Source organism: Monodelphis domestica, chromosome 3 (genome assembly GCF_027887165.1).
Source record: "Monodelphis domestica isolate mMonDom1 chromosome 3, mMonDom1.pri, whole genome shotgun sequence".
Lineage (NCBI taxonomy): Eukaryota > Metazoa > Chordata > Mammalia > Didelphimorphia > Didelphidae > Monodelphis > Monodelphis domestica.
Genome location: NC_077229.1, coordinates 81,601,359 through 82,178,074, shown reverse-complemented (window position 1 = coordinate 82,178,074; position 576,716 = coordinate 81,601,359). Strand labels below are relative to the sequence as shown.

Genomic DNA, 576,716 nt, shown 5'->3' with positions numbered 1-576,716 from the left:
AACAGGCAGATAGATAAAATAGATTATATAATTAATATTTGAGATCAGAAAGTTGTCAAGGGTTTTAAAAGCCAAACTATTTTTTCTTTGATCCTGGAGGTGGTAAGGAGCCATTGGAGTTTACTGAATAGAAGGGCTGAGATGGTCAGACCCGAGCTTTAGAAGGGATCTTCACTTTAATCCCCCTGTAGAGAGTGGATTGGAGTCAACCTTGAAAAGATTTTGGAAATTGTCAAGAGTTGAACTTCAGTGGGGAGGCAATGAAGTTAACTGATAATTTCTGACCAGTTAAGGAAATGACTAGATCATATGCTTAAAGATGAACTGGATAAGGGAATAGGTTAGGAAATAGAGGACTGGGTGCCATTGTCTAGGGCCAAGTCTAGGGCTGGAGTGAGGACAGCAAAATGCAGAATCCCTCCCCTCAGTTTAAGTGCCTACTGTAATAAAAAGTAATCTGACCTACAAAAGTTGATGAATTTGGAGTTAGGATGATCTTCAATTCTTGTCTCATACTTTAAAAGCTGTGTGACCCTGGACAAGTCCCTTAACCTGAGTAAAACAGATGATACAGTACCTACTTCCATAGGGTTACATGAATGGTCTACTTTTGAGAGCTGGACACTCTCCCTAAAGGGTTTAAGTGGACTTTCAGATGGAGTAATGGGGTCATTTAGGGGGCGGAGGTCTTATACACTTCTATCCTTTTCACTCTGGACCGGTATATGCCCAGGGTCCCCAGTTGCGAGCGGCGGTTTCCCGTCCCCGCGAGCCCCCCCTTCTCGAGCCCCAAGGAGGGGGCGGAGAGCTAAGCGAAAGCCGGGAAAGCCCTGGCGGGTGAGGGACACAGGAGGGGGATCCGGGCACGTCACGCTGACGCGACGCCCGACTCGCCAAGGCAGGCTTCTCTTGTTGACACTGTTGCCCCGGGAGACGGGGAGGGGCTGAGGCACACAGAGGAGGCGGGATCCCGGCCTGAGCTCTGGGCTCTGGTCCGCAGCCACTGCAGCCGCGGCCGCCGCCGGCTTATATACTGCGGCTAAATTTAGGCTGAGCCCAGAGCTCGTCCCCATCCGGGACGCGTTTCCGCCGCCGCTGCCATTGGCCCGGCCCGCCGCGCGCCGCGTTATAAGGCTCGGGCGGGCCCCGGGGCCGCCACTCACAGCCTGTCAACCCCTAGCCCAGCCCGTCATTCTGTCCGACTGCCCGTCAGTCACTCAAGTCAGTTAGTAGGGCTCGGCGCGCGCGCCTGTCAGTCAGCCAGTCAGCCAGTCAGTCAGAGACATTCACGGTCAGCCAACGCAGTCAGTCGGTCCTCCCAGCCGGCAACAGGGGTAGCTGGGCAGCGCCCGCACACTATCAGTCCGTCCCCTCGGACGCCCAGCGGCCATGGCACTGAGCGAGCCCATCCTACCGTCCTTCGCCACGTTCGCCAGCCCGTGCCGGGAGCGCGGCTTCCAGGAGGTGAGTGAGCGCCCCGCGCCCCCTCCGCTCGGTGTCCCGCGCCCCCTCCCCACCCTGTGTCCCCCGGACCCTCGCCTCACGGGTCCTTTTCGTTTCTCCCTCTCGCAGCGCTGGCCCCGCACGGAGCCCGAGCCCGGCGGCGCCGACGAGGACCTCAATAGCGTACTCGACTTCATTCTCTCAATGGGCCTGGACGGGCTGGGCCCCGAAGGGTCTGCCCCCGAGTCCTCGGTCACCTTCTACCCGCCACCTCCTCCCGGCTGCTACCCAGAGCCCCCTTCGGCCGCGGCCCAGCCGGCCCCGCAGCCACCACAGCAGCCGCCCCCCTACGGGCTGGCTGCAGCCCCGGAGCCCCCGCCAGCCCCGGCCCCCAGCGCGCTGCAGGGTCGCTTCCTGCTCGCCCCGTCCGCCTTCGGGGCCTTCGCCGACGGCATCAAGGCTGAGCCCGAGTTGGACGGTGGAGCCTTCGCAGCCGCCCTGGGTCGGCCTCCGCGCTGCGTGAAGCGGGAGGGCGGTGGCGCCTGCATGCTGGGCCCCGGGCCCGGCCCCGATACACCCCCGCTGAGCCCCGACGGCCGTAGCCCACTCCAGGACCCCCATCCGAGGTTGGCCGCGCCGCGGCCCTTTGGGCCCCCCGGTTCCTTCGGCCCCACTGCCTTCCCTGGGCCGCCCCCGCTGCACTACCCTGGGGGCCCCTTCGGGCTCTTTGACGAGGGCCTGGGGCTGGCGGCCCCGGGCACCGCGGGGCCCGCCTCCCGAGGCCTGCTCACGCCCCCCTCGTCGCCCCTGGAGCTGCTGGAGGCTAAGCCCAAGCGCGGCCGGCGCTCATGGCCCCGCAAGCGGACGGCCACGCACACGTGCAGCTACTCCGGCTGCGGAAAGACATACACCAAGAGCTCGCACCTCAAGGCGCACCTGCGCACTCACACAGGTGAGGGCGGACCCGGGCTGGGGCCGCGCGCTCTGAGATACGCTCCTAGAGGCGGGAGCCTGAGGGGGTCGGGTCTTTGGGGACCACTATCCCCCCGCGCCCTCTAGAGGAGCTGTGGGAATTGGGCACAGAATGGATAAAGCCCCCCTCTGCAGAAGTGGAAATCAGGTGTAAAGGGTTGCTGGTGTAGGGCAGCTCCTTGGGAGTGAATGGGTCCAGAGCCCCCAATCTGAGGCAGAAGCGACAGGACAGGATAGGTCTGTCCCAGGGAGGTGACACGGTCAATTGAAACACTGATGAAAGGCTCTGAAGAGGCTGTGGCCCACAGGAGGGAAGTGTCTCTTCCCATAACTAACTCTAATGACAATTTATGTTGGGGGGGACATGGGGAAAAGCCTGGACGGGGAAGTTATGTATGTTAAGAGTGTGTGACTGAGGGTGCTGACACATTAAGCCTAGCGTAAGAGGGGAGCCTTGAGTTCAGGTATCTCATGGTACCTTTGGGTGGTCTAAATGCCTCTGTCTGATCTCTTGGCAGGTGAGAAACCCTATCACTGTAACTGGGATGGCTGCGGCTGGAAATTTGCCCGATCAGACGAACTAACCCGGCACTACAGAAAACACACGGGGCACCGGCCCTTCCAGTGCCACCTCTGTGACCGAGCCTTTTCCCGGTCTGACCACCTGGCTCTGCACATGAAGAGACATATTTAACTAGGCTCTCCCCTGGGCAGGCCTGTAGCTGGCACTACATGCTGAGCCTCGAGCCAGGGACCTTTCGGAACTCCTCCCAGAATGTGACTGGTATTTATTGGGCTTTTGTAAAAGGCAGGACTGTATTTGTATACGGGGCATTTCCTCCTCATTGGACCCCAGACCACAGACTTAAAAAGTTTGTGCATTGGAACCCTTGACGCTGACCCCAGTGGGACTGAGTGACTGGAGCCAACAGCTTTGTTTGTTGCCAATCTCACCCAAAAGGCATGGTTCGAGAAGATTCCCCACTTCTTGACGAATTTTGTATTCAAAATTGTGCAATAGTATTCTTACGTTCTCTGCCATGCCGTGGTCTACACTAGTACGAGGCTTGATGCCTTGTAAGAAACATAGCCTTAACCTTACTGCCTAAAATGTTGGATAATGTAAATATATTTGACAAATATAGTATTAATGTAAATATAAGGACAAATGGGTGTTTTTGCCTGTTTCTGTTTTATATGAAAATGATTTCTCAATTTTTAAGAAATAAATGTTTTGCATCTTTTAAGGAATGTTTGCATACATCCCCAGAGTTGATTTTTTTGAATGGTGGCAGTTATTTTAGATCCACCTTTGGTTCCCCTGGCCAGTCAGTGCCAGCCTCTCACTGAAGGTGGAATGAAGGGGGTGGAGGGATGGGATTCATAAATGATGAAACTAGAGGTGGGAAGAAACAGGCAAGATTTACTACCTTTTTAGAACTGGTGTTTTAGTTACTCAGCCTGGGTTGGGCTTGTGCAGAGCTATTTTCATAGTCTCAATGTTTTCCAGCTGTGGTGACTGTGTGCCAGCAAGCATGTGGGTTTTTCCTATAAATTTAAACACTGCATTTCTGTAACTAGGGAGGCTTATTTTAAGGCTGTCTCATACATCAATTACCTTCTTTTCCCAGGGGCTTAGGAGAAAGTGGTGACCCAGCTGACAGAAACCATTGGTCTTAAAAAAGGACTACTCCTACTGCCTCGTATTATTTTGGGAGCTTCTGGGCTATCCTTGAAACTTTTCAATTAAGAAGCTCTTTCCTTCAAGTATTTTCTGTTCCAATGTGCTGTTTTTTCTTTGCCATATAAATTTTTATGAGTCCTAAGTTCATGTTTTACTGTAGGAAGGCTCTATAAAACGCTCTTAAAGAATTACTTATCTTGAAATCGATGAGTACCTAACCCTTCTAGTGCCTCATAGCTGGGTGTGTACTCTTCATGCATTAACTCCTTAATATTCACAACTCAGAAAAAGGCAAAGATCATCCCCCATTTTGCTAATGAAGACTTGATAAAGGGAAGTGACTTGCTCAAAATCACACAAGTAAGAGTCCTGAAAATGGAATAAATCTGAACCCAGGGTTCAAGTCCAAGGCTTTTTCCATATTGTTACTGCTCCCACTGAAAAAAAATCAAGCCAAGGTTTTTAAAATTGATTAGGTTGGAAAAAGTCCTGTCCAAGATTGCATAGGCAGTAAAAGAGCAGATCCCTGAATCCAGCTCAGGTCCTTTGACTCATTTTTGATGCAATTTTCTACCACTGCACTTTTTTTTTAATTTAATTTCATATTTTTAAAACCTTACCTTCAATATTGGATATTGTTTCCAAGACAGGAGAGACTAGGCAATGGGGGTTAAGTGACTTGCCCAGGGTCACACAGCTAGGATGTATTTGAGGTCAGATTTTTGCCTAGGAGCTCCCATCTCTAGCCCTAGCTTTCAATCCACTGAACCACCCTGCTGCCCCAATTTGGGGGTTCTCTTGGCAAAGATACTGGAGCAGTTTGCTGTTTCCTCCAGCTCATTTTACAGATGAGGAAACAGGTAACCAGGGTGAAATGACTTGCCTAGGGTCACTGTCTGAGGTCAGATTTGAACCTAAGACCTGTCTCTAGGTTTGGCTTTCAATCCACTGAGCCACCCAGCTCTGCTCCCTACCACTGCACTTTTTAGAAGTAGGTACACTTTCTATATTGCATTTTAAGAATGTTAGAAAATAGTATTCTGAAAACTCCATTCAGAGGACCCAAAAACTGAAGTAACTTAAACACCACTAAGTCACCCCACTCCTGAAACTTTGAGTTGCCTCTGTTCAATATATTTGCCTTGGGACAACGATTACTGATATGGAAGAACGACTTTCACATTTTGCTTTTCAGGCTTGCATGTTTCAAAGTGCTAATTCAACACATCTTCATTGAAGAAAAAAAAACCTGGAAACTTGAGTTCCTAGCAATTGCACAATTTGTTTCCAGAAAGTGAAAATCGCACAGCATATTTTAAAATAATCATACATCATGTTGCAATAGTCCTAAGGATTTCCTCCCTTCCCTTCTCCCCTAGATAAAACCTGTGAAGGCAGAAGAGTATGTTAAGTAATCTTCAGAAAGCAGAAATTGAAAATTAACATTTGATTCAAATTTCTAGATCAACACTCCACCAACTTCCTCTTTGTACTTGGGGGTTTTTGTTTTAAAAATCTCTACTCTTGTTACATCTTTTGCAAAAATGTTTTCAGAATGTGACCCTGAGATGTGAAATCTCTTGTCTTGCACTGGCCCTAGAACATGATGAAATTGCTTTCCTCCTTTCATAAATCCTGGCTCATTTGCTGTTGATGCCCCTGTAGTGTCATCATGTCAGCCTAGTACCAAGAAAGAGGGTGTACCAGAGAGCCATTGACTTGGGAGTCAGAAAACCGATGTTCTAAATCCAGTTCTGAGAGAGAAAAGGGGAGGGGGAAGGGGGAAGGAGAGAAAAGAAAGAAAATCCTAGATTATTTTCAACTGTGGCTCTCAGTTTCCCCATCTGTAAAACAAGTTTGGACCAAGTAATTTCCGAAGTCCCAGCTCTGATACGTTTGAAATTGCCTTCTAACCCTAAATTTCTGTGTTTTTACCACAACACACATTTATTCACAGACTGCTTTGTGACAGATACTGTGCTGGGTACTAAAGGATATAGAAAGTCTCAATGAAATATTCCCTGCCTTCAGGAGTTCATAGTCTAGCACAGGGATAAGACACTAACACCAACGGTTAGGATACACAATACATGCATGTGACATGTAAGCTTCCTTGAAGACTAGAATCAACAAGGTATGGTGGAAAGAATACAGATTCTAGATGAGGACCTACCAATGTGATCTTGGGCAAACCACAAGCCTCAGTTTCCTCACCTGTTAAATTGAGTGCAGAAATAAGCTAGATAGACTAAGACCTTTTGTTTTCTTTGTCCCTCCTGAGCCTTGAACATAGAAGGGTCTTAATAAATGCTTATCAAATTATATTTAATTGCATTATGAAGTTACAAAACTCCATCAGACCTGGGTGGGAATGGCATTACTTACCAGGGGGAATCATGGAAGGTACTGGAGTTGTACCTTAAAGGATGAACAGTAATAAAATAACTCATTAATTAGAGTGTTTTACAAACGTTTTTTCATTTGATCCTCACAACATTGGGAGGTAGGTGTTATTATCCCCATTTTACAGATGAATAAACTGAGCCTGAGAAGGGCTGGCCCAGGATCACACAGGTAGTAGTGGTTGCTCAATCATTTCAGTCATGTCTAACTTTGTGACCCCATTTGAGGTTTTCTTAGCAAAGATATTGGAGTGGTTTGCCATTTCCTTCAACACATGTAGTAGACAGAGTAGAAATTCAATAGGCTAAAAGGGGAGGGACAGAGGACATTCCTGGCATAGGGATCAGCCAGAGCAAAGGCAGAGGTGTGAGATTATAGATCATGAACTGGGGCAGAGAGTTTTTCTGTTTGGCTAGGCTAGGGTACGGCATATGTGGTGAGGAATCATTTGAGATAAGCCTAGAAAGGTGGGGAGGTGTCAGCTCGTGGAGGGCCTTTAAACCAGTCAATGGAGTCCACTTCTTGGTCGATAACAGTGTCACAGGTGGCTCTAAATGCCCAGATCTCAGTCATTTCTTTCCAGAACTGAACTGGAATAATCGATAATCTTGGGATTCTTTTCATGACAATAGACAGGATGGTCTGGAGGGTGGAGAGAGGAGGGAGGCAGAAAGACCTGCAAGGAAGCTACCAAAATAGTCTAGACCAGGGCTGGAGCAGTAGCATCAGCGGTGGGAGTCAAGAGGAGGGGTCAAGATAGGAGAGATGATGTCAAGTGGACAGCACTTAGGTAAGTGATTGGATAGGAGGCCTGAGAGAGGGAAGCGGCAAAGATGACTGCAGCCCTAGCCTTGCACAGTTTCAATGTGAGCGCACTTGGTTTTGTTTCCCCACAAGAGTGGGTTCAGGCCACAATCAACGGAAGAAGACTCAACCCTTTTGCCCAAGGCCATTTTCCTAGCTGATTTCAAAGCACCTGCCAAGTTTTCTGGCCAACATGTTGTCTTGCTACATCTGAGTTTGATTAAATTCACATCTAAAATGGGGATGAAACTCATGGTGAGTTTCTGTTTTCTTAAGTGTCTCCAATTGAATAGAGGAGAGAGTGTTACATAACATCACTCATATATTTTTCATCAAGAAACAAAAGTACATAATCTGGAAGGATCAGTCGGAACAGAGACGCTGCAGAATCTTTACATGCAATTATCCTCTGCTGACTCAGCTCCCTGAAACCGAACACCTGTTGACGGAAGATTGTTTTTTCCTCCTCTCTTCTTTGGTCCTCTCCAAAATGCTGATGAAAGAGAAGCCATTCTCCAAGCTAGGTGAGCCCCAGCCATTATTAAAACTGACTTCATTGGGCCCATCGGGGTGTTAATAAGCTTAAGCATTTTTTTCCAGCTATAAAATCCCATTCATCTCATAATAATACCAGTTGACATTTATATAATGATTTCTGTATATTATCCACTTTGAGCTTCACCACAACCCTGTGAAGCCAGTAATTCGGGTACCTTTATCCCCATTTTATAGATGGAAGGACCTTGAGAGCTTGCCCAAAGCTGGATAAGTGGCAGAGTCAAGACTTGAGCCAAGAGCTTCTCAGCTGCAAACCCAGAGTTCTTTCCACTCCAAAAGCCTCCCCCAGGGGGGAGGATAGCAATAGCTAGCATGTGTAGAGGAGGGCTGGTCATTAGAGCAAGGCTAGGAGGTGGGTACCATTTTAGCCCCATTTTACAGATGGGATAACTGAGGTTGAGGTGACCAAGGCAGGATTCCAATTCAGTTCTTCAGGACTCTATGACAGAGCCCAGGTCTCTCTCCATTCCACTGCCTGAGCTTTGCTGTAGTCAACCCCAGACTGTGAATCAATAAATATTTCTTTACTCAGTTCTAGAAACTGGGGATACTGAGATAAGCATGAAAAACAACCCCTTCGCCAGCTAGAGCCAAGAGAGTGACTGTGATGAGAATACCCAGTACACCCTGTTTTGAAAGAGGTTGCAAAATCAGTGAGGTTAAAGATTAGAGGCACCTGAAATGATGGAGGGAGTGGAGGAGGGCACAGAAATGCAATTACCCAAATAGAGATCTGGATCGTCCTCGCACTCTTGCTCGAAACTGGCCACAAGCCAACATGTAGTATTGAGTGCTGCTCGAGCCACTGCCAGTGACTCCTCAGAGCGCTAGCCTGGGGAGGAGTCTTGAGTCAGCATTTCTGGGTTTCCTTTCCTGAAGGTGCTGCTCTCTTAGACAGGCTGGGTCCAATAATATTTGGTTTGATGTGGGCGGCATCATGTCATGAAGTTGACTTCAGGTGAGCCCTTTTACAACAACAACAACAACAACAACAACAACAAATAACAACAGCTAGCATTTATATGACACTTGAAGGTTTGCAAAGCACTTTACAAATATCTCATTTGATCTAAGGATCAACAACTCTGGGAGGGAAATGCTACGATTAACTCCATTTTACAGATGAGAAAGTTGAGGCTGAGGGAGGTTTAGTGACTTGCCCAGGCTCACACAACTAATAAGTCTCTGAGACTGGATTGGAGCTCAGGCCTTCCTGACTCCAGCACTCCATCCACTGCCATGATCTTATACTTCTCTTGACTTTCCTTTTAAATCTGAAAACAAATATTGTTCCTTTATTTGGTCTAAGTTGCTTCATGCTCTGTCAAAAATTATTTGAACAATAACATCTTAACACTGAGAGAGACCTTAGAAATAATTTGAGTCCTAGTTGTTTCACCAACAAGTCATTCTGTCTCTCATCTCAGGGCATTCTCTGTCCTTGGTGGCCTGGAATGCTCTCCCTCCTCTACTCTGTCTTACTAACTTCTAACTACTGTCTAGTCTAACTGATAACTAACTGTCTTACTAACTTCTCTGGCTTCCAATTAAAATCCTTTCTTCTACAGGAAGCCTTCCCCAACCTCTCTTAATTTCAGTGCCTTCGGTATGTTAATTATTTCCTATTTATCTTATGGGTAGCTTGCTTTATATACATTTGTTTGCATAAAGTATATATTTGTCTCCTCCATTAGACTGTAAGCTCCTTGTGGGCAGGGACTATCTTTTTGCCTTTTGTATCCCAGGTACTGAGCACTTTGTAGCAGTGAGTACTTAATACATGTTTATTGATTCATTTTACAGATCAGGAAACTGAGGACAGGAAAGTAATTTATTGCCCAAAGACAAACAGAGCTAATACTAGAAATCTAGAGCTTAAGTTTCTTAAATCCCAGAGCAGGGCTCCCTTTCACTGAGCCATGGATGTCTGCCTTTCCATTAATGGCAAGCTGGTAACTCCAGAGTGCAGGATTTAAGTGTCTACATAAAACATACAACCCAATCCACTTCTGCCTGTGGTGGTTATATAATTTAGGAGTCAGGAGACATGGATTCAAGCCCTAGGGCTGACTGACTAGCCTCATAGGGCTCTTCATTTCTATGTGTCTCAACTTCCCATCTATAAAATGGAGATAGTGATATACACACTGCTCAATTTAAATATGTGTTATAAAGGATCGAATGTGAAAATGTATGCCATGGATCTTGTAGACAAAAACAAATAAACCAAGTTTAAGGATTCTTAACTTTTTTGTTTGTGTCATAGACCCCTTTGTCAGTTATTCTGATGAAGCCTAGGCTTTTCTCAGAATCATACATAAAATAAATTACAAAGAAAACCAATTATATTGAAATGCAGTAAGCTAATTAAAAAAAAAATTCACAGATCTCAGGTTAAGAATCTCCTGTTTGAGAAGTATTTGAGTTTGAGAAGCCATGAAGTATTATCAATAGAAAGTTATTCAATGCAAGTAGAAACAAAGTCACATTGCTTTTACCCACTCACTTTTTTACAATTTAATTGTTGAGTCTCCATTTATGTCTAGCTTTTATTTGTAGTCCCTAAACCAATTTCTATTTTCATTACATCATGGTCTATAAAAGCACTGCTTCTGGCTCTTGTTTGCAATATCTCTCAATTTTATAAACATTCCATGTGATGCTGAGAAATATATGTATTCTTTTTTTGTCCTATTTAGAAGATGCCATGATATTTTAAGTAATTTGTGCAGCAATTTGTTCAGTTCCATATTTTCACTTAAAATTAATCTCTCTCTTAGACTTTTCCAGAACCAAGAAAGAGATATTGAAGACTTCAGTCAATATTGTATTATTGTCCATGTCTTCTTGAACCTCAGATGTTTCTTAATCAATTTGGATACTAAAGCATTTGGAGTATATAAGTTTATTGCTGATATTGATTTGTTGTCTATGCTTCCTCTCATCATAATATAGTGTCCTTTCCTTTTTAATGTTAATTTTTTTGCTTTGTCAGATAGCTGACTGTAACTTCTGCCTTTTTTAAATTCCCTTGATGGATAGTAAATTTTTTCCATTCCCACAGTTTTATTTTGTGCATGTCTGTTTTTCAAATGTATTTCTCATAAGCAACAGATTGTGGGGTTTTGTTTTCTCTGAGTCTCTTATTAATTTTTTTTTAAACCCTTACTTTTCATCTTGGAATCAACACTATGCATTGGTTCCAAGGCAGAAGAGTGGTAAGGGCTAGGCAATGGGGGCTAAAATGACTTGCCCAGTGTCACACAGCTGGGAAGTTGTCTGAGGTCAGATTTGAACCCAGGACCTCCCATCTCTAGGCCTAGCTCTCAATCCACTGAGCTACCCAGTGCTCCCTCTTATTCATTTTATTGGATTGTTTAATCCATTCACACTTACAGTTAAAGAAGTTAGGTTTATAGTGTCCCCTACCTGTCTCTAAATTGAGTTTTCTTTTCCAAGTTATGATTTTTCCTCTCTTCTGCTATAAACACAGTATTATGTTCCTTCAGTTAAGTTAATCTTTTTTTTTAAGGTGACCCAATTCTGACTCTCATCCCACACCCCTAATCCTTTCTTTTTGTTATGCCTGTCCCTTTGGGGTTTTGCCTATTAATTCCTTTATCTCTTCTGCTCTTATCTCATTATATAATTCTCCCCCACACCCTTTTTTCCTCTCAGTCAATCAGATTTTCTCTTCCCTTCAAAGAGTCCTGTTGATTAGGTTTTTATTTAATTTCATTTTTTGCACGCCTTTCCAAAAAGTGTTTCTCATTCTCTTCATTATCCATGCTCTCTGTCTGCTCTAGACCCTCATTCTCAGATTCATGGCCCCTATAATTATCTAGTCTCTCTTTATTCTCTTTGTTCATCATGCAATCAAAGCTTCTGAGGCATCCATTCTAGGCTCTCCCCTCTAGGCACTTTCTGCCATTGGTAGAGCTTGCCCCATGTATTCTCCTTTACCACCATGCCTCACTCCCAGAACAAAGCCAATTATTGCAGGTGTCAGAGAGGACTTTGCCTCAAGGTAGGATCCCTCCTCCATGTCCCTGATTACACAGCCTTCTCCAATTGCTCTGTACCCTCCCCTGGTTTCCTCCCCCCTCAGTCCCCCCCACTATTTACCTAAAAATCTCCTTCCTGGGTCCACACTCCGGCTCCCTAGGGCCAGTTGCTCCTAGGGGTGTTACATTGCTTTTAGATAAATTCATAATAACAGGTCTATGCATAATGTAAATACTAAAAAAAGATCTACAAGTGAATCTCCAAGTTAATTTTTTTTTTAAATAATGAGAGGTTGAAAGGGGGAATGCATTTCTTTTCATCTTGTAGATAACTTTTGGAGTTACTCTGTTTTCATCCACAGGAGCCCACAATTGGTGATTTTATCTGTGTGAATCACTTCCTCCATCAATGCCCACTGGAGCTCTTTGTGCCTTGGTAGGTCTTTCATGAGCTACTATGGCCAACTCAGGTCACTTGGTAGCCAGATAGACAGAAGCCTACCAATGAGCATCCCTGGATGTCCGCTTTAGCTGGGCTAAGCCTCAGGCTCTGTCACCAGGCCTTCACTAAGAGCATTTCTGTCTCCAGAAATTGGGTTCCACCAGGAGAGACTTCCAAAAGTCTGGGGATCTCTCTATGCCAAGAGGAGGCACCAGAGGAGGACTTCCATGGAAGATTTCTTCCATGTGGGCGGGTTTTGTTTTTTTAATGGTTTAGTGTGTTGTTTCACTGTTTCCTTTCCTGTGTTTTTATTTGAATGTCCAGTAAACCTAGTTTTCCAGGAAAATATTTGGAAACTGAGAACCTGGATTTGAAAATGCAGAAGAGATAGGAAGTGAACCCTGCAAAGACAACTGGGATATTTCCACAACCTGTTGTGGCTGCCCACAGCCTGTGATGTGCTTGGTCATAGGAACGGTGTGTTCCCAGCTGGGACAGTTGTTAGCCTTTGGAAAGGAGATTGATGCTTTTCTCTTCTGGTGTCCATCTTCCTCCATGTCCCTATGGCCTTTCAGGCTGATTTGTGCCTGGACAGATCTCCTCTTTGCAGAAGTTAAAGGCCTTTTCCCTATCATGACCTTTTCTCAAAAAAGGATTGAAACTCACTTAAAGTTTAAATGGCCAATAGCAGCTTTACTTTTTATCTATTTTATTATTTATTTATTTAATTAATTAAAAAAAAAACTTACCTTCCATCATAGAATCAATACTGAGTATTGCTATCAAGGCAGAAGAGGGGAAAGGGCTAGACCATGGGGGTCAAGTGACCTACCCAGGGTCACACAGCTAGGAAGTGTCTGAGTTCAAATTTGAACCCAAGACCTCCCATCTTTAGACCTGGTTCTCAATCCACTGAGCCACCCAGCTGCCCCCCTATCTACCTATTTTAAAAGATAATACTGGGAATGGGGTCTTGGAAGAATCATATTTAGTGACTATATTATATGTCCTATAAACTGAGAGAATTTCCATGTGGGAAGGGAGAATGGATAACTAAAATGTTCCCTCTCCCAGGAGGAGTTATAGCTTCAGATTACAGAACCTCCGATGGAAGGTGCATGAAAAGTCATCAAGTCAGCTCACTCACTCCAGAGGCTCCTCTCTATCCCATCCGGACAAGTGGTCATCTTGTCACTGTTTGAATAGCTCCAGGAACAGTTAACTCACTACCATTTAATATCTCCTGTTCTTTTACTTTTCTTTTTTTAACCCTTACTTTTGTAACAACTCTAAGGTAGAAGGGCAAGGCCTAGGCTAAAGATGGGTTAAGTGACAGGCCCAGGGTCATGTGTCTATGGTCAGATTTGAACCCAGGTTCTCCCAACTCTAGGCATGGTGCTCTGTGTTACCTAGGTGCCTGATGTATCCCATTTTACCATTGGACAGCTCTGACTGCTAGCTAGTTTTTCTTCTTCTAAATTGCTATTGGTCTCCCTTAACTTCTTACCCACTGAGTCCCTTGTCCCATTTGGGGCCAACCAGAACATGTCTAATTCAGTTTAATTCAAACACTTATTAAACACCTCTGTGCAAACACACAGTGCTCAAAGCATGGGAAAGTGGAACCTGCTTCAACATGAAAGCTTTCTTTTTTTTTTTTAAACCCTCACCTTCCATCTTAGAATCAATACTGTGTATTGGTTCTGAGGCTAGGTAATGGGGGTCAAGTGACTTGCCCAGGGTCACACAGCTGGGAAGTGTCTGAGGTCACATTTGAACCCAGGACCTCCCATCTCTAGTCCTGGCTCTCACTCCACTGAGTGCCCCCAAGCTTTCTAATATTTAAAAATAGTTATCATATTACTAGCCACCCCCTCCTTACCCCACTGCCCTAAGCCTTTTCTTCTAGGCTAACCATCCCCAATTCACTCAACTGTTCCTTTGCACAGCATGGTATCAAGCATTCCCTCTAGCCTGAATACTCACCCTAGGACAAACCGGAGCTTGTGATTTTCCTTTCCAAAAATGTGGTGCCCAGTATTGAAAATGGCACTAATCTAGGAGGATTGTGATAGGATGCAGAAGAATCCAGGAAAACCATTCCCAGCACCCCCTCAGACTAGACACTTTACATAGCAATAGCTCGCATTTCTATAGGTTTGCAAAGCACTTTATCTCTGTGTGTATACATAATGAGCTTATATATACACTTATGTAGGTGCAGTTGAGGTTTTATAGACTTGCACATATACAACATGCATATGAATATATAATAAAAATAGAAAACCTTATTTGATCCTTACAACAGCTCTGTAAGGAAGTGCTAATATTATGCCAATTTTAAAGATGAGGAAACTCAGGCAAGAAGTTAAATGATTTGCCCAGGATCACCCAGTCAGTATATGAGGCAGGGTTCAAACTCATCTTCCTGCCCCTCGCACTCTCTCCACTGTCCCACTTACATTTCATCCCCACAGCCCACTATCTTATTAGATTTGGGCTCCCACCGCACCCTGCTGACTCATATTAGGCTCAAAATCCACTAAAGCCCAAGACTTTTTCACAAGAACTGCTATCTAGCCACAACTTTCCTGTTCTGTGCTTGTATGAGGGTTTGTTTTTTTCATCAAAGTGCAAGACCTTACATTTATTCCATTTAGGTGCCACTTATTTAGAACTTTAAGGTTTGCAGACTGTCATGCATATATTCTCTCATTTGATTCTCACAACCCATCGGAGGTGGATGCTGTTATTATCCCCATCTTTCAAATGAAAAAACTGAGGAAGAGAGGTCAAGAGACTTGCCTAAGGTCACACAGGTAGGAAGTGTTTTGGGTCAAATTTGAACTTGAGTCTTCCTGACTCCAAGTCTAATGCTCTATCCAGTGTGCCACCCAGTAGCCTTTATCCTATTTTATCCTCATTTATCCCAAGTAAATCTTCTTATGCTCCAGTTCACTAGTAAAATTTTTCATTTCCCTTTAAAATCATACAGTGGAAATAGCAAAATCCTATTTAATTGGGATAAATGTAAAATCTTGCACTTTGGTTCAAAAAATCAGCTCTCTAAGCAATGGATGGGGAAAGTCATGGTCAGGAGATTGTAGGGAAAGAGATGGTATGGGCAGATGTTGTGTGCACTCATGTTGAAGGTTTGGACCAGCGAATTTAGCCTCCCCTCTGGATGGCACTCCAGTGGTCACTCCCTTGTGTCCTCAGGTCCTCTCAGTGGTCAGATAGAAAATAAGTGGGAGTGGGGGTGGGGAAACAAGTCAGGAACCATTCAAAGAATGTCAAAGGTGAATGGAATTTTTGAGATCTTTTAGTCCAGTTCCCTTCAACAGATAGGGAAATTGAGATGGGGAGAGATTAAAAAGTTTGCCCAAGGTCACTCAGAAAGTTAACAAAACAAAACAAAAAAAAACAAACTAGGCAAGAACTATAACCCAAGAGCCCCAACTCCTCATCCCCCCTCTTTCCTTTACCCTACCTGTCCCAGAGTTGACAAGCAATTCCACTGGCTTATACATTATTATCACACAAATCCTATTCCCATATTGTTCATTTTTGTAATAGAGTAATCTTTTAAAGCCAAAACCCCAAATCCTCTACCCATATAAACAAGTGATAAATCATGTGTTTTCTTCTGTGTTTCTACTCCCACAGTTCTTTCTCTAGCTGTGGATAGCCTTCTGTCTCAGAAGTCCCTCAGAATTGACCTGGATCACTGCATTGCTTTTAGTAGCAAAGTCAATTACATTTGTTCATTCCACAATATTGCTGTTACTGTGTACCATGTTCTCCTGGTTCTGCTCATTTCACTCTGCATCAGTTCATGGAGGTCTTCCCAGTTCACATAGAAATCAAGCCGTTCATCATTCCTTATAGCACAAGAGTATTCCATCACCATCAGATACCACTTGCTTTAATTTTTAAATGAAACTAAGTCTCTTGGGAAATAGGACTATTTGAGTTCTCCTCCCCAACCTCATAATTGTGTTTTTGCTACCATGACTAATTCTTGTTTTGACACTAATCCACCCACAAACATTTATGAGATGTTTATTCTATGACAGATGCTATGCCTTGGGTCATAGACAAAAGCAGAGACTGTCCCTACTCTCAAGAAGCTTACATTCTTCTGGGGAAACATCACCTCTAAGTAAAAATAGAAAAAAAAATACCATGGCAGTTTAGGAGAGAGGACACTAGTGGTAAGGGTTGATGGGGTCAGGAATGTCTTCACATAGAAAGTAGTGTCTGGGCTGAGCCTTGAAAGGGTTCCAAAGTGAGGAGGGAGAATAGTAGAGGAATGAGGGACAGCCAAAGATGGGAAATGGGGTGCTATATGTGGGGAACAGAGAAGATAGGAAAAAGAGAAATGTACGAGGAGGCTGGAAAGCAAGCTTGGAGGAATCAGACTAAAGTGTTTTGAAAAGGAGCTTATATTTTATTCTACAGGTAACATGAGGCCACTGAAGTTGATGGAGATTGGGAATAGCATGGTCATATTTGTCCTTAATAGTAAATTAACTCTGTGATCTTGAGTGTACTCAAAAAATGTAACTCAAGGAACTCTTATCCTTCTCTGGACCTTGATTTTCTAAAAAGGGACTGAACGAGATGACTGTCTCGATCTCATCCCAGTGGCATTCTAAGTCCCAAAGTCCTTTCCAGTTCTAATGTTCCTATGGTTCTCAAATTATGTGAACCTAATTGAATTAGTGTCTCTTCTCTTCTTTTTTTTAAACCCTTACCTTCCATCTTGGAATCAATACTGTGTATTGATTCCAAGGCAGAAGAGAGGAAAGGGCTAGGTCATGGGGGTCAAGTGACTTGCCCAGGGTCACACAGCTGGGAAGTCTCTGAGGCCAGATTTGAACCCAGGACCTCCCATCTCTAGGCCTGGCTCTCAATTCACTGAGCTACCCAGCTGCCCCCCAGTGTCTCTTCTCCTGAAGAGGTCAGAGTTCTTCACTCAAAATTTAATTACATACATGGATGTAATGGAATATATTGCTCTAAGAAAGGATGATTAATGATGAAGTCAGAAAAGCACACAAAGACTTACATGAACTGATACAGAGTAAAGTAAGCAGAGCCAAGAATATAAGCTACACAACAACTACAGCAATGTGGAAATGGAACTAGCAACCACCATAAAGCAATTGACCTTGGGAAGCTCACTGAACTGCTGTCCACTTCAATTTTCCTCGTATGTAAAAATAAAAGTAATAACACCACCTACCACTAGGATTTTTTTTAAACCTTTATCTTCCATCCTGTACTCAATACTGTGTATTGGCTCCAAGGCAGAAGAGCAGTAAGAGCTAGGCAATGAGGGTCAAGTGACTTCCCCAGGGTCACACAGCTAGGAAGTGTCTGATGTCAAATTTGAACCCAGGACCTCCTGTTTCTAGGCCTGGCTCTCAATCCACTGAACCACTAAACAGCCCCACTTTGGTAGGTGTTACCAAAGAGACAATATTTACAAAAAGCTTTGGCAGATCTTAAAGTGCTACATGAAAGTAAGCCATTTTTATTATTGTTATCGTTACAAAATTACAAACACAGCCCCAAAGAAGATACATGAAAAGATACTTCCCTCTCATTTGTAGGAGTTAGGGGAGTCCCACAAACAGGACACACTGCATATACTTTAAGGGTTTGTGGGGTTTTTTGCATTGATTTTTCCTTTTTTTTCTCTTTAAAAAATATTCTTTGTTACATGGGATGGCTGTCTGGGAAGGCAGACTGGGAGGGGAACAGGAACAAATTTAGATGATGTTAAAACAAAAACTAAAAAAAAAAAAGTAAGGGGCAGCTAGAGAACCAAGCCTGGAGATAGAAGGTCCTGGGTTCAGATCTGAACTCAGACACTTCCCAGATGTGTGATGTTGGGCAAGTCACTTAACCCCCACTGCCTAGCCCATACCACTCTTCTGCCTCGAAACCAATGCATAGTACTGATTCTGAGACAGAAGGTAAGAGTTTAAAAACAACAAAAAAGAGGGCTCTATATCTGCTATACTATGCAGTCTTTCTTCATCAATAATAATAACTGAGTTTTGTATTTAGCATTATAAGGTTTGCGAAATGCTTCTACATATATGATCTCATTGTGAACCAACCTGTTATATAAGCCCTTCAGGTATTATTATCCCCATTTAAGAAATGATGAAATTAAGGAGGAGATAAAATGACTTGTCTAAGGTCACATAGCTAGTACATGCCAGGGCAGGATTTGCAAGTTAAACCTGGTTCCAAGTTCACAATTTATTCAGTCCCATCTGCAGATGGCTCCGTCAGAGCTTCTTACCACCTCTAATTCTTTACTGGAATCAGTTGCATTTGGTTTCTTTCTCTTCATAGATTCTGTAAGGTTCAACCTCTGCCTCTCTTCCATCTGGATTATTACAAATTCCTCATGATAGTGTTCTGAATGAGAGAGAATTTCCCACCTCGGTGGTGTCTGTTACACAATCCAAGCTGGGGGTGCAGGATTTGGCTAAGAGAACAAATAAAACTATGCTTCAGGTACTGTAAACCTTTCCAAGAAACCAGTTTATCACTGGCAGAGAAGATCCAATAATTTAAATTAAAAGGTCAGAACTGAAATTGCAGGGAATAGCACTTGTGTCTGCATTTCTGAAGCAAGATATGGTGGAAAGTGGGGCAGGATGGGCGATCTCCTGCAATGTCAACAGTGGGACACTGGGGAAATTGCTACACAACACCATCTTAACCTGCTCTCCATGACATTTCCACCCCCTTTCGGACTCCTGACAGAGCAAATTCACTATTATCATCGTACTAGTTAGCATTGATCTAACCTTTCAGGTTTGCAAAACTCAATGGAAGTTTTATATCGCTTGATCCTCAAAACAATTCTAGGAGGTTGGTGCTTTTATTATTATCATTTCCATTTTTATGGGTAAAGAAACTGAGGCTGAGAGAGATTGGTGACTTGTCCAGGGTCACACAGCTAATATCTTCTTCCCAACTTCGGGTCCCAGCATTCTAACAACTGCACCAACTAGTCACACTTGAAATCTCATTTTGCATCTGAAGACCAGAAAAAAATAAGGGGCAGCCAGGTAGCTCAGTAATTAGAGAGCCAGGCTGGAGACAGGAGGTCCTGAGTTCAAATTTGGCCTCAGATACTTCCTAGGTGTATGACCCTGGGCAAGTCACTTAAACTCAGTAGCCTAGCCCTTACCATTCTTCTGCCATAAAACCAAATACTTACAGAAGATAAAGGTTTTTAAAAAATAAATTAAAAAAAAAATAAACAGAAAAACTAAGTTCTATAATGGCTCTAGTTATAGAAAGAAATGAACACATAGTATGTCTGGAAAATAACAGAACTAGAGAGTCTGGACAGCCTTAGAGCTTGGACAGAGACTTTTAGAACATAAAAGAGAATATCAGACCTATAGCAAAGAAAAATGTACAGAACACAGAGTTCAGCATGTCAGCGCTGGGAGGGCCTTTGGAATAGAGAACACAGAAAGTCAGAGCTGGAAAGGTCCTTAGAACCTGGAATGTCAGAGTCTGAGAGACTCCTTAGAATCTAGAATTCAGAACCAGGAAGGACCTTAGAACATAGGCTGTCAGAGTTGGGAGGGAAGAGACTCTTAGAACTCAGAATGTCAGAGCCTGAGAGATCCCTTAGAGCCTAGAATTCAGAGTCAGGTAGGACCTTAGAACATAGCCTGTCAGAGTTGGGAGGGAAGAGACTCTTAGAACTCAGAATGTCAGAGCCTGAGAGATCCCTTAGAACCTAGAATTCAGAACCAGAAAGGACCTTAGAATATAGGATGTCAGAGTTGGGAGGGAAGGGGCTCTTAGAATCCAGAATGTCAGAGCCTGAGAGATTCCTTAGAACCTAGAATTCAGAACCAGGAAGGACCTTAGAATATAGGATGTCAGAGTTGGGAGGGAAGGGGCTCTTAGAATCCAGAATGTCAGAGCCTGAGAGATTCCTTAGAACCTAGAATTCAGAACCAGAAAGGACCTTAGAATATAGAATGTCAGAGTTGGGAGGGAAGGGGCTCTTAGAATCCAGAATGTCAGAGCCTGAGAGATTCCTTAGAACTTAGAATTCAGAACCAGGAAGGACAGAGTTGGGAGGGAAGGGGCTCTTAGAATCCAGAATGTCAGAGCCTGAGAGATTCCTTAGAACTTAGAATTCAGAACCAGGAAGGACCTTAGAATATAGGATGTCAGAGTTGGGAGGGAAGGGGCTCTTAGAATCCAGAATGTCAGAGCCTGAGAGATTCCTTAGAACTTAGAATTCAGAACCAGGAAGGACCTTAGAATATAGGATGTCAGAGTTGGGAGGGAAGGGGCTCTTAGAATCCAGAATGTCAGAGCCTGAGAGATTCCTTAGAACCTAGAAATCAGAACCAGAAAGGACCTTAGAACATAGGATGTCAGAATTGGGAGGGAAGAGGCTCTTAGAACCAAGAATGTTAAGAGCTGGCAAATTCCTTAGAATATAGGATGTCAACACTGGAAGAAGGCTTAGAATATAGTCAGAACTGGGGAGGTACAACAAAGGATATAGGAGCCAAACGAATCCTTAAAATATAGAATGTCAAATCTTGGAGGGGCATTAGAACAGCTTGTTTAAAAGATAGACATTTTTCTTTTATAAAGTAAATAAGCAAAGGAATCTCTAGCCTACTTCAGAGCTTTAAAGCCTCAGAGATGGTTAAAAACATGCTTCAGAGATCATGGAAAAAGAGGTAATCTTTTCTTAGTCCAAAAGCGAGATGGATGCAACTCCATCAAATTCAGCAAATTCGTTATTTGTTTTTAATATTACCTTTTTAAATTTTTAGTTCCTAATTCTCTCTTTCCCTCCCACCCCGTCCCATCCCCATCCACTGAGAAGGCAAGAAATGTGATATCAATTATATATGTGAAATCATGTCAAACATGTCCGTATTAGCCAACACCCATTAGGTTTAAAATTGTGAGAAAAGAATTCATTTCAGGGTAACATGAAGACTTGGTTTCTCAACGCTTATAGACACCATTTCTATTTTCAGATATGTCACCCTCAGAGCTGGTTCGGAGCTTGCTTGCGGTCTTGGGTACAGCTCACACCCATCACACCCAATGAGTATCGCGGGGCATTTAGCAATAGAAGGCTGACTTGGTCAAGAATAGGGGTATTTCATTGTTTTTAAACCAAAAGATCTTGGTGTACTTTATTTTATTTTAAAACTCTTAACCTTCCACCTTAGAATTGATGGGTTCCAAGGCAGAAGAGTGGTAAGGGCTAGGCCATGGGAGTTAAGTGACTTGACCAGGGTCACACAGCTAGAAAGTGTCTGAGGCCAGATTTGAACTCAGGATCTCATCTCCAGGTCTGGCTGTCTATCCACTCAGTCACCCAGCAGCCCCCTCCCCTTCATGCACTTTAAAAACTGATTTAAAAATTCTTTGGAAAAGCTGTCAGAAAATGTTTGGTATAGAAGGGAAAGCATTTGATTTATAGCAGAACTACCAAAGAAATGAGACTTCTAGGCCTGTCGCATCCCTTTATTAACTTTTATTATTATTATTATTAACTATATAAATAAAATAATTAACTATATAAATAAAATAAAATAATAATAATATATTATTATTAACTATTGTCACCTTTAGGCTCAACACAACCTTTTTGAGTATCAATTTTCTTATCTCTAAAATGAAAATGACAGTCTAATGGCCTACCCCCTCCTACCTAATGACCACTGGAAATTATAAAAATTAATATTAAACATAAGAAGAAATTGAATTTGATGGGGTTGCATCCAACTCTCATTTGGCCCAAGCTTATATCTTTTCCTGTGATCTTTGAAGCCTGTTCTTACCATGTCTGAGGCTTTAAAGCTCAGAAGCAGACTAGTGAGTCCTGCACGTGTAAAAGGCTTCTTGAGGGGGCAGCTGGGTAGCTCAGTGGATTGAGAACCAGGCCTAGAGACAGGAGGTCCTGGGTTCAAATCCGGCCTCAGACACTTCCTAGCTGTGTGACCCTGGGCAAGTCACTTGACCCCCATTGCCTAGCCCTCACCACTCTTCTGCCTTGGAGCCAATAAGGGTTTAAAAAAAAAAAAGGCTTCTTGAGCAGAGCTCAACACCATGTACTTGTAATCTTTATCATTATTATTACTGGTATGCTCTTAAAAATGCAATTCCTTTTTTTTAGCTTTTACAAAGTACTTTCCCTACAACCCACCCCTTTTTTCGTGGGCATTGTTAACATCTTCCCATTTTACAGAGGAGGACACTGAAGGAGAAAGGAACCGGTCGACAAGCAATTATTAGTATTATTTTTAAAATCTTCACCTTCTGTCTTAGAATCAATACTGTGTAGGAATACCATGTATTGGGTCCAAGGCAGAAGAGCAGTAAGGACTAGGCAATGGGAGTTAAGTGACTTGCCCAGGGTCACACAGCTAGGAAGTATCTGAGGCCAGATGACAAGCAATTATTATATGCTTATAATGTGCCAGATACTGCTTTGTGCTGGAGAAATAAAGAATAAAATAACAACAAAATAAAATAAACCCATCGCTGGTTTCAGGGACCTCATTCGTAGTCTAATAATGGACATCCTCACAGTCACAAATCTTGGTAAGAAGCAGAGCTGAGTCTCTGACCAAGGACTTTGGGCTATAAGGCTACTGCTTTTGCTATCACACTGTTTTGTCTTCCTTTAAAATGGAAAATTTTATTTGTTACAAGAGGTTTCTTTTTCTTTTCCCCCCCTTTTCCACTGTGGGGAGAGGGAAAGGTAGAATGGGGGGAATGAACATTTGATAATGAAATATATAAAATTTAAAATAAGTCATTTATATGTTAATTATGTTTCAGTTACATATAGAAGCTATTTTTGATTATTTTTTCTGATATTTTAGGGTTCAGATTTTCTTCCTCCATCCCTTCCCCCTTCCCTAATGCAATAAATAGTCTGATACAGGTTATACTAATGCTTTCCTACTATATATATATATTGCCATATCGATCATACCATGACAGAAGGCACATATCACACATGCAACAAAAAACTTTGCTGATAATAGATCATCATATAATATTTCTAATCTCTTAGTTCTACTCACTTCCTTTTGCATCAGTTCATGTAAGTCTCTTCAGGTTTTGTTGTGTTTTGTTTTTAACCCCTCACCTTCCATCTTGGAATCAATACTGTGTATTGGCTCCAAGGCAGAAGAGTGGTAAGGGCTAGGCAATGGGGGTCAAGTGACTTGCCCAGGGTCACACAGCTGGGAAGTGTCTGAGGCCAGATTTGAACCCAGGACCTCCCGTCTCTAGGCCTGACTGTCAATCCACTGAGCCACCCAGCTGTCCCTTTTCAAGTTTTTCTGAAGCCATACTGTTCATCATTTCAATTTGTTCATCCATTCCCAAAGTGATGGATATGTTAAAATTTTTAAATAATAAAATTAGGGGCATCGAGGTAGCTCAGTGGATTGAGAGTCAGGCTTAGAGATGGTGAGGCTGTGGGTTCAAATATGACCTCAGATACTTCTGAACTGTGTGACTGTGGGCAAGTCACTTAACCCCCATTCCCTAGCCTTTACCACTCTTCCACCTTGGAATTGTTACACAGTTTTGATTCTAAGATGGAAGGTAAGGGTTTTTAAAATAAAATGATGAAATTCTCCCATTTGCTTTATAGAACAAAGCAAAATGAGGCAACTTAGAAATTTAGATATGGGGTGTATGGCTACATGGCCCAGTGGATGGAGTGCCAGGATTGGAGACAGGAGCTTCTGGATTCAAATCTGTTTCATTTTTTATTTTTTAAAAAATTCCCCCCTCCATGGTTAACATGATTCATGTGGTCTCCTTCTCCTTTTCCCTTCCCCCTCCTTGAGTTGACAAGCAATTCCACTGGGTTATACAGGTATTATCTCTCAAAACTCTGTGTTCAAATCTGGTCTCAGACACTTCCTAGCAGTGTGACACTGGAGAAATCACTTAACTCTAATTGGCTAGGCCTTATCCATTCTAAGATAGGGAAGGGAAGGGAAGGGAAGGGAAGGGGAGGGAAGGGAAGGGAAGGGAAGGGAAGGGAAGGGAAGGGAAGGGAAGGGAAGGGAAGGGAAGGGAAGGGAAGGGAAGGGAAGGGAAGGGAAGGGAAGGGAAGGGAAGGGAAGGGAAGGGAAGGGGAGGGAAGGGAAGGGAAGGGAAGGGAAGGGAAGGGAAGTGGAGGGAAGGGAAGGGAAGGGGAGGGAGAGGGGAGGGAAGGGAAGGGAAGGGAAGGGAGAGGGGAGGGAAGGGAAGGGAAGGGAAGGGAAGGGAAAAGAAGGGAAAAGAAGGGAGGGAGGAAAGAAAGAAAGAAAGAAAGAAAGAAAGAAAGAAAGAAAGAAAGAAAGAAAGAAAGAAAGAAAGAAAGAAAGAAAGAAAGAAAGAAAGAAAGAAAGAAAGAAAGAAAGAAAGAAAGAAAGAAAGAAAGAAAGAAAGAAAGAAAGAGAGAAAGAAAGAAAGAAAGAGAGAGAGAGAGAAAGAAAGAGAGAGAGAAAGAAAGAAAGAGAGAAAGAAAGAGAGAAAGAGAGAGAGAGAAAGAAAGAGAGAGAGAAAGAAAGAGAGAGAGAAAGAAAGAGAGAGAGAAAGAAAGAGAGAGAGAAAGAAAGAAAGAAAGAAAGAAAGAAAGAAAGAAAGAAAGAAAGAAAGAAAGAAAGAAAGAAAGAAAGAAAGAAAGAAAGAAAGAAAGAAAGAAAGAAAGAAAGAAAGAAAGAAAGAAAGAAAGAAAGAAAGAAAGAAAGAAAGAAAGAAAGAAAGAAAGAAAGAAAGAAAGAACAGAAGACCAAATCAGCTGTTACAGTCCAAAAAACAGTGCAAAAGGGTTTGGGGGCAATGGCTCCAAGTCAAAGACTTGCACGCCTAACCCAGTTATTGGTACTGGTAAAGGAATTACCAATAACACCGGACAGAAGAGACACTTCATTAGACTGAGTTCACAAACCATGCAGCGAGCTAAGCTAAGCAGAGCTGGTAAGCATCTGTCACCTCTGACCTGCTGATTTCCTAAGTGGCAGGTCCTGTTGAGGCTGAAGGCAAAGAGAACACAATTCACAGGGGGATGCTTTTACGTGGTTTTACTTCCTGTTAATAGGACATGACTTTGTCGGGACAAGTCAGCACTTGGGTTTTATTTAGAACAAAGCCACCGGGGCATTCTTTTGACAGCTCTTCATACAGGAATCCCCAGCTGTTTTGCGGGGTCTTTAGATGGGTGGCATCCTCAAAGAGAAAAAAAAAATCACTGAAAAGGCTTATTGCAAAGTGCCACTGACCAGGCTGACACTGATTTTCCGTGTAGCCTTTCCTTTTCCCGTGGGCTCGGTCTGGGCAGAGGATCTGCTGGTGAAACTTACAAAGCCCCTTCTGGCAGGTCGGTCCTCAAAGGCGTGTTCCTTGAAGTCGCTCCCTCGCTGCCTCTGTGTGGTCTTCCAGGCATTTTCTTACTCTTCAGAGAGTTCCTGTAACACTTCGCTTATCGTGGTATCATCAGGAAACATCTGTAATATTCAGATTAAGAATCGACTCTGACCTCATCTACTTAGCTTTCAGGGACAGTCACTGCCTGCGAGCTAGCAGATTCAAGGAGTTTACCTTCGAGGTATTTTACAACAAAGCAGGCTGCCCAATTTTAAAGTTAGAGAACTGGAGAATCCATCCCAGGATTCTGTAATGCTGAGAATCCTCAAGCTGGAAGGGGCTTTGGGAGCCATCTAGTTAATGCTACTTGAATGGAGACTCTCCCAGCCTTTGTTGCCTACTGAGGCAGCATCACTGGGCAGCTTTAATGTTTCACTGTTTCCTGACATTGAGCTGAAATCTCACCTCCATTAGTACTGTTTCTCCCCTTTGGGAACCAGCAGAAGAAGTCCTCTGGCTTTAAAAGCCTTCCACATCCTGATCCCTTCCAACTTTTTCAGTCTTACACTGGACTCTCCTCCCCATAGCTTGTGATCCAGCAAAGCCACCCTTTGGTATTCCTCTCACACAATGTTCATCTCTCTTTTCACTAGCTGTCAGTCAACAAACTTTATTTATTTATGTGTTTCTGTATCTATATTTATATATGTGTTTATTATTTATTAACTTGGTATGGGCCAGGCACTGTGCTAAGTTCTGGGGATATAAGGAAAGTGGAAAAAATGAGCCTTTGTTTTCAAGGTTACAGTCTAATGAGAAAGACAACATGGAAAAACTACGTACAGGTAGCTCAGGGACTCAGTGAATAGAGAACCAGGTCTGGAGAGACGGGAGGTCCTAGGCTCACATCTGGTCTCAGACACTTCTTAACTGTGTGACCCTGGGCAAGTCACTTACTCCCAACTGCCTAGCCTTTTCTGCTCTTCTACTTCAGAACTGATACTTAGAGAAATGTTCATTGCTCCTGGTTAGGTGCAGCCAAAAGAACTAAAATGATAATATTCCCTAAAATAAATTATTTCTTCAATGCCATACCAATCAAATTAATTAAGAATTACTATACAGAGCTAGAAAAAATAAAACAAAATGTATCTGGAGGAACAAAAGCTCAAGAATAGCAAGGAAATCAATTAAAAAATAAAAAAAAGAAGGAAAGGGCCCAGGAGTACCAGATCTCAAACTATATTACAGAGCAATAGTCATTAAAACAACTTGGTAATGGATAAAAAATAGATAAACGATCAGTGGAATAGGCAGGTATATAATATGCAGAGTGTAGTTCTCTGGTGTTCAATAAACCCAAAGATCGAAGTTACCAGAGCAAGAATTCACTGTTTGACAAAGGCGGCTGGAAAGTTGTCTGGCAGGAACTAGCCATAGACCAACATCTCACATCATATACCAAGATAAGCTCACAATGGGTGCGTGATCTGGACATAAAGAGTGATATCATAAGTAAACGAGTGGAGCAGGGAGGAAATTATCTGTCAAATACATAGATGGGGGAAGAGTTCACGACCAAATAAGAGTTTGAGGAGTTACAGGAGGTAAAATACATAATTTCAATTACGTAAAATCAAAATATTTTTTCTACGACAAAATCAATGCATTAGAATTAGGAGAATTATAATAAAAGTAGGAAACCAAGGGGGAAATCCTTATAGCAATCTTCTCTGAAAAAGGTCTCATTTCTCAATATTACAAAGAACAGGGTCAAATTTAGAATAAAAACCATTCCCCAATTAATGAATGTTCTAATGATTCATTAATAATTTTATTATTACATTTATAGAATGATATATTTACATATAAATATGTACATTATAATACTTAATAATTAATTGTATTAAAATGTAATTTTCTTTTTCTTTTAATAACAAAATTCCTCATTAGTTTTCTGAAATTATATGATCCATATTGTCTCCTTCCCTTCCCTCCCCTCTCCCAGAGCTGGTTTATACATGTATTATCATGCAAAATGCATTTCCATATTATTAATTTTTTAAGAGAATAATTTATAAAAACAAACCCCCCAAATATATACCTAAATAAACAAGTGACAAAATCATATGTTTTCATTTGCATTCCTATTCCGACAGTTCTTTTTTTTCTTTAAAGTAATTTATTTTCCCAATTATATGTAATAACAATTTTCAACACATTTTTCAAAATTGTAAAACCAAAATTGTTTACTTCCATCCTTTTATTCCCCTCTCTCAGAGATAGAAAGCAATATGATCTGGGCATTACATGTATTATCATGCAAAACATACTTCCATATTGGTCATTATTTTAAGAGAATACTTATTAAACCCCAAATAAAAACAAACTATGATGAAAAATAGTATGCTTTGATTTGCATTCCAGCTCCAACAGTTCTTTCTCTGGTGGTAGATAGTCCAGAATTTTCCAGGATCATTTCATTGTTGAGAATAGCTTAGTCTTTCACAGTTAATTATTGTATAGTATTGCTGTTACTGTATACAATATTCTGTGGATTCTGCTTGTTTTGCCCTGTATCAGTTCATGTAGGTTTTTCCAGCTCTTTCTGAAATCATCCTGCTCATCATTTCTTATAGTTCAATAGTATTACATCCCCACCATATACCACAATTTGTTCAACCATTCCTCAATTAATGGGCATTCCCTCAATTTCCAATATTTTTATACAAGTATGTCCTCTCTCTCTTTTTTAAATCTCTTTGGGATATAGACATCACTAACAGTTCTTTCTCTGGAGGTGGATAGCATTCGTTTTTATAGTCCCTCAGAATTGTCCTGGATCATTGCATTGCTTTTAGTAGCAAAGTCTCTCACATTTGATCATCCCACAATGTTTCAGTTACAGTGTATAATGCTTTCCTGGTTCTGCTTATTTCACTCTGTATCAGTTCATGTAAATCCAGCTCTTTCTGAAATCATCCTGTTTATTATTCTTTATAGCACAATAGTATTCCACCGCCATCAGATACCACAATTTGTTCAGCCATTCCCCAATCCAGGGACACCCCTTTAGTTTCCAGTTCTTTGCCACCACAAAAAGAGCAGCTATGAGTATTTTTGTACAAACAGTTCCTTTCCCACTTTTTAATCTCTTTGGGATTGAAAAGTAATTTTTAGATGAAGAAATCAAAGCTATCAATAGACATATGAAAAAATGCTCCACGTCACTAATAATTAGAATAATCCAAATTAAAAAAACTCTGAGGTAACATTTCATACCCATTAGATTGCCTAAGATGACAAAAAAGAAAAATAAGAAACGCAGTAAGAGTTGTGGGAAAACAGGCATTTTAATGCACTGTTGGTGGAGTTGTGACCTCATCTAACCATTCTGGAAAGCAATTTAGAACTATGCCCCCAAATCTATTAACCTCTGCATATCATTTGACTCCGCAACACTCCTCCTAGGTCTATACCCCTCAGAGATTAAAGAAAGAGAAAAATGACACATAAGTATAAAATTATGGCAGTTCCTTTTGTGGCTGAAAAGAAATGGAAACTGAGGGGATGCCTAGCAATTGCAGAATGACTGGACAAGGTGTGGAATCTACTTGGATATCCTTAGAATCCTATTAGGTCATAAGGAATTATGAAGGGATGGTTTCAGAAAAACCTGGGGAAAATTTCTATAAACTGATACAAACACAGTAACAGCAAAATTGTAATGCTAATTGGCTTTTGAAAGGTTTAGTAACTGTTCAACACAACAACCCACCAGCAGTTCTAAAGGATTCATGATGAAACATGCAGAGAACTGATGGATTCAGAGGGCAAAATGGAAAATATTAGCTTCTCTTTCTTTTTTGTTTTGAGGGCATGGCTAATATGCATGACTATACGTGTTTTGTAATGAGGTTGTTTTTTCTTGCCTTCTCAGTGGGTAGAAGAAGGAGAGAATTTAGAATTAGAAAGAAAAAGAAAAAAGTCTTTATACATAAAAAAAAAAGACAAGGAGCTACAAAGAACAAGAGTAAAAGGATATGGGGCAGCAATATCAGAGGACCTGGGTTCAAATTTAAACAATTTCCAGCTATGGGACCTTGGGCTGGTCATTTAACCCCCATTGCCTAGCCCTTACTACTCTTCTGCCCTAGAACCAGTATTTAATATTGACTCTAAGAGAGAAGGTAAGAGGGTTTTTTAGGAAGGGTAAAGGGACATCAATAGGATAATATGAAAAAAATAGAATATGGCAGTAAGTATACTTTGGTGAATGTTTTATTAAAGAATGTAAAATAATGTACCCAAGACATATTTATTCACATTTTCTCCATCATTTTAAAAAGTCTAAACAATAAAGAACCTTTTTTTGGATCCTTGTCACTTTAAATGAAAGTTAAAATTATTTTCTCTAGCTCTAACGTTTCGCTAGTTTGAGGGGCATAGCTTTAATACTGTAAATCCACTTTGGTAGTGTTGTCATTTTTATTATATTGGGAAGGAAGGGAATAAGCATTTTAATAATGCCTATTATGTGCCAGGCATTGTGCTATGTGCTACAAATATTACCTCATTTGAGTCCCACACTGACCCTGTGAGGCAGGCACTATTATTAGCCCCCAGAAGAACAGTTTTCCTAAAACAACTATGTGCATATAAGATATATACAGTATAAAGGGGAAGTGATCTCAGAGAAGGTGCTGGAGGACAGGAAGGGGGTAGGGGTAGCTTGGAAAGATCTATTGTAAAAGGTGGAGTTTGAGGAGCCAGAGAAGTCGGGGAAGAAAGACAAGAAAGGAGATCATCCGGCGAAAAAACAGAGAGATGGAGCATCTATCTTGTGTGAACAGCAAGTAGGCTAGATTTGCTGGATTGTGGAGGGGGTAGAAAAGAATAAAGTATTAGAAAAGTGGCAAGGTAGGAAAGGCTGTCCGGCCTTCCTGCCTGGAATGTCCCACTCTTAACCTCTGTTTCTTGGCCTCCCTGCTGACTTCCTTCAAGACTCAGCTCAAATCTTACCTTCTGCAGGAGACCTTTTGTGACTTCCCACTCTCCTCCATATTTCCCTGTTAAATTACCACCAACTTATCCTCTCTCTGTCTGCCTGCCTGCCTATCTGTCTCTCTCTCTCTCTCTCTCTCTCTCTCCCTCCCTCCCTCTCTGTCTCTTTATCCCTCTCTCTGTCTCTCTCTCTCTCCCTCCCTCCCTCTCCCCTCTTTCCCTCTCTCCCTTCTTCCCCCTCTCTCTCCCTCTGTCAGTCTCTCTCTCCCTCCCTCCCTCCCTCCCTCCCTCTCTCTTTCTCTCCTGTCTCTGTCTCTCTCCCTCCCTCCTCTTCCCCTCTTTCTCTCTCTCTCTCTCTCTCTCTCTCTCTCTCTCTCTCTCTCTCTCTCTCTCTCTCTCCTCCCCCTCCTTCCCCTCTTTCTCTCTCTCTCCCTCTCTGTCTCTTTCTCCCTCCCCCTCCTTCCCCTCTTTCTCTCTCTCTCCCTCTCTGTCTCTTTCTCTCTCCCTCTCCCTCCCCTCTTTCTCTCTCTGTCTCTCCCTCCCTCCCTCCCTCCCTCCCTCTTTCTCTCCTCCCTCTCTCTGTCTCTGTCTCTCCTTCTCCCCCTTTCTCTCTCTCTCTCTCCCTCCCTCTCCCCTCTTTCTCTGTCTGTCTCTCTCCCTCCCCCTCAATCTTGTACATACCTATATGTATATGTATGTACATACACACATATACCTTGTATGACACAGTTAGACATTGTCTCCCCATTAGAGTATGAGCTCCTTAAAGGACTGTTTTATTTTTCTTTGTATCTTTCTTTGTAAAAGCACTCAGCACCGTGTCTGTCCCATTTTGTTGTTGCTGAGTCATTTCAGTTGTGTCTGAACTCCTGAACCTGGAGGTTTTCTTGGCCAAGAGCCTAAAGTGGTTTGCCATTTTCTTCTCCAGCTCTTTTGACAGATGAGGAAACTGAGGCAAACTGCCCAGGGTCACACAGTTAGTCAGTGTCTGAAGCTGGATTGGAACTCAGCTTTTTCTGACTTCAGCCTGGGTGCTCTATCCACCGTGCCATCTATCTGCCCTCTCTGGCACATAATAAGTCCTTAATGCTTATTGATAATTCTAGAGAACATTTGTAGAGTGCTTTACAGTTTGCAAAACACTTTACAACGATTATCTCATTTGATTCTCAAGACAACCCTGAGAAGTAGGTGCTATTATTTAGCCCCATTTTACAGATGTGGGAACTGAGGCTGAGGGAGAATAAGTGAGTTGCCAGGGTCACACAGCAAGTGTCTAAAGCTGGATTTGATCCCCAACTCCAAGTCCAATGCTCTATCAACTGTGCAACCTAGCTGCTCCTCCACACAACGATCCTTTGAATATTAAAAATCATTCTGACTCCATTTCTGATCTCCTGAAATCTAAGAAATCCTCTTTCTCCATTATTGCCTACTACCTGCATTCCCCTGTGGGGACTTTGAGGCATCCATCCATGTCTTCTCATCCTACAAAACTCTTTCCAGCATCGGCTGATCTAATAGATATTACTGTCCCCTACACTTGGCTCTAGGGCTGGCCTTTTTTCTGATCATATACCTCCTTGATAACATCTTTTCCTCTCACTTCCCTGAAACTAATTCTCATTGGGAGAATTTTTCAGTCTGCCATCTCCCATCGTGTCCTCTCTGTTACCCTTTGGATGATCTTTAATTTTCACTGCTTGGATGATCCACATTCCTCTTTCATCCCAAAGGTGCCATTTTGCAGTTTTCTAAAGTTATAACAGCACATGTAGAACACTTTTCTAAATCTTCTAAAGGTATACGGTCCTACCCTTTGCAAGCCCACAATGAATGGTCCCTGTGCTGCAGAGACTGGCTGGGAGGCAAACTTTTCCAGCTCTCAGATGTCACAAGACGGAGGCGTTGACCTCGTCCTGTTGTCCTGTGCCTGGCTGGGTCCACATCTGGAGGGCTGCGGCCACTTCTGGGCACCACGTCTTTCAGAACAACGCGGCCAGACGTGACATTGTGACAGACCTGACAGATACAAAGCAGATTGCTACAGATGCAGAGACGGATACAGAGACGACTTGAACAAGACTCTGGCAAGACTGTAGGAGCTACTAGAAAGGAGAGCGGAGCATCTTGTGAGACAGAGAATTCCCCATCGCTGGTGATGTTTGACTCTAACGCTTATTTACTATGGAACCTCTTCAAGCCAGCTACCATCCCTGAGCTTCTTTCTTCATCTATAAAGTGGGGATGTGATACCTGCAGTACCCAACTGCCAGGGTGGCTGGAAGGACTAAATGCAATGATGAATGGAATGTTCTTTACAAATGTTAGAGCATTACACAGGGGCAGTTAGGTGCTCGGTGGATAGAGACAGGAGGTCCTGGGTTCGAATATGACCTGGATGCTTCCTAATTGTGTGAGCCTGGGCAAATCCCTTCACCCCCATTGCCTAGCCCTTACCACTCTTCTGTCTTGGAACCAATACACAGTATTGATTCTAAGATGGAAGGTAAGATTTTTTTTTTAAGCACTATATGAATATCTGTTGCTATTATTCTTTTATTATCACCTTGTGTCCCTTTATTGACGTCCAAAGGAAAAGGTTAAGCTTCCTTGAGGGCAGGGACAGCAGCCCAGAGCTTTACACAGAACTGAATTTAATTTAATTGAGGCAGAGTGAATGACACATGTCGAGGATGCTTTCAAGAGCACGCAACTGAGGTGGAACTAAAATGAGCTCTAATGTGACTATTCTCAGATTCATAGAATTTTACAGTTAAAAGGTTCTGAGAACCTTCCTCTCCCCCCCCCCCCAAAAAAAAATCCCTTTGCTTTTGGGATAGAAGATAATGATAATGATGAAAATAATAGCTAACATTCATACAGCACTTTTTATTTTAAAACCTTCATCTTCTGTCTTAGAATCAAACAAGCATTTGTTCTAAGGCAGAAGAATGATAAGGGCTAGGCAAGTGGGGTTAAGTGACTCGTCCAGGGTCACCCAGTTAGGAAGTATCTAAGGCCTGATTGGAATCCAGGACCTCCCAATTTCAGGCCTAGCTCTCTGTCCACTTTGCTAACTGCCCCTTATATAGCACTTTTAAAGTTTGCAAAGTGCTTTCCAAGTATCTCATTTGATGTTCACAACAATCATGGAAAGGAGGTATTGTTATTATTCCTATTTTAATAATAATCATAATAGCTAACATTTATGTAGTAATTACTCTGTGCCAGGCATTAAGCTAAGCACTTTACAATTATTATCTCATTTGAGACTCCCAACAACCCCAGGAGATGAGTGCTATTATTACCTCCATTTTATAGAAAAGGAAACTGAGGCAGGCAGCAGGTAGGTGATTGCACCCAAGGTTCCATAGCCAGTATTGTCTAAGGCTGGATTTGAACTCAGATGTTCCTGACTGCCAGGCTCAGAGCTCTATCTACTGAGCCACCACTTGCCCTTATTTTATATTTACACATTAAATGTCGACAAAGTAATTTTCTCACAACCCTGTGAGGTACCAACGAGGAAACTGAGAGGCACAGAGGGGCTGGGTGATAAGGGTTTAAGGATCCCATTGCTAGTAAATGTATGAGTTATGACTCAGACTCACATTTCCTGACCCCAATACGCTTTCCATCTGCCCATAATGAGTCCCTTTGTTGCATTGTGACTATAAAATCAAGTCAGTAAACATTTATTAAGTGCCTTCTATGTGCCAGACACTGTGCTGAGCAAGGGGAGGGACGTGCTCTGGGAACAGCTGTTCACCCCAAAGGATGCCAGGCATCCTGATTTGGACGTGCAGCTTGCTTATCACAGCCTCATAGTTTTCTCCTTCTCTTCTACAGTAATTTCTGATTTTTTTTCCCCTTCTGGGTCTCCCACCACACACTCCTTTCACATTTCCCAATTTCAAAATCTTTCCCTTTCTTTAAGGATCTTTCATAAAGCCTGCCTTCCGTGATCCCCTGGGGAAAGACATAACCAGATCTCTAGATGTGAGATAGTATTCTGCCAGCAGTGTGAGAGGTGGTTTGAAGAAGGGGTGAGCGTGGTTTGACCACATCTGGGATGTTCTGCTTTAGTTCTGGGTATCATTTTTTACAAAAGATATGGAGAAGTTGGACAGTGTCCACAAGAGAGGCAGGATACCTGGTAAGGACTAAAGAAACTGCAAATGCTTCGTCTGAAGAGAAGATTTGGGGTTCAGGGAGAAGGAGGGCATTCAGGAAGCCAGATTGAACAAACATTTCTCAGGTGCTCACAATGAATGTGCCAAGTACTCTGCCAAACACTAGATGGAGGGGAGGGGACGATGGCTGCCTCTTCCAGCATTCGAAGGTCTATACATGAAGGAGGAATTAAAGGTGTTCTGTTTGGCTTTTGAGGACAGAACTAGGGTTACAAAGAGGCAAATTTAGGTTTATCATAAGGGAAAAAATTCCTACCAATTAGGATCTTCTCAAAGTAGAAGGTGCTGCCCTGGGAGGTGATAGGTTTCCCTTCATTGAGCATCTTTCAGCAAAGACTGGACTCTAGTGTAGTAGAGGGAATTTTTACAGTTTTATGTTGGGCTATTTGGCCACTTAAATGGCCTTCCAAATCTGAGATTTGAAGGCTATTTCCCCAGATCCTTCCCACAATCCTATGAGCTAGACAGGGGCAAGTGTGCTTCTCCCTACTTTATGGATTAGAATCCAGAAGGGAAAGAGCCAAACAGCTGAAAAATGGCAGAGACAAGGCTGGACCTCAACTTGCCTCTAACTGCAGAATGGAGTCAAAATACAGCTTTTCTAGATTCCAAAAGACAAGAGGCCCAGGAAAGAAAAATGGGTGCTGAGTATCAGCACATACAAGCACTTATGAATATATACACACACACATATACATACATCTATATATATATATATATAAATGTGCATATTTTTTAAACCTTTACCTTCTGTCTTAAAGTGAATACTCTGTATTGGTTCCAAGGCAGAAGAAGGAAGGGTAAGGGCTAGGCAATGGGGATGAAGTGACTTACTCAGGGTCACATAACTGGGAAGTGTATGGAGGTTAGATCTGAACCCAGGACCTCTCATCCCAAGCCTGGCTCTCAACCTACTGAGCCACCCAGTTGCAAGGCTAGAATTAAACTCATATTTATAAACTATACTTAGGAGACTCCAGAATCCCTTGCCTCAAGGGTAAAGTTCTTCACATTCTAGATCTGTTTAGGATTGAATGCGAAATATCAAGATATACAAATGTTTCATTTCCTCAAGAAAAAAAAAAAGGCCTTTGATGAGATGGCAAAACATCTTTTGCACTTGCTGCAGTGTTGACCCAGTGAGGGTTTTTTCTTTTCACAAGTTTACCACTATACCAAGATGGCCATGGAGAGGTCTCCTGGGAGGAGCTCGAAGCTAAGGAGTCTCTGAAAGGAGCCCCGTCCTCTCCTACCCTAGGAAGGGCTGCTTGCTGAGGTGACCACAAATCATAGAAAGAGCACATTCCTAGAACCTAGAATTCTTAGGGTGGGGAGAGTCCCTCAAAGATCAGCTTATCAGCCCTCTCCAGGAAGAGCCAACTTTCTACTTCATCTTCTTGATAAGTGATTAACCAACCAACCTCCAGCACATAAAAGCATTCTAAGAGCCTCAATTTCCTTATCTCTAAGATGGGAATAAAAGTATTTTGTTATGGAGCAATGTGCTACAGATCTAGAGACAACGGACCTGGGTTCAAATTTCAGCTCTTCTATTTACAACCAAGATGATTTTGAGCAAGTGATTTAAGTCCTTTACAGTCAACATGCATGGTCAAGTGGATAGAGGACTAAATGTGGAATAAGGTAGACATGAGTTCATATTCCACTCTTCCACTTGCTCCCCCCTTTTTAAGAATAAAGCCCTTACCTTCTGCCTTATAATCAATACTACATATTGGTTACAAGGCAGAAGAGTCCACTCACCCTTGATGAGCTCTGTGATTCATGGAGAGTCCATAAACCTCTCTCATACTCGGTTTCTTCATCTGGAGATAAAGATATTTATTGCACCAACCCTAAGATCATGTACCAACAGGGATCTGAAAATCTTAAGGTGTTATATGTATTTGTAATTATTGGGGCCTCAGTCTCCTCATCTAGAAGTGGACTAGTTATCTCTGATATTCCTTCCTATTATGAATCAAGGATCATTAAGGTCATTCTCAGAATTTTTTTTTGCCCTGGGCTTGGCATTCTTTGTCCTAAGGAATCTCAGCACATAGAATATTTAAATTGACAGCAAAGATTAGTCCTAGGCAGACAGATTACTAGGACCTTGGGATTGATTCTTCTGCCTCTTCTTACCTTCTAGATCTTTCTCCCTTTATTTGCCCAGTGGAGGAAGGAGTTTTGTGTCTCCTGGACAAAGCAGCTAATGGGAGTTTCCCACTGCCAAAGTAGGGAAGTCAGGCAGCAAACTACAGCTAGGGGTAGGGGCTGGAGAATGTGGAAATATCATAGTAGACCCTTGGTGGTCTACTGTATGACTTTTTAGATAGTGGCACTTTGTAAACCCACAAAAATATGATAGGGAAAAAGGTTATAGGAGGCAGCAAGTACCATGGGCAGCAACCACCATTATGAATGGGTGCTTAGATGGCAGGCTTCATCTCTGAGCAAATGTGCCTGGATCTATCTATCCAGCTCCAGTGTCTCTCCTGAACTTAAGCCCCACTTATCACCAATGGCTATTGGATGTTTCAAAATGGATGTCCGCAAGCCTTCTTAAATCCATCTTGTCTAAAATTTAAGCCATCATCTTTCTCCCCAAATTCTTCCCTCTTTCAAACTTCCCTATTTCTGTTGAAGGTTCCGCCATCTTTTTAGTGTCTCCTAATCTCAGAATTATCCTAGACTTCTCACTATCTCCATACATATCCAATCAACTGCCAAATCTTGATATTTCTACCTTCATATCTCTCTTATCTGACCTACCCTCCTTCACTCATCTTCATTCAAGCCCTTCTCACTTTTCCCCTAGATTATTGGAATAGCTTCCCAATGAATCTACTTGCTTCCAGTTTCCTTCTTACTCCAGTCCAACACACACTATGCTGCCAAAGTGATTTTCTAAGGCTTTAATCTGATTATATGATTCCCCTAGTCAACTAACATCATGGGATAAAACCCAAACTCCTTTGTTTAGCTTTTAAAGCCCCATTCAACCTGGCCCCAACCTCTATTTCCAGCCTCACAGGACATTGCTCCTACACTCTTTAATGCAGCCAGACCTCTCTGCTCCTCACACACATTGCATTTCTGTGCCTTTGACCTCGCTGTCTTTCTCCTCCCCTCTGTCTCAGGGTCTCTCTTTTTCTTTCAACCTTCCTTCTTTTTCTTTTCTTCTTTCCTTCTTCCCTTCCCTCCTTCCCTTCTCTCTTTCTTTTTTCTTTCTTTTTCTTTCTTCCCCCCTCCCCTCCTTCCTTTTTTTTTTATGTATTAGTATTAATTCTAAGACAGAACAGTGGTAAGGACCAGGCCACTGGGGTTAAGTGACTTGCCCATGGTCACACAGGTAGGAAGTGTCTGAGGTCATATTTGAACCCAAGATCTCCTGACTGCAGTCCTGGCTTTCTATCCACTTTCTTCTCACCTCTTTCTTAGATTCTCTCTTTTTCTTTCAACCTTCCTTCCTCTTCTTTTCTTCTTTCTTTCTTTTCTTCCTTCCTTCCTCCCCCCTTTCTTTCTTTATGTATTAGTATCAGTCCTAAGAAAGAAGAGTGGCAAAGGCTAGGCAATTGAGGTTAAGTGACTTGCCCAAGATCACACAGGTAGGAAGTGTATGAGGTCATATTTGAACCAAAGGCCTCCTGACTCCAGGCCTGGCTTTCTATCTACTGAGCCACCTACCTGCCCTCCTCTCTCTTTTAAGACAGCTCCAACATTATCTTCTGTACCAAGCCATTCTGGATCTAGTGAGGAGCTTCTCTGCTTTCTCTACTCTCAACTACTTTGCAGTTGAATTCATTCTGTTTTTGAATTTATTAACTTTACCTCTGTGCTATATGTATGTTTCCCCAATTAGAATGGTTGCTCTTTGCAAACTGGATTATTTTGTTCTTTGTTCTTGTATTCCCAGTTGCTTGAATTCCCAGCAATTCCCATTGCTGTCCTCAGCAATGACAATGATCAGATCTCTCAAAACCCCTTCTACTAGGGGGCAACTGGGTAGCTCAGTGGATGGAGAACCAGGTCTGGAGTCGGGAGATCCTGGGTTTAAATCTGACCTCAGACACTTTCTAGCCATGTGACCTTGGGCAAGTCACTTAACCCCCATTGCCTAGCCCTTTCCACTCTTCTGCCTTAGAACCAATTCACAGTATTGATTCTAAGACAGAAGGTAAGGGTTAAAAAAAATTATCAATTAAATCAAGTCATACAGGTCGGTCGTAATCTGCTTCTGCAGATAAAAAGTCCCCTATGCTGGTGAAATCTCAGGGCCTTCCTCTATTCGCATTCTTCCTCACTGGAAATGGGGGCTGGATTTGTGATTCCACTGGTAGAGAGAAATCCTGAAGAAGGACATTCCCTCTATTACTAATTCAGGTCAACACCTTCCCAGAAATCGTCTTAAGAAAGTCAACTGGGACAACTCTGATAGGGTAAGTCAATAGCCCCACATGACAAACAACTGGTATGTAGAAAAGGCAGGATTTGAACTCAGCTCTTATAGACTGAAACCAACCCATTCTTCATTATGGACACCAATTTGCCTTCTTCTTCCTTCTCCTTTCTTCCCCTTTCTTTTCCCCTTCCCCTTCTCCTCCTCCTTCTCATCCTTCCCTTCTCCTTCTCCTTTTTCTCCTTCCTTTTCCCCTTCCCCTTTTTCTTCTCCTTCTCTTCCTTCCCCTTTCCCTTCTTCCTCTTACCTTCTCCTTCCCCTTCTCTTTATCTTCCTTCCCCTTTCTCCTCCTCCTCCTCCTCCTCCTCCTCCTCCTCCTCCTCCTCCTCCTCCTCCTCCTCCTCCTCCTCCTCCTCCTCCTCCTTCTTCTTCTTCTTCTTCTTCTTCTTCTTCTTCTTCTTCTTCTTCTTCTTCTTCTTCTTCTTCTTCTTCTTCTTCTTCTTCTTCTTCTTCTTCTTCTTCTCCTCCTCCTCCTCCTCCTCCTCCTCCTTCTCCTTCTTCTTCTTCCCCTCCCTTCCATCTTAGAATCAATACTGTGTATCAGTTCTAAGGCAGAAGAGCAGTAAGGGCTAGGCAATGGAAGCTAAATGACTTACCCAGGGTCACGCAGCTAGGAAGTGTCTAGGGCCAGATTTGAATCAAAGACCGCCCCCATCTCTAGGCCTGGCTCTCCATCCACTGAGCCACCCAGCTGCCCCCTTCCCTTTCTTCTATATTGAGATGAAAGATGTCTCTCTGACATCAAACCAGAGCAAGATTCCTGATGATCAGCAACCACTGCTGGAAGCCCTGCAGAATGGCAGTTTATTTGAATGAGAGGAAACATAAAGACTACAGAATCTCACCAATCCAAAAAAGTAACTTTTTCATTTATTATATTAAACAATAACATTTCTTTTGTTATATTAAACAATAAATACATTGAATGGGGATAAATTTCAAACACCTCTTTCCCATTTTGAGCTGATAATATTTAAAGAATAAATCGAGCTACGATAATATACATATTTGAATACATTAGTGAATTTCAGGACAACGGATTTCCTACTTTTCACCATCTGTGAACAGTCACTTATAAGACAAGAAATTAACGGTGCCTCCCATATAGTAGACACTTGTGGAAGTATTTGTGGAATGAATGATTGTAGCACTGTTGTGAAATTTTCGGCAGAAGCGATTGTATTTCAAAATAACTTTTATTATACTTCTATTTACCCTTAAACAGGATGAGAATGAAATCAGGGGAAATGGACAGGAAGGATGAGCCAGAGCCTCATTTTAATGGTCTTTTGAACTCTTTCATGTTTATTTTACTAGCTTCCATGCATCCCATGGAGGGCAGAGCAGGTGAGTCACAAAGCAGAGATTCTGAAATGAATTCACCTGCTTACTCTTTTCCCAAATGAACCAGATTGGAAGAACTGAGGAGAATATTTCTCATTTCAGTAAAAGGAGATGCATTGAGTAGGTTATCTTGCTCCGAAAGAAAACAGAATAGAATAATAAAGGTTCTAGAACTGGAAGGAATCTTAGAGAAGATCTAAAATTCCATGTTCTCTAGAGGCTCTACCTCATAAACAATGGCCATGTAGAAATTCAGGGGAAATAATTAGCTATGTTATTGTGTGTTGAACAACAAAATGGGCTGCCAACACAAAAGAGAAGTCTTCCCCTTGGCCTTTCTAAACCTCAGATAACCACAAAACCAGGAGGCTTTGACAATTCTTTTTTTTTTTTTTTAAAGCACTCACAGCTATAAGCTAAGTGAAGGGCTAAGCACCAGCCAGGAGGGAGGGAAGGAGAGAGAAGGTGTCCAAAGGAGCATCTCTCTGCTCTGCTCCTGGGGCTGGCTGGCTTCCCCGTTCCTTCAGATATAGCTCCCAAACATGGATGAGGCATTTCTCAAAATAATAAAATTAATTGGGGGTAGGGGTGGGGGAAGTATAAGCAAGCACTGATTTTTGGCATGAGGAAGAACCCTAAAAATAGGCAAAAGAAGTTGCTTCTAGTATAGGAAAACTGTAATTGCAGTAGCAACATCACCTACAGTTGCTTTTATTGACTCTCTTCAGCTGCCTATTTGTGTTCACCACTGGTTAAAGGTTATCAAGACAAGAAGGTACAACCAGGGGGAAAGGTGTGCTCCCTCGAGGGGCCTTTCTCCCTATCTCTCCCCCTCTACCCTCATTTTCCTCATCCTTCAAGGCCCAGCTCCAACTCAAGCATCTCTACAATGTTCTCTCTCCCTCTTCCTCCACTGAACCAACCTGGAAATAATTCCTCCTTAATCTGACTTCTGGGTACCCTGTTTTCTGCTTATGCACTCAGCAGCCTCTGATATGCCTTATTATTTACAAGTCAGTATCTTATCCTCTGTATTTGACTCTTCAACCCTGTTGAAGCCAAGGATGGTGTCCTAGGTGAATTTTCAGGACCCAGTACACACACATTCTCTCTCTCTCTCCCCCTTTCATTCTCTCTCTCTCTCTCCCTTTCATTCTCTCTCTCCCCCTTTCATTCTCTCTCTCTCTCTCTCTCCCCTTTCATTCTCTCTCTCCCCTTTCATTCCATCTCTCTCCCCCTTTCATTCTCTCTCTCTCCCCTTTCATTCTCTCTCTCCCCTTTCATTCCATCTCTCTCCCCCTTTCATTCTCTCTCTCTCCCCTTTCATTCTCTCTCTCTCTCCCCCTTTCATTCTCTCTCTCTCCCCCATTCTCTCTCTCTCCCCCTTTCATTCTCTATCTCTCTCTCCCTTTCATTCTTTCTCTCTCTTCCTTTCATTCTCTTCCCCATTCTCTCTCTCTCCCCCTTTCATTCTCTCTCCCCTTTCATTCTCTCTCCCCCATTCTCTCTCTCTCCCCCTTTCATTCTCTCTCTCTCTCCCCCTTTTTTTCTCCCTCCCTCTCTTTCTCCTCTCTTCTCCCTCCTCTCTCTCTCTCTCACTCAAAAAAGTGTTGAATTGAATTTGTCTTTTTATCACCCTGAGCAGTGGGTTTTGCATATAGTAAGTGTTAAACAAATGACTTTAATAAATAAAAAAACATTAGGTTATATACAACAGAAAGGGGACAGGCAACTAGAGTCTGGCCTGGCATGTAATTTCATTAGCATAGGAAATTCTTGGGTGAGTAATCTGGCTCTACCAAGGCAGATCAGTCCCTTCTCTGTGATTTAGTCTTAAAAGAGTGGCAAAGGGCATTGAGAGGTTCAGTGACTTGTCTAGGGTCACACAACAAATCTACATCCAAAGTGGGGGTTTGAACTTGAACCTGGCTCCTAAGTCAGCTTTCTATCCACACTATTCTGAGCTGTCATACCAAGAGTGGAAACCCCCCTAAAAATAAAAATCTCCTTCCTGTTAGCTAAACTGATCACGCCAATTTGATTCAATAATTATATTAGTGGTATAATCTAGGGGCTGACCTGGAAATGCAAAGTTCCAGAAAATGAAAAGGAGAAGAGAAATTATCCTTTTCTGTTGCATTTCTAGAGGGTTTTTTACAAAGTGTTTTCCTCACAGCAGCTGGGAGGAGTGAGGTAGTTCAATTATTGCTGGCCCCATTTTACAGATGAGGAAACTGAGTTCACAGAGGCATGACTTGCTTATCTTCACATAGCAAGCCGAATCCAGGATTCAAACTCTAGTCTTTCTAAATGTTATTTTTTAAAACTCGAAATCCATCCACTGCTTTTCTCGCTCTATACCCCACTCTTCTCAAATATCTTTTCTACGGAAAAAAGAGAATTCTCTGCCAGCGTGGGCCATTATTCTAGGGATATTTAATAGTACTGGTGGCTAGAACAAGTTATGAAAAATATTACAAGAGAAACAAATAAGAATAATTCTATAGAGGCAGAAAAGATTCGGTGAGCTTGTATTTGTCCCATTAAGAAAATTCAGTTTCAATCATGACAGCCTTTTCTGTGACTTCAAAAGCCCAAAGTTCACACCTAGAGCAATCAGTGGCTCTGGAATGATTTCCCCCCAGAAGAACAGTGAGGGCAGATGGCCCATGAAGGGATAGACCCTCATTTGCCATCCTGATTGGGCTGAAAAACTGGGTCTCTCCCTAAGGCGAAAATGGAATGAAACCAATTTTTTTTTTTAAACCCTTACCTTCCATCTTGGAGTCAATACTGTGTATTGGCTCCAAGGCAGAAAAGTGGTAAGGGCTAGGCAATGGGGGTCAAGTGACTTGCCCAGGGTCACACAGCTAGGAAGCGGCTGAGGCCAGATTTGAACCTAGGACCTCCCATCTCTAGGCCTGGCTCTCAATCCACTGAGCTACCCAGCTGCCCCCCAATTTTTTTTTTAAAAGAAAGAAATCATGAAAATTAGAGGAAAGTCGATGTGCTGAAGAGGAAAGCTGTGGGACCCTGGGCAGGAGTGGACAGCTCTGTCTTTCCTCTATTTGATTGGGGTATGACTTCACGAAGGTATTGGCAAAGATGATACGGACCCATGTCAAGGCATCCAGAACGTCAAACTTCGAGGCTGCCAAAGGCTTCAAAATAAGGGCAGGAGCTGCCAAGATGGATTCAATCCCAATGAACCCAGTTTTACTAGTGAGGTGCCAAGAATCTAGCCGGCGAGGGAAGAGAGACTCAGGTTCCCAGACAGGATCTACACTAAGCCTCTGGAGGGCAAGACCCTTAGAGGAGTCCCTTTCCTTCTCTGTGCCTCAGTTTACTTATTTGTAAAATGAGGAGGCTATAAAGGGTCTAAGGTTCCTTTCCAGCTCTAAATGTCATCCTCTATGAAAGTATTATCCTCTCCTATTATATTATTGCTTCTAATGAGTCATGGATGCTTTGTGAAATGATCTGACCAGCCTTCCACGTGAAAGGCTGGAATGTCTCAGACACAACTACAGAATGACGAGTGGCATGATTAACTCATAAGCCACATTTACCAGTTGGTGACCTATGTGTAAGATTACAAAAAAACTTATTTATATCCACAATCTGAGGTAGCGCCTAGAATTAGTGCTGAGCCCATTTTCCAGGTAGGAAAACTGAAGGACCAAGAAGCTGGATGATTTGCGCAGGGTCACGGCTTGCTAATCAGGACCAGGGAAGATTCAGACATTGGGCTTCCCAGACCCTAGATCGCCAGGTCTCCCCGTTATTCTGTATCGCCTTGCTATTTATGCAGCAAAATGTGGGGTGAACTTTGCCCCCCACCCCCAAATTTGGCTTCTATCAAACCTGAGAGTCGCCTATAAAATGGGATTATTTGTCAGGGCCTGCCTTTAGGTCTCTGTATTTCCTCTTTTCAAAGATGTTACATTTTAGGTACGTCCCCCTCCATAGGGTGTTTGGTACCTGCTTTCCATATTTATATGTGCTGGCTTGAGTTCTGCCATGTTTTTAATCTCTTCTCTACTATGACCAGTTTGTTTTTATGATCAAGAAGGGGTTAAATATACCCTCTCCCTGCTCTTGCACAAACCCTTTGAAAATTTACATGCATCTAATAAAGATACCAAGGTTAGTGTTTTTATTTTTTAAAAAGTTCTAATAAAATTCAACTGATCATTATCACCACTATATTCCCAGAGTTTTGTTTTGTATTTGCATATATCTATTCAGATTCATAAATATGGGTTATATCTATGAATGTAGATTGAACCATGTTGGTTATACCTATGGATGCATCTAGAATGTGCACAACTACCCCCCCAAAAAGATGATCTGGGGTAAGGCTAGATGTAGAGGGCTGAGCCATCCAGGCTCCCGAATACTCACTCAGAGTATGTGTAGTACCTTTAGAACTTTGCAACCTGGAGCAGCTGGGTGGCTCGGTGGATGGAGAGTCAGGCCTAAAGACGGGAGGTTCTGGGTTCAAATCTGACCTCAGACACTTCCTAGCTATGTGACCCTGGGCAAGTCACTTCACCCCCATTGCCTAGCCCTTACCACTCTTCTGTCTTGGAACCAAGAAACAGTAATGATTCTAAGTTGGAAGGGAAGGGTTTAAAAAAAGAAAAGATCTTGGCAACAGAGCCCCTTGGGGGGGGGGATGTTTGCATGCTATGTGCAGCTGTCTGTCTGTGTGTCTGAGTGTTGGTGGAGGAAAGGAGGAGGAGGTGGAACAGAAGAGACCAAAGAGTAATCTTGGCTGTTCTGGCTCCCCTATTCCTGAGAAATAAAGAAAGATCAAACCAGGGAATGACACTTCCCTTTTACACAAAAATCTAGTCCTTTTTTCCTCTCTTATAGTATGGCAACTTCCTGTAGTCCTGGTTTATAATGGGTAAGTACAATATTATGGCATTTTTTTCCCTATAGATTTTTGGGACAGAAATTTACTTTAATTGGACGCTAATACAAGGGCCTGTTATGAATTTATTCTTGTTTTATTCAGAAATTTTATACATATACTTTTGATATTTTGATTCTGATTTTGAAATTTTTATTTCTCTCAAAGTTTAATTTTTTCTTCTATTTATTTTTTTTTATGTTTTTTGTTTTTCTTTTGATAATTGACTCATACACCCCCATAATTCAACCATGTATCCTGGGTTGATCCAGGTGTTGGTGAACACCTCTTTAGGGGGGATTGTATTGTATTCTCATTAAAAAATCCAAGATTTAAAATTTTGTTTGAGAAAAATTTCAGGAAAAGAATTCTGCTAACTCCTTGAATCTAGAGAATGAACTGTTTGGAGAAAGATGTCTGCAGAAACCTACACAGCATCAAGAAGATCCAGAATGAACTTTGGGTTGCAATTGATTGAACTGAAGAGGGTTGAACATTTATTTTGAATGTAAACTTTTATGCCAAAGGGGATGGCCCCCTAATTGACTTTTTGTCCATGCACCTAGCAAAATATTGATTTTTCTCTCTCTCTCTTCTATTTTCCTCTTATCTCTAACTATTGTAGTTTCCTCTTAGAAGGTGCAATATTGTATACACCTGTAGTTAGAAAATTTTCAGGGGTACAAGATGATAATGTCAAATGATCAATTGGGGAGACTAGTCTCCCAAATGATCACAGGGGGTGTTGTGAAGATTAAATTAACTCTCCCTTGCCCATTTTTAGATTTAATCACCAAAAGCATATACACTCCACTTACCCTTGAATGGGGGAGGCCTCTGACCACATGTGCAATAGTGGGTGACAAATCAGAATCAACTGACCGCCCCCTGGGAAGTCCTAAGCAAGGCTTTAGCTGTAATTGGTACATGTAAAATGGAAGAAAATCACAGATGATGAAAAAAGGAATGGTCTTTAAAAATGCCAAGAACTTCCTGCAAAGAGGCCTTTTTGGTCTTTTGTCTTCCACTTGACTTTGGAGGAGCTCTGACTGAGGATCTCAGACTGTTTCTACTTTCCTTAAAACTACCACGTTGGGTGAATGAAAAAGGCTGACTCCTTTCCTGGATCTTCTGAAGGAACTGGCCTCAAGAGAGACCTACCCTATTAAGAGAGGCTTCCTGCATCCCCAGGTCCTTGGCTCAAGGCTGAGGCCCCTCCAGCTAAGGGTTAATAAGCCCTCCCTGGGTTGAGCCAGGGGTTGGAGCAAATTAGATAGTGTGTAGGTTAGATATCTTACCCTATCCTCTCTCTGATTTTCTTACTTTTACTCTTTCTATATTTTATAAATAGTTAAAATAAATCTCCTTGGAATTTGACTAAATTCCTGGTGACCCTACTACTAAATAATCCAGTCCAACCTTTTATATTAACCCCTTACATTTTCCACCCCTTACATTGGAGAGCTGGGCCTAAAGATGGGAGGTCCTAGGTTCAAAAATGGCCTCAGACACTTCCTAGCTGTGTGACCCTGGGCAAGTCATTTCACCCCCATGGCCTAGTTCTTACTGCCCTTCTCCCTTGGAACCAATACACAGTATTGATTCTAAGGTGGAAGGGAAGGGTTAAAAAAAAAAAAGAACTTGGTAACAGCGCCCCTTTAGGGAGGGGGGGGCACATGTTTGCATGCTATGTGTGGCTATCTGTCTGCATGTCTGAGTGTTGGTGGAGGACAGGAGAAGGAGGTGGGACAAAGGAGAGACCAAAGAATAATTGAGCCATCCCCTCTTCTTGAAACCATCACCCGTGGTGTCAGCTCTAACCTCCCGCTGATTCGCCATCAGCCAGGCCCCACGGATTCACGCCTAGCTTCCTCTTGGTGAATTGATGGGGCAGCCTGGCGAGGGAGATGAGCGAAGAGCCCGAGGTGCGAGGCCCGGCTCGGAATCCATTTGTAGTTTATCTAATGTCATTATCTCATTGGACCTTTTTATGAACAAGCAGCACTGCTGTTCGTGTCCGACCCTCCCCAGACAAACCGCTCGGCTTCTCTGGGAACTGAGCTTTTTTAGCTTCTGCAGAGCAGCTCCTGGCCTACCTCCAGGGAGTCCCCCACGTCCATGAAACCACCGCTTCTGCCCCTTCCTGGCCCGCTTCTGTCCTTTCCTGGCCCGCTTCTGTCCTTTCCTGGCCCATTTTTGCCCCTTCCTGGCCTGCTTCTGCCCCTTCCTGGCCCGCTTCTGCCCCTTTCGGCCCGCTTCTGCCCCTTTCGGCCCGCTTCTGCCCCTTCCTGGCCCGCTTCTGCCCCTTCCTGGCCCGCTTTTGCCCCTTTCGGCCCATTTCTGTCCCTTTCGGCCTGCTTCTGTCCCTTCCTGGCCCGCTTCTGCCCCTTCCTGGCCTGCTTCTGCCCCTTTCGGCCCATTTCTGCCCCTTTCGGCCCACTTCTGTCCCTTCCTGGCCCGCTTCTGCCCCTTCCTGGCCCGCTTCTGCCCCTTCCTGGACCATTTCTGCCCCTTTCGGCCCGCTTCTGCCCCTTCCTGGCCTGCTTCTGCCCCTTTCGGCCCACTTCTGTCCCTTCCTGGCCCGCTGCTTTCTTTATTGCACATACATGCAACGGGAAGGTTGCCTGTTGCTCTCCTTGAGTTTCACTGCCACCTTATGAAGCAGGCGCTATGATCCTAAGAGAGATGAAGGCGGAAACTTGGCCACAAGTGACTTGCTGGTGTCCATCATGTTTGCACTTAAGTCCTCCCAAGTCGCCCCCTGCCAGCACTACATCTACCTCAGCTTAGTTGAGAATTTGGATTCGGCATGGAGCCTTGATGAGGGCCGGGGGGTGAGGGGGGGCTACAATTATTTCTTCCTGCAGAGAGTTGGGCGACACCCCGGAAAGCTCCCTGCCAGTGACGTTGGGGTTCTGGGCCCTGTCGCTGGTCTGGAAGTCAGCCAGCCAGGAGTCTGTTTCCTCCATCCACTACCGCCTGCTGGATGACTTTAATCAACAACCACTTATTGACACACACATACACACACACACACACACACACACACACACACACACACACACACACACACGTGCACACACACACGCACGCACACGCACACACACGCACGCACACACGCACACAAGGGCATTCACACAGACCAGATACTTGCAGCAGAGATGGAAGGTAATCAATCGCAGAGGGAAAGGCAGTAGCAGCCGGGGGACTGCTTGAAAGGCAACATTTGACCGAGTCTTTGGACATGAAGAGCCTGAGAGAGAGGGGCGGCCATCCCGGGCACAGGTTACGGTCAGGGTAGAAACCCAGACACGGGAGCGCTGGTGTCCTGTCAGAGAGCAGTAAAGAAGCCGGGGGGGGGGGGGGGGGGGGGAGGGGGGAGTGCACGGAGGGGAGCAAAGGATCAGAAGCCTGGAAGGAGAGGCTGTGCCTGGACGGGTTGGTGAAGGATCAAGGAATCGGAGGAGTCCGCTGCGCAGGCCTGCGTGCTGTAGAAAAATCTCTTTGGTGGCCGAATGGAAGAGGGACTGGAAGCAGAGCGATGGCTGAGGTTGGGGTGAGAAGCAGCGACGGTCTCCGCTGGCGCGGTGGCTGTGGAGTGGAGAGGAGGGGGCGCTGTCTGCGTACAGCCACACGTGGGCAACCCTATCTACTCAGTGTATGTAGAAGTGAATAGGAGATTGGGTACCTGGGAAGAGGTCCCTAGTATGGACCTAGTACAGTTGTAGAGAAGTTCAAGAGAAGGGGCAATTTTGGGGAGAAACAGAATGCGTTCTGGGGGAGACGTGTTCATGTGGAGGTGCCGAGGGGACGTCGAATTCAAGATGTCCAGTAGGTGGTGGCTGAAGTGGGATGGGAGCTTGGGAGAGAGATTTGAGAATCCTTGGATAGACACGATCATTGAACCTTGAGATCATCAAGAAGAGAACAAAAAGAGAAAAGAGGCCAAGATGGAACCTTGGGAGCCCTCCAAAGAGAAGCAGGAAAGAAGACTGAGGAGGGGTTAAACAGACAGGAGGAAAATTGGGAGAGAGACAGACAGACAGAGACAGACAGACAGACAGACAGACAGACAGACAGAGAGGACGTGATGAGTAGGATCAAAGGCTAGAGAGGGGCCAAGAAAGATGAGGATTAAGAAAAGGCCCCTGAGAGTGTCAATCAAGAGAGCACTGGTTCCTAGTTGTGTGACCTTGGGCAAGCCACTTAACCCCAACTACCTAGCCCTTACTGCTCTTCTGCCTTAGAATCAATACTGACAGAAGGGAAGGGTTTAAAAAAAAAGGACATTGTTAACTTTGGAGAGAGCAATTTCAATTAAATGATCAGATTTCCAAGGGTACAAGGCTGCCATGGAGGTACAAGTTTTATGTGTAGAGAAATTAAGTGTGGAAAGCATGGAATGTCAAAACTTACTCAAACCAAGGGCATGATTTAAAAAATCCATTAAATCAATAAACAGGCCTAACAGAAACCATATTCCTTAATTTCTTTTGGAAAAATGTGATAATCATCAAATTTCCATATTTACACAAATGTTTCCCTTTATGATATTTCCAACAGCGTATGATACAGCTTGTGAAACTTTGAGCCATTTTTTATGGCAAAAATCCTGAAAGAGGTCACGGGGCTCAAAGGGATATGATCTGATAAGGTGACAGAAATATTTACTCTATTATTTGAGAGTCAGGGTCTTTGTTTCCCCAACATTTCCTGTACTGTTTTAAAAATAGTTTTCCATAGCTGTTCCAAGACTAGAATGTCCTTTTAAAAATTGGCTTTGGAGGTGCTATTTAACCATTCAAAAGGGGAGCTGGACATCATTGGTCAGAGGCTGAATAATGTGGAAAAAACAGCCCTTAAGCTTATGGTCAGAGGGCTGGGTTTGAGTTCGGTTCAGACTTACTGGCTGTGTGACCTTAGGCAAGTCACTTCATTTATCGATGTTCTAGTTTCCACAGCTATACAATGGGGCCAATAATAATATTATTCCCAATCACCCCTTCACAGGAAAGAACTTTATAAGCCATGAAGTTCTCTGGAAATGGGTGCTCTATTTTTGGGATGAGTAAGGAAGAGGGCTTTTTAAAGTCACACTTTTTTCCTATGCCAGAGGCATTCCAGGAGAAGCTGCCTTGCCTGGCCTGGCCCTGATAGCCAAATGATTTATCACCAGGGAGGCTTTTGCAGACTACATGAAATCCATTGATCCTTGCAGTCACAAAGATTACTGGGGGCTAATGATATAACTTCTCTTAGATTCCCAAAGGAATATCAATCAAAGATTACAGGAAAGAACCTTGGAAGTTTATCTGGCCCCAAACCCCTAATTTTTGCAGATAAAGAAACTGAGGCCCAGAGGGTTTAAGTGATTTACTCAAGACTGCACAGGTTGTAGGACACCTTCAAGGCCACCTGGTTCAACTTGAACCCAACCTGCGTCATCCCTGACAAATGATCATTCCAGACTTCATTTGAAAATCTTTCAGGGTGTAACTCTAATCATTAGGAAACTTTTCCTCCTTTCAAGCTATCTGCAACTTTGCTCCTAGTTCTACCTTCTGCATCCAGGCAGATCTACCCAAGACTAGGAAAGGTGCTAGTCTCACTGTGCCACTCAAATCATCTCGGAGTGCTCCAGAAGAAGGTGTCCGGGATAATGAGGAAGAAAGGGCCTTGAGATCCTGCTGTATGAGGGTCGGGGTAGGAACTAGGGCTGTTGAGCCTGGAGAAGAGGGAACAAGGGCAGAGAGGTTTCTGAAGGAAGGGGATGATCCGTCGTCTAAAGATATTTGGGGAAGAGGGACTAGGCTTTGTCATGCTTGGCCCCAGAGGGCAGAGATTTAGGAATAATCTTCCTAAGAAGTAGAGCCTCTTGAAAATGGGATGGGCAGCCTCAAGACCTACTGGGCTCTCTCTTATTAGAGGTCTTCATTTTAATCAAAGGCTAGATGACCACTTGTCTAATACGGTTTGGAGGGGAATTTTTGTTGAGGTCTGGGATGGCCTCCCAAGTACCTCCCAATTGCAAGGAACTGAAATTTATGAAATCTAATCCTTCTTCCACTTCAAAGCCCTGATTCAAACACCCGAAAACTCCGTTAGAATGTAAGCTTATTGCAAATTGGGATTGCTTCATTCTTGGTGCTCTTATTCCTAGGGCAAAGCTCATGGTATGTACTTAATAAGTACTGGTTAGTTGCCTGATGAAAGATAAGAAATCATGGAGGCGGCAGCCAGGGTAGAACACCAGGCCTGAAGTCAGGAGGACCTGGGTTCATATGTGGCCTTAGATAATGCCTAGCTGTGTGACCCTGGACAAGTCACTTAACTCCATTTGCCTAGCCTTTGCCCTTCTGCTTTGGGAGTTGTTACTAAGACAGAAAGTAAGGGTTAAAAAAAAAAGTCATGGAGAGAGAAAGCCCTATTTACATTGCAAAACCAAATGAAATCTGTGTAAAGAGAACTTTAGGGCCAGCTGTAAGGGAGCTCAAGCATCCAGTCCAGATCCTAAAAGAAGGCTCTCCTAAAGGAGTTCAACAACAAATGACTGTCTCCTCAGATTTCTTTAGCTAGGCAATATGAAAACAATGTTAACTGTCACATAATATTTTATATTGCATCCCCAAAAACACAAGGACATTTTCTTTTCTTTTTTTTTTAAAAACCCTTATCTTCTGTCTTGGAATCAATACTGTGTATTAGCACACAGCTGGGAAGTGTCTGAGGTCAGATTTGAACCCAGGACCTCCCATCTCTAGGCCTGGCTCTCCATCCACTGAGCCACCCAGCTGCCCCCTCTAACTGAATTCTTGACTGTGACGGAAGACTCATAGACTCTCCTGAAGTTTAGAAACTACCTTTCCTCTAGAACGCCCTTTACTGTAACTTTGCGTGTCATCAGGCCCAATGCCCTTCAGTGGGCACAGGCTACACTCCATGGTGGTTTGTTATTGCTCACACACGTCAAACACTAGAAATGTGATCATATTTTACTCTTCGGATCTGACAGAAATAATGTACCCTCAGCTCAAGAAGGCGGACTAGGTGTTAGCCGGTCCATCCTCCTGAAGCCTGTGGTAAATCTCCATTCATGGTACACGGCCCGTTGTGTGTGTCACTGTCTGGACACGAGTCAGGGGAACAAAATTGCTCGTCCTGAAAACAGCAGTTCTTACATAAAAAATGACAGCTATTTGAATTCTTTCCTACCTGCGACAATGCATTCAATATAACGCAGCTGAAATATGGAGTATCGCTTGAAAGGGTACATCATCACTACACTCACTGCAAAAGGAAAGACAAAAACCATGACACAGTGAGATACCTACATCCAAACATACACGAGGAGCTAACAAGCTCTCAGGCAACCTAATGGAAAATTAATTTTCCTAAATTTGATCATCTAATTTTTTTAAAAAACCACCTTCTGTCTTTGGAATGGATACTAAGAATCAGTTCCAAGGCAGGAAAGTGATAAGGGCTAGGCAATGGGGGTTAAGTGACTTGCCCAGGGTCACCCAGCTGGGAAGTGTCTGAGGCCAGAACTGAATTCAGGACTTCCCATCTCTAGGCCTGGCTCTCCATCCACTGAGCCATTCAGCTGCCCAATCATTTAATATTAAACATAATCTTCAAAGGGTAGGAAAGGATGATTGAAGTTGTAAGAGTCCTTCAGTTTCCCAGGTAACAACAGGTTCTGAAATGGAACTATCCATGGTCTAGTATTATTGTTTGTAGTGGTGGAGGCTACAACACTCACTTCCTATCTGCCACTCCCATACACATATGTTCACCCCATTACATTACTCCAGGTAAAAGGTCAATAATCTGAAGTGGTCTCAGACTAGCGAGGTACAGGCACATTTTTGAAATGGCTTTGTAGCAGAAGTGTGGAAACATTGGTTATCATTAGTTGACAAGCTACCTTAGCCTATCTAGTAACAGGAAAACAGAGAGAGACAGTACTCTGAAATACATATGAGGTCACAGATAGTCTACTCTACTAGAATTTTTTTTAAAAAGAGGGAATTCGATGGCCTCCTAAATGATTACTGGGGAGAATTTTGTTGTATCTGGAGAGTTTGATAACAAGTACAATCCAGGAAGGTTACTTCTTTTGGAGTATCCTGCCCTCCCTACGTAACATGGTGTTACAGATGTAGGCTCAATCAATTAGCTGAAAGAAATTTCTCTTTTCATGAAGCAACAATACAGTAAAATTTCTAACTATTCTATGGGGAAAAAAATCCTTGAAGCACATTTGAAACTGGCATCATTCGGGGATCCAAGGTATATCTAAAATGTCATGATCCAGAAAGACAGGTTCTAAAGAAAAGTTTTGCTTATCCACTGTGTCAGGATCAAACTAAAATACCAATAGAGATATTAATTTTTATGCAATGCTTAAATAATAAAAACAATTCTCATGTTTTTGTATTCAAAATATTTTATATTAATCATTCAAACTTAATTTTTTATACAACTAATGCATACATAATCAGTTTTTCTATATCATAAGTCACATCTCACTGATATAAAAGGAATACAGGCATACCCCACATCACATTATCTCAGTCAATGTTTTGCAATAATGTCATTGCTAGATGATAGTCGAACACCACCATCATGTCATGAAACCCTGCTATGATATCATTCAGATAAATGCCCACTCATGACATTGTTCCTGATTAATTATCCATCCTAACGTTTTGTTTAAATATTGTATTTTAGTGGAACCGTTTAACGATGCTAGGGGAGGAGAGGGGTGGGATGCCTGTCTGAGAAAGGCTCTGCTCTCAAAATGATGTTTTGCTCTGGAATATTTTATATTTGATTGTAGCCTATGAATACAGAGGCGTGAAGGAAAAGAGAACAATCTCCTTTCAGATTAACCTCGTCCTTCTAGAAACCGTTTAGGGTTACGCAGAACCTCCTGGACTACGATGGCATTGTTCATAGCACAGCCTCGGCAACGGCAATGGATTTCACATGATCACGGCCAGATTCACAAGTGCGGCAGTGGCAGCAGCATACATTACACGTCCCCATCCCAGAGAAGCGGGGCTTTCGGGAGGTACCTTGCAGTCGTGCGTTACATTTCTTACACACAGGAACCTTAATGGAGAAGGGATGGTACAGTGTTTGCAGTGTATTGGATGCTCAACAAAGCCACACTGAGTCCAGATTTCTAGGGCCAGCCAGTCTACAGAGACTCTGATTTACAAGTGGCTGAGATTAGGTGACCACAGAAAACAGGGGTTCGTGTACTCTGGCTAAAAAGCCCCCGCCTGTTTTAGTTCTGTTGGATTGTTTTACAGTTTCTGCCTTGGTTGTGTGGTTACTGAAGGCCGCCTCTAAGACTCTGTCATGTCAGCCTTACTGAGTGCAATCGCCAACTCAAGGTCTTCCTGCTCTTGTCTCCGCAACCGAGCTAGCCTCTCCTGCTCTGCTCTCTCACTCTCGCGCTTGGCCCACGCCAGCTGCTGCTCCTCATTTCCAAACTAAAAAATAAAAATGGAACGTTGGTTAATAAAACAGTGGAGACAATTCTTGATGCTTCCACAAAGTATATATGCAAGATGGTAAGTCAAAATGCTAGCAGGGAGAGGGGAAAAAAGCATTTGCAGTGCGGAGAAAACCTAGCATACATTAGCAAATGCTAGCAGGAAGCATGGGTGACACAGTGTATAATCATTTTCATTAAGGAGTACTCCTGGTCAGGCTGGAGAAGAACATCACTGACTGAGGTTACAAAGTGGGGACTGGAAACAGAAACCCACAGCCCTTTCATTTCCCTTCTCCATGATGTGGCATTAAACCCCCCCCCCCCCCATCAAGCCAGCAACTTTTCAAGCTGACATTCTTTGGGGCCTCAATTTCTTGCCAACAAATAGTTTCATCAAAGGAACCCCCCCAGATACGACCGTCACTGCCAATACTTTCCCATTGGGTTGCCCCGCCTCCAAATGAGAAGCTCCATTTGCTGCGGAGCACTGAACAGATAAGAATGTGTGAACATGGATATATTATTGCAAGGTGGCCTCCTAATTACACCTAGGAATGATGATCATATTAATTATTGATTTGGAGTCTGTTTTCAGAGAAGTCTGTGGGCCACTTTGATGTTACACTATGATATCAAAGGCAAGAACACAGATAAGTTTAAAAAAAAAAAGTTCTCTTGCCAAACAGAAGCAAAATCCAAGTAACACTATAGACATAAAAATGCTCATGTGAGCTTCCAGATGAAAGCATCTAGGAATGCTTTCAGATACAGCAAAGATGCTCCCACTTTAAAGTTCCTCCTAATACACTGTTAAGTTTCAAAGATTTAAGCGAATCATTACAGTCAATAAGCTGGGGTACAGTCTCACTGAGTTGTAATTGGCATTTTAAAAGGCTTGAGTGCTTAAAAAAATAGAAAAAGACAGAAGTTTTATTTGAACTTGAAACCTGGCCTCTCTTGTGTTAGCTGGGTAGCTAACAAATGATATTGACTGATTGATTAGTCCCTTTCCAAAGTAAAAATGGTATAAGGGTAGGTGACTATAAATGACCCAATGTAACTTGCTGTGTAAAATAAACGCCCCACGGAACACTGTACATATTATCAGATTTGGTGAATGTACTGTTTAGTCCTGTGGAAGTGGTATTTTTTTCTGTTCTTTTTTAAACCTTTGTTACACAGGCTGGGTCACTGGGTAAGAAAGCAGGCATAAATTCAGAAATTAAAGTGATATAAAAGCAAAAGATATTAATATATTTTAAGATGAAGCAAAATGTCCACCACCAAGCCCTTCCCCCAATATAATCATCATCATCATAATCATAGAACATCGGAACTAAAAAGGGCCTTTAGAGATCACCTAGTTCAATCTCTTTACAGACAGATACAAGAAATCCTCAAAGGGAAGGTGAATTGCCCAAATATACACAGCAATTTAGTGGCAGAGTGGGGACTGAAGCTTATACTTCCATTTGCCCTGACAACTCCTAATATCCTCATCATTTAATTGCAAGTTATAGTAATAGCTCTAACGATTCATTTCATAAAACAGTATTTAGTGAAGTAAATGAGATTTACCTTCAATTCCTTGAGTAGTTTCATCACTGTAAAGATGAGCTTAGAGGATAAATTTACTCCTCATTTCGCAGAGGTAAAGTCTAATCCCAGAGGATAGAGGAAAAGAAGTAGGAATGGGAATTTTCAAATGCCATCTCTCTGAGACCAGATCAATAGAAGGTGTCCCAAAAGCCTTGGTGGAGTTAGTTTTAAACTTTAACAGCTTTTGGGGCACTATACAAATCTTTCCAAAATTTATAGTTCTGCTTGGCCTCAATGCTCCATTACACTCAGTCCCCCAAATCCCTCATTTTGTGGGGTACACAGAGTTGGGATTAAAAAGGCTCACCATCTCTTAGGAACTTCCTACATAAGGAACCAACAATAAGATTCTTCTAGTTTTCCACATCTTTCTGTTTCCCCTTATCAACTACCACAGTGCTTTCTTTGCATAGTAAGTAGTCAATATGCATATAATTTAATCTAATTATTCTTTTTAGGTTTTGCTAATTCCTCCTAACTTAGAAAATATTGTATGATAGACAAGAAAAGAGAAGTACCTACAGAAGTCACTGAATTATTCCAATGCCAGTCATCTTCGCTAAGAGGTGGATTTAATTTAAATCCACTGAAATTCAGATTCGGAAGGGACATAGAAAGAATTCAATAAAAGCTTACTGATTTCATTTGACCTAGCTTAAGCCTCCAGTTTTACAGTAAAGAAAAGGGAGAGGGAGAGAGGGGGAGAGGGAGAAAGGAGGAGAGGGGAAGAGGGGGAGAGGGAGAGAAGGATAGAGGGAGAGAGGGAGAGAGAAGAGGGAGAGGGAGAGGGAGGGAGGGGGAGAGAGAGAGAGAGAGAGAGAGAGAGAGAGAGAGAGAGAGAGAGAGAGAGAGAGAGAGAGAGAGAGAGAGAGAGAGAGAGAGAGAGAGAGAGAGAGAGAGAGAGAGAAGTCACGTTCAGGGCAAGGCTAGGACTAAGATCCTTGGTTTTCTAATTGGTATCCTAATTTCCAGTCCATTGTCCTTGACATTAGGCCATACTATATTCCTGGTTTTGCTTTCAGAAATGATCATATGGCACAGCATTTTTAGGTTATTAATTTTTTAAAGAACCTTTATCTTCTTAGAACCAATACTAAGTATTGGTGATAAGGCAGAAGAATGGTAAGGAACAGGCAATTAGGGTTTAAGTGACTTGCCTGGGGTTACACAGCTAGGAAGTATCTGAGGTCACATTTGAATCTGAGACCTTCCATCTCCAGGCCTGGCTCCCCATCTGAGCCACCTACCTGCCCATAGGAGAATTCATTTTTAATTCAAATACATCTATCACCACCATTGCAACTGCACATTGTTTTAGTGACTACTCATTCAAAGACAACGGTGATTTACTCCTCAAAAAATGAAAACTTCTATTTTGTGATTTGCCCCCACTTAAGAGAGACCTAATATATTCAGGAAGACTGATGAAAGGTTTCTCACTGATATGATTGTAGATTTCAATTACCAGCTTTAAGCCTAACAGATTTCATAAAGCAGGTGCCACTGCTTTAGAACAAGTAACCACTATCCCTGTGAACCACATGCTGCATGGTGTCCCATGGATTTGTGATTATCTTGAGACATTTAGTCTAAAAACTGAGTCAGAGCCAAGAAAATGGGTATCTAGCTCCTTGCATGCTGAATTTAAGCAGCTAAGGAGTTACTAAAATATGTCATATGACTACCAATTCTGTTAGTCACCAAAAAAAAGGGGGGGGGGTAAAATAAAAGTTCATTTGCTACCAACATTTTTAAAAATTATGTAACCAGGACCATTAAAGCTAGAAAGGAACTGAGAGATTCTCTTGCGTAACTCTCATTTTACAGATAAGGAAACTGAGCCCCAGAGAAGAGAAGTGATTTGGTTAGCTTGTGGCAGCAAGGACTAAACTCTGGTCTCCCAGCTCTCAGTCCTGGGTTATTTATTTCCATAATATCTTGTGGTCTCTTTCATATTTAGAATCACCACTGCATTAAGGAATTAAGCCCATACTAACTTCATTATGAGATAGTGTGTGAAAAAAGTTACTTTACCCCAAAGAAGTCAAGCATTCAGAGAAAGAAATCTTATTCAACTGTCAATAATGAAATATACAATGTAGCCAATCTGACATTTCCTCTCCTACAAAAGTAGACTTCTGAGAAAGGGCCATTGTTACAAAACCACAGATTTTCCTTTCTAACATGTATTTTTTATGTCTTCTTAAAAAAAGAAATACCAAAGATGGATGATATTTGCTTGCTAAAAATCAAAGTAAATAATACCAACTTTCCTAGAATAATATTCTACCGGTAATGATCAGATCACTTATACATTCAGAGAATTTCAAAGTAGTTGAACTAAGGCAAAAGGCTTAGTTGGGGGTGAGCCAAACAGGGCATTGTGAATGGAAAAACAAAAGTCCAGACTCGCTGAACTTAAGCCTTACCATGTTCCTTTCAGGCAAAAAGTGAAATTCTTAACATTTTATCCCATGAACATCAATTCCAAAAGAAGCCACATTTTCAATGTGCTGGATGGCTAGTTATCTTGGCCATCATTTCTTGTGCTTGAAATAATAAAAGAATTTTTTTTCAAAGTTTAAAAGACACTCAATAAAAGCATTAGAAGGTAATGGAAAAAATAAAAATAAAAGAAGCCATGAAGTGCTAAAGATTCAAGTTATTATAGCTATTTGACTTCGATCATTTTAGAAATGGTCACAACTTTGAAGAGGAAGGCAAGTCATTGTATACGGGATATGATCCACTCAGCATATTAGATGGTCCAACCTGGAATACTACTGAAAAGAAAGGAAGCCTCGGGTCCTCTTGAATTGCAAGTCTCTTCAAGGTAGGAAGAAATTTGCTAGTATTTAGAGAAAAAGACTACATTTGAAAAGCAAACATTTTGGAATCTTTTAATATTATGGTATAACTGAATGGGAAAAATATGAATCAATACCAAAGCACACTAGTAGATCAAATCATCTTTCCCAAAGTCCACAGGTTGGGTTTGTTAGCTGATTATTTTTTCTGTAAAAAAAAAAATGAGGGTTTAAAGATTGAAAGGCAACTGTTAGCAGTAAACAGTGTGGTATATAAATCCCGCTGGACAGGCTCAGGTTCCTTTCCTTAAAATAAAGGTTGTTGGTTATCAAGATTGCTTATTGTCTATGTTAACAACTATTCTGTTTAGGCCAAAGAAGGCCACCAGTCAAAATGGAGAAACAGGGTACCAATGGACACTGGGATCCTTGGGTGATTCTTTTCTAGACTTTCCAAAGATGGAAGTACATGATCAAATACAGAATGTACGACTAGGTCTTTTATGGAGACCAGTCATTTTCTTCAAATTGACATCCAACTCAACTTACCCTCTCCACTATCCAAGAATGTTCTTAGATAATGATGTTGCTGCTTCTTTTTTTTAAAGAATCTTTAAGAAATTAAGTGCTATTCAAGAAACTATAGATAAAGCAAGTTTTGTTTCTGACTTTTATTAACAATGTCACCATTTGCATACATTGACAAAAGTTAGCACCAACCAGACAAGATTTAACTAACTCAGGTTATAAAATATTTACAGAATGCCAAATGCTCTGATAATTTCAGTAGCTTAAGTACCTCAGATACACTAAAATAAAGATAAACACAGTGTACTTCACCTAAACATATCTGGTTTTTTAAAATGAACTTTGTGTTTATTGTGCACTAATATGCCAACAAAACATGTCTAAAATTGATAGTCCATGAGCCAAACATCTCTACGTCACAAATTTCACAACTAATGACCAAACAGGTTGCTTTACAATTCACGAGTACAGGTTGCTGAAGTCTGCCTCTGATACCTCATCATGGTATGGAGATGACCCTGGGTTCTGGACCATAAACTCCAGCTGGTTCCAGGAAGCTAGGAAGACTAAGAGTGCAGGGCTGATACTTCATTTGTCCTCTGAAGACTAGCCAACTTATGTTGGAAGAGGCATTGCCCTAGAACTACCTAAAAAAAAAAAGTTACCTTTTTTGGCCCTAAGAAGTAGCTAAACACTTTCCTAAGGATGGTTCCTAAGGTCTGCCATCTGTGTTGGGGGAGGGAGCACCTGCAAGGATGAAATGATGAATCCTTGAAATACGAAAGTATAAGGTGATTTTTTTTTTAATGACAGAGCAATATATCATCAAATCTATTTTAATATGTGGAAGAAAAAAACTGAAGCTGTAGAAAGAAGGAATTTTGTTGTCCAAGAATAGGTAGTAAAAAGTCATTAATATTTCTTCTGTCTACACTTAAAACAAGGTCAGACTTTTAAAACTTGGGCATTTATTTCTGAAAAGGCACTTATTTTTGCTCAAAGACCCTTTGAGATTTCTTGATGAAGTAGAATATGGATGTTCTGATGATAATTTCTTAAGCAGGTCTTAGAATGTTTCTCTTAAATGGTTTTTGTTTTTGATGTAAAAAAGCAACTGGGACATTATATGAACATCAATCATTTTTCACTAATCTGCCTTCACAGTTCAGGTCTTCATAATTCGTACTGGTAGCACAAAACACATGGTGAAAGGACAGTCAGAATTTTTCTACAAACAAATGAAACTCTCTCTTTGCTATAGGAATTTCCAAGGGACAGAAAAAAAAAATTCAATTGTGCTTAGCACAGTGCCTGGCACACAGTAGGTGCTTAATAAATGTTTATTGATTGAATTGAAAATGGGAAAACTCCTGAAGGGTTTTACATCTTGGCTCTCAAAACTCAAATACAAAGTGGCCTTTCATGCAACAAAACAATACAAAGAGGCTACAACAAAGAACGTGAAAAGGTAGGTTTTCCATCCTACTGGATAGTAAACATGTCCCTTTAAAGTAATGTCAAATTCACAGTGATTTTTTTATTAGCAATTTTTTTTTACAGAAATAGAAATACAGGATAATGATGAGAACAGCATGAAGTACTAAGAGACACAAGCCAGTGGACAGCAGGTTTGCAGTTAAAAAAATAAAAAACCCAAAAGATTGCAGCAAGCGAGGAGCAGAAAGTGGTTGGCTCAGAGACAATGAACGTAACTTACAGAGCTGAAGTCTGCAAAACCCAAGGAAGAGTCTTTAGGAGTTTGAGTTGAAGAGGAGGGAGCAAATGGATCGTTTCCACTAAATGGGTCCCCAAAACCCTTTTTATTTTGAAACGGGTCACTGTTGTCAGCCCCAAATGGCTGGAATGGATCAGGGGGTTTGGAAAAATCTGCAGACCCAAGCTGGCTTACAGGTGTACTTTTACCTGGAAAGTTTAGGAGAAAAAAGGAGAAAAAAATATATAGGTTACTTACCATGGAAAAAGCAAACCCCTGAGTTGGAGAGCCCTGGATTTCCTTTCCCCCCTGAAGTCATTTCCATCTTTTTTGGATGATTGTAGAGAAATTCATCTCATAATCATCAAAGGAGTTCAGTATCACTGTCTTCCCTCAGGAATTTTAAAAATAAAGACTTTCATCTGCATTTTCTTAAGTGTTTGTGAATAATAAAAGCAAAGTAAATGTAAGGTGACTTCTGCTAATGCTTTTGACAAGAAAAGCAAAAATTAGAGGTAGCTGTTAAAATAAGTTTTAGAACTAGAAATGTTTAAAATTTGTTGCAAGATTAGAGTGAAGAAGAGACTATTGCCAATTTGAATAGCAAAAATCCTGACAAAGTAGAAAAAGACGCTAATTACAAATCTGTGTTTTTATTGGCAGTCAATTGAAAACAAAGTTTAGTTTCTATATTATGTAGATAGACGGGTAATTACAAATGTTAGTTTTATAATATATCTGTGGTAATGCTTCAAGAAAACACAACATGCTCCACTTGATTTCAAATGTTCTTGTTTTCCTTCTGCCAGTCTCGCTTCTTGGTGACTTAATAACTGGAACAATAGGAGCTGTCCTGGAAGATGGAGTAACCAACCTAGGGGCTTTTAGTAAGCAGGTAACAACAGGTGTTCTTTTTTAGTTATCACTTCATTATTTTGAAGAATGTAAGCTCCCCAAAGGCAAACTTCTCCCCCCCCCCACCTTGTATTCCCAGTGCCAAATACAACACTATGCACTCAGTTCAGTCATTTCAAAGTCATGTCTGACTGTGTCCCCATTTGGGATTTTCTTGGCAATGATACTGGATTTGCCATTTCCTTCCCCAGCTCAATTTTGAGATGAGGCAACTGAGGCAAACAGAGTTAAGTGACTTGCTCAAGATCCTATGGAAGTGTCTGAGTCCAGATGTGAACTCAGGGAGGTGAGTCTTCTGGATTCTAGGCTGGCAATCTATCCATTGTGCCATCTAGTTGTGTACTATGCACATAGTAGATGCTTAATAAATGCTTGTTCATTTGGAGTGGAGGGCAAACCTAAAACATTTCTCTTCTTGGTGTCTAAGTTAACAACGGATGAGAAGAAGCATGTGAGAAGAAACAGGAGTCAAAAAAGACGACATTGGCTTTCCCAAGCACTTAGTTCCTTTTCTGGGGCTTAGTTTCTTTCTATGTAAAAGAAAAAGGTTGTACTAGAAAGTCTCTGAGGTTAGGGGTCCCTTCCAGCTCCGATATGCTACATTCAAAAGTTCATTCCATGTTTGATATTCTTTATTCTAGGATCTCTTCCAATTCTCCTTTATACATATGCTCTAAGGGTCCTTTCCAGCATTAACATTTTTAGGACTTATAACAACAGTTCATAGGACTTAAGAGCTGGGACCTCAGAGATCATCTAGTCCAGCGGTTCTCAACCTCTCAATTTGTAGCAATGAGAATCCATAATGCATATCAGGTATTTACATTCCAAATCATAACTGTAGCAAAATTACAGTTTTGAAGTAGCCACCAAAATAATGTTTTGGTTTGGGGTCACTGCAACACGAGGAACTGTATTGCGGGGTCACGGCATTAGAAAGATTGAGAACCACTGATCTAGTCCAATTCAGTTTTATAAATGAAGAAAACTAAGCCAAAAGGTTGGATGGTTTGCCTAATGTCACACAGGGAATAAAAAAATAGAACCTGGAGTAAAACTGATAATTTGGGACACCAAAAACAATGTTATTTCCTTCTATACCACGATGCCTGACAATGTGGTTGGTCAGCTTCCTTGTCTCTATCTCAGGACTACAGTTTTCAGTTAGAATGTGGACTCAAGGGTCATAAAAGAATGGTTTTGGCATCAGAGGTTCTGGGCTTGATTCCTGGCCCAGTCACATGAGATCTATGTGATCTTGGGCAAGACATTTCTTTGAACCTCAGTTTGCCCAACTTTAAGATGAAAGATTTAAAGAAACCTACCTTCTAACAGAACTAAATCTGGGACTTTATGTCCAAGGTTCAGATCTCATTTCTGGCACTTACCTACTATGTGGGTCAAGGGCAAGCCAAAACCTCAGTTTCCTTATCTGTAAAATAGGGACAAAAATACCTATATATGTAGCAGAAGCAGCTCAGTGTAGTGGATAGAGTTCCAGCTGTAGAGTCAAGAAAACCTTGGTTTAAAGAACTGTCTCTGACATTTATTAGCAGTGTAATTATCGGCAAGTCACTTAACTCTCTAGGGTTATGTTACAAGCAACCTGTTGGTGCACCTTTGAGGAAGCAGTTGATGAAATCACAGGTACAGACCAACATTTCCTCTCCTCCACCTACTTCACAGGATTGTGAGGATCAAATGAAATAATATATGCAGAGCATTTGTCAAATCTTAAAGTTGTAAATAAATGTCACTAACAATAGTTAGCTGGTCCAGCACAACAACAACAACAAAAAGCTTATTAGTAATGGAAGGAAGGGAGTATTAGGCCAGAGTTATGGATGGATGGATGAATTAAGCACAAACTGCTCTCCATCACTGGCAGATGTATAGATGGTGTTCTAGTGAAAGTGGGTCAGGATTATCATCTTTATACAAAAGGGCAATATAAAATCCTGTGTGCTGCAGTTAATATCCAAGAATAGTCAACAAATTACTAGATTGTGTCTCACTTAAAACTTCTGCTACATCTAATGATTTAATGAATAGAACCAACAGCTCAAAGTTGAAGTTACCCCAATAGCCACATAATCCAATTCAAATGTCTTTTACTAAGACAAGAACTCTCTTTTGCAGAATTTAATGTGCAATAACAAAATTGTTGTGAGGCACTAGAAAAGGCAAAGGGTACACGTGATCACTCTCTTGTTCCCAAGGCTAACTGGTGTTCTGAAAGGCAGAGGTTGGAAGTGAAAGTGTCAAAAGAAGCATAACCTACTAATTTTCTGACCACAAAGAGATATTATTAGCCAGCTGTTTTTCTCTGGTTTATCCTAAAGTTTAGTTTATCCTAAAATTTAGTTATGTTATGTGTGACCCCTTCCCTCCAAAGGGTTTATTATACTTGCTTAATTTCCCCACCAATCTGGTTTAATAGGTCACCTCCCTTCAGATCTCCATCCATTAGAATTCCTCTTTAAGGGTCACCTCAGGAGAAGCCACACTTCCATGAAGGCTTCCCAAATACTTCAGTTAAAAGTGATCCCTCACTCCCCAAATCTTTTGTCCCTCTATCTTAACTTCTTCCATGAAATTATACATTTCTACGTTCTATTACAGTTTTGTGTACATGTTTTATTCCCTCCTAGACTATAAGCCCTTGGAGGGCAAGGACTATAATTTTTCATCTTTGTAACTCCAGAAGGTTTGACTCTGGTTTTACAAATGAGAATGGCTTCTCCAAGAGAAGTGCTGCTTTTCCCAATATGGCATATCACACAACTGCTACTTGATTGTGCTTTGTCTTGTTCAAAACAAGGAAAAAATGAACACAGTTATTAAAATAAGTGAAAAACCCGTGAGAAACACAGTTAAGTGGTCATCTGTTCCATAAAATTGGGAGGATCCTCTCCCAATAACTGTCTTCTCTGGTACCCATTTTTTTTTTTAGAGGGGGGAGATTTCAGATTCCTTTATGATTTTCTTTGTTTTTTTCTTTTTATGCATTAAAAGACTTCTTGTTTCAAAATAGGTGAATGATAGGAAGATTCATGGGCCTGACAAAAATCTAAGAAAGTGCAGTTTTTCTGCATTCTTTAAGTCATATTTATGGTAGTGCGATCAAGAATTGAGTATAGCTATGACACACAATAGGGAACAAATTCTCTTTATGAAATCGTTACTAGGGTCTCATAGACATAAATGTTCCTTAATTTTTCTAACTTTGATTCTTCTGATCCTCCCGTCTTTTTCCTCTCCAGACTCTATATTTCCAGTTTCACAATGCTTCTCCACTTTTCCTGAAAATATTCTTTTTCTTATCTCATGCATTCCATCTTTCCTTTTTTCCTCCTCCTCCTCATCTCCAGTTTTACTCCTTCTCTGAGCAGAACAGACAGATCTTAGCATGGTCTGGGACTTCCCTGAAGGAACTGGCCTTGAGGATTTGCCTCCCTCTCTACTGCACATTTCCCCCAAATATCTACTCAGCTTTATAAAGGAAAGAGCCAATATGCAGCTAAGTCCAAGGATTCCAAAGCTTTGCTCAGGGCAGAGGACAGCTATAAATTTTAGCTTCTACCTGCCTATTCATCTTTGTACTTTTCATCACTATTGAAAGGACTTTAGAAGAATAGAGAGTCTCCTGAAGAAGGTAGCACAAAGAGATTTTACAATGAAGCTAGGGAACGACAAGGTTGTGGGGTCAACCTGTGAATAGAAAGTGGTGGCATGTATCTAACTTTAAAAGCATTCAGGTAGAAGCTGGGACATTCTTAGACCCAATGAAATTCTAATTTTATCAGAATGCCCCTGAACTAATCAATGATTTGACATGCATATTTTAGATAAATATAACATAAGTTTGCCAAGTCAGAGAAGGAACTTTGACAACAGTTCTGTTTTAGTGCACTGATGCTACTACCTGTGTTGACTCCAATATTTACAAGGGGGTTAAATAGCTTAATCATTCTGGTAGAAAGAGTACCAGAGGGCAGCTGGGTATCTCAATGGATTGAGAGCCAGGCCTAGAGATGGGAGATCTTAGGTTCAAATTTGGCTTTAGACACTTCCTAGCTGGGTGACCCTGGCAAGTCACTAAACCCCAATTGCCTAACCCTCACCATTCTTTTGCCTTGGAACCAATCCTTGTTTTGATTCTAAGACAGAAGGTAAGGGTTTGTTTGCTTTTTTTAAAGAAAGAAAGAGCACCAGATGGAGAATTAGAGAACCTAGGTTTGAACCCAGGTCTGTAGAACCCAAGTTGTTGAATTCCTAACACTTGCTAGCCATCTGAGCTTGCACACAAATCATTTCAACCTCTGAGCTTTGCTTTTATCATGTGTAAGTCAGAAATAATAGTTGCTATTATACTTAGTAAACTGTAACCTACATTATAAATGTGAACCACATTGTTATGAATTCACACATTTTTCTGAATGCAAATTTTCTAATAGCTTAGCTGTGTAACTGGCCACCCCTTCAGGTTTATCTGGCTGGTGACATATTTCAGGCTGCCAGCAACCAGAGGCATTCCTTTTTTCTGCTGGTCCAATGGACAACTTGGTTAGCTGTTGGCACACAGAACATGCTGATGGTGCCAGGGATGCAACACTAAGAGGCACAGCACACACTTTCCAATGCTGTAAAAAAGGGCCAAAGTAAAGTGTAGCTCATGCTACTTTTAAGTCAACTCTTCTCAAATTGGTTAGGTATCATGTAATACCAAATATTGCTTTTCTTAACTCATTATAAGTCCAGTTCTCCCTTTTAAAAAATGCCATGCCCATGATTCAAAACTGACTCAGCTGCCTTTCTTGAAATGAAACAAACTTGGTTTTTAGGCTAAAGTGAAGTACAAAGAGAATATTTTAAAAGAGGGAAGAAACATACTGGTATTAAAAGGCTATTTTAACTATGGAGAAGCAAAAATGAATCTAATCTGAACCAATGCGTACCTCAATTTCAGGGTTGAAAATATTAGTAAACTCTGGCTCTGACAAGAATTTGCATAAGCTGGACAATGCTACATTTAATTCCTAAAGGTTTTTATATGGAGACTGTATAGTTTTTGATATGGAAAAACCAAAGCTGTTGTCATCGTTCCACTCAATATCTACAAGATTGCTCACTACTTTCTTGAGACAGAAGGGGCACCTGACACTCTACTGCATTCTCAGTCATATTCCCAGGTTTAAGGATGGGCCAATTCATCTCCTCCAAAGATCAAGAGGGTCAACTGGGTCTGCAGCAGTTTCTGGGAGAATATCTGAGATCAGAGGGAAGATGGGAAAAAAGACCTCCTTGGTTTGGGAGGCATAAATCATCCATTATGGCTGCCCTTCCCCACTCTTGATACTTCCTGTTACCCATAATAAAATGTAAAAATTTAATTTCCAGGAAAAAAAAGAAAAAGCAAGGCCTCATGTCTCAGCTAAAAAAACTAAAAAACTCAGAAATGCTTGCTGAATTTTTATTGTTGAGAAGTAGAACTTCATGGAGGGCTTGGTTGTAGTTCAGTACTCCAAGCTGAGAGCCACAGGCAGAACCCTTAAATTCATGCTTTGAACACACAAACAGGTCTCTTTAAACACCTGGACAAGGAGGGAATAAATGAGGATAAAAAAGAGATGACATATATATAGTGCTGTACCATTTACCAAGTGTATGCTCCTGGCTCCTGGTTCTCACAATAGAAGCTTTGTGGGCCTTAGGGTATTATCATCAGGTGATGGTCTCCTCTTGTGAACACCCAGAACGTGGCTTCTCAGAAGTGAAAGGTCCTTCCCAAAGTAACATAACTAGGGTCAGAGTCAGTGTTAGGGTTTTTGAGTCTAGTATAATGGTCTCTATATATTGCTTCATGTGGATAGGCAAAGTCTCAATTAGGGGGCAGACAAGAGCTAAATTGGGGTCCTGAGCATAGTATCAACATCTCTACATGACTAAATGTACTTTCCAACAAATTGTCTTCAATTTTTAGCTGAGATTTCTGAGTATCTGTCACTACAAAGATAATGGATGCTGAAATGTACTCCGTTTACAAGCATTTCAAACTGAGGTTTCTAACAACCAGGCAGATTATCAGAGAGATGAAAAGAGCTGCTCACTTCAAAAACTGCCTTCTCTTAGTTTTGCTCTATTGCTGAAACCGCTGTTGTTTGGAAATCATGACTTTGTTAATGTGAAACCAGGGCACACCAACTGTTTGCCTCTTGTTTTCAAAGTAAAAACTGTTTTTCTCGTTTGTCTGTTTTTAATGTTTTGCATGAAGACTATGATGGACTCAACACGTGCAAAAAGTGTTAGAGATTTTTCTGGTTTAGCAATATAATGTGCTTATAATAAAACAGCAAATTTGTGCAGAAGGAAGTACATATCTACCTGCTTATTCAAGTCTTCTATTTTACTTTGCACACATGCTGATTTATTTTTAACGGCTTCATTTTAAAATATTTTCAATCTAGTTCCTATTTTTATGAAAACACTTCTGCTAACTTGTTAAATCATTTTCCCATTTCTTGAAATAAATCTTATATGTGATAAAATAATTTTGCTGTCTTTACTCCACTTAGCAAATTCACTAATGTAACCACTTGTTGTATCATTAGGGTACACTGATATACAACTCTAGATAAAATCACAGAATTTCCAAAAAAAGAAGGGACTTTAAAGAATATTCTAGTCCAAAAACCCAAGTGATACAGAAAATCTCTAAGGTATCTCTATATGTTTAATTAGCCTCTGTCTGAACACCTCCAGTGATGGGAAACTTAGTACCTTTCCAGGTGTTTCCTTCTATATTAAGCAGCTCTAATTATTAGTCAGTTTTTTTTTATATTGAGTCAAAATCTCTGTAACCTCAAATCAACAATCTCTGTTTTAGGCCAAGAGAATAAAATAAGTCCTGCTTTCCTATGATATTTCATGATAGCTATTATGTCCCCTATGTGATTTGAATCTTTTCTTCTCTAGGCTAAACAGGTCCCCTTCTACAAATGATTCTCATATCTAACTGATTTGTGTCCTTCTCGTGGTTATTCTCCACTGATTAGGTTCTAATTTGCCAATATCCCCCTTGAAATATGGTACCCAGCCAGAACTGACCAGATGAAATCTGATTTTAAAAAAAAAAAGGCTTCTAAATTATTGGAGAATTATGGACCATTTTTATGGTTCTGATGTTAAGTACCATCCATGATTATTTCTGAATGCCAATGCTAGAGTTTTCATTAACAGTATAAAAAGTTTAGAAGACTTTGAGAAGGCAAGTTAGCTCAAACCACAGCAGTTTCAGCAGTTACCCAAGTGGTGCACCGAAACCACACACAGGACTTACTTTAGCAAAAACAATATGAAGAAAATGGTTTACCGCAGGTTAAATGCTGTTAAAAGCTCAGGGACAGGCTCCACCCCAGGTAAAATCTTAATTTTTTACTTTTTGATTTTCAAAAGTAGTGATAGTTCTCTGGAACTCAAAAGGTTAATACTATTAAAAAAGAATAGGAGCATACTTTCCAAAAGAACACTTGGGAATCAATTCTAAAATATTGTTTTCCCAGAATGCTTTTCAGGAAACCTTAAACCTAGCAGGACACTGAATTTCTGACTAATCAGTGAGAAGATGGAAGTCTAAAACTTGAGACATAAATTTTGGCCACTGCTGAGGAGAAGAATAACTTTTGGTGAATCTAGTTTTACAAATGAGATTTGCAAATACAATTGAAGCAAAGATCAGCAACAGGCATTGAACATGTTTACATGCATTTATAATTAATTGCATCAATACTGAATAGATGCAGTATTTGTGTGCATGTAAATACACCAATATACATACATGCATAAATGTGTTATCTGTTCACATACAAATATTCCAACAAGAAATCCCATGACTAATACTGCATACTAAATTCACCTGGTAGCAATTTTTAAAAAATGAAAGATCAAAGCAACAGAATGAAAAACCAGTGGAATTTCTGGTTTGTGGCTGGCCCAGCTGCTTCCCCAGACTCATTTATCCTACACAACACAGAATGCCTAAGCTCTCATACAACTGTCAGGACTTCTGAAAGCAAGCCAACAAGAGCCATTTAGGTGGTACTGGGAGGGAGGTGTTAGTAACAGACAAAGAAGAACGAAGGAGGCAATTGGTCTTCTCTGACCTTTCAGAAGGAGGATAAGTTTACATTACCTAGGTACAGGCAGTGAGGTACAGTGCCAAGAGCAGAAAATTTGGAGTCAAAGATCTATGCTCAAATTCCAGATCTGCCACTCACTAGTTATGTGTCCTGGGATACTTTCCTCTCTTGGCCTCACTTTCCTCATTAGTAAAATGGTAATAATTGTACTTATGCTCCCTACTTCCACAGTATTAATATTAGGATCAAATAAGGGCATAGATTATAAATCACTAGGTAATTACAAATGATTAGATAAATATAACCCATAGCTACCATTCTTCCTTTAAAAAAAAATTCAGTGGAGGGAAAAAAAGGAGTGAATAAAAGTATGCTGAACAATCACCAACCATTCAACATTATAGTTTTCCAACAAATGATAACTCTTGGTAACATATTTTTAGATTCTGAAATGCTTATATGTGGGTTCATAAAATAAAAACTGATCTTTTACTTTTATTTTTTTAAAAACTCATACCTTCTGTCTTAGAATCAATACTGTATATTGGTTCTAAGGCAGAAGAGGGTAAAGGTTAGGCAATGGGGGTTAAGTGACTTGCCCGGGGTCACACAGTTAGAAGTGTTTGAGGCCACATTTGAACTTAGGATGTCCCATCTCTGAGCCTGGCTCTCTATCCACTGAGTCACCTAGCTGCTTCAGAATCAATTATTGTTAAAGTGAGAAAGCAACTGTGATTAGAAACATTATAAATCACCTGCAAGGGCCCAAGCGAGGCACTTTACTCTAGTATGTATGTTGAAGTATGGCCAAAAGAGATCAAAGCTATGCCAAAAACATGACTTGATCAGATAAAATTTGAGGTTCAAAGTGATCACTGAAAACATTTACTGAATTTTAAGAAAAATCAGCTCAATGCTTTTAAAAGGAACAGGATGAGGTTGGTTGGGAATCCCTGAGAAAAGCTGACCAGGCCTTTGGTACTGTCACTCCATTGCTATCTTGTTTGATGCTTGATACTAAGAAGCAAAATACCACTGGCACTTAATTAGTATTTATTTTTAAAAAAAAGGAATAGTATTTATTTAAAAAAAAGGAAAGAAATTTCAAGAGGTCCCTACAAAAGGATTACATACAAAATATAAAAAACATGCCAGAAGTTACACTGGTTCCATAGAAAGGAAAGGTGACAAAATAATGTCAGTAAACAATTTAATGAATTTCATCCACCAGTTTTCATAACAAAATTATAGTACCATGTACTCAGACTTAAAACTCAAATCACTTAAGTCACTTTCTATCCCCCCCCCAATCTCAAAGTTTATCAATACTTTGTAGATTTGATTCATCCCATTTCTGCAGACATCTCGTATTGCTTCCTTAGCATACTCCAATTTGAATCTAACTAAATGAATTCTATAGTAGAGTTACCATGTAGTCATAAAGTCAGTAGGGAACTAAGAATCTTACCATTTCCTATAGTGAAAGCTAATTGTACAGAAATGCAACCTGTATAAAATTCCAAAGTTTCATAAGTTTGTTTTTTAAAAAAGATAACATGCACTCAAAGTTTGAGAAATAGAACTAAAGGGGGGAAATTTCAGTTTGACTATTTTACTATTTTACTAGTTGTCCCTCTGGGGAGTTCTAACATTCCCACTAGAAGGCAGTTGACAGCACTAACCAATTTCAATTTCTTCTATGGACGAGCCTCACCTGAGCATTTATTCAAAGCTTACACTTCTCAAGTTGTAAAGTAGCTAACATTCTACTGCAGAAAAAAAAGGGGGGGGGCCCCCGAATCATCTGAAAATCACTATCAATGGCTATAAAATACTTTCCCCGGCCTTAGGTAGGATGTGATAAATAGAGCTAGGGATGGCAACTTAAGTTAAGTATGAGATATATTTTTAATGGTGTCTTTAACAAATATCAACAGGCAGGATGAAGAAAGAGATGGTGTAAATAAAGAAGGATCTCACTGACAACTGACAGCAGTTCAGTGACTTGTCTGAAGCTGATTTCAGGTCCTCTGACACCAGAGCAAGTGATCTTTTAACTATAACTAAATATAATAACTATATTTTAACTTTTAACTATCTTTTAACTATTAACATGCTGCCTGTCCAATAATTGATGTCTTGATAACAAACCTTTCCAGGGGGAAAAGGAAGCAGAGAAACATAGAAATTGAGAGCTAGGAACTGAGAAGCCTAATTCAACCCAACCAATTCTTGAACAAGAATTCCTTCTACCATCCAATAAGTAATCCTCTGGATCTTTCTGTACCGCTCCAGTGACAGTGAATTCCCCATCTTATAGAAGGCAGTATATTTCAGTGCTGGCAATTTATATTGTTAGAAAGTTATTCCTTATATTGAGCCCAAATCTGTCTTCTCATAACTCCTTGCACTACTCCTAATTCTTGGAGCCAAGCAGAATAAATCTAATCTCTCTTCCACAGAAGAGAGCAAGGAAAGTAATTGTTTCTAAGTATCCCCACAAGCAGTCTCCCTTGAATGCCAAATTGTGGGAGATATCTTTAGTTATCTATGCTCTCCCTCTGCAATCATCCCAACTTAAGATCCAGGAAAATCCTTTTTCTTGCTGGACCCCAGAGAACATAGGAGTAACAACTTACATTTATTGAGAAAGTCCTTTTTCCTCTCTGCAATCACCCCCACTTATGATCCAGGAAAATTCTTTTCTTGCTGGCCCCCAGAGAACACAAGAATAACAACTTACATTTATTGAGAAAGTCCCTTTTTTCTGTTAAACATGAGGATTTTATAAGATGCTTGCTAACTCAAAATTCCATGAACCTGCATAATGTCCTCACAAGAATCCTGTGAGATAGAAAGTAGAAATGGTATTGTTCCCACTTTAGAAATGAAGAAACTGAGTCTCTTGAGAAATTAACTGACTTGTCTACAGTCAGTCAATCAATCCATCAAACATTTAAGTGCCAGGCATTATGCTTAGAGATGGGGATACCCAGGATCATAGAACCATGGATATAGGGCTGGAAGTACTTCAGTGATCATCTAATCCACCCTTCGTTTTCCAGCTGAGGAAACTGAAGGTAAGGCAAGTTCAGTGACTTGGCTGATAACACAAAGGTAGTCAAATATTAGGTGGGGATTTGAACTCATGTCTTTTTTATGCTGGAACCAAAGATCTTTCCACTATACCATGCTTGCCTACCCAATGCAAAAGTACAACAGTCTCTGCTGCTGCAGAAGAACTCTATAACATTGAGGAACTCATACTCTCCTGGGGGAAAGCTGGGATAGCATGTTCATAGGTATGTAAATAGAAGATCAAAAAAAAATACATACTGTCACTAGGGTAGCACAAGCCAGTAATTGACAGAATGGGGACTCTAGCCCAAGAATCTACTAACCACAAGATCTGGCAGGCCTCCCTCAACTCCTATGCTCTTCCATCCTCTACACATCATGAGTATGAGCCCTCAGTACTTGGGCATTGGTTCTATTTTGCTAGTGATGACTGTGTTACAAAACTCCTACTCAATCAGTTCCTTCTGGTGGGTGTGCAAAGAAGGCAAATGCTTCTATTTTTAATTCAGATTATCTATGCAGAGAAGGATTATCTATCAAATTTTTTTCCTTGTAGCAGAAACCCAAGAAAGAATTCTACTGCTTTCACAAATCAAAACAAGGAATAACGTGGGACCCCAGACAGTTGTCAGTCATGTATAATTAACTGAAGACACTAAAATAATGAAAGAGCATTTTGTCCTAGTTCTAGAAAGCACTTTTCTGAAGACAGCTGAAAATTTCAGGTCTTGGATTCTAAGGATTAACTCAGCATAATATTTTCTAAATGAGTATCTATTTAGATTAAGATTGGTTAACCTTTTTTTGTTATGACCCCCTTTGGCTGTCTGGTGAAACCCATGGACCCCATCTCAGAATAATATTTTTAAATGCACAAAATAAAACACGTAGAACTGACAAGGAAGCCAATTATATCCAAACAGTGGTCAGAATGTTCTTAATAAGGCTAATTAAGGACCCCTGATGTAGATGCATCCTCTATAAACTTTCCTCAAACATGCACTTCTCTCATTGTAAAAATCAAGTATCTAATACTCATACTCTAATGACTCAACAAAAAATTTCCTAAATATTCTACACCAAGAGTCATGGGGAATAGTGGCTGACTATTTCAACAAGTCAGCCTCTGCAAAATTAAAAAAAAAATCATTGTGGGAACAGAATTAAAGTGCTTAACTTGAGGGTGGAAGGCGTTAACCACATAGCAAAACTAGAGAAGTCAATTTATATACACTTGTGCAATAAACAAGAGGGTCAGAAGAGGATTAAAAAAGAACATAATTAAATTTTTGCTGGCTATTCTGGTTTCAATTTTTATTTGACATTTTTAAGATGCATGGGACAAGATGATCCCAATTACCTAACCATTGACAATGGTTGTCGTTAATCAATTATAAGATTTGTAACAAGTTTCCAATTAATGACATTACTGTAACATATTTAGTCACAATGGCTTTGGAAATGTGTATAACTTAAAAATACAAAATTATATCCTAAAGAAAGTCTATGAATTTAGCATTAAGATGCCCTGAATTTAGGCTCTGCATAAACATAAGACAGGACATATTTCCTATTAGAAAAACTGTATTTTGTAGGTCACCACTTAATAAGGAAGCCAGGTAACTGGCATGGGCACTTTATGTACATAACATAAGCAAAACTGATATTTCTCAGAAGAATTCCTGTAAAATAATTTATTAAATATCATTTAGGGAATATATTAAGGTTAAAAGGTCATTAGAAGCAATATATTGATAATAAAATTGGAGTGGAAGGTTAAAGGTTATTTAATGGTTAGTGGTGGAGGCTCTTCCACTAATGTTACTGACTTGCTGTACTACCAAAACCACAGGAGAGAGAGATGTACCAGGCTGCCGTGTGAAGGAAGTGGGGAAGGGTGGGGCCATTATCCCAGTATCATAGCTCTAAAGGACTGAATTCTGCTTGTAACCCAATCACTGACACCCACACAGCCATTTCCTGCACTTAAAAAAAAAATCTGTTTCTCTCTTTGCAAATCAACAACTTTTACCTAGAAACTATTCAGCGGTGAACTCTGACTGATTTCAATCTGTAGTTCGTTGCAGAAAATATATCATTGTTTACCTGAGAGAATTATACGTGTACTAAGTTTAACTGCCAGGTTTCAGGAGGCTTGCTAGGTCTTCATTTTCAATGTGCCTCGCAGAAATGAATAAACCTGCCCAAAATGAATGCCTGCTTGCTTAAATTTACTGAGAACATTCCTGAAAAGAATACAAATCATAATGAACAAAATGTCCATCTGATCACCAGAAAAAAGTCAGTCACTGAAGCTATGAACTAAAATAGTTAATCAACTTGTAGGAAATTCTAGAAACTCTGATATTGAGACTGAGCTTCACTATTCAGAAATGTTTAAATTTAGCTTCTTCAGCTGCCAAAAAACAAACAAACAAACATATATACATATATATATAACTCCTACTATTTTTAACTCAGTAATTAAATCAAACAAGGGACTTTTTTTTTGCATGGAATCAGCTAAATAACTCCCAGAAAATTTGAAAAATACAATAATCTGCAATACAGTACAACTGGATCCTGGATTGGGCAGCAGGGTGCCAGAAACTAGTGTCCTGGCTACCACTAATTAGCTAGCTGACAATGGGCAAAGAACTTAATCTTCCTAGATCTCTGGTTCCTTATCTGTCAAATGAAAGGGTTCAACTAGATGATGTCTAATGCCCTTTCCCTCTTGAATACTATGATTCCATAAAGGAACATTGGACTTGAAATCAGCTCTGTCACTTGAAGGCTGTATGATCAAGTAAGGCCTCATTGCCCTAATCTATGAGTTGGGGATAATCTCATTCCCTGCCACACAGTTGCTGTGGAGATCAATTAAGGAATGCATTATAAATCACATAGCCCCCTATTTTTAGGTACCATCACTCAATATTTAGTACCAGGACTTAGTAAATAGTAAACATTTGTCAAATCAATGAAACCTCTTCTGCAAGGAAAAAGATTACCAGTCACTGAGTACCTTTACTGAATGTTTTCAACTTAAAATAAGAGAGGTGGTGTGGATTATGCCCTAAAGGGCAGGGCTGTGTCAGTATGGTCCCTAGCACAAAGCCAACCCCAGTGCAATCAATAATACCTACTCACATTCAGACAGCATTTATACCTTAAAAAGTGTTTTTTACATGTGATTATCGCATCTGATTTTCATAGAAGCCTAGTAGGTAGTACAAAAGTGTTATCATTTCCATTTTATAACAAAACTGATGCTCAGATAGGTCAAATGATTTACCCAAGGTCACACAGATAGCAAATGGTAGAACAAGAACATGAACTCAAGTCTTTGAATCCAAGGTTGCTACTATTTCCATTTTGCCCTCAAAAATCAAGCTTAAATCAGAGAAGAAGAGGTTTCAAAGCATTTCTACTGGATTTATTTTTCTGGAACTATTTTGCTGGATTCTTAAAAACTCAGTATCATTCTGCTACAAGACTGATCCCTTCCACCATGCTAGTAACAAAGAAATTTCCCTGAAATATCTTCCTCAGGACCCATCTAGTACTCTCCAAGTAGTATGTACTTCATACTTGCCTATTTTTTCCTTTTTTCTTTTCTTTCTTTCTTTTTTTTAAACCCTTTCCTTTTGTCTTGGAATCAATACTATGTGTTGGTTCCAAGGCAATAGTGGTAAGGGCTAGGCAATGGGGGTCAAGTGACTTGCCCAGGGTCACACAGCTGGGAAGTGTCTGAGGTCAAATTTGAACCTAGGACCTCCTGTCTCTAGGCCTGGCTCTCAATCCACTGGGCTACCCAGCTGCCCCCTATACATGTCTACTGAATGAAAGCAATTAAGAAATAGGGAACATGTGACACTTCTCCACCCTAGTTCCTGTGGTCACGAATATCAAGAGCAAGAGAATGAGCTCTCAATGGTCCCTGGAATTATATCATCCATTTTATTCAATGGTGCCAAAGAACAGTCACACATGACACTACTCAAACTGTGTGAGTTTTCAAAAATCAGGAATAGTATGCTTTTTCAACTTTTCCTTGATAGAAGTGAAACAAAAACAATGTTCCAACATTTTCCATCGATTGGTTATTGTTGTTATTTTTAAAAACCCTTACCTTCTGTCTTAGAATCAATACTGTATATTGGTTCTAAGATAGAAGAGTGGTAAGGCTGGGCAATGGGGGGCTAAGTGACTTGCCCAGGGTCACATAGCTGGGAAGTGTCTGAGGCCAAATTTGAACCCAGAACCTCTCATCTCTGGGCTTGGCTCTCAATTCACTGAGCCACCCAGCTTCCCCTCATCGATCAGTTTTTACATGGTATGTTTTCCTGCTTAAATGGTAAAGATGTTTTGAATATAGACATCAGGCAGCAAGACCAAGACTTCAATGGAAATTACCACTGTCTTAAAGTTTGCTCTTTGAGCAGGATTTTCCTCCAACACTCATATTTGGCTCTTTTAAAAGATTTCACATGGTGTAAGTAACCATTTACTCTCAATTACATAGAGAAGGAAGAAGTATACGCATGAAAAATTTTAACTATTATAAAGTATGAGCTTTCCTAAATTAAAAAATAACTTCTAACTGAATCTGATGCAAAAACCTACAAGATTTCCCAGATATGATGCATCAAATCTGAAACTTATTAAGTATATATAATTTGTCTATAATGACCACATTTCAGACTGCATATAATAAAACAGTGCCTATGCAAGACATCTGGATATTTTAGACCAGCTCTGATGAACCTTTGAGAGATCTTGTGCCCAAACTACACCTTCAAGCTGCCTGTGAGCCCCACTCATTACCCAAGAAAGTGGAAAGAGGAAGTGCTTGCATTGGGCTGTAGGGCACATGAAAATTGTCCTCTGGTGCTGTGGAGAGGGGGAACAGAGCAGCCCCTTCTGGCATGCTGGGGCACGTGTGCCATGTCTTCACCAACACAGCCTTAGACCAATTTTTTTTAAGCCCTCACCTCCCATCTTAGACTCAATATTATATATTGGTTCTATGGCAGAAGAACAGTAAGAGCTAGTCAATGGGGATTAAATAACTTGCCCAAGATCAGAGAGTTAGGAAGTATCTGAGGCCAAATTTGAACCCAGGTTCTCTAGACTCAAAGCCCGGTTCTCTAACCACTGAGTTACCTAGCTGTCCCCCTAGATCAAGTTTTAGAACTGTATACAAATGAGTTACTGTCCACTGAAACCTTTGAGCCTTCATCAGAACATATTGATTTGATTTAAAAACAAATTCCACTATACTAATAGGATGTCAAGTGTTAAAAATATTTGGATTTATAAAAACTCATATTGAAAGTGTCTTTCATGAGGTAACATCCAAGAAGTTGCCTACTTTTAGTCTGAGTTCTTGACTACCAAGCAAACATACAAGACAATATCTGTTGCAGAGAATCTATATCTACTTCTTATAAACAGGTCATTTTGGGTATTCTATTTTAAAGGGAAAACCAAAGATTTTCCTACAGATTTCCATATTGTATTAGTAATAAATAAAACAGCAATATGTTATGTTTATAAAGTCTGCTTTCCAAGTAGTTCACAGTACTCCAAAAGATCATAGGAAGAAATGGCCTTAGAGATAATGTAATCTAATTAAATCTCTCCCTCCTTCCCCATTTACAGATAAGGAAACTGAGGACTAGAGAGGGTCAGTAATTCTTTCATTTATCTTAATAAGAACCTTGTGAGGTAGGCAGGAATAAGGATACTCCTTATCTGGTGATATCATACAGAAAAAGTCAATGAGAAGAAAGATGAGAATTGAGGCTTTCTGAATCCCAGGATTAAGTTAATTTTAATTAATTTAAATTGCCTCTCTTCACAAAATGATTAAGATTATAAAATGAGGTCAATAAAAGAATATTTAGTTTAATAAGGAAAGTGCATACCACTTCTATGTCCTATCATAATCAATTTGATCCAAACATTTATTAACATTGCAGTATATATAATGCATTGTGCTAGGTGCTCAAGATACACAGAAGAAAATCTACATAGTTTCTGCCTTCAAAAAGTCAGCAATCTAGGAACAGGGGTAAAACAAACATACCCCAAACTAAAATACAGTTTATAGGAAAGATTCAAACAGGACCTCTAAGATCTATGAGATTCAAGAAAAGTGCAGTGACTTAAAACTGAGGAAATAGAACCTGGGGAGAAGAACAGGAAGGGTTTAATGGAACAGATGGCTCTGGGGCTTGTCTTGAAGGAAGGGAAGGAATTCAAGAGGCAAAAATGTGAGGGGAGGGGGCAGCTGGGTAGCTCAGTGGATTGAGAGCCAGGCCTAGAGACGGGAGGTCCTAGGTTCAAATCTGGCCTCAGCCACTTCCTAGCTGTGTGACCCTGGGCAAGTCACTTGATCCCCATTGCCTACCCTTACCACTCTTCTGCCTTGGAGCTAATACACAGTATTGACTCCAAGATGGAAGGTAAGGGTTTTAAAAAAAAAATGTGAGGGGAAGATGATTTCAGAATGAGGACAGTATGTATAAACACCTTAGAGACAGGAAAAGTCCAAACAAAGCTGAAGAGCACTCTTCAGTTAGGTTTGATAGGAACACAGTGAATAAGAAAAGGAGTCAGATGTGATAAGGCAGGCTGGAGTCAACTGGTGAAGCACACTGACTTTCCAGGGTAAGGAGCTTGTTGTGCAGTATGCAATTAGGAACCACTGAATGTTTTGAATCAGGAAGTGGTATGGCCCAGTGGATTGCAAGGGGAGAACAGAAGCAAGGAGTTTAGAGAGGAGGCTATTCCAATCATCCATGAGACTTAAAGAAGGCCAGAACTAAAGGAGTATATACAAAGAAGAGTGGAAAGGAAGAAAAAGGTTTGCAGGATGGATATTAAGAGGGTAGAATTAGCTTGGCAAGTGACCAAGTGAGGGGAAAGTCAGTGTTAACGCTGAGCATTCATGGCTGGGTAACTGGCTGGATTAGTGGTACAAAAGCAAAAGAAATATGGAATTTTTATGGTTATTTGTATTTAATCATATCCATAAGTGGTTTTGTACAACACAAAAATTAAGTGATAAGACAGTACACTCAGATCCATGGAGCAATGTTAGAAAGAAACAAATGGCCAAATGACATTACAGTGGGTAATTGACTTGGGGTTCTAATCAATTAACAAGTATTTATTAAGCACCTGAAGTGCATTTAATATGCACTGTAAACTCCTTGATGGCAGGACCCTGTTCTATTTCCTAAGGGCTTCAAAATCTTATAGGCTTGTAGGTTGGAAGGGGACTTATCCACTAGGGAGCATCAACACACACTACAGACTGACTCCAACTGGGGGGAAGGAGAATGGAAGAGTGACATCAGGAAACACAAACCCCTGGAATCAGAGAATTGAAAAGGGAGCCAGTTATGGAGTGAAGTACATGATGGGAACACAGCTGCTGATGCTGAAATCCAGGAGCTTAGTGAAAACTCTACAAAGACAGAGGAACTTCTGGGACCTAAAGTATGCTCAGCTCACTCTCTGAATTGCACCACCTCAGACGCCTGCCTTGAGGCCTTTTCCCATGATTAGTTAGTTCCTGACTAAGATCACCATTTCTTGAAAGGCATCAGCCAATGCTATTCACTTCACTCTCAGCAGCTGTCTTGTTCTGATGTTCTCCTTCCCCTCCACCTGATCTTGATGGCTTGTCATCTTCTATCAGAAGGGAAGCTCCTTAAGAGTAGGGACCATCTTGCTTTCTTATATTTGTATCCCTAGCCTCTAGCACAGGGTTTAGCATGCAGTAAGAAGTTAAATGCTTTTTCTTTCTTTCTCCACCTACCTACCCACCTATTTATCTTCATTTTTATAACCTCAGTATTTAACACAGCACCTTCCTTAGACTTAGATGTTTATTTGATAAGTATTAATATTAACTGAATTGAATATATATATGCAGTAACATCCCTCACCAATCCAACTTCTTGAACAGAGTTTGAAACCCAGAATTAAAGATAATAGCTGTCATAAAACCTCAACACTAAGCCAGAGCAGTACATTTTTGATGATTTCTTCTATCACGTGTAACTCTTACCAATCTTATAATACTGGTAAACTCTTTGAGTTGTCCTATGAACTAAATATGAGTTCTAACTATGAAACTTAACTAGCTAGATTAGCCTCATTATGCTTATCTAAAAAATGGGGACAGTAAAACTTGCATTACAATGTTGTTGCAAAGATAGTGTTTTATAAGCTGAAAACACTACAGAAATGTGAATTATTATTAAGTGAACTGAATTGTCTTCTCCCAGCAGATTAAAAGTTGCAAAGCAGAAAATAATATGGAGGACTGCTAGAAATGTGGACAATTACAAAACAAAAACAGCTCAAGGCTTTATGGTGTTATGAACATGATTCCTTACAAATATCATGAATCATCAATTTACAAATGAAATTATGTACATTATCTTCTCTTTAAGAAGGAAAACATACTAATATATTTCAGAGAGATTTCTATCCAAATCCATAAAAACAAGAGGAGAGCTACTTAGAGAAATGAGCATAGCCAGCTAGTATGGCCTGGACATTTTCCTTTTTTTCCCTTTTTTCTTTCTTTCTTTTTTTAAAAATAAAAACCCTTACCTTTCATCTTGGAATCAATACTGTGTATTGGTTCCAAGGCAGAAGAGTGGTAAGGTATAGGCAATGGGGGTTATGTGACTTGCCCAACATCACACAGCTGGGAAGTGTCTGAGGCCAGATTTGAACCTAGGACCTCCCAGTCTCTAGGCCTGGCTCTCAATTCACTGTGCTACCCACCTGCCCTAACATCTATACTCTTGGGGAATTTTGGTATCATCTTGCTTGGAAACAAGAAACTGATGGAAAGCTTCCTTCTAATTCTTAAGATCCCGTTACCTTGCTTTGCCACCCTGAGCAAGTCACTGAATCCCCATTGCTTAGTCCTTGACATTTTTCTCTCTTAGAATCGATACTAAGACATAAGGTAAGGGTTTAAAAAAAATCATATTACTTCACTTTAACAAAGATATAAATGGGCAACAAAAATAACTAAAATAGATTTCTAAGTTGCACCGACTAGTTCTCTAAGAATATTTTGTTTTAGAATACTAAGTAAAAACCTTTTAACTCATTATCCCACAGATTCCCAGAATATCAAAACAGTAATGAAGCTCATAGACTATTGAGTCCAATTTGTACCTAACCAAGACTTCTCTCTACAACATACCAAACCAACAAATGGTTATCAAGGCTTTGTTCAAAGATCACTCTGGAAGAGGGACCTAACAACATCTCAAGGCAGCCCATTATACTTTTAATAGCTTGAATCATTAGAAAGCTTTTCCTTGTGGTATATGATGGTGATGGAATACTATTATGCTATAAGGAATGATGAACAGGATGATTTCAGAAAGAGCTGGAAAAGATATGTGAAGTGATACAAAGTGAAATAAGCAGAACCAGGAGATCTTTTATACACAATAACTGAAATATTATTGAATAATCCAATGTGATAGACTTTGCTACTAACAGCAATGCAATGATCCAGGACAATTCTGAGGACTTATGAAAGAGAATACTATCCACCTCCAGAGAAAGAACTGTTGGAGTAGAAATGCAGATGAAAACATATGATTTACCACTTGTTTATTTGGCTATATGTTTTGGGGTTTTGGTTCTATTAAGATTATTCACTTACAAAAATGAATAATATGGAAATATGTTTTATGTGATAATACTTGTACAACCTAGATTGAATTGTTTATCAGCTCTTGGCGGAGGGGGGCGTGGGGGGGGGGAGGGAAGGAGACAACATGAATCAACATGAATCATATAACTTTGGAAATTAAAATAGAAAGGCTTTTCCTTATACCAAGCCTAATGTGGGTATCTTTGCTCTACTCTCAACATTTTCTAGTCATGGGCAGTTAGGTGGCACAGTAAATAGAGCAGGCCTCAGGTCAAGAGGATCAGGGTTTAAATCTGGCTTCAGATACTTCCTAACTGTGTGACTCTAGGCAAATCACCTAACCCCAGTTATCTGGTCTTAACCTCTCTTCTGCCTTAGAGACAGCAATCAGTAATGATTCCAAGGCAGAAAGTAAGGGTTTTATTTTTTTTTTTTAATCATTAGTCATACAGCCTTGGACCGGGCCCACATTGTATCTTTTTGCTTAAGTCTTAGTTTTCATAATTATACTTCTATCACTTACTCCACCAAGACCTGATAAGTGCTATATAAACACTGACTTTTATTATTCTATACTATAGTCCTTCAGATACTCCAAGATATCAATCATGTCCCTTCTACCACTTTCCTTTGAGGAAATTTTTAAATGGCAGAGTTTTGGACTATTCTACCTTCTAAAAAGTGGAGTCCAGAACTAAACTGAAGGTATCTGAATAGAGCATGGTCCAGCAGGTCACAATGACCCTTGGAATGCAACCCCAGATCACCTTGGTGGATCCAGTCATCAGATCACAATACTCACTCTCACGTGAACCTGAAATTCATTTGAACATCCAGTTCTAATCTGTATAAATTGCTGTCTGCTTTTCCCAGCTCATAACCCAAATTCAGAAAAATCAGCTTTTCAAGAATAATTTTTATTTATCCTTACTAAAATTTATATTCTTCATTTATCCATATTACCATTATTAAAATTTATGTTCTTAAACCTAGTCCAATGTTTTAGCCATTTTGAGAACTTTTTGGATCCCAATTCTGTCATACAATGCATTAGTTATACCTTATTGTCAATTGCCTTATGTCAACTATTAATTTGAGAAACATACTATATAAGACTCCATGCCAATCACTGATGAAAATGACAGCATCAAGTCCAGATTCCATGGACACTTCACTAGGGACTTCCTTTCAAAGTGACACTGAACCATTAAGAACTATTCTTTAGTCCCACCATTCAACCAGCTCTGAATCTGCCAAATACCATCTGATAGTTTATAATTCTCCATCTTGTCAAAAAAAGAATGACTGATTCTGTCAAATGCTTGTTAAAATCTAAGTAAACAACATCTACAGCATTTCCATGATCTATAAGACTAACCATAAGCAGTTCTTTGTGGTGCTACATTGACTCTTTATGATAACTGCTTCCCCTTCATAAAAAAGAAAAAAAATCTGGGTAACACATGATATTCTTCCATCTTGCAGCAAACTCTTGCTCTATCCACCATGATCAATCAAAGATCATGTCCAATGATATTCCTTGGGTATAGAGTTCATCTGAGCAAGGTGACCTGAATTTATGAAGGACAACTAGTTTTTTCTTTCCTTCTTTTCCCCCCTCCCAAACCCCTTCTCTTTCTTTCTTTCCCTTACCTTGTGCCTTATTAAATATTAACTCTAAAGTATAAGAGCATTAAGAGCTAGGACGGTGATGGCAAACCTGTGGCAAGGATGCCAAAGAGGGCATACAGAGAGCTCTTGGTGGGCACGCACACTGCCCTCCCCCTCCTATACATCCAGAGTTGGTTACTAGAAAGGCAGAGACTGGGATGGAGCTGCTCCCCTCCCCCTCTCCACAGTGCTTGATGGCATTTTTTCACATCCCCACCCCTCTACCCAGCAGCCCAATGGGAGCACATAGGTGGGTGGCTCACATGCAGCAGAGCTGGAGGGGAGCACAGAGCTTGGGCCAGTCCCCTCCCCCTCTATACTCTCTGAGGACACCCAGCAGCCCAATGGGAAAAAATTCATCCTTCATGAGGGGTGGGGGTGGGACAGGGGACAGGAGCACTTGGTAAGCCATCACTGGGCTAGGAAATTCAGTTTAAGTGACTTGCCCCAGGGTTACAACATAGGAAGTATTTAAAGTCACATTTGAACCCAGGACCTCCAGTCTCCAGATCTGGCTCTCTATCCACTGAACTACTTGGCTGCCCATAGCTAAATGTTTTCTTAACATCTCCCCACTCACCTTGGGTTTCAAACTCCTCATTATTCTTTTTTGTTCTGTCCTTCCCAGTCTAAAGGTCCTTCTTGGCAGAGGGGAAAAAAAAAAAGGCCTCAGTAGTGCATCTCTTCTCTATCTTCCCTCACCATGATCAGAGGGATCCCCTACTCCCAGTCTTTCTTCAGTTGTCTCCACTGAATTGGGAAAACCCATCCACCAGTCCCATTATTGCCTTTTGCTTCCCTGCTTAGCCTCTACTTTCCCCATGCTAATCTTCTAGAGAGGCCTGGACAGTGCTTATAAGACCCACGCACATTTCCACACCAATCTCATTATAGTGCTCTTTCTCTTCTTTCCTTCTCACTAGAATTGTTTTTTTTTTTTTAATATTTATGCCTAAACTTCTTGGACATATGGAATCTTTCCCAAGAGCTGACAACAAAAGACAACAAAAGACTAGTGCATGGAGACTGATGGGGAATAAAAGGAATTCCTAGATTATATGTTCTCTATAATATAGCTATTAAACCCCCCCCCCCCGTACCTCTGTCTTTAAAAGAACACATTGCCTGGGAACAAGAACAGAAAGACATGAAATCCTTCATCACTTTTTTTCTGTAGTCAATCAGCTCTTTCCTAAAAGGCCAGTTTCCTTGTCAACATACTTTATCACCTAAAGGAACATAAACTGCTGGACATTTCTACTCCTTTTCCCCTAAGTCCACCAACCTTAGCCAACATGATAACTGCTACTACCCACCGTGGCAAGCAGGGAGATATCTCACCATTCATTCCTATCACTCTAATGGCAGAGGGATGACATAAGGAAGAATTGTGGATGAAAGGAAGAAAAGAATCATGAACCAAATACATGGTATTGCTATATTTTTTAAATATTTTTTAAAACACTATAGCAGATGAAAATGACTTGCTGTTAGCCTCAGACAACTCCTAGATGTGTCACCCTGGGCAAGTCACTTAACCCTCATTGCCTAGTCCTTACCACTCTTCTGCCTTGGAACCAATATATAACCCAGAAGATAAGGTTTAAAAAAAAAACAAAGAAAAAAAATGATTTGCTGTTGTTGGAGAGCAGGGTGAGGGAGAAACCTGAGGGCTGGATTCTACTCTATGATCTTGAAAAAAGCAAATTCCGAGGCATATGCCATCATAAAGTAGATTATATTTTAAACAGCGTTGCCTGTTATATGGCAAGTAACAGAATAAAGTCTCTAAACAATCAACTAACTGACAACTTTAATAGAAATAAGTTTCTCCTTTTTAGTTCTGTCTATATCAGATGTCACATAGAATCCCAAAGATTCTGGGCTGAGAGAGGCCTTCAAGTCCATCTAGTAAAACCCTCTTCTTCAACATGAATCCCTTCTACAGGACCCCAACAAGTCATCATCTAGCCTTCTCTTGAAAACTGCCAGCAAATGTGAATCTTCAGTTATAAAGAACAATTAACATGCTACATTTGGAAGGTACCATGAAGAAACCCAACCCCATCCTAATGAAATAAAATGAAAATGACTTAATTGCAAATCCCAATAACTCAAGTTGGAATCTGCTCTTGGACTTCTGAGGTTGGAATCAAGAGTAGCTGTGTGGAGTAAGCTTAGTTTACTTTTCCCTTATTCCTGAAGGGTAGAGAAAACTGGATGAAAGAAAAAGGCACCATACTTACCACTGGGTGGCTTGGGTCGTGGAGGGACATTTTTCTTCGGTGGCAGAGCTGGAGTGTCCTGCTTACTTTTAAAAGGGTCCTCTGAGAATCCCACCCCTCCAAAAGAGGAGATGAAAGGGTCAGAAGAGGTGGGCTGCAGAAATGGAAACAAAAGGGAGATAAAGAAAAGCACTTCAAATAGAGTATGAAGATCAATCAAACACACAATTCTTTACTAGCCCTTTCTATGGAAAGCCCAGGCCAACAGCCTGGGTCTGCTTGCTGTTTCCATCCAAGGATCTTGAAGGAGAGTTATGTACTATATCCCTTATCATATCTGTACTGTGTCAAGCAGAGTGTCTGCTACAGACAAGCTATAATAAATGTTTGTTGAATGTCACTGTTCAATGATGAGATTGAGATCTAAGAGATTAAGAGGTCTGCCCAAGTCCTGAAACTGCACACTCCAGAGTCCTGGTGATATCTTAATCACCAACTCCAATGGTCATTATTTGGCTCTAATTTTCTAGATCACTCAGTCCCTTATAACCTACTCCCCCATTCACCTTGTTCCTTTGGCTTACATGCAGGATCCTGCCCAGCCTTCCTCTTAACCTGGCTAACTACTCCTTTTCATTTGGTGACAGCGCCAGGACAATGACTCCATCCCTTTTCTCTCACTTAAAAATAGGCATCAGAGGGGCTATGTGAATAGTTAGGTTCAATACAAGTTATTTATGAGAGGGAAAAACTGTCTTACCTTCTGCATTAGAACCAATACTGTGTTCTAACTTGGAACTAATATTTAGTATTGATTCTAAGATGAAAGGTAAGAGTTAAAAAAAAGAGAGAGAGAGAGAGAGTGAATATATAGTGATGTAAGGAAGGAGAGATCCATGTTGGCTAAGGAACACTTCCCAGAGGAAATGATACATGAGCTAGGCTTCAAAGGATGTGAGATTTCCCTGGGTAGATGGAAGCTGTATAAAAGCTTGGAAAAGCAAGCCAGACCTGGTCAAGTGGCAGGAGCTTTGAATGACAGTCCTCATAAGGGGTTTGTGTTTTATCTTTTGGACTGTAAAGAGCCACTGAAAACTTGTAAGCCGAGGTCTAACGGTCAAGCCTCTGCCATTAATAAAGCCTTCTTTAACAGCTATGTGAATAATAGTATTAAGGAGGAGTGACAGTAACAATGATCCACTGAAGAGGGATAAGGGTCTGGGCTAAGGTGGGGGGCAGTCAAAAGAGACAGAGCACAGGAATATTGCAGAACTAGTCAAAGAGAGTCAACCAAAGGTTTTGCAAACTTCTAGGACCTCTTGCCATCACAAGTTGCCTTATCTCCTTACTACAACTTTTTCTTTTTTCAAAGTTGCCATTTAATTATTCAATAGATATTCGTAGCTATTTCTGCTAAATATACCAAGGAATTCTACTGGGAATTACTAGTTAAAAAATAATTACTGCTCTAATGGAGTTTTTATCTATTAAGAGAATGTACTGTAGTTATTTATCTGTATTTTACAAGATAGAATGTGTTAATTGACAAAAGGGAGATGAAAAGGAAAGCTCACTTTTAATATGGAGGAAATGGATAATAAATTGTCTAAGACTTCATGGAGGACACAGCACGTGGAGACATTGTTATTTGAGCTGGACCTCAGAAGAGAAACAGAGTTTGATGCTCTCTCAATTTATTACCTGAATAAAAATGTTGTGTGATGCTAGGTAGGTGTAGAAAGAAGTTGTTTGGAATCGGACACACAGTATCCATAGTCCAGCAGGATATCCTAAGAATGGCCTTTCATAAAATACATATAGTTCAAATTACAATGATAACAAAGGCTCTGAAAACACTTCTACCAAAAGGAGAAGCATATGCCCTAGGTATATGGGAAACAGCTCATATCTCTAGAAGGAGGGAAATCTAGACGAGGGGGACATTTTCTTTTCATCTAGAATTTCACAATCTTCCCAGCTTGAAGTGCTTTCTTCCTCTATTAAATTTTCCCAAAACAATTTGTTTGGCTTTCCCCCCATTTTCCTACCATATTTTCATTCATATTACATTTACTTCTGTGCATGCCACCTTCTTCTAATGGGACCTGCTCTCAAAGAGCTTTGCTTTTATGGCCTGTCTCTTTTTGCCATATCTAGTACTGAGCACAGTGTCTTGCACAAAAGAGGCAACTCTTTCTTGAAGTTTAAGGGAATGAGCTGCTAGGCAAACTAAGTAGCACAATGGATAAAGTGCCAGGCCTAGAGTTGGGAAGACCTAAGTTCAAATACTGCCTCAGATACTTACTAGCTAGGTGATCATGGGCAAATCACTTAACCCTTTTTACTCCAGTTTTCTCATCTGTAAAATGAGCTATAGAAGTAAACGGGAAATTACTTTAGCATCTTTGCCAAGAAAACTCTAAATGGAGTTGAGAAGAATCAGGCACAAATGAAACAACAATAATGAAAATGACCTATTATTATCACTATTGGTATTTTAATTATTCTGTATATATTCCACTCCTCTAGCACCCTGTCCAAAGTAAGTGCTCAAGATGCACTTGATTCAAACTAAAACTTTAATTATTACCTACAATGACTTGTAATTACCCAATGTGGAGAACAGTCTATATTTAAATAAGACATTCTAACTGGTTATATCATAAATGGAAAGAGATAAAATTGAGCCATTTGATTAACACCTCAATCTCAAAGAACTCAAGCTATAAACTCGTGGATCTAACACAATATTAAATAGCATCATATCTAGGACCAAAAGGAACTGGGTTTTCTGAGTCCAAATATTCACTCTTCCAAATGTCCCAAGAAGTATCCTTTCAGACATAACTATGTCCAATTTGATCTAAGTCCAGAGTAAAGTTTCTAATTTTTAAAAGTTCAGGAAAAGCACTTGGGCTTCTTTAGATTGAACAAGAATGAAGTATAGTCTTTAAAAAATAAAGAGATAACTTTAATTCATTTAAAATTTCAAAAATGACCTTGAATCTGGGTAAATAGTCTTGGCCTTATCTTAAAATACTTAATTCCATGAATTAAGGATTGAAATGGCTTATGACTAAGCCAAGTAATTCAATTATCTGTTTTTTATCAATTTGACTTACTGTTAAAACAATTCAAATGAAGTTAATTAGCATTTACTATGTGTAAGTCATGTTTTCATAAAATATCTGTTTTAACAAAAGGTTCATGTGATAAGAAATACTGGGGAAATTGGAAAGTGGGTTTAGCAAAAATTGAGTTCAGACCAGTTACATACACCATAGGCCCCTGGAAGTTCCAAATGAATTCACGATTTAAATATAATAGATCAAAATATCAAAAGATTAAAGGAAAACTGTTAGAAAGCATCTTTCACAATTATCAGTGAGGAGGAATTTTTTTTTACTAATCTTTTATTTTCATGTTACTTTTATTTCTTTTTTTCTTTTCAGTCTTAAACATTATTTTATTTGGTCATTTCCGAACATTATTCATTGGTGACAAAGATCATTTTCTTTTCCTCCCCCCCCACCTCTCCCATAGCCCATAGCGCGATTCCACTGGGTATCACATGTGTTCTTGATTCGACCCATTTCCATGTTGTTAGTATTTGCATTAGGGTGTTCATTTAGAGTCTCTCCTCAGACATGTCCCCTCAATCCCTGTAGTCAAGCAGTTGCTTTTCCTCAGTGTTTTTACTCCCATAGTTTGTCCTCTGCTTGTGGATAGTGTTTTTTCTCCTAGATCCCTTCAGATTGTTTAGGGACATTGCATTGACACTAATGGAGAATTCCATTACGTTCGATTGTACCACAATGTATCAGTCTCTGTGAACAATGTTTTCCTGGTTCTGCTCCTTTCACTCTGCATCACTTCCTGGAGGTTGTTCCAGTCTCCATGGAATTCCTCCAGTTCATTATTCCTTTTAGCACAATAGTATTCCATCACCAACATATACCACAATTTGTTCAGCCATTCCCCAATTGAAGGGCATCCCCTCATTTTCCAATTTTTGGCTATCACAAAGAGCGCAACTATGAATATTCTTGTACAAGTCTTTTCCCTTATTATCTCTTTGGGGTACAAACCCAGCTGGATCAAAGGGCAGTCTTTTATTGCCCTTTGGGCATAGTTTCAAATTGCCCTCCACAATGGTTGGATCAATTCACATCTCCATCAGCAATGAATTAATGTCCCTACTTTGCCACATCCCCTCCAGCATTCATCTGCTAGGTGTGAGGTGATACCTCAGAGTTGTTTTGATTTGCATCTCTCTGATTCTAAGAGATTTAGAACACTTTTTCATGTGCTTATTAATAGTTCATGTTACTTTTATTTCTGAATACATTATTTTTCATATCCTTCTCACTGAACTATCCCATGTAAGAATAACAATAAAATGTGAAAAGGAAAAAAAATGCAATTCAGCAAAACTAACAAAAAGGGAGAGAAATCTGTTAGTAACCAAGGTTTGGAAGAGTTCAAAAAGTTAACACACAATATTAGTTACATAAAGCTGAAAAGCTTTTACAATTATAAAATCAATATAGGTAGGACAAGAAGAGTAACTCAATTAGGAAACATCTTTGCATAAGATAATTTTTCATAAGGGATCTGATCCAATACATATAATTGACACAAATTTAGAAGAGTAAGGGCCACACCTTAATGAATAAGTAGTTAAATGATATGAATTAAGTTTTAAAAAGAAGAAATGCAAATAAATCACTGAAAGAAATAAGTAGAAACTAAAATTACTTTGAAGTTTCAAGACACAAGCAGCATATTTACAAAAATGACAAAAAATAGAAATAGTATATAGAGACATACTAACATACTGTTAAGGGAGTTCTGAATTGATCCAATCATTCTGTAATTAAGAATTATATAAAAAATGTCTAGTACCTACATCCTTTATCAGAGAGTTCCCTGCTAGACATATACCTTAAAATGCTATGGCAAAAAGATCCCACATATTTCAAAATATCCATAGCAGTACTTTTTATGAAATTAATAAATCAGTCATCATGTTTTCATTAATAAGTTCATGTGGACACTTTATCACCCTCTACTCCTTGATAATATCTTCTCTTGTAGTAGATAGCTAGACCTGCTTCCCACAAAATCAACATCGAGGGAGAGAAGTTCTACCTTCCTTATCACCAAGGGAAGGGCCCTTGTCACATACACAGGAAAATCAAATTAGCCTATCTGAAGCACTGGGACAACATGGGGAAGAGAGTATAAGCAGCATGTCACAAGCAACTCAGACCACCATAACCACCACTACTACCACCATCTCCTTGACTACCACCTTACCACCCCCCCTCCCAGGTCCTGATGGAAAGAGCCCACAACCCTGAATCCATCAGCCTTGGGAGTGGTAGTGCTTCCTGCCTAGTGCTCTCAGGTAGAGTAAAGCAATCTGAGGAGATTCAGCCTGAGAATTGTATCTTCAAGTGCAATTCTCAGCTACAGTACCTGAAGACCTAGAAAACTGTCACCAAAGTCCCTTGTATTGTCAAGTAGTTCAATATCAGAAACTGGTATCATTTTGTTAGCAAAATGACATGAAAGAAGCATTAACATATGCTTTGCCACTGTACCCTAACAACCACAGGACTTTTTCAGCTGACCTGCAGCTGAAACCTTCCATACATAGTCTCCCCCATTAGAAAGTAAGGTGTTGGGAAAAGGGAATGGATTATTTTTCTATTTGTACCCTAATACTTACTTGGCATAGTGCTTTGCACAAAGAAAAGTACTTAATAAATGTTGTATTCTAACTCTACATTTTCTTGACACTGCTCTCTCTCCTGGCTCTTGTCTGAGCATTCTTTCTCTGTCTCCTTTGCTAGATTTTCATTCATATCACTTCCACTTAATCATGGGTATCCTTCAAATTCTATCCTAGGTCCTCTTCTCTTCTCTATACTATTTTAATTGGTGATCTTATCAGATATCATGATTATGATTTCAATGATCATCTCTATGCAGATGATAATCAGATTTACTTATCCAGCCCTAATGTCTCTTCTAATCTCCAGACTAATTTCTTCAATTGTCTATTAGACATCTCTACCTGGGTGTCCCATAGTTATCTTAAAATCAATAAATATATCCAAAATGGCATTCATTATCTTTCCCCTTAAATCATTCCCCCTTCCAAATTCTCCTATTACCACTATCATCTTTCCAGCCACTCAGGCTCACAAACTGTCATCCTCAACTCTTCACTTCCTCTTATCTCCCACATCCAATCTGCTGACAAATCTTGTTATTTCTACCTTCACTATATCTTCTGTATTTTCCCTCTTTTCTCTTTAGACATGAACATAGTCATCAATCTGCTCCTCTAGGCCCTGTTTACCTTGCACCTGGACTTTTGCCATAGCTTGCTAGTTTTCCCTGATTCAAATGTCACCCTGATCTTCTTAAAGCACAGATGAGACTGTCATCCCACCACTTAATAAACCCCAGTGCTCCCTTCAGGCTCAAACATAAATCTTCTACGTGGCTTTCAAACTCAGGTTGCTCCTACCTTGCCTTCTTTGTATTTCCAGTGCCTAGCACAGGAAATGGCTGGCACATAGTGGGTGCTTACTATATTTGTTGACTGATTAACTTTACTCCTCTCCAAGCATTTTGCAATCCAATGACACTGGTCTCCTTGCAAATACCATTTCATCTTCCAACTTCAAGTGTTTTTCCTAACTGTCCTTCATTCCTGAAATGCTTTGGCTCCTCCTCTCCACCTCCCTGCTTCCCTAGATTCTTTCACAACTTTTTCAAGAAGACTTTCCCAGTCCTCATAATTTCAGTGTCTTTTCTCTGTTGATTAATCTTCAACTGATCTTATGCATCTTTTACTTGGATGTAGCTGTCTGCATGTTGACTTCCTCATTAGATTGTGAGCTCCCTGAGGGCTGGAACTATGTTTTTGCCTTTCTCTGCATCCCCAGCACTTAGCCCAGGAGCTGTTTGTTGTCTTGACTTAACTTGGTTGAAGATGAATGGAGAAAGAAAGACCTATATGAACAGGGAGAGAGCATCACTGACCTATCACAACTCAAGGGTCCCTTTTTCTCCATTAGTGGTGTCAAACCCAAATAGAAACAGAGATCATTAAACCATACAAACTGACTTAGGAAACCACATATTGACATTATCTACATTCTATTGTATTTTTATTTACTTTTGTTAAATATTTCCCAAGGATATTTTCATCTGGACTCACTTGAAAAAGCTGTAGCAGCCTGTTGATATCTCTATTCTATATGAATTCTTTCCTGGTCTCCTTGAACTCAGGGCTCAGCATAATAAACAGCAGCCTATATATAGCATAAATTTAAATAACTCCATGTTGTCTTTCTCAAAAGAGAACTCTTTTCTCAAGCAAGCTCAAGGACAGTTTAAATTTTTCTGTGCCTTCCTAGTGCTTAGCATAACAACTAACACAAAATTAATACTTAATATATCTTGATTGGATGTTTCTGTCTGTCTCTGTTGTCCTCTCAACCATCTTTATTGTCTCTTCTAATGTACCATTTCTTCTTGGTAGAAAAAATAGAAGGAAAAAAGGAGCAATGTACGTAGCTCAGCTTCCTTTCTGTTCTATCACCCTCACTCTATCTGTCCTAAGAAATGGGATGATATCTTCTTTAATTCTTTTGTTTCCTAATAGAAACTGAAAAATCCTTTGTATGGTTCTTTGCTTTCTCCACTGACCCCAATCCTCTCTGGGCTCCTGCCAATCCCAATGGACCCCACTTTTGCTAACTTCCTTCTGGGCACCCACACCAATCTCTCTGGAAAACTCTATGTTCCCCTTACTCGTGAGAATTATTTTTATGCCTTTTTAACTTCCCAAACCTCCTGGGCTAATCTTCCCAGTAGAATTTTAGTCTATAAGATCCTAACTATTCTTCCTCTGAACTCTGAAATATACTCTCCCAAACTCTGGGGCACATGTCAAACTACGTCCAGCTTTCCTCTTCAAACAATAATAATCACAAAAATGCTAACGATGATGACAGTAACAATAACACCTATACTTCAAGGTAGGCAAAGCCTTTTTACATACACCAGTCACACAGATAGCAAATAATAACTGCTTGTTGATTGGTGATTGACTAAGTGAAGATGAACCAACAGTATGACATGGAAAGCAAAGAGGCTAATGCTGTCCTAGACCACACTTTGGGAAGAATAACATCCAAAAAAAGGGAGTCCATAGTGCCATTATATTCTGTCCTCATCAGATGATGTCTATATTTCATATGTAGTTCTAGGCACCACATTTTAAGAGAGACACAGACAAATAGAGGATATACAGAAGACAGCACCATGATGATATGCTTTGAAGGTACTATAGATGTTTGGCCTGAAGAAAAGACAGAGAAAACATGATTACTGTCTTCAAGCATCTTAAGGGTTACCAACTGGAAGCACAATTAGACTTGCTCTGCGTGGTTCAAGAAAACAGTACTAATAGCAACAGGCAGATTAAAGAGGATGATACCATATTATTCTGCTCTGCTCTGATCCCAGTTGGAGGACTATTTTCAATCTGGGACACCACATCTGAAGGACAATGATAAATTGAGGAATATCCACAAGGGACTTTGAAATCATGTAATATAGGAAGACCTAGGAAATGTTTAGGAAGTGGTGATTTTTAATATAGAGAAGAGATTCAAGAGCAATATGACAGTTGCCTTCAACATCTGAAAGGGTATCATATGGAAAAGGGATTAAACTTGTTCTTTTTGGCCTTGTAGAGCTGAACTTGAAGCAATGGGCAAAAGATGCAAAAAGGAAAATTTAGGCTTAATGTGAACAAAAACTTACTAAAATCAGAGTTATTCAAGTGAATAAATGTTATGGGCTGCCTTAGGAGGTAATAAGTTCTTCCTTACTGAAGATATTTGAGCAGAGGCTGAATAACAACTTGCTAGGGATATGGGAGAAGGGAAGAAATTCTTATTCAGTTAAGCATTTGATTAAAGGGTTTCTGAAGTCTCTTTTGGTTCTTAAATTCTGCCTTTCTAAGTTTTTTATCATTTCATACCCAGAACTAAGCCTTGCCCATAGAAAGTGTTTAATAAATAAAGGAACTAAATAAAGAAAATAAAGAGTAAAAGCACATGGCTGCATTTGTGAAGGTGAAGCTTTGACTATCACAATTAGGAGTTAATAGAATACTGGAAACAAAATATCATCATGTTGGAAATTAAATTTTCCATTCAACTGATCAACTTTTCCCAGTTGAACACAATCCCACAACATTATGAACAGGAAGTATGACTTTTTCTAAAAATCACAAATGCACATGTGCACTCTAATTACTAGTGCAAAAAAACAGGCAAAGAGAAAGAAATAGAAGATCTGAAATGGGATTAAAGTTAGAATTTCAAAAAATGAAATCGACCACTTTAAAAAACCTATTTCTTATACCTAAAACAGTTTAGTATAGTAAAGGAATACTGGAATAGAAATCAAGAGAATTGGAGAAAGGAATCTTAGTGGTTACACACATCCAATTTCCTATTACTTAAAGAAATTTCTTCTAAAACATCTGACAAACTTTTGAAATATTAGGACTTCTCCCTCAAAAAAACTTCTCCCTTCAGCTACACCACTTTCTAACTGTGTCCATGGACAAGTTACTTAACCTTTTGAGCCTCAATTTCCTCATCTCCTTGTAAAATGAAGCGTTAACACTAGATGGCTTTACTAAAAGTTTCTTTCAGCTCTAAATCCTTATGATTCTACTACATTCACGGTGGAGATAATCCATAAAGAGCCATTGCACTTTGAAAGTAACATTTTTTAAAAGCCTACTTCTTTTGAAATTGCTGCCATCAAGTGGCAGAAAATTTTAAAATTCAAACTCTGCAAGGAAAAAATGGTAATTTACTCAGAAAGAACTTTCTGCTTTAAGTTACAACACAATGTTTCTCAGTAATAGTGACCACTTTAAAGAAGTTAGAAGCTGACTACAAGTCAGGCATGGACAATGCTTACATTCCTGTATTTCTAGATTACAGAGGAGAACTCTATTGAGGGAGGGTGAATCACAGGGAAGAGATAGTAAGGTAAAAAATAACATTAATAAAAATCTAAAAAATGCCAAGAATGAATTTCTTGTTTGCTCTTCCCCTCTCAGAACATATACACTCTAGAATCAAATGCAGAGTTAGAAACGACCTCAGAATACCCTCCAATCTACTTGCTCAAATCAGGAAACCTGGACTACTGGTGTTTCCACTTACAATATGCTTTTACCAGAGGATATCTGCCCCCGGGAAAAGACAATAAAAGACATCAAAATCTTAAAAATATTTATTTCTTTATTCTGTCTGGCTCCTGGATTTTCCTAAAACTTGGGGAGTCATAGGATAGTTTCAATTTCAGGATTAAAAAATTATTTTTTTCTTTATATAGGGAAAAGACCCAAGACAAAGTCTTCTGTTTCTCTATTTTCTGTGTCAACCAGTATAAAAGGCAATTTTATTTTATTTTTTTCATCAATGATGACTTCCCATCAGACAACCTATTTCTAATTATTTATTTATCTAAAGAAGATGCAAACTTTCTTGGAAATAATAGGTCACAATGACACTGCTGCTGTTAGCCACAAGAGATGAAGAACACAAACTATCTAGTGGGATTTGATACAGGCACAAATGAATCCAAATGCTATATTTACTTGGGGTTGGGCAAAAATGGAGAGGGTCTAAGTATAGCATAAACAGTTGGTTATCATTATAACTCAATCATTTTGTCTGTCTTATAAAGAAGTAGCATGAATTAGCATTTACAAACTTTACTACTGAATTTGGGATTTGTGCATAACTAATGAATAATTTATCCTGATAGAAACTGAAGATGAGAAACCCAATCCTTTAGAGTTCCTCTTTCTTTACAAAAAGGCAACTGTGGTCTAACAAACAGCTCTGTGAACGTAGGACTGGTCCTTAAGGTGTCCTTATGCACCCTGACCCTCCATCTAAGCACATGGCTTTTCACACTGTCTATACCAAACAAATGTTTGCTGGAGTGTTGAACAGCTTGCAGAGGCTAGGATGGGCCAATATGAGTGGCTGCAGGACTTCCACATTCAAGTTTATTAGAAGTAACAACGATTCAAATTTATTAGATTGTTTTGTAAGTAACAAGGAATTTTCCTTACAAGTGTTAATATTTCTACTTTGTTGATGAGAAAACTTAAGCTCAAAGGAAAAGAACTGAGTAGTCTTCTATGGCATGGCTACTGACTAGCAGAACCAGCATTCCCCATGTTCTTTGCAAATTATCTCACAAAAAAACAACTACCTTATCTGTTAATAAAAGTCTAGAGAAGGAGCAGATAAGTGGCTCAGTGGATTGAGGAGCCAGTACAGACAGAACGCCCTGGGTTCAAATTTGACCTCAGACATTTCTGAGCTATGTGACACTGGGAAAGTTACTCTAGCCTTTACCTCTCTTCTGCCTTGAATCAATGCAGATTCTAATACAGAATGTAAAGTTTAAAAAAAAAAAGCCAGAGAACTTTTCCACCTGGGATAGTTCAGAAAGATTATAATTTTGCTGAGAGGAAAAAATATGGATTAGATGACTTCCAGTGGTCCTATCTAATCCTGTTCCTTTCCCCCTTCCCACCCCCCTTTTAAAAATTCTTACCTTCTGTCTTAGTAACAGCAGCAAGAGCTAGGCAATTGGGATTAAGTGATTTGCCCAGGGTCATACCCAGCCTAAGAAGTATCTGAGACCAAATTGGAAGCTAGGAGCTAACTACCTCCTTCTCTCAATATTTGATGCACATCATTGACAAGATTTTGTCTTTTAGAGAAATGTGTAATAAAAATTATGTAATTATACCTCATACCATAACATTAATAAAAGAACACAACCATTTAAGAAAAGAGAGGATGCTCCACTGAGCTGAGTTTACCTTTGACATCTGGCTGAAGTCTGCAAAGCCCTCACTACTACTGAAGGCACCACTTCCAAAGGGGTCTAAGGTTCCAAAAGGATCTGTAAGTTGTACCAACAAAATAGTTTTGTATATTTGTAAAATTTTTTTCAAGAAAAAACTAAAAATTATAATATTTCCATACTAAATAACCCACAAAGGAAGATAATTAGAATTTATATTTATGTGTCCCTTATAGCAAATCATAAGTTTCTGAATAATAAATTCTGAAAATTCCTATTTTAGTTAATCCATTTAGTCATTCCTTGAACATGGTTTTCAGCCATACCACAAGATTCTTTTTCCCCCCCCTATATTTAAAAAAAATTTTTATTTGGTCAATTTCAAACCTTATTCCTTGGTTACAAAAATCATATTCTATTCCCCCCTTCTCTCCCCCCACCCTTCCCACAGCGGACGAACAATTCCACTGTGTCCTTGATCAGAACCTATTTCCATACTGCTGATGTTTGCATTAGGATGTTCATTTAGAGTCTACATCCCCAATCATATCCCCTCCACCCATGTAATCAAGCAGTTGTTTTTCTTCTGTGTTTCTACTCCCACAGTTCTTTCTCTGGATGTGGACAGCTTTCTTTCTCATAAGTCCCTCAAAATGTCCTGGATCATTGCATTGCTGCTAGTAGAGAAGTCCATTACATTCAATTGTACCATAGTGTATCAGTCTCTGTGTACAATGTTCTCCTGCATACCACAAGATTCTACACGACACAGTTCTACACAACTTTCAAACCAGTCATAATTGTATTTAAATGAAAAGGAGTTATGTATGTTTTCTGCAAAAGTTATATGATCATGCTGAAAAATACTTTGGAAAGAATTGGAAAGGAAAAAGAGAGAGATAATAATGCAAGGGTAAATTTTTTTCCATAAGATTTGGCCTGAAAATTCTTTAATGCCTTTCAGGCTTCTTCATTCAAGTAAATGGTCTTGAATAATGTAATATGCCAAAGTGATGTTCCCACCCATTCTATCTACCTTTATAAACAGAGCTTGCCCAGCTGCTGGGCAGTTAAGTTCCCAAAAGTAAAGAGGAAGTTTTAAAGAATCCTTTTCATTTTTGGCACCCTTGTGTTTAATTATATTCTGTAGTTTTCACACTCTAAGGCTGTGCTAGTCCAAGCCTTTCACCAATAATACAAACTTCTCACTGAATCAAGTTCTGAACTTTCTGAATTAGGAAAAAGAACTGAGCAAGGAGAAGCCTGGTCATCCCAATCATTGGTGAATGCTTAAAGCACGTGAACAAATAAAACCTTACCATTATATTCCCAACAGTGTATTTCCCTTCTCAAAGTTGTTGCTTCTTAGTGACGAATTTAATCAGATAGATGATACTAACTTTAACTTAACTCTCTAGCAAGAATCTCAATGAAATTGGGTAAAGTTATGGTCAATTTACACAATTTTTGCAGATAGAAGACACTGATAAATAAGATACTACTAACATAAAAGACAAAAAACCAACTTCCTAATTCAAGCATATTAATTGCATTGGTTAACATTATAAGTCACATGTGTTTTTTAAAGGGAACAGGAAAGAAAGAAGATTGTCCCTCTTACCTGTTCCTTTTGAAGAGATACTAGATGATGAAAAAGGATCACTGACTTCAAAGGGGTCAGGCTAAATGATACAAAAGAAAAAATGAAATGCAATTAGTGACTCTTCATTCATGGACTAAAAATTTCTATTTGATAATTATCCAAAAGTCACAAAAAAAAATTCTTACCCACTGAACATTAAGTGTCTACTGTATACAAAACACACACACAGTTTAGACAAGATATTACCAATATCCTCATGGAACATAAAGTCTATTATAAATGGATAAGAGTAAAACTACATCTCCCAACTGGGCATTTTTACTGTCTCCAATGCCTGGAATTCTCTCTCTTCATCTCTCTCCTAGCTTCTTCCCTTGTAAATCCTAGCTAATATCTACCTTTTGCAAAAATCCTTTCTGGACCCCTATCTACTGTCCTATCTAGATCTTGATCGCACATAATTGTTTGCATGTTGTTTCCTTTCACATTATATTGTGACATTCTTAAAGCAGACTTTTTTTTTCTTTCTTCATATCTCCAGAGCTCAGTATAATGCTCAGAACATAGCAGATGCTTAATAAATGCTTGTTTACTGAATGAAACACAGATGACTAGAATAAAATATATGGGATATTCCAAAACACTTTTGAGACAATCAGTATATGATAAGTATAATACTTTGCAGAATCATGTATTAATTGAATGTCATTATCAACAGGGACTCAGAGAAGGCTTATTGTAGGAGGTGGCACTTCAGGTGGCTGATAAGGAATGAATAGGAAACTCAGCAGGCAAAGAAATAGATAGAAGATATTCCCAGGCATAGGGAGGATAGCAAAAGTAAAGTCATGGGCTATGGGAGTAGAAATGCAGAAGAAAAACATATTATTTATCACTTGTTTATATGAGTATGTATTATATGAGTTTATATGAGGATTTGGGGTTTGGGTTTTTTTTAAAATTACTCTTTTATAAAAATGAATAATATGGAAATAACTTTTGAATGATAATACATATATAATCCAGTGGAATTGCTTGTCAGCTCCAGGAAGGAGGGAGAGAAGAGGGGAGGAAAAGAACATGATGAAAAAATAAAAAAAAATTTTTTTAAATAAAATTATATTAAAAAAAAAAGTAAAGTCATGGGGACAAGAAGAGAGAGAATACAGAGTTGTCCTGCTTGGCTATAGTGAAGTCTATGTCAATAATGTAATACAATAGGACAAAAGCACTTCTAAATTTCAAATTATTCTTACAAAGTAATAATTAAATCTACTTGGTACCAACTTAATTTTTTTTTAAATTTAATAGAACAGATTTTTTAGAAGACTCAATCAAATAAATGAATCCAAGAATACAAATTTCTTGGGAAAGAAATCCTTGAGAACAGTTAAGAAAACTAGAAAGCAGTTTGGCAGAAATGAGTCTTGCACCATTAGCTTACACATATCACAATAAGCTCAAAGTAGATATATGACTTGAAAGTTAGAAGATCATACCACCAAAAATCAGGACACATCAGTTCCATAACTATGGGTAGGGGGAAGTTTCTTAATCAAATAATGAATAGACAAATAATTCCAATAGATGCTCAACTATTCAAATGCATTTGTGATCTCATCGCTTTAAGACTTCCCAACAACAAAGATCCCAACATTTCCATGCTTGCCTGTCTGGTGCAGTTTTTTGGGTAAGTCCTCCCAAAAGCCAGCTCCAGAGGATCCACTTCATGGGTCTGGGAGACTTCCTTGCTTTCTCCCCATACTGTAACAATGCCAGTAGAACACTGTCTGTCCCATCTGTTATCTCATATTCTTGCCATATGACTAGCCCAACTTCTCCTCCTATATCTCCTAGTTTCTTTTCTTCAGAGCTCAATTGTTGTATGCTGCAGCCTGCTCATACCCACCATGTACTCTTTGTTGTTCTCAGTATGAAACTTTTCATTTGTCAGAGGCAGGTATATTTCCCAGCTTGTTGCTAAATAGCAGCACCTATAGGTATCAGTATTGAAAAGGCTGACTGTTGCTTTTGTAAAAAGCTTAAGGTTAACAAAGGAGCTCTGCAACTTCCCAAAAAACACTCTAGCCTGCTCTCCTCTTTCTATTCAACTCTGGACAGAATTCATGATATATATATGTACTGTCCATCCTAGATACGCATATTGTTGGAGAGAATTCTATATGGTATCTATTCAAATGCATGATAAAATCTGGGCAATAGGCATTAATCGGCTTGTTTTTCCTCAGTGGATGGAGAGAAAAGTCCTCTTCCAGGGGGTTCTACAATGTCCTTGGCCTGTGTTGGTGAACCTATGGCACATATGCTGGAGGGGGCTTCCCCCCCCATGCATGCCTGATGACATTTTTCCCCATCACTTGCCCAATGGGAGCACTTCCTCCCTCTCCTGTCTGGGGTAAGGTGGGAGGCTCACATGCAGCATAAGGCTTGCAATTTGGGCTATTAGTCTCTAAAAGGTTTGCTAACACTGTCCTAGGGTTCTATGCAATCAGCATATCAGAAATCTCTATCCTTAATGATCTTATGGTCTTGTTGGAGAAACAAGGATTACCCACATAAAATTTCAAATTAGAGAACATAAGACTTATCAAAACCATCACTATGGGGACAGTTAGCATTACTGGTACAATATCTAAACGGGATGTTACAATAGAGTTTTGAAACCTTTTTAGTGTGGTTACAATGGACTAACAAATCAATCAAATGATTAATCAGCTGGCATTTATTAAACAACCTATATGGGAACAAGCACTTAACCCTCACTGCTAGGAATCAATGCTTTGATCAATTCTATTTGGCAACTGACTAGATAAGTGGAATGAGAACAAATAGAAAATCAAGAATGACACAGGAATTGTGAGGCCGAGTGATTATAAGGATTCCTTCAAGAATAATGGGGAAGAAACACAGAAGAAAAACAACTGCTTGATCACATGGGTCAGTGGGGCTATGACTGGGAAAGTAGACTCTAAAAGGTCACCCTAGTGCAAATATGAATAATAAGGAAATGGGTCTTGATCGATGGCACATGGTAAACCCTGTGGAATTGGGCATCAGATATGGGAGGGGAGTGGGAGGAGGGAACACGAGTCTTGTAACCATGGAAAATTATTCTAAATCATCTAATTAAATAAAATTTTAAAAAAAGAATAATGGGGAGGGGGTACTAACGAACTCTTTATTTTGGACATGGTAAGTCTGAGATTTCTATGGGACATTCAATTTGAAATGTCCAAAAGGGCAGTTGGTGATATGATACTAGAAGTTTCATGAGAAATATTAAGGTTGGGAGTCATGTATGTAAAATGATAACTGAATCCCCAGGAGCTAATGAAGTCACCAAGAGAAAGTCACTTTATTGAAAAATTATACTGAGTACTTCTGTTTAGAATAAAATACTAAAATAAAATAAGCATATAAAATTCTAAAACAGATAATAAATGGCACTGTAAACCACATCAATATTGGTGCAAGTTAACTAAACAGTTTCACAAAAGATGTAGGAGAATTTGAAGACTCAGAAGTGGGAATCAGTATTGCATGTTTTTGGGGACAATGAGGAAGTTAACCTGATTATTGTACTGAATAATAAGAAATAAGGATGGATAACCAAGCCAGATTGTATGAGGGTAGGGGAAAGTGATAGGCAAAGGAGTGTTGGGAATCATCATGGATGCCATGGGGGTGGTCAAGTGACTTGCCCAGGGTCACACAGCTAGGAAGTGTCTGAGGCCAGATTTGAACCTAGGACCTCCCATCTCTAGGCCTGGCTTTCAATCCACTGAACCACCCAGCTGCCCCTGACTATTGTAAATTCTTAAGGAGGGAAGGGATAAAAGAAATGAGACATGAGATGGTGGAGATGATGAAATTATAGCAGCATAAGGAGTTCAGGAGGTGAATCCCAGTTCTGCCCCTTAGTAATTATTTAACAGAAGGCAAATACTATTATTAATCTCTCTGAATGTCACTGTTCTCCTCTGTCAAATAACAACTATTTGAATTATCTAACTAATCTACATGTTGTAAAAGCCTGTGTAAAGTATTTAGAGCTACATAAAAGACAATTATGTTATTAACAACTTCAACATATATTAAGTACCTATTATTATACACAAGGCACTGTACTCCCCTTATTAGCCATATTTAAGTAGTTACTGAAACTACACTAACTTGTAAAGACAGATTAAATCACTGACTCCCATTCCACAATGAGAAATGAAAGTTTTCTCTAAGATCATGAAAAGCATTTAAAGCATATATACAATATTAACTTATTCTAAGCACACTATTCCAGTGTCATTAATATGTCATAGCCCAATTGCCAACTTGATATTGCTGACCCACTGCTATCAGTCCAACATCTCTATCCCATGCTACATTCAGCTCTAGGGCCAACCGATTCCCTTTCACTACCCTACCCCCATTTCCTTTAAAAAAAAAAAGTGCCTATGTTTAACACTGTTCCTAAGATATTAACTATTCCCTATTCTTTTGCCTGTCTTTGTGAAAGTAATTATACGTTAGGCTACTCCTGTACATATGTATGTATTATATACATCTATTATCTATCTTAAAGAGTCACTTACTTTTGAAGATGAGGAGGGGTTTTTTGTGAATGGGTCTGAGGTAAATGGATCACTCTTGACTTGTTTCTTGAAGAAATCATCGGAGCTATGAAATGGATCACTTTCTTTGAAAGGATCCCCTCCAAATGGATCTAAAATTTAGTGACAGAAAATGAATGAACACCATTTCATATGAATGCTAAATACATTAGTAACCAATAGGTAAATTACTCTACTTGAATGTTCAAAAATGTACATTTAAAGCTTCAACTTAAAAGAAGCTTTCACAAATTTGGGCATGATAAATAAAGACATCAGAAGACAGACATACTAATTAGCAGTGCTATGATGACAGGAAGAGAACAAAGAGAGAGATATCAGAGCTTTATGCTAAATGATCAACATCATTCCATGTATGTAGGACTAGCAGTTGTGCTGCAGACATTCTGAAGCACGGAGGGGAAAGTTGGAGTCAGAAGACTTGGGTTTGCTACTTGCTGTGAGACCTTAAGCAAATTACTTCTTAGTTTCCTGAGCTATAAAATGGAGATAACAATAACTGCCTCCTTGCCTCATGAGACTGTTGTGAAAATCCAAAAAGGTTGTTTATCAATGTGTTTTAGAAACAGAAAGCAATATACTGGCTCTTATGATCACCATTTACAGAGGCCCGTGTACAAGTGTGACATGGATCCCTCGATAACAGTCCAAGGGTGACATTCTGTGACATTAAACCAGGCTGTCATGGACAAGTACTTACTATCACCTGGTTATCAGGAAATTCCTTTGCAGTTTTGCTCCTCATCTTGCTGTGAAATGGACAAGAAAGGGCATAAAACTGCAAAAAGGAGAGGGGATGACAATTTCAGCTTCCTTAAGAAACCAAACACACTTACTGTTCTGTCGGACATCCTATTAGGCTGGGAGGTGTTTATTTTTTCCATTTCCCTCAATTTAAACAAAGAACAAGATATGCTCTATAGACTACATTGCTCTGGGAAGACTCCATGAAAATGTTCTTTGAAAAAAAGTCTTTTACCTGCTGAAGTCATTTGTTGTTCTGCGAAAGGGTCATTCTGGAAGGGGTCACCTAGATTTAAAAAGGGGGGAAATCCTCAAATTTAAGGCTTCTGGAAACATTATTTACTTGTACATTTCCCCCTTGTTCATTCACCCATTTGTGGAAGGAAAATGTTTTTCCCTTTATCCCCAACATAATTCTCTATCTACAAATACTTTTTCTTTTGCTTTGAAACACCAATTCTTACTAAAAGCAAAACTTTTTCTAAGTAAAAATACTATAATTTGCTAGTAAAAAAAGTTAAAATTAAAGGAGCTGCATGCAAGCTGTTTGCCACAAGCTAGGGCAAGACTGACCAGGGCAAGACTGACAAGTCATGCCAGTCAGAATTCATTCCTGAGGTCAGCTCCTGTTTTGCTCTGTTTTCCTGAGACCTAAAATGTCAGACCCACTGCTAATGCAACATTGTAGAGGGAGTTGGGAGCAGAGAACTAAAACTAAGTTTAGTAGCTGCCTGATCCTTCCACTAAAAGGTGTTTTTAAAAATCTGCAATCTGAAACTTTAAACACCACTTTGAATGTGAAAGTCACTTTCTTTCTTCTACTTTTCACTCTTTTTCTCACAGAACCCACTCTTAAAGGAGTCTTTGGCTCAAAGCTAAAGAAAGGAAGAAATGTTAGGAGAGCTAAAACTTCAGTTGCAGTAACTGTGCTAGGTTGCTGTGTAACTCTTGAGTGAATTACTTCTCTTTAACAAGGATAAGAATCTAAAGATTAGTTTTTGTGAAGCATGTTCTTTAGACCAAGACCTAGATGTTCACATAATTTCCACCTTTTCAGACCATTTTAGAGCAAAATTAAGTAAATATGTAGATATGTAATCTTTTGATCAATATATTAGCCCCTACTTACTGCCTTTGAAGGGATCAGCTCCTTTAAATGGATCAGATTTGAAAGGATCCTCTGCCTGGAAAGGGTCTGTATGCAATTCCTGTGTACTGTTGCTAAATAATAAGGCTTTATTCTTGAATGGATCATCCTACAATTATATGGAGAAACAGTATAAGGCTTTTATCATTTAATTTATAAATCAATCAAAAATGTAGATTTCCAAAAAAATATTTTTGTATTCCCTATTAAATATGAAATCCTAAAATGAATAACTACCAAAATAAAGGTCAAAGGAGTATCTTCCTTAGGGTAAATCTTAAACAAATATCAAGATTTTATTCAAGAAACTGATAGTTTTTTTCTCTCTTTTTCACATAAATAAAATCTATTGTTTCTTTTTTAAAAATCTTAGTGGGAAAACCTACCTACATAAAATTTTCAAATTATTCATTTTATGGTATTTTTCTGAAATCCTCTCTCCACCAATTTAAAGCACAACAGCTAATTAAGTTATAGTACTAAGGGGTAAAAAAAAATCCATATTTTTTAGTTATAGCTATCAGAATTTGTCATAATATACACGAGATACTAGCTCAAACTAGGGGGGGGAAATCTATATTTTAAATGTACATTTTTTATTTTTAAAGCTCTATGAAAGGATAAATTCTGATATAGGCAGTAATAAAGTATGCATATTACTTAAAAACAATAACCACATTTTGGTTAAAGAAGACATATTATTTGTTAGTTAAAACAGAGAAGTTTCATTATTAGCAGAATGAACATATTAACTCTGCCAAACATAATGAATTATTTAGCTTCCATTGGGTTGGTATACCAATCCCAAAATATTAAACAAATTGACCAAAACTTGGTATCATTAGTAGTTACAAAGCTGGGGCCATAAAAGCATAGGAGGCAGTTAAGAGAAAACTTTGTCAAACAATCAAAAATGTCTATTGACAAGGTTAACAATGCAAAATGAAATCAATTCCATTTAGCGATATGTTCTTCAGTGATGCTTGGTTAAAATATAGCTTTCCAGATCTCCTAATTATAAAAGACACTACCCCAAATTAATAAGTCTGTTATCCACAATCTGGGATTCCAGGATTTAACCAATAGCTATACCCTCTGCCGAGTACAGAACATTTTTTTTTTCTTACCTGAGATAGGTTATCAGTAGTCTTCAACAATATGGCCTATCAAGGTAGGGGAGCAGAGTCAGATTCTTTGGCTATTTGCCCAATATACCCATCCAAGAACCCTGGATGCTACAAATATAGTGCAAGGATTCTGTATGGGTGTAATAGTGCTGAGGACCATACAATGAAAACATTCAGCTAATATACAATGAAATTCTTGGATACAGGGGAGAAAAAAAATGAAAAAGTTCTATAAAAGTGGGTTGGTCAGTGAGGGAAATAAATCTCTCATACCACACCATGTTTGGAAGGGATTTATTTGTTTTCAAAGAATGATGGAGAAGAATGGGATAGCTGGGTAACATGGTTTAAGAATGAAGACATTTTCTTATGACAGACATTTCCATTTTATTTTTACATTTACACTGGATTGTTTTAAATACTCCACAATCCATCAACTGCAGATATGGGATTATGATTCCATGATCACCAAAAACCAGTCTGATGCTCAGATCACAAAGTGATAGAATACTAAAATGGATCTCCAGGGTCTTTCTCAAAGAACTGTTATTTACATAAATCAGTACTCTTGGGTTCCTTTAATAGAAAAGTTCTAAGAAAAATAAGGGCACAATTAGTGTGTTTTAATGTTTAGATCGTTGGCAAGTAAGAAAATAACATTTTTAAAAATGTATAGATGCATCAAGGTAATCCATCCTATGTCTACCTATCAAAGAAAAATGATTGATTTGCCTTCTGAGTGCCCCTAAATGCAAGGGAAAAGGACTGATGATGACTGATTGACCACTGTGGAAAAAGTAAATTCTCCTGAACCAATAAATTCAGTGACTATAGATGTAAAGTTATGCATTTCTACATGACAACTCTGAAATGTCAAAGGCATTAACAATTAAATTTCCTTTTCTCTAGAAAAGTGCTAGATCTGCACCGAAGATGTGACAGAGAGGCAGGTCCCTGAGAGGAGGGTAAGGTTTTTCAGTGAGGCTCAAGTCTGCATGATTTCTCTTCTTTCAGTTAGAAGTACATGGTGGGCAGAATGAATGATGCAAAGAAGATGAGACTAGTATGCTTAGAATTAGATCATGTGAAAGCTTTAGGATGTCATCAGCAGGGTCATTTCCCTCCACTTCTGCAGATTTCAATGTCTCCACATTCCATGAGTTCCTGTGGGACCAAGCCCTTGCAGTGATGAGCCTCTCTGCACTTGTCTAGGTTATTCTCCAGACAAGAGGCACAGTCCAGTGCCAGGTTCGTGGCTGAAGCTTCCCCAGCTTGGCAGGCCCACCAGAGTTTGTGCACTGCTAAATAGCCATCAAAGACCCAGGGTCCCCAGTAGACCCAATGCCACAATGTGGCAGGGGGGCAGAATTTCAGTGGAAGGTGTAATCAGATAAGAGAAAAGAAATAATGTTTTAAGAAACCTTTGTTACTTGAAGTTGATAACAATACTTGAATTTAAGAAATAATAGGATAAATAGCAACTTTGAGGAAGTATAAATTAAACTCTGCTTAGACAATGCTAGATGGTTTTTTCAGTTATTTATTCCCTTAGAACCAAAATCTTAATGAGAATTAAAAGATGCCTCTCCTCTGATTAGTTGTAATCGCCATTTTTAGTAGTAAACAAAATCCCTTTTCAAACTATGTTTATTAAGAAACAGAAACAAACAAATAAGGTTTTTAAAGTTGTATTTGTACAATAAGATAATTGTTGGGTTTTTTGTTGTTTTTTGCTTTTGTTTTTCAAAAACTGGCAGTTTTTACTTAACATTTATGACATAAACATTCTCAAGATTAGTTAACTTTCATGTAAACTTAGCTATACTTTAAAGATGAACAAAAATAATGAGAAAAGTAAAATCTGTGGGGAGGAAAGTTGGCCATGTTACAAAGCACGCTGATTGCCATGTCAACTCCAATTCTTTCCCCCACGAAAACCAATCTTGCAAAATACTGCAGAAGTGATACTTAAAAGTTAACTAATTACCACAGTTCAAAGGCCTAATGTTAAGTATACTAGACAAAATAAAATATGCAATTTTAAAAATAAAAATTGGGGGAAAATACACAGGACAAGTAATGAATAGTAGAGATTTAAACTTCTGGCTCAAGTAATTTATCAAATATAACTATTAATATTTAAGGCAACATTAATAGATTCTGTAGCATAAAGATTTATTTGAGGAAATACTGACCTATAAAAATGTGTGGAACAACTCAAAGATACTTTGGATCACATTTTGAAAGTTCTATAAGAAGAAAGCTAACTGGTAAATGAAATGAAGAGGTAGTAGAGACGGAATGCTAGGGCATCAAGCAGTAGCTAGAGAGAAGAGGTAAATGAGAAAACTAAAAAGCACTGTGCAAGAGAACCAGAGAAAGATCACTCTCCCTAAGTTGCTAGATAGGACCAAATTCAATGGCTATATAGCAAAGAAAATGTCAAGAATTAAATTGATATTAAGAGGTTAGGAATGTTTAGGGAAAAAGAGCCTGCATTATTTCAAGAAAAAAAGAACCACTTAAACAAATGAGGCCAGAAATAGACAGGAGTTGGAGCCCCAAAAGAAAGTCAGTAGTAACATTAAATAAAAGGATGTGGCATAAAAAGTACAAGGATGGTAGAGCCAAGAGCCACCAATTCAGACCAATTGCTTTCATTTTGTTTGCTTCAATAGCACAAAAGTAACTGCATTAAACAGAAAATCTTGTTTCTTCCCAGGTATGGTATCTAGAAACTATGCAATAAATGGGCAAAATTGTTATCTAGGGATGCCTTCTGGATATAAATAAGCATCCTTGGAACCAAATAGTAAACACAAAGAACTAAAAGCCTACATAGGTAACATTGTGATATTTGCTCTGTAGTCATGGAGTTTAAAATAAAGTGCTGAATTCTTAAACAATACAAACATTGCAAGTGAGTAGAATAATACTAACCACTCATTCCCCAGATATGCTCTTTTAGCAGAATGAACATGACTGTGATACAGGGGAGAAAAATGATCATTTCACTCACAGAATATTTTTTAGGAGGTTCTCTCTTTTTATGACTAAAGTCTGATTGCCATATTCCTTAAACCTTATCTTAGGTTTTCATTTTAAAGATGCTACTCCTACAGAAAGCATCTATCACAGAAAACGTGGCAGCAGTAGGCTCAGCAGAGAAAATACTTGTATCCACCTTTGGTTAAATCAAACAGACACATTACTGAAGGACCCCAGACATTTAGTGAGAGTCTCTATACAAATACTTGCATTGCAAGTGAGGTTCCTTCAAAACAGTTTTTACATGTCATTCTCACTCACAACTACAAAGTCAAATATGGTAATAAAAACTAGGCAACAAGGGTTGTGGAAGTTAAGACCACTACCAAAGACCTTCACTTTACAAAAATCAAAATGAGACATAATTTACAAATTGATAAACTTGTTTGCTATTAACATTGTAAAATGTAAATCTTAATTATTACTTTTATTCAACCTTTACCATAGCTCCAAAACCGCCTTTTTCTTTCTGTGTGGCTCCTTCATTAAGGTCAGCTAAGTTGGTCATGCTGTCACCAGGAATCCCATTCAGTGCTTCATTATACTGTTCAATACTTGTGCTGGCTTCCTGGTGACACTCTTGAAGTTGAGAAAGCTTACTTCTTGCCTATGTGAGAGAAAAATAGCCACTATTATATAAGCCCAGCAGAGTCTACAAAATGAAAGAGAAGCTGTAAGTTCTTATTGAAATCTGGACCCCAACAATGTGGAGGATAAAGACAAAAAGCACAGGATTTTAACCAGCAGGAGGTAGAACCTCAAGTTATCCAGTTGAGACCCAACCAGAATCTGACAAGTAGTCAGAAGCCTCTGTTTGAAGAGACACTTTACCAAAGGAGATTGCCCAGGCAATTACTAGACAACGTGGGCTATTCATTCTCTTAGAGGATAAGATGTAGAACTGGAATGAATTTTAGAGAGTATCTATTCCAACTCTATATTTTACAGGTGATAACTCTGAGGTCCTAAAAGGTTAAGAAATTTAAACAAGTCATAGTATAGCTGAGTCAACCCTATAATTCAGGGCTTTTACTCTGAATTCAGAATTCTTTTTATGATACCATTCTGTTTTAAAGAAGACTTAATTGTTCCTCCCTGTGGCTCCCCACTGGAACTCATTCTCCCCTATGGCCCAAAACCAATTAAGTCGGCTCCTTCTTCCATATAACAATCCTTCAAACATTTGAAGATGGGGATTATGCCTCATCCTTACATCTTTTTTCCATTATGCTAAAAATCCCTAGATTCTTCAAATGATCTTTGAAAATAAAGAAAACTGTATATATTCCAAAATTACTAATTTTTTTACAAGTAAATTCAACTTTCACTTCATAAAATATATTTGTCTGAATGGAATCATCATGTTTGCAAAATTCATATAATTACATATACTTATATATGTAACTATATATGAACCCCAAATATAGATTTAATTCATAGAAAGAGCTAAGTAAAGAAATATATATAATTTTTTACACTTGTGACTAGAAGGCAATTCTTCAAGACTCTATGATTTCATGTGTCCGGGTATTCATTCAACTGATGTAGATCACAACTTCTCTATTCCTTGGTAGGCAGTTTCATGAGTAGCTATGGCCAAAAGTAAAAATCACCTGGTGGCCAGCCCTTTGGTGATGAGCCTACTGTGCTTGGTGTGGCTGGTTCTTGGACAAAAGACACACAAATCCTCACTAGGTCTGTTCTCAAAATTTTTCCAGCGTGGTAGGACTAGGCAGGGCTTTGATTCCACTGGAACAGCCTTCGAGAACCCAGAGTCACCTCCATCTCATGATGATAAAGCACAAAAGAAGAAATCAGTTTTTGACACTTAGAATCATTTGGAGGAAATGGAATTGGGACTACTTGTACCCTGAAAAATTAATATGAGTATAAGTGAAAATTGGACCAAGTAAGTAATCATCTCATTTCTATTGAGTTTGATCACACCTTCTACTTGGAATGAAAATGCAATAATGTTCTTACAAGTCTTTTTATAAAGAACAAAAAGTTAACAGGCTTCTTCGATATGAAGTAGGAGCCTTATTGAGGGAAGGATTATTGGGTTTATCCAATCTAGTCCAAATTGCCACTAAAAAATCATTGAAACAGATGATCAAAACTGAAAGGAACTCTAAACCAGGAAATGCAGGCCACCATCTAACTGATACAAAAAATCATCCCTTTCTACAACAAGTAGATAAGTCTTTTACTAAATATTTGCAGTAATCTGGAATTCCCTCTCCTTCCACTAAAAGCCCATTCCATGTCAGACAATTCTAATTGTTGGAGAGTTCTTCCTTACACTGAACAAAGACACGTCTCCTAATCAACCCCTACTACTGAGCCTAGCTTAGCCCTCTGGGAAAGTTATCATAATATGCTAAAGATAAAGAAATTCAAAAGGGTTTAAAATAAATTTATGGGGAACATCACTAAGTGTCAGGTATGTCCTTAACTACTTGAGGGGAACTATCACCTATTTATTTCAAAAAGTCCATACTATTATCACCAGAAAAAGAAACTGAGAACAGAATAAACCAAAAGTGGTATATCTTTCTTTCTTATGCTACATCTCTTTGTGAGTAGCTAAGAGTTAACTCAATTCTTCTAAATTTCAAAGTTCTCTTAAACACTCTCTAAGGTGATTTGTATATTCTCTCATTTTAAAGGTCAAGAAATGCAAGTAGACTTTTTCTACTAATTTCTGTATAAAAGAATTAGGACTAAAGGGTTGAAACTATAAGAAGGCCAAAAAAAAAATTTAAGGGTCAATGTAAAAGCAGGCACTTCTAATAATTTGAGCTAACTGAAAATGGAACAGGCTGCCCAACTTGGTACTGAGCTCCTCATCACAGATACTGAGGCAGGTGTTTGGAAGAACATGGAAGAATCCCCAACATGGTAGGGATACTATAGAAGGAATTTCATGATATCAGGGAAAGAATGGACTAGATAACTTCTGAAGTTTCTTCATTCAATAAGCATTTATTAATAATTTTTAATATGCTAAAAAGCCCTCAAGGAGCTTATATTCTATATAATTCATGCAAGTAAATACAAATGTATCAAGTAGGAATGGGAGCACTAAGACCTGGGTAGATCAGAAAAATGTAGGAGGTGCCACTTGTAAAAATCTATTTTATCTCCTCAATTCTTACCACTGGGGAAAAAAGAAAAACTCTTCTAACCAGCATGCATAGTCAAAGCAAAACAAATTTTACATTGGTCACATTAAAAAAAAAGTCTATTAAAAATGAGTCATTTTTATCACTTCTTAGTCAAAAGATGAAGAGGATGCTCCATCATGTGGCCTCTAGAACTGTGGTTGGTCATCACTGATTAGAGTTCCTAAACCTTTCAAAGTTGTTTTTACAATTATTATATAAATTGTTTTGGTTCTGTTGAGTAAAACTCCAAAGGAACCTAGGTATTAAAGGAGATGGAAGTGAGGAAGAAATATATTCCAGGCATGGGGTCTGTGCAAATGAATAGAGGCAAGAGATATAATGTCATGTACAGGGAATAAATAAACCAGCTTGGCCAGAATGTGGCATTAATGTGGGAAAACAAGAAAAAGTAATTCTGAAATATAAGCTAGAATCAGATTGTTAAGTGTTCTTTTAAATGCCAAACAAAGGGGTGAATGCTTTCTCCTATTCTAGAAGTAATTAAAAAGCCAATGAAGTTTCTTGTCAGGGGAATAACATGGCTCACATAGGAATGAACAACCACTTTTGCCTATATCTACTAGTTATCATGGGTTTTTTTCTGTTTTTTTCCTCTCCCCCCATCCCCCACGGGGTAGGGGTAGGGAGGTAGTTGGGAAAAAGAGAGAAAATATATGCATTTGTTAGCTGAAGTAAATTCTTTAAAAAAAAAGGGGGGGGGGGAACCACTTTGGCAGCTAAGTGGAGAATGGTCTGCAGGGGGATAGAGCTAAAGTAGGAAAATCTGTTAAGAGGATATTGTACCAGTCCAAATAGTGGAAGCTGATCACCAAGTGAGAGAACAGAAGGAGAACAGAGAAGAGGGCTTAAGGAAGAGCCATAAATGTTAGTTATTATTAACATCTAAGATCACATATATAAGTAATAAGAGTGACATTTATATAATCTGTTAGAGTCTGTAAAGTGCTTCATAGACATCACCTCATTTAACCTCACCTTCTTGTGAGGCAGGCACTACTTTTTATCTTTTATCTCATTTCAAATGAGGGACCTGAGGTTCCATGAGGTTAAGGGAATGTCTCATGGTTAAGTAAGAAGCACAGCTCAAATTCAACCCCAAGTCTCCTGATTCTAAATGCAGGGCCATTTCAATCACATTTCACTCCCAACAATTCAAAATTAGATGTCAACAGCAACATTTCTTTCTGGCATAAAATATCTCTTTGCAATTATATAGAGAATGAAGTACAATTATGTGAAAGTACCTGATTAATTTCTTCTTGTGTTGATTTCAAAGATTTAATTATTGTTTCAAGTTGAACCTTCCCTGCTTGGATGCTCTGTTCTAGTTGGGTTTCTTCTTGTTGCAATCGGTTCAATTCAGTTTTGGCCCTATTCAAGTCATCTTCTTGTGACTTTAAATCTGATTCCTGAGACTGAATCTGAGTTTTCAATGATGAAATCTGAAATAAATTCCAACATAGTTCTAAGATCAGAATGAAATTTTAAAAAGTTGAAACCTAAAATGAAAATCATGCAGATTTTAAGCAAAATAAACATATTTATAACTCTTTGCCCTTAAAATGAATTTTTACATAAAATGTTTTAAGCTTAGCTTATTAGTGTCCCATTCTGTTCTCTGTTCAATTCATCTCTGAATCTGTAGACATTCACCACCACCACCCCCCCCCATTTAGCTGTATATGCTGCTTGTCTTTTTTGGTGTGTTTTTTTTAAAGGCTAGCTGTTTCACTCAGGCTGAAAGTACAGGGCTGCTCCTGGGGCCCATTTAAGTTCTGATAAGCTTATTTGAGCTCCGACCTGTTCAGTTGCTGTCCTAGGCTAATTCCTGTAGGAAATGTGATAGTCCCTTCATTCCTAAGGGCTCACCATATTAATGTTGAACTTAAATGTGGACAGTTAATCAATTTAGCTCTACTGCAGCTCAGAACTATTAAGCTCAAAAGATACACCAGCGTCAAATTTCACTTAATGGGTACTAGAGGAATGTGCCACCATGCCCACTAGTTTTCTTTCTTTTAGATTTTCAAATTATTTTATATTCTCCTCACATATATCTCCCCAAATATTTTAGGTTTTTCAAATTATTTTATATTCTCCTCAAATATATCATCTTAATGCCACTGTAACATGTATACTCCTGTAAAAAATAATAAATCCATCATTTACATTTCTATGATACTTTAAGGCTTAGAAAACATTCTGCATACATTCATTTATATATAAATCTACATAACATACAGATATCTCATTTGATGCTTATTCCACCCTTGGTCAGATAGCTACTACTGGACAATATTATTTCCATTTTACAAAACAGGAAGTAAAAGCTCAAGAAGGTGAGAGTCATTTGTCCCAGGGCACATAGCTGACAGGTAACAAATAGGACTTGAACAATTCAAGTGGAGATTCTTAACCTTTTCTTTTCTTTTTGCATCATGGATCCCTTTGGGGGTTTGGTGAAATCCATGGACTGCTTCCCAGGATAATGCTTTTAAATGCATGAAACTAAATATTCTTTATTTATGAATTATTATGAAAAATGAAAATGAAATATTATGAAAAAAATAAGATTACAAAGGAAATCAATTATAGTGAAATAGTTGCATACATACATGTATATGCATATATTTCTAGTCTAGGGACCCCAAGTTAAGAATTCTTGACCTAAAGGATATATTCCCAACACTGGGATAGAATTGTAAGAATGATTACTTTTGTGATATATCCCTAATTTCTTACCTAAATTTTTTCTCTCCAGTAGCCAGAGTTCTAAATCTAAAAGGAGTTTAATAAATACTTATCAAACTGAACTAAATGCCAGAGTTGAACACCAAGCTACACTATATTCTCAAACAGACAATAAAATGTTACTATTTAAAGAAAGCTTTGGGAGGGAGAAAAAGTTAACAGATCATTTGCTTGATCTGTGTGAATATAAACTATACTTCTCTCCCCAAATTTGGTTTATGTAAAATCTGGGTTTAGATTTTATGCTTTTAGCAAGAAAGTTATAATGAAAGTAACAGCTGAGGACAGTATTGATAAGTGTGAATAAAATCTTTAACTGAATGAAACTAACTGAAAAAACCTTTTGTGCTTTAATAAAGTATTTGTAAATAATAAAAGATATTTTCAGACATATGTCAGAGAAAAGATGCGGGCTGATCATGTTATAAGAATAAGAGACAAAAAGATCAAGATTTCAAGCCCAAAATGAATTCCTAAGATTTCAAAAACAAAAGAAGCCCTCTGGTATTCTGGATAGATTTTCTATGAAGGACTTTAGGAAAGATATGGAAAAGAATTCCACAGGATAAGATGTTTATTGATTGGGATCTATGCTGGTGGAGGGAATACCCACACAAATAGGACCAAATAGGCATCTGAATGTTCAAGTACTTTTACATAATTATTTTTAGTGTGTAATCCTTTTTTCTCAAAGAAATCGTATTTCGGGGGTGTAGTCTATAACAAGAAGTAGGATGGATTAATTACATGTTAAGCCTTTAAGAGGGAGACAAAATATTTCAAAGATAAATCAACACTCACCATCTGTGTTTCTTCCTGGCATTTTTGCCTTACGTCATTTAGCATATCTTTAAGTTTAGCTTTCTGCTGATCCATTTCATCAAGGCGATCTTGAGCATCTTGTTTCTGGGCTTCTAATTCTTGTAAATTACTCGTTTCTCTGTCTAAATCATTCTGCAACTCCTAAGGAAAATATCACAAATTGATCTGTTGAAGAGTGGGCAAGTCTGAAATGGCTTCTTTGTTATCCTAAATCTCATTAGTTGGCTCTATGATGTGGGCATCATTTCCTGCATAAAAAACTTAGGGAGGCAGTTTGGTAGCCAAAGCAAAAGCAGAAATCCTTCAGAAATTCCACAAAAGACCTAACAGAAGCAAGACTGGTCTACAAAAATTAGCTTAATTAAACTTAAAGAAAACAATCAATGGGGCATATCTTTGCAATTTATAAATTCCTTAGTCAATTAAACAATCTACATGTACGTTATCCATTTTGTACATTATCCAGAGGGTTCTTATTATATAATATTATATTGTAACATATAATATTATTATTTTTCAAAACTTTGGCTTAGCCTTGAGCCATGGGTGAGGAAAAATCTAAAAGCTAGAAAATAATTTTTCCTCCCCTGACCTACTTCCAACAGTTCTGATGGTTTAATAACAAAGAACAGTGGAAGTAGTTAATTAGCTAGCATCTAAAGAAAGTTTTTTTTTTAAATAAACCCATGCCTTCTGTCTTAGAACTGATACTAAGTATCAGAAGGCAGAAGAGCAATATGACTTAGGCAATTGGGGTTAAGTAGCTTTCCCAGGGTCACACATTTAGGAAGTATCTGAGGCTACATTTGAACCTGTCTCCAGGCCTAGCTCTCTATCCACTAAGCCACCTACCTGCCTCTGAAGAAACAGTTTCTTCACCAAATCTCTTTCCCATTTTTACTTTATCAGCAAGAAATATGTAAAAAGCTTCAAAAAGTTTAAAGATATACAAATGTCAGATGTTATAATGTTGATAATATTGTCTTTCATTCTCCTCTCTCTTGGATATGCAACATCCATTTATTAAGCATTTACTTTGTGCTTAGCACTGGGGATACAGAAAAGAGTCTCAGCTCACAATATAATGAAGGAAAAGAAATATAATCAGTTGCACAATAAGAGAGAAGAGACAGAAGTTAATCTCAGAGGAAGGCATTAGCATTAAGGGGGAACTCCAGAGACAGAGCAACAAGAGACAGTGCAGTGAATTTTTCTACATATGATCTTCCAAACAGATCTAAAAAATGCACAAGCCCAAATCCTAATGGAGAAATCCATAAAAAGTCACAGTAAGTCACTGGTTCAATCAAGATAAGTGTAAGGAGACAAGAGAGATCTGCTAACACTAGGAACAGAAACCGGTCTGGATTATGCTACACTCAAAGTACACCAATACCCAGGGAGAGACAGTGTCCTAGGGCAAGATGATGTCCTTGAACCATACCAGAGAATGGTTACAGAGACAGGTGCCAAGTGGCAGCTTCACAATCATTCTAGGTCATATATCCTGGGTGGAATCAGGGGCACATGCCCATGCCCTGAGAAAGAAGGGTTATGAAGCAAGCAGTAGCAATGCTTGACCTTGAAGGAAGTCGAGAGTTCTAAAGGGCAGGAAAGCTGCATTCTGCTATAATACAAACTCTCTGTTTCCTGTTTTATATACCTGACATTCTAACTTGCTTTTGTCAAGATGTTCTGATGCCCAGAATGCAGCTTTCCTGCCCATTCTCCATTAGGATTTGGGCTTGTGCATTTTTTAGGGCTTGTACTGGGGTAGTGGCAGAGTCAGAAGAGAAGGGGACATATTTGAGAGATGATGCAAAGGCAAAACAACAGGACTTGTCAAAAGAATGGAATTGGGATGGGAGGGAATGAGGAGTCAAAGATATTGGGTCTAGGATGATGGTGGTACCTTCAACAGTAATAAGGAAGCTCAGAAAAGGGAAAAGTTGGGAGGGGGGGAAGAGAATGAGTTCAGTTTTAAACATGTTAAGTTTTAAGATATTTGTGGAATATTCCATCTAATGTGTAACAAGTAGTTGGAGATGTGAGGCATAGAGTTGATAACTGAATCCATGAAATTTGATAAGATCACCTTAGCAACTGCTTAATAAATGTTTATTGATTGATTGTTTAGAGAGAATAGGGCCCAGGACTAAGTAAGTTTTAGGAGACACCCACAATTATATGATAAATCTAGAATGAGGACACAACAAAGGAGAAGTCAGATAGGAAGAAGAACAGGAGAGAGCAAATGTCATGAAAACCTGGAATGAAGGGTTTTTTTATTTTTATTTTTATTTTATTTTTATTTTTTTTTTAACCCTTACCTTCCGTCTTGGAGTCAATACTGTGTATTGGCTCCAAGGCAGAAGAGTGGTAAGGGTAGGCAATGGGGGTCAAGTGACTTGCCCAGGGTCACACAGCTGGGAAGTGTCTGAGGCCAGATTTGAACCTAGGATGAAGGGTTTTTTTAAAGGACTTAAGAATTAAGGACAAAAGGGTGACTGACACTGCAGAGAGGTCATGAAGGATGAGATTTCAAAAAAGATGATTCAATTTAGTAATCAAGAGATCACTGATAATTTTGGAAAGAACAGTTCCAATTGAATAATAAGGTAAGAAGCTAGACCATAAAGCATTAAGAGAAGGAAAAGTAAAGGTTAGAGGCACCTATTATAGAGAGCCTTCTTGAGAAGGATAGTCACAAAAGAGGGGCAAGATATAGAACAGCAAGCAGAGATGGCTGGATCAAGGGAGGGTTTCTCTGAGGATGGGAACAACATGGGAGTATTAAAAGGTAGCAGAGAAGCAGTTAGTAGTAGACAGGAGATACTGAAAATTAATGAGAAAGTAGGACAGAGGGAGCTATCTATATAACCACCACAAGCAAACATTATCCCAAAGAAGATGACAAAAAAATTGTAAAACATTCCAAGACCTGAATATACCTATAAATGTAACAGTAGAGGTAAGGTAATCTAATAAAACATCACCATAATTACTTGAGAGTTACTGAAGAGAAGTTATTAAAATAAGACATTAAAAGAAGTAGAAAATCTGAAGCCATATTACCAATTAGAGAAAACAGTAATAATGTGGAAAGGAATTGGGGGTAGGAGGAAGCATATCAGAAATTTTTAATTAAGCAACTAAAAAAAGTCAAAAGGTTAAGGTAATATAAGAATCAGAGCAGTAGAAAGAATAAAATAATTCAATATCAATAAAAAAGGTTATTGTAGAGACTTGAGAAATAAAGAAATCAGAGGCAAGAGGACATAGAAAATTTTGGTCATCTCTATTGTCTCAACAAGTCCAACATACAAACACAAGTATGGAGTTTTAACATAATGAACAATAACAAAATAGTTAACTCTAGTTTCTCTGCAATATTCAAAAGTGAAAAGGCATATAAAATCCATAATTATTGGCTCAGATGCTTCACAATAGCTTGTGAATGACTAGGGAAGCATTTCAGTAGCTTCTCAGTTTAAGTCTGAATCTATCTTTATTAACAAAAATATCTCATAGATCTCCTATCTAAAGGTGAAAATAGCAGCAATGTCTTCAACTACATGATTATGTGTTTGTGTACTTTAACAAGCATTTGTAGTTTGTGTCACTAAAAAACATCAATAAGCTCATGAAAGAAAACATGGGTCAAATAAAAAGGATATATCAAAAAATCCCTAAGTTGTGAGGAAGAATTTATGATCAATTTAAAAAGTCACTGAAAAAGTTTCCTGAGGGCACATGTGTATATTGCTTTTGCTAATTATCACAAAGCATTTGACTCTTTTATGTGCCCATGATTCATTCATGTTTTAAACTTATAAAACAGACCCAAAGAGGTTAATTATTTTATGCCTATACAGAAAACTTTTCTATTTAAAATGCATGATCAACACTAGGAAAACAACTGATAAAAGTTAAAACAAAAATATTTAAAACTATACGATTACCTCAATATAGAAAAAAACCTTTGACAAAATACAAAACTTTTTGTACTTAAAAACTTGAAAAACCATGAACCTAAAAGGATATTTTCTTAATTAAAAAAAAAAGCCCATTTAAAACCACAAGTTCACATTATGTTCAATGAAGAAACATGAAACATGTTTGCCACAAATACAGGAATAAAATAAGATTTTCCCTGCTATCATTTGACATGGTTACAGAAATGTTACCAAGAGCAATAAATGAAATAAATTCAAGCACAAAGATAATGAAAGAAGATAAAACTGCCCCTTTTGACTGATGACATGACAATTTATCTAGAAAACCGAGGGAAGTCAGTAAAATAACTATAGCTTTAGAAAAACAGTAGGATCAAAATAATTCCACAAAAGACTATAGCATTTATCATAGCAATTTTTAAAGACTCAGGAGAGAAAAACAGAAAGGGAAGTCCCATTCAAAGTAACTACAAAATGCACAAAATATCTGAGAACCATATGTAGCTCTCAATCAATCTCAATCATTTTAAAACAAAATTTTTTAAAATGGAGCAATAGTCAATGTCCATGACTGGACAAATATAATAAAAATGCCAATGTTACCAAAATTAATTTATAGATTGAGCACTACACTAACTCAACTCCAAGACACTAATGTATAGAGCTGTACCAAACAACATTTTTTTATGAAGGAACAAAATATCTAGATTATCAAAAGAAACAATGAAAAAAAAGTAGAAATAAAGGGGTTATAGTGTTCTAGACCTCATACTATATTATAAAGCAGAATTCACCAAATTTATTTGATACTAGTTTAAAAAATAGAAAAGTAGATCCAAGGAACATGCTAGATATACAGAGGCAGCTAGGTGGCACTGTGGATAGAGTGCTAGGCATAGAGTTCAAATGTGCCCTCAGACACTAGCTATGTGACTGTGGGTAAATCACTTACCCTGTTTGCCTCAGTTTCTTTAAATGAAAAATGGGGATAATATAATTGTACCTATCTCTACAGGGGATTGTGAGAATCAAATGGGATATTTGGAACAAAAACAGAAAAGAGTTCACTACAATGCCTGCCACATGATGGGTACTATATGAATGTTTATTTCTTTCTCTCTAAACAAGAATAAGAAATAATTGAATACAACAATCAAGTTATAATAGACCCCTAAATATAAAACTCCTGGCAGGAGATTTTATTGCATAACAGTTGCAGTGAGAACTACTATCTGGCAGAAACTGGCATTAGACCAATATCCTGGATTATATATTACAACTGAAAAAATATACATGCTATCTGAATATTAAAGATCACAATAAAAAAATGTAGAGAGAACCAGATCTGATGCTCTTCATAGCCAAGGCCAAGAGGTAAATTCTTAACTTAAAAGGAGATATAGATATGACAATGAAAAATATTATGGATAAATTCAGTCAAATGAAATAGAAAAGTTTTTTTCATGAACAAAATTAATGCAACTAGGATACTAAGAAAAACAATTGATTAGAAAAGAATTCTTTGTATCAATTATCTCTAATAAAGGTCTGAAAGACAAAATATAAAGACAATTCACAGAAAAAGAAGCCATTCATAACTGATAAGAGAGGAGACAAACAAACACTTCTCAAGTCAAAATAACCCTGAAGTTTCACCTCACACTTGGCAAACTGGCAAAGTTGGCAAAATGGGAGAAAAGTAGAGGTTGGAAGAATTATATACAGACATAATAGTCTTAGTAAGGATATGAACTGACAAAAATGTACATATCCGCTGACCCCAAGATTCAATAGCTAGGTATATACCTCAAGAAGGTCAACGATAAAAAGAAGGGCCCCATATAGATCAAAATATTGGTGACAGCACTTTTTGGAATAGCAAGAAACTGGAAACAAAGCTCATCTAAGTTAGGCATTGGCTAAACAAGTTGTAGTATATTAAAATAATAGATTATTCTGGTGTATGAAATGATGAATATGATAGATACAGAGAAGCAAAGGATGATGTCTAGGAACTGATGCAAAGTGAAGTAAACAGAACCAGGAAAGCAATATACAAAATTTTAACAATGGTGAAAAGGGAAACAATAACAAAACAATTGAAATTGAATGCTGCTGAATTATAAACAACAAACATGGCCTCAAAGAAAAGAAAAATACCATTTGGATTCTTTAATGTACACCAAGGAGAGGGGGAGGGAGGAAGGAAGGGAGGGGGAGAGAGAGAGAGAGAGGGAGAGAGAGAGGAGAGAGAGAGAGAGAGAGAGAGAGAGAGAGAGAGAGAGAGAGAGAGAGAGAGAGAGAGAGAGAGAGAGAGAGAATAAGTTTTGAGCTTGAATCCAGAGGTTGCATTGAATCAATGGGCAAAAGTGATACATACAAATTCCTTGATCTCCTCCAAACAAGATACATCAAGCATAAAGATATCAAAGAGAAGGCAAATAAACACATCAAGAGATTTATTGGCATTCCGAAATCAAAGAAGAATGGTAAAAATGAATTTAAAACAAGTAACATCTATACATTCTAGTCTTTTCAAAAATTAATTTATAATATGTTTCCATGTTTACATGATTCATGTTCTTCCCCCTCCTTTTTCCCTTCCCCACCAGTGAGCTAGTGAGCAATTCTACTGGGTTATACAATGTATCATTGTTCAAAACCTATTTCCACAGTATTAATATTTTCAACAGAGTGATCATTTGAAATCAAAATCCCCAATCACACTGAACCATGTGATCAATCATGTTTTTCTTCTGTGTTTCTACTCCCACAATTCTGTCTCTGGATGTGGAACATTACTAGTCCTTAATGAGTAATTCCAGAATTACAAAAATGAATCATAACAGATTTGGAAAGTATCCTTATGAAGACATGATGTTTTCAAAAAATTATCTAAAGCAGATACAGAAATATGAAAACTTCTTAAAAAAAAAGGAAGATTGATGAGTTAATGATAAACAAGTCAAAAACCTACAGAAATACTTGTGAATCTAGATAACATTAGACATTGAGAACTGGTTTAGAAAGGAATGCAAAAAGACAGCGATGAGAAAGATGGCCTGCCTGGAAAAGAATTTCATGATGGGGAGTACTTGGAGACTAGATAAACATTAGAAAATTATTATTATTATAGAGATTTTCAAATATGTTATATGTCAAACAATATAATGAATGTTTTAAAAGCTTAAATCTGGAAGCCATGATTAAATTAAAGCTGGAGGAAGAAAAGCAATTTAAAAGTCAAAAATTATGGTGGTCTTCAAATATTTGAAGATCTGTCATACAGAAAAGGAATTTCTTAGGGCTGATGTCAAAGCAAAGAATTTAAAGGTCTTACATGGGGGATGAAGCAAAGTAGACCTGAAATGTATACTTGAATTGATGATGGAACATAAACTATAAACTGTCTGTTTAAATTACTACAATGTGCAAAGGCCCAGACTATCCTTCCATTGCCCAAACCAAACCGAGTGCTGGAGGGCCCAGTAGAATAGGAACAAGGCATCATTCTCCCCAACCTTCCTGATGATTTTCCTTCTCCAATCTCTACTTTACTATGCACTGATGCCTTTTCTTATTTCTCTCCCCTTAGGAGGAAACCCAGAGCTCCCATTCTACAACAACAAAAAAGCTTAATCCATTCTCTATCTCTGTCTCTACACATCTGTATCTTTTCACATGGGAAGAGCCCCTCAGGCAGCCTAGCCACATCCTACAAAGGCAATAAATATGGTATACCAAATAGAAAGCTAGCTCACAGCAGGGTAAACTGGGTTAAAGTTCCAGCTCTGATACATAATGGCTTCCTGCTCTAGGTCAGTGATATCAAACTCAGATAGAAATGGATCTGTACTGACTACATATTGACTTCCAAAAATACCTAATTAACGTTATCTCTATGGTACAGTTTTTATTTATCTTGTTAAACATTTTCCAATTGCATTTTAATTTGCTACAGTCTGCATTATATAGAGTTAATGAGTTTCACACCTCTGCTCTAAACCAGGTAGAGGGAGCTTCTTCATTTGAGCATTTATCAATAACTCATAGGTTCAGTCCCTATCTTTATCCCTATTCCATGGGTTCAAAAAGTCAAATCCTGTCATTTTTACAGATGTCATATTCTAGCTACGTGTTATATACCCTCTCACTTCAGCTTCTCATCTGTAAAAGGGAGATACTACTACTTATACTATTTTTTCTGCAAAAGACAGATAGCAAGGCCAAAGGTCTGTGGGGTACATCAACAGGTCAGAGGCCTGCAGGGAAGATGGCAAGGGACAGAGTTAGTGATTAACATCTAATCTAAGCAATCTGGGCAGTCAAACAACCCAAATGAGTTTTAGGGAGCTCAGGTCTAGAAAGCTAGATTGCATAGTGGATAGAGTCCTAGGCTCTAAAGTCAAGAAGACCCGAGTTTAAAAACAGTTCAGACATTTAATAGCTGTGTGACCTGTTTGCCTCAGTTTCTTCCAAGTCTGAAATGGAGATAGTTTGCAGAGCTATGAGGATCAAATCAAATAGTATTTGTAAAACATTCATTTAGCATAGTACCTGGCACATAGCAGGCACTATATAAATGCTTATTTCCTTCTCCCATTCCCTTTCCAGGTCAAAACAAGAAGCAAAGAGGGAAAGTTTCCCATATGCTCCTCCATGGTGGCTGGGCTTCCTGATATGGATTTGGAAGAATTAAGAAATGGATTCCAGGATGACAGAGCAAGGCCAAATAAAGTGTTTAAATATTTTCTTCAACATGAGATCTGCCAGTGTTTGAGGGCAGAAGAGTTGGTAGTGAGAAAGATATTAGAGATAAAAGGACAGAACTAGGTCAAGTAAATCAAGAGTCAAGGAAGATTGACATCCAAAGCACAGATAGAAATTAGCTTTGAAAAATCAATAAGTAATCTTTATATAGTATTTTAAACTTTGTAAAGCATTTAACATCTATTATACCACTAATATTCATCATAAAGTTGCTATTACTAATCTCATTTTAGAGATAAGCAAATTATGGCTAAAAAATATTAAATGATTTGCCCAAGGCAACACAGCTACTAAATGTGAGGGGATCTGAAGTCAGATCTTCTTATCTCCATGTCTCATGTTTGATCAATAAACACCTATTAAGCTCCTACTATGTGCTAGGCACTGTGCTAAGTGCAAGAAATATAAAAAGAAGCAAGGACCTTACAATCTAATGGGGAAGATGACAAATATATACAAAACAAGCTATATACGGGATATAAAGGAAATAAAAGAGAAAAGGCGCTGGAATTAAGAAAGGTTGGGAAAGGCTTCCTATAAAATATGGGATTTTAGTTGGGGCTTAAAGGAAATCAGGAAGGTTAGTAGTCAGAGGGGAGGAAGGAGAACATGTTAGGAGTAGGAGACTACCAGAGAGAATGCCTAGATTCGAGAAATAGAGCATCTTGTTTGTGAAACAGCCAGAAGGTGAGTGGCCCTGGATCAAAGAAAAAGTAGTGCCAGAGGAATAGTTTAAGAAGACTTGAAAGAAAAGATGGGTGCAGATCATGAAGAACTTTCAACAAGAAATAGCCCAGGGAAAATTGAGGAAATGAGTTTGTATTTTTAATTATATTTCTATATATAGTTGTATTTCTATATTATACGTATTTAATAAAGGTCTACTTTGTGCCAGGCATTGTGCTAAGTGCTAGAGTAAAAGAAGGGCAAAAGATAGTGACCGCCATCAAGGAGTTCAGCTGCCACAATCCTGTGAGGGAAGACCCACCCAGAAAAGGGTTCATGCAAAACATGTACTTTTAGATTTCAGGAAAAAATGAAAAAGTAAATGGAGAAAGACATCTGTTAGGTAAATAACGGAATAAAAAGGGAACATCACTCTGAAAGGACTTGATTTTTTTTTTGTCTAGATGACATCATTTGAGTATGTGGGAAAGAAAGCATCAGGGGATATGAAGAAAGATAAAGGAGGGGCAGCTGAGTGGCTCAGTGGATTGAGAGTCAAACCTAGAGACGGGAGGTCCTAGGTTCAAATCTGGCCTCAGACACTTCCCAGCTGTGTGACCCTGGGCAAGTCACTTAACCTCCATTGCCTAGCCTTACCGCTCTTGCTACTTGCGACCCATCACCCATAGGACCTTAGGCAAGGTACTTACCCTCTTTGGGCTTATGTCACTTTCTTTATCTCCTATATATAAGAGTAGGGACTTCAGGTGAAGGTAGATGGCTCAGGGTAAATAAAGACAGGAGGTTCAGGGTTCAAATCTGGATTCAAATATTACCCAGCCAAGTAGAAACACAGAAGAAAAACAACTGCTTGATTATGTGGGTCAAGGGGAATATGATTTGGGATGTAGACTTTAAATGATCATCATAGTGCAAATATCAATAACATGAAAATAGGTTCTGATCAAGGACACATGTAAAACCCAGTGGAATTTCGTGTCGGCTAGGGGAAGGGGTGGGGGAGGTGAGGGAAAGAATATGATTCTTATAACCAGGGAATAATGTTCTAAATTAACTAATTAAATAAAATGTAAACTAAAAAAATATTACCCAGCCATGTGACTCTGCACAAGTCTCTTGACCCCAATTGCCTAGCAATTACCACATTTCTCCCTTAGAACCAATACTTAATATTGATTCTAAGACAGAAGGGAAAGGCTAAAAATTTTAAAAAGAAAAGTTTCAAGAGCCTCTAAAATCCTTTCTAGCTCCAAGCTTAGAACCCTATAATTGGCCCTTTGTTAGCCATCATTTGTAGGGTGCTAGCTATGCTTCAACACAGGGCTTTCTTTGGCAGAAATGCAGAAAATGGGCGGGGGCGCACTAATAGGAACTGGCTAGGCAGGCTCAGCAGAGGATGAGAAATGCCCAGGAGTCCAGTGACATTGGAAACTAAAGTCCTGAATAACTACTATGGAAAGAAACTCAAAGTCAGAATGAATTTGTTAGAAGTGAATGCTAGTGTAAAAGTTGCACTCTCTGAATATGGAAGAAGAACAGTGATAGGGAAGGATTATACTATCAGGAAGGGAGACAACTACACTGATGACTGTAGGCAAAGTAGTGTTTCATGATCCAGGCAGTGACTATATCTGAACAGTCTAGTCTGCTATTACACTTGAAAGTAAAGCAGCAGCTCCATTAATAGGATAAATAGGTCTTGCTCCTAATAAGCCCAAATTATTAGTTTTATTGGAAAAAATTTCATACGAAAAACTTCTCTGGAAGTTTCACAGTGATATATGATGCTCTTACCTGTACTTCACTAGTTTTCTGTCTAATGGCTTCTTCCTTTTCTCGAATGTCTTGTTCCAAGGAATACTTTTCTCTAAGTGAAAAACATTATTTGCAGAATCAGTAAGACAGTAAATATTTATTGAGATATTAAGATTTCTCCCTTGTCCTCTTGGTTTACCTGTATGCAACCCATCCTACAACTCTTCCATGAAGCCTTCCTTGATAACACTGGCCCACACTGATAGCATTGACCTATTACTCTTTTTACTAATTCTTTTATACTTACTGTCTATAAATCTGTACTGAAAAATTAATATGTAATGACTGTAAAGTAGCCCTGGATCAACCAGATCAGAAAGATCTTAGGTGGCATAGTGGAAAGAAGATAGAATTTGAAGTCAGGAAGACTTCAGTTCAACTTCTGCCTTTGACAGTAGCTATGTGACTGGGCAAATCACTTAACTTTTCTGTACCCCAGTTTCTCTATTTATAAAAGGGGATCATAATAAACTACCTTGCAATCAGGATTGCTAGAATGATCAAATTAAATATGTAAAACACTTAGCAAACCTTAAAGTACTATAATAAACATATTAATACCATCATCATAATCATTATAAAAAAATTTATAAGCCCCAGAAAGATGAAGTTGAAGGGAAGGTAGTGGGTACAAAAGAAGGCCATAAGCTGAAAGAAGAGAAGAAATTGTGACTATATGGAGAGTACTGGAATGGTGATGAATACCAGGGAATGAATTTAGAGAGGAAAAACTTGGGTGAGCTAGACAAGATAAAGGAAAAAAAACTAGAGGAGAAAGACTCAAAAAGAATTAATGCAGAAGAACCTGAAAAGAAAAGAGAGAAGAAAATTTAAATTTAGTCAGAGGGAAACCAAACAAAGAGAAAGACTCAAAGAGATGAAGCCAATAAGGCAAGATAAAAAAGACAATCTGGTAAAACAAGACTAGAGAAAGGAAAAAGAAATTGGGTGCAATTGTCAAGGTATTAATTTAGGGTTAGGGTTACAGTTTAAGAGGGTTAAAGTTAGGAGGCAGCTGGGTGGCTCAGTGGATTGAGAGTCAAACCTAGAGACGGGAGGTCCTAGGTTCAAATCTGACCTCAGACACTTCCCAGCTGTGTGACCCTGGGCAAGTCACTTAACCCCCATTGCCTAGCCTTTACCACTCTTCTGCCTTGGAGCCAATCCATAGTATTGACTCTAAGACAGAAGGTGAGGGTAATAAAAAAAAAAAAAGGGTGGGGTGGGGTTTACAGTTAGTATAAATTCATAAGCAAACATAATATGCCTCAACCAGAAAGTGAACCAAAGAGAAAGCTGTCAAATGTTCTCAAATAAAAGATATTTTAAAAATTCATTAAGTGAGTCAATTTAACTAAACAGAACTCATATTGATTTTTTCCTTCCAGTCATGCAGTTTTGTGACACCAGAGTCATCCTTAACCCCTCACACTCCCACCTCCCATATCAAATCAGTAACTAAATGCTGTTTCTATCTCCATTCACATAGATCCCCTTCTCTCCACTCACACAACCACAACTAGCCAAGCTTTGGCCCTCTTTACCTTCTCTTCTGGACTATCCCAGTGACATCATCCTTGGTCTCCCTGCTTAGAATCTCTCCCTACTCCAATCCATCTTCCACAGATCTGCCAAAACAATTTTTCCTAAAATACAGGTCTGACCAAGTCACTTCCCTACTCAATCAACTCTTGTAATTCCCTATCCTAACCACTAGGATAAAGTATAAACTCTTCTGTTTGGCATCTAAAGCTCCTCACCAGCTAACCCACACCTACTTCTTTGACTCATTCTCACCATGAATTCTCTAATACAGCCACAGAGGCCTATTTGTTTTTCTGTACACACAATGTTGTTTGCCCATCTCCATGTCTTCACCTTGGCTGTCTCTCACATCTACAATGCATTCTCTGCTCTTTTCTGCCTCTTTCTATCCTGGTTTCATGTCTCAGTTCAAACACCAACTTCTACATGAAGTCTTTTCTGATGCTACCCCAAATACCTTTGCATATACCTATATGTATATATTTGTCTCTGCTCCTTGAAATCACCTAAGTGCAAGCTTAGCACAGCATCTGCAACACAGTTGTATGCTCTGGGTAGTAGGTGGCACATAGCTCTAAATGCTTGTTGAGTGAATCATTTACACATAGTAGAAACACCAAAGCTTTTCCATTTTTACGTGGTTTTTCTTTGACATTTCTGAGGAATTACTATATACTTTGTATAACTTTTAGAAACAATTTAGTGGAGAAAATACCAAAAGCAATTTATGAGATACCTTTGCAGCTGAGCAATCTCCTGACTGATATCATCAAGTTCTTTTACTCCTGTGAATTCCCCTGTTCCAAGAGTACTTGCACTATCCTAGAAGAAAATTCAAACATGCAATAATAAGCTAATCATTTTTTAATGTCAATGACTATTATGATGTCCAGGAGGAGCAACCAAGTCACATCAACCAAATTGGTACCCCCTGAAGCAGAGTAAAGAACAAAGGTAGCAACAAAAACAAACCCAGAAAAGGTACTTCCCATGCCCAAAGAAGACTAAGGTCACTGATACAGTGGCCCCCCCCAGGGGTGAGGAGCAGAAAACAGCTCGGTCAGCTTTGCCACTTGGTAGCTTCTTGTAAATTCATCACCGTCACATAATAAACCCAAGGTGAAATGATCTTTGGCCCTCCCTTACACTTACCTGAAGAGGAGTGTTTCTTTCTGAGGGTGGGATCATGTCAGGGGACAAAGCCTGAGGAGGATCAATTCCTTTATGGACCTTTTGCTGAATGAAATACATGGCTAATGCAAATTGCTCCTTGCTTAGTTTTCCCGTCTGCCTTGTATCAGCCAGGGCCCTGCCACAAGCATGAAAATGCCAATTACTTATTAAATAGATTACCATCGTGGCTAATAAGTACAAAACATAAATCCAATCCCCCAATATTTTAAAAACAACACAGCTTCTCTACAAAGGTTTCCTGACAGCACAACTAATTAAATGAGCTCTGATTTCTTCTTTTTTTCATCCTAATTTCTACTTGTCCTGTCTGAGAGGCTATGTCTATGGAAGGCTATGTATAAAGTTCTAATAACTGAAGATGCTAAAATATGTCACTTCTGTGGGAAAGAAAACCAAAAACTATACCATTACAACACTGTGAGACTGAAGGTGGAAAATCCCAGGTTAACTAGGAGAGTCTTCGTTTTTATCAGGAGAGTGCTATGCACATGGTGGGGAAGGGGGGGTTATTTTTAGTAGTTCTAGTGGCTGGTTCCATGTGTGCCTATAGATTTACAAGCTAAACAAAGAAAGCTGCATCTTTTGAGTTCTGTGCTCTACCCTGCCTGTCATATGCCCAGCACAATGTTGAGATCCCTGCCAGCCCTCAACAAATATTCATTTACTGAGTTTTTTTTAAGTAATTTTCCTCACTGCCACTCTACAATTTCTGAATAACCAAGGAACTTCATTCATGCAACAAGGCACTGTTTATATGATACATCTAAAGATACCCATACATTTTAGTTTCACTGTAATCCCTCTGAAGACCTGAAGAAAAATTTTAGAAGACTTTTTTCAATTACAACAAAAACAGCTCTGCCTAGCTTCCTTGAAGTCCCATCCATCTAGCTATGGAGAGAAGTGTTCTTCCATTCTGACTCCATTATCTTTTATGCTAACCAGAACCACATGAGTAAGTCATTCTCAACAAGCCAAGTCATGGAGTTTTGTGAAGTAGTAACTCCTACACTACTGGAGAGAGTACCTGAAGTGGTTACTATGTGTAAATTCAGTGTTTTATAAAGTCAAGACTGTTTGACAGCATGCCACAAACAATTTCTAGTGAATTAGCAATATTAATTAGCACTTATTTACTAGCAAGGCAAGTTACTCTAGGCTTCTGTCTCTTAATCCTCAGACTTCTCTGGGTCTCAATTCCCTCATCTATAACATTAGGTACTAGACTAGATCCATGATGGCAAACCTATGGTATGTGTGCCAACAATGGCATGCAGAGACCTCTCTGGGGGCACATGTGCTATTGCTCAACACAGTTAAGTTACTGGAAAAGGAGAAGGACTCAAGCGGAGCTGCTCCCTTCCCCCTCTCCACAGTACCTCCCACTAGGCCCTTTGCCCAGCAGCCACTCCTCTCCTTTTTACCCTCCTGTTTGGGGTGAGGAGGAGGGGCAAGGGACATGGTACTTGTTTGGGGGAGGGAGGCCATGGCATGTAGTTTCTAAAATGTTTGCCATCACTGGACTAGATGATCTCTGGAATCTTGGGCAGTATTTAAGGCAGCACAGTTATAACTGAAAGGATACTGTACTGAGAGTCAAAAATCATGGGATAAAGTTTGAGTTGTGCCTATAACTATGGAAAAGTCACTTAAACTACATGAAGCTCATTCCTTATTTGCAAAATCAGGATATTACTATCTGCCATAGCCATGATCCACCAGGAGGTTGGAATGAATTTTCCTCTGTAAACCAGTGTTACAAAAATGTTAACTATTATGATAACTATTTCAGAGAATTATAAGTTAAACAACTAATCTATTCTCTTTTTAAGATTTTCCAATGCAAGAATTTATACACCTCAGCAACCTCTAGGGGTATTGCAGAATTGCAGAACTGCAGAAAAACTGAGACCTATATTACAGCATTAAAATGTGTATAGAGTAGACTGGGATGATTATTGAGTCAATGGAAAACAAGCTTTATGCTCCTACAGAACCAGGAGGTTCAAAGGAGAGTGAAAAGTTGTACCACTGTAATTAGAATGTTAGTGTTGTAGCAGTGATTGGCAAAGAGTGGGGGGTGGGTGGTAACTAATTTCTATTAAGACTTAAAAATTTTGAATGGAGCCCATTGGAGATGTTCCTGAAGGATGAGTATGATTGTTTAAAGCAAATGTTAATTAAGCAATACTTAATATATCACTGAAAGTTATCTTTGGGAGTTGATATTCAATGCCTAGAATGTAAGCTCCTTGATAGCAAAGATTATTTAATTTTTAAAATCTTTGCATCCTTAGCACCTAACACAGTAAACTTTTTTTTTTTAATAGAAGCTCATCTTCTGAGGGTGAATTAGGGGCCAACTTGAGTGAATGAGGCAGATACTGGAAAATACAAAAGTAAAAAGAAAAAAAGGTATAAAACTAAACAGGCTCATACACGACCAGATCTGAAGTCAATTCCAAATAAAATTACTTTGATGGAAGCAAACATTTATTTGATTGTACTGAATTCTGCTATATTTGCTTTAAAAAATATACCATTATGTATGTCATTAACTTAAAAATCACAGCCCCATAACTTTCTCATGGGTTCAAATTGTACCCTACAATACAGTTGCAATACAAATCCAAATTTTTTGAAGCTTATGGTAAAATAATACTTTCAAGAGTAAAGACATGTTCCCACATGCTTCAATTAACTTTTTATGAACTTATTCTGAAATTAAGAAGTTTGTCCCCTTGCACTAAGATTTCATATTTCATTCATTAGAGCTGCTACCCTAAGAACACTATTAAATTATCTTTCAGTTTTATCTAATGCTAGAAGGTCCAACTCTTTCAAAATGTTCTCAGAGTACCTAGCTATTGTTTTTTCTTTTTTTCCATCTGCATACTCTGGCAATTATAATCATAGCATACTTAAAATTGGAATTCCAAAGTAAGCTTCAATCAAAAAAGAAATTTCTGAAGAGATTTTCAATTTCTTACCAAATGTGTGCTAAGAGACTCTGAGTAAGGCCTGAGTGAATAAATATTTCTTTCACTTCCTGGCCACTCACATAACCATCCATGTCCAAGTCAGTTTTCAAGAAAATTTCATCAAATCTCACTTTATCGGACATTGGTACCACCCAATTCACTGTTGGCTATAAAAAAAAAAATTTTAAGTTAGTCATCTTTAAAAAGACCACTGAATTCATACTTTTTATTAACAAAAAATGATAGGAAATGACATACTGGCTAAAATCAATGATTCTTCCATTTTGGAATCTGATTTAGTACCAGCAACAGGTTGCTCTCTTTAATGCTGATTTCAGAAGGATAAGGATGTGTCCATCTGTTGAATCTCTTATGGTTTCAAAATAAAATGTCCTTAAATATTTTACTGTGTAGTTTTTGGAGTAATTGATTCTAATTGCTGATAATTTGAGGTATAAAGTAGTACCCTCCCTTTATCGTCCTTGAAAATAGAAATTCTTTTTATATCAAGGCCTTTGTTTTATTCATTCAGGATCTAATGATCAAATCTCTAAATGTCTTTACATTCATTATACCCTCCATAATTACTTGTAACTTTTTAAGATAAATGAACTCCCAAATCAGTTGCTTAGAATTCTCAGTACCTCACCCCTATTACCATTACCTTCCTTCTTACAAGTAAAATGTTAAACTTTCTAACTAGTGAAACTATTTTTAAGGTCAGTATATGGAGGATTCATAATTTTTTTTCCAAAGTGAGGTGTGTGTGTGTGTGTGTGTGTGTGTGTGTGTGTGTGTGTGTGTGTGTGTATTGGGGATGGGGGGTGGAGGGGAGGCTTAAAGCCATGTTGCTAAATAATTATTATAAAAACTAACACTCTACAGTGTTTACTATGTTGTAGGCACCATGCTAACCACTTTACAATTATTTTATCATTTGGTCCTCACCATAACCCTAGAAGGTAGGTGATATTACTATCCCCATTTTAAAGATAAAGAAACTGAGGAAAACAGAAGTTAAGAGTCTTTTAAGGTCACACAGCTAGTAGGTGTCTGAGGCTGTCAAAACTCAGGTTTTAAAGCATAGTATCTGAAAAATGAAGATATGACAGTCCTACTATTCTCTACCCTATCTAATCTCATTTTGATTATGATGTTCATTTCTAGCTTTTAGAAGGAGCTCTAACAACCTAGAGGAGGTTCCAGAGGAGAACAATCAGGATGATAGGTGAGGGGACAATCACATGGTCAAAACTGTGCTTAAAGAAGATCAATTTGTCAGCTAAGTGGAGGATGGATAGGTATAGGGAGAAATGTGAGACAAGGAGACCAAAGGAGAACCTTTTAGTTGCCCAAATGGCAACCCTCATGCTGCCCCCTTACCCCAGAAAGGGAGGGGAGAAAGTGCTCCCATTGGGTTGCTGGGGAGAGGAGCAGGTCATGTGAGAAACATCCTCAGGTACAATAGAGAAGGGGAGGGAAGCAGTTGCCTATCCCCTGCATGCATGCTATAGGTTCACCAACACAGGACTAGGTATAAGGTGATAAGGGACTACTGTACCAGGGTGATGGCAGTGTTAGAAGAAGAGAAGGAGGTAAGAGAAAGATGTCATGAAGATAGAAAAGACTAATCTTGACAAATAATTGGATATGGGAAGTGAGAGAGTAAGAAGCAGATGATGACATCTAGGTTGTGAGCCTGGATGCCTGTAGGATAGTAGTACCATGGATAGGGACACATACATGCACACATACATGGAAGCCTATGACTGAGATCTCTTCTGTTGGTATGACAAGGGAGGCAGAGCTAGCCATACATACCTACATGTACATGCATGAAGACACACACAATATATACTTGTGAGTATATGTGTATACACATGTATGAGTACACATATGTATTTATAATAATACATAAATCTGCACAGAAATGAACTATATTTGCATGAGTTTTCTAATTTTAGCAGGTATATATACGCACACTCATATATCTGTATACATGTGTGTATTTACTGTATATGTGTTCACATATACATGTAAATATATAGATCCACATAGAAAAATGTACACATAAAATAACCACATGAGCTTTCTTTTCTATTTTTAGCAGGTCTATTTCATCATGTGCTGCCTGTTGTCTTGGTACCCCAGACCATGTGGTTAAAGATAGTGATTAAACATACCAAAATTGAATGTTTCAGACAACAAAGCAAAACATTTATTTCATCATTCTGCTTTGATAGCCTATCCATTTGGATATTATAAATGCTAGAACAATAACTATGACCCCCCCCCCAACAAAAAACCCCAAAAGAGAAAGTACTTTCCTGTGGAGAATATCTAGAAATAATTTTAAAAAATTAAAACCCACCTGCCCTTGTTTTATGCCATGTTTGGGAGATAAGCTCCCTGTGCTATTAAGACTGTTCACACTGCCATGGGAGGGAGTTGAACGTAGGCTATCTTTGGGTGGGGGACTTGCAGGAAGAACAGGTACAGCACCAGGAAAAACAGGTTTTTTTCTTTTGGAAGGTGGTATAAGTGACGGTGGAAGTACAGATGGAACTGGTTCTTTCTCAAGAGCTCGATATACTAGGTGCATCGCCTGAAAGTAACAAATTATAACAGACCTATAAAAGTCAATCAACAAAGAGAAAGACAAAAAAGAACATAAGGAACAACAATAACAGCAGTTCCCACATTCTTGGTTCTCTGACAAACTCAATTTAAGGAAGCTTATAAACTAAATTTAAAGAATTATTTTTTTCTAAAAAAACTTTAAAAATTATTTCTCTTTCCATGTTTATTAATTCTCCAGTTTTGATACCCAATCAAAACAACCATACTTATGAATACAAGATTAATTCATTGTCCTGAAAGTATTTCCATAATCAGTTTCAAAATTACCCAAACTGTAACTTCCAAGACTATCCAGTAAAAGCAGAATTAAATTTTGGATCTCTACAATGGTTTGGGGTGAGTTTTGATTTTTAAAATCTGGTCTAATGATTGAATTGGGGGAGGGCGGTGAGGGAATCAAATGTAATTCATAAAGCCATTTAGTAATTCACTGAGGAACTGTTATCTGTATTGGGAAGGAAGTACTTAGACTGATATCATAATTAGTATTACTTCATAAGCATGTTAAAAATAAGAATTTTTAAAAAAAAGACATTTACAGAACTCTGGGGTAGTAGTTCTTCAAAAACTACAGGGGGCAGCTAGGTGGCTAAATGGATAGAGCCAGATCTGAAAACAGGAGGTCCTGGGTTCCAATCTGACCTCAGCCCCTTCCCAGCTGTATGATCCAAGGAAGTCACTTAACCCTCATCCACCTAGCCCTTATACTCTTTGTCTTTGAACTGATACATAGTATTGATTCTAAGATGAAAGGTAAGGGTTAAGTTTTTTTTATTACATATAATACATTTTATTTTTTGGAAAGTTTTATTTGTTTATGTATTTAGACACCCCCCCCCTTCCCTCTTCACACCATAAAAGGCAACATTCAGCAAATATATAGATTATATCTTTCTTATTTTCATTTCTCAGTTCATTCTCTGGAGGTGAACATTTACAAGCTATTCTTCAAATATTAAATCTCTAGCTGTATATGATGTTCTCTTAGTTCTACTCTTCAGTACCTCATTTAGTTCTTTCAAAGATTTTTAAAATTGGACTGTTTATTGTTTCTTATGGTACAGTAGCATTCCAACACAATTATATACCACACTTTTTTTAGCCAATGATGGTCATCCCCTAGATTTATATTTCTTTACCACCACAAAGAGAGCTGCTATAAATATTTTGGAACATATAGATTCTTTTCCTTTTTCCACTGCTATCTGTGAGAAATAGACCTAGCAATTTTATTGGTGGATCTAAGGATATAGTTTTATAGCTCTCTAGGTATACTTCCAAACTGTTCTCCAAAATGGTTGGATCATTTCACAGTTCCACTGACAGTATATTAGTGTCCTTACTTTTTGACATTCCCTCCAATATTTGTCATTTTGCCTTTTTGTCACATTAGTTTATTTGATGGGTATAAAATACCTCAAAATTGTTTTAGATTGCATTTCCCTAATCAGTAGTATTTAGAGCATTTAAAAAATATACCTAAATAAAGCTTTGATTACTTCATCCAAAAACTCTTCATATCAATTGGAGAACGGCTCTTAGTTTTCCATATATTTTAGCAATGAGACTTCTGAGAGGCTATGAAAATTCTCCCAAATTTTCTGCTTTCCTTCTAATCTTGACAACATTTGTTTTATTTGTACAAAAACTTTTCAGTTTAATGTACTCAAAATTATGCATTTTGCATCTCTCAATGCTCTCATCTCTTATTCATACATAAACTCCTCTCCTGTCCATAAATTTGATAGTATTTTCCACGTTCCTCTACTTTGCTTATAATATTTCCTTTTATGTCTAGACCATGTATTCATTTGATCTTATCTTAAGGAATAGTGTAAAAAACTGATCTATATATAGTTCTGGCTAAATTACTTTCCAGTTGTCCCAGTAATTTTTACCAAATAGTGATTTCTTACCCCAATAGCATGGATTTATATTTCTGTCCACATTATACATTTTAAGAATTAAACTTTCAGGGGGCAGCCGGGTAGCTCAGTGGATTGAGAACCAGTCCTAGAGACGGGAGGTCCTAGGTTCAAATCTGGCTTCAGCCACTTCCCAGCTGTGTGACCCTGGGCAAGTCACTTGACCCCCATTGCCTAGCCCTTACCACTCTTCTGCCTTGGAGCTAATACACAGTATTGACTCCAAGAAGGAAGGTAAGGGTTTAAAAAAAAAAAAGAATTAAATTTTCTGATCATCTAACTTAAGTGACTATATTACTTCTCATTATAACATTTTTATAGAATAATTACTTCTCATTATAGCATTTCCTAAAATCACCAAAAGCAGCCAGCTCCTTTTATTTACTGCACATGTAGCAAATTTAAATAGAATTAATTAACTCTGTAAATGCCTGTCCCTGCTACAAACAAAATTCCAGTGATTAGGTCAAAGAGGTTACTGAGCAAAAGGAAGAAAGATGAGGAAGTTGAAGAAGTGGCACATATTAAAGAACAACAAAGTTGTCAGTGAAATCAGGGCAAGGGTAGTGAGACACATGACAAATAGGAGAAAAAGTATCTGTATGTGATTAGTGATCAGACACCAGGAATGAGAAGGGATGGCAGCAATGGGAAGAGAATAAAGAATCAGATATATCAGAGGGCAACTAAATAAGGGAAGGTTGGATCATTGATCCAAACATAGGCCAGTTGCTGCCCTAAAAGAAAAAGGAAAAAGAGAAAAAAAGAGGGATAAATCTAGACTGTAAAATCAATTAACTCCTGAGTTTCACATGTCCTTCCTTTGCACACATATACTAAAGAGTAATAAAGAAAGAAAAAAGTGCCTACCACAGCAAATTCATCTTTATCCAAACGTCCATCCTTGTCAATATCACTGAGATCCCAGACCTACAATAAGGATTAAAAAAAAAAATACTACTAAGATTAGAATCAGAAGATCCCTATTTTCATTCAGTCATTCAAATACATATCTGCAAATATGGGGAACAGAATAACACATTAACTCCACTGACCACTAAACTCAATTATTTCAATATAACAGAAACAAAGGGAATGAACTATAAGCTCTGGAAACCTTACAAAGTCTTAGAAAACTCAAACTCAGAGAGAGAAGTGTATAATGGAGTAAGGAAGACAGAGCTAATAGGAATACATTTTCAAAATTGTTTACAAGTATTTTTTACATACATAGAACAAATGTATAGAGAAATACCTTTTTAAATTCATCATCTATCTATACGGTTTTTTGCTCCTTTTATCCCTAACATCTGGTCTTGATTATAATTGTGCCCAAGAAATTGGTGTGTTGTGTTAATCTAAACTCAACATCAACCAAATTTTTGAATTCTCAAACCCAAAAGCTAAAAGATTTCTCCAAATCCATAATGGAATACCCAATAACTAAAACATTGTGAGGCAATCAAATGTAACTGACTTTGCTTCTAAAAGCAAAACAACAATCCAGGACAACTCGGAGGGACTTATGAGAAAGAATGCTATCCACATATAGAGAAAGAACTATGGGAGCAGAAATCCAGAAACAAACATGTGATTTGGGGGCAGATGGATTGAGTGGATTGAGAGACAAGCCTAGAGACTGAGAGGTCCTGGATTCAAATCTAGCCTCAGACACTTCTAGCTGTGTGACCCTGGGCAAGTCCCTTAACCCCCATTGCCCAGTCCTTACCACTCTTCTGCCTTGGAACCAATATACACTATTGATTCTAAGTTTAGAAGGTAAGGGTTTTTTTTTTTTTAAATCAAATATGATTAATCACTTTTTTATATGGGTATATGATTTGGAGTTTTGGTTTTAAAAGATTACTACAAAAATGAATTATAAGGGAATAGGATTTAAATGATAATATATGTACAACCTAGTGAAATTACTTGTCAACTGTGGGAGGGGGAAGGAAAGAGGGAGAAACATGTAACCATGGAAAAAAATTAAAAAATAATAAAATAAATTCATAATGGAATAAAAGAATCTGCACCTCAAGTGAGGTTCAATTTCTCAGAATTTTCATTAACTATCACAAATTTTCCCAAACTTCTAAATTAATACAAATTAGGAATGTGGAGAGGTGGTGTTGAGCAGGATAGGATAGAGAGATCAATAAACTGCTTTTAAAGAATTACAAAATCTTTTAATAACAAAATCCCGCATAAGTGTTGCAAACACTATCAAACTATGCATGTGCTGGTTGGTTTTGCATGATATTCATTCATATGTTCTCTCTCTTCCCCATCTCCCTCCTATCATTGTGATTATGAGACTTTCCTTACTTGATCTCTAAATAACAAACACATAATCTGCCACCAAAGCCCTCTCCAAAGTCTTTCCAGTTCACTAAGATCACTATCAGAGCTTTTACTCCACTGGCAGCAACTTTAGGAGTCCAGGATCAGTAACATGACATAATGAGATATTCAGAATATTCTGCTTTAGGGCAGAGGTTCTTAACAGGGAGCCCATAAACACTTTTTTTCTTCTTCCTTTACCATCCTATGTATTTCATTTTACACATTTCAAAAATGATTCTGAGTAGGGCTTCCTCAAACTGACACAAATAAGGTAAAGAAAACTTGTTTTGGTGGAAGTAGAATCTAATAATGATACAAAGTTTACAAAGAAACAAAGGGAATCTCACAATGAATACTTACCCTGCCCAGGATATCCAGAGGTAGCTTGGAGTTCATCAGAACTGGTTTTACTTTGTCCCCAGAAAGTAAACCATTTACAGGTAAAAGGCTTTCAAAAATTCCATCAAATTTTGCTTTCTCTTCCACCTAGTTGGTAAGAAATAGCCTGAATAAGTAAAAAAGCGTGCCTGTGTGAGTGTCAAAAATGAGATCTTACAAGAAACTAAATGACAGCTAACCATTTCTCTTGCTGAGATCACAAGATATCCTCAGTTTAGTTTCAGCTATGGCAACTTGTACAGGCTTCAAATGCAGATTTTTCCTTGAATGAAAGAAATTTTCTGGAGGGCTGGCTACAGATTAGAGAGGTCACTGGCAATGAGATGGAGAAAATATAGGATGTTGTTGCCCGCTCTTATTCTGACCCACCATAAAACATGGAAACAAGCAACTTATGTTGCTATAGTTCTAATGGCAAAAATGAAGATTAGAGTTTCTATTTATCTCAGCAGAATTAATAAGAACACATATAAAAAGATTTTGGCTCTACAATAAAAAGCCACTATATTAATATGAACATACCATAAAACGTGGTAATGAACTCTGCCAGAAAAAATTATAACTAAAAAATCGGTAGTAATCTAAAGTCATTCATATGAAGAAACCACCTCTAATTTCTGGTCAACATTTATAGTGAAGAGATAGCAAAAAATTATACATTAAAATAACTGGTCTAGCATCCCATTCATTCACCCACTAAGAAAACAACTTTTCCTGCATCTATGTCAGAAAGGCAAAGGTCTAAGTATGTGAAAGCTGAGGAAAGGAGACAACTGATGACATTTTTTTGGCCTGGCTTAATAATGAACAGCATAGGCACTAAAGCCTCTGAAGCTAGCACAATCCCTTAACAAATCCACTTATAGAAATAGGCGCAAAGCACCCTCAATATATTTATACTGAGTGAGATTTTTAAAATAAACCCTTACCTTCTGTCTTAGAATCAAAGCAGAAGAGTGGAAAGGGTTTAAGTGACTTGCCCAGGGTCACACAGTTAGGAAGTGTCGGAGGACCTCCTATCTCTAGGCCTGGCTCTCAATCCACTGAGCTATCCAGCTGCCCTCTGAATGAGATTTTTTAAAAAACTGTATAATAAATGTTATTGACAAATGACAAGCCATAAATTTGGCTGTAGAATTCAATATTTTATGATTCACGAATCAAATAAAACACAGTTTCTTACTTATCCTCTACTACAACTATTCTCTTTTTTTTAAACCTTTACCTTCCATCTTAGAATCAATATTGTGTATTGGTTCTAAGGCAGAAGAGCAGTAAGGGCTAGAAAACAGGAGTTAAGTGACTTGCTCAGGGTCACACAGCAAGGAAGCATCTGAGGACATATTTGAACCCAGGACCTCCCATCTCTATGCCTGGTTCTCAATCCACTGAACCACCCAGATGCCCCAAGTATTCTCTTTTTGAAAATAAAACTAGTTAGCGGGGGAAAAAAGTCAGAAGCAATGACTAGTATTGAATTTCTACTTAATTAAAGAGAGCATACTAACCCTCAAATTTTTAAAAATACAAAACCAAAAAAAATCCATAAGGGCATTTTTCTATACTACTCCATGCATACTTCTTTATCCCCCCCCCACACACACAAAAGCAAACTAAAATGCATTTAATATGCAAGGTTTTTTTGCCTTTTTAATGAAATGCAGCATGAAAGAAATCTAATAGAGTAGTTCTTTCTTTGTTCAATGACATAACATATCATTTTTTTATTATTATTATTTTTTAAACCCTTACCTTCCTTCTTGGAGACAATACTGTGTATTGGCTCCAAGGCAGAAGAGTGGTAAGGGCTAGGCAATGGGGGTTAAGTGACTTGCCCAGGGTCACACAGCTGGGAAGGATATAATTTTCTTTACAAAAATATTAATATTCTTTCTAGCCACAACACCCTTTTTTTCAAAATCACACTTGAGGTGTTGTTTGCCAGTGAGGTCTCAATAAATCAAGAATTAAAGGAAAACATGATAGAGTTATATAGAGATATATAAAAATATATATATCTTGGATGTCATCATGTTCAAGAGCTATATTTGCATGCGAATGGTACTAAAGAAAATATCATGGCTATATATGACAGGAAAAGGAGAATGGCTGGTCATATAATAAGAATGAGAGACCACAGATGGGCAGTTTTCTAATAAGGCATCCCAAAAGGATAACCAAATACACTAACGAGCTAGGTGGATCCATGGGTGAATGTGAACAGGAACACCATAGGATCAGAAAGAATGGCAGGAGCAATCTGAATTAATGGAGGCAATACTAACCAACATCAATGAAATAAAAAATATTCCAAAATATCCAAGTTATAACTAATTCAAAGGATATGGAAAAAATGTTTTCTCATAAGAATTACAAACTATTAACAACTATGTGAAAGAATGTTCCAAATGACTAATGTGAGATGTGAGCCCACCAACTCAAAATGAAGACAAGACTGAGATTACAAAGAAGCAAGCCAGTTTTATTTCTCTTCCAGATGAGGGCATCCTCAACAGAAATGCAACTCAATTGGGAGGCCCCAGCTGAACTTGAGGCAGGTATTTCAGTATAGTTTCAAAGAGGGGATTTTCCTCATGCACCAGAGGGGCTCACAATCTAACAACCAATCCTGTCCTCCTCCTAGCACATGATCACCCTCCAAAACCCAATCCCCACCTTCTTCTGTCCTTGTGGACACCTGGTTCCGTTGCAGAGCAGGTTTAGCCATTGTGGCAGGGTAGGAGGGGGGAGCAATGAATGGGGATTGTTCTGATCTAGTACTTCCTGACTTGTTCTATGTGTCAGGTGTGCAGAAAAGAGAAAGAAAAAGAGGAGGGGGGTTTTTCTGACCTATTCTAGCTGACAAACCCAGCATGAGTCCCCTTCACTAATAATAAGAGAAATGTAAATCAAAACAACCTTAAAACCTTACCTCACAGCAATACCCAACTGGCAAAGACAACAAAAGAGGGAAAAGATAACTGTGGGGCGAACTACAGAAAAATAGGCACACTAATGCACTATTGATGGAGCCATAAATTGGCATAATAATCAATTATTCAAAGAAAGAGATTAAGATGTTCATATCCTTTGACCCTGAGATTCTACTACTAGGCATTTACCCCAAGGAAGTCAATAATAAAAAGCAAGGATCTATATACTCCAAAATACCTATAGCAGTTGTTTTTTTTTTTTGTAGTACAAAACTGGAAAGAAAGGAGATGACTATTGATGGGGAAGGAGTAAAAAAAATTGTTGTATATAAATGCAACGAAATAACACTGTGCTGTGAGAAACAATGACTATGAAAATAACAGAGAAGCAGGGGAAGACTTTTATGAACTGATACAAAGTGAAGTTAAAGAGAATCAAGAAAACAATAATAATGTAAGTAGAAAGAACAACAAAACTGAAACCAAATGCTTCAAAATTATAGTGTCCCAGTTTGGCCTATAAGAAAGCTATAAGACATCTCATAGTTAATAATAACTAATATTTATTTACATAGGGTATTAATATTCACAAAGTACCTTATGTGTATTATCTTCACAACATATTGATCTTCAAAGCAACCTTGAGATGTACATACATACTATTATCTCCAGTTTAGAGATGAAGAAACTAGAACTGGGAGCTTAAAGGACAGGGGAGCCAAAAGTATTTGAGGCAGAATTTGAACTCAGATCTGACTAACCTCCATCAGTCTACCCAATATCTCAGGAAGCCTCCTAGCTACCTAATACCTCCCACTCTTCTTTGCAAAAAGTGGACAGCTATAGGTCCTCTTTTTTGCTCTTTGTTAATAGGGATGGCTCTTCAAGAGGGGAAGGGAAAAGCGATATGCTGTTTTTACAAAAGATATCTTTTAATTTAAAAAACAAAGTACCAAAGTTAGTTATAATGTTGATGAGTCCTCATGATTAACTTTTGCAACCTGATGAGCTAGTACAGGCATGGGTGTTCAGTGAGTAGGAAGCAGCATTACATAAAAAATAATCCTTAAAAATATTTTAAGAGTGTAAGCCCAGCCCCTGAAACTCTTAGCTCTTTGCCTTAATATATTACTCTGAAGATGAGACTCTCCTTTTTAAAAATTATGATTTCTAATATTAGACTGTGAGCTCCTTCACAGCAGAGACTATCTTTTTTATCTTTCTTTGCACTCAGCACTTAGTTTATATGCACTTGCCATATATACAGGAGGCACTTAATATTTTCAGATTGACTATAATTATTTTATCAGTATTCTGTACAAAGTAATTCTCAATGAAAAATGTCTATGGAGCATCATCACTTCAAGAATAGTTTGTGAGCGATCTTAGAAACATTTAACATGAAATTCCCCAGAAGACAGGTGAAGCTCAATGGTTTCATGTTAAACTTACCCTAACAGCCCAATGGGATTCTGCTGAAGGAGGTGTGACCAACAGAGGGCTACTAGTGTCATGCTGAAAAGGAGAAAAGATTTGACATTAGTATCTACCCAATATTAATTGTGATGATTAATAAGGAATTAAAGTCTTACTGTTTTAACTCAAGAAGAGCATATTCCAAATTATACAAGAAGAGGAAAATGAGATCCTACAGTGGTACTTCCATAGATAAAAAATAATAATTTATAAAACATAAAAGTCAAATTCATTTAGCAGTTTTAATGATAATCACTTACAAATTTTGGAGGAGGGAGACTCAAGTTTAGGCTGCTCAAGTTAACTTCATGGCCATTTTGTGCACATGCTACTAGTCTCAGGGCAACATAGAAACCCTACAAATCCAAAAACACGAAGAGTCAATGACTGATATCAGATTTAAAAAAAAAAAAACAAGCAAGTAGTCTTCAGGTGTTGGTTTCTAGCAGAATTACATTTCATTTTAACAATGAAGACAAACAAAAATCTAAATCACTTTAGACTTATATATGAAAGTGCTTCTTATATTAGCTCATGCCAACTGACCAGTTTTTTACATGCAGTATTTGTTCAAATATATTTTCCCACTATATTATATGTCACACAACTTTTAAAATATATTTTGAAATAACCTGCTCCTAAAATTTGTGAAACTTATTGAAATAAATATCAAATTTTACATGCAGTATCAATTATTAATCAGGTCTTATCAGGTTCCAAATTATAGATTGAATATAAAAATAATACATTTCACAGAGCATTTTACAGTTACAAAGCACCACATACAACTTGGATCTTTACTCTCATTTAATTTTCCAAGCAGCCAATCCTTAGAAATATGTTATAAAAGCACTCGCCTAAGTCGGTTAAATGTCAAAGTCAGGACTCACACCCAGGTCACCTGACTGCAAGTGCATTGTGATCTTACCCCCATACCATGAGGCCATTGTTTTTTAATATTTTTTATCTGAAATACTGGCATTTATACCAAGTTCATATCTCAAGTGTTTCCCCTATATATTAAATCCTACTTTCTCCTGCAATTACCATCCTAATGACTTTATATACACTTCAGCTGCCATATGAATGACATTCTTGAACTGTATTACAAATGCTTCCATTTCACCCATAACATTTAGTAATCTAAATTACTCCAGAAATACAGAAAGTGAGAAGTGATGTGGAATTTTAGAGATGGCCCTTGCCTTCCAAGGGCCAAATCTGTGGCCAAAAAAGGCCTGAGCTCTTAAAAGTCATGACCCAAACTAACAATGCTCATGGGTTCAGCATACTTAGACAATCATTTCTCTTCTAAGCCCGTTTCCCCATTTATGAATCAAACTCTCCCCTATACAGGTGTGTTGTGGGGAAAAGCATTTCACCAACCTTGAAATTCTATATAAAGGTAAGTATTTACAAAGGAAATTAAGGCCCAGCCAAATGAAGGGATCTGTCACAGGTCAAAGAGGCTGAGAAAACTATATGGTTGAGCTTAAGTTAGAATTAAGCATTTCAGACTCCAAGTCCAGTTCCTTTCAACTAATACCATGTTATGCAACAATAGAAATTCAATAAATGAATATTGATTTTTATAAAAAAAAAAATAAATGGCTCTAATTGACCTGAGGTCAACCACCTTTGAAGCTAAATATATTTATAAATTTTAAATTGCTTATAGTAATATTTTAAAGTCACTTAATAGTGTCCTTTAATGGTATAAAAAACAGATTCGAAGAAAATCAATTACACATATTAAAAAGTCTCAAAAAATACTTTTCAATTTTAACTTTTTTCTTATACATTTCAATTACTATTACAGAGTGGCAATAAATGAATGGTAGATGGAAGGTACAATGCTAACATATTAACCTCAAACCACCTGCCAGCTTCCTCCCACTTGCCCTGTGTACATGTATGTATATATACCTGTTTGTCCAAGAAGCCCTTACCCTCTGGATCTGCCAAATCCCAAATCTGTAGAGAGAAAAAAACAGGCATTAAAATGATCCTCCAAATGAACCTGGTGTCATTTCAGTGGTTTGAGACAGAAATCTTCAACTTTGCCATATACCACCACCCAACATCCTTGCCCTTGCTTCCCCTCTACTCTAATCCCTGAAGATGAAAAAAAAGGACTATAAGCAAAGTTATCATGACATTCAGCTAACATAGAAGTAGCAGACCCTGTTGAGGAATATAACATCAGGACTAGTCCTAGGAAGAAAACGAGGGGACCACAATGAAAACACCCCAGCCCCAAGGAAATGGGTGATTCTCAGTGAGGAGCCACAAGTCTTCAGAGACCTGGATGTAGCATTGAAAGATATTCCATCTAGTTTTCACTTACCTTTCCAAGAATAATATCTGAAAGACCTGATTTTTTCAGAAAAAGTGCAGCTTCACTAGCCCCAACTCTCCCTGTGTATGTTGGATCTACCTATAATAAACAAAAGATAAAGACTTGAAGAAATGGTTCTTAAAAGAAAAGTGATGGTAACGCAATACACAGCTACATCAATTTCTCTATTCACTGGCAACGAGAGCAATAGATGAGAGCAGGCACTAAATTTAAATTCAGCTCAGATTAAAAAAAAAATAAACCTACCTGTTTGTAATATGATTCATATAATGGATTTCCAGTCATGAACTGCAAATAAAATCACAGATACTGTTAAGTCAAAAAGGCTCAAATTACTGAGGAAAAGAACATCCTCATAGTACTGAAATATGCATCAGTAAATATTAAAATGCTCTCTATGTAATCAATCACTAAGCACTTACTAAGTGCCAGGCACTGTACAAGATGTAGTATATATGAATACAAAGAATGAAACAACCCCTCTTTATAATGAGCTTACATTCCAAATGGGGAAACAAGTACAAATATAAACAAATACAGAATAAATACAACATAGGAAAGGAACACACTAGCAACCAACAAGAATTTATAAAGTGCCTTCTATATACCAGACATTATCCCAGGCACACTGAGTATATAAATACAAGCATGAAACAATTTCTACTCAAGAGGAACTTATATTCCAATGGGGAGGTGTGTGTGTGTGTGTGTGTGTGTGTGTCTGTGTCTGTGTCTGTGTTTGTGTGTCTGTGTGTCTGTGTGTCTGTCTGTATTATACAAACAAAATAAAGGCAGTTTGGAAGAGAGGGAGGGAAATCAGAAAGAGCCCCATTCCGAAAATGGTGCTTAAAAGAAGAAGGGAACTTTACAAGGCAGAGGTAAAGAGAAAGTGCACTGCAAGCTTGGGAAACAACCAATGCAAAGTGAAAAGAGATGGGAGAATCATATGTGAGAAGTAGAAGGCCAGTTTGACTAAATTGCAGATTTGGGGGAGGGAAGTTCAGGGATAATGTCCAAGAAGAATGGAAGATAGGTAGGAAACTAGGTTGCATAGGGCTTTAAAAGAGAAGAAGAGTTTACATTTTATCTAGAGCACTACTATAGATCAGCACTAGGTTTTATCTAGATTACCAGTGGAGTTTATTTAGGGGTGGAATGACATGACCAGATTTGCTTTAAGGAAAATCAAAGAAGAATATAAAATAGCTTGGAAAGGTATGAGACTTAAGGAACAATTAGGAGGCTGATGAAATAATCTACTGGAAAAGTAATGAGGTCCTCAATTGAGGCAGTAGGCTGAGTGAATTAGGCAGGGTCAAATGCAAGAGACATGAAAACAGAAGCAGCAATGTTTAGCAACTAACTGGATAAATGGAAATTTATGAGGTTACCAGGGGTCAAAAATAGTGGGAAACTCAGGATTATGAAAAAGTTATGAACCTGAGAGATAGGAAGGATGGTGGTGCTTTAATGAGAAAGAAAAGATTAAAAGAAGGGAAAATTTAGGGGGAGAGGTCATGAATATAGTTTCAAACATAGTGAGTATAAGCTGTCTGCAAGATATACTGTTTGAAATGTGCAACAGGCAATTAGTGACAAGAGGAGATACTGGGTCTTGAGAGATTGATCTGGGATATGCCAGAAAAGACTTCATGTAGAAAGTGACACTTGGGCTGCATCTTGAAGAGAAACGAGTCTACCAATGAAGGTTATGTCCCAACCAAAGCTGTTTCATAAGAGCATTAGTTCTTTATAATGACATGTTATAAAACCCAACTGAACATCATTTTAGAAAATATCCAAGGAATAAATCAAGTAATCAATGAGGATCTGAGTTAACTGCTACAAAGAAAAACATCATTTAACCAAATATCATGTTCTGTAGAAACAACACTGAGGGGAAAGATCTGCTTATCATTTGATCAATTCTTATAAATCTTACAATAAACTCATTTGTAGCAAGTGAAATTATTTAATAATTCACTGTTCCTAAAATAGCACAATAACAATAGCTAGAATTTATACACTGCTTTAATATTTGCAAAAGGCTTTTTACATGTGTGTTATTTCATTTGATCTTCACAACTACCCTAGAAGGTAGGTGCTATTAATCCCATTTTACAGATGAGGAAAATAAGGCTGGGGGAGTTTAAGTGACTTGCACAAAAGAAACATTAAAAATATGATCTAAACCCATCACAATGAGATTTTGTCTTCCTAAAACTTAGGGAAAATCATTTACTCTCTCTGCTATGTCCTTTACAATTCAACCACAAGGTGGCTCCACAGGGATCATTAAGGTCCACTTGAAATAGATTTTTTTTCCTATAGTACTTTGTGTTTGAAACTCCTAGGATCCCCTGGCTACCATCAAGTTTCAGCTAAAGTGTTGCCTTCTCTCAGTGGATTGAGAGCCAGGCCCAGAGATGGGAGGTCTTGGGTTCAAATATGGCCTCAGATACTTCCCAGCTGTGTGACCCTGGGCAAGTCACTTAATCCCCACTGCCTAGCCCTTACCACTCTTCTGCCTTAGAATCAATACCCAGTATTGATTCTAAGACAGAAGTTAAGATTTTAAAAACAACAACAACAATAATAAAGTGTTTCCTTCTGCCAGAAGCCTTATCCAGTTTTCTCAATTTTATTATCTTCCCACTGAGATTATCCCTAATTTATTCTGTTTATATCTTATCTATACATATTGTATGTTGTCTCAACTCCTAGAAAACAGAGATTGATTTTTCTGGCTTTTCTTTTATCCCCAGTGTTTAGCCTGGCCCCAGGCACATTGGAGGAAATTAATAAAAACTTTCTAATTGATACCATTAATATGGGCCACTGTATTTGAAGATAGAACTTGCAATCCATTCATACCTTCTTTTCCTATGCAATTCTCTTCTATGTTTCCTCAGGAATCTGGCATAGGGGGACACCAAACACACTGGTGACCATCTCAGGACATTTGGGTGAAAACTGGTGAAGCACCCCTAGGCTAACCATTAGTTATCTTTGTCATTACATAACCAAATGATGGACTGGTCACACATTCTTCTGATGGCATATTTTACACCAATGGTGTCAAAGTCAAATAAAAACAGATTAGAAAAACAAATGAACATTATCCATGTTGAATTTTATTTTTACTAATTTTGTTAAACACTTCCCAATTACATTTTAATCAAGTACCCTGCTGTGGATTTTAAGCCCTCTTACCTTATACCACCACTTCTGCCTCCCTTTGTAATCCTCTGCAACCTAGTCACATTCCTCTAGTACCTCTTTTTAGCTCTTCCTATGATATTCAATTTCAATTATTCAAAGACTAAAGGATTCCATGACCCACAACCATAAAACATCAGAAGAATGTTGTATTAAAATCAGAGTTCTTTTGTTTCAGAGAAAGCCTGGAGTGATTTTAAAAAATTTGGTGACTTCCCAAAGGCATGTAGCCCAGCTTCCTCCTCCTGTTCAATGGTGGGCCCATCCAATTACCATCTATTTTTCCAATGCCTGTTCAGGATACCCACACTGAGATTCTACTGGTCATCCATACAACAACAGAACATATTCTGGATAAGAGGTTCTCTTAATCGATTTGGCATTTCTTTTGTGGATAATAGTTATGCTGAATTTTTCTGAATTCTTATGATTTTAAAATAACCTAAAATGACAACAAAATCAAATAAGCCTGAATGGAAAGTGAACTTCTCACAAAGAGACTGAATCCTCTGCACAGACTGAGAATCAACCATCAGTCCTCCTTCTAGGAATAATCAATAGTGTGCTGCTGTTACACTGCATGGGAGACCCCCAAATATGCTGGGGCAAAGGGGGAGGGATGGCTTCTCCCAGATCTCAGAACATTATGTGAACAACATTATTTCAACTATTTTGAGTTTTATTCTTGCCAATGTCACAACCTCCTTGAGGACAAAGTTTTATAAAAAGAGAGGTCTGTTTCTCGGTCCATGAAAGGAAAGTTATGGTCTTTTATCCAAAGGAGGGAAAAAAAGGAAACAATGTTGAAGATACCAAGGTATTGAATGAAATGTCCTTGAATGTAATTAGACAAGTATGGAGGCAATAGATTTCTTTAGGTCTATCATCCACTAGATTGCAAGTTCTAGTGGGGGGAAGTAAACTCAATCTCCTTTCAGGACCTTGCCAACCAAGTGTTTAATATACAAGGACCTGAAACTTGTTGATGAGCTTAAAAGACTATCCTATAGTTATAATACACAGAATTACAAAAGTCCATGTTAAAAGTTATTGTCCCAGAGACCTCAGATACTTCTTAACTGTGTGACCCTGGGCAAGTCACTTAACACCCATTGCCTAGCCCTTATAGTTCTTCTGCCTCAGAACCAATACACAATATTGATTCTAGGACATAAGGTAAGAGTTTGTTTTTTAAATTAATGCCAAACTTTTACTTGAAAACAAAATCAAATTCTTTACTTTTAGAAAGTATAGTAGTCTGACTAAATTTGAAAAAATACCTTAAGTATTATTAAATTACTATTTATATTATAGCCATCTATTTAATTATCTAATTTAATGATCCAGTGCCAAGTCTGCTGCTGTATTTAACGGAATAATTCAAGTAACAGCAAAAACAAGAGGCAAAGTTCGCATTATGGTCTGTAAAACAGAAAAAAAAAACCCAAAACAAAAACCAATGAACTAGGTGTTAGCCATAGGATCAGAAATGAAAAGAAAGGGACTAGTAGAATCATTTAGTTTAAACATCTCAATTTATAAATGAGAAAGTTAAGTCCCAGAGAGGAAAAGGGACTTGTTCAGAGTCACACTGAGCTGAGGTACAAATCAATATCCTCTGATTCCAAGCATAAGACTCCAATATAGCATGCAGTGGAATAAAGTGAGTAAGAGAAGTAAAAAAACGGAGAGCTAGAATCTTAACCCCAATCTTCTCATTCAAAGCCTAGGGCTCTTTCCACACCAAGCTAAGGAACCTTGACTCTGTCAATGGTTGGTCAGCTCTGTGACCTTGAGCAAGGAACAATTGGTTTAACTTTTCTATTATTGGTAAAATAGGAAAAATAATGTAGCCAGTTACAGACACTGTAGCAAAGTGAATAAAGACTTTGGATTCTGAATGACCTGGGCTCAAAATCCAGCCTTTGACACATATTATTTGTGTGACCCTCAGTTGTTGAACATTATGTGAACAACATTATTTCAACTATTTTGAGTTTTATTCTTGCCAATGTCACAACCTCCTTGAGGACAAAGTTTTATAAAAAGAGAGGTCTGTTTCTTGGTCCATGAAAGGAAAGTTATGGTCTTTTATCCAAAGGAGGGAAAAAAGGAAGACTTTTCTGGAGACACAGACAAGCAGAACAACTCAAACTATGGTATTGAATGTTACATGGGTTTTTTGGGTGGGAGTAAAACAAGTTGTTTGTAATAGTTATAGTTTCCAAAGAAATCCTTTATCTGTTCTTATTTACATAAACATATTTATGTTAATTGATGTTTGTCAAGTTCAGAATACCAAAAAAAAAAGTTAAGGAAAAAACCATTTTTTAAGGGAAAGTAAACCATCAGGGGTCAGTCACTAAAAGACTGAAGGCCTGGGACTAGTTCTGTTAAATCTGATGTTCTTGAATGAAGAAAAGAAAGGAAGAGTAATGGGGGAGGAGGAAGCAAGGTTGGAGAAAATGATTAAAAGGGTTATGAGAAGTCTGTATAAACAAGGAGAAGGGGTAGGAGGGGGGAAGTGGCTGACAACTGAACCTCACACTCATTTGAAATAGTCAAAGTGGGTCAGTCAGTAATCAGTACGCATTTATTAAAGGCCTCAGACATTAAGAAAAGCAAAAGAAGGTAAACTTGCCTTCAAGAAGCTCACAATCTAATGGGACAGACAACAAGCAAAGAAACTATACACAGGATAAGTGGGAAATAATTTACATAGGAAAGGCACTGGGATTAAAAGGCATGGTGAAAGGTTGGGGGGGGGGGGCGGGAGAAGGTGAGATTTTATCTGGGATTAGAGGGAAGCCAGGCAAATCAAGAGGCTGAGATAAGAGGATCAAACACCAAGAACAATATCCAGAGCCCAGGAGAGAGTGTGTTGTTTGAGTGAGTAACAATAAGGAAGCCAGTATCCTATTTTCTAAAGTTGAGGCTTGTAAAGGGTAAGAAGACTGAAAACATAAGTGAAGGTTACGTTATAAAAGGCTTTGAAAGTCATACAGAGGATTTTGCAGTTGGATCCTGGAGGAAGGAGGGAAGAATAAACATGCAGTTGGACACAGATACATTTCACTCAATAGAGTAACAGGAGACCAAAATTAAAGGAGAGATTTGTTCAGTCATTCCATCTGTGTCCAACTGTCTGTGATTCCATCTTGGCAAAGATACCGAGTGCTTTACCATTTCCTTCTCCAGCTCATTTAACAGACGAGAAAACTGAGACAAACTGGTTTAAGTGACTTGCTCAGGGTCACACAGTTAGTTAGTGAGTTCAAATCTGAACTCAGTACTTCCTGTTTTCAGGATCACTGTGCTAACTAGCAATCCAAAGGAGGGATTAATTCTAAGCAACAAAAACTCTAAGGATATTCAGAAATATTTATAGTTCATTTTCGAGGTGGCAAAGAATGGAAATCTGAAGGGGTACCAATCAACTGAGCAACAGCTGAATAAGTTATGGTATATAAATGTGATAGAATACTATTGCTCTGTAAGACATGATGAAGAGGATGACTTCAGAGAAAACTAAGATTTGTATGAACTAATGAATAGTGAACAATTCAGATGATGATAATACTGTAAAAACAAACCCACATGAAAGAACTGATTAGCATAATCACTGGCCATAATTTCAGAGGACTAATGATAAAACATACTGCCTACTTCCTAACTCAACATGCACAATTGGGGGGGAGGGGGGGAAAGGGGGGCAGGGAGGAAAGGAAAGGTTGGCTAGGTAGCTCAGTGGATTGAGAGCCAGACCTAGAGACAGGAGATCCTGGGTTCAAATCTGGTCTCAGACACTTCCCAACTGTGTGACCCTGGGCAAGTCACTTGACACCCATTGCCTAGTCCTTACCACTCTTCTGCCTTGGAACCAATACAAAGTATCGATTCTAAGACAGAAGGTAAGGATAAAAAAAAAGACACTGAATGCAGAATACAACTATATATGTATATATCCACAAATATATGTATTTATATGACATATATCATGTATCATATATAATGCTATGCTATATATTCTTTTGAATATGGAAAATGCCTAAATTTGTTTCACTGGACTACATGCTTATAACAAGGATTTTGTTTTCCTTTTGTTCTCTACTAGAATAGGGGAAAGAAGAAAATGAAGACTTGCTTACTTTAAAAAAAATTTTTTTTTAAGAGAAAGAGTTTTTTCTCACAGCAGTTTCCTATACAAATAAAATTATATGTGGATCAAAAAAAATGTAGATGGTGGATTTGAGGAATATAAACTTCACATACATTCTGCCTGCAGAATCTGAGGCCATGTGAGAAATACAAACTAATAACCATCCATTTTATGTAGTCAGTCATTTCCAGAAGTAAATGAAATAATTTTTAAATTGTTACTTAATAAAACAATGAGCAAAAGGTAATTGCAAAAATACAAATTTAAGATTTCTACAGAGAACAGTTTAATCAGAACTCTCCAAAAGTGAAATGGGCTGCTTCTCATCAGAGAGTAAACTGTCCAGAGATGCTAAGTGAGTAGACTAAGATTGATGTTTCATTCAATTCTGGATTGAACTGGAGACTAGGTCCCTCTGGATTTTGAAACTTTGATTCTGTAAGACCTGAAGGCTTCCCAAAGGAGAGAAAATATAATAAGCAAGGGTATAACCAATTTAAATAGGTTATATAAGTGAAAAGCTGAATGATATATAGAGAAAGTTGAGCCAAAGAGTAAGAATGTCAGTATTTGTCTAATGTTTATGAAGGGAGAAAACTGTATCTGATGGGTATAAGTCTCCTGGGGGTCAGTGTGGAGGAAAGTGTAATGGGCTTGTAGCCAAAAGATCTGGATTTTGGGGGCAGCTGGGTGGCTCAGTGGCTTGAGAGTCAGACCTGGAGACGGGAGGTCCTAGGTTCAAATCTGGCCTCAGACACTTCCCAGCTGTGTGACCCTGGGCAAGTCACTTGACCCTCATTGCCTAGCCCTTACCACTCTTCTTCTGCCTTGGAGCCAATACACAGTATTGATTCCAAGATAGAAGGTAAGGGTTTAAAAAAAAAAAAGATCTGGATTTGAATACAGCTTGCCATCTATGGGATCTTGGGGGAAGCCATTTCTCTTTGGGCCTCAGTTCCCAAGTCTGTAAGATGGGGTTTAGATTGGGCAACTTTTAAAGTGCCTTTGAGCTCTAAAAACAGCCAAGTACCTCCTCTGTTCAAAGCACTGTATTAGCTATTACTCTGAATATAGCAGAAAGTGTGATTCAGGGAAAAACACTGACAATTCCTCAGGCTGTATCATTCTACAAATTTTTATTAAGCACTGATTATTGCCAGATACTTTGCCAAATGCAGAAAATAACAAGATAAAAACAACCATCATATTCTACAACTGCCTTGTCCAAATATCTCAGAAGCTATCTTTGACCCCTGGCAACATGTCTGTGCCTACCAAGCAACTTTCTATTTAGCTTAATAGAGGAGGCCCCCTTTAATTCCCATCACTTGAAAGCTCCAATCACTCTCCCTGTAACCAAATCCAGTGTGGATTTTAGGACTTTTCTTATCTAAAAATAAATATCTATGGGACATGAACAGAACTTTCTGGCATTTAAAATGAACATATTTACAAAAAATCATAATAAAGGTCTCTCATTACTCTCATCTTTCCATAGATGCTGTAACTATCTCTGCCTCAGAGTTTCCCAATTCTTTCCAGTCTCCTAGGCTGGCCCCTCCAATTCAGCACAGTATCTCCTCAGAAGAGATGGGGCAAACAAACAGAAAAATTATGGGAAAGAAAATTAGATTCTTGGGGTCAATCTCATCTCAATTCCCTTAACATTTCAGTAGTATTTGAACAACTTGGTTTTTACCACTGACTGAATCCTAATAATCTCAAAGTTTGAGGTTCTACAATTTAGAACTAGGCCCAAAGGTGTTATGAAACTGTGCATATTCTTTGACCCAGCAATATCACTCCTTGATCTGTATGTCAGTGATAAAAATAACCTATATGTACAAAAATATTTAGAGCAGCTCTTTTTGTGATGGCGAAGCTTTAGAAATGAATGGAATGCTCATCAATTGGAAGATGGCTGAACAAGTTGTGGTATACAACTGCAATGGAATACTATCGTGAAACAAGAAATGATGAGGGGAATGGTTTCAGAAAAACCTGGGAAGATTTATATTAACTGATACAAAGTAAAGTGAGTAGAACCTGAAGAACACTAACACTGTTCATAGGAACAACAATATTGGAACAATGACAAACTGTGAAAGAGTTAACTATAATATTCTAACCAATATAATTATCTAAGGCAATTCCAAAAGACTAATAAAGAAAAATGCTATCCAAAGGGAGAACTGGTGAACTCTGAGTGTAGCCTAGCGAATACTTTTTCATTTACTTTATTTTTCTTGCCTTTTTTTTTGACATGGCTAACATGGAAATGTTTTGCATGACCTCACGTATATAATTGCTATATAGCTTGCCTTCTCAATATATGGGGGAATGGCTGGAGGGAGAGAATTGGGAACTCAGAGATTTTTTTAAATAATGTTAAAGTATTTTTTTAAAGAGTCGACGTTCAATTATGCTATACAAATTTGAGTTTTCTACCAACTGGTAAAAATGCTCACTATTTGGCCATACTCTTTCTACTCTCCTGTTTGTAGTGTAAAGTACACTGACTTTGACATCACATTTTGATTTAAATCCTGGCTCCCTACTGATCAGTTTCATTGTAAAGGAAGGGGTTGTTCCATATCCTATTACCATTGCAATGTAATCCAAACCCTGCCTTCCACTGAGACTGACTTCCTCAGTGACTCTGGCTTACACATACCACATACAGTTCCTCCCACCATTCATTTGCTTGTGATGCTCTCCCAACCTGAAAAATCCAACTTGGAGCAATATAGGTAGTGTAGAAAGTACTACAGCATAAATGCTAGAAATACACAGAAAGGAGGGGAGAAAAGGCTTAAATCTCAACCTCCTCTATTGAAGCCTTCCTAACTCTACTAATTCATACCAACTGATCTCTCCTCTGAGCTTGTCTGCACCATACAATTTAGTTCTTAACTATCCTGTCTTATTTTCCCCTCTAATTAATGTAAATTGTTTTTCTTCAGCAAGATTATAAACCCCTTGGGGGCAGTCAGTCAGTTAATAAGCATTTATTAATGCTATGTGCTAAGCACTCAACTATGCATTAGGGATACAAAAAGATAGTCCCTACCCTCAAGAGGCTCACAATCTAAAGAAGACAAAAATAAATACATACAAACAAGCTGTATAAAGGATAAATAGGAAATAATAAACAAAAAGAAGGTATTAGAATCAAGACAGATTTGGAAAGAGCAGTGGCTATATTTTATACTTTTAAGAAATATTCTTGGGGGCATCTGGGTAACTCAATGGATTGAGAGTCAGGCCTAAAGAGGGGAGGTCCTGGGTTCAAATTTGGCTTCAGCCACTTCACAGCTGTGTGACCCTGGGCAAGTCACTTAACCCCCATTGCCTAGCCCTTACCACTCTTCTGCCTTGGAACCAATACACAGTACTGATTCCAAGATAGAAGGTAAGGGTTTAAAAAATATATATTCTCATAGCACCCAGTAAGGCATTGAAAATATAGCAACTGGGGGCAGCTAGGTAACATAGTAGGAAAACTTCTAGGTCTAGAATGGAGAAGATCTGGATTCAAATCTGACCTATATACTTCTAGCTATGTGACCCTGGGCAAGTCACTTAACTCCCATTGCCTAGCCCTCGAAATTCTTCTATCTTAAAACTGATATTAAAGGCAGATGGTGAGGGTTTTATCAATTGTTCCAAGAAGATTAATTGATGAACTGCTTCATGATTTCAATAGTCTAGTTATTATAGAAGTGAAACAGAAAAACATGTTTCAACAAAATTTTACAAATATTTAGGTTTTAATATATCATTTGCAATTCTAAGGCAGAAGAACACTAAGAGTAGGCAATTGGAGTCGAGTGACTTGCTTAAGGTCACACAGCTAGGAAATGTCTGAGGCCAAATTTGAATCCTGGACCTTCCATCTCTGGGTGTGGCTCTCCACCCAATGAATCACCTATCTGCCCCTGCATTAATTTTTAAGTCTCAAAGTAAAAAGAAAACAAGAGGCAACTTCCAGTGTGCTAGATATCTTCCATGGAGAATGTATGGTCAAACATGAATATGAATTTGCATAGGATAAAATGTCTGGCAAAAGTGGTAATCTATAAAGTAAAGGACAGGAATTTACACTACTGAAATCACAGATATAATCCAAACTTTGATCCTATCATCTGAGCAAACTCTCATATCTCTCCTCCTCTTTCCTTGAGAAAATCATCTATAATTAATGCCTTCACTACTTTTCTTCTCACTCTAAGTCTTGCTTCTGACCTCATCCAATGAAAATGCTCAACAAAATTACCAATGATGACAAAGTCAACAAATCCAATGTCTTTTCTCAAGCTTCATACATCTTGATTTATATGCAGCACCCAACACTGTTGATTACCTTCTACCTCCTGGACAATGCCTCTTCTCTAGATTTTTGTAACACTGCTCTCTCCTCATTTCTGACTCACCTTCATTATGTCTGCTGGTTATTCACCCAGGTCATGTTCATTAACCAGGGGAATCTCCCATGATCCTGTTCTGAGTCGGCCATTACCTTCTCTTTACTGTCTATAAAGTGTCCCAAAAGCCTAAAGAACAGTTTTAAGCTTTAACTTCAGAAGTATAAAGCTACAAACTTACCCCCAAAAGTGAAAGTTTAAATAATAATATAATAAAATAATAAATGTTTAATTTTAGCAAGATAGGGCTTCCTGTCATAAATTGACTTTTTAACATTTCTGAAGGATACTTTCTCAAACTGTATAAGCAGAGAAGATCTTATTGTTTAGCCACCTTGTCTCCATTACATGTTTTCTTGTGGAGTCATATCAAAACTGTCATTATGCATCAAAACTTCATTCTCTGAATGATCATAAGGTTAAGATTGCAAATGCAATTCTTGTAGTCACTGAACAGCAGTTGAAGAAAGTTTTTACAAAGTTTGAAAATTGAATGGAACAATTGATGTATCACACAAGAGTGGTTATGTCGAATTTTAATAAGAAACATCACTATTTTAAAATTTTGAATAATTAATCTTTCAAATGTTCATTTTTTTCTGTTTATAGCATGTATAGTTCTGACATTACTAAAGCTTAAAACTGTACTAAGACTTCTGGGACATCCTATACTATCTCACATAGTAATTTTTTAAAAAATTCTTATCTTCAATCTTAGAATCAATACTATATATTGGGTCCAAGGTAGAAGAGTGGTAAAGGCTAGGCAATGAGGGTCAAGTGACTTGCCCAGGGTCACATAGCTAGGCGGTGTCTAAAGCCACATTTAACCTTAGGACCTCACATCTCTAGGCCTGGTTCTCAATCCATTGAGCCACCTAGCTGCCATTTATAGCCACCTTATTAGCTCTATGTGGATGATTCCTAGGTCAAGCCTTTTTCCAGATTTTCAGTCCCCCATTACCAATTACTTTTTGGTGACCTCAAACTGGCTGTCCTGTAAGCAACCCAAAATCAACATATCCAAACCAAAACTCATTATCTTTCCCCAAAAAGCATTCCTGTCTTACAAATCACCCTATTATTAGTCAGACTCATAATTTCATAGATATCCTCAACTCCTCATTTTCACTCACCTCATATATCCAACCCATTGCAAACTTGTCCTTGCTATTTAATCCAAATCAACAAGTATTACGAATCCTTCTTTGCTAAGAGTCCTCTCCTTTCCCCCCTTAACAAAACAAACATACAAACAAAAAGGCAGATGCAGCTTACTGTGCAATCAATCAGCAGGTGTTCCTTAAGTTCTAGGAATAAAAATACAGTACACAAAACTATTTTGCTCTTTAAGGACCTTAAATTCTAAAGAGGAGAAAGGAGAGGAGATACAATTTGTATACACATATAAAGAGAAAAGATACAAAATAAATGCACAGCCATTTAAGGTTGGAGAGAGGCTAACAATTTGGGGAATAGGGAAAGGCTTCTTGAAGTAAGAGACAATCCTTACAGTTAAGCTTTAAAGGAATATTAGGGCTTTAAAAGACAGAGGTGAAGGCAAGAGTGTATTCCAGGATCAGACGACAGTGCTTGGCAAAGGCACAGAGCCAGAAAAGGTAATGTCATATACAAGGAGCATCAAGGAGGAGCTTGGGAGTATGTGAGGGGGAACAATGTAATAACTAGCTTAGAAAGACAGGTTATAGCCAAACCGTAAAATGCTTTAAACAGAGGGGTTCTTCTTTTATTCTAAGGCAATGGGAGTAAAGCTGTAAAGATTCTTGATCAAAGAATGCCATTGTCAGATCTGTGATTGAGAAATATAATTTTGGCAGCAGTGAAGGATAGCTTAGAGAAGGGAGAAACTGGATAAAGGGAGACAAATTAGAAGACTATTGCAAATAGTGCAAAAAAAAAAGAAAAACCCAGCCCACAAATCTTTTAACCTGTCCACTTATATCCTCCTTGCTATGAAAGCCACTTGGACTGGAACTGAAGCTCAGCACAGTTAGATGATGTGCTCAGGGTCTAACAACCACTAAGTGTTGGAGCTAAGAAACAAAAGTCAGGTCAACAATTACAGAGCTCTTCCAGTTGGCCACCCTGGTTCCTAAGTGAAAATCTTCTCAAGCCTTTGTTTTGAAATGATGGCAAATATTAGGAACTGCCTCACAATTCAAACTATATCCTTCCCTTCATTCTAAATCCACACCTAGATCGATCACATTTTCCCCTTCTTTCCACTCACACACCCATCACTTTCCTGGAGACCTATCTTACCTTTGAGTGAACTATTATAGAAGCCTTTTAACTGGTCTCCCTGCTTCTAATATCTCCCCATTCTAACCTATATTCCATACAACTGCCAAAGTAATTTTCCTAAAATACAAGTTTGCCCATGTAGTCCCACCACCACCACACTAACTTCTTGTGGTTCTCTATTATTTCTAAGAATTATATATACAACTCCAGTTTGCCATTTATAGCTCATCACAAATTGATCTCTTCTTGCCTTTCCAGCTTTCTTACACATTACCCCTTCCCCCAGATGCTGCCCTCCATGCCTGGAATATACTCCTCCCATTTAACACTGCCTCTTGGAATACTGGGTTTCCTTTAAAACTCAACTTTTTGCATTAATTCTTTTCTGGTCCTCCAAGAAGCTAGAGCCTTTACACCCTTATCAATTTAATATATTTCTTGGCGAGTGCATATTTAATACATGTGCATGTTGTCATCTGATTAGAATGTGAACTCCACAAGGTAGTGAGCACTTTGCTTTTGTCTTTGTGTCATTATGTCTGATACAAAGTAGGCACTTGATGAATGTTTATTGTTCAATTAAGTGAAGGTGAAGGGCTGATTGAAGGTGGTAGAGCAATGCTACAATTAGTGATTAATATTCCTATTCTCCCTTCTTTATGATACAATAAGAATAGTAACTTTAATAGACATTTTTAAACCAGGATCATTAAAAATGATAAATAAATTAAAATATGTTCTCTGGCCCATTAGATTATAAGATCTTTAATGGTCAGGTACTGTTGCTGTTCTACAAAGCACCACTACACTGTGCATACTCAGAGTAACTTGGTACAACTTATTTAGAACCTAAACATAGAAAAGATATGGTACTAGGGCTGAAGGAATTCACTCCAGTAATGAACTCAATAGAGCTTTCCTTACTAACAAAAGCATTACAAATTGCTTAGGTCATTACAAGAGTAAGATATCCTGACAACATGAACTGGGATGGATGGCTTTCACAGTAGTAGTGATAAACAGGCAGATGCCAGTCTGTGAGAATATCAAGGTGACACAATTTGAGGCATCTTAATCTGTAAACTGACACTGAGATCAATAGTACCATCTCATTCACTTAGAGGCTCCACTTTCTTTACCTTCTTAGCTGACTAACATTAAGGACAGAAGCAAGAAAGTGGCTTTAAAGTTTACTCTGGATGAAATAGAGAAAAGATTTCATATATGTATCAAAAGTCAAAGTGATGCTTATCAGTAAGTCCGATATAATATCATTTTGGATAAGAAATGGTCTTGAGGCTCAGGTTTTAATAAATATAAGAATGTTTCTTACCTCAATACTGAAATATCTGGAAGCAAGTAAAGTGAAAATAATTTAGACTCTCCCTCCCCCCCCCCATTATCACTAAAGTCTATACCTTTCTGATCTTAAAGTGTGTACTGACACAGTAACACCTTTTTTTCTAAAGATCTGTGTTCTTACCACATTCACTAGTCTTTCATGTCTTGTGAAACAGGAAGGGAATAAATGTTAAGGATGGTTATTAAGTGGCCCTGTCTTAAGTCATACAAAGGCAGATATGATTCTAGAATAAAGATATCCTTTACTCCTAGATCTGGCCAGTGTTCTACAAGAAAATAATACTACTTTCTAATGAGCATTTCTTGGAGAAATCAACAGGAGTTAGAAATTATTTTAGGGGAAAGGAAAGATGGTATGGAAATACTTTGAAGAACCTTAACCCTAAAATATTATGATTCAAGAAATGTGTATAAAACACAAAAAAAGTTGCCAAATTTTTGCACTGGCAAAAATAAAAAAGTTCTATTTCAACTGAACACCAAAAGGTACTTTAAAGACTTCATAACCATTCACTTTATATCTGTTCCCAGTGCCTAGCACAGAATAAGTACTGAGTTGCTTGTGGATTTCTTGATCCACATTTTCTGGATAAGAGAAAGTTGCAGGTAGAAAGAAATCTCAGATTCAGTGGAAAAGAACCTTGATAAGAACTAAAGCATGAAATTTTATAGGAGTTTGTAAATGGACAGTTATGCTTGGGGGGGGGGCGGGGGAGAAACAAGGAAACATTGTGAAGTTAACTCTTATCTCCTTCACAACTCTCTTACATACCTCAATTTTCCCTACCTTCAACTTCAAACTGATTTACACACTATTTTCTCACCTCCATACCTTTACTAGTACTAACTCTATATACCTACTGCAGCCTACAAAAGTCTAACAGCCTTCAAGGCCTTAATATATACAATGTTTACCATATAGTAAATACTTTTTCATTCATTCATGTTATCATTACTTATATACATACCAAACCTTTCTAATTATACAAGAAGCTTCTTAAGGAAGATTTCCCTTCAATATAAAATAATTTTCTAACAATTTGAGTTGTCTAAAAATGGAAATACTGTCTTTTAAAACAGAAACTTCCCCAGTCCTGAAAGTGGTTAAAAAAATGCTTCACAACCACTTGCTAGAGATGTTACAAAAGGTATTAATCCAACAGACAGAGGTTTGGACTAGATGACTTCTCAGGTCCTTAACATCTCTTATGTTCATAACCCCATATTTGATAAAGGCATAATATCTACAGAAATAAGAAAAAAATTGACCATAAGATCATACTTTTAAAAATCATGGAAGAAAAACTGTCAGATGCCAGAGATTTGGGTATGGAACTCTATCTCTGTTATTCACCAGTTTTGTACTTACCTCCATCCACCTTCCTAGACTGTATCTGACAAATATATGTTAGAGTTAAATTAAGATAAAATATTCAAAACTGAAACAGTGTTAAAATTTTCTGGTTAGTCTTAAAGCTCTCAAGGCCCCAACAAAAAGGAGGAGCAGTAAGCTTTGCTCATTAGGCAAATTAGGGGTTTTACCCAAGAACTTAAAAACTCAGTACTGAAAACAGTGTTTAGTATATATGACAAATCTCTCTCCCTCTAAACTGTTTTAGCATTTAACTAATATCTCATACATGTATTATCCTCTACTTTGTATTACAATCCTGAATATATCTTTTTCTTTCTACTAAATTATAATCCCCATGAGGGAAGCAGGCATCCTTCCTTGGTCATTTTCACATACCTCTCCTACACTGCCTATAAGTGAACTGAATGATGCTAATTCCACAGTGATAAATATTCCAAATTTGTCTGTTTCTCTAAAACTTAATAATCACTCTGGCATAATCTAGAGTTTGGGCTTTAGCTACTTCCATATACTATGTCTTGTTGTCCATTTATGTCTAAGTTTAATGTCATCTATTTCCTAAACATGTATATTACCTATCAGTGCTGATAGTATAACTTTCAGTAAGCAGAGATTGCTTATATGTATAGTTTTTCTTTGTATGGTGACTAGAACCACACCATGAATAATCAAACAGTTTAAAAATCATTGCATGTTAGAGATGGCAGGGACCCTAAAGATCATTTACTCCAAACTCCAAATTTAATAGGCATGAGCACTGAGGTTTTTTGGGATGACCCAACCAAAGTCACACAGTGACCTGAGTGTCGGCCCTCATAAAACAGGTTTTATAATTCACAGTCTACTATTCATTTATTTTCTGTATATGTTAAAATACCTCAAAACCCAGCAAAAATTATGAAATAAGACCGAGGATCCTTTAAAAATAGATACTAACTCTGAAGAAGTCATTTTATACCAGGTTATCCCTTGCTTAAAATATCTTAGATATAAAGCTTCATCCTGTAATGCAAAGTCAAACTTCCGACAATTCAATTTGACGATCCAACAAAGCAGACAATCACCTCTAGGCACCTCAGGCAAGTGACTGAGGGGTTACGGTAGCACCCCAAATTCAACACTTGGCGGCCAACCCTGTGCTGAGTCTCTGCAAACTCAGCTAGACTAGCCCTCAGAAGTCTTTCCAATTTACTGGGGCCTGCGAGAGTTTGCGCTCCACCGCCGGCTCAGTCTTCGGGTCACCTCCATGTCACAATGAGGCACGAAAACAGGACCCGGGAGGCGGAGGAGCGGAGGGACTGGCGTACCGCTGGTAAAGCCCGAGGAGTCCCGATGGAAAATGTGAATGGCACAAATCTGATCAAAGAAGGGTCGGTCCCCCGGCACCCAGGCAGGCCAGCCTCCGGGGTGGCCGCAGTGACCCCAGAGGATCAGGGTCTCAAGGTCCGGGAACCGTGCCGTGCCGTGCCGTCCCCTCCCCCGCCCCCTTTCATACCGACTCACTAACGCTCAGACAACCACTCCCTCTCCCTCTCAACACCGAGTCCCCCGCCCGCATTCCTCTTCTTGGGGGCCCGCAGCCTCCTCCTCCTCCTCTTCCTCCTTCCCTTCCTCCTCCCAGTGCCCAGGATGACATGTCACGTTGGTCGGGCCTGGAGAGGATCTCCAAGAGCTCAGCCACCACCCCGAATCCCAGGCCCAAGTTTCCTGGGCCTGTCACCTCCGGGAGGGAGGAGGGATCTGAGCCAGCCCTGCCGGGGTCACCGCCGCCCGCGCTCCCAGCACCTCCCCCGAGGCGGCCCCGGCCTGCTCCGCGGCCCGGCGCAGCGTAGCTCAGGCTGGTGCCCAGACTCTCCGCCTCCGCCGGCCTGGTCCCGCGCGGGCCTCGCGCTCCTCGGGGCCCGCCCCCATCTCCCCCTGAGGTGCCCCCGTCCACGTACCTGCTGGGAGAGCGGAACCAGCGGCGCCGCCATCTTCGCCCCACTCCGGCACCGACCGACCTACGGCGGGGAGGGGAGGGGCCAGCAGGAGCTGGGGCTCCCTGCGCGCGCAGCGTTACGCTACGCTACGCGGCACGGCCCAGGGCTCCGCCCCGAGAGCGCAGGTGGGGAGGGGGAGGGGGAGGGGGAGGAGAGGGAGGAAGGCCTGCGGGCCGGCGATGGCTGAGTGCTGCTGCACTGCTAGAGGCTAAGGGGCGTGGCCTGAGGCAGCGGGAGGAGCGAGCCCCACCCAAACCCCCTTCTATTCCTCCTCCCCACCTTCGACCCCCACTAGAATGCTTGTAGAACTGTACCTAAGTGTGTAATAATAGACTCATTGGTCTCTGACTGTGCTACTGGGGATTGTGTAGCAGAAAAAAATGGGCTCTGATCTGGGTTCAGGCATGGGGGTCTCTTCCCATCCACCACTACCCTTGTTTATCTTGGGCTGCTCCCTGCACCTCAGTATCTCTATCTGTAAAATGAGGAAAGGGGTTCCTAACCTTTTTGTGCGTCTAGAACCCCTTGGGCATTCAGTCTGGTGAAGCGTGTAGTGCCCTTCTCAGAATAAGTCTTTTAACAAATAAATAAGCCAAATAAATTAATAATAAATTAAATTAAATATATAGGATTAGAAAGGAAACCAATTATATTGGAGTACAAACAAAATAGTTTAGGTGTTTTGTTTTGTTTTTAAGTCAGGGACCCCTAGGCTAAGACATTCTATGACTCCCCTTCTTAATTCCCAGCTGCTCTCTCTGTTAATTATCTCCTATTTATCCTGTATACAGCTTGCTCTGTGTACACCTGTTGGTATGTTGTCTCCCCCATTAGATTGTAAACTCCCGGAGGGCAGGGACTGTCTTGCCTTTTTTTTTCTTAAAGCTGCCTGGCACATAGTCATTTAATAAATTTTTATTAAAGTAATTAATTGATTGATGTCTAAGCTCACTTCCATTGCTCCCTCTTACACACCCCATATTTAATCTATTGCCAAAACCTATTTTACCTTCCTAACATCTCTTCTAGGGCACCTAAGAGGAACAGTAGATAGGAAGTCCTGAGTTCATATGTGAAGTCAGACATTTACCAGTAACCCTGGGCAGGACACTTCACTCTGTTTGCCTCAGTTTCCTCATCTTAAAATGAGCTGGAGACAGAAATGGCAAATCACTCCCATATCTTTGCCAAGAAAACCCTAAATGGGGTCATAAAGAGTCAGACACTGAACAACAACAATAAATCTCTTCTCTAAGCTTCTTAATAGGCTAATACTGTCACCAGCCACCCCAATGAAAACTCTTCAACACCTCACACCTGAACTATTGTAAATGGCCTGCTGGGTGACCTTCCTGCCACAAGTCCTTCCCCGACTCCCCCTTTCCTCCTCCATTCAGCTATCAAAGTGAAATCCCTAAAGCCCAGGGATGACAATGTCATCTCCCTCCTTAATAAACTCCAGTGGTTCCCTCTTACCTTCAGGATGAAATATTAAATTCTCTACAAAGTGTTCAAAGCTTTATGTAACCTTTCCAATTTTACTCATCCTATACACTCCCTTCCTCTTCAGTCCAATGACTGTTCCTGGTGGAATAAAATACCCCCATCTCCAGACTCCAGGCATTTTCCCTGGTTGTCCCTCAGGCCTGGAATGCTCTGCCTCCTGGCTTCCCTGGCTTTCTTCTAGTCACAACTAAAATCCCATCTCCTACAAGAAACGTTTCCTGTTCCCCTTAATTCTAGTTCCTTTCTTCCATTGCTTATTTCCAATTTATCCTCTATATAGTTCATTTATACATAGCTATTTGCCTGTCGTTTCTCCCATTAGACTATGAGCTCCCTGAAAGCAGGAATTGTCTTTTTATCTTTTTGTATCTCCAGTATTTAGCACAGCGACTATGTTTATTGTTTATTGACTGACTTCCACCACTAAATCTATGACTCCTCTCTGGAGCTCCCCCTGCATTGACAGGTGAATCTCCATCATAACTAGCCCCTACCTGTGTGCCTCATTTCTTAGGTACTCTTCAATGACACCTTCTCTTCCCATGGATATTTCTCACTAATGATGACCCTGTCCAGTCTGATGGGGGTTCACAAGAAAGATCCATTATAACAAGCCAACAAGTGGTCTTACAGTCTGCCTGAAGACCTCAAAAGCAACTCATTCCATTTTTTTTTTAACCCTTATCTTCTACCTCAGGATAAATACTCTATTGGTTCCAAAGCAGAAGAGCAGAAAGGCCTAGGCAATGGGGGTCAAGTGACTTGCCTAGGATCACAAAACTAGGAAGAATCTGAGTTCAAATTTGAACCCAGGACCTAAGCCTGGCTCTCTATTCAATGAGCCACCTCCCTGCTTCCAACTCATTGTGACAGATCATGGGACCAAAGTCCCCCTTTCCCCAATCCCTACCTAGATCAATAGCTCCTCACCCCAGCACTCATCCAAACTGTGAGACACAACCCCAGTAAAACCTGGCAGAACTTCAGGACTTTGCTATCAGACCTAGACAAATGTCCTCTCGTGTCACTGACCATCAGGTCTGGGAACTTCCGACCCCAGAGACAGAGATTCCCAACCCCCCCACCCCCCTTAAGATCATCCAATACACTGGACCCAAGTAACTCACTTTAACCATTAGAGGCAATCCAGACCACTGCCCTATAAGAGATTGCCTCCTTCCCCATCCAGGTGGAGATGCCTACCCATCCTCAGGTTATGGCTTCCCCCTCACTCTCCTTTCCTCCCATCCCCCTAACCCCCTCCTTCCCTCCCATAAAACTTTGCACCTCCCATCCCCCTCTCCCCCTCACTTCCTCCCATAAAGCTTTGCAGCATCACTCACCTCTCTGCCTTATTAGCTTTGGGTTGGACCCCCATCAGCCAGATCTAAAGACATATTCCACTTTTGAACAGCTCTATTTGAAAAAACTGAAGTTTTTTCAGTAATCAAGTCTCTTCAAAGCTTAAACTGATATTCTCTTACAACAATGACCAAAATGGAAGTATAGTTTAATTCATGTATAATCCAGATCAATTTACTTACCATCTCTGAGAGGAGGGGAGGGAAGGGAGGGAAACCATTTGGATCTTATAATTCTAGAAAACATGTTGAAGATTGTTAGTACATGTAATTGGGAAAATAAATTATCTCCGAACAAAATAAAAACAAAAACAAAAACACAAACTCCTTGCTCCTGATTTTACCCTCTGGATCCCAACACAATAAGTCTTATCCCTCCTTCACAGCTACTTAGAGGTGGCCATTGTACTTCCTGAGTCTTCTCTTCAAGTTAAACTTGGCCAATTTTGACCTAATCTTCATTTGTCATGGGTTCAAGTCCCTTCACCATTCTCATATTAGTCCTATTAATATTATTCAGCCTTCTAATCTTAGCTAGAATTTAAAAAGAACTTGGAGGTTTGTAAAATGCTTCCCATACATTATTTTGTTTGATCCTCACAACCTGGGAATTTTTATTTTATTTTATTTTTTAAAATTTTAATTAAATTAAATAAAAATTAAAAATAATTTTAAATAATTTTATTATTGGGGGTAGCTGGGTAGCTCAGTGGATTGAAAGCCAGGCTTAGAGATGGGAGAGCCTAGGTTCAAATCTGGCCTCAGATACTTCCTAGCTGGGTGACCCTGGGCAAGTCACTTAATCCCCATTTCCTAGCCCTTACTGCTGTTCTCCCTTGGAACCAATACACAGTATTGATTCTAAGGTGGAAGGTTAGGGTTTAAAAAATAATAATAATAATTTTATTGTCTACATTTTACAAATGAGGAAACTGAGCTAAAAATCAGCTAGTAAGACTGAGGCAGAATTGAAACATGAATCCAATGATCTATTATGTCATTCAGCTTTTCTGGACACTCTGCAATTCATTCACGTCCTGCTGAAATTGTGGCACCCAGAATTGAACAAGGTCCTCTAAATGAGTCCTGATGAAGGCTGACAATAGGGGCACTGTAACATCCCTCTTTCAAGAATTTAGGCTACTCCTAATGCAACCCTCCTTTGCTTTTTCAGCTGCTGATTGCTGATCATACTGAACAAAGTCACTCAGATGGCAGCTGGGTGGTACCTTGGGTAGAATGCTGAGTAGACCTAGAGTCAGAAACACCTGAGTTCAAATCTAGCCTCAGATACTTACTAGCTATGTGACCCTGGGCAAGTCACCTCACCTCTGTTTGCCTTGGTTTCCTTATCAGTAAAATAGATATAATAATAACATATCTTCCCAGGGCTATTGTTAGGATCAAATGAGAAAATAGTTATAAGGTGTTTAGCATAGTAGGTGCTATATAAATGTTAGCTATCATTATTAACTTTTTCAGAACTATATCTCTATTTGATGTTCCTTTATTAAACTCAACCCTATCTAGTCTGTCAAGATCCTTTAGGATCTGTCATGTAGTAAAATACTACTACTGACTAAGTGTTTTAAAGTTTACAAAGCACTTATATATTATCTCTTTTGACCTTCATGACCCTGAAAAAGAAGTGTTTTTATTATGCCCATTTTACAGATGAAGTAGGCAGAGGTTTAAATAATTGGCCCAGGGACACACAGCTAAGAAACTGTCTGAGACTCTATTTGAACTCAGGTCCTCCTGATTCAGGAGCCACCCAGCTACCTTTCTAGCTTTCTTAGCTAGTTGTCTTTCCTAGCTATCTGCAGATTTGATGAGCATACCATCTATGCTGTATCTAATTCATTGATAAGAAAAAAAAAAAGATAATTAAATGGAATAGAGCTAAGATCCCTGGGCTACTCCACTGAGGACCTCCTATCAAACTGGGCATAAAGAAATGAAGTCAGTCTGATGGATCTGCTCCTCTTTGTTTTATTTTGCTTTTAATTTAGTAAAGAATTCATTAAACACTTTGGAAAATCAATTTTATTTATATATTTTGTTTTTATATCCCAGAAGGCTATTCACTATAACAAATCTTTTTTTTTTATTATAAAAATTCTTTTCTTTTTTTTTTTTTATTATAAACCCTTACCTTCTGTCTTGGAATCAATACTGTGTATAGGTTCCAAGGCAGAAGAGTGGTAAGGACTAGGCAATGGGGGTTAAGTGACTTGCCCAGGGTCACACAGCTAGGAAGTGTCTGAGGCCAGATTTGAATTTAGGATCTCCAGTCACTAGGCTTGGCTCTCAATCCATTTAGCTACCCAGCTGCCCCCAAAACTTCTTTTAAAAGAAGAAGAAAAAAAGAAAAATTCAGCAAAACCTATCAATAGGTAGGAAAAATCTGACATTATATGTAATGTCTATTTTTATTTGCTCTTTTTATTTTCCTTTTTAAACATTTATCTTCGGTCTTAGTAACAACTTTAAGACAGAAGGGCAAAGTTTGGGCAGTTGGGCTTAAGTGACTTGCCCAGAATCACACAATTAGGAAGTGCCTGAGGCCAGATTTAAACCCAGCTCCTCCTGATTCCAGGCCTCACTTTTTAACTTCTCAGTCACCTAGTTGCCTCTATGACCTGCTCTTGATGAAGTCCTGGACACTCATTGTAACTAGTGTTTCCCTTTCTAGATATTAATCAACCATCTCTTTAATGACCCACTCTAGAATTTTCCAGGGAATTAGTCAATTTGCAAGCCCTGCCTGTTCTTGTTCCTTTTTTTTTTTAAATCAGTCATTTGAAAACCTGACCTTTGCCCTTCTCAAATCTTATGGCACCTCTTTCATTTTGTGTGATTTTTCAAATATCTGCAAAAGTGGCTCAACCATCAGATCTTCCAGATCTGTCAGACCCAAGGGTGTAGTTGATCCAGGACAGCTAGTTGAATTCTTCAAGAGCAGCTGGGTGCTCACTTACCATCTCCTTGGGTATCAGTTCCCTGTTAGTCCTTTTTCAACTTTCATTTACATTGTAAAGATAATTTTTACAGAGAAAACAGAATCAAAACAAATATTGAACACCACTTTCTTCTATCTTTGGCCAATTATTATTGTCCCATCTAACCTCAAAGCAAACTCCTCTCCTGCTTTTTATCTTTTCTTCCCAAATAACCACAAAAAAAAAAGCTCCTTTTGTGGTCCTAAATTTTCCTTGTCAGTCTCAACTCCTTCTGAATTTTCACAGCCCTGATATTGTTTTGATCCGTGTCACACTCTTATTCCCACACTATTAGTTAATCTTGCTTGCACTGTTTGTGTATTTGTTGAGTTTAGGGCTCAAGCATAGGCATTTACATGAATCCTAGGTTACCTTTAGTTTTTTAAGAAACTCAAGTGAATGGAATACACTTGTACAGAGAAATGAGAAATAAGATGATCACTGAAAAACCTGGAAAAACTTATATGGAGTGATGAAGAGTGAAGAGAGTTGAACAAGGAGAAAGTTATACATGCCAACAACAATAATATATGATGGTCAACTGAGCATGACTTAAGTATTATCAAGGCAAGCACATAGGACAACTTCAAGGGACTCGTGACAAAAAAGAATATCCACCACCATAGAGGGAGGAGGCAGAGTCCAAAAGTAGATTGAAGCTTACCGTTCTTCACTTAATTTCCTTCATGAATTTTTTTTCTATCATAAACAATGTTTCACAACATAGCGAAAAGTGAAATATGTATTATAAGGTAATATATGTAAAATCTATAATATATTACCTGCCTTCTTAGGAAAGGGAGAGGAGTTGAGGGAGGAGAATAAAACAGATTTTTGGATATAGCTAATATAAGAATATGTTTCTCTTAGATAACCATATTTATTACAATTTATTATGAAGTAGTCCCAATAAGGGAAGATAATAAAATTGAAGAAGATAAAGCAGATCAATACCTTCCTGCATTTTTTAGGAAACAGACCCAGCCCCCTCAGGAGGCCAAGCAGTTTATGCAGGCTGCAAACTAGACTCTAATTGGCCTAAGGATGAGAATTAGGAAGGTCAGGAAACAAAGGAACATCAGGAATATCAAAGAGGTCAGGATGGAATGCAAGGTAACATATAGCTAACTAGGGAAAAGTGATTAAGTGCATGTGAAAGTAACCAACCTGAGGACTGTCCACTCATCACTGACCTCACATATCTGTGTTTGTGATAAGGTTTGTTTGATTGTCAAAAAAGAACCTGTATGTGAAAGGAAATAACTTTGTATCTTGTAACCTATATAAGCTATCCTGTAATGTCAGTCTGATGCAGCTTCCACTAGGGAAGTCTGTCCCAGCTGGTAGATTCTTTATTAATCAATAAATAATAGTTCCAATAATTGAATTTTTGGGTGTCCAGACTTGTTTTATGAAGTGCCCCACTTCAATTATATATTTACAATAAGTCATATGTATTATATTAGATGTTTTAATGTTATATGGAAAATGAAAGAAAAAATTATTTCAGATATTGAAAAAATGCTGGCTTTTGTTTTAGGGGGAAATTTGAGGTCATTAAAAGAATTTTTTTATTTCCTTAAAAAAAAATTTAAGTGAAGCATTGTTTGTGCATTCCACATCATACTTTTCAGACAAATCACATTTTTCTCCCTCATTGGGATTTCCTCTGTGGATTCAGAATTTCATTCTTTAGCTTCTTCTAGGCTAATTTCTCCTAGAGCATTTTGCTCCTATCTCTCCTCTAGGATTTCCTCTCCCAAAATCTGTCTGGCAATGCTCAGATTTCTCCTCCTTGATCACAAACTCTAGGGCCATGTTAGTGAAGATGTGGCAATATGCCCCAGGGTGCCAGAAGAGGGTGCTCCATTCCCCCCTCTCCACTGTACCTGCCTGAGGACATTTGTTGCCTGCCCTGCCCCTCTACCCATCAGTCCAATGCAAGCACTTCCTCCCTCCACTGTCTGGGGTTATGGGTGGGGGGAGGCTCACAGGCAGCTTGAAGGTGCAGTTGGGAGTGTCATCTCTTAAAGGTTCCTTGATGTTGCTCTAGGATAAAATAGTCATTTTGCCCTATAGTTTCCATCATGTTGACCCCTAGTTCTTGTTAATAAGAATCAGATCCAGAATAGAATTTTTTTGTTGTTGGTTCCTCTCCTGTTTGAAGGATTAAATTACCATTAAAGCAAATTCTTGGCTGCCAGATTTTGGTAAACAGATGCAGCAGGCAAGCTTAGGACCTAGTTCCTCTTTCTGTCCAGTTGACCCGTAGTCTATACTCCAATGACAAAAAATTGCTTATTTCTGTCCCCCTTTGACCTTTACCCAAATTTTTTTTTTAAACCCTTAGCTTCCACCTTAGAATCAATACTGTATTGGTAGTAAGGGCTAGACAATGGGGGTTAAGTGACTTGCCCAGGGTCACCAAGCTAGGAAGTATCTGAGGCCAGATTTGTACCCAGGACCTCCTGTCTCTAGGCCTGGCTCTCCATCCACTGAGCTACCCAGCTTCCCCCTACCCAAATACTTTCCATCATGTCTCTTTTACTTCTAGTTCCTATATTTCTTTCACTTCTTAATATAAAATGCTCCCTCACTAAACCACCCCTACATTTTTACCTATCTTGTTTCTTTTGAAGGAGAAATACATGTCAAAGACAAAGTCATGGATCTCATCCCACCAAGTCTTATTGATGACAATGATTGACAATTGATTCCTTTTTTTTGCCATAAGCCAACTAGTTCTTTTTTTTTTTTTTTTGACCAATTCTGGGCATTTGGAGATAAAATTTTTAAACCATTAGTACCTTTCTTGGATTTTTTTCTTCTGTGAATTTCCAGGTATCTCACATTCCATTCTTCCTTCTTTGTAGCTACTTTCTATGAGGAAGACATATACAAAGGTAGTCTTCTCCTTTCCCTATTTTTTTTTAGTATAAAGAAAGCCCTTTTGATTAGCTACGGAAGACATCTGGCAAGTACATTCTGACCAGCTTTTGTGGCATATACCTGACTAGACATTTGTCAATCCTATATTGTAAATCAGGATCCAGATATCCAAATCTCATTCTCAGACATCAGCTTCTTAGCCAGCTCTTCTCTTTCCAAATTAACTTTTCTCTTCTGTACCCTTTGCCTTTCATGGACAACAGTGAAGAAAATACAACTTGTGATCCCATAGTCTTCAGTTTCTTCCTCGAGATTTCATAATTGTTGTCAATATTTTTGAGTTCCTTTTGCAAGTGTTCTGTATGGCCACATGAAAATCACCAGAAGTGGGGAATTGTCCTCCATTTTGGTAAGTCTTGGGAGGTTTCTCTGTTATGTCCAGAATATATGCTCCAGGAAGACAAACAGATCTCTGAATAGTTACAATGTCAACAAATAGCCATATTAACCTCTGTCCCCCTTATTGCTTCTTCCTCTGCCCCTTACTACGTTGTTCACCTGATAACTTCTCTGCCTCGATTTCTATTACTCTTTGGAAGACAAGTGGTTTCCTTCTCAAAGTATCCAGATCTTTCCTCCTCAGGAAGAGTCTCAAATCTGTCTTTGAGTTCTAATTGTAGAGCTGTTCTTTTCCTTCTCTTTCTCCTCTATGTAACACTTCTGCATTTCATAACCTTGAAAAAGGTCATTTCCCCTCTTCTACTTTCTATCTGCCCCACAGACATACTTTTCTCCCCCACTGAAGCTTGCTTCTGTTTCCTTTAAGAATCTTTCATTCTCCCTAACAACTTGGAATGTTGGGAGATAGTCTTAGAGTCCTCTCACTTCTATGGGAGATTAGGCTACACTTAGAACACAGATAATAGTCACTAGGCTGTGGCAAAAACTACAAATATTACATGTTCAATGCATATCACTTGCACAATTTTCCTTACTCTCCATAATTTCTTATTATACTGAGATTTTTAGCCTTGTTTCTTCCGGCTTCTCACTGATGCTTACACCTCAACTCTTAACCACTGGGTGATAATTTTTGAAGCCAATTTACAATTCACAAAAACATGAGTTGGGGGAGTGTGAATCATAAGTGGGCATTAGTTTGTATGTAAAAAAAAAAGACTTGAGTTTTTGTTTGCTTTTTGGTTGACTATGAACATAATATAGGTCAACACTATAAAAAGAACAGCCAAAAAAGTATGTTTTTAGGCTGCTTTAAGGGAGGCAATGGCTAAATTTATATCCCAAAGAGATAATAAGGAAAAAGACTTGTACAAAAATATGTATAGCCCTTCAATTGGGGAATGGCTGAACAAATTGTGGTATATGTTGGTGATGGAATACTATTGTGCTCAAAGGAATAATAAACTGGAGGAATTCCATGTGAACTGGAACGATCTCCAGGAAGTGATGCAGAGTGAAAGGAGCAGAACCAGGAGAACATTGTACACTGAGACTGATACACAGTGGTACAATCGAATGTAATGGGCTTCTCTACTAGCAGCAATGCAGTGATCCGGAACTATTCGGAGGGATATATGAGAAAGAACACTATCCACATTCAGAGGAAGAACTGTGGGAGTAGAAACACAGAAGAAAAACAACTGCTTGATCACATGGTTTGATGGGGACATGATTGGGGATATAAACTCTAAACGATCACCCTAGGGCAAATATCAATAATATGAAAATAGGTCTTGACACATGTAAAACCCAGTGGAATTGCTCATTGGCTTTGGAAGGGGGTGAGGGGAGGGAAAGAACATGAATCTTGTAACCATGGAAAAATTTTCTTAATTAAATAAAAATTGTTTTTAAAAGTACAAATAAATAAACAAACAAACAAATAAATAAATAAAAAGAGAGGCAATGCCTACAGGAATATGGAATCCGTTAGTGCCACTGTACTTTGTACCCTGATCAGACTATATCTGGAGTACTGTGTTCTATTCTAAGAACCACATTTTTGAGAAAGATGCTATTACAAAGTTAGAAATTGTCCAGAGTAGGGCAAGGAGGGTAAAGAGTTTTGAGTTCTTGCCATATGAGGATCAGCTGAAGGAACTGGGGATACCAAGGGAAGAGAAGGTTCAAAGGGAATAGTATGATAGTTGTCTTCCAGGACTATCATGTAAAAGAGGAAGTAGATTTGTTCTCCTTGGTTACAGTGAGCAAAAATAGGAAAATGGATAAAAGTTGCTTAAGAGGCAAATTTAGTTTGGAAATTGGGGGAAAATATAATTAGAACTTTGCAGAAGCAGAAGGGAATGAGCTGTCTTGGAACATAGTAGTTTGCCCCCTTATTGCAGGTCTTTAAAAGTTGACTCCTGTAGTAAGCAAAGAAAGATTGCAAAATGATTCTGCAAAATGAACTGCATTTGATTGACAGGGATATGTGACAGAGAATCACGTGAGAGCCTGGGTCAATATTCTAAGGTCCCAACTGAAAAAACCAGACTTCTGGGGGGAAGTTTGGAAGTAGCTGTGATTTCCATTTTTCTACAAGTTTTCTGGCCCTTTTTGGAGATACCAGCTTGAGAGGAGAAAACCTGCTTGAACTGGCTGCAGGCAGCTAGAAGGAAGACCAAAGAAGAACTTCTCTTCTGGACCTACTTTGAACTTTACCTCTGGGATCTTGGCTCATTTACTGGACTCGGTTGTGAGGTTCTGTTTGGGGAAAACTTAACTTATTTAGCCTAGATAAGTTAGCCATTGGGATATTAATAAGGGAATTTAGGTTTGGGGATAAGATTAAGAACTTTTCCTTCTCCCTTGTTACCTTCCTTCCTCTCCCTGTCCTCATCAATAAACTTAAAATATTTAGATGTTTCCTTCTTGTTTCTTTCCCTTTAAACAATCTAATAATAAACTCCCAAGCCACTTCTCTTATAGGAGAGATTCTTCAGTCATCAGACTAGGTGGCTACGGAAGTCCTTTCTAACTTTAAAATGCTCAATTCTCATATTTTCTCATGAAATTCTAAAGATTCTCATTTTTTTAGTTAGGATATCCCTTAATATATTTGTAAAATTACTTAAAGATATTCTTGAGATGCAAATGTGGACATATGGATTGGTAGCTACTGATATTTTCCTAATTTCCTTATCTGGGTAATATAATAAGGCCTATAAATTTTTTTAAACCCTTACCTTCAATATTGAAATCAATACAGTGTATTGGTACCAAAAGCAGTAAGGGCTCAGCAATGGGGGTTAAGTGACTTGCCCAAGGTCATACAGCCAAGATGTGTCTAAGGTCAAATTTGAAACTAAGTCCTCTTATTTCTAGGTCTAGGTCTTAATTCACTGAGCCATCTAGCTGCCCCCAAAATCTATGATTTTAAACAAGTGTTACATATCCTCCCCTCTTGCAGATGACCTAGAGGCTGATCCCTCAAAATTGGTTGGCTTGCAACAAAGACATTGTCACCAATTCCAAAGGGATTTTAAGCAATATAAATGTATCAAAACAATGAAGCGATCAAAAGAGGCCAAAAGTTATCTCAGACAGCAAACATTTGGTCTCCTTGCCAAGTAGAGATATATCAGCCAAGGGCAATATTCATGTAGAATAAAAACTTGATTGTAAAATGTTATGGAGGATGGTAGAATATAATGAACAGTATTGCTTCATAAAACAATGATAAAAGAGGAAAAAGGAAAGAGGAAGGACCCACACATTTATATAGTATCTACTATGTGCCAAGCACTGTACTAGCATATACATACATATATATATATATTTATATGCATGAAATTCTTACCTTCAGCCTTAGAATCAATACTGTATATTGAATTGATTCCAAGGCAGAAAATGAATGGTAAGGACTAGGTAATGGAAATCAAGTGACTTGCCCAGGTATCTGAGACCACACTTGAACCCAAGACTTACCATCTCTAGGCCTGGCTCTCTATCCACTGAGCCAGCACTAAAAAAAAATCTTCTGTCATTTGACCAAAAAGAAATTTACAAAAAATGTGATCAGAGATCCAACTAAACAAAATCATCTTAGAAACAAGTAAAGATGAAACTGGAAGGACAACAGATGAAAGATAGAAAAGCTCTGTAAAGATTTTTATGTCAAATTCTTTTGTCCATTAATGACAAAGGAGTCGCCATATGTAGATTCTGACATCACAGTCACTAGTATAGATTAGGAAGAAATAAAAATGGAACCAAAGAAAGAGGGGAAAGCAGCTGGGTTAGATCAACAGTTCTGCCAGTTAGTACCTATGTGATCTTGGGAAATCACTCAACCTACTCGACCTTAGCTTCCTCATCTGAAAAATGAGATTTAAATAAATGATCACTAAGGTCTTGAACCATCTCTAAATTGTTGATCCTTAGGGCCAAAGATTTAAACACAGAATGGACCTTTGAGAGCATCTAGTCTAACACTTTCATTATGGAGATGAGAAACTTGAAGGTAAGAGAAATTAAATTACTTGCCCTAGGTCACCTAAATAGTTACAGAGGTGGGATTTGAATCTGGATCCAGTTCCAAAACTAATGTTCTTTCTATGTATTCTTGATCCTCTATTCAATACATGAATATATATGAATATGTGTATACATCATGTGTATTGCTATGTATGATATATATACATGTGTATATTATGTTATATATGTAATAAGGACACAAAAAGCATATATATGCATGAATATACATATATGCATAGGTTATTTGCACACACAAATATATAGATGTATAGAGGGGCATTTATATCAGACTCTACTACTTGGCAAAGGACATGATGACTCTGTGAAGACTGGATTTAAACTCTCCCCTGATTATAACAATGAAGATATTTAGCTCTTTCTTAATTGTGAAGATAAAATTGTAATCTCCTGATTATAACAATGAAGGTACTTAGCTCTTCCTTTATAGTGAAGCTAGAATTTTAAGCTACAATCTGTTTTTAGATCTTAACTACAAAAAGGTGTTAAGTAACTATGAAAGGTGAACTTAACAAAAGAGGTGTTAAGTAACCCAAAAAGATATAATCTAACCAAAGAAGATGAGAACTAAAGAATGGGCAGTCCTGGAGAAAAGCAACTGCTGTGATTGGTAGACATGAAAATTTAGAGAAGGTGACACAAGAGAAAAAGGTATTTAAATAGTGGGGAAAAAAGACTGAAGAGGGATTCAGAGTCAGAGGAGTTTGGAAGACAGTCACCCCGGGCTTGAAGTGAAGGATCGGTCACTTGAAACCAAAGGGAAGATGGAGAGTCAGTCACCCGGGCTTGGAGTGAAGGATGGAGGAGCAACTAGAAGACTGACACCCAGACTTCTTAAAGACTGTCACTGTTCTAATCAGCGAATTACAAAATATGAAATAATCCTATTAAATAATGAAAACATTACTCTGAAATGGTGTATAACCCTGCCACTTTGCTTCCAGATTTACCAACTTCAGAAGAACCATTACACAGTTGTGAAACACTAGTGTCCATGGCAGAAAGCCTCAAGATAATCTCTTATACACTCCCTTAAACAACCCAGATCTGGTTTTATTTACTCATGTTTCTTCTTTTATGAGGGATGGCATACACTACACTGGAGCTGCCATAGTCACAGAATTTGCCACTGAATGGTCAACTTCACTGCCCTCTAATATTAGTGCTCAAGGTGCAGAACTCATAGCCCTGAAACATGCCTGTATAATTGCCACGGATAAAAAGGCAACAATTTATACGGATTCTAGATATGCTTTTGGCATTTGTCACTCAGTCGGGATACTATGGCTCCAGAGAGGATTTTTAACTTCAGCTGGAAAATCTATAGCTAATGCAGAAATTATTAATGAAGTTCTTTCTGCTCTCCAGCTGCCTGAAGCCCTAGCTGTAGTTCATTGCTTTGCCCATACAGATGGCACTGATCCTGTCTCTAGGGAAAATGACCAAGCAGATACCGCAGCAAAGCTAGCAGCCATAGAAGGACTTGAATTACTTTTAACATTAACAACCACTGATGGCTTAAATTTATCACTTTCCTATAATGAAAAGGAAGTGGAAAAATGGAAGCAAAAATTTAAAGCAAAACAGATGAGTGGAGTATGGGTGTCATCTGAAGGAAAACCCCTGCTCCCTAGAAGTTTCTTTCACCAAATTTGCCAATCTGTTCATAAAAATGGTCACTTTGGCACCCAGGGCATCGTGGACTCTGTTTTTTTAAAAGACTATGGATAGACCCTGGTATAACTACTATAGCCTCTAAAGTGTGTTCAGCCTGCTCTACCTGCCAAGCATATAACCAACATGCCTTTCATGGCAAAGCCTTTGGTGGGCGTCCTCTGGCTTACACACCTTTTGAGCACCTACAGATAGATTTCATAACAATGCCAAAGGCTGGACATTTTCAATTTTGTCTAGTCATAGTAGATCAACTGACCAGATGGCCGGAAGCATTTCCTATAGCCCAAGCCACAGTGGCTTTTGTTGCTAAAATGCTTTTAAAAGAGATTATTCCTTGCTTTGGCCTGCCAGCACATATTGATTCAGATAGAGGAAGTCATTTTACTGATTCTGTCCCAAATCAGATATATTCTTGCTTGGGGATAACTCCCAAATTTCATGTACCATATCATCCCCAGAGCTCAGGCTAAATTGAAAGAATGAACAGAGAACTTAAAACTATAATTGGCAAATTATGCACTGAGACAAATTTAAAATGGCCTGAAATTCTCCCTCTGGTCCTATTTTATCTTAGAAGCAGGTCCAGGGAAGACCTACACATCTCACCATTTGAGATGCTTTTTGGACATCCCCCTATACAGACTAAGCCTTTCTCCCCTGCATATACATCACTATTAGGGGGAGATACTATTATTGCTTCCTATATACAGGAATTACAGCACAAACTGCGTGAACTCCATGAATCCGGAGCTGCAGTACAAGCTGGACCACTAGACTTTTCACTTCATGACCTGAACCAAGGAGACAAGGTGTATATAAAGAACTTCCAGCATACTGGAACAACTCAGCCTTCTTGGGAAGGGCCATTTCAAATATTGTTAACTACTCCAACATCTATAAAGATTAGAGAGGACTCTTGGATTCATTGCTCACATGTAAAGAGAGCATCTTCTATTGAGATTGATTGACTGTATCCTATCAAATGCATGAGATATTAATCCATAGACAAGTGGATACTGTGTTTTGGGAACACATTGAATTTTTGAATTCTAATTTTATTATTGCTTTTCTTTTATTTTGATTAGAATATTTGATTATTTCTCTTTTTTCATTTTTTGTACTTAAGGTACATAAAATCAATATTATTTTTTTATTCTACAGTAATATAAGTTATATATATATATATGTATATATACATACTTGCAATACTATTAATGCATACCCCAAAATCCTTAAACTGTGGGAACCTGTCATTTATTGATAAATGTTATGGAACTGTGATTAATGTTTATGTCTGATTCTAGGAAATGGGATAAAAACAAGGATCACAGACTTAACATGAATAGAGCCAAAAAGAGATACAGGTCAAAAAAAGAAAAAAAAAACAATCCAGGTAGGATTGATGACCTTCTAAGCCAATACAAAAGGACTTGAACCTAGTGTGAGAATCAAGGTTGCGACACTTGACATATGTTAAGAAGTAGGACTTCCTTATATCCACATTCTTTGTGAAATACTCACAGACAAGTGCAGAAGTTTGGCTATCATCCTGGCTCCCCATATTCTTGAGAATGACAAAAAATCAGACCAGGGAATGACACTTCCCTATCTAAATAAAAATCTGGTCCTTTTTCTTTCTTATAGTATGGCAACTTCCTGTAGTCTTGGCTGCAAATGGGTAATTGAAATATTAAAATTGAAAAATTTTAATTGAAAAAAAGTGAAATATTACTGTATTCTCTCCTACAGAGTTGTGGGATAGAAATTACTTTATTTGGACCCTAATACAAGGGCCTGTTAGGGATTTATTGGACCCTAATACAAGGACCTATTATGAATTTATTCTTGTTTACTCAAAATCTTATATACATAGATTTTGATACTTTGATTCTGATTTTGATTTTTTCCCTTTCTCCCAAAAGTTTTAACTTTCTTCCATTTTTTCTTTTTTTCCCCCTCTTCTTTTGATAATTGACTCATATTCCCCCATAACTCAACCATGCATCCTGAGCTGAACTGGGTATTTCTTAACACCCACTTCAGGGGGGATTGTATTTTAATAAAAAATCCAAGATTTAAAATTTTGTTCGAGAAAGATCTTCAAGGAAAGAAGCTTGCTAACTCCTAAATCCAGAGAATGAACTGTTGCAGAAAGATGCCAGAAAGTCTATGCTACATCAAAAAGATCCAGAATGAACTTTGGGTGTGGTTGATTGAACTGAAGGTTGATTGAACATTTATTTGAATGTATACTCTTATGCCAAAAGGGGACTTCCCCCTAATTGGGTTTTGTCAATGTGCCCAGCTGTTTTTCTCTCTTCTATTTCCCTCTTATCTCTAACTATTGTAGTTTCCTCTTAGAAGGGAAAATTTTGTATACACCTGCAGTTAGAAGAATTTAGAGTTGTAGGATGATTATGTTTAGTGATCAATTGGGGAAACTAGTCCCCCAATCATCATCAGGGGGAGAGTGTGAATTTTAGATTTTCTCCAATCTGATTAGTCTTTAAAATCCTATCAACCAGGAATATATACACCCCTACTTAAGGATTAAGTATTGAGGAGGAAGGCCTATGACAGACATGTGCTAGCAAGTGACAAATAAGAAACAACTGACAGATCCCCCTGGGCTGTCCTAAGTCAAGCTGAAGCTATCATTGGTACATATGAGACACAGGAAGTGATATAAAGAATGGTCTATATATTTTGCGTCACTTCCTCTCTCTGGCCTCTCTCGCAGAGATGTTGCTCTCTGTCTCGCTTGTGTGGCTCATGGCAACATGGTTTGCATTTTGGTGGTTTGGCGGTTTGGGGCTTGCCTGGGAGAAGTTCTTAGCATGCTTGGTGAGTAGTTTAGGCTGGTTCCTTTTTCCTTTACCTCCTAAAAATGCTATCCTCCTAGGAAACCTCTCATCTCAGAGTAGGCCTCGTGGCTGGTAGTCATGCTAGATTGAGAAGGCCCCTTGGCCAAGGCCTCTGAACTCCTGCCTGGCTCAGTCTGGGCTGGAACAGTTTAAATTTTCTTTTCTCTCTCTCTTCTTAATTTCTTCACTCTATTGTAATTAAACCACCATAAAATTCCCAAACTGACTTGAGTATTTTATTGGGATTGAATTAATCCCTGGTGCCCACTAGTATGATATATTCAGTCAATAACCCTTAATTTTACCCCTTACAGTCAGAAGGGGGTCAAACCTTTGGACATGTTTGGGGCAATCCTTCCCTGTTATAGGATAGTGATCAGGAAAGCACCTTCAATCTAAAAATCATTTCCCCTCTGAAGCCAGGCAGTCTGGTATTCCTTGTCTGAGTGGAGCTACATGGGCCCATCTCATGGCCCTAATCTTCTGCTCCCCTTCAGATAGCAAACAAAGTCTCCCTTGGAGACTTCCTGACATATCTATTCATGCTTTCCTCCTAACTACATTTAGACACATAAGTATAACCTATATAGGAAACACAAATGCTAAATGGTATATATTTGTATAGACACAGGGGGTTCCAAAAGTCTTAGGCCCAGGTTAAGCTTTAGTAGCTTAAAGCTTTTTAAGCTATTAAAGTTTTTAAGCTATTTAAGTTTTAATAATCTAAAGCTACACTAAGTCTTTTGGAATTCTGTATATATATGTGTGTGTGTATATATATATATATATATCTGTACATATGCACATATATGTATATATAATCATTTACGTATGTTCATGTAAATACATACAAATAAATATACATAAATATATAACCTATGGTCCAGAATGTCTCCAAATTCTAGGCTCATATGTACTGGGTCTGCTCTTTGAGGCTGATCTCAAGAAGGCAATACTCTCTTTTCCACCTTGAATCATATTTAGAAATCTCCAAAGTACATCATGGAATGTAAGGATTTGTGCCAGGGATCCCTCAAATGTAAGCAATAGGATCTAGGCTCAAACACAGGCATTGAAGGTAGTAGTGTCTTAAGGATGACAGAAAATTTAGAAGATAGATATAAAGGCCTCAGATTAAAAAAAACCCAGAGAGCACTAGGGAAGGCAACTCAAGTTGGTGTTGCCAAAGGGGCACCCTTTGAAATCTTGGTAGATGACCCATCCTTCTAATCACAGTCTAATTCAGGCCTTCTGAGACTCATCTGATCACCTTGGGATTTGGGTTCCCCTAGAAAGTAATGAATTTTCTAGCTCTTGGGTGTTTATAAAGTATTTTACCTCACAGGTGTCAAACATGCCAGCCTCTAAGTGCTTAAGGCTTGTAATTCTCTTCTTATGTAGAAATTAAATCTTGTTATATTAGTTTAGAGATAAGAAGTAGAGAAGCTGGCTTAAGAAAGTATTGGAGTTTCAAACAGAGTTGAGACAGAGGGTCAGTTTCAAGTCTAACGTTTTTTTCTGTGACAATTGGTCTCTGGCAGTTGGCAGAGTTGGACTCTCTCTTTGAGGGCTTGGAGGAGGTAACATCTTTTCTCTCTCTCTCACTGACTGAGGTAGAAGGAAAGGAGGGAAAGATCTGAAGGAGCTAAGTGTTTTCTTTTTCCCAACTTGGGAAACACTAGTGACTATCTATTGCTGTTTTTATAGATTGTTATAACTCTTAGAAGACCAAAGAAAGGCCTGGTCTTTGGTTTGTACTATGAGTCTGCTAAGGCTCAGGGTCCTAGCTTGGTTCTTGCTGAAGCTAGCTTTTGTTATTTTTATAACTTGGAGATGAAGTTAAGAATTATAAGGATAATAGTTTTAGTTTATTTAGAATAGTAAAAATTTGGGTTAGTCAGATCAGGAAGGATCAATGTAGCCTGTGGAAACAGGAGAAACGGTTCCTTGTGGAACTAGGGAGTTTTATTTGGGTGGAGTTAGAATCCCTTAGAGTTAGAAATCCTTTTTTATCTTTATATTTTCAATAAATATTTTATTTTTTTATAACAAGACTCTCTTTAGCGTCCTTGTGCCTAGCCCTTATGAGCTTCACTTCACTGATATAAACTGAAGATACTTTGGTTTTGTTTTTTTTGTTTTGTTTTGTTTTGTTTGTTTGTTTTTAAAACCCTTACCTTCTTTTTTTAAAAATAATTATTTTATTTGATCATTTCCAAGCATTATTCATTAAAGACAAAGATCATTTTCTTTTCATCCCCCCACCCCCATAGCCGACGCATGATTCCACTGGGTATCACATGTGTTCTTGATTTGAACCCTTTGCCATGTTGTTAGTATTTGCTTTAGAGTGTTCGTTTAGTCTCTCCTCTGTCATGTTCCCTCAACCGCTATAGTCAGGCAGTTGCTTTTCCTCGGTGCTTCTACTCCCACAGTTTGTCCTCTGCTTATGAATAGTGTTTTTTCTCCTAGATCCCTGCAGATTGTTCAGGGACATTACACCACCACTAATGGAGAAGTCCATTACGTTCGATTATACCACAGTGTATTAGTCTCTGTGTACAATGTTCTCCTGGTTCTGCTCCTCTCACTCTGCATCACTTCCTAGAGGTCGTTCCAGTCTCCATGGAATTCCTCCACTTTATTATTCCTTTTTGCACAATAGTATTCCATCACCAACACATACCCCAATTTGTTCGGCCATTCCCCAATTGATGGGCATCCCCTCGTTTTCCAATTTTTGGCTACCACAAAGAGTGCAGCTATGAATATTCTTGTACACGTCTTTTTCCCCATTATCTCTTTGGGGTACAGACCCAGCAGTGCTATGGCTGGATCAAAGGCCTTACCTTCTTTCTTGGAACCAACTGGTTAAGTGGTTAAGTGACTTGCCAAGGGTCACACAGCTGGGAAGTGTCTGAGGCCAGATTTGAATCTAGGACCTTCTATCTCTAGACCTGGCTCTCAATCCACTGAGCTACCCAGCTGCCCCCTGAAGATACTTTGTAAGCACAGCAAGCAGAGTATCTAAAATCAGTTTATAACCCATATTCAATTCATTGGTTATTATTTTTACAGTTCTCATTATTTTTACAATAGCTTGAACAAGATTAAAATATAACTTGGAAATATTTCACAAAATCAATGGAAATACAATAAAACACAGATAACATTACATTTTAAAATTAAGTCAATATACAGCCTGCAGGGATCCATAACTAGGGATTCGTAGCTCCCAAGCTATTTGAGTTTGACACCATTGCTTTACATATATTATTTCATTTGATCTTGGCAACTAACCTATGAGGTAACTGCTATTATTATCCCAATTGAGCAGGTGAAGACTCAGGCTCAGAAATTTAGGGATTTGCCCAGAGTCACACAGCTAGTTAGTCCCTAAGGTATGATAGACAGACTTTGGAACTGCTCATTCAGCAGCATTGGACTTATACCATATAAATAACGGTGGTTTTGCTTTCTAAGCACAACATTACTCAGAACTGTGTGCAAACTTTGTCTCTTCCAGTAAAATATAAACTCCTTAGGAGCAGCATCTGTTTTCATTTTTGACTTTGTACAGGCAGCACTCCACATAGTACCTGGCATGCAGTAGGTGCTTAAGAAATGTTTGTTGATTGATCGATAGTAAAATCTGCCCCCCATACTTCATCATGGTGAAGAGGTGACCTTGCTCATTTTTTTCCCAACCTTTTACTTTTTCCCCAATTATATGTAAAGACATTTTTTAATGTTAGCTTTTTTCCCTTTTTTTTAAACCTTTACTTTTTGTCATTATCAATTCTGAGACAGAAGAGTGGCTAAGCCTAGGCAATCAGGGTTAAATGACTTGCCTAGGGTCATACAGCTAAGAAGTACTGAGATCAGATTGGAACCCAGGTCTTCCCAACTCTAGGTCTAATGCTCTATTCATTGTGCTACCTAAGCTGCCCCTTAATATTAGTTTTCTAAAATTTTGAGTTCCAAATTCTCTCCTTCTGTCCTTCTCCCCCCCCCCCCCCTTCATGAAGCAATAAACAATTTGATAAAGGTTGTAAGGATGGGTTGCAAGAAGGAAAGATGGAATTTGCAAGAAGAGTTTGAGTGACAGCAGTGACTGTTGGAAACAGAGGATGCTGGGTAAGAAGAGGAGACTTGGGAAATATCCATAAGGAATTTTGGGCTTTTAGAGCTGAGACCTAGATCAAACAGGAAGTAATTTCCTTGCTGAGGACCTCATCTAAAGCCATAAAGAAGATTTGTCAATTCAATATCCAGAAGTTTCATCTGCCAAGAGATTGTCAATCTGATACCTCTAAGAACATCTCTACAGAGGATCTGATTCCTCAGAGAGAGTCGTGGACTCACTCTCAAAGAGCCCTGCTCTCCCTCTTTAGCCCTCTTGCACCTGTTCTGTCATTTCTTAGCTTTAATAGATTATAAATAGTTGGGAAATTAGTTTGGGATGGAGTGGAGAAACTCATACTGGCTGGATGGCCATCTGAGCCAAAGACCTCATTTAGTTAAACAAATCCCTCTTTCCATCCTCCCCCTCCCCCCGCCTTATATCCAAAGTCTTTAAACCTGTTACATCGCAGTCAGATTTCATTCCAATAATTTAGCCTGGCAACTTTGAGAAGGGAACTAGAGATCAGCTTTAAGGAGAGCTACCAGGACCCTCCCTCGGGTCCTTTCTGTGCCAGTGGATCTGAAGTTACCCCCTGGTCTGTCTGTTAGGGAAGGCCTTCCTTCAACTCTCCATCAGCCTCTCACATCAGGGAATCCCTTGTTACCTGTGCAGCACCCCTTAACAACCTCATTCAGGGGAGGTGAAGGAGATTAGGAGCCGGCTCACCCATGTTCCTATCCCTTCCACACTCAGCTTCCTTCTCTACAAGCTCCTCTGTGGACTTCACTACAGTAACATCTAAATATAGTGAGAATTGGCCATTATTACAAGGTTATACATGTGCTATCACGTAAAATATATTTCCATATCATCAGGTTGTGGAAGAAGACATGTATTAAAAAAAAGAAAGGAAATATAGTGGAAAATAGTTCATTTCCATCTGCATCCAGTTCTTTCTCTGGAGATGGATAGCATTCTTTGTCATAATTGTCCTGGATCACAAAATGTAAAATAAATAATTTTGACTACATCAAATTAAAAAGGTTTTGTACAAACAAAAGCAATGTAACTAAAATCAGAAGGGTAGCAACAAATTGGGAAACAATCTTCATAAAAACCTCTGACAAAGGTTTAATTACTCAAATTTACAAAGAGCTAAATCAATTGTACAAAAAAGCAAGCCATTCTCCAATTGATAAATGGGCAAGGGACATGAACAGGCAGTTCTCAGCCAAAGAAACCAAAACTATTAATAAGCACATGAAGAAGTGTTCTACATCTCTTATAATCAGAGAGATGCAAATCAAAACAACTCTGAGGTATCACCTCACACCTAGCTGATTGGCTAACATAACAGCTATGGAAAGTAATGAATGCTGGAGGGGATGTGGCAAAGTTGGGACACTAATTCATTGCTGGTGGAGTTGTGAATTGATCCAACAATTCTGGAGGGGAATTTGGAACTATGCCCAAAGGGCAATAAAATACTGTCTGCCCTTTGATCCAGCCATAGCACTGCTGGGTTTGTCCCCCAAAGAGTTCATAAGGAAAAAGACTTGTACAAGAATATTCATAGCTGCGCTCTTTGTGGTGGCCAAAAATTGGAAAATGAGGGGATGCCCTTCAATTGGGGAATGGCTGAACAAATTGTGGTATATGTTGGTGATGGAATACTATTGTGCTAAAAGGAATAATAAATTGGAGGAATTCCATGGAGACTGGAACAACCTCCAGGAATTGATGCGGAGCGAGAGGAGCAGAACCAGGAAAACAATGTACACAGAGACTAATACACTGTGGTACAATCGAAGATAATGGACTTCTCCATTAGTGGCAATGCAGTGTCCCTGAACAATCTGCAGGGATCTAAAAAACACTATCCACAAGCAGAGGATAAACTGTGGGAGTAAAAACACCAATGAAAAGCAACTGCTTGACTACAGGAGTTGAGGGGATATGACTGAGGAGAGACTCTAAATGAACACTCTAATGCAAATACCAACAACATGGAAATGGGTTTGAATCAAGAACACATGTGATACCCAATGGAATCGCGCGTGGGCTATGGGAGAGGTGGTGGGAGGGCGGGGAGGGAAGAAAAGAAAATGATCTTTGTTTCCAATGAATAGTGTTTGGAAATGACCAAATAAAAATTTAAAAAATAAAAAAATAATAATTGTCCTGGATCACTGTATTGCTGATATGACAAGGAAATCACTTTAAAAGACTGATATATATTAATTTAAGGTCGCCAAGGAATTCAGCTATGTAATTCCTAAATGAAAACTCAAGTCAGCAGTCAACCTTTTATGGAGTTTTTAATTACAAACAGGAGGAAGAAAAGTGAGAGAGAGAGAGAGAGAGAGAGAGAGAGAGAGAGAGAGAGAGAGAGAGAGAGAGAGAGAGAAAGGGGAGAGAAGAGAGAAGGGAATAGGGCTTAAATACCCCCTCTGTTTAGGCTGGGCCAAAAGGCCCAAGCCCTTAGATAGCAGAGGCAAAAAGAAAAGAGATCAGTCCCTATCACTCATGTGACCAAAATGGAGAAACAGTCTCAGGGGCCTCCACCTCCAGCTTCCTTCAGAGCAAGCTTCTTAGAGCACAACCTCTCAGAGCAAAACCTCTCCAACCACCCCTCAGTCCTCAGACCCCTCTATCTTTAAGGAAACCATCTCAGTTCCCTCCCCTCAGTTCTCACATCTACCAATCACTGTCCATGTCTTCCCTGTGCCAATGGTGGCTCTAGCTTAACCCAGGACCGCCCAGAGGTCTGTGGCTTTGCACATGTCTGTTGAAGATCATATTCTCAAATAATTAAATCTTGATCCTTTTGCTGCAGCCCTTCCTAAATCCTGTTACCCTGAGTAGGGTGGAGATTGGAAGTTCCAAGACCTGGTTCTGTCATTCCAAGTATCTCTATTGTATCAATTCTAAAATCAATCATGACTCAAAGAACTTCCTGTTCTATGCTTAAGCATAGGTCAAAGCCCTTTCCATTGTTTAGCAAAAGGTTTCTGTCCTAAAGTAGTCTTAGGTAGGGAGGAGAAGGACCCTCCCTACCTAATGTTGGAAATGGGGAAATTTCCAACATTCATAAGTCTAAGAAATTTTAAGGTTTACACTGAGAATAGCCAAGTCTGTCACAGTTGATCATCATACAATATTGCTCTTCCTGAGTACAATGTTCTCCAGGTTCTGTTCACTTCACTCTGGATCAGTTTGTGCAAGTCTTTTCAGGTTTGGTTTGGTTTGGTTTTTTAAAGCATCCTACTCATCAATTCTTATAGGATTCCATCACAATCATATGTCATGACTTGTTCAGCCATTCCCCAATTGATGGACATGACCTCCGTTTCCAATTCTTTGCCACCACAAAAATAGCTGCTGTGCATATTTTTGTACAAATAAGTCCTTTTCCTTTAAAAAAAATCTCTTTGGAATACAAACCTAGTAGTGGTGTTACTGGATCAAAGGATATACACAGTTTTGTGGCTTTTGGGGCATTATTCCAAATGGCTTTCCCGAATGATTAGATCAGTTCACAACTTCACCAATAGTACATTAGTGTGACTTTGAGGTCTGAAAGGATTTTAAGGATACACTTTCTACATGAAGACTTTCCCAACCCCTCTTCATTCTGGGCCCTTCCCTCTTTTTTTTTTCTTAATAATTTACTGTTTATCCTTTATATAGCTTGTTTGTATGCATTTATTTGTTGCCATTTGTAATTTATCATGGGGATAGTTAGAGATTTCACTGGCATGAGAACTTCCAACCAAAGAAATTCCTTTCTCTCAGTACCTTCTCTACAATTTACAGTGTTAGAGAGCTAGCTGCCCAGAGCATCAAGAAGTTATATATATATATATATATAGTTTTTTTACTTTTATTTTTATTTTTTCCATCTAAATTAGTTTATTTAGTCAATTTAGAGCATTATTCCTTGATTAAGGAAGTGATATATTTTTTTGCCCAATGTCACAGACAAACCGAGTCAGAGACAAGACTTGAATCAGGCAATTTTATACCACATTATCTATCATAACTGATAATATTTTTAAAATTACAATCTAAGAAGAACAGTGGAGTGGAATTGCTTGTCCATTACAGGAGGTGGGGGGGGGGGGGAAGAGCACAACATGAATGTAGATTTGTTACTGGAATAAAATAAAGAAAATTTAAAATAAATAAAAATCTAGGTCTTTAACTTTTCAATGTCTTAAATTCGGCTATTTCAAGTCCTATGTCTTGTGAAATCTGGGTTTTCTTCAGAGGAAAGGTAAACATTATCATATTGAAAAAACCCATTTAGTTTAAGAAAAAATTAAAAGATTAAAAATCAGTGCTAAAGGTGTTATTACACTTTAAATTATTTTTATTCTCTGTATTATAATTAATAAATTGCTATGCAGGTGACAAAAAGCCTCAAAATATTAATTGCAAAGGAAAATACATACCTGCAAAGAACTGATCTTTCTAATACAAATAAAATATAAATTATGAATATGCAAAATTTTTATACCAAAACTATTAGTTACAGATTTTAGATTGAAAAGTTTCATATTTATATATTACAGGCAACATAAGGAATTATTAATATATCCTTGTTTTATAAGACCTTACCAAATTCTAGCTTTAACAAAAAACTTTCTTCCCCATGAGAAACATCCCCAGAATCCACCATTGGTATGATTCTTGTTGAAAGGTAACATTTTTAAAGGAAATTACCTTGGCAGACACAAACTGTCTAAGGGTTGGGGAAATGATGACTACACCAAAAAGTATCAGAATATTTTTCTAAGAAATTTGATAGAGAATAAATTATTATGTAAACATTTGATACTTAATAATGGATTAAAACAGAAGTAATACTAATATTACAGTTATCCCAAAATAAATATCAAGATAACTAGAGTTCATCTTTTGCAGTTTGACTTTGGAAATACTTTTCCTTGATGTTTTCTCTTATCAACTGTTCCTCTTCCTCTCTTGCTTTTTTAATTTCTTCCTTAGCTTGTATCATATCCATTTCCTTCTCTGGATCCTATAAAAACAAATGAAAGGCTCAGTAATTATAGAATCTCAGAACTAAGAGGATATCTGAGCTATCCTAATCCAACACCTGTGTAAAAGCATGAATTCCCTTTACAATATCCCTAAGAAATCCTTCCCAGTGATGGGAAAACTGACCTCACGAGGATGACCCAGTTGTAAAGAAATTCCTTACAGCTCAAATATACCTCCTATAACTTCCACTCACTGGTCCTAGTTCTCCCTTCTGGGGCCAAGCAAAACAAATATACTCTCCTTTTCACATGACAGTCCTTCAGACATTTGAAGGCAGGAATTATGCTAACCTCCCTGCCCCCATACACATACACAGACACAGACACAGGCATAGGCACAGGCACAGGCATGCACGCGCGCATGCACACACACACACACACACACACACATCTTTACTTTTTCAGGGTAAATAGCCCCAGTCTCCTTGTTTGTAATGAACATATAGGCATTAATTATTTACTGAGTAACCAACACTTTGTCAGCTGCTTTGTAGAGGATAAGGAACTAATTTATAGCATAATTAGAAATCAAACATACATCTGAAACACTTAGAAAAAAACATGTCGATCTATAATTGATTGCTAAATTGCATGGTTATACTAATTCAGAGAAGGAACAGATTATTGTGGCCTAGATAGGATTTGAGCTAGAACCTCAAAGGGTTGGATTTAAATAAGTCTGAAGGACAGAGTAGAAGATTTTAGGTAATATGTGGAATGGGGAGCAGGAGAAGAGTGGGAAGGAAGAAAACAGAATGGGGAAAAGCACTAAGGTAGAAATGAGCCCGGCTTACGTTAATGAAATTTGGGAGTCTAAAAAAGATTGCTATGACATGAAATTTTCAGTGAGGATTTCAAAATGTCTAAAGATTTCTAAACAATGTGTACAGTGAAAAAGTATCCTTTGGTTTTTTTCAACTTTAGCTTTTAATTGACTTGAAGTAATGTTGTCAGTGTCACATGGGCAATAAGTATCAGCAAAGGCTTTTCAGATTCTCTCCCGGGTCTCCTTTCCTCTCTGTCCATCAGTCTGTTTGTCTCTCTTGCCTCATTGGCTCTTATGGGTTTAATTCTCATTTCTCTATTCCCAGACCGATAGAGAGCCCTACTCTCTCCTTTGAGTCTTAATCCCATGTCATAGGTTGCCTATGGGACATTTCAGACTGGACGTCCCACAGATATATTACATTTAGACATGCCTAAAATTGAACTCATTATGTTTTTGTTTAAACCCTTCCCTCTTCTGAATTTCCCTATGTCTGTCAAAGGTAGCACTATCTTTCTAGCATCTGAGATTTTAAATCTTGGCATTATTCCGGATTTGTCATTCTCCCTCACCTTCCCTTAACATCTCCTCTTTTATTTGAGCTCTTCTCCCCCTCACACAATTACCTGATCCCTCACTACCTCTTACATAGACTGTTTCAATAGTCTACTGAATGGTCTCCCTGCCTCTGATTTCTCCCACTCTCTCGGTAACTGAGGATGACGATTGTCTTTGTGCGCTTTCATCTGTGATGTAGATGAGTGTGCACAAAGACATTTGTGCATGAAGGAGATTTAAGTGGAAAAGTCGGTGCACAGAGACAGTCCCACTCTCTCAGCGTTGGAAGCCTGGGTCCAGTGGCACGAAAAGTCGAAAAGTCATTACATCTGGAGACTTCCTCAGCTGCATTGGATGGCCGTGTTGTCTTTTGTGCTCCAACACGCCCTAAGCACTCCACAGTGCTTTGCTGCATTGCCCTCTCAGCCATTGAACCTTCTTATTGGTTTCTTCTGTCTGTTCCACCGAAGCAGTCTTCACATGCTGGGTGAACAAAGCCCTGGTTCACCATGGGTCGACGATGACCCCATGGCTACCCTCACAAGGTTTAGCCGGCCTGTCGAAGCTGTTGCCCAGGGTGTGGCCACTGCCGCATTCTAGCAGCTACTGGGAGCCACAAGTGAGAGCTGGGTGTCAGGTGAGGATCAGAGGCTGGAGAGCTGCCCTAGGAGGGCACGACAAGCCCTCCATACCAGAGATACTACCCCTCCCTGAACACCCCATACATCCCCCCCCCCCCATTGTAAATACTGTTGCCAAAATAATTTTCCTTAAATGAAGATCTGACCAAGTGATTCTTCTACTCAACCAATTCCAATGGCTTCCTATTACCTCTGCCAACTAGGATTAAGCATAAACTCTTCTATTTGGCTTTTTAAAACACAACTGAGACCCAGCCTATCTTTCCAGCCTCTTTGGACGCTGATTATAACTCCCATACTCTGCAATTCAATCCAAGTGGCCTCCTCTCTGTTCTTCACTCACAACACTGAAGAATCTAATTGCTGTTCCCAGCATGCTCTGCCTCCTTACCTTTACCTCTCTTTCCATTTATATTGCATCTCAGCCAATATCTTCTCTATGAAGTCATTTCTGCTTCTTCTCAACTACTAGTGTCTTCCCTCCCAAGTAACTTTGTCTAAATGTGCATTTATTAAATTTATACTTATGCTGAATATATTTTATGCACTTGTAGTCAGTCTCTCCCATTAAAATGTAAGCTCACTGCAAGTAGGGATTGTTTCATATATTATAGTTACACCCCAGCCCCTAGAATAGTATCTGGAACACAGAAGGAGCTTAATAAATGCTTAACACAATCATCATTGATTTTCATCTCTTTCAATCTTTTTGAAGCCACACAGGATTGATTAGGAAGCAGTTTCTTCCCCTTGTGTAGTGTTCTAAGATCTTCCTTGCTGTTACCTTCTGAAAGCTGCTTCTTAAAGTAATCTCCTTGACTTTTGTATATCAAGAAGGTAGGTCCTGAATGAGGCTTTGAAAAAAAGTAGGGATTTTAAGAGGTAGAGGGAAGGAAGGGCATGCCTTAAGAAGAGAAGGCTAGTTTTATTATCTCTTAAAAAGAGTTGGTGGCATAAGACAGGTCCATGCACCTGGAGTCAGGAAGCCCTGAGTTCAAATCTTGTCTCAGATATTTACAAATGAAGTGACTCTCAGGAAGTCACTTAATGGATATCAGCCTAAGTTTCCTCATGTGTAAAATGGGGATAACATTAGCAGTGAACTCCCAGGGTTATTATGAAAGCAAAATGAGATAATATTTGTGAAGTGCTTTGCAAACCTTAAAGCACTATATAGAGGGTATGCTGGTAGCTAAGATGGTAGAGTAAGGGTCCAAAACCTCTGAACACACCAAAATAGAAAATAAAGTGCCTCAAGACAAAGGAAAGCTAGAGGGACATTTCTCATTGGCTTGAAAGGGGAGAGTAACCCACTGAGTGTATATCAGGAAGAATTTGCAGAATGCACACTGAGGGAATTTACAGAGTACACTGGGGAAGCTTATAGAGTGCCCAGTAGTACAAATTTACTTGCTACCAAGCAGCTTGAAGCAATGATACAGTAGAGGAGCAGCAGCCCAGGACCGGCATAGGCCTGAGGTAAGAAACTTCAGAGGTGGAAGTAGCCTTACACTTGGCCTGAGGCAAGGAATCCACAGAGCAAGGGAACAGCCCAACAGAGGAGATAACAGGAACACCAAAAGCAGGAGGAGCAGAATACAGCTGGAAAAAATTGCTACAAGTCTCCCCACAAGAAGTCAGTTGGTCCATTCCTTGGAAGTACACACTGAGGAACCCAAAGATGGTTGGACCCACTCCAAGTGCCAGAGAAAGCTTCCCATTGCAAGCTTGGAGCAACACTTCATCCACCCCAGGGAGCAGAGCAGAACTTCAGCAGATAGATAAGATAATGACAGTAACTAGAAAAATGGGTAAAAGACAAAGAAAATATCTAAACTTAGGAAGTTATTTTAATGACAGGGAAGATCAAAATATAATGTTAGAAGAAAACAACAATGGCAAAAAGGAAAGATGTTAAGCCTCAAAGGAAAGCAAGAAAGGATATCAGGTTCCAAAAGACCTCTTAGAAGAACTTGAAAAGAAGTTAAAAAATCAAATAATAAAAGAAATGAAAGAAAGGTTTAACAACTTGGAATCTAGAATAAGCCAAATGGAAATGGAAGCAAAAAAAAAATTTGAAGAAGACAACTGCCTAAACACTAGAATAGGGCAAATGGAAAAGGAAACACAAAATCTCAAGGAAGAAAATAACATCCTAAAATTAGAATTAAGCAAATGGAAGCTAATGACTCCATAAAGCATCTGAAAACAATAAGACAAAATCAAAAGGATGAAAAAAATAGAAGAAAATCTGAAATACTTCACTGGAAAAACAACTGACTTGGAAAACAGATACATGAGAGATGATTTAAGAATTACTGGAATACCTGAAATCTATGATAAAAAAGAGCCTGGATGCCATATTATAAGAAATTATCAGGAAAACTTCCATGGTAACCTCAAGCAAGAGGAGAAAATAGAAACTAAACTAATTCATTGGTCACCTCTTAAAAGAGACCTTAATAAAAAGCATCCCAGGACAATTATAGCAAAATTCAAAAACTCTCAGATTAAGGAAATAGAACTGTAATCAGCCAGAAGAAACAATTAAAATATCATGGTGTCACAGTCAGGATTACACAAGACCTGGCAGCTTCTACATTAAAGGACCAGAAGGAATGGAATATGATATTCTAAAAGGTAAAAGATCTAGGTCTATAAACAAGAATTATGTGGAGGGAAAAGTGATATTTAATAAAATAGAGGACTTTCAGATATTCTTTAAAAAGTAGAGCTAGGGGGCAGCTGGGTAGCTCAGTGGATTAAGAGCCAGTCCTAGAGATGGGAGGTCCTAGGTTCAAATCTGGCCTCAGCCACTTCCTAGCTGTGTGACCTTGGGCAAGTCACTTAACCCCCATTGCCTAGCCCTTACCACTCTTCTGCCTTGGAGCCAATACACAGTATTGACTCCAAGACAGAAGGTAAGGGTTTAAAAAAAATAGAGCTAAAAAGAAAATTAGATGACCAAATTTGAGAAGCATATAAAGATAAAAAGAAAAATGAAAACTTAAAGATTTCAATTAGGTTGAATTGAGAACATTCATACCTGGAAGGTGATAATTAAGATACTTAAGATAAATATAATTCTTGAGTTGTATAAGGTGCTTAAAGTATTAAAGATAATTAAAGTATATAAGATACTTAAGAACTTTATCACTATTAGGACAATAAGAAGGAGAGTACATAGAAAGAATATTATATGAACTGGGGGAAGTGGCGACCAGAAGCAAAACACTTGTAAACAGGGAAAGAGAGAGGAGGGTAAATGGGGAAAATAAAATAGAGGGAAACACACAATTAGTAATCATAATTCTCGATGTGAATGAGATATACTCACCCATAAAATGGAAAAGGATTAAAAACCAAAATTCCACAATATGCTTTCTACAAGAAACATATTGAAAACAGGGAGGTGCATGCAAAGTCAAAGTAAAGGGCTGGTCTCTTTTTGTGGTAGCAAAGAATTGGAAATGGAGGGAGTGTCCATTAATTGGGGAATGGCTGAGCAAACTGTGGTATATGATGGTGATGGAATACTACTAGACTGTAAGAAATGAGCAGAATGATTTCAAAAAGGGCTGGAAAGACCTACATGAACTGATTCAGAATGAAATAACAAAACCAGAATGACATTGTACACAATAATAGCAATATTGTGGAATGATTAACTGTGAAAAGGCTTAGCTGTTATCAGCAATACAACGATTTAGGACAATTCTGAGGAACTTATGACAAAGAATGCTACCCACCTCCAGAGAAAGAATGTTGGAGTCAGGATGCAGATCAAAGCATGCTATGTTTTCACTTTAGTTCATTTTCATTTTTATTTTATTTGGGGTTTGGTTTTATATAAATATTCTCTTACAAAAATGAACAATGTAGAAATGTGTTTTGCATGATAATACATGTATAACCCAGATCAGTTTGCTTTCCAGCTCTTGGAAGGGGAAGGGAAGGAAGGAAGGGAGGCAATTTGGAATATATAACTTCAGTAAATGTATGTAGAAATTTGTTATTACATGTAATTGGTAAAATAAATTTACAAAAAATGTAAAAGGGGGAAAAGAATCTATTATGCTTCAGTCAAAGTAAAAAAAAATGAGCAGGGGTAGCAATCATGATCTCAGGAAAAGCAAAAGTAAAAATTGAACTATTCAAGTGATAAGGAAGGAAATCACATCTTGATGAAAGATACCATAGGCAATGAAACAATATCAGTACATAATATGTGCGTCAAGTGGCAAGGCATCCAAATTTCTAAAGGCAAAGTTACATGAGTTACAGGAGAAAATACACAGTACTATGTAAATGTTAAATATTGTAGGGTAAATAAAAGTAAATATTATACAATAAGACAGGAAAATTAGTTTGGAGCCAAGTTGTGAAGGGCTTTAAATGCCAAACAGGATTTTATATTTGATTCAGAGGAATTGTGTAGTTACTGTCAGTCAGTCAGTCATCGAGTGTTTGTTAAGCACCTACTATATCCCAGGTCCTGTGCTAAGAGAAAGAAATCCTCAGGAATCTTCAGGAGCTCACAGTCTAAACTGAGGAGACAACATGCAACAACTATGTATAGGATACATACAGAGTAGTCACAGAAGGAAGGGAGTAGTCACAGTGAAGACACTAAGATTAAGGAGGTTTGGGAAAGGCTTATTGTAGAAGATGGAACTTTAGCTGAGAGTTGAAGGAAGCCAGAGAAACTCAGAGGCAAAGATAAGGATGGAGAGCTTTCCTAGAAGGAGGGAAGGCTAGTGAGAACATATGTGAGGGATAGTAAGAAGACCAGTATCACTGAACTGGAGGGAGTGGTTAGCTAATAATAATAATAGTAGCTAGTTCTTAGTGCCTACTATGTAAAGCACTTTATGATTATTATTTCATTTGATCCTCACAACTCTGGGAAGAAGCTGTTATTATGACTCTCACCTTACAGATGGGGAAATAGGTAATAGGTAATATAGGTGAATAGAGAAAAGGGCCCAGGAGAGAACCCTGTAGGACATCCTTTCCCACAGTTAGCAGGCATGATCTGGATGAAGATCAAGCAATGAAGGCAGAAAAGAAGCCATCAGATAGGTGGGAGATCAGAAGAAAGCAGTGCCCCCAAACCTAAAGAGGAGATTATCAAGGAGAAGAAGGTGATTGACAAGGTCAAGGGCTGTAGATAGGGCAAGAAAGATGAAAATTGGGAAAAGGTTATTGGATTTCACAATTAAGATCATTAGTAACTTTGGAGAGAGTAGCCTCAGATGACAAGGTCAGAAGCCAGACTAAAGAATTAAGAAGAGTGAAAGGAGATGAAGTTTAGTCCTCTATTGTGAACAACCTTTTCAGGGGATTCGGCCACAAAAGGGAAGGGAGAGATACAGAACAAGAGCTATTGGAGATAGATGAATCAACTGAGGGTTGGACATGGACACAGCAGTAGTGTGATTTTTAAATCTCCTCCATCTTGCTTGGTCTAGCACCCAAAGATTGTGCACACCCACACATGTGCTATTCAATGACAAATCAGAAATAACTAACTGCCCACCTGGGCTGTCCTAAGCCAAACTTGAGCCACCATTGGCAAGTGTGAGGCACAGGAAGTGAGGTAGAGAACAGCCTCTGGAGTTCGTGCACTTCCTGTGGACAGGGCTAGGCACTGGTTAGTTCTAGGAGCTGGAGCAAGGAGGAGTCCCACAGGCAGCTTTCCTTCAGATTGGTCACATGAGTGAAAGGACTGATTCCCTTCTCTACCTTGGTCTTCCAAGGCCTAAACTCCCTTCTGGCTCTGCCAGAAGGTTGAGTTAACCTCTTTCCTCGTCCCCTTCTTTCCTTCTTTCCCTCTCCTCCTTTCTTACTCCTGATGTGATTAAACTACCATAAAACTCCATTCTGACTTGAGTGTTTCATTTTTTTTTAAACCCTTACCTTCTGTTTTGGAGTCAATACTGTGTATTGGCTCCAAGGCAGAAGAGTGGTAAGGGCTAGGCAATGGGGGTCAAGTGACTTGCCCAGGGTCACACAGCTGGGAAGTGTCCGAGGCCAAATTTGAACCTAGGACCTCCCGTCTCTAGGACTGGCTCTCAATCCACTGAGCTACCCAGCTGCCCCCTTGAGTGTTTCATTTAAGGTTTTCATAAGTAAAATCCTTGGGGACCTTAAATTAATATATATCAGTCTTTTAAAAGTGATTTCAATATCACAGTAGGGAAGTCAGTAGAAAAGCAGCCAATAGATAGGAAGTGTTTAAAGAGAGAAGGGTTTAAGTGAGAGAACAGGGTTGATGGTGTTATGGTGCTAAAGGGTAGAACAGGGTAGATGGTGATATAGAAGAGAGGATGGAATGGGATCACTTATGCTTGTGGAAGGGTTGGTCTTTGCAAGGAGAAGAGCCATCTAATCAAGTTAGACAAGAGTGAAAGAGGAGATAGTGGCAGAAAGCATCTGAGTGGTGTGAAATGAAGTAGAGGGGAGAAGAGCTTCTATGAATAGCCTTCATTTTTTCAGTGAAATATGAGATACTGGAGTTCATTGAACAATGGAAACATAGAGATGTTCTCCAATTTTTCCATGCCCTTCCTTAAATATAGTGACCATAAGTAAACATAATAATCCAAGTATGGACTGACTGAGGGCAGAGTATAATGTCACTTCCTTATTACTGGGATTTATATCTTTCTTAATAAAGCCCAAGATAACATTAACTTTTTGGTTGCCTCATCATATTCAAACAGTTTTGGGGTCTCTTAAAAGCCTCAGATCTTTTTCAGATATTTTGGACATTGCTATCTAGCCATGTCACTTTCATCTTTTATTTCTGAAATTTATTTTTTAACCCATTTAAGACTACAATTATTCTCAATGAATTTTGTTTTACTAAATTTTTTCCTGATGCTCTTACATCTTATAATAAAAATTATAATTATGTTCATAAGGAAATTAAATAAAAAGGAAATATAGGTAGATAAAAGGCATATAATAAATGTTAATTTTTCCTGCCCATTCCAACTGCATGGCCCTTCCCTCCCTTCTATGATTTCCTATACCACTTACTGTTTGCTATGTATTTAAATAGAAATTTTATTTACCTTTGTCCTTCCCCAGGTTTTTAGGCCAAAATCTGCAGCATAATTTTCATCATCAGTGATCAAAAAGTTATCAAAGATGGTTCCAGATCTTACCTAGTCATAAAAGGTGAGTCTATTAATTTTTATTATAAAAAGCTTTAAAATATTTTCATAAGATCATTATGGTGAAGGCTGAAAAAGTCCTTAGAGATCATGAAGATTGAATCCCTTTATTTTCTTTTTCTTCTTTTTCTGATTCTCAAATGTATCTGTAACTTAAGGGGTTTGGATTTTCCCTCAAATGATGGCAATCACATTCCATCCCCACTCACCCATCCTATAGTACTCCAATAAATTTACAATAGGTGGAATCAGTACTTGTACTAAAAAAAGAAAATCAAGTCCCAGTGGCAAAGTGACTGACCCCAATTTACACAGCTACCAAGCACCAGGAAAATGTTTCTGACACATTATGTACTTAAAGAAAAGGTATAGAAGAATTGTGATTTGTGTTGATAAAGGAAGACAAATTCTTAGATCCTTCAATTTGGAAAATGGAATGCTATATTTTTAATCATATAAGAATTTAGCACAAAATTCCTATTGTTTTTTTCCCCGGTACTATTTTAGTGATTACTGCTTAAGAGAGCATGATTAGGGGGCAGCTAGGTGACTCAGTGGACAGAGAGCCAGAATTGGAGTCAGGAGGATCTGGTTCAAATCTGACCTCAAACACTTCCTAGCTATATGACCCTGGGCAAGTTACTTAACCCCAATCACCTAGGTTTTTTTTTTTTTTAACTCTCACCTTCTGTCTTAGAATCAATACTGTGCATTGGTTCTAAAGCAGAAGAGCAGTAAGGGCTAGGCAATGGGGGTTAAATGACTTGTGTATTATTATCCTATAATGCAAAGTTTACATTCTTTTGAGAGTCATTTTAGGATAAGAAACTTGCTACCTCCCAGATTCGAAGAAGTGAACTGTTTGGAGAAGACAGCCAAGAAGATGCCTTCAGGAACCACATGCTGCACCAAAAGATCCATAGTGAACTTTAGGATGTGCTAAATTAAACCATGGGGGGTTGAATGCATTTATTTTGAATGTACACTTTTATGCCAAAGGGGACTGCCCTCTAATGGACTTTTTGTCAATACACCTAATGTTGGTTTTGTTCTTTTTCTCTTTTATTTCCCTTTTATCCCCAAATTATTGTATATACCTCTTGTTATAAGTTTGGTTATGTTAACATGATCCATTGAGGTGACTAGTCTCCCAAAGGGTTCCAGGGGGAATGTGTAGTTGGAATTTTGTACCCTAGGATTACGTTTCCCAGAATTCCTTTCCTCTGTGTCCTCATGTTGTTTTGTTTTTGTTTTACATTTGGTTGTTAAAAGTTTCTATAACCATGCCCTCAGGGTCTTTTTCCTGTTAATATGGCTGGGAAAGCGCTCTTTCTCTCACTTTACTTCCCTTTTTTTTGAGTTATTATTATTAAATCTTATAAGAATAATACTTGGAGTATTTGGATATTTTATTTTAATCTTACACTTGTCTAGGTTCACATAACTAGGAAGTGTCTGAGGTCACATTTGAACTCAGGACCTCCCATCTCTGAGCTTGGCTCTCAATCCACTGGGCCACCTAGAAGCTGCTCTCCCTTCTCCCCCGCCTCAATTGCCTAGTTCTTATCTACTCTTATGCCTTAGAAGTGAAACTTAGAATCAATTCTAGAACAGAAGGTAAGGGTTAAAAAAAAAGAGAGACATGGTTAAACAAGTTTATAGAAACTTTGGGTAACAAAGTATATTGTATTTAGAACATCATAATCTTTCAAAGGATTACTTGACCCTGACCTTAGCCTCAATGTCCAAACAATTCTATTGCTTTGTACCCTTTTCAAAACATAATTGTGCTAAAAGCAAGAAGAAATCACACTTCTATTTGACTTCTGTGCAGGAGAAGTCTTCCATCAGATTTTTATATATCTTGCTTTTAGCATAAAATATGAACTCCTTAATCTGCGTATCAACCAAATCAAAAGTAGTCTCTATGTGTAATAGTTATTTCACATCCATAGTGTTGCATATGTATCCATATGTATATGCATATATATATAAATGATATATACATCTATATAGCACAAACCCTCACTTTTAAAAAATTATCTGATTTTTGCTGAAACCATTCATTTTTATATAACATTTGTTCTAAAGATGTCTCCCCTCTTCTTACCTAGAGGATTACTCTTTATAACAAAGATGAAAAAGGAAAGAAAAAAGGCCAGTTAAGCAAGAAAGAAAAAAGCAGTTTCACCAAAACTAATAATGAACACATTGACTGTGTCTGACAGTATATGCAACATTCTACAATCTCTAGTCCCCATCTAGGCAATGAAATGAAGAGTTATATTTTTTCAACTTTTCTCTAAGGCTGAGCTTAGCCATTACATAGAGTTTAATTCATGGAAAACAGGTTGCCAAGTGAATTATTTAGGTTATATGAAAGTTGTTGTTCAGTCATTATTTTGTTTCCAATTCTTTGTGCCCCATGAACCATAGCATACCAGACCCTTCTACCTTCTACTAACCCCCAAAGTCTTGTTCCAAGCTCATGTTCATTGCTTCTATGATCCTATCTATCCATCTACAGGGAATATATTCTGTCTCCTTTGAGATAATGCATTGGCCAAAATGACTTACAAATAATTATTATCTAAAACCAAATTTAATTCTATGTGGGGAACTTCTGATTTTATCTTTTCTATAAAATTATAAATGAAGTCCACTAAGCCCTAATATTGACATAGTTCTTCAGGTCCAGGCAATAGAACAAGGTCTTTTTTATATAATTTAATAATCATCTTCTCTTGGAAAGAATTCAAGAAAGTCTCCCTTTACTAAATACTTTTCAATAATGAGTGGTGTTGCAATGACATTATAGTGGGACACAGGATGAAAAGAACTCTTTAATCCCAAAACATAATAACTTCATCTTTCAGAAGCTTAACGCATCCATGTAATATTCAACTAATTTAGCTACAGACAATAAAAGTTGAAGCATCCTCTAAGTAATAAAATAAGAATATTTATTTCAGCTTATACTGTAATATTATATCAGGTTTTATCAAATATTTGCTATCAACATTATTCCTCAATGCTTTAATGACTTTAATAAACCTACCAAATATATCTAGCCTGGTATTCAATTCAGAAGGGATCAAATCGCTTAGATTCTAATTAAAGTGAATTAAACCTAAATGACCTGCCAGAGTTCCAGTCCAATAACACCGATATCCTCATATTCTAAGAATTCAAAATCTTGCAAGTATCCTGGGTTTTCAATCTTCTTATGAAGCCAAACATCTTTATAATCTGAATTATCTAATTTCAATCCATCCTGCAATAAACAACAAAAAAATGGTCAACATATGACCTCATGATTATAGAACTGAGAACTGTAGGAGACTTTAGAAATTATCTAGTCTAATCCCTCATTTTACAGATAACGAAACAGGGTCACTTGGGTGTGACTCATCCAAGGTCACACAAGGATTATAGTTTAGAAATCTAGAAATCCAAACCTTCTGATTCCAAATCTAATGTTCTTCCTACTACACCAAAATATTCTTGCTAATCCACTCATGGTTATAGCCCCATTGTGTTATGTCATTCTTGAAGAAAATGATAGATACTTTATGTTTAGGTTTCTGAATCACTGATGGCTGCCATTCTCCATCCAATTCACTATTCCAGTCACTAGGTTTGTTGGCACTGGCATCCAAAAGGTGCTTATCCCAGTCCTATAAAAGAAAAACAATGGATATTTATATTCTACTAAGGGGATTCTCACATAGACTCCACAGTTTGGGAGAGTACAGTCAAAATTCCATTCCTATCAATTTGGTCTTAGTGTTCCATTGACCAAAGTTGAAGGCAGGGTTTGCTTTATTTCTGAGTTTGTATTCCTAGCACCTAATACAGTGCTTTGCCCACAATAAGCACTTAAATAAATGCTTGTTGAATTATTTGCTCATTCAAGTGCTTTGGATTTCCTTACCTGCCAAGAAATTCTAGTCAAATACATGGGTATGCATATTTTTCCACCCTCTAGCAAACACATTAAAGTATTTAATGATCAATCTAGCAATCAACAACCATTTGTTGAGTTCCTACTATGTTTCAGGCACTGTGCTTGGTGTTGGGAATACAAGAATAAAGTATAGCAATCCCTGCTTACATGTAATATATATGCACATGTGTAAATATATACCTATGTATCTATGCTTGTATGTAAGGGAGAGAGATTTAGTTCCATTCTTCCTCCAAGTTTAGATGATGTACATGTACTCATACATGATGAGGTTTAGATGTGTTCATAAGACAGTAACATGCTGTTATCCCATTATAAAATGTGAACATTTCTCCTGGATCAAATCAGAAGGGGCAATGCATTTGTTTGGACTGAAACATTAGTTATTCCCTCCCCAAAAATGCTTTAAGTAATTAAGCCTGCCAATGGTTCAGCATTCTGCTTGCCAGTCAAACTAGCCTGTCTGCAGCTCCTGTACACATTATTTCATCTCCTGTAACTTTATTCAAGCTGTCCACTATATTTGGAGTGGTCTCACTCTCTATCTTCATCTCTTGGAAACCTTAGTTCCTCTTTTAAACACAACTTAGGTGCCATATCCTACATGGAGCTTTTCCTAATTTCCATCTCCCAATGCACCAAGTTGTTTGTTTTCTCCTCTCTCCCTATAGTGAGTCTGGATTTACTATTTCTCTATTTTGTATTTATTTATGTTCCTGCTGGGTCTTCCCAATAGAACATAAGCACCATTTTTGTCTTTGTATCTCCAGGGCCTTGCACAATGATTGGCACATATAGGTGTTTAATAAATGTTTGTCAAATTGCTTTGAAGTAATAAAGAATGAAGGAAGCCAAGTCAGGATAACCCCCTCTACATAATGACTAGAGCTATGGCCAAAATAATAATTAGAATAACAACTGTAAGCAAACAGGATGCTTTTGTTGCTTTGTTAGTTATTATGTTGGATTACATATATTATATAAAATGCACATAAGCACATATCCTGACAGCAGCAACAAATTTTTAATCTATCTCCATGCTGTCATATAGGCAGCTCCCAGATTCCCTAATTATGTTCAAAGCTTAATTCAAGTACCACTTTTTTATACCAGGTCTTGCTTTCATACTTCTCCCAGGTTACTATTGCTTTCCCTACCCTCACTCTGAAATTTGTATTTATTTTGTAGAAATTTTTTATTTTTTTATCAGTGTATGTATCCTTCTCTACACCACCTCCTTTTAAAACTCCTTTAGACTAGAGACTGCTTTGTTTTGTCTCACTATCCCTAGTACTAGGTGCACAGTGGCCATTCAATAAAAACTTATTGAATTGAACACAAATTCTGGCAGTCTTTCTAAATCTGCAAAATTTTCCTGTGATGACTTATGTGACCATCATTTGAAAAGCAATGAGGAGATGGTTTCCATTAGAAAGTTGGCCAGTATGTGACAAATTATTTTGGCTCTGGTAATGTGTTCAATATTTTTTTAAAGGATTTGGTAATCTCCTAAAGTTTGTCTCTGTAACAAAAGGTAGTCTAAAGGCTCATCACCAGATTTATAAGCATTTATTAATAAAAAGAGAGATAAAGTTAGTGAGAGTTTGAGAGGTATCAGTCTAATTAGAATTGATTCATTTGGCTGACTAAGGCCCTGTTCCCACTACAGTGAGCCTTCAGACCTCCTTTTATTTGTTACATTTCTCTCTATACAGATATCCGGATCAGCTTTCCTGTTCAGAAATGCTATCACTGACTAGTTCATGTTATATAACTGTTTTTGTTTAGTTTCTTTTTTTTTTAAACCCTTACCTTTGCCTTAGAATGGACACTATTGATTCTAAGATAAGAGAGAGGAAAGGGTTAGGCAAATAGGGTTAAGTGACTTGCTTAGGGTCATACAGCTAGGAAGTATTTAATGTCAAATTTGAACCCAAGACCTGATTCATGCATAAAACATAGCATATTCTAATATTTCTTTAAAATCTATAATTTCATTAGTGTTGATACTTCTTCCACAATGCAATAAATGTAGATTCCACATAGAAGTAGGTAATCCACAAATTGCTATGGGAATAAAAAATAGAATGTGAGGTAGCTAGCACTTTGTTATGAACCTCTCCAAGCTTGGCTAGATTAGTTGTCATATAACAATCTGTATACAGGTCTGTTTTTAAAGTCTTTCCAGGCCATCAAAATCCATCAGAGATTTCACTTCACTAGCAAAGTCTTTAAAAACTTGGGATCACTTTGATTCCATGATGGGGCATTAAAGGAGGACTTTAGTAGAAGCAGAACAAATATAGCTCAAAAATACTTCACATTTAAGGGAAGAAAGAACACAATAAATTATTTTTTTAAATGTCAGCGATGCAAAAAAAAAATGTATACCACATTTACAATAGTAAAAAAACAAAAATAAAAATACACCAGCATTTAACTTTAAATGTTACAGATCCTTTCTACAGTACTGTAAATCCTCCAAGATATATGATCAATATGCAAGTGCTACATACTTTTGGAAAGAGAATTGGGCATTATCAATTGAGTACTGATGTGTTAACCAGCTATATGTAAACTATATTTTATTTTTTGCATAAGTTCTACAAATGTTTAGAGAAAAATAAAACCTGAGATGGAACATCACTGGGTTTATCATTCTGAGACAATTTATCCCAATTCTCAGGCATCTTCAAAGCAGATTTCTCCATTCTTCTAATTTTTTGTAAATTCCAATCCTCTTCTATGCTGCCTGATTCGATTATATCAGTATCAATTTTCACTTCATAAGTTAGATCTGGTCTTAATGTCAGAGTGTATAAATGTGTAAAGCCATCAACCTGAATATTTTAGAGAGAGAAAAAAAACATTTATTATGCTTCTCTTCCTGCTAAAATAGGTACTTTAAAATTCCTTCATTGGTAACAATTATGTTGGAAATTGAAAAGCATAAAGAGTAATTTTTGGACTATGAGTTACTTAGCTACTATAAGAGCTAACATGACATAAAAAGTAAAAATCCAAATATAAATAAAAGATACTGTATAATTATTTAGTTTACAGCAGGATCTTTAATTATGTTGATAAGTTTCTTTAAATACTAAGATTTCACTCAATACATTCACAATGATTCCCATTTACAAAATGGACATAGATGTTTTCAGTAATGCTCTTTAAACTGAAGGATACCTTTCTTTTAAAGTTATTGCTTTATTTAGAGCAAATAAACACAATTAGCTATATTTTTTGTGTACATGTTTAAAGAAATTACTTTTAAACATGATTCTCCCCTTCATCAAAATTACATAGTTATATCTATTGGAAAAATTACCTGAGGCACCAAACATTGTATAGATTCATTGTGTTGAACTGATTCTCTAAGAATTAACGTAGTATAAAATTAAAATAACATGTCACGTCTTTAAAAAAATAGAAAAACTTCTAAATTATGTAACTGTGGAATGTAAGAGTTGGAAGAGACACTACAGATTAGTCAGACCAACAATCTCTTTTTATAGATAAAGAATCAAAAGACCAGAAAGGTGCCTAAAGCCACAGACCTAATTAGTGGCATAGCCAGAACTAGAACCTAAGATTTATAGCTCAAAAATTACTGTCTTTTCTCTATATATCATACCATGTAGATAAAAATAAATAGGTTTTCTTAAGTACAAGATTCAGTATAATCTTTTCTTGAAAAAGACTAGAGAAGTACTCAGAAAGTGTATCTTTCTACTTTATAACAAGTGACCTTAGACTTCAGTAATTTCAAGCCTCCAGAACACTCTTCAACCCAGAAAAACAATTACTTTCTTCAGGAAACAGAAACAGCTTCTTTGCAGCTATTAAGGAAAATAACTAAGAAACAAAGATCACTGTGACTGGACAATCTGTCACCTAGAGTAAAGGAGTTTTTGTACTGGGCAGAGTCATGTATGATTATGAAAGTCAAGCTCTTCCCTAGAAAAGCAGGAGGCACAGAAGAAATGACAATTAAAGATGATGAGGCAAGAAAATAAGTAAGAGTGAAGAGACTATTAAGCCCTATAAACTGCAGTGAAAGTTAGAAGTGGCACCAGGAGTAAGAAACAAAAAAACAAAGAGCAGAAGAGGAAACCAGAATTTGGAACATTGCCATAAACCTAGATTACAGTGGTTACTTTTCACTAATCTCTAGAAGGACCACAATTTCACACTAATGAATATCAGGCACATGATATGTATATGTAATGGACAAGGGAGGTGACATTTAGTGAATGGGTAAGCCAAGTCCTACTTATTACATTACTTTTAAGGGATATATGGTCAGATCCAAATAGTATCATGTTGTAGGCACATTAATGGCATAAAACTTTGAAGTGATATATAAATGTTAGCTATAGGTACCATATATTTGTAGAACATAAGCTTGGATGAACAGTACTTTAAAAAAATTGGTTCTATTACCTTTTTTAGCCTTTAAAATAAAAAGACAGTAAGATAGAGTATATGGAGCCTAGCACTTGAAGTCAGGATGTATATGGGCTCAGATGAAGCTTTTGACATTTACTGGTTGTGTGGCTTTAGGCAAATCACAATTCCATTGAAATTATTTCCTCAATTGTAAAGGGAGAATAAATAATACTAGTGTTATAAACTAATCATAGTATTGTTATAAAGATCAAATGGAAAATGTTTCTAGAGTACTTTGCAAACCTTAAAGCATTCTGTCCAGAAAAGGGAAGGGCACTGCTTTTAGGAGGGACATGCTCTGCAACATGTTCAGAGGAGGTACAAGAATGGTGAAGAGGCTAAAATTATGTCTTGGGAGGGGTGCTTGAAGGAATTAAAGATGTTTAGTATGAAGAAGACTTAATGGGAAACATGCTATTATAGCCCTTACATTACTGAAAAGCTATAATATGGAAGAAATATTAGATCCATTTTATACATAAGGCAGAACCAGGGCCAACTAATAAAGAGAGGTGAATTTTGGCACAATTGTAAGAACTTCCCCACAATTAAAATTCTCTAAAAAAAGAAATTGATTGGATTGAGAGACAGCTAGGAGGATCAGTGGATAAAAAGCCAAGTCTGGAGATGGGAGGCCCTGGGTTCAAATTTGACCTCAGAAACTTCCTAGCCATGTGACCCTGGGCAAGTCATTTAACTCCAGTTATCTAGCCCTTCCCATTCTTTTGAGTAGACCAATACTTAGTATCAATTCTAAGATAAAAGAGAAGAGTTAAAAAAAAAAAAAGATGGATTGCCTTCAGAGGTAGTGAAATCCTTTTAAAATGAGAGAAATTCAAAGAAAGTACAAAGTATTCAAGGATGAGCATTTGTTATAAAGAAGATCCAGAGTAGAGCCTTGACAGAGACCCCCAAGTTTAGAGGATAAGATATAGCTGATGATCCAGTAAAAGAGATGAAGGCATGATCAGAAGACAGAAGGAGAACTAGGAGGGAGCATCCACCTTTTAAAATAGTGCAAATAACTAAAAAGCAAGCAGACATCTGAAACTTTAAGAAAGCAAGTTCAAGGCTATCTTTAGGGTATCCATTTAGGTTCATGTGTCAAACCATTTTTCCTACAGTACAATAAATGACATTTGTAATAATTTTTCACCATCAAGGAATAGTTACATTATGTTCCTTATATTCTATTTAAGGAACTAAAGAGGCATGCTTCAGAAAGATTTTTATAGTTAAAATAAAAAAGGTAATTTGACACTAAAAAGGTTAAATTTCAGCTACCAGGGAACATGTCATAGGCTGTTGTATAATTATTATACTAATGTATTTCTTATTTTATAAAGTATAGTGTAGTATGGCAGTTTCACCTTAGTAAGAAATAGACACCTATACAAAAAAAGGAGGGGGATACCAGTCTATTGAGAAAAAAAATGAGGATAAACACTAATCTTCAGTTAATTCAAAGAATTGATTTGTTACTTTATTTTTGCTAATAATTGGTCTAAATGCTTATGACAAGCTGTAAGAACCAGTGAATAAATCTCTATCTTCCTTCATACACAGGAAGAAACGTAGTATAGTGAGAAAAAAAATCAGAGGGCTTTAGTTTGTTTTTATTTCACAGTTGGTAAGTATCAGAGACAGGATTTGAACTCAAGTTTCTCCAAACTCCCAGGTAAATACTCTTGCCATTGTAGGATAGTGATTCTCCTTGGAGTTTGGGTTCAAGTATTTGCTTTGCCACCTTGCACCTGGTAGGTTTTGACTAAATAATTTCACCTTACTGGGCCTCAGTTTCCCTATCTATAAACTAAGAGGAATGAACTAGATGATTTCTAAGGCCCCTATATGTTTGAAATACTATAATTCAGTCCATGTGCTAGCATACATCATTTACACAGTACCAAGGTTTATAAGTTACAGTATCTTTTAGAAATGTTATGAGGCAAATGTTAACAAAGAAACATTTTACAAGATGACTAATTTTTGCATGAGAGCATTTACCTTACACCTGATTGGTTTCTTGTTTGAATGATATTGATTCTTGTAAAATAAAATAACATGAACTTTCTTGATATCAAATCCACAAATATCAGGTCCTACAAAAAAAAAATCTATTCTCAACTTCCTTAGATATTTTATCATTATTAAATACATCAAACATTTCTTCTAAAATATGGGAAGCAAAGGAAAGGCTACATATTAAGCAATAACCATTGAAGTTATAAGCTATAAATGTATGGTAATATCTCACTTAAATGACAAGGAACAAAAAGTAAGCTGCCAAAAGTCCATATAAAGTTTAATCAAAGAGTTTTTCAAATACTTGTTCAAAATCCATTGAAATCTTACATTACATATAATTTACCATATTTGCCTTGGGGAAAGAAGGGAGATAATGATCTACTTTCCTGGAAATCATCAGATTTTGTACAGCAAATTAAAAGTAGAAAGTATAAGAGGAAATGGGTTGCTGGAAGCAGGCACACCATTAACAACAAAAGTTTACCTTACTTTGTGTAAAGGGAACTCAGAAATTATAAAATTCAGATATAAGAACTCAAAAAATAAAGTAATCTGAGACCAATTGGTATGACTGTTGTCCTTCATACTTGAAAAGGACTAAAAAAGCATCATTATGTTAGAGTCACTGTACAGTTTGTCTAACTATGGCTGATCAGACCAATATAAGCTTGGAAGGCTCTATTATAGGTTGGGCACAAATAGCCTGTATGAACATTTGGTATAAGAATGTCTCCTAAATCTGCTCATCAAGGAAAACATGTTCTTTTCAGTAGATTCTGTATGAGAAGGTAGAGCAGCACATGATACATACTGGAAAAATCACCATATAGAATAATAAAAATAAAAAAATTAGCACTTAATAGAACAAATTTTATTCTTGTCCAAAAGGAAGTTTTGCTATTGTACTAAATCTCTAACAAATTCTTCTAAAATGTTTGATAGTTTCAATTATATACTTATTTTAAATTTAAATTTTTTATTACAGTGATATAATTAGGAGAATTTGAAGCATATATTTTGGGCCTGAAAAATAACATATAGTGCATATTTTCATTCATTGTAGATAATTCCACTTAATAGCTCATGTATGCATTGTTCTTTAAAGTTTAAAAGACACTTTTACATGTTATCTCATTTGGTCCACTCTTATAAGGTAGGAAGTACAGGTTATTACTTCTATAATTGATGATGAAATGAAGTCTCAGAGAAGTTAACATTACACAGCTAAAAACTGATAGACATAGGATTTGAATGCACATCTTGTAACTCAAGTCCAATCTTCTTTCCATTATACCATGCTACTTGTCTTATTTTAACATAAATTCTTCCCTATTTTAAAGAATCAGTTCAGCACTCAAGAACTACATTAGGGAAACTAATGCAAATACAGCATTCATAACACCTTTCCCTCTTCCATGAACTTGAATTTATATACATTTCAAAATAAGGGGCAACTATGTGACAGTGATGTGGTAGAGAATGCTGTACTTTTAATCAGGAAACTTGGGTTTGACTCTAGACCTCGTCATTTAAGAGCTTAATGACCATGGGTAGATCACTTAGTTTGTTTCTTCATCTGTAAAATGAGCATAACACCATTCCCAAAACCTACTTATATGGTTGTTGTCAGTATACAGCATAGAAATGTATTATTAATAATTAAGAATCATTATTATAATCACGATAATGCTATATACCCATTGAAAAATTTAATCTAGGAAAGGGTACTGTCACTATTCAAAAGGAGATGTTATGACAAACTTTGGCCAACATTTCTGAAAGACAACTCTAGGACATCCTTTTTAGGAAAGTTCTTGAAAGCTGAACTCCTGACTATATATCATTACTTTTGCATTGTCAGTAGATGACTATTTAAATATATATTTTTAAAATAACTGCATTATTTAACTCACCAAACATAATGTAATATTGTGACTTCCCATTTAGGTTCTTTTGATCCAACTCTGAAGGAAAGATCTTAATATAACCCCCACCACAATCCATCTTCTGTTCATGTTTTACTGTATACTGAATAACAAGTGTCTTTCCTTTATTGCTAAATGGTTTAAATCGTGAGGAGATAGCATAAAATTTTGCATTTTCAGTGGTTTGCAGACCTTTAAATAAAAACATTGGTATAAGTTTACATATTTCAACTACAACAGCAATGTACTATCAGTGTGGTATGTTAATAAAATATAAAAAATAGTTAGCCTCCCTAGACTTTACAACAAAGTATATTTCAAATATATTAAGAGATATGTTAATACATTGGATTTTCATATCCATACATACTGCTAATAGGCTGGCTCACTTCTTATAAGGAATGGATTTTATATTCATGAATGCTTATATAGTCATACTGTAAAGGCACTTAAATAAACAACTTTTATTTTGAATAACTGGGAGAATAGTAGGAATAATTGGGAGAATAGTAGTGACACCAATTAGAAACAGAGATCTGGAAAAGGAGCAGGTTAATTTAATACTATTAATATTTTCCATTAATGAAAATCTGTCTTTCCTACCTCCCACCTCTCCCTCACCTCATCGACAAAGGAAAGAAAACAAATCCTTTGTTACAAACTTGTGATAATGAAGCAAAACAAATTCCCTTACTGGCAAGGTCTAAAAGAAAAACTATCTCACTCTGCACTCTAATCACTTACCAGGCAATAGGCAGCACATTTTATAAGGAATATTCTGGAAGCATGAATGAAGAATTTATTAGATGCTTATTATGTGAAAACTGCTGTGCTAAATGTTAAAGACACAGATGAAAAAGGAAGACAGTCACTTCTCTCCCCATTTAATTGGAGAGACGTGTGGAAGGTATCAAGTGCAAAGTCAAAAAAAAAGGTCTCATGTTCCTCAAGGTGCTGCTGATGTTGAACCATCTGACAGGGCCAAGGTCTTTGGTGACGACCTTTCTTTTCTTGGGTCTTCAATAGTTGTGGCTGCAGCATTTGCAAAGCAGCTGCCAGACTTCATAAGGGTTGCTTCCCTGGATGATGGCTGAGAGCAACAGGATGGAAGCCATGCTATTTCCAAGTCTCTTGGATTCAGGGTACTGGGTTGTCTCCATTGGTAGATGGAGATGATGGTGGTCAAGGTGGTAGTGGTGATTTGACTTGCTTGGCACATACTGCCTCTTCTCTCTTCCTCCGCTTACTGTTAAGCCAGGATGGCATCCTTGTCCTGAGTGGCAGTTGGGGATGGGCTGCCCCTTCTCCACAGGATTTGCATAGTTGGTCATTGCGCTGAGTGGAGTTCGAAGTCTTTCAAAGTTATCTTTATGGTACTGTTGTTATGGTATAATGGTATAAATATTTTTCCTGTTTCTGTTCACTTTATTCTGTATCAATTCATAAGTCTTCCCATTTCTCTAAAACCATCCTCTTCAATTTTTCAAAGCATAATAATATTATATTATATTCATATATCATAACTTGTTTGGCTTTTCCCCAATGGATGGAAACCCCTCAATTTCTAATTCTAATTTCTAATAGGTATTTTTGTATATTTGGGTCCTTTTCCTCTTTTTTTGATCTCTTTGGGGCATAGACCCAGTAGTGATATTTCTGAATCAAAAGGTATGCACCACTTAACAACTTTTGGGGCATAGTTCAAAATTGCTTTCAGGATGGTTGGTTTAATTCACAGTTCTACTAAAAGTACATTAATATGCCTTGTTTTCCCATGACCAGAGGGGCAGGTTTACTGGGGTTTTATTGATTTTTAACTCATTTATTGATGAATTCATTTTTTGATATTTTGAATTTGAGTGCTAGTGACAGATAGGGATATATATATATATATATATATATATATATATATATATATAGCATGCAGGTAGTTGAAAATGAAAGATTAAAGTTTTGGTGAGATGAAGGTTGAATTTATATATACATATGTATCTATCTATCTATATGTGTGGGAATAATCTGTATTCAAGTATATCATTGAATTGGTAGAAGCTGATGAGCTCATTAAGGATGAGACTAGAGATAAGAAAAAGGGGTCTAAGAGAGTCTTAGAAGATATCTAGATTTAGGGAGTTGGATATAGACCCATGAAACAGTGAAGATTGAGAAGGAACAATCAGAGTGATAGGAAATGAGGTAGATATGAAGAATGCGAGAGAAACCAAGTGTAATAGCTACCTTAGTCACCAAATCCAGTGGCCTCTTAGTCCTCATCTATCTTAACCTCTTGGCAGCTTTTGATAGTGTTGAGCACTCCTTCCTCATAAACTCAACAAGCGCAAAATGAAGTTCTTCATTTTCTTTTCTTTCATTTTCACTTCTTTTTCTTTCTTGCCTGACTTTTGAGCAAGGAAGTAAAGCTCCTATAGGTCTCTGAGTACAAGAAGGGTATTAGGCTTTCTCTCACCCAGTGTTAGAACAAAGTTGGCCCTACTGTTGTCTCTTTTGTACATTTTTTCTCACTTTTAGATGGAGTATTGGAGATGACTATGAACCTTTGAGCTGAGAAAGGTCAAAAGAGAGAGTACTATTAGTCTAGAAGCTGAAGTCCATTCCAAGATTTATTAGAAGCTGAGCACAAGTGAGATAGCAGCTGGGAGGCTCTGAAGTCAGTGACCAGCTTGACCCAGCACAGAGGAAACAAAGATAATTCATTTATCCACTGGTTATGGAAGTGAACTTGGAGGGGTAAAATTGCTTTTTGATTTTGAGCCTATTCTTACCAGGAGCTGAGGTGGTATAAGGGGAAATACTTTGTAACTTCTCTTTTTGGCCTTGCTATATCTTCGTATCAAATGTTGCTTTGTTAAAGCTCATTGATGTAGAAAAAAGAATAAATTAAAAATCCCCAATTGAAGACTAAATTGGAAATCATAAAAATCAAAGGAGAAATTAATAAAATTAAAAGTAAAAGAACTATTGAATTAATAAATATGAGTAGAAGTTGATTTTATGAAAAAAAAAACAAATAAAATAGAGTACTGGTTAATCTAATTTAAAAAAAGAAAGAAGGAAACCAAATTAACAGTATCAAAGATGAAAAGGACGACCTCATCCCTAATGAAGAGGAAATATAAGCAATCAATAAGAACTACTTTGCCCAGTTATATGTCAATAAATCTGACAATCTAAGTGAAATGGATGAATATTTACAAAAATACAAATTGGCCAGATTGATAAAAGAGAAAATAGAATATTTAAGTAAACCTATCTCAGAAAAGGAAATTGAACAAACCATCAAAGCACTCCTTAAGAAAAAATCCCCAGGGCCAGATAGTCACAAGTGAATTCTATCAAACATTTAAAAAACAATTCATCCTAAGACTATAAAAGCTGTTTGGCAAAACAGGCAAAGAAGTCCTACCGAATTCTTTTCATGACACAAATATGGTGCTGATACCTAAGTCAGGAAGAGCAAAAACAGAGAAAGAAAATTACAAACCAATTTCCCTAATGAATATCAATGCAAAAATCTTAAATAAAATATTAGCAAAGAGACTATATATAACATAAGGCTCATTCACTACGACTAGGAGGGATTTATACCTGGAAGGCAAGCCTGAAGGCTATTAGCATAATTGACAATATCAATAATAATATTTTACATATTATTATACATATTATATAGAATATTTTATTTATTATATATATTAATAATATTTAGATAATAATGATTATTTCGATAGGTGCAGAAAAAGCCTTCGACAAAAAACACCACCAATTCCTATTAAGAACAACAGAAAACATAAGAATAAACAAGCCTTTCCCTAAAATGATAAGTAGTGTCTATCTAAAACCATCAGCCACTATCATCTGTAATGGAGATGTTAGAAGTCTTCCCAATAAGACCGGGGTGAAGCAAGGATACTTATTATCGCTGTTATTATTCAACATTGTACTAAAAATGCTAGCTTTAGTAAGAAAAGAAGAAAAAGAAATTAAAGGAACTGACGTAGGCAATGAGGAAACTAAATTATCATTCTTTGCAGATGTTATGATGGTATACTTGGGGAATCCTAGAGGATCTTAGAGATTCTTAGAGATTCTCTCCAAGAGAATCAACTAAAAAAACTAGTTGAAATAATTAATAACTAGCAAATTTGCAGGATGCAAAATTAACCCATGTAAATCATCAACATTTCTACATATTACCAACAACATCCAGCATCAAGACATAGGGAAATTCCATTTAAAATAATTCTAATATAAAATATTTGGGAATTTACTTACTAAGACAAACACAGAAATGATATGAACACAATTACAAAACACTTTTCACACAAATAAAGTCATAACCAAAAAACATTAATTGCTCATGGGTAGGCCAAGGTAATATAAAAATGACAATTCTACCTAAATTAATTTACTTATTCAGTGCCCTACTAATTAAACTACCAAAAATATTTTATAGAACTAGAAAAAGTAACAAAATTCATCTAGAAGAACAAAAGATCAAGAATTATCAAGGGAATTAATGACAAAATTGTGAAGGAAGGTAGCCTACCAGTATTAGCTCTCAAACTGTACTATCAAGAAGTAATCATCAAAACAATCTGTACTGGCTAAAAAATAGAATGGTGGATCAATGGAATAGATTAGATAAAAAATATACAGGGGTAAATGACCTCAGTAATATACTGATAAACACAAAGATCCCAGTTTAGGGTCTAAGAACTCTTTGATAAAAACTACTGGGAAAAGTGGAAACGAGTATAGCAAAAACTAGATATAGACCAATATCTCACATCCTATACAAATGAATTAATTCAAAAATACCAAAATAAGTTTAAAATGGGTATATGATTTAGCCATAAAAGGTGATACCATAAGTAAATTAGGGAAACATAGAATAGTTTACCTGTCAGATCTATGGAAAATAGAAGAATATATGACCAAAAAAGAGAATATCACAAGATGTAAAATGAGCAATTATGATCATATTAAATTTAAAATGTTTTGTACAAACAAAACCAGAATAAACGAGATTGGAAGGGAAACAACAAACTGGAAAAAAATTTTCATAACATTTCTCTGATATTGAGAACAAAGTCAAATTTGTAAGAATATAAGCCATTCCCCAATAGACAAATGGCCAAAGGATATGAACAAGCAGTTTCCAGATGAAGAAATCAAAGCTATCAATAATCATATGAAAAAAATGTTCTAAATCCCTCTTGATTAGAGAAATGAAAATTAAAACAACTCTGAGATAACACCTCACACCTATCAGATTGGCCAATATAACAGTAAGGGAAAGTGATAAATGTTGGAGGGGATGTAGCAAAATTGGAACACTAATGCTTTGTTCTTGAAATTATGAACTGATCAACCATTCTGGAGGGCAATTTAGAACTATGAACAAAGGGTTATACAACTGTGCATATACTCTTTGATTCAGTAATACCACTACTAGATCTTCATCTCAAATAGATTTAAAAAAGGGTTGGGGAGAACCTACTTGTACAAAAGTATCTATAACAGCTCTTTATGTGGTGGCAAAGAATTGAAAATTAAGGGGATGTCCATTGATTGAGGAATGGTTTGTGATATTTGATAGTAATGGAATACTATTGTGCTATAAGAAATGATGAAAAAGATGATTTCAGAAAAGGCTGGAAAGACTGATGCAGAGTTAAATAAGCAGAACCAGGAGGATATTGTACATAGTAACAGCAATATTGCACAATGATCAGTCATGACTTAGCTACTCTCAGTCATATAATGATCCAGGACAGTTCCAAGGGACTTATGACAAAGAATGTTATACACTTAGAATTGATAGAGTCATAATGCAGATCAAAGCATATTATTTTTCACTTTAGTTTGTAAAGCTTCCCGAGGTGAGAGAAGCTTTAAGGTACGAAGATAGAGGAAGGATAGAGGTTTTGGATACCGCGAGGGGGGTGGTGGAGCCAAATTAGAGATATGAGGTGGCAGGAATGAGTCAGAAATGCAGGCCTTATTAATTATCAATGAGCCACAGAAAAACTCCAATCAGTGGACTACTCAGAAGGCTTGTACCCGTCCAAAGATCCAAACTTAATACCACACAGGTCGGAGAGATGATAGAGAAAAGAAAGTGCCTGGCCGAAGGCCAGGTCCCAGGTGAGAGAGATAGAGAAGGAAAGAAATTAAAGATGGAGCTTGGCCTCTAGACATCAGTGGGAGCTGAGATCCAAGAGGAAGAGAGGGAAGAGAGGGCGGAGATTGCTGTGGCTGCTTTTAATGTCTTTGATATGCAAATATACACGATACACAGGGATGATTATCATTGGTTAATGACAAGGTATAGGTGTGGTTTCTTCTTAGCCAGGTGAGCACAAAGGAACCTGTTTTCACCTGGGGGAAGCTGGGGTCAAGGGTCAGAGGCTTTCCTAGCCATGCACAAGACTGAGCATGCTCTCTTCTAAGACAATCTGTACATACTGTTTCCCTTGCCCATAGCTAGGGGTGGACTGCTACAGTTTGTGTTTTTATATTGGAGTTTTGATTTTATATGAGTATTCTCTTATAACAATGAGCAATACAGGGCAGCTGGTAACTCAGTGTATTGAGAGCCAGACCTAGAGTTGGGAAGTCCTAGGTCCAAATCCTGCCTCAGACACCCTGGGCAAGTCACTTAACCCCATTGCCTAGCCCTTATCATTCTTCTGCCTTAGAACCAGTACATAGTATTGATTCTAAGGAGGAAGGTAAGGGTTTAATAAAAAAAATTTTTTTAACCAATGAATAATATAGAAATATTTTGCATGGTATGTATATAACCCAGATCAAACTGCTTACTGTCCCCAAGACATGCTTAACATATGTTAAGATGTAGGCCTTCCTTGTGTCCACACTCTTTGTGAAAATACTTACAGACAAGTATCCCAAACTTGGCTCCTAACCTGGCTCTCTAACTTGCTTAGATCATTTTAATTGGGTCCTGATTCAAGGATCTGTTATAGATTTATTTTTCCTTTACTTAGAATTTTTACACATAAGACTTTGATAGCCTATATTTTCATCCAGAAATTTTCTTTTTTATTTGGATTTTTCTGATGTCTTTTTAATTTCTCTTGCCAATTGATTCATATACCTCACAACTCAGCCATGCATCCCTAAGTGAGCCTATGTTTTTTAATCACTCTCTTCAAGGGGGGAATGTAAAAATATTATTATTTTAAATTGCAAAGTTTAAATTCCTTTTGAGAAGAATTTTAGGTTAAGAAACATGCTACCACTCCAATCCAGAAACTGAACTGTTTGGAGAAGACACCATGAAGATGCCTCCAGACCACAAGCTGCATGAGAAGATCAAGAATGAACTTTGGGTGTGGTTGATTGAACATTTATTTGTATCTATACTTTCATGCCAAAGGGGACTGCCCCCTAACTTTCTTTTTGTCAACACGTCTAGCAATTATTGGTTTTGTTCTTTTTTCCTCTTATCCTCAAATTATTGTAATCTTTAAGTTGATTATGTTTTCATGATCCTATTGGGGAAACTCCTCCCAAAAGGATCAAATGGGGGTGAATGTAAAATGGAGATTTGAACCCCAAACTTCAATTTCCAACTACCAACTTGGTAGTTCCCAGAATTCCCTATAATATCACCCTGAGTCCTCACCTGAGTTCGAGAACACAATTTGTATTTAAATTGACTTTCCAACTACTTCGCCCTCTCCCTGCTTCTGCTTCTAAGCACAAGTGTCTCTCAAGATGTAGTAAGTGAAATTGAATGGGCTTTCCAGCCCTCCTAGACACATGCTTTTCTTATTTTGTATTTTCTTTATTTCTTAATCTTTAATAAATCTCATAAAATACAATACTTTTGGCAGAGAAATTAATTTTAATTGTTATAGCTGGGGCCAAATTTGAACCCAGGACCTCACAACTCCAGGCCTGGCTCTCAATCCACCACTGAGCCACCTGCTCTCAAAGTTACTTAATGTTGATGGCCTTCTCAAAAAGAGATATAGGACAAAGGCTATAGCATCAAGTGAGGATTTCTTTTAATAGGATAAAGGGGTTAGGGATGTGTTTGTAGGCAAGAAGACAGTCAATAGATAGAAAGATTAATAGAAAGTAGGGGAAATAGATGAGGCAATCTTCTGGAAAAGACAGGATGGAATTTGATCAAGGATATGCATAGAGATTTACTTTGGCAAGGAGAAGAATCACTTCTTCCTGTGAACTGAGTGATGGAGGAAATCATGAGATCATGAGGAAAGACAATTTAGTGATATGAGATGAGAGAGGGAAAAGAGGAAATTCTTAGTGAATAACCTTTTTTTTTTTGGTGGTCTAGGACGAGGTCCTCAGCTTAAAGGACAGGAGGAGAGGTTGTCATGGGAGGCTTGAGAAAGGATGAAAAATGTTGGAAAAGAGAGTAAAATAATTAGGGATGCATGAAAGAATTGCCTTGCTAAAGTGAGGTTCTAGTTGAGATTATGAAAGATAAATTTGTAGTGGACCCAGGGAACATGGTTTTGTGATTCTCCAGTTCTGTTCACTATGTTGTGAGGGTAATTTGAAGTTGGAGCTGGACAAGTCATGGCTGACCACAAGAAAAGGAATCAAGGGATTTAACTGTAGAAGATAGGGTAGAATTGCACTGGTTTGCTAAGATCAAGAAAGAGAAGGAAGGAGAGTAAATGTAAACTTATTAAGGTCAGGGACTATTTAATTTATATCTTTGTATCCCTTACATCCAACATAATTGTTTAGTAGAACAAGTGACAGTAGAACAAGGCAGAAAGCAGGGGCTCTCCTTATCTTGTAACCTCATCCTTCCTCATCCCTGTCAGCTCATTGCTGACATGACCCAATTACCCAAGAGCCAGAATAAGAGCTGCAAATTAAATGAAATGCTTATTACTAACCTTTATCTTTTTGTATGTCTCCATAAAATTTTCCTGATGATAGCCTAAAGTGCCCAAATTTGGAGTCATTAGTGGAAGGTATCCATCTATTTCTCCAACTTTCTGTTTAAAAAAAAATGAAAAGAGTAAGAAAAGTCAGGAATAAACATTATAAGTCAGGCATTAAGGTTATAGTTGAGAAGACACTAGTCTTTTCAAAGATGGAGAGAGTCAAGAATGCTCAGGATTTATTTATGACTAGTCTATCTCTTAAGGGTAAACCCTAGGTGATTTATGTGACAAATTTTCAAGAGGAAAACTTTTTTTTTTTAATCAAACCATAGTGACATGGCTGTAGGATCCTTTTCCACTTCTAAGATCAGAGAATCATCTTTAAAGGTTATCTTATATAAACTATACCTGAACAGGAAGCCTCTTTTCAACTATGACAAGTAATATCCCAGCTTTGGCTTAGAAATCTCTGAAAAAAACTCACTGTCTCCTAAGGCAGCCCACCTCTAACTAGCATTATCTTTCCTTATATCTACCTGAAATCTGCCTTTCTGCAACTTCTACACATTCCTATAAAGATACAAAGCTAACTGGTACAATAAGAAGCATTAAATTAGGAATTCAGGACCTAAGTTTGAATCCTGGTATTGTCACTTAGTATCTGTGTGACCTTAAATCATATCACTTCTCTAGATCTTAATCTCCTTGTCTGTGAAAAAATGAGTTGAACTAAATGACTTCTAAGATGCCAACCAGCTTTAAATCAATGATGCTGAAATCCTTCTTCTACATGACAGCCCTTCAAACACTTGAAAGACAATGACCACAACGCCACCAGATCTTTTCTAATTTAAGCAAAACATGGCTACATCTTTTTACAATATGGTCTCTAATCCCATCATTTTGATCACCCATTCTCTGATCACCATGTAACATGTCAATATCCTTCCTAAAATGACTGCTGAAATTAAACCCAGTACTTCAGAGGTGGTCTGATAAGGGTGGAGAACAGCGAGACTCCACATGTTCCCCACAAAGAACTGGTATCTAACCAAAATTCTCCCCTTTTGTATAAGCTGATTCTTTTAAAATCCAAGATAAAAATTTTTATGTTCATTTCTGTTAAGTTCCACAGATCATTGCCAAGATATTACTTGTATTCCACTCAATCAACAAGTATATATTTAGCACTATGTGCTAGGTACTGTAAATGAACAAAAAGAGAAAGAAGTTTACTCTCATGGAGTTTACACAATTAACTATCCCACTATCTTAACTTGATTATTGGACCAGGTGCTTTATAGTTTTTTTCCAGTTCTTCTTACCTATGGCCAAGTCTTCTCTACACTTTGGCCCTTACAAACAAAGTGCCTTGCAAACATTTGAGAGAGGTAATTCAGTGAACAGGCAGTCAACTTTGGAATCAGAAAGGCTTGAGTTCATTTTATGCCTTTCAAATGATCTAGATGGCTAAGCTGTCAAGACATGTTAACACCTGGATTCCCGAGGAAACTATAAGTTACAGAGTTGTACTAGTGGAGGGAATTTCTATACCAGAAGGTCTTTAGAAAAATGAAATCAGTGTGGACATAGAAATGTTTATATGGATATTATGTCCATTTTACACAGAGGAGGAAACTAAGGTTCAGTGGGGTGAGGTGTGATGGCCCTTCTAACTATGAGAGTTGGCACCTGAATACAAGTCTTTTTCACTCCTAGTCCACTACTCAATCAAGAAATATGTAGTGGGGAACAGCTGTGTGACCCTGGGCAAGTCACTTAACCCCCATTATCTAGCCCTTACCCCTTGTCTGCCTTTAAACCAATACCAATATCAATTCTAAAAAGGAAGGTCTGAGTTTAAAAAAGGGAAAAAAAAAACCATTTATTACGCTCCTCCTATGCTTGTCAGATTGTAAGTTCCTTGAGGGCAGGACCTGTTTTTTGACCCTTTTTTGTATTCCCAGTAAATACTACAGTGCCTGGCCCTTAGTAGGCGCTTTTTAAATGTTTACTGATGTTGAAACTGGTCCTGTGCTACACTATGTGGAATACAAAGGATGGGGGGCACTGAGGCTTAGGGATAAGAGCTGCGGGGAGGTGCGGTGATGTTCCGGGGGTCATTTGGCTGGTAAATAACGGAGGCAAGACTGGGGCTTCTCCTATGAGGGGGTGGCCCCGACAGCCCTATGGAGCCCCTTTCAGGCCCTCTCTTGGCCTAGGAGCATCTGTTGGTGGTGGCCCAGGAGACCCATGGGAGGCTTCTTTTCCACCGAGGTCAGGTCTCCGTCCCCTTTCACCTCCATCGAGGAATTCTTCCTGGAAGTACACGGTGGCCAGCGCCGCTCGCATCAGCCACAGGGCCCACAGCGGCCCCGGGACCTTGGCCCGGGACATGGCCGCTCGAAGGTGAGTCTTCTTTTCCCGCCCTCGGTCCGGTGGCGCCTTTTGATTGGCTCTGTCAGGAGCTCCGCTAATGCTGCCTGCCGTGTTCCGGGAGGTGGAAAGGAACTTCAATCCCCGTAGTGCTTTGCAGACCGGCTGAGCCTGGGCGCTTCGACCACCCACTGGGTGATGCATAGTGGGAAATGTAGTTTCAAGACCCTCTACCTCCGCCCCGCCCCCTTCCCGCCCCGCGGCGCGAGGCCGGAAGTCCAATTCTGTTGCCTAGAGAGACCGTTAGTAAGTACTGGGCCCTCCGGCCCTGGGCCGAGCCCTTTTATTTAGAGCGAACGGGGCCTCCTAGGAGGGGAACTGGAGGAAGAGGTAGGTGTGTAGCCCGAGGAAGAAAGGGTGGGAGGGGCCTGGGGTGACAGTGGGGGTGGCGGCGGCGGCGGGGGTAGGATTTGACGTTCGGACGTAGGGAGATTGAAAAGCGCGAGAAGCCCTGGGGCGGGCGGGTGAGGAGGAAGGTGCGGGGGTCGCGGGCTCATTGAAAGGAGGGGTAGAAGGAGGAGGAGAAGAAGATCGCGCGCTTGGTTCGGGTTGACCTTTAACCCCAACCTCACTTGGGCTCTCGGCGCAGTGGGTAGGGCTAGAGAGGAATAGAGGGTTTGATCAGACAAGATCTAGGGGTCTTAGTGCACCGCAAGCTCAAGATGCATTTATCCCCTGACGTGGCAGCCCCAAGCCCTAATGTCCAAGGCCTTGTGAAGAGTTGTGACGTCCAGGATGAAATCAGTGCTTGTTTAGTGAATGAATGATCTGGAGCATATAGCAGCCGCTGTCTTCTGATATGGTTGTGTCGTGATAAATTTTGGGGCACTAGGGTCTAGGAAGGCCGTATACAATCTGAAGAGCATATGAGTAAGCCAGCCAGGGTGGTGAAAGGACTCCTAAAGGTGCCAGGGGATGCTTGGTAGAAAGAACTGGTGCTGGAGTGGGAAGAGCACAGGACTTGGGGTTAGAAAGAGCTAAATTCAAATCTAGATTCACACTTACTTAGCATGCAGTAGTCTTTTCTCCTCAGTTTCCTTATCTGTAAAATGGGGATAACGGTGGTCCCTACTTCATTGGGTAGCTGTAAGCCACAGGTGAGATAATGTAGTATAAAAGGCTTTTGCAAACCTTCAAGTACTGAATTATCTTTTGTTTTCTTTGTATCCCTAGCTCTTAGCACCATGCCTGGCTCATAGTATATGCTTAATGAATTCACTGACTTATTATATATAGCCTGGAGAAGAGAAGATTTGATGGAAACATGATTGATAGTCATATGTAAGAGGTATTTAAAGCCTTGGCTTTAAAGACCTACCTGAGGAGGAATGGATGAAAGTTTGAGAAAAATAGGTGTAAGCTTAATGTAAGTTGGAACCTCTTAACAGTAATATAGTGAAGTCCACTTCTTGGAGGTAGTGGAAGCTATATATAATAGTGGAAAGTGTTCGATTCTGAGCCATGAGACCTAGGTTTGCATTCTACCCCACAAAATTTGGAGCTAGTTAACCTGGGGTAAAGACTGCTTTGATCTCTTGGATCTCAGAATTCTCTTAATGTAAAATAGGGATAAGAATATTTGCATTATCTACTTCACAGAAGTCTTATGAGAAGGGTACTTTGTAACAGCACAGTATAAATTGGAGGTACCATTGATATCTTCTTACTGTAGGTCCAAGTCTGAATTGAACTGTTTGTTGGAAATACTTTAGGGGGTATTTCTAGATAGTTATGAATCACAGAAATTCAGAATTAGAAGGGATTTCATCATCCTTGTTATGCTCCTTTTCATACTCTCCAGCTTAATGTTCTTCTTAAAATTGTGGCACCCCAAATTGAACATAATACTGCAGATAAGGTCTGAGGGTAGAGACACTTTACAGTCCCCCCACCCACACCCCCCATTCTATGATCCTGAGATCTGTAACAGCTTCCTTGCTATTTTTCACAGAAGACATTCCATCTCCCAACTGGGCATTTTCACTGAATGTCCCTGGGGTTTGGAATCTGCCTTCCCATCTTAGTCTTTTGACTTCCTTCAAATCTCAGCTGAAATTCTACTTTCTATAAGAAGCCTTTCTTGATCTACATCAGTTCTAATGCCTTCCCTCTGTTGATTCTCTCTAATTTATTTTTTCTCTAGCTTATTTGTAGAGTTGTTTGCATGTTATCTCCTCCATTACACTGTGAGCTGCTTGAGGGCAAGTACTACCTTGTGCTTTTCTTTGTATGACCAATACTTAGCACAGTGCTTGGTACTTAGTATTAGGTGCTTAATTAATATTTGTTGACTGACAGATAACAGGAACTACCACCTCCTTATTCTTGGAATCTGGCTATCAATGTAGTCCAAGACAAATTAGCTTTTTTGGCTGCCACATTATTCTTCTGAACCATATTGCATTTCACTAATACTTTGATATCTTTCTCAGATTCCTCTGTAACCATGATTCTTATCTTATACTTATGAAATTGATTTTTATTCCTAATGTAAGATCTCTATCCCTATAGAATTTCTTCTTTTTAGGTTCAGCCCAATAGTCTAGCCTGTCAAGACCTTTTTGGATCCTGACTTCCCTCTGATGTATTTAGCTGCCCCCCTCAACTTTGTTTCATCTGCAATTTTGGGAAACGTGTCATCAATTCCTTTATCCAAGTCATTGACAAAAAGTTTTAATGACATAGGACCAAGTACAGATTTCCTTGGACTAGAATTCCACTCAGCCTTTCTCTTTCAGGCTCAACACGATAAGCCAGTAACCTCAAAATTGTCTCCAACCGATATTTTGCTTTCTTTGATTTCCTGTATGACTTTTGGGCTATCTTGTAGCAGAAGTAGCCTCCTTGGATCAACTCCGCTCCCCTGAGAGAGACACAGACTAGGTGGCTGAATCTGGCACTTAAACCTTCTAAGGGATTTAAGGAGAAGGAAGGCAGGACCTGGGCTCTGACTCTTTTTTTTTTTTTTTGGTTCCACAGCAAAGCTGAGGTCAACCTCAAAGATTTCCTAAAGAAATCTGTGGAAAGGAATTTCTGAATTGCCATTTGTATACCTCATTAACTCTTTGAATTAATTATTATCTTTTATTGTGCTCTTCTCTTTTGGCTTTAAATACTTGGAGTGCAAGTTGTGCATTTTATTTATCTTTGCATTTCACTCAGTGCTATTTAGCCTTCTAGGATTTTAGAATTGAAATGGGCTTTAGAGATCTCCAAGCAACATTATTTTATGGGGGAGGTAACTGACACTCTGGTATAGGGAAGAAATTATCCACACTAGTACAGTGGGATGCAAAATGTAGCTTTTCTGATTAGCTCTTCTAACTCCAAATCCATTGTTTTTTGTTTTTTAATTTAAACCATTACCTTCCATCTTAGAATCAATACTAAGTATCAGTTCCAAGGCAGAAGAGCAGTAAGGGCTAGATAGCTGGCATTAAGTGATTTGCCCACGGTCACACAGCTAAGAAGAGTCCAGGGCCAGTTTTGAACACAGGTTCTCTGGACTCCCAAGCCTAGCTCTTTATACATTGTGTTGCTACCTAGCTGCCCCTCAAATCCAATGCTCTTTCCAAAAAAATATCTAGCTTACTCTGTATATGGTAGACACACTTGATAAGCATTTGTGGAATAATGGCTTACAGTTCTCTGTCACTGTAAGTTTTGCAAAGTGCTTTACTCACAACAATGCTGTAGGTGAAGTGGCACCTATATTAGTCTCATTTTACAGATAAGGAAACTGAAGTCCAGGATTAAGTGATTGGAACAAGGGTATATAACTAATAAGTGGCCAAGTCGGAACTTGAACTAGGGTCTTTTTACTCTTAAGATCACTGTGTAACCTTATTTCTGTAAATCTACATGTTGATTTTGCTGAATAGGAAATAGACAATTGTGAAATTATATGACTTTGCCCTAATAGGTAGATATTAGAGTCTATAATATGAAATCATGTTTTAGAACTCTATGCTATAGTATGTGAACTAATGAATAAAATTGTCTTTTCTCTCTGTCTTTCTCCCCATTCTCTCCCTCTCTAGGATGTCAGCAGCAAGGAAAGCCAGCCTATTAAATACCAGCCAATTAGCTAATGATTTTTTTTATGATTCTAGTGATATTTCCATAGGAGATATGAGGATGAAAGAAACTCAGAACAGGGTCCTCAGAAGTGAAGGCCTTGCTAAGACACCTTTTAGCCAAAGCAGATTCCTAAAGAGGAAACAAAATGCTGATGAAAACCAATTTTTCTTGAAGGATAGTACTTCAAGGGAGATGGAGAGCAGGACAACTTTAAGTAAATCACTGACAACTGCCTCCAAGATCAGGGCTAATGCAGCTTTGATGAAACTGGCACAGATAGAAACTAAAATTATGAGCCGAAAGCTACAGGTTGATTTGTCTGACACCGAAACAGATGGAAAGAGTGCTGATGACATTCATTTGAATCATAGAACTGAAGCCCTTTCTCTAAAGAATGTAAGTACCATTCCCTGGAAATGTGAGGATAAACTTCCTATTGCCAGCAGCAATGAAAGAGTCAGTCGCTTTCTGAAGAAGAAAGGTCCAGATATTGAAAATATAGTCCATCCAACACAGTTTGGAAATGTCAAGACATCTCAACCACCAAAACAGAAAGAGCCACTTAGAAAGCTGGTTTCTCTGGATAGCGATGAAGAGGAAATGAAATTGTTGCTGGGAAATTTAGTGAAGCCTTTCAGTGATAAAGAGATACCTAAGAATGCCGTTCTTTTGAACACATCACTTAAGGAAGATGAATATGAGGCATTTTCTATGGTAAGCTTTTACTCCTTATTTTTAAGTGGGATTTTATTTTTTGTCCTTTATTAAGTTGTGTTATTAGGAACTTCTTTTGGAAGAAGTTGCCTCTATGTTACTTTAAAAGAGTGTTCATGGGCAGTTAGGTGACAAAGTGGATAAAGCACCAGGCCTGGAGATAGAAGAACCTGGGTTCACATCTGGCCTCAGACACTTCTTAGCTCTGTGACCCTGGGAAAGTCATTTAGCCCCATTTGCCCAGCCCTTGCCCTTTGATCTTAGATTTGTTGCTCAGCCCTATGCCCTTTGGTGTTAGATTTGTTACTAAGACTAAGTAAAGGTTACTAAGACAAAAAAAAAAGCGTTTCATATAAAGAACTGGGATTTCAGTCATTTTACAAAAATTTATTATGTACTTGATATATGTGAAGTACTGGGTTCCAGTGTCAATAAGGTGTTGTTTTCCAGTTATGTACCTAATAAGCCCTTTTTTCATAAGGTTATAATTCATATGGCCTGTCTCAAAATCAGTGGTGACCTAAGATCAAATAAAAACTCCTCTGACTGGCATTTAACAACTTGACCCCAAATTCCTTTCCAGATTCATTATACATTCCTCCTCTTTTCATACTGGGCTGCTTCTTTCTCATACAGGATACTGTGCCTCCTATCTGTGTACTTTGGTCCTCACAGTCTCCTCTGACTGAAATATACTCCCTCATTATTTCCATTTTTCATAATCCTTGGTGCCTTTCAAGTCTCAGATGAAGCCTTTCCTGATTCCTCCTTAACTACTAGGGCTCTCCTTTACAGATTCCTATTCTGTATATACTTATTAGATGTTTTTACATGTAGTCTTCACTGGTAGGATATAAGTTCCTTAAGGGCTTTTGTCTTTGTGTACTTGGTACCTTGTGTAAAGATTAAAATTAATATCCAGTACTCCAAGTATTATATTTAATAATATTTATTAAATATTTATCTTGAAGTATAAGGAACTAAGGCTAGCAAAACCCAAAAAGCTGCTCCTCCCTCTCCCACCATGGAACCAGAGACCCCCATGTGGATGGAAACAACTCAAAACTTCCCCCACGTATGGAGATGCACAAACAGGAAAAGGAAAAGGGGATTGTGGGAAATGTAGTCTCTAGGGCTCAAGATTCTAAATCAATACACTTGTACAGTGCCTGACATTTAGTAGGCACTTGATACATGTTTGTTGATTTATTCATTTGTTCATTAGTACTTGTGTTATTTGTCAAAACTGAAATGGCTAAAATAGGTCACTAAAATGAAACAGAGAATGTAAACATCTTGTAGGCAAGACTTTCTTCTTTTTCCTTTGTATCCCCAGGACCTTGCATAGATAAATGTTGTTGAATTGCAGTGTAGAACTGTGGGATCCATATTGGGCTAACTTTGGAAGAAAATGAAATCACTGGTAAAAAACACAGAAAGGAAGTCCATTATCCAAGGGAGATGGGGAGTAGGAATTTTTCACAGAATCTTAGAGCTGTATAAAACATCTGAGTATCATAGAAGAATGTTCAGACATGTTTTTCCTTCAGATTTGTATTTGAGACAGAGAAGTTGTTGCTACCTTCCAGTTTAATTGTTTAAGGTTATTATAGCAGCATTATCTGGTGAAATAGCTGAAGTTAATTACCACGAATTTTGTTCCCTTGAAATTAGGATGAAAATCAACGTGGTCCACTTTCTCTACCCCGTGAAGGATTTTCCAGTCTCAAGATTTTTCGGACATTATGTCTACCAGAGGAAAGCTGTCAAGAAACAACTTCTCATGATAGCCCTTCAAGAACTCTTTCCCCACAGAGTGGCTTTTCAGCTAACCAAACTTCAAGATCACCATCACTTTCAATAATGCATTATTTTTCAAATCCCACATCAACTTCTCCTAAAATGGAACATGTAAAGCTTGCATTTTCACCTGAGGAGACTAAAATTGGATCATTGGATGAATTGTTCTCTGAAGCATCCAATGATAGCTTAAACGGTAACATACTAGCCTAATATATTATTGATTATAAGCTGAATTATTATTACTCAAAACATAAGACCAGTATGACTGTGTCTTTAATCAAAAATTTATTACACATCTTCTATATGCAAGGTACTATGCTAGGTCCTTGGTAATCAAAGATAAAAATGGAGCAGGTCCTGTCCTCAAGGAGCTTACATTTTTCTGGGGGGAAACATGTAAAGTGATAAGTTACAGAGTAATTCCCAGTGAAGAAGCAGTAGTGCTTGGAGGCTCCAAATAAAACTCAGAGAGGAAGGTGACACTTGCCTGGTAGAATAGGATACCTTAAAGCATGGGAACCTTCTTTGAAGGGCCCTTGACTCACAACAAAGAAGGACTAGATCTAAGCAAAAAGTGGTAGAGTTTGTTAAGGAGAAATCCACCTGCATGTTAAATTTAGTAAAAAAAAAATCAACCAAACAAAAAACAACTCAGGGGGCAGCTAGGTGGCTCACTGGGTTGAGAACCAGGCCTAGAGATTAAATATTCTAGGTTCAAATCTGGTTTCAGACACTTCCTATCTGTGTGACCTTGGACAAGTCATCTAACCCCCTTTGCACAGCCCATATTGCCCTTGTGTCTTAGAACCAATTCACAGTATTGATTCTAAGAGGGTGAGGGTTTAAAAAAAACAAACCCCAACTCGGCCAATAAGAATATATACTCAAGGGGCAGCTTGGTGACTCAGTGGATAGAGTGCCAGGCCTAGAGGCAGGGGGGCCTGGGTCAAATCTAATCTTAGATACTTATTAGCTGTGTGACCCTGGGTAAGTCACTTAACCCCAACTGCCTAGCCCTTACCACTCCCCTGCCTTGGAACCAATACTTAGAATCAATTCTAAGACAGAAATTAAGGGTTAAAAAAAAAATACAAGTTCCACTTCAGTACTGGGACCAAAAAGACAGAAGGGAATGGGAAGAAAGATGGTACCCAAAGGTTATGTTTGAAAACATTTTCTTGCTCTGAGACTTGAAAAAAATTTTTAAATCAGCCCTTTGATTAGCAATTTAAGACAAAATAGGAGCCATATCACTAAGCAGTGATGCATAATTCCTGTTCAGGAAGAGATGTCTTCCAGCTACATATTTGGTCGTCATAAACTTTGTTACCAGTGGTAGAAATTATATAGGTAGCTTAGGGATGAGGAACCAGACTTCTGCCCTATTTCCAGGCAGAAAGGCCACATGTGCCCCAATACATGCTTTCACCTGAGACTGCACTACCAACCTCTTTGTCAGCTGAATATACCAGTGATTCTTTGCTAAGAATACCACCACTTATGCCTCTTGTCCCCTCTCTCTATAGGCCAACTGTTAAAGGCTTTGTTTTCAGGAAAGTAGAAATTTCTTGAGGGGGAAAAAAGGCACTTTTTGTTTTTGTTTTTCTATGCCTAATATGCAGCTATGTGCTTTGTGCATAGATTGTGTATTTTAAAGTGTTTGCTTAATTATTATTGCTAATAATAATAGCAGCTGTTATGTAGTGCTTTAAGGTTTACAAAAAACTTTATATATGAGCTACCATGTGATCCTAACAGCCCTATGAGGTTGGTGCAATTATCCCTTTTCTAGGATCATACAGCTAATAGGCATCTGGAGCAGAATTTGAGGTTGGGTATTTCTAATTCCGAGTCCAATACTCTATCCATTATGTCACCTAACTGCCTCTAATTGAAAGGAGTTTTTTTCCAGATGATTTTTAAAAATCTATGGCTGTACATGGTTAATTGTCATGTAAACCATATAAGTAGTAATGCTTTGGTAATTTCCAGGACAGAGATAACTTTAGGATAAAATAAGATGATTGGGAAAGACCTTATCAATGATGTGGTATTTGGTTGAAGAACTAATGGGTTTTCAGTAGCTATGGAGGAGCCCAGAGGCAATGTCAGCTCATATTGTTCTTGCCCCTAAGTTGGGGTTTGCTTCAGTTGAGCCATATTGTTTGACTCTTATGGAATATTTTTCCTTTTTCTCCTCTTGAAGAATTGAGCCCTGGAGATATGAAGACTGATTTTCTGAATCTATGAAAGTCATTAGGAACATAAGGATTAGAACAGACTCTGACCCCCCAGTTTTCTGCTTTCCTTATAACTTTGCTGATGTCATATTTATAAAAATTATATACTTAAGTGATTTTACATTTAAAAAATTGTATTTTGGTTTCACTTTATAACATTCATCTTTCAATGACAGATTTTAAAATAAATATTTTATCCCTTGATGACTTGGCTCCGGATAATATCGGTGAGAAAATAGAACTGGGACAAAAAGTAAGTACAGTGGCTGTTTTAAAATTTTTTAACAGTTATATTGGAGAGTTGATAATTGTAGGGCTTGCATTTAGATAATAACAGTATACAGCAACCTTATTTAGCAAATGATTAATACTTACTATAACAGAATTGCTTTATAAATGTTTCATGCTAAAGGCATGCAAAGCAATATTTAAGGTACAGGTATCTCTTCCAAACCATGACTTTCCCAATTGCAGTTTCGCTTTGTCATGGGTCACCATAAGAAATTTAAATTTTCTTGAGAGTTTTGTAGAAGTCATAGATGATATGTGAGGGCCAGCAGACAACATAGGAAAAATTTAGAAACGATATAGCTTATAACCAAAAACTTAACCCAAATTTTACAATAAGATACTATAAATACTCCATAAAAGAACAAGAAAAAATTCAGACTTCTCTGGTACGAAGAGAGGGCCAAAAAATTTTAATTGGATTTTCCAAGTGCTGTGCCCCTTACCCCCCTGCCATGTGGGATGGATACCTTTTCTCTTTTTGTAATAATGTAGTTTCATAGACATTTTAATATATGGTATTATATTTGTAAGATTTACTGTAAGTAGTTACTGTATTAAATAGGGATAAGGGACTGGACATCTGAATTTCTTGCTATAGAACTCCTTGGTGTTGAAAATCTTCTATCAGTGCACTTTAGGACTCTTTCTGCAGCTCGTAAGTCTTAAAGAATTGTCTAGACCAGGGTATCAAACCTACAGAGAAGTGGGGGCCACTAACGGGTATGTGAGGATCCGTATGGCTGCATATTGACTTGGAAAAACATGTATTAATTAACATTACTGTTCAATTGTATTTTGATTATTTTGTTAACTACTCCCAACTACATTTTAATCTTGTTTGGGCTGTACTAGAACAGGTATTTGACACCTCTCCTCAAGCACTGAGAGGTTGATTTACCCAGTTAGTAAGTGTTAGAAGTAGGACTTGAATCTAGGTCTTGCTGTTTCTACTATAGCATGCTGCCTCTCATGGTGTTATAGAGTGGATATTATATGTGGGAGGCAGCATGATGTAGTTGTAAAAGCATGGTGTTTTTAGTTTGTGGGCCTGGGTTTGAATTAGAACACTTGCTATATCTATCCAGTGTGACCCTGGAAAAGGTCTTCACTGGGACCTAGTGGCCTCTTCTTAAAAATGACATGGTTGGGGGCATCTGTGTAGCACAGTAGATAGAGTGCCAGGTTTAGAGGCAGGAGGTCCTGGGTTCAAATCTGACCTTAGACAGCGTGACTGGGCAAGTCATTTAACCCTAATTGTCTAGCCCTTACCATTCTTCTGCCTTGAAACTGATACTCAGTATTGATTTGAGGACATAAGGTAAAATGGTTTTTAAAAAATGAGGTGTTTGGATTAGATGACCTCAAAATGCCTTCCAACTTTCAGTCTATCATCCTAACCCCTTAGAAATATCTTTCAGAGTTCTCATCCCTAAGCCACTTTTTTATTTTAGGAAAAAAATCACAGAACAAAAGAACCAAGCAAGGAATTAAAAACAGATGTGCCAGTTGTAAGAGGTATACAAAGAAGTGCCAGAGACATGAGCCCAGAGACAAGTGTGAACATTACTTCTCTTGACGCTGAAGAGGAAAGTCCAACTGTAAGTGAAATATGTGAGGATGTGAATGAGGAGTCTGTAACCTCTTCTAGAGAGAGAAGTATTTCCAGCAGGAGATCACCATCTCCTAGACTTCAGGAGAGTACTATCAACTCAGTGTATTCTGAAGATTTTGAAAAATCTCCAAGTTCAACAGTATCTGGGCAGACAGCCTACTCCCAAGAGTCATTAGACAAAACACTGGAGTCTTTGTCTGAGAGTCCTTCATGTTCTAAAAGAGACCTTTCCACCCAGTCCAAAGAGCCTGGTAAAAAATGGGGTGAGAACGTGAAGAGAATATTAGTGAAGGAAGTGGCTGTTCAAACCTATGATCCTACCTTCACCTACAACTGGACAAAGGGTAAGTGTGGCTTTGACTACACTCCATTGCCCTACAAGGGCAGTTCTAAGGCATGTGAAAAATAGACTCGAATACAGGACTACAATCCCCATGAGCCTTTGCTCCACTTCCCCAGAATGCCTTGTATCCCCTAAATTTTAATCTTTACAGGCAGAAGGAGTCAAAAGCCAGTCTGACTATCAGTTCTGGTTTTAGTTTGCAGAACATTACCTACCACACTTATTCGGCCCACTGTTCTGACTGTTAACAGGCATTCTAATATATATTTATAGGAGAGCTTGGTAGATCCCCACAACAACTAAAACCCCTTGGAAGGTCATCCGTAACTGCCTTTGGTAACCTGTTTTGTATCTTTTGTTCTTGAAGCCTTGATAATCTTGAGCACATAAAAGTTCTCAATAAATACTTAATAAATTCAGGCTATTGAGTTCCCAAAGTTTATTACCTAGTGGATAAAGTAAGAGTTACTGTTATTTATTTGAAGATTTCAGTCTTCTGTGGGACCCTCAGATTCTAGTACCTCATTTTGTGATTGAACTAGACATGTTAAGACTTCCTAAACCTCAGATATAGGATATATAGGTCAGGAGTGGAAAGGGCCTTTATGGGCCATCTTAAGGGCCATCTTTGTGAGGAAACTGAAGCCTAGGGAAGTGACGTGACATGTCCAGGGACTCAAGGGTGAGCATTGGAGAAAAGATTGGCTCCCACATCTCTTCTAGAGTTAGTAATCTTTCCCATATAGCACATTACCAATGATAAAACCTTTGTCTTTTTGGACTGAAAAACATGTTAAGATTCTATTCTCTATTTCTTTCCCATCTAGATGAATAATAAATAGCTTGGTAGACAGAAATTTGAGAGGAGATGTGAGAGGGGGATATATTTTTACTTACATGTCATGTTCAGCTAGATTTCAATTTGTAAAAAAATATAAAAGGTAGATATGGCCAGTAAGTGCAGGAATTCCCATTGATTTTCATGTTCTTGGTAACTTTCAGAGAGGGTGAAATCATTCCTCAAATAAAGACTAGGTAATACATCAGAGTAGTAATATCTAGAAAGTTAAGGAATAGAGGTGAAAAGATCCGGGTTCAAGTTTTGAACCTACAGCTTTTTGCCACACTGGTGGCAGTGATCTGGAGAAAGCCTCTGTTTCCAGCTATAAAATGAGGAAGGTGGTTGTGCAGGATGGTTTCTGAGGATCTAGTTCTAAATCTGAGTGGTGAATTTGAGGTCCTTGGGTAAGGGTAGGGAAGAAAAGGGGAGAGAATATGCACTTACATAGTACCTCCTGTGTCCTAGGTAGGCATCATACTAAAGTGCTTTACAAAACATATGATTTATCATTTGTTTATATGGGTATTTACAAAAGTGAATAATAAGGAAATAGGTTTTGAGTGATAATACATGTATAATCCAGGGGAATTACTTGTCAGCTCCAGGATGGGGAAGGAAAGAGGGGAAGGGAAAAAACATGAATCATGGAGCTGTGGAAAAATATTTTAAAAATAAAATTATATTAAGAAAGTAAAGTGCTTTATAAATATCTCATTTGATGCTTAAGGTCTGTGGGGATAACAATATTCGCACTCTTTACCTCACAGGGTTGATGTGAGGATAAAATAAGATAATGTATGTAAAATTCATTTCATCTGAAACACCACATAAATGTGAGTTTCTATTATAGCAAAAGTAAATCTGCAAACATGTCAGTTTGTTTACATGAACTATTGAGAATGTCATTTTTCTAAGTTTTACTACACAATGCCTAATGAAAAAGTAGATGGACAATATAGAAATCATACGTTGCAGCACTGGAAAGTTCCTTAGAGATCTTTTTCTTCCTAGGGAAAACAGGGGTCAGAAAGTGAAATAACCTGCCTTAGGTTACTTAGTAAGTTTAGTCAGAGCTTGGAGGAGAATCTGTCTTTTTCGAAGTCTTAACTCCAAATTTCTTAGAAGTGGGAACAAATTTGCTTATTTGAATCCTTGTTTAAAACATGTTTAAAACAAAGTCTACTAGGACAGGCTAGTGTTAGAGATATAAAGGCAAAAACCCTGCTGTCAGGAGACTGATGAGGGAAATAATATGCATATACGTATGTAGAGAGATGTAAAAGAAGGATAAAATGATCTTGAGAGAAAGGCACCAGTTGCTGGTGGGATGAGGAAAGGCTTCATATAGAGAAGGGGATGCTCAAGTTATATCCCTGAAGAAAACGAAGGATTTGAAAAGGGGAAAGAAAGAAGGAACGGCATTCCAAATGGGAGGGTACCTCCAGTAATAAGAAATGGAATCAGAAGAAGGCATGTTGTGTCAGGAGTAGGAAAGACAGTTTTACTGACCTGAGTGTGTAAAGAAGAATACTGTATAATGTTAAAGGGGAAGGAGACAGGAGGAAACACATATAAATATTTTTAAATTTATTGCTTACTACAGTAATAAACACAAAAGTGGCCTTGTGGCCACTACTCCCAACAGAACCATTTACATTTGATCCTAGAGATAATAAGAAGTCACTGTAGATTAGTGAGTAGGGGAGTGACGTGGTCAGATTTGCATTTTAGGAAACTCATTTTCACATCTATTGTGAGAGACATGAAGCAGAGAGACCAAATGAGAGTAGTCCAAATGAGAGGTAAAGAACAAGGTTGATTGTCATGTTAGTAGAGAGAAAGGGTGAGTAAATATAAAGGATATTATAGAAACAAAGCAACTTAATTGATATGTGAGAAGAGTGTTAGGAGTCAAGAATGGCACTGAGTTTGGTAACCTGGATATAACTGGAAAGATGATGTCCTCAATAGAAAGCCATAAGCTTGGAAGAATGGTTTTTAGAGAGGGAAAATGAGTGTTGTTTTGGACACATTGGACACATTTGGACACATTTGGACACATTGGACACATTGGACACATTTGGACACAGTTCACATCTGCCTATTGGAATAAGCAGAGAAAAACTGGTTATTAATAAAGGTTAATATCATTAAATCAGAAGAATGTGAACAATGAAATGCAGTTGTAAAAATCATCATTGTGATCAGAAAGAGAACAAAAATTAATTCTTAAAATATTTAATTGTTATTCTACTAAAATCTTTTCCTACTGAGGCATTGAGGAGACTGGATTCTTAAAGGCTGTGCTTGAGGCATCTGAACTCCATTAGGTCTTGTCTAGTAAAGACTTGGGATTATAGGGTAGAATCAGAAAGGACCTTTAACATCTCCCTCATTTTACAGAAGAGAAAAATGAGACTGAGACATTAAGTGATTTGGCCAGGATTACATAGCTAGTTAGGATCTAAGGTGGGATGCAAATTCTGGTCTTTAACCTATGTCCAGCATTCTCCACAATGCCATCTGCCTCTCAAGTATGAAGATGGTGATGACAGGTTGTCATCTGAGACTAGCCTCTTAAGCTTGCAGAGGCCAAGCCCTAGGCTGGCTATCATGGTATCTTTTTGGCCAGCGCTGTATCTGAGGCCAAATTTGAACCTAGGACCTCCCGACTCTAGGCCAGGCTCTCAGTCTAGAGCCACCCAGCTGCCCCCTAGAAGATGTCTTCTTGACTTTGGGCCTGGTATTCTATACACTGCGCTACCTAGCTTCCCATTTGCTTTTATTATTGTGAAAAAGCAGTTAGTTATTTTTCAACCCTTAATGTATATAGATCAGAATTCTAACATTTTGTCTTTTAAACTCTAGAGAGCATGGCGACTATTGGCCCAAGTTTGGGTAGAACTTATGTGGATCCTGAACCTATTGCCAGTCATGTGATTACTGCAGATGCAATAGAAGGTAAAGGCCCTGAATTTATTATATTTATATGTATATATAATTATATATAAATTTTTATATATAATATTTATTATTATAAACTTAACATTTAAAACAAGTACTAATAAATAATTAGACCAAATATAGAAATAATTCTCCAACTAAAACTCTTAACCTTAAGCTGTTTAAATTTTTAATTAAAAAATTATATAAAAACTGTTATAATGGTTTTTAGGAAAGGGGGAAAAGAAGATTACACAGAGGAAGAAGGCACATATAAATAAAATTGAATTTATTAACAGGGAAGGGAAAGGTTTGGGGAATGGAATCAAGGATAACAGGTTAGCATCTGACTCTTAACCCAGTCATTAAACCCACTATCTAACTACTCTAAACTAAATACCTAAGTTTCCTAAGGGTAAGTCCAACAGGGAACCAGATTTCTCACAGACAGTCTTTGGTGGGTCAGGTACAGGAATCTAGCTGAATCCTCAATTGTCCCAGGAATAGTGGTTTTCTCCAAGTCTCCACTCTGTCCACCAGAGTGTATGGAGATGTCCTCTCACCCCTGTTTGGGGGTATTCAAAGAAACTGCTTGCAAGTTGTTCAAGAGAGTTCAGGAGAAATCAGACCTTCACTTTACAATCTTCACTTTCAGCTCCAAACTGACTGTTGGAAACCTGTTCCTTTCAACAGTTTAGAATCCTGACCCAGTGGCTCTCAGAATCCAGGCCTGTCAATCATACTCTTGCTACAAAACCCACCTTTTTTTTTTTTAATTTGGAAAATTTTATTTAATTAATTAATTTAGAATATTTTTCCATGGTTACAAGATTCATGTTCTTTCCCTCCCCTTCCCTCCCTCCGGTAGCCAATGCGCAATTCCACTGGGTTTTACATGTGTCATTGATCAAGACCTATTTCCATATTATTGATATTTGCACTAGGGTGATCATTTAGAGTCTACCTCCCCAATCATATCCCCATCGAACCGTGTGATCAAGCAGTTGGAAAAACACACTTTCTAACAAAATCTAACAATACATCTCCTCTGTTTCCTTCTAAATCTTCTATCTTTATAAATCTCTTTAAAAAACATATTCTTATAGTCATTGTTGACATTGTTTCTATTTTACTTACTATATTTTGAATCACTTTGTATGTCTTATTATATTTCCTTGTATTCATCATAGGAAACTTAGTAGTGCCATGTTATTTCATATTAATAGGCCATAAGAGATCCACCCTTTCCCTAATTATTAGACATATAAGTTGTTTTCAGTATTATAGATAAAAAGGGTCTTTGGGGGTGCAGATAAATCCTTCCCCATCTCCCACCTTTTAATGAAATCTTTAAGATAAAGAGCCATCAATGGGATCATTGAATCAGATTATGAACAGTTGAGTGACTTTTCTTGTACGTTGTCAGATCCTTCTTCAAAAAGTTTGCACTTGTCCATTGTTCCATGCCTGTTTCTCTGCAATCCCTTCTTATCCTCCAACATTTGTTATGATACATTTTACTACCAATGACATACTACCAAAGGCATGTAAACTCCATTTATGTTCTAGTCTGCCTCATTAAGGGATAGAAGTGACCTTGGATCCTTAACTGTTATGCCAGAGAAGTACAAAGTCTGGCTCTCTCAAAGTGAAAAGCTTTGAGCATTGGCCTAGCAATAGACTCCATGTGTCTTCCTTTAAGAGCCATCATGACTCATTGAGAGGCTCATTCCTTGGAAGTTGGCCATTATGTAATGAATTTGGGACTATGACCATTCGTAAACCTATTAAAGCAAAGAAGTTTTAGGATCTGCATTGGTAAAAGAAAATGCCCATAAAAGTGGTATTATCAGTCTTCTGAAGTAATCCTGACTATTATCCAGTGTGTTAGCTATCCTTCCCATTTATTTATTTATTCTCAGCTTTTTTTCATCTGTGGATTTGATAAGTTTTTAACTAATTCATGAATAAAAATATTGTAGCACAATGCCAAGTATAGATGCCTGGTGTACTTTATAGGAGATCTTTTCCCAAAGGATTCATTTGTTATGGCTTTCCAACAGTTTTATAACCTTATTGTACAATTGTTTAACATTTAACTGTCTTTTCCACAATAAAAGTATGATACACTCTCAGGTACTTTGCTAAAATCTAAGTAAACTATACCTATAATGTTTTCCTATATATAAGTAACTATCCCTTTAATGTCAGAAAAAAGGTTAAGTTGGCATAACCTGTTTGTGAAGCTAAACTGGCTCTATAATTATTGTTTGTTTCTCTACTAAATGTCTTTTTAATAATATAGTTTTATCAGAAAACATAATTAAGCTTCCTGCCTATATTTTGGAGCAGAAAGTTTCTAACCTTTAAAAAAAATAGGGACTTGTGTCCTCCTGCAGTCCTGTAGTGCCCCCTTTTCATTCTCTATAGTCTGTTTAAGGTTATGAACAGTGGCTCAGCAATCACATGTTATTTCTTTCAGTAATTTATCTGGAACAGGTAATTTGAAATTATGTAGAGCAAACTGGGTTCACTGTCAGTAACTTCTTCTCTTCCTATATTTTTAAAAAACCCTTATCTTCCATCTTAAAATCAATATTGCATATTGAATATGTTAAAATCAAATTGTGGTTGGACTCTAAATATTTATATAGGTGGTTGCCAAGGATTTAATTTCTAAATCCCAAAATGAATTACTAAAGTAAATTGAATTTATGGTAGTTTATTTACAATATTTACAATAGAAGGAAGATACTAAGGCATGAGAGAGAGAGAACTCTGGCTTCTTATATCAGTTAGAATTTCTAAGTCCCAGCCAGAGGAAGAGAATCTCAAGAAAATGGGCCTTACTTTTAGGCTTCATGCCTCCAGAAAGGTGGGGTCACTAAATCAGCCTTTCACTCACCAATGGTGACAGTCTAAATGGAAAGAAGTCTGGGTGGCTATCTTCCAGGGGCTCCTCAAGGGTCTGTCTTCCAGTCTCTCCGAGTCAGCGCCTCCAACTCGAAACTCAAATCGAATATCTCTTAAAATCAGAAATCTCTGAAAAATGTCTGAATCCGAATATGTCCAAATCTTTCTTTCTGGCCTTTTGTCCTCTTTTTAAAGATCTTTTTCTCTTGTGTCACCTCCCCTAAATTTCACGTCTACCAGTCACAGCAGACACTTTTCTCCAGGACTGCCCATTCTTTAGTTCTCACCTTCTTTGGTTAGATTTTCTCCAGGACTGCCCACTCTTTAGTTCTCACCTTCTCTGGTTAGATTATATCTTTTGGGGGGTTACTTAACACCTCTTTTGGTTAGTTCAACTTTTCTAGTTACTTAACACCTTTTTGTGGTTGAAATGAGTAGATGTCCTTCAAATACTAAGTTATGACCTTTTTGTGGATTAAAATCTAAAAATAGATTGTAGTTTACAATTCTAGCTTCGCTATAAAGGAAGAATTAAGTACCTTCATTGTTACAACCAGGAGATTGCAATTTTATCTTTACAATAAAGGAAGAGCTAAGTATCTTCATTGTTATAATCAGGGGAGAGCTAAATCCAGTCCTCACAGTTCCAAGGCAAATGAGTGGTAAGGGCTAGGCAATGGGGGGTTAAGTGACTTGTCCAAGGTCACACAGCTGAGTATCTGAGACCATACCTGAAACCAATACCTTCCATTTTTAGCCCTTGCTTTCAAGCCACTGAGCCTTTCAAAGAGAGAAAAGGAGAGGGAGGGGCTTGAAAGATGCTGGGACGACAAAACCAGCTGCTGTTGGGGACTGATTTCTGGGTAGCACCTTCCCTCTTCCTCCACTAGGCTGGACAACTTTAATGGAGTCAACCCTGACCTGATCAGAAGGTGAGACAACCCTTCCTGGCTTTCTTCTTCTTTGATTTAAAACTCCTCCCTGCTATTTGAGACACCTCTTCTGTAATCTAAATTATCTAATTTATTTCTTGAAAAGAAGAGAACGAGCAGAGGGTAGAGGGAAGAGGGACCAAGGAGACACTGCCAACTATTCTCTATGGCTACTTTTTGATGGTGGGATCAAAACTGTCTTTCAAGGGATATAGTTATCCTCGGGGAAATTGTGATCCAGGGTGATCTTCAGTCTAAGGCAAAACACTTTCCTTCAGCTTGGCCAGACAAAAAGGGTATTAGAAGAGATAACCAGCTCTTTCCAGAGTCTTAGGTAAGAGACTGACCAGAAACTCCTCTGGCCAACAGTTTTCTCCTTTTTTGAATCATCCGTAGAATTCTCCCTTCCCCCACCAGCTCCTTAATTTCCATTGTCCTTCCAGACACATTTTCTTCAACCTTTGCAGGTCTCCCTTGTTCTTGGCAAATTCCTTGTTTACAATCCCCCATTTCTGTGTTCATACAAAAGATAACCAGACTTTTGTCCATTATTTATAATACCTAAATTATATGCTAATTCCAACTGTCTATTCTATGAAACATACTATCCTAAATATTCCACCCCCCCCCCCAAAAAAAATAAGAAATCCTAATCTATTTTCACTATCCTAATTCTTTCTAAATCCTAATCTAAGATTTGGGGTTGTAGGAAAATGGAAAAAGGTATTGAAAGTCAAATTCAAATACAGAAATATGTTTTTGAACAGAAATAACAAATTCAACAATTATAGATTTTTGTAACAAAGTTTCCTATCACAATGAACTGTATAACATTTTCTAAGTATGAACTTTTATAAACTCTATTTATTGCTAAGGTAACTATATGTCTATTTAAACTTATCATAAGATAAAGTATCATTCTGTCCCTAATCTGTCTTAAGTTTCAAACTTCCCTGAGCTATGTCTTTCCTTTCCCTGTGTGTTAATTGTTAGTAAATTTTAGTATCCTAAAAACTAATATTAGTAGATTAATCCATTAGTATTTTACAAATGTACATTGTTCTTTCTGTACAAACTTTACATATGTACACTAAGATACATTTGTATATGAGTTCTGACCAGAAGTCATTCAGACAAGAATTTTTGTAACTTCCTGCCTGCCTGAGTCTTGCAGAAACTCAAATAACATGTCAGTATCAAATGTATGTGTACACTAATTATAAGTTATTACCCCATCCATGAGTCCTCTCCATGTTATGCTTTTGTGTAAATGTATATGCATTGACCTATATGAAATTAACATGTATGACAAACAGTCTTATGTGACCCTTTATCAACAGTCCTTGATTTCAAAATTCTTTTGGTGTTCTTGGTGTTGATTGAATGAAAATATGCAGGTCCTGAATCTTCCTCTGTACAGCATTCATCTTTTGCCTGTCATTTTCCCTTGATTGAAGGCCTGTGTTCTCTGATGATTTTAACATACAGGATCATGCATGTGTGTAAGATTATTGTATGCATGTGGGTAAGAGTGACTTTTCTTCATGTGTGCATATGCATGTAGGTAAGTGAACTCTTCATGCGTGGATATATGTAATATATTTTTCTAATCAGTTGTAAGTGTGTCCTATAATTTTTATGTTTGATATTGAATTTTGTAATTTGGTGTCTGGTTCTTTGAAGTTCCGAATTTATGGAGATTTGGATATTGGGAGATTTGGATATTTGAATATTTCTAGAAATAGAAGCTTTCTTTTACCCTTGATTTATACTTGCTTGTTGATATAGACAGAGATTATTCACAGTGTGTTTTAGCAAAGATGTTTGTGTTTTCCTGTTAGTAAGAGTTTGTTTCACTGTTAGCAAAGATCTATCTGGAGTTATTGTCTTGATACCTGGGACTATCTCATATATTTATGGAGTGCCATTATTCTGCTTTGTTTTCTTTTACTCTCGTTTTTCTCATTTATAGGGACAATTTAAGCTATTGTTAGGGCATTTGGCATTACTTCAGGTTTTTCTATATTTCCTTTTGCATTCTATTCAGGATTTTCCTCTAAATCTTCTAAGTAGCTGTCAGTGTTGTGGATATAATGTTTCACATGTGAGGCATGATACCACTGATCCCTCCCAGAAACTTTGATGGAAGTGGGAGTAGTCATAACTACTTCTAGAGGGCCATTCCATCTAGGCTTTGTAGATGTTTCTCTAACAAAATTCTTCACATACACTTTATCTCCAGGCTTGATATCGTGTAGTAAGAAATACAGTGGTACCCTTTGTACTAACAATCCGAGCTTTCTTAATTCTTCCAGCCTATTTTGTATTTTTACTAAATAGGTGTGGAGTCCTATTTATTCTGTCCACTCAATCCAAAGCCTATTCTCTCCAACAGAGAAAAAAAGATTTTTTTAAGTTTAAAAATTAAGGAAATTTGTAAGGGAAAAATAAGACTTCGTTCTCTCTTTTATTAGTTACATTATTCATACAATCTGAGTGGTAGTCCCATCCATTTTTTTATCCTTTTTTCCCTAGTATAACTTAAGACAAAACAAAAAAGGAAACTCTTTTTGATGTTTCAGTTTTCATCTGGAGTAGTGTTAGGACTCTTGACACTATTCAGTACATCTTATCCTTGTTAGATATACTTGGTTCCTGGACAACAGCAGTTATTTCTGTATTTTGAGCTGTGGTTCAGAAATACAAATTCCACTTTCAGATATCCTTTTCTTAGCCAGCTGTTTCCTTCCCAATTTTACTTTTTCACTTCTGAATCCCTTGCCTTCAAAAGGCAGCAGTGAAGAAAACCCCACCTGTTTCCTTAAGGCCTTAATTTTCTTGCTGAAGACTCTTTGACAAAGCTCTTTCTCGAAGTCTTATTTTTGTCCAAGTGAATCAGCTAAAATGGAGAACAATCAATTTGTTTGTCAAGTCTTGGAAATTTCTTTGTCCTGTTTTGGATACATGCCCTGGGAAAGTAGCAGGTGTATGCATGCCCTCAAAGTGAGGGTCTGGTATATACTCAGAGTCCTCAAATGAGGTTTCTATATGGTGAAAGCTAGGCAGAAGATAGTGCCTCTTTCTGGAAGAGGAGGAGGGTAAGGGTCTTCGAGAGACTAGTTCTGGTCAGCTAACCACACATGGAGACAGAGGCTCTTTGGTTGTGGAGGCATTCTGAAAGTTATGGTCTCTTGGCCTCAGTGCTCTTGGGGGAGCTTGGTGACTGATAAGGGAGTGGAGCTCAAGACCTGGTTAGTTTGAAACGTCCAGAGGGCTTCCTTGACATCTTGACATTCCAGAGATTAGGTTCTATAGCTAGTGTCATCAGTGTCCCAATGTATGAAGAGTAAAGCTTCCCTTGGCATCCTGTCATTATGAATGTTGATGTTCTGATTGGGAAAGAGTGGTTTTAGGGAGTAACTTTTAGGAGCCCAGCCTGAAATATGGATTCATGCCATGCTTAGAGGGTAATTTAGTGGGATTGGTGCTGTGTAGGAACTGGACCAGATTTTTAGCCTAATCTTCCCCTTTCTCTCCAAATGGAGGTAGTGAAGGGGAATTATGCCCCCAAAGTATTGGAGAAAGTGCTTTTATATTTATTCTTCATATTTCTATGAAGAAAATATCCCTCTGGAAAGCTAGTTGAGATTGAGCTGTTAAATGGAACTGGAGCTTTAGTCATTAGCCCCTAAAAATGGAGGATACAGCTGGTCAGAGGGACTGTGTAAGGTCCAGGATTCAACATCTCATGTTTATTTCCCCTTCTTTCCTGTTTCCTGGTTGGAAATACCTTTGAGATCTATGTCCAAAAAGCCAAGCCAGAGAATTAGCTATGTAATTCACTAGCAAGGTGACTTGCTCTCTGAATAAGGGACAGATGACAGTAGTGCTTTTTTTTTTGAGCCCTGATCTTCCATTTTAGAATCAATACTATGTATTGGTTCTAAGGCAGAAGAGCAGTAAGGGCTGGGCAATGGGGAGTTAAGTGACTGGCCCAGGGTCACACAGTTAAGAAGTATCAGTCCAAATTTGAACTTAGGACCTCCCATCTCTAGGCCTGACTCTCAATCCACTGAGCCACCCAGCTACCCCTAGTAGTGCTATTTTTAACTAAATAATTTCATATCAGCATAAAATCTTTTTTTTTTCATGTTTACAGCTCTGACAGCCTATAGTCCCGCAGTCTTTGCTCTGAATGACATGTTAAAACAGCAGCTGACATTGACAAAGCAGTTTATGGAAACCAGTCGATATCTGCATTTTTCTCTCCTGAAGTCCCTGGAAGATGACACATTCCATTATCATACATTGGAAGATGCTAAAGAGGTAACTGTGTCACAGACCTACTATTTTGGGGTGGGAGTGGCAAAGAAGCTCTCTTCCTGTGTGTGGCTATAGCCAGATTTTGGTCATTTTGGCTCTTGGTCTTTTGTTATGCCCCCTTGAAATGCTGGGAAGCTGTGGGAAAATCTTCTGCCCCATGACAATCCTGTGTTCATTCTTTGAAAAGGAGAAGGTCAATAAATGGTCATATATCCTGGGCAAACTGGGACCACAGTGCCAGTGGTCATGCCTGCCAGCATTTAAGCAAGGTGGAGTGGATTAAAAGGAACATGGTTGAAGACACTCATCACCTACATATTGTCCTTGTGAGCTGAAAGAATTTCAGGTGGGAAAAGGATTATTTCCATTGAGCAAACATAATGCATTTTCTCTACCAGCTTGGTGCAGAGGCTAGGCCTTGGGGAAGATTTGAATTTAGGTAAAATTGCCCTTTTCCTCCTAGAGCTTATGGGCTGTTGGTGGTATATCAATATCTATAATGTCCATTAGGTAAATTTACTAGTAATTCACCAAACAAAGTACCATGTGATAGGAAATAATGGTAGGGATTTAGATGGAACTTAATTATGGAAGATGCTGAATGCCAAGGAAAGAAAATAGAACATTACTTGGTTTATAGTAGGGAGCCATTGAAGTAGCCTAAGAATGGTATGACTAGGTTATAATCTGTAACAGAGAACAGCTTACAATTATATAATACTTGGTAAACCTTATAGTGCTTTCTTCACAGTAACTTTATGTGGTAGTTATTACAGGCAAGTGATAGTATTTCCTTTTGAGGTTGAGGAAACTGAGGCTCAGGTTAGGTGACATGGACATTGTTACACAAATAAGTATTAGAGTGGGATTCAAACTCAGATTTACAGGATTGGAGGAGGGAGAGTGGAGGCAGGGAAGGCCTGTTAGGATGCTTTTCCACTAGGCCAGGTGATTGCTTAACAAGGGCACCTTTAGTACAGGTTCTAGGGAACATGTCCTCCTAGCCAGTAGGAAGAGGAAGGAGAAGATGAATATGAAAGTTGTTGCAGAAGAGGAATTGATAGGGGCAGAGTAATTCCTCATTTCTATCAATTGGTCCATTTCTCTATATGAACTGGATGTAAATGGAACTCATTTTATATTCTGAGGAATTGTTGTAGTACTCACAGTTGGCCACAGAACACATGGCCCTCCCTTTTCTGGCTTTCTGTCCCCAGAGCTCAGAGTACAACATCATTGTGGCTTAGCTAGGACACTGAGTCAGGCGCTCAGCCTGATGTGTTGAAATATTCAACATACTGATTACTCTCCTGGATCCTCTTTTCCCTTTATATCTTTCTTTCTTCCCTTCTGTCTTAGAATTGGCATAGATAAAATCTGAGGCAGAAGAATTGAAAGGACTAGGCAATTGGGGTTAAGTAACTTGTCCAGGTTCACACAGCTAGGAAGTATCTGAGACCAGATTTGAAACCAGATCCCTCCTGACTTCAAGCCCGGCACTCTTATTCACTGTGCTCTGATGCTGCCTTTACAGACACGTTCATCTTCTATTTATTATTACCTGGCCTTTTGTACATTTGTTTTTAAAATCTAAGTAGATTGGGGAGTTCCTTGTGCATCAACATTATTCTCTTCTGAAAAATCTTCTATTTTTCTCCCTTTGTGACTTCAGAATTGATTTTTGAGCCACTCATCTCTTCTGGACTGTCTTTCCCTGCAGAATTCTAGTCAGTGAGTTTCTCTCTATTGTTCCTCTGAAACTTGCAGTCAGTTTTGCCCAAATCTGAAGTACCTGGCAGAAAATATTTTTTTCTACCAGATTTTCTCTACCTTATCACAAACTGTAGAAGGAAGTAGTCACTTCATCCCAGAGTTCCCAGCTTTTCTATTACAGCCAGTTTTTTTCCTTTTAGTGAGAATCAGATCCAGATTATAATTTCCCCTTGTTGGTTCCACCATATTTTAAAGGACTTATTTAGGATTAAGGCAAGCCATGTTATCAGTAGTTAGTTTTGTTTGTTTGTTTTATAATCATCTCCCACATTAGAATCAATACTGTGTGTTGGTTCCAAGGCAGAAGAAGAGTAAGGAAGGGCTAGACAACTGGGAATAATTGCCCAAGGTCACAAAGTAAGGAAGTGTCTAAGACCAGACCTGAACCCAGAATCTTCTATTTCTACACCTGGCTCTATCCACTGAGCCACTTAGCTGCCCCAACTAGTTCTGTTTTTTAACAAAGGGCTTCACATGTGAATAAATGAAACCTTTCCCCATCACTAATATCACTATTATATCATACCTCATGGATCAAATGAGATAATATACATAAAGCAGCTAGTACCTAGCATACAAAAGACATTTAAAATAAGCACATTTCTCTACCTCCAAATGATGATTCCCATTCATAGAATGATATTTGAGATCTGTAGTCATCTAGGCATAGACAGAAGGCTAGGTTTGGAGTCAGGAAGACCCAAGTTCAAATCCTGCCTCATACTTATTAGCTTTGTTACTCTAGGCAAACCATTTAATCACTCTTAGCTCCATCTGTAAAATTGGGATAACAAGAAAACTCCCCTCCTAGGGTTTACATGAGGATCACCTGAGGTAATTGTAAAGCGGTTGATAAACTTTTAAGTGCTATATGTGTTGGTTGTTATGATGATGATGAACTGCCAGTTTCTGAAGTTATTATCAGTTGCTATTATTTTCCCAAGGTCTCTAGTGCTGCTTATTTAGGAAAACAGAGATATTCTCTAGCACTCTTTCTGATTGTGCTTCCAATATTGATGTAGACCTTTTACTGTTTCTCATGAAAAATTCAAGGTCAAACTTCTTTCCAACATTTCAGATAGATTATTATGAGAGATGTCAAGGTGAGAAAGCTAACAGATTTCTGATTATCTTGCAGTATATTAGGAATCACAAATCACCACCACTGACAATTGAGAAAGCTTTGGAGGAAGTTGAAAAGGAAATGTCGGATCAATAAGTGGATTGGCTTCCAATATAGGTAAGGTTTGGACTTGAAGATTTAAGTTATTAAACTCATCAAGCCTACTATGCTGTTGTGATTATATCCCAGAACATTATGGGAATTAGAACTGGAAAGGAAGCTATCAATTTCTAAAGCTCTTTGGACCATACAAGGTACCAAACACAATTCAAAACCTTTATTCTCTGACCAAGCCAAGTGCTCTTTCTACACTGCTGTACTGTTGGAAGTCTTGGTCCCCACCTAAGACCTATTAATGTTGTTATATTTTACATAAATTCTTCCATGTAGCTTAAGAGATCTAGGCCAGAGTGGTTCATCACAGATGCATGTGTAGTACTGGGAAAAAAATTCAACTGATGTACTCAGGTTTCCTAGTTACCCCTGTTTTAGCTTCTCCTAGGAGGGTCTTTCCTGACCTTGTGGCCAACCTTTTCATAGCATTTAGTCAGAAGAGACCCTCGTATGTACTATGTTTTAGGTAAGGTGCTGGGGATACAGAAACAAAAAAGCTTCAGTTTTTGCCCTTGAGTTTATACTCTCCTGGGGGGAAACCAAAATACACACAGGTAATACAAAAATAAATGCAGTGTAATTGTGGAGGGACAAGGGAGTTCTAACAGCTGGAGTTGTCAGGAAAAGGTATCTTACAGAAAGTAAGGCTGAGGTAGAGATTTCAAGAGGTGGTGGTAAAGATTCCAGGCATTGGGGACATGGCCATAGGCATGGAGGTGAGAGATGGTCTCATTTCCTGTACCCTAAGTCATATACTTATTACTTATACCCTAGGGCAGTGATAGTGAACCTTTTAGACTGTGTGCTGTGCTTCATCCACCCAGACTGTGTGCCATGCCCCATCCCCACCCCGGCTTGCCACCTTACCCCAGACAGAGGGACAAGAAAGAATAGTAGTCCAGGTGCTCCACTCAGGGGAGGGAGTAAGCATTTCAATTGGGCTGCTGGGCAGAGGAGGAAGGGAACAGCTCTACAGAGTCCCTCTGCCTTTTTAGCAACTAATTCTGGTGTGTGATCTTTGGCACATGGGCCATAGGTTCACTATCATGGCCCTAGGGAAAGGGGAAAGCTAGTAGAACCTAGATTTGAACTCAGGTCCTTCTCTCTAGTGCAAGTGTTCTGATACTCTTGTCTTTTCCCTTTCTTTCCTGAGCTTCTTGGACACTGGACTGTTATGGTTCTCCTGTATCTTGCAATCAACCTGGCCAAACTGGAACAATGGCTATATATGCTTATCTTGCCCTTTTTAAATTTCCTAGTCCCCGATTAAACTTTCCCCAGTGCCTGGAATACACTGCACAGCAGCTCTTTCCCCTTTAAATCTTCCACATTCCAGCTCAGAGATCCTTGCCAAGGAATTTCCATGATCCTTCTTCCTCTGCACTTTGGAAATATTCTCTCCATGGCTTAAATTGGTCCCTCCTTCTAGCTGTTCTTATCAGCTACACATCCATTGCTGCCCCTTTGGAAAACTGCGAAACCACCCTTAGATGTTCCATCATTGGCAAACTAAACTCATTCTATTTCTTCCCAAATATCCTCTTTCAATATTCCAGTTTCTGTTACTGGCATCATCTTTTCAGTGTCTAAACCCAAATCATCTTTGACTCTTGTCCTTTCTCCATATTTGCAAATCTGATCAGTTGCCAAAGCCTTTGGGTTCTATCTGAAACATCTTTCCTATTTTTCAATCCAGATATTGTAGCAATTGCCATAGCATCCATACAGTCTCTTGAAGTTTCCTTGTTCCTCTCTTCCTTCAGGTCTGTCCTTTAGATGCCATAAAACCAAACTCCCAAACCATGACTATAACCTGCTGCCATTAGACCTTCAGCAAATCCCTGTGGCCTACCAAAAATATTCTATAGTGTGCATTCAAAAGCCTTTGGCTTATCTCCATTGTACTCTTGCAGTTACCATCACCTGGCCAAACTGGAATAATGATTATATATGCTTATCTTGCCCTTTTTAAATTTCCTTGTCCCTGATTAAACTTTCCCCAGTGCCTGGAATATACTGCACAGCACCATCACCCCCTTTAAATCTTCCACATTTCAGCTTAGGGCTCTTTGCCAAGAAATTTCCATGATCCTCCTTCCTCTCCATTTTGGAAATATTCTCTCTATGAACTAAATCTGCCTCAACATCAATTCATTAAGCACCTACCAGATTCTCAGCATTGTTAATACCAGTATGGCTAACATCTTATACATGATTTGTACTAACAAATATTAGTTGAATGAAATATGACAATGGATTAAGAATATAATTATGCTAAACAGTGGTTCATTTTTTTTTTCTTAAACAGTAACACTGTTAGGGACAGCATCAACACCTATGTTTCATTTTATTGCTTTATTTGAGCAAGATTTGGCTTAGCCTATGGTATCTTTGGAATTAATAAATCATATTATTACGGGGCCTATTTTTAGTTTTTCCTTTGGATGAGAAATCACACATAATCCTTTAAAATAGATTAATGTTCCCAGTCTATAAAGGTCAGAAGGCAAGACAGATTGAACATTTGAATTTATACTGTTGTCCTTTGTTAAAATTTGTCTACCAAAGAGAACACTATTGCCATGAGAATGTCCCTCCTCCTTTCATCTGGATGTTTGGAGTATTTGTGAATTTCCAGCGTTAAAGTGCCAGTTTCCATTTCATCATTTTGTTGAATGTGAACTCCATGAGGACAAGGACTACTTCATTTTTGTCTTTGCATCCCCAACATCTGGCAGCATTAGTAGGTGCTTAATAAATGCTTGTTGATTAGCATGAAGATATCCCTGGATTCTTAAAAGGTTGCCTGGCAAAGCAAGAGCTCTAGCAAGTGCTATTGTTCTGAAAATTACCTTAGAGGGGTAAGGCCCTGGAATGAAAGGTTGGCCAGCTCAGCTCATCAAGGGCTTGTGCATCAGAAGTATTAGTGTAACAAGTGTCCACACTGATGAAATCATATAGTTTAAAGGAGAGTACCATTTGTCATCTTCCTTACTAATCATTTTTTTTTTTTAATAATCTTTCCCTTCTGTCTTAGTATCAATTCTAAGATGGAAGAGTGCCAAGAGCTAGGCAATGGGGGTAAAGTGACCTTGCCAAGGGTCACACAGCCAGGAAGTGTCTGAGGCCAGACTCCACCCCAGGTTCTTTCAACTGCACACCTGGTTCTTTATCCACTGTGGTACCTAGATGCTCCTTTTACTATGTCTTGGTTAAATAATTTAGTCACTCAACTAGGGATAGCAAACTGAGGTTATACCAGTAGCAGATTTCTTTTCCTAAACTAAGACACTAAACATATTTCTTTATAAAAAGTCTTTATTTGAAGGCAAAACAGTAAAATCCACAAGAAATTTGTAACATCACACGTTGACATTTTATTCGGAATCAGACACAGTTGAATAGTTTCACAGCTAAGGGAAATCTAGAACAGAATCAAATATTTCATCATGTTGGGTCTTAAGAGTCTGGGAGAGATTTCTGCATCTTTTAAAACAAAGGTTCCAAAGTTGTTACTATACAAACAGATGGCATTGCACCAACCTGCCCACCAACACTTAGCTCTCTGCACATTGTCACACACCTTGTTAGTGTATCTAGGTACTGTCCAGAAAAAGAAAATGGCTTCACTTGAGGTTTCCAGTAATGCCTCAATGATAAGGTATATTTTTCATTTCTCTTCCACCTCCCTTTGCTATTGTGGTTTTAATATAAAAATGGTGAAATCACAGAGCTGCAGAATCTTTAATTGGCTTAGATGCCCAAGACAGAGTCTGAGGGCTGGGAGCACACAGGTGCTGGTGTTCAGGTCCTCCTATAAATAAAAACATTAAGTATATATAGCTTTTTCAAAGGTCAGCAATCCCAGAACTGGAAGACGCTTTTGCCCTGTGTCCTCATATCAGTTTGCTTCTTCCTGATAGCATCTATCCATTTCAAAAGGCTAACACTTAAGAAAAGTATAACCCGAATCCTAAATGTCAGCATATCCTAGAGGAATTAGGCTTCAAATGATCTCTACTATGGATAGTCTTAGATAAATATACATTGGACTAAAACTGAACCATACGGAACTAAAAAAATGCAGGCCATCTTCAAAACAAAAGGGTTATTTGTTTTGACTTTAAATATTGTGTAGTAATGTCTAGCCTTAGTTTTTATTACTACCAACCAATAATTTTAAGATAGGTTAAAGCACATCATGGCTTTTGATCTACTTCCTTGTTGGCTATAATCACTTAATGTCCTTTTCTCAAGACACTAGTCTTGGTTTATGTAAGATGCTGAAATTTGATTTAAAGGTGCAAGACATCCATTTCTTCAGATTTCAAGGATTCCTATTCAGGGGGTGGAGGATCCTGGGTTTCACGCTTCACTGGAAAGGAAAAAAGTTCACGCATAAATGGTGAAGACAGTTGTAAGGGCTTCTGTATCCTTTTTCATTTGATATTTTTTAATAATAAGAGTTCAAGTCACAGACGAAGCGTATGTATATGATTTCCATTATATTCAGGTGCTGGGCCTTGTCAGAATTGCATGCCATGGTCTTCATCTCGTTTCCTGCCACTCCCTCAGAGAAATATACCTTGGTTAAAACTAAGTTGTTACTATGATCCTGACTTCCACAGCAAGTTTCAATTTAGGATTAAGATTTATAACAAAGGACAGAAAGGCTACACAGCAAGTAGACAACAAAGAAGTGATTTTACTTTTAGCAAAACTTTTCCAAAAAAGATTAACAAAATTCAAAAAAGACAAAGTTTCCAACCAAAAAAAAAAAAGTTTTAACTCTTGAATCTTCTGTGTTAAATTGTAGTCATGTAGCCTAGGCAACATGAGAGCCCTGCTCTCTTAGTGGAGAAACTCAACAAATTTACTTACATTCATCCCTGGCTTTCATACGTGCAATGAACGAGTAACTTTTGTTTCTGCGGTAGTTTTCATATGGATCATCCAAAGCAACTCCCACTCCCTTGTACTGATCCCATTTATCTCTGATATCCCCCCCTTTAATCGGGTCCTGAATTCCTTGCTCCTTCACTCCCAGTCCACCTGATCCACTCCATCCTTGGAAAAAGATGAGATAAACATTTATAAATCTACAAATGAATCTTAATTTGTGAAATAATGCATTTTAATGTAACCCTTCACAAGAATGTCTAGGAGTCTTTGGAAGTTAAAAATCAGCTGTCTAGTAGAAAGCTAAAAATCAGGATTAGATCTTATGATTTTCCAGAAATGATTATAAATCTATTTTCAAAAATGCCCAAAAAATGCTGTTAATTTCTGTATATGGTAACAGTTCATACTAATATGGCACTTCACAGTTTAAGAATAAGTGTGGTATAGTTCAAAGAACACTAGATCATGGTCCTTCTAATGACTTGACTATATGACTCCCCTCACTGTCTACTTCTTTCACTTTCTTTCCATATCTGTAAAATTGTGGTAATAATACTTGTACTCCCCCTCCCTCCCAGGTTTGTTGTAAGAAAATGGTTCTTGGAAACCTTAAAAACATTAACTAAAACACGAACATATAATGTGCTTTCCTCACAAGAGTCTGCTAAGAGAAAAATGGTCAGAAGTAGTCAGCCACATCAAAAAAATAGGCTCAGAAGCATGTTTTTTTTCCCCTTAAGATATTAGAAAAGTCTTACCCATTTTCACTAACATCTGGTGTCCTTTATTTTCTTCTCCAAGTCTTGAATCAGGTATGGGTGGTGCTGAATTAGAGCCCAAGCCAGCTGAGGAACTAAAATTAAGAAAAGTTTTGTTGTACCGTGAAAGTGTTTTTAGAGATTAGAAAACTAAGCATAACTTTTAAAACTTATAACAGCAAAAACAAGGAAAATTCAAGTATACTTTAGTGAAACGGGAAGGCAAGAGATGGCCTATAATTTGGACTAATTAAAACAGTCCTCGATCAACCTACAAATGGAACTGCACCATGCTGAACATATTAGGCTTCTAATTAGGACTTTTAAAATATTCACAGAAAAGCACCAGAAGATTATGAATCTACATAGAAACAGTCTGCCATCAGGTCATTCAAAAGGGAAGAACCTTACGGAGGAGTAGGACTCCGAGATCGGGACCGGCGCCTCCTTCCTGGGGAGTAAGACTTCGACCTGGACCTGGACCTTGACCGTGATCTGCTGCGTGAAGAACGTGACCGGCTTCTGCTCCTGTATCACAAGAGTGTTAACTCCATTAAACTCTCCTCCAGAAAAACTGACTGTAAGCATCCAGCCAAGAAAATACTGAAGGGGCTCTTCTTTATGAAGAAAGGCCTAGTTGTAACCTACCTGGATCGAGATCGTGAATAGGATCGAGAACACGAGCGAGACCGTGACCGTGAGTATGAGCCAGATGATTTGGAAGATCTTGAATTGGAACGTGAAGAAGAACGACCTCTGCTTTTAGACCTGCTCCGGGATCGGGATGGTCCACTGCAGAAAGAATCATATGAGCAAAATATTCTGACGACTTCTAATCTATGTGTTGCCACACACAAAAAATTAAAATACTTGATATCACTTCTGAAGGAAAAATAAGCAGAAGATATTTTGATTTCATCTCTTGCTGATGAACTAGAATAAACAAATTTGAGTAGAGGCCCTGATATTACTATAAACAATCTGTTTCTAAACACAAATTGCTTTGCTTTTTTTCTTCCTGATAAAGTAACAATATAATTTCCTGAAGACAATATGGAAGCTGTAATTTCCACATCTAGTAGCAACACTACATCCTGATTTTAGGAATTTGCAAAAAAAAAGAAGCTAATTTCCCTTCTAAATATTAACACAATTAGACACAATTCAACATGACCTAATATTGTTGAAGATAGATTAAGAAAAATAAGGCAAACATTCTGTTTTACCCAGCAAGCCCATTACAAGAGAAAAATGGTATTGACCTTGGTCTTATTTTAAACATTCAATGGACCTAGGGAATACCATTTGTCTGGACATATAATTCAAGACATCAGAAATCAATAAAAAAATTTTTGTTTAAAGTTCTCACCTGTTTCTCTTTTCCTGCCCTTTTCTCCTCCTGGCTCTCATTTTTGCTCTGAAGAACTCATATAGTCCATTCTGTTCCCAGCCTTCACTGTAAGACATGTATGTTTTCCTGAACAACTAATTCTGAGCATCTCTTCTTCAGATGCCATATTTTTAAAAAAAAACAAACTTCATGGAATAGGTATGTAAAATCTGGATCAGAAATCCCCAACACCCTGGGCCATGGCATATTATTATTCCTAGTAGCACCAAAGGAAATCTTCAACTCAGAACTTTCTGCCATAATGTAATTTGATGGGGAAATGGACACTCTTTGCTTGAAATACTCTTAGCAAGTGACTACAGTATTAAATAACTTCTAATTTTTACCATTCAATAAACTCTTCATACTTTCTCTCATTTTAATTAAACAAATTAAATTCAATTCAACCAAATAAAAAGTGACTATACAATATAGACTCTTAGAATACTGGGAAAAGAACAGACTCAAGCAGAATGTGTTAATTGCTCAGGATGGGTCAGAAAAGCACGAAAGATTCAGAAGGTAGAGATTAACTTTCCTCTTGAATCAGGAAAGGTTTCTGTAGAAGGTAGGACATGAATTAGACTTCAATGGAAAACTGGATTTTGAAGTACAATGGACAGTAAATACAAATGCAAAGTAAGATAAAGTGAAAGAGATTGGGAATAATAAATAATATATTGAGTGAATAGAAAAATGAAATAAAGACTAGAGAGAACCAATGGAATTTCAGCGCAGTTTAACAAGGTCGGGGATAATGTGAAGGGTTAAATGGTTTTATATCTGGGACCCAGACCTGGCTGAATTAAATTTGTCTCTTGTTTTAGTTCTCCTTTGATTTCCTTGACTACCCTATCAGCATGGAGGGTTACCAAGCTATTAAAAAAAAAAACAACTAACTTCCCCAAGGTCAAATGGCTGGTTGGTGGCAGTGCTGAGACTAGAATCTCCATACTCTACTCTCTCTGGGCCATACTGACTACACCATACCCACCCTTACCTGTTTCTAGGTCTATCATGGGATGGAGGGCTATAAAATGCCTCCACTGCGGCCAAGAGCCTCTCGCTGGGAGGCATGGGGGGTGGAAGACGTATGTCTTTTGGATCCAAAGGCTTATACTCATGATCTTCTAGCTGCAGGAGATAAAAACATACATTTGAAACACCACACAATTCATTTATCAAGTCAATTCAAATAAACATTTATTAAGCACTTCTTTATGCAGGGTACTCTGCTACACTCTAAGGGTGCAGAGGTGGAACATGACAGTCCTGCCCTCACAGGGCTTACAGCCTAACAGGAAACTAAGACATGCACACAAATAACATTTAAGTTAGAATGTGAGGACAAAGTAACACAAGAAACAAGGAGAAAGGTTAATTCCAAACTGCAAAGAGGGGAAGAAAGAGGAAATCAAGATCACAGGGTGTCAGCTGGAAGAGACAGGCCTCAGAGGCCATTTAGGCCAATCTGTATTTGAACAAGAAACTGCCAATCATACCCGATAAGGCATCACCAAACCTTTGCCTGGATTCCTCTGCTGAGGAGGGAGGAATCCTGCTATTTCCCCAGGCAGCCCACTCCATTTTACTGTGACTCTAGTTTGAAAATTTCCCCCTTTATATAAAGCCTACATTTTACTTCTCTACTTCCATTTGTTGTTCTTGGTTCCATCCTCTGGGGCCAAGAAAAACCTGTTTATTTAATTCTCCATATGAAAGTCCTTCAAATACTTGACAGTTTTCTCATGCCCTACCTCCAAGTCTTCTCTAAACTAAACAAAGACCCTCCTCTCCAGGGTTCCATGGGATCCTCATGGGGCATGAATTTGAGGGCTTTCATCATGTTGGTTGTGCTCCTAGGAACTGTAAGTTTCAAATGTCCTTTTGAAAATATGGCCTCAGAGCTGAAAACAGGCCTCCCCATGGGTCTCCAGGACAGAATTCAGCTCTTGGGGTTGCTCTACCAGGTTTGTTCCCTCATTCCAAACTGGTAGTCTATGAAAACCACAAGATTATTGTAGATCATCAGATGCATAGCAATGCCTCTCTCAACTTCATAATTATGCAAGTGATTTTTAAGAATCCAAATATAAGACATCATTCATTTTTGAAGTTCAACTTTAGCCTGTTAATAATGTTTGGATCTTGCCATCTAGTATACTGGCTATTTCTTCTCAGCTTTGCAAATTTGATAAGCATGCCATCTGTGCTTTTATCTAAGTCACTGAAGAACAGCACAAGGCCCAGCACAGATTCCTGGGTCACTGTCTTGGAGATTTTCCAAGCTGATATGACATTATTAGTGATCCACCTTGTAACTAGCCCATATTTCTCCATCTTTTCAACAAAAATAGCACAAGACTTTGCTCCATAAGACTTTTCTGCAATATTCCCCTGGAATGCAACTAGAAGGTATCTCTATCAAAAAAAGAAAATGAATTTGGCCTATTCTGCATGGCTATGTACTAACTGTATTTGTCCATTAACGATTCCTTTAATTAACATGTTCTAAATTTTTTTCCCCAGCAATCTAAGTCAAGATGGCCTGTAGCCAAATGATTCTTTTCTATTCCCTAAAAAATAAATTGGCCACCCTCAGCCCTTCAGCATGTCCTCAGTTCTCTCCACTATCTCTACGATCTGGGACACAGGCTCTTAGGATGTACTTCTTTAGGAGCAGGTGATCTGAATTCTTTCTGGCTGACCAGGTGCTTTCTATGTCCTGACTTAGCTTGGATATCAACTTCTTCTTGGCTACATTTGTTCTGTCATTTCCCATCAAAAGATTATTTTTTTCACAGAGAATATAGGCAGAATAAGGGCCGAATAGCTGTGCTTTGTTTTCATTAACCTAACCCAAAGTTCTGTCTCTCTGATCTAATGAAACTTTTAAAAAGCCTTATTCATTATCCTTAAGTTTTCCTTGCCAGCCTGACACTAACCTTGATATTGTTAATCCCTTCTGAGGACACTCTTGTTATCCATCCTTCCATCTTCTGTACATTTTTTTAAAATTCCACTAAGTTGGTTGGTGAGTTCCCTGTGCACCCATGTTAGTGTCTTTAAATGACTCCTTTTTCCTCTATGTCAGAATTGTTTCTCTTTGTGACTTCGGACTTTGTTCTTGATTTCGCACACCTCTTAGGCCAACTTCCCGTGAGTGATTTTAGTCCACAGGATCCTAACTATCAATTTTCTGAATTCTTTGAAATATCCATATTGTTTTTCAAACACCATTTTCTATTGGTTAGAATTGATTACATTTCTCTTTGTTTGTTCCTCTACTTTTTGAAGGAAGAATCCTTTTTTTTTGTTTTTTAAACCCTTACCTTCCATCTTGGAATCAATACTGTGTATTGGCTCCAAGGCAGAAGAGTGGTAAGGGCTAGGCAATGGGGGTCAAGTGACTTGCCCAGGATCACACAGCTGGGAAGTGTCTGAGGCCAGATTTGAACCTAAGATCTCCCATCTCTAGGCCTGGCTCTCTATCCACTGAGCCACCCAGCTGCCCCTGGAAGGAAGAATTCTTGGACCAAGTGATAAGATAAGTACTGAAGCCAGGGGAGGATTTCCATAAGTGGGCCTGGGCATGGAGGGCTAACATGCACATATGTATAGAGGCAGGGGATGTAGGAATGTAGCTTGTGGAGGGGAACAACAGGAGATAAAAGCTGGAAAGATAGTTAAGGGCCTTGAACAGCTTTGGCATTTTTTCTTAAAGGCAATGGGAAACAACTGACAGTTTTTTGAGCAGGGGAGAAATGTGGCCAGACCAGCCTATGTGGTAGGAAGATTAGTGGCCTATGAAGGCTGGACTGGAGAGACAGACGAAAACCAATTATAGAGAGTAACACAGAGGTGTCCAAGTGGTAAGAAGGCTTAAATTAATTTGGTAACAGTGAAGTAGAATGGAAGAAGCAAAAGAACAAGTTATTAGAGAAATTCATAGGACTTGGCAACTAATTTATAGAAAGGGTAAAGGAGAAGGAAGAGTCAGATTTTTCCAACAAGTATTTTTTTATTGAGTTCCTATTGTGTGCTCTGCTAGCTGTGTGGCTTCTTTTTGATACCAGAATCAGTAAACACCATCTTTGAATACAAAAGGATAGCAATGCTCCATATACACGGCCTTTTCAGCAACTGAAAACAGTGTATCACCTTTCTTACATAACTAAGCATCTTTCATCTTACAACTCAGCTGTACTCATAATCTCATACTGATGCTTCTTGAGAGCTAACCTGGGCTGTGGATCTGCTATGGGCATGAAGCTCTAGTTATGCCTAGCAGACAGGCAGGAGTGCTTGCAGGCCACTGGAGAGAGGCCAAGGTTGGTCTGGTAGAGAGAGCAGCAACCAACAGCCCTTTCCTCCCTTACTACAACTCGGGGTAGAGGTCTTCAACATAAAATGGAAGAGTTAGGGCTTAAGGTATTTTTGGAATTAAACTGGCTTCTAGAGCTTTTATGTGGCTAGCCCTAAGGCTGAAAAATCAAACAGGGCCCTGGTGAAGGATAAGTGACTGAAGAGAAATGAAGGCAGCACACCTATCCTCTTCCATTCTGTCGTTTCCTCTCTTAATTATTAATAGATTATTATTACCCACTTATTTGGGCCCTTATTATCACTCACCTGGACCATTGTAATAGTCTCCTCACTGGCCTGATGAGTCTTCCTAAGGTGCCAAATGAATCATTCTCATATACTGGGACTTCTCTGCTCATCACTTGTCAATTGTTTTCCACTGTCTAGTCTACCTACCAAGCAAAGGTGAAGGTCCTTCCAAGCAGGCACCATTCTCCCTTTCCATCTTTCTCTCATACCTTGCCCTACTGTGTATTCTACAACTTCACCAAACTAGACAATGTCCTGTTCCCTCCACATATCCCATACTGTTCCTATGCCTCACTGTGCTCTCTCTGCTGACCCTTGATCTCGAGCTATTAAATTCCTGGGCATCTTGAATCACAATGGTAGAGCTGGAAGGGGGCACATTATGAAATCTCCCTCATTTTAGAGATGAAGGTCCTGAGGCCCACTGCATGACCCTTCCTCTGGAATGCCTGATCTCCTCCTTTGGGTGGAAGTAGTGTCTCCTTTCTTAGACCTGGCATAGACAACTGCACCAATTCTACAACCTGATGGACTTCTCTGGAGAGGCAATGGAGAGTAAAGGACAGAGATCTTGGGAGTTGGAAGGGACCTGGGCTGGACTCTGACCTCAGTTACAAGAATTTCAGCCAAGTCACTTCACTTATCTGAACCTTAAAATGTGGACCCTAAAGCATGGAATACCCATCTAATAGGGCAGTTGTAAGCAGTGCTTAGCAATCCTTAGGGACCTATATAAATGTGTTATTTTCTGAGTCTATTTTTTGCTATATATATATATATATATATATATATATATATATATATATATATATATATATATATATATTTATTGTAGTCCCATTACAACAAAACTTCAGGAGGCAAGGATGGCATCCAATTCATAGAAGGAGAGAATCTTAATTTGAAGAAAAATGAGGTCAAATGGTTTTCTCTATTCCTGAAAAGGAATCTTCTCTATAGCATCTTTGACAAGGAGTCATCCAGCCTTTAAGGGTTTGAAGACTCAAAAGAAAGGGGAATGCTAGCCTCCAAAGGAGCCATATGACTTTCAGACTGCTCAAACTGTTTAGTCTGTCCTGTGAGCCAGACCCAATCTGCCCCCCTATAACTCCCACTCAATGCTCCTGGTTCTGACTTCTGGGGCCCAGCAGGAGTCTAAACCATCTTGCACAGGAGAGCCTTTAAATCCCTGTGCTGCCTCTTTGCCAGGTTAACCATTCCCTCATAAGACATGATCTCTAAGCTCTTTCAACATTCTAGTGGATGCTCTCCAGGTTTTCAAAGTCCTTCTTAAAACAGGGCATCCAAAAAATGAAATTCAACAAACATTTATTAAGTGCATAAATTGTGCAGAGAACTGTACTAAGTGCTGGTAGAGATACCAAGTTTAGATAAGCCAGTCTCTGCCCTAATGGAGCTTACAATCTAGTAAGAGTAGAAGAGTACATAATATATTACATGCATTAGAGTGAAAAACAAAATGCTCACTATCTAAATAAGGGAGGAGGAATGCGGTATCGATGGGAGGAGAGGGAAGAGAGGGGAGGGAAGGGCATTCCAGGTGTAGGGAACAAGATGAGCAAAAGACTAGAGGTCAGAGATTCAAAGATTTAGAGTTGGAACATACCTCAGCAAGCATTTAGTTTAGCAGCTCTCTCTGCAGAGAAAACTGAGGCCCAGAGAAGTCAAATGACTTACCCAGGGCTACACAGGTAATAAGAAACAGAGCCAAGGTTTGAACATAGTTCTTCCAACTCCAAACAGTGTTTTTCCCACTACATACATTACTCTCACAGTGAGTGACAAAGTTGTACTGATCTTTCTATCTCCCTTAGCCTGGCATTAAGCACAGGCCCTCCCCCCCCAACCCTCCCCCCCCACGTATGCATTTAACAAATGTTTGTGGCAGTGAATTTTCCATAAAAGTAAAAGCAGTTTAGAGACAAGAAGTGATTACGCAACTGGAAGGAATGGACGAACAACAGCCAAGCATCACTGAAGGAGAAAATTTTCACAGACCAATCCAGCTTTGGCAACAGCTCCTGGCTGAGAAGTCTCTCATATCCTATTTTTAAAAGATACCTGAGTAGAGTCCACCCGGTAAACTAGAATGGGAAAAGTAAGGGACGAATTTTAAGTAGTCATTACAAAACTGATGGACACAGGAACCAAAATGGGAAGCAGCTGTTAAAAGAGAAAGTGGTACATGGACATATGTAAAACACTATGTTGGGGAGAGAGAGAGAGAGAGAGAGAGAGGGGGGGGGGGGGGGAGGGGGGAGGGGGAGAGGAGAGAGAGAGAGAGAGAGAGAGAGAGAGAGAGAGAGAGAGAGAGAGAGAGAGAGAGAGAGAGAGAGAGAGAGAGAGACACACACACACCTCAGGGCAGATAGTGACTGGCAAAACTGCCCAGAAATGGACCGAAGCAATGAGAATTTCACTGCATTTCTGAGTTCTGCCACTTTACCTTCACGAGAGGAGCCATCAGTCCAGCAGGTAGATCAAAGTATGGGACATTGGGGACCAAGCTGGGGTCATCATGATTCATGTGAGGAGGCCCTTGCCTTCGCATGTGAGGAGGCTGGCCATTGAAGCCATGAGGGGGAGGCCCAAAGTCTGGGTGCTGTGGTCCACCCCACGGGGGATGTTCATTGATCCCAGGATGAGGCAACCTGTGGCCAGGATGGTGATGAGGAGGTCCCATCTCTACACACAAAGGACAGAACATAAGGACTTATGGGCTATTATAGGTCAAATGATAAATGGTATTCTCAGACAAAATAGTAAAGTTCTCCAGAAAGCAACAATTGAGCTTGGAACCAAGGTTCTATTATTTCCAAATTAATTTTAGGCATCTTCATTAAACCATCAGCATGTAGATAAATCCCTGCACACAGCTCTACCAATTTCCAACAACTCAGGTAGGTAGGGGAGGGTGTGTATCTCTCATTGAGTGAATGAAAGATCCAAGCATAAAACTACCTCCTCTGGACAGATTGTCAGCTGAGCACTAGTGGGGTCACTAAGGTGCCTAGCGTGCAAAGCAGTCATTAGGTGAACCTTATTAGAGGGAACATTTAATTCCATAGAAACAAAACCATAAACAGGTGCTGAACTGAATGGCATGACAAAGGAATTTTGTTTTATCATCAGGGTCCAATCATGATTAATCACTGGTCAGGATCAACAAGACAGGGTCCAATTTTCATGGCATAACAATAGTAGTCTAGAGCTGGACCTGTGACTGTAGACAATATTGGCAGAGAAGAGTTCGTTTCCAATGAAGAACTCTATCAACACAGGTTGGCACCTTCTCTATAATTTATAGGCTCTTTCAAACCCCACTCCTGACTCTTAATCACAGAACTTAAATGGTCTAGCACAGACCTTGCCAATTAGAGTATCATGAAATTATCAAACAAATCTTGCCTAGAGGATTTATGAAAAGAATAGTGATGAAATTTGTAAAGGACAAGATGTGAGGAAGTTACAATATGGGGAGGGAAGGCTGAGGGGGGTTCCCCAAACATCTTGTGGAATATTTGGGAATTTAAGTAAGGACTCATGATTTCATTGGGGAGCTCTGGATTTCCAGTCAGCTCTACCATCTAATGCATAGGCAACCTTTGGCAAGTCACCCTTTCTGGGCCTCACTTTTCCTATCCTCACAATGAGGTAGCCAAACCAGACAATATTTAAAGTATCTTCAGCTTAAGATCTTACTGACAAACACCTAACCCCATCATACTTTAAGCAGATGATCTTGAGTTGGAGTTGGTGTGGCTGAAAAAAAAAATCCCACTCAAACAGCCATAGTGCTGGGAGTAAACTTCTCCCCAATTCTATCAAGTAGGTCTACACCTTAAGTATCTCCAGCTGGATGGGACTTCCCCAAGCTTGTGCTCTGTGAGCACAAGAACCAAGAGCCAAGGCTCATTTGCAAAGCACAATGAGGCATCGGAGTGCAACTATAATGGAGATCTTGGAGGGAAGAGGAAATATCTATTTACAAGGGGGAAAAGTCTGGTTAAAATTTCCCTGTTTCTTCCCCATGCCCAAACAAAAGCATAAATGCAAAGAGAATTATCAATGGGTCACTCACCAGCTGGAAAGTCTCCTTGAGGGTAGTCAAAACGATGAGGGTATGGGGGTCTCTCAAAAGGATGCCGAGGGGGAAAATCTTCCTGCATGAATCGTGGTGGGAAGCGATTGAAGTTGTGGGGGTGAGGAGGCTGGTTGAATTGTGGATGTTGCTGATGGGGAGGAAATGGTCCCCGGAAGTGAGGTGGTCGCTGCATTCGAAAGGGTGGTTCTCTCTGACCACCACCCCAGGGAGGCTGCTCATGCTGATTATTCCAAGGGGCATCAAACTGATTATTCCAGTTGGGATCTGGTTGGTTATTCCAAGGAGGGTCTCGCTGATTGTTCCACCCTGGATCCCTCTGTTCATTCCACATTCCTTCATGGTTGTTGTTCCACGGAGGACAGTGAGGGGGTCCCTGGTGATGAGGGTAAGGAGGCTGGTCAGGAGGCTATAAAAATAAAGAACATAATAAAATAATCTACTTTTAGGCCAGTTATGGGAGGACAAAGGCACACATGTTTTCATACACAAGTCTTAGGGTTATTAGCACTCAGCACCCCTCAGCTCATTTACGCTGTTGACAGGCTTACTAAGCTAACACATCCAGGGTTCACTAGAGTCCAATTCTGATGCTTCAGCCTGGTATGGAGGCAGCTAGGCCTACAGAGCTAGAATAGTTGCAAATACAAACCTAGTGATCACACCTTTATGTCTGCCACCTAAGACCCAATCTACATAAATGAGATAAGCCTCATCACCACACTGGCTGCACAGAGCAATGAAATTATTAGCCAGCAAAACTCATAATGAATATATAACTAAGCCAAGGAGAAGTTTGTGATTTTGTGATCAACAGAATCACAAAATCACAGATCCTTTGAGTATTAAAGCATAAATCCTAGAATCATAATGAGGCACCAGACTTGGTCAGGAAGACCAGCAAATCCAATCTCAGAATATTCCTGGGACAGTTGCTTATCCATGTTTGCCTGTTTCCTAATCTGCCAAATTGAGTTGGAGAAGAAAATGGCAAATCACTCTAGTATCTGCCAAGAAAACCTCAAATGGGGTCTTGAAAAGTTGAATATGGAGGAAATTGCTTGCTTTCTCAATGGGTGAGGAGGGGCTAGAGGTAAGGAAAGAATTTGAAACTCAAATTTTAAAAATGAGTATTAATAAACAATAAAATAGGGAATGTCAAGAGCTGGGAGATGGAGGGGGGTCCTTGGAATCTAGATGGTCAGAACTTAGAATCCAGATGTCAAAAGCTGGGAAGGCCCTTAGAAACCAGAATATCAAACCTGGGAGGGCCCTTAAGACACAGGATATCAGAAGTGGTACATAATCTTGGCTAAACTCTAGCTATTATTTAATCCTACTCCCCCTTTGTTTTCAGAATCCCAATCATTCCCAACAGTAAGCGTTCTAAATATTTTCACCTCCACAGATTCATAAGATCTCCTGCTTCACAGAAAAGTCTAAGGATGTCATACATTAATTCCCTTGACTCCTCAAAACTGTTAGCATCAGGGGGCAGCTGGGTAGCTAAGTGGATTGAGAGCCAGGCCTAGAGACAGGAGGTCCTAGGTTCAAATCTGGCCTCAGACACTTCCCAGCTGTGTGACCCTGGGCAAGTCACTTGACCCCCATTGCCTAGCCCTTACCACTATTCTGCTTTGGAGCCAATACACAGTATTGACTCCAAGACGGAAGATAAGGTTTTTTTTAAAAAAAAAACCCTGCTAGCATCACCATGTATTCTTAAGTTGTAGATAAAAGAGTTGGGATTGTGAATTTTAGATTTACTCCAAACTATCTATCAAGATAGAACCAGTAATCATGGGTCACAGATCTAGAACTAGAAGGTTAAGAAGTCCCATAGTCCAGTTCTTTGATTAGACAAGTAAGGAAACTAAAGTGTAGAAAGGTTCAATAACATACTTAAGATCAACTGTGTCAAAATCCAACATTTCCTCTATTATACAATGTTGCCTCTCCTTAGAACAGGTTCCATATTTACTACTGAATTCCTCCCCCCAAATATTTAAGGTCTAACCCAAAAGACATCTATTACCTCATATTCACCATGCAATAGGTCTTGTCTCTCTAAAGTCCTTGTGTTTTATTCTATATTATGGTAGCCAATATATGCATTTCATACTATTAGATTGTAAATTTTATGTGAACAAGTACTACATTATATGAACATTTTATTTCTCCCAGCAGTTAACAAAATATCTTGTACACATTAGGAATTTAATAATATTTTTTTCCATTCTCTGACATTTTCTAACTCTGACAAGACAATGTCAGAGTTTGGAAGGTTCTTAGAGCTCATTTTACAGATGAAGAAACTGAGGCCCAGAGAAGGATACTACTAGTGAGCAATTCCTCAGAAATGTCTTTTTTGAAGAACACTTATGTTGAGGTTTGCTGTAAATGTGGTTCAGATCTAACATATCCTATAATGGAGTAATTTCCTGTGACATTCATGAACTTCCCCAAATGTCCTAATACCCAGGAAATGTTTTAATGAAACAATATACCCCTCCTTCCCTGATACAGTACCTGTTGTTGGCCCCAAGGAGCCACAGGATGAGGCTGGTCAAACCAAGGTGGTTTATTCGGAGGGATTGGTTCATGGGGCCCAGGTCCCCGAGGACCAGGGGCAGCAGCAGGGTCTTGTACCCCTCCTCCTGACGTATCATATTCAGAAGAACCTGGCATTGGGATGGGAGGTTTGTTGTCATCTAAAGGAAAAACAAAAAATCAGTTACATCAGGCTGCCATGTGTCTGGAATCAAAGCAGAAATAGTGACTATAAGTAAAAGCATTAGGACCCAATGTGACCATAAGACATAAAGGAGGTTGTGCCTGAAAATCTAACACAAGATCTTTTGGCACAATTCTTTATTTGTTGTATAATTCCTGTAGAAATCATGTTGAATAAAACCACAAAATACAGTTCCAAAGACGCTGGAGAAACACATTTTCTATAATACCTAAGTGCTTTACTTCCCAAATGGAACAAAGTCACATGATTCTATATCCATTCCTTCTTCATTTCTACAACCTGAATCATCTTTCATTTTATACCTGAAGAGGCATCATGTAAAGAAAGGAGGAGACTTACTCTTCTTGGCATCAATAGACAGAACTAAGAAAAATGAAGAACAAGCCAGGGAGATAGACACCAGTTTTCTATAAAGAAAAAGATTGATGCCACTTTCGGTGCAGATAGAATTAATGCAATAAAACCATTCAGAGTGGGCCTATCAGCAGCCAATTAAAGTACAACTTGCACATGACTGCTCTAGGCTGTAGCAAAGGTTTCTTTTAAATACCAAAATAAATGGTCATTTACAGAGAATTTTAAAATTTGCAAATTACTTTACACATGATTTAAGCCTCAAAAATACCTTAACCTCTTTGAATTATGATGATATTTTATAGCTGGGAAAATTGAAGCTTACACTGTTCAAGACCAAATGAGAAATCTGAGATGAGCTGGTATCAGCCACAATTTCTCAAAATCACTCCACATATCTAATCTGTTTGCCAAGACTTGTCATTTCTATCTTCATAATATTTCTCCTTTCTTTTTACTCACATTGCCTTCAACTAGTTTAGCCTTTTATCACCCCAAGTCTTGACTATTGAAAAAAAGCTTCTGGTGGCTCTGCTGGCCTCAAGTCCCTCCTTAAAGTGATCCATTGTCCACTCAGCCAAATGGCTGCATACCCACCTGGCTGTGTGGTTGGAGGGGCAGAGGGTGCAGGTGTAGGTGCTGGAGGTGGGGCAGGTGGAGGAGGCGTCGATTTCACTTCACTCTCCATAGGTGGGATCTGTATCTGTTGTGGTGGTGGTGGTGGCTGCTGTTGTTGTTGTTGTTGCTGCTGCTGTTGCTGTTGCTGCTGCTGCTGCTGCTGCTGCTGTGCTAAGCTGTTGACAAACTCCTCATGCTGTGTCTTCAATGTCTGTATCTGTTGTTGGAAAGCCATCTGAACTGGCTGTACCACAGCTGCATATTCAATGATCAGTGTTGCCTAAACCAGTGAGAACTAGAAGTCAAACCTGAGCCAAAAGATATTTTACACCAAAGTGTCCAACAACAGGTCTCTCAAAATCATTCTTCACTTTTTAGATATCTCATGGACACCATTTTCTTTTTACATCACTGTAAAGTTCCCAATGACCTCACTGTAAAAGACTTTTAACTTTAACCCTATCCAATGTCACCTAATTAGATTCAATCCAATATTTTAGTCTGCCAAAATTTACCCTCCCTCAAAACAAGTAAAGTTAAGCAAAACAAACCAAGACACTGGTGACTGTAAAATGTAGGAGTTTGACCAAACCCCTGACAATTTGTAACCCAGCTCTGTAGAGCACCCAAGTAAGGAAGGGTGGTATGTTTACTCTCCATTCATTAGTAAGTTACCATTTATTCTGGGCAAGTTCTATATACGTTCTCTGGTCTCAGCTTCCTTCCAGTTCCAAAAAATTCAATAATAGTTTGTTCCATCAGGTGTCTACAAATAAGACACTTTGGAAAACTAAAAATTGCTGCTAGATCAGAAGGGGGGCAGGGACAAGGTTTTCTGATCTGATTTGCACCTAATTTACCTGATTCATGCTATTAAAAACCAAGTGGAAGGTTGTTCACACTAACCTGGTACTGCCCAAGCCCAAGAGCTGGGCTCTGCAACTGCTGGATAATTGACTCATCAAAATAACCATTCTTTTCCCACAACTGGAGAAGCTGAGTAGAGGGAAGAGGAAGGAAGAATTAAGACATGGAAATCATCCTTTTTTTTTCAACCTTTAAATATTTCCAGGCTCTCTCAAAGCCAAGAAGGATGGGAAATGCAGACATCCTACTTACCCGAGCTATTTTCTGCTGTTTATCCTCTTCCACAGCTAAAAAGCTGGTACAGTAAATGGGAACCACCACTTTCTGCAAGGCAGCGAGTAAATCCCTTGCTTGCTTCCGCTGGCTAAAAAGGGAAGAGAAGTTTCCTGTGTCACACTCAAAGCCCCATTGAATCAGTTGGCACCTTCTAGGGAAATATAGGAAGGGAACTATGGCCCTAGAGAAGAGGAGAGGCCTTCCATTCCCCATCCTTAAAGGGGTTCAGTGCACATGGCATGATGCTCATAGTCAAACCCAGAGGTACCCAATCTTTTTCTTAACTCCTTTCTTCATCATAGAAAAAGGCAGGATATTAAAAAGTGACTGGTGAAGACACAAAACCATAAAAATTGAAAAAAAGAAATGAAAGCAACACTCTTAGCAATGAAGAATTCCTAAGAAAATAGGAAGGCTGTTTGATAGCAACCAATGTCTTACCCTATGTTTACCACATGCTCCGAAAGAGTAGGTGACCAAAACAGAAAAAACTTGATATGATAATGTAAGGAGGTTCAATTCACAATTATGGTTATGGTGAAAATGCTTTTATAGATAAGAGAACATCATGAAAGAGATGGGCTTTTAATTATACAAAATTGTAAAGTTTTTGGGTGAAAATCAAAATACCCTTGAGTAAGAACAGAAAGTAAGAAGAAAAAAATTCTTGCATTAAATATTTCTGATAAGATTTGGGTATCCAAAATATAGAGAAACATACATAGACAAGAGTCATACTCTTAACAGATAAAAGGAAAAAGAAGTTTTAACAAGTGATCAATCATTGTATGAAAAATTGCTCCAAGTTATTAAGAGATATGTAACTTCAAACAAGTCTGCAGTTCTCCTTTACAATAGGTAAAAGTGATTTTTAAAAATGGAAACAATCAATGTTGAAGCAAAAGGCAAGCACACCAATACATTGCTGATGGAGCTATAAATTGGTCCAACCATCCTGAGAATCCATTTGGAATTACATGAAATAAAGCCACTAAAATGGTCAAGTTCACCAATTCAGCAATCTCACTCCAGGGTGTATTCCCCAGGAAGTCAATGAGAGGAAGAGAAGCTCAATACATAATGTTTACACAGTATTGTGAGGTAGCAAAAAGTTAGAAACAAAATGCGTTCCTGTTGACTGGAGAACTGGGTGAGCAAATGGTAGCAATGAAGAGGCACATGCTATTTGATGGGAGCAATTATTTTTACAGGGTTTCATTTTGTGGAATATGTGTGCAGCACCTAATGAACCTAGGTCACTTTTGGATATCAAACTTAGAAGACTCCATACTAAATTTATTTCAGTTAGCTCAACTACCAGGTAGGTGCTGCATCTTGTGCAATACTCATGTTTTGCTGTTCTCTTTCATTACAGTTTAAGTTCTGTAATTTTAAAGAATGATTATTACTCCAATAAAATATATAGAAGCTCAAAAACTTAAAAGGTGAATTTCTGGGAGCTATGGCAGCAGTCCTTGCTGGTGATGAAGGAAGGGTAGGGGTAGGGGTAGAAGTCAAATGCTTCCAGGATCATACAGGCTGGGAACACAACAGGCTCAGTCACATTGAACAACAAAGCAGTGTAGTCAGAAAGATAAAATGAAACCAACTAAAACTGTGAAACTGTCTAAAATTAATCCTCAGAAGCAAAGGCCTTCAGATGGGCCTGGTCAATGATTCCTCTATAATCCAGACCAGGTGACTATAGTGAAACTATTCAGAGCCCAGGTGACCCTGTAGAATCTGGATATTTTCAGACTGTAAACCATCTGTGTCTCCCCCCCCCCCCAATTTTTTTTTGGAAGAATTTTTTTCTCCTACAGTTCTGAAAGTCTTGCCCTCTGAGGAAGAGATGGCCTCTGATAAATATATTGATAGACTAAGAAGTAAAATTGTTCTGGAATTACAGAAATTCTCATAGGGAGATAGAATACTGCCAATATGTTCTTGCAAGAAGGGCAGATAGGTAGGAGAGTGGAGAGAGTCAAGCCTGGAGTCAGGAGGATCTGAGTTCAAATCTGGCCTCAGACACATCCTAGCTGTATGACCCTGGGCCAGTCACTTAACTCCAATGACCTAATCCATAACATCCTTCTGTACATAATAAAATATTGATCCATTACAAATTATGAATATGAATGAGGACTAGTAAGAAGTGATACAGAATGAAGTCGAATCAATAGGATTAAACAAGGATTTCAGTAACATACATGACTGCAATAAAAAGTTGCCCTGGAGAACTGATTAAGAAACTTCTCTCCTTCTTAGAAGAAATGTTGCGTCTATGTATGTAAAATTTGGACTACACTACCACTGCTTTGCCAGTTGCCTTTGTTTACTTTTTTTCTGCAAGAACAGGTTCAGTGGTAAGGGCAATAAAACTATCAAAATAAAAATTTTAACTGAACAAGTATACGAGGAATGTGTATCACAATTAATTTTCTTATCCTTTCAAGATACAAATAGCTGGGAAAGACAGGAATACAGTGGATAACTGAATCAGGATTAAAAAAGATGATAGGCTGGAATGATGGCAAGGAGTAGGGAAGGGATTGCAGAGTATAACAAATACTTATAAATACAGCTTGCAGGGGGAGGAGGGTTCATACTTAAATTAAAGTTGAGAAATTTGTAGAGAGTGGGGTCCATACACATAGTGATAATGATTTGCTATTTTTTCCTAATAGTGAGCTACAGTAGATTGAATAAAGGAAGGAAAAAAGAGATGCTAGATATCTTTCAGGAATAGGAATAGTCATGGTGAAAAGTGTCAAAAGAGTAACAAGATTTTTAGAGCTCTCTTAAAGAGGTAATGATTAAGAATGGACTGGACAATATATTTAAAAGGGGGCTAATAAACTGGATAAAGTGGTAGTAGTCAGAGGCTATAAGTGAGAGATATGAAGTTGTGACTGGATGGTGCAACTACTACATTTGAGACCTTGGAAGTAGAAATATGAAGATTCATTTCTGGTAGGTTACTAGTATGAAGTAGATATGTCAACTGGGAGGTCAACGAGTTGAATTGAAATTACTCTGGAAGATAGCAGGTATCAAAGGAAAAAAGAAAAAGCATGAATCAGGCACTTACCAATAGCTAGCATTTACTTTACATTTTAAGGTTTGCAAAGTGCTTACAAATATTATCTTATTAATCCTTACAATAATCAAGGAAGGGAGGTGCTCTATTATTCTTCCTCTTTTACAGATAAAGAGAAGGAAAAATGTCACATTGCTAGTAAATGTCAGGCTGAATTTGAACTCAGGCCTGTCCTGACTAAGATCAATCTCCATCCACTGTGCCATTAGCTTCCTATGCAGAAAGATCTAAGGAAGACATAGTGAGTGCTGACAGAAAAGAGTGACTCGAAGAGTTTGGATTTCCAAAGAAGAGAAGTTTAAATTAATAGCACTCAATAGGGTGGCAGAGCATGGAAATGAAGGAGAAGTGGAATGATAACAAGCTATAATAATTCATTTATATGTTCATAATAGTACTTCATAGTTTACAAAACATTTTCTCCACTACTATCTTTCTGATAGGTAGGTAGTATAAGTATTATTTTACATATAAAATGCTTAGCACAGTGACTAGCAACATAGTAGGCGCTAAACAAATGTTTGTTTAGCATAACTGAGTGACTGACAACCACTGACTGGCTAGAGGTGAAGGGTGTCAGAAGATCATAGGATTTCAAGCTGAAAAAGATCAGAAAGATCGTCTAGTCAAACTCTTTCATCTTAAAGATGAGAAAACTGGGACTCAGAAAAGAGATCTGACTTGTACAGGGCACATGGGTAATAAAACAGTGGGATCTGAACCCATGTCCTTATTCTCCAAAGACAGTGGCTCTTTCCACTACTTTGAAATAATTTGCTGAGTGTTACACAGGTGGCAAGAGGTCAAGCTGAAATTTGAATCCTGGTTTCCTAACTCATGCTTGGACAGTAGAAAGATATACACTATCTCCATGGAGTTAGATTTCAGCTAAAATAAAGAAGTATAAGGAAAAGCTTCAAAAATGTTTTAGGATAAAGGGGAATTCTCCCACAACGAAACTACAAGATTCATGGATGGGCGGAAGTTGAAGTGGCTTAATTCATGGGCACGAGAGAGTATTTTTTTAAGGAGAATATAAAACCTGGACAGAATGAAACAGTGGTTTGGTGGAAGACAAGTGTAATCTTACCAAGGTAAAGGATAGTGAAGACACAACCCAAGTGTTCAAAAGAATCTGGAATTATGATATAAAAGCACAGAAAGGGTAGGGGGAGAGAGAGGGGCAGAGGGGGAGAGAGGGGCTGGGGTGGGGGGGAGAGGGAGAGAGAGACAGAGACAGAGAGACAGAGACAGACAGACACAGGAGATTGTGGACTTGGATAAAACCTTGAACGTCACTCACATACATAAAATTCATCACGAGGGATCCAGAATGTGGACAATTCAAAATAGTCAATCCATTCTCTTTGCTAGGGTCATCCAAAGACATGCACGTTAAACTAATCTCATCTTCCAACATGAAAGATTTAATGATATCCTCACTACTAAGAGATCAAGCACAGAGTCAAATGGAGACAGACTAACAAATTAGTTTCAGCACAGGCTATGCCATCAAAAGGAGTAATCTTTGAAAAGATAATACAATCTATATGTGTGTTTCTATACATACATGTAAATAACTTCATCAGTAACTTCATTATAGGCTCTGTTTAGTATTAATAAGTTAGATTTCTGGGTCTGAGGGGAAGGGCAGATAATGGTATGCAAAAGAATAGTAGATGAGATAGAACAGAAAACCAAGAACCTTGAAAGGAATGCACAGTTGGGTAGAAGAGCTACATATCCTGGAAGACAATCCAGAAAAGAGATTTAATAAAAGCCCTTACCAGTGATGTAGAACGTCATTGATAAGATAAATCAAATGCAATCGCAGCTCAAAATGTGCTCCCTCAGCAGTGATTCGATTCCGAAGGTGGCCAGCCATCAGCTCACAGTGTGGGGGAGTCTTGGCATTACTGAACATCCAGTTCTTTCCTGCCTGGAAATGCCAATTTAATAATTGTCAACAAGACGACATATTTAAACATTCTTCAGAATTTTACTTAGAATCATCATGGCAAATATGATGATAAATAGGCCCCTTTTCTGAGGTGTTCCACAATTTACAAAACATTTTCTTCACAAGAACCAAGCTGAGGTCAGTCACTTCAATGATATTATAAAGGATGGACCTTTGCTTGCAAAACACTATAGCAATGATATCAAATATGAGACTCACCACAACTTTCTTAAGACTGGTAGACTACAAAATACACAGTTCCTATTTCACAGATGAAGAAACCTCAAGCAGAAAGGTTGGAGTTTTTGCCCATCATAATATACCTGCTAATGATATGAGGGATTGATCTCCCAGACCCCAGGCTCAGCTCTTTCATCACTATGCCAGTCTCTGACAGGTGACAAAATAGGTTTGAAGGGTGAAGTGCTTTTATCAAGTAAATGGTACAAGCTAGATCCAAACCTTGGCTCTGACTCTTTAGCTCTTCCTGTTAGACTGATTCACAGTCCTAGAGATGGGAAGGACCGCAGAAGACATTCACTACAATCCACCTACTTCTGGCAAAAATTCCCTCTACAAGATTCCTGGTAAGATCTTTCTGAACCCTTCTAATGGCAGGAAATCTATTTTACAAAGCAGTCTATTTCACTTTTCTTTTTCCCTCCAAAAATAGGACAAAGGAATAGGATATCCCATACCCCTTTTTTTGTTAGAATGACCAACAATGGATAACTGGTCATCTAACAGAGACTCCTATAGAACATGCATCCAATAAACTTAAGGAATGAATGACTCCTTTCTAGCCAAAGAAAATGTAACTGGGCCAAGATTTGGTCTCAGGGTGTCAATACCTATCTGCCCTGGCACATTTTCTGGAGCAGTATCTTACTTACAGAGATTGCATCTTTGGTGCACGTATCAATTATTGGTTGCAGCAGGTTATCAAACTCAGTCATGTCCAGTTGGGTTTCCTCCAAGAGTTTCTGCATCTGCTGTTCCACTGCATGAGCTATTGCAGATGTAACTTGCTCCTAAGGAAGACAAGATCAAGATGTATTCATTCATTTGATGTATAATAACAAAAAGCCAGAGAAACAAAGATTTCTTCAAATGCTAGACCAACTGCATTCTGACTACATGACTTAAGATTCCAGATTTAAAGAATTGTTCACCCAAAAGGAAGATCAGACTTTACACAATAATGTCAAACATTTTTCTTTACTCAAGCTTTTTGCTCTCACAGGAAGTTGAACAAAATTATTAACTTCATATCAATCCTTACTAGGATCCACATTACTGGGAATTGACATAGTAGGGTGGAGGGAAATTTCAGAGAAGACTAACCATCTAATCAAGTATCCCCTCTTACCCCATTTCACAGAAAAGAAAACTGAGGCTAAGAAAGGGAAAGTGCTTTACCCAAGGTGTGGGAAATGGCCAAATTAGGACTAGTGTCCAGGATCTGCTTATTCAAGGCTTTAATACTGTGCTTCATAGTTTATATGCCCATTAATGTCCCCAAGACATAAAATTTGTACATATTTTCCCCATTAAGAGAATCTCCAAACCCCTTTCTAAAACCATTACTGACAAAGGTGGCAAAGAAGAAGAGACTACTGTGGTAGTCTCATTGGGAAGCAGGTTAATTGTGGGAGAGCTGTGGAGAGGATGAGGAGCTAACAAGATTTTGGCAAAGAACAGCAGCTTTACCTGTCTCATGGCTAGAAGATGCTGCTCCTGCTGCTGTAAGTTCCACTGGCTCTGCTGAATAAGTTCTTCCATAGAAGGGGCTCCCTGAGAGGGATTGATGGTTGAAGCTGGTGGTAGGGAGGGCTGCGGCAAAGGCTGTGGCAAGGGCTGTATCTGGGCAGCAGGTTCTAGCTCTGGGGTTTGCTGCTTACATATCACTACCAGGGCATAAAAAGTAAAACAAAAAATTTTCCAATAGCACATAAACTTTTTACTCTTCTCTTCATGTCTTCTCTGGAACTCATTCTGTTTCTACATGATTAGGGAATCCTTCAAAGACTGTGGAAGAGAAGCTATTTTTACTGTTAAAAAGATAATTTTAAAAATAAAAAAAAGAAATCATCTCCAAATTATTCTTTCCTTCAGATTTTTCTTCTTGGAAATGGACCTCATCTTCCTAAGGCAACTTTTAGCTTCCCCATTCCCAATCTTTAACCATGCCCATGGAATGTTACAGGTGGGAAGAAACCATAAATTAGACCTTATGAGAAGAGATTGAAAGTTGCAAAAGACCTTATGAGTGATCACACCCAATTATTTATTTTCAGAGATAGAAAAACTGAGGCCTACAGAGAGGAAAAATCTGGTTCAAAGTTCCATAGTTACTTACATAATTTCATAAAATTTATAGTTAGAAGGGACCTTCAAGAATATCTACTATAATCTTTCCTTTTACCTAAGAGAAACTGAGGCCTGGGAAGGGAAAGGTTTACTTGCTCATAATTAACCAACTAGAGGCTTCAAAATGAGACAATCAGGTCTCCTGACTCCTTATCCAGTCAGTCTCTGTTTTAGAATCCAAAAATCTCAGTTCTGGTTAGATACCACTTCCAAGATCCTGACAAGGGGTCAATGAACCATCACTTATAAGATTTTTGGTGATAGGTAACTTACTAGCTGATAAAGCAGCCTACTTCAAAACCTTTCTTACCCTACTCAAGATCTGACTTAAAAACAGAGATGTGACCTTCTGTCAAAACTCCTTTGTATGGTCATCAGTTCTGACAGATACCATTTGACATGAGAGCTGAGACTTCTGTTTACAAAACAAACCCATCGCTTCCAACTGCTTGGTTCTAGCCTACATCCTGGAATAATTTAGGGAGAAATTACTATCAGGGCAGAGAAACTAATGAAGTGGAAAGCCCACTCAATTAGGAAAAATCTCTAGTTTTGCAAGTCCCTCCCCCTTTTCCTTATTAATAAAACAGGATAATAACCATGCACCACTAGTCACTAAGTAAGCACTTGAAAAAATTAAAAAACTGTCAAAGATCTGATGCTTCTTGCCAACATAAATTCCTCTACTTAGGCTACCTATTAGGCACTTTGATCTTTTCCTCTTCTTGTCAAACATGTCTTATTTCCTTGGCAGTGTACAAATGTGCCCATGTTTTCTCCCTGATCAAAAGCTTTCATTAACCCTGTCATCCCTTCAAGCTACTGATGTAGACCTACCCTCCTTTTCATAACCTAATTCTCAGAAAAAGACAACTATGATTGCTACCTACAAAAATCAGACTGCTCAGATCCTTCTATCTGGAATCTGACTTTGTTCTCATCTGAAACCATGTCAAAGGTCTCCTAATTGCTAAATTTGATGGCTTGTTCACAGTCTTCATCCTTCTTGATCTCTCTGAAGCATTCCGAACTGAAGGATCACCTTAAGGGAGGAAATGGTATAAGAGAGAATACTGGTTTGGAGTCAAATGCTAGGCCTGTTACTTACTCCCCTTAGACAAATCACTTCCACATTCCAAGCCTCTTGTTTTCTCACCTACAAAATAAGGGGGTTATCCTAGATGAATTCTAAGGTACCTTTAAGCTCTAAATCTAGCATTCCATGACCCTTCTACTCGATCTTCATTGGGTTTTGTTTTGTTTTTTGGTTCCAATGCTTTGTTGATTTTCCTACAAGTTTAATTATTCTTTCTCAGTTACTTTTTCAGGATAAAAAAAAAATCTCCTGCCCACTAACAGTGGATTATCATACATAGATTTGCCAGGACCCTCTTCAACTTTAACTCTTTTTAGTATTTCTCATTAGGTTCAATTAAAACCTCTATTTGGATGACTCCCAATTCTATATATCCAACCTTCACTTTTCTTCTGAGCTACTATCTATCTATAACAAATTCATGGCTATCTCTTTGATATCTCTAAATCAAAATGCCACAATCTTAAATTCACTTCTTATTCATCACTTCTCTTATTTTTGCTGATGGTACTATAATCCTTTCAGTTACCAGGGTCAAAACTTAGGTGTCATCTTTGACTCGTCACTCTCCCTCACCCTTCATATCCATTAAGTTCCAATATTTAATCAATTCTACACTCGCATCTTTGAAATTTCTCCCTTTATTACTTCTAGTTCAAGCCCTTAACACTTTTTAACTGAAATATAACTTCCCAATTACTCTCCTTGCTTGTATCTAGTCCTCACATTGACTTCTCAGCTATGAAGATTGGATTTAGCTATCTCCAGATTGTAACAATGAAAGTACTTAGCTCTTCCTTTATAGTGAAGCTAGAATTGTAAACTACAATCTATTTTTAGATTTTAATTACAAAAAGATGTTAAGTAACCCCAAAAGATATAATCTAACTAGAGAAGGTGAGAACTAAAGAGTGGGCAGTCCTGGAGAAAATCTAACCAAAGAAGGTGAGAACTAAAAAATGGGCAGATCTAATTAAATACTAAGTTATAAGCTTTTTGTGGATTACAATTCTAGCTTTACTATAAAGGAAGAGTTAAATACTTTATTGTATCAGGAGATAGCTAAATCCAATCTTCACACTGCCAAACTCTTCCTAATATATAGTTCTAAATCCCTTTCCTACTTAAAAATCTTCAGGAGCTGTCTAGTGCTTCTAGGAAAATAAACTTCTCAGCTTCAAATTTAATGTCATTAACATTCTGGCTCTAGCTTATTCCCCAGACATATTTTGCATCATTTGACTTCTTACAATAAATATTTTAGACAGTTTGGCTTATTTACTGGTCTCCAAATTCAACATTTTATATCAGAACTCCCTCAAGATCCTATATAAATTTCTCTGTTTGCTATTTAAAGTTCCTTGTTACCCTGGGCCTCTTCCTACCTTGCTATCCTCTTTATACTTTACTCTTTTACAAGCCTAGTCTAACTGTATTTCCCTAAACACTGCATGTTCTACCACCAGTTGAGGTGTCTTTGCACTGCTTTTTCCCCCTCCATGTCAAGAATGCTCTCTGACCTCTCTTCTTCCTTTTTGTTCTTCAACACTCAGCTCAAATTCGACCTTCTGCAGGAGGCCTTTCACAGGTCCTCCTCACCTGCTGGCCTTTTCTCCTTCCTATCATCTTCCATTTCCTCTGTACATACTTTGTATATGTCTTGTTATTTATGTTTTACCCCTATTAAAATGTTCATTGAAGGCAGTGATTGTTGTTGCCTTCCCTTTTCTCCCGAGCATTTAGCACAGGGCTTGGCACATAGAAAGCACTTAATAAATGGTCATTAATTGACTTATAAGACTTTGTGCCTTTCCAAAGGCCTGAAATGAACTCCCATCTTACATTTATTTCATAACATTACTAGTTTCCTTTGAGACTGAGCTCAGAGGCCAGAGAGTACCTCCTATATGAAACCTTCCCCAACTTCTCAGTTTCTTCCCTTCCCCCTCAAGTATTTACTTATATATGTCATACTTGCATTTCCCAGGAGAATGTAAGCTTCGTGAGAATAGGACTATTTTTTCCTCCTAAACTCCCAGTAGTATTGTAATATAATTAGGTATTAACAAAATATCTAGCATATAGTAGGTACTTAGTAAATAAATATTTCCTGATTTGAATGGAGGAGACTGTCACAACCCACTCAAGCCAGAGCCTGTTCCAAAGCCCCACTAATTCCAAGAATGTCTGGATCCACTCACGCTGCTGCTGCTCCAGGGCCAACTTGCACTTGTAGTAGTTATAGAACTCGCCCCCAAAGAGAAAGGAGAATTTAGGGTTGTCTTTCTGCTTCTCCATCGTCATCTTCTCGAATTCTGGCCCATTGCGGGCCACGAACTGGGCCAGCTTGTCGATGACATTCCGCAGCTCCTGGTCTGGGGCCCGGACAGGAGAGAATGGGTCAGAGAAAAGGCAGGGAAGACACGTGGGCGCGGGGAACCCGCTCGGGTCGGAACCTCCCCTTCAGACTTCCCCGGCGGTGGGGAAAATGATTGAGGCCTAGGGGGGAAACTGAGGCGCCAGGAGGAGGGGGCGGGGCCCGCACGGGAAACGGGAACGATGGGGGCGGGGCTGCAGGAAGGGACAGAACCAGGGAGATTGTATCTTGGCGGAGATGGGGAGGAAAGTGGTGGCCAGGGCCTGGGCCCAGACTCACCGTCAGGCGGCAGCGGCAGCTCCATGGCTCCGGAGCCAAAGAACGTCCTCGGGAAGCTCACGATTCCTCCCCGCGCCAGAGACAGAAGCCGGCCGGAAGTGTCGCACTTCACTTTTGCGACTCATCAAGCACCTTCCGGTAGCGATTTACGGCTCTCTCCATGGAGAACCGGAAGTGAGCTCTTCCGCGAGGGGCGAGGCCTCCGGTCTCCGGGGCACGGGCAGATGGCGGGAAATAGCTTTGGCCTTTTGCATTCGGAATGCCTCTTCTCTAGGCCCTGAACACCATCCGTCTCTATCGTGCTTCGCTACTTTAGGTAATTGGCTTCTCCTCTTGGTCATCGCGGCAGCAGAACTCGGCCTTCCTCCCTCGTTGGGGCCGCCGCCTCTGTTGACTGGACATTTATGAGGCTCCTGTGTGCGACGGCCCGAAACTGCGTGAAGGTCTATTGGCGGAAATCTACATGCACAAACACTAAACAAAGAAGTGGGGGGATGGGGCGCAAGCCCGGGATTAGAGGAGGGCATTTCTGGCGTGGGGCATTACAGTTTGGACTAAGGCGAGGTCAAAGCAGTCTGCCGCGTGGCTGACGCTCCCCGGGGTCTTTGGGGTGGGGAATGACTCCTGAGAACTGGAAGGCGACCTGTATGGAGACACTTGGAACTGGAAGATTGCGGCCAGTCTAAGCGAGGGGAGGTCGCAGGACTTGGAGAGGGAAATGGACCAGCTTGGTGGTGGGTTTTGACTTCCAGGTGCCCAAAAGACAGGTCGTGCCCTTGCCGGCGACAGTTGGGGAAGACATTGGAGCTTTTTGCGTTGGAATCATGTGATGAGGCCTTTAGGTATCAAATCCATTGACCTGCTGCACATTGTGGAAAAGCATTCCTGATGCCGTATTATATGGGGATTAGGGAACCTTGCTTCCCCCAATTCCTAATTCATTATGACCACTTTATCCAATTTTGTGTCTTGATGTGAAATGGTATAATCATCCTTACAATCCCTAATTCACAACAGTATCATAAAATGTTACCAAAAAAACCACAACATAAAACATACTGATTTCTTATATATATATATATATATATACACACACACACACATCCTGCATCACATCAAAAGCACTGACACAGAATCTGTACTTGGATGGCCAATGGGTTCCTCAAACTCATGAATCCAAAACAAAACTCAACCTTTATTATATATTTGTTATCGAATTCCTCCCCTATACCCACCCCATTCCTTCAAATTTCAAAGGGAAGTAGAGGCCATCACCAAAGTCCCTGTTATCTTACTGCCATACACAATAAGTTACCAAGTACTGTTGGCTAGAATTACACACAGTTCCTTTCTCCCAACTTAAAGATAATTGTAGGCCCCACCCCCCTCACGTCTTATCCCAATTATTTTAACATTTTCTTTGGTTCTAGTTTTTTCTCTAATCCAATCTATACATTACCAAATAGTATTACCAAAACACAGATCCAATAATGTGAATCACCTGCTCAATTAATAGTTGCCTATGGCCTTTTGGGTAAAATAATCAGACTGGCATTTAAACTCCACCCCAACAATTCAACTCACAACTGCTTTTATAGATTTCATACTAGTCACCTTCATGCATACATTATTCTAATCAAACCGACTACTTAGTTGTTCCTTAACTTAAAAATTCCATCTCCTGACAGAACCTTACAGCCTCTCCCACCCCCAACCTTCCTCTCCTGTTTTAGAAATGTTTTAATGCTCCACAGAACCCACCTCTTTATATTCAGCCTTTACAGAACTTAAGTGCTCTCTCCTAATTCAAACCACATTACTATTTTCCTTTCTGTGTTCATGCCATATACACTCCTAGTAAACTCCTTAGACTTTCACTTTTTGCCTGTTTTAAGTGCCTGGAAGTATAGACCCTTATTAGATGTTAAATTTGAAGTATTTTGTAGTTGCAAATTTATATGAGCATGAACTATTAAGATCATACACTGTTAATAGCAGAGCAAGGACTTAATCCAACCTCCTTTAGATTATAGGCCAGTACTCTAGTACTTTATTGTACTTGAAAAAGATCATCCTGGGCAAGATTATCTGATATTCTAAGCTCTACTCCTTCAAAACAGAATCTACCCAAATTCTTGAAAACATTGGTTAAACAAGCTTTCTGACTTGGAAAAATGAGCTTCCTTGGCTGACATCCAGATGAAAAACATCCTTGGGTTTCTTGATGTTTAGGAAAAAAGCAGAAACAAACCAAAAAAAACAAACAAACCCCAAAACACTTTGCTAGTAAAATAGTGCACTTTCTACTACTTGTTTTATTATCGCCAATCTCAAATCCTTTGAATAAAATGTTATCTTACTATGTCCTGTTCCAATTCTATATAACTTCTAACTTGTGCCATGTTAGATCATACTTACTTTTCCTAAACTCTTCATATACAAACCATCAGTTACAGGTTTATGTTATAAAGTACAAAACCAGTGTCTCAATTCTTTTAAATTCTAACACAACTATTTACATATATACAACTTTTAAAGTCTACAAAGTGCCCCCCCTCCCCCATTACCATGTGAGGCTGAAGATACAAGTATTTATACTGAACAAACTAAATTGAGGCCCAGAATCAGTATTGGAGTTAGGACTCAGAACCACAGAATGTCAAAGCTAAAAGGGGCCTTTGATTGCTCAATTCACACTATTGCTAAAGAGAAATTCCCAGAAAAATAACTATCTGATGTCTGCTTAAAAAAAGTCTCTCCTCAAGGCAACCCACTGCATTTTTTAAACAGCTCAAATTGTTAGTTAGTATCCTTCATAGCTGAGCCAGTTATCATTTCTATCTACTAGTTGTCTTCAGGGAAGGGGAACAAATCTAATCCCTTCAAACATTTGAAGATGGTTACTATGCTACTTCCACATCTTTTCAAACACACAAACCATAGGATTATAAATCCATAGAGCTCAAAGGAATCTCTTAACTGTCTAGTCCCAGTGTCCTCTTTGTCCAGATAAGGAAAAGTAAAAAGTGTTCTGCTTAAGGTCACAAGTGTCTTCTAGTCAAGCAGTGATCTCTTCTGCAACATATCGTATCTAAGGAGAGTCCTCTTTCCACTACATTTAAGGAGAGGGGAAAAAGATAATCTCCAAAAAGAGAGGCTGTGGTGTAGTAAGCACACTAGATGTGGCTCCAAAGGATCAATATTCAAATCTTAGCTTCTGTCTGTGGGTAAGTCACAGATTCTCTGGGTTTATTTCAAGTACAAAACAAACAAATAAAAAGAAATCCTTACCTGACCAACAAGGCTGTTGTTTGAACCAAATGATATAAAATAGGTGAAAGCATTTCATAATTATTTTTTAATACAAAAAATGTGAGACAAGGTGGGACAAGTGGAAGTCACCTACCTACTAGGGTCACAAAGCAGCAACCTAAGAGAAAGGTCCTCGTAATCAAGAGGAAAACTGCACATTAGTTCATGCCTTTCATCAATTGAAACTAATACTAAATGCTTCTAATGATCCAGATTCAAATTCATATAAAGTACTAGGGAAATGTGAGCTGTTACTGTTATGATGTAACTCTTTGGCTTCAGTTCAGGATCTGTACCTATGCAACAAAGTCTTAGTAATCCCAGTGGAAACACTGTCACAAAAAGAACATTGTACTGAGGAGTTTGAAGAGCTGATTTGTAATGAGATCACTTTCCTTCACTGAGACCGTTTTCATGTAGAAGAGAGGAATGTGCTACCCTCCCTATTTTATGATTGTGAATACCAAATTTGAGAATGTAAAGGTGCTTTGTATGTGTAAAGTTATATGCAAAAGGCATATTCCTATCACAGAAAATGAGCCCCCAGGGTTAGGATGCCACGTGAATGTCAGAAGTCTGGAGAATCAACACCACTATTTATCTCTTGGGAAATGAATATAGGAAAGTTTTCCACAAAATCTTTAAGCAATACGTGGTGTGAAAAGCTACTTGATGCTGATCTAGTTTTGGTTATCTTCAAACCTTCCCCAAACATGATCTCTAATACCCTGAACTCTGCTGCTGTAGAGTTCTAAAAGAAAACCCTTTCATTTTGTCCAGTCTGGCTGGTCTTCCTAAGTTCAGAGGCACATCTTGCAAAGACCAGATCATTTCAAATCACACTCTTAGAAGGAGCTCATCCTGGAGGCTGAATGAATGCACAATGTTCACATTTCCCTGTGGAGGCTTCTTTATTTTGTGGTAAATGCCACTGGTAGAACATACACAACATGGAAAAATTCACTTTCACACAACAATCTGGAAGCATTTTGGTCTGAAAAACAGGTTCAACATAATTAAAATAGGCCTGCAAATTTTCAAGTATTTATAAATAATGTTTGTCTCTATGAATATTATAATAATCCTATGTCTTATTTTCCAGGGCAAACAAATGTTTTCTTTTATGACTGTGTTAAGATACATAACAAAATGAGGACAAGATAGAAAAGCTGTAGAAGCTTAACTACTTACAGTAAGTTTTCCCTTTCCTCATGTAAAAATTACATAGACAGAAATTATCTTAAAATATCAGTCTCAACACAACTAATGCTCTACTTAAAAGGTATGTACTTTGAGCAACATTACAATCTTAAAAGATTTATTTTCTTTCCTTTGATGTGATGATGAGGAATATTTTGTTTGACCGTGTCCCTAGAGTCCTTTCATTCCAGTGTAAGTACCTGCTACAAGTTGATGTACAGAGTTAGAGACCACTCATTAATTTATACATGGTATTTAACAGCTGTTTTACCTCACCCACATAAGATCCTGCATTAAAAAATTAAGTTAAAATACAAACTGCAATAATATCAGAAACTTCCTTTTATCTGGACTTTTTTTGGAGTTGCATTACTGTGTTCAAGAAATCAAATGGTGAAAGGAGAAACACTACTTTTGTTTTAACTAGATTATGTCAGTATTGCTCAAATGCTGCTAAAAAGGAAAAAAACCTATGTTTAGATCCAACTCCCATCATGAAGAAACTTGGGAAGTGCTTTTCACTATCTACATGAAGTAGAAGCAGAGGGCTGAGCCATAAGGAAAAGGTCACCCTAAAATTGCAGCATATAAAAGTCCATCCTGGACAGGGAGGATTGTAAGCAGTGCTGGGACCTTACAACTCTTTTGACAGATTTTATTTGTGATCTACCATACTTACTATAAAAAACTAGAGTCCTAAAAATTGGATTCAAATGTAGGATACAATACTGGCTCATTTTCATGCAAAAGAATACACAAGAAGTTGATTGCGTTATTTCATTAGTATAACAGAAGCAAGAAGGAAAAATTAAATTTCTTAATATGTATGTCTATTGTGTCAATGAGGTGACTGTTGCCAGTGTCTCTCCCTCTATAAAGAAAAGACCTCATTCTATCCCAAGTATTAGCAGAAAAGGTGGTATGGCTGAGCATGTACCAAAAAGGAAGAATAAAAGATGAACAACTCAAATGCTGCCCTGGTTTCTATGAAATACCTCACTATCTATAGGAAGGAAGGAAGGAAGGTCATCAGGACATTAGGTAAATCCTGTTAATGGTGACGAATGGCAGCGGACAGAAAGGTCTAGATGAATTGTCATCTACAGCAGGGATGTCAAACTCAAGGAAAATGGAGCCACTTATCCATATACATAAGGATCCCTGTGGGCCACATATTGACATAGTTTTAAGATGTATTATATGCTTTAATGCATTTTTATTTATTTTGTTAAATATTTCCCAATTATATTTCAATCTGGATTGGGTGCACTCAAGACTGCTTTCGGCTGAATGTGTGACACTTCTAATCTATAGCATTACTAATCAATGAGGATCCACTGAAGGACCCAATGGGTATTTCACAAGGAAGCCAAAGTTTGAGCTAAGAGTTTATCACTAAGAACATTACTCCTGTAGACGGCCAGTGGCATAGGACAGGATTAATGCTGACCACCTGGGCTAATCCCATTCTAGCAGCCTTTTTCAAATTGCAATAATTATTAGGAAGTTGAAAAGAGTAAGACAAAACAGACATATCTATATTAGAGCCAAATCCATGAAGAGCCAGCTGCTTTAAATTGGGGCTCTACTGTTATTTTCATTACCCAGAACCTAAAGTCTAAGTTCTTAATCCTGGTCAAAATGTTTTCTTCACTTGTATGTTTTAAAAAACCAAAGTTTAATTTCAACCTTCCATCCCATTAGGGAGACATGATTCTGAATAATACAATTAGAAACATTCAACACACTTTGATCATTTCTATTAGGAAAGAGTAAAACAAACTTGCAGAGTATTCTTGATTCCTTTCTATTTTTCCCTGATTACAGTACTCAGACACAAAGCTGCAAAGTGACTCTTTCCCACTATATAAAGAAATGTATCCGGCAAATATTTATTACCAATAGATCCTTGTTATGAAACACTTGAAAGCAAAGGGCTTTAGACTTAAGAAGGAGTCAGAGGGCCCAGGTTACAGACACACATTTACAAAATCATCTGTAGAAAGTGCAAAATCCTTCCTATAAAAACAAAGCTTCATTTGGCAGCATCTATCTGCCAAATCTTTGCACAATTCAACTGCAGGGAAATGACAAATCCTGGGGAAAAAGTTGTTTAAAGCACCAATTATTATTTCTTAATGTGCCTTTCATTAATTAGGGAAGACCTGCAAAGATACTCCCCCCTTGCTGCTACCACTTAAAGCCATCAATGAGAAAAAAATATTCTGCTCTCTCCTACTATGGAAGAAGAGATAAACTTCCTTTTATTGATGGATGGGAGTCAGTGCAACTTCGGAATTTCAGGTCAAAGAATCAGGCTGAACATGCCCAGCAACGGAAACAAATGCTAGTCAGGATGGAAAGTCCAGTCCATTGATTTTCGTGTTTTTACATTTATCAAAGATAACAAATGGATTGTCACAATGTCTTGGTAAACCACTCGGCTTTTCCTTGTATTTGAAGAGATATTATTCATAGCCATTAAGAAAATTGTTTTAGCACTGGCCCATTTTTGATTAAATAAAAATCCCTCCTTTTTGACAGTCTATAGAAACCACTGAAATGGAGTCACAAATTTCTACCAACCACACCCATTTACCACACATGTAATTGTGACCTAGATATGTTCAAGTAGTGCAATTCAAACTTTGGTTTCTAGAGACTCAAGCACAATCCTTGCCCATGATACCACGAACAAATAGCCAAATGCCAACCCATGAAGAGTATACAGAGTAATTTAAATTTTTCAAAAAGGATCTCAAGTAACTTCATTTAGAAAGCAAAGATGTTAACTTTGAAACACATGGCTTCAGAAAATTAAGCACAGAAAAGTAATACTGGCCACAATTTTCCTATCAACACAATCCTCAGGTAACAAACTCCAAGACAATACAGCAAGCATAAATCCCTCTCCTGGAGTTTGAAAGTTTACTTTTCATCAGAACCCAAAACTCTTGTATTGCAGGTGTACTCCCTGCTCCTGGATCCCTATGGAAGGTGCTCCATGCATAAGAATGTGTTTAGCAGAAGATAACACTTGGGTCACTGACAATCATGCACCTTCCCATCTGCAGGAGAAGTACATTCTATGATTCTGAATTCACTGGTGTGTCAGAAGTTTCTGATACTGCTTGGGGGAAAAGTAATCTCTTAACAGTCTCTACCTGTCTTCTAAATTCTATACATCATAGTGATTTAAATTGTATGTGTTTGGATAGTTTTGCCTGTTGTACTGAAAATGGTCTGTAAAGATGCTGGTTCGGCCATAGTGATAGTCCCCATGCTGAGGGAAAACGATTCCATTCTGAGATTTCTCCGGTGGGTTCCTATGGTGATCAGGATTTCCGAGGTCTCCGGTCACTACGGGAAGAAGATGCTTCTTGGCCTCTTGATTTGCATCATACTTGGTCTGAACATTAAAAAGTTAGATGAAACATTCAGCATTTTTTCACATGATGCCTGCCTACTGCTAAATCCACAAGCTTAGTTTTTCAGAGATTCAAGCAAATTAGTAGTTTTAGAGAAAGGAAGATACTGAAACAATTTATAAACATTAAGAAGCTAAGGATAAACTCCTATTTCCAACAAATATCCACCAGTTTGTCTTTCTTTTCCGGCTTTATACTCCCAATTATTGGTCAAACATATAATAAACAATATGTTTATTTTTTTGTGCCTATTTAAAGAAGGACCACTAATGGAATTTAGGTTGGAAAAAGAAGACTGAGAGGTTTAATTAAGGAAATGGCAATGTTTAGCTTAAAGAAGAGATTAAGGAACATGATCACTGTCTTTAAATATTTCAAGCATTGTCACATATTGGAATAATTAAATTCCTTTCAGGGATGGAGCTAGAAGTAAGCCTCAGAGTTAGGAAGACTTAGATTAAGTCTGGCTTGTAATACATTTTGGCTACATGATCTCAGGCAGTTATTTAATTTTAAGTGCCTCAGACAATTCTCTATGTTTGAGTAAGTTGCACCTCTGTATTGGTTGAGGAAGTACTCACTGGGCTTTCTCTATATCAACAAAATCAAAGGTCCAAACTTCTCTACTACCCCACAAAACAAAACAAAACAAAACAAAAAAACGGTCATTATGGCATCAGGGGCAAAACCACACACACAAAAAAAGGTGAAATGTAGAGGGCCAGACTTGGGGCCAAAATAAGGAAGTGCTTCCTAACAAAGCCAACTGCCAGAAAATTGGTCCTCTTTGTTGGGTCCTGGATTTTCTGTCATTGGAAGTGTTAAAACAAAAGCTGGATATTAATTTATGCTTTGAGTAAGTGCCAAAATGGAAAGGGATCTTAAGACTTTTAATTCTTAACTTTTTAGGAAATATTTGAATGCTATGGGTAGAAACAATTTGGCCATTTTTTCCAAAGGAGAGAGAGGGCTACAGAACAAGATCTCCTTATACACTCATATCAGACAATTCAAACATAGATGAACAGCTACAGAGAAGGAAGTATTCTCAATTTTTCAGACTTAACTCCTCCAACCAAGGCACCTGTTGAAGAAGTGTATGCCAACCCCAAATTCTTACACCTATTTTTCATAGGAACTTAAAAGACAATTACTAAACACTGATGTTAATGAAAGACTAACCTGAGCTGGATCCACACCAGAGGCACTTACCTTATTATACAAGAAGACGCCTAAGATAGCTGTCATCATGCCCAGAACATTAGTGCTGGTAACTGGGTTGCGTAGCATTATGAGGGATACTGTGATAACCATGATCCTTTTTGTGGCATTTGCAACAGAATAACTCAATGGGCTGATCAAATTAAGAATACTAAAAGCAATGACATTCTGTGCAAAGTTACAAAATCCGCTGACTATTAGCAGCATTAAAGTCCAGGGCCACTGGGAAATCGAATTCTACAGAAAGGGAAATAAAAAATCCACAATACGGTGTTACTTCAAAATCACAAGTTAACTCCACAGTGGAAAAACAAAAATTATTACACTTAGAGAGCAGGTGCTATAATATCTGGAAACTTCAACCACTTAAATAGAATTCATTAAGGTGATAAATATCTTTCAAAGACCTCATTCAATTCATATAACTATCCTGTGATTAGAAGGTATGAATACTATTAATCTATTTTACAATGAGGAAAATAGAGGAAAAATAATTTATGCAAGGATAAATGGCAGACTTCGGGCTCAAACAAATGTCTTCTGACAAGTTCTTCTATCTAGTGTTCTTGACTCTGCAATATCCTGCTTGTCATATATATATAAGTTTTCATTCTTTCACTTCTCTCACTGGTTACTTAGCAAAATTCTGGACAGGACAGGAAGAAAAGAAAACAACAAACCCATAATCATGCCAATTGCTTTGGAACAGAATCTTAATTATGTGAACATATGAGCAGATAGAGATTGAGTCCTAGTGGATGAGCCAAAGAAAACTTTAAGGGGCCAATATCCTATAAGATCCCTTTTCAACATCTGTTCCTGAATTGAGACTGGAATCTATGGATTTCAAATTTAAGTTATGGAGGAGAAATTGTAAAAATGTATGTCACTATATTAATATCCATCAGGATAATCTAAAATGCCTTGTGGTGGATCTTCTTCCTACTATATTCATGACCAGAATCTGAATAGGAAAGAACTTTAAAGTCAATATTTACAGAGAATGTTTTCTGTAACAACACTGAAAAGTTATCATCCAAGCTCCTCCAAAGCAATCTATTTCACTTATATATTACTTGAATTCATACATTCCTGATCTCAGGGATTTCCCTTTTATATTTTCCTTTTATATTTTTGGTTTACACTTAGGATTGTATTGGGGCGAAAAAGAAGCTTGGGTATTCCTGCAATCAGATGAAGATCTATACCTAATCCTTTGTTTAAATTTTAGAGGATTGGTTTAAAAAGCAATTTTTCCAAATCTAAATTTTCTTCTTTGCAACTTTTGTTTTCTTCAAATACTTGAAAAGGACTATCATGTCCTCTTAAATCTACTCTTCCACAAGCAGAATATCTCACAACTGGTCTTCTATAAGACTTTCTTGTTAATGTAGTATTCCTTATCAAAGTCTTTTCTAAAATGAGGTACTGAAAACTGAATGATAACATTTGTATATTGCCTTGAGGTTTACAAAGTAATTTATCCAGATTATCTCATTTAATCTTCAAAACAAGCCTGAGCTACATAATATTATCTTCATTTTTAAAGATAAGGAAATTGAGCTTCAGAGAGGCTATGTGATGTGCCCAGGGTAACAATGAAACTCAGCTCTTCTTTACATAGCCTCCTAAATGAACATAGTAGGTTCACAGCCTAAGAGTTAGAAAGGACCCTAGATACAATACTAATTCCTTCATTAAAAAATAAGGAAACTAATGTCAAGAGAGAGGACAAACTACCTACCACACAGTCACAAATCTAGTTGCTGGCAAACCTCAGTTGAGAACTTGGGCCTCCTAATTCCAAGTCTACTATGTTCCACTATGCTATAGCTGTCTTCAACTGTTAACAACTATGTAAGACATTCTTAAGATGCCAAAAACAACTCTACAGACAGAAGCATTTTCCTACTAACCTATTAACAAATCCATTCAAACTCAAGCAACAATAATAAACAGCAAGTCCTCTTCTATGATGTTCTCAATCACAAAAGAAAGGCCAAAAGATAAAGAATTTCAAAATGGGACAAAGCCAGATAAGCAAGCATGTATGTAATACCAAAGTATCTATTAATACGCAGAATCTCTATTTCCTTATTTTTAAAATGGCCTTGATTTTGCATGTACCTGTAAAAGAGAACATTTTCAAGTCCTGAATATCCATAAATAATCTTCAAGTGGTCACTGAATACTTGGTAAGCACTGGATACTGTGTTAGCACTGAGAGTACAGATGACTAAGAAAATTCTAAACCACAGAAAAACCACTATTTTATTTGGCTTTGGAATACACTTTTCAATTTACAGGTCAATATGGGTATATTTATTTAAAACCAAAGAAGAAGAATATGGCATAGGATCAGGAAAATTTAGTTCAAATCCTGCCACTGAAACCTGCTATGTGACCACAATTATATTATTTAACCTGAGCCTCAGTTTCTTCATCAGTAAAATGAGGGCTAATATTTGCAAAAATTATGTCAAAGGATTATTTTAAGGCTCACAAGAGATAATTAAAGAGCGCTTTGCAAACTTTAAAGCACCAGGCATCACCTGTTGTCACGTTTAGTATCAATATTGTACCAAGTAATAGTCATGGTGAAGACGTGATTCAAGAGAAGTTGCAAAGCCTCTACTACTTTTGTCACCATATCTCAAGCAAGTTATCATGGCATATTTAGATAGGAAACTTGGAGATCATGGTTCAAACACAGGTTTTGCTACAAACATTCTAGGAAACATGGGGCAAATTCATTTTCTCATCTGTAAAATGGGACGAAAATAGTCCCTAAGGTCTCTTAGAGTTCCAACATTCAATAGCACTACAACAGATAAAGCATACCTGATAAAAATCAAAAACGTTTTTTGAATCATAGTCTGATTGGCTAGAAAGAAAAGTGTTGGAGGAAAAAAAAGAAGAAAAACAGAGAAAGTCACAAGGTTTGAAAATAAAATTGAGAGAAATGAAGAGGGAACTTCTGACAAAAAAAAAAGGGTAGAAGCAGAATGAAAAGAAATTCAGTTGCTAAAATCAATGTATGTTTTAGTTTAGAAAGTCTTTCCTGGAAGCTGGGTCTGAAGATGGTAAGAGGCAGCTAAGTGGCTCACTGAATAGAGAGCCAGGCTTTGAGAAAGAAGTTACTGGTTACAGACATTTCCTAGCTGTGTGACCTGGGGCAAGTCACTTAACCCCCATTGCCTAGCCCTTAGCATTCTTCTGCCTTGGAACTGATCCTTAAGTACTGATTCTAAGATGAAAGACAAGAGTTTAAAAGAGCAAGAAAATGGTAAGAGATCTCCAACCTTCCATTACTTTTTTCACTGGAGGACTAAATAGGGATGATGATGATGAAGTCAACAAAAGAAAACACAAAGGGATAACACAAAGAAGCTAAAATGAAGATTTATCAGGATGAAGGTAGATTCCCAGAAAGGCCAACTATATCATGTGGAAGGTAGTGGCTGCAGGGCCACTCCTTTCTTGGCTTCTTCTACTGAATGAAAAACAGTATTATCAGTAAGTGCAATCAAACATACAGCATGGGAAGAACAGAAACAGATTTCCTTCTCAATGGTTCAAAAATGTAAGGCATAACAAAGAACCCTGTGTTAACTTATCAAATGCAAAAAACTTTGGAAAGTTCAATAAAAATGATAGTGCAAAAACAAAGAATTTACTTTGGCTCTAGTAAGGAAAACAGATTCTTTGCTTTGGCCAACTTACCAGGTCATTCTCTACTAAGAAAGAAGAAAGGTCAACCAGAACCCATGTTGGAATCATAAAAAAGACAGCATGACATCCAAGTATGTTCAACAACCGAAGATGATGGATCCGTGAATCTCTCAGCACCTGAAAATACAAAAAACTCTTTAACTAACTGGCTAAACTTTTACAAAATAAAAATTTTTAAATTCACAGGATGACAAAACTGAATGGGAGGGAATCTCAAAATTACTCTAGTATGTCCCTGAACAGGAATCCTCTTTAATTTATACCCAAGTAGTCATGCAGGCTCAATTGGCAGACTTCAAAGAATGGAGAATACACCATCCACCACAGCCACCCCAATTCTAGGTAGCTCTGAGTAAACCTACATCTATTTCTCTTCCACTTCCTACTGCCAGTTCTGTCAAGAAGAACAAATCCAATTCTTCAGTCATTAAAGTACTTAAAAAGCAGATAACAAATCTATATTAAACACCTCCATTTCCTTCAATTAATCCTTGTGTAGTGAGATCTTCAGTGCCCTTTACCAATGTGGCTGTACTAAAATTTGTCAATCCTATTTTTCATGAGGTCTCTAAACCCAAAGCCCACAAAGTGTCTGATTTGAGAAGATGAGAGTAGGTTCAATACCTCTCTCATTAGGAATTTTTTAATTATTTAAATGAAGTCCCAGATTACATTAACTTTTTTAGCTGCCATATCACACTATCCATCACACATCCACACATCTATCTATCCATCCAACAAACATTTATTAAATGCTTAAAGTATAAAAGAGAACACACATCTATATATTTATAGGTTTTTTTTTTAATTAAAAACTTTTACCTTCTGCCTTAGAAATAATACATAAGTATCAGTTCCAAGGCAGAAGAGCAATCAAAGGCTAGGCAATTGAGGTTTAAGTGACTTGCCCAGGGTCACAAAGCGAGGAAGTGTTTGAGGTCAGAGTTAAACACTGGACCTCCCATCTCCAGATATGGCTCTCTATCCACTGAGCCACCTAGCTACTCCTTTTTAAAGCATTATTTTTATTTATTTATTTATTTTAATTTTAGACCCATACTTTCTTTCTTGGTATCAATACTGTGTATTGGTTCCAACGCAGAAAAGTGGTAAGGCCTAGGCAATGAGGGTTAAGTGACTTGCCCAGGGTCACACGACTGGGAAGTATCTGAGGCCAGATTTGAATCTAGGTTCTCCTGTCTCTAGGCCTGGCTCTCAATCCACTGAGCTGCCCAGCTGCCCCCTCCTTTTTAAAGTATTATAAAGTTTGAAGAGTTCTTTTAAAAATATATAGAAACAACCCTACAAGGTGATTACCTCAGTTAATAATAATTCCATTTTATAGAGGAGAAAAATGAGACTAAGAGTTAAAAGAGATTTGATCAAAGTTACAAAGCTGGCATGTATCCAAGACAGGATTTTTAAAAAGGCCTTTCTGATCCTATTTCCAACACTTTAAGCACAATTCCATGATATCTCTTTAATAAGACAATTAAGAAATCTATAAAGTATCATGTGATGTGAAAAGTGAATTTAATTTTTAAAATATATATATTCTGATAATTATGCTTCAATATAATTGGCTTCCTATATATTTTATTTCACATATTTAAAAACTATTATAAGAAAATGTCTGGAGGCTCTGACTGATTGCCAAAGAGGTCCATCCATCCATCCATAACACAAAAAGTTTAATAACTCCACTTCATAGCATTTTAGATGTCACAACACATTTGACTTTGCAATATATGTTTTCAATTTGGAGGATAGGAAAGCTCATACTTTGATAGACTTGCTCAAGGACACACAACAACCTAAGTGTCAGGGATGCCCTCTAGCCCAGTTTTCTACTGTTAAGTATTGGAATCTTTCCATTTTAAAATACTACCTCTTTGGGGCAGTGAGATGACCCAGCGGTTAGAGCCAAGCCTGGAGATGGGAGGCCCTGGGTTCAATTTGACCTGACACTGCCTAGCTGTGTTACTCTGGGCAAGTCGCTTAACCTCCATTGCTAGCTCTTACTGATCTTCTGCTTTGGAACTGATACTTAAATATGATTCTAAGGCAGAAGGTAAGGGTTTTTAAATTAAAGAAACAAACAAACCTGCCTCTTTAAATTAACTCAGCTTAATAGATAATAAGACTTTTGGCCAAAGGATAAAAATACTTGTTTTGAGGACTCTAAGCTATTTATGCACAGATGTTATGTTTCTCTCTTTTGGGGGTTAGGGGGCTGGGGGTGTTGAAGGGGGAACAGGGACAGTAACCTCCTCCAGTACCAGAATACAGCTTAATGTTTGCTGAATTTAAAGGTTTATCATTTTGAATATTATCAACAATATTAAGTAACAGAAACTTACATTAATAGAGCTCTTTACAATTTAGAAGATGTTTTTCATACACTATTTTATTTGATCTTGATAAGAGCCATAGGAAGTAGGTCATGAAACAATCATCATCTTTTAATAAGTTAAAAAGCTGAGGTTCAGAGGTGTACTAATTTATGCATAAACACAGTCAGAATGAGACAAACCTCCTCATCCTGTCCACTGCCCTTCGCCCTTTCTACTATATGAAGCTACTCATCTCCCTCCTCTGCCCCCAGCCAAAAACAAAAACAAAAAACCCAAATCAGTAAGATTGCTGATGGGAACATCCTTAGGAAACCCACCACTGTGTCAGTGACTGACCTTTTTGGAAAATATGTTCTGTAAGGAAAAGCAGAGGGTAGCTGCCAGAGCACTGATGAGTCCCCACATGTCAAAGGACAACTCAGTGACTGTGGCTAACAAGACACCACTGATGATGGGGATCAAGGATAAATATACCTGGAAGAGGAAGAATGAAGAAGGAACTTCAGTATATGTGCTGTCATCATGGGCATGCTGCTATCACTGACTTATGACCTGTAACAGTGCATACTCCAAAGAAAAGTCTTCTAATATGGCCCACAGCCCCCCCCCCCCCCCCCCTTCAGCTTTGGAAGCTAGGTGGCATAGTGGATAGAGTGCCAGACCTGGAGTCAGGAGGATCTGGGTTCAGATCTGTCCTCAGATACTTCCTAGCTGGTATTACTTATCTCCTTTTGCCTAATCCTTGCTCTTCTGTTTTAAGACTTGTTACTAAAACAGAAAGTAAAGACTAAAAAAAGTCTAATGTTCCAAGATTTTAAAGTCCCTTTTCAGGAAAGGTTCTTTTTCTTGAGAGGGACTGATAAACTCTCACACCCTAGATTAGTAACTAGTCTAGATATCATATTCAACTCTTGTCATATAATTTCAGGAACAATTCATGAATGCCTATTTATCATGATAATAACATTTATTAAGTGCTTACAATCTGTTAGGCACCTTACAAAATAACCATGAAGTAGGTGATATTTTTAACTCCATCTTACAGATGAGGAGACTGATGCAAATGGCAGTTAAGTGCCCAGGGTCACACAGTTAAAAAGTTTATGAAACTGGATTTGAAGATGACATCTTCCTAATTATAAGCCCAGTGCTCTATCTACTGTACCATTTAACTATCCAAAAGCTGCTTCTCTCTAGTAAGTAAAGCAGTTCACTGAAGCAATCACACGTAGAGTCACCTTAAACTTATATAGAAATAGGGTTTTCCTACAACATTGGGAACTTTGGAACTTTTCCTGAGAATGTAGATTCATGGTGGGCGAGGCTGCTGATGTTTTACATGGTAGATATTTATTTAGCCCTCTTTACTTAGAAGGATCTTCTAACCCAGGGCTTTTAGGAAAGAGAACAAAGAAGCAGGTTCCCTGAATTCTCTGGTGAAATATAGACTCTTTCCCTCCTCTGCAAGGAAGTTTAAACTTATCTGGGCACAAGGTCCAGTACATTAGGTTATAATGTACAGTGAATAACACTAAGCTAGAAGTATAGGGATCCATTTAACCAGCTATGTGATCCTGGGCAAGTCACTTCTCTGATCTGGTCCAGACCAGATTCCCTAGAATTCTCCCTAAGTGGAATGAGTAGAGGTAGCAGGCTAATAACCCCATAAAGCAAGTCTTCCTACAGAAGCCAGATGAGGATTTGCACACATCACAAATGGGATTCCCAGTAAGTTTCCAATTAAACTAGATGGCCTGGCAGGATCCTTCCTATCCTGAGAACATGAAATTTGGTGACCTCACTCACAACACCAGCAATCTATTAATTTGTGTAATATTGAGTATTGAGGCCTTATGGTTGAAAGAAGCAGCTGATCAATTAATGAACATTTATGAAGTGCCTCCTGTGTGCCAGGCACAGAAGAGACAAAAAAAGGCAAAAGACAGTCTTTGCCTTCAAGGAGGAGTGAAATAGTCTTACAAAGAGTCTGAAGTTTTGAGTAAAGATATATAAGGAATCAAACAAAAGGCAACCTAATTTTCTATGAAATGAGCTAGGATCTAGAACACTGATTGACTGTGGGCTAAACAAAATATATAGGTTACCAACTACTGTTTTTAAAAACCTTCTTACAATCTGTCAATCCCACCACTGCAAATCTTCCATCTGGAGAAGCTAGTTTAACTTTCAGATGAGAATGTGAGGGCATCTGAAGAACACCAAAACAGAGTCTACAAGGAATAGTACTTTAGCTCTTTAAATAGCACTGTTGACCAGGCCAGAAAAAATTTTGTATAGCTATGTGCTTGTGGCATTACTGTTTAGTGCAAATGTTATTTCATGAGGACTCGAGATTAAAAAGACAACAATCTAGGTGCTGTTTTGACTTTTAAAAGTTCCTGGATTTTACTCAAAGCAGAAACCTACATTTCCAACAGACTTGGAAATCATTCCTAGTTCCCTGAAATTACCTGTTTGGCTCTCTCACCTACGTAACCAATTGTAAACTGCCTTGCTTAAGGGAGGGGAAAAGGGTGTGTAGGAAGGCTCAGAGCCAAGTTCCGGCAGTGCAGTTCCTATTCAGCAATTGAGAAGACAGAGCTGGAAGGACCCTGGAAACCATCTTGTCTATCAAATGACCCTCCCTCAACAGAAGGAAACAGACCCAGGGTGGGGAAGTAACTTTCAAAAAGTCACACAAGTTCATGAGGAAACATCATTCCCACTGGCTGTAGGCTAAAGCTGCTTGGGCTGCCCCATGCAGCGATGTCTGAGTGTCCAATAACTGTCCATTTTACCTTGGTGCTCTGCTTCTCCTTCATGATGATCCGGGACAGCAGCACCACCCAGATTGGCATGGTTGCCTTCACTACAATGGAAGGAGTTTGGAGGATGGGGGATGAGGTGAGCTTAGGTGTTTTAAAAAATACACAGTTGATGTATTGGAGGAACTCTTGGGCAGGTCCCCCTTTTCACATACCTTTTGGGGCCTCCATCCTAACCAATCATCCCATCAGCAGATTTCCCCCACTGTTCAAGCACCTTGCCCTATCTTGTCTGTCCTAGAGTCCTCTATCTGAAGCCCCAATCAGCCTCTTCTATTCCAAGTCAACTCAGCCCATCACAATTACCTGCAACCCCACTGATTCCCTGTTCCATACTCTACTAACTACCAGCCCCCTTCCCTATTTTCTAAGTTCCTAAGCCCTCCGATTAGTCACTCTCCCTATACTGTCCTACAAGTATAAGGCATTCTAAAAGCTCTTTTGCCTGTTGCTTCTAGACTTTGAAGTTCCAGGCCTGTTCTCAGTTCCCCACCCAGGCCAAAGAAACCCCCTAAAATTCAACCCAATTTTTCAGGGAATTAGCTACTACCTGGACTAGAACCAAGACTACAAAAACAAAAATGAAACTGTCCCTGCCCTCACTGTTTATATTATATTCTCATTTCAATCCTCAACCTGTTTCCTACCTTCATCTCTCCAGAATTTCCTATACCTCTCAATCTCATCTATCCTCAGGATTGGATTCCCCCTCAACCTTCCACTCCCTTCTTTCTCATGAGCCTGAGGATGCTTCGGTCCCTGCTGATTCCCTCTCCAGTTTCTGGGTGTCCCTTTTATCCCCTCAGTTTCTGGGGGTTTCCCCCTCCCCCTTAGCTCTTCAGTCTTCAGATCCCCTGCTTCCTCAGACCCAGGTCTGCCCCTCGTTTTGTGATCTACCCCTCCCCCCAAATTCGCTGTGTTGGGTCATCCCCTTTAGTTCCCCAGTCTTTGGGATCCTCAGTCCTAGAGATCTCCCGGGGTTGTTCCCTGACTTAAAGTGTGTCTTCCTTAGCTGCAGGGTCTATCTTGGTCTCTGGTCTTCTCTCAGCCACCCCACCCCCCACCAGCCAGGCTCAGAGGCCCTTCCCCTAGTCCTGACACATTCCTAAGGCTCTGACTCCCCCTGGGTTATGGATCCTCCAGGGCCCGCTCTGGTCTCCCCCCGGGCCTCACCGGTGTGCGCGTAGGACACGGGCACCTTCCAGATGCTAAAATGAGCCGACACCGAAGCGAAATACTTGCCGAAGGCGAGTGGGAGCACGTATCGCGGGTAAAAGCGGGGCGGCAGTGGGTCCGCGCCTGCGACCCCACTGGGGCCGGAGCCGGGCCCCGGGCCGCGCGCGGGCGGAATGCGCCAGGCCCGCAGCAGAGGAGGGAGCCCCGCGCACAGCGCCAGGATGTGGCAGAGCGACACGGTCACGGGGAAGGGGAAGCCGCTCAGGATGATCTTGTTCACCACGTTCCCGCCCGCGCTCAGCGCGTACCACAGCAGGCACAGTGCCGCCACCCGCGCGCCCTCCCGCGCCCCAGCCCCGGCACCCCGCGCGCCGCCAACCGACCCGCCACCCGCCGCCGAAGCCGTCACCGAGACAGCAGACGCCGCCGCCATCCTGCAGCTCCGGGGCCGGCTCGGGACCCCGCGCGCCGGCCGGGGGCGGGGCGGGGCCGACCCGGGGACGCGCGCCGAGCCCACGCTGCCCCGCCTCCTGACGTTGCCGTAGCCTCATAGGCCGGAGCCGCGATTACGTCATCAACAGCCGACTCACGTTGAAACATTGACGTGGGCTGCCTCCGGGAGGGGAACAGTCGATCCTGTCACTTCCGGCCGCGTCGGAAGCCAGCTTTGGAAGTGGAGTGGCAGCTTTTTCCTTCATGTTGTGGTTGTTTCCCTTTGCCTAGTTGTGAGAAACGTGTGTTGGGATTTCTTCAGGGAGGCCCTGCCCTGGGAAGGGTGCAGGACAAGCGGGAGGGAGGTCTCCAAGGAGCTAAGACTACCGGGAAGCGGAGGACAAGAGCTTGGGGAGCCTGCCGATCGTCGGAACAATTATCCGATGTAGCACCGCCTGTGCCACGAAGCACCCGTATGACCTTTGGGCAGGTTTTTTAACCTTGTCTGATAATAATGATAGCTATCCTTCTGGCGACGCCTACTAGGTGCCAGGCACTGTGCTAAGTGATTTACAATTATTTGATCCTCACAACAACCCTGCAAGGTAGGTGCTGTTAATCCTCATTTTACAATTGAGGAAACCGAGGCAGGAAGGTTGTGATTTGTCCAACGTTACGCAGTATCTGAGGCCAGATTTGCATTTAGATCTTCTGAATCCAGACCAGTCATTCTACCCACTCGGTCACCTAGGTTGTCCTAAGCAAGAGCCTTAATCAGGGTTATGCAACACTGACCAACATCAAGATTCGTGCGGAATCCAGAGCAGAGATCTAGTGAAACTTTACTTTTACGGATGAAAATATTGATCTCTCTTCCCCAGATAGTCAAACTTAATTCTCCAGGGTCTTGCAGGTAGTGACAGAAGAATTTTGTACTCAAAAGTTGTTGTGACTCCAAATCCAGTGTTCTTGCATGTTCTCTTGATGTTGTTTCCTTAAATGAAGAGAATAAAGGCATAGTGAGTGAGTGGAGTCTTTAGACCAAGACTCACTTTGACCGGTGTGAAGACATAATAGTAAGAATCTATTATGTCCAGCACTGAGGATCCAAATAAAAAAGTCAACCTGATAAATTGGAGGGGAAAACTGTAGGGAGGTGACAGTGGGATGGAGAGTCAGAAATGGGTTTATGGAGGTGAAACTGGAATTTTGCTTTGATGAAAGTTCGAGATTTTAAAGAGAAAAAAAGTTAGAAGGTATTGCAGTTGAGAATAGAATAATTAGCTTACAGCAGTGATTCAGAGAGACATGATATGGGCCTGAAATAAGATGGTAGCAGTGAGTGCAAAGAAATGGGACATATCAAAGGCCATATCTCTTGAAGACAGGACAAAAGTTTACCCCACCTGAGGGGGAAGATGACTGAAAACTTGCCAATTTCGGTGGCTGTCGTGTAAATAAAGAACACTGAAGCACAGGTCAGCAGAGCTGGGTTTAAATATTCTCAACTAATTTATTTCATTCTGGGTTTTCTCCTAATCAAAATGGGATATTATAAAGGTAGGCTAGGTTTCATTCAATAAACAGTGCCTACCAAGTTCAGGGCACTAGATTTCTAAGAGACTTTCTAGTTGCATTTCATATTGGCCAGGTGATTTAATTGCTCAGTTTGTTCAGTTTAAAAAAGGCTCCAGATTGCACTACCTATGCCACCCAGGACCATTGTTATGTTAATGGAAGTAAGCTTATTGAGGGAGCCCTTCAATATCTAATCTAGGTCCATCTTCACATTGAAACAAAATAAAGATGTCGTTTTCCACAAAATGATAAACTGAGGCAGATGGAGTAAAGGAAGCCACCCATTGCCAAAAAATTGGTAAAGCCCCACTCCATGTAGTTATCCTAACTCATGTTACTGTGTGTGCCACTTTTACTGCTCTCCTTCCCCAACTGTCTAAAGGAAGAGCATAGCTTTGTCATCCTATCAAAAAGTTAGGGTGGTACATGGACTACATTAGAAGTCGTCTAATCTGGAACCCCATCTGAGGAGCCAGCATGTATGTAGTGAAGAGTAGACAAAGAACCCAATATTCCTAAATGGGAGCCAGGGAACTTTGCAGAAGGATCTAGTGAGACTTGCCACTTGGATACAGTTTAAACTAAAACATTACAAGTCATCCCTGAAGCAAAAGTATGGGATGTAAAAAAATCAAAATGAGTACTTTCAGAAATGCAGTTTCTATTCTTTAGATTATATTTCTGAAACATGCTAAGATGGTTCACCTAAATCCATGCCAGAAAAGCATTATTTTGTCTAAAGGTTTTAATCCAGACTCGGCTAATTTTTTAACCTTGGCCATGTCATCTGAACTGCTCTTTCAGTTTCCTCATCTGCAAAATGAAAAATTTGGTTTGAACCAAATAATCCTTAAATTCCTTCTAGCTTCACATTCAGTGGTCTGAGGCCTCTCCCAGATCAAGTGGCTTCTGTAAATTAAAAACCTTTGAAGATAAGAATACCCAAGTTAAAGTTTTGCCTGGTGATAGCTATGTGAGCTCAGGAAAGTAATTTAACTTCTTTCAGACTCAGTTTTCTTATTGGTAAAATGGGAGACAAGAGCCCCTACCTTGAAAAGTTAAAAATTGAATGTTGTAATGTATTTAAAGTCTGCTATAAATTTAAAAAAAAAACCCTATATAAATGTGAGCTTTTACCATAATTTAACATTTAAGTATTTATTTCACAAACTTACCTCAGTTTGCTGTCTTGTTTCTTGAAAACAGACATCTGAAAGTACTTCTGGTAGAACCAAGGAGCAAATCTGGAGAACTTTTTATTGTTAGAAAATTTTGAGACTGCTGACAGTCTGAAGGTTTTCAGGTCAGTGAATTACTTTAGGTACTAGAATCCTATAATATTTGCCCTGGAAGAATTTATAGGCCACCTTACAGATGAGGAACGTGAGGCCTACAGAACTACATTCATTGTTAAAAAGATAAATTAGCAAAACCCAATTCTTCTGGTTCCAAGTCCAATCCGTGTTCCACTATGCCATGATATGCTTTCCAGCATCCACATTTTAGAGACAGGGAATCTAAAGGTGACTGTGGCTAAGGGACTGAGCCAGTTATAAAAAAATTAGTAGCAGAAACTAGTTCTGATTGTATTTGTACATTAAAAAAACAAAACTTTGCAGTAAGAATTTATCCTTTAGAGGAAGATTTGCTTTTGAGAGATAGTATCATCCTAGTAAAGCCAAAGATTTTGAATAGATAACATCTGGTTTGATGAAAGTAGCACTGGTGCTCTAACCAGAGACCTGTATTTAAGTCCCAATTCAACCAATCATTTGTTTAAATTTTAAGGTATTACTACCTTTCTAGGCCTTGGTTTCATTTGTAAAATGAAATTCTGCTAGGTTATCTCTATATTTTCTTCCAGGCCTGATGTAATGTGTAGGATTCTAATTAGAGGATTAGATTATTATTTAATGTATTAATTAAAAGATCCTTTTATGGCCCCTTAAAAATTTTAGAGGTGGTCACATTCATTGTCTCAAAAATTCAATGTACATACAATAGGTGTTACATAAAGTATCTAAGATTAAAAATCAAGTTTAATAGAAAAGTGTTTCAGCACAAAATATAGTACATTTTAAAATATCAAAGCAGCTATAATAATTTTGCTTTGCCAGTAATACAATAGAGGTTCAAAAGGAAATGTGACTTGTCCCAAGATGCAAAACAAGTTAGCAACAGAGAGAGGATTAATCCAGGGTTCCTGACAACCCAAGTTTCTTCAAAAACAAGGATCTGGCAAGGCTTCCTGGTAGAGTTGTCAGTTCTATTAGAATTAAATCTCACATTACAGAAAAGATTACTGTGGAATAAGCACAAAACCTGCTCCTACCCCCTGCATACTTACACCTTACTAAGAAGGCATCAATTTGATTACAGAGTTTGATTGGCGGAGAAGAGATTGGAATATAAGCTTTTTTCTGAAATCCCACTGCCACCAAGATTTACTGATTGGTCTTAAAAGTACTGCTATATACAAAGCTTTTCCCTTAAGTTTCCTCCAATTTACGGATGAAGAAATCAGGGCCCAGCAAAGGTCTTAAGTTAGTGGTGTCTCTGGAATCTTGCCACAGCACCCCTCTATGAATGGATGATGTTTGGTGAATTTTTTTCTCCTCAGATTTTTCTGACAAATGATTCAGCCAGAATAACACAAATGGGGTTTCGTTAAATCTCTGGTAAATAAGTGAGCAAGAGCAACCGACACTGATGCCATCCTAGGCAATAAGCCAATTGGTAGTAAGGCTTTCTTAGGAAAAGTAGTGGCTTTCTTAGGGAAAACAGGGATATGTTAATCCTTTTTTTCTATCTCTCTTATTAATACTGGATACCATTCATATATAAGATATTGAAGTATTTCTTCGGAAATAATGACATTCTGTAGGAGGAACATTTTCTTCTCTTCTTTCCATCTGCTCCACTTTTGAGTTAATTCTTTTTTTTTCCATTTATTTCATGTAATCCTACAGTTTCTACTTTTTGTCCTTCTCCTCTTTTCCCACATACCAACTAGCTGCAAAAACTTGTCATTTCTCTTTTCACAAAAGACCTGACCCATCTCCCACCCATCTTTTTTTTTTTTTAAACCCTTACGTTCTACCTTATAACCAATACTGTGTGTTGGTTCCAAGGCAGAAGAGTGGTAAGGGCTAGGCATTGGGGGTTGTGACTTGCCTAGGATCACACAGCTGGGAAGTGTCTGAGGCCAGTTTCAACCTATAACTTCCCATCTCTAGGCCTGGCTTTCAGTCTACTGAGCTACCCAGCTTCCCCTTCCTACCCTTGTTGATGTTCACATAGTCACTCTTTTTAATTCAGGTCCTCACTCATCACTTCTCTGGACCATTGCAATGTTGTCTATCAGTCACAGACTCCAATCCAATATCCACAAAATTGCCAAAGTAATTGTCCTTAACTGCAAATCTGGCCCAAGTAGAAGTCTTATTAAATAAAAACAGTGAAAACTCCTCTATTTGGCTTTTAAATATCATTACAACCACCCAGCTTCATCTGGTCTTTTCAGCTTCATCATCTATTATATCCCTTCACACTCTGTGGTATAATCAAATTGATTCCTGTTCCTCACAATATGTCCTACCCCCAACACCAAACCCTTGTACCAGTTGCAGGCCAGGTGTGGATTGAGGTTCCCTCCTAACCACAGCCTTGTAGAGCTCTTCATTTCCTTGATGGCTCAAATACCACCTCCCCCAAATTTTCCAGACACTTCAAGTTGCTTTTATCCTTTCTTCCCTCTACTGTATTTATTTATTTGTATAACTCCTGCATCTGGGGAACATTCTCATGTTTCCGTTTTGGTCTTTATAACCCCACCACCTGGCAATACCTGATATGAAGTAGTTACCTAATAAATTATCTATTGATTTCTCTCATCTCCCTTTTCCTCACCTCAAATCTCTAATTCCAAGGTGGGAGGAAATTTCAGGAGAATCTGTTAGAAATGGTTGGAAATAAATGAGTGAGGCTGCCTGAAGTAAATCAAGAGGTAGCATGGCAGAACAAAGAACTTGTTAGTGTCAGGCATTAATAACAGGATTAACCCAAATGTTGGCAAATAGGTCAACTAAATAGTTTTATATCCATGCTGTGCTTTGCTTAATCATCATAATTTTAAAAATTAAATTTCTTAATTATTTCCATTGCAGTTTGCAATAGAGGAATAATTTTCCAAATGAAACTTAACTGGATTACTAAGAAAATGCTTTTTTTGTGACAAAAAGCTTGTCCAATTGTTCTTCTTGACTAAGATACTCTGAGCTGTCTGTAGTAGCCTTCATATAGCATTCCTAAGCAGAAACTGACACTTCTAAGTTACTGAAATTTTAAATATTAAATCTAGACACAAGAATCATTTAACTTTGCAGGACTTGTCTTGATATTATATATAAAGTGCTCCTCTTTGTGAGTCATATTCATGAAAACCCATCCTTCCATTCCTCTTACAAGTCCACTTCTTTCTGCTTTCCTTGGGTGAGGAAGAAACTGGGAGTATGGGGGAGGATGAAGATGGAGTACAATAGCAGAAGACCAGTCCATGTTTAACAGTTGGAGGAAAAATTATTAATAATTGACAACTTTTTTGTGCAAATTTTTTTTATTTCCACATTTATATCACAATGTGTCCACTTAAAGGACCAAATAGCAAAGTTGCTCCCTTCTGCATCTGGAGAACACAGAAGTCTAGTCACTGTACATTCACTAAGGCTCTTTGTTTTTGCAAATCGCGTTTATGATGAATATCCGTAAGGCAAACAATATCTAAAGGAATGGTAACAAGTATATTTCCAGCATACAAAACAGGCTCCCTCTTCCCTCACAGGACAGTTACACACTAGTAGCACCCGCAGTTACATTTTTGGAATCTAGAAAATCTTAAGTTTTCTAGAAATTTGCAGGAAGGGAAAAAGGACAAAAATTATTTGGCTACTGGGCAAGGGTAAGGGAGGGGGCTTTAAAAAACTAAATTTTTGCAGCATTTCTTGGAGACTGGATTTAAACCGAAACCAGACTAAAATATGTGGATGCCTACGGAATGTAGAGTTGGAAACTGGGTAACTGCAGTAGTGCATGGCTGCAGTTTGAAAAAAATCTCTGCACCATGTGACTTAAAATAACCTAATCGTTCAACAGAGAGATGATGCAAATACAAATAAAACTACAGCTGTTGCACACTGTCTCACAGACATCTCACTGCCAAATTAAAAAAAAAAATCAATGCAAATAAATAGATGCGTACTTTTAAGGTAACTCTTCCACAAGTATTCTGTACCTGCCTGTAGATAAGATTCCGGCATTCACATGTGCTGGAAATCATTTGAACCTTTTGGGGACTAACACTTTTTATAGCTGGTTTGCTATAGAGTTTTGAACTCAATTCTTTGTCCTTCGTACGCCCTTCCTTTGCTATTTTTGTTAGTAAACTGGTAGCAGCATTTCACAAAAGAAGAACTTAGACAGAAGAGCTACAAAGGATCAGCCCCTCAAGACCCTCATCCAGGCCTGTTTTCCAGGACAAGAGGTGCACTCTCCATGTTAAACAGCATGGAGTCTGCCCTGCTGTGTTTGCTAATTGCAGATGTGAAAGCATTTTAGCAACCTTATATTCAGTCTAGGCAGACATAAGGCAGGATGTTCAATCTACCATCATCACCGTGTGGATCTAAAGATATGCACTGCGTCCAATCATACCAATTACCCTGTGTATCATAACAACCATTCACCCCTGGCCAATGGAGTTGCCTTATTCTGTTGAGATCATCATTTGTGATCTCTCTACTAACTCCAGGCAGGTCTGTGGATATACTGTTTGGCACCAGAACATGAGTCTTTCTAGCTTCTCTTCTAGTGCTTTCTTCCTGCTTTAAATATTCAGACATGAAATAATGAGCTCCTGGTGTTTGTACGCCTGATGAGGAAAGCAAACTACTTTGTCTGTTTAAATAGGACTGAATTATTTCATTTCTGGACAACTCTTTCCAGTTCGTTTGTTCAAAAGGACTCTGCAGGTTGGTTTTTTGTTCCGGCTTGTCCGGTTCTGTCCTGTGCTGTTCAGCAAGGGCAGGGATATCTACCTGCAAAGAATCCTTTTGTGTTAGAGGTTTAATTTGTCCAGTCATGGGATCAAAGGTGATTTTTCTCTCTTTTAACCTGACAGGCTTGACGCCTCCTTCTAGAACCTGTCCGTCTAAGTTCACTGTGTAGTCTCTAGATCTGTACCTCTTCTTCTTCTTACTGTCAGACCCAGAAGCAGCATTGTCATCACTGTCCATCTTGGAAGCCTCTGGAGAAAACCCCACCCGTGGCATCAGGGGCTCCCCAGGTGGCGAGCTCACTTTGCAGCCAGGAGACATGTGCTGGAGGGTCCCAAGATGCCGCTGATGACTTTCAGAAGACGTGTGTTCCTGCCAGTGCTGAGAAGCCTCTACTCCAGGCTGATGGGAAGCCTCAGGTCTTTTTGTGGGTACCGGAGGTGTTGAGGGCTGCATCAGTGATGGTGCTCGTGAAGAGGGTGATGAAGCCTGGGTAGCATCTAAGAAATGGGACCTTTGAGATGGACTAGGCAGAGAACCCTTTGGTGCATATGTAGGATGCTGCCGGACAAATGGCTCATGCCTTAGGTTGCTAGGACTAAACGAACAGCGGGGACTCTTAGGTTGGTGCTGCCCTACAGGTTCTTCCGGCTTTTCATGGTGCTGAAGCACTGTAGTCTTTAGTTGTGAGGAAGTGCTGGAAGGCTTTACAAGTCCGGGAGAACTCGTGTGAGGTTTGACGGCATTGACTGGTATCTTACTGTGTTTATCATTCTCACTGTGTTCTGTCCTGCTGCTTTCAGGCCCTGTATGAAGACTGACATCAAGAGGGCTGGGGAAATTTTCAGGACTTCCCCCAATCCCATTAGTTGGAAGGGGAGAAGAATTTTGTAACAGTTCGTGGCTAGCTTTGGAAACTTTGGAAGGAGGGCCTTGATGTCCATCACGGTGTTCTCCTTTTCTTTTTCTATTTCCCAGTTTTTCTGTTTTCGGGGAGTTCAGCTTTTGAATATCATTTCTATTTTTCAGCTCATGAATAGGTTTGGACCCAGGAACTGTAGCAGGTGACACATCTGGCCTACAATTGTGAGCGCCGCCATTTGCTGACCCAGGTGGGTTCGGCAATCCCCTTGGCACTGGTTCATTCTGGGTCACGGGTTCAATTAACTTTTGCCAACTCCGCAACAATTTCTTGGCACGTTTGGCAAGTTCTTCATTTTTCGTCTTCTTTCTTACATCATTGATGAGTTTTCCTAGCCTTGTTTCCTGCAACCAAAGAGAGATATTTTATCTCCAAAAATATCATAAACACCCTGAGTCAGAAGCATCTTAATGAATAATATTATCCCCTAAGGAATCGGAAATCCATCAAAATATATAAGGTGGGGAGACTAAATTAGAACCAGAACAAAGGCAGGAGATGTGTGTTTCCCTAGTAAAGTTTTTAGGAATTGAGTCCCCAATGTGTTACTTAAGATCCATGGGAAACTCCAAGTCTTCTATATAACATATACAACTTGATACATATGCATCACAAGGTAAGTGCACTACAGGCACTAAAGAAAAATATATTTGCAGAAAGTCATATTTCATAATGCCTCTCATTGTACCTGCATGTGGGCAAGCAATATACCATCACACATATATACATATGTACACATGCCTGGATGTAATGCCCTAAGGCAGTTGCTTGTCCTTATATCAGGTTCTGAGTAGAATAGAAGCAACTAAAATTCTAATCCAATTGTTTCTTTAAACAAAAAAATTAATGCAAATAGAAACAATCAGTTTTCATGATTCCAGTACCAAAAACAAAACAAAACAAAACAAACAAACAAAAAAACATACAAGCATACTGGTACACACAGAAATATAGACTGAAGGTATGCTACAATTCACAAAGAGCAGGAGATTTGGTGTTCAAAACAAAATGAAAGCTGAGAAGACTGCAGTAAAATATTTTAGCTCAAAACTGCTTTGAGACACTCGGGGTTCCTGCCAAAGTTAAGGAGTATGACACCTAGACAGGTAGTTGGTCCTTATACTTTTCAATATTACAAAATTTTCTTATAAGGGGTCATACATACCTCAAGTGCCTCTTTGGTAATGGGATATTTCTCCAAGCTGGAGATAACTTCCAGCACTGCCACCATGTTATGGATCTGCAATGATAAAATCATAGTTATTAGTTTCATTTCCTTCCCTAGAACACTGTAAAAAGGTGTTACATACATTCAGTCCACTTCAGGCTTCTTTCCTGCAAAGACAGGAATTAAACTATAAGCTTCTTGAGACCAGGGGCTTATCTGCCTTTCTCTATATCCCCAGCAAAAAAAGGTTCTAGTTTCTGGCAAACATCTCAATCAGAACAAACTCCATAACAGCTCTAGGCCTGAAGACAAAGGTTTAGAAACCAAAGGAAAACCAACTATAAGCAATGATAAAAAGGAAAGACTTCTAGGAACAATATTACAGCCACGCCATTCCATATCCCAACTAGCCTTCCTGAGGATACAAAGATTGATTTCCTGCCCTTTAGGAGCTTACAATCTAGTGGAACAGATAGAATCACAAACAAATGATAAAATTAAACAGAAATTGCTCAGCACAAAGGTAAAGAACCAAAGTATAGAGATAAAAAAAAATTTTAAAGAAAGCAATAAAATTTATTTTGCCTGCAGTAAACTACTTCAATAAATGAGTGACAAACTTTGCAAATAGACTGGATTCTATTGATAAATTTTAAGGAGAAGCTCATCTGTCTTTCTGGGGAAGTACAACATAATTTAAAGTTTGACCATAACTTAGAACCATCACCATTCTTCAATGATGAACTAGGATATAAAGATGATATACTAATAAAAATTAAATCCAAATTTATGCTTATATGAAAACCAGTTTGGAAACAATGATTATTTTCTTTTGCTATGTAGCAAACACTCATTTTTCAGTAAGCCACTAAAAATTTACATGTTCCTTAATATACAGAGATGTGAGATAAAATTGACAAAGTATTCACACTATTGGGGGAAATGCAAATCAAAACCACTCAAGAGGTTTTTCTCATACCCAGGAAAATGACAAAGACACCAACAGATGGAAATGTTTTATGCAGGAGTAATGTTGGAAAGAGAAGCACAAAACTACACTGTTAGTAAAGTCTGTAACTTCATCAAACCCTTGTGGAAACTAATTTGGAATGATTGTGGGGAGGGAGGGTATGCTAATATATATAACGATATACGTTACCATCTGATCCAGAAATCCCAGACAAATTATCTATCAATAATAGCCCTTTGTGTAGAATCAAAGACTTCGTCACAAAGTAGGTGTTTTCTACCAATAGGAAAGCAAATTGTTGTACATAACACTGCACCATAAAAAACAAAGAAAATGAATTTAGAGAACAATGGGAAAACTTTCTATGCATTGAGTGACTGCAGTAAGCAGAACTAAGAAAATAATTTACCTAGCCACAATGTGAAGGGGGAAAAAAACAATCTGAAAGTGAATTCTATGCAATTGCAATGACAAGCCTAAACAATAAAAAGATGACAAAATACATCCCCATCCCATTGGTCCTTTGTTTTTGAAGAGTACCAACTGAATTTAAGACCAATGATCCAAACCCAATGGTCAATTAAGGGGAATATCTACCCCTTCTTCATAAAGGGTTTGGAAGACTACTCATACTCAACATTCAACTTGGTTTTTGTTGTTTTTAGGCTATTTTAGCAGTGTCTGACTCTTTATTACTCCATTCGGGTATTTCTTAGCAAAGACAGTAGAATGGTTTGCCATTTCTTCCTCCAGTTTATTTTACAGATGAGAAAAATAGGATTAAGTGACTTGTCCAAGGTCACACAGTACTGGTGTCTTGAGGCCCTACCTGACTTCAAGCTGATATTCCATTGAAAAAAATTGAAGTGTCAATCAAATGAGTTAACATCTGTAAAATGGCTTGCAAAGCTAAATGCAAAATGTTAGTGGTGCAATAATAAAAAACAAAAAGGACAAGGATAAAGACTGGATCCATGAGCAAAATGATACAGGGATATCTCAAATGAGGACAATCCCGTAGGTCAATACCTCCACTTACTTGCCTAGGAAAATATATCACATGCAAGTTTGGAAGAGGGGCTGACTGAAAGGGAAAAGAGTGTAATGGATTCTGCCCCAACCCATCTATATATACCTGCTCTAGATATTGCCATTTGCTTGACCTCAAAGGGGAAAACTAGAACCAATGGGGTAGGAAAGTTGAAGAAAAATATTTATGATTCGATGAGGACATTCCAACAATGAGAATTATCCAAAGTAGATCCTGTCACTTCCTGGCAAACAGAGGGAAAAGAAACAGAATTAGTGTCATGGAAACAACAAACATGAACTTGGACAGACTAAAAGAAATAATGAAGGATAGAAGGATTGGCATACTATGCTCCATTAGGTCACAAAGAGATGGACAAAACTGAACAACAGTAACAGAACAACAATAACAAAGACATTAAGTGCAGTCATTGAAGGTATTACAACTAGATGACCATTTGACAAGGATGTTAGAGAGGGGGTGATTCTTTTGGTTAGAATGAGTCGTAAAAACAAACATTACACTAGATTTGGAGTCAGAAGACTTGGGTAAAAATCCTGGCTTTCCTAGCCAGGAACCTCTCTGGGTTTAATTCCTTTAGATATAAAAATAAGGATAGCTGGGTATGAGCTTGGAACAAGGCTGCTGTCCTAACTTCAAACATGAGTCTCAGAAGCATTGGAAAACCAGTGTTTACAGATCCAGATGCCTTGACAGAATTCTTAAACACCAATACTCTAAGTTGATGCTTAATGATCACTGTACCCTGGCAAGGGCACTGATTACATACGTTTTCTTCCAGTATGCTAAGGCAGGCCAATCCCCAACTTGATATCCTCTTATCCTTATGATTCAGAATCAACATATGCTAAGGTGAAAAGTGTTATCCTTTAATTTAGTAACCCCATCCCAACCTTTCTTCTCATTCTTATCCTTAATCAAAAAGTTACATCCTCTGACTTCCCTTTCCATTCTATGGAATTCTTAGTTTTCCCCTTTCTTTTGATAGATAAAACAAAGAACTTTATCTTATCTTTTTTCTGGGTTACACACAGGTTGTCATGCAAAACATATTTCATGTTGTTTGCTTTTATAAAAGAATAATCATATAAAACCCAAATTTAAAAAATATCATGCTTTGATCTGCATTGACTCCCAACAACTTCTTTCTTTGGCAGTGGATAGCATTCTTTGCTATCAGTCCCTCAGAACTGTCCTGAATGAGATTAACTAAGTCTTTCCACAACCGATGAGTCCCACATTATTGCTGTTATTATGTATAATGTTCTCCAGGTTCTGGTTATTTCACTCTACATCAATTCATGTAGGTCTTTTCAGCTCTTTCTGAAATCATCTTGTTCATCATTTCTTACAGTACAATAGTATTCCATCACCCTCTTAAACCACAGTTTGTCCAGCCATTCCTCAATTGATGGGCACCCCTTTAATTTCTAATTCTTTTCTACCTCAAAAAGGCCTGCTATAACTATTTTTGTACAAGTAGGTCCTTCCCCATTTTTTACTACCTCTTTGGGATACAGACTCAGTAGTAGTATTATAGGATCAACAGGTATGCACAGTTTTATAGCTCTTTGGGCCTAGTTCCAAATTGTCCTCCAGAATGGCTGGATCAGTTTACTCTGATCTCCACCAACAATGCACAAATGTCCCAATTTTGCCATGTTCCTTTCAACATTAATCACTTTCCTTTACCACCATATGGGTCAATTGACAGGTGTGAAATGTTAACCTTAGGAACTCTTGATTTCTTGTTAAACCCATTTATCTTGGATCTTTTTATTCTTTCCATCAAGTTACTGTATTCTTCCTTTAAAATCCACTCCTTCTACCTAAATATTACCTGCTCCAGATCCTTAGAGACCCCTAACAGTCTCTATTCTTCTGTAAGACTGATGCACAAAGAGTGTGTATGTGTGTGTGTGTCTCTCCAGTATAATCCCTTACTCTCATAATTCAGGAATTTTTAATTCCTCCTTGAACACCTGCATCAACTTCTATGACCTACTCAGGGCTCCCTTAACCACTCATAAGAGAAAATTATGCACTTAATTCTCATTGTCATCTAAAACTGAGTTAAATCTATCAATCAACAAGTATTTATCAAGCAGTTGCCATGTATCAGCCACTATGCTAAATGCCAAGAATGTAAAGTAAAAGCATTAGCACTCCTTGCTCAAGAAATTCAGTTTAAAAGGGACACAAGACAGAGTAGATAAAAGGTAATCTTAGAGGGAAAGACATGAGCAGGTAAAGGGCTCCTATGGAAAATGGTGTTTGATATAAATCTCTACAGGGCTCTTCCAAACCTTTTTCATCCCTCTTCAAACGTCCCATGGCACACCCTTTCCAAGGAACCTTGCCTTATATTTAAGAAAATTTTGAAGTTATTTGCTGCCCATTAGCTTCCCCTCATTTATCATTCTGGTACTTTTTTACACTGGTCCCTCTGCCATCTCTATCCTGCAAATTATTTTTAGTCTTTTCCTGTTAATTGGTTCCTTATTACCTATAAACATGCCTGTATCTCACCGAATTCACCCTTGATCCTTCCGTTCCCACTATATTTCTTCTGCCCTTTATGGCTAAACTCCTTGAAAGAGCTGTCTATAATCAAAACCTCCACTTTCTCTTCTTTCACTCTCTTCTTAGCCCTTTAAAAGGGGAAAAGAAGAAGGGAAAAGCCTGAGAGAGGGAGGGGAGACAGATATCTGAAGCTGATAGATAAATGTGAGATGACCAAAACGAACAGATCCAGGAAGGAGATTTAACAAGAAAATCAAGAGTTCCAGAAGGTATGTCCCACTTCCTACTTATAAGCTCAACATTCCATCAAAAATGCACTCTCTAAAGTTACTAATGCTCTTTTAGTTGGTCAACTGCCTCCCCCAACTTCCTTTTAGTTCCAACTAATATCCTATCTTCTATAGGAAGCTTTCTCTAAACCCTTCTCCATTCTGGAGTCCTTACCTCTCCCTCTCTTACACCCTTATCTTCTATCTTAGAACCAATACGGAGTATTAGTTCCATGGCAGAAAAGCAGTAAGGGCTAAGCAGTTAGGGTTAAATGACTTGCCTAGGGTCACACGGCTAGGAAGTGTCTGAGGTCAAATTTGAACTCAAGACTTCCCATCTCCAGGCCTGGCTAACAACTGTGCCATGCCCCCCCTTAATTATTTCCTATTTATTCTACATATCTGATTGTTTGCCTGCTGTCTTCCCTATTATATTTTGAGTTCTTTAAGGACAGGGACTATATTTTGCCTCTTTTTGAATTCCCAGGGCTTAGCACAGTACCCAGCACATATTAGGCAGTTAAATGAATTCTGACCAAACAGAAACAAAGTTCTGGATCATCAAATTTTTCTGTTAAAAATTTTATCTTTAAATTGGAGCCTAATTTATCTTTTTCTATCCCTAGTTACGGAATTGGAATCGTAAGCTATGGTACTATCAGCTCTGCCACTTTTCCCTTTCGAAATCAAAATGCACCTCTTTTTTGATATTGTCTCATCCCCCCCATTAGAATATAAGATGTTTATGCTTTCCTTCTTTGTATGCCCAGACCTGAGCACAATGCTTAACACAAAGTCGATACTTAAATCCCTTTTCATTAATTCAAATCCTCTACTCATAACTTTCTTATTACTGTCAAGGGTATACTATCCTCCCAATCACACAGGTCTATGACCTTGGCATCATACAATCTCTCACCTTACAAAATCCAATCTGCTAATAAATCATGTTACTTTTACCCTTCATGTCTCTTTTATATATCCTTCCTACCGTCATCATTCACATTGGCGCTATTCTAGGTCAAATTCTCATCACCTTCTACCTTTCAAAGCAATTTTCCCTAAAGTTTTGGTCTGACCATGTAATCTTTCTACTCAATAGACTTCAGTGGTTCATTATTTCTAGTATCAAATATAAAGAACCCTATTTAGTATTTCAAGCTCTTTATAATCTGTGCTCTCACCAACTTTCGAATCTTCCTACACTTTGGTTCACTCCCCACAGATTTTATGATCCAGTGACACTGGCTTCCTTGCAGTTCCTCACATACAAAACTCCATTTCCACTCTCTATGTTTTTTATTGGCTTGTCTATGCCTCTTAGTTTTCCTGGTTTCAAGACTCAGCTCAAATATCATCTTCTTGCAGGAGACTTTTCCTGTGACCCCAATATTTTCTCCCTTTGAGATTATTTACTCTTAATATGGCTAGTTACTTATATATGGCCAACCCTCCTAGAATGTGAGTCTTGAAGGCAGGAACAGTGTTTATTCCTCAGTGGCCTAATGTACATTAAGGGTTAATGTTTATTGACCATACTACTTCCTAACAAAAGTGACCACATTTTTAGTAAATCTTTGGAATACTGTCTGAAACTTACATGAAATGTATAAGCTACAAGCCATTCTTTTTCTGAATGCACTACCATTAGAAATTGCTTTCACCATGTCTCCAACTTGAGAAAACACACTGCTATCCTCTGAATTGTCCTTCTCTTAAATCTTTCATCTTACAAGCCCTCTACATTTTCCCCCATGGTCTACTCATTTACTATTGGTGGAATTGTGAAATAATCCAGCTGTAATGAAGCACAATTGGAAACCACAACTATATATACCCTTTAATCTAGAGATGTCACCAGTAGGTTTATACCCCAAAAGAAGGGGGAAGGTGGGCAGAGCCATACATACATACATACATATACATACATACATACATACATACATAAATATATATATATATATAAATTTGTAATGCCTCTTTTTGCCCTGCCAAAGAACAATAAGAGTGTGCCCATAAATTGGAGAGTGGTGTAGTACATGAGTGTAATGGAATGTTACTGAACCACAACACAAGAAATGACGGAAGAGATGTCTGAAACATAAGACCTATATGAACACTGATACACAATAAAGCAGGAATAACCTAGAGAACGACACCCAGTAACAGCATTGTAGATAAAGGCAATTCTAAATGATATAAGAATTGACCAATGCAATGATAATTATGATTACAAGGACTGTCTGATTAAAAATGCCATCAGTTCCTGTTATAGAAAGAGCAAATTCAACTACAGAATGAGATATTTAGTTTTCAGACAAGGCCAAAGTTGAGGATTGGTTTTACTTGACTATTCATATATGGTAAAGGTCTTTATATGTTTCTTTTTGGGGGCATGGAGGCACTAATGATATTGTTGCCAAAATCAATAGAGAGAGAAGGAAAAAGAAAATGTGACTATTGTTTCCCCCCGCCCCATTTTCCCCATGGACAGAAATGAACAGACAGTAGGAAACAGATAAGCAAATCACCTGTTAACACTCTTTAATTTATGATTTACTTAGAAAAGCAGACAGATTTCAACTTCTATGTCTAAAAGGAATGTAACAGGCCTTTCTAACTCTAAAGTTATGGTCCCTGCTTCAGGTCTCATCACCTCTCACCTGGCTTAATGCAAGCAATAGCATCCAATTTGATTTCCCAGCCTCTCCATTGCCTCTAGGATAAAATACAAAATCCTCTTAAATAAAGACTCCAATTTATTTTTAAGATTTATTCATACACTTCCTTCAACATTTTATCTACTAGTCCATTAACTCTTCACTTAATTCCACATGATATTTTCCAATTCTGCACCTTTGTAGAGGTCTGTCAGTCATGCCTGAAATGCACTGAACTACTTACCTTCATCTGTCTCATTAAGGCCCTGGATTGTTTCAAGGTTTATCAGGTACTATGCTTGTTATCAAAGCTTTTTTTGCTCTTTTTTTTTCTGACCCAAGTTTTTTGTTTTTTGCATTCTTTCCCTCCTCAAAGTAGGTATACTTAATAATGAACAAGTTATAGCCACTCAGTAGAACATATCCTCAAAGTCAGGATATGTTTTCTATCTTTTTATACTCTGCCTTATTCATTGTTGTTTACTGAATTCAATCTGAGATCCCTTCCAGCTCTATAATTCTATGGGTGATGAAATGGTAAATTTATAAAGGAAAGGTGCTATTCTTATATCATTTCTCACCAACACTAGCAAATATATGATCTGTCACAGAAATAGCAACAAGAAATCATGTGGTATCAATATCCTTTCAAGTTGCAATGAATGCCATTTAATAATGAGCAAAAAATGTCAGAAGAGTTCTTAAAAATGCAAAGCATGGAATTGCAGAGAGCAAGAACTGAAAGAAAGTACCTAGAACTAGGAGCTATTAACTGTGTTATGGAAACAGTTCTTTGAAAACATCTTCTGGTCTAGGGTGACACGATATATTTGTTACTGCTCTCTTAAGCTGTGCTGGTCTTTACCTTAAATTCATCAGAAAGCAAAGAATGAAATGGAACAAGCATTTTAATTATTAAGTTCCTATTATGTTTCAGGCATTATCCTAAACCCTTTAAAAATATTATTTGAAACTCATAGCAACACTGAGAGGTAAATACTATTATGATCTCCATTTTACAGCTGAGGAAACTAAGGTATCTTGAAGTTAAGTGACTTGCCCAAGATTACATAGTTAAGTGACTAAAATAAAAATTTAAGCTTAGGTCTTCCATACTCTAGGCCCAGTGCTCTCTCTCTATTCTACCATATAGCTGCCTCAAGGTGAAATAAGTTTTCTAGAGTTAGTTTTTTAATCATTTTCATTTTTAAAGAATATTATTGCCAAGTAACTATTTAGTCTTAACTCTAATTGCTCATCCTAAAACAAATTTCATTCAACAGTATAGAACAGATGAGGGAACAAGGATATTAGGAATGAAAGGAATTAATAAGTCTATTTGTAAACATGTCTCTGGGCTATCAGTAAAAGAAAAGATTTGGTTTAAAGGATATATAAAGGTTCCTTCAACTTCTTATGCTGATTTTGCAATTTTAAGTTCATAAAAAAGAGCAGTCATCAATTCAAGATACTCAAAGAAGCTCTAAAAAAATTAAAGAAAGGGAGCTCTTATGTCTTAAGTAGTTAATGTGCCCATTAGAAAATCTTAACTAAAAGTTCTGTAAGGACTTCAATGAACCACAAAAATTGTTATCCCTAAAAACAATCTAAGCCAAGGGTTTTTTGGTCCTTTGGGTATAATAGATCCCCTTGGTAGTTTAGTAAACCTTATAGATTCAATCTCAGATTAATATTTTTATGTATAAATTATAAAATGGTAAATCAATCAATTATACTAAAAAAAAAAAGATCTATTTCTTATCTGAAGCAAGTTTATAGACTCTCTAAAATCTATCTACTGAGGACTCCACTGATTCTAAGTTAAAAAACCCTGATCTAGGGGACTCAGTGGATTGAGAACCAGACATAGAAATGGGAGGTTCTGGGTTCAAATGTATGCTCAGACATTTCCTGGCTTAAGCAGGTCAGAACTCCCATCGCCTAACTCTTCCTACTCTTCTATCTTGGAACCAATACACAGTGTTGATTCTAAGAGAGAAGGTAAGGGTTTTTATTTAAAAAACAAAAACAAACAAACAAAAAACACATCACCCTTGGTTCTAAACAGTAGTGCTCTCCAGGTAGATACATTAAGACAAGATGATACCAATCTTTGCTGATCTCTCTTTTCCTGACTATACACCTCTCACTGACTTTTGATTTTAGTTCTAATTTATATTCTGCCCGTAATTATTAATTCCCATGTCTATGATTTTTTTAAAGTTCTCTATATTCACTAAGTTACCTCTGGACAAGATAATCATCCTTTCTATTCATTCTTTCTATATTTCCTCTCCAACAGAGTCGCACATATGTATGCATGTGTGCCACTCTGGAGAAATCCAACAGCCAAAGGATATACGACTAAGTTAAATTATAAGACATATGCATCCTCTAATACAGAAATGGAACACAGTTAAAATTAATAGAACCAAAAGAGCCAAATTTTCCTAAAATGCGTAAACTTGGAAGACACTTAGGAAGACCAACTCAAGTATAGGGGAAATAGAATAAACACTGGTAAGAGCTGGAGATTAAATCCTGCCGCAGAGAAGATTTTTAAAAACTTTGTGTCTCCAGACAAGTCACTTAACCACTTTCTGCTTCAGTTTCTTCATCTGTAAAATGGAGATAATATTAACTACATCTCTGAGGGTTGTTGTGAGGATCGAATGAGACAATATTTGTAAAGTGCTTACACCACACCTAAAATGCTAAATAAATGCTAGCTATAATAACAATAATATAATAATAGTTTTTTTTTTTACTATTGAAGTAGATATGAAAGTATTAGGGTAAGGAAATAAATTAGAATAAAAAAATAATGGACATTAATAATTTCCAAATGATTAGTAATAATTTTAGCTTTGCAGACCTATTTCATGTTATTCCTTTTCATCCTTTATATTCCATCCCAACTCACCTATTTGTTATTCTCTTTTAAGTCCTTGCACAGTGTGTCCTATAATCTTATCATACCATTTCTATCTCTCAGAATTCTTAACTTCTTTCAAGGCACTGCTCAAATTGGCACTCCTAGGGAAGCCTCGTTTCATTCCCTTAGTGATTAGTGCAATCAAATTTTCTTTGTATAAATGCTATAGAAGAATACAAATCTATTCCAGACAGGGACTATGTTTCACTTTATTTTTGTGTTTCCTAGAACTTAATATAGCACCTTGCTCCTAGCAAGTATTAATAAGTGTCAAACTAAACAATTATTGACCCATGTGCCTCCTTTCAAATTCTGAATCTGTTCTACACACTTAATACAAAATTTATCTATATAAAATAATCTATCAGAATGATCAACAGGTAAATTTTCAAAGGTATTTCTTTACAGAACAGTATAATCAGAGTATTGAAAAGTACAAAGGATACAAAACTCCTCCATTTTACTTTTGTTGTTTATTAACAACAACCCCACCCCCAAAAGCAGTAAGTTCAATGTAGCAATAAAATAACATCTTAAAGGAACAACTCTAGCAAGGAGATTCTCTCAGGCAGATCAAAATAAAAGATTCCTTTAAACAATTCTATTAAATGATCTGATAAACATCAAATAAAAACTAAATTAGGAGATGCATGTTCAACCAAGGAATTGGCTCTTGTAATGGAGCATGTCTAAGGAATAAGCTCCGAATTGAAGAAGGATTCTCTGTAGAAAGTGATATCATGCTTCCAGCTGTTCCTATTTGCAGATGCTAGTGCAGCATCAAGGCCCAAAACACTGCAAGGCCTTTTAATGAGATCCATGAATAACAGAAAGAAATAGGAATAAAAATCTATGTAAGATTAGTGCAATCAAAATTTCTTTGTATAAATGCTATAGAAGAATACAAATCTATTCCAGACAGGGACTTTCACTTTCACTTTATTTTTGTGTTTGTATATTCAGTACATTTGACTGGAATAAATATTACAAGATGGAAAATGAATAAAGCCTAAAACCAGAGAGTATGGACTGGACTGCATTTGAGAAACTGTAGGTTTTCAAATGCATCTACAGTGGCCCCCATGTAAAAATTTGTGGTCTTAACAATACAGTTGTCCCTCGCTATATTGCAGTTCACAAAAAAACAACAAAACAAAAAAGCTAATTCTGTATTATGGAGTTTTCGCTATATCGTGGGATTTTGTGGATAAATACCATACTGTACACAATGGAAATGCAGGACACCACTACTACTTGTGCTAATTTGCCTAAATGAGATTGTACACAGCACACTATTGACTGATGGAATGAAAGGTGATCAACCACAGCACTGTATTCTGATTGGCTCAGTGACTGTAGCATCAGTCTGTTTGCTCTCATGCACTGTGCCCATAGGTTTGGCCCTGGGTGAAGATACTGCACCACCTAATGAAGCAATGCATTCAGAAGAGCTGTAATGTTCTTCTTGGCTGTGCAGTACATTTATCTCACCGTCATCATCTTCACCATCAGGAGTACTCCACAGCTAAATAATTCATGATCTTCACCATTCAAGTTGTGGTATAGTACTTCACTGGTGAGCACCAATATAAAATTTTATACGTTGTTAAAATTATGTAGGTTTAAGAGTGTAGAAAATGTTTAAGAGCATATGAAGTGTTTATAATAGAGTGTGGGAAAGGTTTATAAAGCCTTAAAACATATATAAATAATAAAATAAATATAATGCTGCTACTTCACAGATTTTCACCTATCACCCAGGTCTATGGACTGTAACTTCCGCGAAAAGTGAGGGATCATTGTATTGTCTAAATAATGCAGAACATTAAAGAATCTTGGAAACACAATCTCCATAAAATCAAACTTGTTTATGACCTAAAGGTCAAAAGGGAATCGCATGATAGATATAGAAAGGATACAACCCCAAAGGGTCGCCTCTACCTCTATAATCTATCATTTGGCCACATTATCCAATGACTTGATGTTCCTCATATAGAATAATCCACCTAGGCTGTTGTATGAACTGTCTAAATGGTATGCTCTCCCTTCATCATCTCTGCTTTTTAGTTTCTCTGTTCCGAAAAGACTCAGCTCAAATTCAGTACTCCAAAGAATCCTTTCTTGGTCCTTTCAGTTGAGAGAGAGAGAGAGAGAGAGAGAGAGAGAGAGAGAGAGAGAGAGAGAGAGAGAGAGAGAGAGAGAGAGTGTGTGTGTATGGCTGTTGTTATTCTTATGTACATAATCCACTTACCCCTTAACACCAGTACCTTCCCTACACTAATTATGTTCACTTTTTCCTGTATACATCTTATTTGTACAAAATTATTTGTGTTATCCCCCACATAAGACAGATATTTGAAATAAGTAATTTTTAAAAAAAACTTTCTTCATATCCTACTTCTTGGCATAAGGCCTGGAACATTGATCAATGCCTGTTAACTGTATCCTCAGAGCATGGGACAGTGTTTTGGCTAAGTGATTAATAAATGATTATTGACTGACATTTGTACATTGCCTATAAAATAGCTGAAGGATCTCTGCAAGAAGAAAATAAGAACTGCCCAGTGATAAGATATGGAGAGATGAGTTACGATATGCATCAATTTAAAAATATGAGATCAAAGATAAAACACAAGTATTCCTAGGTAATTTATTCAGAATATAGTTAATAAACACCATCTATAAGCAGCCCCATTCTACATGCCTTATTTCATTGACATCATATTGTAATATTCTCTAGAATACTGAATATTGTTGACTGATACTGATAACATCACTTATAAGGAGCCTCAAGAGATTGATAACATCTACATTTCTTTGCCTCAATTTCTGCATCATTTAAAGGAGGGTCTCTGAATAGCTCATTTCTAGATAAGGTAAAATGATGCTGGAGGTTTTAACCATCTACAGAGAGAGAAGCAAGTGTTAGTGCTGAAACAATGTAGTTTAACCATAAATGAAAAATAATCCTTTCTACACAACACACAGAATAAAAGATTATCTAGGCTTTGCTGGAGTATGGGGTCAGGAAAAACATTAACTGTCCAGGCAATTAATTCTCCTTTAGGATCATTATAACATTACAAAGATTTTCCTTCAATCATGCTTACATTTGACATTCTTTAATCATCTTCCTAGACTGACCTTTGGGGTCTCAGCAAAACAAACTTAAACCCTCTTTTACATAACAGCCCTTAAAATATTATGTCCCCTTTTAATTATTCTTTTACCAGAAGATATGCTGCTCTTCCAAAGTATTTTTAAAAAATATTTTTAAAAAATAAGTTTTTCTTGAAATGTTCTGTTTATTACATCATTATACTTTCACCCCAAATATCCCTCCCATTCTCTTTCCTAGTAAGCCATTCCATGTTAAGAAACAGTAATTTCTTAGAGGGGAAAATAAAATCAGCACAACAGATCAATACACTGACCTAGCTATGTGATCCAGAGCAAATCATTTAACTCCAATTATCTGGCCTTTGCTATTCTTCTGTCTTAGAATTGATTACTAAGAAAGAAGGCTGTACACAGAGACAGAGAGGATATACTGGCACAATCAAATGTAATGGACTTCTCTACTAGCAACAATGCAATGACCCAGGACAATTCTGAGGGAGTTAGTTACCTTGATCACATCGTTTGATTGCAGATATGATTAGGGATGTAGACTCTAAAGGATCACCCTAGTGCAAATATTAATAATATGGAAATAGGTCTTAATCAATGACATGTAAAACCCAGTAGAATTACGCGTTGGCTATGAGAGGGGGTGGGAGGAGGGGAGGGAAAGAACATGATTCATATAACCATGGAAAAATATTTTAATTAATTAAACTTAGAAAAGGTAAGGTTTTTTTTTTAAATCAATAAATTGAAAAAGTCTGAAAACATTGTGCTATAAGGCAACACCAGTGTACTTAATCACCTCTACAAAGGGATGGATTGCAGGTGTCCTGTCTCTTTTAACCTATATCAATTTATAATTATAAATATAACAATCTTATTTGATCCTCACAACAAGTATGGGAAGTAGGTTCATTCTATTATTATCCCCGGGCCCAGTCATCTATCTACTGTATACGTAAAAGTGTGGGTTTTTTTGTTTGTTTTTATCACTTTGGGAATATTGGATTTCTATAATCATTCGCTTTCTCTAATTTCTCAGTTATGGTGGCACATAATTAGTATCATCACAATTTCTGATCATCTTTTTGATTCATCATTTGTTCATTGTGGACTTGCCTTGTTTGAATAAATTGGTGAATGACTGGATTATGGTTTTACTTTATTTAGACTTATCTTTTAAAGCTCCTAACTATAATTCTTAAAATTTCTTTTTTATATGTTGAATTAATTTCCTATTTTTCAAAATAATATGCTCATCATCAATCCTCTTCTGTTTTGCTTCCAACAGTGGTTCTCAACCTCTCAATTTGTAGCAATGAGAATACATAATGCATATCAGGTATTTACATTCAGAATCATAACTGTACCAAAATTACAGTTTTGAAGTAGCCATAAAAATAACTTTTTGATTTGGGGTCATTGCAACATGAGGACCTGTATTGCAAGGTCACAGCATTAGAAAGGTTGAGAACCACTGGCTTACACTGTTAGTTTTCAAAGACAAATTTTCCTTTCAATTGCTTTGCCTATTTCATTCAAATTTAAATGTGATTTCATTACTTGCTTTTGTGCTTTGTTTTTGAACCATTCATTATTCTACTTAGCTACTTAGTTTTGTATTTTTTGCTCATATTTCCTTAAAATAATTTTTTTCTGTTGGGTCTCTCCAGCTGTTAAGATAATAACTCATTTCCAATAAATTTCCAATAATTACTGCATTACTATCAGATAACAATTTTTTAAACAACTAAGCTAACTGTATATACTCTATGTCATGCTATTTAGTGTATATTATGTACATGATCATGTTTTTTTCAACTGTCTATGATGCCGTAAGCATAAGTTCCTTATTTGCCTTTCTGGCATTATCATTTTTGATCACTGCAATGTATTAAGTATGTAAAATTCCTATTTTTTAGAATGAATTAGAAATGTTCTAATCTCTCATACCTGGGAGGTTTCTCATATGCATATGCATCCTTTGTTTCATTCTTTCTTTTCCTTGGGCAATTTAAATCCTCACACATTAGTCTCATCCATCATTAAATTGTTCAATAAATATTTATTAAGCACTTACTATGTGCATGGTACTGTGCTCAGCCTAGGGGATATAAAAAGATAGTCCCTGCCCACAAGGAACTTACAAAAAAGGGAGGCTCCATAAACAACAAAAAGATGCCATGCAAGCTATAAACTAAAAAGGAAATAATTAACAGTAGGGCAGCAATGGAATTAAGAGGGGTTGGAAAAGGCATTTTGTAAAAGACAAGATTTTAGTAGGAAGTCAGGTTTAGTAGGAAGTCAGGGAGGACCTATATATTTTTCCTCTCTTAATTCAGTAATTAAAAATTAGTTTTGCTTACACTAAGTGTATTCCAAACTCCTTCCAAATACCAAATTCTTTTCGCTTACTTATTTTCATTCACCCACCCAACCCTTATCTTTCCAAACATATATGATAGTGATAAAATTTTCCCTTCCTTATACACCTGATCAATTTTTGCAACAATTTTAAAGATATTAATTATCCTTTTAGGATAATATAAAATTTCAACTTTTATTGCCAATCATTATTTAGTTTTAGGCAAGAAACAATGCCCAAAGGCATACACTGTGTTTTCCTCATTGTAGTCCATTGACAAAGGATGTAGAAAAGCTATTTTGTTAAGTGAACAGTCTAAAAAAGATAAATAAGCATCTTAAGAATGTGATTTGGGTTTTTCTTAAATCACAGGCCAACAGGAAGTTAACAGATTCCTGGTCTGAGATTGGATATATCTAATGAATGCTATTAAGGATGTATTTTCTATGTGTCTTGCAAATTTAATTTAAAAACTGATTTTAAATTTAAATGGATACAATAGGAAGATAGGCAAAATTAACTTCATATAGTGAAGAGCCAGCTCCCAAACCCCTTCTTTCTCCTCCCTGACCCCTAACCCCAGGAGTTCTTGTCCCTTCCCCTCCTGACATATGCTAGGAACTGATAACACCTAAGCTCCAGGAGTTCCTGTTCACTCCCCCCACCCCAGGAATGACTCTGTACTCCCCCCCCCCCACCACCACCACAAAAGTGTATAAAAAGCCTGCAAGCCCTAGACTCGGGGACAGCCATTTTTAGTGTTGAGCCCAAAATGCAGTTTGCTTAAATAAACTCCCTCTTGTGTGTTACATTGTTGGTTATTGTTTCATCTTTCGGATCAATAACTGGGTATTTCATATGGGGGCTCATCTGGGATCCCATGAAGGAAACAGAGTATGACCAACAGAGGGAGGGGACCCCCGTCCCAGGGCAACTCGGGTCGACGGGATCCAGAACACGTCACATCTTGGTGGAGGACGATATGGTCCGGTGAGTAGTCTCCAGAGGTGTTGAATGAATGTGTGGAGAATGTTGTGTGACAGTGAGGGGGTAAGCTGTCCTGAGTCATTGACATATGGCTAAGTGGGTGACCACTGGTCACCACCCCGGGGGTAATTCAGGATGGCCTATTGCCAAGTCCGACTAATTTGGGAGAACTGCCCACCTATTTCTGAGTGTAGATGGGGAAAGTACCCAGTTCCCATTTCCCACGAGGGGATAGGTCGGAAATCCTGGGAAGCGTGTGGACTAAGACTATGACACCCCTCTTGGCTAGCTTCACCTAAGGATCTCTTGGTTGGGCCTTGGGAAGGATCCTTCAAACTCGACACCCTTCAGCAGGGTATTCTGACCAGTTGATTTTAGTCGACTTTATTTGGGGTGATTAGAGAGCCCTGGTTGGAATTCAGGGAGGTTAGAGGCCCCCTGGTTGGAATTAGGGGTGATTAGAGACCCCCAATTGGAAGTAGGAAACCCAGTGGATGCACTGGAGGAAGAGGGTGCAGATCTGGGGAGAAACCCAGCCACACCACTTTCTTTTTGGGACCACTCATCCCTAGCCCCTTGGTGTGAGTAGAGAGCACATCCAGCGCAACGTTTGTAGTTGTTGTGTCTGTCTTGACTGTCCAGTCCATCACGTATTGCCTTGTCTGCTTTTGTGTTGGGAAAAACTGTCTCTAAATAGCTTGAAAAAAACCACCTAATTTCTTTTTAATGTTGAATAACTATGTTATACCTTCGATAAGCAAGAGGCATGGCCTATCCATGGCACCCTAAAATTGTAATGCCATCCTCTACTTGGGTAGTGGCTGTGCTGGACTTCTCCTTTTTCAGTCTGAGAAGCCTTAGGTGTGGAATGGCTACCAAGCCTGAGGTCTCAACCTCAGATTAGCCAACCCAATTAAGACAAAGGGAAAAGTTGCCTCACAGTACCCTCCTGTTGGGAAGAGATCAAATCTAAGCAGCCTGAGCAAAAATTCAATTGGGGTTTGTTTTTGTTTGTTTGTTTTCCCTCATGTTAAATAGCTGAGCACCATCAAGGGGAAAAAATGAGAAAATTAACTTTTTGATACCCTAAATTCTAACACCAGGTGGCAATTGGACATATTTTGTAGGAAAGATGGCATAATATGGACAGAAGCCCCTTACTCTTTGCTTAGATTTTAAAGCAAGGGCCCGCTGAGAAATTCAGGCAGAGATAAAAGAAAAAAAATGGGAAAATTGGGGGGGGGGGGCCGGGGGGGGGGGGGCGGAGGCGGAACCAGGAAGCTATCAGTTCATTGATCAGACCCTGTCTTCCTCCACTGCTGCAGGGAGGAAGACGGTTGGTTCTGAGCAGAAAGACAACTGGTGAGACACTCCCACTTTTGGGATATTATTGTTTATCATTGTCACAGTCTCGTCTCTATGTATTCTTAAATTGGACATTCACAAAAAGGAAAATGGTGAGTTGTAAAATAGAACTCCCCACAATCAAAAATCCTCATAAGAGGACAAAAGGAAATATCTATTCAATGATTTCTTCCTCCTTCTTCCTTTGGATGGGCCTCTGAAGGAGAGAAAAAGAGAAAAATTCAGAGCCGAAAGAGGAGATTTTTTTACTCCACAGTTAGAGGCACTTTTCACTTAAGATTAAATCTAAGGGTTGATGCATGCAACATGGGAGGATTGCTAATGATTTTGATATGGTACAAATATAATTTCATGTATTGTGGTAACTGTCAGTTAAATGTGAAATGTTAGCCAGATTTTATTGAGCACAAAAACCCATGGTTAGAAGTTTGTTTTGTGAGATCTTGCAATGCATAATGGTTTCAGTAAATTTGAGAAATGTCTAAATGTGATTGATAGCCAGCCTGACACAGAGAGGGAATATTTTATTCTATAAGGATGGAAATTGTACTGGTTACTTTATAGATGTAAAAGTCATCCAGAAAAAGTTATGTTATTAAGAACTTATTCTAGAATTTAAACTTGGGATTTTTTTCAAATCTGATGTTATTTTAATGTATGTACTGTCAGAACTAGCAACAAGAAATCATACGACACACAAGAAGTTTTTAAAGTGGCTAATCTGTGCATGGGATTTAATAATACAAGTACTAAGAATTTGGTATTTTGCAAAAGAGGGAATTTCTAAATGGTGTTGTCTTTGACTAAGGTTATGAATAGTTTTTTTTTTAATTGTGCACAATGTATAAGAAGAAATTTGTGATCTAGAGATGAGCATGTATTCAGATACAAATTGCTGAAAGTAATGAGTGAATACAAAATATGTATGCATTCGTACTATGAAAAGAATTGTTTTCCACCAAAATAGGTTATGGGTATATGATATGCAAACTGTATGTCCTTAACAAGACAAATTTGACCAGCCCTGAAATCAAGAAGGGCTTGTCATGAGGATTAAAAACAATTCAGTATAGTACCTTTCCGCTACTTACAATAACGATAGAGAAGCCAGATGAAATAATGAAGTAGTCCCAATAAGAGAAGATAATAAAACTCAAGTAGATAAAACAGATTAATCCCTTCCTACATTTTTTTAGGAAACAGACCCAGCCCCTTCAAGAAGCCAAGCAGCTTATACAGGCTGCAGAGGACACTCTAATTAGCCTAAGGGTGAGAATTAGGAAGGTCAGGAAACAAAAGGAACTTCAGGAATATCAAAGAGGTCAGGATGTAATACAAGGTAACATATAGCTAACTAATGATAAGTGATTAAGTACATGTGGAAGTAAACAACCCCTGAATAACCTGAGGATTGTCCATTCATCACTGACCTCACATACCTATGTTTGTGATAAGGTCTGATTGCCAAATAAGAACCTGTATGTGAAAGGAAATAACTTTGTATCTTGTAACCTATATAAGCTATCCTATAATGTCAGTCTGATACAGTTTCCACTAGGGAAGACTGTCCCAGTTGGTAGATTCTTTATTAATCAATAAATAACAGTTCTAATAATTGAATATTGGGGTGTCCAGACCCACTTCAATAAGAGTAATGGATAGAGATACTAGTTGATACTATGAATTATAGTGTGAAATAGATACAACAAATTATAAATTGGAATAATGTTGATGGAATTTAATCAGGTAGGTAGGAATGTTTTAAGCTAAAAGAAAACTAAACTGGAGGTTCTATTCTACTTTAGACAGAGATTTGAGAGGAGTAGAGGTAAATGTTTTGCACTTCAGGTAGGTTCAAACTGAAAGATTGCTAAAGGACTTAATCAAAGTTATTTGGAAGTTGTGGAGTTCAAAGTAAAATCCACTGAGAGTAAATTATTATGAAGGAGGTTTGATACATTCAAAATTTTAAATTGTAGTAAGCTCCCTTGTTAAAGAAAGATGGGACAAGGTTGTTGAGTAATAAAATCTAAATCAAGTCAAGCAGCCTTAGGATAAATAGCTCACAAGCTATTAACCCCTTCCTTGCATACAGGAAGGAGAAAGTGTTTATAATTGTTCCACATTGATATTTAGGGACTGAAAGAGGGACCTCACAGAGATGACAACCACTGTGTGATAGAACTTAAAGCTGAGTATATTTTAACTGTATATTTCAGAGGTTTTAAGATGCGCAAGCAAGCAAACATTGCCCGCCCTGGCTGACCAGGAAGCTTATTTGAAGCTGTGGAATCTTAATGCAAACATTCCATGTCCAGAATGATAAAAATGACTTGAGTGATATGTAATCAATTACATCAATAATCAAGTATCAATAAGTTATCTCACACGAATTTGGGGATATGTTGGGTGATATTTTGATTACACTTTTGATCTGTATAAAGAGATATGTTTCAAACAGTAACCAAGAGTGGGTAGGGCATTAAAAATGGCGTATGTGAAAAATGCTTGCTCAGAATTTTACGATTGTTATGTGAGTTGCTGCTAAAACATGTGTTTTAAGTACTGTTTGGATGTAAACAAAACCTCATTGTAAACCTGACTGTACCATAGCATTTGTTCAATACTCAGTGGTTACCTCAATTTACCAATGTTTTATAAACTGAAATTTATAATGGATGAGCCCTATGGTAAAGATGCAGTGGCTCAATGATGTAATCCTTTAAATCAGAAATCTTTTGGGTTATCGACTAGCAATTGAAGTGATACCAATGGAAGGTTTGTTTGACTTAAGCAAGACAGAGAAGATGGGAAGGTATGAAGAAAGGGACTTTGATCTAAAGTCCATAAAGCTTGAGTGTGTAGTTTTGTAAAGGAAGAATGGAAGTCTTGCTCTACGAGAGTTGTTGTATTGGTTTTGTTTTGTTTTCTTTTCTTGGGGGGGGGGAGAAGAATTGATATATGTGGTTTTGGAAAATCACAAATAATCCTGGAATTTTTCTGAAGTTTTTAGAGAGATTCTTAACTGATCTTGTCTTAGTTCCTTCAGATGGCCTAAGGCCAGGATTTGATCTAGCCCTGAATCATATTTACTGTAGAGCTAATGAATTCAACTTTCCTATTCAGGTTTTGTGACTAAATTATGATAAATTAATTATTGCCAAAATAAGCAAGAATAACTGCTATAATGTAGACTCATAGGCTTTAAGGAATCCTTTGAGAGGGCAAATGGTCGGAAAAGCTTGTTTGAGATATATGGAAAGTCCCATAATCAGCACATAATGCAAATTGTAAAATTAAAGTTTCCATTTACCCAAACAACCTATTAGGTTAATAAATGAAAATTCTTAAATTGTTAGGGAACATGCTTTGAAAAGCAGGTGAAGTTTATTAATAAGATGACTTGTATTTGTAGTTTAATTTACCACAGTTGAAGTTTGGATCTTGAGCTTGAAAATATAGGTCAAAGTTTTCTTGAATTTCCCCCAGAATCTGGGGTAAAGGAATACATCTGTAAAATATTGTTACTCAAATGTTTATAGATGTTTGTAGTCGATGTGTTCTTTCAAAAGGATATTATTTAACAGAAACATCACATACCAACTCTGCAATAAACTCAGGAATCTGACAGCCTGAAAAGATCTATTCCTGTCAGAAGATGATTTCTGAAGAAATCTGTTGGCTAAGATACTCAAATGCAAATGTGTAATATTAATTACTATTGTACTAATTTTCTGTTTCTATCTGGTGTTTTAGTTTTGCTCCAGTCCTGGTTTCTACACTTCTATCTTAGGGGCTGACTCTCCCCCTCATGACCTGTCTGCCAATCAGTCGCTGGACATCCTTCAGATATCCAAGCAGGTCCCCACCTACCTAGGACCCAGGCATTCACTGAGGACCGTGAAGACCCTGTGCCTACAGACTTTCCCCTCCCTGTTCAACTTTTAGCTATTCCCCTGTGCGATGTGTATTTGTATGCATTTGTAACATTGTCACTTCTCTAGTTGTTTCTAGGGTAGAAGCACTCCTGGGAGTCACCCAGATGCCACTGTAACCTCGGCAACTATTCCAGCCTGAAGCCCTGGACATTGCCTACAGTAAATATCCCTCTCCTGACAATAGGCAGGGACAGCTCTACCACCATTCTCAGCTCTGAAGAAGCTACAGAATATTGAGACCATTGCCCCCTTTCCCTTAGATATTTGGAGAAGGGGGAGATGACATAGGCATTATACCCCCAGAAACTAGGGCAGACTATTGTTAGGAAAATTCTACTCCCTTGCATCCTCATGACTCCTAGCCTAGGGGCTAGTTCCATGCATTCTTAATCGCCTAGTAGCCTTCATCAAGGATTGCATTAATTCTGTCCAGCTATGAACCAGCAATATTAAATTCTGACTCCTACTGAATCCCCTTATGAGGATACAGTCATATGAGGAAGATTCCTCATGTACAGTAGAAGTGGGGAATGAAGAGCCAGCTCCCAAACCCCTTCTTTCTTCTCCCTGACCTCTAATCCCAGGAGTCCCTGTCCCTCCCCTTCCTGACATATGCAAGGAGTCATAATGACCCTAGCCTCAGGAGTTCTTGTCCCTCCCCCCTCCTGACATATGCCAGGAACTGATAACACCTAAGCTCCAGGAGGTTCCTGTTCACTCCCCCCACCCCAGGAATGCCTCTGTGCTCCCCTACCACAAAAATGTATATAAAGCCTGCAAGCCCCAGACTTGGGGACAGCCATGTTTAATGCTGAGCCCAAACTGCAGTTTGCTTAAATAAACTCCCTCTTGTGTGTTACATTGTTGGTTATCGTTTCATCTTTGGGATCAATAACCAGGTACTTTAATAGTTACCACTGTGACATGACAATGTGTTCAGACAAATAATATTCAAAACAATATTTTAAAGATCTACTTATGTGAGGAAACCCAAGAAGCAGAGATAGGGGTCATTGGAATATACTATGGGCCATCTGAAGAGAGAGTAGAAATAGATAAGTCTGAGAAATAGATTAGCTTTGGCAAAGAATTAGAACATAAAATTGAATACAAATTTCATCTCCTCCAGTTATCTTTAGCCTATAATTTTCTGCCCCCCCCCCCCATTATTACTAATACTAATATTTTTAGACTATATCAAATAATACTGAGGAGAGTGGGTATCCACAACTATGTTATGTTGAGAGACTAATGTATCCTTACTGCTTATGTTTGCTTTTGTTTTTAGAAAGATTTGTCACTACAACAGTGCCTCTTTGTTCATACTTTGTAGAGCTTAAAAAAAAAAAGAAAGCATGAGTATTGTATTTTATCTGAGGCTTTTTTCTATTTACCATGACAATTATGTGGCTCTAGTTTTGTTTTTGCTTTAAATATGATTGCTTATGTTACTTTTTTCCTAATGTTGAGTCATCACCTGCATGCCTGGTATAAATTCACCTTGTTCATGATGAATGATTTCTTGGATAAAAAACAGTAGTTTGTTTGACAGAATTTATTTGAAAAGTTTAAATTGATAATCATTAATGATACTGGCCCATAGTTTATCCTGGAATATAGTAATTAGAACAATATTTATCTCATAAACATAATCTGGCAGGATGCCTTCCCAATTTTAAGAAAAATGGGTGTAGAATTGAAACTAATTGTTCTTTAAAATAAGGGGTGGCTAGAGAGCTGGGCCTGAAGACAGGAGATCAGGGGTTCAAATATGAACTGAGACACTTCCTCAATGTGTGAGTCTGGGCAAATCAAATAACCCCTCTTGCCTGGCCCTTACCTCTCGTCTGCCTTGGGACTGATACTCAGTATAGATTCTAATACAAAATGTATGAGTTTAAAAAGCCATTATTAAATGCCTACTATATGCCAGATCCAGTGTTAAGCACTGGGAACTGTTAGGTTTATTTTGGGCTGGACTTGAATATTTAAATTGGTGGTCACCAGGGATTTAATTTCTAAATCCTAAAATGAATTACTAAATAAATAAAATGTAACTTATGGTGGTTTATTTTTACAATAGAGGGAAGGTATTAAGGAAGAGATAAAAGAGAGAAAGAGAGAGCTCTGCTTCCTCAGAGCCAGGTAGAAACTCTTAAGGCCTTAATCAGGTAAAGAAGTCTCAAGAGGATGGGCTCAGACCTCCAGAAAGGCAGGGAAACTTAAGTCAGCTGTTCACTCACCATGGTGACTGTCTAAAAAGAAATCAGTCTGAGGTCTCCTGCCAAAGCTCCTCCAGGGCTCCAGTTATACAGCCAAGTGTCTTCACTCCAAGTCTGTCTTCCAGTCTCTCCTCCAAGTGACTCTTATTCACTTCAAGCTCAAGAGACTAATCCTCCAGTCCAACTCTGAGTCAGAGGATCAAATCTTGAATGTATCTTCTGGCCTCTGTGGTCCTGTATTTAAAGATCTTTTTCTCTTGTGTCACCTCCCCTAAATTTCACTTCTACCAATCACAGCAGAGGCTCCTCTCCAGGACTGTTCACTCTTTATTTCACACACTGTTTTTGGTTGGATTATACCTTTTTCGTTATATAACATATATAACATATATAACACCTTTTTGTGGTTAAAATGGGTAGATCTACTTCAAATACAGAGTTACCACCTTTTGGAGATTAAAATCTAAAAATAGATTGGGGATTACAATTTTATCTTCACTATAAAGGAAGAGCTAAGTACCTTCATTGTTACAGTCAGGAGATAGCTAAATCCAATCTTCACAGAACACAAAGAAAAGCAAGATAGTCCCTCTGCCTTCAAGGAACCCACAATCAAATGAGGGAGACAAAAAAGCAAAAGGGGTATATATAAACAAGCTATGTGCAAAATAACTAGAAAATAATTACTGGAGAGAAGTTGCTAGAATTAATATTTAAACCATTTCCAGTTGCAGTGATTTCAGCTGGAGCCTGAAGGAAGCCAGGGAACCCAAAAAGTCTAAAATGAGACAGGAGAGCAGTCCAAGAATAGAAAACAAGAGGAGAAAATGCGCAGAGATGAGTGATAACGAGTTTTGTTCAGAAACACTTTTATTGGAGGCAAGAATATATTGTGGGAAAGGTGGGTTGTAGAATAAGGTCTAAGAAGACTGGGGAGAGAGGGTGCTTGCTAGGCTATAGAGGGTTTTCAATGCCAAATGGAGGACATTGAATTTTATTCTGAATTGATAGGGAGCCAATGGAATTCATTAGTGTTGAGGGGCAGAGATGGGGTGACAAATTGGTACCTATATTTTGGGAAAATGACTAGCTGAATGGAAGATGGACTGAGAGACTTCTGACAGACAAAACACCAACAGGTTATGTTAATAATAAACCACAATGAAATAATGGGTGCCAAATAAAATGGTGGTAGTTATCAGAACAAAGAAAGAAACCTACCTGAGAGATGATGTAAAGGTGAAAAATAAAGAAATGGCAACAGACAGAAAATAACTCCTTTACAACAAGCTAGTTATATTTCCTTTTCTGAGACTATCATACAGTCCACTGCTTGGTCTTCTCAGTTTGGACATTTGATATTATTGAAAATATTCTTCTGTATCTTTTGTGTTCCTGTGTTTGTTAGCATATAACTGCATAAAAAGTTCTAATAATTCTTTTTATTTCTTATCATCTTGGTGTGGTTTAACCTCAATCATTTACTATTTTATTGACTTCCATTGTCTTCTTTTTAATAGTAATGACTAATAAATTATCCTAACCTCTTCCAAAGACCAACTTTTAACTGATCATTTCCCTATATTTATTCATTTCCAATTTATCTATTTCTATTATAACTTTTAATATTTTCTCTTCTGTCCTTATTTTGGAGTGTTTTTTTTTAACTTTCTAATCTTTTAAAATACTATTTCAGTTTATTCATTTATAAAATCTGTTTTAACTATGTTTTTAAGGGTGTGATTTTTTTTTCCCTTTTGGGACTGCTTTGTTTATATCCCAGACATTTTGAAACATTGTTCCAGAATTAGCACTGTCTTTCACAATTTATTGTTATCAATTCATTATTTAGGATTCTATTATTAAGTCTCCATTTCAGTATTTACATGAAATGATGAAAAGCGAAGAAATCTGAGAAACTGATATGAATAACTATAATAACAAAATGAGAACAATCACACCCCCCCCCCAAAATTCAAAAAGAATGTTACAAAACTATAAAAAGACTTCTTAAAAGAAGAGATAAGAATACATCTCCACTCCAGTTCTTGGTAGGGGTAGGAGTGGAAGCTCCACAAGTGTACATATTATCAGACTTTTTCAAAGTATTAACCATTCATGTTTTTCTTCTAATTTATTTTCATGAAATTAAATTGTATAAAATCTTAATTGCATATTTTGTTAGTATTCTATTTTACATTTTTTGAAGGAAATTCTCATTTCTTTTCTGTTCTCGACTTAGATGGCATTACTAGATTCTGAAAATTGTTTTAATTTCTTCTGATTTTATTATGATTAGCTTTTTCATTTATTGATTTGATTTTCTGCCCAATTCCTTTTTCATTTAATATTAGCAAAGGTTTTTCAATTTTGTTAACCTTTTCAAATAAATAATTTTTAATGTGATTAATTCTAAAAGTTTTTTGGTTATCTTTTTTGAATTTCTCAAGATTTTCTCATAAGTTATATTGACACTTATTTTTTTTCAATGTGGATCAATCCATTCACCCTCTCCTTTTCTATTTTTGCACATCTGTGTATGTGTGTATGTATGTGTGTATGTATGTACATGTGTGTGTGTGTGTGTGTGTGTGTGTGTGTGTGTGTGTGTGTGTGTGTGTGTGTGTGTGTGTATGAGTATGAGTATGAATGAGAGATTATTTTTCACTGACTTTTTGGGGCTCTAATCATGCTTCAACAGTTGTCTCAAAATTGGAATTTCTAACTCAGTATGTAGGACTGCCTGATCCTGGAACTTCCATTTACCCTTTTAACCTTAATACTCTGAAATGTCATGAAACCAAACAGGTTCCCCCTTCGAATTCTTCCTATGGCCTCCCATTTTTGAGAGGGGATCAAGGTTTAGCTAACATAAATTCTCATACTGGCTCTACTTTAACACAATACTATCCCTTATTTCCTCTATAGAGGTATCAACCTCCCCTTACCTATTACCAAATTCCAGTTCCCTTTGAATGATATCTTTCCCTTTAGAATCTAAGCTCCTTGAGGGTAAGCACTATTTTTTTTTTAAGGGAATGGTCCCTTGAATTTTCACTGGGAACATGTTTTTTAAAGCTGCTATTTTGTCTTAGTATCAATTCTAAGCCAGAAAGGCAAGGTCAAGCAATTGGGGTTAAGTGACTTGCCCAGAGTTACACAGCTAGAAAGTGTCTGAGGTCAGATTTAAACCAGGTCATCCTGACTCTAGGTCTGGTGCCCTATATACTGTGTCACCCAACTACCCCATACCTTGCATTGGTATAACCAACACTTGAGTCTAGTGCAGAGTAGACCTTAGCAAATGCCTTTTATTTTACTGCCTTGATTGTATTCCAAATATTTTGGTGTGGTTTTTGTTTGGGGTGCAATTTTTGTTTCTATGATTTGTTCTTTTTACTCATTTCTAATTAAAGATTTCATTTAATCTCTAATTCTGTCTTATTTTAACTTCTCAAAACTGCTGATTTTTTTTATTATTATGAATTGGAAAGGAAATGTTTCATATTTCTGATTTTTCAGATTTTTAATATCTCTATAGTCTAATAATCAATTTTTCTAAAGGTTCCAATATCCTGAGAAATATGTATATTCTTTAGAAATCCCATTCACAAAGTACCATAGTTTCTTTCTAATTTCATTAGCAATTTAGTCAATTATGTATCCTTTTTGATCCCTTTTTAATATACACAACTCTGAGAACATTAAAAGTCTTCCATTAATTTTCTTATTACCTAAGCTTTCTAGAAATTTAGTCCATATCTTTCTGTTATGAATTTACATGCTATTGTAAATCTTAAAATTTCTCAGACTCTACCTTAGAACATTTGCTTAAGGTTATTCCCCATTTTAAACAATGGAGGTACTTAGTCAGGAATGTATGTGACAACTTTACATTACTCCAACCATACTTAGGCATACCTTAGGGGAAGATAAAGTTGTAAACTCCTTACTGAACAATGAAAAAGTACTTAACTCATACTTATAGTGAGGCAAACTAGCCTCACCATAACTAGCTAGGTCTATTTTTAGATCTAATACAAAAGGGTGCTAAGTACCTATGAAGGTCAAATTAATCACTAAAAGGTCAGGCAACTTGCAAGGGACAACCTTAGTGAAGAGGTGTGGAATACTCAGAAGTTTTAGTCTACCCAGAAGGTGATAACAAGATGTAAATTAAGGTGATAACAAGCTATGAATTAAGAATGGTCAGTCCTTTGGAAAACATCTACTGTGACTGGTAGATGTGAAAATTTAGGGAAGGTGACATAGGAGAAAATTCTCTTTAAAAGGAGGTCAGGAGCTCGGAGGCCTCTGGAGTCTCTAGATGGCTGAACTTAGTTGAGCTCAGGAGCTGAACTGGAGGGTCTCTCTGAACACTAGAGTTTTGCTTGGAAGGATTTTGTGGTGAGTGATTAAAGACTGACTTAGTTTTCTCTCTTAAGGAGAAAGGCCTAGATCATTGGCCTAGGCCCTATTTCCTCCTACTCTCTCTCTCCCCCTTTCTTTAATTCCTTCATGTATTTGTATTAATTAAAATCTCCATAAAACCCAGCTGACTTGGGTATTTCATATTTGGAAATTTTTCCCGTGGCGACCACTTATTTTTTATTTGAATCAAGACACTAAAAATTATCTTTATGCTTTTGGCAATTCAAAGTCTTGAACCCACGTTTTCGCTGTCACAGTTTATGGCAACTACTCTTTTGTCTGTAACACTATGTCATATGAAGCATGAAATGTTAATAATGGTAATAGTTTGTCACCTATGGTTCCTTTTAGCATAATGTATTTTCTTATGTATTAGTTTTTACTGTAAATGTGTTTGTTTTATCTGATAACTTTCATAAATATGAGTAAGAGTTCATGAAATCCTTAGCCAATGAGGGAATAAAGGTAAATGCAAAAGATAAAACAGGTAATCTTTATTCCATGAGGCTGAAACACTCTTGTAAAACAAAATTAATGAATCTAGGAAACAAAGAGAAATGGTTGAATTAGGGGAGAATCTTTCTACCAAATTTCTCATTTAAGGATCTGGAGAGGGAGAGAGAGACAGACAGATAATGGGTAAAAGCTATGCAGAAACAGTTCTCCAAAGAAAAACTGCAAGCTATTAACAGCATTCGTCCGTAAATGAAGAGCTAGGCCTGGAGAGAGGAGATTCTGGGTTCAAATCTGGCCTCAGATACTTGCCATCTCTCTGACCTTGGCCAAGTCACTTAACCCCCCGCTGTCTACTACTCTTCTGCCTTAGAACCAATACATAGCTATTGATTCTAAGACTGAAAGAAAAGATTATTTAAAAAAAAAAAACAAGCAAATGAAACAATGCTCTAAATCATCAATAAAGGAAAATAAAGACTTCAAGGATTCAAATCATTCCCTGCAAACTGATTTTTTTAAAAGATAAAAGATGGGAATAGTCAATATTCAAGACTTTATGGAAAGATATGATCTATTGATAAGTGTTTTTTCTTAATTTTAATTTGATTTTTGTTTCATAATTTATTTTTAAATGACATAATAACAATGTATTACATTTGTTTTCTAAAATGTTGAGTTCCCAATTCTCTCTCTCACTCCCATTTCTCTCCCCTTTCTTGAGATTGTGAGCAATTTTGTCTAGGCTGTACATATGTAGAACATATAGAATGTTTTTCCATATTAGTCATATTGTGGAAGAACATTAGTATAAAACAAAAACACGAAGGAAAATAAGATGAATAGTGACATTATTCACAGTTGGCCACCATACAATATTGTTACTGTGTACAATGTTCTCCTGGTTCTTCTCCCTTCACTTTGTATCAGTTTAGGTAGGCCTTTCCAGATTTTCCTGAAATCATTTTCTTTGTCATTTCTTAAAGCACAACAGTATTCCATTACAATTATGTATCACAACTTGTTCAACCATTCCCTAATGGATGGATATCCCCTCAAGTTCTTTGCTATTACAAAGAGTTGCTATCAATATTTTTTGTACAAATGTCCATTGATCTTTTATTTCTTTGTAATAAACTTATTTCTATCATTCACTTTTTTACATCGAGTTCCAACTTCTCTTTCTTCCTCAGTTCATCCCCACCCACTGAGAAGGCAAACAACATTCTATCAATTATAGAAGCAAGACATTTTCATGTTAGCCATGTTACAAAAAAGAGAAAAGGAAAATAAATTGAAAAATAAATGCATCAATCTATACTTAAGAATTTATTGGTTCTCTCTCTAGAGGTGGATAGCATTTTTCATCATGAATCCTTTAGAACTGTCTTGGTGATCAAACTGTGAAAGAATTAACTACTCGTTACTTGGTTAGAGTAGATAATTCTTTCACAGTTGATCATCATTACAATACTGTCATTATATAAAAAGTCAACAGTTCATAAAATTTGACAAGGTTTTTCTGAAACCAATTCCCTTGTCATTTCTTATAGAAAAATAATACTCCATTCACAATTCCCCAAGTGATAGGCATATTCTCAATTTCTAAAATTTTTCCCACCACAAAAAAAGAACTACTCTAAATATTTTTTGTACATATAGGTCATTTTCCTTTATCCTTAAAGACCTAGTGGTAGTATTGTGCTGGGTCAAAAGAAATGCAGTTTTATAGTCCTTTTGGACTTGGTTGGGCCCGTTCACAATTCCACCAACAGTACATTACACTCTAATACAATGTTAATGGAGCTAAATGAGTGGTTTAGTATAGCCATTCATCTAGAAAGCAACTGAGCTAAAATTGCTATATCTTTTGACCCAGAAATTCCATTGATATATTTATATCCAATGTCAATGATAAATAAAAGTTTCCATATACACTAAAATATTCACATTGTTTTTTTTGTGGTTGAAAAGAATTAGAAATGAAATAGGTATTCTTGGACTGGATGATTCCTAAACAAATGGTGGCACATGAATTTAATAGATTATTTCTGTTCTATAAGAAATTATAAAAATGATAAAACATAGAAGCATGGAAAGAATTACATAAAATAGGGACCTTCATGAGTGTAATTACATTTTTATGTATTTATTGGTTTTACTGATTTTCCCCTGCCCCCCTTTTTTATTTTTATCTTCTTGGCTCTTTTAAAGGGAAATTTGGGGAATTTGGCGATATAAAAACAAAACAAAAATATTTTAAAAATTAAACTTCATGCTATTTTTTAATAGTTCCAAAAGTAGAATGGGAAGTAGGTACTGATTCCTCCATAAATGAAGGGAAACCAGGCCAAACATGAAACAAAGGAGATTCTTGTTTAGATATGTCAGACTACAGGCTACCATGGAGACAACGTCCAAATGTGAAGTTCTATGATTCAGATTCCGGTAACAAGTACCCTCCAAAGGATCTCTGAATTTTAGTCAAGGTGGTCCTTATGAAGACATATACAGTAAGATCTTCTTTTACAGGACCATTAATTTCCAAGACCCTTTGCATAAATGAAAATCATGCAGAACATCATTATTTAGCATTTCTTATATGAACATCTCAAGTTACTTTACAAGTTTTCTTAGGCTTAGGAGAGCTACTAGCATCACTACTTTGGTACTTTGGGGTTATTATTAACTACTAAATTGTGTTAATGAAATAAAGAAAAGCACTGCTCTTGACACGGACACAACTAGTTACAAAGGAGAACATTGAACAAAGACATGTGGAGCTAAAGCCTGGCACAAAATATAACTTGCACTAATCCTTCTCAAAGGTAGAACGAGTGTGATTGGGGGAACTGCTGTAAGACTTTCTGGGGAAATGGTAGAGATTTAATGTCTAATTAAAATTTTTATTTTCTGTATTTTTTTTTATTGCCAATCACATATTTGCACATGTTGAGTTTCTATAAAACAAGACTCTACTGTAGTCAATAAGTTTATTTCAGTGTCCTTCCAGTTTGGTAGAAGGTATAATTTGTTTTCTGCTAGCATAATTTTCAAGAACCCAGGTTGACCTACATGTTCTGTAAAGTAAATTATTTAGGTAACTTTGATGCTGAGTATCCTACTGATTGGGACATAGGTCAACGTCTTTGTCTCTCATTCACTCTCGGCCATCCAGGCACAATCTCATCTATTTATTATTGTAGGCCCACAGAACGGGGGCAATGTGGTGGGCTGGAATCTGGGACCTGATTTTACTTTAATTTAGAAATCTTTTTTTAAATTTAAAAATCTCTCTCTCCTATCTGTTCCCCTCTCTCTCTCCTAATAAATGATTATAAATCTGGTAATAAGACCTCAAATTAACTTTTAATACCAATGTAAAATAAAACTCTCATCTTCTGTCTTGGAATAAATACTGATTATTGGTTTCAAGGCAGTTGCCCTGCATGTCAAACTATTTTACATACAGTAAACTAAGAAATACAGACACCAGGAGGTCAAAGATTATTTAATTTCCATATTTGTATGCTCAGTGCCTAAGAAGAAACTTTTTAGTAGGGACTTTTTATCAAATATGTATAATATGAAAAATAGTATACTAGTAAATATCATATCAAAGCATAAAATCCATGGTCAGGCCTAACATCTAGTCTGTCAAAGTCTGTCATATGGTTTTAGGTTTATTTCTTTTTGAATAGCCTTGAGTAATGTTGAGGTACTTGAGAAAGTAATCGTTTAGGGGAATTTGGGGAACATGGCTAAAATAAGGAACTGAAGGGAAAAAAGAGGACTCCCCTGACACTTTTGAATAATCAATATCATAAAATGAATTAACCAGTCACATCAAAACACTTGTGAAAATATTTATCTCATATACAACCCAAAATTCTGGTAATCCCCAAACATTGTTTATATTTAATTATGAGACCCAAGAATTCAACAGGAAAACAGGAGTCCTTCATTCAAGGTTAATTTCTAGTATGGGACTTTTCCAAAGAGGAAAACATGGGGTTTTCCCCCTTGGTTTTATTTGTTAGGGTGTTTTTGTCATTTTTAAAACTGAAAAAACAAAAACCAAAACCTAGTTTGAAAAAGAAACATCCCGAGTTAACTTGACCCAATCTTTAGATGACATGAATTCAAGTCCTTCCATCATTGTAATGAACTATTCCAGCTTTACTACTTTTTCCAACAAATGTGACATTCACAGGTGAATAAAATGATCTGAAAAGTATAGTAGTATAGTAGAACTACAACCTCCTTGGGTTCCTTTAAGCTAAGCCCTTTTTTGATATAGCCTAACATCATCTTGATTTCCTATTGGTTTAAATTTCTCTTCAAGTCCATCTAAATACTGCAGAATTCTTATTAATTTTTAATCAAATTGAAATTTCAAATGATATTTAACACAATGTTCTAGGCAATCTACTTTTCATCCAGATTGTCAAAAAAAGTATAAGCCACTCCTCCCAGATTTCTCTCACCTTCAAACTGAATAAGCATGATTTCTATATAGCCATGTATCCAAGTAATTGATAAAAATTTTAGCAGTGTAAGGCAAAGCATAACTTCCTGACCTATAAGAAACATTATTGACTAGACCAATTTCAAACCTAATTTTACTGTCATCTAATTTCACATTTCTTTACCTTTTCCACATAAATTGCCTGGGAAGCTGGCATAGTTAAAAACTAGAAGAGACTCCAGATGTCATCCAGTCAAATGCTTTCATAAAATTCAGCTAAACTATACTTACAGCTTTCCCCTGATCTATCAGTAGTATAAACCTGTCAAAAAAGGAAACAGGATTAGTCTGGCATGACTTTTTCTTGATGAAGCCATACTGCTCTTTGTGATCACTGATTCGCTTTCTAAATGGTCACCAACTAACTTTTAACACATTCTAGAATTCCCCCCCCCCCCATCATCAAAAGAAATGGACTGAGATATGTAAGGTATGTCTTACTATTTCTTTACATATCTTGAGTTTCCCTTCTGACATTTCTTTATTTTGAAAATTCTTCCTTCTGTCTTAGAATATGGATCCTAATAAGGGCTAGGCAACTGGGATTAAGTGGATAGTCTAGGGTCATACAGCTAAAAGTGTCTGAAGCCAGTTATGAACCCAGGACCTCCTGTCTCCAGGGCCTATTTCTCTGGAACCCACTGGGCCTGGGTTCAGATTCTGGCTGTAACTGACTGACTCTAGAAAATTTACGTAAGTACATATATAAATAGCAGAAACAACCCATGATGGAGCAACTGCTCTGAAAGCATCATCACAGAATAATTCTATCACCCTTAGCTTATTATTGTTGTTCAGTTATTCAGTCTCAATCTATCTACCAGATCTAATCCCGTCGATCAATTTATCACTTCCACTTCATATTCCTACGGGATGTTATTTAGATATGGTCTAATGGTTTCCTCTACTTTCTTCAAATATGAATTTTGCTCATGAACTGAGCAGCTGTTCTAGGTCGTTTTAATTGAGTACATAGACCTAGTGGAGACGACATTCAGCTGCAAAGTATATAAATCTGATTTTGATAATGACTATCTGGTAACATCCATGGGTAGAGTAGTCTTTTGGGTTGTTAAGAAAGAATGTTTGCTATGACCTTACAGATAATCAAGTATAAGTTCAGAAGTCACAAAGCATTATTCATCAGCCGTAAAAATAATAGATAATGGAAACTAATCTTTTATTCTTGCAATAAGTTTAAAGAGTTTGAGAACTCTTTTTTCTGGGCTTTAGTTTTAATTCATTTTAGGTTTTTTATTTTAGTTTACTAGGTATATTTAAAAAATTAACCTAGAATATTAAAATAAAAACTCTTTAGAAGTAATACTCCAGGCAATTTGGAACTATGCCCAAAGGGAGACAAAAGAATGTCTACCCTTTGATCCAGCCATAGCACTGCTGGGTCTGTACCCAAGAGATAATGGACAAAAAGACTGGTACAAAAATATTCATAGCTGCGCTCTTTGTGGTGGCCAAAAACTGGAAAACAAGGGGATGCCCATCAATTGGGGAATGGCTGAGCAAATTATGGCATATGTTGATGATGGAATACTATTGTGCTAAAAGGAATAATAAAGTGGAGGAATTCTATGGAGACTGGAACGACCTCCAGGAAGTGATACAGAGCGAGAGGAGCAGAACCAGGAGAACATTGTACACAGAGACTAATACACTGTGGTATAATCGAATGTAATGCACTTCTCCATTAGTGGCGGTGTAATGTCCCTGAACAATCTGCAGGGATCTAGGAGAAAAAACACTATTCATAAGCAGAGGATAAACTGTGGGAATAGAAACACCAAGGAAAAGCAACTGCCTGACTACAACGGTTGAGGGGACATGCCAGAGGAGAGACTCTAAACGAAACTCTAATGCAAATATTAACAACATGGAAATGGGTTCGAATCAAGAACACATGTGACACCCAGTGGAATCACACGTCGGCTATGGGGGGTGGGGGGAGGAAAAGAAAATGATCTTTGTCTTTAATGAATAATGCTTGGAAATGATCAAATAAAATATTATTAAAAAAAAAAGAAGTAATACTCCAATTTATATAGTACTTTAATCCACAGATCATATACCCATACTTACATATATTCATTTACCAATAAACAATATTAGTTCATCCATAGAAAAGAAAATAATTCATATTTATAAAACATTTTACAGTTTACCTAGTGCTTTATGCACAATCACCTGCAGATATAACTATGGTTTTGGAGAGTAGTGCAAGGGTAATTAATCAATTATAAATCTAAATTGCCTTGAATTTAAAATATTTAGATGTACAGTCTATCTTGTACATTTGTCCTGTCTTTCCATTTACTTCACAAATTAATAATTGTGACATTTTTAAAAATGCTATGGAAAGGACAGAGCCAACATAGAAGAGTGAAAAAGCAAGCAGTGAGTTCAGCAAGCTGTCTACAAACTCCTCCAAACCAATCTAGAAAACCCATGAGACAGAATCCTGACAGAGAAATCATGAAAAACTCAGTGAATCCTTTGTCCAGTCCAGCTCATCACAGGCAGATGGATATGAAAACAATCATTGGGGAAGAGTCCAAGACCCCCCCAAAAAAACTGTACACCAGGAAACCAGGCCTCAGACATGTATATCAGGCTATCCCTAGACATATACCAGCAACCTGCCACCCCTACACCTATACCAGGGCATTGAGAAGGAAACAGATGAAAACCAGCATCTGTGTTGCCATTGCCCATTTCCAGGGAAGCAGTACAGTCCCCTATGGGGAGGTCCTGGGTAATATACTGAGAGAAGGAACTTCAACAGCAGCAGTAATTTGGTACAGATCCCAGACTCAGAAAAGGATGGCACTTCTAGCATCTAGCCCAGCCTGCAGAGAAATAAAAGGAAGAAATTCTAAACCAAAGGAGTGCCTATAATTGTGCCACTTTGAACCAAAGGAATGTGTAAGCTGGTGGATGAGAGTGGGAGTAGTCAAGCAGTAGTCTATTCTAACACTGATTCAAATTCAGGTCAGAAATATGCAGAGCTGGGAGAGACAGAATAGAAGAATGTATACACAAAAAGAATGCAAACCCTGAATAATTTACAATGTAATATTAAAAATGAAGATAGAAATAACTCCAAAATATCTAAAAGCAAAACCTCAAAGAAAATCACAGATTAATTTCTATAATTTCTAAAAGAGATGAAATTGTAATAAATGGAATGAGAATGTTGAGAGAAAAAAAAAACTAGAAAAGAGCTATTAAAGAAAAGAATTAGGAAAAAGAATAGGTTGGCCTAACAGAAATAAAACCTGATCCAAGCAACAAAAGAAGCCAATAACTTCATAACACAATAGGAAATATTGAACTAAAGTCAAAAGGCTGGGGGGAAAAAAAGAAAATATAGGGTATCATAGCAAAAACAATTGACCTAGAAAACAGATTGAGAAGAAAAAATTTAAGACTCATTGGACCATCAAGACCTGAACATCATGACCAAGAGCCTAGATATATTTCAAGAAATCTTAAAAGAAAAATACCCAAATCACTTAGAACCAAAAAGGGCAATGTAGAAATAGAACTCACCAGTCTCTTTCTGAAAGAAAACTGCAAATGAATACTACTACTACTACTACTACTACTACTACTACTACTACTACTACTACTACTACTACTACTACTACTACTACTACTGTAAAAATTAAAATTAGTCTCAATTACAAGAATATTATATTTTAAGAGATTTATTAAATGATCATTAGAAATCAAGGAATAAAGAGGATACAAAATAAAAACCACGTGCCCATGGCTGGCTAGCCATTTCAAAATCCCCACCTTACCATACCACCATGATTGCTGCACCATGCCAAAGAGGGCATGGGAGAAGTTACAGCCAGTTGAATACCAATAAGGTGATCTTGCCAATGAGGAGACACAGGAGAGATTATAGGGATTTTTGGGAAATACTAAGAACTTCTGGGGAATGAAGTCAAAGGTTCAAAATCTCCATTTATACACACATCCCTGAGACTAGTCTCTCCAGTGGGTCTTGTAAACATACAAACTTTGAAATTACAATAATTTGTTAAATTGTAGCAGCAGATACAATGAAAGAGAGATTTTGTAATAAAAATATTTTAGAAGGCAAAGTATATGAAGAGTCAAGAATAACTTATCAAGCAAAACTGAGTAAAACACTACAGAGGAAGAATGGACCTTAAATGAAGCAGAGTGCTACCAAGTGTTCCTGATGAAAAGACCAATAGCTGAAGAGATGATTTTAAGTTCAAACACAGAAATGATGAGAAATATAAAAAGTTAAACATAGCAGAACAATGATAAATGTAAACAAGGATAAATTACTTTCACACAAATATGGTAAGATGATAGATGCCTTCCCTTTGACCCCTATCATCAGAGATCATAGGGGGATTCTGGGTTGTTCTAGTGGATTTTAAAAGGAAGAGAGTGGCTGACACATTAACCTCATTCACATTTGAATTGGTCAAAAGAGAAAAGAATATGCACGTGCATATACAGCTTTAGATCACAAATACTTTTCAATCAAAAGGGAAATGGGAGAGAAAGAGAAAGGAGAGAGAAGAAAGTAAAGGTGAGGTAGACTAAGGGAGGGATTAGTTCTAAGCAAAACAAAGGAAGGATTTTCAAAAATACTGTTGGCTCTTTAGAATTAGCAAAGAATGAGAATTTCCCCACAAATTGGGAGAATGGATGCAAAAATATCATGTGATATTTATCACATTTGAATGTGATAAAACCATAATGACTGATCAGGATTGCAGAGAACCTATAATGAAACAGGCCGTCCACTTCCTAATACAGGAGGTAAAGAACTCAAAAGTCAGAATGAAACAATCATTGGTCAAGGCCAATATGGAAGTGTATTTTTGATTAACTGCACAGTTCATAACAGGTTTTGTTTTTCTTGTTTTCTCACTTGGAGAGGAGAAAGGAGGAGGAAAAGGTTGACTTAAATATAAATTTTTTAATTCAAAAAAGGTATTGGGGCATCTATTATTATATGATCATGATATTACTTTCAGTCAGAAAGGGCATTTTGAAAAGGAGAAAAACCAAGTGTAAATAGACAAGACCAAAGTATGGGACAAAACAAAGAGATAAAATAGATAATTCAGATTATGTAAAATGATTTTTCAGTAAGCAAAAATCAATGCAGTTAGAAAAGGACTGGCTAAGAGAAATACAGTATTACTGTGCTACAAGATAAGAGTGAATGAGAAATTCAGAGAAAAATGAAAAAACTTGTATGAAATAATAAAGTAAAATAAACAAAACCAGGCAAACTACATATGTGTGTATATATATACAGATACACACATATAATTAGTTGAATAAACAAACAAAAAATTATTAAAAGGAAAACAATAATTATGACAAATCTTGGTCCTTGAATAGATGACAAATGAACACCCCTCCTCTCTGGTAGAGAAGTGAAAGAAGTACAGGTGCAAAGTGTGGCATAAATCATATAATGGTCCGTGTTAGTTTGTTGTGCTTAACCAATGAGTTTGGGGTTTTGAATTGGTTAGGAGGGATGTTATGTGAGAGAGCTCAATGGAAGAAGGACAGGTAGGGTTATCCCTACCAGGCAGTAAATCCAGGAATAACTACTATTTAAAAGCTAGAGATATCAATAAAAACTATTTTAAAATTAATCGCAGGAAAAGTACCAGAGATAGCTGGTAATCCTGTTTAGCTGGAACAACAAATGTACAGGGAAATAACATGAGAGGTGAAAAATATGTATCTGATTATAAAACTGGGAAAGACATTAACTTTCAATTGCCTGGTCTTTACCACTTTTTTGCCTTAGATTCTTGGGGATGGGGGAGTAAGATGTAACAAAGAAGCAGAGAGTGTCCCTCTGACTGTGGGAAGGCCAGACTGAACTGATGTTCAGTTCCCTCTATGCACAGAAAAGACAGTCCCCTTATCTGACTGCGAATTCAAATAATATAAAGTTTAATAACCAGGTGGGATTGGAGTTTTCCTCAGCTTCAGAGTTGAGGCCAGGCCCCAGAGGCTGGCGGAGGGTTCCTCCCACTCCCATCTACTCTATATCAGTCCTGCTTTGTCTAATTCAGAATCTTAGCAGTAGACAGAAAGCAAACAAGAACAGTTCTAACCTTCAGAAGCCTGTGTCGTCGGGCTGAACCAAGAAGAGCATGCTACTCCAGACTCGGCTGAATGGGCTCATCTCTCCTTCAACGCCAGGAAGCAAGACCCAAACCCGGCAGGAAGGAACTGCTAGTCACAAGACCTAACTGCCACTCCCAGTTGCTCCTTCCCCCACCAACTGTTACTCTTGTTTCGCTTCCACAATACCACTGTCTGGGATAGCAGAGGCTGCAGCTCTGGCTGTGATGGGCCTGTCACACCTTGCACAGGCCAATCACCTGCCACCACTATACCGGGCAGCAGCATACATAGTGCGGAATTTAGGTCGCCGCTCACCATGCTGACTTCTTCCATTGTGCAGCTACATAATCCTTTGCATGGCATTTCGTTCTCATTCAGTCACTCTCAGAACAAAGCACCACACAAAGGATGTCACCAGAAGTAGTACTGTACATGAGTGACTTTGCGCTTTGAGGCACCGCCACATACAGGACTCCATGACTCACTGACCACCAATGAAAGAGGTGCCCCCTCCAAAGTGCGGTGGGGGCCAGATAAATGGCCTCAAAGGGCCACACATGGCCTGTAGTTTGGGGACCCCTGGTTTCGAGTTTAGGAAAGGTAAAGTCCAGAATGAAGCAGTCTTTCTGACCCCAACTTCAGGGCTCTTTATTATTTTTTAACTTTTTTTAAACCTTTACCTTCCATCTTGGAATCAATATTATGTTTTGGTTCCAAGGCAGAAGAGTGGTAAGGGCTAGGCAATGGGGGTCAAGTGACTTGCCCAGGGTCATACAACTAGGAAGTGTCAAGACAAATTTGAACTTAGGACTTCCAGTCTCTAGGCCTGGCTCTCCATCCACTGAACCACCCAGCTGCCGCTGGACACCACCCCCTTTTCAGGGCCCTTTAGCCACTATGCCATGCAATCTTAAAATCCTTTAGGCCCTCCTGATGCCAAATCTAGTACTCTTTTTAACTGGACCATGGTGCCCTTTTCAATTCCTTAGGTACCCATATTCTCTTACCTCTAGACGCCATTCTGCATTACTTTATGATTTAGTTATTTATGAAAGCTCATTATGGGCAAGGGCCATTTTGTAAGCTTAGTGTCTATAGCACTAGGCACAGTGCTTTGCACATAACAGGCATTTAATATTTATTGAATTGGTCTGAGTGTTATTTTTACTAAATACTGCAAACAAATGAGAAGAACCAAATTGAGTCCCTATTCCCCTACTTAGTAGGTGTGCAACTTTACCATTCAGTGCGGAATTTCATTTTTTCACCTGTAAGACTAATTTAAAGATACTATGATTTTGACATTTCTATGAATATAGAGGAGCCAAACACTCAAGAAAGAATACCCACATTCACACAAAGTAGAAAGGTCAAACTACTACAGTTGGAAATGAAAACACACAGTACTGTCACATTTTTCACTAGATGCTATAGTAATTTATCTAATAGTATTGTGTACTTTTAAAAGGTTGTATGTGGGTTTAAATCAGTGGCCTCTATCTTTAAACCCGGACATTGTAGCACTGAAGCTAGAATCCCATTTGTTATTAAAAAGCTTAAATGTTAAGCACCAGGCCCTGTGCTAAAGTGCTTTATAATTATTATCTCATTTGGTTCTCACAAAATCCCTGGGAGAGAGATACTATTATTATCCCCATTTTATAGATGAGGAAACTGAGATAAACAGAGATTAAGGGCCTTGTCCACGGTTAAAGAGCTGGTAAGCATTTGAAGCCCAACTCCAGTTCTGGCATGCTTATCAACTATGCCACCTAGCTACCTAAATAACTGTCACCCTTTGTCTAAACATATAGTACTGCATAAATGCAATAAGTAAATAAATGACATAATTAAATAAGAAAGACAAAGATCTCATATTCCTGTGCTTTCAAAGCAAGTGCTTTCCTTACAGAAGTGCTATAAGATATGTAGTACAAATATTCCATCTCCACTTTATAGATAACTGTCAGTCAAGTTCAACAAGCATTAAGCAAGCAAGCACTGATGAAGCAGCAGGGTACTCAGGGAGAAAAAAAGAATGAACATCTCCCTTTAAACCCTGGCCCAGGACTCTAAATCTAAAAGTCTTAGAGCCTTAGGTCCCTGGAACCACCAGTCCAGTCTCCACAGATGCCATTGAGAAGAGAAATCACTATGGAGAAAGGGTCCACATTCTTCCCCACCAAAGCAAAACCTGTTGACCAATACCTACAGAAAGATAAACACAAGAACCTTGGGAATAGATGGACCCCTCCCCCAAGACTTCTAGTCCAGCTTCTAGCCTAGCCCTCAGAAGTCCAGCTTCTAGCCTAGCCCTCTAGTGGAAAACGGGACAGTCACTCAACTGCACACACATATTCCTGTCTCCAGGTCTAATGCTGTTCATATCTAAACCTGCCTTCTGTTATTACAATTTTCAAAGTAAGCATCTTTTTAAAAAATAGCAGAAAGTTGTCAGAACTCTTGACTTTGGATAGAAATACAAACTTTATCACAAGACAGATCCAAGCAAAGTATCTGCTGATATGGTTCTGCTCTTATAGAATGAAGCATAGCATCATGAATAGACTGCACAATTTGCAGTCCAGGTGACCTGAATTTGAATCTACCCAAGACAGTATAAAGTTATATGATCATGGTCAAACTTCTTCATTTCTCAGGGTATCAGTCCTTAGTATAGTTATAGGCAAAGCAAAAGCATTTAATAAAGAATGAATAAAAATAAGTGAATCCTTCATTAAATACTTCCTATGGATAAAACACCATGCTAAGCACTGGGGATGCAAATAGAAAGGTCACTCCAGTTCCTGATCTCAGGCTCACATTCTAGTGAGAAAGAAAAAAACATGTAGGAAATTTCGGCTACCAGTCTAACAGAAAGGTCTTAGGATCCTTAGCAAACAAAGTAGATGTTGATACCTCTTCTGTAGTATCATTTCCACTGATGAAATACTTACCAATTTCTGGTGTTCAACCATCTAACAGTGGCAAAGGGTTTGGTGACAAGACCATTCTTTTCTGGTTTTCAATAGCTAATACTATAGCATCTGTACAAGCATGTTCAGGCTACATCTCCTCAGGGGGTTTACTTCCCTGGAAGATGGTTGTGGGCAGTGAGATGGAATCCTTGCTATTGATTCTTCAGTTCAGGGTCCTGAATGTTTTCCATTGTGGTCTAAGGGGTTAGGGTAGTGGGTTGACTGCTTCTGCTTAAACACGGATAGAAACGCTTTCCTACTCTATGTGTGTGTAGTCAGCTGGCAGTTAGTAGGAACAGCAGGCTCCTTCTCCATTGAAGGGCTAGACTAGAGGTATTGAATGAACTGCCACTCATAGGGCTCTTGTGCTCATCTTTCTGTTGGTGTCAGTTGGTCAATAGGACTTGCAGACCAATATGTTTATCAAAAACCTTGCCATAATAATATTCTGCAGCCTGAATTTCTCCAATGCTTTTTGGATGATCAGCAAGTTTAATGCTTCAGAAATTATTGTATTCCATGACTAAGTGCCAGACCCATGATTAAAAAAAAAGAAAAACACCAGATTTTTAAATTTACATTTTTATTATGAACATGGCACATCACCAAAAATAAACATTTATTTATTTATATATGTGTTTATATATATATATATATAATATTTTTATGTTTTATATATGTATATATATATGTTTTTCATATACATATGAAAAACAGGCTTGTATATGAAATAATACATTTCTATTATGAACAGTTTATATATTTTAAGTATATAACATTAAAACTATATAACAAAATCAGTGAATCCAGACTCAAATTTCCCCTCTAAGGATGTGAACTTGAGTAAACACTTAATTTCCCTGGACCTCAGGTCCTTCAGGAGGTAGGTTGTTCAGGAGTTCAGGAGTTGTTCAGGAGTCAGAGTTGACTAATGGTTCTTCTAGCTCTAGGTTCATAACCCTATATATTAAACTGAATATAGCAGTACCAATGTGGCTTTGTTTGTGCCCTCTTCTGAAGTCTCCTTTCTTAACCTAAACTTTTTTCAATATTTTACTGAGGTTCTTTTCTTTGTTTTGAAAAAAATCACTATCATCCTGGGCAATTCCTGTTTCCTCAAATATAAAAGGCCTCACTTGTAACATTTAACTGTAGGCAATCAAAATAAAATCATGTATTGTTCAGATTTGAAACCTATATCTTGTTTTATACTACTATTACCTCTCTTCCAAGAGATAAGAAGCAGGACTCATCATCATTCTTTTAGTCATCACTGGTCATTGCACTGATCAGAAATCCTAGTCTTTCACACTTCTTTTCCTTTACAATTATTGTAGTAATTTTATAAATTGTTCTAGTTATATTCACTGCACTCTGTTATCAGCTCATACAATCCTCCTCATTCTTTCTGAATTAATCCCTTTTGTCATTTCTTATGGAATATTTCCATTATATTTACCTACCATAATTTGTTCAGTCATTCTCCAAATGATGGAGATCCAATGTGGATCCAGTCCTTTCCTATTACAACAAATGCTGCTATATAGACATTTTGGTTTTGTACATATGTTCCCTTTATGGGTCTTTTCCCTCCTTCTTTGATCTCACTGGGGGGTAAATGCCTGCAGTGCCTGATATCAATGTGTTGAAGCATAGGCAAAAATGTAATGATTTCTGGGACAGAATTCCAAAATGCTTTTCATAACTGTAAGAATATGTATATTAAAAGATGGACCCTTAAAATCACTAAATATTTCCCCAAAAGTAATCCTGCCAGTCAGCTCTCCTCCTCCTGTCCAATTTTGGGTCTGTTTTAATTTCCACTTATATTCTTTATGAGATATTCATCTAACTTCTTATCTAAGTTTACATAGTAATAATTTCTCATTTCATTTGTTTCTTCCTATGTAGATAGCTATGATGAACATGTGTGAATACAGAACTCATTTACGATTTGTATTATAAATCGGCATGATGTTAACTTCAAAGAACACCTAAGGGAGCAGCTGGGTGGCTCAGTGGATTGAGAGGCAGGCCCAGAGACAAAAAGTCCTGGGTTCAAATCTGGTCTCAGACACTTCCTAGCTGTATGCCCCTGAGTAAGTCACTTAACTCCCAATACACAATATTGATTCTAAGGCAGAAGGTGAGGGTTTAAAAAACAAGAGAACACCTAAGAGAACCTCACCAGTTATAGAAAATTCAGATGCTTTCTATATTTTGTATATACTTGTGTATTTAAATGCCATTTCCATTGATAAAACAGATGCTGAAAGAACAATTTCATTCTTTACCTAGTATTCCCAAGCATCGGGATGGTGTCTAACAAATGAGGATTAAGAAATACTTTTTGCTATTGCTTATTCCCTTTGCCATTAGTGGGTTTCTTGCATGTTGGTGGTCATTGATTTCTTAATTTCTGTCTCATAGGACTTTGCCTTTGTAGTTATCTTCCCTTCCCAATCAGAAGCCTGAGGAAGGGCAGGTAGATCTGCAGATGTTCTTTGTGTAAAGTGCTTTAAAGTGTTTTGCCCTAAGGCTATCTCTGTAAAAATCTATCTCCATAAAGGTCTGGTTTACTCCTATATTTACTATAGTTCATGATCAATATCACTGGGAACATCTAGAAGCAAAGGAAAGAAAAACAAATTTGATTGTAATTCTTGATGAGAGCCATGTAGTTAGTGAGAAGTTCAGAATGAAATTCAATGGAGAACAAACAGATGAAGAAGGAAAGGCCCATTTTTATAACTAATTTGCATTATACACACACACACACACACACATACATATATATAATAAAAATGTACAGTTTGTATTTTAAGTATAGAACAGTATTAAAGTGTAACAAGCAGTCAGAAAATCCAAGTTCAAATCTCCCTCTGACGGTTACTGTCTATATGACCCTAGGTAAATCACATAATTTCCCTGAACCTTCAGTAGGAGGTTGGATGAGTTGACTGAAGGTCCTTCCAGATCTAGATTCATAACCCTATTAAATTGAACATAGTAGTACCAATGTTGCCTTGCTTTATGAAAAACTGCCTTTTCATGCAATCTTCTATCTCAAGAAGCCCGTTAAGGACTATGTTTTATTTTTGAACATTTTATAGAAACAAGAAAGTGGGTATATGGGGTGGTATGTTACTCTGTCCTCTCTCCTTTCTGCCCATCGCCTCCCTTTCTATCTCCCTAATTTGTTGGGTAAAATTAAAATGATTTTGCTCCCAAATGTTTGATGTTCCCCTCTTCTGGGTATGTTGGTAATTCATCATGTTTTTTAAAATAGTGTCACACCCAGCTTGGATTCCCCAGAGAATACTTGATATCAATTGCTCTTCTCTTTCTCTTTCACCCTGCAACAGATTGAGAACTTTGATAATAAAAGTACAGATGTAAATATTTTACTGCCCAATATGGGGAAAAGAATGTGTTACAGAAATTCTTGTGGGCCTTTCCTTTTTTCATCCGTTTGTTCTCCTCTATCAAATTTGATCCTAAACTTCTGAATAACTACATGGCTGGGTCTCACCAAAAAATTAACCTTTCCTCTGCTTCTAGATATTCTCAGTGATATTGCTTATAATCCTCAACCAACTTCCTAAGATTTAAACAGATGTGGGTACTCTAAATCAGCATAATTATCATTATCTTTATTTGAAAAGGATATCAAGTTATTTGTTTCCTAAGGAGTTTCTAAGTTAATGTAGTTGAATAGGAGAGGTGGAGCCAAGATGGCAGCGAAAATAAACTGACCCGGCTGATTTCTACAAAAGTACCATCCAAAAAACCAAAGTTATTACAAGTCAAAACATATTTTGGAGCAGCATAACCCACAAAAAGATAAAGTGAAGTAGTTTCACAGCCCCCCAAAAAATTAGATGGCTGACAGGAAGGGATCTAGAGTACACCAGGGTAAAGGTAGAGTGCAGCACACCAGGGCAGTCCCCACAGTACAACTAAAGTACCAAATACTAAAGTACTAAAGTTCTGGAACTCCAGCCACAAATGGTATTGGGGGAATAGGGGGTGGGAGAAACAGACAACTGCTCAGAAAGAGATTACAGAGGTCCCTTTGCTGGCTCTGTGTAAAAGTCTTGTCCCATTGCCCATATGCAGAATCAGTTCCCACTGCCCATACACAGAACCAGGGTAGCAGTCACAGCCCTAGGGTGCAGCTGTGGAATGAGGAGGAACACAGGTAGCCACAGGGGAGCAGGGGATCCTGGTCACAGTTCAAGGGGAAAAAGAATGCTTGAAGTTATTCAATGACCAAAGCACAGGTAGAGAATGTATTAAACACACCGCTCCTTACATCATACCACCTTGGAAGAATTGAAAGCAAAGAGATCCCCACTGCCAGTTCTGAAGGCTGCTGCACAAGGAACCTGAATCTTGGAACAGTGTTCATTTCACCACAGTTAAGAGAACCCAAACTTTAACAGTTTTTTTTTTTAAGTAAAAGGAAAGAAAAAGGCAGGAAAATGAACAAACAACAGCAACAAAAAAAGGAAGAAAGAAATGATGTGAAAAATTATTTTGGTGACAGGGTAGACCTCAAACTTAGAAGATGCATCCAAAGCCTCCAAGAAAAATATTAATTGCTCTCAAGCCCCTCAAAAATGGAAGAACTCAAAAAAGCATTTTAAAAATCAAATAAGAGGGGGCAGCTGGGTGGCTCAGTACATTGACAGTTATGCATAGAGGATGGGGGGGGGGGGTCCTGGGTTCAAATCTGGCCACACACTTCCTAGCTGTGTGGCTCTGGGCAAGTTACTTAATCCCCACTGCCTAGCCCTTATTGCTCTTCTGCCTTGGAATCAATACATGGCATTCCTACACAGTATTGATTCTAAGATGGAAGGGGAAGGTTTTTTTTTTTTAATCAAATAAGAGAAGCGGAAAAGAATTAGAGTGATATAGGAAAATCATGAGAAAAGCTGGGCATAGGGGGCACAAGAAATATTAAAGAAATTAATACTTTAAAAAACAGAGTATGTGTGACCCTGGGCAAGTCACTTGACCCCCATTGCCTAGCCCTTACCACTCTTCTGCCTTGGAGCCAATAGACAGTATTGACTCCAAGACAGAAGGTAAGGGTTTAAAAAAAAAAAAAACAAACAGAATAGGCCAACTGGTAAAGGAGGAAAAAAACAAAGAAAAGAACTCCATAAAAATTGAAATTAGCCAAACAGAAAAAGATATGCCTCCATGAAGCATCAAGAAACAATCAAAACCAAAAGAATGAAAAATTGGAAGAAAAAGCGAAATATCTCAAGGGAAAAACAATTGACCTGAAAAATCCAGGAGAGATAATCTATTATGGGAGTTCCTGAAAGCTATGATCAAAAAATGCTTTTAGCCATTTCCTTTCAAGAAATCAGGGAAAACTACCTTGATGTTCTAGAACCAGTGAACAAAATAGAAATGGAAAAAATCACCAATCACCTCCTGAAAGAGATCTCCAAAGGATAACTCCCAGAAATATTAGAGCCAAATTCCAAAACTCTCAGGTTAAGGAGAAAGTACTGTAAGCAGGCAAAAAGAAACAATTCAAATACCATGGAATCACAGTCAGAATAACACAAAACTTAGCAGCTTCTACATTAAAGGATTGAAAAGTCTGAAATGATATTCTAGAGGGCAAAAGAGCTAGGACTTCAATCAAGAATCACGCACCCAGGGGGAAACTGGGTGACTCAGTGGATTGAGAGCCAGGCCTAGAGTCAGAAGGTCCTAGTGTCTGACCTCAGACACTTCCTAGCCATGCGATCCTAGGCAAGTCACTTAATCCCAGGCAAGTCACTTAATCCCCATTGCCTAACCTTTACCACTCTTCTGCCTTGGAAGGTAAAGATTTTTTTTTTTAATAATTTACCCAAACAAAACTGAGCATAATCTTTCAGGGGAAAAAATGGATATTCAATGAATTGAGGACTTTCAAACATTCCTGATGAAAAGACCAGAGCTTAATGGAAAATATGATTCTCAAATACAAAACTCAAGAGTATCATAAAAAGGTAAGCTGCATATCCCTACATGGGGCGATGATTCTTTTAACACCAAAGAACTTTGTCTTTATCACGGCAGTTACGTAGAGAGAGGGTGAGGGTGTAAGTTGAATATGATGGGATGATAGAAAAAATAAATTGAATTAAATTAAATTAAAGCATAAGAAAAGAATGCATGGGGAAAGGAGGGAAAATTATTACACATAAAAGAGGCATTTAAAAGCATTCACAGTGGAGGAGAATATGGGGAAGGTGAGAAGGACAGCATTTGAGCCTTACTCTCATCAGAATTGGCTCAATGAGAGAAGAACATACATAATAAATTGGGTACAGAGAAAACGATCTTACCCTATAGTAAGTAGGAGGGGAAGAGGATGAGAGAAGGGAGGTGGGGTTGATAGAAAACTGGGCAAAATGGGGGGGAGGGGGGTCAGAAATTTAAAAGGAGTAAAGAAGATGGAAGATAACATAATAATCATAATAGTGCAAAAAAACTTACAACTCTCTAATAAAGACCTCATTTCTCAAATATATAGACAAATGAGTTGAATATAAGAATACACGTCATTCTCCAATTGACAAATGATTTAAAGATATGAACAGTAAGTTCGCAGATAAAGTAATTAAAGCTCTCTATAGTCATAATGTTTGTAAAATATGTATTTTCCTCAGGGGCACCGCACTAGTAGCCTGGTTTTCATTTTCATTGCTACCTTCAGTTTTCTGAGGTGCGGTTCTCAGTTTGCTCATTGTCCTTGCCCATAAACTAGATCTAAACCTTTTTCCTTAATGAGTTGTTCGAACACTCCCTTAATCATTTTGTTTAAGTCCTCGTCAATGGCCATAACCTTCTCTGCCTTAAGGGGAATCATGAATCTGAAAACTTTCCCCACTTGGGTTAGAGTCTGCAACACAGCCGTGAAGAGTACATATGTTTGTGCCAGGACTTGCTGGTGAACTAATTCATTTTGGAAAGGTAAGTGTAACACAGTCACTGTCAAGTTTCCTACATAACCTAAATCACTATTAAAGAAATGTAAATTAAAACAATTCTAGGTACCACCACACACCTATCAAACTGGCTACTCTACTATGACAGAAAAGGAAAATGAACAAACTTGGAGGGGATATGGGAAAGCTAAGACATGAATTCTTGGGGGGGAGAAGAAGAGTGAACTGATTTAATCATTCAGGAGAACAAGTTGGACCTGTGCCCAAGGGACTATAAAAAGAGCACATAGCCTTTGAACTATAGCAATACCATTACTAGGGACCTGTACTGTACAAAAATTCTAAAGCAGTAGGGAGGGCGGGGTGCAAAGATTTGGGGATACATGTTAATTAGTAAATGAATAAGTCATAGTATATGGTAGTAATGGAAAATTATTGTGCTGTTAAGAAATGACAAACAGGAGGAGGCGGAGTCAAGATGGCAGCATAGAGGCAGACCTCTGAAAACCCTTCCTTAGGGATTACAAACTAAATGCTCCTAGGAGACTGAAAATCAAACCTAACAACAGGACAAAGCCAAGGAACCCTCCTGCTGGACTCAACTCCCCCAAAGCCTGAATTTGAGAACACTCTGGTTTAAGGGAAAGGAAGAAGGAAGGTCCCATGACCCCTCTCCCGCCTAGAGTGCTATGCCTCCAGCGGTAGCCTCTGGGCCAGCAAGGGTGCTGGTCTAGAGGGAGTACCTTGCAGGCAAAGCTGTGCCAGGCTCAGAGCATTGAAAACAGGCAGTGGGGAAGCAGTTGGAGAAGAAGCACAGAGCGGGCCTGGATGCAGCAGCAGACACTTCATTAAGAGATAATAAGGAGGGGGCAGCTGGGTAGCTTAGTGGATTGAGAACCAGGCCTAGAGATGGGAGGTCCTGGGTTCAAATCTGGCCTCAGATACTTCCTAGCTGTGTGACCCTGGGCAAGTCACTTGACCCCCATTGCCTAGCCCTTACCACTCTTCTGCCTTGGAGCCAATACACAGTATTGACTCCAAGAAGGAAGGTAAGGGGGGGGGGGGGGGGGAGAGAGAGAGAGAGAGAGAGAGAGAGAGAGAGAGAGAGAGAGAGAGAGAGAGAGAGAGAGAGAGAGAGAGAGAGAGATAATAAGGGAAAAGACTTGTACAAGAATATTCATAGCTGCTCTCTTTGTGGTGGCAAAAAATTGGAAAATACGGAGATGCCCTTCCATTGGGGAATGGCTGAACAAATTATGGTATCTACTGATGAGGAAATACTATTGTGCTCAAAGGAATAATGAACTGGAGGAATTCCATGTGAACTGGAATGACCTCAAGGAATTGATGCAGAGCAAAGGAGCAGAACCAGGAGAACACTGTACACAGAGACTGATACACTGTGGTACAATTGAATGTAATGGACTTCTCCATTAGTGGCAATGCAACGATCCTGAACAACCTGGAGAGATCTACAAGAAAGAACACTATCCACATTCAGAGGAAAAACTGTGGGAGTAAAAACACCTAAGAAAAACAACTGCTTGATTACATAGGTGTCAAGGGGATACGATTGGATTGGGGATGTAGACTCTAAATGAACATCCTAATGCAAACACCAACAACATGGAAATAGGTTTTGATCAAGGATACATGTAATACCCAGTGGAATTGCACATCAGCTACGGGAAGGGTAGGGAGGGAAAGAATATGATTCTTGTAACCAAGGAATAATGTTCTAAATTGACTAAATAAATTAATTTAAAGCCATAAAAAAAAGAAAGAAATGACAAGCAGGAGGAGCTCAGAAAAACCAGAAAAGACTTACACAAACTAAAAGCAGAGCCAGGAAAACATTGTACCACTATAATATACCACAGGAATACTTTATAGTGAACTGTGAATATCAGCTACTCTTGCTAATACAATGAACCAACACTACACTACCTTCAAGGTCTCATGATAAAAAATGCCATCAACTTTAACAGAAAAAGGAATGAGTCTGAATCACGACCAAAGCAAATTTTATTCACTTTTTTTTCTACTTAAGTTTCCTTCCACAAAAAAACTAAATGTGGGGAAATGTTTTACATGATTGCACATGTAGAATCTATGAAATTGCTCACCATCTCAAAGGGAGTGTGGGTTTGGGGGAGAGGAAAGGAAGGTGAGAATGTGAGATTCAATATTCTTTGAGTAATGTCGAAAACTTTTTACATGTAATGGGAGAGAGTTAAATTGAATAATTTTAAAAAATTTTAAATAATGAGGATCGATAAAGAAAAGCAATACATAAAGATCTGGGATTGGCATCAACAAAACCTGATATAAAAATATGCTTCTAACACTAGCTGGGTGACAATGGATAGCCAAGTCAAGTACTTACCTCTCTAAGCCTCAGGTGACTGATTCTCTAAAACTTCTCTGTTAGGTTGTTATAGTGTATACTATTGACTAGTATAGAATTCTAGAAAGTATTAAAGGGTTTGTTTACAGAATATTTAGAAAGGGAAAGCAGCAATAGGTGAGACGGGCCTTGGCACTAACAATAAATAATTTCATACTGACTTTATTTGCTTTTATAACAGTTATTTGACTGGAAGATCAAAAGAATGCTGTCATCAATTTTTTTGAGATTTCAGCAAAGTATTTCAAAATTATTTTTTAAATTTTAAAAATTCTTTTTACTAAGAATTTATTATGTGGCTTTTTAACAGTATATTTGGATTAACAAAGTAATGACCAAAAATAATTATGAGTCATCAACCTTAATGGAGAGAATTTTCTTGATCTGATATATAGATCAGAAATTTGGGGCTTGAAAATACCTTGGATGTTAGTCAAATAAACCAGAAATTCAGTTCAACAACATGATGTAGCAAACAAAAACTAACATTAAATAAACATGTGCCATGTCAAAGAATAAGAGAGTTAATAATTCTGAGGTATTCTGCCTGGTCTAAGTGAAGTAGTATGTCCAATTTTAGGTATCATAATTCAGGAGAAGGACATGAAACTGTATGAGGCCTAGGAGGGTGAAAAGGATGGCAAGGAAACTAAAGACCATGCCATATAAGGATTGGTTGAAAGAATCTGAGTAGAGTTTAGCCTGAAGAAGTGAAGACCTAGGGAAGATGTGATCTTCCAGTATTTGAAGAAAGAAAGGCTGAACTTGTTTGTTTGGCCTCAAAACATAGAACTAGAATATTCGTTATCGGAAAAAACTCTACTGAAGCAGGTTTCGGGTCAATGAAAGAGAAAACTGAACAATCAGAAGTTCCTAAAAGTGTCATAAGTACACTGTGTGTCTGACTGCCCACTAATGGAGGTATTTAAAGAGAGGTTTAATTACTTCTTAGAAATACTGTAGAAAAGTATTCAGGTAACAATTAAAACTAGAAAACTTCTAAGGTATGTCTGATAGTCTATCATTATATAATGATCCTCATGGAAATAAATCACTTTGCTTCCCTGAGCCTCATTTGTAAAATAATAAAGAAGCTGAATATGATGGCCTCAAAATATAATCTTATGTTATTAATATTATTGAATGAAATATGTGAGGAATATTATGTTATTGTGTTCATGGTGGTCCTCCCTTGCCCAACACCATTCAATTACATTTTTCAAAGCCCAAATTAAAATGCCACGTGCCAAATTAAGCCTTAGTCTCTCCAGAGACTCTCTAGAGTCTCTCCAACTCTTAGAAGTATTCTCTCTTTCTAAAAAGATCATTTTAAGTTAGTATTATTGCAATTGACACTAGTTGCTTTAAAACTTTGAAAATTTAGTAATTCCAAAGCTGTGAGTACATCTATCTCTGTATAAGAGCACTAACTCAACCAAAGATTGAACTAAATATGTAAGCCCTTTCCCCAAAATTGGATTAAAAAATTAGAGTTTCTATGCCTAAGGCTCTAAGTTGTAAAGAAGTGTTGTTTCATTAGTGGAGGAAGTTTCCTACAGCAGTTCAATTCTAGGCTGTATAGAGAAAACCATTGTAAAAATAGGTTGGAGCCAGGTTTGAAGGTCATTCAACTTTGTACCTTATGTAGGCAAAGAAGAAATACTGGACGTTTTTGAGCAAGGAGATGAAGGTAGGAGTCAGTTATTGAGGCTATTACAATAAAAGAAAGGGGAAAGAGTCAGTACTAGTATCCTAGGATTTAAGAGTTAAAAGATATAATATCTAAGATATCTAATATCTAAGATATCTTAGATATTAGTAATCATGAAGAATGACCAATAAGGTTAAGAGTTAAAAAATCACATAAAGGGTATATTGCAGAGCCATAATTTGAGCCCACATCTTGATTACAAACCCAATGATCTTTCCACTACCTTGCATTTACATATTATTTAAAAGTATATAAGGACATGTGTGTATATAATAAGTATATGTTCATCAGACTCTTAAGAATTTAGTTATCTCTAAATAGTTATGTTCTAGATCTCTCAATCTAACCATAGTTCCTCTCCTTGGATCTAATTTCCTATCACCAACTAGATACAGGATATTTTGAATTTCACAACTGACAGGCATTTAAAACTCTGTATATTCAAAACAGATCTGATTATATTTCTGGAAAACTTCAAGCATCTTTAAAACTTCCTATTTGTATACAGAACACCACAATCTTTCCTGTCACCCAGACTTACAACTTTCAAGTAATCCTGAATTCCTTCCTTACTCATCATATCAATGGCCAAGTTTTGCAGGATTCCACCTTCATAAGTCTCTATCTGTCCCCTCCTCTATACTTACACAATACCACATTCATCTCTATTTCAAGTCCTTATCATATCTCATCTGGACTACAGCTATGCTAAGATTAATACAAGTTTGAATAATGCAAAATTCAATTTAGTACAAATTATAAAATGATGTCAGGTTGCATTTACTAGGAGTCAAAATCAAATCAATACAACTTTTGAAAGCTAATCAAGACTTTAGAAACATTCCTGAATTTAGCTATCATGCTGTGCAGATAGGAAATGTTACTGTATACCTTACTGCCCACAGCTATTACCTTTAGGGGGTGGGGGTGGGGGGTCATTTAATGAAATGGGAAGAATAGTTCAGATGGGAATACAGCCAGTGCAAAAAAAGATACCGCTTGCTATTTATTACATTAGAACAAAAATAAAAAGGCAAAACTGAGTCAGCTTTTCTGTAGTTTGCAAACAATATAAGGAATTCTTATAAAGATAGGTTTGGAGGCTCTTTTAGTTGTGTGGACTAAAGATTGCAAATGAAAAGCATTCCTCTAAGAAAGGCAGGCATTGGGACAAAAGCTTCAAGTTTAAGATAATGAAGAAGATAGAAATGAAGTGGACAGGGATCAAATGTTTACTAAAAGCAATGTTTTATTGATGGCTTTTAAAATTGAGTTCAATTATATAATGCTAAAATTAAAAGAGGCAATAAATGAAGCTAAATATCCTAATGATTTGAAGAAAATAAAGGAAGATATATTAATCAATGACAAAATCTGTAATGTGAGATAGATGTAGCAAAGTATTTAGAATTTAAGAGTCAGAAAGACCCTGGGCAAATCACATAACCTTCCTCAGCCTCATTTTTTGTTTGTTTGTTTGAACTCCCTGGGTTGTTGTGAACATAAAATGAGATAATGTTGTATACCTTAAAATGCTAGGTAATACAGGGGATAGAACACCTGGCCAAGATTCAGAAACACATGAGTTCATACCCTGCCTCAGACATCACATCTGTAATAGCACTTATCTTTTTGTTATTGTAAAGACCAAATGAGATTTCATAAACTGATTATTAATATAGTGCCTGGAACCTAATTAGCACTAAATAGCCATTATTATTAAACAGGCTTATTCTGGAAAAGAGATTGTTTCCAAAACATTTCTAAAAAAGAAAAATTCAACCCAGATGTAAAAAGGCCTACAAGCATTTAACACTTTTAGTGAAAGCAGGTTTTAAATTTAAACTAATTTGCTTATCAGAGCAGTTCAGAATTCCTTATGTTTTGAGCAGATGCAATCATTGATTTCTTTTGGTTCCCTGGTGGTCAAATAAAGTATGAGTGTCTAAAATTGATTTTCAAATTATTTTACCCCCAACTGTTGAATATCTTATTTAAAGCCATTATCTCCCTCTCCTCTCTCTCTCTCTCCCTCTCTCCCTCTCCCTTTCTCTGCGCCTCTCAGGTGAGAAGCCTTGAACCCCAAAACTTTGCCAATCTGCTAGAGGGGGTAACCATAGAGCTTCCCTGTTTACCCACTTTCCTACCTGATATTCTTGCCACCCCTTCCCTGCTTGAACCCCAATAAATCACCTGTTATTCAAGATTTAGGTCTGGGCCAGTCTCTAACAATACAGTTAAGGGGATTGAAGATTTGGGGAAGGTCACACCTCTCTGGATGACTTCTAGATCTCAGGTTATTCAAGATTGCCTGACCCAAGGAATTGACTGACATCTCTCCTTGGCAATGGAGTAGCCCTAAGATCCTGAAAGGGACCAACAGTTGATGTCCCTGAGGGAAGCAAAGGCATAAGAACTCACCTTGCCTCTCAAGGATAGATTGGACCTCAGAGGGGGCATCTTCTTATCTCACTAAGGTTTCCCTCTCTAGTCTCCTGTCTTCCATCTCCCAGAAAACATTCTCTCGGGAGACAAACTTCCCTTTCAAGGAGAAAGGATTTGGCTATACCCTCTCAGAAGAAAGGGAAGAGAAGGATTTCTTCACTCTCTCAACCCCATTCCCTCTTTCTCTCCATCATCTTTATCTCTTCTCCAAATCCCTGCATTACACTACCAGCATAGAAAGATTTAAAGAAATTAAAGACAATTCAGTGTATGCTGCTAAAACATATAAAATAATAATGACATTTTAATCATACCATCAGTGTAGGCTTATCTTTAGATACAATATATGGTCACTTTTAAATTTTCATTTTTGTAAATATTATTTTGTAATAAACTTGAATCAGAAATGCATTTTCTACTAGAAACCTTCCCAATAAGATCAGGAGTAAAACAAGGATGCCCATTATCACCTCTATTATTTAACATTGTACTAGAAACACTAGCAGTAGCAATTAGAGAAGAAAAAGAAATTGAAGGTATTAAAATTGGCAACGAGGAGACCAAGCTATCACTCTTTGCGGATGATATGACGGTTTAGTTTAGGAATCCTAGAGAATCAACCAAAATTACTCGAAATAATCAACAACTTTAGCAAAGTTGCAGGATACAAAATAAACCCGCATAAGTCATCAACATTTCTATATATCTCTAACCCATTTCAGCAGCAAGAATTAGAAAGAGAAATACCATTTAAAATCACCCTAGACAATATAAAATACTTGGGAATCTATCTGCCGAGACAAACACAGGAACTATATGAATACAACTACAAAACACTTTCCACACAATTAAAACTAGATCTAAACAATTGGAAAAACATTGATTGTTCATGGGTGGGATGAGCTAACATAATAAAAATGACAATCCTACCCAAATTAATTTACTTATTCAGTGCCATACCAATTGAACTACCAAAAAACTTCTTTACTGAATTAGAAAAAACCATAAGTTCATTTGGAAGAACAAAAGATCAAGGATATCCAGGGAAATCATGAAAAAAAAAATGCAAAGGAAGGTCTTGCAGTCCCAGACCTCAAACTATACTATAAAGCAGTGGTTATCAAAACAATTTGGTACTGGCTAAGAGACAGAAAGGAGGATCAGTGGAATAGACTTGGCATAAATGATCTCAGCAAGACAGTTTATAACAAACCCAAAGACCCCAGCTTTTGGGACAAAAATCCATTATTTGATAAAAACTGCTGGGAAAATTGGAAGACAGTGTGGGAGAGATTAGGTTTGGATCAACACCTCACACCCTACACCAAGATAAATTCAGAATGGGTGAATGACTTGAACATAAAGAAGGAAACTATAAGTAAATTAGGTGAACACAGAATAGTATACATGTCAGACCTTTGGGAAGAGAAAGATTTTAAAATCAAGCAAGACTTAGAAAGAGTCACAAAATGTAAAATAAATAATTTTTACTACATCAAATTAAAAAGTTTTGGTACAAACAAAACCAATGTAACTAAAATCAGAAGGGTAGCAACAAATTGGGAAACAATCTTCATAAAAACCTCTGACAAAGGTTTAATTACTCAAATTTACAAAGAGCTAAATCAATTGTACAAAAAATCAAGCCATTCTCTGATTGATAAATGGGCAAGGGACATGAACAGGCAGTTTTCAGCCAAAGAAATAAAAATTATTAATAAGCACATGAAAAAGGGTTCTACATCTCTTATAATCAGAGAGATGCAAATCAAAACAACTCTGAGGTATCACCTCACACCTAGCAGATTGGCTAACATGACAGCTATGGAAAGTAATGAATACTGGAGGGGATTGGCAAATCCCAACTGGCAAAGTTGGGACATTAATTCATTGCTGGTGGGGTTGTGAATTGATCCAACCATTCTGGAGGGCAATTTGGAACTATGCCCAAAGGGCGATAAAAGACTGTCTGCCCTTTGATCCAGCCATAGCACTGCTGGGCTTGTACCCCCAAAGAGATAATAAGGAAAAAGACTTGTACAAGAATATTCATAGCTGCATTCTTTGTGGTGGCCAAAAATTGGAAAATGAGGGGATGCCCTTCAATTGGGGAATGGCTGAACAAATTGTGGTATATGTTGGTGATGGAATACTATTGTGCTAAAAGGAATAATAAAATTCCATGGGAACTGGAACAACCTCCAGGAATTGATGCAGAGTGAGAGGAGCAGAATCAGGAGAACATTGTACACAGAGACTGATACACTGTGGTACAATCGAAGGTAATGGACTTCTCTATTAGTGTCAATGCAATGTCCCTGAATGATCTGCAGGGATCTAAAAAACACTATCCACAAGCAGAGGATAAACTGTGGGAGTAAAAACACAGGAAAAGCAACTGCTTGACTACAGGGGTTGAGGGGATATGACTGAGGAGAGACTCTAAATGAACACTCTAATGCAAATACCAACAACATGGAAATGGGTTCGAACCAAGGACACATGTGATACCCGGTGGAATCACGCGTAGCTATTAGGGGGGTTGGGGGGGGGGGATGATCTTTGTTTCCAATGAATAATGTTTGGAAATGAAATAATGTTTTTCAAAAATGCATTTTCTCAATCTTCTGTACATTAATAGACAAAAACTTATCTAAAAATTTTTAAATGCAAATTTCCACTGTGCTGGAACCAATTACCATATTTTACAAGTAATTATAACTGGAACTCCCAATAATACAACCACTTAGGGTGATTATTTATAATAATTGGAACCTGGCTTGTAGCAATCACCTTCTAACTGTTCTTCCTGCTTCAAATCTCTCATTTCTCCTATCCTCCATACAACTGTTCCAGTGATCTGCCTAAAATTAATTTCTGACCATGTCACCATCCAACTCAAACTTCCCAAAATCTCTAAGATAAAATACAACTGCTCTTTTCAGCATTTAAGATCCCTCAATAATCTCAATCCAAATGATCTTTCCAGATTTGTTCTCTATTATTCCCTTTATGCACCCTATGGATAGTCAAATTGACACTGTTGCTCATATATAGCATTCTATCCCTAACTCTATACCTTTGCACTGGCTATCCATACAGAATTCCTACTTTCCTTCAAATCTAAGTCAAAATGCGACTTTCTACATAATAAGGCTCCTAGGAACTAGAATATCCATCTACTTACCCCAGAAAAATTAATCTGCATTTAGTTAGTATATACTCGCATATATTCATGTTCTCCCTTGAGAGAACATAAATTTACAGACTAAGGATTATTTCATTTTTGTTTTTAAAGTCTCAAGAGTCCAGTTCATTGGTATTTGACTGATTTTTAAAAAAAATCTAAAATCCAACCTAAATCTTAACCCAGACTGTCTGCCTAGCTCTCAATCTCTGGGTATTTCCTAAGTAGATAACGATGACATAGTTAGAGAGAAGTTTGACAAATCTAAAAAATTTTTAGAGTACACTCAATATGAGTTAAGAATGTGATATGGAAATCCACAAAAGTTAATGTAATATTAAACTTCACTGACAGGTATAATTTACAGGTTTCTATGGATGTCCCAATGAGATCACATCTGGAGTACTTTGTTCAGTTCTGACAAATAACAGTAACAAACTGTCTTTCTGTCTCTGTCTCTCTCTCTGATTTACTATCTATAAATTGGGGGTGTGAGAAGATTAAACAAAATTATTTTCGAGGTCCCTTTCAGTTTCTGTTAGGCTCTAGGAATATTTGATCCATTTACTCTACCTATTCCATCTATATTTGAAATAGTTACCCTATTTATATTATAACGATTCTTTCTTCCTTTGTTGTAGTCTCTGTGTTAGTGCCAACCACTCTCCATTCATGGCCCTAGTCTCTTGATCTGGTCTATTTCTGTTTCTTATGGAAGCCAACCACCTCAATCATTTCCTCTCCCTAATCTATCTATTGGCTCTTTCCCTTTTACCTAAAAACATGACCAAATTTATACCATCTTTAAAAAATAATCCTTCAGAGTCTAACAATTAATTGTTATGAAGAGAGAAGAAAAAGAAGAGGGCCCTTAGAGCACCTCCTCCATAATTAAGGGATGAATCGAAGATCTAGCAAAGGAAAGTGAAAAGAAACAATCAGGGAGACTGATTCTCCATTTTGCTTCTTCTCAAGAACCCTTGGCTTTTAAATCCTACCCTAAACCCCACCTGAACCTACTATTTCCATGGTTACCAGTGAGTTCTTAATTGCTAAATCTGACAATGAAAAAAATCTTCATTTTTCATACTGTTTATCTTTTGTAGTATTTGATACGACACACAACCTTTTCCTCCTAGACAATCTGTCTATTCAAGACACTTTGCTCCTGTTTCCCTTCCTCCTTTTTTTCAGTCTCCATCTTCCAAATATTTAGGACCTCCAAGAACCCTTTTTTCTCTTTTTAGTGACTAATATTTAAGTGATGACACATTTCCTATCCATTACTATATTTCTTTATGTATTTCTGTGTTCTAGCCAATTGAACCACCAGCCATTTCTTGTGTGTGATACATGGCATCACCTATCTCTCTAATGTCGTATCTCCAAATATTTGCTGGTTGAACTAATTCTTTTATGGCCATGTTTAGGTTAGTATTCCTGATGTGGCTTACATTTATGGAGCTTTAATATGTAAAAAAAAGCTTCATTCACAATAACCTTGCAGGTACAAGGATTTTTCCTATTACACAGATGAGTAAATTGAAGCCAAGAGTGAAAACCATTGCACACAACTACTGAGATTCGGCAGTTGTGAATCTTCTCATTCTCTCATCTTTCTCTGTTGATATATCATACTTTTCTTATTCCAAGTTGTATTACAGATATATTTGTATACATGTCACCTCCCTGATACATAGCATTACTTTCGGGGAGGCAAGGTGTACATCATCATATTTCCAGTACTTACCATGTGACCAAGAGACAATAAATTTGTATTGCTGTGTTGAAAAGGAAGCCTTCCTGGTCAGGTATCAGGTATAATGGACAATGCGAATGAGAAAGCAGAAGACACATTTTTTTTTCAGAAAGAAATAGGGCTTAGAAAGGGAAGCCTCAAATATTTTACCTACATCTCTTGCCTACCAGACTTCAGATAAAGACTTCAATAACAAAAGCTGGGATGAGTTGGTTGTGGAGAGATGGGGCTATAGCATAGAAATGTTTTTTAAATGATGGCAAAAGCTAATTAGAGCAAGAATACATCTATCCATCAATAAAATACATTGCAATGTGACTGATATAATTTAAATTACATGTAACTTATAAAGAAATGTATAATTAAAATGTTAAAATTAAAAAATTTTAAATTAATTTTCACTAAGAATCACCAAATGCCATATTGAAAAAGATTCCCAAGAGCTGTTTAATCCAAACCTTAAAATTATTGAAACACTTCAGGTTTGACCAAATAATGAATGCTATACAGAATGCTACACTTGGAATCAGGAAGACTTAAAATATAATTCATTCTTAAGAATCCTGGCTCAAAACTCCAATTTGCTCAAATATAAAATAGGGATAATGGCATCCACCTCACAGAGTTGTTGTGAGGGTTAAGTGAAATAATACATGAAAAATACTTTGCTATGGGGCAGATGGGTAGCTCAGTGGATTGAGAGCCAGACTTGGAGATGGGAGGTCCTAGGTTCAAATCTGGCCTCAAGACACTTCACAGCTGTGTGACCCTGGGCAAGCCACTTAACCGTTCCCCCATTGCCTAGCCCTTACCACTCTTCTGCCTTGGAACCAATACACAGTATTGATTCCAAGTCAGAAGGTAAGGGTTTAAAAGAAATACTTTGCCAATGACAAATAGAAAATAGGGACTGGAACTATGATCTCTGGTGAAGAAAACTTCCAGTTAGAACCTTCCTCTACCAATGCAAGCCAGGACTTCTCAGTAATTTTAATAGTCTCAGTGGCCTGGAGCACTGAAAGGTTAAGGGGCTTGTTGTTCAAGGTCATAGAGCCTGCAAATGCCAGAAAATGAACTTGAACTCAGATCTTTTTGGTTCTGAGCCCAACTATTTGTCCATTACTCAACTTCTTCCTCTGCCCCTTTCCCTCTTTTCCCCTTTCTATATCCTCTCTATTCCTTCCTTCTCCTTAATAGAATTAAGGGGGAGCCATAAAGTATTCCTGTAGACAATAAGAATTTCAGCCAAGATGAAAAAGAACATTCTTAGCACAGAGGGATAACTAGTGAAAATGCAAACAGTTGATAGATGGAAAGTCTTATCTGAGGAACAAGAATGCCAAGGGTCACTGGATTACAGAGCAAGGGGAAGAGAGTAATTTGGAAAGATAGGAAGAAGCCAAATTATAAATGGCTTTAAAAGACAAATATGGAATTTTATATATGATTCTGGAGGTGATAGAGAGCCACTAGAGTTTATACAAGAGTAGCATCATCAGATATGCACCTGAAGAATATTATTTTGACAGCATGGAGATGGATGAAAAGAGATTTGAGGCAGGAAGACAATAGGCACGCTATTTTAATAGTCCCAGTTGGACTCTATCAATCAGTAAACATTTTTAAGTACTTAATATGAGTAAAGAATTGTGGTAAGGCTGGAGACAAAAAGAAAGTTAAAAAACTGTTCCTGTCCTTGTCAAGGAGCTCACAATCTAATGGTGCAGTAACATACAAAGCTATATAGGTTAAACTGGACATAATCAACAGAAAAAAGGCAGAAGAAGTAAAAGACTAGGAAAGGCTTCCTGAAGAAGTATCAAACAAAAAGCTCAATTGAGTGTGGTCTGAGCCAGGTTAAAATGTAAATGGGAAATATTTATCAAAATAAATAAAAATAAAACAGATAATGTAAGAGAAGGAATGACAGAAGTGGCAATGGAGAAGATGGATTAGAAGGGAACCACTTGTACATGAAGAAGAGGTAGTCATAAGAAATGGCAAGGGATGGTTTTAGATTAACCGTCTGACTAGAACAAGGAAAATAATCTATACAAAACCGAACCTGTAAAAAATAATCAACTTTTAAAGATTTAAGAATGCTGCTGGATATGACCAATGATTTGAAAAGACTGATGAATTTGAAGAATGCTACCCACCACTGACAGAGAAGTGTTACTCAAGATGTAGAATAAGACATGTATTTTAAAATAGAAAATGTGGGAATTTATTTTGATTCATGCACATTTTGTACAAGGAAAAATTCTGAAACAAAATATTCCCCCCAAAAAACAAAAGATATAGACTTACAATAAAGAAAAATTACAGTGGAAAGCAGAATATAATCTTCCACTAGAAAAATGGATCTTTCATGGATAACTTTCAAGCTTTTTCATGGAAAGACCAGAACTGAACTCAAATTTACAAATACAAGCAGAGAAAGCAAGAAATGCAAATTTACTTGAATTGGAAGGAGCTATATGATCATGTATTCTAATAGAGGTTGAAGAATTATGTACCTTTTCAGAACCATAATGTCTTCAAAGTGTATATATAGGAGTCAAGAAAAGAAAAACAAGGTAACGGGATGAATTCTAAAAGAGTTTGAAGAAAAAAAGAAGGGAGGATAAAAGGTTAATAAATGTTAATCCAGAAATGAAGAATAAAGGAGTGGAACTTGCTCTTTCTTATAATTCAGTTGCATGAGAAGAGTATAGAAACCTGGAAAGTGGTGTGGCAGGGAGGTTTCAAATGAATCTCTCTTTTATCTGAAATAGAAAATGAGGGTCAGACTCACACATATAAACACAAAAAGTTTGGTATGGAAATGTATAAATAATTCAACAAAGAAGCAAGATTGTTGGTGTGATGAAAAAGAAGAAAACAAGCACATATCACTTGCCGGATTATTAGTACTTTACTGATAGCATTGATAAAGGTTGTGATCTTCACAATAATCCTAAAGTAGGTGCTAATATTATTCCCATTTTACAGTTGAGGAAACTGAAGCAAGCAAAGATTAAATGGCTTATTCAAAATCACACAGCTAGTATTTAAAGTCATATTTGAACTGAGCTGATATCTTCCTGACTTCCAGGTCCAGTTACTTAATTGCCTCTAGAAGAATTAAAAGGGAAGATGAGTTGTGAAATAGTAAGAATAAAACAATTTTCTTAATCCTAAAATAACTAAAAGGAGGAAAACAAAAATAAGAAATAATAGAATCTAAAGGATATTTTGGATTGCCTCTTAGACAACTGGGAAATGGCTGAAAAATTGTGCTAAATGGATATAATAGAATAGTATCTCACAATAGCAAATGATGAAAAGAGATGTTATAAGAATACTGACAGTATGAACTGACACAGAGTAAAGTTAGCAGAAGTGAGAAAAAGTCTTATAAAATGACAGCAAGAAAGGAATAATAAGAACTGGAGGATTTTTAAGTGAACTGGAAAGACCTCAAAGAATTGATGCAGAACGAAAGGAACAGAACCAGGTGAAGCAGCAATGCAATGACCCAGGACAATCCAGAGAAACTTATGAGAAAGAATGCCGTCCACATCCAGAGAAAGAACTGTGGGAGTAGAAATGTAGAAGAAAAACATATGATCAAACACGTAGATCAATAGGGATATGATTGAGGTATTGGCATTAAAAGATCACTCTATTGCAAATATAATATGGAAATAGGTTTTGAACAATGATGCACATATATAACCCAGTGGAATTGGCGTCTGCTCCAGGAAGGGGAAGGGAAGAGGGGTGGGAAAAATCATGAATTGTGTAACCATGTAAAAATATTTTAAATAAATAAATTAGTAAAATTAAAAAAATAGAATTTAGTACCTGGCACATAAAAAAATGAATAAATACAAATAAAAGGACAGCAATAATGCAAAGAAAAACAATTTGGAAAGACTTAAGAATTCTGTTCAATGCAATGACGAACCAGATCTCTTCAGGATCTATGATGGAGTATTACCCACTCCTGACAGAGAGGTGATGGACAGTGCAAAGACAGATGTGGTCACTGTGGATTTATTTTCTGTATGTCTTTTTTTAAACAATGATTTCAATTATACAATTTTTTTCTATTTGTATGGGTGGAATGGGATACCTCCCAAAAAGTGCCACTTAAAGATGTTTCAAACTACACAAATGGGTATCAAAGTTCAGAAAAGTAGGGCAGTTTTAAAAGTACACAGAATTTAATACTTTTCAAAAAAGAAAAACATTTTATGAAATGAAAAATAATTATTCCATGCAAAGTCTTTTTTTGTCCATCAATATGTAAAGAAGGTCATTCTTTAATGTTTCTAAGTGCAGAATTTTTAGAAAATTTTAAAAGCTGAAAAGAGGTTCATTTAGAAACCTCTATATTCCTATTTCGTGTTCCACATTAAAACAAAAATATAGTTCCCTCACATGAAGTGATCTCATATAAGGAGCCTCTTCCTTGACTATGTCAATCACTTGGTAAATTGGAAAGAGTGCTGAATTTGAAAATGGGAGGGTCTGGGAAGGCCAGAAGGTCAAATTCTGGTTAAACACCAAAGTAACACTGAGCAAGTCATTTGAAATGTCTAGGCCTCTATTTCCTCATCTGTAAAATGAGTGAATTCAACTACATGACCTCAAGTTCCCTACTACCTCTAAATCGATAATTCAACATAACAGTTTTACAAAACCAAGTATCAAGTAGTATTTACACTTTATATTATCTATGAGCACCCATCAGTTGTTCTACATAGTCAGTTTTTAATTATTTTTTTGTTTAACTAAACTTAAAAACTTAATGGCTAATAATGAGAATCACAAATTGATAGCTGTTACAGTCATCACCAGAAGCACTTTGGTTTATTCTAATAAAAACAACCTTAAGTATCCTCGGAGAAACAGAGTGCTCCAGTGTTCAAATTAACCCATGATGGCTATAAGAGATGATAGACAGTTTTAGAGAAACCAAAGAAGACGGGTATAAACTGATGAAGTCAAGTAAGAACAATTTATTCTCTAACCACAACTTTGAAAAGAGGAACAATTCTGAAAGACTTAAGAATGCTGTTCAACCATGATTCCAGAGGACTGACCATGAATGCTACTCACTTCCTGACTGAGAGGTGATAAACTAAATATGCAGAATGAGATATATTTCTGGCCATGGCCAATATGAGAATGTTTCATTTGACATTCATATGTATATGTTAAAAAGGGTTTTAAAAAAAAATTCTTCAGGGGACAAAGAGCGAGCGAGATAAGGGGGAGGAAATAAATGCTCGCTAACTAAAAAAAAGACGAGAAATAAAGGTGTTACAACAACTTTTAGTTCTAAAAAAGATTAATAGCTGTTTGGGACAAAAAATAAATTTGGTGCATTTTTCCCATTGGAGGTATCTATGGTGATTTACTGACTCTTGGAAACCATACACCTTTCTTGTATCACAATTATAGGGTCTTCTGTATCCCAAGTATTGAAGAAATTTGTGGAAACAGAAAAAATATGAGAAAAGCAAAAAACACCTCACTGACTAACCTAAAGATTAAATAGTTTTGTATTTTGGTGATAACATCTTCATAAATAGCAGTAGTAAATAATTTTTGTATAATTTGTTAAGGTTTGTAAGTCACTTTACATCAATCTTCACAACTTTGTGACAGGTTCTATTATTAGTGGTGTTATCCTCATTTTACAAAAAAAAAACAAACATAAATATATTTTAGGTATCAGATAAAGAAAGTGCAAACTTGAGAGGAAAAGAGGCAAAAGATGTTCTAAAAAAAACTAGGTAGGGACCCAACACTGAATTAACAGACCCCCTTCTATCTCCCTCCTTCAAATGTTCTACATCTATACATTACTTTCTTTTCCCAAAAAAAAAAAACCTCCTATTTTCCTATCAAATTTTCTCTTTATGCAATGAAACAATCTTTAGGATGTCATTTTCCAAGTAAGCAGTTCCCTGAGCCAACGTCACCATGAATATTGTTCAAACCTATCTACTAGAAAATCCTGAAATCATTCCAAGATTGTTACAAAATAAAAGAGTACTGTCATTTTGGTGATATGGTTGATCAAGGCACATTGGAAAGTTGACACAATAACCCAGATAAATCTAAGAAGTGGCATCAACCATCCACACTGTTCTGGAGACAACAGACAGACAAATAAAATAATCTTTAAAACTACAGGATCATTCCATATGTAAATAAATTGAAATAACTGAGGATTTATTCTTAAGACAGACTGTAAATTGATCTCAAAAATCAGAAGGGCTACCCATGTGGAAGAGGGATTAGTTTGGACCCAAAGGACAGAAGTAGGAACAACAGTTTCAAACCTAAGGAAGTCTTAGATAAGGAAAAAACTTCCTATCAATTTAGAAACTAAATATCCAAAGTTATAATGGTTTGTGTCATTTAGGTCCTTGGTTGTTGGATTCTAACACTGGGAATCTTTTTTTTTAAACCCTTACCTTCCATCTTGGAATCAATACTGTGTATTGGTTCCAAGGCAGAAGAGTAGTAAGGGCTAGGCAATAGTGGGTCAAATAACTTGCCCAGGGTCACACAGCTGGTACGTGTTTGAGGCCACATTTGAACCCAGGACCTCCTGCCTCTAGGTCTGTTTCTCAATTCACTGAGCCACCCAGTTGCCCCCACTGGAAGTCTTTAAGCAAAGGAAAAACATTTTTATTGCTACAGAGCTTAGGTTCTACATTTCTAAAGGAAATATTTCCTGATCCCCCCCCCAATGGTAGAACCCCCCCCACTTTAAACAACTAACATTTATATGTAACACTTTCATGTTTGCAAAGCACTTTACATAGGTAATATCTCATTTAATACTCAAAACAACCTTGTGAGGTGAGTACTATTATTAATCAATTTTACAGATGAGAAAATTTAAGGTAAGAATGGATAACAACAAATTCTCCAGTCACATAGTTGTTTTAGCTGCATATGAAATCCTGTCTTCTGGGTCTAGTCTAGTGCCATATGCACTACATCCTATGTCTTATATATTTACCTAGTAATTATTTTGTATTTTAGGGGTTTATGGGGTGCTCAGGGAGGAGTAATATCTTTGGTATGGAGGGCTTGTCGTGCCCTCCTAGGGCAGCTCTCCAGCCTCTGACACCCACATGACACCCAGCTCTCACTTGTGGCTCCCAGTAGCTGCTAGCATGAGGCAGCGGCCACACCCCAGGCAACAGCTTCCACAAGCCGGCTAAACCTTGTGAGGGTAGCCATCGGGTAGTCATGGACCCCTGGTGAACCAAGGCTTTGCTCACCCAGCATGTGAAGACTGTTTCGACGGAACAGGCAGAAGAAACCAACAAGAAGGTTCAATGGCTGAGATGGCGATGCAGCAAGGCACTGTGGAGTGCTTAGGGCATGGTTGGAGCACAAAAGACACTGGACCCAGGCTTCCAACGCTGAGAGAGTGGGACTGTCTCTGTGCATCGACTTTTCCACTTAAATCTTCATGCACAAGTGTCTTTGTGCACAAAAACGCACAAAGACAATCGTCATCCTCGGTTACCGAGAGACTACTACCATTTTGTATTTATTGTATTGTACACAAATATACACAAATATAGGCATATATGCACACATCTTTGTACATAATGCCCCCAGAAAAATATAATAAACTCCTTGAGAATAAAAATTTCTTCATTTATTGAATGTGTATCCCCAATGCTTAGCACAATGCCTGGCATATAGGAGACATTTAATAAATGAATCTTCTTCTCAAAAGAAAACCTGAACATAGGGGCATAAAGGTTTCATTTGAAAGCAAAATTGATGAAGGAAAAAATAAGGCTCTAGACTTATGATGACAGAGCAAGCCCCTTTTGTAGTAATTAACCTCTGATTTTATATTTCAGCAGTAACAACTTTTTGTAGAGATTAAGCTTACTTATAATTTTTAGCATTCCATCAGGATTCACTATTAAATGAAGATTTCTTTTAAAGTATTAAACTTTAAAAAGTTGTTGGCTTTTAATGCTTTCGAAAGGACTTAGGTTGGGTTTTTTTTTTAATTTCTTAAAATTATTTATTTATTTATTTATTTAGGGTGTTTTTCCATGGTTACATAAACCATATTCTTTCCCTCCCACCCCTGAAACCCCCTCCCATAGCCAATGAGCCAGTTCTACTAGGTTTTATATGTGTCATTGATGAAGTTCTTTTTTTAACAATCAAGAGAATGAAGGCCATAAGTTGATATTAAATGGTTTAGCAGTTTTGTCTCTCCTAGATAAACAAGTAATATTGCTTCATTAGATAGCTAGAAAGATATGATCAGATGACTATAATTACAAACACAAAGCTCATTATCCTTATAAATTAACAAACAAAAATCCCCCTAACTACCAACTCTGAAATATCCTCAAGACATCAACAAATACTCTACATACAAAAATATTTACTGCAACTCTTTTTGTGTCAGCAAAGAATTTGAGATAACCATTGGTTGGGGAATGACTGAGAGCTGTGGCATATAATTGTGATGGCATACTATTGTGCTATGAGAAATGACAAGGGGGATGGTTTCAGAAACATCTGGGAGATATTACAATTAATATAATAATATAAACTGCAACGATGTGAAATGAGCAGGATCAGAACACTGTATACAGTAACAATAATATAGTAATGATGATCAACCGTAAAAGGCTTACCTACTCTGATCAATACAAAGTCTAACAACGATTCCAAAGGACTGATGAAAAATGCTATCCACTTCCAAAGAAAGAAATGATAAACTCTGAGTGCAGCCTGAAGCATATTTTTTCTCCACCTTCTTTATTTTCCTTACCTTTTTTGGAAGGGGAGGTGGGAGAGGCAACATGGTTAATATGGACATGCTTTTTGCATGTCTTCACATGTATAATGGTCACTTATCTTCTCAATGAGAGGAGGAAAAGCTGAAGAGAGAGAATATGGAATTCAAAATAAAAGAACTGAATGAATTCCACAAATAAACCATACTGGAATCAGAGCACCATTACAGATAACAAGTGCTTATAACCACTTGGACAAAACATTGATCCATAAAAATTTAAGAATAAAGATTTCAATAGATGTCATCATTTCCAATGCTCAATCTACATGTAATAAAAAGCTTTCAAAATACAGTCCTAGAGGAAGATATTAAAACCATGTTGCAACAAAATGGGTCAAATCAATCCTGTTATTTTGTCTACTACTGAAGTAATCCAAAAGATTCTTAAAGAGTGTATAGAAAATAAACTTATATCCCAACAAGTTCATAAACACAGCCTCTAATATTCACTTTCTTCTATCTATGGCTCCTCTTCTTTTGCCTACAAAAAAACACATGCATGTGTTTTATGCTTTTTTTTTTTAAGCCTCAACTTCACTCCTCCCTTCTTAGCTAAACCCCTTGAAGAAAGAAGTCACTAGGTGCCTTCTCCTCTCCTCCCATTTTCTTCTAAATCCTCTGAAAATGCTCTCACCAATGTTACCAATAATCTTGTACTTGCCAAGAGTCTTGGTTCATCATCATTCTTTATCCCTCAGTAGCATTTAACTGAGTTGATTATCTTCTTCCCCCAGATACTCTCCCTATCTTTACAGACTTTTTATACTTTACTCAGCCCTCCACAACTCTACCCTCCAACCACAATGGCCTTATGATCCTCACACAAGCCAATCCATAGTAAATCTCTATTTCGATGGCTATTCCTTGATACCTGGCATGCTCTCTGGCCTCACCTCTGTCTTAGAATCCCTGGTTTCCTCCAAGACGCAGTTTTTCTCAGAATTTCTGGCTCCACTTCCACTCCATCCCTAGCTGCTAGGGCTTTCCATCTAAAGTTACATTCCATAATATTATTAATTATGATTATTCCACTCTATGTTCATGTTGCATGTATCTATTAGTGAATTAACAAGTATTTATTATGGGCACACTGTACTAAGCATTGAGGATACAAAAAAAGGGCAAAAGTTCACATTTTAATGATGAAGACAATATTCAAACAACATTCATACAAGAGTTACACTGCATGTGTATATGAATAAATATTATATCTTCCCTCAAGAAAGAATCTAAGTTACTTAAGGGCAGGAACTGTTTTTGTTTTTCTTTGTATTCCTAGCTTGACACACTACAACCAGAGTTCCTGATTTAATATGGGAATGCTGACTTGAGTGATTCATTAATCTATTCAATTACAAAAAGCAATCATTTTAGCTTTTGTACACAGTAACCTGCAGAAAACTATACATAAAAGACAACCTAATGACTCATTTCAGATTATTTATATTCTAATTCCATAAAAAAAAAAAAAAACTTAAGAAGAGAGAAAGCTAGGTGGCTCAGTGGATAGACAGCTAGACTATAGTTGAGAAGTTCAGGGTTCAAATATGACCTCAGAAACTACCTACCTCTGAGACTCTAGGTAAGTCACTTAATCCCAAATTTCTAGCCCTTACCACTCTTCTGCCTTCAAACAGTGTTACTCACTATCAATGTAAAGACAGAAGGGAAGGATTTTTAAAAGCAAACAAACAAACATGATCACAGGGCTAACAGTAATAATGACAACCTATTTCTTCTAGTTCATAAATGGAGTTTCCAAACTGAGGAGTTCCCTACCTTGATTTAATCACAGGTCATGATAACTACACCTTCTTTCCAAGAAGTACTCAACAAAGTTATTCCCTTACATCCTAGTACTATAGATATACATGGGAAATTTGAGTCTTGGGTTAACAGATTTGTCCAGGAGAACAAAGCTAAGTATCACAAATGAATCACAAATGAAGTCTCTTGACTTCAAGAACTCTTCTTTTTAAAAAAAAAACATTATTTTTATTTGGTCAATTTCAAACATTATTCCTTGGATATAAAAATCATTTTCTTTTCCTCCCTCCCTTCCTGCCACCCCTCCCATAGCCGACGCAAGATTCCACTGGGTATCACATGTGTCAGAACCCATTTCCATGTTGTTGGTATTTGCACTAGGATGTTCATCCAGAGTCATCCCCAATCATATCCCCTCAGCTCCTGTAGTCAAGCAGTTGCCAAGAATTCCTCTTCTAACATCACATTGCCTCTAGGTACTCAGCAGGGTGCTTGATGTTTGTTAAAAGAATGAACTGCATCCCAAATAATACAAATAAAAGCATAACAGAAGGCCAATTCCAAAGCCTGTGAGATATGGCAGCATACTAAAAATGGAAAAGAGAAAGTTGATACATTTGTTCTACTGTGACCTAGGCAAGGAAAAGACATTTTGATTAGAATGGCTACAAGCTTCACTTAAGTACCCTAATCTATGCGTTTATTATTTCAGCCTCTATTTCAAACATATTTCTGCAGCTAAAAACCACTATCTGCCCTTTATACATATAATTAAAGCTTTTACCTCAATAAATAACAAACAGATGAACCAAACTTTGGCCCAAATCTGAGCTATAAAAAATCTTAAGGCAACAGTTAAGAGGAATAATAACAAAAAAAAAATAATTTTGGATTAAAGGAACAATAACACTTTAGAGATGGAAGATGACCATAGGTCATCTAGTCTAAGGACCTCTTCTTTATCATGTAAACTGTACTAGGTGGGCAAAGTAAGTGGAAATGCAACACAATCAATGACTTGTTGCTTTTAACATCCAAATAATTAACTTCGTCAATGGCAGAATTTCACCCAGGCCAGGCCACCCACATCCACATCACCTACTTCATCAATGACTGTCCAGATCAGTTACCTTTACCCTAAAAATGTAAAAATTTTACAAGGAAAAGTTGAAATTGGTCACCACAAACTACAATGTTTGAAATACCCAAATGTATGGGCAGAAAATGTGACATACAAAAACTTGAACTTATATGAATGATGCAAAATGAAGGGAGAAGAAGAGGAGAACTTTGTACACAGTAACAGCAATAAAGTATGATGATCAACTGTGAATGACAAACTATTATCAGCAATGCAAGGATCCAAGACTGCTATAGACAGGGGTTCTCAATCTTTCTAATGCCATGACCCCGCAATACAGTTCCTCATGTTGCAGTGACCCCAAACTAAAAAATTATTTTGGTGGCTACTTCAAAACTATAATTTTGCTACAGTTATGATTCGGAATGTAAATGCCTGCTATGCATTATGTATTCTCATTGCTACAAATTGGGAGGTTGAGAACCACTGCTATAAAAGGAAATGACAAAGTCTGAATACATAATGAAACATGCCATTCTTTATTTTATTTCCCCAATGAATTTTTCTTTAGTGTAGGCTGTATGTCTTCTTTCACAATGATAAACATGAAAATATGCATTGTATAATAGAACACGTACAACCTATATCATATTACCTGCCATTTTGGGGAAGTGGGAGAATACATGGATGCAAAATGTCAGAAAATGATTACTGAAAATTGTACCAACATGAAATCTAGAAAAAAATTTTAACAAAATATGAAATAAGTGATGCTTATACATAAAGCTTAAGTTTTGCAAAACATTTTTATAGACATTATCTCATTTGATGCTCATTACAAAATTTAAAATAGTAGCTGTTGCTACTCATTTTACAGATAAAACTGAATCTCAACAAGGTTATTTGAACTACCATGGTTTACACAGCTAGTAAATAAATAAGATCAATGTGAATCCAGATCTTCCTTATTCTAAATCCTGAGTTATATCTATAACAACACATTGCCTCACAACTTTGTCCTCCACCTAACAGATTCTCAAAACTACATGAGTTGTATGCTTTTCCTACTTATGTTAGTCCATTTTTATGTTACTAATAGCTATTCCATATCAACCCTCCTTAAAATTTAAGTTCCCTTTTTTTTTCTTAACCCTTACCTTCCGTTTTGGAGTCAATATTGACTCCAAGGCAGAAGAGTGGTATGGGCTAGGCAATGGGAGTCAAGTGACTTGCCCAGGGTCACACAGCTGGGAAGTGTCTGAGGCCAGATTTGAACCCAAGACCTCCCGTCTCTAGGTCTGACTCTCAATCCACTGAGCCACCCAGCTGCCCCCTTAAGTTCCTTTTGAGTAAGAGTTGTTTTGGTTCTTTTTACTTTTATCTATAGGGACTGAAACATAAGGAAGTATTTAACAAACATTTGTTGATTAACCGGTCCTCTAAATTTCTTTATCTTTTTATACTTGCTCTAAACCTTTTCTTTTTATACTTCTTAACCCCCAATAAGAATAAACTCCTTTAAGGGAAGGGCTAGTTATTACATTTTGTTTCTGCATATCATATTCAATCTCCCCCTCCCATAACTAGCATGCAAACCAAAAGTGCTATAAGATGACTTACTGACTCCATAGCACAATGTAGACATTTTGCACATTTTAATAAATAAATCGATAATGATGAAAAATAAATTAGGAACTACAGTTTGAGAAGTTATCATAAGACCCATCAAATTTATTTAAAGGTACCTGATAGTTTTCAGTTTACATAAATTCTAATTACAAATGCAATTCCCCAGCAGCAAGATACTGAGTCCTCAAGGTACTGCATAGTCCCTACACAGTAGTCAGAGGAGGCAGGGCAAAAGGAAGAGGAGGTCTGCAGAAAGGTGCATTTATATTTAGAGAGAACTGGCTGTATATCCATTAAAAGAAAGGCTCTCAAAGTTCTATGGAAGTCGGAGCCAAGATGGTAGAGAAAAAGGCAGGGACTCGCTTCAGCTCATCCAAATAAACTTCTAAACAACTTTAAAATACCTAAAAACAAATTCTGGAGCTGAAAGAACCTACAAAATTATAGGATGAAATTTTCCATCCCAAAACAACTTAGCAGATTGGCAAGAAAGGTCTGTTACACACAGCTGACCAGAGCTCTCAGCCCACAGATGATAAAAGGAGTTGGCCAACTGGGTCAGAAGATTATAGGAATTCCATTTAGTGGCACTGGCTGCAAAAATCTGTTGCACTGCCCATATTTGTATCCAGGTTACACTCTCAAGGCAAAGAGAAACCTTAGCACCAGACCACCAGAAGTGATGATTGTTCAAGATTAGAGACCTTTATCACAGTACCAGGACAGAAAAGAATGTTTGTGGTTGGTCACAGACCACAGTATAGGCCAAGAAAGAAGTAAACTCACTTCTCCTTAGAACATACCAACTTGACTTCCTCCAGCTGAAAGGGCAAATGAAAACTATTTCCAACAACAAGGAAGATAGTGGAAGCAGATGTAGAGTGCTTATGGCTTACTTAATTATACTTCCATTGCATTCCAAGCATTAATTCATTAAATCATCTTGACTTTTGTTTTGTCACTGGCTTTCGATAACTCTGGAAGAGTGAGGCTAATGACTTTGTGCAACTCTATCAAAGAATGTCACCAGTGAAATCTACAAGTACAAAGAATAAACAACCAATCACCTTGAAAGAACTGAAAACCTACAGACACATAGAACTAGCTCTGTAAATAGCTCAACAAAAAACTGAAGTTTTGAACTTAAAAGTTTGGAACATAAAGTTAAAAGTGAAAAAATAGGCTGGGAAATGAGGAAACCAAAAAAGAAAGGGAAATGAAAGGAAAAGCTGACCATAAAAAATTAATATGGAGACTGGAAAGATCAAGTCAAACTCAGATGACAACAAATTCAAATGTTGAGGCCTAAAAAAAATTCCTGGAAGAGCGCAAAAAGGATTTTAAAAATTAAATGAGGTAAGGGGGTGAAACTGGGTAGAGAAATGAGAGCGATACAAGAAAATATTTTAAGTCAACAAGGAAAGGAAGCACAAAAAAATACCATAAAAAATACCTTAAAAAGCAAAATATAGCTGGTCCTCATTTTATACAACCAGTATGTTAAAAGACTCTTCGGCAAATTGTGTTAATAGTGAACCTCATTGTTAAATTGTATTTCTCATACAAACATACCTGGGCATTTTACTACTTTTTCTTAGGCTTATCAGAACTATCAATATTACCACTCTTGTACTACAGGGCCACTATTAATAACTAAATAGAATTAATGAAACAAAGAGAAGCAATGCTCTGACACAGAAACAACTTGACAAGAAAGAACTCTGGACAAAGCAAATGGAAGCAAATATTTGGCACAAAACAATGTAATGACTCACACTAATGTGTCTCAGAGTGAGAATGCATGAGTGGGCTAGATGTTATAAGACTATACCATCTAAGAAAATGGACTCAGGACATAATTAAACCTTTTTATTTTCATGGGGTCTTGCCTTTTATTTTTTTTCAATTGCAAATCAAGTATATATCAACTAAATCCATATGATTCTATCTACTGAGAGCCAAATGACAAAAAACACTCAGAAACTCACTGAAGAGAAAAAAAGCAGAATGGGTCAAATTTTGTGCAAAAGTACAATGAAGAAAATAACTCCTAAAAAAGTAGGATTGGCCAAATGTAAAAAGATACACAGAAATTCACTGAAGAAAATAATTTCTTAAAAGTAGGATTGCAAATGGAAAAAGAAGTACAAAAACACATTGAAGAAAATAATTTCTTAAAAATTAGAATCATGGAAGTGGATGCAAAAGACTCAGAGAGGAAGGGAGGGGGGGAAGTAGGAGGAGGAGGAGGAAGAGACTGTGAAATAATCATTGGAAAAATGACCCTGGGCAGGTTACTTAATCCCAAATGCTTATCCCTTACTGCTCTTATGCTTTTGAACCAATACTTAATATTGATTCTAAGACAGAAAGTAAACTATAATCCAAAAAGAAAGAAAACAAAAATGCAAAGGATCTATACATTAAAAAAAATATATTTGTAGCAGATCTCTTAATGGTGGCAAAGAATTGGAAATTGAAGAGATGCCCATTCATTGGGGAATGGCTGAACAAGCTATGGCATGTGATTATTGTAAAGTATTATTGTACTTTAAGAAATGGCAAGCAGGATGGTTTCAGAAAAAGTAAAAACTTACATTAAAAAAGGTGAAATAAACAGAACTAGGAGAACACTGTACATAAGAGCAGCAATACTATCTGGTGATTAATTGTGAATGACTTAGCAATTCTCAGTAATACAATGACTTTTCTGAAGGACTTGTGATGAAAAATGCTATCCACTTTCAAAGAAAGAACAGCTAAGAGTCTCAATGCAGACCAAAGCATACTTTTTTTTACCCTTTCTTTCTGTCCTAATATGAATTCTAAGACAGAAGAGCAGCAAGGGCTAGGCAAGTGGGCTTAAGTGACTTTCCAGGGTCACACAACTAAGAGGTGGAAAACCTTTTGAACTCAGGTCCTCCCAATTCCAGGTCTAGAACTCTATCCAGTATTCTACCTACCTGCCCTTTTATACGTAAATGGACCATTTCACAGACCACTAAATAAGATTTTCACAAAATGAAAATTTGTCCATAGTCATGTGAGAGAGGAAGCAGGAAGGGAGCCACTCCATGGAGGAAGTGGGGCTGGCATGTGGTTCAAGGCATAATGAGGGCCAGAGACATACAAGTATAACAGACAAAAGATAGCCTCAGGGTTTACACACAGGTCAGTGACTGAGTGGGACAAAGGTACTCTCTCTCAGCAGGTAGGTTGCAGGGGGAGGGAGTCTCCCCTTGGAGGATGTTTTCTTTCTTTTGGAAGATGGGTATGATGAAGAGGAGGAACTGGGAGACATTGTTCACCTTTCCAGGCCTACTATAATTGCTACCTAATTTATCTCCCCACTTCACATTTTCCTCTTCTACAATACATCTACCTTACCTATTCTTCCAAAAATTTCTTAAAGCAAAGGTCTAATTTAACTATGTCACTCCTGCTCACAAAGTCCATGGATTCCTATTACCTCTATGCTAAGATAAAAATTCCTCTACTTGACACTTAAAATCTTTCTTAATCTAGTTCCAGCTTCCTTTTCCAGTCCAATTCTACTTTATTCCCCTTCATGCATATTTATGTCCAATAAAATACTGTTTCTTATACAAGGTGCTCAACTATCCATCTTCAAGCTTTTTCAGACTGTCCTGTATCCCACCCTTAGAATGCACTCCCTCCTCACCAAGGTAATCGCCCATATTTGCTATGCATTTACTTTGATGGTTTTCTATTTCCTTATATATGTACATGCTATTTCTACACACACACACACACACACACACACACACACACACACACACACACACACACACACACTTTCCCCCATCACAACAAAAGGCTAGTCCTCCGTTTCCTCAATGAGAAAAGATGACCACGTTTTTATCTCTAAATCTTTATATATGATCTTGTTTCTACAGCCATGATATTTCTTACTGTTCTCCTTTCTCCATTCACACAGCCACCACCCTAGTTCAGGTCCTCACTACTGCTTACATCAACTAATGTAAAAGCCTTCCTGCCTCAAGTCTATACTCCCATCTTCCAGACAGCTGCCAAAGTGATTTTCCAAATGCACTTATCTACATTATATTTCTCCATATTCAATAAATTAAAATGGCTTCCTATTGCCTGTAGAATAAACTATAAAGTCCTCTGCTAGATGTTATAATTGGGATTCCTTCCATGTTGGAGTTGAACTAGATAGATAATCCTCGTAGTTCTGTACAACTTTCAATTTCTGTGATTCTGTTATCCAAATGGGGAGGGGGGGGAGCCTAATAACTAAGAAACTATCATTCACTACCAACCCACATGCCTACTTTTTACAATAAGGGCATGCTGATGAAGATGATCAAGATGATGAAAAAGAGAACTGATGGATTTTTGAAGTCTATATTGTATAACTGACCACTGACTTTTTACAGGCTTGCAATTAAGTAAAAAATGAAGAGATCTAACAATGATTGACTATAAAAACATAACAAAAAATTTTATTTAAAACAAAACATTATTATCAAGTCTTTCCTTCAAAAAAGTACTTGCCATTTATCTATCCTAATCAAGTAATGTTCCTTTAAAGATATATAAAAGCAATGTTTATTCAATATTCCTCTAATTATTGAAACATACATTAGAGCCAAAAGTATTTCCTTGAAGGGGGTTATTTTCTAATTTTTTTCAACATTTGAAACAGTGACAATAAATGAACCTCCTTAAAAAAATAATGAACCTCCTTAAAAAAATAAAGATAAGGAAAGGAGATCCATTTTGCTTAGGGTCTTTTTTGCATATGCCATCCTAATGGCATCAAGCTTGGAAATATTGCAAAGGCTTCTGAATGAGATCTATAATCACTTTTTAAAATATGGCCAACTATTTTTCAGACTAAAATATGGAGCTAGATATGGAAGAACACTTATAGTTGTTCCATCAGCACATATATTTTGAGCAGACAGTATGCATGTGCAGATAATGGCCAAAAAGCTAAACCCATTATTGTACAAGAAGAGGAACACTGGCTCCAGTCTTTGGAAAATAGTATATTGCTTTTATTTAGCTGCTTCTTCTTTCTTTTTTTTTTTTTAAGTTTCTTCATGAATTATTTGGACTAACTAATTGTGAGGAGGGAGGACACACATCAAAACTGTTTTGACTGCCACAAGTCTACAAATCATGAAATAACAGAACTTCAGGAGGTGGTATGCTAATCATAAGGTAAATGTAAAGAAATAACCAGTGGATGGTCTGTAAACCACTTCACTGGTAAACCAGTCACAAAGTACAAGAGATAGCCCCCAGTACATAGAAAGATATGGGACAATTAAGTCAGGAATCATAAGGGATAGAAAGACATAAAACAATTAATATTTTTTTCTTCATTAGGAAGATCGTCATCAATAAAATCAGTTTCAAATTATCACGGTAGAAGTATTAAAGGGATGGTTAGAGAACAATTAGAAAAGAAAACAGTGATCAAAACAGTCAGCATGGCTAAAAGAAAAAGTGAAATGAGAATGAGCATACTATGAATCCTGATGAAAACTTAACAGCTAACATTTATACAGAACTTACATTATATCTCATTTTATTCTCATATTAATCTGTGAGATAAATTAGATGCTATTATAATTCTCAGTTTGAATGAAAAAATATATACTTTCTGAATATGCTTAATACAAATTTTTAAAACTTACAGCCATTCTCATATAGATACATGGTCAAAGGATATGGACAAGCAATTCTCAAAGGAAGAAATCCAAGCTATCAATAACCATTTTTAAAAATGTTCTACATCACTAAAAATTAGGGGAAGATAAATTAAAAACAGCTCTGAAGATCTATCTCATCATTAGCCTGGAAAAGATAAGAGGAAAAAACAAACAGATGGTCTCAGATAAAAACAGGCGCATTATTATATTATTGGTGGAACTGGGAATTATTAATCTAGCCATTCTAGAAAGCAATATGAAATTATGGCCCCAAAGTTACTAAATCATGTGTACTCTATGACATAACTATATTACTATTGAACCACTCATTAAAAGCAAGAGGGTTAAAAAACTTAAAATGCACAAAAATATTTGTAACAACTCTTTTTTTTGCAATGGCAAAGAACTGGAAATTAAGGGAATGTCCATCACTTGGTGACCAGCTGAACAAATTATATCTTACCCCCCCCCCCAAAAAAAATCAGAAGTCAGTCAATTTCAGAATAAACTGAGAATTCTATGAACTGATTCGGAGCAAAGTGAGCTGAACTAAGAAGACAATTTATAAAATAATAATAATATAGACTAAAATAACTGAAAGACTAAAGAACTCTGGTCAAAAAAACACAGTAAAAGTCCAAAGTATTGAAGATTAAGCATGTCATTCACTTCCCATCAGAGAGGTGATGAATATAAAATGCAACAAACTATAGAAATTTTTTTGTAGGATCAATTTATTTTGCTAGCCTATGCATGCTTATGATGAGTATTTTGTTGTTGTTTTTTTAAGTGAGTTCAATGAGGGGATAATGGAAAAGGCAAGTTATACGTAGATTTGGAAATATTTTAATAATGTAAAAAAATTTCTTAATAAATACAATTACTAAGTAAACTCAATCATCATAATTGCATTCAATGCTAAAATTAACTGTTTTTAAAAATTATTTCAATCAGCATGGCTTCATTGGGGGAAAAAATCGTGCCAGTAACCTCATTTCCTTTTCTGACAAGATAGTATTAGATGAGAAAAAAATTAAAGATTTAGTACAACATTTTAAAAATTGTTCATGATTTGGTCTAGACAAGAGTCCAGATAGAAGAAACTAAAACTAGTTGAATGGCTAGAGCCAAAGAAAATTCATCATTAAGCTATACTTCAACTTGGAAGGTACACTCCAAGTCAGTGAACCAAGGATCTCTGCTTGGCTCTGTGTAATATTAAAGATTTTTTTCTGTGGCTTATGTAAAATATAAAGGTATACTTACCAAATTTGCAGATTACATTAAACTAAGAGATGACTAACAAAGTGACAAAAATAGTATATCTCCCAACAAGCTAAAATAGTGGGTCAATTTTAATAAGAAAAATAACCAAGTTAAAAATTAATTCCACAGTAAAAATCTAGCCAGAAGTATGGCTAGGTACAAAGATTTATCAGCCAATCCTTGGCAAACAAGACCCTTAAAATCTCTCCAGCTTAGTAAAGAGCTACTGGGATAATTTTTTAAAAGCTGAGTGTGATTTCCAATCCAGAATGAGGTGGGGTGGGGGAGAAGGGGGAACACACAACCCAGAAGTATTTCTGGGAAGAGACATGGGCTTACTTAAAAAAGTATACAAATTTAGATTTTAATGCTACAGAAAATTTTTTTAATTAGCTAAGGTGATGGGTAGGAACAGAAAAGAACACTTCTAGGAATAAAGAATAGCAAAAGCATAGAAGTAGAAAAGCATTAAATGTATCCAAAATTCTTCAAATACTCCTTTAGCCCTTGTGGGGATTTTGACAAAGTAACTGGGTAAAGAAGCAGGGACTTTCAGTTTGATTGTGACCATAAGGAAGGAAAACTAAGAATATGTGAAAACGGAAAGGCAAGGGTGGATGGAGGAATAAACAAATAGAACAGTTGACAATGGATAGGTTAAGTGAGTATGGTTCCAAATGAAAGAGGAAGACATGATATGATGTGTGTCAAATGTCCCTGCAAAGAATAACCTTGGAAATGGGAGTCCCTCAAGCAACTTCAAGCAATTACAAGTTCAGAAGTCCCATGGCCAATACACAATTGAAAAATGTTTGTTGCGGGATGGCTTTCATCCTTTGAGGTTAGAGACCTAATAATCCTTTCATCTTCCTTCAACCTACCCTATTCATGTCCATTTCCATTTAAAGGGCAAACAGTACAGAAGAAAGAGCACTGGATTTGAACCTACATTTGAATCCACATTATTTTCTTTTCAGTGTCCTTGAATAAGACATATCATCTCTGATCTTCAAATGTCCTCATCTATAAAATGAAGACATTGGATTAAATGATCTCTTAGGAAGGACCCTTTTGTCTCTAGATCTGATTCTCAAGGAAGACAAAACATAAAAGTTATTCTACGCTAATCCTTATATGTTAGCATGGATGCTCAAATCTTTGCTAAATCTACACTCTGAAATGTTGCAGCGAACCTGGATAAATTAACTTTGATGGTCAAATAAATAAATATATAGATGCACCAATAGCTAAAATGGCCAAAGGATATGAACAAAAAGTTCTTAATGAAACTAGAAAACATTCAAAATGTGACAAGGAAATCACTTTAAAAGACTGATATATTTTAATTTAAGGTCGCCAAGGAATTCAGCTATGTAATTCCTAAATGAAAACTCAAGTCAGCAGTCAACCTTTTATGGAGTTTAATTACAAACAGGAGGAAGAAAGGTATTTGAGAGAGAGAGAGAGAGAGAGAGAGAGAGAGAGAGAGAGAGAGAGAGAGAGAGAGAGAGAGAGAGAGAAGGGAATAGGGCTGAAATAGCCCCTCTGTTTAGGCTGGGCCAAAAGGCCCAAGCCCTTAGATAGCTGAGGCAAAGAAAAGATTTCAGTCCCTATCACTCACGTGACCAAAATGGAGAAACAGTCTCAGGGGCCTCCACCTCCAGCTTCCTTCAGAGCAAGCTTCTCAGAGCACAACCTCTCAGAGCAAAACCTCTCCAACCTCCACCTCAGTCCTCAGACCCCTCTATCTTTAAGGAAACCATCTCAGTTCCCTCCCCTCAGTTCTCACATCTACCAATCACTGTCCATGTCTTCCCTGTGCCAATGGTGGCTCTACCTTAACCCAGGACTGCCCAGAGGTCTGCCCCTCTTTGCACATGTCTGTTGAAGGTCATATTCTCAAATAATTAAATCTTGATCTATGCTGCAGCCCTTCCTAAATCCTGTTACCCTGAGTAGGGTGGAGATTGGAAGTTCCAAGACCTGGTTCTGTCATTCCAAGTATCTCTATGGTATCAATTCTAAAATCAATCATGACTCAAAGAACTTCCTGTTCTATGCTTAAGCATAGGTCAAAGCCCTTTCCATTGTTCAGCAAAAGGTTTCTGTCCTAAAGTAATCTTAAGTAGGGAGGAGAACGACCCTCCCATGCCAAGGGGAGGGGGGGGGGGGTCACATTCCAATAGACTATCAGTAGGAAATTTTTCAAGTATGAAATTTCCCAATGGTGAAATTTCCAACATTTATAAGTCTAAGAAATTTTAAGGTTTACAATCCCCCCTGATGATCATTGGGAGACTAGTCTCCCCATTGATCATTTAACATAATCAATTTGTAGTTCTATACTACTTCTGCACTTCTAACTATAGATATACACAATATTCAATTTTCTAAGAGAAATTAGAATAGTGAGAGAGTAAATACAAAAGAAAAGAAAGAAAAACCAATGTTTTCCTAGGCACATTGACAGAAAGCCAAATTAGGGGCAGTCCCTTTTGGCATAAATGTATACAATTACAATAAATGTTCAATCAAAAGTTCAGTCCAATCAAATCATATCCAAAGTTCATTCGTGATCTTCTTGATGAAGTGTAGGTTTTCGGCATCTTTCTGCAACAGTTCATTCTCTGGATATAAAAGTTTCAAGCTTCTTTCTTGAAGATCATTTCTCGAACAGAATCAAAATCTTTGATTTTTTTTTATAACAGTAAAATCTTAAACAAAATTCAAAATTCTTGGATTTTTATAAAAATACAATCTCAAAAAAAATTCAAAAATTCTTAGAATTTAAATTAAAATACAATCTTAAACAAAAAAAATTCAAAAGTAAAAAAAATTCTTAGATTTTAAATTAAAATACAATCCCCCCTGAAGTAAGTATTTAAAAAAAAATATCAAGTTTAGCTCAGAATGCAATGTTCAGTTATGGGGGTGTATGTGTCAATTATCAAAAGAATAGAAAAATAATCAAAAACATAAGAAAAATTCAAAATAGGCCTTGTATAGGTCCAGTTTAAAGTAATTTCTATCCCACAAGTATGTAGGACAGAATGCAGTAATGTTTCACTTAGCCATTTGTAGCCAAGACTACAGGAAGTTGCCATAATATAAGAAAAAAAGAATTAGAATTCTATTTTGATAGGGAAAAGTCATTCCCTCGTCTGATTTTTTTTTTCAGGGATATAGGGAGCCAGCATGATAGTCAAGCTTTGTACTTGTTTGAGTACTTCGTAAAGAGTGTAGATACAAGGAAGTCCTACGACTTAAACATAAGTTAAGCGTCGCAACCTCGAGTCTCACTTTAATATTTCTTGTATGCTCTATTGGCACTATTCAGGTTTAGTCCGTGCTCCTTGTTTTTATCCCTTTTCCTGGAATCAGACACAAACATTAATCACAGTCCTATAATATTTTATCAATAAATGGCAGGTTCCCATAGTTTAAAGCTTTTAGGCATATATTGATATTATAGCAAGGGTATATATATTAACTTGTATTACTGCAGGAAAAAAATAATATTAATATTAATTATGTGTACCTTCAGTACAAAAAATGAGAAAAAAATCAAATATTCTGATCAAAAAAGAAAAGAAATAAGAAAAATAAGAAAAAAAATCAGTAATTCAATATATTCTTGAAAAAACAGCATCCATTTGTCTATGGATTGTTATCTCCAATTCATATGATAAGATAGAGTCACAATGCATATGATAGGATACAGTCAATCAGTCTCAGCAGAAGATGCTTTCTTCACATGTGAGCAGTGAATCCAAGAGTCTCTTTCTCCAATCTTTATAGATGTTGGAGTAGTTAATAATATTTGGAATGGTCCTTCCCATGAAGGTTCAGTTGCTCCAGTTCGCTTGAAATTCTTGATATAAACTTTATCTCCTGGGTTCAGGTCATGCAGAGAAAAGTCTAATGGTCCAGCTTGTACTGCAGCTCTGGATTCATGAAGTTCACATAGTTTGTGCTGTAACTCCTGTATATAGGAAGCAATAGTAATATCTCCCCCTAATAGCAATGTATAAGCCGGGGAGAAAGGCTTAGCCTGTATAGGCGGATATCCAAAAAGCATCTCAAATGGTGAAATATGTATGTCTCCTCTAGGCCTGCTTCTAAGATAAAATAGGGCCAGAGGGAGAATTTCGGGCCATTTTAAATGGGTCTCAATGCATAATTTGCCAATCATAGTTTTAAGTTCTTTATTCATCCTCTCCACTTGGCCCGAGCTCTGGGGGTGATATGGAACATGGAATTTTGGAGTTATCCCCAAGCAAGAATATGTTTGGTTTAAGACAGAATCGGTAAAATGACTCCCTCTATCGGAGTCAATACATGCTGGCAGGCCAAACGAGGAATAATTTCCTTTAAAAGTATCTTTGCAACAAAATCTGCTGTGGCTTGGGTCGTAGGAAATGCTTCCGGCCATCTGGTTAGTTGATCTACAATTACTAGACAAAATTTATAACGTCCAGCCTTTGGCATCGTTATGAAATCTATCTGTAGATGTTCAAAAGGTGTGTAAGCCAGAGGACGTCCCCCAAAGGCTTTTCCACGATATGCATGTTGGTTATATGCCTGGCAGATAGGGCAGGCTGAACATACTTTAGAGGCTATAGTAGTTATACCAGGGGCTATCCATACTCTCTTGACAGAGTCCACGATGCCCTGGGTGCCAAAATGACCATTTTTGTGAATAGATTGGCAAATTTGGTTATAGAAACTTCTAGGGAGCAGGGGTTTTCCTTCAGATGACACCCATACTCCATTAATCTGTTTTGCTTTAAATTTTTGTTTCCATTTTTCCACTTCCTTTTCATTATAGGAAAGTGATAAATTTAAATTATCAGTGGTTGTTAATGTTAAAATTAATCCAGGTCCTTCTATGGCTGCTAGTTTTGCAGCGGCATCTGCTCGGTCATTTCCTCTAGAGACAGGGTCAGAGCCACCTGTATGGGCAGAGCAATGAACTACAGCTAGGGCTTTAGGCAGTTTGAGAGCAGAAAGAACTTCATTAATAATTTCTGCATTAGCTATGGATTTTCCAGCTGAGGTTAAAAATCCTCTCTGGAGCCATAGCATCCCGACTGAGTGACAAATGCCAAAAGCATATCTAGAATCCGTATAAATTGTTGCCTTTTTATCCTTGGCAATTATATAAGCTTGTTTTAGAGCTATGAGTTCTGCTCCTTGAGAGCTAATGTTAGAAGGTAGTGAAGCTGACCATTCAGTGGCAAATTCTGAGACTACGGCAGCTCCAGTGTAACATATGCCATCCCTCATAAAAGAGGAACCATTGGTAAATAAAATCAGATCTGCATTGTCTAAGGGAGTGTCCAAGAGATTATCTCGAGGCTTTTCTGCCATGGACACTAATGTTTCACAGTTATGTAATGGTTCTCCTGAAGTAGGTAAATCTGGAAGCAAGGTGGCAGGGTTAAGAGTTGAACAGCGTTTCAAGGTAATATTTTCACTATTTAATAAGGTTATTTCATACCTTGTAATTCTCTGATCCGAGAATGTCTGTGTTCTATGTTTTATCAATAATGCTTCTATCTCATGTGGGCACATTATTGTTAATGGACATCCCAATACTAAATCAACGTTTTTTGTTACTACTGTAGCAGCTGTAGCAACTACTCCTCTAAGGCATGGTGGTGCTCCTGCTGCTACTGGGTCTAGTTGGGCAGAATAATAAGCAATTGGGCACTGAGAAGGTCCCAAAATCTGAGTTAACACGCCAGAGGCTACTCCTCTTCGCTCATGCACATATAAAGTAAATGGCTTGCTGTAATCTGGGATGCCTAGAGCAGGGGCAGACATGATAGCCTTTTTTAGATCTGATAGAGCTGACAAGTGTTCAGGCTCTAATTTGAGGGGTTCAGGAACCAAATCCTTTGTTAATGCTATAAGGTGTTTAGTAATTTCCCCATAGCAAGGAATCCATTGTCTGCAAAACCCTGTTGCTCCTAAAATTGCTCTCAGCTGTTTCTTAGTGGTAGGAGCACTCAATTTTTGAATATTCTCAATTCGTTTTGGAGAAATATAACGAGCACCCGCAGTCAAGATGAATCGCAAATATTCTACTTTTTGGAGACACCACTGAACTTTATCCTTAGAGATTTTATGTCCTCTTTTGTGCAATTCCAAAAGAAGGTGTTTGCTATCTTCTTGACATGTTTTTGCATCTGTTGAAGCCAAGAGTAGATCATCTACATATTTGATTAATTTGCTATTTTTAAATGTTATATTGTCTGTGTCTTGGCTCAAAATTTGCTCAAATAAGCTCGGACTTTCGACATAACCCTGTGGCAGCCAACACCAGGTATTATGTGAGCCCTTCCAGGTGAAAGCAAAAATATGCCTGGAGTTCTCATGTATAGGTATGGAGAAGAAAGCTGAACACAAGTCTACTACTGTAAAGTATGTAGCTGTGCTAGGAATGGGTGAAATAATAGTATGTATGTTAGAAACTACGGAGTGTCTCTTTATAACGTGATTATTCACTGCCCTTAGATCCTGTACGAATCTATAGAGGTGCTTGCCATCGGGCCCTCTTTTTGATTTTTTAATTGGCAGGAGGGGCATGTTGTATTCAGATTTACAAGGGATTATTATTCCCTGTTCTATTAATGAGTTAATAACTGGTGTAATACCCTCAATTGCCTCCTTTGAGAGGGGATACTGAGGGATAGAAGGAGGTGGGCTAGATTTAGTTTTTATCTGCACAGGAACAGCCGACTTAAGTAAACCTACATCGGAAGAAGATGTGGCCCAAAGAGACTCCGGTATATCTTTAGGTATTGCAAAGACGGGATGCTCTTTTTTCTCCTGACTCTCTGAGAGAATTACAGAGAGTAAATTTAAAGATTCCTCTGGTACTTCTAATGATAATGAACCATCTGGGGAGCAGGTTATTGTGGCTCTGAGTTTGCATAGAAGATCCCTTCGTGGTTGCCACAATGTGACAAGGAAATCACTTTAAAAGACTGATATATATTAATTTAAGGTCACCAAGGAATTCAGCTATGTAATTCCTTAATGAAAACTCAAGTCAGCAGTCAACCTTTTATGGAGTTTAATTACAAACAGGAGGAAGAAAGGTATTTGAGAGAGAGAGAGAGAGAGAGAGAGAGAGAGAGAGAGAGAGAGAGAGAGAGAGAAGGGGAGAAGGGAATAGGGCTTAAATACCCCCTCTGTTTAGGCTGGGCCAAAAGGCCCAAGCCCTTAGATAGCTGAGGCAAAGAAAAGAGATCAGTCCCTATCACTCACGTGACCAAAATGGAGAAACAGTCTCAGGGGCCTCCACCTCCAGCCTCATTCAGAGCAAGCCCTCCTCTCAGACCTCTCCAGGACCTCTCCCTCCAGGACCTCTCTCCTCTCAGACTCCTTCAGAGCAAAACTTCTCAGAGTACAACCTCTCAGAGCAAAACCTCTCGACCCCCTTCTGTCCTCAGACCCTGCTATCTTTAAGGAAACCATCTCAGTTCCCTCCCCTCAGTTCTCACATCTACCAATCACTGTCCATGTCTCCCCTGTGCCAATGGTGGCTCTACCTTAACCCAGGACCGCCCAGAGGTCTGCCCCCCTTTGCACATGTCTGTTGAAGGTCATGTTCTCAAATAATTAAATTTTGATCTATGCTGCAGCCCTTCCTAAATCCTGTTACCCTGAGTAGGGTGGAGATTGGAAGTTCCAAGACCTGGTTCTGTCATTCCAAGTTATCTCTATTGTATCAATTCTAAAATCAATCATGACTCAAAGAACTTCCTGTTCTATGCTTAAGCATAGGTCAAAGCCCTTTCCATTGTTCAGCAAAAGGTTTCTGTCCTAAAGCAGTCCCAAGTAGGGAGGAGAAGGATCCTCCCATGCCAAGGGGGTTCACATTCCAATAGAGTTCTTACTATCAGTAGGAAATTTTTTCCATGTATGAAACTTTCCAATGGTGAAATTTCCAACATTTACAAGTCTAAGAAATTTCAAGGTTTACAATAAACACATGAAAATATGCCCAAAGGACTATAAAACAATGCATACCAATTGATCCAATAATACCACTAATAGGACTATATCCCAAAGAGATTTTTTAAAATGGGAAAGGACCTACTTGTACAAAAATATTTATTAGCTGCTCTTTTTGCAGTGGTAAAAAATTGTAAAATAAAGGGATATCCATCAATTAGGGAATGGCTGAACAAATTGTGGAATATGATGGTGATAGAATACTATTATACTATAAGGAATGATGAACAGAATGACTTCAGAAAGCGCTGAAAATATCTACATGAACTGATACAAAATGAAATAAGCAGAACTAGGAAAACATTGTACACAATAATAAGATTGTGGAATGAATAAAATGCTATCCATCTCCAAAGAAAGAACTTTTTGGAGTAGTAGTGCAGAGAAAAGCATATGATTTTTCACTTGTTTATTTGGGTATATGTTTTGAGGTTTTGGTTTTATAAGATTATTCACTTACGAAAATGAGCAAAATGGAAATATGTTTTGCATAATGATACATATATAACCCAGACAATTGCTTGCCAATTCCAGGAGGGAGGAGGGAAGGGGAGAGACAATTTGGATCTTGTAACTTTGAAACTTATGTGGAAATTTGTTATTATGTGCTATTGAAAAAATAAACACAAGAAAAAATACACCAAAATCAATAATAATGAGAAATGCCAGCCAAAACAACCCCTAGGTTTCACCTCACATCCTGTAAGTTGACAAAAATGACAAGAATTCCAATAATCAATATTGCAGAAATTGTGAAAGGGAAGGCGCATTAATACACTGTTGATGGAGCTGTAAAATGGCACAGCCATTTTAGAAAGCAATTTGAAATTATGAAAGCAAAGTGAATAAAATGTCCAAACCTTTGAACCACAGACTCCATACCAGGCTCATACCTGAAAGAAGCCATTCATAAGAAGCAAAATTAGCATATATTCCAAAATATTTAAAGCTCTTTTTTGTGATAAATAAGATATGTAAAAAAAAAAATAGATGCCTATCTGCTGGAAAATGGATAAACAAATTTTGGTACAAGAATGTGATAAAATACCATTGTGCTATAAGAAATAATGTATACAATAAATACAGAAAATCATGGAAAGATCTATATGAACAGATGCAGAATGAACTAAGCGGAACCAAAAACAAAAACATACACAGTAAATTAAACAATGTAAAAAAGAGGGAAAGCTACTATATACCAAAAGATCAATAGTAAATATAACAAAGTTATATAAAGATCAAGGACTCAGAAAGTAGAGATAAGAAAAAATACCTGATATCTATCCCTTCATGGAGATGGGAGGTCCATATTGCACATGCTGGTTTTTTCTATGTAGTGATTGGTTCAGACTTTTTAAAAAGTGGATACACTATATATCCACAAGATCCAAGGTACAAAAATAAGTTCAAAAAGGGTAAAGAATCAAAATGTATTGTAGGCACCAACTCCAGCAGGATAACAGCATAGAAAAATAAAAAAATTTGCATAGTCCTGCTCTCATCAACATTGGCACAGCACCAATGAACGAAAAGGCATTTATGAAGACTAGATATAAAAATGGTCCAATCATTCAGTGTTACCTGTAATGATCTCTGCTTTGGAATGTTGAACCAGAACTAAGAGCATTAGTTTATATTTACTCACCACAAATTAGAACAATTTACAGATTCCTATATGACTTGCTAAAAAAAACTCTAAGGTGGCAGACATATTGGAAGCAACTTGTTTCATAAAGAAATGCGGATTCGGTCATACGACAAACAAAAGTTGGACTGTATGACTTACATACTCAATCACATGGAACTGAACAAAAGGTGGTAAGAAATTTGGTCTGACTTTAAAATTTTTTTGTTTTTAATACAACAAATGATTAATTCCAATTTTGAATGAATTTGTGGTCTCAAAGATGTAGGCAAAATTAAATCTTCTAGATCACTAGAGTACAACATGGTTAAATATGAAATGATCATTTAAATTACTCTAACAAGACTATATGTATAAGTTGAGAGTTTTGTGTTGAATTCCTGATAAAAATAGCCTATGAAATACTTGAAGGGATGAGGCTCCTGTGTTTTTTTTTAAATATATGGTAAAAAGGTATATGGTATAAATGTGTATGTTACAGCATATTTACAATGTTGACTAATGCATCAAAGAGGCATAAGGTGGACTGAACATGTATTAAAAAAATTTTTACATAAAGAAAAGAAAACACATAGATCTGTGGCAGTGGAAGGAAAATTCAGATCCATAAGATAAGTCCATTGATGCTGGGAAGTTGCAGGGAGGTAGGTGATCAAGCTGTGAAAATAAAAGATAACAACTGGCCAGAACAGATCAAGTTGCTACACTAGTAACCACATACAGACTCAGAAGTCCTTTAGTACAATGGATGAAGCATCTATGAAAAATTTATAAAGATATACAAACAAGAGTCTCACAAGTTTAAATGGTGTGGATGGTTTGGAATCTGCCTTGTTGGCATGAATACTACTCCATCTATGAGATTTCAGATCTGTTACTGCATTCCCAAAAAACAAGAAATGATAAATAACTTGTCAGCCAGTAATCAGACAAATTAAAACTTAACTTGATTAACAAATTAACACATACTAGTGTGATCAAGATCTATTAACATGGCCCCCTATAGAGGGGGAAAAAGAGAAAGCACTGCATGAAGAAATATTTCCCTTAAAAATCAGAAGGAAAAAAACCAAACACCCATGGTGTAAAAGACCCAAAATCAACTTCCCACTATCCATCCCTCAAATTGTAACAATTATCTAATCCAAGAGTTCTTAACCTGGAGACCCTGAACTTATTTTTTTAAATATTTTGATAAGTGTATTTTAATATCAGCAGTTTCTTTGGCAATACTATTATGTTATATATAAGGCAATCTGAGAAGGGGTTCATAGACTTCAAAAACTGTTAAAGGGAAGCCAGACACAAAAAAAGGCTTTAAAAACTCTAATCTGAAAAACTAAAAGTTTACATCATGATCATTCTCCTTACTAAAACACACTTTTTAATAAATCTGCTACAATCATTCATATTCTGCTCTTCTTCTACCTCATTGGCAAAAAATTACTTTTTTCACTTTTAAAAATTCAAATGGATAAACTTTTAAATTTTATTTATTCTTTTTAACATTCATTTCTTTTTAATTTTTCAAATTCCAAGTGCTCACCTTCCCTTGCATTAAGGCAAAAACTGTAACTATCAATTATACATGTGAAATCATGCAAAACATTTCCAAAAAGAAAAAAAGGCAAAATGAATGGACAATATTTTGCTTCCATCTGTAATCACAATCCATAAATTCTTTCTTTTGGGAGTGAACAGCATTTTTCATAAATTCTTCAGAAAAGCACTAGATTACTGTATTGCTGAGAATAGTTAAATCATTTATAATTGTTATCATACAATATTACTCTGTGTATAATGTTCTCCTGGTTCTGCTCACTTCACTTTTCATCAGTTCACATGTCTCCCCAGATTTTTCTGAAAACATTATGTTTAGTCATTTCTTATAGCACAATAGTATTCCATCACAATCACCACAATTTGTATAGTAATTCCCCAATTTATGGATTTCCTCAATTTCCAATTCATATGCCACAACAAAAGCATTTATAGCAGCTATAAATATTTTATATACATGCTTTTCCTTTTTTCTTTAATCTCTTTGGGATATATAGCAAACAGTGATATAGCTAAAACAAAAAGAACCAGCATAAATATTCTTACACAACAAATCCTTTTCCTTTAATCTCTTTGGAATATATACCCAGTACAGATATTGCTGGGTCAAAGGTATACATAGTTTTATAGCTTTTGGGGTTTGTTTCTGAATCCTCGTCCTGAATAGTTGGATGAGTTCACAACTCTACCAACACTGCATTCATTAGTATCCCAATTTTCCCTCACTTGTCATACTCTTCTGTCATATCAGCCAGTCTAATGGGCATGAAGTGGTACCTCAGAGTCCTTTTAATTTGCATATTTCTATAATTAAGTTATTAACAGCATTTTTCATGACAAAATATTGCTTTGATTTCTTCTTCTGAAAACTGACTGTCCATATCTGTTGACCATTTGATGACTCCTATTCTTATAAATTTGATTCAGTTCTCTATATATTTGAGAAATAGGGCCTTTATCAAAGAAATTTGCCAATTTCTTTCCATTTTTCCCCAAACCCTTATCTTCCATCTTAGAATCAATACTATATATATTGGTTCTAAGGCAGAAGAGTGGTAAGGGGCAATGGGGGTCAAATGACTTGCCCAGGGCCACACAGTTGAGAAGTGTCTGGGGTCAAATTTGAACCCAGGACCATCTCTGGGCCCAGCTCTCAATCCACTAAGTCACTTGGCTGCCCCCCACTATTTTCTTTCTAATCTTCGCTACATTTGGTTTATGCAATTTAATTTTTTTTATTTAATTTAATGTAATCAAAATTATCCATTTTTTTAATCCCATAACTGTATCTCTTGTTTGGCAGTAATTCTTCCCTATCCAAAGATCTGACAGGAAAAGTATTCCATGCTTCCTTAAACTGTTAATGCCCTTTTTGATCTTATCTTGGTATGTGATGTGAGTCTATACCTAAGTACTGTCAAACTGCTTTCTGTTTTCCCAACAATTTTTCAAATAGTGGTATCTTATCCCCAAATCTTGGATCATTGGATTTCTCAAACACTAGATTATCATGGTCATTCTCTGTGTATTGTGTACCTAAACTATTCTACTAATCCACCACTCCATATTTCTTTGCCAGGACCAGATTGTTTGATGATTATCACATAGTAATTGGAGATATGGTATGCTAGGTCACCTGCCTTCACATTTTTTTTCACTGATATTCTTGACCTTTTGTTCTTCTGGATGAATTTTCTTATTTTTTCAAGCTCCGCAAAATAAATTTTGGGTAACTAGATTGGTATGGCACTGCAGAAGTAAATTAGCTTAGGTAGAACTGTCATTTTCATATATTGTCTCAGCCTACCGGTGAGCAATTAATATTTCTCCAATTGTGCTTGCTTCGGCAACCCATGTGCTTAAAATAATATTTATACAATTGTTTAGATCTCTATTTTTGTCAAAAGTGTTTCATAATTGCCTTCATGTAGTTCCTGGGTTTGTCCTGGCAAGTAGACTCCTAAGTATTTTATCCTGTCTACAGTTATTTTAAATGGACTTTATTAACAACATATAAAAGTCATGTTGATTTATGTGGATTTATTGTATATCTTGCATCTCTGCTAACATTGTTAATTCTTTCACCTAGTTTCAAAGTGGATTATCGGATCATCTACAATGTTTCTTCATTGCCAATATGAATTCCTTCAATTTTCTTGTCTTAATTATATAGCCAGTACAACACAATAGTAGGAGGATACTGGGTATCCTTACTTTACTAATACTCTTATTGGGTAAGGTTCTAGCTTATCCCTATTACAAATGCTTACTAATAGTTTTAGATAGATATTACTATTTTAAAGAAAGCTGAATTCATTCCTATATTCCCAGGTGGTTTTCATAGGAGAATATGATGTATTTTGTCAAAAATTCTTTCTGTATCTATTGTGATTTTTATATGATTTGTTTGTTCTGTTACTGATATGGTCAATTATGCCAACAGTTTTCCTAATATTGAACCTAATATTGAAGCTAATATAATAGCAAAGCAATATTTTTCATTTTATTCCTAACAAAAAAACATTTCTATATACAAATAGAAAGGATTATGTATGAAACTCAAATCTCTATTTCATTCCATTTGTCTTTTTAAAAGTAAAATAAATTTAACAAAGTTTTGATGCTGTCTTGTTTTTATCTCTCACTGAATTTTTTTGTTCTCTTCAGAGCACTTTTTTCAATTGCAATAATCCTTTTATTTTCATTCACTTATACTAGTTTCTCACCTGGCTACCTCCCATTTTGAAAAAAGGCAGCTACAAGCAAAATAAATTTATACATTGGCCATGCCTGAAAATGTGTATCTCATTCTTCATCTAGAGTCCAACTGTCATAATATGGATAGCAGCATGCTTCATCATTGGTTCTCTAGAGTTATGATTAGAATCACTTTATTAATCATAGTTCTTTCAAAGTTCTTTTTCTTTAGAATGTTGTAATCACTAGAAATTGTTCTAATTCTGCTCACTTCACTTGGCATCAGTTCAAATAACATTTTCTGAAGCCATATTTTTTATTATTTCTGATGACAAAATACTCCATTACATTAATGTACTATCATTTGGTTGGCCATTCCCCAATTAATAGGCAACCACCTGAATTTCTAGTTCTTTGTTACAACAAAAATTATTGTTATCAGTATTCTACACATACATGTTTCATTGGGGCATTACTGGATACTGGGTAGTGTGATACAGCTATAGAGGTACAAAACTTGAGTTCAAATCCTGCTCTAAATACAATCAGTTCTTCTATAATACAAATTTCAAAAATGAAAATTTCGTGTTTGCTTCTGTGGGATTCTTTTCCCTGCAACTAGAATGCAGAAAAACTGCATGCTTAAAAAAAACTTGTATGTTTCAAAATGCTTCTGTTGCCAACCTCTACAAGCAAACTTCAGGTCTTTGTCAAGGTTAAGTGCATATTTACTAAATATGTTCTAATGGAACAGAAGCTTTGAATAGTTAAGGGCCAGGGAACCTCCTCTGCCCCCATCCTGCGGTAGCCTCAGCCTCCAGACCTCCTCAACTTGCTAGAGCAGCAAAGACCCAGTGAACAGTGGCTCAAGGCCAGGGATGACCACTATTAAATGTGATATTTATGTATTTCTTAACCTATCCCCTTTAAAAAAAAAACAAAAACTTTCCATCTGTCTTAGAATCGATACTAGCTATCCCCAAAGCATAAGAGTGGTAAAGTCTAGGCAACCGGGGTTAAGAAACTTGCTCAGTCACACAACTAGAAAGTGTCTGAGGCTACATTTGAACCCAAGACTTCCTGTCACCAGGCCTGGATCTCTTTCCACTGAGTTGCCAAGCTTCCCTAGTTCTTAACCATCTAACATATATAAAACTGTGCTACCATTTAATTAGATTCTTATCTTTTTTTAAGGTCTCGTTTCAAGTATTATATTCCTAATCCCATTTTCAACATGAGCTTTGTAGATTTTATTTCAGGATGTTGCATAGTACTTTGGGGGAATATATATATATATATATATATATATAAAAATATATAAAGTTATAGCAGAATTGGCCATACTATATGATCTATGTAAGTAAAGTCCCTTAACTTTTCTTAGTCTCAATTTCCTCATCTGCAAAATGAGGATTAATAAAACCTAATAGAATTGTTATAAAAATCAAATGAGAAAAAAATCTCTTTGCAAACCTTAGTTATTATAGTTGGTTATTATAAGTGCTATATAAACAGCTATTATTATCACTCCAGTAGCAGTAGTAGTAGCAGTTGAGCAAACAGTTTAGTGATTTTAAAGGTATATTATAGTTCCAAACTGCTTTCCAGAATGCCTAGACCAATTCACAGCTCCACCAGCACACCTGTCTTTCTTTTCATTTTCTGTCAATCACCATTGCCAAATTCATAGGTGTGAAGTGATACCTCATAGCTGTTTAATCTTGTTAGTGATTTTTTACATGTTTCTATTTAGCTGGATTTCTTTCCATGAAAATTTCTTCTCCATCTACTTTGGTTATTTCAATCTAAGAATGTATCTTCTACTTATATATTTAACTCTTTCTGACTGTCCCCTATACCTGAAATGTTCTCCCTCCTCCACTCCAACTACTGACCTTTCTGGCTTCCTGTAGGCACCAATTAAAATCCCACCTCCTACAAGAAAGTCTTCCTCAACCTCCCTTAATTCCTATGCCTCTCTCTGTTAATTATCTTCTATCTAGTCTGTATAAAGCTTGCTTTGTATATATTTGTTTACATGTTGTCTCCCACATTAGATTACAAATTCCTGGAAAGCAGTAACTGTCTTTTGCCTCTTTTTTGTATCCCCAGTGCTTGGCACAGTGTCTGGCACATAGTAGGAACTAAAAAAAAATTTAGATTTGAATTAAAGAATAATTAGGCTCTTATTAGAAAAATTTACTACAAAAAAATTTTCCCAGTTAACTGTTTTGCTTCTAATTTTAGCTGCAATTATTTTATTTGCATTGAAGCTTTTCCAATCTAATGCAATCAAAATGACCCATTTTAATCTCCCATGGTTAAATGTTTTGGGTCAACAACTCTCATTTTATCTTTACCTTAAATCTGTCTTTATTTCTATAAAAATTATTTAAGCATATTCATATAATTCCTGTGTGGCTTGGTAGGAGAAGACTCAAAACTACTGTATACATGTTACTTTAAAGAGGAATTTCTCTGTCTCTTCCTGTTGAGTTTTGTTGTTAATGTGCAAAAACACTGATGACAGAGTTGTGAAATTGTCAGGACATTCTGTAATGAGCAATTATGCTTTTAAAGTTACTAAAGTATTCATCTTTTAAACTGAAAATATCACTACAAAGCCTCTACCCCAAAGATACTGAACAAAGAGGTTAAAGTCCCAGGTATGCAAAATTATTTATGGCAGTTCTTTTTTGTGGTGTCAAAAAACTAGAAGCTACAGCAATGATCATCAATTGAGGAATAGCTAAATTAACTGTAGTATAGGAGAAAAACATAATATTATTGAGCCATAAGAAATGATGAAAGGAAGGCTCAGTCAAGTGAGCAAAATTATAAGACCAATTTATGCAACATTGTAAAGAAAAATAACTCTGGAAGACTTAAGAACTCTAACCAGCCCAATAATGGGCCACAATTGCAAAAAAAAAAAACTGATTAAGTATGGTACATACAGAAAGGTAATTGATTTTGAGCATAAAATTATATACATTTTTTTGGACATGGATAACTCAAGAATAATGTGCTTGACTATAAATATCTGTCATAAGAGTTGTTTTTCCAATGAAAAGGGAGAGAAAATAGATGAAGGAAGATCAGTATATATATTTGGCTGAAGTTACTCTTACAATTTTTAGTTGAATCTCTAGATTTATTGAAGGAAACTGCTAAAAGCAATAATTCTTCTTTGTCTATGCCTATTCTCTTAATTTCTTTTTTCTTGTCCTATTGCTATCACTAGCATTTCCAACACTACATCAAGTAATAATAGTAATAATAGACATTCTTACTTAATTGTGATCTTATTAAAAAAGACTCCTAATTTGTCTCCATTATATTCTGGCTCTTGGGTTTATAGATACTATGCTCCACATTAAGAAAAAGTCTATTTCTTTGCTTTTTAGTATTTGTAATAAATGTGAATTTCTCAAGTTTCTTTTGCACTTATTGACAGAACTTTGTTACTGTTCATTATTAATAATTTTTTATTTACAGTTTCTTAATATTGAACCAACACAGAATTCCTGCTATAAATCCAAACTGGCCTTGGTAAAATCACATACCTATAGCATCTATGCTAATATTTTATTCAATATTTTTGCTTCAAACTTCATTAGGGATGTAGGTCTTGATTTTTTTTTCCTCTGCTTTGTCTCTGGTTTAGGAATCAAGACTATATCACAGTAAAATTTGGTGAGATCCTTATTGGAATTAAGTGTCCTTTTCAGGTAAATCTATCTGGTCTTGGGCTTTTTTTCCCATTTGGGATAATTTATGAAATTGTGATAGATAGATAGATAGATAGATAGATAGATAGATAGATAGATAGACAGACAGACAGACAGACAGACAGACAGACAGACAGACAGACAGACAGACAGATATGGGGAGGAGAGAGGGAGGGAGGGTAAGACAGAAGGTAAGGATTAAAAAAAAAAAGCTTTAGAAATATAAGCTAGTGTTATCATGAGACAAGCCAAGTGACCAACCACAGATAGAAAATCTTATTCAATTATATTTACAATGCTCATTAATTCATTAGAAAACACCATTTAAATTTTTTATGACCTTGATAATCAAGAAACAAACATTAGACAAATCGAAAATGGATTATATACCATTAATCTTTATTACATACAACTTGTTTCTTAAGTGTATATGAAATTTAAGGGTAATCTGAACACTAACCTATTTATCTGTGACCCCTTTGGGACTTCTGCTCTTTGTTTAAGTAAATCTAAATGAAGTTTATTATCTAGCCCTATTAGATTCAAATATCCAAATATAAGAAACAACATTAAGAAAGTTGTTACCCAAAAAGTTACTGAACTGTACAGACCAAATAATAACACTACTTGGGTCTATGCACCAAAGCAATCAAAGAAAAAAAAAATCTGTATATACAAAAATAGTTATTAACAGCTCTTTTTGTGATAGCAAGAACTAAGGAGTATCATCAGTTGGGAAATGACTGGGCAAATTATGGTATATGAATCGGAATATGGTATATGAAGTAGAATATTATTCTGTTATAAGAAATGATGGCCAGGAGTATATATGATGGCCAATTTCAGAAAAACTGGGAGCATATATGAAATAGTACACAATAAAATGAGCCTGTCAATTTCACTTTTGTAATCTCTCTTGAATACATTGCCTTCTCTCCTCTAACACTCCTACTATCCATGTATAGGACCTCATCACTTCACAACCGGACTATAATCATAGCCAACAGGTAGATCTGCCTACTTCAAGCCTCTCCCTAATCCATTCCATTCTTCATTGAGCTATCAAAGTTGATCTACCTAAAGTACAGATCTGACCACGTTACCCCTCAATTCAACAATCTCCAGTAGCTACCTACCACTTCCAGGATCCTAAATAAAATCCTACTTGCTATTTGCCTTTTATAACCTGCCCTCCTCCCAAAAAACCTTTCCAACACACAAACCATTTCCAGTCTTCTTACATCTAACATTTTACCACATCCTCCATGAACAAATGACACTGGCCTTCTTGCTATTCCCTCTAACAAGATACTCCACCTTCAGACTCCAAGAATTTTTACTAGCTGACCCTTGTACCTGGAAGGTTCTTCCTCATCATCTCCATCTCCTGGAATTCCTCAAGGTCCAAGTAAAATCCCATCTTCTACAAGAAGCCTTTGAAGATCCTGCTAGTGCCTCCCCTTGTTAATTATCACATTTATGCTGTATATATAGCTTATCTATACATCATTGTTTATCTATTGTCTCCTTCCATTAGGCTATATGTCTTTGGCCTTTCTTTGAAACCATAGCAATTTAACACACAGATTAATAAATGTTTACTAATATAGTGAATAATGAATATTCATTCACTAAGTGAGGCCATATGTACATACAAACACAAAATATATAGAATAGATACATCATGATATACCTAACTTATAAAAGAGAGGTTATGGACTCAGGGTGCAGCAAAAGTATAATTTTTTTAGACATGATCAATGCAGGAATTTGTCTTGGTTCACTATATATATTTATTACAAAAGTTTTGTTTTTGTTTTTCTTTTGGGGGAGTAGGTAGGTGGGAAGAGGGAAAAAAATAAAGATTTCTGTTCACTGAAAGAAATTAATCAAAAAGAAAGTCATATCACTTTGCAGTGAATAGAGTACTGGGCTTGGAGTCTAGAAGATGTGAGTTCAAATTCTGTCTCAGAAACTAGCTGTGTGACTTTGGGCAAACCACTTAACCTCTTTGCCTCAGTTTCATCAGTAAAACGGGGATAATAATAGCCACTACCTTGCAGGATTATCATAATGATGAAATGAAATAATAATTATAAAGAGCTTGGCATAGTACCTGGCACATAATAAGCACTCTATAAATGTTAGCTATTATTATTATTATTATGTGCATAGAAATATTAATTTTCCCATTCTACCCAAAGCACTAAACATTTGATGTTGTAATGACTTAATTTCCTAAATATTGTCATATTTACAGAATATGGGATTAATAGTATCTTTAAGAGATCATCTCAGTAAATTAGGTGAATATAGAATAGTATACCTGTCACATTTATGTAGAAGGGAATTTAAGACAAGATAGAGAACATTACAAGCTGTAAAATGAATAATTTTGATTATATTAAATTAAAAAGGGGTTTTACAAACAAAACCAATGCAACCAAGATTAGAAGGGAAGCAAGTAGGAAAAATTTTAATAACAATTTTCTCTGACAAAGGTCTTGTTTCTCAAATATAAAAAGAACTAAGTCAAATTTATAAGAAACCAAGTTATTTTCCAAATGATAAATGGTCAAGGGATGAACAGGCAGTTTTCAGATGAAGAAATCAAAACTATCAATAATCATATTTTAAAATTTTCTAATTACCTCCAGATTAGAGAAACACAAATCAGAATAACTCCAAGGTACCACCTTGCACCTAGCAGATTGGCCAATATGACACTAAAGGAAAATAATAAATGTTGGAAGGTCACTAATTGTTGGAATTGGGACACTAATACATTGCTGGTAGAGTTGTGAATTGATCCAACCATTCTGGAAGGCAATTTGGAATTATACCCAAAGAGCTTTAAAAGAATACATTGATCCAGCAATACCACTATTAGAAGTTTGTACCCCAAAGAGATTAAAAAAAATGGGGATGGGCCTGTTTGTACAAAAATAATTACAGTGCTTTCTGTGATGGCAAAAAATTGGAAAATTAGGGCATGTCCCTTGACTGGGGAATGGCTGAACAAATCATGGTATATGATGGATGATGATGGGATACTATTGTGCTATAAGGAATGACAAATTGCTTAATTTTTATAAGAACTGAAAAGACCTCCCATGAACTGATGTGGAGTGAAATAAGCAAAACCAGGAGAACACTGTACACAGTAACTGAAACATTGTGGGACAATGAAAGGTAATAAACTTTGCTACTAAGAGCAATGCAATGATCCAGGACAATTCTGAGAAAGAATGCTATCCACAGCTAGAAAAAAGAACTGTTGCAGTAGAAATGCAAAGAAAACATGAGTTATCACTTGTTTATGAGTATATAACTTGGGGCTTTGGTTTTAAAAGATTACTCTTATAAAAAATAATAATATGGAAATAAGTTTTGAGTGATAATACATGTATAATCCAATGGAATTACTTGTCAACTCTGGGAGGAGGGAGAGAAGAGGGGAGAAAGAGAAAATGAATCACATAACCATGGAGAAAAAAATGGAAAAATATACTTTAAAAGAGAGAGTGATCATCTCACCTAAAACTGATGCCCAAAGTCTATTGTCCAAGTAATGTCCAACAAGACAATGGCAGTTGGAACTCCAACCCTGGATGTCAAACAAGGGTGCTAATAAAAATGCATACAAAGAAAGACAGCCTGCAGTAAGACACTTGCATTGCTATTCACACAACTACCCAAATTTGTATAATTTTACAATTACAAATTTAGAACTAGAAAGAATTGTGAGAGCTATCAATTCTAAATTCTCAGTTTTTACTCATGAGTAAAATGAAGCACACAGAGGTTAAGTGAATTTTTTTAGCCTCTCAAGGCTGACAAGTATTTGAAATAGGAATTGAACCTAGGTCACTCCAAGACGGGTACCCCAATTCACTACTCCTTAAGAATTAGCCTTGAAAACCAGGAAAAATCCATTCTTAACATAGTAGATAATATTAATATAAGCAAAAGACAAAGAGAAAATATAGGACAATATCAGGAAATAGCATGGAGGGAAGTAGAAAGCCTGTTGGCTTTGTATAGTTGGAAACTGATGCTGGGAGGCCTTGAGAATCAAAGAATTCAGATTTTATTCTCTAAATCAGAGGTTCTCAAACTTTTTGGTCTCAGGGCACTCTTAAAAATTACTAAGGAGGGGGCAGCTAGGTGGCTCAGAGGACTGAGAGCCAGGTCTAGAGAGACAAGAGGTCGTAGGTTCAAATATGGCCTCAGACATCTCCTAGCTGTGGGCAAGTCACTTAACCCCCATTGCCTACCCCTTACCGCTTTTCTGCCTTGGAGCCAATAGACATTACTGATTCTAAGACAGAAGGTTATGGGTTCAAAAAAACATTTACTAAGGAACAGAAGCTATATCTATCCATATACTGCATTAGAAATTAAAACTGACAAATTTGTACTTATTTACTAATTCATTTTAAAATAAAAAAAATAAACCTATTATGTATTAACAGTCTACTTTCATGAAAAAAATAATTATGTTCTAAAACAAGAAAATTGGCAAGTGGCATTATTTTACATCTTTCTGAAAATCTCTTTAATGTCTGGCTGGTGATAACAGCTATATTCTATCTCTGCATTTAATTTGTTCCAATATATTTTTTAGTTGAATGAAGTATATGAAGAATGTTTGGTCTTACACAGATATGGAGTTGGAAAAGATGGAATACGTTAATAATTAACATCTCAGTATTACTATAAAAATTGCCTTTATTTCACAAACCCCATTGAAAGTTTCTTAAGGACTCTGAGGGATTCACTGACCACTGTGAAAATGGCCCAATGAGTTTTGCCTGGGTAACTCTCCATTTTCCATCAGTAACTCTGCTTGGTTTGGACTCCAGGGAATATAGTCTCCTTCAGGGTAGGCTCCTAAAAAGAAATTTTATCACTATGTAGATTGACTTAGTTTTTTGATATTCCACAAACAACTTCCCCAAAGGCTTCTTACAGAGGGCTCAGACCTTACAGAACTTTTCAGGTAAAACTCCATTTTCCATCATCTGAGCAAATCCTCTCCAACTAGTTTTCAGCTTGCTTTTGTATATTTTCTTCCCCCATTAGATTATAAGCTCCCCAGAAGCAGAACTGTACGCAAAGACTGATACACTGTGGCACAATAGAACATAATAGACTTCTCTACTAGCAGCAATGCAATGATCCAGGACAATTCTGAGGGACTAATGAGAAATAACACTATCCACATCAGAGAAAGAACTGTGGGAGTAGAAACACAGAAGAAAAACATTTGCTAGACCACATGGTTTGATGGGAATATAATTGGGGAAGTAGACTCTAAATCAGGGGTCCCCAAACTACAGCCCGTGGGCCACATGTGTCCCTGAGGCCATTTATCCTGCCTCCACTGCACTTCCTAGAAGGGGCACCTCTTTCATTGGTGATCAGTGAGAGGAGCACTGTATGTGGCGGCATCACTCAGGTACAGTACTAGGTCTGGTGACATAATCCTTTGAGTGGCACCTTGTTCTAAGAGTAACTGAATGAGAATGAGGCTCCACTCAAAGGATTATGTGGCTGCACAATGGAAGAAGTCAGCATTGTGAGTGTCGATCTGAGGGAGGGGATTCGGCACTATGTGTACTGCTGCTCCATACAGTAGTGGCGGTGATGGGCCTGTGCAAGGTGACAAGCCCATCACAGCCAGAGCTGCAGCCTCCACTATCCCAGACAGCGGTATGCAGATATGTTCATAGTTTCTTTTAAATAGTTTGGCCCTCCAATGGTCTGAGGGACAGTGAACTGGTCCCCTGTGTAAAAAGTTTGGGGACCCCTGCTTAAATGATCACTTATTGCAAATACTAATAATATAGAAATAGGTCTTGATCAATGATACATACATATAAAACCCAAATGAATTGCTTGTTGGCTGCGGGAGGGGGGAAAGAACAGGGGAGGGAAAGAACATGAATCATGTAACCATGGAAAAATATTCTAAATTCATTAAATAATTTTGGAAGGGTTAGAAAAAAGATTGTAAATTCCCTGAGATCGAGTATTGTCTTTTTCTTATTTTGTATCCTTGGCATATAGTAGGCATTTAATAAATGTTTATTAAATGAATTTAACTGAATTTTACGCAAGGGGATTTCATGTGACTAGACTTGTATAGAATTCAAAAGATGACCCTGGCAGTTTAAACGGTGTTGAACTATAAAATGAGGATAGGTTTCATTTTCCATAAATACTTCTCTTTAAACTCTTTCGATTTTTTTCAACAAATACAAGTACTTGCTTAAAGCCTCACAAAAGCAGTTATGCCTATTAATTTTCACAAAATATCAGTCCTTTTACATCCTTAAAGTAAGACCCTCACTGGCATTTGGACAGATCATAATTCACAAAATATAACCATGTTTCTATCAGGTTCCTCATGTGCAGGTACTAGTGATAAATACTCAATACACAAACGGATAATGCAGATTGCAACCCATCAAGGTCACTGTCACAGATATCTATCTACCCAGCATGCAAGAGAATGGGGAAATAAAGACAAAAATCAAAAGATTACTGCTCTTAAAGAATTTATTCAGGGGGGATAAGGTAAGAAATATCTTGCATTTCAAAAAAAGCACTTTTTAAAAGTAAATGATTATCTAGCCCAACTCTTCCAAGTACTTCACAGATGAAAAAATTGAGACCCAGAGTTATCAATGGTACTTTTAATCATCTGTCTGAGGAAATCTCTATCTTTGAGAGAATATTTTCATATAAGATACTTTTGGAACACTCACTACCCCCACAAACTTTTTCCATATTTGTTCATTTCAATGTATGGGCTACTAAGTGCAAAATATAGGTCAGCAAATTTTTTTCTGTTTCTTCCTTCTATAGCCATAGAAGCCATAGCTTCCCAATTCTGTTCAACCATTCTAAAAACCTAATACTAATCAACACAGGATATAAAGGTAGTTCACTTCTGCTACATGAAAATACTACAGCATGTACTCTACTGACAAAGTAGAACACTTATAAAAGAATCCAAGCTTCTAACAAGCATTGAGAGCTGATTAGCAACTTGGAAAAGGGGAATAAACCTACTTATTCAATTTTCCAGGAAGAAAATCACTTAGCCAGCTCATAGCTATTTTCCAAACCACCTTGTTTAAAGTTTGGATGCAGTAACTTGGGGGGGAAAAGGGGGTTACTTAGACAATAAAAATATGGTAAAAATTGCCTCAACTCTATCTTCATCATTGAGATTTCTAGCCTTTGAGGGGCTGTTGATTTTTATAGCTGTTCTAAAAATTCAAGAATAAACTATAATTGCTTTATCATTCTCACTTTAGGTCAAAATTTAGGGCTTCCTTTTACCAAATGATGATCAGTTGTTCCTTTATAACCTCCACTCCCAAAACTGCTTAGAACATATACCTATCCAGGAAATTTCACAGAATGCTTCTGAGTTTTCAAGTCACCAGCTTCAGCTATATATTAATTACCAACTTGCTTCCACATACTGAACATTGATATACAGTATAGGTCAGTTACCTTCAGGAATTAAATCTCTCCTTATGTGCCCTGGCCAATAAGAGAAAAGAAAATGAAACTAATACTAAATTTGGGAAATCCCCATTATTTTTTTCTAAATACAAAAAGTTATCCTGGGAGAAGACAGCTTGTGCCAGTCAAATCAAACCACCAACTACCACTTCAATCACTAGCTCTCCTCAAACCTTATCAAATAGAAAAAAAAAGCAGTGCCCTCCAGATCATCAGTCCTACCTTCCAGGCAAGCCCAGCCATTGTTCTCCAAGGAAACCCAAGAACACCAGTAGGGACAGTGCCCTCCCTTATCTCTTGTCATGCTCTTAGCATAAACCTTGAAACTATCCAACCTAGAAAAGCAATCTTCATCAAGATGGGGCCTGTCAACTGCTTCTGTGGATGCTTCATGGATAAAGTTCTTGCCAGGGGAATGGCTGAACAAATTGTGGCATATAATAGTAATGGAATATCTTTGTGCTATAAGGAATGACAAATTGCTTAATTTCTATAAGAGCAAGGAAGGAAGACCTACATGAATTGATACTGAGTGAAATGAGAAGAATCAGGAGAACATATACACAGTAACTGAAACATCATGGGATAATCAAATGTAATAGACTTTGCTACTAAAACCAATGAAATGATCAAGGACAATCCCAAGGGACTTATGAGAAAGAATGCTATCCACATATAGAGAAAGAAATTGAAGAAGAAATACAGAAGAAAATATAAGATTTCTCATTTATGTAGGTATATGATTTGGGGTTTGGGTTTTAAAAGATGGCTATCACAAAAATGAATATGGAAATAAGTTCTGAGTGATAATACATGTATATAACCCAGTGGAAATGCTTGTCAGCTCTAGGAGGGGGGAGGGAAAAGGGGAGGAAAAACCACAAATCATGTAACCATAGGAAACTATTTAAAAATAAAATAATTCTACTTAAAAAACTAAATTAAATTAAAAATAAAGTTCTTGTCATCAAAATTCCTGATATTTTATCAAATAGTTCCAACACCAGAAACTGATATGATTTATATCAGTGGAATGACATCTAAAATGAGGCATTACCATTGGCTTTGTCCACACACCTTAAGGATGTCCTTCCAAATGACTTGTGGCTGAAACCTTTATCCAATAGATTCTGAGCTCTTTGAGAGCAGGAACTGTCTCATTTTTCTACCTCTATCTTCAGTACTTAGCACAGTCCTTTGAAGACAGTGTTTGCTAAATGTTTTTTCATTCATTTATTATTTCAATTAATTAGCTTTCCAATCAGCTTCCATATGCCTGCCACAAGAATTTTTTAAAGCACAGGGTTGACCATGTTTCACTTCCTAGCTCAATAATCTTCAGTGTTCTCTATTACATCTAGGATAAAATAAAACTACTCAACCAGGCACTTTAAATCCTCCACAATTTGATTCCAACCATATGATGCAGTAGAAAGCAATCTAGATCTGGAGTCAGATGACCTTGGGTCAATCCAATTCATCATGCTATGGATATAAAGACAAAAACAAAACAGTCCCATTTGAAGAGCTCATATTCTATTGGGAAACCTACATGATCTTGGCAAAGAAAATACAAAAGGTACATATAAATACTACATAATTTGGAAGGACAGAGAGCAATAACAACTGGGGGAATAAAGAAAAGGCCTTATGGTAAAAGATGGCACTTGAATTAAACCTAAAATGAACTAGTGGCTCCAAGAGGTGAAAGTTAAGGGCAAAAAAGAATTCCTGGCAAGGGAGTTAGTTCTATGTATCAGGACAGAGGCAGGAGGCAGAATGTCCTATGCAAGGAACAAGTATTATGAGGCCAACTATGAAAATTAGATTAGAAAGATAGGCTATAATGCCCCAAAGAAAGAGGAAATGGATGTATATGTACAAAAATACATGTATTAGTTCTTTTCAGGGTAGTCAAAAACTGGAAACTAAGGGCATGCTCACTTACTGGGGAATGGTCAAATAAATTGTGGCATATGGACATAATGAAATACTATTATGCCATGACACATGATGAAACAAACAATTTCAGTTTCAGAGGTCATTAGGAAGATCTTTATCAATTGATATAGAGCAAAGTGAACAGAACTAGGAGAAAAATTTATGTGTTAACATTATGAAGAAAAACTGTGACTTCATAATGATAAACTATAAATCCAGAAGACTGAGCATAACACAACACTCACCTCCTTATAGAGAACTGATGAATTAAAAATGCAGAGGTGCATACATCTTCAAATGTGGCTAATGTGGGAAGTTTGTTTTGAGAGACTATGTAGGCATGTATCGAGGGATATTTTTTAAAATTTGTTTCCTGGGGGAAAGAGTGAAAGGGACAGATTAATTTTTTTTAACTTATTACTTGGAAAAAATTTAAGATTTAATTTTTGTAAAATGTTAGAGCCAGGCCATGAAGGGCTTTAAATACCAAGCTGAATATTTAATTTTTGTTCCTAGAGATAATTTGTTGATTTTCAGTTGAATCTGAAGTTGTATCAGTTGGATCTTCATGATCCCATTTGGCGTTTTCTTGGCAAAGACACTGGAGTAGTTAGCCATTTCCTTTTCCAGCTCATTTTATAGATGAAGAAACTGAGGCAAAGAGGGTTAAATGGCTTGCCATGAGTCACACAGTTACTGTCTGAGGCTTGATCTGAACTCAAGAAGATGAGTCTTTCTGACTCTAGGACCTAGAACTAAACTAAAAATTTTGAGCCCAATACTGACATATTCAGGCCTGTGTTTTAGGGATGTTAATTTAGTATCTGTATGAAAGATGAATTCAACAAAGAGAGAATCTAATTAAAAATCTTAAGGGGTTGGCATCCAAAATACAGAAAACCAACATACAAGAAGCCTCAAGTGTCTTAATTTTTAAATGATATATTTCCTATTAAAATTTAACTTCACCATCTTGTGCTATTCAGCATTCTAGTTGTAAAAAACTTTCATCAGCTGTCTCTCATTTGAAGAAAGAATTGTATTTGTAATCCTAGCCAAACCAAAGAATAAAGTTTTGATGCATACATGACAATTTTGTCACAACCCCACAAGAAAAAGCATAATGAAAATAGAACAAGCAAGCTAGGTGGCTCAGTGAATAATCAGGCTTGGAATCTGGAAGATGTAGGTTCAAATCTGACCACAGATACTTCCTAACTGTGTGACCCAAGGCAAGTTACTTAACCCCAACTGCCTACTCCTTAAGGCTCCTCCTGCCTTAGAGCTGAGATACTTAGTATCAATTCTAAGATATAAGGTAAAGGATTTTTTTTTTTAATGAAGATAGAACAAGTGACAGAGATAGTTAACCAAGAGGACTTCCTCTATTGACCCACTGGTATTATCCAGAAACTGTTTCTCACTCACAATGTATATGGCAAAGTGCCCAATTTTGTTAAAATTTAAATATTATTCAAAATTCACAAGATAATTAAAGAAATATAAATATAATTCTGAGATATCTCTCACCTAATTAGATTGGTTAAAAATACATGATGACATGTTGAAGATCTCGGGATGTGGGAAAATGGAGACACTAATACACTATGGTAGAACCATGAACATTTTGGAGAGCAATTTGGAATTATGCCCAGAGTTTTAAACTGTATAATACACAGGGACAACTAGGTAGCTCAGTGGATTGAGAGCCAGGCCTAGAATCAGGAATGCCTGGCTTCAGGTCTGGCCTGATACACTTTCTAGCTGTATGACTCTGGGCAAGTTACTAAACTAGCAATGCCTTACAAGGCTTACCACTCCTCTGCCTTGGAACTATTATGTAATATTGAGTCTAAGATGGATTGTAAAGGTTTCAAAAACAAAAAAACTGTGTATACCCCTAGACTCAGCAACACCACTGCTGGACCTGTTTAACAAGGAGATCATGGAAAAAGGAAAAGAATTATGTTCTAAAATATTTATACCAGATCTCTCTGAGGTGTCAAAGAATGAGGAATCAAGGGGATGTCCATCAATTGGGGAATGGCTGAACAAATTGTGTATATATCTGTGATAGAATACTACTGCATCATAAGAAACAATAGATTAATTTTGTTTTAAACTTGAGAAAGCCTACAAGAAAGAATGAAGAGTGAAACAAGTAGAACCAAGAAAATGTTATGTGGAGCTATAGAATATTTGAAGAATAAGTTGTGAATGTTTACCCCCTAGAGAAAAAACTGATAAAACATGAAAGACATAAATTTATATATACACATATTCTGGGGGGAGTGATGCCTTCTTTTGTCCAGGGAGGAGAGGGAAGGGAAATACCTAGGAATTTTAATGTAACCAACAAATTTTTTTAAGTGGAAAATGGAAAAAAAAAGATGCTGCAATGACCCCCCCAAAAAAATCACAAAGCTAAGTATAAAAGTACATTTAAATGATGATTTCTGTAAGTTTGCAATATTTAAATTTCTAAATTTATTAATGCTTAAAACTGCAGCAAGTTTTGAGACACTCATAAAAAAGACCAAAAGTCTACCTTCAAATGACAGATTATCAAAGGATATTGAGCAAATAGTTCTTAAAAGAATTGCAAACTATTAATAATCATATTAAATGATGATGCTACAAATCACTAATATAAGAAATGCAAATCAATACAAAAGAATAATTAAAACATTTAAAAATATTTTCATTTTCTTTAGTTATCCTTTCAATTTCATCCATAAATGCCCACATACCAACCTTGCTTGGTTGAGTCTCCTACCAGACTGTCTTTAAAATAGCTTTTCCTTTCATTGCTTCTTCTTATTTTGTAAAGTGATGCTACTACAATCTTCTACCAGGATCCTCCATAAAATTAACCTATGCATTAATATTCCAAACTATGGATATATCTGCTATGTTTTCTCTACTTGGCAAGTAGATAAAGTGTTAACTAGCTAATGTGGTTCCTAGGTTTTTTGTTCACCTCCTAGTAATTGATTTTTTCATAGGTTAAACTACTTTAGAAAATGGTTATAATCTGTGTTGATGTCTATTCTTCCATTCACTTTTGGTTTTTCAGAGTCAATAACTTGTTTAGGTAGGTAAAGTCAGAGTTATTTCCATTTCATTTCCTATTTTTTAGTTCTGTAGTAATTTTGTTTTTTCCTCCTTTGTTCTAATGAGTGATCTTACTTTAAAGACAGCTAATTTGGTAATGACTTTCACAATAATAATGAAATTTTCAACCTATTAAAATATAATTACTTTCAAAAGAAATGCAAATCAAAACAACCATGAGGTCTCACCTAACAACCAGAAAATTAGCCAAGATGACAAAAAATGGGAATAGTCAACATTGGAAGGGTTGTAGGAATATAGGAACATTAGTGAATTAGTACAATCCTCCCTCAGTATGACAATTAGAAAACAATTTGGAAATATGCAAATAAAATGACTACTCTCTACCCTATGAATCAGATATACCACTACTAAGCAATCTCGATTTACACCACATATTGATAGCAATATTTTTTGTGGTGGCAAAGAATTAGAAATGAAGTACATGCCCATCAGAGAATAGCTAAACAAATTGTGGTATATGAACATACTAAATATTTCTGTGCTCCAAGAAACAACATGACGAATAAAGAGAAGCATGAAAAAGACTTATAAATGATGCAGACTGAAAGAGAATCAAGAAAACAACATGATAAAAGACCACCAATGATGTAAAAACATTACAAAACAAATGAAAGTAAATTTTTCAAAATTTACAAGATTAATCCCAAAAAAGAGGTAAGAATGACTCTTCACTCTACTTCTTTTCAGAGGCAAGAGATCCACAGATGTGAAATATGGCAGTTTCTTTTTTTATGTATTAGTTTTACTGGGTTTTTTCTTTTAGGCACTTTACAAAAAAATTTTTTTTCAATAAAAATGTTGGAGGGTTTTTTTTTAAACTATTACAATTGACCAAGCAAGAGTTGACAAGGGTCTAAACTAAGATGTTGGAAAAGGGATGCAAGAAATGTTGTAGAAATAGAATCAACAAAAATTTTCAGATGATTATATATAGGGGACAGGGAAGAGTCAAAAATGATTATGAGAATGCAAACTTCAGTCCTGGAGTGATGGAAGGCCAGTTGGTGCACTCAACAGGAATAGGGAATTTAACATGGGATCTGAAGTCAGCAGACCAGGGTTCCAATAATGACTCTTGAACTATCTATCTAACCTTATACAATTTAATTTAATGTCTTCTGAGATTGTTTCCTCATCTGCAAAATGAAGAGGTTGGCCTCAATAACCTTAAAGGTCCCTTTGAACTCTAAATAAATGAAACAATACTCCTGGCTTATATCCTATTATTTCCCTTCATATTTCATTGACTGCCCTAGAAACTACTGCATGAACCCCCATCTTTGTACTCCCACATAGGTTCCTCATGTCTGAAAGATTCTCTTTCCTCACCTCCACCTCTTATAATCTTTGTCTTTCTAGATCAGATCAGGTATAATCTCCTCTAGAAAGCATTCCCTAGTTCCCACATTTGTTGGTGATATTTACCTGTGTTTATTCCAAGCAGAAAATAAGTTTCATGCAGTTAGGGACTGCCTTATTTTGTCTCTGTCATCTCCAACAACTTAACAGGATGCCTTGCCCTAGTAGATAGTTAACATTTATCGAATTAATTCAGAGTTCACACTTTTGGATTTCGCATCTTGCCCCAGTGACAGAATCAAAATCTATGTCCTCTTCAGGAGACAATGTTTCTAACATTTCTATCTGTCAAGTGCTGTTATTCATATTTTGAAAGCGGTTGGGTGTCACAATGGTTAGAGTATCAGACCTAGAGTTGGACACCAACTGCATTTACCCCATATGACTCCTCATCTACAAAATAAATTGGAGAAGGAAATGGCGAACTATTCTAGTATCTTTGTCAAGAAAACCCCAAATTGAGTCGTGGACACAACTAAAATGACTGAACAACAAAAAAAAGGTATATTTAAATTATAAATATCTATATTTTAAATTTTGTACACAAGTTCTATATCCAAGAAGCACAAGAGTATTATAACATAAGACATTTACTGTTTGTGAAACCTTGGGAAAGTGATTTTACTTCCCCAAGGCCTCCGTTCCTCATCTATAGAGTAAGAGAGACTAGAGCAGTACTGTCATGCTGAAATAGAAATCCCTGCAGGCTATATATCAACTTTAAAAAAGCATAAATTAATATCTGAGTTGTATTATATACATTCACCAATTACATTTTGATGTAGATTGACTGCACCTTGCAGGAGTTTTGCAGAGACTCAAGTATTTTATCCATATCATATGTAGATTATGTTGTATTCAAAAGGCTTGGGAAAATGCCCTAAATGTCTTTGGAATCCCTTAACATATTGTGAATCAGTTCTGTATGATATCAGACACTTCTTAAATTCACGTTTTCAGTCACTATCTCTGGGATTGAGTCCATCTAAACATGTATGTTCCATGTACTACCTCCTTTTACTAGTCCTAAAATTATATTTCCTCAGTTATTTCTTGGTCTTATGATTCAAGTCAATGCTCATTCATTGTTAGGCACATATTTTGCATAGATCTCCATTAAAACTCTACTCCCATGATGGCTCTCAAGCACTATACCAGCATAGGATATGATGTACAATCTCTAACAGGTCCTTACTAAACTGTAATTGCCTTCCAAGTAAACAAACTAAGACTCCCTACCACTCCAATAAATCGTCCACAAAGGTGCCAAAGGGATATTCTATTCCAAAAGTGTAATAAGTCTGATCATGTCACCTACTTAGTCAATACTACTCCTGTAATTCTTTATACCCTTACAATCAAATATAAGTTTTGTTTGGAATTTAAAACACATTACAACCTAAAGATTTCCTACCTTTCCCAGTGTTCTTAAACATCACTCTCCAATATGCAGGCTCTTGTCTAGCCATATTGGCCTAGTTGCCATTTCCCATCTATGATTCTCCATCACCTATATCAGTGGTTCTCAACCTTTCTAATGCCATGACCCCGCAATACAGTTCCTCATGTTGCAGTGACCCCAAACCAAAAAATTATTTTGGTGGCTACTTCAAAACTGTAATTTTGCTACAATTATGATTCGGAATGTCAATACTTGATATGCATTATGTATTCTCATTGCTACAAATTGAGAGGTTGAGAACCACTGACCTATATCAATGCCTTTGTACTGACTATCCTCTATACTGGCAATGGTATCCTTACTAACCTCTGTTTCCTTGAATCTGTCCTTCAACATTCAGAGTGACATGAAGCCTTCTCATGAAATCAATTCATGACTCCCTGGTGCTAGGGTACTCTGTCCACAAACTACTTGTTTATTTTGGATATAGTCAACATCCATATACTATATATTTTGAGTAAAGTAATATTATATATCTCCATCTCTCTCACCTGCCTCACCTCCATATCTAAACTCCTTAGGGACATGAATTGTTTTGACTATTTTCTTTGTATAATCAACACTTACCCAGGAACTGGCACCCAGTAATAGTCTTTTCTTAATGAGAATCTGTTGACTGACTAGTTTGAAAACTCTTATCTGAAAGTTGGCCACTACCAGATAGTAACTTTTTCTAATCATAATCATTCATAAAATTAACTGTTTAAATAAGCTAAATTGAATAAAGAACCCAACAGACAGTGGAATTTTTCAAGGTATTGGTGGGGTTTGCTAAATTTTTTCCCCTAAATATTCTTTGCTATATAGGATGATTTTCTAGGAGAGAACTGGGAGAAAGAGATTGAGAGAAATTTAAGCAATGTAAAAACAAAATAAATGTTTTTATTTTAAAAGTTGAAATACAGGATGTGCTGCAGAATCATAATTAGTAGGATATATGATCAATAAATATTTTCTTATTCTGTATTCAAAAATTTACAACCCATTCCAAGTCCTGAATGAGCCTAAAGTATAGTGTAATAGAAAGTACTATATTAGAATTAAGAAGACATATGTTTGAATTCTAATTCAGACACATTAACTGTATGATCAGAGTGTATGACCAGGGCAAGTCATTTCCTCTCTTCCTCTCTCTGTTTTGTCATCTTTAAAATGGAGATAATATTTGCAATACCTATTATGCAGAATTGTTGTAAGATAATTTTTTTTTTAAATAAACCCTTATCTTCCGTCTTGGAGTCAATACTGTGTATTGGCTCCAAGGCAGAAGAGTGGTAAGGGCTAGGCAATGGGGGTCAAGTGACTTGCCCAGGGTCACACAACTGGGAAGTGTCTGAGGTCAGATTTGAACCTAGGACCTCCCATCTCTAGGCCTAGCTCTCAACACATTGAGCTACCCAGCTGCCCCTGTAAGATAATTTTTAAAATCTTAATGTGCCATACAAAAGCTAAAAATTAAATTTGAATTTATGATGTTTTCCTAAAGGAATAAAATAATGTTTTCTATTTTGTGGCAATAATAAAGTTAATTCCATTACCTATACTACCTATAAATTAAGGTGCAATTGTACCTCAGAAAGGTTTTTAAAGATAGTAATACTAAGATTTTGGAGGCATACTAAGATTTTGGAGGCGTACAAAGGTAATACTTAAGTTTTTATAAATTATCTCAACAAGGTATAGTGGTAAGAGTACTGTAACAAAATTCAGAAAATCTGGTATTAAGTCCTGGTCCTCCTATTTACCAACAAGCCTCAATATCCTCATCTGTAAAATAAGGTTAATGTACCTACCTTACAGGGTTGAAGGGAAGGCTCCAAAAAAAAAGTCATGCCTTGATAATCTTCCATTATTTTGCTCCTACTTCCAAGTCCCCTATACTGTTAATACTATAGAACAAATCGTTCTAAGTCCCTGCTATGGCACTGGGAATATAAAGTCAAAAAACAGAAATGCTGACCAGATCCACTGTAAATTCATTTTATCTAATCCTACCCTTGCAGCTACTTGGCAATTTTTTAATTCATTTCAAATCATCAAGCATTTATCTTTGTGTAGGTGTACAAAGATAGTCTCTGCCTTCAAGGAGTTATATGAAATGAGTAAAGGGGGAAACAGATAAATACAAGGTAAGATGAACAGGGAGAGAACATTAACAATTCCGAAGAAGCAGCAAAGACTTTGGCATCTGAAATAAAGCTTGAAGGAAGAAAAAGTTTCTGAGAGGCAAGCTGAAGATGGCACATTAAATGGCAATGAGGTAGAAGGTGGAATGTTAAGTTGGAGAACAACCTGGATAGAAAGCAGTGTGTAAAAAGGAGAATAGTATGAAAGGAAGTTAAAAAAGTAGACTGCAACTGTCTTGAAACCGTTTTCTCTAGTGTCTCCAAAAAGCTCTTAATCGCCTTTTCTTTTTGACCTTTCTGAAGCATACAACACTGACCATTCCCTCCTCCAAGATCTACTATGCCCTCCTCCTTCCTTAGCTATCTCTGGGTTCTGCTTGTCTCTGACCACTCCTCCAGTTCACTGTCCTCCAGAGCTGCCAAGTATGAATGTTCCTTTTTGAGTTCTATATTTTCTCCTAATCTCATCAACTCCCAAGGTTTCCATTATCTCTAAATGGATAAATCCTCAACTCTGCAAAATTAGTCTGACTCTTCCTGAACTCACATTTCCAAATGCTGAATGAATAGTTCTATTCAGATGTCTCATTAACTCCTCAAAACTCAATATTTCTAAAACTAATCTCATAACCTCTTCCAAAAAGCCCACTCCTTGTCCCAAATAACATCACTGTTCTCCTATGCCCACATTCAGAATCATCTTTTAATTCTTCAATCCTCATCCCTCTATTTAGTTATCAAGTCTAACTATATACAATCTTACATCAGTCTCCTCTACTCTTCTCTCTAGTCCCACTACCACTCCTCTCAGATAGCCTCCTAACTGGTCTCCCTTATCCAATACATTCTTCACACATATGTCAAGATAATCTTCCTAGACCTCAGGTCTGACCATATCACTTAAAAAACTTTAATGACTCTCCCTTTGCCAAGAACAGGAGTTAGCAAATAATGCTTGTTTTTGTAATCTTTATTTAAAAATGTAAAAACTGTTCTTAGTTCACAGATCATACAAAAATAGGTAGGGAGCAATCCACAAAAGGCCAAATAAGAGATACAAGCAAAACATTCCATGATTCAGGAGAAAACCATAAATTTTGTAAGGGGAAGGAGGGAGATCATCTCTCAGACACATCTGATAGATTTCCTATCTCTGATAATGCAAAACAGGGAGACATTAGGAATTGACAAAATGAAGCAGAGAGGTTTCTAGATATAAGAAATTGGGTGGTGAGGATAGATGAGATCAGAACCATTGGCAATAAGAGCCTAGGCCCTCCCCAAAAGGGTAAATTTTTTAACTATCACAATGATCTCCTTCCTCCTCCACCAGATCATAAACTCCTTGTACGAGGCTCTTGTTCTCTATCTTTATATCACCATTGACTATCAGAGTAGATGCTTAATATTTGTTGAATACAATATACGAATATAAGCTATCAAAACTATTGGAAGTGGCAACCTGGTATAGTACGGTATAGTACAAAGAGCTCTAGACTGGGATGTAAGAAGACCTGGATTTTGAGCCCCACCTCTTGTCTTTTCCCTTCTCCAAATTTCAGTTTTCCCTTCTGCAAGAACATAACAATGTTATCTTCCAGATAAGAAAACATTTTTGAATTATAGAATAAAATGCTATATAAATGTGAGCTACTGTCATTATTATTATAAAGTATACCTTTAATTGTTTAGATAATTTCAGGTGCTTTTGAAAACCAATATTATAAGAATTTGCCAAAGTCTTTATAACCAAGTCTAAAAAATTCAAAACTCAGATTCAGCTAACTTAAATTCTTTTAAATGAAGTATGCCTGGTACTACAGACCAAAGCAAGGAAATGCTTTTCATAATACCAAAAATCTTTTTCTACCTAGAGTTATTATTAGCAGAAGCAGCAAAGTTATTCCCAAAGTTAGTCTTGTGAATATTAGGTCAGTTGTCTGACATTAATTTTCAACCAAAAGGTAAATTTAGGAACTAAACTATAATTGCACAGTCATAAAGTTAAGAATTACATGACACCATTTCTTTATTACATCTCTCAGAAGGTTTAATTTTAGTTGTCTCTGACAATGTCCCATTTTTTCCCCACAAGCATCTTAATGTGTCAATTATCCAAAACTTCTAACACTTAACTGGGAAAGGCAAATCCAATCAAATTTGATCAATCTACTACCCATGTTAATGACCGCAGTTCACATTTGATCTTAAAATTTTTATCTGTCAAAAGTCCCTTTAGCAGCCAGATGCCTTTTCATACCAATGCTTTTAAATGCATAAAGTAAAATACAAAGGATTACAAAGAGAAGAAACTATATAGAAATGCAATTATCAAGGTGTTTTGTTTTTTCATTTTTTCCCAAAAGGGAAGGAGAAAGTACAATAACCTGATTCAGTTCATCTCTATATGGCGTTCAATGCTAAACTCTTTTTAGTTAGAAAAATTTCAGAAAATTAAAAGTAATTTTTCCAGTTTAATCTGTAAACTAGACTTAATCTTGTTATCATATTATAAAACTACATTTTATAAAAGATTCAAGGAAAAGTAAATAGGTACATCAAAAAAGGTCTGATATTATAATTTACTCAACTTTTAACTTTATCTCTATAATATTGAAAAGCTAAAGAAAACAAGACCCTATATCTATAACATCAGAAACTGGCCTTGACTGAGTTCATTTGGTTTTAACTGGATTGAACAAGATATATTGTCAATTCTCCCTCTACCACATTACATGCCCTGCATTTATCCAGGTACAAACTCTCCTGGATTATTCTAAAATCTAAATAACTCTCCTGCCTCTCTCAAAACTTTTCTCCACACAGGTGCCAAGATAATATTCCTAAACCAAAAATCTTCCTCAATTAAAAAATTTTCAATTAGCTCCCTTATCTCTCCTAAGATAAAGCACAAACAATTCAGTTTGACATTAAAACTCCTCAAAATCTGGCTCTATCCTGATCTTTTCAGGATTATTCCAACATTAATTCCCTTCATGAATTTTGTATTCTAACCAAAATGCCCTAGTTGCTTTTCCCCAAACTAAGTATTTCATTTCCATCTCCATACCTTTGCATAGACTGCTCCCAATTCTAAGCTTCCTTGTAGTTAACTTTTCTCCAGTTTCATGGCCTCTTCCCTTCCTCAATGATTAGTGCTCTTTCCCTCTCTGGATTAACTTGTTTACCTTTAAGTGTACACATTTTACATCCCCATTAGAAAGCAAGCTCTGAGAGAGCAGGAACTGTTTTTTTATCACCAAGACCAAACAGTGCTTCACACAGAGCAATTACTTGTTGAAGTCTTATGATCATTGAGAACTTATCTGCTCATATGCTTTTTCCTATTCATATCTCCTCTATTTCTTCATATCCCCCAACTCTCAGTGTCCCCTGAAGTACTTTAACTAACCATGGAATTCATCTGAGATTTCTTCTACACCAAGTCTAAACCATTTTGTTATATAAAGCAGGATAAACAATCAGATTTCTTTCTGATTCTGATTCTAATTCCACCAACATTATTTACTCAATTGGCATTAATGGTTAGTGATAACAGTTCTCAGTAAGGAAAGAGGCATCTTCCAGTATAGTTGAAAATAAAATACCATGAAAATAAAATAACATGAGGATTTCATGTTTCTTGTCAATTAAGTTTAAATTCAATCTGTTTTGAATTATATGAAAGTTTACAGTGTTGCCTAAAAAAGAGGGGAGGGGAAAGACTTCTAGTATTTCTTTTGCTGATTCCACCCTAAAATAATAAAAAAATATGCAGAAAATGTTCTTCAAGAACTACTATCACAATCACACTGGGCTTGCCCAGTGTTCTCTGCAGTCAATGTTAATGGCAGAATTAACTTTGATGAATGTTTATTTTCACAGGCTAATGTGCCACAATTCTTATATCTGACAAAAGTTTAATCTTCCATTCAAATTTCAGCCAAAATTGTAAAAGCAAATGTATTTCAATGAAAATCCTCCAGAACTCTGGATAACATATTACCATGTTACTTTATCCCAGTTTACCTGAAAAGAGGAACAAAAATTCCCCTTTTCAGATTAGACAATCTTCATTATTTGCCCCAATATAAGAAGAATTTTACTTTGGCCCATGGAATATTAGCTATGTGAACTATCACTTCCTGGTCCTTTAAGCCAATGCAATACCTTGTTTCAAACCTTAGGAACTCACCATCAACAACTGCTGCCCATTTTCCTATTGCCCAGCACATTAAAGCCACAGGAATATGTTCTTTAGGTCGGTATATACAAAAGGAAATCCCTGAAGAACTAGTGATGTAGTGTCATATTCCACAAGGGGGTCCTGGGCTAATACTGGTTTTGAAACATGAAAGGCCTAAGTAGGCCAACCTCTAAGGTGCTTTTGAGTCAAATAGACAGAATTGGCAATCCTGAGCAAATCCCCTCCCTCAAATCTCACCCTGTTAGTTTTGGAGGCAAGACTTTTATTTCTACAGATAAATGATGGAAACAACAGCAAAAAGTGTTAAGTCAAGGGAAAAGTACTCCCACTCCTAAACCAACCACTACTGGTTCCTGAGAAGTCAGGAATGTTCAATATGTCCCCCTCCCCACACACAAAAAATAGAGGAGCAGCCAGACCCTGCAGACCAGCTCTAGTTCCGAGGGATGTGCCCCCAAAGGGCTTTCTTCTCAGATGAGGGGAGCATAGGCACCCCAAGTAAGGCTTCCCATTGAGGCCTTAGGAAGAGTCAGGTCAACATCCTCAGGGGTCAGCAGAAGGGCTCCAGAAAGCATTACCAGGGTGTCCCAAAACACCAGTTGCTCCCCAGCCTCCTCCCCATCCCTCGATGGCTGAGACAGGTTTTCCTCCGTCCCTCGGAAGAGGAGAGAGCGTAGGAAAGGAAGTAAAGACAGGCAGGTGCCCGAGCCTGGCCTCCCCTTCCCCAAGCCCTCCTAGGAAAGATCGCTCAGTCCAAAGCCCTAGCGCAGGCCTCACGGCCCAAAAGCGAAGCCGCGGTCTCGCGTACACGACGTCGCCGAGCTCCCCCTCGCCGCCCCCGGATCGCAGCACACCGGCGGAGGCCCTGGGCTGGGATCCGTGCGGCCAAGACCGGGTCCGTGCGGGCCGGGTGTATCCCGAGGAAGGGAAGCTCCGGCAGGGCGCGAGAAGCACGGCGACGCAGTGCCCGGGACTGGGGCAGGGAGAGAGGAGGAAAAGGGCCCATGCGGCCGGTGTCCCGCCGCCCGCAGCCGGAGCTCCAGCCCTCGCCGCCCCCTCCCCGCCGCGATGTGCGTAGAGCGGCGCGGCCCCCCGGGACACTTACGTTGCTCTGGGGGTCGATGGCCTGCAGCAGCCGGTCCCTGATCTGCTGCGGGGAGGCCGGAGCCGCTGTCATTGCCTGAGCGAGGCGGGGGGGGCGGCCGGGCCGGCGGGCGGGCGGGCAGGCAGGCTGAGGGGGGACCGGGGACCGGGCGGGGGGTCACTCACTCGCCGGCCTCCGGGAGCGGAGCCGCATGTTCCCCGCGGGGGGACGGGGGGGAGCCGGAGCCACCGCCGCCGCCTGAGCTGCCCGAGCCGCCGCCGCCGCCGCCTGAGGAGCCACCACCGCCAGGAAGGAGCCTCCTCCACAGCCACAGCCGCCGCTGCCGCCGCCACCACTACCACCGCCGCCGCCGCCGCCGCTGCCTCGAGAACCAAACTCCAGTGAGCTGCCCCCGCGCCAGGCACTCTGGGTAACCCGCGCCGCACGCAGCGCCGGCGCCACGCTGAGGAGATTGGGAAGGGGGGGGACGAAGGGAGGGAAGGAGGGCGGGGAAAGGAGTGGAGAGAGGAAAGCAAGGGCAGGGGGAAGCGTGCGCGCCCCCAATGGCCTGGACACGCGCAGGGCGGTGCTGGGCAGTCTGGCCCGGAAGAAGCCTATCTCTCCCTCACTTGCCCACCTTACCCCGCCCCTCGCTGTTCCGGGCCCAGAGCAAAGCCCTACGCATGCGCAGATGTAAGTACAAATTTACACACACGCGCGCGCACACACACTACACACACAACCCCCTCCCCCTCACGTCCAGAGCCTCTGCTTCGCCGTCAGGCTGGATAGAGTAGGACGGAGGGACGTTGAAAGGCGGTTGGGAGGAAGCCGTTGGTTGTAGGCCTGAAGAGGGGCGGGGCAACAGCTGGGAAAGGGGTAGCGCCCTTCGACCAGTGAGGTAACCGGGAAGGGGGGGCGGGACCGAGGAGAATCAAAGGGCGGACCCACCCCACTGAAAGGGGGCAGCCCAGGCCTGAGGCGCCACGGCTGGCCCCTAGAGGCGTCCTTCCCGCTTCTCATGCCCCGCCCACTTCAGGCCCTAGGGCGCATGTGCCTCTAGAGCCTAGGGGGCGGGTAGGTGGACCCAGAGGAGTGGAGGTGTAGACTGCTGTGACGACAGGAAGGGAAAGGGAAGCTAGAAGGCCAGCCAGCCAGCCCGCCCGCCCGCAAGCTAGCTGGCAGGCAAGGCGGCTCTGCTTCTCTAGAGACCGGCGAAGGGAAGCTAAGGGCCCCAGCCCGCCCGCTCACCGGTCAGCCCCTGGAGGCCAGGGCTCCCTGGCCTAGGCTGACCCGCGGAGTTGCAGGCTTCTGGCGCGGGCCACCCCAAGATGCCCATCTCCCTTCCACCCCCCCTCCCCCCCGCCACCCCCTACCTCGACTGCTAGCTTTGAACGGCCCTTGCTCAGCTCAGCCTCTAACTGCTGATATGAGCCGCACCCCATCCCTGACCTGTAAAGGAAGCAGCTAGGCCCCTTCCAGGCCTGACATACCAAAGTATCTTCCTAAGGCGCTAGATAGCTGACCAGAGTTCTCTGCTCGGCAGCCTGCCATAAGTGACTCCTTATTGGCCCCTAAGATAAAAGAGAGACTCATGGGTTTGGCCAGCATTGTCTGTACTTACCTTACCTTTCCAGATGGGACTTCCCCTTCTCTGTGCTAACCTGACCAGACAGTTAAGTTGTCCATCACCTCCCATTTGGGTGCACTCTAACAAACCACTGTGCACTTCCTCTTCGGCTGTCAAAATCCTCTCTAATCCTCAGTCAAGTCAAGTGGCACCTCATCTTTGAAGCCTTCCATCATCGAAAAGACTTTTGAAAGAATTTTTTTTCCTCAGATATTTCTAGAACTCTTTGTCAGGAGACATTCTATCATATTATACTTTATACTATATTTCATTACATATCTTTTTCGTAGTAATCCTTTTTCATCCTAGTTTCCCAGGCACCTTACACATAGATGCACAATAAAGTTGGTTGAGTCTGAAATTAGGGGAAACCTGAGTTTACTCCATATTCCTTTATGTTTCTTAAACGCAGTAATCTCAGAATCCTTCAGTAGCTCCCTAGTTAGATCTAGAATAAAATATAAATTCCTTCATGGCACTGAAGGCTCCCTACAATATGATTCCCACCTTCCTTTTCAGCTTCTATTCACCTTCACATGTTCCAGCCAAATTGTATTAGGACTATTATCAAAACTCAGATCTCCATCTCCCACTTCTTGTGTGTTGTCAGAGCAATAGTCCCCTGTGTTCATTCATCTCCATCTCTCAGAAAGCTTAATATTCTCAATTATTAGTGTTCTCAGAACTAGGGGAATACTACACAATTGCAAGAATATTGAAATGATCAACTGTTAAAGACTTAACTACTCTGATCAGTACAATGATCTACAACAATTCTAAAGGAGTCATGAAAAATTCTATCCATCTCTAAAGAGAGAACTGATTAAGTGCAGACTGAAGCATATTTTCTTTCACTTTATTTTTATTTTTTATTTCTTTCCCAATAAGGGTAATGTGGAAATGTTTTGTATAACTTCATATGTATAATGAATCATACTTCTTCCTTTCTCAATGGATGATAGAGGAAGGGAATCAACTGAAAATGAAATTTTTTAAAAATTAATTTTAAAAATGATCAATGCGTTCTTCCTCAATTTTCATTCCTATATTTATTTGTATTCATATTATATCCCACAAGTAGGATGTAGATGCTTTAAATTCACAGATTTTAATATATGTTATCCTCAGGAAGCTAGCATAGTGCCTTATGTATTAGATACTTGATGTTTGTTGTATTTATATGAGGAAGAGATGAACCAAGAAGAATAATTATCATAGTACCGTTTAATGTAGCACTTTAAAGGCTTATTTTTCAAAGGGGTTTTAATCAGCCAATTCTGAAGCCCCATTGTAACCCTTTATATCCCCCTAAACACCAATATGTTAAAGCTGAGATTCCAACATGTACCTCCCCAACTTTATTTCTAATGCCTCTGCTCTACCTATACCAGTGATAGTGAACCTTTTAGAGACCAAGTGCCCAAACTACAACCCTCACACAGCACCTGAGCCCCCTGCCTTACCCCATACAGGGGAGGAAGGAACCACTCCCATTGAGCTGCTAGGCAGAGAAGTGGATGATGGGAGAAATGTCCTTAGGACCCTGTGGAAAGTGGGAAGGGAGCAGCCCCCTCTGGCACACATGCCATAGGTTCACCAACATGAACTTATACTATAAACTATTCACCATTTTCCATCCACCTCATCTAAACATTATGCCTTTAAAGCCCTGTCTTATAGGAAGCAATTCCCTCCACATCTTTACTTGTCAAAAAATCCAAGGTATGGTACCCCCTCCAAAAAAACAAACTCCCTTGTCCCTTATACTGATTCTTTTCCAAATCTTTAATTCTTCTCTGACCTCTCATATGTTTATCATATATTGATTATTGATATCTAGTTATTTGTTTCCCTACTAGATTGTTAGCTCTTCAAGGGCTTTATAACTTATTTCATCCATAGATCCTCAGCATCTAGCACAGTGACTGGCAAGTATCAAGCTCCATCCTTAGCATTCAGTTTGAGAATATGGGTCTAGTTATTATTGAGACCAAATAAATCTCAAAATTGCTCTCTGGGGGTTTTGTTAGGATAGTAGGAATCAACTTGATGCATTCTGAACTTCCATTTCTGGAAATATTAACTGAATTTGTTTTTCAAAGCAAACCTCAGTATGGAATCTAAAGGGTTAAAAGGGGATATCTCTGCTGTACCCATTCATTCATTTGTATTGGAGCATTTTTAGCTGCAAAAAACATTTTCTAAATAGATCTTTACAGATTCGTCTTTTATGATAAAAATTCTAAAATAATATACAGTTGGATAAATATATATGTATTGTCATTACTTTTTTGATTATTCCCATTTCCCATCAGGAAGAATGATATTATAGTTGGAAACCAGCCCATTTGTAGATAGAAATTATCTAACAAGATAGGTTGGGTTTTAGTCTCTAAATATTTTTGTTTTTTGTTTGTTTATTACGGGCCTACATATAAGTGAAAAGCAATGTAGAGGTTTCATTTTTTGTGGGGGGTTTTTAGGTTAAATGTAAACCAACTGGTTTCTATCAAAAGCTAGAACACTGATATTTTGTACATGTTTCAGTAATACATTTTTCTAATTTAATTACATTTTTTCTTTTTTAAAACCTTTATCTTGTGATAGAATCAATTCTAAGGCAGAAAGTAAGGGCTAGGCATTGGAGTTGAGTAACTTGTCTTGGGTCACATAGCTAGGAAGTGTCTGAGGTCAAATTTGATCCCATCTCCAAGCCTGTTGTCCTATCCACTTCCTACTGCCCCTCAATTTAACATTTTTTTAAATGTCTACTATATGCATAAAACTGTATTAGGCATAGAGGTTATTCAAAGATGAAAAAGAAATAAAAAATCATTTGAGGAGAGGGGAAAAGAGCAAAATATGTAGAAATAAAAAATTAATTGAACAATGGAAATAAATTAAATGTTAAATATAAATACAAAGTTAAATTTTTATATTTTAGAATATTATAATCAATATAAATATTTAATTATATCATATAACAAATATTATCAATAAATACAATGTATAATAATAAAGGACAAGAAGCAAAATTGTGCTGCTGCAGGTATGTGTCACATGCTGCTCTTCACTTGTACACTGAGTTTTATAAGTTATTGATGCTCTTTGACATATCTAACCATTCTTCACAGCTCACAAAAAAAATTTTTTTTCAATCTTAAATCTCCACAGGCTCTATTCTGAATGGGAAAGCCAGAGTAGTAGAGTAGAATAAAAATTCTCCTAACAGCCACACCAGTTGTAATTTGCCATCAACAAGATATAGTCAAACCATGGACTAGGGATCTTCATCTGTGCTCCAACCTATAATAAATGATGATAGTAACAATCTGAAGAAATAGCTTGTTGTACTAGCTAAAAGCCAACCTTAGAAACAGGAAGACTTGGGTTCAAGTACTGTCTTTGACAATATTATGGTCTGATTGGCAAATCCCTGAATTCAGTACCCCAGTGAGTGAGGCAACACTAAAAAATTCTAAACATGAATTGTCAATGACAGGAGTTTACAGACTAGAAGATACCCATACAAATGAAATCGTAGGCCCATAACCAAAAAAAAAAAATCTTCAAAGCTAATCAAAATTCAAGTTTCCAAAATTTAAAATTTCAGAATTATCTATTCATGTGTTTCACAGTTATGTTTCTGACATTTATCTGAAGTTATTTTATTTTTTATGTTTTTTTAAACCCTTACCTTATGCCTTAGGACCAATACTGTATATTTGTGCTAAGGTAAAAGAATTGTAAGGGCTAGGCAATGGGGGTCAAGTGACTTGCCCAGGGTCACATAGGTAGGAAGTGTCTGAGGCCAGATTTGAACCTAGGACTTCTTGTCTCTAGGCCTGGCTCTCAATCCATTGAGCCTTTCAACTGCCCCTGAAGTCATTTTAGATAAGATTTATTACTCTAAAATTATATTTTCTTTCAAACACCGTTTGGTACAATGAAAATGGCATTGGATGGAGCCATAGGACCCCTGCTTTTATCTCTGTGACATTAGACAAGTCACTGAAATCTTTCAAAGGATCAGTTTCTTTATAAATATATAAAGATTGGTCTGAGTGCCTTTCAACACTAAATCCAAGAATTTAATAGCCAAAACTTATCTTCTTGTATGAAACATAAAGATGATTAAACTTGTAATCATTGTAGTGGAGTGCTGGAGCCAGCTTCTACTCCACTCCTGTGGTTTAGGGCTTGTTTTATTATTTTGTTGATTGTCTAGACTCAAATTGATAAATGTTTTCAGAGAGCTAGTTGTTAAACATTTACCAACATATTCCTGGGTATAGGGATCTCCCAGGTGAGAAGTTCCTCTACCCTTCCCTAGGACTTATAGTCAACAATTGCTAAGAGATCTGAGCGATTAGATAACTTGCCCAGGGTCACAGAGCCCATATTTGTCAGAGGTAGTAGGACTTGAATATAGGTCTTCCTGACTTTTAACTATATCACACTATCTTCCTTTGTTTGAAAAAAAAATAATCCACAAATAAGCTCCAAAGAGATGTAATTGGGGGAGGGGAAAGGAGAGCGATCTGGAACATGCCCAGAGCACCTGGGACAGCTTCTCTCCACACGAAGAACCTGGAAAGCTTGTTCTGAGAGAATCATGATGAAAGGTAAGTGACTGGGAAGGGCAGATTGAGAAGCATGCATTGACATTATGTAACTGGTTCCAGTTGGCCAGCCAGGTATTGAAGAAGAAGCTCTTATTTGGTTTCAAAAGGGTGCAAGAAGACCTATCAGTTTCAGTTATGGTCTCTCTGCTTCAGTGCTCCTAGGGGAGTTCTTTAATCTGTGAAGGGAATTGAACCTTGTGAGTTCAAAAGATCTAGAGGGCTTCTCTGACATCTCAATTTTCCAAAATTTGGGTTTGCAGCCAACACAGCATTGACACTTCCAGAGTAATAAAGTGAGTTTGAGCCTCCCTCACCATTTCAAGGTTCCACCATTGGAGTTTGCAGCCAGCATAGATAGCATTAATGCCTCATAAAGAAACCTTTGGGAGTAATCTTTAGGACCCAATCCAGTAGTAGGAAACAAAGGCTCATCCAGCAACCAAGCCAAATCTGGACATGTGCAGAAGAGATTATGTTCTTGAGTTTGAAAGGGGGGAAATGTACATTTCTTCTTGCTAAATCTTTAAAGTAAACTTTTATAAAAGCATTAGTTAAAACCTAAGTGGCTAAGTGAAACTGAGGGTTCTAGACACAGGCTCCCTAACAAGTCAGAGAATGCAACCAGTGGAGGTTCAAGCCAATGACAGGTAAAAGACATTCCACAATTTCTCAGAGTAGCCTAGCACTCTGAGGAGCAGATACAGCCAGCCTGAGAATGTAGGACATTAAAATGGAGCTGGGAAGCCAAGAATTTTGAACTAATGAAGAGATTACCAGAAAAATGTCCCCAGGCCCTTGGGGGAGTTAATTCAAATAACACCCTGGGCCAGAGTTCTCAGTTGCCTAAATTGATTAGAGTGAAAACAAATCCAACTTGTCTTCTATAGATAGCCCCAAAACTACCAAACTAGATCATACTTTGTTTAGTCATGTCCAATACTTCATAACCCCATGTAGGATTTTCTTGGCAAACATATTGGAGTTATTTGCCATTTCTGTCTCCAACTCATTTTACAAGCACAGCTAAATGACTTGCCCAGGGTCATACAGCTAGTAAGACTGGATTTGAACTTGGGTCTTCCTGACTCCAGACCCAATATACTATCCATTGGACCATTTAGCTGCTCTGATCATACTTTTCATCCAAGCTATTTTGCCAGCAACCCTGCTGAGCTTACAGCCTACCTGACAACTTTCCACAGATTTCTTGTTCTTGGCATAGCCTTTAAAAAAGAACTACCCAATTCCTATTATTCTTGGAAAAGGCTTAGAATAGTTGTATGCCCTGTGGATTTTCTCACTATCTTTAAGATTCCCAGGACACTGTCTTCCCTAATGTTCCCATCTGAGTTGTTTTCACCAAAAAGAACTTAAGCTTCTTGAGAGTAAGGATTATCCCTATCTATAAGCATCAAATGGTCTTTACTAGGTATTCTGCTAAGCTCTGGTTCCTCCCATCCCTTCAAGGAGTTCACAATAGTTACATATATAATGATTTGTGGTTTTATGGGTAGAGATAATCCCCAGGCAAGAAAAGTTCCTCTTATCAATTCAATTGTTATTTTTTAGTAAGTTGTCTAGAGTACTGAGAGGTTAGATGACTTGCCCAGAGTCACAGTCAATAAATGTTAGAGGTAGAACTTGAACCCAGATCTTCTTGGTCGACTCTATCCACCACACCATACTCCCTCCCAGCATATATATGTATGATATATATGTCAGGTCATTTTGGATCAGAGGCACACACCCCACTTACCCTAGACAAGGGAGGAAGCGCCCTCATTGGGCTGCTGAACAGAGAGGCAGGTGATGAGAGGTGCATGTGGAGAGGAAGAGGAGAGTGGCCCCAACACTCTGCTCCCCTCCAGCTATGGGCCACACTGTGAGCTCTACTCCACTCAAATCCAGCTCCTCTCCAACCCCACCACCAGAATCAACTTCACCACAGACTCAACAGGGCTCCATCTGCACTGCCCCCTCACCATGTGAGCCAACCCCCACCCCAGACAGGGGAAGGAGGAAGAGTCCCACTGGGCTGCTGGGCAGAGGAGTGGGGGAAGTAAGGAATGTTCTCATAGAGAGGGAGAGGGGAACCGCTCTGCCCAGAGTCCCTCCAGATTTCTAGTAAAGAACTGTGGTGGGAGACTGTAGGCATGCCCACAGAGAGAGCTCTGTGTGTCCTTTTTGGCATGCATGCCATGGGTTCACTATCACTGCACTAAAGGATTGAAAGGCTTCAATATAAAAGTACCATTTGAACTGAATTTTTTTTTAAACCCTTACCTTCTGTCTTGGAGTCAATACTGTGTATTGGCTCTAAGGCAGAAGAGTGGTAAGGGCTAGGCAATGGGGGTTAAGTGACTTGCCCAGGGTCACACAGCTGGGAAGTGTCTAAGGTCAGATTTGAACCTAGGACCTCCCATCTCTAGGCTTGGCTCTCAATCCACTGAGCTACCCAGCTGCCCCCATTGAACTAAATCTTGAAGAAAACTGGGGACTTCCAAATTTTAAGGACCACACACACACACACACACACACACACACACACACACACACCCTGTATAAAGGCATGGCAAAAGAAGCAGAAATACCATGTGTGCAGAACAACATATTGGCTGATATGGTTGGACAGTAGAGGAGGTGGAAAGGGGTAAGAAGATTGAAAAGGATGTATAGAATTTGAAATGCCAACTGAGTTTATATTTGATCACAAAAATGGTAGGGAGCCACTGGAGTTTACTGAGTAGAAGGATAAAAGGACTCTCATCTATCTACCTATGCTTTGGGAAAATCACATTGGTGGTGGAGTGGAAATGAATGAAATAAGGAAAGCCAGGAGACAGGCAAAGTAAATTCAACACTTACAATCCTCCCTGGAGAAGATTATCTCTATTAGGGTGGAGCCTGTGTGGGTAAGGAGAAGAGTAGACATTCAAAAGACCAGTGGACAGATTTTACTTTGTATTTGCATTCCCAGTGCTTATCAAGGCGTCTAACAATGTTTTTTCATTCAAAGATATCTTTTTATAAGTAAGTGGGAAACTTTGTTGGGGGTAGGGGAGGCCCAAATGCCCTGGGGTGTTTATGTCCTTCATGTAGAAACAAAATAACTTATGGGTAAGCTACAACTATGAAAAAAGCAAGTCTTGTTTGGATGGTATTACATATAAAGGTAAAGGAATTAAGGGAAAGAAAATGGTGTAAACAAGTAGTCAAAAGTTCTCCTCTATGAGAAAGAAAAACTTGAGTTGTCTTTTAAGCCAAGTCAGCAAATACAATTAAGATTTTACTCTGAGGGGCAGCTGAGGGTCTCAGTTGGATTAAGAGCCAGTCCTAGAGACTAGATTCAAATTTAGCTTCATTTCCTACTAGTGTGACCCTGGGTGAGTCACTTGCCCCCCACCCCCATCACCTAGCCCTTACAACTCTTCTGCCTTGGAACCAATACACAGTATTGATTCTAAGCCAGAAAGCAAGAGTTTTAAAAAAAAAAAAAAACTTTGTACTATGTTTTGGGTGTACCCCAGAAAGGCAAAAACAGTCCCTGTCCTGAAGAAATTCACATTCTAATGGAGATAGAAAGTACTCACTGAGGGGAGGAGAGCAAAAAAGACTTCCCATTGAAGTAAGCAGTTTTGTTAACAGGAGACTGAAAAAGTCTGAAGGTGTCAATGAAAAGAGAGCATTCAGGAGAAGCCTAAATGTTACGAAAGACCTTCCCTCAGTTTCCAGAAGAATCCAGTGAATGGCTTAGCTTTGGATGAGCAGATAAAATTAGAGAGGGCAACAGACAAATAGAGAAGGAATAGTCATAAGAAATTACTAACATGCATAAAGAAGATAGCATATTTTAGAGGAGTGTTAATAAATAAGAAAATCCCAAATCTAGCACTTACTCTTTGTAAGACCCAAGATAAGGTATAAGATCATAGATGTTGAGCTGGAAGGGATCTCTGAGGTCATCTAGTCCAACCACAATATTTTACCAATGAGGAAACTGAAAGATATATACTCTCCAACATTAGTAAGCAGCACGGCCGACATATGACCCTAAGTCCACTGATTCTAGATCTAGAAATTCCTGAACTTGTTTTCATGTTGGTAAATTGGTCTACACACACACCATCACTTCATGTGATATATTTTACCCCATTTTACTTCTCTTTTCCCATTTCTCTTAGTACTATCCTCTTTTTCACCCCTAGTTTTATTTTTTGACATATCCTAAATAGCTTTCTACCACACCATCTATGTAAATTTCTTCTACCTACTATGATAATGATAATTTTTAAGAGTTATAGATATCATAATTTAATATAGGAATATAAGCCATTTGACCTTATTGAAGCCCTTAATTTTTTTCTTTTTCTTATTTAACTGTTAATGCTTCTCTTGGATTTTATATTTGGACCTCAAACTTTCTGTTTAAGTCTGGTCTTTTCTTCCAGATATTTGGAAATCTTTTATTTTTACTAAATGTCATGTTTGTAAATTGGGAATAATAATTCTCTCTACCTATCTACATGAGACAAGTGCTATTGTAAAAGGGAATTCTTCATTCTCTTTTGAGTTTACACTTGTGGAAGGGAATCCTTTATTCTCTTTGCCTAGTTGGAGCTAACACTTTGCTTAACAATAACTTAAGTACCTCACTAGATTGTGAAGACAGGATTAACTCTCCTTTGTCTACCTTTTGATTGAATCAACACAAACTTGAACTAGATGGAGGAGCTCACTTAGTGAATTCACACCTTACTTAGTGCTAAGTGAGAAGCCAGCAAGATACTTGGAAGAACTCCACCTCTTTTTAAAACCCTGAAACTTGTTCTTTTAAGAATTCACATCCTCAGAAACTCAATCACTCAGTAACTTGTAAGAGTTCACACCCTCAGAAACTGTGAACCCCCTGGGCAATGCTAGACAATTTTAGAAACTATGATTGGCCCCTGTGAAGAGGGGCAGAGACAAGGAGTCAACATAAAAGCAAGCCCTCAACTGGGTCTGGGGAGATGGTCTTGGAGAAGATTGTCTGAAGAAATTGTCTTCTGAAGATAGTCTTCTAACTGGGAGAGTCTTCAAGGGAGCTTGCTGGAGACTACAGCTTTGATCGTGGGCTTGGAACTCAGCTTCAACTTAGACCCTGACTCCTAGACTACTTTGTTGGGTGAGTGAAGTAGCTACCATCTTGGAGGAGGCCGTCTCAACCAGCCTTCCTGGTTGAGAGCTTTTAGATGCTATCTCCATCACATTTCTCTTCTTTATTATTCCCTCTCTATTTATAAATAAAATTTCTGACTCAAGATATAATAAATATTGGCAACCACATAATTTCATAAAATTATTGTCCAACCATTAAATTTAACCCTTACATATAGAAATGTGAGTTTTTAGGGTATTAGAACCAGTCTAGGTCCTAAAGATTACTCCCAAAGGTTTCTCTTTGAGGCATCATGCTATGCTGACTGCAGACTTACTAGCAGGGACTTCCATGGCTTTATCAGGCATTAATAAATACTGCGTGACAGAGAAAGGAACATTAAATTTAGATTTGGAATGAAGAAAGTTCAGATTCTGCTTCACATTTATTAAAGGTGTAATTATCGGAACTGTTTTTGTTTGTTTGTTTTGGTAAATGGGGATGATAATAGGTATTTTCTCAAATGTGATAATGCTAAAAAAAAAATGGTAGGATACATGGATTTGCAGCCAAAGAGGCTCCAAAGCTAAATATGTTCTGGGACTAAACTGAGACAGTAGGGGGAGAAAGAGGCAAACCACAGTATTCCAGTTCTTCATTCAAGGTGTGTCAATTACAAAATCACTAACATCACCACTGGAACACTCATGCCATTAACTCTCCTAGGAAGCAAGGATAGCATAGTCTTTGATCCCAAGGAGTTTACATGATAACCTAGAGACCATAAATCAAATTTTCAAAAGTGGTAGGAGGAAGGAAAAAGAGTAGTTAAGGGCTAAGAAGCTGGTGTAGAACAAAACAGGAGAGTGGAACAAGGAAACAGGAGAGGAGCAGCTTGCCAAATCCAATGAACTTTTCTCAGTCTTCATTCTTTTTTACCTCTCTGCAGCCTTTGATATTATTGATCATTGTCTCCCTTTTAATACTCTCTCCTCTCTATGTTTTTGTGATACTACTCTCTTCCTGGTTCTCCTCCTACCTGTATGGTCCTTCTCAGTTCCCTTTTCAGGATCCTCCTCCAGATTACCCCCCTCCCCCTTATCCTTAGTTATCCCATGGGGCCCTGTCCTGGGCCCTTTTTTTCTCCCTCTATGCTACCCAGCTTCCATGGATTTAATTACTTACTCTCTGCTGATTCTCAAATCTACCTATCCTCCTTAACTATTCTGCTGATCTCCAGTCTCCCATCTCCCACTGCCTGTTACACATATTGAACAGGAAATCCAGTAGTCATTTTAAAGTCCACATGTCCAAAACCAAACATTAACTTTCTCTCTAAACCCTCTTAACCTCCTCCTACCTTCCCTTTTACTGTAGAGGGTAATACCATCATACCAGACTCTCAGACCTTTTGATTTCACCTTTACAATATCTCTCCAATACTCCCCCTTATCTCCTCTGCCACTGCCACTACCATAGAGTAGGGCCTTATTACCCCACACCAGGATTGTTGCAAAATCTCTCCCTACTCCAATTCAACTTTCATTCAATCATCAAAATTATTTTCCTAACATACAAGTCCAACTATATATAACAACCCTACCCAGTACAGTTCCTATTGCCTGTAGGATCAAATACCAAATCCCCTATTTGGCATTCAAAGCCCTTCATAACCCAGCTCCTTCCTACCTTTCCAATCTTCTTTTACACCTTACTCCTTGGTATAAACTCTTGAGTCTACACTGACCTCCTAGCTGTTTCTGGAACAAGACAGTCCACTTCTCAGCTCTGGGCATTCTCTCTGGTTACTCTCCATACCTGGAATGCTCTCCCTCTTTCATTTTAACTTCTGACCTCCCTGGCTTCCTTTAACTCTCAACTAAAATCCCAGCTTCTTCAGGAAAGCTTCCAAAACCCTCTTAATTCCAAGGCTTTTATTTAATTCCAATGCCAATTATTTTCTATTTATCTTGTAAATGATTTGTTTGTACATGTTTGTATGTTGTAACCACCCCATTAGATTGTAAGTTTCTCAAGAGAAGGGACTGTTCTACCTCTTTTATTTTTATTCTTCAAAACTTAGCACAGTGCTTAGAACATAGCAGCAATTAATAAATATCAATTGAGATAAGGGATACAAAACCACCAAGTAAAAGGTTTCCAAAACCAGGCCAGGAAGTTTAAACATGAAACAGAAAACAGTGCCATTAGGAATAGCTTAATAAATTACAGTAGATGAATGTAATTAATGGGATATCATTATGCCTTAATAATGATGAAAAAGATGGTCTCAGAGAAAAGTGGGAACATTTATATAACCTGATTCAGAGTGAAGTGGGCAGAAACAGGAGGAAAATGTATGCAATCTTGAGAAAAACTAAGACTTTAAAATTCTGATTTAATAAAAGAAATTGAAAAAAGCCATAAATGAGCTCCCTAAGAAAAAAATCTCTGAGAACAGATGGATTCACAAGTAAATCCTACCAAATATTTAAAAAATAATTCCACTACTATATGAACTATTTGGAAAAATAGGTAAAGAAGGAATCCTGCCAAATTTCTTTTATGACTCAAATATGGTGCTGATGCTTAAACCAGGAAGAGCAAAAACAGGAAGAAAACTACAGACCAATTTCCCTAATGAATATTGATGAAAAAATTTTAATAAAATATTAGCAAGGAGAGGGCAGCTGGATGGTTTAGTGGATTGAGAGCCAGGTTTAGAGATGGGAGGTCCTGGGTTCAAATCTGGACTCAGACATGATTTAGCTATGTGACCCTGGGCAAGTCACTTAACTCCCATTGCCTAGCCCTTACCACTCTTCTACCTTAGAACCAATACACAGTGTTGATTCCAAGACAGAAGGTAAGGATTTTTAAACAAAAAAAAATATTAACAAGGAGATTACAGCAATATATCACAAAGATCATGCACTATAACCAAGTGGGATTTATACCAAGAATGCAGGACTGGTTCAATATTAGGAAAACTGTGAGCATAATTAGTCATACCAATAACAAAATTTATATAACTATCTCAATACATGCAGGAAAAGTTTTTTGACAAAATATAATACTCATTCCTACCAAAAAACACTATAAAGCAAAGGAATAAATGGAGCTTTCCCTAAAATGAAAACTAGTATTTACCTAAGCCATAGGTAAGCATTATTTGTAATGGGAATAAGCTAGAAACCTTCCTAGTAAGATTAGGGTAAAATATGATTATCCATTATCACCACTATTATTAAATATTGTACTAGAAATATTAGTTACAGCAATGAGAAGAAAAAGAAATTGAAGGAATAAGAGGCAATGAGGAAACAAAACTATCACTCTTTGTGATGGAATAATCCTAAAGAATCAACTGAAAAACTAGTTGAAATAATTAACTTTAGCAAAGTTACAGAATAGAAAATGAATCCCCATAAGTCATCAGGATTTCTATGTATTGCCAACAAAGTCCAACAGCAAGAAATAGAAAGAAATTCCATTTAAGCTGACTAGAGACAATATAAAATACTTGAGAGTCTATCTGCCAAAACAAACCCAGGAACTATATGAACACATTGGCAAAACACTTTCACACAAACAAAATCAGATCTAGCACATGGTGTTAAGGGTAAAATCTAAAATTCACAAAAGAGAAATGTTAATTGTTCATGAGCAATCTTGAGCCAATATAATAAAAACAACATGTTCCCAGTAATTTTACAACATTGACTTTTGATGTTTGTGTGTGTGGTTGTTCTTTGTAATGTAAGTTTACATTGTTGTACTTACTGTATATATTGTTTTCTTGACACTCTGCTTATTTCATTGCGTCAATTCATGTGAATCTTTCCATGATCATATATGTCACATTAATCCTTTTTTTTTTTTACTCTGACCTTCTGTCTTAGAGCAAATACTAGGTATTAGTTCCAAGGCAGAAGAGTGGTAAGAGCTAGGAAATGGAGATTAAGTAACTTGCAAAGGATCATGCACCTAGGAAGTGTCTGAAGCTAGATTTGGACCCAGAACTTTCTGCCTCTTGGCCTGGTTCTCTATTCACTGAGCCACAGAACTGGCCCCACGTTCACCCTTCTTAAAGCATTGTAATATTCCATTATATTCATGTGCCACAATTTGTTTAGCCATTCCCCAATCAGTAGGCATTTCTTTTCTTTTCATTTTTTTTGTAATTACAAAGAATGTTATATAAATATTTTGGCATATATAAAGACTTTCCTCTTATTAATGACCTCCTTAAAGCACAAGTCCAGGAATGGAATCTTTGGATCAAAGGATATGGACATTTTAGTTATTTTATTTGGAAGATTCCAAATAACTTTCCAAAATGGTTGTACCAATTCCTAGCACCACCAGCGAAACAACAGCGTGTCTATCCTACTCCAAACTCTCCAACTTTGACTATTGCCATGTACTGTAATCTTTGCCAATTTGCAGAATATGAGGTGAAATCTCAAGACTGTTTTGATTTTTATTTATCTAATTATTAGTGATTTGGAGCATTCTTTCATATGGTTGTTAATACTTTACAAGCTCTTTTAAGAATTGTTTGTTCATATCCTTTTACCACTGTAAATCTTAAAAACTACTCAGACTCTACCTTGGAACATTTGGTTAAGACTATTCCCCATTTAAACAATGGAGGTACTTGATCAGGAATGTATTGGGAATTTAACATTACTCCACCCATACTTAGGCATACCTTAGGGGAAGATAAAGTTGTAAAACTCCTTACTGAACAATGAAAAAGTCCTAACTCATACTTATAGTGAGGCCAAAACCTTAAGCTAGGTGGTCTATTTTTAGATCTAATACAAAAGGGTGCTAAGAACCTATAAAGGTTAAATTAATCACTAAAAGGTCAAGCAACTTACAAAGGGCAAGCTTAGCAAGAGGTGTGATGTTTTAGTCTACTCAGAGAAGGTGATAACAAAAGAAGATGTGAATTAAGAATGGTCAGTCCTGTGGAAAGCATCTACTATGATTGGTAGATGTGAAAATTTAGGGGAGGTGACATAGGAGAAAATTCTCTTTAAAAGGAGGTCAGGAGCTCGGAGCTGGGCCTCTGAACTTAGTTGAGTTTGGAAGCTGAATTGGAGGGTCTCTCTGAACACTAGAGCTTCCTTGGACAAAATCTTGTGGTGAGTGGATAAAAGACCGACTTAGTTTTCTCTCTTAAAGAGAAAGGCCTAGGCCATTTGGCCTAGGCCCTAGCCTTTTCCTACTATTTCCTCTTACTCTGTCTCCCTCCCTTCCTTTAATTCCTTCATTTGTATTAATTAAAATCTCCATAAAACCCAGCTGACTTGGGTATTTTTCATATTTGGGAATTTTTCCCATGGTAACCACTTATTTTTGATAAAAATCAAGACACAAAAATTATCTTTACAGTTTTGGCATTTCAGAGTCTTGAAAACCACATTTTCGTGGTCACACCACTTATCTATTAGGGAATTGCTATTTGTCTCACATAGCTGTTAATTATTTATATATTTTAGATATCTAATCCTTTTCAGAGAATTTGACAAAAAGAGTTTTTCCCTTCAAACCTTCTTATCAGGTTCATTAATTTTGCCAGTGCAGAATAAAATCAATTATAGAATGGAATCAAATATGTATTTATTTTATATCATATAACTTCTTGAAATTCTTAATTATTTCAACTTTTTTATTTTTTTCTTTATTTTATTCTAATAACAAATTTCCAAAGTTATATGATTCATGTTGTCTCTCTTCCTTCTTCCCTACCCCCTCTCAGAGTTGACAAACAATTCAGTCTGGGCTGTACATGTATATCAATATCAAGCAAAACATTTCCATATTATTAATTTTTGTACATAAATAATCTTATAAAATCAAAATCCCAAATCATATGTCCAAGTAATTAAGCGGTAGATAAATCATATGTTTTCATCTGCATTTCTACTCCAACAATTCTTTCTCTAGAAGTAGAGAGCATTCTTTTCCATAAGTCTCTCAGAATTGTCCTGGATCATTGTATTGCTGTTAGTAGCAAAATCTGTCACATTTGATCATTCCACAATGTTGCAATTACTGTGTATAATATTCTCCCCATTCTGCTCATTTCACTTTGCCTTAGATCATGTAGGTCTTTCCAGTTCTTTTCAAAATCATCCTGTTCATCATTCCTTATAGCACAATAGTATTCCATCACCATCATATACTGCATTTTGTTCAGCCATTCCCCAATTGAGGGACATCCCTTTAGTTTCCAGTTCTTTGCCACTACAAAAAGCATCTATAAATATTTTTGTACAAAGAGGTCCTTTCCCATTTTTTTATCATTGGGATACAGACCTAGTAGTGGTTTTGCTGGATCAAAAAGTATGGATTCTTTTAGATCCCTTTGTGCATAATTCCAAATTGCCCTCCAAAAGGGTTGAATCCATTCACAATTCTTCCAGCAGTGCATTAGTATTCCAATTTTGCCACATTCCGTCCAACATTTATTCTCTTCCTTTACTGTCATATTGGCCAATCTGAGAGGTGTAAAAGTGGTACCTCAGAGTTGTTTTAATTTGCATGCCTTTAATCAAGAGGGATTTAGAACATTTTTTCATATGATAATTGATAGCTTTGATTTCTTCATCTGAAAACTGCCTATTCACATCCTTTGACCACTTATCAAATGGGAAATGACTTGGATTCTTATAAATTTGACTTAGTTCCTTATATATTTGAGAAATTAGACCTTTATCAGAGAAATTTGTTATAAATTTTCCCCCCAGTTTGTTGCTTCCCTTTTAATCTTGATTGCATTGGTTTTATTTCTACAAAACCTTTTTAATTTAATATAATCAAAATTATTCATTTTATATTTTGTAATATTCTATTTATTATTTGGTCATAAATTTTTCCTTTCTCCATAAATCTGACAGGTGAACTCTACATTCCCCTTATTGACTTATAAGCATCACTCTTTATGTTTAAATCATATCAACTGTTTAACTAATGAATTATTTAAAGTTAATTAAAACCTAGTTTTGTTTTTTATTTTACTCTAGAGTTCTCTAGGTAAACCATATTATCCTCTGCAAAAAGTGAGTTTTGTCCTTTCATTACCTATGCTTATTCTTCACTTCAGTTTTTCATCTTGTTGCTACATCTAGTGTTCCTGTACATTATTGAATAATGTTGATAATTGACATCCTTACTTTCCCCTTGATTTATTAGAAAGGCTTATAGTTTCTCCCTACAACAAATAATGCTTGTTTATTGGTTTAAAAATGAATACTATGGGGCAGCTAGGTGGGTCAGTGGATTGAGAGCCAGGCCCAGAAGATGGAAGGTCCTAGGTTCAAATATGGCCTCAGACACTATTTAGCTCTGTGACCCTGGGCAAGTCACGTAACCCCCATTACCTAGTCCTTAGTTATAATTGTACAAAAAGACCCATTGATTCCTATGCTTTCTAGTATTTTGAGTTGGGATGTGCATTATATTTGTTAGAAGCCTTTAAAATATCTAATAATATGATTTTTGTTGTTTTTTGTTATTCATATTTTCAAATATATAATTTCTCTAATATTGAATGAGCCCTGAATTCTGGGAATAAATCAAACCTGGGCATAGTATATGATCTTTGGGATATGTTTTCCTAATTTCCTTGAAAGTACTGTATTTTAAAATATTGCATCAATATTCATTAAGGAAATTCTAAATTTTTTTTCTCTGTTTTTGTTCTCCCTGGTTTAAGTAACAAAGATATATTTGTGTCATAAAAGGAATTTGGTAGGACTCCATCTTTACCTAATTTTTCAAGTAGTTTATTGGAATTAATTGATCTTTAAATATTTGGTAGAATTTGTTACCGGTGCTGAGGTTATTTATTGTTGTGGGGGGAGGTCATTTATGGCTTGTTCAATTTCTTTTTAAAGATAGAGCTATTTACATTTTCTATTATCTCATCAGTTAATCTGAATAATTCACATTTTCCTAAATATTCTTGCATTTCATTTAGATCATCCATTTTCTTGGCAAATTATTATTTGTGGGGCAGCTAGGTAGCACAATGTATAGAGAGCCAGGCCTGGAGATAGGAGGTTGTGGGTTCAAATTTGACCTCAGTCACTTTTTAACTATGTGGTCCCATAGTTAATTAACCCCAGTTGCCTAGCCCTTGCCACTCTTCTGCTTAGAATTCATACTAAGACAGAAGGTAAGGGTTTCAAAAAATAAAAATGAAATAAAACTTATTTGTTGAGTATTACTTATCCATTCAACCAGCATTTATTAAGTACCTTATATATGTAAGACATTGGAAATACAAAGATAAAAAATAAAATATCCTCTGCCTTCAAGGAGCTTACTGGAAATTGTAAGAATTAAATTTTAATGGTTTGACTAAAATATATGAAGATTATAAATAATAATTGTGGTTGCCAATTCAAAGTATTATTGCTCAAAGTTGAGATGATGACACAAGCTGAAGGTGATTCCTGAGGCTGACTTTCTTTCTTGACTGGACCTTCTTTCTTAAGCTGACTTCCTTCTTGAAGTCCATCCAATTCCTTCTTGAAGCCAACATTCAGGGCCTTTTATAGTGGCTCCTTGTCCCTTCCCCTTTTCACAAGGGCCAATCACAGTTTCCAAATTGTCTAGCATTGCCCAGGTGGGATTCACACCTCTCATCCTCTGAATGTGTCAACTCTTATCAAAGGCCTCTGAAGGTCAATTTCTTATCAAAAGGTTCACAGTTTCCTGGTTGATTGAATTTCTAAGGGTGTGATGCTCTAAGTGGTTTGCAGCTCCTCTACCTAGTTCAAGCTTTTGTTGATTCAATCAAAAGTGTTAGCTGGAAATTGGCAAAGGGAAGAAAGGATTCCCTTTCACTAGTGTGCACTCAGAATAGGCAAAGGGAACAAAGAATTCCCTTTTCACAAGATGAAACCTTCCTTGTACTTAAAACCCCATTACTTCCTATTTCAACAAAATATTTCAGGGAACTTTGGGACTAGAACTATTCCTGAGTGTACAACTATACTGACAGTGGCTTCTCTTATTGCTCAGAAATAATATTTTTCCAAACAAGTGGTAATCTTTGCATTAGGGGCCAACATTTCCTAAACTAGAATAGTTTCTTTAAAATTTTACTTAAAAAAAAAAGCAAACAGAAAAACACCACTTTCTTATACTCTTGAAAACTGAAGTTTACTTTTGCTAAAACAACACATAAAACTACTTTTCCTTCAGGACAAACAGTTTGGTCTAGATTCTCTTATCTCTGTTTCATAATAGGAAGATTTGGACTACATTTCCTTATCTCAGAAGTCTCACAAGTAGAGTTTGAGAAGAAGAAACAATCTTCCAATTAAAACTCAGACAACAGTTCATGGATACATGTGATCTTTGCCTAAAGACAGCCTAGTGATTGTAGCCCCAAGAAACCTTAAGTTAATAAACCAAAGTCATATATCTGAGGTTACACAGCAAGAAGTGTTCAAGCCATAATTTGAACCCAGGTCTCTTCTGAGTCCAAATCTAGTCCCTTCTGACTGAGATTTGACAATGATGAAAGAAGAAAAAGTCATCTGATACAGAGATAGGCTGCAAAGATCTGGTACCAGTTTTATGATTCATGGGATCCTTAAGCTAATCTCAGAGAGATCAGAGCAACCAAATAGCTTAGACTCAAAGAATGTAAACTACTTCAAAGAAGGTACTGTTTTTGCTTTTCCTTGTATCTCCAGAGCTTAGCAGGATTACTGGAATGTAATAAGAGCTTAATGAATAATGAATGTTTGTTGGTTGGTGGACTGTAGAAACAGGGTTATAAAGAAATTTGGTAACTCCTATAAATTTATATGATGTGAAACTATGCAAAGTCAACTTCATTACAAAATCAATTTTTGGTCACCAAGGAGAGAGAAGGTATGGAGAAAGATGAGAAGATTGTGATTTTGGGGGTTTTGTTTGTTTAACAGATTTCCACAGATGTTATGTTTTAATTTGGGAAGTGTTGGCTATTTTTAGATCTTAATACAAAAGGATGTTAAGTAACTATAAAGGTTAAATTAATCACAAAAAGGTCAAGTAAGTAACAAAAGGTGAACTTAACAAAGAAGTGTTAAGTAACTCAAAATATATAATCTAATCAAAGAAGATGAGAACTAAAAGTATGGGCAGTCCTGGAGAAATTTCGCCTTTGATGTGATTGGTAGATGTGAAAATTTAGAGGAGGAGACACAAGGGTGAAAGGTCTATATATTTGGGATTTTTCGTCTCTCTGGGACTTTTTCCCTGATTGGCGATGGAGAGTTAGCTGAGAGGAGCATGCTGAGCTTTCAGCATCTTAGTGTGGCTACAAGCTATTGTCTGTTTCAGTGGTGAGTTTCTGGCTCAGTTTCCTCCTTTACTTTCCAACTTTATCCTCTTAGAAGCCTCTAATCTTCTTCAGAGACCTAGAGGTGGGGATTTTAAACTCCCCCTGGCATAGGCCAGGCAGGAGAAATCCTATATCCCCTTCCCTCTTTCTCCTTAAATTTCTTCCCTCTATATTAATTCAATTACCATAAAATTCCAGAGTGACTTTGGTATTTTATTTGGGATTTCCCCTGGCGACCAAATTTAAGTCACAACTCTAAAAATCATCTTTACAGATCTCAAATCATTTAGTAGAAACTGAGGTTTGAATCTTGGCTCCAACATTTGCCAGATAATCTATGTGACAGAGGGGAAGTAACCTTGCCCCTTAGAGCCCTACTTTCTTAATTGGGTTATGGAGATAGATAATAATACTTACACTGCCTATGTTACAGGGTTGTCAGCTTTAGGGCATTATATAAAATATGAGTTATCAAAGTAAATGCTGACATAAAATTTGTATTTTGGGAGCTATATTTAACACATAATTCAAACAAAAAGGTAACTTTTAAAAAAAATTATAACCCTTAACTTCAGTCTTAGAATCAATATTGAGTATTGGTTCCAAGGCAGAAGAGTGGTAAGGGCTAGGCAATGGGGATCAAGTGATTTACCCAGGGTCACATAGCTAGGAAATGTCTGAGGTCAGATCTGAACCCAGGACCTCCCATCTCTGGGCCTGGCTCTCAATCTACTGAGCCACCCAGCTACTCTCAGTAACTTCTTTTTGACTCAAAGCCACCATTCTCTATTATAACCCAAGAAAAAAGTCATTTAAATGATATTTTAATAAATCTCTAACAGTTAATATGTCTGGATGGGTTACTACCTTAATTAGCTAAGAAAGCTAAAATTAATATTGAAATAGCTATACTGATTAAACATACTAACAAAAAGCTCACTATGAGATATGGTTTTGGGATGCAGACCCGTGACTTCATCAATATAAGGAATGGTAATTCATATGTTACTTATGGTCTTAGAGTTGCCTGAAGCACTGAGAAGATAAAAAGTGGCTTGATCCAGGCAGCATTGAAACTTAAGGCTCCTGACTCCAAATCCAGCTACTTCTCACAAATTGTATGGATCATTCAAAGATAAAAAGCTGAAGTCAACCCAGGCCTTACTCAGATTAATGATAGTTTTAGGTCATCAGAAGAAGGAAGATCATTACGGAAAGCAAAATTTTAAAGTCAAATGCAGCCAAACTACTTGTCTTAACTATAAAGAAATTCTTGTTGAAAAATGGAAATTAGGAAAAAAATTACATATAGCTAAGTTTAGGACTTTATTTTAAACATTTATTATTACAAGCATTTACTGTCTTTCCCTCCCACTTCTTCCCATCCACCATTGAACAACTGAAAAAAAAAACCCACCTTGATAACAGATATGAATAGTCTAGCAAAACAAATTTCCATATTAGTCATGTCCAAAAAATGCATGCCTCATTTTGCAAGTCCATGATCTCTTTAACAGGTCATAGATGACCTAATGTAGGTGTTACCTTCATCTTCAATTTCTGAACAACTGGCTTATCATTTCATGAACCAGAGTATTAAATTCTTTCAAAATTATTTTTCTTCTTACTATGTAAGTTGCTGTCCTCGTTCCCACTTTACCTTGTCTTAGATAGGTCATAGACATATCTCCCGTTTATCTAGAAATTTTAAAAACTTGAATGTTGTAGGTTTAGAAATTGTATGAAAACTAATCATGAATCCTTCCTGATCCCAAAGGAATCTAGCAACATACTAATTCTGTCACTAATTTCCACATGACTCACTATAGAACTGTGTGGAGGTCACTTTATGAGCCATCCTTGATCAAGTGCAAATTAGACTTGATGATGTCATTGGCATCTTGCCTCACTAACTAGGATGACTCTTGGGTGTGTTGAGTCTGACTTCCAGCTAACAAACTGATTTTAATTTCCTCTTCCTCTTCTACCTTCCATTAGCATCTATTGGAAATCAAAAGGTGGATTGTACTTGAGGGGCTTTTTTGGTGTAAATGTACCTGGATGACCTTTGGTGGCAAGATGAACCCTTGGGCAGTTGGAGGTAAGATCCATTGTTAGTTTTTTCTACTTAACATGGAAGTGCTGGCCTTGTGAGAATTTTAAAATATGGAGGAGGCTGTAATGGCAGTTAACCATCTTCCTTTCTTTCAAATATTGGCTCTGACACTTACCAGGTGTGTAATCCCCATTGTCAACTTGTGTGACTCTTTGGCAATATAGGCAGGGCATCACAGTCTCACAAGCTGAAGGTCCTGAGTTTGATCCTTGGAAGGAGGGTGTGATATACTGGGAAAAGGCTTCTGGAGGGTCACTGGACTTCAGATTGGGCTTAGCTCCCACCTGAAGTGGATTGTCATTCCCCTGAAGGTCTCCCACTCAGTCTGAAACTGCCAGCCTGGGATTCCCTGCAGGGTAGATTCCCATGGGAAAAGGGAACAAGGACAAGCTTTGGGGTCTCCAACCTATAAGCTAGTCCGGAAACTTGGGGTTCACCAGATCCCACTAGGCCACAAGTTTGGGATTCCTAGATTCCATGTTGACACCCCCCCCCCTTTTGCTTGTTAGCATGAGACCCATGAAGCAGGATCTTCCCTCAGAGGGAAAACTCTCCTGTGACAAGGTCAAAGTCTGGGGTTTCTACCTCCCAACTAAATAAACTGGGGACTTCTAGATTCCACATTGACAACATATAACCAAATGTATTGATTATTGAATAAAGCATCCCTTTTAGGGGGAGGGAGAACTATGCTAGCAATTCAGCATACACCTGATGTGGAAACTCCCTTCTCTGATACAGATTGCCAATTTATATTCTTAAAGAATTGCCTGGGATACTAAGAGGCTGGTTAAAGTTCAGTAAGATGGTGGACTCCTCTCAATGAATCACTAAGACATAATCAGGGAAACTTTTTATCAAAACAAGTTAAGTTTCCTGTTCTGAACCCAAGACCCATTTCAGATAGATGGGATTTTTTTTAACCTTTACCTTCCTTCCTGATCCCAGATCTATACTGTGTATTGGTTCTAAGGCAGAAGAGTGATGGTAAAGGCTAAACAATGGGGGTTAAGTGACTTGCCCAGGATCATATACCTAGGAAGGGCCTGAGGCCACATCTGAACCCAGGACCTCTCATCTCTGGGCCTGGCTCTCAATCCAAGGAGCCACCCAGCTGCCCTGGGATGATTGGTTTTGTAAATTGCACATTCTGATTATCTAGCTTTCAAGATCAGATTATAACTCTCAAGTAACCACCTGAATGCTACATTGTGGTCCCTTGATACACTGAAAGAAAAATACAAGTCTTCAATAAATAATTGAATCCTTTAGGGGGAATTTTCCAAAAGATATCTACAAGAAAATACACATCTAATGTCCTTTTTTTGCTTCCTCATCCTTGATCGCTCTGTAGCTTTTGACACTGTTGATTACCCCCTCTCCAGGTTTTTATGACATTGTTCTTTTCTGGTTTTCTGTCTCTCTGGTTCTTCTTAGTCTTCTTTACTGAATTTTGGCACACTAACCACAGATATCCTTCAAGGCTCTGTCCTGTCCTCTTCTTCCTTTGCCTCATCTCACTTGGCAATCTCAGCAGCACCCATGGATTTAATTATCATCTCAATGCAAATGCTAGATCTATATATCTAGCTTCAGTCTTTTTCTAGAGCTAGAGTTTGTGCATCACCAGCTACCTTTTGGACATATTGAACTTGATAACCCCTAAGCATCTCAATATTTTTCAAAACAGAACTTATTCTCCTGTTCTTCCCCCAGTCATCTCCTTTTCCAAACTATTGAGGATACCACAGTCTTCCTAGTCACCTTAAACTCCCTACCTTCATTTACCCAGCAGATACAAGTTGTATCATTTCTGGCTTCACATTTCCTACATGGTGTCCTCTTTCCTCATGCTGCCTTAGTACAGGCCTTCATCAAGCCACATCTGGGTTATTGCAGTAGCCTGCTGGCGGGTCTTCCTACTTCAAGTTTCACTTCAAACAATTCTCAGCTTAGCTGTCAAATGGATCCTATTCCCTCCACCCCATTCACTGATCTCCAGCAGCTCTCTAGTACTTCCAGAATCAAATAGAAAATCCTGTCTAGCACCAAAAACCTTTCACAAGCTGACTCCTTTATAATCTTTACATCTTTCTCCCCCTTCGCATACTCTATGATCCAACACCACTGATTGGTAGCAAGTAGATTTACTTGCTTCTGTGTCTTTGTACAGGTTGTCTGCCATGCCTATAGATAAGCACTTCCTTGCCATCACCTCCTACCTTCTATCACACTTAGGCTCAAATCCTTTCCTAAAGAGATCTTTCCAGATCCCTCCTCTTTTCTTAATACTACAGGAATCTCCTAGGTAAGATTATCTGCAGGTTATCTCACCCATTAGAATGTGACTTCATTAAAGGCAGCCACTTTGTTTTTCCCTTTTTTTTTCATATATGCTCATTGCTTAAGAACACACAGTACTTCACAGGCTACAAATTTTTTTTAATCATTAAAAATTTTTTTTTAAATTTTATTTGGTCATTTTCAAACATTATTCATTGGAAACAATGATCATTTTCTTTTCCTGCCACTCCCCCCTAGTGTGAATCTTAAAAATTTTCAGACCCTACTTCATAAGATTTGGTTAAGACCATTCCCTATTTTAAACAATGAAGGAACTTAGATCAGGAATGTGAGACCTCTACTCCACCCCTACTTAAGCCTGCTTTATGGGAAGAAACTCCTTGCTGAACAATGAAAAATACTTAAACCCATACTTATAGAAAGGCAAAAATTCTTAAGCTGTGCCTATTTTTAGATCTAATACAAAAGGGTGCTAAGTACCTATAAAGGTCAGGCAACTTGTGAATTTACAAGGAACAAAGAGGTGAGAACTTACTCAGAGGGTTTTTCAGGTGTGAACTTAATCAAAAGTTTAAGTCTACTTAGGTGTGAATTAAGAATGGTCTGTCCTTTGGAAAATGTCTACTGTGATTGGTAGATGTGAGAACTTAGGGGAGGTGACATAGGAGAAAATTCCCTTTAAAAGGAGATGAAAAGCTGAGAGAAGGGATGGTCTCAGAAGAACTCTCTCTGGAGGGAGTCAGCTGGAAAAAGCTGAATTGAAGGAAGCAGCTGGTGTCTCTCTGAACACTAGAATCTTGCTTGGACAAATCTTGTGGTGAGTGGATAAAAGACTGACTGATCTCTCTCTTAGGGTTTTCAGCCTAGGCTGGCTCATGCTGGCCTAGGCTGGGTGTAGCCCTTTTTCTCATTATTTCCTTTTTCTCTCTCTCTTTCATTAATTCCTCATTTGTATTAATTAAAATCTCTATAAAACCCAGCTGACTTGGGTATATTTAATATTTGGGAATTTTTCCCTGGCGACCACCTTATATTTGATTTAAAAACAAGACACTGTCTTGAAACCATATTTTCTGCAATTCAAAATTTAAGCCAACCACTCTTTTATCTGCCACAGTTTATGAAACCAACTATTTTAAATAACCGATGCACGATTCCACTGGGTATCACATGTGTCCTTGATTCAAACCCATTTCCATGTTGTTGATATTTGCATTAGGGTGATCATTTAGAGTCTGTCCTCAGTCATATCCCCTCAACCCCTGTAGTCAAGCAGTTGCTTTTCCTCGGTGTTTTTACTCCCACAGTTTGTCCTCTGCTTGTGGATAGTGTTTTTTCTCATAGATCCCTGCAGATTGTTCAGGGACATTGCATTGACACTAATGGAGAAGTCCATTATGTTCGATTGTAACACAGTGTATCAGACTCTATGTACAATGTTTTCCTACAGGCTACAAATTTAATAAATGCTTGTTGACTAAAATATAAACTCCTTAAGGTCCAGGATTGCTTTATAGTCTTACCCTTGTACCTAGTAGGTACTTAACAAGGGCTCCTGACTCCAACAAGAAGGAAGGGTTATATAATCCATTTCATTGGTGACTAATACACTTCCTAGTTGTGTGACCCTAGGCAAGTCGCTAACCCTGTTTGCCTAGCTCTTACCCTTCCCTCTTAGGAATGTTACTAAGACAGAAAGTAAGGGTTTAAAAAAAATCAGTGGAGAGAGAAATACACTAAAGATACAGATCTATCAAAGTGGTAGATACAGAGAAAATAACAGTGGATTTGAAAACTTCCAGCAATGTGGGCATGGACAAATCACTTAATCTGGGTTTCCTCATCTATGAAACGGACATAATAATATTTGTACCAGCTATGTCCCAGAATGGTCCCAAAGATCAAATGCATGTAAAGTGCTTTAAACTATAAAGCAACTATTGTTATTTGCTTACCAGAAAGATGAAAAGTAATCTCTCAGTATTTGAGGTGATGTAATCCCAGTGATTCCTCCTCTGATGCATCTTCCTATTGTGGAGGTGATCTTGGGTTCATGAAGGTTATTCATATCAGTTCAAAGCTTTGGTAGGTTTTATATCAAACTAGAAAATTTACTGTTGTTAAGTTATTTGTTGTGTCTGACTCTTCAGGCGTCCATTTGGCTACTGGAGTGGCTTTCCATTTCCTTCTTCAGCTCATTTTACAAATGAGGAAACTGAGGCAAGCAGGGTTAAGTGACTTGCCTAGGGCTACATAGCTAGTAAGTTTCTGAGACCTGTTTTGAACTGAGTTCTTTCTGACTCCAGGCTTAGCACTCTATCCATGTGTCACCAGGCTGCCCTGCAAACTAGAATATGGGCCCTGGCCATAGGCTCAGTGTTTTCTGAAGACTGATCTCAATAACTATGGCAAGTCAGTACAATTTGTGAAGATAGGATTAACTCTCCTCTACCCTATTTTTAAAATTAATCTACAAAAACTGAAAACACCCCTACTTAATACTGAGTAGGGGAGGTTCCAAGCCACTTGTTAAAAGTGGGTGTCAACTCCAGATGTGACTGACCACCCCTTGGGCAGTGCCAAGCAAATTTAAAGATTGTAATTGGCTCCTGTAAAGTGAAGGGACAGGACATAATGCGGAAAAAGGATTCTAAAAGTCCAGAACTTCCTGTCCAAGGGGGTTTGGGAACTGAATCTTAGGCTTGGAAGATCTTGGACTGGGACTGAAACTTGGAGTTATGACTTGGGACTTGGATTGCTCCTGGAGCTTCACTTGGGTAAGTGAGAAGCTGACCCTCCTTTCCTGGCTTTGGAGAGATAAATTCTGGAGAGGCCTTCCTCTCTTGGAGGGCACATGTTAATTCACCACAGGGCCCTTCGGTTGAGGATTAACAAGGGAGGAAACAACATTTAGAGTGAAAGGCTAGCCTTCTTCTCTACTCTCTTTTATATTTCTCTACTTTCACTCCTTCCACCTTTTTGTAAATAAAACTACTAAAAGTTAATTTGACTTGAGCTATGATATTTTTAAATCTGTGACCACAGTATTAAAATTCTCATATTTATTTGTATTTTAATCAATTTTATATATAATTGAATAAAATTAAAGATGAAAAATTAATTTAAAATTTAAAAATTAATTTTAATTACTTTTAATTCCTTACAAATTAATCTAGTCACTTTGTGATGAACTTCTTTGGTCATGGTAACCCTTTACGCAAAAACAGTGAGTGTTGCTCAGGAAAAACTTGCTTTTGGAAAATAGTGTTCTATAGAAGGAATCTCTTGATCCTAATTGAAGATGAATAAGAGGAATATTCTTAAGTGCTTGGCACATAGTAAGCTCTTAATAAGTGCTTATTCCTTTATCCATAAGGAATAATTTGGCCTAACTAGATAACTAGTGTTAAAATTTTGGGTGTTCTATGACCCAGATGATGAATTTGAAAAATGAAGCCTAATCCTTAATTCATCTGAGGAATCAGAGGCTTCAAAACATTTTTTCACTTTTTCACCCACCAACCTTTCTTTCATCTCATCATCTCCTAAATGTAGATATCAAATATTTGACATACTTGTAGATGTAATTTTGTTCTATTGATGAAATTAACACAAGTTATAAAAAACACAATAGCCATCCTGTAACAAATGAATGTAAATTCTGCTTGACATCTCTAAGCTCTAATTCCCCTGGTTTTCATTATTATTGTGGAGAAAAGCACTTGATCTTTCTTTGAGACTATTACTGACAATAATGGGACTCAGCCTTCCCTTGGAGAATTCTTGGAAGTCAGGTTTTTGTTGTAAGACATCATCCTGAAGTATAAAGTACTGAGTTCTTCCTACAGAACAGGAATTGCTTTTTTATATTTATTTATAATTGTGTGCCTTAACAAAAGTAGGGGGAAATCTCATAAATTTACATTTTGGAAATTGAAAACTGAAATCAAAATGCATTTTTCCCCCAACAAGAAAACCACTGTAGATTAGTTTGGCATATATTTTCATCGTTAATATTTCAGGCCTAAGGGAAGACTTTGGATTATAAGCATAACCCAAATAACATTCCCCAGACAAATGTAAATTCACAAAAGCATCATTAAGCCAAACTCTGCAGTCTGACTGATTACTGAAGATATACATCAAGGAATGGGTTGGGGAAAGGGCATATCTGGAAATGACTTTTTTTAAAAGCACAAAACCTTTTTTTTACAACTTCCCTTAGAGCATTTGACTTTTAATTCATGAAAAAGTGGACAGTGAAGTGCCATTCAAATACCTTATCAAAGGGTGGGGGTAAACCCTGGGTTCTCAGAGATGATAGCAATGGGATCCTCAGCCCTGAGGATTCTTAAGCTTTGGGTGTGGGCCAGTAATAAACCTGCTTAGCTAAGTTTACCACAGTAATGATGGCTACTAAGTGATGAAATTTTTTTGCCTACCACAACTCATGAAACTTCTGATTAAAAAAAATAGTCTTGCTTCATGTCTTCTAGGAATTCCACAAGAACTTGTGACAAATCTGTGATTATCTTTGAGGATTTGTTTGTAGTTGATATGTATTTAGTTATACTGGGTTTTTACCTCCACCATCCCTAGCTTCATAATGTTAGTTTTCTTGTTTGTTTTTCCTTGCTTACTTCTTGAATTGGTATTTTGTGTCTAGCCAGGCTCTGTCCACTTCTGAAATGGAAGTTGAGACCTCTTTTAGAATTGTATAGATTTTGGGTAATTAATGAGTGCTGTGTTCTTCAAGTATCTCAGGAGTGGTGACCCAGTCTGTTGTACCAAGGGAGTAGAGGAGACATGGATAAGGTGGTCTATCTGAACAGCCTACCTTGAGCTGTCTACATCAGAAGAATGTATGATCTAGGGCCTAACCTCACTGTTGCCCTCCTAGACCAAGGACTTTTCTCTTTGGACCCCTTTTCTAGTGCTCACAGGTTTCTGGTTATCTCTATGAGGATCTGGGCTGGCAAAATATATTTAATAGTTTTTCCTTGGATTTCTTGATCATTTCTCAGTCCAATGATATTTTTTCATCTTCATTAAAGGAGTTGAGTACTCTGGGCTGTTTGGTTTACATTTATTTTGCCATCTTGCACAGTAGACAACTCATGAAACTTATCTCCAAGATCAGGTAGGTCTATAATCCACAATGTTAGAGGAGGCACCCACAATGATGAAATCAAAGCTCTTCTGCAATGACCAAATGGCCATAGCAAGGGAAATAATTTAAGGAAATGTTGGTCTAAGAAGACATTGGAGTGGGATACTCCTATTTTGGAAAATTGAGTATTTTGGGGCACAGTTAAGTATTTATTGAATAAATTGATCAATGTATGGCTTAGGAGAAAGAGAACTCTTCCTTTGCCCAGATTCCCAGAAAAAGCTAAGTAGACTCATTTGTCTTCTCCTTTCCTCTCATTCAATCTTCAACACTTTGCAATCTGGCTTCTAAATTGAAGTTCAAATAATATTAATGATTTATTAGTTGTCAAAACTCACCTATCTCAATCCTTATCCTTTTTGACACCACTGACCATCCTTAGAATACTATCATTTCCTCTCTAGATTTTTGTGACATTGCTTCCTTGTTGCTACTCACCTTCTGACCTCTCTTTTGATGGTTTATCATCTATCTCATACCACTAAGCCCATTTTTCTCTTTACTATCACTTGGTAGCCTCATTAGCCTCTACCCATTCAAGATCTCTCTCAGTTCTATCTATCTAGTTTTTCTCCTGAGCTCCAATCCCATTATCTCCAACTGGCTATTGGACATTTCAAACTGAATGTTCTGTAGGCATCTCAAATCTGTTATATCAAAGATAGAACTCATTCTTTCCTCCAAAATCCTTCTAGTAATTGAGCTTTGTAGCCTGTTATCCTCAAATCTTTAATCTTCCTTCCTTTCTTATTCAATGGATTGCCAAATTTTGTTTCCACCTTCACATTTTTCCCATCTCTTTCCTCTCTACCTACCTAGCCACAACTTTTGTTCAGGGACACATCTCCTTTCACTAGCACTATTATAATAACCTACTAATATTGTCTCCCGGTCTAAAGCCTCTTTTCATTTCAGTTTATCTGTGAGTTCCCTAAAATGCAGGTCTGACTAGGTGGTCACTCCCATATTAAATAAACTCCAAAGACTGGTTACTTGTTGCCTCCAGCAGCAAACATAAGCTTATCTCTTTCACATTTAAACTTCCTCACAACCAGAGAGACTACAAACTACTGTTCTGGCCATATTATACATTACTCCCTTCCCCACATTCTATGGCTTGCTTTTGACTTTCTTACTGTTAATCACAGATGACACTATTTTAACTGTTCCCTTTGCCTAGAACAGTTTCCCTTCTTATCCCAGATTTTTGGAATCACATGTTTTCTGTCACTTACTTGTATGACTCCTCAATTATGATCCCCCCAATTCTTAGTTCTTTCTCTATGAAAATTTTTTACATTTACTTATTTGTATATTTTTTATACATTTAAGTGTGTACATGGAATCTCCCCAATAAAATGTAAGCTCATTTAGGGTAAGGACAATTTTTTTGTCTTTATATCTGTGAATCTTAAAATTTCTCAGACTTGTGAATGTTAAAAATTCTTAGACTCTACCTTAGAACATTTGGTTAAGAACATTCCCCATTTTAAAAAATGAAGATACTTGATCAGGAATGTGAGAACTCTACTCCACTCATACTTAAGCATACTTTAGGGGAAGATAAAGTTGTGAACTCCTTACTGAACAATGAAAAAGTACTTAACCCATACTTATAGTGAGGCAAAAGCCCTTAAGCTAAGTCTATTTTTAGATCTAATACAAAAGAGTGCTAAGTACCTATGAAGGTCAAATTAATCGCTAAAAGGTCAGGCAACTTGCAAACTTGCAAGGGGCAAAGAGGTGTGAACTTACTCAGAAGTTTTAGTCTACTCAGAGAAGTTGAGAACTAAAGATGATGTGAATTAAGAATGGTCAGTCCTGTGAAAACGTCTACTGTGATTAGTAAATGTGAGAACTTAGGGGAGGTGACATAGGAAAAAATTCTCTTTAAAAGAAGGTCAGAAAGGCCTCTGAGGGGTTCAGCTTGCCAAAGCTGAATTGAAGGGCTCAGTGGCTGAACTTAGTTGAGCTGAGGAGCTGAACTGGTGGGTCTCTCTGAACACTAGAATCTTGCTTGGGACAAATCTTGTGGTGAGTGGATTAAAGACTGACTGATCTCTCTCTTAAGACTTAAGCCTAGGCTGGCCTAGCCCTTTTCTCATTATTTCCTCTTACTCTCTCTCTCCCTTTCATTAATTCCTTAATTAGTATTAATTAAAATCTCTATAAAAACCCAGCTGACTTGGGTATTTCATATTTGGGATTTTTTCTCATGGTGACCACTTTATTTTTAATATAAAATCAAGACACAAAAAGTTATCTTTACAGTTTTGGCAATTCAAAGTCTTGAAACCATATTTTTGCGGTCACAGTTTAAGGCAACCACTCTTTTAACTGTTACATATCCCAACATGTGGCACAGAACTTGGCATATCATAGTTGCTTAATAAATGTTTGTGGGTTGAACTGCATTAAAAATCAAGACCCACTGATTCTAGTCCTAAATCTAAAACTAATGTGTTGTCATCACAGCCTTCTGGAGATGATTTTGTGACCTTGGGCAACTCATTTCACCTCTATGGTTAGTTTCTGTGTCTATAAAATTAAGGAATTAGATGAGCTTTAGGACTTCATACTTTCTTGTAAAACAGCCCATTGCTGACCATCACTATATTCATTCATTCTCATCAACCACAGGATGAAATGAACCTCTTTTCAGACCCTTTGCTTCTGGTCGATTAATCCCAGGACATTTGCTAATAAATGAAGCTTGTACTGAAAACTTGCCCCCTAAGGTAGGAGAGGCATTTTACATGGATAATTTGCCCTTACTTTCCTACCTTCAAGTTCTTTGTTCATATTATTCCTGAAATCTTTCTCCTTTCTTTCCAATTTACTTAAAATCCTATCCAGTACTCTAAGCCCAGCTCAAAGGCCACCCCTGCCCTAAAGACTCCTTGATCCCTCCCTCCCCCAACCCCCTCCATTGCTCCTCCATTCAGAAGTAATCTATCCCTGGTCTGGGAAGCTAGGGACTGTCTGGCTTTTCTGTTTGTATCTACAGGGTTTAGCACTTTGCCTTATACATAGTTGAGCACTAAACAAATGTTTCTACATTCACACACTCCTCTAAACTTTGTATTCTTATGTATCAATTATTTTCCAACTTTTACTTGTAGACATACAGCTGACTATCCCTCCAAAACTATCAAGTTCCCCTAAGAGCTGGGCCCAGATCTTATTTAATTTTGTTATTCCCTAAAACAAGTACCTTATTAAACACTTATAATATTCAGATTCTTTAAGAAAAATTATTAAGCACCCATGTGGGTATACTTAATAATATTTATTGAACCAAATAGCTACTTTTAAATAGCTTTTTATATTGTTTTTATTGCTTTTATACATTTTAATATTTATGCTTTTTTTGTAATTTTTCAACAATTCATGTAAACAATCATCATTTAGAATAAAGTTCTATTATTACCTTTCCTTCTTTAGCACTTCAAAAGATTTACCATGTCATTAATTCATTACTTCTACTTATACAGATTAGAAACCTCTTCGATGCTCTCGATCCTGGTCTTCAGGAGTTACTGGAACCAAAAAATTCATTCTCTGCCAGTTTTTTGATGATGAACCTCTCCACAATGAATTATGCTGATCCTTGTTCCAGTAACAGATGCACAACCTGTCACTAGTAGGGACTTGAAATCTTGACCTGCCCTAGCATGTGCCTTACAGGGATGACCCACAGGGTCATTTCTGTGCCTCAGGAAAGCAAAGCAAAGGACTTAAGTGGAGGAATAATTCATATAAATGAATCAATGATACCAGTTTATTAAATTATCAAAACCTTTACCATAGAGTCAGAATGGAATTTCTCAATTCTGATTATTTCTTACAACTTACAACAAATGATATCACATAAAATTTGTATATGTAATTGAGTTTACCATGTATAAACTAAGTTCCAAACAAATTAGATGCTGTCTGTGTTTCCTTGAAAGCTAATCAATTATAAAGAAATGTTGGAGCAAGAAGGGTTCTTTGTGATCTCAATGTAGTACAACTACTTCATTCATTGAGATGAAGAAACTAGTCAGTTACTGACAGTCAAACTAGGACTTAGGGGCAGGGCCAAAATGGTGGCTTAGTAAAAGCTGAAAGCTGAAATCAATGAGAATCCTTCCAAGCCAGTCTTTAAAAAGTGCTTCAAAATGACAAGTCAGAAACTAGGCCCTAGTTCTCTTGATGGCATCCTATGAAGCTAAGGAAAAGCTTCCATTGCTGAGCCAACAAATGAAAGAAGTCAGGCCTGTTTAACAAAACACTGCAGTTTGTATTGCCTACAATAAAAGTCTTTACTCTAAACAGTTATTTGCAGAAAAGTCCCATTATTCACTATTAGGAATGTCAAAAGAAGATATTTTTGCATGATTGTTGTTTGTGTATGGATCACACTCCCCCTTCCTACTAGATCCAGAGTTTCATAAGAGCAAATTATACTTATATTCATCTTTATATCAACCCCCTCCCATTTATTGAGCATCTATTATATGAAATTCACTGTGCCTTAGCATAAATGGGCATACAAAGGCAGAAACTAAACAAATTCTGGGCTTAAGCATTTGAAATCTAATGGGGGGGGGAGGGGAGAGGGAAGAAATAAAGGAGAATGAGGTAAAAAGACAAAAAACAAACAAAAGCTAGGAGAATTTCAAAGCAGGAAAGACCCAGAAATTTCAGCTTAGTAGATCCAGGAAGGCTTCTAGGAGAAGTGACACTTGCATTAGGTTTTGAAAGGAAAGAATAATTTCAATAATAAAGAGAAAGGAATGGGGGCAGGGGGGAGGAGTAGAGGAAGCAGGAAGTCTATTCCAGGCATGAGGGATAACATGTCCAAAGGTAGAGACCAGAATAAAGCGAGGGAGGGGAGCAGAACAGAGGACAGAAAGAACAGGTATTAAAAGGCATTCATTGAACAAAACTGACACAACTAGAAAAAAAAGGAAGCAGCCAAATGGGAAAAAAGAATCTATCAAATGTTACTAATAAGGGTCTGATAGGCAAGTTATATAAGGAAATAACTATATAAAACCAAAAGTCATTCTCAAAAGAATTATAAACGATTAACAATATGACAGAACGATTCAAATCCTTAGTAATGATGAATGCAAATCAAAACAACCCAGAGGTTTTACCTCACCCCCAGCAAATTGGCAAGGTAACAAAAGAAAAATAATCACTGTTGGAGAAGGTATATATTATTGTTAGGCTTGGGAATTGGCCCAACAATTCTGGAAAACTCTTTGGAATTATGCAAAAAAGTTATAAAAATGTCTACATCTTTTGATTCAAATATTCTTTTGTTAAGCATATACCCTAAGGAGGTCAATGACAAAAAGAAAGGCTTCTTCTACACCAAAATATGTCATAGCTCTTGTAGTAAGAAAGAATTATTAGCAAAGTAGATGTCTAGTGATTAGGAAATGGTTGAATAAATTATGGTCCATGAAAGCAATGTGTCCACCCCTCCCTCCCCCATGAATGTAATGTCAAAAATGTGGACTTAAAGAGAAGCATAGAAAGATACAAAGTGATGCAAAATGATGTATGCAGAGGCAGGAAAACAATATACATAATGATTACAAAAAGGTAGTTGTCTGCTGTTACCAAATGGTGCAAAATTACAATGTCTAAGACTTTGCTCTGTGAGTTTTGCTGAAATTTTTCCCCGTTCTTTTTTATTATAAGGGACAGCTTTCTGGGAAGGGGTTAGGACAGTGATATAGTGGGAAATGTAGATGATCTAAAATATCAAAGACAATTTAAAAAACATTCAGTGGATTGCACTGAATTTTGACAGCACACCAAAATAGACCATTCATGTGAGAAATATGAAACTGGAAATATGAATAAGACCAATTTCTTAGTAAAGAAAGTATAAGCCATAGATCCCTTTTACAGATGAATTTTATTTTCAATAGTTGTTTCTGTAAATCACTACACTTTTTCCCTCCCTGGGATTCTCTATAAGCAAAGAATTTTAAAAAAGCAGACAATAACAAAAAAGTTCCTTGAGTGTAGTGATCTGACCCTCACTTTTGACAATTTCATTTCTTATTCCTTTGCTTTTTAAGCTTCCATCATTGGGTTACATATAGTGTGCTGATTTCTTTGCCCTATAAATTACCAAATATAAAAGCAATTTTGAGGAGTCAAATACTTAGAATGTAACCTTAATATCACAACTAAACAATACACTGGCTCTTACTAATACTTAATAAAATACTATGACTAAAAGGGCTTTGAGATGAAGAAAATATATTTTTCACAATGTTTTCCCTAAAAGTTGTTGGTACTAAACACAATAAGAGTAGAGCTCTTTTATATCTTTTACTGAACTCATAAATGGTTCACTTTCTTCCTCTGTCTGGGTGTTAAAATTAGCCTCTCCTCTAAAAGAGTGTCTGTTCTCTAAAGTAATGTAGTAAATTAGCACACTAACTAGTTGGCCTGAATAACTTTCCTGAATCAGGGATGAGAATTGTGCCCAAGAGCTCTGATAGATTAGCACAGTGCAATCATTACTCATAATTTAGAAACTCTGGAGAGAAAAAGACCATACTGGAGCGTAAAAGCTGACCAGCCACTGAGCAATGCACAGATAATAGAGGAGAATTACAAAATACCAGGCGTGTTTTGTTTTCAACACCCCCCCCCCAAAAAAAAAAGGTCCACAAAAAATAAACTTTAAACACAGCTCTTTTAAAGCAATCCTTGAGAGGTTAGTTTCTTTGCCAGATTTAGACATAGCTTCTTATCTGGAGGGAAAGAACATATTTATTCAAGCACCTTTGAATCCTTTCAAAATACCAAACACCTAGTGCATTGAGCAGTTTCAGAGGCTGTATTAAAGTGTCCTTTGGAAATGAAAACTGTGGCCAAAGGACCACTGCATACATCTTTCCCCCACCCCACCCCTGGTCCCACAAACTTTTACTCCATTGGAAGGTCAACAGTTTCCAGTCAAACACATTCTCAAAGTTGTCAGGATCAGAGAAATCAACATCCTATAAGGTTGGCTCTTGGTTCTCCAGCCATGACTTTTCAAGAGCCAAATAACCTATGAGAAATGAAGGACAGAAATATCAGTGCGAGGAAGAAAAAAATCCTTGGTAAGAATTTTTGTTAAGAAACATGCCTGACCACCCCCAAAGGAAGTTGGCCCAGAGTATTGGGGGAAACAAGTACTCTACAATAAGAGCACAATAACTCTGGGCTATGTGAAGGTTTAAGTAGAGCAACCACTGAGGCCACAAACTCTTTAGTGCTCCACCCCTCTGGGCCCAGAATCCTAGAAAAATAATGACACTACTTATTTCTCCCACATGCCCTATCCTAGCCCCAAGGCTTATTGATGTAACTGCCTGAAATGGAACCAATTTGTGTATGCTATTTTTTCTATAGGAAAACATTAAAAAATTTTAGCCTTCTTCCAGCAACACCGAAGAACAAAGGAGTGGCTGGGTTAAAGACATATTTCTCCATGTCAGCCACAGTCCCCCACAAATTCTAAGGCTCTTAAAGCAAGAACATGCCATAACAAGGCTAGAGTCAGGGGATGGTGCCAATGCTCAGGGTCCTATCACCATGCTACTCTACGGCTCCAAAGCCCTGAGTAACTTGGCCCTCATGGATAAAGAACAAAGGCCTAAGAGAGTAAATGTAGCATTCTAGATTCCATGTTTTGTGGCTCTCTTGCCTATCTAGCATTCACACACCTCCCCCTCTTGCTAAGATTAAAATTTTAGGCCAAACTGTGGCAGATAAAAATTAGTTTTACTCTAGAAGTATTACATTTTTTAGAGGTTTATTAAAGGTTAAGAATTTAAGAAAGTACAAGTAAGAAAGCGCATGTCTAGGCCCAGAGAGCCCATTCACAACCACTCACATCTTGCCTGCTAGGTCAAGAGTCATGTGTGCTCCAAAATGGAAGTAGGAAAGAGAGCCAGTAGGCTTTACAACCAGTTTAAATAGAAATTTTTGATCTTGCCCAGGTGAGTATCTCAGTGAGATTACAAAGCATTCTGGGAAGTGGCCAAGGACTTCTGGGGATTTTTACGCTCTCATGTGGTATGCTGTAGCCAAATGGGGTAATTCCATGCTCTTCTGAACATACCTTATGCTTTCTCATCTCCACACCTTTCCCTATTCCTCAAATATGCTTTTTGACTCCATCTCTGCCTGACAGTTGACATTAATAGTGCACATTTAAAGTTGACAAAGCAATTTTCATAACAACCCTGTGGGGGCTATTGAGTGGGAATATTTAATCCCCAATGTTTCTTGGTGGCATTGCTTTTGTTTCTGTACAAATGAGAAAACTGATTCAGAGGGATAAAATGACTTTCCCAGTTACATATTTTCAGTGAGTGGTTGATGTAACTCAAACCCAGTTTAGTTGTCACCTCAGCCAGGGATCTTTATACTTCAGCACAGGATATTCCATCTTCTAGGATACTTTCTAGACTTGCTAGAAGCACTTTCTCCATTTCACTCTGCTTTCTGCACTAACCAAATTCTAATTTTCATTATGACTTTTTGTATACTTCCTATCATTAAAAAATCCTAGACAGGGATTGAGCCATACCTATCTTTAGATCTGCTCTATCTAGTGTCTAGGTCAGTCAGTCAGCATCAAATGAATACTTGTTGCTATTGGCAGAGTTGAATAAAAAATGACAGCCAAAGCTCTAGTGCTGGGCTGTGAATTGGAAACCACTTAGTTCCATGAACTAAACAAAATGCCAAGAGAGACAATAAAATATAAAAACTCATGTTTAAGGCTTGAAGTTTTCATCTTTACAATCTCAACACAAGCCAAGAAAGAAAAATGTCCCTAGAAAGGCAAGAAAAATATCTCAAAATCTCTTTCTCTAGATCCCACCAGATTTCAACTAGTCTCTAGAGGAATTTATTAGCAGAAGATTTTATTAATGGTGTTTTTAAAAAATTCATAATCAACTCCAGCCTAATTAAATTCCCAACTCTTTCCTAGGATATTTGGACCAATTCATAATTCTACCAACTTTATTAGTGTCTAGCTTCCTACAAAAGAAAATAAAGCCTTTTCCCATTACTCACTTATTCAAGCCTCTTGTGGCTTTGGGAAATTTCAGCTTTAAAAAAATCAGCAAAGAGAGCAGCTAGGTGGCTTAGTGGAGAGAGAGAGCCAGGCCTGGAGATGGAAGGTCCTATCAAGGTTAGGAAGTTCTGTTCTCTACTTAGACTCATCTCTCTAGGTGTATATATGACCACTGAAGCAAGAAGCCAGGAAGAATGCCCTAAATTCAGGCTCTCAAGCCTCCCAAATGACCTTTAAGACTGTTGGAGATGATAATGAGCTAAATCAATTGTACAAAAAATCAAGCCATTCTCCAATTGATAAATGGGCAAAGGAAATGGATAGGCAGTTCTCAGATAAAGAAATCAAAACTATTAACAAGCACATGAAGAAGTGTTCAAAATCTCTTATAATCAGAGAGATGCAAATAAAAACAACTCTGAGGTATCACCTCACACCTAGCAGATTGGCTAACATAACAGCAAAGGAAAGTAATGAATGCTGGAGGGGATGTGGCAAAGTAGGGACATTAATTCATTGCTGGTGGAGTTGTGAACTGATCCAACCATTCTGGAGGGCAATTTGGAACTATGCCCAAGGGCAACAAAAGAATATCTACCCTTTGACCCAGCCATAGCACTGCTGGGTCTGTACCCCAAAGAGATAATGGACAAAAAGACTTGTACAAAAATATTCATAGCTGCGCTCTTTGTGGTGGCCCAAAACTGGAAAACGAGGGGATGCCCATCAATTGGGGAATGGCTGAACAAACTGTGGTATATGTTGGTGATGGAATACTATTGTGCTAAAAGGAATAATAAAGTGGAGGAGTTCCATGGAGACTGGAACAACCTCCAGGAAGTGATGCAGAGCGAGAGGAGCAGAACCAGGAGAACATTGTACACAGAGACTAATACACTGTGGTATAATCGAACGTAATGGACTTCTCCATTAGTGGCGGTGTAATGTCCCTGAACAACTTGCAGGGACCCAGGAGAAAAAAACACCATTCATAAGCAAAGGATAAACTATGGGAGTGGAAACACTGAGGAAAAGCAACTGCCTGAATATAGCGGTTGAGGGGACATGACAGAGGAGAGACTCTAAATGAACACTCTAATGCAAATACTATCAACAAAGCAATGGGTTCAAATCAAGAAAACATCTAATGCCCAGTGGACTTACGCATCGGCTATGGGGGGTGGGGGGGAGGAAAAGAAAATGATCTATGTCTTTAACGAATAATGCTTGGAAATGATCAAATAAAATATATTTTAAAAAAAAGATTGTTGGAGATGGAATTTACCACAGTTACTTACAAAGTACAAAGTGTTATCTTATATATGATGTCATATGATCCCACACTATTCCACAACTAATTTTCATATAAGAAAAGGGCCCAAGTTATTGTAGCAAAATAATAATTATGTAAAATTAAAAGGTAAATAACAATACTTACACAATCATACAAAACATCATGAAAACATTCCACAAGGCGATGAAGATTCGAAAGTATCTGAGACTCAATAAGAACTCCCTGATGTTGTCACCTGAAGTCAAGATACACCATATAAATTCTGTTTGCATTAAGCATAATACAGTGGAAAGCACCCCAGGTTTGGACTCAGGGGACTTTGGAACAAGTCCCATACCTATAAAATAAGGTGGGGTAGGACTAGTTGGCCTCTAAGGACCTTCCCTGCTCTAAGTCTGTGTAGCTCCCTTAAAACATGTCTGGTGATAATTTACATTGAAAAGTCAGATGCCTGTGTATGTTTTCCTTAATAACTAATATTTACATGTCACTTAAAGGTTTGAAAAACAATGTATTTACAGCTTCATGCCAGTCTGATGTAGTTCCTCCATGTGTTACTGTTTTCAGATGTGGACAGGAGAGTAATATTCAAGACTTCTTGACTTGTCATGAATCTCACCCCATAGCCAGTAAGGCAGGATCTGAACCAAATCCATTCCTTGATCAACTGTGATAGACTTGGCCATTTTGGACAATGCAATAATCCAGGACAATTCTGAGGAACTTATGACAAAGAATGCTATCCATCTCCAGAGAAAAACTGTTGTGACTTTTCACTTGTTTATTTGGGTTTTTTTTATACAAAAATGACCAATATGGAAATATGTTTTGCATGGTAATACATGTATAACCCAGATCGAATCGCCTGCCAGCACTGGGAGGGGAGAGAGGGAGATAAATTCAATCATAGAACTTAGGAAAACTCATGTGGAAATTTGTTATTACATGTAACTGGTAAAAATTAAGTTTAAAGAATATTTAAAAAATGAACCAAATCCATCTTTATTCCCACTACACCCAAGTCACACTTAAATATTTAAGGAAATCCAATTAGTAGTTTTCAGCTTACTCACTGTGATCTGGATAATGAGAGGATGGCCTAAGAGGTAAGCCAAATACTTCCCTCAAAAGTTGGCATGGTGACAACAGGAGGGCTTCTCAATAGAGAGAGCCCCAGAGCTGAGTCAGTAAACCTGGATTCCAGTCATAATCTACAATTCTGAGACCTTCACCAAGATATTTCCCTACTGGGGGGCCAATCTCTTTACCTATATGATGAGCTTTTGAGACTAGATGGCCTCCAACTTCCACTCCAGCTCCAAAACTGGCTACAAGTCTAAATTAGTGGGTAAGACAGAGCTCATCTCCTCTAGCAGATGCCTGAAGAAAACAGACTTTGAACTCAGGGTTTGAGAATGAGAGACCTTATCAAGAATATCAAACAAAGGCACCGAAAGGAGTTTTTGAAAATAAAATATGCTTAGAAATGCAAGACAAGGCAAGTGCTTGGGCATTTTTTTTGTTCAAGGCACAGACATCGCTCCCAGTCAGTGAACCAGCCCAGTTAAATGTCTTGGCCTTAGCTCAAGGATTCCCACTGTTTCTGATTATATATGTCCATAATAATTCTGGTTACTGACAACCAAGCCCAGTAATGGCACTTAGAAAAAGCACACAAAGAAGTATTGTCAATTCCCAAGTGAATCCCTACAGTCAGCACAAGGTCAAGCTCTACTCCCTCTTCTTAACTACATTAATCTTCCCTAGCTTCCTGCCACCTGTACTGCCCCACGGGAAATATCAAGGCAGAAGGAATTCTCATCTAAATGCTGCCAGTGAAGGGCCCCTGTAGTGAAAAAAAAGAGGCAAAGGTGGGCATAATCCACCATCCATGCTGCATGTAAACCCAACATTAAAATTGCCCTAGGGCTGTCACTCCTTGTGAAACCAAAGAGTCTACTTTCAGAGAGACTATGGGGCAGTGAAATGTGAGTTGAGAGATGAAAGGAACCTTTTATCAAGGCCAGCAAGGTCAATCCTCTCATTCTACAGGTGAGAGAACCAAGGCCCAGGAAAAGGAAACAACTTCTCCAAGATCAGTCAGTCAGACAATAAATATCATCTGTATGTCAGGCCTTGGTCTCAGAGCTGGTGGGGGGACCAAAGGAAGGCCAGAGCAGAGCTGGATTGTGAAGTAGGTATGAGCTCCAGGGGCTTCCTATGATTTCTAGGATCAAATATAAAACCCTCTGTTAATCACTGAAGCCTTTTACAACCTGGCACTTCTAGCTTTCCCAGCCTTCCTACTCTTTGCTCTGCTCTACAAGCACTATCATCTGGCTACACTGGCCTTGATTTCTCACTCATCTTCCTCCAGACCCCAGAGTGCAGATGTTTCCCCAGGATCTATACTTGTTCTCCCATAGTGATCTGAGACCAACCTAGGGCTCAAATATCATCTTTGCAGATGCTTATCAGATCTCTCCCCTCAGCTCCAGGCCAGTCTTACTAACTCTATCTTAGATATATCTGCCTGGATGGATGAGCAGCACCACCAAGACATGCAACATGTCTAAAATTGAAATCATTACTGTTCTCCCTGCAAGTTAGCACCTCCTCTCAACTTGCCTGCTTCCTATACCACCACCCAACCAGATATCCTAGCTATGGACTTCAAGAGCAGCTTGGACTCTTCCTTTCCACTCGCCTCCACAACTCTTTGAATCTCTGATTTCAATACAAACAGCTGCATAGTTGTATTGATTCCACCTTGGGAATGCCTCTTGCATCCATTGCCTCTTTTCCCTTACACTGTCATCACCCTTGGTCTTCCTCATCTCGTTTGTACCATCAGAGCTTCTTACTCATCTTCCTACCTCCAGTCTCTGTCCTATCTAATCGACCCTTCACACTTGCCAAAGTAATCTTTCTTAATACAGAAGCTCTGATCATGTCACTTCCCTGTTCAAAAGCCTTCTAGGCTACCTATCCCCTAAGGTATCAATTACAAACTCCTGACATTTGAGGTCCTCCACACTATAGTTCTAACCTATTTTTGTAGTCTTAATTTACTTTAGTCTTTTCATTCATTCTTAAGCTCAAACTAGATTACTAGCCTTCTTAAAAATGCAATAGCCCTTCTATAACTTCCATTCATTTGTGGTAACTATTCCGATATAAGGATTCGATTCTTTCATACTTCTTCCTACAAAATGCTTTTTTTTTTATTTGAACCTCAACTCAGGTAGCACCTTCTCTCTAAAACTTTCCCTCATTTTTCCCAAATGAAAGCAATCTTTCTTTTGCCTGTATCAGAGTCTACTTCGAATTCTAGTTAACTGTGTATATACCTCATCCTCTGTTATCAGTATTAGTTCTTAAGGACAGTCTGTGCTGTTTTACATCTTTATCGATTCAGTATCAAACACAGTGCCTGTAATATGGATAGGTGTTTAATAAACATTTGATGAATTTGAATTTTGCTTACTCTTCTAACACATATTAGCAAATATTTAGTTGAGTGCCTCATGTATATAAGACTCTGAGGGCAAACAGTTGTGATTTCAATTTAACCAGTTGGTGGTAGAAATGTCTAAAAGAGAACAAATGGCTGCCCTCATGAGATAAACAAACTCTGTCATTGAAGGTGTCACAGATGCTCTGGAGGGAATTCCCAAATTGGCTAGGAGGCTGAATCAGAAAACCACAAAGGTCTTACCCAATGCTAACAGTCTGTGACTCATCTTCAGCAAATAGGTGGCAATAAACTTTCAAATGACTACCAGGAAATCAGAAAAACTTCAGAACTGGAAAAGGACCCCAGAGGTCATCAAAGAATAATCCATTCATTTTTATCTATAAGGAAATTGAGGCCCAGAAAGGGTAAGTAGTTTTTTGAAACAGCAAGGCATGATCATCAAAATTTTGTTGATAAGAATGGGACCAGTATGTCCATATTCGCTGCATCATTCATGTTATGGGCTGCCGGAGCTCCCTAGAACTCACCTGTACTTGGTTCCTTTGACTCCTCCCCAAACCCCTGGTTGTCTTTTTTTTTCCTGTAGGGCAGGGAACAGTATGAGATTTCAGAATAATATAAAGAGAGCTAAAGCTAAGGCAAACAAATAAATCCAAAGAATAAAAAATTGTATATAGTGAAAAAATTTCCACATTTGACAGGTAATATGGATTTCATGGGTGACCACTGCTCTATAGGGACAAAAGACTTTCCACAGGTAAATTGGATTCTTTAGATGTCATGAGAGCTCTCTAAGGATGATTCCAGGGGAGCAAAGGGGAACAATCTTTTGGAGTAAAAGATTAAAACTTGCTGAGGAACCCTATATGGTTAATAGATGAGAGGGCTCTTTGTGAGTGATGGGTTCATCTATAGGTGAGGGAGCTCTAGAAACAAGAATTGGGAAGCTATCTTGTCTAACCCTCTCATTTTATATATGAGGAAATAGAGGCTGAGGGAGATTATGTGGCTTGTTCAAGATCATATAAATGGGGGCAGCTGGGTGGCTCAGTGGATTGAGACAGATCCAGAGACAGGAAGTCCTGGGTTCAAATCTGGCCTCAAGACACTTCCTAGCTGTGTGACCCTGGGCAAATCCCTTAACCCCCACTGCCTAGACCTTACCACTCTTCTGCCTTAGAACCAATACCTCCTATTGATTCTAAGACAGAAAGTAAGAATTAAAAAAAAAAAGATCATATAAGTAAGCATCAAAAGTGGGATTCTGACTCCTGAACCAGTGCTCTCTCCAATATTCTCTGATGCCTCTGCATGTGTGAATTCTAAGTGAGTGATGGGTTAATGAGGGGTTGAGTGGGGTGTGTTAATCTACACAAGACAAGAAACTGCAGGAGATTATTATAGGTTAGGAAGCTCTCCATCAGGCAGAAGGTTCTATGTGGGTGACAAAGGTAGACAAGGGGTTCTACAGATACCAGAGGATTCTATGTGGGTGAGAAGGATGTCTTTAAGTAAGTCGACTCTACAGATGGCAGGGAGTTATGGAGAGTGTTTATTAGTAAAAGGGCTCCATACATAAATGACAGTTTTTTTTGTGAGTAGCTATAAGTAAGGCTTATACGGAAGACAGGGTTCTAGGTGTAAGTCATTTCTAGAGATGAGGAGGCTTGGGGGGGGGGGTCCTAAGTGGGTAAAAAGGTGTCTGTGGGTTCGAAGTATCTAAGTGGGCCAAAGGTCTTTGCATCTTTAAGGGGGAGCCTCTGCAAAAGTAAAGTGATTATCAATAAGACTCTATGGGACAGGAATTTCAAAAGTGAGAGAGCTATAGGACGTGCCCGGGGTCTCTATGAAGCCGGCGGGTTGCAGGTTGGGGCAGGGGCGGAGGGTTCGATTGGGTGTCTCTCTCCCGAGGAGCACCACCGGGTGTTCCAAGCCCTAGAGGGGCGGAGAAGAGGCGGGGCTGGGGCGGAACAGCGTGATGGAGGCTAAGTAGTGCGGTGCAAAGAAGAGGGCGGGGCTCATGGAGGGGCGGAGCAGGGGGACCAGGCCCCAGACGCGCCGCGTCACTTACAGCTTGAAGTTGAGCACGGCGCCAGCGTTCATCAGCAGCGTCCTGAAAAGGATCAGAGCGAGATCAGGAAATGTGTGGCCCCTAAAATCCCCCCTCCCAACCCCAGACGTCTCAGCCCAGCCCCGGGCCCCTTACCCGAACAGCAAGATATCCCCGATCATGGTGACTGTGGAGCAGCCACCAGAACCGGAACCGGAACCGGAACAACTCGCGAGTCGGGATCCGGGACTAACCAATCAAAACTGGGAAACACAATGGGGCCGGTCCACTCCTGTGTACAGCCGTTGAGGCGTGCCAGGGTTGAACCGGCTCCACACCCCTAGGCTCCACCTCCTGTCAGCCTGGACGGGGTTTGGTTACGTCACCCGAAGGGGCGGGGCTAGAGCATAGACTCGCATGTGTTCTTGTTCGTGTGTTCATTCTTGTTTCTCTTTGTCCATCAGTCTGTCTGTGGCCGGTGTTGACATGATATAGGGATGACGTGAGAGGCCCTGCCTGTGGTCAGCAGCGGGAGTTTAGTGACAAACACTATAAATTGACAGAGACTCTTATGTATGACGGGGAATTTAATGGGGGTGGGGAAGAATCTAGATAACAATCAGCAAATATTTATTAACTCCCCATGGATATACCGGGCTCTGTGCTAAGCAAGTAGGTGGGAGGAAAGGTACTAGCAGCTGGGAGATTACGGAAAGCTTTTCCTAGCAAGTAGTTGAGTCTTGAAGGAGACAAAGAATTCTAACAGGAGGGGGTGAAGGGAGAGTGCATACCATGCACAGGAAACAGCCAGGTCAAAGACAGATAGGAAATGGAGTGCCTTGTATGAGAGGCAACGTGTAGGCTAGTTTGATTATACAGTAGGGTACATGAAGGCAAATACTAACTGAGGCCAAGTTGTGAAAAATTTCAATTAATAAAGAATTTGTGCTTATTGTGTGTTAGGCATTTTAAATGTCAGAGAGATTTTTATTTGAGCCTAGAGTTAAGAGGGAGCCACCAGTTTCTTTAAGAATGATGTGATCACATCGAGGCTTCCCAAAAATCACTTGAGGTTGAATAGAGGATGAGTTGGAGGAGAGACTTGAGACAGGGAATCCAATTGGGAGACTTTTGCACTAGTCCAGGTGAGGGGTGATGTGTGCCTGAACTTGACTATGTGGGTAGAGAGAAGAGCCAGCAATGTTGAGGAGGTAGAAGTAACAAGATTTGAGAACTAATGAATGATGTGGAATGAGTAAAACTGAGAAAGGTTGTAAACCTGAGGACCTGGAAGGCTGGTAGTGCTCTTGAATAAGGAACAAAGAAGAAGGACGGGCTTGGGAGAGGAAAAAAAGACTAAGTTCTATTTTGGACATGGTGAATTTGAAATGACATACAGGATTCTTTTTTTAAACCCTTACCTTCTGTCTTGGAATCAATACCATGTATTGGTTCCAAGGCAGAAGAATGGTAAGGGCTAGAGGTTAAGTGATTTGCCCAGGGTCACACAGCTGTGAAGTGTCTGAGGCCAGATTTAAACCCAGGACCTTCTGTCTCTAGGACTGGCTCTCAATCCACTGAGCTACCCAGCTGCCCCCACATACAGGCTTTCTAGTTCAAAATTTCAAATGCTGATCTGGAGCTCAGTAGAGAAACAAAATCTGGAAACATTTTCATCTATATACAAATAATAATTAAAAGGGTGGGAGCTGATAAGATCACCAGGAGGTAGAATGTAGGAAAGAAAGAGAAGGCCCAGGAAAGAGATCCTTAGAATGTATCCATAGTTATGGTGTCTATATGAATTATAATTTGACAAAAAAGAAAGGATAGGAAAAATCAAATAAGTGGGAGGACAACCAAAAAAAGTCTCACAAAATCCCAGAGGAGGCAGTAATCAAGAAGAGAGGGTAGTCAACAGTGCCAGATGTTGAGAGAGAGAGTCAAGAAGCATGGGTATTAAGAAAAGACCATCATATTTGGAAATGAAAAGAGATCACTGATAAATGGAGAAAGCAATGTCAGTTGAGAGATTAGAACAGGAGCCTGTGAATTTTAGATTTTCTACATTTTTCCTAGTCTAGCACCCAGGAATGTAACCCACACTTAAGGATTAAGTGTTGGGGAGGAAGGCCTATGACTGGCATGTGCTAGCAAGTGACAAATCAGAAACAACTGAGTGACTCCTGGGCTATCCTAAGCCAAGCTTAAGCCACCATTGGCACATGTGAGACACAGGAAGTGATGTAAAGAATTGCCTTTATATTTCACGTCACTTCCTGTGGGGAGGGAGCTTTGGTGGAGTTGACCCTGGAACTTGAGCCTGGAAGAGCTCCTTAGACGGCTTCCTTTAGACAGTCACATGGTGAATGATAAGACTGACTCCCCTTTCCCTTGGCTTTCTGGGGAGGCCCCTTTGGCCAAGGCCTCTGAATTCCTGCCTGGCTCAGCCCAGGCTGGAAGAGTTTAAATTCTCTTTACTCTCTCTCATTCTTAATTTCTTCCTTAAATTGTAAATAAACCACCATAAAATTCCATTCTGACTTGAGTGTTTCATTGGGATTTAGAAATTAAATCCCTGGTGACCAACTCAGGCTCAACCCTAAATTTGCCCTTAACAAGCCATACTAAAAAGAGTTGAAAAATGAGTAAGAGAAATGGGAGGGGAAGAAAAGAAAATAGCTTTTTTTTCCTGAAACTTTGTCCTCCCCTCAAAAAAGTTATAGGACAATATAGCTAGTGTAAGAGAGAGGAATTTCCAAAAGAGAGAAATTGCAAAAGAGAAGAATTGAACCCCATGAAGCAAGAATCAGCCCACACGGGGGAGGGGCAGAAAGGAAGAGACCCAAGATTCCAGAAAAAGAACAGAAGCTGAGTGGAACTCAGAAACTGCCACTTTAACTCTCACTCTTTCAGCTGAGAGCCTGACCGAGGATCTATGAGGCTGGAGGTTTCCCTGAACAACTGCTTCCTAGTGAACCTATGAAGTCTTGCTCAGCTCAAACAGAATAGACTGGACTTTAAAAGAAGCCATCTACTGAGAAAATCCTCACCAAGGATTTTCTCCACCTCTATCTCCAGTTTATCTTGAACTCCAGCAATTTAACCAGATTAGCTCAGGAGTAGGGTCAATCAGCAGCTGACCAGAAGAGAGGTTGAGGCTGAGTGCCTAGACCCTCAAATTTTGGGGGGGGTCACTTGGCCAGTCTTTAAGGACTCCTGCTATCCAGTTTCCTTACCCAAACCTTCAATTTTTCCCTTTCCTGAGTGGTTCTCTATTAAAATGTTACTATTTAGATCAGATCTGCCTACTTTCTGACATCAAAGAAAGGGTCTGAAGATTTGGGGAGAACCATACCTCTCCCCAAGGAGGAGGATTAGCTCAAGACCAGGGTTGAGGAGTAAACACAGATCTTAAAGGGAAAAATGGTAGTTGGGGTACTGGAAGGACCCAGAGGCAGGAAAATGTATCCTACCTCTCAACAACAGCTAAGATCAAGAAGGGAGGCAGTGGATCATTTCTCCAAAGCACTCTCCTCCAGTCCTTAATTTCCACCTCCCAAACCTATTCTCTGAGGAGACATATTCAGTCCCTTAAGGAGACCTAACCTTTACCTTTCCCAAAGGGAAGCAAGGGGAAATATCCATCCCTTTCTCCTCTCATTCTCTCAACTCTTTCTCTCTCTCCAGTTCCCCAGTGTAGGTGGGTATGACCCTCCTGACTGGCCATATGTTACACTAGAAAGAATGGTAACATCTAGTAAAGATTTTTAAAATACTCTATAGGAAAGATATGGATGTGTTGTAGGCAGCACAGAAAAAAAGGAGTAAGTAGGGAGAAATTGAAGATTAGAGAGAGACAGAGAAAGGACATCATTGTGGGGGCTTTTTACTAACAAACAGGAGAAGGTTATCAAGAGCATAGAAAAGGGTCGACCTTGGCAAGAAGAAAGACCATTTCATCAAGGACTAGAGTTAAGGAGAAGAGAATGAGTGATGATGTCAAAGAGTTAAGAGAAGGAGCTCATATTTAATAATTTCTATAGTTTCAATTTTCTCATTAAAGGATGAGATGTAGACCTCAATTGAGAGTCTGTGGGGAGTACAGGGGACTGTATGAATGACAAGAACAGGTCAACAAGAGCTATACAAGTTACAGGGACAATGTTTGCTTTTCTCCCATTTAGTACCTCTCTGGAGCTCCATTTGATCTTGTAAGTATACAACCATGGTTAGTTACTTTCAAGACCCTGGGATGTAGCTCATATGAATCTCTTGAAATTATCAGGGGCTGCTATATTCTATTTTACCTAGTATATCCTTTCTTATCCATGTTAGCAACTCTGTCAGCCACTTTTGTTGTCATGTGTAGCCCAAATATCATCTCTATGGCAAAGAGCAAAAGTAGGAAGTCAAGCTATCTTTCTATCTTTTATTACTGTCAATTCATCTGTCCAAAGCATCAGCCCAATTCTTTTTTTGTTGTTCCTATATTCCTAATATAGAGATAGGGAATTTTCATGTGAGGAAATTCCTTCTCTCCATCCAAGGTAGCACCATCTCTGCATCTGAGAGACTTAGAATTTAGAGAGATGCTTAGAGCAGTGAGAAAATAAGTGACTTGACCAGAGTCACACAATCAATTTGTGTCAAAAGCATTCCTCCAACCCAGGTCTTCCTGATTTCTACCTACTATATACCCTTCAATCTCAATATAGACTTAGAAACAAATACAGCCTCACCTCAGTTTATTCTGAGTTTTATTGTTCCCAATACTTTCTTTTTTTTGCCAACTCATTCCTTTTATTTTTTATTATTTATTATATTTATGGAAATCTTTTTTTTTAAAAGATTGTTTTCTGACCTTTTGTAACCCAAATTCTTTTCTTCTCCCCTGCCTAGGCAGCAAACAATCTGATATAAGTTATTTCAGTGTTGTCATGCAATACAAATTTCCCTATTCCTCATGTTGTGAAAGAAGACATATCATACATGTAAGAAAAAAATAAGGCAAGAAATGGCATATTTCTATATGCATTCATAGTCTGACAGTTCCTTCTATGGCTGTAGATAGCACTTTTCATCATGAGTTCTCCTTGTTCTGCCCACTTTACTCTGCATCAATTTATACAAGTCTTTCTGAACTCATCTTGTTTGTCATTTCTTATGGAACAATAAAATTACATTACAATCATATAGCACAACTTCTTCAGCCATTCCCAAACTGGTAGACGTTTCTTCAGTTTCTAATTTTTTGCTGCCACAAAGAAAGCTGCTATAAATATTTTTGTACATGTAAGTCCTTTTTCTTTCTCCATGATCTCTTGGGGATATAGACCTAGTACTGGTATTTCTGGGTCAAAGGGTATGCAAAGTAGAATGATCAAATGTGATAGATTTAGCCACTCTCAGCAATACAATGATCTAGAACAATTCTGAAGGACTTATGGCAAAGAATGCTATTCACCTCCGGAGAAAGAACTGTTGGAGTCAGAATGCAGATGAAAGCATACGATTTATCACATATTTATTTGGGTTTATGTTTTGAAGTTTTGGTTTTATTAGTTTACTCACTTACAAAAATGAACAACATAGGAATATGTTATATGTGATGATACATACATAACTGTGGCTTCCCGAACCCGCGAGAAGCCACAAGGTAGGAAGATAGAGGAAGGATAGAATTTTGGATACCACGAGGGGCACGGCGGAGCCAAGTTAGAGATATGAGGTGGCAGAAATGAGTCAGAAAACCAGGCCTCATTGATTATAATGAGCCACAGCAAAACTCCGATCAGTCTGGACCGCTTTCCGAAAGGCTAATACTGTTCAGTGATCCAGACTTAATCCCACACAGGTCGGAGACATGATAGAGAAAAGAAAGTGCCTGGCTGAAGGCCAGGTCCCAGGTGAGAGAGATAGAGAAGGAAAGGAATTAAAGATGGAGCTTGGTCAGAGGCCAAGCTACAGCAAGGACCGGCATCAGTGAGAGCTGAGATCCAAGAGAGCGAGAGGGCGGAGATTGCTGTGGCTCTGTTTTTAATGTCTTTGATATGCAAATATACACGATACATAGGGATGATTATCATTGGTTAACAACAAGGTATAGGTGTGATTTCTCTTAGCCAGTTGAACACAAAGAAACCTGTTTTCCCACCTAACCTGGGGGAAGCTGGGGTCAAGGGTCAGAGGCTTTCCTAGCCATGAGCAAGACTGAACATGCTCTCTTCTAAGCCACTCTGTACCTTCTAACTGTTTCCCTTGCCCATAGCTAGGGGTGGATTGCTACAATAACCGAGATCAAATTGCCTGAAAACTTGTATAGAAATTTGTTATTACATGTAATTGGTAAAAAAAAAAAACTATATATATGTACATACACACACACACACACACACACACACACACATATATAAAATCCATCTGAAAAAAAAGGCATGCACAGTTTTATATAGCCTTTTGGGCATAGCTCCAGAATAAGTCATATCAGTTCAATACCAACAGTGTATTAGTGTTCCAATTTTCCAACATCTTCTCCAGCATTTATCATATTCATTTTTTGTCACATTAGCCAATCCGATAGGTGTGAGGTGATATCTCAGAGTTGTTTTAATCTGCATTTCTCTAGTCAATAGTGATGTAGATTTTTTTATATGACTAGATATTTTGTATTTTTTCATCTGAGAACTTCCTGTACATATCCTCTGACCATTTATCAGTTGGGGAATCCCAATACTCTTCATACAGGACTATATCACCCTTCTGTGAGGAAGGTGGTATGTAATAGTGTCTTGAACTTGGAGCTTGGTTAGAATTGAGACCAAGGTTTAAATCACTGTCAGATATTTGCAGTGTGACCATTAAATAAATATTTTTTTTTAAATATATTTTATTTGATCATTTCCAAGCATTATTCGTTAAAGACATAGATCATTTTCTTTTCCTCCCCCCCACCCCCCATAGCCGATGCGTAAGTCCACTGGGCATTAGATGTTTTCTTGATTTGAACCCATTGCTTTGTTGATAGTATTTGCATTAGAGTGTTCATTTAGAGTCTATCCTCTGTCATGTCCCCTCAACCTCTGTATTCAGGCAGTTGCTTTTTCTCGGTGTTTCCACTCCCATAGTTTATCCTTTGCTTATGAATGGTGTTTTTTTTCTCCTGGATCCCTGTAAGTTGTTCAGGGACATTACACCGCCACTAATGGAGAAGTCCATTACGTTCGATTATACCACAGTGTATTAGTCTCTGTGTACAATGTTCTCCTGGTTCTGCTCCTCTCGCTCTGCATCACTTCCTGGAGGTTGTTCCAGTCTCCATGGAACTCCTCCACTTTATTATTCCTTTTAGCACAATAGTACTCCATCACCAACATATACCACAGTTTGTTCAGCCATTCCCCAATTGATGGGCATCCCCTCATTTTCCAGTTTTGGGCCACCACAAAGAGCGCAGCTATGAATATTTTTGTACAAGTCTTTGTGTCCATTATCTCTTTGGGGTACAGACCCAGCAGTGCTATGGCTGGGTCAAAGGGTAGACATTCTTTTGTCACCCTTTGGGCATAGTTCCAAATTGCCCTCCAGAATGGTTGGATCAGTTCACAGCTCCACCAGCAATGAATTAATGTCCCTATTTTGCCACACCCCCTCCAGCATTCATTACTTTCCTTTGCTGTTATGTTAGCCAATCTGCTAGGTGTGAGGTGATACCTCAGAGTTGTTTTTATTTGCATCTCTCTGATTATAAGAGATGTAGAACACTTCTTCATGTGCTTGTTAATAGTTTTGATTTCTTTATCTGAGAACTGCCTATCCATTTCCCTTGCCCATTTATCAATTGGAGAATGGCTTGATTTTTTGTACAATTGATTTAGCTCATTATAAATATGAGTAATTAAACCTTTGTCAGAGGTTTCTATGAAGATTTTTTCCCAATTTGTTGTTTCCCTTCTGATTTTAGTTATATTGGTTTTGTTTGTACAAAAGCTTTTTAGTTTGATGTAGTCAAAATTATTTATTTTACATTTTGTGATTCTTTCTATATCTTGCTTGGTTTTAAAGCCTTTCCCCTCCCAAAGGTCTGACATGTATACTATTCTGTGTTTACCCAATTTACTTATGGTTTCCTTCTTTATGTTTAAGTCACTCACCCATTTTGAATTTATCTTGGTGTAGGGTGTGAGGTGTTGATCTATTCCTAGTCTCTCCCACACTGTCTTCCAATTTTCCCAGCAGTTTTTATCGAATAGTGGATTTTTGTCCCAAAAGCTGGGATCTTTGGGTTTATCGTATACTGTCTTGCTGAGGTCGCTTTCCCCCAGTCTATTCCACTGATCTTCCTTTCTGTTTCTTAGCCAGTACCAAATTGTTTTGATGACTGCTGCTTTGTAATATAGTTTTAGGTCAGGGACTGCATGGCCCCCATCATATGTGTTTTTTTTCATTATTTCCCTGGATATCCTTGAATAAATACTTTTTCTGAGAAACTATCTACTTCACAGTATAGTAATGAAGATAAAATGAGATAAGGTTTTTAAAAGCACTTTGTAAACTCTATAGCCCTATATAAATTACCTAGTAAACCATAGAAGATAGAGAACTGGCCTCAAGGCCAGGTGGACCTGGGTTCAAGTCCTGCCTCTGGCCTGTCCAGGCTATGTGACCCCAGGCAAGTCCTTGAATTGCACAATGTTCTAAGCAGATTTTCAATAATAAAAAGTTGTAGAGAAAGTACTGTTTTAAATGAATAGATGGTAGTAGGAGTATTGAACTTCTCCATAAAGATCTAGTTCCACTCTCTGATTGCCCTTGCTTCCAAAACTCTTGTCACAACTTCCTAAGCAGAGGTGTGCTAGAGTCAACATAGACTTAACTAGAGCTAATTTTTTAAATATTCAGAATGAACATTTACACTTGGGAGAAAATGCTGCAAATCAAGGTTTGATTTGTTTTTATGATTGTCTATATTTAACAGAAAAAGTAATACAGAAAAAGCTTTAAAAGTATCAGCAATATATATATATATTTCAGAAAGCTTTTTGTTAAACATTTACCGTACACACTCTATTGCAAATATTAATAATATGGAAATAGGTCTTGATCAATGATACATGTAAAACCCAGCTGAATTGCTCATTGACAATGGGAGGGGGGAGTAAAGAGGGGAGGGAAAGAACATGAATCATGTAACCATGGAAAAATATTCTAAATTAATTTAAAAGAATTTTTTTTAATAAAAAAAATTACCATTACATTGCTGCCTATATGCATAGTCTCCCCGATTTGAATAATATCTGTGAGAACAGAGACATTCTCATGTTTGTATTTTTATCTCCGGACACAACATAGTATTTGATCCATATTAAGGCTTAATAGATGTTTTTCATTAATTCTTATTCACATGAAAGTTGAGAGGGATTCTATGGATTAAGGTCAGAATGACAGGTACCTCAGTGGCTATTGAATCCAACCCAAACTGGAAAAAAAAAATCTCCTTTACAATGTATCCCACAGGAGATCATACAGCCAGATCTTTAATTCCAGTGGGTTGGGGTGCAGACTTCAGCCTTCCAAGAAAAGCTTTTACATTTCTGCATAACCAATTGTTGGATAGTTTTTCTTTCCATCCAGCCTAAATTTGCCCCTGTAATTTTCACACTCTTGTCCTAGACCTTCACCCTGGAGCCAAGCAAAGCAAATATAACCCTCCTTCTACATAAAAGCACTCAAAATATCTGAAGATAGCTAATATTTCTTTGCTAAGGCTTCTTTTCTCCAAGCTAAACATTTTATATTCCTTCAAAGGAAACTCATGGGGCATGAACCTTCAATACCTTGGTTATTTTCTCCTGAAACACTCTATTTTATTAATATCCCTTCTAAAATGTGACAACTAAATACTACAGATGTAGTCAGGAGGGATCAGATGCCTGCCATCTGGCCTCATCTCTCCCCTATTTTGTACTTGGGAAGTTGATTTTTTGAACCCAAGGGTAAGACTTTACATTTGTCCTATGAAATGCCAACTCATTTAATTCAACACAATGTTGAGCCTGGTCCGATTGGAATCTTTTTGGTTCTTACCTCAATCATATGGTATCTTTAGGATTCCTCTCACCTTTGTGGTTTCTTCATTTTACAAACATGCCATTTATGTCATTATCCAAGTCTTTAATCAACAAAGCTAAAAAACAGAGACAAGACTACTGGGGGACTCCATCCAGCGGGTCCTTACCTTCTTGATCTGAGAGAAGTAGGGAGCCTATGGGACTGTGGGGTGATTGATAAAGAACTGAAGGGACTTTAGAAAATCATCTACTTCAACACCCTCACTTTACAGATAAGGAAATTTAGGTCCAGGGAAGTTAGCTGACAAGCTTTGAGTCACTGTAGGAGAATCAGACCGGTCGTCCTGGGGAAGTATTGGGTTTGTTTTGCTTGAAACTTGAGGTCAGACCTCCAAGGAGTGGGTAGACGTTGTAGAGGAGACCTTGGGCTTGCCGAAGAGAAAATCTTCGAACCAAGCAAGAAGAGCTGTCTCCACAGGAATGAGCTGCCTCCGCTGTCCCCCTCCGCCGGAGGCGGTCAGAGGTGGATTATTGGGCGGGTCCGAGTCGGACCCGAAGTCCCTGATGGCCCCACTCCCAGCGCGGAGATTTCGATTTCGGGACTTAGTGACCTGAGAAATCCCTCAGGCTTGGTAGCTGATCGACCGCAGGGCCGGGGAGCGGGTAACGGAGGAGGCTATCATCAATGGGAGGCTGATTGGAGCGTTCCCTAAGTGTTACTGGGGTTCTCAGGAGCTCGAAGGGAAGCAGGGGACATCGAACTAAACCCGGCTGCTGCTCGTTTCGCTGCCAGGGACTTCTCCCTGGGGACCTAGAGGGGGGCGGGTGCCCAGCCCGGAGGGAGGAGCTGGGGGTTCGGAGGCGTTTCTGCACCTGTCGGCTGGCAGGGGAGGAGGAGATCGACAGGGGGCGGCGGGGGGCGGGAGCACCGCTAGGCTCGGGCACAATCTACCTCTGCCCCATTCGGCGGGCAGCCTGGGTGCCGGGGCTCTCAGGGGCCACTGCCGGGCGACATGGAGCTGCTGTCAGCCCTGAGCCTGGGGGAGCTGCCTCTCAGCTTCTCCCGGGTACCCCTCTTCCCGGTCTTCGACCTCAGCTACTTCATCGTTTCCATCCTGTATCTCAAGTACGAGCCAGGTCAGTCCCGGCCAGGAGGGGGCTGCGGGCTGGGGGCGCCTTGGCCCGGGGAGGGGGAGCCCTGAGGGGTTGAGTCTGTCTCCCGCCTGCCCCTAGTCTTCGGGCCTTTTCGCCACCCCCTCCTCACCTCCCCAGCTGCCCTCCAACCCCACTCCACCCCTCCCGCGCCCTTGGCGAGGTTAAACTGCAGCTGTTATGTCTATATAAGGCCTCCGAAGGAGAAAAGCGGAGCCGGAAAATTGACACCGCACCTCTCCTCCCCCCCTCCTGGGGGTAGGTTTCCGGGACCCTCTGTAGTGGCCTGCTGGGTAAAGGCCACTGGAATCGCCCCTTCCCCGTCTTCCTAGTCTCTCGCTTAGGGGAGGGGTCCCTTCTTCCCTGCTGGTAGTCTCTGAGGGAGGCAAATAGTCTCTCGCCCGTCGTTACCGACCCCTGTTAAAGAATACTGCACCAAAAGCCATCAAACCTGAGTTCTGGTTCTGGCTCTGACTCTAGCTAGCTACGTAGCCCTGGGGAAATCACTTGAGACCTTTTTGAGATTCGGTAAAATGGGGCCATGAATATGCCTAATTAATCGCTTGGGGGAATCCGTGAGGATGAGGTGAGATTACGGTGTTTAGGATTTTTAAATTGAATGGCACCTAGACCAGTCCTCAGTTTAGCAGAGGAGACTGAGGGAGGCGAAGTGACTGGTCCACTGTCACCCAGATAGTAAATGAATTTGAACTGGGATTTGAACTTAGCCCTTTTTGCCCCCAAATTCAGGGTTCTTTATTACAGGAATCGAAGCAGCATCCCACCTCCCGCATCTCCCAAAGAAAAAGCGCAGCCATTCAACTCACTGAAATCGGTGTCGTGGCTTTGCAAGGTGTTATTTTTATCCATGTTGATTATTCTTTCAGCACCACCCCTCCTGTCCAGGGCTAGACTTTTCCTTACAGACAAGGAAATGAGGAACTCCAATGGAAACTCTAAGGCCACATTACAGGACAGGGACCACCTGGATTCCATCTTTCTATTTTCCCACACTGCTTTCCTACATTCTGATTTTGAGAACTGCTTTTAAAACCTAGAAGTGTTGGGGGAGGGGAGAGCGGATTCATTAAAAGCTGTTACCAGGGAACACATTTTGCAAAGCAAAATAAGCATAGCTTTGTACGGGGATTGGAACAGTTGTTTCCGGTTTCAAAATGTTGGTAGCTTGGTTGCTCGCTTAGAATATTGTTATAACACTACCTCACCCTTCTTCCTCTGAGAAAAAGAGAACCTGGAGAAAAAGGGAAGCTTTCTCTAGAAGCTGATAGGTTTTCAATGAGGTGATCTTTGAGGGTCTCATTTGTCTTAAGGTTCCTTTCGGCTCCGATATTTTGGGGTCTGAATTCCTTTCTCTTCCAGCTCTGGCATTCCATGATCTGAGATCTTGCTTTTCTCTTTTGACATTCCATGTTCTAAAACCCCTTCTAGCTTTGACAATTTGTGAATTTCTATTTTTAAAATGAGAGATTTGACTATTGAGGTAAAAGTGCCATCAGAGGTAATCAACAACTCTTCTGTAGGACCTCGACCTGGCTTAGAAGCTTTGTAAAGAATGCTTCACCTTTCAGGAGTAAGGGAGCCATGAAGCTGGCCTGACTTGCATTAGAATATAGACTGATTTCTACAGTTTTCTACCCATCTGGGGAATAGATGTTCCTAAATCTGTACAGATTTAAGGTACTACCTGAGAGCTTTGAAAAACCTGTAGGGTAAACTACCAGGGGTTGAGAGAAACTAGACAGTTAATATCTAATTCTTCAGGCTCTGGAAGCTATTTTAGATGTGTGCTCTCATGAGCAGCATTAGGGATCTTGGTTAAATAGAGTAAGTAGAGCCCCAGGCTTGAATCCTTTCTCTGACATTTATTAGCTGTATCTCAGTTTCCCCTTCTGTAAGATATTACTAATAATAATAACTTTTGGGTTGGTTGTTATTGGGATCAAATTAAATAATTCCTGATATGCGTTTTGTGTAATCCTTATCATGTTGTCTTTTTTGTCAGCATCAGTACCTGGAAATGGCAAAGTGCCTTGTAACATTTTATAGTTACCCAGAATTCTTTGGTTGCTTACATTTTATGAAATTCAAATTACTGGCATCAGGAAAAACCTGAGTTTGAGTCTTAGTTTTGTCATTTACTGTGTGATTTTTTTTGTTAGCAAGTCACTAGGCCATCCTAAGAGGAAACTCAAGCTCAGAAAAGGTGCAATGACTTGCCTATGTTCAGATGATAGTAAATTTCAGAACTTAATGGAGTATTCTTTCTACTATTGCAAGGGTGTGTGTGTGTGTGTGTGTGTGTGTGTGTGTGTGTGTGTGTGTGTGTGTGTGTTCATCTTTTGGGGGCTATCCTTGACCTTTATGATAGTTTGATAAAGTCTATGGAACCTTTCTTAGAAGGATTCTTTTAAAGACCTAAGATAAAATACACAGGATGATGAGGGAAGTTAATTATTTTAAAAGAAGGTGATCAAAATATTGAAAAAACAAAAGTTCATGGATTCCAGCATCAGAGTCCCTGGACTTATTAGTCTTTGCTTAAGAGTTTCATCAGGGTCATAGTTATGTCAAGTTACTAGGGGACTTCTGGAGCTCTATGGGTTTCAGGTAGAAGATGGCTATTGAAGCACTATAATTGTCTTTATTTTTGGAGAATTTAATCTGTGAAGGGTCAGAGACTGCTCAGTTGAAAGAGTGCCTACCTGCCTGTCCACTCATCCACCTATCTACCTGCCTGTTTGCTCACTCACCTATCTGCCTGCCTGCCTGCCTGCCCACTCTTGTGGTCAGGATAAGTGTTGTGAAGAACTCTCTGACCTTGGGATTCAGGATAATGGGGTTCCCATCCTCACTCTGCATGTCATTTACTATCCAAGTCAAATTGCTTCTCTGAACCTCAATTTCCTCATCTATAATATCAAGGGGTTTGGCCTGGATACCCTTCAGGCTCTGAATCTGAAATCTAAATCCTATAAGCTTAGGAAATGAATGGACATAAGGAATTTGGGGTATAATAAGTCCCTCCACTAGTGCAGATGACATCCTGTCCATGATTTTGTAAATAAGTCCTAGATTGTTTCCAGGGGTACATGAAAGTTAAATGACTTTCTGGGGTTGCAGGAAAAGTCTGCAAAAAAAATAAAAATCTAGATCCATGGCTTCTGGATTGCAAGCCCAATTCTCCATCCATGATGTCTTGATGTCCCAAAGCCTCTGGAGATGAGGATAATAATTACATTACCTACCATGATGACTAAATGAGACGATGGGAAGAATGTCAACAAAACCTGCTGTAACCATAAACTTCCTACTCATTATAGCTGCCCCAGAGTGGAAGGGGCTCCCAAGGAAGGGAATGGGCTGCTCTTTTCCAGAAGTCTTCAAGCTAGATCACTTGTTGCCAAGAGAATTCCTAAGCAGGTACAGAATATACCTTCTGAGACTTCTGAGACCCCAAACATACTGTTCTGAGCCTGGAATTCTGGAAAGCACTATAGGAATGTAAATTATGATGACTCACATTTATCACAGAGGACTCTCTGATTAGGAAGCACTTTGATCTCCCTTTCTCTCCTTGGACCCTAACACCACCCTTGGGCAGGCTGCCCTTATCACCTCTATTCTGGATTATTACAATAGCCTGCTGGCAGGGTGGGGAGGTCTGCCTTCCTCAAGGCTCTCTCTACTCCAGTCTATTCTCCATTCAATCACTAAAGGGGATTTTCCTAGCATGTAGATCTGACTATGCCATCCCACTCCCACTCAGTAAACTTCACTGGCTCCCTCTCACCTTGGATCAAATATAAAATCCTCTGACTGGTGTTCAGATCCCTGCATAAGCTGCCCCTCCTTTTTAGCCTTCTTATGCTTGGTCCCATATACTCTTTAACCCAGTAAAACATATGATATTCCATCTCCCAATCCAGGCATTTTCACTGCCTGTCCCTTGTGTCTGGAATGGTTGCCCTCCTGCTCTTCTTCTCTTGGCTCCCTTTGAGTCCCACATTAAGTTCCACCTTCTACAAAAAAATCTTTCCTGATCCCCCTTCATGCTAGCCCCTGTCCTTTCTATTTCTCTCCAATTTATCCTGCATATAGCTCATTTATAAGTAATTATTTGTATGTTGTCTTCACTATTAGACTGCAATTAGAAATTTTTTTTTGCCTTTCTTAGTACAATGTCTGGCACATAATAGGTGCATAATAAATGTTTTTTGGTTGACTGATTTATAGTATGGCATCTCATTTCCAAATAATAATAAGCTAGCATTTATATAACACTTTAAAATTGGTAAAGCCCTTTCTGTATATTATCTCATTTGATTCCACAACGACCTTGGTTGTTGGTGGGTGCTGTTATCATCCTCATTTTACAGAGGAAGAAACTGAGACTTGAGAAAGGTAAATGGACTTGTTCAGGGTTATATACTCTTAGTAAGTGTCAGGCAGGATTTGAACTCCAAGCCCAGTGTTTCCTTCATTGCATCATTTGCCTTGATGAGAGGGAAAGTGAGGAGGGAGAACTTTTCAGGCATGGGTGATGGCCACTCAGAGGCACAGAAATAGAGTACTACATTCCATAATATGGAGGAGCAGAGTACAGTGGGAAGAATACTAGATTTGGAGTCAGAGGATCTGAGTTCTGCTCTGGCCTTAATTCCTAGGCAATTTTGGGCAAGTGACTTGACTTCATCTGTAAAAAACTTGGAGGGTGGGAATTAGATGATCAATGTAGTATGGCAAAGTGAAACTCTGAGTTGGGAATCAGATGACTTGAGTTCAAATCCTGTCTCTGATGTTTAATGTTTAAACTTGGATAAGTTACTTACTGGTCTCAGTTTCCTCATCTGTATGATAAGGGTTGGGAGGAGGCTGGGGTGGGAGCATGAAATAGATTATTTCTTTTCTTTTTCCCATCATTTCTTATCTCTTCTATTTAAAAAATCAACAATAATAACTACAATAACCGTAGTAATAATAGCATTAATACAGATTTTTAAGATTTGCTGAGTACCTTATGTCAAGTTGATAAACATTTGCTTTTTAAAAACTATATACTTGTTAACCACTACTACCACTAAAAAACATTTGGCTAAACAAATGCATAAAATTATATGCAAATGTAACAATCTGGGACAATCCTGAAAGACTTATGACAGGTAATGCTGTCCACTTTCAGAGAAAGAACTGTTGGAGTCAGATGGATGCAGATCAAAGCAGGCTATCTTTCACATTGGTGTATTTATGGTTTTATTATACTGGGGTTTTGGTTTTGTATGAGGACCAATATGGAAGTGAAGTGTATTTTGCATGACAATAAAAATAAAAATTTAAAAAGTTATGTGCAAAGCCATAAACTCTACATTGTTTATAATTTGTTAAAATATGTAAATTATGTAGGTATGCTAATATAAATATCCTCTGCTTCTGAGTTCCCTTTGGATTTGTTTTACCTGGATACTTTTTTCTCTTGTGACTGATGACTTCAGATTTCTCTTCCAGTTCTAGATCTATGATTCTAGGATCTCCAAGGGCCCTCCGCACTCTAAATTTATGGTCCATTTTAACCAGATAATTTTTTTTCATTTTTAAGAATTCTATTCTTTTAATTTTTCTTGATTAGATGTTAAAACAATTTTTAATATATTAAAAAAATAATTTCTGTGTTCCAAATTCCCTCCCTCTCCTATCTTTTCCTTGAGAAGGCAAGCACTTTGGTATAGATTATATGTGTGCAATCTTACAAAACACATTTCCATATTAGCCATGTTACAAAAGAGAATACAGAGAGAGAAAGAGAGAAAGTAAGAAAGAAAGGAAGGAAGGAAGGAAGGAAGGAAGAAAGAAGGAAGGAAGGAAGGAAGAAAGAAAGAAAGAAAGAAAGAAAGAAAGAAAGAAAGAAAGAAAGAAAGAAAGAAAGAAAGAAAGAAAGAAAGAGAGAGAGAAAGAGAGAAAGAGAGAAAGAAAGAAAGAAAGAAAGAAAGAAAGAAAGAAAGAAAGAAAGAAAGAAAGAAAGAAAGAAAGAAAGAAAGAAAGAAAGAAAGAAAGAAAGAAAAAAAAATATGCTTCAATCTGCATTCAGACTCCATTTGTTCTTTCTCTGGAAGTAAATAGCATTCTTCATCATAAGTTCTTGTGAATCACCTTGTATTATCCTATTGCTGAGAATAGCCAAGTCATTCACAGTTGATCTTTGTACAATATTGCTATTAGTATGTACAATGATCTCCTGGCTACCAGATACATTTCTAATGGCTATTTCAATCCCTTCCTTTTGGCCTTCAGAATCCAGGCCAAACCATTGTTTTTCAGACCATCATATCTCCCACTGTTCTTCCTGGTGCCCCCATCTGGGACCATGGGCCCTCTGATCTGCCTGAGGACCATCGGGCTAATCTGGAAAGCTATGAATTAAGAGCTGGCCAAGAGGCAGCCATATGTTCAAATCAAGCCAGAATTTGCTAGATCCTCCCTAAGGCACTGCAGGAAAATAAAGGAAAAAGAACAAAATTAAAATGATTTTTTTTCTGCTAAGACAAAAACCACCAATCCCCAGGCTCAGGATCGTGGGCCTTATTTTCTGTGGGAGGATGGTTACAAATGTACTGAGCTAAGACACTGGAAGAATGGCATCCCAAGAAGTTATTTTTAGATAGATCTAGATGATGTGGGGAGGGGGAAAGGGAGAAGGTATCACTTTCTGAAAAACATGGGCTCATTACTCCTCCTAAATTGACTAGCCACCAGCTGTTGCAAGGGAGATTTAATGCTTGTCTGGTAGAGGGATTTGAATAAATCCCCAGAGAGTGGAAAAAGCTCAGGTCCTTGAGATAGTGAGAACATTTTCACCTCAAGCTTAGGAGCTTGTTCATTTTCAAGGCAGAAGAGTTCCTGAACAATCTTTACAGGGTACAGTATCAAACTTTTAATTTTTTAAAAAATTTCCTACTTTCTATCTTAGAATTAATACTGTGTATTGGTTCTAAGGCAAAAGAGCATTAAGGGCTAGACAATGGGTGTTAACTGACTTGCCCAGGGTCACACAACTAGGAAGTATCTAAGGTCAGCTTTGAAATCAGGACCTCCTGTCTCTAGCCATGGCTCTCAATCCACTGTGCTGCCTCACTGCCCCCATAATTCTTTTTTTCCTTGTTTGTTTTTTAAATGTGTACCTTCTGTCTCAGTTCTAAGACAGAAGAACTGCAAGGGCTAGGCAATCCAAGTTAATAGACTTGCCCAGGGTCACATAACTAGGAAGTATCTGAGGCCAGATTTGAAGCCAAGGTCCCCCTGATTTCAGACCTGGCTCTCTATCCATGGTGCTACCTAGCTGCGCAAAGACTTTAATTTTTAAAAGAATGTTTATTGATAAGTCTTGGTTTTGGTACTTATACAAAAACCCAGTCTATTCTCCACCAAATCCCTGGAAATATAATTCCAACCAGATTTGAATTGATCAGTAATCAACAAACATTTGTCAGGATCCTGCTATGTGCCCATCACTGTCCTAGATGTGGATATCAAGATGAAAATAAAACAGTCCCCACTTTCAAGGAATTTACATTATATCAAGGAAAATTGTGCATAGCTTTTTATAAATACAAAATTCACAATGAAAATAGAAACCAAAAAAATCCTCTGTTTGGTATTGAAGCACATAAAAACTTGGCATTTACACCATGGCCCCCTCTTCCCTTTCCAGTTTTCTTAACATCTTCCAACCCCCATGTACCCAATCCATCGAGTGATACTGGTCTCCTTGTTTCTCAAATGAGACTCTTAATATCCAGACTCCAGGCATTTTCATTGTGTGTGATCACTCATTCTTGGAATGTTCTTTCTCCTGTCTGCCTCCTGACTTCTCTGGCTTCCTTCAAGTCCTAATTAAAATCTTATCTTCTACATGGAGCCTCTCCTGATTCCTCTTAATTAGAGTGGGTTTTTTTTCCCCATTAGTTACCCCCATTTATCCTGTATGTGTATTTGTATTTGTATTTGTATGTGGTTGATTGCACATTGTCTTCCCCATTCGATTGTAAACTCCTTGAGGACAGGGACAGTCTTTTTGTCTCTTTTTGTATTCCCAGAACTTACATAGTGCCTAGTACATAGTAGGTGTTTAATAAATGTTTACTGCCTTACTGAAAGTAATTTTGTAGGGGAGGCCCTAGCAGCTGGAGGGAGGTGGGGGACAGGCATTAGGAAATGTCCATAAAGCAGATGATGCTTGCTCTAAGTCTTGAGGGAATCTATAAGAGTGAATCAATCAACATTTATTAAGTGCCTATTAAGTGCTTGTCCTGAAGGAGCTTATGATCTAATGGGGAGTCAACAACAACAACAACAACAAAAAAAACTGTACAAATAAGCTTGACAGAGGGGAAAAAGGAGAATAATTAACAGAGGGAAGGCACTAGTATTAAGAAGGAAATTGTGGAATATTACTGTGCTATAAACAATGATGAACTGGATGATTTCTTTAAGAACTGGAAAGACCTCCATGAACTGATGCAGAGTGAAATGAGCAGAACCAGGAGAACATTGTACACATTAACTGAAACACTGTGGGACAATCATATGTAATAGACTTTGCTACTAATAGCAATGCAATGATCCAGGACAATCCTGAGGGACTTCTGAGACAGAAGGCTGTCCACAGCTAGAGAAAGAACTGTGGGAGTAGAAGTGTAGAAGAAAATATATGATTTATCACTTGTTTATATGGGTATATGTTGGGGCTTTGGTTTTAAAAGATTACTCTATTACAAAAATTAATAATATGGAAATAAGTTTTGGGTGATAATACATGTATAACCCAGTAGAATTGCTTGTCAGCTCCAAGAGGGGGAAAGGAAGAGGGGAGGGAGACAACATGGATCATGTAACTATGGAAAACATTTAAAAAGAAGGGAATTGAAAGATTTCCTGTAGAGGATGGAATTTTAGTTGGGACTTGAAGGAAAACAGGAAATGGAAATGAAAAAGAAGAACATTCCAAGCACAGGGGACAGCCAGAGAAAATACCCAGAGCTGAGAGAGATGGAGTACCTTATTTTTGAAATGTCATTGGCTCTAAGAATGTGTGTTAAGGAGTAAGGTGTAAGAAGACTGGAAAGGTAAAGCGAGGAAGAAGGTTATGAAAGACTTTGAATGATAAACAGAGGATGTTTGTATTTGATCCTAAAGGCAATAGGGAGCCATTGGAGTTTATTGAATGGGAGGGTGACATGGTTAGATCTGTTCAAGCATGAGGCAATAGGGTCTGCCCCAAAGTGATAGCAGTGTTAGAGGAGAGTAGGGGGTTTAATTGAGAGATATTGCAAAAGTTAAACTGACAGACCTTGACAATAAATTTCTTCAGTTTCTTCATATGTAAAATAGGAATGATAGCAGCTATTTTACCAAATTGAGAAGATCAAATAAGTTAATATTTGTGAAGCCCCTTGTAAAACCTATTAGAGAGCTATTATTATAGCTATATAATAGTTTAAAGTTGCCTGATTTCATTAGGCTATCTCTGGAAGGAACATGTTAAAAAATAACAATCTCCTTTGTTTATAGAGTATGTTGTCTATTCTATTGTCGTCACCATATTGTGCCTGTGAAAGTTTTTTTTTTTAACAAAAGTGTAATTATGCATATCTGTATTACATTTATAACCCAGATTGAATTGCTTGCCAGCTCCAGGAGAGGAGAGAGGGAGACAACTTGGATCATATAACTTTGGAAAACTTATGTGGGAATTTGTTATTACATGTAATGGTAAAAAAATTAAATTAAAATAAAAAAAGAAAACACAATAAATTCCATCTTAATCAATTCACCATAGTTTTCTAAGCCTATTGAGAATTTTTGAGATCTGTGACTTTCATTGAGTGTGTTAGCTATCCTTTCCCGTGATAGTCAAGTGTAAATCACATGCATATTTGATAAAAATGCTTAATTAAATAGCTCAGGACCAAGAAGAGATTTGTTGGCCACACCACTGGAGACCTCCTTTGAAAGAAGTAGTTAATACTCTTTGGATCTGGTCATACAATCAATTCCATGCCCATATAACATTTTTTATTATCTAACCCACTTCTCTCCACCTCCACAAAAATATGAGATTCTTTATCAAATACTTTGCAAAATCTAGATGAATTCCTTCTACAGCATGCCCCTTTCTCCATCTACTGATTTGGCATAGCCTGTTTTTAAAAAAAAATGTTCTCTTTTTTCATTATGAACTTAAACATCAATTAACAGAAACATTTCCATAGGCAAAAAAGAACAGAAAATGAGGGTTGTGTATGAAATCATGAATCATATTACATTCAGATTTTTGAAGCATACATTAAGTTTGAAATTATAATAAAAACCACCCAGCTTGCCTATGTCCCTCTAATGAACTTCATTCTGCTCTGCTCTCTTCTTTGTATTTAATGTTTTCTGGTTGCTTCTTTCTCTCTCTCTCTCTCTCTCTCTCTCTCTCTCTCTCTCTCTCTCTCTCTCTCTCTCTCTCTCTCTGTCTCTCTGTCTCTCTGTCTCTCTCTCTCTCTCTCTCTCTTTCTCTCTTCCCCTTTCTCTCCATGATTATTATCAGGAATTTTAACTCTTTCCAAAATAAAACCTCTTTTGTATAGTCAGACAAAGCAAATTCACATACTGCTCATGTCTAAAAATGTCAGTCTCATTCAATACCCCTAGCCTATTATCTTTTGGCCAAGCGAAGGAAACATTTACCATCATCAGTTGTCTGGACTGGAAATTGGTCTTTACATTGATTAAGAGTTATTAGGTCTTTAAAAGTTGTTTTCCTTATTGTAATTTTCAAAATTAATTATTCTCCTAGTTATATTCATATCATTCAGTATCAGTTCATTCAAGTCTCCTCAAATTTCAGTGAAACCATCCCTTTTGTCATTTATTAAGGCACAGTGATATTCCATTACATTTATATATAATAATATATTCAGCCATTCCCTAATTGATGGTTCCCCCCTTAGTTTCTACTGTTTTGTTACTACAAAAAGAATTATTATAAATATTTGTGTATGTATAAGTCTTTTCCCTCTTTTTCTGATCTGGCTAGGGCTATATGCTTAGATATTAGGTAATATTTATAAAAATACCTAGCACATAGTAGGGACTGTATAAATACAAATTAAAACACCTCACACCTATCAGATTGACTAATATGATCCAAAAAAGAAAATGATAAATGTTGGAGGGGATACGGGAAAATTGAGAAATTGGTGAGGACTATGAACTAATAGAACCATTCTGGAGAGCAATATGGACCCATGCTCAAAGGGCCATAAAACTATGCATACCCTTTGACAAAGCAATACTATTGCTGTATCTGTATCCCAAAGAGTTCAGAGATAGCTGGAAAAAGGATCTACTTGTACAAAAATAATTTTAGGAGCTCTTTTTGTAGTGGTAAAGAATTGGAAACTGAGGAGGTATCCATCAATTGGGAAATAGCTGAACAAATTGTGTTATATATTTGTAATAATATTGTCTTATTACACCATAGGAAATGATGAACAGGATGAGTTCAGAAAAAGCTGTAAAGACTCATATGAACTGATGCATAGTGAGATGAACAGTGTATACAGTAACAGCAATATTATATGATGATAAACTGTGAAGAACTAGAGTATTAGCAGTAAAGCAAGGTCCTAGGATAACCTCAAGGGACTCATGATAAAAAATGCTCTCCATAGTCAAAGAAGAACTTACTGGAGCCTGATTGCAGATCAAAACATTCCATCTTTCATTTTATTTCTCTCGTGAGTTTTTTTTATTGTATGTATGAAAAGCATCTCCTTTCACAGCATGAAGAATATGAAAATATGTATGGAATGAAAGCACTGGTAAAACTTTTATCAGACTATTTACTGCATTGAGAAAGGTGAGGAGGGTGAAAGAGAGGATCTGAGTTGCAAAATGCCAAAAAACAATTGTCAAAAATTGTTTCTACATGCAACTAAAAAACATTTTTTTAATTAAAAAAAAAAAAAGAGTGGTTAGGGCTAGGCAATTGAGGTTAAATGATTTGTCCACAGTCACACAGCTAGGTAGGATTTGAGGCCTGACTTGAACCCAGGAACTCCCATCTCCAAGCCTAGCTCTCTATCCACGGAGTCACCAAGTTGACCTTCAAAGACTTCTTAAAAACCAGTACATTGGTCTTTCCAACTGAACCAAAAGATCACTCTTTCTGTTTAGTTATATTTTACCTTCTCCTTCCAACATTTCACTGTAATAAATCCATTACACTCCCTGAAGACACAACAAATCAGGAAAAATAGCTGTTACCTGCTATACAGGAGCCTCCACCTGTTTCCACCCCTGGCTATATTTAATTGCTTCCTCTACTCCCTGCCAAACTCTTCAGCCCATTGCATACTTCTTGGCTCACTTTCTCTTGTCTAACTTGATTCTTCTTGACCCTGCACTTACCTCTCATTCCTTCAACTTGGATCAATGTCCCTCTCTGCACCTCTTCTCCCCAATCCATCTAAAGGCTTCTGTCAGTTCATTTTCTTCATCACTTGCATAATCTGGTTTTAAACTTACCTTCTTCAGGAAGTTGTTCTTGATTTATCCAACCTGACTCACTTTTCTTTATTCTATACCCTCTCAGCATATACATACTTGATTTGTGCTATATTACTGAAAATGAAAACAGAGATTACTTTTCTCTAGTGATTTCCTCTTTCATTCCCCAGTAATATTTCTATTTCCACAGCAATAGGAAGTGCTTTCTCATAGATTCATAGACTGTCAGAGTTGGCATGTACCCTAGAGGTCAACTGGCCAAACCATGACCTCTTTTACACAAAAGGAAACTGAGGTCCAGGGAAGGAAGTAACTTGATCCAGATCACAATGCTAGTGAGAAACAAGATTTAAACTCAGGGTTTTTTTCTGTCTTCAGCCTCCCTGCCAGGTGCCTAGTATGATGTTTTGATCATAGTAAACTCTGGCTTGCTGATAAATGAATGAATGAATGAAATAATAAAGAATAGATGAATGAGAATATAAATGAATTGATAAAAGAAAGAGTAAATGAGTGAGTGAATGAATAATTCAAGGCAACAAGCATTTTTTAAACATTTACTTTTTCTAGGCACTCTGCTAAGTGCTGCTGATGAAAAAAAAAGACATAAAAACAGCTCCTGCTTTCAAAAAACTCACAATCTAATGATTCACAATATACAAACAACTGTGGATGAACAAGCTTAAGACTGAATAAACTGGAGATAATCTCAGAGGAAAATTATGAAGATTAGGGAGTGATAGGAAAATTTTTGGTTTCCTTTAGCCAAGACTTGAAGAGACAGGAAAGACAGGAGGCAGAAATATGGTAGAAGAGAATTCCAGGTATAGGGGACAGCCAATAAAAATGCTCAGAATGGAGAGATGGAATGTGGGAGGAACTGCAAAGGAGGCCAGTGTCCCTGGATTGCAGAATATGTTTATGCAGTAAGGCATAAGAAAATTGGAAAGGGAGGAACAGCCTAGGTTTTGAAAAGCTTTAAAAACCAAATAGATTTTATATTTGATCATGGAGGGAATAGGGAGCAATAGCAGTTTATTGAAATGAAAGGTCACATGGTCAGACCTGCCCTTTAGGAAAACCATTTGGACAACTGAGGAAAAGATGGTCTAAAGGAGGAGAGAATTGAGACAAGGTGATCAACTGGCAGGCTCTGAAGAAGAGGATGGATGAAAAGATGAATGACTGTATGGATAGAAGAATAAATTAAATTAGGAATAGATGGATAAATAGATGAAAATCCATTTCCTATAAATAAGGAAGTTCTTTGGGGGTTGTTTTCATTGTCCAGAGAAAAGGTTGAGTTCAGCATATGAACTCCTCAGCATCTCTGGGACCATTGAACCTAGATGATCACAAGGATGCTTTTGTAGGTGCTGTGGAATTGTCCCGGCGGAGCCCTGTGGCCTCATGGGTCTGTGCCATGCTCTACTGCTTTGGGAGCTATATCCTGGCTGATCTTCTGCTTGGGGAAGCACCGATAAATTATTTCAGCAATAACTCCAGCATCCTCCTGGCCTCTGCAGTTTGGTAAGCCTTCCATGCCTCAGTTCTTTGGAACCAGGATCCTGACTCTTGCTTATATAACAAGGAAGACTGTCCATAATGTGCATATGGCTCCTCCTAGACCTATCTTCAAGGCAGTCTCTGAAAGCTAACAAACAAAGGATGGTAGAGATAGGAGAAACCATACACCATATATGGGGAGCAGAGAGAATGACACAATTCTGAAAGTCATGAAATGCCCCTTGGAGGAGGAGATGCTTGATCCTGGGCCCTAAAGCAGGGCTGGGTTTTAGATAAATGGAGAAAATGATGAAGGACATTACAGATGGACGAAGCAGAGGGTTTGGTGGTATGGAAGTAGGAAAACATGGAGGGCATCAATGGAATAGCAAGTTGACCAGTCCACCTGGTCAAGTCCATGTCAAGGAATACTGGGAGAAACCACCAGAAAGGATGATAGAGCTATGCTTGAGTACCGGGGAGCTGTCCAATCTGGCTACAGTGGATGGTGAGTTGTAGGAAGTTGAAGGCAGAACTGACCCAAGTAGGTTGGTGCTAAATTACAGAAGGACCTTGAATACCAGGATAAGAAATTTGGCCTTTATCAAAGGCAATGAAGAGCCATCATGAGCTCTTAAGCAAAGGAGTAACCTTCTTAGGAAGATGAAGGTGATCATGGGAGGTACACAGGATGGTTGAAGGGGGAGATGTTGAAAACAGGAGGACATCTTTTCTTTCTCTTCTAGCTCTCACATTTACTTCAATAAATAGACCTAGTCAGACTTAGAGATAATCATATTCCTTACCATCCAGACCTCCACGAGAGTACAGAGCAGGAAGATTGGGGTGGCTTGGTTCCCCCAAATATTGAATATTGTCTTCCTTGTAGGTACATGATTTTCTTCTGTCCCATGAACCTCTTTTACAAATGTGTCAGTTTCCTGCCTGTGAAGCTCATTTTTGTGGCAATGAAGGAGGTAGTAAGAGTTCGAAAGATTGCAGTTGGGATCCATCATGCCCATCACCACTACCACCATGGGTGGTTCATCATGATCGCCACAGGATGGGTCAAAGGTAAGTTCTCTGGCCATGCCACTGAGTTTGTCTATTAGATTTGAAGCTATAAATAGAGAATTCCAAGGGGGACCATCACACTCAGAACAACCAGTTCTTCTATAAAAATGGTAAAAGGATTCTCTTACCTTCTTTTAAAAAATGAATTAGGTGACAACTAGGTGGTTCAATGGATTGAGAGCCAGGCCTATAGACCAGAGATCCTGGGTTCAAATCTGGCTTCAGATACTTCCTAGCTAAGCAAGTCAATTAACCCCCATTGCCTAGCCTTTATCACTCTTTTGCCATGTAACCAATACAAGACAGAAGGTAAGGATTTGGGGGGGAGGGGGAAGGACACCTGGGTTTAGGATCTACTTTTGACACAGGAGAAATGCCACAATTAGGAACCTCCTATGTGCCAGGCACTGTGCTAAGTTTTGGGGATACAAAGCAAAGTCAAAGATAGACCCTGTCCTCAAGGAACTTACAACCGAGTAGGAGAAACAACATATAAATAACTTGGTAAGGATTTTTTAAAAGTGAATTAGATGCTATGGATACTCTTAAAAATAATAGTTGATGCCACTATTAATTTATTATTAATTAATTCTCCTATAATAGAATTAATTCTCCTATAATAGAACCTTCTCTGATGACAGACAGTACAACGAGGCCAAACAAATCAGCCCCACAGTGGCTGTATCTGACTGTGTATGCCTCATCCAGTACCATAGTCTCCCACTCTCTTCTGAGAAGAGAATGTGCTTTATGTTAGGTTTCCGAAGTCTTGCTTGATCACTGCATTAGGCAGAAGTCAAATGGCTTTTGTTGTTTTTCTTTTATGTGATTGTCATCATTGTGTAAATAATTATTCTAAAAAAAAAACCATCCACAAATTCTCTTAGTGGGAATTCTTCCACCAGTGTAGAAGATAGACCCCTTCACAGCAGGTTTCATGAGTTCTTAAAAAAACCCAAAACTTCACTGGTAACCAACCTTCTGGTGATTCATTCATTCAATAATGACTTGAGCATTTACCATCTGCCAGGTTTTCTGCTAGGCACTGGGGATATAAAGACAGAAATAAAACAGTCCCTCCCTTCAAGGAGCTTATATTCTTTTGGAAGAAAGCAAACAGATAAATATAGATTCTCTCTCTGTTTCTCTCTCTCCCTCCCTCCATAATGTGACAAACTTGTTTATATTAATTTAGATTGAGTAACAAACATATGATTTCTACTTATATATGAAACTTTCCTTTGTGGAGGCCCTCTGCCAACTTTGGCTTCATGGACATGTTTCAAATTTTCAAATTTTTAAATTAATTTTAACAGTTAAAATTAATTTTTAAAATTTAAATTTTGTAGGTTTTTTCCATTAATTTTTAAAAAATCTGTTTTACCTCCAATCTGTCACAAATATGCATAGTCAAGCAAAACAAATATCAACCTTGGCCGCATCCAAAAAGATTCCATGTCTCATTCTGCACTCTTGAGTTCATCACTTCTCTTTCAGGAGGAGGATAGCATACTTTGCCACTGGGAATTGTGGTTGATTTTTGCTTTCATCAAGTTTTTAAGTCTTTCAAAGTTGTCATTTTTCTTCACAGTTATTGTCTAAATTGTTTTCCTGGTTCTTCTCTTAATCTGCTTCAGTTCATACAAGTCTTCCCAAAATTTTCTGAACGTGTCCCTTTCATCATCTCACTGTCATAATCTTAAAGAACCTTGGGTAACCCCCAGGAAATAATGAAGCACTGAAGGGAGAATATCTAAATGCCTCATAATTGTACTGTGGTGGCTAGTGAGAGAATGAGTATTTTGTTTTAGGAAGTCCCCAAGATGGTGACTGAAACAAAAGGTAGCTGATCAGTAATCTGTTTTCAAAAGCAGTGGTTGTGTTGATTTGATTGTGTGTTAGAATAGGAATAGGTATCTAGGAGCTACAGGGGATCTTCCAAGAGAGAAGGGGTCAATCCCTTCTAGCAGGGAGGAAGTGGCCCCTGAGGGGGCTTTTCAAGCAGAGCCTGTTCTCAGAAGGTGCTGGAAGATCCAGAGAAACTCTTGTTTTGAAATAGAGAGAAGGCAGGACAGCTGTCACATTCAAGACGTGGTCTCACTGTTTTATCGTTGCCCAGGTTCAGGTGTGGCACTGATGTCCAACTTTGAGCAGCTGCTTCGTGGGGTCTGGAAGCCAGAGACAAACGAAATTCTCCACATGTCCTTGTAAGTCATTGTTGTTGTCTGAAACTTCCTCCTTCACAGTTTGGATGTTAGGAAATCCACCTTATTCCCATAATTTGGGAAAACCAAGCCCAGATAAGTCTACCACTTTGCCTGAGGACATCCTCAGAGTCTTGTGTCTTTGCACAGCCTGCCAAGCCACAGTCAGGGTCTCTCTCTGCCTAGATTAGACACCTTTATCTGAAAACAGAATGGGTTTTGAAGGTGAAGAAGGAACCAAATTTTTGCACAGTTCTTGGCTCTTAATAAAGGTTTATTGAATTGAATTGGGGGAAAGGGCTGTCCCAGATGCCAGTCCCATATGCTGACATAGTGATCTCCTGGGTGACACTGTCTATAGATAGAGTCCTGGAGGTGGAGTCTGAAAGACCTGTGTTTGATCCTGCCTCTGACCCTTGGTCGCAAGTCCCTTAACCTTCTGTGTCTGTTTCTTCACCGGTAAAACAGAGATGATAATAACAGCACCTACCTCCCAGGCTTGTTCTAAGGATCAACTGATATGACATCTATAAAGCATTTTGCAAACCTTTAAGTGCTATCTAAATGCCAGCTGAGTATTTAGAATTGTGGACTGTCCCAGCTAGAAGGAGTCTGAGAATTCCGATGCCTTCATTTTAGAGAATGATGAAATATTTGGCTTTGCTATGTTAGTGGTAAAGCCTGGACTAGAGAGTGTCATCCAATTACACGGAAAGTTCCTCTTTCAGAGCTCACTAATTAGGCCAAGTCCAAGTGCATATGATGAAATGCAGACATTTTCAACTCAACCTCAGCTGGAGGAGAGCACACAGAGAACTCACCTAGCTACAAGATTGGAAAGAAACTTAGAAAATGCAACACAGGGGGCAGCTGGGTGGCTCAGTGGATGGAGAGCCAGGCCTAGAGACGGGAGGTCCTAGGTTCAAATCTGGCCTCAGACACTTCCCAGCTGTGTGATCCTGGGCAAGTCACTTGACCCCCATTGCCTAGCCCTTACCACTCTTCTGTCTTGGAGCCAATACACAGTATTGATTCCAAGAAGGAAGGTAAGGGTTTAAAAAAAATGCAACACAGAATATCAGAACTGGGAGGGACTTTAGGGAAAAGATCCCTACTAAGTGCCAGGCACTGTGCCAAGTGCTTTACATTGTTAAAGCTAGATCTAGCATGTAACAGCACAGAGGATATTGGTGCTATTATTATTCTCTTTTTGCAGCTGAGGAAACTGAGGGGGTGGGGGGTGTAACAGTGGAGGGTGGGAGAAGGAGAGCATCATGATGCACACTGAATTATCCTTCCTGAATTATACTGTGGATGCTGGGATGCTTTCCAGTCTCCACTAAAGCCCAGGCTCTTATTTCCTTTTCAGTCCAACCAAAGCCAGCTTATATGGAGCCATTCTTTTCACACTTCAGCAGACCCGCTGGCTTCCCATTTCTAAAGCCAACCTCATCTTTTTCTGCACCCTCTTCATGGTGTCTTGTAAGGTAAGAAGCTGGTGGAAATTCTGTAAGATGACCATGATGGGACTAGAAAATTCTTTCTCTATAAGTAGCAAGAACCCTAATCTGAACCCAAACTAGGAATCCTGGTCCCTGGGGAAGGTTCAGTTTGAGGAAGGTGCACTGACAATCAGAGATAGGACTTTTTGTTCTCTTGGGGAGGCTTAATAGAAAGAATGCTAAACCTGCAATCAGGAAGACCTGAGTTCAGATTTAGTCTCATGAACACACTGCCTATATGACCATAAATCACGTAGCTGTCCTGCCTCAGTTTCCTCACCTGAACAACATATAATATAATAACTGCACCTGTTGTTGAGTCATTTCAGGCATGCCCAACTCCTCATGACCCCATTTGGGGTTTTCTTGGCAAAGGTAATGGAGTGGTTCACCATTTTCTTCTTCAGCACATTTTACAGATAAAGGAACAGAGGCAAATGGGGTTAAGTGACTTTCCTAGAGTCACATAACTGGTAAGTGTCTGTGACCAGATTTGAACTCATAAAGATGATCTTCTTGACTTCAGGCCTGGCATTCTATCCTGCCTGAATAGCACCTATCTCCCAGGGCTGGTGTGAGGATAAAGCAAGATAAAACTTGTAAAATGCTTTGCAAACCTTAAAGGGCTATATAATTAATACTAGCTATTATTATTATTACTAGTGATATTATTATCAGACATATCCTTGCCTTCAAGAAACTTATGCAGAAGAAACAACTCTTTTACACAAATGAAATTGACATCATCCTGAGAAATGCTTAAAAAATATAATCTACTTTAGTAACATTTTCTCTATCATTTTCTCAAGTCTAGAAATCAATAAAACAATAAACTAAGATTTCATTTAGAGATTTCCAAGGCACAAATGCTAAAACTGAAAGTTTAATATCAGCTCTTCTGAGTTGAGCTGGGCCAAGCATCCTCCTGGTTCTGGAAGCACAATGTCTTGAGAAATGCTTTTTGATTATATTGAATTATATATATATATATATATATATATATATATATATATATATATATGATTGATAAATATGATAGGAAGCTAAAAAGAGAGCAATCCCTTAATAATAATATCTGTTTTTATTTAAATCAAATTTATAAGCCATAATAAGAGTCTTTCAGCCCCCCTCCCCCCCATAGGATCAAGGATCTTTGACATTTCCATTCATGCAGTCAGTGATCTTCTAGGCACTGGCAGAACATGATTGGGAATCACCTACCCTTTGGCCTCAAGGAGCTTCCAGTCTCCAGGGGAAGACACATAATAACAAGGAAGTGGTGGTTGTTGACCAGTGACGTTGCAGGGTAATGTCTTGACTTGACATTGGATGTAAGTGAGGCAGAGTTACACAGCCATCAGGAAGATACAAAAATGTATGGATAGGGGCCCGGCCATGATTTCATTGGTTTAAGGAAGTCCCAGGTGAGAAAATTCCCTTTCCTAGTGCAGATTGCTACCTACCCTATAAGAGTTGTCCAGAGCCCCAAAATGTCTTTCTATTTTCTTCCATTTCCTTAAATGAACTTGATGATTTATTGTTATTATATATCACTCTAGATAATAACATGATTACTAAGTGGCTGCTCTCCTCTCAGGAAGGTGCTTTTGGTTGAAATCTGAGCTAAAAGAGGCTCCATTTCTTTCACTGTAACTCTTCTATTTCTTTAACTGTTTGCAATTCACAAAAACTGATGTAATTCTGCCTTTTTCTCCTGTATGCATCATAATGTTCTGTACCCTAGAATCAGACGTTCTGACATCCTATCCTATTTGAGGGTTACCATGATTACATTCGTGTCATTCAGTTCTCTCAAATGTTTGCTCTAATGCAATTGCAAACCTCTTGTTTTGGGGACCATCAGTGTTTCCAGTCTTCCTTTTGTCCTTTTCGTTAAGGGTTTAAAACCCCCCAACAAAAACCAAGTGTAAACAACTGTGGGTAATATGATATGTGGCAATACATCACAGTCAGCATGACAAAATAGTGTCATGTTAAGCCTTCGTGTAGCTCTCAAGTAGTAATATGTTGAATTAATTGAATTTAGAGGCCCATCCAATGTTCCCTGGTGTCATTGTATAATTTACACTAAACTGAATTTTGCACTATTTAGACTTGCATTTATTGTTACCTGGCTGCATATGTAAAATAAATAAAAGGTAAATGTGTGGGGTTGAAGGCGATAGTAGTTTAGGGTATGAGAGGATTAGGAAAGACTTGAATAGATCTTTGAAGGAAGTAAGGAATTTTGTGAAGGGCAATGATAAGGCAAAGCTTTTTGGGCATGGAGGACAAACGGGCATAGAGAGAGAGTGTCACATGTGAGGAACAGCAATAAGACCAGTTTGGGTGGATCAGTGGATCATAGAAACAGTCAGAATATGTCCTCCATTCTTCTATTTTTCCTCCCCCCCTCCTTTGCATATAGCTCTTCTCAGATTTCTTTTTCTACCTCATATCCATCAGCCTTACTTAATTGTTGTTTAATCATTCAGTCATATCTGACTCTCTGTGACACCTTTATGGGCTTTTCTTGGTGAAGACAGAGTGGTTTTCTATTTTCTTTTCCAGCTCATTTTACAGATGAGGAAACTGAGGCAAATAGGGTGAAGTGACTTGTCCAGGGTCACATAGCTAGTTTGGAGTCAGAGGCTGGATTTTGAATTCAGGTCTTCCTGACTTTTAATGCCAGCCCTCTATCATCACGCCACCCAGTTGCCTACTAATTGCTATCTTAATTAATTGCATTATACTATTCCATGACATTGGAGATTCTGAACCTTTTTGGGGGTCTTCCCTCTTCTGGCAGTCATTTTGATGAAGCCCATGGACCTCTTCTAAGAACCATACCTTTAAATGCATAAAATAAAATACAGAGGATTATGAAGGAAACCAATTAGGCTAAAATACAGTTATCAAAAATATATATATTTATAAATTTCATGAATCCCTAGGTTGAGAATCCATATGTGATATCAATGTACCACAATTTGGTTGACTTCCTCTGTCATTGGACATTTAGAATATTTACAGTTTTTTGCAATTTCCTATAATACTGCTGATAGTTAGGTGGCTTAGTAGATAGAGCTTTGGACCTGGAGTCAGGAAGACCTGAGTTCAAATCCAGCTCTGACCTGTACTAGTTGTATGACCCGAGGCAATTCATTTAACCCCATTTTCCTCAGTTTTTTCATCTGTAAAACGAGCTGGAGAAGGAAATGGCAAACCACTTTAGGATCTTTGCCAAGAAAACCCCAAATGAAGTCATTAAAATATAGGACACAAATAATCCCACTAAAAAAAATACTGCGATGGCAATCATTGTGCAGATAGAAAACAGTTAAATTTTGGTAAGGGAGGGGTAAGGAGAGGAGGGCTCTTTGGATCCATTCAATAGAGAGGATTCTGGGTCAGGGAATGGAATGTTGACTGGAGCAGAGCACTGAATTCTAAAAAGTAGGGGAAAGGTAGACAGAGATGTCCATGTTGTTGGCTGTGTAGAGATTTCCGGTGATGGCTTACTCTTCAGTTCTAATAACCTAAACTGACCTCCAAATCACATTCCTCTCTCTGTGTCTCTTCTCCTCTCCCTCCTCTCCCATCCCCCATCACAGGTGTTCCTGACAGCCACACACTCCCATGCGTCCCCATTTGACACTATCGAGGGCTTCATCTGTCCTGTGCTCTTTGGTTCTGCTGGGGGGGGCCATGGGGACCACCACCACGATGACCACGGGTCTTCCCACGACGCCCACGGGGGTCCTTCACCCTTCCATGCCCCACACCCTGCAGCCAAATTGAAGGAGGAACTAAATGAAGGCTCAAGGAAGAGAAAGGCCAAGAAGGCAGAGTAAAGGAAGAATCTGCCACAAGTGCCTGGTGGCCAAAGAGAGAGTCGCTTCTGAGCTGCATGAGAAATATAGCCATGTCACCCGAGCCCTCACGGGCTCCCCCCTAAGACTCGCAAAAGGGAGAAGGAATCTAGGCGACCACCCAGTGTGCCTCTGACATGTCCATCAGAGACCCTTATTTTCAGGGGTTTACAGATGAGGTGTGGAAACTCCTATAGGCCCAAAGGGAGGGTTCTGACCCAAAGCCAGGCATCTTGGTGGTAGGTTTTCTCCATTTTTTTTCTTCCTTTAATCAAAAGCTATTTTGGGAAACTGTTCTAAGCTACTCTGGGAGTCTGGGAATGCTGATTCTGCCCGATGTCTATTTAGGATTCCTGGTTTCAGAAAACAACTTTGCATTTTGGACTAATTTGTTTTGAATCCAATAATGAAAGAGAAAGGGGGAACCCCCCTCTAAAATAAATGGACTCTTAATTTCATCTTTTTAAATTGACTTATGAGAATGAAAAATCACCTGAATTTTGAGAAAAGGCCTAAATGGCTAAGTGTCCCACCGAAGCTGGGGAGACACTTGCAGCCTGCTCCCTCTGGGCCAGACCTAGAGCTGCCCATTCAGCCCTAGGTCAGCTTTCAGAGAATTGCCTTTTGGAAATATCAGGGAGACTGAGATTCCCCAGATGGCCCCTGGTAATGCTAGTGACTTTTTTTTTTAAACCCTTACCTTCTGTCTTGGAGTCAATACTATGTATTGGTTCCAAGGCAGAATAACAGTAAGGGCTAGGCAATGGGGGTCAAGTGACTTGCCCAGGGTCACATAGCTGGGAAGTGTCTGAGGCCAGATTTGAACCCAGGACCTCCTGCCTCTAAGCCTGGCTCTCCATCCACTGAGCTACCCAGCTGCCCCCACTAGTAACTTTTGATGTTCCATCAGATTTCCCTGAATCCTTAGGATCAGAATGGAAACGGACCCAATTTTTAATTGAGCTTTTGGATTAACCAAGAAGCTTGGCATTGGCTTAATGCCTCTCTCTTGAGTCAGGTCAGTTGAGGGGAAACCCCAATGAGGCCGATGGGATCTTAGAGTATTTTGTCATGGTGGTCCTCCCCACTCTAGCCCCAGGCTAGCGCGGTGATTAAGTTCCGACGCTGGCTTGGGGTGTGTGTGTGTGCCAGGGGACTTTTCCAAGTCAGGATCTTGGCCTGCGGGGAAAATGTTCAGATCCAAACTCTCTGAGCCACCTGAAATGGCACCAAAGGGATAATAAGCAAATGGTGGCTGCTGGGCCTTAGGCTGTTCATCTGGAACTGGAACCTTTCCCTGAAAGCCCGAGGGTGATGCACTATGTGTTCCTCTGCTATTTAAACTGAAAGTTTCTAGGACCTGTTCAGTATTACTCACCCCGGGGCCCACGCCATGGCGGGGATGTTATTACGACATCCAACATCGAGAGAAATCTACGATTTATCACCTCCAAGAAGCGGGTCAGTTGCAGTGAGTTTGGGAAGTGCCTTATCTCAGGTGAACTGTCTCCCCCTAATCCCCACCATGAAGTCAGGCAGCAGGGTCTAATGTCGCCTCTTTTAATAGCATCATGTTTTGACAAACCTGTTTCTGGATGACTATAAAGGACTCCGTGTAAGGGGGTTATATTTTATAGATGAGCCACAGAATAAAAACATTGTGAAGTGAATTCAGAGCGCCCTTTCCCTTCTTCCCATTCTTTTCACATTTCAGATCCAAGGAAATCAGAAGACAAGAAGAAGACATCACCTTGGACTTATATTTTCCAGGCGTGTGTATGTGTATAATAAAAATGCTATAGATTTCCCACTAACGCCCATCACCAGGGTACCTGGGAACCACCAGACCATCCAAGAGGAATCTTTTCTTTTCTTTTTTAATTTTTTTTAAAAACCCTTACCTTCCGTCTTGGAGTCAATACTGCTTATTGGCTCCAAGGCAGAAGAGTGGTAAGGGCTAGGCAATGGAGGTTAAGTGACTTTCCCAGGGTCACACAGCTGGGAAGTGTCTGAGGCCAGATTTGAATCAAGGACCTCCCGTCTCTGGGTCTGGCTCTCAATCCACTGAGCCACCTAGCTGCCCCCTCCAAGAGGAATCTTAAGAGTTCCAGACATTCTCTATCAAGGCTCTCTCAGTGTGTTAAGCTCTGGCCAAAAACAAAGTATGCACTCTCAGGTTCCTCATCTGTTTAAAAAAGAGAGAACGAAGGGAGGGGACTGGACTACATGACCTTTGCAGTCTCTTGCAGAGTTCCTCTGTGACCCTATGCTCCCAGCAAGTAGCTGCCCCTGCAAATATTGCTGTGCCAAGATGGATTTTTTCCTCATGGTCACAGACTTAGAATTAATAAAGAGCTAGAGGCCACCTAATGCACTCCTCCATGGTTGTTGCATGAATCCCTTAAGTAAATAATAGAGAAAGAAGGTTAATGCTGAAATCCCACCAAAACCAATCCAGTGAGTATCTCCTCTGTTCCAGGAGCTCTGCTAGGTGCTGGAGACAAAAAGACAAAATGGGAAGGAGTTGTCTTCAAAGAGCTTCCATTCTACAAAAACAATTAATGATCCAATACAATCCAACAAATAGTAAGCTCCTACTATGCGAAGGCATGGACAGCCAGGTGGCACGATGAATAGAACACTAGGCTTGGAATCAGGCAGACATTTTCATGAGTTCAAACTTAGCCTCAGACACTTAGCCCCATGACTCTGGACAAGTCACTCTGCTGTGCAAAAGTGAATTGGTTGGGGCAGCTGGGTAGCTCAGTGGATGGAGAGCCAGGTCCAAAGATGGGAGGTCCTAGGTTCAAATCTGGCCTCAGACACTTCTCAGCTGTGTGACCCTGGGCAAGTCACTTGACCCCCATTGCCTAGCCTTTACCACTCTTCTGCCTTGTAGCCAATACACAGTACTGATTCCAAGATGGAAGGTGAGGGTTTAAAAAAATAAAAAAGTGAATTGGTTGTGGGAAAGTGAAGGCAGTTTTTTGCCCAAAGAATTGGAAGCTCAGACTCTATTCCTCTGAAGGCATGAAAGTACTTCTTTGAGGATGTTACAGAGACTGTGACCAGGGCGATGGAATAGCCATTGCAGGGATTCAGGTTTCTAGATTTACTGAGTGTCTAGGGGATTGCCTCCTCCCATCCCTGGGAACTCTCCACTTTTTCTAAGAATTATCCTCCCCCTGGGAGTTTCGGGGTTTTCCAGGCCAAAACCCCCTGAAAAACAGGTGTCGAGGAGGGGGGTACTCTTGTAGGTGGAGATGCATTTTAAGGTCTTCATGTCATAATGTGAATTTAGGATGCAAAAAAGAAAAGGGGACATGTATAGATTTGGGGATTTCCCTTGACTGTAAAGACCCCCAGTGTGCATGGAGTATGTTCTCTCCTGTGTTCTCTTTAACATCATCTGCCAACCTGTGAGATATCTCAGATATTCTCCTCTACAGATTTGGAATGTTTGACAAGCTTTTATCAGCTGGGTGGAAGGCACAGGGAAAGCCCAGGTTGGTATGTGGCATGGGAAAAAGGCACAGGATTAGTCTATACTTTCTTTCATTCTATTTTGCAATATTTGCTAACATAAAAAGCACGGGATCTTAAAATGCAGGGTCCTGTCTCCATCACTGCTCATCCCCATCAACTTAACTCTGTTTGCCTCAGTTTCCTTATCTGTAAAATGGGCTGGAGAAGGAAATGGCAAGCCACTACAAAGCTTTTGCCAAGAAAACTCTAAATGGGGTCACGAAGAATCAGACAGTACCGAACAATGACAGCAAAAATGGGTAAGGCACTGGAGAGGTAGACAAAATGAAAAATGGTCCCTGGCCTCAAGGAGCTTGTGTTCTACTGAGGGCTTGTCAACATACACATTTTCAATTCGACTAGATTTTGTTATGTACCTGCTATACTCCAGGCACTGTGCTAGGCTCTTGGTAGAAAACTACAAGAAACAATGAATACCCTTAAGGAGCAGGAATTTTAAGTTTATACTCAATTCTATTAGAAGGACAGGGTCAACATATGAGCAGATTTTGAAAAGAGAGGGAATGCTGAAAACTCAGATTAAGAAAGACTTCCCATCAGAGGTGGAGCTGACACAGGCATATATTCCTAGCATGGTATTTTAAAGGGTACAAAGGTATGGAAGTGAGAAATTAAATGCCAATTTAGGAGGAACAGCAAAGAGCCAGTTTCTCTGGCCCCTTCCCTCCTTGTTATTCTTCTTATACCCAATGGTGTTCCACACTCTTTTTTTTTTAAACACTTACCTTCCATATTAGAATCAATACTGTATATTGGTTCCAAGGCAGAAGAGTGGTAAGGGCTAAGCAATGGGGGTTAAGTGACTTGCCCAGGGTCACTTAGTTAGGAAGTATCTGAGGCCAGATTTGAATCCAAGCCTTCCCAACTTAGTGTTCTATTGTAAAAGTTAAATTTAGTCTCTACTGATAAAAATATTATATTTTATGAGGTTTATTAAGATTATTAGAAATCAAGGAAAAAAGAAAATACAAAATAAGAAAGGCACATGCCTAGGGCTGATTAGCCCATTCACAATTAACTTACATCTTGTTGCAATCTCTGAGTAGAGGAAAAGAGGAAGTAGGTGATACAGCCAGTTTAAATACAAATTGCTGGGGTGGGGATCTCAGGTGAGATTATAGGGAATTCTAGGAAGTACCAAGGAGTTCTGGGGATTGAAGTCTGGGGTTCAAATCTCCATTTTTACACAATCCACTGTGCTACCTAACTGCTCCCAGAATATATTCTCTTTCAACTATGCTATGGCTCCCAGTAGACCTCAGAACATGGAACTGGTCATGCTGACCCCTGTTTTGGGTCTTTTTATTGGGGCATAGAATGTTGAGAGGAGCCTGGTATAGAGGATAGAGGACCAGCCTTGGAGATAGGAAGGTCTAGGTTTGAGTCCTGCCTCTGGCTTTACTGCATCCTAACTGTGTGACCACAGGTAAGTTGTTGTTTGTCCTTCATTTTGAAGAGGATCAGTGACAACACAGGGTGATGTCTTGGCTCGTGGGTGAATTGGATTTAAGTGAGGCAGAGTTGCACAGTCTTCAACCTCACTGTCTTCCAGAGTCATCGAAGTCTGGGGCAGGACAAAAGTCCGATCCATTGGCCACATGCAAGTTATTTAACTTCTCTTTGCCTCGGTTAACCTAAAATTCCTAAATTCCATTGCTATTGCTTCTGTGGAAGAAGCCTCACATCAGAACCCCCCCCCCCCCAAAGTCCTGATTCCTCTTCTTCCCTAAAAAATAAACTCCAAACTGTAATAGACTGGATGGCTATTGGAGTTTGTCTCCATTTTAGAGTTGGGACAGATTCAGGGAGAGAGGCACTTGCCCCAGATTGTTCTCCTGTGTTTACTTGAAGTTTCCAGGGACCGTGCCGGTCTTCTGTGCATAAGAAACAGACAAATGAGGGTTGAAGTCTGCCGCCTGGCCCACATGGGATCATGGGATCTGGCATGGAGAGGGCACCCAGAGCCAGCCTGCCCATAATTCCCTCCTTTCAGAGAGGAGTGAATCCAGGCCTTTCATATGATCCTTGCTGGTGTTTGGCTCTGAGTACTCAGTCCCAAAATAGTTTCATAGTGTGCTCTGGGGTCAGCCACCTTGTGACAATTGAGCTGACATACGTGCCTCCCGTGTTCTGGGTCTTGCTGTCCTGAGAATGTTCCTAGCCTTCTGCCACTGGGGACGAGAAGAGGACAAGGAGGGGGAGCGTCCCTGCTCATGTGTGAGAAATCCAAAGGCAGTTGTGGCTCTAATTTTAGCCCAAGGCTTAATCTCCAGGGGGCCCTCAGGACTCCCAGAATCAAGGAATGTGTCCAACATGGCAGAGAGGTAGTCTTGGCTGCTACTAGCAGGCTGCAAAGAGCCCCAGACCCAAAGGCAGGAGACCTGTGTTCAGATCCTAGTCCTGGGCTCTCTGGGACTTTAGGCAAGTCATAGGATTTGTTTTCCTCAGCGTGCTGACCTGGAAGGAAATGTGTGCTTGCTCTACTCTCATAGTTTAGAAATTCAAGTAAGGAAATGAGCATTTATTTAAAACTATATACTATGTAGCACCAGGCACTGTGCTAAGTATTTTACTATCTCATTTGGGCCTCACTATAAGCCCAGGAGGTGGGTAGTATTATTATTCCCATTTTACAGATGAGGAACCTGAGGCAGACAGCATTAAAGGCTAATTTGTCCAAAGTCACACGGTTTGTAACTATATTTTTTAAACCCTCACCTTCCGTATTGGAATCAATACTTTGTATTAGTTCTAAGGCAGAAGAGTGGTAAGGGCTAGGCAATGGGGGTCAAGTGACTTGCCCAGGGTCACACAGCTGGGAAGTGTCTGAGGTCAGATTTGAATACAGGACCTCCCATCTCTGGGTCTGACACTCAATCCACTGAGCTATTCAGCTGCCCCCAGTTTGTAAATATTTGAGGCTGGATATGAATTCAGATCTTCCTCATTCCAGGTCCAGTGCTCTGTCTGCTGTATATTACCCAGCTATTCCTGCCACAGATATGTGGTTAGTATTTACTATGTGCCAGGCACTGTACTAAGTGCTAGGGATTCAAAGAAAGGCCAAAGGTGATCTCTGTCCCCAAAGAGCTCCCAGTCTAATGGGGGAAACAATGATGTACATCCAAGCTACATACAGAACAAATCTCAGAGAAAGGCATTAGCACTGGGGAAGGGGGGGGGGTGTCTCCAATTCCTCCCCTCTGGCTCTCTTCTTAACCCTCTGCCCTCCAGCTTCTGACCTCATTATCCCACCCAAACTGCTCTCTCTAAGATGACTAAAGATCTCCTCATCTCCAAGTCAATGGGCTTTCCTCACCTCAGTCTTCTTTCCTGACCTCTCTGCAGCCCTTGGTGTTACCTGTCACTCTCTTCAATACTCTCTTCTCTCCAGGTTTTTGGAACACTCCTTCTTCCTGGTTTCCCTCTTACCTGACTACTCCTCTACTCAGTTTCTTTTGCTGGATTCTTGTCCTGGTCATACCTACTAACTGTAGGTGTCCCCCTGGCCTCTGTCCTGGATTGTGGACTTAATTATCATCTTTATGTTGATGATTCTCACACCTATCCAGCCTCCATCTCTCTGTTGACCTCAAATCTCTCATCTCCAACTGCCTTTCAGACATCTAAAACTGGATCCAGGAGATATCTTAAACCCAACATGTCCAAAACAAAGCTTCTTAGTCTTCATTCTAAACCTTCTACCCTTCCAAGCTTCCCTATTACTCCTGAGGATACCATCATCCTCCCAGTCCTCCAGATTCACAACCTGGGAGGCATTCTTCATTCTTGATTCCTTACTTTAGCTATCCATCCATCATAGTCAATTCATTGCCAACGGCTGTCAATTTCGCCTTCGCATCATCAATCAATCATCAGTCCTTCCCTGATCACAGCCACCCTCATCACCCCATGCCAGGACTATTGCAGTAGCCTGCTTGGTGGATCTGCCTGCCTTAATTAAGTCTCTCTTCACTCCAATCCATCCTCCATTCAGCATCCAAAGTAATTTTCCTAAAACAAGGTCTGACCATGCTATCCTCCCCTACTCAATAAACTCTAGTGGCTTCCTATCACCTCCAGGATCAAATATAGAACCCTTTTGGTATTCAAAGCCCTTCATAACCCAATTCAAAGTCCCTTTGCTTTTTCTAATCCTCTTACATCTTTCTCCTCTCCTTGTACTAAGCTATCTTGTGACATTAGCCTTTTTTCTCTTCCCTGAACAAGATACTTCCTCTCTCAACTCCAGGTATTTTCACTGGCTCTATTCTATTTCTGGAATGTTCTCCCTTTTCATCTCTGCTTTCTGACTTCCTTTAAATCCTGCCTAAATCCCACCTTTTGCAGGAAACCTTTCCCAACCCTCTTAATTAGATAGGTAGATAGATGGATCGGTAGACAGATAGACAGATATAGATAGATCAATAGATCTATAGATAGATAGATAGATAGTACCCACTATATGACAGGCATTGTACTAAGTGTTAAGGTTATAAGGAGAAGCAAGAGGCAATCCATGCCCTGAAGGAACTTACCATTGAATGAGGGAGACAACATGCAAACAAATACACGTGTGTGTATATATGTTTGCCTATTGTCTCCCCCATTTGGTTGTATACATGCATACATGCAAAGATGAGTGTGCACAAAGATATGCACAGTGTGAACTGTCAGCTGGACTCAGGAAACAAGGCAGACCAAAGAAAAGATTCAAGGATCAGCTAAAGTCAAACTTGAAGTGGGCTGGCATGACACCAAAGCAACTAGAACTCACTGCCTCTGTCAGAAGCAGCTGGCGAACCCACATTAACCATGCCGCCGCCACCTTTGAAGATGAGCAACGTCGACGTCTTGCCGCTGTGCGTGAACGCCGACACCAGGCCACAACTGCCCCTCCCGTAACAACTGGCATCCCATGCCCCATGTGCCACAAACTGTGCGTCTCAGACTTTAGACTTCAAAGCCACATGAGGGCACATCAATAGATGATAACGCACAAAGACAATTGTCATTCTTGGTCACCGAGAGACTACCACTACTGAATACATGCATATAGACACAGCTATTGTCCAATTCTAATTTTTAGGAAGTTATTTTCTTCATTGAACTTTTGTACTTCCTTTTCCATTTGACCAATTTTACTTTTTTTTAAAACCCTTACTAGATTTGAACTCAGGAACATGAGTCTGGTTGGATTCTGGTGGTGTGAATTTCAAACTTATTCAGACCATTATTTAGAAGATGGGATTTAGCTATTTCCTGATCAATAATAATAGAGATACTTGGAATAACAGAATCAGGTCTTGGAAACTACAATCTCTACCCTACTCAGGGTAACAAGATTAGGAAGGGCTGCAGCAAAACTCAATATTCAGTTATTTGAGAATATGGCCTTCAACAGACATGTGCAAAAAGGACAGACCTCTGGGTGGTCCTAGGTCAAGCTAGAGCCACCATTGGCACATGTGAGATGCAGGAAGTGAGGTAGAGAACAGCCTCTGGGGTTCTCGGGACTTCCTGTGAGGAGGGCTAGAGTCAGTTGAAGGCTGGTGCTTGGAGTTGGAGGAGCCTGCAGACTGTTTTTTTCCAGTTTGGTCACGTGAGTGATAAAGACTGATCTCTTTCCTTGCCTTGGCTATCCAGGGCCTTAGGCCCGCTTTGGCTCAGCCTGAGCAGAGTGGGTATTTAAACCCTCTTTCCTTCTCTTCCCTTCCCTTCTCTCTCTCTCCCTCTAATACTTTCTTCCTCCTGTTTGTAATTAAAACACCATAAAAAAAGTTGGCATCTGACTTGAGTGTTTCATTTGGGAATTACATAGCTGAATTCTTTGGCGACCTTAAATTAATATATATCAGTCCTTTAAAGTGATTTCAATATCACAGTGGCCTGGTGGCTAGCAAAAAGCATGGTCTGGGACTGGTTAGATAGAGAGGGCTAAAGTTAAGATGGACTCACTCACACTCCAATCCTAAGGTTACTTAGAGGGAAGAACTAGGATTTTAACCCAACTCATTTGATTCCAAATCCAGTGCTCTTCTCATTGTACCCTATTGTGTACATTCTCTCATCTGGTCTACAACAAAGCTCTGAGTTAGACCATGAATGTGCCAATATTCAGAGAGAGACAGAGAGAGACTCTTTCCCTCGGATGCTTATTTCTTCAAAGACCTATCCAGCAAAAGGGGACTCACCTACAAAGGAAATAATATACATGAAAGAGACCTTGGGTCAGTTGGTCAAGAAGCACGAACCCAGTTTATGCCCTCAAAGCACTCACATTGGGATACAATATATACGTATAAAACATTTCTAGAAAAGTTGAAGGGGGAACTAGGAAAGGCCGACTATAGAAGATTAGTTATGAGTTGAGTCTTACTGGAGGCCAGGGAAGCTATCCTGGGGTTTCTAGCACAGCATATTCACTTCTGGATGGAAGAGATGTTTCCCTTCTGGCCATGGCTACAATTTAATATTATTCTCTTCCATGAAATTTTCCTAGGTCACTGAGGCTTTGCTGATCTCTCTTACCTTTAAATTCCTATGGAATTTATATAGCACTTGGGTCTAGTCTGATACATAGTCCCTCTGAAAGCTACTACAGGTTTGACATACTTTGTGAGTTAACATTTATGTAAAACCATATTTCTTGAGTTCCCATCCATGCATTTACTTTTACTAGGTCAAATAGAGGGCTTGAAACAAAAGATATTTAATCAAATAACATGTGAGAAGATTTCTCCCATACACACAAGCTTCTCACAGGTGTATCACTCTACCAATGTATGTGTATGTGGAATAATTAGTTTCCATTTGCCCAATTCTAATTTTTAGGAAGTTATTTTCTTCATTGAACTTTTCCATTTGACCACTTCTACTTTTTTTAATCCTCACCTTCCATCTTGGAGCCAATACTGTGTATTGACTCCAAGGCAGAAGAGTGGTAAAGGTTAGGCAATGGGGGTCAAGTGACTTGCCCAGGGTCACACAGCTAGGAAGTGGCTGAAGCTGGATTTGAACCTGGGACCTCCCATCTCTAGGCCTGGCTCTCAATCCACTGAGCTACCCAGCTGCCCCTCCAATTCTACTTTTTAAGGAATTCTTCAATGGATTTTTGTTTTTCCTTTCCCATTTGTCCAATTCTAGTTTCTAGGGAGTGGCTTTCTTCAGGAAATCCACCCCCCCCCCCAAGCTGTTAACTATTACCTTCATTTCTTTTCCTAATTTTTCTTCTACCTCTCTTATTAACTTCTGTTTTTGAGTTCTTCCAGGAGTTTTTTTTGTTGTTGTTGTTGTTTGTTCGTTTGTTTTAAGGCCTGATACTCTTTCACACTTTCCTTTGAGGCTTCACCTGGTCCCATTTTGACATTGTTTGGTTTGCTTTTCTGAATTTGTATTTTGATCTTCCCTGTCAATAAAGCAACTTCTAAGGTTGGGTTTTTTCCTTTGTTTTTTGCTCATTTTCCCCAGCTCTTTCTTGACCATGCTTATATGTGGAAGTTCAGCTTGATTCCTGGAGTGGATGGAATACTGTCCCGAGCTTGTATTGTGGTCTATTCCAGTGCCTGGGGTTGGCCTGGCTGCCTTTGGGTCCTGCAGGGTGCACTTCAAGGAGGCTTCCTGACTGGTTCGAGGGATGGCTGCCTTGTTGGACCAGCGTGGGTTCAGCTCCCTTCACTATTGATGGATGCCTTCAGGTCTGGCAGCATGGTCCTCTTACCCCCGTGAGAAGGGTTTCTTCTGCTGTCCTTCCTCGTCATCTCGTGCTAAGCTACTGCTTCACCCTGAATTTTGGTGGTTCTGCCCCTCTACTGTGCCTTTTGAGGCTTTATTTTTTGGTGGTTGCTTGGAAGTGGTTTTGGGCAAACTCAGAGCCTTCCTTCCTCCCTCCACCATCTTAGTTCCCAGAAGCAAAAGTCTCTGCCAATGTGTATGTGACCCACACAAGTGTATTTACTTGACTAGAAACATATGTGAAAGGTACATGAGATACGTGTAGTCTGGCCATTCATTCATATTGTATAGAACATTATGACGAGGACGACCCATGTTCCCAGTGCTGTAGAACTACTGACATGCTCGGAGATGTGAGCATCTGTAGCTTTCCCCTGGGCTGCTTTCTATCGCCATCTAGTGGTCTTCCCCGGAATTGCAGCTTCTTTCCTTTAAGGCAGGGAGGCAGTCTTCATTTTTTTAAAAGTCATTTCTCCTTTTGGCAGTCTGATGAAGCCTGTAGGGTTTTCAGAGAATAATGGGTTTTAATGCAGAAAATAAGATACATAGAATTGCAAAGGAAAGAATTTTATTAGCACTCAAGTATCAAAACATTAAAAAAATAATAATTGAATGGACACCGGGTTAAGAAGCCGGGCCCTAAAGCAGGGAAGCAATAAACATTTATTAAGCTCTGGCTAGGTTTGGGGCTCTGTGCTGAGGGCCAGGGAGAGAAATACAAGCAAAAAGAAGGAGTATGTCCTCAGAGAACTTCTATTCTTCTTTGGGAAAATACCATTCATAAAAGGGGGACAAGAGGGGCAGCTGGGTAGCTCAGTGGTTTGAGAGTCAGGCTCAGAGATGGGAGGTCCTGGGTTCAAATCTAGATTCAGACACTTCCTAGCTGTATGACCCTCTCCCCCATCCCCAATTAACTAGCTAGCTTTAAAAATCTTTAAAGTATGTTCAAGCCTGTTTTTTGAAATATACTTTCCCCTGGTGGAGCTGCATTGGAGGGATTCTTTTCAGCTCCATAATGGGGACTGCAAGGGATGCTCATGTGTGTGTGCATGTACGTGTGCCCTTGTGGTGTCATGCAAATTACTAACACTGAGGAGCCTTAGGTGGATCCAGTGAAACTTTGGACCTTTGTCCAGAGCTATAAACTGTCATATCTTTCTCCAAATGTCTTAATCAGCCAGTCAGGCAATAAGCATTTATTAGGTTCCTACTCTGTCAGATGCTTTATCAGGATGATCTCATTTGATCCTTACAGCAACTCTTTGAGGTAGGTGCTGCTATCATCCCCATTTTATAGATGAAGAACCTGGGACAGAGATTAAATGACTTGCCCAGGGTCACATGGTGAGCAAATATCTGAGGCTGGATTTGAATTCAGGTCTTCTTGACTCCATGCCCAGCCTATCTACTGCACCATTAATTGCCTGGGACAGAGAGAGACAACAAGCAAACTAATACAGCATATACAAACAAGCTATATTCAGGATAAATAGGAAATAGTGAACAGGAAGAAGCACTAGAATTAGGAGGGATTGGGAAAGACTTCCTTTAGAAGATGAATTTTTAGCTGGGTCTTGAAAGAAGCAGAAGCCAGGAGGCAGAGATGAGGAGGTTGAGAATTCTGGGTACTAACCAATCCACTGACAAGTATTTTTTAAAAAACATATTACCTTTCAGTCTAGGATCAATACCGAGTATCAGTTCCAAGGCAGAAAGTCAGTAATGGCTAAGCAATTTGGGTTAAATGACTTGCCCAGGGTCATACAGCCAGGAAGTATCTGAGGGCAGATTTGAACTCAAGTCCCCATGACTCCAGGTCTGTCTCTCTATCTACTGTGCTACATAGCTGGCCCTAAACAAGCATTTCTTAAAAGTGTCTTTTCTACCTGGCACCGAGGATACAAAGACCCTATCAACAAAAGAGCATGTATACATTCTATCAGGGAGACATAAATAAGTGTATTTCAAGAATACATAGAATAATATTATCAGGTAAATTTTTTGGAGGGGGTGGAATATACCTGGGGAGATCAGGGAAGGCTTCCGGTAGAAGGTGGTATCTGAGCAGAATTTTGGAGGAAACAAGGGATCCTGAAAGGCACAGAAGAAGAGGCAGCTCATTCCTTGCAAGTCAGCAGCCAGTGTAAAAAGGGGAAGATGAGAGACTGAGCTTGAAGAACAGGCTCATTTAGCTACTCTCTAGGGCTTAGGCAGGAAAGTTGTTCAACTGTATCAGAATATTCCTGACCCCATTTGGAGTTTTCTTGCCCCAAATACTAAAGTCATTTGCCATTTTCTTCTCCAGTCCATTTTATAGAAGAGGAAACTACAGGCAACCAGGGTTACATGACTTGCCCAGGGCCACACAGCTAGTACGTGTCTGAGGCTGGATTTGAACCCACACAGATGAGTCTTTCTGATTCCAGGTCCAGCACTTCTAGGCACTATAGGGCCTCCTAGCTGCCAAGTGTAAAGGATAAAATTATGGTGAAACTGAATGTAATAATTATATATGGTCGCCAAGGATTTTATTTATAAAATCCTAATGTAATGCCCAAACTCAGCTGGAAATTTTATGGTCATTTAATTGATATAGTGGAGGAGATTAAAAAAAAGGAAGAAGGAAGGGGCTAGTACCAGGCGGGAAGATTAGGAGATTTAGAAAGTAAGGTTTTGAGTGTGAAGGAGGAAAGAATCAGCCTGACCTCCAAAGGGGCTCAGCTAAGATGCCCGAACCTGAATTAGCTCAAGGGCAAAACTCACCACTAACACTCCAAGATGTCGAAACACCTAGCACACTTTCAGCCAGTCGCCTCTCCAGGGAAAGAGGGAGAGAGAGGAAGTGACGTGCCTTATATGGATGGTTTTACGTCATTTTCCTGTGTCTCATCTGTACCAATGATCACTTAGCTTGACTTAGGACAGTCCAGGGCTCTGTCTGTTTTTCTGTACGTTCCTGTTGAAGACTATTTCCTCAGATAATTAAATATTGAGTTTGATGCAGACCTTCCTAATCTTGTTAAACTAAGAAGGGTGGAGAAATGTAGAGTTTCCAAGACCTGATTCTGTTATTCCAAGTATCTCCATTGTGACTGATAAGGAAATAGCTAAATCAGATCTTCTAAAGTTCATTCTGATTAGGGTGGAATAGTTTTAAAATTCACACAAGACAGGGGAGTTATGTATAATAAAGATGGAAAAGTAAGTGGGGGTCAGATGGTTGAAGTCTTTAAAAGCTAAATCACACAGAAGAAAAACACCTGATTGATCATATGGGTTGATGGGAATATGACTGGGGATATAGACTCTAAACGATCACTCTGGTGTAAATATCAATAATATGGAAATAGGTCTTGATCAATGACACATGTAAAACCCAGTGGAACTGCTCATTGGCTACGGGAGGGGAGGGAAAGAACATGATTCATGTAACCATGGAAAATTCTAAATTATTCTAAATTAACAACAGCAAGAAAGCCAAACAGGAATAGCAACTATCTCCTCCCCTGCCCACCCGGACTGTTTTCTGAGACCACTGGACTTAAGACTGAGTTTTGTCTTTTTTTTTTTTTGGTCTAATTAAATAAAAATTTCAAAGTGAAAAAGAAAGCTAAATCAAACAACTTGATCAAATGATCCTTGAGGCAATTGGGAGCCATTAGTTATTAGAGTAGCAAGTGAAATCTTCTCACTTTTACTTTGGCAACAGATGTTCAATGGATTAGGAAAGGGGGAGAAACTAAGGCAGGAAGACCAGTTGGGAAATTACATCAACAATCTAAGTGAGAGAAGAGTGGGGACCACAAAGAAGAGGACAGATTTGAGCAATATCATGGAGACAGACACAAGCTTTGACAAATGATTGGATATGTGAAGTCAAGTCAACAAGCATTTATTAAATATTTACGACAGGCCAGGCAGGCAGTTAGGTGACAGAGGATAGAGCACTGGGCTTCAGAATCTGAAAGACTTGAGTTCAAATCTCACCTCAGATACTTCTTAGTGGTGTGACCCTGGACAAGTTACTTGACCCTCTCTGCCCCAATTTCTTCATTTATAAAGTGATCAGGAGACGGAAATGACAAACCATCTTTGGCAACAAACCCTGGAATGGTGTCTTGAAGCGTTGGACACAATTAATACAACTGAACAACCCAGCAACAGTAAGTTGGGTGGCATGACTTCCTCCAGCTCTATTCAGCAGCAGCACTTGGGTAGGAACAGAGGAGGAAGGTGGGAATCCCCTGGGGTTTTCTTAAAAGGCGGTGGTCAGGGTTAGGGGAGAAATGAGCTGGGGTCCACTACAGTTGATTTTAACTCTAGGTTAGATGTAGAGAAGGGAAGAAGGGGAAGAGAGAGCCAGAGCAGGCCTGGCAGAGGAAGAAGGGCTAGAGAGGACTAGAAGATTTCAGTGTCGGGAGTCTCCTCTCTCCAGGAAGATCGTACCCAGGGTTAGTGCTGAGCACAGATCTCAGCACCCAGAAGCATCTCCGGGGATTCGAGATTGCATGAACAGGGTTCAGAGCTGGACACTCCCTGGTCTGTGTCCTCAGTACTGCAGAGTCCACTTTCCAATGAGCTCTCAGAACTTCCACAGAAGCACCAGGAGCTTTGGCAGGCAGGTGGTGGCAGGGGTGGGGCAAGGGCCAAGAACTGGAGATTCCACTTCAGCCACCTGAGGCTTACCCACCCAAAGCCTTGGCAAAGGCCCAGGGAGAACTGGTGTTTAGACTTGCTCCCTTGAGGTCAAGTTAATATCCCTTCCTCCAGGCAGCAGATTTATAGGTACTGTATGTACTTGCATAGTTCCTCCTTTGTCCAGTTTTCTTTTTCAGAGATATCTCCCTACTGTACCTCCCTGGGGTCGTGGAGAGAAAAGGGCTTTGCAATCCATAATGAGGCGCAGAAAGGTGACCCCAGCTGGTCCCCTCTGCTCTGGACCCACGCCCAGGGCCCTAACTGGGTTTGGTTCTGCATGAAATTCTAGCATCTCCTCAAAAAGTGAGAGTAAAACAATGTTCCACATCAGCCCGGTAAAGGACCGACATGTATTTCCTGCACATAGAAGAAATGCTCAATCCACAACACACACATGCATTGGTAGAACAACTTCAAACACAATACTCTAAGTTGTTACTACTGCTAGCCTTTCCCAAGAGGCAAGACTTAAAATTCATTAGAACATAGAATAAGGGTAGCTCAGTGGCTAGAGAGCCAGGTGTGGAGATGGGAGGTCCTGGGTTCAAATGTGACCTCTGATTCTTCCTGGTTGTATGTCATGTCATTTAACTCCAGTTGCCTAGACTTTGCTACTCTTTTGCCTTGAAATGAGTACTTATTTTTAATTCTTTTTTTTTTTAATTTATTGGAGTCAATACTGTGTATTGGCTCCAAGGCAGAAGAGTGGTAATAGCTAGGCAATGGGGGTCAAGTGACTTGACCAGGGTCACACAGCTGGGAATTATCTAAGGCCAGATTTGAACCTAGGACCTCCCGTCTCTAGGCCTGGTTCTCAATCTACTGAGCTACCCAGCTGCCCCTTATTTTTAATTCTAAAATAGAAGGTAAGGGTGAAAAAAATGAAACCCCCTACTTAGACACCATTATATTTCACCACTGCTCTTCACTGGCCCCCTCATTTTAGATGTCTTTCAGCACCAGGAATTGGGCTCATCCTCCCAAGTGGACCCAAGAGCTCTGAAGTAATTGTTGGGCCTCCTTTCAGTGTGTAGGAGAGCAGCTATGGTGGACCCAGGACCTTCCAAGGCCATCTCCAAGCTCAGGCAATCCTTCTCGCATGTTCACTCCTGAAGCCCAGGCTCAAACTTCCCTTGGGAAGCCCCTGCTCTAGCTGCCCCTGGACCTGAGAATAGTTGCTTTCTAGCTCCCGAGGTGCCTCAGATTTACATGATGCCACCTGGACTATTGAGGGAAGACAAAGGCAAGGACGGAGCCTCCCTTGATATGGGGTCTCCTCCAAGGAATTGATTGATGGCTCAAACTGACTCTATGTGGAGGGAACAAGTTTTCTTATAGGGGGATACAGTAACAGAGTAGCTAGTATAGTAAGTAAGTAATTCAAAGGAAGGGAATGAGGGAAGGGGGTCAGGTAAGGGAAGGGAAGAGTAAAAGTAAGGGAATGCTTGATTAGACTAGGGAAGGGGTCATTTGTTTGGACAGTGGTTGCTCCATATCTCTAGGGAACTGATGTCACTTTACCCATGATCCACTTTGGTCTATGTGGCTTTACCCATGGTTCACTCTGTTTGCCTACTTGGTGGGGGCCCTGTGAGCAAAGTGCAATGTAAATGAGATGCTAACGATATGTAAAATACCCTGGTCTTTTCTGCTCCAACTTTTTTTTTTTAACCTTTTCTTTCTGTCTTAGAATCAATACTATGTATTGGTTCTAAGGAAGAAGAGCGGTAAGGTTTAGGCAATGAAGGTCAAGTGACTGAGCCACACAGCTGCTCCCCTGAACAAACTCTAAAGAAAGCAGTGAGATTGTTTGAACCTAGTCCCAGGTGCCTGGGAAACTGAACCACCTATACATGCTGTTAATTATCCCCAAATACTGAACTGGTATGTGTGGTGGGATGGAAGTGGATGGGGAAAGCTTTGCTAGCTCTGGTTATATGAGCTGTTCTTCTTATTATCATCATTATTGTTGTTGCTAAGAGGAAGGTAGTAGGAGGTAGGCAGCTGGATAGCTTAGTGGATAGAGAGCCAGTCCTTGAGACAGGAGGTTCTGAGTTCAAATCTAGTCTCAAACCCTTCCTAGCTGTGTGACCCTGGGCAAGTCACTTAACCCCCATTGCCTCGCCCTTACCACACTTCTGCCTTGAAACCAATACATAGTATTGATTCCAAGATGAAAGGTAGTTTTTTTTTTAAAGAAAGGTCTTGGGACATGAGCTAGAAACAGCTCATGGGAACTTAATGTGTTGTTCCCAATCCTAACTCACTCGGAGACTTTTTGCTTTAAACCTTTATCTTCTGTCTTAGAATTGATGCTAAGTATTACAGTGTCTCCCTTCTGTTAACTATTTCCTACTTACCCTACATATAGCTTGTTTGTTCATATTAGTTTCTGGAGAAAGAAATGGCAAACCGCTCTAGTAACTTTGCCAAGAAAACCTCACAGGAGGTCCAGAGTCAGATACAACTGACCAACACCGAATTATATTTGCCTGCTTTTGTTTTCTTCATTCAGTTGCAAGCTCTTTGCGAGCATAGTGCCTGGCATATTCGAAGAGTGTGATAAATGCTTGTAGACTGACTAACTAGTCTAACTCATAGCTAAAGCACAGTCCTGCTCAACCACCTCCCCGACAAGTTTCTGCTTCCCCCATCCCTGAAGAGGAACCATTATTTAGGCCTTCGTCCCTCTGAGATTATCTTGCATTTATACTGCTTATGTCTCTCTCTCTCTTTTTTAAAAACACTTACCTTTGGTCTTAGAATCAATACTGTAGTGATAAAAGCTAGGGAATTGGAGTTAAGTGAGTTGACCAGGGTCACACAGCTAGGAAGTATCTGAACCTCCTCCCTCTGAGTCTGGCTCTCTATCCACTGAACCACCTGGCTGCCATACTGCTTCTGTCTTATTTGCTTATATATACATAGTTACTTGTTAGCTATGAGCTCCTCGAGGTCAGGGATTATTTTTGTTTTCCTTTGTATCCCCAGAGGTTATCCCTGGGCCTGGCACATAGTAGGCACTTAATAGATATTTGTTGATTTATTCTCCAGTAAAGCCCATCTAATTCCTGGATAGCTCTGGTTCTTCCTTAGAATGGGCTGGAATTTCCTCCAAGGTAACCTATTTTCCTCCACAGCCTCTAGTTTGCTCTTCAAGGGTTAATCTGAACAAGTCCAGTCACCCACAGGCAAGGAAAATTTTTTCTGGAGGTCAAGAGCTCCTTCCGAATGAATGTCTTGAGCAAATGTATTTAAAATAATGTAGACTGAAGGCAAGGGTGGGGCAAGCCTTAAATGCCTGGACAGGGGAAGGATGGGACTGGGCATGTTGAAATCTACTGCTCTGCCTGGAAAGAAGGCGGGCTAGATGCCATCCAGAGAAGACAACCCAGAAGTCCTGGTGGTAGAGTGTGGCCAGCAGCTTCCAGAGCAATGCGAACCAACCAACTTGTGAAATATATCTTGTTTATTTCTTGTTACCTCTTCTGGGTAAGTAGGGCTTGGGGGTCCAGGGGATGAGGCTCCTTGGGAAAGGGCTTTTAGGAGAGGGTTGGCTCATCTGGGAGAGGAAGCAGAGAAGAAACTGGGGATACTGGGATAGGCTTTCAGCACCCCCTAAGATGACATGACTGATGTGGAATACAGGAAATCCACAGTCCCTCCCATTGCCTAATGCTTTCTCCCTTCTCAAATTACCTTGTATTTACCTGAGTACAAGTTGTATCCCTCAGTGAAAATCTAAATTACTTGAGGGAGGAATGGTTTTTGTTTTTGTTTTTGGTCTCTATCTTCAAGTGCCTATCACAATGTCTGACATATAATAAAATAGGCGCTTTGTTAATGCTTTTTGTATTGAATTTAATTAAAACCTTCCAACATTGAAATCTCTATTAATAGATAGCTCAGTAATACATAATGGATTCTAGAAACAATTTCTTGGAAAGTCAGAGCTAGAACAGTCTTGGATCAAAGGATGTAGAATGGCAAAGCTGGAAGGGATGCTAGAACAGAGAATGTCAGAACCCAGAGAGGCCTTAGGCTTAGAGAATATCAGAGGTGGGAGGACCCTCAGAGCACAATGCCTGGCACATTGGTCTGATTGACTGACTGGGAGGGACCTTTAAAAAATAGGATGCTAGATCTGGGAAGGATCTTATGATGTTGGGTGACAGAGCCAGGAGAGACTTTAGAAATCACTGAGCTCATTCATTTTATTTTTTTCAAGATAATTTCACATTATAAATTCAATAATAAACTCAACAAATATGAATATACAAAATGAGAAATTTGAATTCAAAGGCTTAAATTTCAAACTTTACATATCAATAAAACTAAAAAAAATAGTCATAATTTGTCTTGGTCCCCTCCTGATATCTTTTCCTGTGTACTTATACAATTTTTGCAGCTATTTTTTAATATGTTTTCAGTGAGTGTAATACTTTCCTCAAATGTCACCATTTTTTACACCTTTTCCTTTTTTTGGTATTGTCCATATTTTTCTAATTTTGGGGTGTCATCCATAATATTCTATTAATGTGCCAAAACCTATTCAACCATTCACCAACCATCCAACATATAGTATGTTGCTAAATTTTTTATCATTACCAGAAGTTAAAAGTATTTTTTAAAAGATAGTTTTCCTTCTTTATAGCAATATCTTTAGAAGACAGTCCTTGCAGTGGGACCACTGGGTCAGATGAAAGGTTCATAATTCTTACTGTATGTTGCCAAATTACTCTCCAAACTGTAAATGTACTAACCCAAAGCTCCGCCAACAATGATGATAGTTTGGTCTTAGATAAACCCCTGTAATATACAAATATATATTAAAAAAGTTCCGCCAACAGTGTGACAGTAGGCCAGTTTTTCCACAGCCTTGCCAACAATGAATTTTTATCATTCTAAATTATATTTGCTAATTGAAAGGAAAAAGAACTTCAATCACTACCACTAATGGCCCACTCATGCCCAGTATGGTATGGAGGTGACACTGGCTTTGAGAAGACTATGTCAGGAAAACATAAATTCTGTCAGGTTTGATCTGTCATAGCTTTGAGGAATTGGCCATGCTCTGTTTGTAATCTAAGGATCAATCTACTTAAATTCGGAGAGGAGCATCTCCAAATTGGCTTCAGGGTGGTAAATTTTTGGCTACCACTCAGAGATAATCTACTAAATTGTAAAGAGAATTGGGAATCTGCATTTAGTGATTCTGCATATGGGGGGAAGGGAACAAGCACTTATTAAATGTCTACTATGTGCTAAGGTACTTTATAAATACTATCTTATTTGAGACACAACCTCAAGGAGGTGGGTACAATTATCCCTATTTTATAGATGAGGAAAATGAGGCAGGTAGAGATTAAACGACTTGCTGCGGGTTATACCATTAGTAAGAGTCTAAGGTTAAATTTGAATCCATGTTTTCCTAACTCCAGAGCCAGTATTCTATCCACCGTGTCAACTACTGGTAGATAGAGAGACTAATGAAAGTATTTAACCATTTCTTTCATTGATAGCTGTCATTTACGCAGCACCTTTAGGTATTGTGAAGCACCTTACATATATGATATCATTTGAACCTTGTCAGTCTAGGAAGTAGGTATTGCAAGTACCATCATTCCTATTTTATAGATGAAGAAACTGAGGCCCAGAGAAATTTTAAATGATTCAGCTAGTGGGAGAAGGTGGCTTTGAATTCAGTTCTTTCCTGATTCTACATTGATTGATTGTTTGGATAATCAAAGCTATGAAAGATTTTGTGGGACAGAATTTGTCAAATGACTAGATGGTGGTTGTGGTAGGACAGCAGAGAAGGACAAGATGGGCAAAGATGATTCAGATATTACCAGTCTGGGTAATTGGGGGAATGTTAATGATTCTGGGATGCTTTGGGTCCAAGATTCCAGGATCCTATTTTACTTTGAGGATTTGCATTTTTGTCATAGGCAGGGGTGGTGCTGCTCCTTCCACAGTATAAATTGTGATCCCCATGTAACATTTTTTTCAAACAATTCATAGGAACACTTGGAGGAAATTTTTGAAGTCATCTAGCCCAACCCCCTCATTTTATAGATGAAGAAACTGAGACCCAGAGAGATAAAGGACTTGCCTAAGGTCACCAAGGGAGTCAGTGGTAGAACTGGGAATTGAATTCAGGTTCTTTTGATTTCAAATCCAGGGCTATTTCCATTATATCATCCTGCTTCTGTGGCTGATCTGATGACAAGGTTCTCCAAACAGAACTGGGCTGCCAGTCCTCAGACAACCACCACTTTGGTGCTTGGGTTCCTGGACTAACTGAGCCCCTTCCCTCTTGGTAACAGCCTTCAGAGTTTGTACTCTGCTGGCATTGGCTTCAAGAATCCAGGGTTATCACTTCCACATTGCTCTGAGAAATTAGAGTGGGCCTAAGTGGAAGATTTATGATTCATAAAATGAGACAACAAAGACTTTGTCAACAGTAGGCCCCTGCATGACTGATAGCTTATTTGAGAGAAGCTGAGAGTTCTTGGGCAAAGGATGCTCAAGTGGGGTCCCTGGAAACCTCATTTGAAGTTCTGACTGTGGCACACTCATCATGTAGCCTCTGGGGAATCACTTTTTCTTCTTTGAACCTCATCTTTCTTTTTTTTTTTATAACCCTTACCTTCCATCTTGGAGTCAATACTGTGTATTGGCTCCAAGGCAGAAGAGTGGTAAGGGCTAGGCAATGGGGGTCAAGTGACTTGCCCAGGGTCACACAGTTGGGAAGTGGCTGAAGTCAGATTTGAACCTAGGACCTCACGTCTCTAGGACTGGTTCTCAATCCACTGAGCTACCCAGCTGCCCCTGAACCTCATCTTTCTTACCTATCAAATGGAAGTAATATTATTTGTACTACCTATCTCACAAAATTATGAGAGATGCACTTTCAAAAGGGGGCCCCTAAGGGCAACTAAGTGGCTCAGTGGATTGAGAGCCAGGTCTAGAGATGGGAGGTCCTGTGTTCAAATTTGACCTCAGACACTTCCTAGCTGTGTGAACCTGGGCAGGTCACTTAACTCCCATTGCCTAGCCCTTACTGCTCTTCTGCCTTAGAACCAATATATAGTATTGATTCTAAGGTGGAAGGGAAGGGTTTGAAAAAAAGCTGGGGGGGGGGAGCTGTGGAAGGGACCAGGAGAAGATCCATAACAAGGATGAGGAAAAGCTGGAGCTTTACTCAGTGAGTGCTAACATCTTAGAGGGTCATATTTTATTGAGGGGTATTTTCCCCCCCATTGTTGGTTGGGAGAATGCCATATTTATTCCTTATTATCCTCCACTAACTCGATCCTCACAGGGCTTTAAGGAAAGGGGATCATGGGAGGGGGAGAGGGTAGAAGGCAGTGCTTGGTCAGTAGAACCCCTCCCCTCCCCTTTGCTAGCAATTCTTCCTTGGAATTGGGTTGGGGGTGCTCTCAAAGTGCCTCATCTCCTCATATTAACCCCTTTGGTTGGAGAATTAGTTCCTACTTCCCCTGGAGAAGCTTGAGGCCAGACTCCAAAGAACTGAGATCTCCTTTCCTAGGGAACACTGTACCCAGAAGTCACTTCATCCCCAGAGAAGCCATGCCCAGTTACCTGGTCTGAAGTGTCCTCTCTGCAGACAGCTTCTGGTCTATAGAAGCAATCTAGCTTCCCAGGATCAATCTGGCCCCTTTCTCTGGAGGGTCTGGTATTGTGAACTTTCCTTCCCCCTCACCTCCCATCATTTCTTCACCAGGATGATGGCTCAATTTATTTGCCTTCAGTGACAAAATTCCTTCTTACAACTTTTTAACTTGAGGTTTATGCCTCCATTTACCTAGCTGAAACTCTGCTCACAAAATATCAATCATATTTGACCCGAAATATGTCTAAGAGGAAGCCCATAAGTCAACTCTTTTAGGGGGAGCTTTTTGCTTTATTAGATGGGACTTTTCCATGTTTGTCTTCCATTGCCAGGTGGCCAGTGGTTTAATGATTGCTGTGGGTATATATGCAAAGCTCTCCAAAGAATCAGGTAAGTGTGATTTGCCTTCTACTACCAGATCACTACTGGGATCTGGCCTGGGGACACACTGGGAAGTGAGGAGCCCTCCCCCCCACTCCCTTCCATTAACACCATCAGAAAGGAAGGTGGCAGGAGCCCAGAATGCTTTGGAGTTGAGAAGGGAGGAAAGAAACAGCTGCATCGCATTAAGGGAAGAGATCCATAACCATCTAGACTAGGGGTTCTTAACCCTGTTTGTGTCATGGACCCCTTTGGCAGTCAATCTGGGGAACCCTATCCATCTCTTTTTAGAACAATGTTTAAAATACATAAAATAAGGAGGCAGCTAGGTAGCTTAGTGGATTGAGAGTCAGGCCTCGAGACGGGAGGTCCTAGGTTCAAATCTGGACTCAGACATTTCCCAGCTGTGTGACCCTGGGCAAGTCACTTGACCCCCATTGCCTAGCCCTTACCATTCAAGATGGAAGGTAAGGGTTTTAAAAAAATACACAGAATAAAATCTGTTGATGATAAAGGGAACACATGAAAGTTAAACTGTCACCAAAAATACTTTCAAAAACAAATGAATAGGGGCAGCTGGGTGGCTCAGTGGATTGAGAGCCAGGCCTAGGGATGGGAGGTCCTAGGTTCAAATCTGACCTCAGACACTTCCCAGTTGTGTGACCCTGGGCAAGTCACGTAACCCCCATTGCCTAGTCCTTACCACTCTTTTGCCTTGGAGCCAATACAAAACAAAACAAAACAAAACAAATTCATGATCCTAGGTGAAGAAGCCCTGATCCAGTCCAACCCCTGCTCCAAAAAGAGTCCTCACAATGAGACACACTAACAAGTTATCAACCACTATCTATTTGTAAACAAGTTAGGGAAAGATACCCACTCCACTGTGCAATATGGTTAGGAAGTCTTTCCTCGGACTTCTCCCCTCTTGGGACAATTCCTGTTCCATGTAACACATCTTTAAATATATGACTTCAATCATCATGTGTCCCCTCGAGTCTTCTCCAGGCTAAACACTCCTAGTTCCTTTATCTCCTAATCACTGAGCATGGACTGAAGGCTCTTCACCATCCTGGTGGCCTTCCTTGGAACATTTAATGAACAAAGTGCAGAACTGAACATGATATTCCAGATGAGTTCTGGTGAGGGCAGATTACAATGAGACTACCAACTACTTATCTCTTGAAGCTCCATCTCTCTTACTTCAGCCTAAGATTGCATTAGACAGTTTGGTTAACACATTTATTCCTATTGAGCTTGCAGCGTACTATAGCCTTCAGATCTTTTCTGGATAACCTGTTGCCTTACTCTGCCATGACTATATCTTCTACTTGTGACACTGGTTTCTAAAAAAATTATATTTTATTTTTCTATCCAGCAAAAATCTGCCTTTTCTTCCTCCCTCCACACTCCTATTGAGAGTGAAGGAAAAACAAAACCCTTATTACAAACATGCATTTTTGTTGTTCAGTCATTTTCAGTTGTGTTTGACTCTTCATGACCTCACTTGGGGTTTTCTTTAAAACAAACAAACAGATTTATTTATTTATTTTATTTAGAATATTTTTCCACGGTTACAAGATTCATGTTCTTTCCCTCCCCATTTCCCTCTCCCTTCCCGTAGCCAACAGGCAATTCCACTGGGTTTTACATGTGTCATTGATCAAGACCCATTTCCATATTATTAATATTTGCAATAGAGTGATCATTTAGAGTCTACATCCCCAGTCATATCCCATTTGGGGTTTTTTGGGCAGAGATACTGGAGTGGTTTGCTATTTCCTTCTCCAGATCATTTTATAAGGAAACTGAGGCAAACATGGTTGAGTGACTTGTTCAGACTCACACAGCTAGTGTCTGAATTTGAACTCAAGAGGAGTCATACTGATTCCAGGATCACCACTCTATTCACTGCATAACCTAGCTGTCCTTGCTTATTTTAAATGCTATTATTTTGCTCTTGTTTGCCATAAGTAGTTTCTCCAATTTGTTATTTTTATTTTTTATATGTGTGTGTCCAAGTTTCTACCCAGCTCTAGTCTTTTCATCAGGAATGAATGATGAGCATTTCCATAGGAGCAGATGTTTACATTTCTAGGTAGAATTTTTTGGTGCCAAGAAGCAGCTTCAGGGATAATATACATGGCTTGGTGGTTTGGGATGCTGTCTTGTGTGGGAAATGAATATAGATTGTGATATCTTTATGAAATAATTTCCTCTTTATTACCTCCAAAACAGTTTGATTTTAAGGCTAAAACAGTTTCTCCCCCAGTCTATGAATAGGGTTGAGTACTCCCTTCTTTTATTTAAATCTTAATAGGATAATAGGATTGAGAGATTAGATGAACTCTTTTAGTGTGTGGGCAACAGGAACTGAGGTAAAGTCTGCTCAGGTTTCTCTTCATAAAGTCCCTTCAATTGGGAAGTGTTGGGGGGAAAGATTTCCATTCACCAGCAGGAAAAGTAGGTAACCCTCAGGAGAAAGTCTTTTTCCTACCTTCTCTCTTCAGTGTCTCAAGACCGAGAGCCTTTCCTCTACCAGCCAGTCTTCTCCACCTCAAGATTCCAATCCCTTGGGGCCCCCTCCCCCATCAAGGTGATCAATTTCACACACTCTTCAGCCTGGCACTTTTTCTTTAGTGCCAGCCTCTGTCACATTAGGTAATAAAGTTGGCAAGCTCTAGCTGCCATTTTGTACTGCAGTGACCCAGCCTTCAGGTGGGGAGGAAAGGGCCTGTCGATATCCTTAAGACCCACTCTTCCTGTGATGAAGTAATGATCTCTCCTTGGGGTCTCTAAGTTTACCTTCTAAGTGGCTATTTATCAATCAGAGATGTCTTGGAGTATCCTGGAGAGGGACTAAGAGGTGAGGTCACAAGGGGTATATATTGGCATGCCCAGGCTCTTTGGTCATGTTCAGGCTATGGAGGGAGTCCACTGGCCATTTTATATTTTCTTGAGTAGTTGATAAATAAATTAACTTAAAATTGAGAAATATTGCCTATTGAGAATATCAATCATTACACCGGAGAGTACGGAGAGAGGGAAGGAAGAGTCAGTGGTTGTAGGGAGAGAATATTTCAAGTGCCATTAGTGCGAGATTGGAGAAATATGGAATGTGAGTGTGAAGAATGAGTGTGGTGAGGAAGAAGGTCTGTGACCTGGGTTTTGGGTGAGGCTTAAAACAGACAGAGGAGAATAATCTCTATTCTTCCCTCCTGAACTTCCAGCCTCCAACAGCACACACCAGGATGGAGTGAGAGATAATGAAATAGAATAAGATCATCTTCTATCCAGGAAGTCTGAATTGTGAATATCTGAGCTTTGCCTGATATCAAGATTGAAAGGAGTGAGCCCAGGAAAGCACAGAGTGCCTTGGGGCCCAGGGGTGGTTGAAGGGGAGGACAAAAGGAGAGCTAAGCTGTGGGGACAGTAAGACAGCAAATGTGTGGGAAGTGGGTCCCCAGGAAGTCCTTAGCTTTTGTTTCTTGCTAGAGTTCCTTATGGACAGCACAGAAAAACAAAGAAACTGAATTTTTACAGACATGGATCAATAGGTTCTAATCTTAGAGAAGGGAGGGAGGATCAAGGATGACCTCACTGTGTCTGCAGGACTCTGGTGCCCTCAGATTGTGGTTTGAGTCTTCTGTGTCCATATAGTGGGGGAAACTGTGATTCTGAGTTGCCCATTTTCTTCAGAGAATGAAGAAAAGAATGGAGCCTGGTCAGTTCACAAGGCTTCCCTCCCTCTTGTAGGGGTCAGAGGTCAATCTGGTGACACTTTCACTTGAAACCTCTTCTCACTGAGCCCCACTGTGTGTCAGGCCTTATGCTCCATGTGGGAAGGAACACAGTCACAAAATCTAGAAAAGAGAGACGCACAAAGACCAGTTTAATACAGAATAAATATTAACCAACAGTGAGCTTATGGAGGGCAGGGTTTGTCTTTTGCCTTTCCTTGTATTCCTAGCACTCAGCACAGAGTTTTTAGCACATCGTAGGTGCTTAAAAAATCTTTATTGACTGGAAATATACAAATAATTTGTGAAAGAAGTTCTGAGAATGAAGAGTTCATCTGACTGATGAGGGAGTTACGGCAGGCTTGATGGAGGAGGCCAGGCAGAGGGAAGAAGGGAAGGTTTTGGGGGAGGAGGAAGATGTTCTAGACATGGAAAGCAACAAGAAGAGAGGAATGGAGATGGGAAAGTATATCTTCTGGGAATGGTAAGTCTTCTGCCTAGGGTACATGAAGAGGACCACTAGGAAGTGTAAGAGTTAAAATTTAGGGAAACTGAAGGCAGATAGAAATAAGTTTCTCTCTGCAAGGAGTATTATATTTTTAGAGGTTTATTGAAGATTAAAATATAAAGAAAATACAAGTAAGAGAGGCACATGTCTAGGCCCAAAGAGCCTATTCATGACCACTCACATCTTGCCTGCTAGGTGGAGAGCCGCATCTGCTCCCAAGCGGAAGTAGGAAAAAGGGGCAGAGCCTTTTTACAACCAGGTTAAATACCCCATCTTGCCCAGGTGAGGTTACAAGGCATACTGGGGAAGTGGAGCAAGGACTTCTGGGGATTGAAGTCCTGCATTCAAATCTCCATTTTTACATAAGTAAGTGTAGATGGGTACATTGGAATGTTATTGGAGAGGGTCCTGAAGTCAGTTTAGGTTTTCATTTGGGTAACGGGGCATCTAGGCAATGCAATGGATAGAACTTAGAATTAGGAAGACTCATTTTTCTGAGTTTAAATCTGGCCTTAGACACTTCCTAGCTGTGTGACCCTGGGCAAGTCACTTCACTCTGTTTGCCTTAGTTTTCTCATCTGTAAAATGAGCTGGAGAAATAAATGGCAGACTACTATCTTTGCCAGTAAAGCCCCAAATGGGGTCATGAAGAGCTGGACACAACTGACACAATTCAGCAACAAGAAGGTTTGAGACAGGGAGAGACCTGATTAGAAGAGAAGTCTGGTGGCTTATAAAGGTGAGAAACTAGCTGCCATTGTCCTGAGGTACTGATGCTGAGAGCCTGGACTTCCTATTGGCAATTTAGGGTGCCTTCCTTTTCACCCCTACCATCTATCTTTCTGATCCGGAGCCTTAAACTTTGGACTCACTTTTCCTTTGATTTATCTAGTCTGTCGAGATCATCCCGTGCCCTCTTTCTTGTGTTTTTGCTCTGGGGATGTTCAAGGAAATGGCTACAGTACAATGTTGCCCAGGCTGATGGTATTTGGCAGCAAGGTCACAAAAACATTATAACCAAATCCAGTCATGAATATCTGGAAATTCGATAATGATGTTTCAACCATGGCTTCTTTCTATCACTGTTCTCACGGCCCGGATAGCTCTGTGGGAGGCCAGAACAGTCCACCCAGTTCACATACCTTTTGGATTTTAGTCGCAGTGTTTCAGGCAACATTTTTGAGATTGCAGCCAAGTTTTTGATCTGCCTCCGGAGCTTCTACATTGGGAATTCCCTAAACTTAGAAAATCTCAGGTCTGAACTGAACACATATTCATACCCTCCATCAACTCCCAGGTAGGAAAATTCTCCCGGGCAATCCAGATCTGCCTTGCTCTCTCTCTAGGTTAAAGATTCAGAGAGCTGCTTGGGGTGACAGCCCTGGGTCACAGAATCAGGATGGGTCAGAGGCTGGATGTGAATCCAGATTTCTCTGGCTCCATATCCTCTCTCTGTCTATCCCTCCATGCCACACACACACCTAGGTGTATGTATATGACTTTAAAGTTTGCCAAGCGGCTAGGTGGCACAGTGGATAGAGCACCTGGACTGCAGGCAGGAAGATCTGAGTTCAAATCTGGTCTTAGACACTTACTAGCTAGGTGACCCTGGGTGAATCACTTAAGTCTGTTTGTCTAATTGTTCCTTGTCTGTAAAATAAGCAGGAGAAGGAAATGGCAAACCATTCCAGTGATAGCTTTGCCAAGAAAACTCCAAATAGGATCACAAAAAGTTGGATGTGACTGAAATGACTACGCATTAATTGCATATAGTAGGAACACAATAAATGTTTGGCTTTTTGATTGACAAGAAGACAATTCAATGTCTTTAACACTAAAACTCTCCTGGAGGTCAACTCAGTTTCTGAGGATTGAAAAGGTATCAGCAGAAGGAAGAGCTGGATGATGAAGGGACATCAAATCAGACTACAAGGATCTTGGGCAACTAAATGGGACAGTGGATAAAGTGCCCCTCTATCTTCATGAGTTCAAATCTGACCTCAGGCATTTACTAGCTGTGTGACCCCGAGCAAGTAAGTCACTTAACCCTGTTTGCCTCAGTTCCTCATCTGTAAAATAAGCTGGAGAAGGGAATGGCAAACCACTGTCATAGATTTGCCAAGAGAACCCCAAATGGAATTACAAAAAATTGGGAATGATTGAAAAATGACTGAATAGTAAATATTATTGGATTATTGTGAGAAAACCACCCAACCGTTTCTATAGCCTCTAAGCAAATGCTACCACTTTGACTGACTCTTTTTTTTTTTTTAAATCCTTACCTTGGGCCTTAGTATAACTTCTAAGACAGAAGAGTGGCAAGGGCTAAGCAATTGGGGTGAAATGACTTGTCTAGGGTCACATAGCTAGGATATCATCCATAATTTGATCAGCACATCTAGTCCTCATGCAAGCTGGTGGTTTCTTTTTGCTCTAAATTTACTGACTGATAATTATAAGCTCTGCCAACAGACACACAAGGCAGTGAATTTGAGTCGGCATCTGGGGGTTTTGGGAAAGACGCTGATAAGGAAGTAAGGAGTTGTGAGACAGGACAGTCCTGGAACAAGGGAAGCATGAATTAAACTGACCTCACTCTCCCGAGATAAGCCAGAAAGCACTGATACAGACCTTGGACAATTGGAGTTAATGTTGCCACTCTGCTGTTGACCTAGAGCATAACTGTGGGTCCTTTGAGGAAGAAGAATAAAAAAGTATCGAGTATACACCCCCCCACCCCCACACACATATACAGACACACACGGATTACTTGTTCAAACCCTGTGATTCTAAATGAGACATTGTACTAAGTGTGCAACTCTGATTGAGACCTGAGAGAATGACAGAGCTAGGCCTATGCAGGCCTCAATTAAATGTGAAATCACTTTTCTTCAGTGGTCCTTAATATCCTCATTGGTGATGGGGGGGGCAATTAAGGAGAAATAAAAATGATAAAGATCTATATAAAATTTTTTTTAAAAAGGTCAGATTTGAACCCAAGTTTTCTTTACTCAGGTCTATTGCTCTATCCACTGTGTAACTTAGCTGCCCCTCACTTTGATTTACTCTTTTTTTTTTAAACCCTTTCCTTTCATTTTAGAATCAATACTATGTATTGGTTCCAAGGCAGAAGAGTGGTAAGGGCTAGGCAATGGGTGTCAAGTGACTTGTCCAGGGTCACACATTGTCTGAGGTTAGATTTAGACCTAGGACCTCCCATCTCTAGGCCTGACTCTCAATCTATTGAGCTGTCCAGCTGCCCCTGATTTTACTCTTAATAAAGCCTAAGCCTGTTAGCCTGGCTTTGAGGACCTCCATGACCTACACTGGTGAGTTCTAGGTAATGTTTGAGTTCCCACATTAAAATTCTCCTATTTTAAGATTCTGTATCATTGCAGTCCTGCTGAGTGACTATAATCATTCTGTATTTGTTTTATTGGTACTTGAAGTGCTTTAAAAATGAATGAATGAAAAAACATTTATGAAGGACTCACTGAAAATAAGATAGCCCTAGCCCTTCAGCAGCTTACAGTCGGTTAACGGGAGATAAAAATAGACAGGAATGGTGGTCTGAGAAGGGAGTGTGTGGAGAAGATGAGCTCATCTATAGAGCAATCAACAAACATGCCTTTTCCAGGAACAAAGTAGTATTGCTTTGTTTACTTAGTCCAGAGGTGTAGGTAAGTTTTTTGGGGTTGAGGGGAGAAGGAAGAGGACTGATCCTCATCAGTGGCAGGATGGAGGGCAAGATGGTGGGCTGGATGGCTGGATGGGGTATAAAACATGGTTTGGTGGTGTTGTGAGGCCTGTGTGTCATAGTAGACTAGTTGAGTTTGTGCCCAGAGATGAAGAGAATGAAGGAGTAGAGCAGGAGCTCTCAAACTGACCAAGGTCCTGGACATGTTTTGTTTCTGTTTTTTATCTTTTCCAGTCATGATACCTCAAGGCACAAGGCAAGATGGTCAGGGTGGGCAGCTACTCGGAACATGAAGCACAGTTTCCACCCAACCATCTTTGAGAATTTAACATTGAAACATTTGACATTTTGAGAATTTGACACACTGATGAGGAATTAGCCTTGATCTACTTGGCCCCAGGGGGCAAAACTAAGAGAGATGGTCACAGGGAGGCAGATTTAGATATGAGAAAAAAACAAAAAAAACCTCCCAATGATTTAGAGCTATCCAAAAGAAAGTGGGCTGCTTTGGGAGACAGTGGGTTCCCTTTAACCTTCAAGCAGAGGTAGAATGACCAACCTCTCTTTGGGGATGTTATAGAAGAGATCTCTGTTAAGGTACAGGTTAGATTAGGTACCCCTAAAGATCTTCTTAGTTCTGAAATTGGATGGGCTGGTGTAGTAGAAGATATTTCAAGCATACAAAGTCCATTAAAGCTTAGGGGGAATCAGAAAGGCTTCATAGAGGAGGTAGGATTTGTCCTGGGCCTAGAAGGATAGGTTAGATTGTGTCTTGCAGAAATTAAGTGAGAGACTTGGAAGGTAGGGAACTAGAGAATGACATTTCAGGCAGAGGGAATAAGAAGAACAAAGATACAGAAGAGGGAAAGCTAAGAGTCAATACTACATTCTGAAAACAAGAAGAAGTTAAATTTGTCTGGAACCAGATGGGTAAAGCAGAAGAGTCAGAACACAAAAGGTCTTGGATGCCAATTTAAAGAGCTTAGAATTTATTCAATAGACAATGGAAACTACATGTACATTGCCCTTCCCTGCACTGACTGGCCTGATCAACGCTGAGCTTAAGGATGACTGTCAGCTATGTAGGATTGATCAGAGGGAGAGAAAGGAGAATCAGGGAAGCCAGTTAAGGGGTTATTGCAATAATCTACAAGAAAAATGATTGGACTTAGAGGGAACTACTGCTACTGATACAGTATTCCTCCTGCTGCTGCTACTACTAGGTTGACCAGAAATTTGGATGCCTCAATTTTACCCCGGACCTTTTGAGAAACCGTAGTACCCAGCATACCTGTTTGGGGTTGAACTGTAGACCTGAGCTATTTGGGGACCCTAGTGTGGGTGGGATCTGTGGACATAGTAAAAATGCTGAGTGTCTTTATTTGTTTTGGAGGCTTCCCTTGTTACATTAAAGTTCTCTCAGGAAGGCCAGCTCTTAGTTTGACCTTTTCCTTTGTAATTGTTACAGTGACTGCTCCCTGACACCTCTGAGGCATGCTGCGGCCTGCTTGCAGTTTGTCCACGCAGGCCTTCCATACCTAGTTCTCCAGAGGTATAGGAGAGACCCTCCCCTCCCCCCAGTGCAGTCCCTCTTCGGAGTTGGCATCTTGCACAGTGTCTTCTCCAGGAGGGAGCTGGCATTTTAGTGCGGGGTCTGCTCTCAGGGATAAGTCCCTAGAGTCGCCAGGGTGCAGGCCCTGTGTGGTATTTTGGTGCTGGGCTCTGTGTGGTGGCCAATATTGGACCTTATTCCTATTCCTGATTAAAGACTAGGTTTTTCTGACTACTTTGGTAGTTTTGTTATTTTCAAGTTAACAAGTACTACTACCACCACCACCACCACCACCACCACCACTACTACTACTACTACTACTACTACTACTACTACTACTACCACTACCACTACCAAATCTGCCCCAACCTACTTTTCCAGCCTTGAGAATCTCTTTCTTCAGCCCTCCGCTCTGATTACACGGTGCTGCCTCTACTGCAGTTCCGCCCGCCATCTTGCATTTCCCACTTTGCTTCCTAAGCTGTTTCGGCTTCCGTGTCCTTCCCGGCAGCCCGTCTCTGCTTGTGGAACTCTTACCCATTTTTCGGTGCCTCACATCCATGCAGCTTTTCCGGATCCTTCCCCACACCCGAAATCACCTCCTTTTCGAACTTGGAGCTCCTGGTCGGGGTGTGTTAGGAGTTTCAGTACTAGTCTGTCTCGGGTCTTTCCACTGTCCCGCTGTGCAGCAGACCTTCCCTTCCCCATGTCTATTTCATGCTTCCCAGGCGCGGTGGAGTCCCTGCTGGCAGAGCCCTCCCTCCTCGTCCTCGCGGTGGGGGTCCTCACGTTCGTTATCACCTTTTTGGGCTGCACTGGAGCCCTCAGGGACATTCCGTTGCTGCTGAAAATGGTAAGAAATGGGCACAAGTGGAGCTACAGACCCACGAGGAAGGCCTTGCTTCCAAGGACACTGTGGCCAAATGACGCGGGCCTCCCTCAGACCCCTTTCTCTTCCTGTAAAATGAGGGCAGAAGGACCAGTCTAATCCGAATATTCCAGCCCAGAGTTTCAGGCTCTCCCTACCTTTATCTGCTGTTTACAGGCAGGCACAGACAGGGAGACATGAAGATGACCTCCTGGGGGCTAGTACAGGTATCACCTCCTCCCAGTTGCTGTTCAGTTGCTCCTTTGGCATTGCAACTATGCAAAATGTTGGAAACTTGTTTAAACTGTATTTAAACTACCAAAACAACCTGAGATGTAAAAAACTGAATTTCTAAATTTACTGTTTACATTTTTCCCTTAATAATATACTTGTTAGGGCCAGCCAGGTGGCTCAATGGATGGAAAGCCAGGCCCAAAGTTCTGTATTCAAATTTGGCCTCAAACACTTCCTAGCTGGGCAGCCCTGGGCAAATCACCTAACCTCCATTGCCTAGCCCTTATTGAACTAATACTAAATATTGATTCTTTTTTTTTTTTAAACCCTTACCTTCTGTCTTGGAGTCAGTATTGACTCCAAGGCAGAAGAGTGGTAAGGGCTAGGTAATGGGGGTCAAGTGACTTGCCCAGGGTCACACAGCTGGGATAAATATTGATTCTAAGACAATTAAAAGGTTGGGTTTTTTAAAATAGTATATTTGTCTTTTTCTTCCCTCAGGAAAAATATATGAATTTTCCATCTTGTTAATTACAATCTAGCTTGTATACTAACTACATGGTTTTAATTATTAGCCACAAGAGGGAGACCTCTCCTACCTTAAGGTCTGGCATCATATTCAAAGGCCTCTATTATAATTTGTTCCAAAACGGTTTTTAGATGTTGCCTTAGCCATCTTTCATGTTCTATAAGGGGCTTTGAAAAATTTCAGAGCATTTTCATGTCCTGTATCTAAAGCTCACAATAGCCATCCTCCTTGAGGAAGGCAGAACAGTGATGAAGATTTATAATTTATAATTTTAATTATAAATTAACTTTAATTTACAATTTATAGTTATAATTTTAACAATGATAGTATTTTATGCTATCCACATCTAGAGAAAGAACTTCTGGAGTACAAATGCAGATGAAAACATATGATTTGTCACTTCTTTTTTTGGAATATATGATGGTTTTTTAAAAAATGAATATTATCTTTATTTTTTTGTCATTTAGATTTTATTTAATTAAAAAATTTCCCTTATGAATCATGTAAATTTGGAAAAGTTATGTAGAAATTTGTTATTAAAATAAAATAAAGATAAAACCAAAAAAATTCCCATTTTACAGTTGAGAATACTGAGGCTCAGGGAGAGGTAAAGTGATTTCTCTCTTTCGATCTAGGGAAGGCTGGACCTAGATTCAAACTCAGATTTCCTGATTTGGGGGTTATTTCTGTTTCAGCCCTGCTTGTGATAGCCACAAATACCTGGCTGAGAGCAGGCTCAGTTTCCCAAGATGCTGCTTTCTTTCCTCAGTTTGCTGTGTTGTTGCTGCTGATCTTCGTGGTCCAGATCGTGGCTGTAGGAGTGGCCTTTCTCTTCTCTGGCCTGGTAATAAGAACCAAGTAGGCTCTAGACTTTGATGGGCACTGGAATATCTTAAATGCTTACCTCGTGTCAAGCCTTAATCACAGGACTCTCCAAAGAGAAAGCAACAACAACAAAAAAACAGGGAAGAATTTGAATCTGTTTTCTCCTCTTGGTTGCATCTGGTTTGTTTAAATAATTAACTTGGAGGTAACCTTAGAACCTAGAACTCCAGAGCTGGAAGAGACTTTAGAACAAAGAATATCGGAGTGGGAAGGGAACATAGAGCAATTAGAGGGGAATTTAGAACATAGCATGTCAGAGCTGGTAGGGCAGTTAGAATAGAAAATGTCAGAGCTGGGAGGGAATTTTAGAACATGGAATGTCAGAACTGGGAAGGACCCTTAAAACACAAATATCTGAGATGGGAAGACCCTTGGAACCCAGAATATCAGAACTGGGAAGAACCCTTGGAACATGGAATGTCAGGGCTAGGAGGATCCTAGAACCCAGAATTTCAGAGCTGGGAAGACCCTTGAAACATGGGATGTCAGAGCTGCGAGGGCTCTTAGAACACAAATATCTGAGATGGGAAGACCCTTGGAACCCAGAATATCAGAACTGGGAAGAACCCTTGGAACATGGAATGTCAGGGCTAGGAGGATCCTAGAACCCAGAATTTCAGAGCTGGGAAGACCCTTGAAACATGGGATGTCAGAGCTGCGAGGGCTCTTAGAACACAAATATCTGAGATGGGAAGACCCTTGGTACCCAGAATGTCAGAGCTGGGAAGGGCCCTTAGAACCCAGAATTTCAGAGCTGGGAGGGCCCTTAGAGCACAGAGTATCAGAGCTGGGGGGCCTTAGATGTCCTAAGAACAATTTCCACCTCATCACCCAGGCCAATTTTATAGATGAGCAACCAGAGCCCTAGAGAGAGCTGAAATAGATTATTTATCTAGACCACACAGCCAGTTAGTGGCAGAACTTGGTCTTGTAGTTTTGTAACAATGCCATTAAGGCAGCCTTTGACTCTCCATTCAGAGCTTTTTTCTACCACACCATAAACCTTCCCTTGTTAGCTGTAGATCATTGGAAGGGCAACTAGGCAGTTGGCCTGGAAGATGTGAGTTTGGAAGAGGTGAATTCAAATGTTGCCTTAGACACTTAGCTATCTATGACACTGGGCCAATCATTCAACCATTTTGTCTCAGTTTTCTCATCTGTAAAACAGGAACAATAACATCTATTCCAAAGGGTTGTTTTGAGGATCAAATGAAATGCTATATATAAAATATTTTGCAAACCTTTAAGCACTGTATACATATTAGCTATTATTAAGAAAAAAGGATATCCACAGGAATTTTTTGACAGTTGAATTCAATTTTCTGGTAGAGTGGATTAGAATTTGGATAGAGGAATCATATGGGTTAATCATAACCAGATGTTCTCTGAGGTCTACCAGGGAGGTAGATTAATGTCAATTGGTGGAGAGCTGGGTCCATCAAATGTTTTCCCTTGGTTTTGAGTTGCAGGTGATGGATAAGGCTGCATTTCTCATGGGAAAAGCCATAGTGAGTTACCGGGATGACTTGGATTTACAAAATCTCATTGACTATATACAGAAGAAGGTAAGAAGCAGGTAATGTATTGTATTAGAAAAGAGCCCTGAGCTAGGAGTTAGGAGACCTCCCACTGCTACCTTGATGGATAACCTGGGATTCATCTGTCTAATGAGAAATTTGGATGAAGTAAATTATAAGGTTCTTCCAGTTATTCTTTAAGTGAATTCCTCTAAAATGTTTGGGAATGGGGGCAGCTGGGTGGCTCAGTAGATTGAAAGTCAGGCCTAGAGAGAGATCATAGGTTCAAATCTGGCCTCAGATACTTCCTAGCTGTGTGACCCTGGGCAAGTCACTTAACCCCCATTGTCTAACTTTGGGAGCCATCCAGCAGTCTCCCTGAGGGTGAGGGCTCACTCCATCAGATATGACTATCTGGTTGAGTAATGGAGATGAGAGACATTGTGTGCTTAGGTGTCACACAGTGTTCTGCCATAGCACGGAGGTTCGTTTATTATATAAGCTGGTGATTACATACTTCTTTGGCACACAATCAATTTTCTACATATGTGTTTCCATAGTACTTAATAACATGCATAGCCTAAGGAGATATTTGTTGACCGACATAAACAGGGTGATCTAGAGGTTAGTTCTCCCTGACCTTAGAGAATCATTGTTACTTTTGGTTCCCATACTGTGGATTTCCTCCAGCGAAGGACAGTTGTGCATTTACAACTACCCAGCCACCAGTTGGCTCATTTGGCATCTGTTGCACAGCTTTATGGATTTCTTTGCTGTAGCAAATTAGACTTCAGAGGGTGCCTAGCCCAGGCCCTGTCTCCAGCTGAAGCCCATCCGGACATTCCAGTTCTAATGCTGATTTTCCTCTCCAGTTTGAGTGCTGTGGGGTCCATTCCTACAAAGATTGGTCCCAGAATGAATATTTTGATTGCAGCATTTCCAATCCAAGCTTGGAATGTTGTGCTGTTCCTTTCTCCTGCTGTATCCCAGAGGAGGAGCAGGTGAGTGTCTGGTACAAGCAGGGTCCTTTTTCTGTTCCTTTTCCCTATTGCATGATTTAGGAGGCAGCTAGGAAGTGCAGAGATAGAGCTCTCCACCTGGAGTCAGGAAGAGCTGAATTAAAATTTCACTTCAGATACTAGCACTGTAACCCTGAGCAAGTCCCTTAACCCCTGTCTGTCTCAGTTTTCTCAACTGTAAAATGGGGATAAATAATAGCACCTAACTTCTAGAGTTGTTATGGGGATCCATTAGATAATGTTTGTAAAGCCTTAGCACAATGCTGGTCTAATAATAGTAGACTTTTTTTTTTTTAAACCCTCACCTTCTGTCTTGGAGTCAATACTGAGTATTGGCTCCAAGGCAGAAGAGTGGTAAGGGCTAGGCAATGGGGGTCAAGTGACTTGCCCAGGGTCACACAGCTGAGAAGTGTCTGAGGCCAGGTTTGAACTTAGGACCTCCTGTCTCCAGGCCTGGCTCTCAATCCACTGAGCTGCCCAGCTGCCTCCAATAGTAGACTTTTAATACTGTATGTGTATATATGTATCATATACATTATTGTATTAAGGAAAGGTCCATATGTTCTCTTATTTTCTAGTGCTTTTAATAGAAATAGGTACTATATTTTGTCAAAATCTTTTTTTGCATCTATTGATATAATCATATAATTTTTCTTGGTTTTATTATTAATGTGATTAAAGTTATCATTTTCCTAATATTATCTAAGATTCTCTCCAAATCTGACATTCAATGGCTAAAAGACTCTATGATCAGAGCTTGACTCTAGTCTCTCATTAAGACACAAATTGTGCCCCTGTTAGGATTCCTGGTATATGATAATGTATATAATACAGATATACACATACATGTACAGACATTATTATATTTTGTGTGTGTATACATATACATGCCAATAATGGTAGCTCTGGGTGATTATCTGGCTAGCCAAATATATTGGAAAGGATTCTAGTTTCTCTCCATTACCAATAATGCTGATAGATATATATCTATATTAGTGATTAAATATATATATATGTCAATATCACCAAGATCTATCATTATTGGTAATGGGGAGAAACTAGAATCCTTTCCAATATATTTGGGAATGGAACAAGGATGTCCATTTATTATCACTTCACATAGGAAATGCAGCCTATAGCAAAAAGACAAGAAAAAGAAATTGAGGGAATAACTGAGAACATTATTTGCCAGAGCAAGCTAAGCCCCAGAAAGCTGCTTTTATTTGTTTAAAGTCATACAAGCTATATCTTGATCCCATGAGCTTCTGACATGTCCCTCAAAACCCTTCCATGGTTCCCTACTACCTAATGGAGTGGGCCCAAATTCCTTCATCAAGCATTTTGAAATCTAGTTCAGTTTAATTCAAATAATTATTTATTGATCAGCCAACACACACTTATGAGGCACTTACTGTTTGCTTCAGTACCTTAGGCAGTGTGGTAAACTCTGGCTATACAAAGAAAGGCAAAAATATGGTTTTTGTCTTCAAGAAGCTCATGCTAAAATGGAGGATCTTACAACTAAATAAGCATGTACTTATATGTTCATTCATTAAATACTGATGTGTTTATCACATACTTACTCTTTGACTCAGGAGTCTTCTTTTTTGGTTCTGTGCCAGGGACACAAAGATGGGAAGGAAAGTAGTTCCTGCCCTCAAGGAGCTTATATTCTGTTGGAGCAAAAGAATGTATACATGGATAAATAAATATAAAACATATGCCACATCTCAGATACTTCTCAGTTGTGTGACCCTGGGCAAGTCACTTAACTCCCATTGTCTAGCCCTTACCTCTCTTCTGCCTTGGAACCAATACAAAGTACTGATTCTAAGAGGGAAGGGAAGGGTTTTACTAAAAAAAAACAAAAACAAAAAGAACTGTATACCACATATATATTATATATACATACACAAACCCCATTTATTCATATACATACATACAAACAATAGCTCTTTAAACCTGTCACTTAACCTCTGTTTGCCTCAATTTCTTCATCTCTAAAATGGGGATAATAATAACACCTACCACCCAAGGTTGTTGAGAGGACCCAGTGAGATAATTATAAAACACTTAGCACAGTGCCAGGCACATAGAAAGCACTCTATAAATTCTAATTACTATTATTACCTTGAACCTCAATTCTTGGGCATCCTTCCCATTGTCAGCTGATAATGATTAACGCCCCATTCCACTTAACTAATTAACAGCAATTAGCTTTTGCATGTATCCCCTAACTCCCTGTACAGATACTGCTCTGTGTATAGGAGATGCTTAATAACTTTTCCCCCTCAAATTGACTTTATTGAACACTCATCTCTAGGGGACTTTATAAGCTATTATGTGGGAGATATTTGTTCCATTCAGCAGGAAGTTATTAAGCACCATCTGTGTGCAAGGCACTATTATTAAATGCCAGGAAAAAAAGCTAGATGTATATGATTGAAAATCTGTTACCCTAAAAAAGAACTCCATATCCCAAGAGCCCACTGACTTGCTGTCATTGTGTAGTTCTTTTTTAGGGCAACAGATTTTCAATCATACACATGTTTCAGTAGAGTGAGAGCCAGGCCCAGAAATGGGAAGTCCTGGGTTCAAATTTGACCCCAGACACTTCCCAGCTGTGTGACCCTGGGCAAGTCACTTCACCCCCATTGCCTAATCCTCACCTCTCTTCTGCCTTGGAGCCAATACACAGTATTGCTAAAAAAAAAAAGGGAGGGAGTAGGCACAGAGCTAGGACTCTGCTGCCATAACCTTCAAGAACCCAGGATCACCCCCATAGAAAAAGGAAGCGTCAGAATGGAACCATAGTGGAGGATCTAATTACAATACTAAGTATAGCTAATTAATTAGATTTACTCCAATGCTCCTGAAGATCTAGGATTGATTTTATTTGTACAGGGGCTCCCTCTACTGGTACGATTCATAATCCCATCATCCTTCTTTCTGAATTGTTGAGGCCCAAATAATTTTCATCCCTTCATGTCTAGTCTTTCTGTCAATGCACATCTCTGCCCTTAGCTAGGTTGGCTCTTGAATGGGATGCAGGTCCATTGCCAGGTCTGAATTCAGACATTTTCAAGTTTGGTTGAAGACTAATGCCAGAAAATAGCTCTCTTCTCCCAAAAGGTTGCCAGCCATCCTGGCATGTTCTTGGTAGAGCTGTGGATTGGCACAATGTAAACAATTTTGGAGATTAATTCTCAGTTCTATCTAGCCTCTGTGGTTCTGTGACTATGAACCTTATAATGTGATTTGGTTCAAGGATGTAAAGAAGAAAATGGAAAAAAGAATTCCTGACCCTAAGGAACACAAGTTCTCGGGGTGGGGGTGGGTTGGGGGGTGGCGGAAGGGGCAATATTTATGTAGACAAAAAGGGAATTTTAGAAAGGAGAGTGTATTAGCACCTGGAAAAATTTCACTGGAGGAGGCAGTCTGTAAACTGGGCCTTGAATAAAACTAGAAATTCTGAGGAGGGAGTGCAATCCAGGCACGGGACGCAGCCTGTGTAAACATCTGGCGATAGGAAACATCAAGTTTGCTTCAGCATTTGGAATGTCGAGTAGGCCTGTTTAATGAGAACGTAGGAGGGTACAAAAGGAATAACGGTGGTGAGGCCGGAGAAACTTTGATCCAGGAGAAGAGATGAGGAAAAGTACCGCCTTCCTTATGTAGAATACAGACTAAGTTAATGGTAGCTTTTCCTGTTTTTTTTGGTCTTGAGAGAAGGTTCTCTGTGGATGGGGAAAGGAATAAATTTGGAAATGACTATGTTGTCAGAATAACAGCTCAAACAAAAAGACTTAAAAGAAAAACAATGAATTTGCCGACGTTTTCTCCCAAGTCTTCCTCTGAACCCTGAGATTCCTGAACAAAGGGCAAGGTCATTGGGGCAGTGTGTCCCAACTACCCTGACTGGTGCCTGGCACTGGATCTCGAACAAGATTGGCATTGACCAATGCCCAACCAATAAGCAGGTCACTGTAATGGAGCATTATGGTATCATCAAAAATATAATGAATAATGTAAAACCCAGTGGAATTGCGTGTCAGCTACCGGGGTGGGGAAGGAGGGGAAGGAGAGAACATGAATCATGTAACCATGGAAAAATATCCTAAATTAATTAAATAATAATAATATAAAAACAATAATTTATATTATTATTTATAATTTATTTATTTTTATATTATATTATTATATTATATATTAAATAAACAATTTATTATTTATAATTAAAATTAATAAAATAATTAAATAAAACATTTCATTTAAAAATATATAATGTATGTGTTTTTCTTTTTTTTTAAATTTTCTGTTTTTCTTTATTTATTTATTAAAACCCTTACCTTCTGTCTTGGAGTCAATACTGTGTATTGGCTCCAAGGCAGAAGAGTGGTAAGGACTAGGCAATGAGGGTTAGGTGACTTGTCCAGGGTCACACAGCTGGGAATTATCTAAGGCCAGATTTGAATCTAGGACCTCCCGTCTCTAGGCCTGGCTCTCAATCCACTGAGCTACCCAGCTGCCTCCAAATGTATGTATTTTTTCCTAATTCACTAGACATTTATTAAAAAGATGCTACATGCCAAGCACTGTGCCAATCTGAAAGTCAAGAACAAAATAGTCCCAACCTTCAAGGACTTCTTAGGGGGAGGCAGGTGTTTGCCCAATACATCCCAGGACACACCATTTGATGAATACACAAATAAATGCTTCTCAAATTGTGCCAAGTTGAATTGCGAGGTTAGGAGGAGATCTAATGTAATGTACATCAGTCTAATTTTTTTGGGGGGGGTCCTTCTCTCCTCTAGAACGTTCTTAACACCATGTGTGGCTATGGGACCCAGAACCTGAAAGTGTGGAAGGCAGAAAGTCTGATCCACACAGGAGGCTGTTTGGAGAAGATTGTCACCTGGGGACGCAGTAACCTGCATCTGATTGCCGGACTGGCGCTGGGCTTTTTGGCGATGGAGGTAAAGAGAGTTATTATAGAATCCGAACACATTTAAGCAGAAAATTGCAAAATGGTTTGGAATTTTCAGGTTTGTAAACATTTCTTATATTTTCTCACTCGAGACTCATGCCTATCCTGTGGGGTAGCTGCCTAATATTATCCCTGCTTTACAAATGTAGAAATTAAGGGTGAAATAGGTTAAGGAACTTGTCTGGGGTCACACAGGTGGCACAGCCTCTAGAAAGCTGGTCTTGGAGACAGGAAGACCTGAATTCAGGTCTGGCCTCAGATACTTCCCAGTTATGTGACCCTGGGGAAGTCACTTTACTCTATTTTCCTCATCTGTAAAATGAGCCTGAGAAGAAAATGACCAACCATTACCAAAATGACCATCTTTACCAAGAAAACCTCAAATGGGGTCACAAAGAGCTGGACCACTGAACTGGGTTCATACAGCTAGTAAATGACTATGGAAAAGTAATTTGAATCGTGAAAGAATTTTCCCTTTAGCCCCTCCAAGGAGTCTGATTTTAAGGTAAAAAAGAAAGTTTCTCTTTCAAGATGTGAAACTGGGTGGAACTTCCCTGCTTTTGTTTAGATCTTCAAAGTTGAATACCAAGATTAAGGGCAGGGCCAAGCATCCATGGTGCACCCTGATTAAGAGGATGGACCAGAAAGGCTGTGTTGGCATCCTTCTTCTTTGGACAAAGACCCACCTCTTCCTGTGATGAGATGTTGTCTCCAAGTCTACCTCCTCAGTGGCTATTTACCAATTAGAGATGTCTTGAGATGTCCAGTCCAATCCGGGACTGAGTGATGAGTTCCTGAGGGCTCTATATTGACCCAAGAGTAGTTCAGGCCTCTTTTGCCCCTCTAGCTCTCTTAGGTGCTTGTCTGGATTGTGGAAAGAATCAACTGAACCGTTGAGATTGTCTTGAGCGGTCATTTAATAAATTAACCTAAAATTAAGAAATACTGCTTCTCAAGAATTTCAATTGTTACATGTCTGAGCTGGGGCTCCTGATTCTAAGCCCGGAATCCTTTGTATTACTGGTAACTGCCTCATCATTTGTAGGGGGAAAAGTCTTGGATTTGGAGTCAGGAGACCTGGGTTCAAATTCTGAATGTGCCAGGTATAAAGTAATTTATCCACTGTGAAGATTTGACAAATAAGGCTGGAGCAATAGTACTTCCTCATTACAAAACTCATTAATTTCCTTTGCATGAAAGTTGCTTCACTCCATCTCCTTGTTGACTCTTTCGCTCCTGTATTCTTTTTTGCAGCATTATTATTATTTTTTAAATTTTTATTATCATGCAAAATACTTCCATACTGGTCATTGTTATAAAATCAAACTCATACATAACTAAACCCCAAAATAAAATCATTTCACTGGTGTGAAAGACAACTCCAACAGTTCTTTCTCTTGCAGCATTATTTTAAGATTGGTTGAAGAGGATTCTCATGGTGATTTCAAACTTTCTTGCATCTGCTCTGCCATCTTGGCTTTGCCTCTTTCTCATCAATTTCTTCATGTAATTCTCACACCAGCCCTAGGGAGAGACCGGCAATAATAATGACCTGTATGGTTTTTTTGCTTTGTTTTGTATTTTTGCACATATAACTATGGAAGCTGCAGAGTCGAGGAAGTCCTAGACTTGGGAGTAACCCTGAGCCTCAACCTTGTACTTTCTCCACTATGTAGCTTCCATAATGATCTAGGTAAATAAATAAATAAATATAGGTAAATAAATAAAAAATAATAAAATAAGAGATACTAGGCCATTATCACTTGTTAGCACTGCACAATGGATAAACGTTATATAATAATATTTAATATTATTAGTATTGAAATAAGTTACTTTAAAATGAAAGAAATTATTAATTCAAATAATTAAATATTAATTTAATATTAATATTAATATAGTAATATAAGTATATAGCATATATAATAAAAACAATATAAAATTTAAATACTTAAATTAAAATGAATGAATAATTGATATTTAATAATAATCTTTAATAAACATTAATCTCTGTGCCTTAAGCCAACTTCTTGGGCCTTATCTTGTAAGCCACAGATAGGTTGAGATCAAGACCCCCAGGGGCAGTTTTGCTGCACTGTCAAAATCACAAATCTTTTCCATTTTGCCACGACACACACATATACACACACATACACATATACATATAGCACTCATGTTTACAAAAAAAGCTTTCCCACCTACCACCCTAGGCAGGAGGGAGTACAAATACCAATTTCCCCATTCTGCAGAAGAATAAACTCATGCAAGTTCAGTGACTTACCCAGGGTCACAAAGTGAGCTGAGGCTCCTGATTCTAAGCCCAGCATCCTTTTTTCTACTGGTAACTGCCTCATCTCTTGTAGGGAGAAAAGTTTTGGATTTGGAGTCAGGAGACCTGGGTTCAAATTCTGAATTGGCCAGGTATAAAGTAATTTGACATCTCCGACCTTAGTTTCCACTACTTCTCTCGTGAGTCTGTTGTGTAGAAAAGGGACAGCTGGGTGGCTCAGGGGACTGAGAGCCAGATCTGAAGATGGGAGGTCCTGGGTTCAAATTTAATCTCAGACACTTCCCAGCTGTGTGACCCTGGGCAAGTCACTTCACCCCCAATTGCCCAGCCCTCACCACTCTTCTGCCTTGGAACCAATACTTAGTATCAATTCTAAGATAGGAGGTAAGATTTAAAAAACAACAAAAGGGCCAGCACAAATGGAGAAAACAAGATCCACCAAGGTGAGACACCCTGCTAGTGTCAGCTGTGGGCAAGTAGCTCAGGTGGGGCTTGAATTCAGGGCTCCTGACCCCTCAGCTCCCTCCTTTTGGTGTCTGTGTCCCATCTCGCTCCTCCATGAATCACTGAACATTTCCCATCAGTTCCTTATAAATTTCCATGCTGGGTTCCAAGCCTGCAGTGGTTCACATTTCTCCAGTTCTTTACAGTTTATAGAGTAAGTCCTCACCCCAACCTGGTGCTCTAGATTGCAGGAGTTTTATCGTCTCTAAAGGGCTTTGGAGGAGGAACCTGGAGAGATGGTGGGTTGGACTCTTACCTCTGGCACTTGCTAGCTCTGTGATCAACCTTGGGGCAATTACTTCAGCTGACTCAGTTTCCTCTTCTGTCAAATTAATTAATATTAAATTAATATTTAATTATTTGAATTAATAATTTCTTCATTTTAAAGTAACTTATTTCAATACTAATAATATTAAATATTATTATATAACGTTTATCCATTGTGCAGTGCTAACAAGTGATAATGGCCTAGTATCTCTTATTTTATTATTTTTTATCTTCTGTCAAATTCAAAATTTTTATCTTCTGTCAAATTCAGCTAATATTTCTCCAAGTTGTATGGAAAATGCTTTGTGAATCTTAAAGCTCTAGAGAAACATGAGCTGTTTTCATAGTGGCTGCTGCTATATCTTGTAGGTCCCAGCACAGGGCCAGGCACACAGTATCACCGTTGTTCATTTGTTTCAGTTGTGTCCTACTCTCTGTGACCCCCATTTGGCATTTTCTGTTTTTTTCTCCCCCTTACCTTATCTCAGAATCAATACTAAGTTCAAGAGTGTTCAGGGATAGGCAATGGGGTTTAAGTGACTTGCCCAGGGTCACACAGCTAGGAAATATCTGAGGCCAGATTTGAACTTAGGACCTCCTTCCTCTAGGCCTGGCTCTCTATCCACTGAGCACCCTAGCTGCCCTGATTGGGGGGGTTTCTTAAAAGAGATACTGGAGTGGTTTGTCATTTCCTTCTCCAGCTCATTTTACAGATGAAGAAGCTGAGGCTAATGGGTTAAGTGACTTGCCCAGGGTCACAAAGCTAGCAAGTGTCTGAGGCCACATTTGAATTCAGGAAGATGAGTCTTTCAGCCTCTTACCTGCCCAGGTACACAATAATTGCTCAGAAAACACTTCTGAATGAATGAAGAAAAGAATAAACAAATGAATGAATAACTCTTCTTTCTCTCCAGGTTGTTGTCTTCTCTTTGGCTGTGATACTCACTTACCAAATCAGCTTTATAATTCAGAAGAGAACCAGCAGAAAGAGAGAGTCATAGAAAGATAATTGGGCCAGAAATAGAAGAACTCTGGTCTAGCTTCTGCCCTTGCTAGGGAGGAACGTTAATGAAGAACGTGAGAGGCAATGGATCAAAGAGAAACTCTTTAGCTCAAGTCACCCCAGAGAGAAAGCTGAGGAGTCATCTCGTTAGGACCACTGCCTAGCTGAGTGAGTCACTGACATCTGGAATTCAAGATGCTCCTCAAAGCCAGTCGTCATTCATCTTGAGGGAAAAGAATTAAGAGGGAGGAAATTTGGGTTTGAGTCGTGGGTCTGCCACTAACTTATAAATCATGTCCCCTCTCTGGGTCTCAGCCTTTTTTTAAAATTCAATTTTATTTTATTTTATTTTATTTTTCTCATTCCTCATACTCTTCTTTACCCCTTTATTCTCCACAGCCAGAAGGCAAGAAAAAGGTAAACTATTACAAATTGGTATAGTCAGATAAAACAAACGCATTATAGGCCTCTGTTTTTCCATATTTAAAATAAATGCATCAGACCAGCTCTCTAAAGTTTTATTGTGGCTTTAATAGTCAATTTTTTAGATTTATATAGGTCTCTTTCAGTTTTCACATGTTATACTTTATGGTCTAAAGGCCCCTTTTGTGCTAATATTCTGTATTCTGTGTTTAGGTCCCTCCCAGATCTGACTTTCAAAGTTCTTGGGTTCCGTCCTGACATTATAGGATTAAATTTAAAAAAATTTTTTTTTGTCCTGGGCTTGTGATTTCACTGGAATAGGAAATTCTTTCTACCCCTACAGAACCGTATTTCTTAAAAATTTTTAATAACAAATTTCCACTTAAGTTTTCCAAAGTTATATTATCCATATTGTCTCCCTCCTTTCTTCCCTCTCCCCTCCCTGAGCTGACAAGCAATTCAATCTGGGTTATACAAGTATTATCACACAAAACTTATTTCCATTTTATTCATTTTTGTAAATGAATAATCTCATAGAACCCAAACCCCAAATCACATGACCAAATAAATAAGTGATAAATCATGTATTTTCATCTGCATTTCCACTACTCCAATAGTTTTTCCTCTGGAGGTAGAGAGCATTCTTTCTCCTAAGTCCCTCAGAATTATCCTGGATTGCTGTTAGTAGCAATGTCTGTCACATTTGAGCATCCCACAATATTGCTGTTACTATGTGTAATGTTCTCCTGGTTCTGCTTATTTCACTCTGCATCAGTTCGTGAAGGTCTTTCCAGCTCTTTCTGAAATCCTCCTGTTCATCATTCATTATAGCACAACAGTATTCCATCACCATCATATACCACAATTTGTTCAGCCATTCCCCAATTGAGGGACATCCCTTTAGTTTCCAATTCTTTGCCACCACAAAAAGAGAAGCTATGAATATTTTCGTACAAATAGGTCCTTTCTCATTTTTAAAAAAATCTTTTTGGGATCTAGATCCAGTAGTGGCATCACTAAATCAAAAGGTATGTATTCTTTTATAGCCCTTTGGGCATAATTCTGAGTTGTCTTTCAGAATGGTTGTTTTAGTTTACAACTCCATCAGCAATGCATTAGTGTCCCAATTTTGCCCATTTCCTCCAACATTTATCACTTTCCAAGTTACTATCATATTGGCCAATCTGAATGGTATGAAGGTGTACCTCAGAGTGATTTTAATTAGCATTTCTCTAATCAAAAGGGATTTAGAACATTTTTCATATGATAATTGATAGCTTTGATTTCTTCATCTGAAAACTGCCCGATCATATACTTTGACCACTTGTCAATTGGGGAATGACTTGATTTCTTATAAATTTGACTTAGTTATTTATATATTTGAGAAATGAGAAAATTTGTTATAAAAGTTTTCCCCCAGTTTGTTGCTTCCCTTCTAATCTTGGTTGCATTGGCTTTGTTTGCACAAAACCTTTATAATTTAATATAATCAAAATTATTAATTTTGTATCTTATAATGTTCTCTAGCTCTTGTTTGGTCATAAATTCTTCCCTTCTCCATAGATATGACAGGTAAACTATTCTATGCAGAACTATACTTCTGCAATGTAAAACCTTAGAGAGAGAATTGCCTAAAGTTTAATAATTTTGCTTAGGACCCCAGTCAGAATGTGTCAGATATGAGGTATTCCTAATTTTCTGACTGGTTCTCTATCCACTACAATGTAATGTTTCTCATTACTCTATATTGCAATGAAAAAATGCCTCATTTGGGAGTATCCTGAGGTTTTTGCTGTTGCCTACAACCCCAAACTGGCCAGACTCAGAGTAGTTATCACAGAGATGACATCACAGAGGATCTGGGTTCAAGAGGAAGGAAAAGGCTATGAAGATGCAACTCTCCAGACTCAGAAACTCTGTTTCTGTTCCCAGTTTAAAGTTTTAACTGATATAAGGTGGCTTAGAAACATTGAAAGTTGAGTCCTCTTTGAAAACCCTTCCATACCAATAAACAACAAAGTGCTTCTAGGTGGACACAAAACCAAATCTAACAACAGGACAGAGCTTGGGGACCCTCCTGCTCCATTCAACTTAAAAAGTATGCAGAGAAGATTGAATTCTCTGGTTTAAAGAAAAGAAAGAAGGAAGGTCCCAGGAACCTTCCCCCACCTACTGTACTGAGACTCCTGTGGTTTCAGGAATTTGGGACAAGGGCTTCAGCTTGGAGGGAGTGCCTTGCTACCACAGCTATGGAAAGCTCAGAGCTCTGACTATAGCTGGCAGGGAAGCAGCTGGAGAAGAGAGGTAGAGATGAGGGCAGCCTGATTGCAGCCTTCAGCCACCCCTCTTCCATCTTGGGCCTCTGCTTCTGGAGGTTTTGGCCTCAGGGCACATCCAGCTCTGCAGATCAGCTCAGCCTGGCTTAATCCCATCTATCAATAGTGCAGGTAAGATGCCTTCAGAAGGCAGGGAAGCTCCAACAATTCTTCCCCACCTGTTGTGCTGAGACCCTTGGTAAGAATCCAGCTGACTGGGATCCCAAGTCAAAGGCTGCAACACCGATAGAATACCTTGGTACCACCATGGGAAGCTCAGGCCTCTCACCAGACAGCTGGCAGGGAGGCAGCTGGCAAAAAGGAAGACAGGAGGACGAGGGTAACTACATTCAGCCTTCTTCACACCTTCATTCTCACCTTCAGTTTCTGCTGGAAGCTGGGGAAGATCTGGCCTCAGGGCTCATTAGTACAACAGGTCAGCTCCATCAGCAGAGCAGAAAGGAAACCCCTTCCAGACAAAATAGCCCAAACCCACAGATATAGCAAATAAACAGAGGAGCAAGAATACAGCCAATAAGGAGGAAGAAAGAAGGAAAAAATATGAGTTAACAATAGAAAAAGAAAAAAGGAATTACAATCAATAGCTTCTATTCAGACAATGAACAAAGAACAAATGGAACAGAGGAGAACCAAGGAACACCAAGCAAAAACTTAGGAACTCCAGTGAATTGGATATGGACTTTGGAAGAACTCAAAACATAATTAAAAAAACAATTAAGAGAGGTTGAAGGCAATTGAGAAAAGAACTTAAAAAGCAAAATAAGTCATCTGGAAACAGAGGCCCATGAACTAAAACAAGAAAAATAGTGTCTTGAAAGCCAGAATTGACCAGCTTGAAAACGAGACAAAGAAAGTAAAAGATGACCTACAAAGAAAAACAGACCAAACAGAAAAGAATGACCAAAAATACAGGGATAAAATTCAGTCTTTAAAAATTAGAATCCAACAATTAGAAGCAAATAACTTCACAAGGCAGCAAGAGTTGATAAAACAAACTCAAAAGAATGAAAAAATTGAGGAAAATGTGAAACATCTTATTGACAAAACAACACACCTGGAAAATAGATCCAGAATAGAAAATTTAAGAATTATTGGATATCAGAAAATCATGACAAAAGAAAAAGCCTAGACATCATCCTACAGGAAATTATCCAAGAAAACTGCCCCAAGATTCTTGAACAAGAGGGTAAAGTAAGGATTGAGAGAATCCACAGATTATCTCCTACATAAATCCCCAATTGACAATGCCCAAGAATGTTATAACCAAGTTCAAGACCTTCTAGACCATGGAAAAGATGCTACAAACTGCTAAAAAGGAACCATTCAGAGATCATGGAGTCATAGTTAGGATAACATGACCTGGCTGCATCCACACTGAAAGACTGGAAGGCATGGAATATAATATTCTGGAAAGCAAGGGAATTAGGTCTACAACTGAGAATCAACAACCTAGCAAAATTGACTATATTCTTGAAAGGGAAAGTATTGTCATTTAATAAAATAGAAGACTTCCAAGCATTCCTAAAGAAAAGACCTGACCTAAACAGAAAATTTCATGCCCAAACACAGAACTCAAGAGAATCAGCAAAAGGTAATTAAGGGAAAAAAAATTTTTAAGGGACCCAATAAGTTAAAATGATTTGTATTCCTATAAGAAAAGATGATATTGGTAACTCTTAAAAATTGTTACTATCTTCAGGGTAGCTAGAAGAAGTATACTTAGAGGGTACAGTGACCTACTGTATAGGATGATATGTCCAAAAATATAAAAAACTAGGGGTAAAAAAGAGACTATACAAAGTGAAATGGGAAAAGAGATAAAATGGAGTAAATATATATTTCATAAGGAAGCACATGGGGGGAGGGGAAGAAGACCAATACAATGGAAGGGTGGGAGAGGTTGGCCACAGGTAATACTTAAATCTTATGTGCATTGAAATTGAATCAGAGAGGGAAGAACAATCAGATCCATTGGGGGCAGAGAATTGTATCATGCCCTATAGAGAAGTAGAAAGGTAATAAATGGGCTGGTGGGGAGGCAATACAAAGGAGGGAGAGGTTGGGGATTTATTTAAAAGGTATTATAGTAAGAGGGGAACAAATAAGAGGGGATGGGAAGGGGAGTAACATTAGGGAGGGGAAAGGGGGAAGACTGACTAAAAGCAAAAAGTTGGAGGGGTGGGTAAGAGAAAAGGCAGAATCAAAGGAGGAAGTCAAGATGGAGGGGAATACACAGACAATGATCATAACTGTGAATGTGAATGGGATGAATTCACCAATAAAAAGGAAGCAGATAGCAGAATGGATTAAAAACCAGAATCCTACCATATGTTGTCTTCAAGAAACCCACTTGAGGCAGGTAGACATAAACAGGGTAAAGGTAAGAGGGTGAACCAGAATTTACTGGACTGCAACTGAGACAAAGATGGCAGGAGTAGCAATTACAATCTCAGACAAAGCAAAGCAAAAATAGATCTCATTAAAGGAGATAAGGAAGGTAATTCCATCTTGATAAAAAGCAGTATAAATAATGAAGAAATATCAGTACTCAACATATATGCACCAAATGGTACAGCATTTAGATTTTTTTTAAAAATTAAAACCCTAAATAAATACATAATACTGGGTATTGGCTCCAAGGCAGAAGAGTGGTAAGGGCTAGGCAATGGAGGTCAAGTGACTTGCCCAGGGTCACACAGCTGGGAAGTGTCTGAGGCCAGATTTGAACCTAGGACCTCCCATCTCTAGGTCTGGCTCTCAATCCACTGAGCTACCCAGCTGCCCCCTAGCATTTAGATTTCTAAAGGAGCTTAAGGAGGAAATAGATAGTAAAACCATACTAGTACGGGACCTCAACCTTCCTCTATCAGAACTAGATAAATCGAACCAAAAAATAAATAAGAAAGAAGTAAGGGAAGTGAATGAAATATTAGTAGAGCTAATAGATATCTGGAGAAAAATAAATAAGTATTAAAAAAGAATATACCTTCTTTCCAACAGCACATGGCACATATATAAAGATTGATCATGCACTAGGGCATAAAAACATTGCAAACAAATGTAGGAAAGCCAAAATAGTAAATACAAAATTTTCAGACCATAATGCAATAAAAATCATAATCAATAAGGGCTTGTGGAAGGGCAGATTTAAAATTAATTGGAAACTAAATAATTTAATTCTTCAAAACTGGTGGGTCAAAGAACAAATCAAAGAAACAATTACTGATTTCATCGAAGAGAAAGACAATGAGGAAACAACTTAAATCTACAGGATGCAGCCAAAGCAGTACTCAGGGGAAAATTTATATCCCTGAGTGCATTTATCAACAAATCAGAGAGGGAAGAGGTCAATGAATTGGGCATGCAACTTAAAAAAACTAGAAAGAGAACAAATTAAAACTCTCCAGATAAAAACTAAATTGGAAATCATAAAAATCAAAGGAGAAATTAATGAAATTGAAAGTAAAAGAATTATTGAACTAATAAGACTTGGAATTGATATTTTGAAAAAAAAAACAAACAAAATAGATAAAATACTAGTTAATTTAATAAAAAAGAAAGAAGAAAATCAAATTAACAGTATCAAAGATGAAAAGGGCAACCTTACTTCTAATGAAGAAGAAATTACGGTAATTATTAAGAACTATTTTGCCCAATTATATGCCAATAAGTGTGACAATCTAGGTGAAATGGGTGAATATTTAAAGTTTTAGGTGATATGAACAAAATCATAAGGGATAGAAATAATGAACTCCTGCAGTAAGCCTAAGTGTTGTGGAGGATTTTTTTTGTTTGTTTTTAAAAGAATCTAAAATGGAGGAATTGGGAGGTGGGAAGGAACTTAAATATATAGCCCAAGAGCCAAGTATTCCTTGAGTAAATTGTTCCGGTAAAGTATGATATACATATTGTTGAGCTAACAATTAAAAACTCAAGGATTTAGTATGTAATATAACTAGGAACTTTGCCAAGCCTTGATAGTTAAGACCAATTTCAATGGTCTCACTGGTTTGTCTGTTTGTTTGAAGCTTTCAAATTTCATTTCTCTCAAAGATGTTATGAATTAGTCAGCATGTCAGTCAATAAACTATGTGAACAGGGTCATCTGACAGTTCTAGAGGCAGAATGGAATGTCATGGGGTCAAGAAAATTCCAGTACAAATTCTGCCTCAGATTTTAGTTGGGTGACTCTAGTAGTTACTAAATTTCCAAGAACCAAGTGCCACCTTCTATATAAAGCCCTTTCAGTGACTAGTGCCTTCCTACTTAAAATCATTTTGAATAAATTCTGTATCTTTAAAAAATTGTTTGCCTCAGTTTCATCAACTGTAAATTGGTGACCCTGGAGAAGGAATGGCAAACCATTTTACTATCTTTGCCTAAACCCCCTTCCCCCTCACAAAGAACTTACTGAGGTCATGAAGAATCAGACAAGATTTAAAATGGCTTAACAACAACATCATGTACATACTTATTTAACAGGGGATTGGCACAATGAAAGCCAAGTCTTGAAACCATCTTTGAGTGATCCATATGGATGTTTTAGTAAGTCTGATTCTGGGTATGTGCAATGGATGTTTCTTCTTTCTCTGCTCAAGATTCCATGCAGGTATTTTGTGTCTACTTACTGTGTATCTTTTTGATTGGCCCCTGAGCTGAAAGTTGGCATACATACAAATGATTCCCACATGGGCAATTCAGATTCTTTTCTCCCTTGGCTGTTTTCTGGCAAGGAGGACAAACTTCTGGGGCCCTCTGGGTCAGAGAGGGACCTGGGCCATCTCTCATCTGGACTACAGCTTGTGACCATGGCCATGCTGTTACTTCTTTTTAAAAATCTTTTATTTATTTTTCAATGAACATGTATTTATTTTCTCTTCCTCCCATTCTACTTCCCAGTTAAAAAAACAACAACAAAATTCTTGTAACAAATATGTATAGTTGAGCAAAAGAAACTCACGTGTTGTCCATGTCCAAAAACGTATGTCAAAGTCTGCATCCTGAATCAATCATTCCAGTGGTGGGAGTGGAGTAGCACAATTCATCATCAATGCTTGGGAATCATGGTTGGTCACTGCATTGGTCAGAGTGTAAATATTTTAAAACTGCTTGTTTTGATGGTATTTTTGTTCTTGTATAAAAGGTTCTCATGGTTCTTGCATATTGTCTCCCCCACTAGATTTTAAGTTCCTTGAGGGCAGTGACTTTTTGTCTCTTTTTTTATCCCCAGTGTTTAGTACAGTCTCTAGAATATAGAAGATACTTAATAATTATTGATTGATTCACTCAGCATCAGTTCATGCAAGTCTTCCCAGGTTTTTCTAAAACTTGCTTTCACCATTTATTTTTATTTTTTAAAAAATAAAACACTTTACCTTCTGTCATAGAATCAATATTGTGTTTCAGTTCCAAGGCAGAAGAGTGGTAAGGGCTAGGCAATGGGGGTTAAGTGACTTGCCCAGGGTCACACAGCTGGGAAGTATCTGAGGTCATATTTGAGCCTAGGACCTCCTGTCTCTAGGCCTGGCTCTCAATTCACTGAGCTACCCAGTTGCCCTTTCCCTCTTTCTTGATAACACTATAGATACATATTTTTTTCCACATAAAATATAAGATCCTTGAGGGCTGGTACTGTTTAATTTCTGTTTCTGTATTCCCAATATTTGGCACAATTCCTGGCACATAGTAGGTACATAAAAGATTGTTACTTGATCTTTAAAACTGGGATAATAATACCAATTTCCTAGCTTACTATCTCATTCGATTCTTTGGCTTAGCACTTGGCAGGCTTTAAAGTACTATATCATAGTTATTAAAAACATAGTTATATAAAAACTATATGTAAAAACTATATTAAAAATATAGTCAACTATAGTTGACTTCTCTAGGGCCCCAAAAATCATAGTATGGGGCATGTAGATTTATATAAGCAAACTGTAGGTGTCATTATTTAGTCAAAGCCAAGGTATTTCCAATGTAAATTCCTTTAGTTTGCTTCTTGTATGCTCAGTGCTTTGCACATAGTTGGTAATCAAAAATGCATGTAAACTTGGGTACGAGTGCCTCAGTGGGGACTGTCTTCCAACCTAGAGAAATGTTCTCTTATAAAGCATGAGGCCACTTCTTGAGCAATCAAAATGTAAAGTTTGCATTTTTTGTAAGTTAGTAATTATTTGAGGAAAGTAAAACTCTCTAATGTATCTGGGCCATATCCAAACTCCTGGACTAATAAGAGATAAACAGGATAGCCCTTATCCTGGTGTTCCAAAAGAGAAGACATTATTTTAAGAAATCATAAACTAAAACTAACTAGATTTATTAGTACCACAGAGCAAAATGAAGATAGGAAGAGTCTACCTCCTGAAAGGAACCCAAAAAAGAAAGTCCCACGAATGTCATAGCCAAAATCCAGAGTTTCCATATCAAAGAAAAATACTGCAAGTGTCTAGAAAAAGGCAATTCAAGTACCAAGGAACCAGTCAGTCTTACACAAGACATGGTAACTTCTATTCAAAATGAGACATCTTGGAATACAATATTGCAGAAGGCAAAAGAATATTTTACCTTGCAGGATTGAGTATAATCCTACAAGGGAAAAATGGATTTTAATGGAATAGAGGACTTTTAAGCATTTCTCTAGAAAGGATCAGGACTTGTTAGGACATTTAAAAATGACAAATCTGAGAGTCTAGAGAAACCTAGAAAGGTAAATTTATTTAAACAACTTGAAGGAACTGTATGAAAAGGTAACATTTTAATGAGGAGAGAAGAAACAAACTTCCCTTCAGAGCCTTAACATCTTCAAAGGGTATTAAGAGAATTCATTAAGAAAAAAACAGAGTTCTAGTACAGTATGTTGGCTCTGTTCAGAGTATATAGAAAGAGAAGGTAGGGTAAAAGGAAGACTAAGCTAGTGAAGAAAGAAACAAGAAGGGAGAAGAAATTGGCATTTTCCATAACTGGGGTCTGTAAAAAGAATATACAAACAGAAGGAAAAACAGACGCTGGGGGAGTGGGCCACAAATGAATCTCATTCCTATGTGAATTGGCAAAGGAGGGTTAAACACACACAGCTTGGTGTAATTGTCATACAATATGTCATACAATAAAGAAATGTCATAGAGAAATAGAGAAACTCCAAGAGAGGGTATGACTTAGGGGGATAATCAGAAGCCCAACAAACTTCCTGATCATGAAAGGAAGATTATAGGTGGAAGAAAGACAAGAACTAGAATTTGAAGGAGTGCTTTACATCACCACTTAGGCAGTAGGGAGTAGGTGATCAAACTATGGTATATCAACGTAATGGAATATTATTGCATTGTAAGAAATGATGAAAATGATGATTCTGGAGAATCCTACATAATGAGAAGGGTTAAAATTTTTGGTAGGAGT

The 576,716-nt window shown here is 38.4% G+C and overlaps 10 protein-coding genes and 4 long non-coding RNA genes across 43 annotated transcripts; 7 read left to right on the top strand and 7 right to left on the bottom strand.

Annotated features, from left to right (window-relative positions):
• The first annotated feature begins 982 nt into the window (after positions 1-982).
• Positions 983-3,666, top strand: KLF2 (KLF transcription factor 2). Its single transcript, XM_001368932.4, has 3 exons — positions 983-1,464; positions 1,573-2,395; positions 2,934-3,666. Exons 1-3 carry the CDS (start codon positions 1,390-1,392, stop codon positions 3,107-3,109), a joined length of 1,074 nt encoding a protein of 357 aa, XP_001368969.2. The 5' UTR covers positions 983-1,389; the 3' UTR covers positions 3,110-3,666.
• Positions 3,667-18,685: 15,019 nt separating this feature from the next.
• Positions 18,686-168,459, bottom strand: EPS15L1 (epidermal growth factor receptor pathway substrate 15 like 1). 15 transcript variants are annotated; one of them, XM_056822304.1, is made up of 27 exons: positions 167,441-167,585; positions 149,819-149,860; positions 149,561-149,650; positions 149,140-149,187; positions 147,474-147,569; positions 147,190-147,252; positions 142,766-142,891; positions 140,930-140,989; positions 137,866-138,099; positions 135,504-135,661; positions 132,472-132,628; positions 132,056-132,141; positions 129,754-129,826; positions 118,526-118,687; positions 116,218-116,415; positions 112,228-112,392; positions 108,738-108,773; positions 107,593-107,719; positions 106,699-106,749; positions 105,681-105,811; positions 101,089-101,149; positions 99,484-99,566; positions 87,549-87,681; positions 61,798-62,003; positions 55,021-55,141; positions 52,851-52,925; positions 18,686-18,818 (listed from the first exon to the last, which is right to left on the bottom strand). In XM_056822304.1, exons 2-27 carry the CDS (start codon positions 149,855-149,857, stop codon positions 18,736-18,738), a joined length of 2,862 nt encoding a protein of 953 aa, XP_056678282.1. In that variant the 5' UTR covers positions 149,858-149,860; positions 167,441-167,585; the 3' UTR covers positions 18,686-18,735. The 15 variants fall into 15 exon arrangements, with proteins under 15 accessions (XP_056678282.1, XP_056678269.1, XP_056678270.1 ...); XM_056822291.1 differs by lacking the exon at positions 167,441-167,585 and adding an exon at positions 168,317-168,459 and having other exon boundaries at positions 18,691-18,818; XM_056822294.1 differs by lacking the exons at positions 18,686-18,818; positions 167,441-167,585 and adding exons at positions 25,450-25,854; positions 168,317-168,458.
• A 25,905-nt stretch (positions 168,460-194,364) lies between these two features.
• Positions 194,365-228,504, bottom strand: CALR3 (calreticulin 3). The gene is made up of 9 exons (XM_007489732.3): positions 228,092-228,504; positions 225,801-225,902; positions 216,865-217,068; positions 214,931-215,025; positions 211,102-211,311; positions 208,074-208,181; positions 207,644-207,778; positions 204,403-204,495; positions 194,365-195,336 (listed from the first exon to the last, which is right to left on the bottom strand). Exons 1-9 carry the CDS (start codon positions 228,369-228,371, stop codon positions 195,202-195,204), a joined length of 1,362 nt encoding a protein of 453 aa, XP_007489794.1. The 5' UTR covers positions 228,372-228,504; the 3' UTR covers positions 194,365-195,201.
• On the top strand, positions 228,421-261,296 carry C3H19orf44 (chromosome 3 C19orf44 homolog). Of its 6 annotated transcripts, none has more exons than XM_007489734.3 (10): positions 228,459-228,557; positions 229,401-229,593; positions 232,268-233,021; positions 234,696-235,017; positions 237,241-237,317; positions 238,807-239,311; positions 243,020-243,112; positions 251,099-251,265; positions 254,174-254,275; positions 260,271-261,296. In XM_007489734.3, exons 2-9 carry the CDS (start codon positions 229,556-229,558, stop codon positions 254,252-254,254), a joined length of 2,037 nt encoding a protein of 678 aa, XP_007489796.1. In that variant the 5' UTR covers positions 228,459-228,557; positions 229,401-229,555; the 3' UTR covers positions 254,255-254,275; positions 260,271-261,296. The 6 variants fall into 6 exon arrangements, with proteins under 6 accessions (XP_001369228.3, XP_007489796.1, XP_007489797.1 ...); XM_007489735.3 differs by lacking the exon at positions 260,271-261,296 and adding an exon at positions 260,112-260,264; XM_007489736.3 differs by lacking the exon at positions 260,271-261,296 and adding an exon at positions 256,841-257,047.
• CHERP (calcium homeostasis endoplasmic reticulum protein) lies at positions 257,573-288,178 on the bottom strand. Its single transcript, XM_007489733.3, has 18 exons — positions 286,112-288,178; positions 285,657-285,830; positions 281,700-281,896; positions 280,883-281,020; positions 279,817-279,968; positions 274,906-275,017; positions 274,693-274,782; positions 273,766-274,066; positions 272,589-272,770; positions 270,039-270,468; positions 268,404-268,642; positions 262,323-262,456; positions 261,302-261,388; positions 260,581-260,724; positions 260,344-260,460; positions 259,933-260,027; positions 259,154-259,339; positions 257,573-258,647 (listed from the first exon to the last, which is right to left on the bottom strand). The coding sequence occupies exons 1-18, from the start codon at positions 286,134-286,136 to the stop codon at positions 258,610-258,612; spliced, it is 2,841 nt and encodes a 946-aa protein (XP_007489795.1). The 5' UTR covers positions 286,137-288,178; the 3' UTR covers positions 257,573-258,609.
• Positions 288,179-290,315: 2,137 nt separating this feature from the next.
• SLC35E1 (solute carrier family 35 member E1) lies at positions 290,316-305,852 on the bottom strand. The gene is made up of 6 exons (XM_056822290.1): positions 305,357-305,852; positions 304,157-304,227; positions 301,695-301,832; positions 298,996-299,121; positions 295,264-295,509; positions 290,316-294,032 (listed from the first exon to the last, which is right to left on the bottom strand). Exons 1-6 carry the CDS (start codon positions 305,790-305,792, stop codon positions 293,802-293,804), a joined length of 1,248 nt encoding a protein of 415 aa, XP_056678268.1. The 5' UTR covers positions 305,793-305,852; the 3' UTR covers positions 290,316-293,801.
• A 6,113-nt stretch (positions 305,853-311,965) lies between these two features.
• MED26 (mediator complex subunit 26) lies at positions 311,966-439,533 on the bottom strand. 6 transcript variants are annotated; one of them, XM_056822288.1, is made up of 4 exons: positions 317,615-322,237; positions 316,669-316,789; positions 315,507-315,581; positions 311,966-314,685 (listed from the first exon to the last, which is right to left on the bottom strand). In XM_056822288.1, exons 2-4 carry the CDS (start codon positions 316,669-316,671, stop codon positions 312,994-312,996), a joined length of 1,770 nt encoding a protein of 589 aa, XP_056678266.1. In that variant the 5' UTR covers positions 316,672-316,789; positions 317,615-322,237; the 3' UTR covers positions 311,966-312,993. The 6 variants fall into 6 exon arrangements, with proteins under 6 accessions (XP_056678266.1, XP_056678265.1, XP_001363132.1 ...); XM_056822287.1 differs by lacking the exons at positions 316,669-316,789; positions 317,615-322,237 and adding an exon at positions 439,387-439,533; XM_001363095.3 differs by lacking the exons at positions 316,669-316,789; positions 317,615-322,237 and adding an exon at positions 437,784-438,327.
• LOC130458267 (uncharacterized) lies at positions 331,745-338,557 on the top strand. Its single transcript, XR_008917384.1, has 2 exons — positions 331,745-332,398; positions 337,517-338,557. It is a non-coding gene; the product is annotated as an uncharacterized LOC130458267 (long non-coding RNA).
• Positions 438,335-473,026, top strand: LOC103103201 (uncharacterized). 3 transcript variants are annotated; one of them, XR_008917382.1, is made up of 3 exons: positions 438,335-438,455; positions 461,510-461,612; positions 472,596-473,026. It is a non-coding gene; the product is annotated as an uncharacterized LOC103103201 (long non-coding RNA). The 3 variants fall into 3 exon arrangements; XR_465940.3 differs by lacking the exon at positions 438,335-438,455 and adding an exon at positions 441,575-444,017; XR_465942.3 differs by lacking the exon at positions 438,335-438,455 and adding an exon at positions 458,439-458,845.
• LOC130458266 (uncharacterized) lies at positions 438,466-439,753 on the top strand. The gene is made up of 2 exons (XR_008917383.1): positions 438,466-438,663; positions 439,400-439,753. It is a non-coding gene; the product is annotated as an uncharacterized LOC130458266 (long non-coding RNA).
• A 1,976-nt stretch (positions 473,027-475,002) lies between the features above and the next one.
• Positions 475,003-485,335, bottom strand: SMIM7 (small integral membrane protein 7). The gene is made up of 5 exons (XM_001363178.5): positions 485,174-485,335; positions 485,039-485,080; positions 483,495-483,547; positions 479,634-479,724; positions 475,003-476,173 (listed from the first exon to the last, which is right to left on the bottom strand). Exons 1-5 carry the CDS (start codon positions 485,197-485,199, stop codon positions 476,158-476,160), a joined length of 228 nt encoding a protein of 75 aa, XP_001363215.1. The 5' UTR covers positions 485,200-485,335; the 3' UTR covers positions 475,003-476,157.
• Positions 485,336-495,424: 10,089 nt separating this feature from the next.
• TMEM38A (transmembrane protein 38A) lies at positions 495,425-520,637 on the top strand. The gene is made up of 6 exons (XM_001363262.3): positions 495,425-496,224; positions 510,183-510,339; positions 511,205-511,389; positions 513,509-513,596; positions 514,963-515,080; positions 518,710-520,637. Exons 1-6 carry the CDS (start codon positions 496,101-496,103, stop codon positions 518,947-518,949), a joined length of 912 nt encoding a protein of 303 aa, XP_001363299.1. The 5' UTR covers positions 495,425-496,100; the 3' UTR covers positions 518,950-520,637.
• A 15,038-nt stretch (positions 520,638-535,675) lies between these two features.
• Positions 535,676-567,270, top strand: LOC103104669 (tetraspanin-33-like). Of its 3 annotated transcripts, none has more exons than XM_007489746.3 (8): positions 535,676-538,437; positions 542,917-542,974; positions 553,191-553,315; positions 554,863-554,937; positions 556,448-556,543; positions 557,368-557,496; positions 562,329-562,490; positions 566,474-567,270. In XM_007489746.3, exons 1-8 carry the CDS (start codon positions 538,243-538,245, stop codon positions 566,558-566,560), a joined length of 927 nt encoding a protein of 308 aa, XP_007489808.1. In that variant the 5' UTR covers positions 535,676-538,242; the 3' UTR covers positions 566,561-567,270. The 3 variants fall into 3 exon arrangements, with proteins under 3 accessions (XP_007489808.1, XP_056678262.1, XP_007489809.1); XM_056822284.1 differs by lacking the exon at positions 566,474-567,270 and adding an exon at positions 566,261-566,459; XM_007489747.3 differs by lacking the exon at positions 554,863-554,937.
• On the bottom strand, positions 544,952-553,197 carry LOC130458265 (uncharacterized). 2 transcript variants are annotated; one of them, XR_008917381.1, is made up of 2 exons: positions 552,836-553,197; positions 544,952-546,828 (listed from the first exon to the last, which is right to left on the bottom strand). It is a non-coding gene; the product is annotated as an uncharacterized LOC130458265 (long non-coding RNA). The 2 variants fall into 2 exon arrangements; XR_008917380.1 differs by having other exon boundaries at positions 553,000-553,197.
• Positions 567,271-576,716: the final 9,446 nt, after the last annotated feature.

What these genes read in the sequence shown, in the direction of transcription:
- KLF2 (XM_001368932.4), top strand. Translation starts at nt 1,390, where the DNA reads ATGGCACTGAGCGAGCCCATCCTACCGTCCTTCGCCACGTTCGCCAGC. An exon ending in GGGAGCGCGGCTTCCAGGAG is followed by an intron (nt 1,465 to 1,572) that starts GTGAGTGAGCGC and finishes TCCCTCTCGCAG; the next exon opens with CGCTGGCCCCGCACGGAGCC. An exon ending in GCACCTGCGCACTCACACAG is followed by an intron (nt 2,396 to 2,933) that starts GTGAGGGCGGAC and finishes ATCTCTTGGCAG; the next exon opens with GTGAGAAACCCTATCACTGT.
- LOC103104669 (XM_007489746.3), top strand. Translation starts at nt 538,243, where the DNA reads ATGCCTGGACAGGGGAAGGATGGGACTGGGCATGTTGAAATCTACTGC. An exon ending in CCTTTCTCTTCTCTGGCCTG is followed by an intron (nt 554,938 to 556,447) that starts GTAATAAGAACC and finishes TTTGAGTTGCAG; the next exon opens with GTGATGGATAAGGCTGCATT. An exon ending in TGGGCTTTTTGGCGATGGAG is followed by an intron (nt 562,491 to 566,473) that starts GTAAAGAGAGTT and finishes CTTTCTCTCCAG; the next exon opens with GTTGTTGTCTTCTCTTTGGC.
- SMIM7 (XM_001363178.5), bottom strand. Translation starts at nt 485,199, where the DNA reads ATGATCGGGGATATCTTGCTGTTCGG. An exon ending in GGGGATATCTTGCTGTTCGG is followed by an intron (nt 485,081 to 485,173) that starts GTAAGGGGCCCG and finishes GATCCTTTTCAG; the next exon opens with GACGCTGCTGATGAACGCTG. An exon ending in GTCAAAGGAACCAAGTACAG is followed by an intron (nt 479,725 to 483,494) that starts GTGAGTTCTAGG and finishes TCTTGACTTCAG; the next exon opens with GTGACAACATCAGGGAGTTC.
- CALR3 (XM_007489732.3), bottom strand. Translation starts at nt 228,371, where the DNA reads ATGCATCACCCAGTGGGTGGTCGAAGCGCCCAGGCTCAGCCGGTCTGC. An exon ending in GGAAGAATTCCTCGATGGAG is followed by an intron (nt 225,903 to 228,091) that starts GTGAAAGGGGAC and finishes TTTTTTAAACAG; the next exon opens with AAAGTTGGAGAAATAGATGG. An exon ending in AGACATACAAAAAGATAAAG is followed by an intron (nt 217,069 to 225,800) that starts GTTAGTAATAAG and finishes TTTTATTTAAAG; the next exon opens with GTCTGCAAACCACTGAAAAT.
- TMEM38A (XM_001363262.3), top strand. Translation starts at nt 496,101, where the DNA reads ATGGAGCTGCTGTCAGCCCTGAGCCTGGGGGAGCTGCCTCTCAGCTTC. An exon ending in CGCCACAGGATGGGTCAAAG is followed by an intron (nt 511,390 to 513,508) that starts GTAAGTTCTCTG and finishes ATCGTTGCCCAG; the next exon opens with GTTCAGGTGTGGCACTGATG. An exon ending in GAAATTCTCCACATGTCCTT is followed by an intron (nt 513,597 to 514,962) that starts GTAAGTCATTGT and finishes TTTCCTTTTCAG; the next exon opens with TCCAACCAAAGCCAGCTTAT.
- MED26 (XM_056822287.1), bottom strand. Translation starts at nt 439,461, where the DNA reads ATGGGAGGTGATGGACAACTTAACTGTCTGGTCAGGTTAGCACAGAGA. An exon ending in GTCCCATCTGGAAAGGTAAG is followed by an intron (nt 315,582 to 439,386) that starts GTAAGTACAGAC and finishes TTATCATTGCAG; the next exon opens with ATCCATAACATGGTGGCAGT. An exon ending in TTACCAAAGAGGCACTTGAG is followed by an intron (nt 314,686 to 315,506) that starts GTATGTATGACC and finishes CTTTGGTTGCAG; the next exon opens with GAAACAAGGCTAGGAAAACT.
- SLC35E1 (XM_056822290.1), bottom strand. Translation starts at nt 305,792, where the DNA reads ATGGCGGCGGCGTCTGCTGTCTCGGTGACGGCTTCGGCGGCGGGTGGC. An exon ending in CGTGTCCTACGCGCACACCG is followed by an intron (nt 304,228 to 305,356) that starts GTGAGGCCCGGG and finishes CTTCCATTGTAG; the next exon opens with TGAAGGCAACCATGCCAATC. An exon ending in TCTTAGTAGAGAATGACCTG is followed by an intron (nt 295,510 to 298,995) that starts GTAAGTTGGCCA and finishes CCCTTTCTGTAG; the next exon opens with AATTCGATTTCCCAGTGGCC.
- EPS15L1 (XM_056822291.1), bottom strand. Translation starts at nt 168,349, where the DNA reads ATGGCGGCGCCGCTGGTTCCGCTCTCCCAGCAG. An exon ending in AGTCTCTTAGCACACATTTG is followed by an intron (nt 132,629 to 135,503) that starts GTAAGAAATTGA and finishes TGCTTGTGGCAG; the next exon opens with GGCCCTGGCTGATACAAGGC. An exon ending in TATCTCTTCAAAAGGAACAG is followed by an intron (nt 99,567 to 101,088) that starts GTAAGAGGGACA and finishes TACAACTTACAG; the next exon opens with ATCCTTTTGGAACCTTAGAC.
- C3H19orf44 (XM_007489734.3), top strand. Translation starts at nt 229,556, where the DNA reads ATGGATGAAAGTTTGAGAAAAATAGGTGTAAGCTTAAT. An exon ending in AAAATAGGTGTAAGCTTAAT is followed by an intron (nt 229,594 to 232,267) that starts GTAAGTTGGAAC and finishes CTCCCTCTCTAG; the next exon opens with GATGTCAGCAGCAAGGAAAG. An exon ending in CACCTACAACTGGACAAAGG is followed by an intron (nt 239,312 to 243,019) that starts GTAAGTGTGGCT and finishes TTTAAACTCTAG; the next exon opens with AGAGCATGGCGACTATTGGC.
- CHERP (XM_007489733.3), bottom strand. Translation starts at nt 286,136, where the DNA reads ATGGAGCTGCCGCTGCCGCCTGACG. An exon ending in AACAGCAGAAAATAGCTCGG is followed by an intron (nt 274,783 to 274,905) that starts GTAAGTAGGATG and finishes CCCTCTACTCAG; the next exon opens with CTTCTCCAGTTGTGGGAAAA. An exon ending in GGGCAGGAAAAGAGAAACAG is followed by an intron (nt 260,725 to 261,301) that starts GTGAGAACTTTA and finishes TTCTTTCTGCAG; the next exon opens with TGGACCATCCCGATCCCGGA.